The sequence below is a fragment of the Scatophagus argus genome, chromosome 10 (assembly GCF_020382885.2).
Source record: "Scatophagus argus isolate fScaArg1 chromosome 10, fScaArg1.pri, whole genome shotgun sequence".
Lineage (NCBI taxonomy): Eukaryota > Metazoa > Chordata > Actinopteri > Scatophagidae > Scatophagus > Scatophagus argus.
Genome location: NC_058502.1, coordinates 10,590,267 through 11,077,853, shown reverse-complemented (window position 1 = coordinate 11,077,853; position 487,587 = coordinate 10,590,267). Strand labels below are relative to the sequence as shown.

Below are 487,587 nucleotides of genomic sequence, written 5' to 3'. Positions count from 1 at the left end.
GACAGGTTATTTCTGTGAGATGGAGGGCTTCACAAATAGCACAGGCAGATAAACCACAGTCAGTGTGTCCAAATAGCGTTCAGTGTTTAAATGATTTTGCCGCTATGTCTGTTGTACAGCAGGTTTATGTGGTGTACAAGTGTTCACTTTGATAATCTACACCATTAAATAATTTTGTACATTACTTTTAGGAACGTCTTAAAAGTTATTCTAGATGGCCACAACATGACAATACAAGACAGTTTTATAGCATGCAAGTATAATGACAAAATTTATGAGTTTAACCTGTCAGACAAACCACCTGTTTCACACCTTCACGTCATCGCTAAGCGGCTGAATGCACAGTAATGTCACTGGTGATGCTTGTTGGAAAAGAGGTCTTTTGTCTCAGCCAGAGAGGAGACACATCATTTCATTAAATTAAATCTAATTTCCATCAAAATATTGCAAATCTATAAAAGTGCTTCCAATCTGTTTGGGTTTGAGACCCCTTAAACAGAACAAAATGTCTACTTGCAAGCCTTAGTTGCAACCTCTACTTGCTACCAATGTGACCACTTCAGACTAAGAGCAGTTAGTTTTTCATTTAAAACGACTCGTGTGAACCTCATGGTGGACCTCAACAGTGATTTATCCTCTGGGAAACATAAATCATCATCAACAACAACAACACTCAAACAACACTATCCCAATCTTCATCAGTACAGTTCTCGTGTTAAATGAGATGTTAATGTGTCACGGTTGATCTCATCTCACCAGAGCAGCAGCATTTTAAGTGGATGAAATGAAAATATTTCAACTTCAATCTGCTATTCCAGCGGCAAAACAAGCACTTCTTGTTGACCCTGATTAAACAGAGGCAGCATTATGTAAATAACAGACCGACCATCACAGTTTGTTAATCACATGTCAAGCTGTACACTCTGCAGGTGCCTGGCTCTTTTACAAATGGCCCTTTGGCTGCATTTGTCTGCGAGTGCATAGCACGGCTGTCCTATTTATGGGTGTTTTGTCGTGCTGCCGGTAATATATTATTAGAACAGATTTATTGTCTGAAAACTGGGTGTTCCCCTCTCACCTAGGGATATGAGAAAGGGTCATATGGAGGATGTGTTATGTACTGACTATGTATGGAGCGACTGCGAAGAATCAGATCAAAAGGCTGAGATTAAAAGTAAGACTGGCTTTTATAAAATCAGTATCAGGTAAAGTTTCCTCTTGTCATGCTTAACCAGGACACGTACTGTATGAGTGGGTTATGTCTGTTCTTAGAAACTCCAGTTGTATCTAAACCAGTCCATCAACCTCTCAGCAACCTTTTCTGTACCACTCTGTGCCGAGCTGTTTTACAGCCTCCGGCTGTGCTGCAGGAACGGGCAACAATGCAGACGCCTCCCCCGCTCGGCCTCCTCTCATATACCACATTCCTGTTTCATATACCTGTCTTTGTGAAATGTAAGAGGCAAACACACACGCATTATTGAGGAGACAAAGTACAAAGTTTAATTTGAACTCATTATCACTGAAATGCAAAGGAACCCACTGCCCCGTTAGTCTTTGTGTTAGCTGAGTAAAAGAATTTGATTTGCTGTGTGCACAAGCATGGCGTAACATGCAAACAGAGGTCAAAATTAATATGCGGACATTACGGTGACAGAAAAGCGGGATGATCTTTGATAGGTTATACTGAATAGATAAATTGGTGTATTTTTCCCGCACTTAGTAGGTTATAAATATTAGATTGTGTGGTGCTGACGCAGCCTCTGCATGCTTGTGGCTACTGTGCTCCTATTTATCACATTTTGTGCAACACAGGCAACTTGTGACCCTCCTATTTGTCAGGATGGCACTTAAAACAGCAACATTAACAATAACTTTTAAAACACAATGGACAAAATTACAAAATAAATACGGCTTGTTTTTTAAAATCCTTTTCATCTGGTTTCGCAGTAAGCACTTTTTAAACAACAACCTTGGCGTTTTTCATTAATATTTTGTTGAGTTATCCTTGTTGTTACCTTGACTTAAAGAAAAAAAAAAACAGCAGTGTTGAAAAATAATTCATGCAGCAAGTGTGAGAAAAAGGTCATTATACATTGAGTTTGGTCTAACAAGTTTGCATCAAACAGAAGCAAGGACGCTTGCTGCACACAAAGAGTCGCTGTGGGAAGAACAAACGTTGCTCAGTGAGACACTGCAGACAACAATTTTCATTCCAGTTGTGGGGAAGCTGCAGGTGCAGAGAGTCTCGTGCTGTAGCCCTTATCCAGACCCTCCTTCTTTTCTGGCTTCGCTGTGCACTAATGATGGTGGATTTCATTTCCCTGCTCATTAAAAGCACATCCTTGCAGCCGGTCCTGCCATCTGATGCTGGTTGGGCAACGGTATCCCCGGGTATAAAATTAAGAGAAATTCGAACTGACCTGTCCTCATCAGTCCTGCAAACAAGAGAGACAGAGAGAAAGACGGGGGAAAATATTCAGACGTACAGTAAGTGCCAGCAATGTGGCTTCACTGTGGCCTCAGTTTTGGTGTTTTGTTTTTATTTTGTTTTTTTTTAAAAGCATCAGACTTCATGTCACCTGGACTTAGTAGTAGAAGTATTTACATATTGGCAACATTTTTTGCCTGTATTTGCAGGAACATGGAATGAATACTTTATAAATAAACCCCCCGCTATTGTGTTCACTTTGTCTTGTGCTTTGAAATGAGGTCAAAGGGCTTTAATGAAAGCTCTTAATGTGTGAAGTGCGCAGCTACGTCCTCCTTCTTTCATGTCTTTGATGAGTGCCTCTGACTGCAGAGCGCTGCTTTTCAAGCGACCGCAGCAACATCAGGCTTGTTACATTCAACCAAACGTGCTGTGATGCAAGTCTGCCACAGGATCATCCATGGAGGTGTACGAATTTTATTATAAGTGCATGTAAGTATACGGTGTATACTTGACAGGTTCTTTTTTTTTGACATGTGGTAATAAAATAGGAAGGCCCTGTCTGAGCCTGAGGGTCTGGGAAAATAATTGGGAGGCTGAGAGTGTTTCGTGCTGTAGATCTCTGGGGAGATCTCCAACTCTTCTCTCCCACCTTCTGCAGTAAGGTCAGACTCGTCATAAGATGAATGTTTAATTAACGCCCTCTGACAGGAGAACAGCAGCGAGATGCAGCAAGAGGACACCTTACAAGGAAAATAAACAGTGTGATACTGAATCATGATGGCCAAACTATTCTGAAGTGATAACAAAGAAGTTTTCTTTTGTAAAGATAAAACTGTGAGCCTGAGAGTGTCAAGCATGAAACTCTGAACTTCTATCACCCTGATTTCTAGAAATGAAGCCTTTTTATTGGTCGGGCTCCTCTCATAAATGAAACATGCTGGAAGATCGTTAATTTGTTTGAAGTGATACTGTTTATCTGTAAATCTGGCTGCAGCAGATGTTCATCTCTGTGCATCTCTGAACCAAAACTTTTCCACAAATTATAAACAACCCAGTGGTCAGATGAACAAAGTGTTGTATTTAAAGCCAGTAAACTGTAAGACAGCACTCAGTGCTCTCAGTGTTATGTATGTATTTAAAACACTTGTGTGGTGAGCATGCACTGTAACTCCATGATGTATTTCTTTGAGTGCTTGTTTGGCAAAGTGCCTGTGCAGGAGATGTGTTGGTAAGATACAAAAAATGATTTACCGTGGATGCTGTTGGCGAATGCTTCGCCCCACGGTCTGTCATCCTGTGTCATCGTCTCATGCGGGGTGTCACTCAGCGGCGGATTCAGGTTCAGTTGAGACACAGTCAATGTTTTCCTTTTAATCCACTTGTGTCAAACAAGGTCCTGCAGACACAGCTGTGGCCTTCACAGCTGCAGCTCTTCATACTGCGAAGTGGCCAATCAAAAAAACTCCTCCTGGCATGTTGCTTCTTCTTAACTGATCACAATCAGATTCAATAAAAGTGTCCATTAAAGTTCCCAAAGCGTTTGAAAAGTGCATTAAAATCAGTAATACTGTCATATTTTCCACACATAGTTTATTAACACTTGGTGAAATAATCACTATTTAATATTTTTCAATTCTGCAAAGTTTATAGGTAAAGTTTATCTATAATATTATTTCCCTGTTTATGTATTATAATATTGACCCTTATTGTTTTTACATAAATGTACATTTAGTGGCAAAGCTGCCGCAACTGTGAACCAACTGAAGTTAAAACTTAAGAATGTACATTTTGTAATCACCAAGAAATTGTTCAGTGAGGCAGCCAAAGATCACTGATTTCATCAACACATATAAACACATAAATGGTAATTATTAATATTGTCCTTAATAAATGATTAAACGAGGCATGCTACGTCATTAATAAGTCATCTAGTCATTAAGTTATTAAGAAATCTTGATTTTGATAGCAATAATAAATAATGATTAGTTCACCATTTCTTACTGATGACTGGTGTAAAGTGTTACGTGCTGTCATGAGTTACTGGATATTATTTTGTGTTGGTTATTGCAATTTACTGATTCAATATTAAAAGAGAAAACAATGCACACCAAATTCCCTCGCTCTCCACGTCCATCTCCCTCTATATTTATATTGTGTGAATGTCATATTTTAAAAATGCATAGGCCATCTGTGCACTTGTCAGTGCAAACAAACTTTGGCTAGCTGCCCTGCTGTTGAAATCAAGCCAAATATGGCCGCCACACAGGAAAAGCCTTCACAAGTATTTATATTTCTGTGGGGCCCTGCTCTTCGTTGGAGTCTGTGCATCCCACTTTATGCTTTGTGGATCAGACATCTCAGCCCTGATACTCAGATCAGACTACAGACTCTCCGCTCACATCCGTCTGGGCAGTGCTGAGGTGAGGTAGATTACACTTGGTCCTTCACCAGTATTTCTCTTTCATTCTCACTTGTTATGTGTTGGGAAATTAGGGAATTGAGGTTGACTAACAGTTCAGAGGTTCAAAAAGCAGGAATGTCTCAATGGGGGAAAAAAATCATAGTAAAGAATGGAGATAAGACTCTCTCATTGCTTAAGTTCCTAACAATAATGAGTTATATGACAGGCACTTCAGCACCAGGTAAGAACACCGCAGTCCTCCCACCACAGGGGGAGCTACATCTCTCTACACAGAGCTCTCATCCGGCCTGGGCAGCAGCTGAGTGTGCTTCCTCTTCTCTAAGATCCTGTTGAGCTCCTCAGCAAAGGAGTAGCAGAGCGGTGATGTGTTTTCAGAATCGCTCTGCCTCAGCAGCACATAGCTGTTGCCATTCATCCTCCTCAGGACGCTGGGCAGTGTCGCCGACAGCCCGTTGGGGAAGTCACACTCTGGAGACGGAAGTTGTGGAGTTGGTGGGAGAGGAGGGGCTGGCGGAGGAGGCTCCTTATTGGGTGATGGGTGAGCCTCACCAGGAACAATTTGGAGAAAGCCTCCGTCCTGGATGCCGCCGTTGTGCTGCTTTGAAACTCCATTACAAACGGCGTTACCATTGCAGTGGCTCGAGATCGTTTTCAGCTCCATGTGGGAGGAGTTCCTGTGCTGTTTTCTGTTCCTGTTGTTCTTCTTACTGTTTGAGTAGGCAGAAGCCGCGGTGCGTAATGAGTACTTCCCTCTGTGGCCCACGCGCAGGCAGAAGCCCACATAGACGAGGACCACGGTGAGGACCACACACAAGCCTGCGAGGATGGTGATGAGGGATAGGTACATGGCCTCCATGTTCCTGGGGGAAAGCAGTTCTGAATGGGGGAGGAGAGGGGCTGGGGGTGGTGGTAGGGGCCTCTCGGAGGAGGGGTGCTCAGTGGGTGGTGACTGGGTGGCAAACAGACTGGAATGGTCTTCAGTTGGCTCAACAGGTGGGGGAGGGGGCAGGTCCAGGCGGATGGTGACGTTGTAGGAAATTATGACAACCTTGATGCTGTTCTCAACGGCGTAGCAGGTGTACAGCCCGCTCTGGTCCTGTCGGGCCTCGATGATCAGCAGGCCGTCGGTGCCGGTTCTGAAGCCAGAGCTGAGGCCGTAACCCTGCAGCTCGCTGCCATCCAGGGTCCAGAGAGGCGTAGCCAGGTTGGAGCTGAGCTCACACTGCAGCAGCACGTCATCACCCACCCGCACAGTGCGGCTCCGCACGACAACGTCTGAAACACACAAATCAAGGCAGTGAGTTTAAACATCACATTTAGTTTACAGGAAAACTCACATTTTTGCTTTACCAATTGTTTAACATCAAGATTTATCAAAGAATGTTCAGAGTTATTGAGTTATAAACTCCAATTACATATCTTTAATTCCTGCCATCACATTACCTCGTATGGAGAGAGAATGATGCCGGGGAGAGAAGATGCTACATTTTATCAGATTGAAATTGTGAAGTGAGAGAAGGCATTTGCCTGCCTTGAATATCAAACAGATTTCTCTCCAGAGATGGCAAAAATGTGATTAAAGAAGGGAGGAGAGGATTTTGCCAACGCAGTGTGCATAATCAACTTTCAAAGAGGCCTTCATGCCATCTGATGACAACTATACATCTTTCGAGTCCTTCCTAACATTCTCTATTTCAATCTCCCTTTCATCATTCACGGCGTGAAAAGAAAACTTTTTTCTTTCTAAGCAGCAGCTAGCAGCAGATGAGTTTCTGCATACCAACTTGTGTGTTCTCACATCCCTTGTTGCCATTCTGGATGTCCTGGATTAAAGTGGATCTGTGAAGACGGAGAAAACATAAGCATATTAGTGCAAAGAATAAACACTTAGTTGACATAACACAAAAATATCCAGTACTGTTGGTACACATTCTGAGATTTCTATTTCTTCCTATGTAAATTTCGTGCTATATTCTGCTCTATTCACATAACAGCTTTCTACTGAGTAAGCATGTCTGTCCAGAATCATCGGTACACTTAATCAGTACACAGCTGCACGTTATGTTTACTATCACAGCCAGAATCAGGTTTCTGCCAGTATTGTGATTACACAACAGTTCTGGGAGCTGACACTGTGACAGGACACTGTGATACTTGAATTTAGTCAAATCAAACACACAAAAGGGCACCTGCAGCTCTTTGATCACCTGATCCAATCACACACACACAAGCACACACAACCTTCAGCACCCACCTGTCTACGTGTGCCGTTATGTCCACACACTGGGCTCCATTCCAGGCACAATGAGGGTCTCTGGCAAAGATGCAGTCGTAGCAGGAAGAATACCTGCGGCAGTCGGAGAAGGGAAGCTGTGCCACACCTGATGGAGAGCTCACGTACAGACTCATCTGGGGTGGGGAGAGAAGATTTACGACACTGTATATATGTGTGTGTGTGTGTGGGGATATGACGGTCAAAAACCCTACCTGTTTTGCAGATATCAGTATGTTGTTAACGGGCTGTTGTTCCTCAAAGAGTTGAAGCTCCTCGATAATGTGCAGCTGACCCTCGATTTCAACAGCTTTATGTAACCAGCCTTCATCTGAGTGAGACAAAGACAAGAAGAGCCTGAGTTACAGGATCATACCCACACATATTTCTGTCAGCCGGTTTCTAAAACATCAACTGTGCTTTTAGACTGGTTTCCTACCGATAAGGAAGCCATTGAATTTTTCCTTTATCATTTATTTATTAATTAACTTCACTATGTGAATCCACTTCTTTGCCTTTCTCTTTCAAACAGCAACCTTTTTAATGTATGAAAAACTAACTTCAAGTTGTAATATTCATGTTGTTTGTTGCATATTTTTTGGATGGGCTTGACTCAAAACTTGTACTGTATTGGCTACCTAATCACATATTTGTATTTGGTAAATTATTTATATTGTTCTGAAAAATACACTATAATTTTATTTAGCGTAAGTATATACATACTACTTGTAGCACCACTACTGCCCAACACTGTTGATAACCACAGAACAATATTTTTTTTTATTTATTTTAGCCTTCATGCCAAGCCTACCGTCTGCTGGATGTATATCAAATCGTACATGTACAGACATGAGAATACTATGAATTTTCCTATTTAATCCTCTGCAAGAAAGTGAATAAGTGTATTTCCCAAAAAGGGTGAACTTTTTCTTTGACAGACTGCATAATTAAGACCTAATATGAATGTATACACACCTGTGCCCATATATAATACTTGGTATGTTTGTCCATCTAAGCCTTGAACCGTATGCACGGCCATGTGTGTGTAGTCTGTGGTCCTCCTGAACAAAAGGGGGCGCCTGTCTGAGGGCTGAATCTGTTGGGACATCAGAGGATGCCTTCTGACAAAGTCCAGCACATCATCAGGCAGGGAGGTGGACACGTTTATGTCCCTGGCTCTCAGAGCATCATTTATACACTGCAGAGAGAAGAAAGACAAATGACAATGAAAGGAGGGACGATGCCTTGTTACTTGCTAACAGGGCACGATGTGGACTGCAGGGAAAGGAAAGAACTTTCTGGCTCATTCGTGATAAAGATCTCTCTGACTAGAGATGGATAGTTGAAGGCAGAGACAATGTCACAAGGATTAGCGAGATGGTCTTCAGGAAATATTACGGAGTCAAGAAAAAAGCGTGAACCAGTGGAAATTTGTGTCTGTGGAAAAACGCAACTTTTTACTTGGACAACAATGAGGCCATGTGAGTGCAGCGGCAAGCTAGTGCTGACATGCGGGCAACTCAGCTCTTTCTGCACCTGACTGAGGGAACATTTTCCCCGCTCTCTTTGTCCTGTTCAAATGACTTCAGCCAACTCCTCTAAGAGGCTTTCATGCTCTCGAGTTAAAACCTTTGACCGTTTCTCCCTTCGGTTTAACAGCACTGTTAAAATTAAGTCCTACAAAGTGTTGAAGTGACACTGTGTAATGTCTGCTCCTGCTAACGATGCCACGGCGCTGGCTGCTGCACTAAGCCATGGTCGCCAAATCTTGCAGCTGGAGCTAATCGCCGTGGAAATGGGTTTCAGTATCATAGGCTCGTTGTGTTGTGAGCCTCATCCTTCAAGCTGCCACTCGGGCCTTCTATTATTTCCCTCCAATGTCTCCATCTTTTCCTCTGCTTCCTCTCTTAAAGCATCTTAACTTTAGATCGGTTTGCTGGAGTGGATTCGCAGAGGCTGAAGAGGAGGGACACATTTGTGTGTGTTTACCGTTCCAGGTCGTGGGTCAGGGATCTTTCCAGTGTATTCCTTCCACTCAGAGCCAGAGTCCTGGTTCTCCATGTAGGGTCCTTGAAAAGCCTCTTGGACTTCAGACAGAGAGAACCGACACACCGCAGACGCCTTCACGTTTTTCCTAAAGACAGTGACATCCATGCACACAGAGTGAGAAAAAGACCAGAGCACAGGCCGTGAACAATAACAGCAGTAAACCCAGTGTTGCCATAGGGACAGCAGGAGATGTACAGCAGATCAGTGGCTCACCTAGCTGAAAATGTGGAGGGAGAGAAATAAGAAGAAAGCACTGCGTAGTGGTGTAGGAGAATGGGGGGGTGGAGGTACTGTCAGAGATAGTACGAAGCTGATTAGAAGTCATCTATCTGAGAAGAGTAGGAGGGAGAACAGAAGTACGAAATGGTGTCTGAGAGATGCAATAGGAGTTAAGAGACAGGAGAAGTAGAGCTAAAGAGGAGCCAACAGAATAAAAATACAGAAGACAATCGCTGTTCGCTTAAGGTTTCACCACCACAAAACATTTTGCTTTGGCTTAACATCCATTTTTCAGCCAATAAATCTCTGCAGTGAATGTAATGGAATTTAACAATGGAAAATGGAAAATATTCAAGATAAGATTTTCCTGAAATCAAACCCCATTTTGATAGTATTTTTTTTCCTGCAACAGCTGATTGGTCTATTTATATTCAGCAATTATTTGTCCGTGGTAGTTTTTGTGTTGTGTTGTGTGTCCATTCCAGTTCTGGATTCTGTCTACCTCAGAAAACAACAAATGTATGTAATCTAGTCCAATTATACTTCTTTGTTTGCGCTCTTTACAGCGTGTCAGAACTTTAAATTACCACAAAACCAAACCTAACATTTCCTACTTTTGCAGCTTCATATGACTTTTATTGTGAGTCCTTTTTGGCATTAGTTACAGGAGACAGCAGGTACACCTCCAAATCCAAAACACTGTATCCAGTTTTACTACGCCCTGCTGTTGTGTAGGAAACTACATGTGGCGTGTGCAGCACGAAATCAAATCACAGTTACAATTATTTTTGACCAACTGCTTTAATGTGAGTTTCTTTGGCTACACTGTAAACTGATTCACAAGTTGCCCTTCTGTTGTTTTTTTTCCCACTGAGTGTTTGCTCTATTAATAAACCTCATGTCCTGTTACCACATTAAATAAGGTGATGCCAAATCATCCAGGACTGATATCTCAAGGATTACAACTTTCTTTAAAGCCTATCTACATCTCAGGTTTTAATTAATATTCTCTCCCCCAAACTGCTGGAAAAACTCCATCCAACTTCTTTTCCTCAAACCGCTGGGATAAAAAAAGTTCTCACTTTGTCTCGCCCTTCTCTTTCATCTTGTGTCGTCCTGTGTTCTTCGACTGTCTCCATGTATCGATCGCTACCTTTCATCTTTGCCTCACTCATTTGCATTTGCATCCTCAAAGTCCCCATCAGCCAGATCTTGACAACAGACACTCACCACTCTAGGCCAAAGATCCCATAGAAGAGTGTGTCCTGTGGCGTGTAGCCGGGCAGAACGAACACACTGCGCAGCATGTTGAAGTGGAAGTCGTATTCAGGCAGAGAACATGTCAGCCTGGCTTTGAGGAAGGACGTCCACCGTTTCTGGAGAGTTAAACGGCCTCCCCGGTCCCCCTGAGTGAAGAAAGATGGAGGAGAAAGGAGAAACAGAGGAGGAGGAGGGAGCGGAGAGGGTCATATGAGGTAAGGCCTGGAGAAATGACAAAACAGACTGAACACTCGGCTCAAGGTTGCACACAAGAGGAAGTGAGCCTCCTAAAGAGTGCAACAGATGGCAAGTGAAAGCAATAATGATATGTTCAATATTGTCAAGGCTTCCCTCAGGTCCCCACAGTAGAGGTCTCTGTATGAGTGTGTTTATGTCCCTGAGCAGACTGCAGCACATCTAAAGGTTGAAAATACCTTGACAGGTTCCCAATGGAAAAATATGACAAAAGTCCACGATTCTTTTCACAGTAACTGGCATCATCCTGTCCTTTGATTTTAACTTTTAAATGCATTCAGCCGGCAGCAAATTGCAAATGTCACACATGCCGCTGCAAGGCATTGCTATTAAGAAGAACACAAATATGCTGCCAAGCTTTCAACAAGAAAACATGAGAGCTGCCTTGGTTTTAAGGTGCCACAGAAGAGAAAAACAAGGTTATTACAGTGTACAGTTGGCTCTTACTATTCTTAACCCATTCCTGGGCAGCAGGGAAAGTAAATCATTTTAAGGCAACAGAGGATGTTAAACAGTCGGTCTCTCCTCCGCAGTCATCCATCCCTCTCACTCTAAGTCCCACTGAGTCTGCAACCCATTCATCAGCTATGCAGTTTGCTCCTTGAATCACAACGGGGCCTTGTTACAAATGCATTCCCCATCCAGCCCCCTCATCTATTACAGCATCCTCTCCCATCATCAACCAAGACCTCACTCAAGTTTGTCTGATGCAAGTCTTCACTCCCAGTTGAAAATCATATCCTGTTTTTTTTTTTTCTTTTTTTCAAGCTGCACTTACTTTACAAACCCGAGCCACTCGTGCCACCCTGCTGTGGCTGTAGGTGGTCGTCTGCTCCTGGCTTCTCTCGGTGAAGAAGAAGTAGATCTTATCATCATCACCGGTGCTGCTGTCCAAGCTCTCCCTCACCAGCGCAGAACCCACAAACTCTGCTTCTGTATGGGGCAGAAAGAGATGCACTCTCACACTTCTTCTTGACAAATAAATCAATAAAATCTTTCCCACCTCATCTGAGGTAATTAACCATTAACAGTGTTTCCATCTATGGAGTCTCAGTTAGCAGCCAACATGAGCCTCTGGTGCCCACAAACTTGGTGTAGTCATTACCCTCAACAAAGCAGCTAACTCTATCTGTCAGTCTGGTGTGTTTCACCAAGACACAAAGCAGTAAAAAGTTGAGATAGATGCAGACAGCTGTCTTCAACAGAGCAGTTGGCTATTTGTCAGTGTCCACATCCAAGCTGGACGAATGTGGAGCAGCTTGTTGAGTTAACTGTTCATGTCAGCATGCTCACAGTTACAATGCTAACATGCTGATGTTTACCAAGATAACGATATCAGTTTAGCCTGTTAGCATGCTAACCTTTCCTAATCAGCACTGAACACACAATACATATGGGACTAATGGGAATGCCAGTAGCATCACTACATGAAACTGATCACAACAAGCTCTGTGGATTATCTTGAGTAGCCAAGTCAGACATTACTGTTGAGATGTTCAAATGTATTTTTTTATGCTCTTTTTTGTGCATTTTTACTGTCCCTTTAAAGGATCACCAAATTCACAGCAAATCATCCTGAGGAGAGTGTGACTGTCTGCACCAAATATCATGATTATCTCCATCCTAAAGTTGTTAAGACATTTCACAAAAAAACAAAATACAAATGTCAACACAGTGGTGCTACAGAAAAGTCAGGGGATCATCAAAGTCAGTGAGATGTATTTTCCATTAATTCCACCATTAACGTCTGTATAAAATGTCCGTGCAGTAGTTATTTTACTCTGCTGCCGGACTGACAGTCTTGAACTGAAACATGCTCTTGTCAGTGCTTGTAAAAGTGAACTGTGATGATTTAAGAATCAGTGGAGCAATCAGTTGCTGATGTAAAGAAAGTAAAATAGTGCATTATTGATCCATTGGCACTGATAAAGACTAAGTGTCTGAGTTGCTACTTCAGCAGATTAGATGCTTGCTGATATGGAGGCTTAAACCTGGTGTTAACTGGTTGAGCTAAGACCACTTGGACCACCCTGCTACGTAAACTATGCTAGAGGCCTTTTCTCATTCCAGGTGATTAACTCACCATTTAGCCACCGTGTGGGGGCATCTTCTGTCTTCAGTGTGGGGGACGGAGAGTTGCGGCGGATATCTGGGAAGCTCCTAAACTCATACTGGGAAGCTGTATACATCTGCTGGTCTGGAGAGGAAATAAAAACAATTAATCACATTATCCAGTCTTTTAGTAAAATTCTGGATGAGACGGGCAACTGCTGAGGGACTTACCGATGATGAGGGCTGTGTAGCCCGTTGTGGGGCCAAATGGACATTTGTCTCTGCCCTCTTCAGGCTGAGATGACATCACAAACCTCTGCTCATCCTGTATAGGACAAAGAAACGGGAAAAGAAAGACAGAGCCGAACACGATACAGAATGTGAAACAGGTGACACATTGTTTCACATGTATAGATCAATACATTTAATGGGTAAATAAACACTTGGGCTACCTTAGTAAGAAATGTGTATAAGAGCACTGGAAAGTCTGTGAAGTGTTTTGCATTAACATACTATGTATGCACAGAGGGGTCTGAAGGCATGAGTCCCACACATGTAGAGATGAGTTGAGTTGAACCTCTGGAGGAAACGGATGTGATTAAAACACTCCGTCTGGAAGAGGAAGACAAAGCCGGAAAAGACATTATGTCGAAGGGACGAATTTCAATACATAGGAGAGAACCGAATACAAAAAGATAAAAAGAAAGGACTGAGGGAGAAAGAATAACTAAATGCCTACCTTATTGTCTTTTCCCTTGAGCAGACACTGACGTTTTTGCTCGGGGGAGGCCTCCCACTCAATCTAATACACAACACGTAGCACACAGTAAGACACAGAGAGATAGATGGATGTTTCATATCACGGACTTGCATGAATTTTAGCAAAATATCACAGCAGATAAACAGAGACTATTTTTTTTTTATTTTAATAATTCATATATTAGAAATTTTGTAATTATGGAGTCTGAATTTGTTCTGTTGTTGAACAGCAGCGTGCGCGCACACACACACACACACACACACACAACAGTAATGACACCCGATGACAGACACCACTGCTTCATTAACATAATCTGCATAACAGCTTAACATCCGGTTGTCAACAGGTATCAGCGTGACAGGTGAGAGAAGGTTTTCAGTACTTAAAGAGACAGTTAACTTTAGCGACAATATCCTGCAACACACGGTAGTCGGAGGACGAGACACCGCTGACAATATGAATGTCAACTTTGCTTTCTTGCTAAATTGCTGTTGGTATATTTGTACTGAAGACAATGTGTTTCCTGCATCATGTCATTACTTATCACTGCATGCATGCCTGGTTTCCTGTTGAATGACTTTAGATACATTTTACAGCAAATTGGGTTTGACAAGAAAATGGCAAGATTATAACCTTACTGGTGCTAATAATCAAACTTTATTCTAAATACAAAACATTCCACAGATTCCACACTTGCCACAGAAGTAAGGATGAAACACAGAAATGATGAACGACCATTTTGAATTTTACATTTGTCATTTTCTAAGCGCTAACTTCAAGTAGGGTAAATACTGGCAACACTATGTTATGGTAGATTGTATGCTAATTACTGCATTAATTAGAAACTATTTCTGTGTTAACACGTGCAGATATGTGGATGATGAGGATGTGTCTATTTAAAAATACAGTGAGAAGATACGCTTTTTCTAATTAATATGTAATTTTATGCAGAAAGATGCTCCTGTGGTGCAACTGTGAGTTATTGTGACTACCTACAGACACACACACGCGCAAAAACACAATGGTTGACAGGGGAATAAATACTTTTGCCTCAAAATGAAGCAGTGTTGCCTCAAAAAAGTTCCTGCGTTGTGGAATGCAAATGAAGCCGTGGCAGAGCTAAAGACGTGGCAGCTGAGCACTCAGCACACAACACGAAGCAACAACAAAACTCACCGTGAGAGCAGAGCCGGCTGAGATGTCTGAGGCATTGAGAGCAAATACAGCCCCCCGGGCCCCGACATAGAGACGCTCACTGTCAGCCTCCAGCAACATGGTGCTGTAGTTGACTGTAGTTGTCTGGAAGCGCCTGCAGCCATGGAGACCTGAAGAAGGGGAGGAGAGGAGGAAGAGGGATCGGCTCTTAATGAAGGTGAACTTTTGTAACCTGACTGCCCGTGCTACACCTATTACAGCAAACCACTTGCTCTCAAAAAAATTCCAGCGACATCCACATACAACACAGGCCGTTTAGTGGCTCAGTCAGTGATATGATATCCAGTGTAATTGCATTTCAATTGAGGAGTGGTGAAATGACACTCAAAAATCTGTGGGAGCAAAAACTATGGATCTCTTTAACCTTCTTTCACTGTTGTGCTTGCACAGATCCATTCACATGGCTACACACATTAGGTCGCCGATATTGATTATTGCTCCGTCTCTATGGGAACAACTGCAGGATAACAAATAACACCTTTCAGGAAAGAAGCATCCTCTGTTTACATCCATATTTCCTCAAATAGGAATTGACTCATTTATCCTCCACAGTGTCGCTGGACTGATTACTGTGTTGTTTACATCCACATACACACACTCTCATCTGGATTTTTATGCATTATGCTGGATATTCGTACACTAACATATCTCTCTTGGCTTTTCCAATGCCTTGAAAAAGCCAACAGATGTGCATAAAGTTATTGCCATTGGAGTTGGTCATATTAAAAGCACAAGAGTGACTGAATTTTCAATCAAACCTGACGGCAAGAGAATAAAGGGAGAAACAGCGATCTCTTCATCTTCTGTGATGGATTTCTTGCTGCATGACTGTCGAGTGTCAGTGCAGTGAGGTAAGAGGGCGTTGCTCTTTGATTCTGAAGGACTCGGCTGAAAATCTGAGATTCATTTTTTCAGACTGACAGGGAAATTTTCTTCTATTAAACTCAATAATACTGTAGCTGCACATAAATATCTCATTATGTGGCTTTGCATCTCCTTAAGTTTCATTTAAAAGAAGAAAAATGCACAACTACTAACAAAATGGAAAAAGCACAACATATTACAAATAGCTGCTCTTTGAGAGCAGTATTGTTTCAGGACAGACATTTCCTTAAAGATTATTTATCTACAGACTTTCCCTTTGTTCTTTTTTAATCATTGATTAGTTGATAAACAAATCTGATGATCAGTTGTTTAAGTGAAACTGTTAATTTAAATATCTCTTCAACAACTCCTGATGAATGTGCTGACTAAGAGTGTCCAGCCATACCAGAGTCTTTGTGCAGCTTTACTCAAGCACAGCTGTGCTTTGACCATAACATCTTCAACAACAACGATGCTAATGCACTGATGTTTAGCAGGTATAACCTTGCACCATTTGAAATAGCATGTTAACATGCTAACACTTGCTAGCATAACTGAGGCTGATTCGGTTTGCCAAGCATTTGGTCATCAAACAAAGAAATGAACAAGTTCAAATTCTGGTCAGATGATGGCGCTCTGTTGTAAGTCAGAGATCACCAGTGCTGGTAAAACTCATCGTGAGGGGAACATATATCTTCACTAAATCACATAATCTCATTGAGATGAAGATCTTTTTCACAAGAGAGACTAAAGAAAAAAAAAATCAAAAGAACACAAATGTCTCTCACTGGACGTCGCATCCAGTAGTCAGGGAGACATTTCACTCAAAAATCAGAAAAATATCAACCTCTTGGTAGCACTAGAGGAAAATTCAGGGTCATCAAAGTCAATAATTCAGTCTGGATACAACAAGATATTATTGGTGGATCAAGCGAACAACAGACCAGAACCCCACTGCTAGTGTAGCTAAAAATACCACAAAGTTCTACTTTTCTGTATTCAATATATGGTTATATATAGCACTGACAGAAATGAAATTGCATAGAAAATAAAAGCCCAGGGATTATGCTTATCCAGCACAGCTCTGCTGAGGAAGAAGAAGATAATGAAAAAAGGCCCAACACAACACAATATCAGATTTCAGAGCTCCACTTCTACTTAATGTGGTTTCTTTGTGCATCGACATTTCTTTGCTTTGTGTGTATGCCCTCTCTCCCCGTCCAGGCTATTTTGGGATGCATCTGTTTGACAGGACAAGATACTAATGAGGCTCACTCATACAAACACTCAGCAAAGACACATATATGTATACACACACACACACACACACACACACGCACACATTTAGAAGACATGTCATGAAGTCACTCACTGCAGTCATGAGATGCCAGTGAGTTACGTAAGTTCTAAAAACACAATGTATCAGGACTGCACTTAGCCTGGGTAAACATGACACTACTGTCAACACACACACACACACACACACGTCACAGACACAGAGAACGTCAAGGCGTGTTATAACCACAACAATATTTCACAATATTCACAAAACAACAGCGTTGATCTTTGTGGAAAAATTACAGCAAAGTTGTGATTTAACATCTAATTAAGACATCTGACGTGGCTGAGCAGGTTTTACCAGTCAGCTGCTAAGCCACAGCATTTAGGCCACATTGAGGAGCGGACAGGCTCAACACGGCCAAATATAAAAGTGTCAGACTTCCTGTATCCTCAGCCAATTCACTTCCCCTGAAGACTGCATGGTTATCAAGTAAGCCGTCATTAAGATTCCTATCAGCTACAGCAAAACACAATCCTGTCTGCTCCCTTCAACAGCAGCAGCAGCCAGCTCCCATCCCAGAATGCTCCTGGGTGATCAGGGGTCTACTTTTCCTCCATCTTTCTGGGCAGCAGACAGAAGAGCATTTACCTGTGTGGGATTTTCGGGAACAATAACTTTTCCTACGTGGCTCATTATGAGTGAGGACAATGCAGTATAACAGAGACAATGCCTAAGTTTCCTCAATGTAATCCGAGGTATTAGGACACACAATGCCTGGCAGCCGGAGTCGGGTAACTCAAAACAACCTGGCTGAGAGTGTGACACAGCAGAAGGAAGTTTATTGCTTGACGTGATATTTTTACGATAGCACACTTTAGCCTCCGTTTACAAGATGAAAAGGCACGTTTGATTCATCCTATAGGGGAAGAAAAGGAGAGAGAGAGAAACATAGCGAGAGAAGCCCAGATGATATTATTTACTGAGCAAACACTCTGGGACCTCAGCTGATCAGCACAGCACACAGTGTACAGGTACACACACACACGTGCATATACACACACACTCGATGAATCTCTATGCATTGGGACTGTGATGTGACAGTCTTAACATGCAAATTCACAGTTGAGCGTCAGGCCTGTTTACGGTTCAGAGCATTCTGACATGTAAACGGGCCTGACAGGCGGTACTGAATAAACAAAGTCAAATCCACCGACTGCGCCTGATGTGGAAAATTCTTAAAACACCTGACATCTTGAAATCTGTGTGTGTGGTGGAACGGTATTCAGATGTAACACCAGTTTTCATTCTCCTTAGCCGTTCAGCAACTCAAAACTAAACTGGAATCTGCCAAATAAACAACCCATAATGACCTCCATCCTAAAAAAAAATTCACCTTCTTTATGGAGAAAAAAAGTGACATTGTACTGAGGAGACAACTCAGGTGTGTGTGTGTGTGTGTGTATTTGACTGCGCTCGTGTGCATGCATGCGTGATTTAACTGCCTCTCACAGGTTTGGAGGCTTTGCCTTTAGGTTGCTAAGAAACACTGAGATTAAAGGGATTAGAGGTAAGTTTGCGAAGTCTTCTCATCAGGAAGAGAGAAGCAAAAGAAAGAAAAACTAAAAGGTAAGTGCCATGGTAAAGGAATTAAAAGAGAGCAATGTAACCACGAAAAGTACAAATTAACCAAGGACTAACTGAGCAAAAGAGACAGAGCTGAAGTGCAAAGTTACAGAGACGGATGGCAGAGGAGGGGGAGTGGATGAGAGGGACGGCGAAGCAGACACGTAGATGAGTCGTGTAGGAGGTCTTCTGGGCTGCTTGAGCACGAAACGATGATTTACAGAAACTGAGATAAATGTATCAACAGAGGTGCACAGCCAGCGGAGCAACAAGGTGCGGGGAGTAATAGACGGGTAATGAGAGGAAGCAGGGGATGTATTGTAAGAAAGACGACTGTTTAGGAAAAGAGAAAGGGGGGAGGAGGGACCCTGTCCTACAAGCAGATCTTAAAAAGTGAACTTGGCTGCAAGTCAAAGTGGAGACGTGAGAAAATTTCTCTCACACGTCTGTGTATCAACAAATAAAGTCCAGGATCAGACAGACACACACACGCACACACAGAGTTGCCCACACATGCACAAACGAAAAGCGCTGTATATGGCACTCTAGCGCCATACTACAACAGTTGTCATGGTTACGGTGCTTCTCAACTACCTACAGTGGTGTCAGTCTCCCTTGGATGCTCCGCAGGGATCCAAGTGTAAGCACTTCACTCAGCTGCCGCTGTCTCTGTAGCACCTCCAGCTACATGCCATCACTCACGCAAGATAAATGAATAAGTCCGCTAAGAATAAATAAAATAAATAAATAAAAACCATGGTTTACAGAGGAGTGCAGGTGTAAGGATCACCAGAGGCAAGTGGGAGTATGTGCAAGTTTAACCTGAGAAAAAAAGCTTTGTGAGGAGAGCAGAGAGAAGGAATATTAAAGAAAACTGACAACAAGATAACGAGAAGGAAGGCGGCACCTACTACAGTAAGAGACTGAACAAATAGTTTCTTCCCAAAAGGAGATATTCTCCATTTAAAAGAAACTTGTTACAACACAGCCTTTGGCCTGAATGTAAAATACTGCCTTAAAAACTGAGCTATGAGTCATCGTACGGTATTTAAGTTCAACCTTTCACATTTTTGAAATGTGGACAGGAATGTGATACACCTGTTCAAAAACTCGCCGATTTTAGAACACAAAAATAAACCGTGTGCTTGTGTCCGTGCTTACCGCTGCTCGACACCGTGACGCGTGGCGTCACATCCACGTCCAGGGGCGTTTTGAACGGGTAGCCGGCTGCCGCACACACACAGCAGCTCAGCAGCAGGAGCCGCGCCGCAGAGGATCGACCCGCCTGCATCTCCGCCAAGCCTCTCATGGGACACACGCTCACCGACCGCGGCACACACGCTCGCAGAGGAACTCACGCAAGCATGTTCACCTTACAGCTCACACACGCTCTTAGACAAACGCTGGCAGGCGGGGAGGCAGCCTCTTTCACCTGTCTGTTGAAGAAACCTGGAAAAGTAAAAACACACAAAGACAACAGTGTTAGCAGTCATGTCTACACTAGAGGAAACATAAAACGCTGCCCAAGTGTGCACCTTGCATATGTCATCTCAAAAAGTCAAAGAGGTTAAAAAAAGCTGGCGAAGTTGATGGGCACAGTTCAAACGCATTAAAGGAGCTGATTTCACAGGGATGACGACAGAGATGTGAAACAGACACAAAGTGCATTCGCTCGATAAAATATTGGAAGCTTTTGTAGATCAATGGTGCTCTGTGTGTGTTGCAAAGTCTTGCAGTCTGCGGCGCGTCAGCAGCAGCTGCGGAGTCTAAACACATGACCGACAAATATCATTAACCAAACAATGACTGTCAAACAGGGCTATGTGCTGATATCACGGGCAAACACTTGGGGATTAAACTGCGATGTGGAGCAACTCGGGGCCCAAACGGTGCGATACCAGTTCAAACAGCAGACGTATCTGAGAGGAGTCAAATCCACGCGAGGAAAGATAATGAAATATGATCATCTCGAAGATATGTGTGTGTGTGTTTGTGTGTGTGTGTGTGAGTGTGTTGCAATGTCAATGCCAATGTTGTTTCAGCTGAACAAGACTCGTCTTTTGGAGGAGAGATGGTGGGAGGAGAGCAGGGAGGAGATGGGGTGTGTGTGTGTGTGTGTGTGTGTTAGTCACTATCACACGGATCAGCGCACACACACCTACACTGAGAATACACAGACTGTGGAGCATCACCAACCTTACCAGGTTTTATTTGGAGGAATGGTGACATCTCTCTTTTTATTTACTCCCTCTTTATGTCAGTCTTTCAAACACAAACACATGCGCACACACACACACACACACACACTCTCTCTCTCTTTCTCTCTCCAAATACACCACCTTCTGTCTTCAATACTTTCTCAGTTCCAAATGTAAACAGTCATACTCTTAAGCTCTTTACTTTCACAAAGTGTGCCTCTAGCATCCTGAAGAACTGAACGTCCAGATCTTCTCTCTGTCACTGGTATACACACACACACACACACACACACACACACACACAGATCTATTTACACACACACAGAAGCGACAAAAACAGAGCAGGAAAGTGAATCCATTAGCAGTCTTACTCTTTGTGACTGCACTCTTACAGAGTCCCAGCTGTCCCTCAGGGCTGATGCCATTAAAAACGACCGGCTTGAGCCGTGCTTAATGTAAAGGACAAACCCAGCAGCGTGGAGGTGCTGATGAAACAGACAGGTTTTCAACAGTGGACAGAAACATTGAGACTGGGAATCAGAGTAGTGTATACACTGTGATATTAGGACCTTTCACTCCTCACTGTTCTGCCCACATGAGGCTTACTATGTAAGATTGCGAGTACTATGGAAAATCACATGATTATGTCCTAAAAATCGAATATGCGTCAATAGAGTAAATATATAAAGAATATAACTGAAACTTTGAAACGACGGTGTCTCCAATGTTTCTTCTAGATTTCAGAAGAAGCATGGAAATGTGTTGCATTAACAAATCAGATATTGCTGAACATTGTCCTAAAACACACAACACGAGTCCTGAGATGAATATTCTCTATCTTTTCTTCTTCTTCCTCTCTAATAAGGGCTTTGTGAGCAAACTGTTTGGGGCTTATATTCAGAAATCAGAACTGAAAATAATGAGTATACGTTAGCTTCCCGCATTAGACGTGACCTTCTGAGAATACACTGAAGAGGAAGAGTTAAAAACCATCACTCATGGCAAATTAATTACTTTGACAGAAAGGTAGTTTGAGATAAACGTGAAGGCGTCTAAATGTTCACAATGATCAATGTCAGGTCTCAGCAAAGGGATATTTCTTCTGGTACAGAAGTGATATTAAACCAATGGATAGAAATCTAACTCTAAACGCTTTGAAAGCGCAACACAAAGAAATAACCTCAAAACACACTGCAAGCGAGGCTGCTTTTATGACTTCCTGAAATGCAGCCACTCGGGAAATACTTCTTTTTCACTCATGTTGACTACTTTTTATAGGTTTTAACACCTCTGTCCTGCTCCTGTATGGCCAATATACCTCGATGACTACAATTATTTCAGTCATACATTCTCTCTCAGGGTGTGCACTGTAAAGTCTTATCAATTGTCCTCCCAGCCTCATCTAAACTCCTCTTAAAAGGTGTCAGGAGGTTCACCGAGGGGCTCTTTATAAGTCATTTATCTGACTATTTATGCAGAGCAGATCACTCAAATGGGTTGTCAGGGTCAAAACCCTTTCAATCAGTCAGTCTTTGTCAGTCAGCCACAGTGGTCCAGATGTGGTTTTATAATCCCAGGAGGAAGGGGAGTCCATTCAGATTGAACAGTTTCACAGGAAAATGACAGAGAGACAGAAAATGTGAAAGAGGGGAGAGGGAGCAGCAAGCGAGGAGGTAAAATACTGTCAGCACAGAGCAAAGAGCCGGTAACTGTGACATTCCCGATTCTCTGTCGTCCAAAATCCATTACTCTTGTCTTCCTCTGAGTATCACGGACCCCCTGAACGCAGAAGCTTTCAATAGTTAATTGGTCACTGAGCACACCAGTCAAAACTTAGAGAAAATGTAAAAAAGAGACGAGCTGAAAACGAGATGAGGCTGACCCAGAGGAAATCACCGCACCGCTCACAACCTAACCTTTCTATTCTGTCTCCTCCTGATCTTGCTGCCAGCCCTCAGTCCCCTGACATTCATTCACAGAATGGATTTTATCAGGCAATTATAAAGTGTCTATAAACCTGCCTGAATAGAAGAGATTGGAGCACTGCGGTGACAGCTCCATCAACAGACGACAACAACAACAACTATCCCAAACGATGCAAAACTCTCTGTTTCTGAGTTAGATGTGTGTGTGTGTGTGTGTGTGTGTGTGTGCGCATGACAAATGGTAGAAAAAGATTACAGTCAAAGCCATTGAGCTGTGCTTCAGCTGGGAGACACACTGCTTTAAAACACTGTTGTTCCACAGACAGTCAAAAGGAAGCCAACTAAACTGAACTCTGTTTGTTCTGTGGCTTTATACTCTGTACTGTCCCTTTGTGAATGAGACACTGAGATCTTTAAACGTTCACACTGGAGTTATTCTGACAATACAGCAGAATGGCGCGGGGTGGGGGGGGGGGCGACTGTGTATGGTCAGTGCATTACTGAAATGTAATGCACTGACAACCACCCAGCTTTTTGTGTTGTTTTGTGAGAATCTTTCCACTCTGCAGCAGGTTTTCTCTGGATTCAGTCCAAACGCGGTTTAGAGTCTAAGGTCCAAAATTCACAGCCTGACAGTCTACAGAGAAGACTAACAGAGGGCATTAGATGGTGTTTGCATAAAGTAGGTGGAAATAGCAGAAAACAGACCCAACTACATTAACAGAGTGCAAAAACTTTCATTCTGCATGAACATAGTGTGTGTTTGCGGTGTAGATGTAGCCAGTAAACGAAAAAAAATCCAGACAGAACCAATGCTACACTGAGCATACTGACTTTACTCCAAACATCCTGTTCTTGTAAAGATTTATCATAACTGGACTGCAGCATAAAGAGTAACTGAAAACAGAAAGGCCATTCTGAAAGTGTGATTATAAATGGACAATCCAACATCTGAAAAAGGTTAACCTGCCTTTTGAAAAGCGGACTGGGTGGAATAATAAAAACAGTAGGAAGAAAACATGAATCATCATCATCATCATCATCATCACATGCAGTGTGTTAAATGACCACATCTTTGCATCTCGTACTGCGTTTCCTTCCACAAACCATACAACTACTTCGTGAATAATTACAGACGACACAAGGTAGATAAGTGGGTTCATTGGGTTTCTCTTCGGGCTAATGATTAGATCACAGTCACAAAGACCATCAGCCTGGACAGGAGATGGCTGATTACCCGTAAACACATCAATCATGCTTCTCAAGCACCTTAAACGGCATCCATGTGTGTTTACAGCTGATTGACTCTAATCAGAGCTGATCAGCTGGCATATGTTTTCCACATGAATCACAGGGCGCAGCTTCACTTTGCATGTTTCCCAGTTCGTTCACGTCCCCTTTGAAACCTGACGGATTTTGAGGTGCTCAACCAGATGAGTTGTAACGCAGTAATGCAGTAAAATGAAGCGGGAAGGCACATAATGGGTCACTGGGTGTTGCAATACAGCAATTAAGCGATTTTACACACATTCATAATGTCAGTTCTCGGATCAAACGGTGATATATTACACCTGTCTGAAATGAGCCACTGAAGAGGCGCTAATATCCCACAGCGAGGTGTAAAATATTATTAAAAGGATGTTCTGATATATAAAAACTGTTGTTTGTACAAGGAAATCGCGTAATTGTCACAGTGGTATTAAAATGGAGATTAAAAATAATTCTACTACTTCAAAACTATCACCGTGTGGCCATTGTAGAAACACTGCAGAGGCAGCACAATTCAAAAATATCAAGATAAACTCACTAGGCTACTATTTTTCTGTAGGTTATATCTCAACAGCGGTCGCGTAACATTTCGTGTCTCTTACCTGAATCACGCACAAATTCCTCGAAGATCCGGAAACGAGAGCTCACTGTAATCCAGTTGGACTTTACACGCCTGTACACACTCAACGCTGACTGACAGTCTACTAACAATGGGACCGACTTGAGACTCCTCTCCACTCTCCACTGCCGTCACAGGTGGCGTGCCCTTCCACGACGCTCACTTCCTCGTGTTTATTTCCCCCTAACCAACCTCTGAATCAGTTAGTACGATTCAGTTTTCACCAGTTGGAGAATTAGTTAGCGTCCCTGGTTCATCTAATCATTTCTGACGCGCTCCTGCCAGCGCGTGAGACGGTTTCAGCAATGAAGCAAAGTGAGAAAGGTGCACGAATGCAACCTGCGCCGATCAGTGCCGCACGGTGGCACCACGCCGACACCTAGCGGCAAGAGTGAGAACTACATCCAAATAGATTTAATTTGGCGATTTTAACAGTATTGCTGAACATCGTCCTTTAACAGTATTTCTGAGTCCCATACACTTCCTCTGTATCTACTGCTTGTATTTATTTAGCTTCTCTTACTGCTGGCTGAAACCAGAGTTGCTTTGACTCCTCCTGACAAAAGAAAGAAAAAAAAAATAGATCAAGTAAACATCTGAGACTCCAGCATTTCATTTGTGTTCGATTGTGCTTTGTAAATCCTATCAATGACTGTGGCTTTTAAGTCCCTTAAGTGCATCAAGTATTTATTTATTGCGACTTGGGGGCAGTAGTTAGCACAAATTAGCACAAAACACTGATATTATAAACTACTCAGCTAAAATGGCAAACAAAATAAGCATTTATTTGAAGTTGTCATCCAGATCTTCTCTTTCAGCTCAGTTTTTTGGAATTTAACAACTTCTGAGGGAAATATCTGGTCCTTTAACAGCTGATGATTATGTCAGTCTTGTTCTAGTGATAAGCTCTCTATTAGAAGTGCTGCCTACAGTCTGAAAGCACTGTGTCCATAACTTAAGTAGGTCAGTATCATTTGACTGACTTACTGCAGGTTTACAGAAGACAGTCGGTCACTGATCATTGTTGTTTTTGCTTAAGCTTTTTTTTTCCGTCTCTCCTTGAAGGCTCACATTACTCATGTTCAGGCATGCAGACATAATTCCACCTGCTGCTCCTAACCTGTTTCCTTGCCTTCCTTTCCCTCTCCTCCAGATCCATAGATTAAAATGTTATATTTCTAGATTGGGTGATTCATAGTGCAGCAGATCTCATATCCCAGTAAATGTGAATGTTACGTACACAGGAGTTCAATACTTAATGAAAGTGCCTGGGAGGAAAGCTGGTTCCATCACTTTCCCCAGAGATACACAAACCCAATGAAATAACACACCCCAGAGGGATATACAGTACATGGGACAGGAGTCATTATCTTGCATGGGGCAACAGTAACAACAAAGATCAGATCTGTGTGTATACACCCTGCAGATCTTCACACTGCTCATAAAAAAAACAAAGGGTTCATGCTCGTGTGCTGCAGAGATCAATAAAAGCTCTGATTATGAAGGGGAAAACAGCAGCTATCTGTTATTTCACATGTGACTTTCTTCTCTCATTTATACAGAACTTTTAATCCATTATGAATGTATGTATCAATTATAAATGCAGTTAGTCATGTTCACTGGGCAGCATTAATGTTGAATTAAGTCTTTTATCTGAACTACTTATTCAGCAGGGGATTTGTGCAGTGCAGGGGCTGTGTCTTTAACACTCAGCTGCCTTAACCCCGTAAAACTCACAAAGGGACACAACAGAAGGAGTTCAGGCGAACTTATGGAGGGTGGAGCATCACCGGTGGAGGTTACCATGGCAACAGTGGTACCTGAAGAAGTGGTGGTGTGGTTAGCTCAAATGTGGACATGCTGTACATATGCAGATATTGATACAGAGGCCTGCTGCACAAACAAAACACAGCATACAGTAGCAATTTGCTTGAAGTCAGCTGAGATTCCAGTCATAAAATGTTTATTTATTTTTATACAACTGGTCTCTAGATCTAAATAAAGGTTCTCTGAAGATGTGAAAATGGTAAATGTTGTATGGAAATGCTATAAATGCCAGCCTATTTGTCCACTGACCCACAGTGAAATATATCAAAACTATCTTCTATACTAATTTTATACAGACACTCCTGGCCCCTAACAAGGTAAACTAAAATGGGGAGCCCAGTACACTTTGTACCTGCTATACACGCAGACGTAATGTTATTGTGAGCATGTTTGCATGCTATAGTCACCATTAAGCTCAAAGTTTTGCTGTGCCCACAGCCTCACAGGGCTGCTGCAGTCTCTTAGAGTCTTGCTGAAGCAGCATTTCATCTTCTTTTATCATTTGCTTGTATTACTGTACTACTGTATATGCTTGTGTGAAGAAATACTTTATTACTTCATCTTTTATGGACAGCAGCACCAGCTCAATCCCTAACCCAGGGAGTGTATAGCATCACAGAGGATCCTGTTCTGAACACAGATGGTCACCAGCAATCACTTCAGTCTTGTAATTTGTTCACCCTGCAGAAAAAAAATGGAGCTGCCCAAATTATCTCCATGACAGCAACAGATAAACCCATAGGCAGAACAAGGTAACAAACATCAGCTACTGTTACTGTTATTTGCTTTTGGGATTGTCATCTTTCACCTATAATTCATGTTGATGTTGTTTACATTTTAAATTATTGATTTGTTTGGCACAATCTGCTTGGCTCATGCTGTTTGTTCTCATTTTAACCTAAGTGATTAAACAGTAATGAATTATAATTCAGAATATCCTGTCATCATTACCTAATCTTGAAGCAGTGAAATAAGGTACAAATGGAAACCCTCTTCCTTAATATCTTACCTTCTTGTTCATCAAGGACAGAAAACCATCTCCAGTGGTATTAACATTAGTTTGTGCAAACTTTACAGAAGCATAACTAATGTAACATGCAACACCTGCGTGAACACCTGCGTTCACACCTGTCTCATATTTGTCCTAATGCTGAACGCAGCAAGTGACACACACTTAGGCAAATGGTTTTGACTAAAGAGTCATTTCTTTTTTTCTTCTCCTTCTTCAGAGCTGACAAGCAGGCAGCTGAACCTGTCACCCGACTCAGTGAGTGGAAGGTCATTTATGTTATACATCAATTTAACAGCACAAACAGAAGATCATTTATCAAGTTGATTTCGCCTCAGTCATAACTCAAACAGTGGTTCAAATTCTCTAAACCGTGTATGTTCTCCCTCTTTGTCCAGTGAATATGTGTGTCCCTTTCGGTCAACAGCATCCTTTTTGTCTGCTTGTTAAGAAAGTGCTCTTTCGCAAATGAAACACTAAGGACTAATACAAGCCATCAGCTAATGGCTGCAAACATTAAGATCAGCCTAACCTACTACAAAAGATGGTCAGCATCGACTGCCAGGCCTGCATGAATCAGCTTTGATGCAAGCATACTTTATCAGTCCCTCTTCTACATTTTAATTCCCTTGTAGGTGAATGTCACCTTCTGTCCAGCAGAGGGCAGCAAATGTCAGGTATGAAAACAATACACACAGAGACACGCATTTACTAGATTGAATTCAAAATCAGTCTTGTGTGTACAGGTAACATTAAACGAAGCCTTTTGTGAGGTGTGTCAGTCACATTATTAATTGTTGGTGTTGTGGAATGTTTGTCTCTGAATATAATGTTTGGGTCTTTATATTAGTCACAGATAGAGAATCTCCAAAAGGATAACGAATGAAACTAAATTTTATCACAATAATGAGAAAAATGGATAAAACTCAGTAGTTAGGGGTCAGTAAAAAGAAGACTACGCAAACTGAGTACAAAGTATTTTATTGTAAATGTTTGAAATACTACAGTACATTTGTGGTTATGTTTCTGACAAAAGGGCTAAAGACAAGAGTAACAAAAATAAATATAATCTGCACTGACAGATATGTGATGAGTTGAGTCTTGGGAATTCAGATATTTTGATTCGACTTAGAAACTGCCTGACTTTACAATATGGTGTGTCATCTCACTGATTACTACAAAAAAAAAAGCTTTCTTCTTGGCTTCATACACTACTTTACTGTCCTGGAATGGCTGTAATAAAATATTCAAATTCATACTGCATGACATCTTCTTTATCAAAGGGCCTCTTAGGAGTGTTAAAGTCCATTTTCGTAACAATTTCGTTCCTAGAGCAACATTCACTAGCGTTTGTGACAGAAATATAAGTATACACACACTGTCTATGGCATCTTAACCACATGCCAATGCAAGAAAGCAGACTGTCTTTCTGGGTATCATAAACCACAGAATGATCAGCAACAGATCAGCCTCATCACCAGTCCCCCTCCCAAACATTTCCTATTTGTTTAGCCAGAACAGTGGTGCTTACAACTGAAACTTCACACTTCCAGTGCAGTTACACAGAGGCTCAGTCACTCAACACGGTAGACAAAGAGTGCTCCCCAAAGATTGTCATGTCATAGAGCATGTCAAAGGCATCATCATCATCCACTCATTCACCTCATGCAATGCAGAGCTGCAAGTGTGTTAGAAAATAACCAGTAGCCCAGAAAATAAGTTTTAAAAGACTACTCAAAAGTGTAAAAATCACTTTCTAGCAATACAAATACTGCTTTGCTCCATTTATGTCCCAACATTTGAGTTTCTGTCACTTCAGAAATAGTTTTAGACACTAATTAGAAAAACAACAAAAACAGCAGAAAAATGAATAAATGAAAAACAATGCCAATAGTGTCTTAGAAACACAGTGTGGCCTGGAAATAGGTGATTCTGTTGTAGATACAGAAAAAGTGCCAGAACGAGTTCATAGTTGATCCTTCATATTGTTTGGTCTGTCTTTGTCTCTTCATTTCAGCAGTGTCCTTCTCCTCTCCAGTCTGTTAAAGCCTGTGTGGATGTGTGAGTTTTGGAGAGATCTGGCAGACTGGAATGTGCAGAGATCTTTGTGTTTTAAGCCAGGGTTCTCTGTCTCGGCTTTATTCTGGGGTAGAGCTATTAAAGACAACAAGAAGACATGTAAGAAATGAGCATAAATGTATCACACCTGTAACTATTTCTACATTTTTTACCTTTTCATTGCTGCTTGTCGTTAAGAGCTACCAAACAAGTATCGCTGTGTAACTATGATGACAATAAAGTCTTATCTTAAATGCTTCTGCTTAAACCAAATACCCCTTAAAAGTTTCTGTGACTCATGGCTTACCCCAAGTAGGTTTCGGGGAATGTACCCCTCAGTGTCACCCATGCGTGCCCACCACCAGTCAATCTCATCCTCATCCTCTCTGCGAATGATGGTCATGCAGTCTCCCTCGCGGAAAGACAGTTCATCAGGGTTTTCACTGTTGTAGTCCCACAGACCATAGACCACACCCCTGTTCATGATGCCCATTTTCTCTTGCACACCTGAGGGTAAACAAATTTAAGAAAAATATTTAGCACAAGATGATCCAGTGGGGAGTTTTTGTCTAGACAGAAACATTGTCACACGACACATATCACACACACATTAAGAGACCTAAGAGAATAAAACAACTTTCACTGACCATAGAGGAACTGAGAGCACTGGGTATAGCCCTCCTCCATCTCTTCACATTTATCAGCAGCCGTCTGCATGTCGCTGTATGTCATAGCAAACACTGCTGCGCCAGACTCCACCAGGAACTTGCACACTTGCACATTGTTGCAGGATGCAGCACAATGAAGAGGTGTCCTATGTTAGAGGGTGGGACAGAAAGGGAAAGGAAGAGGAAAAGAGGAAAGGGGAGAAGGAGATGAGAAGTGCAAAGAGAAACGCTGACAGCTATAAAGTATGACTTTCCAAAAAAAAAAAGACTAACTTACCAGCCATCACTATCAGCAGCATTGACATTGACACCAAACTGAACCAGAAACTTGACTATCTCTGTATGTCCAGCACAGACAGCATTGTGTAGAGCGGTGATGCCTTCATCGTTGGGCTGACTGGGATCCTCTACCTGTGATTAAGAAATTACAAGGAAAGAAATATAATGACTACTGTAATATATTTTTTATCTAAACTGCTATGTTGCAACAGTAGCTATTTCACACACACAAAAAAAAGATATTTAGCAAATTTTAGATTACATAAAAAATGTTTCTTGTGCTTACTTCATAGATGATTCTCTGGACCAGGTCAAACTCTCCCTCCAGAGATGAGTCCAACAGCAGAGCCAGTGGGTTGAACTTCACTCTCATGTTGTGATCGATGCGCTCAGAGCCAGGCTTGCGCAAGTTGGTCCTCTTCCCCTAAACACACAATCATGATGGTGTGTCACACAAATGATCTTAAAACAACAACTAAAACACAGAGGAGGTAAATAAGGAGGCAAATCTAGCTGTAAATCTGCAGAGTCTCATGGTGAAGTCTGTCCTGCTGAGATGGGAGCGTCCATTCTCTGTCGCTTTCAATCTGGACTGAAAGCACAGGAGGGACTTGTTTCAAACTCTAAGTGCAAAGCTAATCCAGTTTACCAACATAAGCTGCAAGAAACACATTCATTTCTCTAAAACCATGATTATGCAATCAAATGGGTCTTAAATCGACGTGACAAAACAAGGGAACCGGGGGGGGAAATGGGTCATAACACTTATGTATCAATGGTTTGCCCTTTTAGAGGTAAAACCTTCTGCCTCACCACAGAATCCACTTAAAGGGTTTCACTTCGAGCTTGACAACACAAGAATGTAAACTGGTGTTTATTTTCAAAGCAGAATGGGGTGGGGATCCGCTTACTGTGAGCAGAACAAGACCCATTTTCTCCAGAAACAATAGAAGTGCTTGACAGGGATTATCTAATTATATAACAGACCAGGTCACTGCTTTTAATCAGCAGGTCATTAATAAGCAGAATGTGCACCAAATGCAACTCATGACCTGCTCCTGTGGGACTAACAAATAAACATGAGAGGAGCTTTGAAAACGCACGTAGCACAAATTCAAACAAGGGAAATATACGCTGTGGATTGTAGTGACGCTTTCCCTCACCCATAAAAACAAAACAAGATAACTGAAAGCCCCACAAGAATTGGGATTTAATATGGTGACTCATACCGGTGGCAGAGTGACCTGGCCAGTGACTTCAGGTGCCTTCATGTTAAAGGTGTCCTCTCCCAAGCTGTCCTGCTCTGCTCCACTGGGGTATGGGGGTGGTGGGTAAGGGGGAAACTCTTCCAGGAAGCCTTCTGGAGGTGGAGGGGGCAGGTTGGGCATTGTGTCCTCCAAGCCGGCAGGGGGTGGTGGTGGGAAAAGAGCATCATCTGGTCTGGGAGCTGGGTGGGATGGGGGAGGAGGGGGGATAATGCACTCGCTCTCTGGGATGGCTGAAGGTGGTTTGGTTTGTTCAGCTGGGGCTGGAATGGGGACATTAACACCTGGGACATGAGATGGGAGCTGTCCTCCCTCCAGAGTCTGTCCTGTCTCTGTCGAGTGGTTGTCTGTACCACTCACAGGGCTTGGGCCATGTGGCCCCACAGATCCCTCCACCGCCTTCTCTGCTTCACCAGCATAGGTCGGAGTTGTAGGTGTAGTCACAGTGGTCTCCATAGCTGCTAGAGTGGTCTTCTGGTAAAGGAGTTTTTGAATGTTCGGACCTGCAGGACCCTCTGGTTCGGTGATGGAGCTGCGTTTCTTTAGGGGCCTTGGGGCATTGTAGAGCTTCTTTCTCAGGGCTTCCAGGTCACCATCACTCTGATGCCTGTATGGGTTGGAAATGAAGGGAAGCAGCTTGGTCGGGCTGAGGGGCCGGGGAATGCGCTCTGTTTCTGGTTGAGGGCCCTCAGACGGGGTGGGACCCATGTTGTTGGCTCCACTGTGGTCTACCTCAGATTCTGGGGCAGGGGAGCGGCGGTCCAGGTAAGGATTCTCTGGATGTAGGGATCCTCCACTGGGAATCACTGGTTTACCGTACACTACAAACAGAGACAGGAAACAAGTGTTAAGACTGCAATTCTACAGAGACAATACCATTAATAACCTAATGAATGACCCTTTATTCTCTTTCAAACTACTTTCTTGACTCAATTTCACTTTTTAAGTCAAATTATGAATCACAAAAACGCAGTGTGAAAGTGTGATAACTGCAAAATGAAACCACTTTACTGCACCTTTCAACAATATTGTTTTAATTTAACCTGACACCTGCAACAGTCTGGAAGAGTTGTGTCAGCTGAGCATCATGGAAAAAAGAAAGAATTGTGGGCTTTATCTCAGTTAAACAAGATATTTGTGCTTTTTAAGGTCTGTAAAGAGACCCGTTTGCATGAGTCTCTAAACCTGCAGCTAGAAGACATTTTTGAATTAAATATAAATTATTGCTTCAAGGGTACATTAGTCTAGAATGTTCACCTGATGGAAATATCAATTATGGATGGACCTGAAATAATTTTCTGGTAATTTATCATTGAACTAAAGCCAAAAGATGTTTTCATGCTGAAATCAAAGTATCAATGAAACAAGAGGTCAGTCTCAATAACTACATAAAGGATGGCTTAATTATACACACTAACTAAACTATATTGGGCTTCATCTATGTCTTTAGACTGCATATATATCATCGAGGAAGGCCTTCCTTATAATTATCTATTTTTGTTTCTTAAATGTATTTATAAAATAAGGTTCTGTTTATCTTACAGAACTAGTATGGATTACATGGAAATACTCAGAACAGGCTGGGAGCAAAACAGAAATTTTTTCCATTTCTTTTCCACAATTCCAGTCAGAGGCAGCAGGTGATTGTGCTTGTAAAGAGAAGATGTAACAGATGGCTTAGCTGCTAGTCTGGTTAGTGGCGTGTGAATATTCTCTTGCTGAGCACGCTGAAGGGAATACCAGCGGGGCAGACTCACCTTATAGTGAATATATCTCAAGTGACACTGCACTACTACAACTTTTCTTTACACTTGTTTACATCTTAGTTTTATGTTTCGATCTGATATAACTTATGTTTTTACTCCATCCTTAGCCTTAAGATTTCATTCAAAAGGATACTACTACTACTACTACTAATACTTACTTCAGAGCCTTATTTTTAATTCAAAGTCAAAGTGTGTCCTTCCCTGTTTCTTTAATATGCAAAGTGAAACTGTAGCTTGTTCTAAAGCATATGTAAAGTCAGATTCATCACTAATTAATCATACAACGAAAGTGACTCAGCAGACTACTATCGAGTCTCATATCCAGGAACCCAAAGGAAAATGACCACATTCATCTTTACAGGCACTGAATTAAATAGTTGTGACTAGATATTCTTACCACTGACAAATCCATTGGTGCGGTTCTGAGACCTGTTGAGAGCGCCCTGTACACTAGGCTGGAAGGGCTTCCCTGAGCCAGGCTGCTGCGTGTACATGGAGTAAATGGAGCTGGCCGCTAAGGTCTGGGGCTTACTCAGGCTGGAGTCTTTGGAGGAGGGCAGCTCGGGGGTGAAGGGCCGTACAGTAGCTGCAGGTGGAGTGTCCTGCTTAGAAGGTAGGGGGAGTGTCTGGCTCTGTGAGGGTGGGAGAGGGCTGCGGCCCTGGGCAGCCTGGGGCTGCTGGCTGTGGGGCTTGGCTTTAGGGAAGGTGCCTGTGTTGAGGCCTTGTTTGCCATAGGGCAAAATACTAGGGCCTTTTGGTTTAGTGGGGACGGGAGGAGGCACTTTAACTGGAGCCTTTGGAGCAGCCTGGAGAGAAGAGAGATAGCAAATTAGATGCTGTACTGTATTCTTGCTGGTAATAAACCAACCAACCAAAGGGATTTTTGTCCCCTGTCAGGATGCAAGGAGTGAGCTTTCATTCAGTCTCACCTGAGCGTCCCTGACCAGGTCATCGCTGCTCTGGTTTTTGCGGAGGGAAGTAGCAGGAGTCTCCGTTGGCTCAAACATAGAAAATGGACGCACCTTCCTGTCCCTCTTCAGTTCCGTCTCATCTACAGACCACATGTAGAGGGAGTGATCAGTTTCATCTCACGTCCAGACATAGCGTTTTCATAAAAAGGACAAAAGCTCCTCTGAAAGTTTATGAACAGTTGCTTTCTTCAGAGTTGCAGGAGGGGAGAGCAGGACAGTTCCTGTGAAAGTGATGCATGTGCATTGGTGTGTGTCTCTTACCTTGTTCTGTGTTAGAGTTGGAGTGAGAGGTCATTCGTGGCAGTGTTGAAGACGGGCCATGGCCATTGGTGTTGGATTCGGGACCTGAAGAACCCCAGTCTGCCAGCTTGGATGGTTGAAGGCCTAAGGGACCCGCAGGAGAGGAGAGAAGAAGTGTTAACATGTACAATAGGATTTTACATGGAAATAAAGATACAATAAAGCACAGACACACATGGTGGTATGTAGCTTCAGCTATTATTTATCCACATAAACACAAAGGCCACAGAGCTCACAGAGCAAGTGTATTAGTTTATGTGTGTAGAGAAAACAATCAGGGATTTTTGAAAAAAGACCAGTGGATTCTGTTGCCTCCCTTGTTACTCATCATTTGCTTTTTGGTTGAGTGATTAAGACCCAGCCAGTGGCCATGCATGTCTACAGACATCCACAGTCAGATGAGCCACAAAAGCATGGAGTTCTTGCAACTAACAGGATAAGCATCACATCAAAATGGTATAACCTGATGTTTTCCATTGCAGTGCCTGAAGATGTTAAATGGTCCCTCTCAAGAGGTGCTGTACAAATACACCAACAAACACACACAGATATTGCCAACAAGATCTGATTGGGTTGGTCAGAATCCACACAGAATGTCATTCAACCTAAGGTTATGTGCTTGTTCCAACTGACCCATTTAGAGCAGCAGAAAAATAACTGAAGAAAAAGCTCAACAATCACGCTTTAACAAACAACAGCAAAACAAGCAGAGGATAAAAGATCCAGCTAACAAATGATGAATGCATCTTTTCATCTTTGTCATTGAGAGTTATTCTCATAAAAAATAAACACATCGAAAGAAAGCTGTTGAGAAATGCACACGCACACAGACAAACACAAAAGTGTACCTTTTCTCTTAGCCCGCAGCTCTTTCAGAGGCTTAAGCAAGAACATGGCTTCTGAGGAAGATGCATTCGAAAGGCAAGAAAAACAAAGTAGGCTTAGAGCTCCAGATCTCCCTTTGCTCTAGACATACTGTTGGCTAGGCCTGGGCAGCCCACCCCACCCCAGGGGCCACACAGAGACCAGTGCAACCTTCAGGAGCCTGCCTGATACTATGCAGAATGTCCCTGTTGGAGAGGAACTCGGAATGGGTGTACAGTACTAAGAACAGTTTCCCCTACGTCCCCGCCCAACTCTTTCTCTCTTCTTTCCATACTGCAAATCAGCTCAGCAAGCAGAAATAATTGCATGCAACATCGTGACAGACTGAGAAAAGCCCGTTACTCTTACTTCCTGAATGTGGAGTTTCTTTTCAATAAGAAAACATGGGTTGATGAGGAGTGAGAGAAATGGGTTGGGTCCCTTCTGGTCTTGTTTTGTAATGACTAATTTTGGTGTTGGATCATTAATTTTTAATAACATGAAATGTACTGCTGGCCCTGTATCCACTAGGGAACTGATTTAGAGCTAAGATAGTGAGTCTAGAGATTGAGCGTATGAGAAAGAATTATAGTCACATTTTTACAGACGATGTCACAAAGAGCATCTTTAAACTGGATATGTTACTCTGGTTTGGTTTAGCCAGACTTTGTTACCATCCATTACACAGCACACATGCTACTGCAGTCAGAGGGAAGATGGTGCTGGTGGAACAACAGCGTACGCTGCACCATCTCTCAAACTTGAATATATATATATATAAAAAAGGAATATTTTATTTGGTCTGTATTTTGTAATGGTCTGTATTGGTCTGTATTTTGTAATGCAAAATCTTTTTCAGGTATCAAGTTCAGATTTTGCTGCTGTCTCTCTGTAAACTGGTGCTCAGATCAGTGAATTGTACCCAAGATGCCAAGTATGAATATGGGTGGATACGACTATAGAGAGCATTAATCTGAAACATCTGTTAATTTGTTTGTGTATAAATAAGTCCCAAAATATGATCAAGACTACAGCAGATCGATATGAAGGATGGGACAAAGAGAAACACACTGTGACAATGAAATCACTGGTTCACTCACTGCAAAGCAGATGTTTTTCAGAAAATACTAGGAAAGAAGAAAAAAGATAATTCACGCTCAGCAATAATAGGTCACAACACACCATCCAGGAGGTAACTGGCTACCTTCTGAGCTAAGAGTGACATCACAACCAGGTGCTCCAGACTCCTCTGCTTCTGCTGGGGGCAGGACAGTCTTGTTATATTTCAATTAAAAAAAAAAATCCCACTCCATGATGACATATACAAAGAAACACAGGGAACAGTAACTGAGAACTCTTTACTAACTCGTTTCCTTATATATTTGTGATCTGGCAAGTGAAGCTTGATTTCTGAGCTCTGCTGCTGAGTGACCGTTGCAGACTCAGCGATCATTCAACTTAGAGAAGACCTGCTGCCAAGCTGGCCCAAGCAGAGATCTGAGTCAGGGTCAGAAAGGAAAAGGCTTGAATTAAAAAGTGAAAGGCTGCAGATGGTGCGCTGTTTATGGCCTTACTCTGCGGGTCGTGGGCTGGAAGGGTGGCAGTGCCGTCTGGGTAGGATGGTTTTACGAGCAGGTCGTGCCTCACTGGGCCCCGGGGCATAGTGGACGACTGGATGTACGGGCCGACCGCTGCCACGCGTGACGGACCTGACTGCTGTCCGGCCTGGCCATCGGAGGGCAGCTGGATAACGAAACAGACAGAGACAGAGATTTGCTATTCAGACACAGAGACGGCAAAATGATTATCATGGCCAAAATAATTTACAACAAACATACTAAACTCGCTATAGCTTTAAAATGTTAAAAATAAAACAAAAAAACCCCCAAAAACAGGTCCACTCATTTTTAACCTTCATTGTTGTGTGTTTTTGTCTCTTTTCTATTCATTACATAACAAAAAATAAGAATGTATGATGGATGAAAAATGGTGAGACAACTTTAATATCCATAGATCCTTGCCAGTATAGAGGCAAACATGTAAACTGTGGCCTGAGAGTGGCACCAGAGCAGGCCATATCATAACTAAAATCAAAAGGATTTATTATTGCCAGCTCGGAGTCTTCTTCATTTTTCTGACCTGAGGGTGGTGCTAGAGCAGTGGTCATTAAAGTGACACACTCACTGGAGGTGTATTGTCACTAAAGTGAAGTCTGCAACAGGTGGAAATTTAGACCTGCTGGTTGGGGCTTGATGGCAGGTCAGGGGCTCAAAATAATGAATGTCCATAAATGAAAAACTTATTAATCTACCAAAAGAAGGTGGGACATTTTACAGTGGGTCAAAATGTTTCAATGAGAGACTAACATTGCCATCTTCTGAGCCCTGCCTTGAACCACTCACTGGTATTTAGACATCTTCACTTCAAAATTAGTTACTACTAAATAACTGCATTGCCTAAAAAAAAAAAAACAAGAAACTGTTGGATTACAGCAACTTATGAAATATTTATTAAACAGCCAATACCTCTCATTTTAACATTGCTTTTAAGATAGGATGTTGCAATAGAACATCGTGCAGTTTTAATTTACACTGATTTTAAAGCATCTAGGATAGATGTGGGCTTAATTATAGAATTCCTGAAGCATTAACTCTTGTTGTAGATATAACATCTTAAGAAGAATTTAAATGCCTCTATGTTTCAACACCTACAAACTTTTCAACAGGAAACAGACTAACTTTCACTACAAACTTTGGTCAAGTACTTAAACCATCTTTCAAAATATAGCCCAACCCATGGACAAAAACATATCTTTCAGCCGATGACATTAAGACACTCAATTCAAAACAAAAGGAACATCTCACTCACTTTGCCCATCAAAGGTCTGAAGCAAAAATAAAAGAACTTATGGAATCTCATGCCCCAAGTCAAACTCAAGAATAAAAAAAACACATATGTTTAGCTCTGATACTAGTTTAGTTACCTGAAGATGAGTGTCTTTTGAAGCCCTCTCTTTACCAGGATAGCCATTCTTGAAAAAACAAAAAAAACAAAAAGGACAAACATACAACAACAGTTCAAAATACCAAATAACCCCTTTTTCCTACACTAATATTCAGCTTTTCTAAGTGTTGCCTGAACTGTGTGACTAAGACGGTGCCGGTTGACTCTAGGCTGGCAGCCCTCAGACTACCTCTCTTCTATCAGTATGGTTATACATGCTTGCTGGGTGATGTCAGCCAGACACTTGGTGTTTGGTTGGAGAAGAGAGCAGCTTGGTTGGAGTGTGTCTTTGTGCTGGTGTGAAAAAGGCCTTCTCATTATGATTCCAGGCAGAGTGTGGGTAAATCACCTCCTCACTAGGGCCCATTCAGGCCGTCATCTCTAAAACACACACACACATACACCTTTCTCTGTTCCTACCTTCTCTATTCCTACTTTATTATCCAACAACTGGACAGCAAAAGAGAAGCTGGGTTTCTTTAAAGTTATAATGGTGTGCAAGTTGTTCATTTATCTAAATGGCTTGCAGCAGCGCTTCAAAAGGATATGTTAAAGCTACATTTTAACATTTATTATTTATGTTTTAACTTACAAGCCACTTAAAATCTTGTACATTGCATTTGCTTAGTAAACACTGCATGATGCATACTGACAAGAATATTTTTTTGTACTGACAACAAAGAAAAAACATTTTTCATGGCACAGAGGACAAAGTTAAGAATTAACACTGAATAATAAAAAACAATCTGTGAGGTTAATTGGCTGAATTTTAATTTGTTTTGAAGAAAGAAAGTTAATGATGAAGGCCAAAGAAACACCCTAATTATGTTTAAAAAAAAAAGATTATGATCAAAGAAATTACTGCATAGAGGACAGAGTAAAATGAAAACCTAAAATCATCCATAATCCAATTATAATGATTTCGTGTTGTTTTCGTGCATCCTCACTCTCCCTACACAAATCATTCAACCTCAAGCAGTGGCATGTTCATTTTCCTTCCTCACAGGCGGTTTCATACACTAGTCTGTTGAGCGTCATTTATGATCCCATGGCAATCTATGTTCAGAACAACTCCAGGAAAGGGGAAAGAGGAGCTGAGGAGCAGGGAGACACCAGGCAGACTCAGAGCTAAAACCTTAACACCCATTAGAGCTTGAGTGAAGACTGAATTATTCAGCCTGCTAATGTGTAATATGTGCTGAATCCCATCATGTATTATATTATGAAGCATGTTTACAAAATCCAATGTTTTTTTTCAGTGGGATGGTCGTTTGCTTAAGTAAAATGGTTATGTGCCGTTTCCTGTCAAGGGTGCAGCCAGAAAAGATAGAATCTCCCCTAACATTCCTGCCTCGCGGCCTGCCCTTATTACTCGTCTCTCATCTTCAGGAGTTGTTTCTGCCAAATGGGACTGAAAACACCGCTGAGTGAAGAAATGGAACTCCAATGCAACTCAGTGACATGATCTAAGCAACGATCAATCCCCACCAGTTATCTCAGACAGAGAGAGATCAAAGCATGAAAAAGATGGATAAAAGTTAGGATTGCCCACTCAGGAGATAGGGAGGTTAAAGGCCTTACGGTGGCATGGGTGAGCTCTGAATGCCAGGGTATCGGAGGCTTCCAGAGGTGGAGAGACATACAAACAGCCTTTATTATAATGCCACTAGGGGGAGCGCTGATCAAATCATTTCCATTACTTATTTGCAGATATGACTAATTTCAACCTGACAAATTGTGAGAAAGTCATAATAACAGTTAAAGGTATGCGAACACCTTTCATCAAATATAAAAGATGATATATGACAGTATTCTGTCTCAGGTTATGGTAATATTTTTAGCCTGCGGTGGTGGGAAAATACTTACAGGCAAGTTCTCCTTCTGCTGCAACGCTGCCTTTTTCTTCCACAGCCGATCTCGAAGCTCATTGATTCGTTTGTCCATCGAAGCCACCTCCAGGTTACGCTTGTTCAGGCTCTCCCTCTGCTGCTGCAACTTGGAGTTTTGATCCTGGTTGAGCTTGTTCCTCAGCTGACCACCAAGAAGGATAAGGCAAAAGGAAAAAAAGAAGAGTCGGTTCAACATTAAGGCACTTTCAAAACAAATACCGTCTTTGGAACTACAATTGGTTTTGGTGTTGAATCTAACTGAGCAAATTTTATTTCTGCACACCTGTAGATCCTTGTAAAGGCGGTCCAGTTCAGCCACAGAGCTCTGGCTGTCATGGAAGTTGTCAACTTTGCCATTTCTGAGAACCTCCAGCTGTCTGTTGAGCTCCTCCACTTTGGACGCAGCCATTACTAATTCTCTCTGCTTCTGCTGGAACAGGTTGTTCATCTGTTCTATCTCCTCCACTGGAGAGGGATAAGGAGGAGTGAGAGGTGGAGAGAGGGAACAATAGGTAGCGAGAAGGCGTGTGAAGATGATGGAGATAGGGAAGTGAGAAGAATATCAATTAGAACCAAATCTTCCACGCTTTCTGTCGTACAAGATTTTGAGCAGGCATCCATTCATAAATTCACTACGTCCATGAGCTTACCCAGTTTGCCATTGCTGAGCCGCTTCTGCTCCACCTGGCCCTTGAGGGCCCGGACCTTCTTGAGCCGAGTTTCCTGGTTCTCGATGTTCTCTCGGAGGCGCTGCAGCTTCTCCTGCTCAGAGGCCTGCTGCTGCTGACGCTGTTCCTGTTGTTTCAAGTAGCGCAGCCTCTGCTCCTGGAGAGACAAAAGGGAACATAACTAGGTCAGAAACAAACAAAAACATTCTTCACCTGTTAAATGAGGTTAGGAAAACCTTCTGAAAAGGTAAATAGTCTTAAATTCTAAAAGTCAACAGCACATCTTGAACTGACACGCGATGATGTTATTCCGAACAGGCTCTAAGATGAGCACTACATACTCTCCATGATGCACTTGCACGTGATGTGAAAGACTGAAATGACTGTTTGCTTACTCTATTTGTGTCAATGACTGCTTGAAATTGTATTCCTTGGCTTGCTCTGTTATCCTCGCATACACGCAGTATAATAGTTACTTGGTTTGGAATGTGTAAAGTGGGTCAAGGATAAAGGTTTGCAATCTGCTGGGTTGCATGTCTAAGCAGGGACACAAAGAGAATGTTTTTAAAGTTATCTTTATATTGTACATATCTTGGTTGAGAAGGACAGAGGCATTCTAAGGTGCCTCAGCAATTACCAAAAAAAAAAAAAAAAGGTCAGTCAGACTCGTTTTCCCCAAAAATGTAGGCCAAAACAAGTCCTAAGCAGGAGAAATTAGATCATCAAATACTAGATGAGTCCCGTGCAGTGAGAACTCAAGGCAGAAAGCCGTCTCAGGCTTCTCAAATTATAAACACTACACCTGCAGCCACCCACAATTCATTTCATCTGTCTATCACAACCTTCACATGTGCTCTGTCTGAAGTCTTCATTTCCAGTGCACTAGACTTGTTTCAGCATTTTTGTTTTGTGTACCATCTCCCCACTATCTCCCAATAATGCTCTCTTTAATCTTGTTCCCTTTTTCTGTCTCTCCTCCTCTGGCTTTTACTTTCATCTCCACCACTTAACCTCTTCATCCCCTGTATCCACCCATCTCTCCAAAAGTGCTCATCTTCCCTTTTATCCTGCACTTCTTTTTAATGCACCTTGGAAGCAAGGAGCTGTTGTTGAGCCTCTATCTGTTGCTGCTGCCTGGCAGCCATCTCTTGTAGTTCCGCCAGCGTCATGTCCATGCGGGGTGTCGCCACCTGCAGGGATAAGCAGATGGACAAAGGACAAAAGAAAACACATTTAGCCAAAAAAGCCAAAGCAGCAACAGATAAATGTTTTTCTCCAAAAGCCAACACATGTAGGGAGATAAGTGAAGTATCAAAATCCCTTTACCTTCCTATTCAAATGTTCAAAAGAAGACCAAACCAGACAATATACCAGAAAATGTATTTTCTAGAAGGTCAAATTCATAATTGTATAAACAGGCTGATTTTTCCAAATCACCACATCAGCTTGTTGAATAGTATAAAGAAACAACTTTAAGAGGTTAGAGAATTTTTGTTAACACTAAATTCTCTGATCCACATGATAGGAATGTGAGAAAGTTCACATGAAAATGCCTTGGAGCTAATGCATCAAAACTATATGTGCAATGAACCACAGAAGCTCACTGTAATAGTAAAGTGATTCCACTGAGGTGCAAAAAAAAAAAACAAAACAAAAAAAACAAAAACACCCATGCAAGTGAGAACAATTCCAGGTTTTTGTTATTCTTCAAAAGTCAATAAATAAAATCACAGATTCAGAAACCGTATGGCTAATGTGAAAAACCATAACAAATATATTTTATATATGATAAAATGTTATATATATCATATATTTTTTTTCTTAAAAATGGAAGCATCCTGCAGGACACATTTTAAACAGTCTAAAAAAAAAAACAAAACATAGCAACTCACCCCATTCTCCATTCTTCTGTCTGGGGGACCCTTTACTCCATTCCTCTTTGACTCCAAGCCTCTTGACCCTCCTGACAATGTGACAGAAGATTCCATGTGACATCAGAGCTCCAGCCTACGTACATCCAATGTACTGCATTGTTTTAGCCCAAACTACGAAGCAACAAAGTGAGCCAACTACTAGCCTTTACAGTCAGCTGTGAAAATGACAGGAACTTCCTGGAACTTTCTTTTCCCCTTTTATCTGTTGCTGTCTCTGACAAACAAGTGTACACAACTAGGTGTATGGCTTTCTCTGGACTTGCCACAAAGCAGGGTGTAGATCAGTGGAAAGCTACACAAAACAGACTTAATGATCTTAGCTCCTCTGGGAAACAACTGGGATCAGTGCTCTGAGACTTGCAATAATCTCAGGGTTTAACCTAATACATAACTGTCTGGCAGTAGGACCTAAAACTATGTGTGGATGTGCTTTTCTGTGTACATGAATGCACTTGCACCCAATCATGCTACTGGCATTAGACAGGTGGGGGGAGGTGGTGGCGGTGGGGGTCTGGCAATCCAGATCCCATCTTTAAAGCCCTTTAGCTTGCATAATGGTTTTAAATGACCCTTGACATACAGTATCCATGTTAAATACATGCACTGGGTTAGTGTTGGTGACACCACGCTAAGGCTCCGTAAGTGACATTATGACATGCAGAGAGAGATAACTTGGCCAGCTCAAGCCAACAGACAATACATTTTGTCCCCTGATCTGCTGAGAAAGAACATGTCTGTACATCATCTGGAAGCCCACTGAACTAAATCAATACTAAGGTGGGACCAAGTACAGTAGAGTATTTCCACAAATAAAAAATAAAATAGACAAATAACGGGGAAAAAAAATCAAGATAGAACTATGTTGCAAAGACTAAGCAGAAATAAGCTAACAATGTGGGAAAACAAGAGTAGGCTATGATAACAGGAAGGGAAAACAGCCATCTAATCCCTGGGCCAGACTCAAGCCGTGAGGGGCAAAAGGACTTAGTTATGTAACTGGGGGCTGAGAGGATAGCGTACGACCAAAATACTAGAGTTTTCTGTGTTCCCAAGAAAACTGAAAACTAACAAGATTATGACAAAGTGACACCCTGCATTGAGCCTGGCCTGCAATAGTACAACAAAATAAGGCTTGTTCAAGGATTTGACGCCAACTAACATAAAACCCTTTCCTGGATAAACGCAATCTTAAGAGTACCATTTCAAAACCTCTGTGGGGTAAGAGGAGAGGTGGTCTAGTTCATTCTAAGCTTTAAACAAGCTGTTAATGTAAACTTCTCTTTCAAGTATGCTTAATGCCAAAGGAGAGGCATGTTTAGAGGCTGCAGGCATCTCTGGAGTTTACTGTGTTGGTGTCAAATGTCTTTTCTCTGAGGTCAGCCTGCATGTCTCTTATGTGAGGGAAAATGGCCTTAAAAAGCCCTGCTTCCCATTCATTGTCTATTGTGTGCATGGTTGGGGTGTGTGCTTTAGATGGACACCTACCTGATTCCCTACTAGGAGCTCGATTGTGACGCAGAAAGAAGCGCACCTCTGCCCTGTGTTGTCCCCATCTTTGGAGAACATCCAGCATCCGCTCCCCCTCACCTACAGCTCGCTCTGGAGACGGAAAACACGAAAAGACGTCAGCACCCAGGGGTGAGGTAAAAACACATCCGCTAAGTCAATACTGTAAAAGTCATAATGTGACAGTACCAATATAGGTCAAGTGTGCATGTGACGTTTGTTTTGTGAAACCTGTCCAACCGTGTATGTTTTATCAGCACTAGCAAGTCTAGCTGATCTTTCTGAGCAATGACTTCGGGGAAAACAACAACGATGTGTTGTAAATTACTATGGCTGGTATTGAGCCAAAGAACTCATCAGCTATTCCTCAGACATTTTCTTCAGCCTGCTTAAGGCCATTTCATTACACAAATAGACTGACACATTACAGTGAAGTAGAGGTCAATGGAACTGATCTATTATAGTGGTGTGACAGCAAAATGAAAACCAAACCAACAACGGCTGTAATTTGCAAGCTATTAACAGCATTACATCTAAATTTAATGCAAAATGGCACTGCTGTGTTTTCAAGGAGAGTCAGAAGTGAGTGAGAAATGGCTGCAAAATGAGACAATCTTTTCAGCAGTTAGCAGTTTCTTTTCAGACTACTTGTGGAAGTACTCAAACACAATAATTGGCACTTTCTTCGCTCTTATGGCAGCATCACCATGGAAACAGCTACGAAGCCTGACTCCAATTCTGAATACCTCATGATTCTCAAGAGATGGTGGAAATGGGGAAGGAATGAAATCTCTGCAACACCCCCTCCCCCTCTCCACCACTACCACCACCTGAGAGATGTGGGAGATGTATGGGTGCTTATGTTTGTTACAAGGATTATGGGCTCTGCTTCATTTGCATTGCAGCCCCGAAAGAGATAAGGCTTTCAGGGGAAAAAAATAAATAAAAAAATCACCAGGCAATTGACCACACAGCTAATCTCCATATATGGTCCACTTCAGAAAAGCAATTTCCCTCTAATTAAAAGAAAAAGACAAACAAGTGTCTGCACAGTGATTCCCGTCTCTTGGGATACAGCCATATTCCATGAACAAAACAACACGTGACAACATGTTCCTCATTGTGTGTATACAGACAAGGATAACACTGGGTGGACTGACACCGTCACTCACCAGATCCACGCCACATCTCGGACAGGTGGCAGTCTGTCTCCCCCGGCTCCTTGCACAACTCCACCACGTCCCGGCACAGGGTCTCTGGGGTAACAGGAACCTCAGTAAAATGCTGGTCATTATTACTGAGGTATACTGTCAGGAACATCTGGTGACAGTGGGAGGGAGGGAGAGGGGCAGATAGTTAAATAACAACACAAGACAGAGGATCCTGGTGCACTTGGCAGCAGAGCGAAGATCATAAATCTCTGTGATTGGCGTCTTATTTCCCTATAGTTCTGTGTGTGTGTGTGTTATATTTGGCACCTGTTTTCTCTTCTCTCTGACTGCATCACAGATGGATTTTGAAACTTATTTTGCCTTTGAAGCTTTAATGACCATTGTGAGCCCAAGAGATGCTCGCAACAGTGTGATACAATTTCACATCTGTTTAACTTTTTAATGTTATTAAGAGAGAATCCCGCTGTCTGTTTTATCTGTGTGTGTACAGGCACCGAACATTAGGAGATTAGGTTGAAGGTTTAATTCCTCAATACACACATGCCATACATAAAATGTTTCTGTGAATATTCAATTTATTCAAGCATGCAGTTGGTATGAATGCATATTGGAAACACACTGAGAGACTGTTGGTCACAATGAGGGTTTTGAGCCTGTTCTGCTCTGGTCTCAGCATAAAGAGAAAACTATTTTTCTAGACTGATCTGACATAAGAAGATTGAAAATCTCAAGGCCTTAAAAGGTCTCTTTCAAAGCCTTTTAGCATGAGAGATTATGACAACGTAAAAAATGTATTAAAGTGATCTTAGAAGGCAACTGGGTAGTGTTGACAATGATTCAGAAATGTTACTACCATCTAAACCATTGTGACTATATTGTGCTCATTCAGATAAAAAACCAAGATATCTGCCACAGTAACTAGAAGGGATGTAGACAATAGTATCCGTTTCCCAGTCCTCATTCCTCTGTATCAACAGAGAAAGCACTCCAGCTCTCAGAATTCCATTTCACCGCACACCATCCAACTGCTAAATAGTGTTGTCACCACTGTGACAGATCCCTCTATCTCAACACACACGCTAACTACCCCTGCCGCGCTCTCTGAGGGAGGAGACCACTCTGGAGACACTGGATTTGTTTGTCAGTGTGTGACTGACAGATGGTAGAGACTAGTTTAGGACCATCAAAAAAGAAATGGACTGTTTCAGTGAAGCTGTCAATGATGAAAGTGATATGTGAAAGCATTCATAGAAAAGTGAGCTGTCTAACAGCAAGCATCTCAAAATGCAGCCGTTCCTTATGCAAGATGTCATTTATCTTTATAGTTATAAGAGACATTGGGAGTCAAATTCAACGAAACAAAGTAGATTTAAACTAAAGCATTGACAGTAAATGTAAAAATACACATGCGGGGGAGAATTTTCATATTCTGCTGATGTGAAATTCACTGACATGAAAGTGAAAATAGATAGATAGACAGAAAGACAGATGGATAGACTGATAGACAGATCATCACAAAGCAAGAGCTTTGTTAAGGATGTAACAATAGAAATATTAACACACGTCCTTGGAAATGGCACAACTAGAACTCAACGAACCTCATTGTGTCCCAGGTGTTAGCACAATATAATGCCTGCACAGTGACTGCAACAGTGCTGCAAAAGGAAAGCAGCAGCCCAAGAACCAGAATAAATGTTTAATTGTTAAAATATATTATTGCTGCTTGGGTCCTAAACCACCAGGTTAGACAGTCAGGTTTTTCTATTCTCATCACGCTGCTGTGAATGGCTATGCCTACAGGGGCAATGGTGGGAACATCAGGTCAGCAGGGTCACAAGCACAAAGGGCTTAAGGGGGGGTGAGCAAGAGGAGCAGCTGGAGCCATGGTGCAGAAACAAAGCATTTGGGTTGCTTTTGAACTATTTGGTATGCTGAGGAAAAAGGACAACAGTCTTTAGATAAGTGACTATTCCCCCCTTTCTTCTTCAAATGAATCTTAGTGAAGCTTACTGGCTGAGTGGGCAGGTGACACATTTCTTTTAAAATCCCTCAGCAACACACAGCCATAAAAAGTTTGAGGTGAAGGTAGAAGCAAGGGATAGTGGTCTGAGTCAGAAGACCTGAATCAACCTCTTTGTTCCATAGGGATGTAAATGAAAGATCCCCCATCAACAGAGCGAGTCAGCAGTGAGTTATCCATGTCAGTAATCTACAGTACAGAAAGCTATAAATAAACACTGCCCCTGTGTTCATTACTGGCCATAGAAGACCTAATAGCTCTGTGGTGGGCCAACCTTGAGAAGAAAAAACAACACCAAAACACTTCCTTTCCTGTCACCTAATTATAATACAGTTGAACTGTTTGTAGTATGTAGATGAGAACTAAACTTGAATCAGTTGCCAGAATAAATGACCCTTTCAGAGCCTGCATGGCAGCTGACATCATCACAACTTCCGAGCAACGTAGGACATTCAGATGACCCTGTTAATATTTGGAGAGTCAAAGAGAGCCAACAGAGTGAGGGAGGGGGGGGTGGGCTGAGAGTAAGCAGGACTGAGTGAGGAGACAGAAACATTGATGGGAGGGGAGTGGACTCTTAGGGGTGACAATGCCTACGCTGACAGCCAATTCTCTTCAGCACTAAAGTTAATGATCCAGGTCCAGAGCACTACCCAGTGCTGGCCCTGATATAGATGAGTTGGCACTCTGCTGCTGACCTTCATCCACCTAATGCATACTGTCACTGCTTATGGGTTAAAATACTGTTCATATGTAAGAAACCCATAATTAATTAAGCTAATAAGGCCGATTTTCATATGCCTCTACATATTCATACTGCTTTGGGAACACAACATTGCTGTCTGAAAATGACAGGTCCAGTTTGACTTTTCATTATTAGACCTGTGTGTGTAAACTAGACATCTTCACATGTAGTTTTTCATACAAAAGCGCCCAACACTACTGTAAATCCTCTGCTAGCTTGATTAAAGGGAAAAAAGTTAAGTGGTCTATCGAAAGAGACAGGTGAGAAGATTACCTACTCCCTGTTTTGGCTCAGCCAGATATCTTGAGAGTTCATTAAATATTCATAGCTACAACAGCATGCAAAATTAAACAGCTCAATAACAATCTGACAGGCCTGTTTCAAAACAGAAAAACATTTGCACAACAGTTTACCATATAGCTTTACCTCAGGTAGCTTTACCCAACCAGGGAGCTGAGTAGTACCGATCTGAATTGCAGATGACAAAGTTTGACAGAAATGTGCTATACTTGCCCTTCTGTCTATCAGAGTGGATGACAGAAGCAAATGCTGAATTGCACTTCCTTCCTACCTGAGACAGGGCAGAGATTGCCCTGGGGAAGGAGAGTGGGACGAGCTGCCTCTGCTGCTGTGGGTCACTATTACAGCAATAGATTTCTAATTCCATCATAGCATCAGCTAAGTCAAAGCTGTCTCCCAGGGTTTGGGACTGGTGTGACAGCTCAAAATTGCAAACTGACAATTATAGCCAGTGCAAAGAAATGTAGCTGTTAACTCTGCAGCCTGCACTGTAGATGTTCTCAAAGCAGAGCAGCTATAAGGCCAGGTCATTGGGGCTATATCTCAGGGATTATGTTAAGCCGCTATATAAAAATATAGCTTTTCAACACACTACTGGCTCAGCAGTACAATAGTAAGCTTAAACTCAACAGCCTGCAGCCAAGCTATAGCCACAATGCCTTCAGTTTAACAGAGAATATCCTTAACTGTGGCCCAGGAAAGGCAGGCGCTCCTTCTCATATGGATATTTTACTGTTCAGAACCTGGTTTAAGGTCTTTAAATCCTTAAAATTAGGTACTGTAGTAACTTTTGTAAAACAGAAAATTACATTGTCCTGAGCACAAGTTTAAGAACATTTGTTCTAGACAGAATAACACCAACAGGAGTGTGTGCACCTCTCAGAGATGAAAGGCTGTAACATCAAACCATCAGACAAAGGACACTGTAATAAGAACATCTAAGAGGAAGACGGTGGCTGCAGCTGGCAGCACGTACTTGACCTGCCCTGTTGAAAAGGGCCGAGAGAAAGAAAGACATGTTATTCTAGGTTATTGCATAGAAACAGGCTTCTTTGTCAGTGATTCTTAAATTACCTGCAGTCCCTGCAGGGAGGTGTGCAACTATTCTGCAATATCTACAATATATACAGTAAATATCAGCTATAAAGTCTACAGTCAATAAGATGCTGATTTGGTACTTTACTGTGTACTTTTAATTTGATCCCTTCTCCCATTAAAGCCAGGGGCTTTCAGCAGCAGATGCAATTGACTGTAGACCTGAGGGGAACAGGCTTTTCAAGCCTCTCCAGTTGTTTAGACAGAGGACTCTGAGATGACTTGAGTTTTAAAGACATGCTGTACCCATAGCCAATTACAGGAAGGAATGCTGCATTGGTGTGTGTGTGTGTGGCACTCCCACTGATCATCAGATAACAAATGCGTGCACTACAGCAATAGAGTGCACATAAACAGAACAGTGAGCAGGATATTGCTGTCAAAGGAAAAATTTTAAACTTGAATAAACCGTTACTTGACAGTGTTACTTCAAGCAGGCCTAATAGCAAGTCAATCCCCGTGTCCCACCTTGACAATCTAGTGTCTCCTTGTGAAGGTCAATTCTACTGCATCAAGATCACTGTCCAAATGCAATTGGTCGCATATTGAGTTAAGAGTGATCAAAACTGTCTGCCACTGCAGTTTCCTGTTTCCAGGAATAGACAAGTCACAAGAGATTGTACTGTAAATGAATTACTCTGCAATGACAGGATAAGTTGCAAATCAAAGATGATCCTGTCACTGGGAATTCACATCAATACAACTAAAAACACCCACAGCACCATAGGATATAGTTTGTAATCTTAGTTTGTTTTTGAAATACAGTGAGATATTTTAGTTGATGTTAACTGCCATATCTGCAAGTAACAGGCTTTCAACTCAAATCTGTCATTGCAATACTAGTACCTTTGTTGTTGCTGTGGTTTAAACTCCTAAAATTATCTGCGTCAGTAACTGATTTATTGTTCACAAAAAGTAAATTCATATGTCAAATCATAGGAGACGAAAACTGAATTTTCAATAGTCAAGAGTCAATATACCCAAAACCTGTCATTTTAATATAGCACAAAATAACAGAAACTGTCAGAAGTCACAAAATGTTTGACTTTTTTACTAAAGGAATAACTTGAAATTATAACTCAGTTGCAAGAGTCTGTTTAATCTCAAACAGAAGCTGCAAAACCGATGCATATCATAATGTCACCATGGGCTAATCAGGTAGACCTGATTACGACCTCTTTCTATTAATTCAGAGCAAATATAAAAACCGTAAAAAAAATAATGAACAATGTTTATTTTTCCAGTAGGTGAAACTAAGTGAAGGTCACACTCAAATACACTGAATACTGTGTAAAAAACATCATTTAACTTAATATAAGTATATAATTCAAGACTTTATACTTTAAGGAGCAAAGAAAGCTGTGACTATATGGCTGCAATGGAGAGGCATGGATGTAGTCACATCAAATAAGGCTTGATATAATACATTGGTACGGACTACTTTAACATTTGACTTAAGGCCCAAGGGAGAAACAGAACAACTGGGAAAGTGGACAGTGTGAGGCAGGGCAATGGCAGCAGAAGACAACAGCAGCCATACGTTTGACCACGCCTCAGGGGTCTCACCTTAGGGCTGCCGGGCCATCTCTCCGCACACACTTTAAATTACAGATGTTGCTGTGGTAGGCGAATGAACTAGGCCTTGTTTAGGACCTCACCTCTGAATCTGATTACAGCAAGTTTGTAAGACACTGCAGCATCATCTTCCTCTGTGTGCGTCTCGGTTCTCCCTGCCACGGTTTCAAGAGTTGACACAGTTCCAATATAGCAGTCCTTCAAAAAGGCAAGGCTGCAGAAAACTCCCTAATGGCTTTATGCATTATTCCTCTTCGCCTCTCTTTCACTCACTGTCTTTGTGCCGCATTAGGGGGATGAGGGGTTGAGGGAGAAAAGGTCAGGGGTAACAAGCAGGCAGACGCAGAGGCAATCAGAACACATAGTAGCCTCATTCAACTGCAACCTTTAAAAGAAAAAAAACAAAAAAACAAGCAGCTTTTACAACACAGTGAAGCTGCAGCAAGCTGTGACTCTTCGATCAGGACGACCTCTTCTCTCTGTCTGCACTGCAGTACTTAGCCTATCACTTTATTATCTGCACTTTCGCAATACTCTTCCGTTCCTGGTCTATATGATGAGACAGTTCCTACTTTGTGCTTATCTGGGAGATAACAGAACTGGAAGCCAAAATGAAGCAGAAGGGAATGCATGCATCTTTTTCAAATGACATAACTTATAACCACATGCTCCCATCACGCACAAACAGCTGTCACAATTAATAAGTTCAACAGCAGAAGCCTTTGCTGCCATAATACAGACATAAAGCACCAAACCACATCAACATCATCACAGGACCACAAGTTTACTAGAAAGCTGAGTCCCAGACCACCCTGGATACACTTCTGAACCATGGCGTCCCGGTTGCCCATGGTTAAATGAGTGTTTCAACCTTAGACAATACTGTCACAATCCTGAGGTCTGTAACTCTCCTCAAAGAAACTGGACTAACGTGATGGTGGTAATGTGCCATCAGCGTGCTGCACAGTATAACTGTTATAATAGTAATAATAAAACTCAAGACAATTATTCTGCTGCTTTAAAAATCATCAATTACCTCAGCAAATAAGTGGTTGTTAAATGGGCCTTGTACAAAGTACTTTACCCAGTGTTATGAAGACAAAACATAGATAACAAACTTATTATTACAAACCTAGTTTATTTCTTATACAACTCTTTTCAGCTAATACAGACATCCCCATAACTCACATAAAAGTCAAAACATTACCCTTGAATGTCCTTGGCTGTTACTGATGTGACTGTCTTGCTTACGCAACAACCACATACTCCCCATCGAACTGAAAACACAAAGGCTGTGGTAGCTGCAGAGAAAGCCTACTCAGGTTTCTGTTGACACAAACAGCAAAATCAAGACTCATTTTCCCACCAACATAACACAACCACAAAGTGTAGGAACAGTGAGATTTGTTGCGGTCTCTCTGAGACATGGTACAAATATTTGTCGTCAAGGTAAACAAAACTTAATAGCGTAGGCCGGGTACAAAAAAATCTACTTGAAATTCCACACAGCAAGCAAATTGTGTCATGGGAGAAGAATGAGGAAAAGATATGAGAATCGCACCTGTAACATTTGAAATCCAAAATGAAGAGGAAACTTGTCCCTCACTGATGTTGACATATTTTGACTCACATTTGGTTTCTGTTCTGTTCATGCGGCCTGAGTAGATTATTAAACATAATTTTTCTTGACAAAAAAGTACACTTAAATAAAATATGAACTAATACACCAGCAGAGAATGCAAACCTTAATATGTCATTAATAAGTGTCTGCAAAACAAAGACTAGTTTAAGTACAGATAACAGTACATAAGGGGTTAATGAGTTATACCGTGCTGTTGTTATTCAATAAAGAGCGAGCATCCCTTATCATGGTGCTGCAGCACCACAGGCACACACACATACACACAATGTGCTCTCCACAACACGCTGTTAAAGAGTCTACAGCTCATTGTGTTCAGGAAACAGTGACCCCCTATTTACTATTCCTGCCAACAATTACGACATTACATTCTCACCACCCCTGAGCCCCTGTCCTGTACAAGCAGGGTCATGGGCGATGGGTGTATTTTCAAGAGACAATACCTCGCATCAGACATGGCTATACAGAGGCAATTTGTGTTTATCAGCTGAACGTCAGAAGCTGTATCTCAGTCAAGCGCACACACACACACACACACATAAATATATATATATATATATATATACACACACAAGGTCTCATGTGGTCAAGAAAGAAAGAGACAGACCTTATACGTAAACATGTAAGGGTGACAATTTTGATATCAGCAAGGTCCGTTCTCGTGCTGGTCTGTTCTTCAACAAATGACTACGTGCCAGTAGCAGACTGAGGTCATGCACCAGACAAGAGTCATCCAAATACGGCTGTCTCCACGGATAAGATGATTAATTCACCAATCAAGCTGTTTTACTGGAAGCATTAGGTCTGAACAAAGGGTAACATTAGCAGAATCTGTGTATATTTCCACAGAGGATTACACTGGCTTTTACATGCGAACAAACACTAACTGTGAGCTATTCCACATGTGACTTAATATATTGTTTTAACAAAGACACAACAGTTCAGGGACACATTGAGGCAACAAAAAAACCTGAAAGTTTTAACGTTCCAGTAGTGACTGTCCTTTCCTGTTTAAACTTAACATCCAGGCAACTATTGCTGAAATGGCTCTAGTGTCAAAAGTATTAATTTATTAAGTGATTATTTCATTAACAGATTTACCATTTAAGTCAATTACCAAGACAAAATGCCAAACATTCTCCAGTTCCAACCACTAAAATGTGATGATTTGCTACTTCTTTCTGTTTATGTCATCGTGAAATTCATATCTTAATGTTGATGTGACGAAATGAACAAACGCATTGATGGCGGACGCAGGGGAATTGAGAAGGACACCAATCACTTTTTAATGACATTTTATTGAACGATTAATTGAGAAAAGAATTAACAAAGTACTCTAAAAAAAAGCCGTAGTCTTATTTTCCATGACATTCTCCAGACATAAGAATTTCAGCAGTGTTAAATGCTTACTAGTTACCAATCCATCCCTTCTTTGAACTTTGCTCCTTTACTGACAAGCAGGCAAAGTCACAAGAGAAGTAAAAGTGCATTAATAAAAGATTTGCCACTATTTCAGTTTGCTGGGACGGTTATTTCTCCACAAGCATGTGGACCACTGGTCCCACTGACCTCTCTACACACAACAAAAAGGGCTGAGCAATAGAGCCTTGTCCTGCAGCAAAAGCTATGGACCTCTGATGATGATGATGATGATGATGATGATGATGATGATGACGACGATGATGACATGGCAAAAGTCCAGAGCTGAGTTTAGCGTAATGCCAGTCAGACTTGGCAAGGGCCTCCTGTTTGTTTTGTGTTCTGGGCATGATGGATGTGTATATACTAACAAAGCCTACAGCTGCATGAACGAATAAATGCATCTACAGCTAAGTTGATGTCAGGTAAATGTCAACTGCCCCAAAACTGGATACAAATATAACGCGGCATTTTGACGCAGGGGACTTACACTTAGGGAAAACGTATGTGTGCGGAACAATACACCTGAAAACAAATAAATTATGTAACTTATAACCACATGCTCCCATCACACGCAAACAGCTGTCACAATTCATAAACTTGACAACAGAAGCCTTTGCTGCCGTAATACAGACATAAAGCACCAAACCCCATCAACTTGCCACGTCAATTTAAATATCCAAATAATTCAAGGTGGCAACATTGCATGGATTAGTACGGTAATATAAATGTCGAAAACAGAAACATTACGCTGTAGGAGAATGTTGAAACTTGTAGCTAAGGGAATAAAACATTAACTCACCGGCATCATCTTAGCTTCGTACCGCATTTAGCTAACCAACACAGCATGAATCCCCACTGGCAGTTTCGACGAAAGCTGTGGGACTGGCGATCACTTTAATCCTAGAGCCTAAACCCGCGATGGGCAAGGCTACTTTCTCCTGCTCGGGGGTCCCGTTCTGCATTAAAAACACAGCACGTCCTTATTTCAGAAAGTCAACCAACATTTCCAAATGCAAATAAAAACACGCCAGTGTTAACTGCGTCGCGGACCTGTTGCAACAAATAACAAGGCCTTCACGACAAAAGTTTCCGTTGTAGTTGTGTGAGCATCGGTTAGAACTTTCAAACGGCTCGTTACGAGCTCGAGACACTACTAAAAAAAATATAACGTTTTGCGAGTAAGCAACAGATACATCAAATTATAAATCTATGTGGGAATTATTTTACATTTTCTAAGTTTTTTTTGCTCACCCTAAGACGCGTAGATAACCAGCGAGAAATCCCGTTGACTGACAGCGTTGCTCGATAGCTCGCAGCCTATCCCAGAGTGACGTATCGGGAGGAAACTCAGTCCTCTTTGGAATTCAAGCTCCGCCTCGTTTAGGAACAGAAAACACCCCCACTCACTAGACTTGTCCGCTGGGAATATGAAACTGTACCCTTTTCACTCACTTGTACAAAATCAAAGGTAATTCCACAAGAGCCAACTTAAGGTCGACATCATTCAGTCGGACTACACGATTCTTAGCAGCGAATGAAACTTACATTAAAAGTACGTGGAAACCTAAGTTGACTCGGAGAAGAGGAAGAGGTCTCACTCTGCTCATTTTTAACAAGTTGGATAAAGTTGGAGTGGGTGGAGTTAGGGCAAGCAGTTGTATCAGATAACACCTTGACATGTCACGGGAGGGACTCATTTATCACTTGTCAAATAATTAACTTAGATACCTCTGTTGTTTGACCTTCTTTACTTTTGAAGGAGTTTTATAGCATCCAGATACAAATTTAAAGACAGTAGCAGTACATGTACAACACCCACATGTACCTGAACTGCACGATGCTTCTCAAGCTACATAGCAATGTGATTAGTTTTAACAGAATCAGGAAAGTTTAGTTAAAACTAATATCATACTATCAATATCAGTGGAGGACAGTATCATATAAAATTATATTATTATTATTAATAATATTGTTGTCATTTTATTGGTTGTTAGTTGCTGTAATTGTTCCTTTTTATCCTGAAATATTTTATGCTTCAGTGGTCTTTTTTTGTCAATTTTAAAACAGTTTGAAAATATGAAATCCTTTAATTCCCCATATCTCTATTTAAATTATGACTGATGGCATTCCATTGAATTCATCCATTGATGAATTCCATTTAGCTGCTTTTGGGTTGTGTGTGCAGGTTTACTAATAACAAAAGGTATTTTGAAATTAAAAACATCTCTAAAAGAAAATTTTGGAATAACATTTTATTCATTTATTCATATTTCATAGGTTCTCAGCTTTAACTCAGAAGTGGTTCCTCTTTCCGTACATAGACGATCGTTAAAAAATAAAATAAAATGGCGCTTCGACTACAACTCCCAGAACTCCATTTCAACGGCAAGCCAAAGGTTCAAACACCGAAACAGCACTTTTTGTGCACGTTGGTGCCACCCTTAGCGTGCGCAGCTCAGTCTTGTGCAGGTGTTTTGCATAAGGGAGCCCTTCGCTTTCGCCTTAACAGTGTGCCAGACGCTACCTGAAGTCATGGCCGACCAGGTGGCTGCCATGTGTGATCAGCTTATCAAAGCTGTGAATGTCATGATGGATGCAGAAACAAGCCAAATTTACCGACTGGAGGCCCTAAAGGTAGCATCGTTATGGATTGCTAGCTAGCTGCTAGCTAGCCGAGCTTGTCGTTTGTTAGAGCTGTTGTGAAAGTAAAATCAAGTACTCGCGTTGCCGAATAAAAAGTCAGCTATTATCAGTAATTCTAGCAGTAACAGTATTGCTTATAGGGTTGGCTTGTGTCAGTAAGTGCTGGCTGAATTTACAATGATGATGGTCAAATGCTATGCGAATTCTCGGGGATGCCATGATTATCACCTCTCCACCACATCCACTATCGTCTAACGTTCATTCATTCATAGTAATGGTAACATCTGGCTTAATTCTGATAGTGGAGGTTTATGAAAGGCAGAGCTCGAATTAATGAGTCCAGTTACCTTTATGTTGTTAATGACAGCATTGGCCTTATGTTGAATGGCTCGTTGGGAGGTTAGCTTTATGTTGTTTTAAGTATTTACTATAAAGCTTCTGAGGCAGCTGTTACTGTAGACTCCCGAATCCGGCACATTGCAAAGATACGGTAATATGAAGTTCATTTAAGTGTTGTTTTAAACCTCGGTTTCAGTTCATCTGTCGCTTGCAATGTAACAAATTGTATTTCTCACGACAGTTTTGTGAAGAGTTTAAAGAGACCAGCTCCCTCTGTGTGCCATGTGGCTTACAATTAGCCGACAAAGCCCAGCAGGCTGTAGTGAGACACTTTGGCTTGCAAATCCTGGAGCATGTCGTCAAGTGAGTGTGACATTAACGATCATAAATCAAGTACCACACATGATTACACGATAAAGATGGCATATTTAAAAGAACACTTGTGTTCCTCGCAGATTCCGCTGGAACAACATGCAACAGCAAGAGAAAGTCCGTTTGAAGGAGTGTGCCATGCAGCTGTTATCAAATGTAAGTGTGACGTCAATTGACTGTTAACATCACGATGATGGTTCAAATGAATCTTAAGGTCTGTTTTACTGTCACAGCCATAGACACTTTTCTGATGCCAGTTTTGGATCTTATCAGGGTACCCTTCCTATCCTGGAGGAGGAGAGCCACATCAAAGATGTCCTGTCACGAATCATAGTGGAAATGATAAAGAGAGAGTGGCCTCAGCATTGGCCAGATATGCTGAAAGAGATGGAGGCCCTCACTAGCCAAGGGGTAAGTTAGATATGTAATGCAGGAAACTGTCTGGTACTGTGTATCAGTCATTCCCTTTTCCAGATAGCGTGCAATCAGAATGGCATTATGTAATACCTTACATGCAAATAAATACCTTTGCAGGCTTAGTCATTTTAATTTACATTTACATGTGATGTCATCATCTCAGCTTGGCCACTGGTAGATATTGTCATCTTTCAGCATGTATGAACCAAAACAACACATTTCCTCTTGTTTTTGTCAGTGTGAATTACATTCTTCTTACATTCTTTTTTTGTTTTTTTGTTGGCTATTGTTATGTTGCGAATAAAGTCAAATTAAATTTCACTCATAGGAGGCACAGACAGAGCTGGTGATGTTGATCCTGTTGAGGCTGGCAGAAGATGTGATCACCTTCCAGACGTTGCCAACGCAGCGACGCAGAGACATCCAGCAGACGCTCACTCAAAACATGGAAAGCATCTTCAGTTTCATGATGGCCATCCTGCACATTAACGTCGAGGACTACCGTAAACTGGTCAGTGGGCTCTTACCCCCAGTTATTAAGAAATGAGTAGCATTAAGATGAACACCTCAGTGCTGTCATGGTTCTTGTCTGTTGATACATGTTTACATACATATTTATCAAAGGAAACATTTAACAGTGACTTGACTGCAATATTTGTTTTATTCATTTGTTTGTTTGTTTTTTTAAACCAGAAAGGGTCACCTGGACATGAACTGCAGGTGAGAATACAAGGCTGCATCTCTACTCTTACATGACCAACACTTATGTGTCTCTTGTCCTCCCTTATCTCATTTTGGGTTTTTTTTGTCCTCCATTTTTTCCCCGCACACAGGCCAGAGCTCACTGTCGAGTGGCTGTGGCTACACTGAACACTCTTGCAGGCTACATAGACTGGGTGTCTCTGGTGCACATTACCTCTGGAAACTGTCATCTACTGGAGATTTTGTGTTTGTTGCTGAGTGAACCAGAGCTGCAGCTGGAGGCAGCTGAGTGTCTGCTCATCGCTATCAGCCGGAAGGTGAGCTGCAGGGAGAACGTGTGTTGTAAGGCCATAGTTAAGCCATAATGCTTGCTCCATAGATGTGAAGAGATTCTTCTTTCAGTTTCATTTTTTAATCACATGGTTGCAACTGTATGATATCTGTAAAAAAAACAAAAAACAAAAAACATCTTACCATCTAACTTGTTGCAAAGTTAGGCCCATCAGTCATGGAAAGAAGTGGTGCAGATCAGGAGCAATAGCGCTACCATGTGGCTATTTTAGAGTTATTTTTCTTTCTCGGACAGATTTTATGTATTTTTTGAAGATCAAATACATCATCACTATGTGTGTTTAATGCTCACCCGGATGCACTTAAAAAAAACCTAAAACTAATTTAGAAGATTGTGTAGCCTTTATGAAAGTATGTGTTCACTGAGTGCTTTCTAATTAGAATATGAAACTTCATCTTATCACTCTGTAGATCAGATGGCTTGTGTATATTTACATTCAATAAACAATAAAAAACCATCTGTGTCATTCTGTCACAGGGCAAGCTGGAGGATAGGAAACCATTCATGCTGCTGTTTGATGATGTGGCCATCCACTACATCCTGTCTGCAGCCCAGTGAGTACAGCTGCTTCTCTCCGCCATCCCTCTTCACAGGCTTTAACCAACCAGTGTCACTATTGTTGAATGTCTGTCTGCCTGCAGGTCAGCAGATGGATTGGCAATATGTAAGAAATCCTCTGAATCGCAGTAAGTAATGTGACTGCCTGCTGTAAAACAGCCATAAAAACTGTTTATTCAGTACATCTGGCTGTGTCTTCTAATCCTGTGTGTACTATGCCCTTTTAGAACGGTGGAGGTGGTGGAGCGGCGCTACATCTTCCTGAAGAGGCTGTGTCAGGTCCTGTGTGCTCTGGGAGGCCAGCTCTGCTCATTAGTGGTGAGTTCATCCTCATGTGACTGCACATTAATTCCCGTGTTCACATGATCTTTTATCTTTGGTCCAGGCGTACACACAGGTCATGTATTATAACAGCATATTTTAGCAGTTCAGACGTTCTAATGTCATGTTCTTCCCGCAGGGTTCAGACGTAGAGGTCGAAGTACCTGCCAATCTCAGCAAATACATGGAGGCCTTTTTAGCTTTCACTACACATTCCAGTCAGGTGAGATAGCGGCAGTTTCTGGATGGACTTCACCTCAAACTTTCTAAGTCTTTGTTTAAACTGCATTTTTCCTTTCCTGCAGTTTTTAAAGTCGTCCACTCTGGCCACTTGGGGATCTTTGTTCAGACATGAGACTCTGTCGAAGGAAGCAGTCGTTGTGGAGATGTCCATCAAATACCTCAGAGCGTCTATGACCAACCTAGTCAAAGTGAGATGGTGATGTCAGTGCTGCCATTCCTAGGATGCGTGACAGACAAACAGGGTGTCCTGAAGGTTTTGTCTCTCATTCCAGACTGGATTCCCTTCTAGAGACGACAACCCCAGTTGCGAGTACTCCCGTGTCGACTTTGACAGCGATGAGGACTTCAATTCATTCTTTAATTGTAAATACCGTGGATCTGACCTTTCTTCACTTAAGATCAATATTCTTTATTTTATCCCTCAATGTTTTCACAATAAATGTTCATGCTTGACAGCTTTTCGAGCACAGCAGGGAGAAGTGCTGAGGAGTGCGTGTCGCATTGTTCCTCTGGAGGCTTTCCGGATAGCAGCAGAATGGTTGCAGTATCAAATCAGCAGCCCTATTGATACTGGGGACACCACGTGTAAGTGTTTGTCTTCACTGTTGTCCCTCCCATTATCACAGCGTCCAGAGAGAGGAGCATTGGGGAATCTTTCTAAATGTGCTTCGGTTCTGTGGATTTTTCTGTACATATGCTGGGGATTTGGTTAATTTAACATAAAATATGCAGTACTGTGTGACTAATTTGAACTCGCAAAGTCCCAGTTGGTTAGATTTAATAGAGCAAGATCACAGCCCACTCAGATGTAGAAGCATGCATGAATATGACATGTAATTTATGTTTCATTTGCATGTTGGTTATTAGTTTTGATGTGCAGCAAATTAACTTGACTTCTCTGTCCTCACCTGATCAGCCAAGACTGCCGAGGGCCTGTGTTCACTCCTGTCTCCATCAGTGGTCCAGTGGGATGCAATGACCGTCTTCATGGAGTGCATGGTCACACAGATCTTCAGAAGTCTCGAGGAGGAGGTAACGCGTGCAATTTCAAGTTACAGGACAAAAGCACCTGTGGGGAAAAATGTTCAAGTGAAGTGAAGGTTTGCTTCCCTCTTCTTCCCTGCTTCTTACTGTGTAGAAGTTGCCCATAGATCAGGGCATAGAGCTGCTGCAGGCCGTGCTGAACTATGACACCAAAGACCCCCTCATCTTGTCCTGTGTGCTCACCAACGTCTCAGCCCTCTTCCTGTTTGCCATTCGAAGACAGCACTTCCTGCCACAGGTCCTCTGCAAGGTCAGCGGAGTCATAACTAGTCAACTACGTATTAGTTTTATGTGTTCGTGTATTATTGTAAAAATCCGGAGGCAAATGGAAGTGCATAATATGAAGTGGTTTTATAATAGTTGGATGTGGTGATTTGGGTAGTTGTTCAAAAATTCAGGTTTAATTTAATGGTCAGATCAGTGAATGGTGGTCTGACATATGACCTGCAGCTACTTCACCTCAAATGTGGAGTAAAAGTAAAAAGTAATTTCAGAAAAGTTACCCCAGTCACAAGGTTTTTCATGTTTTATGTTGCGTTTATCATTAATGTTGACTTTACAGTATTGTGTTCTTTTGTCACACACAGCTGTTTAAAGCCATCACATTTGATATTAGTCAGGAAAACAAGGTGAGTGGTCTTCATTGTTCATTCATCATATATTTAGCATTTTTCCTGCTATCTGTTGTTTACTTTGCTCACTTGTCGATAAAATTAATGAATTTGATAATAATGCGGTTTCTGTATTTTGCATTAATGATCCGACTCTGCAAAATATCTAGTTACCAGATCTATCAAATAAATGTAGAGGAGGAAAACGAATACTATAATTACCTCCAAAATGTAGTGGAGTGGAAGTAAATAAAGGAGTACCAAATGGAAATAACTCGGGTACCTCAAAATTGCACCAAAGGGTAGTACTAATTCTATCACTAGTTAGTCTAAACTTTGACCGTAAGATTTTAATTTATACTGCAAATGTATATTGGTTCCAAATATACATTTTCTGTCTCCTTGATTATCAACTATCTTTTAAAAAAAGAAAAAAACATTTTGTTTGATTCTTCTTCATTTGACATCTTCTTCACCTTCAGGCACCTCGGACCCGAGCTGTGAAGAACGTGAGGAGGCACGCCTGTTCCTCCATTATCAAAATTTGCCGGGATTACCCACAGTTCATCTTGGTAAGTGTCCTTGTTACCCCTGTTGAAGTAAAATAGTATGACATAGATTATGTTTGCCTGCAGTTGATTGCATGTGCAAACTGCGTACCTGTAGTACAATGTTAAAATGAGTAGGCATGATTCATTTATTTATTTATTTTTTCCTCCCCAGCCGTGTTTTGACATGTTTTATGATAACGTGAAGAAGCTGTTCTCCGGTGACGCCATGCTGACTCACATGGAGAAATGTGCGCTGATAGAAGCTCTGGTGCTCATCAGTAACCAGTTCAAAGACTTTGCAAAACAGAAAGCTTTTCTAGATGAACTGATGGCGCCAGTGATTGCAGAACTGACCTCGGATGAGATGAAGCGGTGCGTTTCGAATTCTTTCTGTTTCCCTGTATCGTCTGTCATTACATTAAAATATGTTGTATACAATTTGACTGATCTTTTTCTTTTCTGTCTGTCAGTGTGCTTTGGGATCCTGTTGCGTTCCTTTCTTTTGTCGGTGCCGACCAGGTGGTCACTGAGCAAAGTAAAGATACAGACACAGCAGGCCTTAATAGGGGGCGGGTAAGTGAATAGGTGTAAACAGAATTAGCTTGTGAGCTCTAGTAAGTGCAGTTTTCTGTCCTTGACAGTGTAGATACTAAACATCCTCTTCAAGGCTGCAGAAAAAGTCCTCTGATCAAAATTGTTTGCCACATAAGCAGATAATAACTTGCCAGACAAAAAATGTCCTTCATGGATTTTTTTTTTTTTTGCACTAACCGGCTTTAGCCTTGTTGTTGATGTGACAGTGTAACATCTTTGTTTGCTCCTTCTTCTCTTTTGACCTTCCTCTAGTTGAGTTTCTGTTTGTATGCCATGCTGGGGGTTGTGAAGCGGGCACGCTGGCCTACAGACCTGGAGGAAGCTAAGGCTGGTGGCTTCGTGATGAGCTACACCCCCGCTGGAGCACCCATCTACAGAAACCCCTGCACCTCCCACTTCCTGGTCCTGCTGCCCAATCTGCTGGCTCTAATCAGGTGCTCTACTGTAGATTACTCATTTTCATGCCCCAAAAAACTGTTTACAGCCATGTTTCCCATGTGACTAACAAGAATCTGAACATCATAATATCCCCTCATCAAGCCTTTTACATATGATACAGACATGGTTCTGACATCGATTTTTAGGTGCAACTTGTCAGTGGATCATTAGTGAAAAAGGTTGTCAGTGTAACAGCGTCTTAGTAATCTGTGTAGTTGCAGTTGTACTGATCTCTGTCCAGTCATACTGATCTCTGACTTTCTTTACTTGTTGCTTGTCGCTGCAGGACTCTCAATAGTCTGTTCATGCCGGAGAACGTGGCCCGTCTGAGTGAGACCTTCTCCAGGGCCCATGACTTGATGGATGCAGATAAAAATGTGGTTCTTGGTAAGAGGAGTTTATTGAATGTGACTCCTGCCTTGTAGTGGGCCATCATCTAAAAAATGATGATGTGAAATCTTCTCAACGTGTGCTCTGTCCAGGTGTCTCTCAGCATCCTCTGGATATTTATGACACGCCAGTGTACAGGAGCAACCTGGAGCGCATGCAGGGGTTTTTCACTACACTGTATGACAACTGGTGAGAATGATATTGCAGCAGTTCCCTCCCCAAACCTTTTCTTTTTTGCATTGTTTATACCTCACATGCTGCTGCAGATTAAATTATACCTCCTCTTCTGCTCTCCTTAGCTTCCAAGGCCTGGGAAATGCAGGTCAGTCACTGCAGCAGGAATTCTACACCATTGAGAGATTGGCTGAAGAAATAGCTGGCTCTGCTTTTGTGTCCCTCGACCATGTGCCTGACCACAGACTTCGTCCCATGATTCATATCCTCTTTTGCCTTTGCTTCATTTGAGCTGGCAGTTTTTCTTTCTGCCCTGCTTTAGCTAATGGTTTGGTTATATATTAGATCATTTTCCTAGATTCGTTGAAATGGACTTTAACCCTACGTGAGCAAAGCTGAGCTACTGCTTTATGTTAACTGGAATTTCCTTAACATGTGGTACGGTTGTTTCTGAGGCAGCTGGTGCTATCATGTCCTCAGGAGTACTTTGACAGCCTGCTCTGCCCCCTGCTGGGACCTCTGTTCGCCTACATGCTGCAGGTCAGGATCTCCACACTCCCCATTCTGTCTCGCTGTTAGGTGTGCTTAATTAACTCAGTCACAGGCGACTTTTTTGGCAAATCTCACGGCTTTCTTTCTGTTTCATACTGCAGAGACTCAACGTCAAGTGGCAGGTCATCAACCAGAGGACCTCTGTCAAGTAAGATGCGATGGAGTGTTTGTGTGTTTTTGTGTATATATCATTGGATCTGTGCATGTGCATTGTGACGGTCAAGCAGAGGAAGTGGGACATTATGTGTGTAGTTCCCTTGTGTCTTTAGTTAGGATGGCTATGATCCAGTCACGATGGAGGCTGTTATAGAAAAATGTCAGTTGAACACTTAAGTTAAACATGAACGCCCAAAATACAAATCAGAGTTCACCCTGTAACTATAGCATTTCGGTAATCTGAAGAATGGTGGTTAATTTCATATAAACAAAAAGATCTTTTAAACACACCTTTTGAGTCTTCTTGCAGTTTTAACTGAGCACAGCTAAGAGCTCTTCTCAAATCTCTCTAAAGCCTTTGATGAGTATACTGTATGTTTAATTCTTTGATAGATCACTGTGTCTAAGCTACAAATTGGATGTCTGGACTTACTGGCAGCCTGTTTGTTGTGCTTTCAGTGGCGAGGATGAGGAAGAGGTGGTGTGTCAGGAGAGCCAGGTGACGCAGGAGATGTTGGAGGAGCAGATGGTCCGCCTGCTCACCAGGGAGGTTCTGGATCTCCTCTGTGAGTTAAGTTTCAGCTTTTCAAACAAGTGTGGAAAACATTCTCTGTGTTACAGAGAAATAAAATTGAATTAGTCACATTACCTGACAGCATGGAAATGTTAGGTAAAACATGAGATAAATGTGCACATATTTTGCTATGAAGAAAATATTTTGGAATAAGCTGGACTTATGGTTTTGATAGTGGAATAAGTGTGTTAACTAGCATTGCACTGAGTACTTTGTGCCAGCCAATTTACATTTGCTGGCCTAAGTATTGATTTAAAAATAAATTATTTATCGTTATCGTTATTTTCATTACATTGATGTTACAGTTGTTTTATGATAGCAATATAATGTCCCTGTCTAAACTCACTGTTGGCGAATCACGAAAGGAAGCTCAAAGCTTATTCATTAATACTCTTAATGCACTGCAGTCACATGGTAACGTTGTGCGCCTGCCAGCAGCACAAGCTACAAAAGGATTCAGAAGGCTTTAAGAAAGTGCAAATATCAGCCATAATTTTTCAGTAGAGCTGAGACTGTACATATTGATAAGACTGTGTTACTTCCAGTTGGATTGACTAACAACATCTTGCTGGGGTTTATCTTAAGAGGTTTGGGCAAATGTTATTTACTCCAAAATCAAGAACCCACATGACTGTTTCAATTTGTTTTTTTGTTGAGTACCACACCATGTAATTGGATTTCACTTGCACAGAGGTCTAAATGCCACAACTGCAAACAATTAGCTGCATTCAGTGCCTGACACATACAGGTGCACAGGTCGCCAACATGATGGAGGTTAGGGGTGTGTGACACGTCGATGTCGCTGTCACAAGCCACATTATCCTCCACTGTGCCATCCTGATAAACAGCAGAATGAACAGCTGAACAGAATGATCGTTGCTGTTTGTCAAGTTTAAAACTAAAAGTAACCAAGACACTGGACTGTTGAGGTGATTTCTTTTTTTTTTTAATGATACACATTAAGGAGGCACTTAAAATATGAAGTGTGGCCTTTGTCAGGACTTGTTGTGGGTCTGTAATATTTCTCTTTTTTTTCTCTTCCAGCTGTGGCCTGTATTTCCAAAAAAGTGCCTGAATCAGCAGCAAATAAGGAGGAAATGGAGGGTAAAAAAAAAATAAATCAACAAGTAGATTTTGTTTGGGGTTTTCTCTGTCAACTGCCTCATCATTTTAAATGTGCCCCCGTAGAGGAAGACATGATGATCAGTGATTCAGTGCAGATGGCGTCTCCTTCCCAGCCCACAGAGGAGCTGACTGAGCTGGGGAAATGCCTGATGAAACATGAGGTCAGCATCACGAAACATTCATAGGCCAGCAGAGTCACTCATTAAATGCTGCATAAACTCAGAGTTTCTCTTTTTTTTCTTCACCCAGAACATCTACATGACCTTGCTGACCCTCTCCTTCACCTCACTGTCGTGGAAGGACACCACTAATTGTCACCGCACTGCTTCCATGGTCTGCTGGACCCTTCTGCGGCAGGTAGCGCACTCGGTGCAACAGATGTTCGATATGAGATTGGGTCTCTTTTTTTATTGTTTCATATCTCACTCACATACACACCTTTTTTTAAGAATGAGCCACATTTTTATTGTTCAGTGAAAAGACCAAATCCAGCAGTGTGTTAGTCCATCTCTGTGACTTCCATGTGTCTGTGGCTCCAAGCGCTATTTGTTTCTACTACATCAAAGCAATAAAGCTAATGCATCTACACCTTATGTAGATGCATTAGCTGCTTATAGCTGCGTATAGCAAATGCTAAAACTAAAGTCAGTGTCAGATCCGGTGCTCCAGTTAGTGTTTCTGCAGCAGAAAGTGTATGTGGGGTTCACTCAAAATTAACTGCAGTGCTAATGAAAGAACATCTGTCATTTCCTTTTTCCATATCCTCTCTGCGTCTGTTCAGGTCGTAGGGGGTAATCTTCTTCCTGAGGCGGTCACATGGTTCTTCGCCAGTGTTCTTCGGGGCCTTCAGGTTCATGGGCAGCATGAGGTCTGCAACTCCACCCTCTCTCAGCTGGCCATGCTCATCTATGAAAACCTGGTGAGTCAAAAGGCATCATCTCTGCAATATCTGCTCTTTTTTTCTGCCTTTTTGGGTTCAAGAAGTCACCTTGGACTGCAACTCATGTCAAGATCTTGAGAATGCATCGCTTTTAGTGTGTATTCACACCCAGCTCGTTTGGCGGTTTGTTTTGAAATCAGGAGTGTTTCTTGTGAAAAATGAGTTCGTTTCGGCGTATGTGAATCTCGTGTGATTGTGGGACATGACATAACGTCGACAAGAAAGGTTGGTATTGGCTGGTTTCTAATTGAGGATTATGCAGGATGACAAATGCTAAAACTGTTCAATCAGCAGTTTATCTGTCAGCCCATATAACTGCAGGCTTACTCCTCTTGTTTTAGTGTGAACGGCAATGAAACCAGATGTAAGATGCAATAATGTTAACCTTTTTGCCCCTCTTTGTCCGTGTCTGTGTGTCTGTCTGTGTGTCTTAGCGGCCTCGCTACATGGAGCTGAGGGCAGTGATGATCCAGATCCCAAACATCAGTGTTGAGGGTCTGGACCAATATGATCACAGGCTCATGGACCCCAATGCCCAGAAGTTTGGAGAGAAGAAGAGGAAAGACCAATTCAAGAAACTCATTGCAGGAACTGTTGGGGTAATGCCACGTTTAGCCACTAGAGAGCAGTGCTTCTCTATTACACTTCCCTGAAAGTAGCTGATTAGAAGTGACCACAGATACTGGACTAATAGTGCAAGTCATTACTCAGCAGTCTGATTCTGGCTGTATTGTAAATCTTTGCTGCTCAGCAGCAAAAAATGTGCAGCAGCTCAACAGGGCTGTACAGTCTAATGAAATTCTTTCTGATAGAGCTTTGGATTGCTCCGTTTCACCTCTCCCCCCTCTCTGTCCTCTGCCAACAGAGAGCTCTGTGCCAGCAGTTCAGGAAGGAGGTTCATATCCGGAATCTTCCATCGCTCTTTAAAAAGCCGAAGCCAGACAAGGATATACTGAAAAGTGAAGCACTGGGCCTGGCAGCTCTCTTCTCCCCAGAGAACAACACCCTGTAGGAACACTCATTGGTTCTAACGGACTTCACACTGACTGAAGACGGAGTTATGTGTACAATCCAGGGTTTCCCTCACCATCATCCAGCTCGGGCAGTGCAGTGCTACCTAACATAACTGTCAACACTCTTTTTTTTCACTCTTTTATTTTAACTCTTAGCAGCACCACTCTTACTCCTGTATGATATTTTTCCACAACTCATTTGTACAGGCAGGTAGATCCATTTTTAAATCCTATTGCACACTTCATTTCCTCACGCACAACAACAAAGTGTGTAAGCTATGGAAATATGTAAGAAATACTTCAGATATGTCAGAAAGAATGGTCCGTCTCTGTGTCAGATTGTGTTAAGAGACAATCTTAAAATGGCAGACCAACCATTAATGTTTGCTCTGCAGCAGACACAGCCACAAAAATACCTTAAAATAGGCCGAGCATGAGGCACAGTAAGCATGTTGTAACTCTTTGGAACTAGAGAATCAAACTGGGAGCCCAGCTGTGTTTTGATATTCAGCATAGAAATTGGCATCTAATGATCTAATCCAAACAAGCGAAGCCAGTATAGCCAAAGGCTGCAGCAGTAGCTTGTTAGGAAGGAGTATGTATGTGTGTGGTTTGTGGAGAGATGGAGACCTTTTGTACTTAAAAAAAAAAAAAGAAAGAAAGAAAACCCCCCCCCCCCTTGTTGTTTTTTTTTTTTTTTTTTTTTATTTTTGTAATTTCATAGGTTAATGTTGGCAGATATGTTGTGGGACCACGCTGCTGTTAGATTCTGGTTCAGAAAGAAAGAAAAATCTTGGACAACTCCTGGTACACATTTCTCGATTTCTTTTGACTGGACAAGCTTGAATGCAGTTTCTGATTCTGAAAGACGTGCTATTGTTAGCTCAGGTGCAACGGTCTCTATGATGGGGTGACGATACTTTATGGAAACATAGCCTAAGAAGAGAAAAGCAGCCGCATTACGGTTTTATAAATGGTTATTGTAGATTTATGTATGAACAACAGTATTCTATTTTGCAGATACTACACAGTAGATGGTTAAGGCAACGATGGTCTGCATTTTGCCACTTCTTCATATCAGCACGATTTACACGACCCAAATACTGTTTTGAATTGTTTATTCAATGCAGAGCACATATCATACAACCAAAAAAAAGACAAAGATTTGTGCCAAAACACTCAAGGTACTAGTTCAGCAAACATGACAAGATAATTGTATCTGACAAGCAAAAACTAATAATGTAACTTTTGTAAAGATTATTTAAGGGTGGACACAACATATAATGTGTAGCTTAATCCAAGTCTTTCTGTTTTGTAAGTGTTCAGTTGGTGATGCTATTCGGTTTTTCATGTGTTTGTGTTTATACTGGTATTTCCAGCCATGAAGAAAAGATGAACCAGCACTACATTCCTTCATTGTCCAAGGGATTGCTTAAGAATAATTTGTTGGATATATTTTGCTCTTATGGAGCTGTCATGATTAGACTGATTTTTTTTTTCTTTTTCTTTAACTGTGTTGTGTAGATTCAGACCAAAATAAATGGTTTTGGCTTGGAGTGAACCCTTAAATTTTAGACAGGTCTGCATTTCAGATGGTGTTTTACTGGAACGGCTTGACATCAAACTTGCCAGGAAATGGAACATTTAAGAAATTTGGTTTTCACATGAATTCATTCTGTCTTTGTGATGATTGTTTGCTCACATGTGGCCATTTTTAAAAATGCTTGTTCAACACTAAAATGTTCTGTACAAAAGAGAAAACAAGCTTTTTAAAAGTGTAGTGTGGTTTATATTTTGTTTTTAAATAATAATAAAAAAAATCAGTTTGTCTGAAATTAATCTCTTAATTTTGTTTTTTATAATAATGAGTTAAAATAAGGTATTTTGTTTATCAGTACAAAGGAACGCATTATTTCATTTTAGATTTACAGAATGTTTTTTATAATGATAATGTGGGAACATAGCTGAAAACATTTAAATGATGTCCTAAAATGTAAAAAAAGAGAAATGTTAAAAATGGTTTATATTGAATTAGTTATGCCTTAAGAGAGGCATGAGCCATTTTTTTGTTTCTATTTCCGTAACCATTTTATATTCTGGTACTTAATGCATTTAATCATCATGTCATTGAATCTTTACAGTGATATAATGTTTACTCTCAAGATAGTAATTTTGAAGTTTTCAAATCTGCAGACCTGTTTAGCTCATAAACTACATACAGTAATGCTTACAGTAAGTATATAAAATTATTTAAACTCTAAAGGACATATTTCAGCCATAAGCCTATTACTTGGCCCTGCAGCTAATTTCAGAAATAGTCTACTTTCTGTGTCTTTTGTTCTCTTCATTTTCTCTGTATGACGCTGCACGCATCTACTAATTATTTCGGCATTTTTGTTAGTAAGAAACCAATGAAGACATTTAAAAAAAAAAAAAAAAAACTTAGATGCGATACCTCAATTTATACTTAATCACTAGAGTGCTGCATTAGTGAATGAGGGTGAGGAAAAATACTCGCAAAAGCTGTTTTGCTGAAAAATCAGTTCAGTCTCCGAGTAGGTAGAGGGCGATAATGTGCCATTCGCTGCCAACTGCCGTAATGTGCCGTAAAGAGGTGCAATGAAGAAGAAAACTGAATCGCTCATAGATGCTGGCTGGTCATGGTAATCTTACTTTATGCGTTTGTTTTGTTATTTTTAAGATATATTGGGAATGAATAAATGTAGATTTACTCATCGTGGCTAACCGGCAGTAATCTGTGCCTTGAAGTGGCACAATCTTTTAAAAAAGTTTAAATGTTGGTTAGAAAAGACTGCTAACAAGCCCACTACTAACAAGCATGAATGTATTTCTGCGAACTACTGAGTCATTAAATAAAACAAGTTCCTTTTACCTTTGAGCATACATTCACTCAAGCACTTTCGTTAGTGAAGTTAAAGCACTTGTTCTGTTGATGCCCTTTCCCACCTTTTACTTAACACTTCAGAGGTTAATATTTTAGTGTCACTTTTTACTCCACTGCATTTATTTAACAGCTACAGTTACCTCACATGTTAAGATTTTTGAATATACAAAATGGTGCATTGTTATATGTTAAACTACCCAAAGTATATAAAGTAGTTACAAAAAGCTAAAACCCCATAAGTTACATCATTAAAATGCTGTTTATATGTTACATCAGTAACAACAAGCCAACAGCAGTTTAACACAAGGTTATACTGACAAGTGTTGTACTTAAACTTTTGATACCTTAAATGTGTTTTTTCTGATAACACTTGTGCATTTTTACTGAAGTAAAATTTTACAAAACCTGTATGTATTAATTAATGTATGTGGTATTTTTACTTGATGTTCTGAGTTATTTTTCCACCGCTGGTCATGTAATGAGCTGTCATGCTGACATTCTCCTTAAATTTGGTTTCATTCAAAGTCGTATAAAAACATTTGCCCACCAATCTCGTAGCTGTTCCTGTTTCTGCTTGTTCCTACGATGAATTGAAGCTGAAATAAAACCCAAAGTATTTTTAAATGGCAGCTGCATTACTTCAATTTGTCAGCTTGATATGCTGTATGTGTGTGTGTGTGTATCCCTTTCTGTTTGCCTGTGACTCAGAATGACATGTAGTATACTTGCTATAACATTTTAAATGCTTATTAAAGTCTCAGTTACATTATGTGTTTTAATGGTTGGTTCAGATATAAGACATAATATATTTAAAGTCTATTTTCCTACAATACTTACATGCCCATAGGGATACTGAAAGAGTTATTACCTGCTGTAATCTAGAGCTGAAACAATTAGTCCATCATTCGATCGGTCATTCCACAGAAAATTATTCTGCGAACATTTGGTAACCAATTAATCTTTTAAGTCATTTATCAAATACAGTGCCGAACATTATCTGGCTGCAGCTTTTCAGATGTGAGGATGGGTTTGGTCATACATGACAACAAACTGAGTGTGTTATGTTTTTGGACTGCTGGTCAAACAAAATAAGAAGTTATACCACTTTGGGCTCTGGCCTACAAAGTTCAACCTTTGATTATTTATTTTAAATATTGCTCGACGAATTGAGGTAATAATTGCTAGATTATTTCATAGTGAATACTGTCATTAGTCGCAGCCCTGTAATTGTTAGTCCTGACCATACTGGCCTTGAAGAGATCGCAAAAAAAAAAAGAAAAAAAAAAAGTGTCTCTGGAATCAGGTGCTTCAGAGAACACAGAGGAACTTCTTTTGTGTCATGTCTTTTTTTTTTTACTGGAACAGCATCTTTAAATTCAAATCCAAAGAACAAACTCTTTCATCCTTTCAAGTAATCCCCATTTCCCCCCACATCTTCCAGGGCCCGTTGCCCATCCAGAGGCGCCACACTCCTTCTGTTTTGGCCATCACTTCTCCCTGGCTGCAAGATCCTCTTATCAGTGTTACTCTGCAAACTTAAGCTGAAGACACTACACAGCATTTGTCTGCAACAAACACTCAACTCACTGTATATTATATGACGAGGTTTACAATCACGCAGTGTCTGAAATGTAACCATGTGGCAAAAATGTACGCAAACAGACACTTTAACTTGTTCATAGACACAATAATTGGCAATTCATGAACCAGACAGGTTAATTTTAACATGCTGTAACACATGATGATACAACAAAATGCAAAGTGTGGGTCATGTATGCTACTCAAAACAAAAATGATATAAATGGATGATTAAAAAATCACTGGGATGACAACTAAATCTTGGTTGTGATTTTTTTTTTCTGATGCTTACGCAGGATGGAAGGTATTAAATTTGTGAAGCAATTAAATTTATTAATATTTCTCTACAGTGACTTTGTTACTGAAAGCCATGTAAATTCGCTGCTCTGGAGGAAATCTAACGCTTTTATTGTAAAAAAGAAAAAAAAAAAATTCACTGCCTGTGAAATATATTCCCCAGATATCAAATATCTCTGAATATCTTGATATCTGCGAGTCGCCTCTTTGGTTCATGTGAATGGATCCGTGGTTTCTCCATGTGCCTTGGAGTCAATAGCTAATAGTCCTGCCACACATTTTCATTTGCTTCTGTTAATGCACGCCAAATATCACACGCAGTGCAGTATGTTTAAAGTTGCAGGAGCATGTGTGGTGGCCTGCCACACAAAAGTGCTCTCACACAGGGACTCGCATTGTTTTGAGGGCGGCTTGTTCAAGGCAGATTTACAGAAGTGCCATCTGATACCTTTGTTTAAAGGGTTATTCAATGCCCTGGGAATTATGTTTTACCATCCCACTGAACGACACTTTTCAGTAGCCTTGTCATGTTAGAATGTTGCTTTGATTTTATGATACACATATTTATTTTTTACTAACCAGCAATTTGGCTGTCCACATACTTAAAATCTCTCGCCACAAATTGATTACATACATGTGACCTCATTGGCTACATTGGATTATGTTTGTGTATACAAAAAGTGGATGTGTACATAAGTTATATTTTGATATGAAAGTATTTTTTGGGTTCATCAATATGCAAATGTGGAAACAGCAGCATTTTGGAGCAGCACAAGTGTGTTATTTTCTTTGACTTTTTAAATAGTTTTAGGAAATATGAGCAGGCGATTGTTGCTGTAAAGTCAAGGCCTGTGTGGGACTGAAAAACCACGCAGGAGAGGTTGAAGGTATGACAGTCCTGCTGTCTAAATGAGGTCACACCTGTCACACCTGTGCCTGGTGTTATTTTCTCATGTGTGCGTAAATGTAGCCAGAGAAAGGTCACCTTAGACCCAAACGTTGCTGTATTTCTCTTAATAAACTAATCTTATCTGGTATTCCCAAACTTAATCTTGTATATTTTGTTACCGAGTGTGTTCACATAAACATTAGCCTGTTTTCACCGACTTTTTCCGGTCTTTGTGCTGTTCCTCACTGAACGCTTCAGTCATCAGATAGGAAACAGGTGTGCCTTTCCAGTTAGCACGTTTTAACCCGGCTTTGAGCCTCAGCCACTCAGAGCAGACAACCGGGACTCTCATTAGCTACTTCAGATCACCTGGTTGGGTTCAGCATGGCTGTCTGGTTGTTTTGTTTTTTCGTCTGTGCTTCGGTCGGTGGCTTTGTAACCGCCGAACAAGTGATGACCGGTGAGCCGCGCCGAGTGCCGGTGAGCAGCGCCAGGGTTTTGTCGGCAGCGCGGTTCGCCGTGGCTGAATTCAACAGAGCCAACGCCGAAGACACGTTTGCATACAAACTTGTGAACATAACATCGGCCAAAATTCAGGTGAAACTTAATTCTGGAGTCAGTCATTTTAAAGCATGAACATATGCCTCTAATGAGTGCTGCTGTTTCCTCATAGGTGGTCGCGGGGATAAACTACATCCTGGACGTGCAGCTGGGTGGGTCAGTGTGCAAGACGAGCGACATGGATGACCGCGAACCATGTGCTTACTTTGAACCCAAGGCAAGTTCACACAGAGAGACACGGAGAGGAAAAGTAAAGGCACACAAACTGCCGAAAGTATTTTTTTTTTTGCACCTGTGGGCATTGTGAAAAGGATGCACTCATTTTCTATTTATTTCAGGAACTTCAGTGCCACTTCATCGTGACTGAAATCTCTTGGGAAGATTCGCGTGTACTCACTCAATATAAGTGTCACCCACGTACTTGCTGAGTTATATTCTGTTGTTGCCAAGTAAAGTTAATCACGAAGCAGTGTTTAAGTGTGCTGATCTCAGTATTCATAAATGGTGCTTATCAACACTGTCCACACACCCCAGCACTTATGCTCACAAACCAGTGATTTCATTGGCTTCCAGATATGCCACTTGTTCTTACACTGAGTTGAATAAGTTCAGTGACCTGCACTCGCTCTGCATTGTAGGGCGAAAAATGGCATAATTATTCCAGTGAGTGACCGGGGCAGCTTTACTGTGCCTCATCTCTCAGTGTGTGTCCTGGCAGCTGTAAGGCTCTGGTTGCGTGTCAAGCTTGGTCAGACACATGGCTGCTAAACGGAGACGAGGCTACACCTCTCCACACTACAATCTGCAGAAGGGCTCTGTATGGAGGATTACAGGCATTTTCAGATTACTGCTCAGCAAGACAGAACTGTCTGCTGCTCTGACCCCCTTTTTTTTATAAACGGGGAAAGAGACAGCTCATGTGCATATAAACACACATCACACAAGGAGGAATTATGTCAAACACTGTATGACGATGTGTAAGTGCGAGCACTTAGTGTAGGGCAGCAGTGCTGTGTGTACATAGATATTAGATCTAGTACCTTTCTAGGGCTTGTTTTCTTTCAATCACATTTTTTGCACCACTGTTGCAAGAGAAGGAAATGGGGAAAATAAAAAAAAACAAGGATTAGTGCCTGATAAAATCTCTTGCAGTAGCTGTTAGAATAGGAGATACTGCTAAGTGGCATTGAGGCACAAGGGACTGCATCTGTTTGGCTTTGGTTACAGTAAACAACGCCTGGATAAGCGATTCACACACCCTCTCACCCAGCCCATAATGTCTCTAATCATGGATGTCTTAATCAAACTGAGCAAAACATAAAGAATTGGCTGGCACTGTGGATTAGGTAGCAGGGGTTAGGAATGTGGGGGAAGGGGGATACTCCTCAATGCGGGATGAGTAACATGGAAGCTCCGGTGCCAGGAGTATGCCCTGTCCATCTGCCATTGCGCTCACCCACCCACCCACCCACTGACACACTAACAGGTGCGTGCACGCAGATACACGTGTGTTTTACATGCACACGCTCAAGTTCTCCACCCCACACTCTGGCCCTGCCCCTGTCCTCACTTAGCCTGGGCAGCAGATGGTGAGGGGTAAGGCTTGTAGCCCCCTCCCCACTCCAAGCCACCAGCCCCATCACCCCCTATTTTTTTTTTTCACCACCCCACCCGTCTTTGTGTTGTTGAAGAGCCTGAGTGTTGAAAGGCGAGCCCCAGCTTGTCCCCCCCCCACAAATCCCTGGCTGGCTGCCATTGGCGGGACTCAGTCAGGTGTCCTAATGCTTCAGTTAGGGGAGGAAACGCTGGTTAATCTGCCCATCGCGTGCCACTGGCCATGGCCTGGCCTCTTTGTGTCTGGCACCCCTCTGATCAGTCCCTCCACCCCTTCATCTGTCTTTTTTCCCCCTTCTCTTCCAACCCAGTTTCTCTACCTCAAGACAGTGTCATCCTTTCTTAAAGATCATCTCCTCTTTCTCTCGGGATGTTTTTAACTACATTCTTGGACACATTCAGTAGTTTTGACAGTTGTCCTACATCACTGCTGATGCATCTGACTATTTTATCATACTATCAGGTGTTAAACCCTCTCTATTTTGTGCTGACTCACCACAGGCATCCAGTAGACCTGTAAATAATGCGCCTTCCAAGAAAAATGTTACTACTGAATAATACACCACTCCTCTTTGTAACTCCTCTGCTGCATCCCACCTAAAGTACGTAGTGTGGCTTTTCAGTGTGTACTACATGTTGAGATGTTTAACTCCAGCCATTGCTACATTTTGCTGCTCGCTACCGGTCTGGTCGGTCCCAGGTTGCAGTACATAATTTGTGAAATAAGGGCAAACTCTTCTTTCAAAGTTGCTTCTAAAGGAATACTTATGTGATCAGTGATTACAAAACTGTTACCAGTTAAATCGAGGTATTAACCCATCAATATACTGTAAGAATGAACTGAAATCCACCATTTTAAGTGCTTCAGCTCTTGTGCAGCTTTATCGTCTTTCTTGTTTCCCTTTTCCATGTCTTTCTGTCGATCTGTCGTGCATCATCACAGAGACTTTCATCTATCTCATTATAGAGGGGCAGTGTCAGGCCGTACTCCTGGAAGGTGCACTGCTCTGATTAGGATGAATGATGCTTAGATGCTCCTTGGAGGAGGTTGATATGGTGCGGTTGCGTAACCAGAAAGGGTCATTACCGTTTGGCCCCTGCTGACCTTCTTTTTGATTGACCCTGGGCTTGGTCACCGCTTCACAGCACAAGGCAGGAGTATAAGGTCAGAGTTCAAAGTATCCTCAGCTGTGCTGTCATGGAAACGGCAGCGTTTGCTCTTCTGATGGTCAGTTTTAATCTCAGGACAGTGGTTTATTTTAAACCATAGTTTCATTAGCTGTTATTTTGTCTCGCCTTTTAAAATGTTTGGCGTTTACTCCTTTTAAAGCTTCAAAACTTGACTTGTTTACATGGCTGTACGGCCAAACTCAAGATAATAATCCTCGGACTGATATCAGTTTTTGGAAATATTGAAATACAGATGTAGGTAATGGCTTCTGTTTTTGTAGGACTGATGCCTCCTGGGTTGTCCTGAGGATAATGTGGCTTCGGGTTTTCCCATGTTGACGTACTGTTTTGAACTGCTCGTTACATTTTATATGTACCTTATGTTTTCTGTTTCTTCTTTTTCTTTTTTTTTTTAAACATGCTGTCTCTGGGTTTCCGTCACGTGTGCCTCGTGCAGCACAGCAGTGATCTCCCCTCCTCAGTGTTGTGACCAAAGAATCCGCCATTGTGGTCTATGGAAAGGCACCCGTGGTTTGTTTTTCCACTTCCTGTTTGTGACCGTTGTGAAGGGTTTCTTTGCAATCAGCGCTGCAGCGGGGGGGGTTGCAATCAATACTTTCAATGTAACGTGTGGCCAATGGAATAAGGGAATGATTTATGTAGGGATGGCTACTCCCTGGATCAGATGGGGATATGTGTTTGGTGGCCGGATGAGCAAAGAGGAGGCGGGGCGGCGGCATGGCGACCAAGAAGAGCAAGAAAAACTATAAAAGGTTAAAAAAGTGTGCTTCACTGCTGTTGATCATGGCACCACTCCTCTCCCCGCTGTCTCTCTCCTCTCTTTTCATCTCTCAAACACACCATGCTCTCTGACTGTCCTGCTTAATCTCAGCGCTGTAGTATTATGAGACTAAAGATCGACGGGACACCCACACACACAGAGCACACATACACACCCCAGGAGTTTAGCAGGTTGTGGACCACCAGCCAGAAACGGCATATGTCCCTCTCCTCTCCAGATTAATGGGAGCATGTTAATATTACCGTACAGTCAGAGAGGAAGGGATGGGGGCAAGGGGTAGGGAGGGGTGTGCGAGATGAAAGGTACAGGGAGAGTGTAAGAGCCTTGCAGACAGACTGAGATTTAGAGGGAAGCACGAGGCAAGAGGAATGAGAGCAAGTCTGCGATGGAAGGAGGTCGAGAGCAAGTCTTGGAAAGATGGAAGTGTGGAGGCGGGAAAGAGCGAGAGAAACGAGGACATAACAGCCATAGAAAAACGTGTGTGTGTGTGTGTGTGTGTGTGTATATGTGTGTTTGCTTTATTGCAGTGGCCCCACCTACCCCTCCATCCTGTTAAGGAGGCACAGTCCTAAGGAGGAGGGGTAGGATCCCCTCCCTCAGCCACCGACACACATACACACACACACACACACACACACACACACTCCCTCTCTGGCTCATACACTCACACTCTGCTCCGCGAGGAAGCAGTCGCTGAGGAGCTCTGGATAGACCATGCAAGGTTCTGCAGGTGTCCCACCCTTCTCTCATCACATGGATGCTTTACAAGGTACTGTTTCGATCTGTTTCTTTTTCTTTTCTGTCGTTTTTCCCCGTTCTTCTTCAGTTTTCTTCGGTTTGCTGTTTCTGCTTCTTCGCTCGAAGATTTTCCTCTCTTCATTGTTCAGAGTAATCTGTGAGGCTGTGCTACTAACATGTACGTGTTTTTGCGAGATTGCATGTGCATTTGTGCGATACTGAACCCATGCTTGCACATTTGTTTACAAGCTCTTCTGGTAGCCGCAGGTCTGACAACTTTAGTAGAGTGGATTCTGTCGGCCACATGTTTTTCAGCTTGATTTTATTTTATTATCCTGTATACCTTTTCCAAAAGTAATTTCATAGCAGTCAAAGCTTTGGGTGCTTGTTGCATTATTTAGTCTCACATTTTTATTATTTTTATGGGTGCTAAACTCTTAAGGGTGGAGGGAGACAAAGCGCATTATGTATGCCCTGTGTACACCCTGTATATGCGTATTCATGATGTTTGGGCTTTCAGTCAAATGAAGTCTGAAATACACAGCAGCATCTTTACAATAACAGCAAGAGTATAGCAGGGGATTTTGTTTTTGGGTGTGATAGTGGTGATGGTGGGTGTGAAAGAGTTGGAGATGAGCAGTGAATTTTGGGGTGGTTCGTGGTTGTCACATTGTCCCGCATTTGTTACAGTAACACATTAAAAAGAGAGAGAAAAAGAAAAAACAAACCATATATTGACTTATGGCCCTGATGCATATTGTTTGCTTTTTCAAGCAAACAATATGCATCAGTTGTTTGCTTTTTCAACATGAAAAAGTAGATTTATATATAGGTTTAAAACAAACAAACAAACAAAACCCCAAAAACTTAGAGGGCAACCCACATTATGATTTATTAGAGCGACATAAGGGAGGTGGCACCAAAAATGGCTTGTAATCCTGTAGTGTGTGTGTGTGTGTGTGTGTGTGTGTGTGTGTGTGTGTGTTTGTGTGAGTGAGAGAGAGAGCACATGTCTTGCATGTAACGTGCTGTATTGGCGAGCACCCAATACACCCCTCTTCTGCTCGTACTAGAGATGGAGGTACGGTGTAAAGCAGCGCTGCTCTAACACATTGATGAAAGTATTTGTCATGGCCGTTTTGTTTCCGTATGCAACAGAATGTTAAGTTCTAAGTTTGTTTATTCTACGTTTAACATATCTTCCTTTGCACGATTTTGTAAGGATGACTAAGCTGAATCCTTACATTATTTTGTTGAGGTTCAGTCTATCCCGAAAATTTTTTCAATTAAAATATTTGGCTCACTTTCCTAGCTCACTGACTCACTAGTGACTGGACACTCTTGTAAATAACGGCAATATTTTGAACAATGTTAAAGTTTTCAGGACAGACCTCTGTTATCAGAATTGTGCAGAACAATACATCCTTGTTTGGAAATCAAATTGGTCACCATTTGTTCAAACAGACCTTACAAGTAACCTCCAAATCCATCGTGCAGATCTGCCCCCCCCCCATCGCTTTCTTCTCTTCATCCTTTAGGTTAAAGCAGTGTTCGCTTCCCCCCCATTTTTTTAGGCTTGTATTGACCTGTTAATAGTATTATCCACAGAGCGTGTGGCAGGGCCAGGGTCACATCCCTCTAGGGTTTGGATGGTCAGCCCTCTGGCCACAGTTTGGTCAGAGAGCAGCCAATAGGACCTAAGCTGTGGTCATCCTTCAATCTAGCTCCTTTCACAACAGAGGTCACACGTGTCAAAGGGTAATAAGTTTAACCCCTCGAGGGGTTAGACGTCAGAGGTCACGAAAAAAAGCTATAGGGAGAACGTTTCCACCATCAATCAGTGGCACTCCTGGTTATATCTTCGCATATCGATGACACACGCTCGTTTCTGCCAATCTCATTTGCATGGCTTGCTAAGAACAAAAGGCGACCATTATAATCATAATCAATCCACGTGAACAAAAATAAGATTTGTATTGTGAAGAGGCCTGAATAGTGTCAGGTTTTAGGATCTGTTCCAGTTGTACACTAAAGGCTTTTTAACCTTTCTTTGTCTAATTTTGACCAGTTTCATTATGCATTATGCATTTAAATAACATCCTGAGAGAGTCTGTAAATGCTACCCACATTCATAAATGGTAGAACTGCTCAGTCGATTTCACTGAAAATGCCTACAAAGAGGAAAATAGATTTGTCATGTGAACCCATGATCTTGTTATTACTGCTTTAAATGTTTGATGGGCCAAAAGAATATTTGATAGATTACATTTTTTTTCTATATTCAACTAGTGCAGTGTGCTAATGTACCAATTTTCCAACATGCAGACTATATGTGTTTTTAGGTCTTGCATGCTACATCCCTAATACAATGCTGCATTGAATCTAAACAGCTGAAAATGCAAATTATAATAATAGGCAGATAATATTTTAATCCTGTTTTTCTTGTTTGGCAAAAATAGTAATAGTTTTAATGATGACTATATGAATTATCATGTTTTCATTTGAAGGGGGTGTGGCCGTTTTCGTGCATTTCTGCAGCTTTCAGCCCGTTCACATCGTCTTTACCTCATGGGATATCTTTAAATGCATGAAATTATTAAGCCTTTAAAGGCCACAATGATCATTTGACATTTTCTTAAATTGTATGGCGGATGAGCAAGTGTATCCCACCTTGTAAATCTGAAATGGTGCTGTGCTGATGTTTCAGCATCTCCCAGAGGTCTCCTCTCCCTGGCTGATGTTAGCGATGTGTCAGCATTAAGCTAGGCCTGCCTGCTAGGCTGCTGGGGCTGTGGTGGCGACCAGCCCAGCCTGGCCAAAAGCCAGACCAGACATGTATTGGCACCAGACAACAGAGACGTGACAGGATCAAGCATTGGAGGAAAAATATGCTCATACAGTATGCAGCATTGCTGATCCGTATTATCAACAAATTACAGCAAAATGTAATTTATACACATTTCTGAAGGATTTTAAAGATTTCTTTTCACTGTTTTTTTCTTTGTGATTCAACAGTGCACGTGAATGTAGAGAGAAACAATGGGAACAAGGACTGAAAGAAGACATTCGACAAAGATCCCAGGTGGGACTCCGAATGGTATGTTCCTTCACCAAATGAGCCACCATGACAGGCCTAATGTGTATTACTTTAAGGGAGGCTCCACGTGCACATTACATGTACGGCTTGTGGTGCGTATACGTTAGACGGAGCACACTATAGGATGTGTGCATGCCATTAAGTGAGTGAATAAGAGAGATGTACATGTTGCTCAGTCAGCTATTGCACAGACAGAGACCATCAATCACAAATGCGTGGTGAGCCGCATTGCTCTTTTCTCAGTCCCCCAAGTCCCCTCTCTGGGCTGGAATTACACAGCACTTTACCTGCAACACTGCATTATTTTTCCGTGGACTTTGTCTCAACCCTGCACCATAACTCAAGCAACACATTTGTGCGGTGCCATGTCGCTTTGAACTATGGGATGGGGTGAAATTTTATGGTGTAACTTATACATCAGTCCCACGCAAACACACATACACTGTTTCTGTCAGGTTTTGGTTTTCCAGTTGAAGTAAAATGTGCACAAGGCGATATCTGAAAGTAAGAAAGAAAGAGAGAAATGTACAAAATAAAAAAGGACACCGCCCCTTGTGATTGCATGGCAACATCACCCTGTACATAATGAAAGCAGTATGAGGACAACATCTTATTGAAGGCCCCTCCTTACAACTACTGAACCGCTTTATTAGCCTCACAGCAATGCTTCCTTGTGCCTGCTTGACATCTTCTTTCCCTGCATGTACCTGATGTCAGTAGTTGGAAGAGCCTTTATGTGTCTCACCCCCATATGGACTGCCTGTTTCCTCCAATATCATCAATAGACACATTCTTCCCTCGCCTTGTATTTTATCACTACACCACGTAGTTGGTCATTACAAAAGTCGCTCATCTGCTGCTTTGAAATATTTTTAAAAATACGCATTTCACTAAACTGAGATGGGATACCATCTAATTCACCATAGTGCTATGGTATGGGCAAAAGCCAGCTGTGTTTGACAGATGATCGTAAAGACCTTGGGTTTTGGATAAGACGTGAGGTACAGTACGCCGTGGGCTGTGTGTATTTTGCAATAGTGGCAACGCTTTTGGAGAGCGCGTGTGATATGTAGCAGGTGGGACTGGTCATTGTTGTGATAAGAGAAGGTGATCAATCATGTGGTCAAGGTCTTGTCTTTCGGACAGAGTTTGATCAGCTGAAAGGTTCACTTCATATTTATCTCCTGAACTGCACCAGAAGCTAACTAATGTGGGAAAAAAACCACCAAAGCTTACACAGGTACTCAAATATAGTAAAAAACAAAAACAACCAAAAAAACTCTATTGCCTTCCTTAAACTGTTCAGGTAGATTCCCCTGTTAAGTGCAGAAACAGTTTTATTCTATTTTGGCCGCTTAAGGGTCTTGAGTAATAGAATAACTATGTAAGAAGTTTATTTAAAGGAATTAAATGTTTAATTGTGCAGACAGTAGAAGCATCCACGTAGACACATAAAGATGTTCTTTTCTCCCCAGATGAATGTGAAAAGAAACCAGCCCACATAAGGGGTCTTAACTGAAGTGTTCGGGTGCCCGGGTTGTCAAGAAATGCTCTTTGTAAAGGTCACATATTACTGCTGTGTTGTGATGAGGCCAATAAAACAGCCAATAACTGACCCTGTGAGACAAGGCACTAATTGGAATGTTTGTCAAGGGTTTTATCCTCAGGATTGAATATATGCCATTTAAAGAATCGTGAAATAATCAGTTACAAGTCTGTGAAACTGTTAACTAAAGTAACAATTTAACCAAGAACTCATAATTGATTAGTTATTAAAAAAATTGGGTAAGCAAACTTAAGATTAGATACAAAAGTATACACATTTTCCTCACAAAGTGAACACCTTCATAAGCATATAGAACATACAGTAGTTAATCTAATTTAGGTTATCAGACTGTATAAATGAGCTTTTTCCTTCAGCTCAGAGAATGGCAGTGAGGACTCTTGATTGGATAAACAATTGTTATTGTTTTTTTCTTAAATATGACTCAGCTGTTTGGTAAAAAATATCATTAAAAAGGCATACTTTTTAACAGCGAAATCTCAATGTGTTAAAATTTAAAGGGAAGTTCTTTGTAAAGATTAATACTACATCGTAGATGTTTTTTTGTTTGGTATGTTATTGAGTTTTGGGAACTGATTACAGTTTTTACTGTTTACTGATAAAGTTTAATTCAGGAATTGTTTTTTTTTAATTAGCGTAGTCCATATTTAAGAGCAGAGGGGCTTTAGGAAGGTGCCATTTAATTTGAAGCTTTCTAAAAACGAGTAAGTACTTTTTAGAAGATTCGGTGATACTGCAACGTAGGTAAGGAGAGAAGTTGATAAGATGGCGAGGCCTCATTCATAGACGGTGCTGTCTCTTAAATCAAGGTGATGAACGGATACCTTGAAATGACCACAGGTCTATAGCAGAATGCTCCCTGGGAAAAGGCCAGTCCTCCAATGGGCCTAAATCGACTCCCCACTCATTTACATGAGACATAAATTCACATTTAAATGGCAGAAAATTGCTCGAGTGGCTGATACACTGGGGCATATGAAATTATAATTGTAGTCAGCCGCGTGTGTGCATGTGTGTGTGGATGATATAAGATTGAAGAGATGTGTGGAGGAATTATGCGTCCAATAACCAAGATTGAATGTAAATATGGTCAGGACAGTCAGTAGTCTGAAGTGCCATTGGCCCATTTCATCTGAGACTGCGGTGCAGGGACTAAATGACAGCCAGTCCCACATCGAACGAAAGGCAAATTAAAACTGGTGTCCACAGCACTCTAGAAAAGTGTTTTCTATGAAATGAAGTGTTTAGTCAAACTGGAATGTTTGCCTGTTTTTTTTTTTTTTTGTTTGTTTGTTCTTTTTCTGTATAGCTAAGATTAGTAGGGTTGCAACTAAAGATTATTTTGGATGACATTTTCTTGATTAATTGCTTGGTCTATAAAATGTCAAATAAAATACAGAAAAATGTCCATCAGAGTTTCTTAAAGTCCAAGGAGATGTCTTTAAAATCCGACCAGCAGTCCAAAACCCAAAGATTACAGCTTACAAGAAGAGACAGCAGCAAATCCTCACTTTGGAGAGGCTTGAACCTGGGAATGTTTGGTATTTTGCTTGAAAAATTCACAGATCAGTTGTCACAAAAGCTGGTACCAAATATAATGTTTTGAAAAGATTAATCGAGCAATTGTTGCAACTCTGAAAATTAGCACCATCCTGTTGTTTAAATGCACAAGACTCCTGATTTAAAAAAACAACAACAAAACAAAAAACCAAAACAAACTGAGCAAACAAACTGAGGTGCATGTAATACAAGACTTATTTCTATTTGCGTTATATTGTCTTTATGTGTATCTTCCTTTTTCCTCTTACAAAGCCTTCACGGTGCCCCCCCTTCCTCATCTTACTATCCCCCTTTCCCTCCAAATCCTAATGCAATTTTTTTTCTTACACCCCTGTAGTAGGGCTCTTCTAACGGACAGGCTGGGACACATAAACATGTCACATCGGTTCATGGAGATCCCAACTGTTTTTAGCCAGTGTGCACCTCCGAGAGGTCCCCGAGTTCCCTGTGTTTCTCAGCATGGCCGAGCATAAACCCCAATTCAACCCCACATCCTTTCACACAGCTCTATCACATCATGCCACACATGCACTTGCATTTATGTACTCATATGTCGTACACGTAGCCTGCATCTGCATTTGTCTGTCACCCTCTGAATCTCTACCACATGTCACTCAGTCCACACCGGACCATCAACAAACAGTACAATATGGCTCACCAGGAGGCCCCTAACAGACCTGTTTCATAATTTAGGCTTCTGTGCCCATTGTATCGGCCTCCTTTGATAAATTTACCTCCAACTGATACAATGCGTCAGTCTTTTTGTTTGAGGAAGACAATTGCTTGTACATTGAAGGTCCAGTGCCTTAATGAAGTGTTAAAGGACACACATTGACTACTGGGCACAAAGGTCGTTCTCTGCTCTTAACATTAGATGACAGCTAACGGAGCAGGACACCACTGTGAAAGGATGGAGACTAAAGTTCATATGGTGATATCATTACTTTATTGTTCAGTGCTGCATGTGCAAGTCAGTAAAGCGTAAAATGAATTTGTTAAAAGCAAATCTGAGATGGCCATTGATGAGTCACAGTGAGAGACTAACTGAAGAAAACAGTGATGTGCAGCAGGATCTCGACTTTCCCAACAGAAGGCTGAAACCACATGCTGTCTTTTTTTTTTCCCCCAAAAGTTTTGTTCATTTTTCAAATGATGTGAAACGTGCAACAGTGACATAGCATACCATAACTAAAGAGTAAAAAAACATACATACACTGGAAGAAAGCGATGTAAAACAACAGCAAAAAAGCAACATGACATCCAGTTTCTTCCTCTTAAGGATCCCGTAGTTCACCTCCATCCACCGAAGTTGGGAAGTTGATAGTCCATGAGCAGCTTACAAATGTTCGGTATGTAATTTCTGAGTTGGGCGTTATGAAGTAGCTCGCAATCCTGGTTGTTGTTGTTGTCTTAAACACATGTGGAAAGCGGCAATGAATAATCGTCTTCATCATTGGTGACCGGTACAAGCAAGAGCAAACAACGGGGACCGGCTAGCTAGTTCTCTGACTTCTTCTGTCACTCTTTAAACTATCCTCTGGTGTTTTCTGTGTTTCCCTGGAAGTTAGAGAAACCAGAGGGGGATATAAAGGGATATAACTCCACTGCTCCGCTGACAGCCGACCATTCCAAAGTCTTGAACTTGAATCAAATTACAGATTTTTCTGGCTTTGAACGTTATTGGAACCATTTGAGATAATGAAAGTACACTACTCAGCAAAATATGTAACATGGGTCTAGTTGTTTATCGACATTTTAATGTGGACGTGTTACATATTTTACAAGTATACTTTTTTTATTTGTAGTTATATTAAAGCAGTTACAGTGTTCAGGGATCACCGTTATCGGTCTAGATGGACCATTTCTTCCTTCTCAGTCTCGCTCGCCTTTCAGTGCTCTGCCTGCTCTGCTCTTTATTTTTAAGTTTAACCACACAGCGGGACCAAAAGATGACCCAGACTCAGCCTAAAGATGCAGGCAGAAAGAGACGCTTTGTTATAATTGAACTTATGAAGAAAAACATTCAGAGCAACTTTTGTTGAAGTCTTAAAAGAAAGCTTTTTGAATCTCAGTGCATGTTTTCTTTTGAAAACCAAATTACGTGGATTACAAGCACAGCTATTGTTTGCAAAGCATTTAACCTGGACAGCCATAAGCCTTTACTGAAGATAAGGTATTGTTTTTAATTTAGGGGCTTTATCACATGAGTAGAATTATCTATTTTTCTTTAATAGCAGTTTTGTATTTTTTTTATGCTAAACTCTTGGGGGACAGGTTGGGAGTGTGTGTGTGTGTGTTGGGGGGGCTTGATGTTGGGACAGATGGCATTTAGCTCTAGCTGTGCCGAGCTCAGTGGGACCCGAAGCTTAAGAGGTTAGGCCTGTCAAAACCACTCTGTTCATTCACTGCCTAACAAAGTGTGGACTGTCAGCCTGTTCCGTTTAATAAACTTAAGATTTTTCTTTTGTCAACGCCTGAGCAACACTTTGCAACTCGATGACCTGAATATCCCAACATGCGTCGAGGCTCAATAGAAAAGATGGCACCTCTGGCAAAAGACTTCCAAAATGTGTGGACATATGTCTGATTTGGTCAGTTTAACTGCAATAGCTGATAGTGTTTTGCTAATTAAACATAATCATACTGGGTCAAGAGTTTTTCTTTTTTTCTGCAAGATGTATGCGTGACCATGATGAATATGTGGACTTATTACATATAAAATTGTTTTGTTTGAATCCAGTGTCAAATTAGTCTTACAAAAAATTCAGTGACAAGATGCCATTAAGTTTCATGTGTATCTCAGTGCAAGAAATTTCAATATTTTAGACATTCTAATCTTTATTGTACAGTTTACAATGTAAACATAGACGGTAAACATTAGGAAAGAAAGGGGGATGACATGCGACAATGCTATTAGACTAAAATTAAACCAAGGTTGTGATGGACAAAAGTCTTAATCACCAGGATGCCACATACTCTGCATTTTTGTGCCACAATTTGAATGAAGTCCGCATAAAATGTAACCTTTTCAAAGAGTCATACTTCACCACAAGAGGGAGACATACTGTAACATGCAGAGGGATTCTCCACCACAGTGTACCCACACAGCACTGTACTGCTGATCTGCACTTAAAAACGCCTGGGGCGCAACAAATGCACAAGTTTGTCAGAATATATATGATTGTGCAGAATTGTTCATTAAAAATGTGTTTAATCTTGTCATTTCATCCACCCCCCCCCCCCCCACCCATCTCTCAATTTGTTTCAGTGTTTGTTGAGGTCAAAGGCTGAGGGCTGGTGAATGGTGACCCCAAGTGAGAGGCCTGGGTGACATCTGACCTCTAACTGGGTGTGCTGCTGACCCTAGAGGATACGGCTCAACAATGGGAGGCACGTGCCTTGGCCTTATCACCATGGTAACACAGGACCTTTTTGGAGTGGTATGGAGGTGGGGGGGTTAGGGTCAAAGCTTAGTCTTTATCCTGATCAGTGTTAACCGTCTGCTGCCAATTGACTCTTATGGATATCACGCGCATGTGTGTTAGGCTGACTGGATAATCTCTGCAGGCAACTGTGATGGTGTTTTATATTCTCACAATCACCTGGAGAGATTCTGCAGTTTGTCTTGGAAAAAACAACAACAACTCCGTAACACAAATCCCTGCGCCATGTCTGAATTTCATCTCCGTTCTCTGTGTTATGAACTATAGAAACTGTGAAGAATCATTTTTATCATCTGAGTAAACATTTAGTTTGTCATCTTAGTGTTTCCTGCAACACTTTAGGAGAGGACCAAATTGTTTACCAAAGGTTGGCTACCGTCTGCCTGCCTTAAAGTGGGATCAAAGAGGATTTCACACTCTAGCTTAAGGTAATGATTGTTGCATAATAGAAGAAATGCTGCCACGGGACACTTCTGCTTAATCTCTTTTTTTTTTTGCTTGACAGTTACAAGTCAAAACAGTTAGTGATTGTTTAAAAGAATAAAAGGGGGGAGGCCATTGAATTACAGTCTTAAATAAGGGCCAACAGGTGCAGTCCACCTGGGGGGGAAAAAAAGAAAAAAAGTGTCACACTTTATACTCTGCCTTTGATGCTGTACAAGCTGCACACTCAACCACAAATAACCAACACCACCCTGTGATCGTACAACCATCCTGCCGTCCCTCGCCTTCCCCCACCTACAAGTCAGCAAAAGACTTTTATGTACAAAACATTAGTCTTAAGTTTCAACGTAATATAATATCTGACACATCTGCATTTTTTTTTCTTTATTACTACTACCAATTTTTCTGGCTTTTGTCTGAGCTCTTTTCCCCACTCTTATCCCTCCACCACCTCTGATTTTCCTGCCTCATCTCCTTCTCCTTGTATTCTGCTGTGTTTTGGTGAAATCTCAGCTGGCAACTGTGAGTCGTTCACTAGCTGCTCTCACAATGGCCTCTGGGATTATGCTAAACACAGCGCCTCGGCTGCTCTCCCCATCGACCGGCGTCAGCAACGCCCTTTGGAGCTCGCAGGAAAAAAGATGGAGGGCTCTCAATGAAGATGTCACTACAATTACACAAGCGCGTTTCACAGACACCCTCTCTGTCTGCTCTTCCTCCTCTCGCATCCCCCTTCCCCACTTTTAAATTTTTTTTTTCGACAGTCTTTTGAAGTGCAGCTTCATCTCTTGCAGCTCTTTCATAATGCATGCCCATTTTGAATTTGCATGAATTCACTTTCCAGATGCTTCTGCTGCCATCTTGACTTACAATGATGTGTACTGTACAGTATTAGCTATTGTATCACCACAGGATGAAAAGAATAATAATGGCTTGTTTTGATGAGTTTGGGTTATTTTTGTATCACTCCTCTCACCATTAGGAGATGCATAAGGACTGAAATGTGTTTTAAAACTATTCAGCTTTTGTTGCCCCTGCGCTCGTGTTGGGGTGAAGGAAGAGCTTTCTGATGTGGATGATACTGCATCAGGAACTGATTGGCTGACGCTCAATAGCCAACAGTACCTGATGCATTGCCTTCAGCATCGAAAGAAACATCACAGCGTACAGCTCCTTTTCTGCTCTGAAAAATGTACTGCACTGGTGTGGGAGCCCTTTGCATGTAAGTTTTCATTTTGTATTGTTGAGATAATGAACAAAATTGTTGTGTGCGTTGGCTGGGGGATTAGGTAATAATGATCACAGAAGTTGTGAAACTCAAGGCTGTACTTATGTTAAAACAAGGGCCTATCTATCACTCTTACATTTAAGTGTATGTTCGTGCCATCTGGCGTATTATGTTCCCCTCATGTTCACTTTAAGTCCAAATGGGGCACCTGGTTCTGTTTGGAGGGGTCATATGTTAGTGTGCTTTTCTTGCAAGCTACACAATACTGTTTTTGCACAATGTCTAAATGTCCTGTATCAATCAGAGCAGCAGTGCTGTTGTAACATCAGTGAGAGAAGGATCATCTGCTCAGACTCAGTAACATTTCTGTGGAGACTTTCTCACACCTAGAGGTGCTCCCAGGGGGTTTTGGGCTTGAGTGGGGCACACCCACCTCGGCCTTGCCTCTGATTTGCAGGCTCGACTGTCTCATTTGGTTCCAGTGAGGAATAGGACCAGGGGGAATGTGCTCTCATCCTCTCTTTCATCAGCCTTGGATAAAGTCTTTTATTAATCTCTATAAACAGTTTCAAAACGGCTTTGATTAATCAGGTGCTTTATCTCCGTGTCTCTGCCTTTTTTGTGTGTGTGCATCTGTTGAATACCTTGCCAAGTCAAATAAACTTTTAGTCAAGAGTCGAGCCTTTTGCAGTTATTTTTTGGGTCATCTGTCATACCGGTTATTGGCATGTTCTATAATTTTTTCCTATTCCGTATTGTGTATTTGTCCATTCAGTCGTCATGTAAGCAGACATGAATATCCCCGCTGAAGGACCAGAACTCTGCTCTTAAATTTCCAGTTTAAATGTGTTTAACCCTGGTAAACTCTTACTGATTACAAGTTAAATACTCGCATTAAAAGTTAAACCCTGGATTTGTGTCTTGGAAGAGAAGATTCTGCTTTTCTTTTGCCAAATGTTTGAGGTTGACTGCACCTACAGGATATGGCACCGTGCAGTATTTATCTGCAATCCTGTCATCCACACCCTTTGAGGAAAGGTCAGAAGGTCAGCATTACAGGAGCTGCTGCCAAGCCCATCTCCATCCACTCATATCAGCAAGCTGCTGGCGCTCACACACACATTCACTTGCTGTCTCGTCACCCATGGGAAATCCAGGAAGCCATGCCAATTCCAGCAGATGTTCCTGAAGTGCAGGCATCTTGTAAACACCATGACATGTATTAGAGGGTTATGTAGTGCTTGCTGACAGAGGTCCTCAACACATGATTTGATTTTACCACCTGCTGCATACACATATTACACATATACACAGTCTGTGAAGTCCCTCACAGCAGGACAGGGCCGGCATGTTACAACCTTCAAAGTTATGGAGGTCCGTTCTTAAAATAACATTCAGAAACTGTGGACCAATAAAAAGGCAAATTGGGTATGACTGCAAATAGAGAGCTGCTGAAACCAAACAAAAATGATGTCAGTAGCACCCTGAACTCCCTGTTGGAACGTTAAGGGAACACTGATACAATAAGGACATTTTAAGAATCTATAACGTGTGTTATTGCATCTATAAATTTCTGGGTCAGTGTAAGCTAAAGCAATGATACAGAGGGAACCTTAACTGCGTTTACTCTGGTTTGGTTCTGTCAATACAATCAGACTGCTGTTGTTGATTTCTGAGCTTATACTTTTCCCACTGACAGCCCTTACTTCTGATGATTTTTTAAATCAGCAGTCATCAGTCTATAGAGGGAGCCACTGTAGCCTGCTGATCGTTTGCTCCACTCCGGTGAGAGACAAATCCGGAGCTCAACCTGCCCGGTACACCGCCCCCAGAATGTCATACTGTACGAGCCGCATGTTCATCACAAGTGCTGATTGCACTCCGACAACCATCTAAACTTCCGCGGCACAGTTTGTAGAATAAAGTCCAGCCTGCTGCTGAGCACACGGTCGGATTTGCAACAAAACACGAGCCGGAGACTGTTTTCTTCAGCACGCCAGGGGAGTTGGACATCCGCAGGTAATTACAGGTACGTCGCCAGGGCGCCATAGGATGACAAAGCTTCAGCATACGGCGCTCTGATCGGATAGCAGTAAAAACAACACACCGAGGAGCTGCTCAATGAGTGTGAATGTTGAAACTATTGAGTAAGAAATCTACTTGTCTGAGATGTGGTTCGCTTGTTTCAGGGAATTGTCCGGTAACAAGTGTTCTGTATTCTGAAACAAGGTAGAATCAAACAGCAATATTTGATCAGGCAGCTTGTTAAGTTGGACTTGTTTTGTACAAATACAGAATTTTAATCAACACGAGCTCTGCACGGCTGATTAACTTGTTCATTTTCCTGACAATGACTGACACACTGGGGCATGTTTACGCACGATCTTTACGCGTATTACGCACTAATCCTTTAGGAGAAAAACAGCAGAAAAACACTTCACTTAGTCGAAGTCGCAGATTTAGCTGGAGCGCTGCCAATGTAAACATCACGCCAGCAGCGGGAGATGTTGGGACTCGTTAAGCAATGCCATCAGTGATGTAATAACTGGTATTAAAACATGTAAGCTTGTCAAGCGAAAAATGATCTTGCACGCTCTATCCATTTGGTTCCTCTGCATCTTGTTACAGTGCTGCTCCGACGTTTGGTCGACATGCTCGGGATCTGCATTTGTCTTTGTGCGGTTTTCACACATGTCCTCTCTCAGGAGGCTGAGGAGCCCATCTCATACACAGTAAGTGAGAGATTTCTTTTTTTTTTTACCAACTAATGTTTTGTGTGTGTAGGTTAAACACAACCCAGCATGTTTGAGGTGTATTTTCATTTGGGAGAACTCGATTTTATTCATCATATGCTGTCACATGAGAGAACATCAAAGTATGACTGGTTTCATGGCAATTATTATCTGTTCTTCACAGTGCACAGAAGGGTATGAGTATGACAGAGTCAGAGAGCAGTGCAAAGGTGAGAAATGACAGATTGTATTAAATGTTAAGGAACTAATTAGAGTAATTCCAATGCATAAAATGTGATATTTTCTTCCCCCCTCTCTCTCTCTTTCTTTATTTCTCTCTGTTTTCCCTTCATCAGACATTGACGAGTGTGCCTTGTTAGATGACGCCTGCAAAGGAGGAATGCAGTGTATCAACCACTTTGGTGGATACCTCTGTCTCCCTAAGAGCGCCGTCATCTATATCAGTAAGGAGGATGAGCAGGTGCCCGTGCTGGACCCTGTCCCTCCTGTCCCACCAAGCCAGCCTCAGCTCCCAAGGGTGCTTCCAGGTGGCCAGAGGTTGTCTCAGTCCAGCAGGACCATCCGCTGTGCAACCGGGTTCACTGCAGATGAGCAGAACCTCTGCAGAGGTAAGATCAGCTGCACAAGCACTCTGCCCCGTCACTCTAAGTTCACCTGCAAGATCATACGAAGTGCCATCTTTAAAAACTAGCCTTTAATTTTTTACTGCTTTACTCTGATGCACAGTGACCGTTCCTCTTATCTCAGCAAGTGGGTGCTGACAAGCTCTTCTGGAGAGAAATTGGACTCTGTCAGCAGGAGCAGAGTCGTAACCACAAAATAGTTTCTAAGTGCAAAAGTAACGACTGCCACACTCTCCCTGAAAAGTTTTTTTTAAGATCTTCCAGAATATTAAAGATTTGACTTTGGCCTTCATGAGATTACACCCTAAAAATGTTGTTGCGGATTGGAATCGCACTGTGTTTCACTGCTGTATACTGGCAGAATTAAATGTAACAGTTGAGAAATGTTTTCTTTAATCTCCTGAATATCAGTAATATGCTTTTGTTATACTTGGCTAGATGAAGAATATGTCAGAGTGTGTCTCTGGCAAAGCTATGTAGGTATTTGGTAATTACTTGCTAACGACTTTAGAGCGTCAGTAAGGTGAACTGTTCATCCATCTGTCTGACGGTCGTCAACAACTAAACCATGTGTAGCTGCCAGATGTGATGCAAGCTTCTCGTTTTTTTTTTTTTTTTTCTCTCTGTGATGTCATGTTTTCTAAACTCTTTTGGTTGCTCGCAGCAATGATGTTTTTGGCCAGAGATCAGCTTCTTCCTAAAATACAAAAAAAATGTTGTTTTGGGTGTTGAGATCTTTTGCTTCGGGGGCAATCAATCAAGGAGATTTTATATTAGATTGTGGCAACGTCTGTGCTCGCATATAGGCTTTACACCAACAGCAGATGTTCTCTGAGTCTCAACCAGCGTGTGATTTTGGTAGCTGCGCAAGACTCTGGGTGTCATCTCGTATCTGATTGGGGGTCTTTGATCTTTCGAAATGGGGAGTGGTTTAAGATTTACTCTGTGTCTCACTAACACACACTGTCTCTCTCTCTCTCTCTCTCTCTCTCACACACACACACACACACACACAGATCGGCGACCTTCATTGCTGCTTTGTGCCAGATGTTCATAGCTCATAGTTCATAGAGGAGAATCTCTAATATTACTCGAAACCTCTTAGAGTTTTTTGTTGGTCTTGTGTGTCGGCCTGTGAGAGATCGTTTGGGGTTGGTTATGTAGAGTTAGCTGTATAAATATAATGCAAGACAAAGTGTATTACCATAAAGTACATGTGTTCAGTGGTTAGGAGCTCCTCTTGCCAATAGGCAGAGGCATGTGGTGAGTCTCGTGGTCACAGAGCTCCAGTGAAAGTAACAAATTTGATTTTACACCTGGGGCAAAGATATGTGTGAGGTGCTTTATGTGTTTCTTGAGTTGGAACCCAATTAGGTTTTATTACAGTGTAAAACATGGCACCATATCAGCTAAAGTAACCACATAAGCAAACTGGCATGGGTATAATACTTATTCATTCACTGGCGTGCCATTTCAGTGCATGGGCTAAACAAAGATAGGCTGTTACTGTCAGTGTTGTTGCTTTGAAATGGCTGAAGTTTTAACTGGAAGGCGTCTCGTGCCGTTTTGTGGGCGTATATTCATGCTTGTGATATAATCTTTATTTACATCAGTCTCTGGTTTCTCTGTCATTACCTTTAACTCGCTACAATGAGCCAATTGTTCTTGGACGCAGAATTTTCTTCTCTTTTCATGTTGTTCCACAGCGGCTGTTTTGCACAGCTACGTATCTTGCTAGCGAAGGAATTCCCATTAACTTTCGATGAGGGGAAACCTCAATGTATCAAATAGCGCTTACATCAGGCTCCTTCCCTGCTAACTCACCACTCTGTGGAGGGAACTTAGAGTGCCGAGTCAGGTAGGGTAAAGGGAAAGATGAAAGGCTGACACTGACTAAATAACCACAGAAGTGGCAGAGCACTGACCGAGAGCCAGCTTGTAGCAACGGCATGGGATGCTGCAGTTGAGATGTTTTGGTGACTTACTGCTGAGTGTGTGGCGAATAGCAGAGAGATCAGCTGAATCTTCTGGAATAAATGAAGCCATTTTTCCAAAGCACAACTTAAATAGTTGAAAAATGAGTTTCTAAAGCAAACAGCTTCTCTTACTTTTCTTTGTGCCGATTAAAAGAGAATCTAACCACAAATTATACACTTCACCCTGATATTTTTGCTTTCAAATGTAGTTTTAATATTCGTTCCCATGGGGATAACTAGTTGTAAACTGGCAGTAAAGCCCCTCAGCCCTGAGTGTGAGCTTAAGTATGTGTTGTTACAGTGACACATGGGAGAAGCTGGCGCCCTACTTCAGCCTGGCCACACAAACTGCATGTGCGACAGCTTAATGATGCCTCGCATTTCCATGACCTCCCCCCAGCCTCCAAACATACACACATACATACTTACTATGTTTACCACCGGGAGATACCTACAAATGGCTTGTTGTACTCTTGTGTATGCATATTAACTCTTGCTTTCAGCAGAGGTGAGATCACCTCCTCTTACAAATGAAAGTTGTCCATCAAAAATAGTCGAATCAGTCATTAAATCTGCTGAAAAGTGGAAAGCAGCTCGTAGCTTCTCGTTACAGTGGAGCACTGTGAGTATGCCCTCATGGTTTTGAAAGACTAACTTAACTGTACTTCCAGTGACTTCAGGTGTATAATGTTGGGCACAATCTTGTCATATTTAACACTTTGTGTGTTCTATTGTTCCTCACAGATCTTGACTTTATATACTTTAGTTGCTTCCTATTAATTTTTCATTTAAAACAGATACACTACAGTACAGGACATGAAAGGACATGCCACTCCTGTTTACCTGTCTGGTTTGTTGAGGTCAGGTATGCCATATTACCATCTACACACCTGACTAATTTCAGCTACGTCTGGGCACTCTTCACCTGCAGTGGCTGGAAACCTTTCCTTAATATGTTCTATTAATTCTGTTAAGCCCTGTGTGACAGAGAACTTGTGTGCTTTTCCGAACAAGGCTGAGTGCGTGCAATAACATTTTTCCACGCAGATGCAATGCACTTGGGAGGAATATCTCTGGAATGTCTGCCGTGGTTGTTTTTTCCGTTTGCTCCCATCTTTTGTGATGGTAGGAATTACTCACCACCTTGACAGATAAGCGTCGGATCGATCTGCAAGGAGCAGGAATGCAGAGAGCAGAACAAGCAGAGGGAGCCCGGTGATTTCAAAGCTCAACATGATGCTGCTTCATGATTTGACCTTTAGACCCTATACTTTACAGCTCCACTTGTTGTTGTCTCATCCTGATATTTGCACTGGAAGAGGCAAGCCCCAACCACCGGTCTTTGCTGCTCCACAGACGATGTAGAAAGATGTGACGATGCACAGAGAGCCTTTGCAGTTTTTCAGGAAATTCCTTCAGATGTTATCTTGTCAGTGTTTGTTTATCCCAAGCATCTATCAAATACAAGCAACACAGATTTCTTGTTATACAGAGAAGAAAGACTTCAGCACGGAGGTAAATGCGATACAGGATGTAAAATTAAAACATTCTGAAGTGATTTTGTTGCTTGACAGGAGGAAGTGGGATCAAACGCAAAGCTTTTGCTTGATGAAAACTGACCCACTTTGTTTAGGATTACTCAAAGAAAAAGACACCTGAGGCACACCTTTGTGCCTGCTGAACCCTTCTATTATCAGCTAAGCTCTCTGCTTCCACCTGCTCTCAGACTGATGGTTTGCACAGTCCTGCATTGGTATGTCTTCACTATGGGATTGTCCGTGTGCCCTATGATTTTACTGTCCAGCTCATTGCACCTGTTACACCACAGTTTCAACTGTAACAACTAGTCTTGCAACGCTGAGCCTTTGAATTGTAGATGCTTTCAAGGGATGGCAGCGCTTGCCGGTCTGTCAACCCACAACAGATAGTTTGATCGATTACCATGAATTGTGGCATTCATGCCTTGCTCAGGATAAAACTGTGAAAACTTTGGCCATCCTAAGACTATTATTTTTCACATTTTGTAATAATTTGGTTTATGGGCCAAAAACCTGCAAAACGAGGAATACTTTTATCAGTCTCAGCTATGCTTTGTGCCTATTAGCAAAAGTTAGTATCAGACTAAGCTATGATGGTGGACATGGTAATCTTTTGACCTGCTATATATCAGCAGTCACTGGGTTTATGTTAGCATACACCCAACAACCAATGCCCCATTAGCATTTAGCTCAAGTATAGCCTCACAGAGCTGTTAGCACAGCTGTAGCTCTTGTTATTAAGTGTCTACTATTTTTTGTTATATTTATCCGTTGAATACTTTTCTCACTTCATGTTGAAATAATAACTGTTTATCCCATATGCGATATTTGCACAGTTGTAAGTAAGTAACTTGCAAGTCACAGTTCTATGTGATTTCTTTTAACGGCAAGTTGACAGGATTGAAGTCAATTAGAGTTTGATAGATAAGAGACAATAAGTAGCAGTACAGAAATGCTAAAAATATATTTGCGGAAATTTTGAAACAGATTATTACACACTCCGACCACCAGAGAGCACTGAAAAGTTTATTTTTTAACTCTAAAATGTCCCTCTCAGTATCTCGGTCATGACTCTCTAGTATAACAAAGTGTAGAGGGTCCAAAAAATTATTCTTGTTCATGTTGTGTGTCTATGTTAAAATAAATATCAGTGGATAAAGAGTCGGTATCTCCCTCAAACATCCATTATTGGTCATGTTTTAAAGTCAGTCCCAGTAAAACAACATTTCTGAGATTTCTGGCTGTCAGAACTCACTTTCCAGTTCAAAATTGTGCCAAAAAACCCTGTTGATGTTGCAACTCCTCAGCTGCTGATAAAGAAGTTTCAACCTCTTTAAAACTTGAATAATAATGGATGTTTTTTTGACATCACAGTCTTCATGGCAATTTGTTTTTAATCTCTTCATCTTAACCAAGAAATCAAGAGTAAAACAGCTATTACTCAAACAACTTCAGCACTAACATCCTTAAGCAAAACCAGAACATTACATGAGGAATCTTAAAATAAATTTCAGTGAATGACTTCCAACCTTCCTGTGTTTTAATGATCATACCACAGTGACAGTATTTTATCAGCTTCCTAACACTGCCAGAGAGGACTAGAAGATCTTTTAAGGGCTGTGAATGTAGTCTGCCCATCCTGCAGGCAGCCCCTCTTCTGGCCTGTGCAGTGTTACTGTACGACATGCTGTTATTGCTTGTGGTTTGCCGTTGGCTCCTCTCTGCCATCGTCGATGTGATGGCAGAGAGGAGCCAAGGGGGAAGCAGCTTTGCTGTGCCTCCTCGGCATAAGTGCTTAATGTTGTTGTTATTATTCTCCCTGAGGTCGGTGCCTGTCCAACTGCCAGCTGCTTCCTCCTCTGATGTGCTTACATGTGTTGCTCTTTCCGTTTACCTCATGATGGAAAGGGACGCTGTGCTGCTATAAATCAACGCTGCGCTCAGCTGGTTGACACTCACATGCAATGTCAGGGTCCGTGTTTCTCACAGTTTCACCTTTTTTTTTTTTTTTTGATTCATATTATCACACGTTTGACACCATTGGCCACATTTTCGGCCTCTTTGTTTCCAGATCTCATGCCTTCCATGCCGCAGATTTTAAAGGCTATAAATGACTCCTGCCTGACTACTGACATGTCAGGTAGTGAAGAGCGATTGATCCTCTTCACACTGAATAGAAGGAGAGTTGCTCAGCACTTCTTTTTTCTAGATGTTTTCAGAGTAACAGGAAGGATTATTATTGGCCAGGAATGTAGCTGGCACCCTGGACGGACTTTCAAGAATGTCAAGACTCTGCCCGACCTTTAGAAGAGTGTGGAACAAACTCACAAATCAGTTAGTAAGTGTCAGCATGACTAAAACTCCTGTTCCTCCTGAACAATGAGAGGGGGAATCTTGGGAGTGGTGCAAATAGCAGGAGCATAGAAATATTTCATGCCCTAATACGGATGGAAATACACAGAATATACTGAGTGTCTTGAGTCCTTTTATTTTTTTTTATCTGCTTTGTGTTTAGACTTGATTTGAAAGAGAGACACTACCACTCCCATTTGTCCAGAGGTTGTGTTCATCCCGGTGATAGCTGCATTTCACACTGCATTGGAGAGAGAATAACACACAAATGAAATAATGTGCAGTGCAGTCCTTGCTTGGAGCGCTAATATTAAGGTGTTATAAGGTTAAGCAAAACCGAACGCTCAGGGGCTGGTGTGTGACATGCTAATAAATTTGAAGTTGTGAAATTTTATGGGCTATTAACATCGCACATCTTGCCCCCTGCTTTCCCAAAGATTGAATTATCCAATAATCAGAGGGAAACAGAGATGCTGTCCAACAGCAGGATGGCTCCAACTGTTCTTTGGAACAGCTCCTGCTTTCCATTGCAGTGGTTCAGTGAAAACAAGACTAAATGCTCTCAAGTGATAATTACAACAAGCCCTATCATGTCAGTATAAATCAGGAGCAAATAACACAATGTTCTGAATTCAGGCCAAACAATTTTTGGTCCCCGTTTTGGACACATGGACACATAAGCTTTTTGTTTGCTTGTTTGTTTGTTTTTTTTATTATTATTTTGCACGCCCTAAGACACATGCAAACACACCAAACATACATCTCTTCTTAGTGTATCAGTCCATTCTGTAAAACACTGTAACCTTTGCAAAAAGGCCCTTTAATGTTTGAGCTCCTCAAACACTACCTCTCATGCGCACACACACCCACACACACACACACACACACTCACATTCTTTGAGCTGCCGCCATCCCCGTTACTCCCCCAACTCCCACAAGGCATTTAGAATTAATCTCCCTGAAAAGCAAGGAGTTTTTAACTCTGACATCACATATGCACACACGGCCATAAATCTAACTTCAAATCTTAAAAAGCCCTTTTTTGTTTAAAAAAAAAAAAGCCTCCACCCTTTCTCCTCATTCTTTCCTTCCACTCTTCTGCTGGACAGCCTTATCTTTCCCTGTGATGTTACAGCAGGCTCGCTCTGAGAGGAAACTTGTAAGCTGTGTTAAATAAGTTAAAAAAAAAAATCTGACCTCAGAGAACAGAGTCACTTCTCCCCACACGCAACACATCATCACACTTGATGGCTTGTTGCAGTAAAATATGTTTTCCTGTGTAAACTATATGGATTGGGCTGCATGTGGTAAGCTGTGGCGGCTTTATGGGACGTGTGAGCCAGCCAGCGTGAGATGCCCTCCCACACCACCCGCACACACACACACACACACGTGTACACTTGCACACACAAACTTCTGTGGCACTTTGTATTGGCAGCTTCTTAAAGGTTTAGTGGCAAAGTAGCAGTTACCACAAGATATTCCCGTGAATGAAACGCTGGATTGCATTCAGCACATATGCTTTTATTTTGAGCTCTTCAAGCTTTCTCGAAGGGAGCAAGGATGACTCTGACTTTTCCATACACAGAAGTTCTAAGGAAGCATCACTGCATTGTCAGCCATGTGCAATTACTTCTTCCCGTAACAGGTCATGGTCTCTGCAGCTTATGTAGGAGAGGGGCCTCTTGTGTGATGATTCACATAGTGTCCCAAAATAGCCAAAGCACTCTGCTAAACAGTGGCAGAAATGTCAGATTCCAGGTAATTCACCTGATTCTGGTTGGCAGCAATCGCCCAATACTGGAGCAAATGCTGCCATCAGGACTTGATTCATAGCTTGAGTCTTGAAGCCATATGTGGACCAGCACTAGCATAGATTTTGACCTCAGTTTAGCCCTGAACAAAGTCAGATGTGATAACTGAAATTGGTGAAATTCTTCTGCCTATCTGTGCTGCCACTAATCCTGTCCAAGAACGTAACTGCTTACACCAGTGGATTGTCCACAGTTCAACCAGTGACAGCTGTACAGAAATAAAAACAAAATCAAAATCAAACAAAGACAAAACAAACTTACCTATTAATAAACATTCTATGTGTTACTACCTTAACTAATGTTAATTAATGTATCCTTATTGTAAAGCATTACCAATAACCTTTTTCAGCTGATTAAATGACGTTTAGCCACACTAGCGGTGTGACTCCAGCACTGACACTGTCGGCTGATCAAAAATGTTTCAACACCAGTTTAATCAATTGCTAATTAGTGCTAATTAGCCAAAGTTATTGAATTAATGCACTAAATTAAAGTGGTAAACATTGTAAACATTGCACTTGCTAGACATCAGACTATTTTATCAGAGATCAGGAGTCTCAGGCTTGTCTGAATCTACAGCCAGAAGGCAGGACATTTCCAGTCTCAATGAATCATCAAATACCTCCAGTAAGTAGGCGTGGTCATGATTCATGGGGACTTGATCTGGCTTTTACTGTCTCCTGATTATTTGTTGACATTGGTCTTGCTGCATAGGATTTCACTTCCAGTTTTTTTCGCTGACAAACACAACACTGTTATTCTTCAAATCAGAGTGGGAGGCAGGCCTCCCTAGGGGGCCTCCAAACAGTTTCAGGGGCGGTTCAGTGGATAGAAGTGATAAAATACTACATTAGTTATTGAATTAGTTATCAAACATCACATAGAACAGCCTAAATGTGGTTTGGTTAAAGAGATGCAATATTTTTGTGGAATTTCACTGTTTCCCCTTTCTCAGAGTCAGACACTAATAAATGCTTGAGGACAAACCTTTTCTATGTATGTGGTGTAGTCTGAAGTTATATCAAACAGCAATATTAGGTTATCTTGCATGTCTTTGGGATTAAATAGCATAGTCAGGATCCAAGAGGCATCCAGGAGTTTCCCTTAGCACATAAACTAAGGAGGGGATGACAAGACGTCTTTTTTCAAGCTTTGTATGAGGCGAGGCCCACGGAAACCACAGTGCAGTATTAACTAACTTCTGTGTTGTTGTCCTCAGCCATCAACCTAAAACCTTCTGTTCAGCTACTGCACTGATATGTGTTGTGTTGTTTTGCCTCTTTATGTTTAGTATGAATTTAAAAGTGATCTACCGTGTTTTATTGACTTGAACCACAAACTGACAGAAAGGCTCTGATGCACCAGGACTTTTAAAAACATAAAGCCTTTAGTGATGTTACAAGTGGGTCAGTAACTTATGGTCTGATGTATTTCTGGAATTCAAGCATTCGGCTTCTCGCAGACACCACATGCTGGATGCGCATGCACTTTCCCAGATGATTTTCAAGCCACATCAGAGCGTAGATTTTCCAGAACAACACTGCTTTTATCTTTGTCCTCCACTAAGCGAATCAGTGTGCAACAGACCTTGTCTGTGCATTCCTTCTTGCATGTAGTTCGCACCTGTTGTCTTTCAGGTACGCCTTTTGATAAGCCCTGCTTTTGTCCCTAATGTAGTGAGTCCACCTTATCACTGTGGCCTCACAAAGTGGAGCACATTTCAGCCCCCTTCTTTTAAGAAGTGAGGACAAATTACCTTCATTCCACCTTCTGGTGCATCAGCCAGTTTCTCTCCGGCACCAGTCTACTGCATGGTGGAGGTTATGGGACTGGCATAAAGGGCATTCGAGGCCCTCAGGGAAGGGCTTGATCCTTTCCAGCTGAGACCACATTGCACGAGACATTTCCAGGTGAACATCATTTCAAATTATTTATGCGACAGCAAGTTTCCTGTACTCATTTTGAATTGATTTGTCTATTTTATATCCTTGATCTCTATTAATAGGGGCTCCACGACTGTGATTATTATTATCATTATTATTGTTATTACTTTTTGTCTTCTGAACTATTTGTCTTGGGTGTTTTGACTGCATCTGGACCCTGTAGGAGGGTAACACAGTCAGATCTGTCAAATGCAGCACAGTCAGCAAGAAAGGACTGAGTGCATCTTTAGTTCTTCTGACTATTGTTAGGCTACACGTGTGCCAAATCACAATGCAGTTATAGCACCCCCTCCTCCTTTCCAGTGCATGCGTGTGGTATTGAGTGTAACTGTCTGTCATGCTGTTAAACTGATGCCCACTGGCTGTCTGCATATGATGGGTTGTGTCAGACCACCCAAGAGGACTGCTGGTGGGCCCATGGAGATGAGAGTATACAGTATGGGTGTATTTGTAGTGCGTGTGTGGGAGAAAGGGAAAAAGATAGAGGTTCAGAAAAAAAGTGGGTGGGGTTATAATGAGAAAAATCTTTTTGAAGAAGCTCTGGCTCCAAGCAATCAAAACTTGAAAATGTGTTTGTAGGATCAACTCAGGGAGAATCTTTCCACTGCTGTGCCGCTTATTGTAACCCAGGCTGAAAAATTTAAATTTCTCCCGAAAACTTATCTAACAATCTGAGTAGAAAAGGTTTGTAAATGTAAATTTCCTACACTTCTGCACCACCAAACGTCTTTCATGAAGTCCTCAGCCTCCTGCACCAGTCTAGATTAGTGTCAAGAACAGTGTACAATAGGGTAGGTCAGGACAGGAAATGATTTTTAGAAGAATGGCTTTTCATAGCGGCACGGTGGTGCAGTGCACTGTCGCCTCATAGCAAGAGGGTTCCAGGTTCGAATCCCGGTCTGGGCCCTTCTATGTGGAGTTTGCATGTTCTCCCTGTGCCTGCGTGGGTTTTCTCCGGGTACTCCGGCTTCCTCCCACAATACCAAAAACATGCACATTAGGTTAATTGGCTACTCTAAATTGCCCCTAGGTGTGAGTGTGAGAGTGTGTGGTTGTCTGTCTTTGTGTGTTGGCCCTGCGATTGACTGGCGACCAGTCCAGGGTGTACCCCGCCTCTCGCCCGTAGTCAGCTGGGATAGGCTCCAGCCCCCCCCGCGACCCTGACGGATAAGCGGTATAGAAAATGGATGGATGGCTTTTCATATTTTAAATTAGATTTTTAAAGCAACTGAGCCTAAACCTTAAATTGGCTGTAGGATATCACTGGCCAGTAATGGGCCCTTTGGGTCTTTTATCTTAATGAACATCCCCTCTCCATAGCCAAATCCTGTCCAGTCAGCAAGCCAACATTAGGAAGGACAGGCTGGCAGAGTTAGCTAACATTGTCTCACAAATCAATTCCATGACAGTATAATCCTACTTTTAGCTAATGTAAAATTTGGGTGGAATCACTGGGCCAAGTGCTCCTGCCTGGATTGACAGACTGTGCTTGACAGCTAAAGCCCATTGTGGTACATGATCAACAAGTATTTTTTGCAATAAAAATGTTTCAGTTGATTTGGGAATCTTTCTGGCAGGAGATTTGTGTCTTTAGGTTTCTTATACTTACACCACACTACTTGTTGTCATGTTTTCTATTAATGATGGGGTGAGAGATAGAGAGTGAATGTGTTAATGTGAGAGAGCGAGGTGCTGTGGTAGAAAGCACATGATTTATCAGTTGAGCTTTTTCTCTCTTTCACACACACACACACACACACACACACTTCCTCTTTCAAAAAGCTGTCCTGTTAGCAGAAGATAAGATCTGTGTTTTCCCCCCTCACCCAGAGCTGCTGAATCAAAGCCCTCTTTATTTAATCGCCTGCTCTCTGTGAGAACATGTGTGTTTGCGTCCGTGTGTGATGTGATGGTGTCAGTGATCACAGATTTAACTGTCTGTGGAAAACAGCACATCACAGAGTGCATACAGTACATATATCCAGGCGTATTGACTGGCTTTTCTGCATTCAGTAGGCGTTTACCTGGTGTAGCTTCGTCTCACTGTGCGTTTTTATGTGTTTATCACAGACATAGATGAATGTGCAACAGGTAGACACACTTGTGGCCCTGAGCAGACATGCTACAACACGAGAGGCTCCTACACCTGCCAGTGTCCTCCAGGCTACCAGAGGAACGGAGACCACTGTGTGGGTGAGTCACACACTCTTTCCTCTTGCTTTAGTCCCATGATTAAAACTACCCTCAAGCTTTTGAAAAGGTTGTTGTTGCATCGTCTTTTTGATATATCTTACCTCCCATATCTTTTTGACTGTCCTGTACGTGTGTGTGTGTGTGTGTGTGTGTGTTTGCTTCCCTGCAGACAGAGATGAGTGTACCCTGACCCACTACTGCATGCACAGGTGTGTGAACACACAGGGCTCATACTACTGTGAGTGCAACGTGGGTCACAAGTTGGCCAGCAACAACCACAGCTGTATTGGTAAGTCACTGAAAAGCCATGTGTAGTCCTGCGTCTGTGGGTGCTCGTGGCTACAACATGGAGTTATAAAAACATTTTGCTTCAAGGATTTGTTATTCTGACATAGCTTCTCAGACATTTTGTGTCAGTGTGGATTTCCTCCTGGTCTGCTCAGCTGTCAGGCGGATTTTTAATAGATTTGCGCACTGATACTTTCATTGTCAATGCATATGGCAAAAGTGTTGTAATAATAATCTGTAAAGTGAACAAATCAGTAAGTAAACAAAAGAGCAACAAGTGGAATTCATTAAACATACATGAATACAATGGCATTATTAAATAAACTTAAAACAGATGCAAGGCAGGTGAAATCATCTCATCTCAAGTCTTGTGTTAACACCTTTAATATCTCATCCCTCATTTCTCTGAGGATGCAGATATTTTCAGATCAGGAATGGCTATAGTAAAAGAAATTGTCCATAAGCTTTTGTTTCACCATGCAAGCTGAACCCACACAGCAAATCTCCTGCTGAAGTCTAAGGAAGTTGTTGAAAATGTGCTGCGATAGATTGGAGAGCCGTTTATCTCTGAAACATATTTAGAAATCCAACCATCAAGCTGGCTCCCAGCTATGCTGAAACATGTGTGTTTGTGCTGAATGTGTGCATACTGTAAGTGAGCGCATGTGTCTTACAGCCTCCCTTTGACCTGTTTTGGGAAAGCCAAATTCCACCTTCCCTATAGAAAATACATGAAACTGTTATGATGAATATTATTTATACTCACTGTGCTTTCTTGGTGACAAATGCTACAAAAATAAGTTCCAAGTTGTGATAAACCAGAATCATCTGTATTATATCCACATAAAAAACATCCCTTTTTGTTCCAGATGTGAATGAATGTGATGTGCAGAGTCCCTGTCAGCACCACTGCTACAACCTGATTGGCTCCTTCCTCTGCCAATGTGACCAGGGCTATGAGCTGGCACAAGATACGGTCTCATGCCAAGGTGGAAACACGCACACACACACACACACACGGAAACACATTCATTCATACATACACAGGTATACAGTGGCAGATAATTACATGTTTGTAATCAAAAACCAAAAATTAGATTCACATGCTTTAGTGTGCACTGCCTTACATTCAGTATCTATTTGTGTGTGTGTGTGTGTCTGTGCAGACATTGATGAATGTAGCTTCTCCAGCTACATGTGTCAGTACCAGTGTATAAACAGCCCAGGAAGTTACTCCTGTGAGTGTCCAGAGGGATATCAGCTCCAGGGAAACAGGTTGTGTCAAGGTACCAAAGTCCTCCTTTTTCCTTTCATTGGCCTTTTTTTTATCCCCTCTTTTATTTATTTATTTATTTATTTATCTATCTATCTATCATATCCTCCTCTCTGTTTTCACACACAACAAAGTTCCCAAGTAAGTCCTCTTCTCTCTCCCTCCCTCCCTCCCTTCCTCCTCTTCCTCCACTCTTTGAAGATAACTTTTAAGAGGAACTTGATCATTCCTGCTGTCACTCACTATTCTACTTCTCAAGCAGGGCATGGAAGCCACTCTCAGCCAGTACTGTCATGGAAAGAATGCAGAGGTTAGGCAACACAAACACACAGCAACTTTGTGTTGCCCTGCTAAGCCACCTCTGTGAATTTATATGCATGACGATGGTTTCTTGAAGTGGATTTATTTGAAGCTCCGGCGCTTGCTCAAAGGGTGAGCTGTTATTTTTTCCTCTCCCCCTCGGTCAGGTGCAGGCTTTATAGGGGGAGCCATGAATCCGGCCAGTTGTGTCAGAGGGTCCTTTTGGTGATGAATCCAGGTTGCTGTGCCAGAAATAGCCCTGTGGTTTGGAGCACGTTTGATGGGGTTATTTTCATGGTACTGCAAGGAAAAAGCTGCAGTTAGGCCTGTGTGGGGTTGCATTGGGGGCTTCCCTTGACTGCAGATCCGCAGACTTCCCTCTTGTGTTTCTTTGCACCTCCACAGCTGCTGAAAATGCAGCTACAGCCCTAAAACACTATTCCCAAACTGTACATGTCCTGAACATGAACTTTGTTTTCACAGCTCTGTTTCATGAAGCATTTAGAGTTTGTGTGTTTTGGAAGTGGGGGATACTAATATTGTCATCCAGCTATTTTTGTCTATTGAGTACTTCTCTTTTTCTCTCTCTGTCGTTCTGCCAATCACCAGACATAAATGAGTGTGAGACAGGGACCCATAACTGCCAAGATGATGAAATGTGCTGGAACTATTACGGAGGCTTCCGCTGTTATCCCAGAAACCCCTGCGAGACGCCTTACACCAAAACCTCTGAAAAGTCAGTAAACATCATCCACTTCTTTTGTTTCACTATCATCAGTGGTGCCACAGGGATTGTCACAGTTGTTGTGTGTTTGCAGTCGCTGTATCTGCCGATCTCAGGCTGAGTGCCAGGGTCTCCCACCTTCAATTGTCTATAAATACATGAGCATCCAGTCGGACCGGACTGTACCAGCGGACATCTTCCAGATTCAGGCCACTAACATCTATGCCAACACACACAACACCTTCAGAATCAAAGCTGGGAATGAGGGAGGAGAGTTTTTCCTGCGAGTAAGTAGAATTTTTGGTGTTATATGAAAAGCTGGGGGAGGGTGTAACATGGCTATGATTAAATACTAAACTGTTAACAGTGTTGTGATGTTGTCAAACTCAGCGGTTTCAAGCTTAATCCATTAAATTACTCACATATTCACACTATTATTATCCCCCTGACTCCACGTCCTACAATTACCAGACCTGATATTTTATCACCATATGGCACTTGCAGCACAGTAGTTACAGTTTTTTTGTGTCACTTTTCCAAGATATTGTTTGACACTAAGCAAACATGGCTAAGCCATGCTAGTGGCTCCTTTAGGCTGCACATAGGTGCTTATTTAAGCTAAATGCTAACATCACCATCTTAACATGCTTGCAATGGAAATGCTAACATTCTCCTGTATATTGTGTACCATTGTGTGACCTTGTGAGCATGTAACATTTGTTAAGCAGTGCTTAACAAATGTTACAAACAGTGCTGAGCAGTGCGCAAAGTACAGTTGAAGCTGATGGGAAAGTCATTAGTTTTGAAGGTTTTTGTTAAAAAATAACAACAAACAACAACAACAAAAAAACCCCAATGTCCTCCATAATTTTTTTCATAAAGTTCACCCTGGTGATAGTGGTATGTGGAAAGTCAGGGGGTCACCAAAGGTAAAAAATCAACCTGAGGGGAACAAGAATGTCTGTAGCCATTGCCTGCCTTCTTTAAAAGCTATGCCTCTGTAATGTCTAAGAACTACTGCAGTATATGGTAGAAATTGTAAAATGTTTTGTAATAAATCTGCATTCATATTGACTTATGATATTTTCTTGCAGCGCTCCAGCAATGTGAGTGCCATGCTGGTGCTAACCAAGCCTCTTACAGGCCCCAGGGAGTACATCGTGGACCTGGAGATGGTCACTCACCATCTGACCATGAACTACCGGTCCAGCTCACTGCTGCGGCTCACCGTCATAGTCGGGCCCTATGCCTTCTGAGCACCATAATCCCAGCAGCCCGCATAAGTCTGGTTCAGCAAACATAGCATTGTAACACAGCAGATACCTGTATCAGCATAACAAACAGTACATTTTCATACAATACAAGCATACAACATATAACATAGGCTGTGCCAGAGTCATACAGCAGAACATCAGTTCCAATAGGCTTGCTCATGACAAATCAACCCAGGCTGTAATGTGACCACTGGGCATCTTTTCCTCTCTAGGTGCAAGGGAAGCATTGTGATGAAGGTTTTCAGTGTTAAGCAACAGCATTAACATAAAAAAAAAATCTTTAAAGTTGAGATATTCTTCAATTTAAGTGCCTTAATTGGACATAGGAAATACCCTGGATGCGGTATTTTCACCTGGAATGGTTGTTAGCTGCTTCCATACTGGGAACAAAGCAGTGGCAGTCAGGAAAAGAAGCCTAGTGGACACACATCCTAACTGTGATGAATTTCTTTTGATGCAGCAGTACCTACATTTATCACTTTGTTGACCAGAACTGCTTATCGTAACCTGTGTGCATCACTGAAGCACACTGTTGTAGTAAATGGGGGGGGGGGGGGGATCACATTTTCTATATAAATGTACATGATAAATGTCCAATATGAGCAGCTTTTGATACAAAAATAATTTACAAATCTTGTAAATCACAGCTTCTGTTGATAAATGTTGTAGTGGTTAGTTCTTCTGCGCCACACTGTTTGTGCAAGTTTCTGTATAGTTTTACTCATGAGTAATAATTTCCAGAGAAGTTCAGAAGTGTGAAGGGAGGGAATTTGCCTGAGTTGAGAGAGTACTAAAACTTTGCATGACAACAGGCTTGATGCTCATAGGCTTTACTCACAGGAGTTAAGTCATGTACATACCGAGTTAACAAATCAGTGTACGTGGATGTTTATCTGACTGTGTGTGTGTGTGTGTGTCTGGCTTTGTTTACTGTATGCATGCAAGTAGAAGTGTGAAACACAGAGGGAGAGAAAGGGAAAGAGTGAGAAAGAGCTTGTTCTCTGCCCCGGGTCTGGTGAATGTGCCTGAGCTGTTTATGCATTTCTGTGATGCCATCCCTTCAGCCCTCGGTCACAGAGGCAATTACAAGAGATTTTTGAACTCGAGAGCACCCGCAGGAAATGACGGCTTTCGTAACACACCTTGGCCAATTGACCGCTCACCGGTGCCACAGTAACTCTCCAGAGGAACAGCTGGGCTTTCTAAAGTCGCTCCCAGTCAGTAAGTCACACTGGCACCAGGCTGCCTTACGTGATAAACATAATTACAGTGCTTTGACCTGTAACTGGTTCATGTGTGACACAGAGGATTATTAAAGTGTTAATTCAATGTCACCACACTTTTTGGCAGCATGAGAAATCTTTCACTACCTGCTTTTATGACCCCTGCTCTGGCTTATTGCTGAAATACTATACACTGTTGACACACAGCACCAAAAACCACATTGAAAAGCAGCATGTTGTCACCACTCTAAGTGTATTAAACTATCTGTCTTTGTTTTTATGTGGTTTCAGCAGTGATCATGCCATAGTGCCTTAGAGGTATAATAAATTGAACACTAATCTTATCATTCATGCTGTCAAGACTGTTGGATTCCTTCACTGAAATGCCTTAAAGTCTTTCTCTTCTATTTAAAATATATTTTGTCATATGTACCTTGTATTGATTGTACTCTGAAGAGCAAAAGTTATATTGTTGAATAAAATATGATGGATAAAAGGGTCTTGGTTGTCCTCTTTTTTTGTATCTGAGAGAGTAGAGGAACAGCAACAAATACTGATTTGCTGACTGATCATAAGAAACGCCACTCGGCACTGTTGCACTGTGTACCAAAGTGAACAAGATCTGACTTCATGTATTGTATAATGGAAAATGCAGCGGTTGTGTGAAATGCTCCGCTGCTCTTCCCATGCTTTTGGGAAAACGTGAGGATGATTTCATCTGAACATAACAATGATAAATGCAGTGAACATGATTCCCCAGCCATCATATATATCTTAGTTAAAGAGGTCCAGAGGGGATATAGTAGTATAGTATGTTGAGTCAGTGTGCGTGTGCTCAGGGGTAAATGTGAAGACTGTACACACACACAACATATTCAGATCTGAAATTAGTTGGGAGTGGTTTTATGGTAAGTTGTTACTCAATCATTTTGTTGTCTAGAGCTTTAGCCAGAGCAGTGTTGGGACGTGTAAGATGATACATGATGTGTCATTGCTCCCCTAACACCATCTTCAGCGCACCACTCACTGGAGCTCTCTGTTTTTGCTGTCCATGCATGATTCAACCCCCAGGAGAAAATATTGCTCACCCACATTTTTTCTGTGACTCAATCATGAGCTTCATAAGGAGAGCAACATTTCAGGTTCTTGATTAATACTCCACTCAGGGTCTCGGTGAAGATAATTAACTTAATCTCCCTGTATATAGCCAGACATTTCATTAATCATTGTTAGATTTTTTTAAACAGATCAAAGCCCAAGTCATTGGCTGAGGATCACAGAAAAGAAAAAAGTCATGAAAGTTCAGTAAGTTGAATGTTTAAATGTTTGTTACTCTCTGTCACCTCTTTACCACAATACCCTTGTGATGCAGTAACTGTACTCTACACTTTTTCTTTCATTGTTTATATATATGTATATATATATATATATATATATATATATTTAGACACTCAAGCTTGTCAAAAAGTAAGTGGATATTTAAGATTCGGGGAATGTAGTGTAACATCATGCGTGAAGATGATAAGTTGGTGGAGGATTAGCTGAATTCTGTGCAATCTCAGGGCATCAATCTGGACGGCGGGTTTTCTCTTTTTTTATTCCTGTTAGGGAAGAAGTACAGTACACCTGCATTACAAATAGATATTGCCCACAGGGCCAGATTAAATAATTAGGAGGGCCTTATGAAGAAATGAGTTGTGGGGCCTGACTGATCCCCACTCAGAAATTTAATTTCTCTGTAATGAGTCTGGGGTAGCTTGACTGAGTGCAGTTTTATTCATGACAATTCACTGGGTCCTCAGGATTAGGTAGACTACTTATGTCAGTATTACCTTAAGATACCCAATTTATTGCGTTAATTTGGGGGGTAAATGCAAATAATTTTGCAATTAATTCAGTAATTGCAAAATAACTTGCTGTAAACTTAGCACTTAAATCAAAATTACAATGCTAACATGCAATGAAAATTTTAACATGTTGATGTTCAGCAGCTGTAAATGTTTACCACGTGCTTACCATATTAGTTTAGCATGCTAACATTTGCTAAATAGCACCAAACAAATAACTGAGGCTGATGCGACTGTCACTAGTTTCGCAGGTATTCATAAACCAAAGCAGTGGGCAAATTAAAATTCGGCCAGATGATCGTGCTAAATGTTCAGTTAAGCCATCATCAAAGTGATTACAATTCATGTTACGGGGACTACGACACACTGGCAATCCATACAATAGATGTACAGGCATTTTATTCAACATGACACAATAGAGGAAAATGTCATAGTATCAAAGCGTTCATGAAAAAATTTCATGGTAATCCATCCATCCAGAAAAAGTTGGGGCACGTCAGTTGCATTTATCCCCTGGGGAACACGACTGCATCTGTAAAAATTTCATTTTCAATTTAGTCCATGGTGAAACAGTCTTCATGGCACAACAGAACTACATTAATTTAGAGATTCACTGGCTTCAGATTTATCCAGGTTTAGGCCAGAGCCTAAATCACAAAAATGTTGTTGAAACTCAAGTGATTAATCACTTCTCACTGGGACATTACTCACAATCACTTCATGGTGCACAGTAACTTTATGTTCTCTTTGGCCTGTCTTGTAATTTGCAAAGCAACTTCACAACACAAGACGGCAAGCCAGCTAATATTACTTACTAGTCCAACAACAAGAGGGCCAGCTTGGCGTGTGTCTTTGCAGCCTTTTTTTCAGTTTTCAGCTTGTCTCAAACTTGGACAATTTGTTGCCACGTCTTACTCAGCTAAAGCTCTACAAGATATTCTAGCTAAAGCTCTAGTAAAATTTGCCCTCATCACAATGCAGAAGTAGAATGAAATGGACCCCCAAAGACCATCCCCCTACTTAATTTGTAAACCCTATCCATGGGGCCACCAACAAGTTGTCCCTTATTCTTCCACACTGAAAGTGGCAAGCCTACATTACTCACTTTTCATGGGAGATTATTGCCACTAAACCCAAGTTTCAGAGTACAAGAACAGGCCTTCAGGGCGCAGAGTGGGAATGACAGAGTCTTCATTCTAGCTATTACAAGTCAGTGTACCATCAAAATGATTTTGAAGCTGTTATTCTAAGGCAAAATAGTTACATAATGTTGCTTTAATGGCAAGAGAGAGGGCATAAAGAGGTGAGAAATGAGAAGTTTATTGGATGGCATTTGAGATCGGAAAGACATAATGGGATGAGGTCACTTGTTAACACTGGCAAAAAGTGCCACATGAGGGTGGCATAACCACACAAGGGCATTCATGAGGACGCACATTCACACATACACGCACGGCACTCGAGAAATCACTCTCAAGGTAACAAGAATATACATATGTCAAACAAATTAGCAGAATCCATGTGTGCATGTTTGTGTATGTAAATCGTGAACTCTGCATATGGTATGCAGCCTGGTGCCACACTCATGTGACTGTTGAACACTTGCCAGGTTGTAAACACTCCCTGCCTGGTGCCCAACCACAGATGTCGTTTCAATCAGCCTTCAGTCAGGCTGAAAAATAAATCCTGGAGGTCCATACCTGTGTGATTACATTCTCTAATTATAGTTTGAAGCAGTAACTCTGAGATGACTAAACTAGACGGGCCCTCAGGGTGTTGCAAATGTAATTATATCCTGACAATTAATAGGCCCGTTTCTTATATGATGACGTACCTGACCGTTTTTAGCTCGCCAGGGAAGCCTTTGAATTATGACTTAATTACAAGGGAAAACATGATATACAAGGACAATAATTATCCACAAGTACAGTAACAGTAAATGGTGATTCCTTTGATGAAGTTCATACTGGGGAAAAAGTTTAGATTTCTCCTTGGAGCATAGCTGCCATACAAGGCAGAGTTTCTCATTAGCTGCTGGGTCAAAAGAGGAAATGTTTTGTGCCTGGAGTGCATCACGAAAGGCACTTATTAAAAGGAGGCTCAATGTGTTGATATCTTACAGAGCAGGCACACACACAAGCAAAAGAAGGTAAAGGCAAACTGACCATACACACTTCTAGTGGGAGGCTTTAACATACCTCTTGACATTCAGAGAATCACACTGGAAAAGGGCAAGCTGCAAGAAAATATTTTGCTTCTGATGTTTTAGAGCAGTACATGAACAATGCAAGTTAAAGAGGTGATTTTAGATGTACTCAACTGCTACCCCACTGTGAGGAAGGAGTAGCTTCCCTGCCATGTGTTGAATGGTGCACGTGATTAAATAACAGCACAGGTGTTTTCACTAAAGTTGCTAAATTGAACCTCTTCTCAGGACTGTGCAGGCACGTTCAAACTGTGCTTGATCGGCATCCCTTTCTGGACGACTCACACCTTTATCACAGTTAAGAGATAAGTGACCTTACATTATTCCGATCATAGCCCCGCCTACCTTCAACCTGAGCAGGATGAATGAAAACACCTGTGTGGGTGTGCAGGGGCTTTTTACAGAGGGCATTTTGTTCAGACTGCAGGCAAGTCAGATTTGTTTATTTTTCTTCCTCCAAGTGATCAGATTGACTTTCCAATGCGGAAGCGTGAAAAATTTAATTCCATCATCTCACATCCCCAACAACCGTGTTGTCGCGGAGCAGACAATTTATTTCGATGTCTCTGCACAGACTGTTGTTCTTCGTGCTGTCCTCCATATCGTCTGCTTGCAGCAGTATGGAGGACGAAAAACTGTCCAGACTTTCGAAAATCAATCTGGATACGGTCTGGATATGCCAAAACGGATTTGGATAGTCTGATATGTCATATAAAATAAGCAAAGGTGTAAATAATGACATGAATGCTAAATGATTATGGTGATTAAAAAAATAGTGATGGCTGAATTCCAATTAGCTCCTTCAGAGTCATGGTATTTTGCTGCTTCACTGTCAAACTGTCCTGACTTATTGTGACTCTTCAGTTGAACAGCCATCGTGAACATCCATGGACTACTGAAGTGATCTTTGAGATAAAGTAAGTCACAAGCTGAAAAGAGAAAGCAAGTGTCACGTTCAAGGAGGATAAACAAACAACCAGAATGATTTTTTTTTTTTTACAATCTGGCAACCCAAATGTTCTTCATCATCTAGTAGATCTAAGACATGGTTTAGTAATCATTACTAAAGCCCTTAAGCTTGAAAGTGTTACTGGCCACCATCAAGTCTGACAGCTGTGGTCTGCCTGGTCTGATTGGTCCCATGTCAAGGTGTTGTAGTTCAAGGGAGTTAATCCCAAAAAGAAGGTCACTGATAGAAATGGAGGGAGGAGGTCCTCACTCACACGCTACCCTCTCGTTCATACCTATCTGCAGTCTGTCTCAAAACAGTAGTGTCCATATAAGCATTGGAACAGTCTTGCTATAGTCATATGCTGACCATTAAGAGATCAAAAATGTGCTTTCAATGTAAATAAGGGAGGACAAAATTGTAAAAATGTGTGTAAAAATGTTTTTATGAAATTAATATGAGATTCCAGGAGTCTGAGAACTTAAAGAATGTAACAGTGATAAAATACAATCCAACAAAACATGGTGAGAAGACAAAGTTTTCAGCTCAGTCTTGATTTTCTCACACTTGCTGCTCCGAGTCCACTTCCATCTCTCCCGCCCTGTCAGCTCACATCTGCCCTGGATTTTCAAGCCTTTTCATATTTTCCACTTCCCCGCCATCCCTCCAAATGCAACTTGGGAAACAGAGAAGTACATGATGTGTGCGCACTGTATCTTTTGTGAGCACATGCATGTGTGACAGCGATGAAGACAGGTAGGTGAGGGGAGGCCAAGGGTGGGCACTGGATCTTGACGTGCCAGTCAGTAATACTTTTCCTCAGGTTGAGGTGTGCTCACCAGGAGGGTGTGTTACATCTGGAAAGCTCTGTAATGAACAGAAGACTGGCTCTCTGCCTGATCAAATTCCACTGCAGTCTCATATCTATCTTGCCTTCCAAAAATATTCAGCATACCAGGGGGTTTTATTGACTTGTCAGAGCAGACAGGAGAGTGCAAGCTCTGCCTTGTAAGGTGTGCAGTTAACAGGTTTCTGAAGCAGGAATGTCTGCTGATGACTTTTTATTTGTAATACCTCCTTGTGTTTTTAGTTAAAATTGATGATTGGTGAATAGAACTACAACAACATGTGCTGTGAAAGAGGTAACTCAGAGTACAGAATTGAGCCTTTCACTGTATTTATCCAAACTGGAATTAATCATGTTGGCACATGTTTCTAAAAGGAACCACACCACAAGTCTTATGTGAGATGGACCCATTTTGTGTCTCTTAGCATCACAACTGAGTCACAGAGATGAGGATTTTCTCTGACAAAAAAATTAAAAATTCTTATCTGTTGCACATTTTTTTTAAAAAATTACTTTTTAAAATATGTTTCCCAAGCTGTAACTTTGTTTCCTAATCCAAAAATAGATGGCATATGTCCATGTACCAGGGGGACACTGAATTTGAGTATGAAAGTCTGTTCATGGATGTTGTGGAGTATTACTGCTTATATGAGTCAAAAGTTGGCTTTTTTTCGCTCCAAAGGGAGCTACGATAAGACTGGTAAATTGGCTCAAATGATGTCACATAGAGTCAGCTGAATAATTCATGTTTATAAATGGGAAAAAAGAGCTGGGGTAGGGTGGGGTGGGGTGGGGAGGCAGAAAGAGGTCAATTAACTAGACCTTTGTGGCCTGCTCCTCATCTCTGCTTGGGGCTAGCTGTTCGAGGCTACATTAGCCACAGCTAACATAACTTCCCCGAATCTCCAACAAAACTGTGGGCGGTTGACTTGCATTGTGGATAATGTAGGTGCCAGATTTAACAAGAAGAATGAATGAAAGAAGAATGTGCAGAATTAAACATCTCTGGTCCTGCAGCACTGATTTTGACAATCTTTTAAACTAAAATCGTGAGTGTGACAGTGCTACTACATAAAAGCACAATTCAGGGGTACTCTTACAAAAAATCTGTTGCATTTCTCTATTTTGATGTTACCCTCTGATATTTTTTTTCAATTCACAATTTTCTTTTTCTTTCTTTTTTCTTCTTTCAAAAAGAGGGATATAAATAGGTAATTTCTACTGTCTGGATAAGTCATATCTCAACAAATCTTTTTCATTGTGCGATGGATCGGAATATTCTTTCATTCAGATGTCTGGAAAAGTCGTTGTGAAGATTTTGAAATTACTTTCAGAAGAGTGGTAAGGCTTAAACTAAACCTTCTGGGTTTTTCAAACATCACCAGGTACTTAATTTTCAGAGAAATAGAAGCTTAGTTCTCCACTTGAATGTAATGTCAATACACGAGAGGCACAAACTCTACAAAACATCTTCCTTCCTGAAGAGGCTGGTTCTGGTATTTCCCACACTTCTGCAGGATGTGTGCAACATTGTTACTGACTGGAAAGCGTGGCTTGACTTTCACTGGTGAAACTGAGTCAGGCAAAAAGAGCTATGGTAAAGTGCCAGTGCTGACAGATGCTACTCCGCTATCTGGCTCATAATGAGTTTAGCTTCTCCTTCTCTCTCTCTTTCTGTCTTTCTACTCTTTCCTCTCACCCGCCATCCTGCAAATACAGCTAACTGCATGACCATTCGCACTGAATTGCGGTTAACAGCTGCCTTTTTTTTGATGGTTGCCTGTGAGAGCATGTAATTGCATTTGGCCCTGGGTGTACATGCACTCATTAAACCAGTGTCAGTGCCCATTACATTCCACAGCAGTGCAACTCAGGTACAGAATGCAAATCCCAGGCACGAACACTGTGCTCTGTGAATGCTTTAGTACTGAGGATGGGAGTCGGCAAGACCTCAGCTCAATACAAGGCCACAAGAAGAAAGTGAGCCGCATTTATTGTATTTTTTTTTTTTTTACATGGTAAATTTACATGTGAAAAAGTTAAAAAAGAAGAAGATTTCATTTTATTTTATAAATGTATGTAAATTTATTAACAGTGATGTAAAACTGGGTGCATGTTATCATGTCTTAATAGATACTAGCCAAATATCTCACTATTAGTGATATCAGGATGTGTCTTAGTGGGAATAATTTAGTTGTTCCCAGTTGTTAGGGCTCAGGGAGGATAAGATCTGCTATGTTGGGACCAAATCCATGCTGGGATCAGATACAGAATTCCAAAAATGCCCATCTACATGCCAAGATTCAGTGTTAGACCCCTTTTGTTTTGGTGAATCATCTTATCTCTTTGCATATTGTTCTGGTATCTCTCACTAAAAACATTACGAGGACCAAACATATTTCGGTGAAATGTATCTTAGCACTAACCTGACTCTGTTTAATGGTAAGGAGGGTGGACGTTTGTAGCTGTGGTAAAAAATAAACTACAGATTCCTCAAACCCATAAAAACAGGCCTAATGTTCTCAGTGGCCTTCAGGTCCTATATCCATCAGTTAGTGTGATACGTTATGTCATGCTGTGTCCATTGTTATGGTTGGGGCCTCTCTGCTGTGTGAGATTAACCATTAGTCATGTAACAATCAGGAAGGTGCTCTGTCTGCCTGAGTTCCATAATAATACAGCAGAGACAAAGAAGGCTTGACATCTCATACAAGAGACTCAGTAATGGACATTAACTCCTGTTGCACTGCTTGTTCCTCATCACAATATGTCACGTCAGCCCTCATTCATGACTTATGAGATAGAGAATAAAAGCTGAATGTAATTCAGAAAAATGAGCAATAGCTTTATTTGTTTGGGCCCCACATGTCAAAAACACCGCAGATGTGCAACATACTGCGGGTGCAGGCTGACACCTACTGGACAAACTGCGCATGCACACCTGTATGTATGCACCACATCACATCATCACCACACCCAAAAACCCCAGGAAATGATTTGATGGATGAAAAACAAAATCTGTCTCTTGTAGACAGTTGCTCATATTTGTTCCCTGCTCACTCTGGAATATTAATTGTTGTGTAACAATCATAGCTGGAGGAACAATGAGGGGTGTACTGCTGCAGTTGTCCAACAGATGGCAAAGTCTGTCCAGTTTACAGTGTGACACAGGCCTTACCCTTGAACTAGGCCTCTCTCTGGACAGTTTACCACATTGTCATATTCAAACACCATACACAGTAGTAGCTCGCTGAGCTATTAAACCATATTTACACCCATAACATATTGACACTTCCAACAAAATCTTAAACATATAGATGAAAGAAATAAGCCATTTTCTTTCTGCAATATTTTAGACATTAGTAAACGTTTTTATTCAATCATAAATCAAACGCAGCCTAATGTGTCCCTAATATGCATCGACGAATAGTAATAGTACACGTACACGCCCTACAGTGAGACACTGTTCTGTCTGCGTGCATAACTGTTTTCTGGTGACTTGAATGATGAGCTATAAAGAGGAGACAAAGGAGTGGTGTGTGTGTGTCTGTGTGTGTGTGCGCATGGGAGAGAGAGAGAGAGAGAGAGAGAGAGAGAGAGAGAGAGAGAGATCCCTCCATCCTTCCTGGTGGGAGGTATGAGATGCGCTGCGCAGACCCGTCCTCTACCGACGCATCTTCCTGGCCTGCCCCCTCCCTCCCTCTCGCTCTCCCTCCCTCCCTCTTTCTGTCCCTCTCTCTCTCTCTCTCTCATTCTCTCTTTCCTCCTTTTCTGTCTGCCACTAGCTTACCTGAAGGGAAGTGCACAAAGCCTATAAGAAAAATCTGGCGTGTCAGCTGGGCCCTGTGCGCGCTATGCTGCGGTAAAAGGCCCGCTGTTTGCGGTGTTTACAGGGGATGTAGAGAGGGACAGAGACACCGCTCTCCCCGACGGACCGCGCCGTGTCTGCTCTCCTCTGCCCAGCCCGCTGCATCGCTGAGCGGCCTGCGAAGCACACAAGATGTCGACTAGAACGCCATTGCCCACGGTGAACGAGCGTGACACCGAGAATGTAAGTGCTGTTACCCGGGGACACAGTGCGATACCGGACATGGGAGCGGAACAAAAACTGACAAGGGATTTGGATATTTTTGCGCACTGGTCGGTGCAGGTTTATGGCAGCGCTTTTTAGTGTTGCAGAGGGACTCAACCAATGAGCACCCAGGCTTCATTTTTTTCCTCCCTTTTCTTCCTCTGACGGGAATAAAAGCTTAGAGCCTAAAATAACCTAGAATAAAGGCGCACTTTGGTTGAGTCTGTCCCGGTTTCTGTGTACAACAAAGCTAGGCTTAACAACGCACTGCGTCAGTATGCTGGCTTTAATGATACATGCGAAGCTTGAATGTTAATGTTGAGATTTAAAACGCTGCTTATGTGGCCTATGAGAAAACCGTGCCGCTCCACTCGTGCAACTGGGGGGTATTTTCTAGTCCACAACGTCAATATTTAGGGAGAGTGGGGGAGGATGTTGCCCTACTTTTCACTGGCAACGCTTGGTAGCATCGCAATGTGACATCCATCACCTATTGGGCCCTGTTGTAACTGCACACTCAGGGCTGAGGCTGAGGAGGAGGAGGAGGAGGAGGACAACGGTGAGGAGGAGGAGGAGGGAGCGTGTTATTATTCACCATTCTGCCGCCACGATACTGATGAGCAAAAACAGCAGACAGAAAGGTGTTTATTAACAGGCTGAAGAAATGGCTTACATCGCTGGAGAATCTCACATTCACTGTGTGTGAAGGAATGTTTATGAACGACCTCCCACTCCCCCTGCTGCTCTCTGTGCGCGCACACACACTGCACGCACTGCATAATAATAAGAATGCCTCTTTTCAGATCAGACCAAATGAGGACTTCTGTGTGTATGCTGACAGGCTCTGACATATCTAGGTTTGTCTGATTTTTTTTTCTTTTTCCTGGAAACAAGACGAGGCACAGACTAAAGCCTCCTTGTATTTTATTGTGTTACAAGTACAAGCAGTGGAAATAGCTGGAGGCAGTATTTTAAGATTATACCCCGATTTAGAAATAGGGCTTTTGTTTTTGGCTGTCTCTTTCTGTGTACATGTATCTGGATTATTCATCTTAGTGTGATAAAATTTCAATTGGATAATGAATTTTACCAAGTTATGTAAGTCAGCAAACCCTAATGTTAACTTCACCTGATGGCATCAGTCTCTGCCAGTGTGCAGCAGTGCATCAGCTTAGGGGAGTCCTAATGTAACTGGCTAGTGGTGCTTTAGATCTCATAGACATTGACTGTTAAGCAGGCTATTAAAGCACTACCTCAGCCGCATTGGCAATAGCCAGCCAGCCAGCCAGCCTAGCCTGCCTCTGTTGGACTCCATCAGGCAGCCCCAGGGCCCACTAGCAGCTGAACTTCATTGCATAACAGCTTATTACTCAGAGAGACGAGTGGCTTTTAGTGCAGCAAAATAGAAGAAGCTCGCTCCCCTGGCTTTCTTATTTTTATGTATGTCATGTGCAGGTGTGTGTTATTCTTTTCTGTGTCTGACCTCCTTGAAGACATAACGTCAGTAGTTGAGAGTTAATGGATTTGCGAGTGAAACAAACTTTGTTATTAATCAAACATTTGCACTCCAGATCATCTGCCTGTCCAGATGACCCTTGTTTAATTTACTGAATTTGGAGCCAAGCCAAGTGTGTGTTTGTGTGTACACACATGTGTGGCTGATAGATGAACTGGCCACACAATAGACATCATTTAAAGTTGATATAAAGAACTAAAGTCATGTTAGGTGACATTTACCCTCTGCAAATACAAGACAGATAGTCCAAGCTATACAGATTACTCTGTCACAGATCCTCTGCATCAGAAACGAGGATGCTGACCTTAACTGAGATGGAATCAAAAATTGTCTTTTCCTTTGTGTATGTCTCTTCCACAAATACACATACACACACACACACACACACACACTGCGACCCTGGAGAGTGTTTGAAACCTGCAGTGCAGCTCTCCCTCTGTCAGGACGTAGCATAGCTGACGCGATGTGCACCCTGCAGGGTGTAGCATTTCGCCCAGTGAAATGGGAGCAGGGGAGCCTGGGTAACCAGACCGAGGCTTTATTCTCTGGCTGGGTGTGGTGCTCAGGAGCAAAGGATCATGGGATCTCTGACCTGGACTGACATCAGCAGCTGTTATAGTCTAGAGAAAACAGCAGCAGAGACTGTGTCTAGTCTGTGCCAGCATTGTACTTAAAGCAAGCTGTTCCTAATTCACCTTCACATGCCATATCACAGGGACACGTGCTGTTATCAGGGTTGACTACAGAGCCAGTAACATTGTTATAACTCTTGACTCTGTTCTACACATCCTGCAGGTATTTTCAAAGGCACAGAGTCAAAGGAGTTTATATCTCTGGTTGTCAGATCTTGTCTTTGGGCTGATAAGGTCTTCAGGTTTGGAGGTTAAGGTGTCACAGAGAGAGAGGAGGGAACCTGATTTCCTCCTATGCAGTTTCTGTTTGGGCTTGCATGTAAGGTATTTACCATGTGTGTGTTTGTGTGTAAATGTGGTAGTATATGCTCACATACACTCATGCAGAGCACGGGGTCCCTTTCTTAGGACTCAGTTAATGGGTTCAGGTTTGTTTGGAACATGCATAAACCTTCATTGCAGCCTTCCTCTGCATTGTTACAGAATGGGTCCTTTACAGAGAGCCAAAAAACAGAAAAAATGGATTGTAGTATTGGTGCCTATATAAATCAAACTTCCAGTCAGGGATTGAGGATGTTGCTGATCTTCACGCGTGTGGCTTTTAATTGCAGCACTCATCGGTGGATGGCTTTGCTGAACCCCCAGTTCCCCCAACAAAGTCTGCGAGTCGCCACAGCCTGCCGCGATGCCGCAACTCCTTTACCTCCACAGAGGACCAGCCCCATATTGGTAATTATCGCCTCCTCAAGACCATTGGGAAGGGGAATTTCGCCAAGGTGAAGCTGGCACGACATGTCCTGACTGGACGAGAGGTGAGAAGAGTGTTCGTCTGTGTTTTATGAATCATTGTGGTATTAATGTTGCATCCACATGTAGAAGATTCTTCATCTTGAAACCTTCTATATCAGCCTCTACATTTGAACAATCAGGGCTGCAGCTTTCATTATCAGTTAATCTGCTAAGCATTTTCTCGATGAACTGACTAATCGTTTCATTTCACTTAAAAGAAAAAATATTTCAGATTCCAAGTATACTGAAGGTTTTGTCTCATCTGCTTATCTCATCTCACATTTCTCACTTGAGTTACAATTTTATGTATCTACCAAGGAAAAAAGCGAAACAAAAAGACCATGTTTATTTTATATCTGTTTGTTTAAGAATTTGTTTTGACTCTCTGGAGAATAAATGATCTCCTACAATAACAATCAAGCTCTCCCTCTTTCCATTCAGTTAAATTCAGAGGACTTTGTTAGTACATGATGTGTTGTTAAAGGGCTTTATTGACATTACTAGTTTAAGGAACAAGGTTACCAAAAAATATAAAGTAAAATATACAGTTTATCCAAATATTTGGACAGTACACAATGACAGTAACATGAAAATTAACTCTACATTAAGAATATATATGTTATACCTGTATTAGCCTATATACATATATACATTATGTCCTGTGTATGTATTTTTTCTTGTGGTTGCCATGATTTTTGGCGTCCTCCTTTTCCAACTGCTAATTTGTGGTCACTGAGCCTGTTAGGTCGGGATCTGCTTTCTGTCTCTGACAGTGCAGAGATATTCTGCCAGTTCATAATCTCTTTTAGGGTCAAATAACATTCTAATCTACTTTGGCTTTTAGTTTCTTCTTTCCAGTGTTCCAAATAGGCTCCTTTACATTGTTTTATAATTTGGATTACTCTGATTGGTATTTGGAAAGCAGTGTTGTGAGACTGGTCTGTCTGAGAGGAGGGACAGTTAGTCTCTGAGCCAGCTGACACAATGAGGGACTATTTTCTGGGCTCAGCTGCTGTTTGGAGTTTTTTGGACTGAATGTTATCTAGGCAGCTGGATTTAAGGTGATTAAAACATTTTTAGTGCTCTCTTTTGAATGTTAATTGCCAGGGTCTCTGACAAATTGTGCACATGTGAAATATTACTGCACAATCCTGCTTGTAAAGATTGTGTCTGTCCCAACTATGATGAGTAAGTAAACCTCATACATTGCAGTGGGATGGATGACAATTGTACTTATTTTAACCCTCCAACAGGAGGGTTAAGCCAGATTTTAACTGGAATTTGGAAATGATAAATTTTCTCTTGATTGCCTTTAGACCACTTCCAGATTTTTCTCTTAGTGCATTTACTACCATGATAAAACTCCCTGGTGATGCTAATATGGTTATACCAAGGTAGGTATAACTCATACTTTGTTCAGTGACATGGTTGCTCGTGATAAACTGGAGCGTTTTTGACATCAGTGGGTTTTTTTAGTGATGCACGGATTGACCGATCAATGGACCAAAATTGGCGGGTTTTCAGCATTCTTGGCCTGGACCAGAGATCGACCGATCAGTCTCCCGAATCCCCAATTCCAAGCTGGTCCTTTTTACGCAGAGGCCTGCAGGTAGTAACATCATAGCCACATGCTAACATGTCGTTAGCATGGAGGTTCTTCACTGTGAGTAAAGAAGACACAGATTTGTAATACGTGTAGAGCCAAAGTAGTTTTTTCATATTTACTGCCAGGGTCCAGATCTGACAGTATTTTTCCACTATGTCCAGCTGTTGCTGTGGTCTTTGTTCAGTAGGAGACAAAAGGACAGGATCATCAGTGTAACACAGAGACCACACCTCTTTCTGCAACACAGAGAGAGCCAACTGAGCACCGAATTCATTTATATACATAATAAATTAAGCTGGACTTAAAGTGCAACCCTAACGAACACCTCTTCCCCTGGTGAAGAATTCAGTCTGTTTGTAACAGCAGACATGTTTTCCAAATACACTGATTTAGCAAGATCATACGTTTTGTCTTCTATAACACAGTGTAGATGTCTGCAATAGAACCCCATCATGCCAAAAAGAGCTGAACGCTTTCTTGAAACCAGCCAAAAAATAGAGTATATCATACTGTGGTCAGTGGTGCAGCATTTTGGGAGGAATCCAGTCCTTTGACTCAAGGTGGAGTGTTTGTCAAGGAAATCTAGTATTATTTTAGTCAGAATACTTTCCCACCTCTCTGTCTCTCTCTCCCACACTCACACACACTCTCTCAAGCACACACACACACACACACACACACACACACAGTCATACACTGCTGACCTGTCAGAGCGATAGACATCCTGCTTTGGTGTGTTGGTAATTAAAGCTCCTGTTTCCCTAAAGAGAAAACAATGACCTGCGATCTGTTCACTGTCTTTCACTCAATAGGACCCAAACCACTCACTGATCCACCTCAGGTGTCCTCTCATGTGTGTTTCTTGGCCACTGGCATCCTTTAATCCTCTGATTTCCATTATGTTCTTGGTCATATCAGAGTGTCGAGAGCATAAATATGCTCTCAGGTCAAACCGGTAACAATTTGATCCGTTCTGCGTCCTCTAATGCTAATGTTAAACAGGCATATTGGGTATGCGACCCGCTGTTTGCTGAGAAGGTCAGGCACTGCTTTGTGTGCCTTTGCTGGCTCATCAGAATGCAAAGACATGGATCAGAGTGAGAGAGAGAGAGAGAACAGGTGGAAAGAACGTAACCCACTAAAGCCAACTCTATCTGAGCTTTAGTCCAGCAAAGATTTTTCTGGCAGCTAAAAGGAAAAGGAGGTTTGACTCTGGAGGAAAAAAAGAAAAAAAAAACATCAAAAAGGAGCTCTGTGGACACAGAGCAGCAGTCACTTCTCCGTGACAGAGTGTCCTCTATCTGCTGAGGGTGACTTGACGACGTCGGTGCCGACACACCTGCTCAGCTGCATTGATGGAAACATTTGCTTCTACCATATGCTCTCATCATCTAGTGTCATCAGAGTTTTTATTTTACCTGTGAACAGTTTTCTGATGTAATTCATAACAGTGGGACAGTAGTAATCAGTTATTTTATATTTCCTTTTGTCCACATTTGTCATATTGTGATATATTAGGGAAAAAATGTGCGTTGAATAGGGATGTGCCTAAATATTCAGCCTCAGGTGCAGGCTCATCTATAATGTGCCGGTTGTTCTGTCAATTGAGTTAATCGTTTGATTTGTATAATGTCAAATAGTGACAAAATGGCCATCAATGTCCTTAAACTCAAGGCGATGTCAACGAAATGCTTTTGTTCCACCAGCACTCCGAAACCTGTTTTCTTTCAGTAGCCCTTAACACACTTACACGCAACACAGAGAACAAATGTACTGAAAGAACTAAATATAGACATACAGCTGAACGAAGACAACAAAGCTAAAGATAAGAGAAGCACAAACGACTATCCAGCTGTTAAGAGGTACACATTAGGAAAAAAGTTGAGTCTAGTCAAGTGAATTGTATTTAAAAAAAAATGTCCTTAGAGGATTTCAAAATGTATACAGAATATGTCGCTCTCTATCTTTAGAGCTTTGACAGTATGAAGAATGCTGGGATAAATGTTGTATACAGAGGGTCTTCATGTGTGTGCTTTATGTACATAATCTTATGCATAATCTGATTTCAAACAGCCGACCCTGTTCCCTGTCTAGCAGCAGTTATGCCTTTTTTTTCTCTGTATGAGATATGACTTTATACTGCTAAACTAGTTCCCTTTAGCACAGAGAGATCAGGACCCTGTGGCTGTGTGAAAAACCTGACCCTGTGGCTGTGTGAAAAAAGACCTGAGAAGGGAAATAAGTGTGGGGGAACATGTAAAAAGTTCTCCAGCACACAAGCAATGCCCTGACTAAGTTTCTCCTCCATGTCCTCTATCTGAATATTCACATGTACGTGTTTAAGTGCACTCGCGATCGCAAGACCTGCACACGGTGAAGAGCATATGGGCCGTGTGTTACCAATGCGCTGAATAATTAACAGTGATGCATGTTGCCCTTCTGTCACAGTGGGACTGAATTATTCGCCCTCAAGTCCATTAGAAAGACAACACACATTCACACTCACACACACACTGATGCCATCCACTCGTTTATCACATCAACAAAAAGGGAAATATTATTATAGATAAGCGTAGAGGAAATGTAATGAATATCTCTGACTCATGCACAGGGAATTGCGGAAGTTGGAACAACAACACACACACACACACATACACACACACACACGCTCACATGCTTCCACCTGAGTTTGAGAGAAGGGGAGTGAGGTCTGTCTGTGCACCTGCCCACCTAAGACAGACTGCAAATAGACACCACCTGCGTACTGCGTGTCAACACACAGCAGGCCTCTCAGCGCTCTTTCACTCCACTGTCTCTCCTCTCCATGCTGGACTGTGTTCTTTTCACAGCCACCATATTGCCATTGTTTTTCTCCAGGCTTGGATGAAACTAATGTCCCAGCTGCTTGTACTGTTACTCTTACAGGGAAACCCTTCTCAGGATAAAGAACTTCCATTCTCTCCACTGTGACTCAGCATTTGCTTTCTGGTTTCCCCCTTGACGGACTGCTTGGGATAGAGTCAGAGTCTGCATTCACTGATGCATGTTTATTAAGCTCTCTTGAGGCCGGAGCCACAGTAATGCTGTTCTAATCAATTGTAATTAATGCTTTGATGATATCATTTGTCTGCAAAGGCAGTTTCACTCCCTCCACCTTTCTAAAGAGAGGTCAGAGGTCAGAGTTAATTTAAGTCATCGTTGTTTGATCCTGATGGTTTCACAATGCAACACAATTTAGAGACACACAACCTCCTTAGGGTTGGAAAATAGAGGGAAGGCAGAAATTCAGTCGCGCAGTGGGTCTTGACACGGCTCAGAATTTTTACCAGGTATTTGTTTACAGGTTAGAAGCTAGAGTAACCCTGAGTTTTAGATGTTTGTTAAATGTATAAAACATAAAATGCATATTATTCACCAAAATGGTGTACGGTGGATTAGTACCAGTCGTATGTTTGATAACATTAGTGCAAAACATCATATAGATTGGAAAACCCTTGCTGCTGTGTTCAAGAAAGCTTCATCAGCAATTTTATTCCATAGTGTATAGTTGAGAGCATGATGACTGGGTGACATAGCTTACAGTGAAGGTTCACAGCCAGCCTGACTCTAACCAAGGACAGTGTGATCAATCACATGGCCAACAACGGTGATCCTAGCCCAGTCCTTTACAAGTTTACAAGGCACTTTTTGCTAGCCAACAACATAGATGTGTGAATAGATTTAGAAACCAGGTTTTCTAGGTGCTGGATTTACTTCCTGGGTATGTGGCCCACTGAATATGCACAGCGATGTTTCTCCTGCAGGCCTTGTCTGCGAGTTTTTGCTTAGTCCACCGACTCTACTGTGGTGACACACTCTGCATGTGGTATCGCTCACCAAATATCAAACCTCCATGGAACAAATATTCATAATGGAAAAAAAGTCATAATTGACATTCTAAAAGTCCTGTCAACAGATTTACAGACATCTTGTTAAGCTGAGTGGCCACAGGACAAATGGAAACAAGGCTGAGCAGCGCCGTCAAATCCACGTCTAAATGACACATTCAGGGGCAGGAAAAAACAGGGGGAGGGGAAGACTGCAATAAATAAACATGCATGTTGAAAAACATTCCCGTTAACCTCAGCTGTGCTTTGTATTTTATTGCTGATTAGCAGATGCTATCATGCTAACATGCTAGACTAGGATAAGTAAAATTCACGCATGTATGGGTAAAGAAGTCATCAGCAGATTGCACGTCATTATGAAGTTGGTTTTGGGACAGTTTGCAATAAACTGAAATTAAGTACACTGTTTAAAACAGGTATAATTGTCTAACATGTTACAGTGGAGTACACTCAAGCTCCTCAACTAACAATTCCAAACAAAGTCATCAAGACTAATCATTATCAACCATAACATGAGTAAATAATAAGATTCTGATCATTTTTATGTTATGTACCATGCAAGCCCGTATGTTCCCTGAAGTCAACTCGTCACCTTTCCTTAGGATCACTTAATCAAACATCACCAGGCAATTATTCAGTCCACAAAGTTTCAACTTTTGTTTATAGCACTTAGCTGGAAGACCGAAATGTAACTGGATAACAAGTTGACACATGTACCGCAAAAAGAAATAAGTGTAAACTTATCTTTGTTGTGTGCTTAAAGATCCTGCTGTCGTCTTTTGTTGCACGTCCAACAATGTGGCAGATAATATTGCACAGACTTGTGGGTAGAGCACATTATGTCACTGAAGGTAAAAGAATAGTAAACATTATACCTGGTTAGATTAAATAGTGGAACAACAGGATCCCATCACATCAACACTACAATCAAAAATCAACAAAGTTTAGTGTCTGGTGTTTTGGAAAATATCACTGTAACACTTTTATAATACAAGAATTGTTAATTTAGACTATTTCATTGGAAGTGCATTGTGAGAAAACAGCTTGGAGTTATTCATCTCATCTGCTCGCATTAACCCAAATAAACACATTTAGATTGTTTAATATTGTGAAATGGTCTGTAAGGACACAGCTGAAGAGTCTAAACTTCCCTTGAGGCCAATAGAGGCCCTGCAGCTCCAGGGTTTGAACCAACGATCCAGCAAACTATTTGGGCCTTCCTCAGGGCCCTGTACCATCGTTAGCAAGCCTGAAAAAATGTTGTGGTAATTACACCACAGTTACACCACAATCTCAGCCTGCAAGCACTGGTGACATTCATATTTCTTCAGCCTTAATTATAGTGCAGAGACAAAAGAAACTATGTTTTATTACAACGTTGCATTGCATTGTGTTGTAAAATTGCTCTGTCAATCACTGATCAGCACAATGTATTGGCTTACTGGTAAGTTTGCGGTATGGCACAGCTAATGGCTTTGTGAAAGCCGCTGAGCTCTCAGAAAGTGAGGGGAACTGATCTGTTTCAGTGTGCACTTTGGGGTGATTAGTGAGATGGATGCTTCAGTCTGCTCTCTATCAAGACCCGCCAAACCGACAATAGATCACCGACCTTCAGAGTCACACATACCAACATGGGGACAGTTTACTGAAAAGCCATTCTGTCGGTCTGCTTTGTCTGTCGATGGTTTTGCATATACGTTTAAATGCATCTTTGTGTGTGTAAAGGGTCTTATTCTACATTCGCCATCACGAACAAATACGTATTTCTGTTTTTAGATTAAAGCTTCATCTCTTCACAAATTACTGAATAGAAGAGCTTTAAGGTGTGTTCACATTGAGCGCACCGCCTCAGCCTTCACATGTTGCGACAAAGCAGTCTCACGGCAGAGGAGTCAGAAGTTCATTTCAACAGAAGCTTTCACTGTACAACCAAAACACAAATGCAAAACTAGAATTACTTCTGACATCTTTTATCCCCCCCCCCCCCTCTTTTTCTGTCTTTGTCTTCTTGTCTTTTCTCTTTCTAGGTGGCAGTGAAGATTATAGATAAAACCCAGCTGAATCCCACCAGTCTACAGAAGGTGAGTCGCTGTTTTATGGCCACATGGCAACATTAATGTCTTGGTTACAGCGCTCATGGCTTTTCCATTAGTCATTGCTGAGTTCTTGCAGCTCTGTTTCTTTGCTCTTTGAACTCAGGATGTGCTGTTTTACATAATGTAATCAGATGTAGTCAGGAGAGACCACAAGGCTTGTTTAATCTCCAGTCCTCCTCCCTCCCCACTCTTGACTCTCTGTTAGTTTGTGGTTAGGAGCAGCTAAAAATACCCTTGCCTGCCTGTTTGTCACTTACCCTTGTCTAGCAGTCATAACCAATTACAACAGAGGGTTTGGGACCGTTTCCTGATTACTGAGTCCAAATCCAGCTTTTTCTGTTGATTAAACACACACGCACACATCCGTACACATAAAGTCCTCATGGTAGATTAGACCATGTGGACGGAAAACAGTCACTGTTACAGTACAGTACAGTATGAGCAGGCATCACCCAGCCATGTGAGTCGAGTAATGATGCAGGTGTGCAGTAACTGACAGGAATTCATTTCATGGTCATGACATAAGCACAGCATGGCTCATCATGGCTGCTCTTTTAATTTTAGTGCTCTGTAAAGGATGAACACATCGCTAAGCAACTGTCACTGTGACTCATTATAATAATGGACCAAAGTAGCCGGTACTCCTACGTAAATGGCTGTTGGTATCTTGATAGACCTCTTGGCCTCTTATCTCTATGAAAACTGCTCGGGGTGAGAAAATATTGATGCAGCAAAGTAGTCTTAATATCAGTGTAATAACAACGTTTAGCTTCCCAAAATGTCTGTCGTCCCGAGCTGGTCTGAGAAGAGTGACCTCATTGAGTGTTACTCGAGGAAATAATGGCTGAGATAATCCAACAGGGTGGAATTGTAAAGAGACAAATGACGAATTTGGTGCCTGGCTTAAATATCCACTTGTAAATCTGTAAGAAAAAAGAAAAAGACAGTTTTCAGCCTATCAGGGCATGATTCTCTCTTGAATCTGATGCTTGCATTGTTCTCCACGAGCACAAAGCACATTTGTAGTAGACTTGGATCTTAATGGGATCCGACTGCAATTCTTCAGCCAATCAGTGTGAAGATGCGGCGAGAATTTCAAGCTCCAAGTTCCACACTCATCTAATCTGACTGAGATAAATTTCATTGTGAAGTCTCTTTTGTTGAACAGCCTATTGTGTGCTTTCTAATCTGCACACATACAGCAGGGTAATGAACATTCAGAGGTTGTGTGTGTGTGTCTGTGTGTGTGATTAAGATTCTGGATATAAAGTGACTCTGTCTTCTCCGATTAGGGTCTCGTCTCGGTCATGAGTGGTTACGTACCCGATGGGTTGGATGGTCCGCTGCCTGGTGATGGGCAGGGCAGATGTATCATGTGAGATTGTAGACCAATGAGGATCTCTCTGATCAATTATTCAATGGGTCTTTCAGATGTCAGCTGCAGTAGAGAGGGTCAATATGGACAAATCTTATGGCTTTTAGAGGGAGCCATTATTGGTGTAATAGCAATATGACTTTACAGTGGTGTTTACTTGCATGCATGTGTTATATCTGGTATGTGTTTGTATTCGCGTGAAGATATGCGTATGTTTGCATGGTGCTTATATGTAGTTGCATAAATGCCCTCTGTCCTGTACTATAGATTGCTGTAATGGTATACAGAAATGCCATCTGCAATGCAGACGCTTGTCTTATAATGCAGCAGCTGTCTCCTGGGTTGAATCGATTGTCTCACTGAGTCAGACCGTCCTATGCTATCCTTGTGAAAGCACTACTATGGATGCATTAAGAGAAACATCCATCTTAATACAGCTTTTGCTTGGTTACTGTCAGACTGGCCAAATAATAGCTGGGGAAAATGAAAACCTCAACGTCAATCAGTGGTTCTCATTCCTGGTGTTTGGGGTTTAGTGCTGCTGGTTATCCTGTTAGTTGCAGTTAATGACAATTTGATTTCCGATTGGGTGGCTGTAATTAAAAAAAACAACAACAACAACAACAAAAAAAACCCCACAAAAAACAAAGCAGTACATCCTGGGGACAAGACATGAACACCATGCTAATTTAACAAACAGACTTTGGTGATCTGAAGAAGTGCTGCACATCATTTCAAGTGCACAACAGTATCAGAAATAATAAAAAAGTAAAGTAAGTCACTGTGACCTTGCAAAAAAGATTAGCCAATAATGCATTTATGACAAAATTTCTCACAAATGTCTAATAGAGTAAAATGATAACATAATGGTATTTTATAAGCAGAAGGTCAAAGGTCAACTTCATGTGTCATCATTTTCTGGCTGTCATTCAACAACCATAGCTCACCAACTGAAGGGCAGATTGTGACCATATTTCACATTTGTTCAGACACTGAACTGGTGACACTTATCTTGAAACTGTGCTGATTGTACGGATTTTCTATGCTGCCGGGTTGAAGATGTTTGCGAAGGATCCACATTTTAGTCTCTAAATTTATAATATGAGTCTGGACAGGCATGGATGTAAGCTGCAACTTGACTGGTGTGTGGAGGTATAGAACGGCATGGTGCTGATTGTAGTCTCCTTCTGTTAAATCCATAGCCACAGTATAGTCCTGTAATCCATCTTCTTAGACAGCAAATTGATCACATCCCAGTGTACACTTTCATGGTTAAAAAATGTCATCCTGTAAAGCTAAGCAGACTATTTCTATGAGAGGATATAAACAGCAGAAGGGCATAATTATTGATTCAGTGACTCAGGCTTTTTACATGCGTGGAGAGCAGAGGTTGAAGGATTTTCTGGTACATCGGAAAATCTGGTGTCCAAGCTGACCTTGTCTCCTTCTCTTGCTCAGCCGTGCGTACAATTCACCGTGTTCTTTTTATTTGTGATCCTGTTTATTTGTCATTGTGGATGAGTGAGGTCTGAGAGGTCAGATCTGACCACATCACTCATCCGCTCACTGTTAACACCGACTCTGACATGTTTACCCGTCAAAAATGCCAAAAATTTCTCTTTTTGTGGTCTCAGAGGAGCCAGGCTGTGGGCACACCATCTGGCACCATAGGCACAGCCAGCCCTCTGGCAGATCCTATACAGCCACACACACACATGCACACAAGCCTGCATGTCACAAGCACATCACACAGGAGATCCTTTGGTTTGGCTCCTCGGTTTTGGCAACATATTTCACAAACATATTATTCCTGTATTAAATACACTCGCATACATATGCAAACATAGGCATCCAGCTAATCTTGGGATAAGGATTTAGAGTAGTGTTCATAACGCAGAAACGAAGAGATGAAGTCAAGTTTAGAATCTCTGTTTTTGTAGCTTATTTTCCTGAGCTTATCTGTCAGTCTGGTGTTTCCCACCGATTATTTGATTTTAAAAGGAGGTTAGCAGAGGCCAGAATGAGTCATGAGGTTAGAATGAAGCGCCGGTCTGTTCCTTTATGGCCCATTGGCGCTCTCTGCCCTGGTGTGACTTTGTGGTGGTTTCAGTGTAACAGGAAATGAGGTCAGCTGAGCTTCCAAAGCACCTCCTTAGATCTGCCACAGGAAATGCATCATATGTCATCTGTGGTCAGGGATGTTGACGTTGTCATGGTTTTTAGGCATTTTAGCCCTAAAATAGGCCTCTTCGTTAATCCCCTCTTTCACTGAGCAAATGCTGCTCTCATCCCACCGTCCCATTGCTCTCGGCCTCTTTCTAATCTGTAAATAAGAGCCATTTCTTTTCATTGCTTCAACAATGACAACATCCACAAATATTAAAGGTTATATGATCCATCAAGCTTGTGCTGTTAAAATGTAGCACACATTCACATTTGGAAAAGGCAGAGCTGTGTGGTTTGTGACGTAAAACAGGTTGGAGAGAATGAAGAGAGTAAATGAAGTGACAGAAACACTGGCAGTTTCTCCAAATATTAAGATTTCTGTTCTTGGCTTGGCTCAGGGCTGCTCTGCTAACTTTCAGTCTTACTATCTCATATCTGAGCGTGATGTTTTGAGGTTTTTAAGGCACGCACAAACCATTCAGAACACCATACTCTGGCTCTGTTTGTGTATTTTCCGGGCAATTGTAAAAAGCTCACCATGGGGTCAAGCTCTCGTAATGGCTGTTGTTTATGTCTGTCTTGTGCCTGCCACTCTGAATTAGCCAATGAAATGCTGTCAAGCCCATGGGCTAGTGGAGCTTTAGTCTTGTTCAGATGAGTGGAATGTGATTGGACAGACGGCACTTTTGTCCAAGATGAATCGTAAAACAAATCAGATGTTGAGACTAATCACTATGTGTGGACTTACAGGCACATGGAGATAGATATCATGTAGATGTCATTTCTGTGGTGGGTTTGACTGACAGTTAAAGAGTCAAGTCTGCTGCCAAGTTGGCGTTGTGAATAATGAATAAGAGGTCTCTGCAGGAGCAGAGAGAGATGGAGATAGGGTTATTTTCAGCACCTCTGGAGTCGAGGACAGGACAGTTTGTCTGAATGTCAGTGACAATTTCGGTCCCTTAGTCTGCCTGTCTGTCCCTCTTTCTTTCCATGTCTGTCTTTCTTTGACAAACAGAAAGCAGTGGTTATTTACTGATACACAATTTTAAAATACTATTTGTGCACATGAAAACAGGCACACACACACACACACACAGTCATTAGAGAGATGAGGGCTTCCAGGCTTCCAGGCTACTCATCCTATCAATAATCACTCTGTTGAATGAGCAGCTGTGTTGCTGTGACTGAAATAGTCCAGCCAGTTCCTGTAAGTGTTCCCAGTCTGATATGTGCTGCTCTGCTCCCTCTGCATGGGGACTCTGCTGTAATTAAGGCTAGTTTGGGAGCCTGGGCGCCCCTGGGTGGCTGGAAGTAGGTCACTGGCACAGACTTCAGAGATTCAAGCCCATTGGAAGCGGTGTGTTTTCATGTTTTGTGATACACATTTTCTTTTTGCAGCTATTTGTTTAAATCATTTCCTTTAATCACTGTCTCAGTTCGTCATCTGAACCAGTGATTTTGGTTCATTTTAGTTTACAAAAATGTAATTGTGCCTCACAGGAAGTTGATCCAAATATTCAGTCCCCTCTCATTTTGTCCAGAAACACTCTAAAAACTGCTTCATGTCTATTATTGATATTAATACTGGTTAATATCAATATGATATGGTTTAAAGATTTCAGATTTTCAAGATTTCATATTTTCAAGATTTCATTTTCAGATTTCTGGGCCTCATTATCCTCCGTCAGCATCCATGGTTGCTATATCTCTATTGAGCTTGTGTTGACAGACACTGTGTTTATTGTCGTAGTTTTCCACCTCCCTTCTCAGATTTGTTCTAATTTTTGTTTCCAAGTGGCTGCACGCGTGCTTCCCATGTGAGATGCTTTAGGGCAATGACGTAAACAAGACAGAGTGAGGGAAAGAGGCACATAGAGGAAGCGATAAGAGACCGGGATGAAACACTGACTCTGTGGACCATCTCTCATTCAGATTAATAGTGACCATCTCTCATTCAGATTAATAATGGGCCTATTTTTATGTGAAATGTAGGACATCTTCTGGTTATTGTGTCAGTGTGTTTCCACTCTGATTGACTTTGTAACCAAAGGGGGGAACCTCTCACACAGCAGCTGATGAATATGGAGCGGGGTTTGCCACACAGGAGAAGCTCGCTACTCTGAGCTAGTCAGGGTTGAAGATTTTTGTGGACCAAAAACAGGACGTCATAATTAATTCAGTCACACACATTCCTGCAAAGCATAACGTAAAGAATTAAAATCTTAAGTAGAAAGCAGAATTTAATGATCATTCTATACTCAATCTGTAAATATACATTGATAGTTTTTGATAATAGTGCATAGTTAGTGCATGTAAAGCCTATTACATATGCAGTTACAGTTAAACCATTAGATTTTACCAGAAGATTTTTCCCATGAAGATGTGAATACATCAGGTTATATTGAAAGGATAACACTAACAAAATATTTTCCTAATTGTCAACAAACCCTATTTTTTACAATGTCTCTCAATAATATTTGACTTCCACACACTGTCTGTTGCACTTTAGTTCCCGATGAAGATCTAAAGTGAATCACAAAATAGAATAAACAAGAAAAAAATGACCCAAAACATACAAAGCACTGTGAATTGTAGAAAAGGCTTCTTCTCAAACAAGAGTAAATACTGCATTTATTTTGGACTGTTTTCAGCTGCTGATTAATGTGCATTTGGTGCTCTAACTGCATTGTCCATCTTAATTGTAACAAAGTACGATGTCACCTTAGTGCAACAATGTGGCTCACTGATCTGGTTTTGATTTGTTGTAGCGGGCATTGACCACACAGACGAGACATAATAGTATGAATAGTTTATTTTTAAGACAATGTGAATCAAACAGAAGCCTTATTCTTTAAGCCCCTGCAGCAACTCACACTGTGCTGCATATGATGTGTGTGTGTGTGTGTGTGTGTGCTGGGTCTAATCAGATGGGAGGTGTCAGAAGGGAAAAAAGGCAGGCAGGCAAGCAAGTAGAGACAGAGCGGAGAGAGTACCTGCATGTTGTTCAACCAGACTGTAGCTGAGAGGTCCCAAAGAACTGGGCCTGCTCGCACTGGTATAATGGCTGTGTTTGATGACCTAGAAACACAGACAATCCCAGCACTTACATAAGACAGAAAAGGCCATTAGAAAAGTTACATGCACATACTGTTGATGACATACAGACTTGCAATCAATTTTCTCATTTTATAATAGACAGGAGGTGAAAGCACCACTCAGCACTCTGGAAGAGCACTTTTGCTTGAAATGGTCAGCAAATGGCAAAATCTGTGCTCTTTGTCTCAGGTAGCAGCAGATGCAAAATCCCAGCTGAGCGAGCGTTGAAACTTAACACTCAGACACAGCCTCAGCATGACTGGGAATCAGCAAAATGTAAATGATTCAACAGCACCTCTAAGTGGCTGCAGGAGCTCGTCTGACATAAACAGTCACGCCGACTCTGAGGAGATGGTTTTGAATGATTATAATGCTCTCCTGTCTGACTCCGCACTCAGCTGTTGGACTACTTGGAGAATATAGACTGGAGGACGTGATTTTCCTTTTAGAGATTTCTCATAAGACTGGATGGAAACTTTTCCCATCAGCAGTGAAAAGAATTTTAATCTCATGATCGAATTCTGCTGTGTTTTGTTTTCCTGAACTGCGGGATCAAGGCATCAATATAATTTTGATGCTTTTTCTCTTATTTTTTTTTTATTTGCACGTCCATGTTAAGATGATTACATTAGGCAGCAGATGCCTAACTGGCTGTAAGCCTGCATGCTGTTACTCTGCAGTGGGTGGCTGTGTGATGCTGCTGACTGGGTGTTTGGATGGCCTGCTGGCTGGACTGCAGCGTGTCAGTGGAGTTGTAATGCTGGTCCTTATCTGTGTAGGTCAGGGTTTAGTGTGACGCTGTTAACTGCATCAGTCATATTGATTTACATGGTACAGTAGTCCCATGATCCTCAGGTCCTCTCATGTTCCTGCTGAGTTTAATCCGGTTTCACATGTATACGCACTTTGGTGCTTTGGAGTCTATTGCGACTCGATTCCCTCCACTCACTTCCCTAATTCAGTTCAGTGTTTCCCAGCAGAGAAAGAGCTGCCACTTCTGGTCACTGCTTGTAATATTGACGTGTTTTTGGGAAGAATTAAATTTACCTCTGTGTCTCAACAGCTCTTCAGGGAAGTCCGAATAATGAAGCTACTGAATCATCCAAATATAGGTAAGTAAGGTAAGGTAAACAGGAGGAGCATTCAGCAGCAGCTTTGTGACAGCTTAGCAGTAATATTCCTTATCAGTTAAATTGACACCCAGCACTAAGCTAAACCAGTATAACCTGCATTAGTTAAATATTATCACTTATCACAGTTAGATTAGAATTCTCCAGACTGAGCTGTTTGTTTTTCCTGCTGCTGCTCGGAACATATGGATTTATTTGTTTGTCATTTTTGGAGTGGGATCCTGTGATTTTTACTTTCCAAATAAGGACTAAATTCCTGCTTCTAAAATGTAAATACCAGCAAATTGGACATGAACCAATAGATTGAAGATCATAAAAGCAGCTTAACAATGCTTGATTTTTGCGTATTCCTTCCCAAATTGCTAAAGACTCCATTCATCCTCAGATATCAGTTTGCAATGACGGCTCTCTAAACGGACCAGTAAACTCAGCTAACAGCTGAAGCTCCAATGGTGAAAATAGTGTTTTCTAAAAAGCTAATTTATTTTATCCCTGCCTCCTTCTTTCATTTTCTCTTGCAGTGAAATTGTTTGAGGTGATAGAGACGGAGAAGACACTTTATTTGGTGATGGAGTATGCCAGTGGTGGTGAGTGAAGCATTAATCATGTCCATTAATTGCAGGACTTAGGCTGATTGTCATGCTGAAACCATAAGTACAGTAAACTACGAGGGAGTATAATCTGCCTTCAGAGTTTCATCTTCATAAACATGTAAACATTTAAACAAGTGCCAAACATGCCATTTGGAGGCTTTAATCTAAAATACCTCATAAATACATGATAAATTATGACAAAAGATAATATAAAATGATGAGAATATACTGATAATATATGCTAATTGTATATTTCCTCTGTCCACTCCAGGTGAAGTGTTTGACTATCTAGTGGCTCATGGCAGAATGAAGGAGAAGGAGGCCAGAGCCAAGTTCAGGCAGGTGAGTCATCAGCATCATCAGCACTCGCATCTCTGTCGTCACTCCATTACTGTTTGCAGAGGGAAGACTGCATGCACCAAGATCAAGCTTCGTCACTGACTGCAGAGGAAAGATGGAGCTCAGATAGCTTGGCCTGAGAGAATCATGAGGGTTGAGAACAGCTGCTTTGTAGATGCTACTCTGACACCTAGTGGTGCCACAAGAGCAAAGAAGCATTTATAGCAGTTTATGGATTGAGTGGCATGAAAGAGGCGTGCCACAAATAAGAACATTTCTGTCTCTTCCTTCGGACTTTCTCTTAATTCAAGACAGCATACGCGAGATCCTGACGGACCAGTTCTTTCTCGTCCACGCTGTTTCGTATTTTTAGTTCGTCATTAGTGGTCTCGGATGACTCAGAGAAACCGTGTGTGACATGGCGTGGGCAGTTTGTGTGCCTGTGTGTGTGTATGGCACAGACAGGTCAACATTCAGAAAGGTTGAAGTGTGTGTGAGTGTGTGTGTGTGTGTGTGTCTGAGAGCAGGCTGGTGGGAAGCACCTGTCATAAAACAGTATGTTTTATATTTCATTGGTGTTGTAGCCATTCGTGCATTTTTTTGGTGACATTCGCCTGTCACATGTCGTGGCAGCTGCTTGCTGTGTGCCACACGAATGCAGTGACTTGAACATGAGCACATTTGGGCCTGAAATTGAAATTTTTATCAGCCATTAAAAGTTGGTAGATTTCCCTTGTTTGGAATAGTATTTCCATTAGCATGATGCAAGGTTAACTTAAGCTGCCAGTTTTTGGACATGGTTTGTTTGATAAGGATTGCCTTTTTTTGCTCTTCTTGCCAGCAAAATTCACATATTATTTTGGTGCTGAAATAGTCTTGCCAAGTCATAACTTACCACATCAATTAATACTATTTTTTCATGTTGTGCGGTTTGTGCTGTAGAGCTGCAGTCATTTGTCAATAATCCAATTATTCACTGGTCGAAAATTAAACCGCAGTTAAGATAACTGATTGATCGTTTCAGTTTCCACAAGGAAACTGGAAAATCACTGGTGGCCCTGAGAGAAAACCTTAAACAGATGATTAGTCTTTTATGCATTTTCTATGCATCTCTATATCTGTCTCTTTATTTTCTTTCTTTCTGTAAAGAGAAGTTATGTGCTGCTATCTGTTTACACGAGTTCTATATAAATAGTTTTTTTCTTAATATTTAATATGCCGGTAGTGAACTATGACCTGTGCATTGTTTGTATTTCAGATTGTGTCTGCAGTGCAGTATTGTCATCAGAGGAGGATAGTACACAGGGATCTTAAGGTGAGGATCTAAATTCTTACTCACTCTGATATCTGGTTTCTCCTGAGTACTATCCATATGTCACAGGTGCATCTTGGGAAAACCCTTTATATTGAGTCATGTCCTGTCCTTACTGATACCTTGCGACCCTCTCTTTCCACCTCAGGCGGAGAACCTGTTGTTAGACGCGGATATGAACATCAAGATAGCTGACTTTGGCTTCAGTAATGAGTTCACTGTGGGAAGTAAGCTGGACACGTTCTGCGGCTCCCCGCCGTACGCTGCCCCAGAACTCTTCCAGGGAAAGAAGTACGATGGACCAGAAGTGGACGTCTGGAGCCTTGGGGTCATCCTCTACACACTGGTCAGCGGATCACTGCCCTTTGACGGACAGAACCTGAAGGTGTGCGCTTGTTCTTGTTCTGACTATGTTTCTATGGCTGAGTAAGAAGATATTAGTTCATAAAGGTCTTGCTCAAGTTGTTTCTCTTAAGCAGAGGACGAATGTAATTGTACTGTCTCTTCATCCAATAGCCTGTTTCTGACAGACAATTTCACACCCATAAACATTTCACACAGCCATTGGCCAGGTGTGAAGTTGACTGGGTTTGTCTCCCAGGCTCTCCCTTTTCATTCTGCTCTGTACAACCACGTGCAACACCGCAATTACCTTTCAGGAGAGTCTGTCTGTGCTGCATTTCCAAGCCTTTTTCTGATGGGAGGCTTTTTGTCCCACTTTGTAGTTGTTCAGAAAACATATGAACACTTTTGCCTTTAGACATATTCAGATGACATGTTTTACCATCTAGTGTCTTTCAAACACACTCAGAGCTTTTTTATAGCCTCCAAAATAGTATGAAAGCTTTTCTCTGAAGCAAGGGAACATGACTAGTTATCCCAATGGTAAAAGTAATAATAAATGATTCTCTGAGACATTTTTATTCACCAATATACTTGATTAATTCTGTTAATTCTGCAGTTAGGATGTTTATGTGCATCAGCCAAGAACTGGGTTACATGAATAACCATATTAAGAGGGGTATGTGCTAACATTGTAAAGATTCCTCTGTACTGCTTGAATTATGTTGCAATTTTGGAATATTTTTTTCCAAGCTGCAGTGAAGGTCAAGAATTAAAAATGGTAATTTTTAAAGTTAGCATTAGCTAGTTCATTAACGTCTCTATGCGGTGATAATGTTGGAGTTAACCTCTGTCTCTCTGTGGCCTGGTATGTAGGAGCTGAGGGAGAGAGTCCTGCGGGGAAAGTACCGGATTCCTTTCTACATGTCCACAGACTGTGAAAACCTGCTGAAGAAACTACTCGTGCTCAACCCTGTCAAACGAGGCAGTTTGGAGGTACACCCAGTGTTTGCACTGTGTCACCTTCACAGTTATTTGCTTCTTGTTCAGAAATGTTTTACACAGCAGCCCATATGCAGTCCAACAGACAGCCCTCGTGATTTGCAGCTTTGTTGTTTTGCGTGACGTGAAAGCACATAATTCCTACTGCTGTTAATTGTGAACCAAGAGAACACTTTAATTTAAGGTCTTGTCAGTTGGAGATTTGGACACATTATTCATCCGAGATCAAAGAGAGGGCTTACATAACTCTTTGATGAAAGCATTTAGAAACAATGTAACTAATTTGCTGAAGCGTTGTGACAAATAAAACTTGATTAATTCATTCAACATCCCTCGGTATTGTACTTCCACTGCACCCGTGTAGTTTCTGTCTTTGCAAACATTATGTAGTTGTCAGTTTAATTCATGCTCAGTCTGTCCAGAGTCAATACCACTGCTGTGCTCAGAGCCAGGCTGAAGTTCGATACTAAAGATTTCTCCACCAATAATAGCAATTGATCACACTGTTGTTCAGCCCCAGCTGAACTTGTGATCAAAAAGATTGAGATTTTATAAAGAGGACATCCGTTTCTCATGTCTGGCTGTTGTGTCATTTGCCTTGCGAGTAACTGTCATGTTGTATGATTAACAGAGGGGAGTCATGATTCATTTTCTCCCATTGAATGAGTAGTCATAGAAATTAAAGATGAATTAATTGCACTGGACATAGATGGGGTCTAATTGCCTTGTTTCTTTGTTAGCAAATCATGAAAGACCATTGGATGAATGTGGGTCACGAGGAGGAGGAGCTAAAACCTTACATCGAGCCTGAGGCGGACTTCAGTGATTCATCCAGAATAGGTATGTCTGACTGTATGTGTGTGTGTGTGTGTGTGTGTGTGTGCATAAATGTCACTCCTAATGTCATCATGATTCTGTAATTTATGTTGACTTCTGTCCTCCATCAGAGCTCATGGTAACTATGGGCTACCCTAAAGATGAGATCACAGACTCTCTGCATCACCAGAAGTATGATGATGTCATGGCCACCTACCTGCTGTTGGGCAGAAAAGCTCCAGAGGTCAGTTGGTTTGTTATCTTGGCGTTCTAACCACTACTTAATGCATTATGTCATGTGACCATATCCCTCATCCTGTCTATAGTTTGAAGGGAGTGAGCCCCTGACTAATAGCATCCTGGGCCAGCGACAGCGACCGACCAGTGACATCAACAACAGCTCCAGCATTTCTCCCGCCCATCCCAAGGTCACACGCAGCATCTCGGCCAATCAGAAGCAGCGCCGCTACAGTGATCATGGTGGGGATGATGATGGTGGTGGTGGTGGTGTCGTAGAGAAGCCAAGTAAAGTAACCTCGTACTTCCCAGCTCTGAGAGTGCTGGTGGCTGCGTGCTGTGTAGGGGGAAGTTGCTTTCAGTCACTGAGAACTGGACAAATTACCAGTATCTACAATGCTACTCTGCCTCTGAGAAAGGCATTTGAGTACTACCAATACTACTGATTGTTCAAGCTTAGAATTTTTTTTCCCTGTTCGAAACATTTGAAAAATTAAGCACATTTCATTCCATCACAATGGAGTGTTATGGTACAAAAAAGGGTGCACATAAAATCTAGTTATAAAACTTTTTACATTTTCATAATCAGTTTATTAAAATATACGAATCAGTGACTCAACCTCAGCACTGTTGCACTGCACTGGTTATATAGCAGCTTCCTCCTTTGTCATGTGGGACCATTGTGTCTGGCGCCATCTGCTGGCTGGCTGCCTTCCCGCAGCTCTCTAAAGAAACAGCACCTGAAAGCATGAGGGGGGAACAGCTTTGCTTTGTACCTGCTCACACTGGCTTCGATAGTTGCACAATTTCTTATACAAAGTGTTGTTACAGAGTGTTATGTTTGTTCGGTTTGTTTGATGATGATGTTTTGATGTTTGATGATCTAAATTGTGGCTTTGAGTGGCTATGCTTGATGCACTTGTAACCGAGACACCGCCTGTCACTGTCTTTTTCGTCTAGAAATTCATGATGTTTGAGCTGTGTAAATAACATGTTTGGTGGAAAGTATGTGAGTATGTTCTCCTATGGGTGTCTCTCGTAGTGGGTCCATCTGTGCCACCGGCGGTGTCGTATACAAAGCGTGGCCAGGCCCTGAGTGTAGAAAGTGACCACAGGGAGGAGTGGGACGGAGCGCGTCGGCTGGAGCTCAGCACTTCGAAAGGAGACGTTCCGGCTTCACCACTGGGGGTGCAGGAGAGAAAGAAAACTGCTGTGGGGGTGAGGAATCAGAGGACACAGTTGCTCACATATGTCCACATACATCACATGCACGTTTACAAAGAGATGCAGGATGGGTTCATAATGTAAAAAAAGAATGGATGATGAAGAATGAAGAAGAGATTTTCAATACGTTCCAGTTTTTCACTAATATTCTCTCTGAAATGCCTTAACATGTCTTTTGGTTCATCTTTCCACAAGCAGACCAATGGATCAATGACTCGCAGGAACACATATGTGTGTGAACGATCCTCTACTGACCGCTATTCAGCTATTCCTAATGGCAAAGATAGCAGGTAAATGCAAACACATTCACAGTTAAGCACAGGTTTATATCCTTGTACTCTGTTTTTTAGTCCTGTCCAAGCCATTTTTCCATCTGATTCTACAGCACATAATGAAAACTGCATTGTAGAAATGAACAGGTGTACCTTCATCCTTTGTTCTACAGTTTAACCGAGGTGTCAGGAAGCACCCCATCGACTGCTATGAGCTCCACACGACCTCGTCACACCAAGTCTATGTCATCGTCAGGGCATCCTTCAAAAAGCACACTGCCCCCCATTGACGACAACACAGAGCTTAAAGCCAGGTGAGCATCCAGACATCATCACCTGCAGTAGCTGCAGCTCGTGGGCAACCCAAAGTGTGTATTTTAACATGGAAGTCTTGTGTGGAAAAACAGTGGTACTGGATCGTCTAAATTCCACCATGTGTAGTGACCCCCCTAATGTATGCAGTCTTTTGAAACATGCAGTGTTTTCTTTATTTGGGGAGTTTGTGGAGTGATTAATGCGAAAAATGCTTCCTCCCCTCCATTAGCTGGCTGATGTACCCTTGAGCAAGGCACTTACCCCACCAATATGCTCCCCGGGCGCTTGATGCTGCCCACTGCTCCTGTGTGTGTGTTTCACTGCATGTAATTTGCCGGGTGTTGCATGTGTGTGTTCAAGTAAGGATGGGTCAAATGCAGAAGACGAATTCAGTATGTCTATGTAAAAAATATATATACTGTCAATAAAGCTGATTCTTCTTGTTCTTCTTCTTCTTCTAATGTTTGTTTGTGTTGCAGCTCCTCTCCTCGGGGTCCCTCCACCTCTCCGTCTGCACACAGTATTAGCACCCCGGAGAAGAACCGTTTTCCTCGCGGTACCACCAGTCGCAGCACCTTCCATGGAGCTCAGCTGAGAGACCGCCGCAGTGCGACTTACAACGGTCCCCCGGCTTCACCCACACTGTCCCATGACACGGGGGCTCTCGCTCAGCAACGCAGGGGCACCTCCACTGGGATCATCAGCAAGATCACCTCAAAGTTTGTCCGCAGGTCAGTGGAGACAAACTGCTGCACAAGTTATTCATTACTTATACTTAAAGCTTTTTGCACATGTGTCTGCAGGCCGCCTGAACGTTTGTTAGAGGGTGAAATGAGTGATTTTTGTTTGCAACGAATGCCACTTGGATCAAGTGGCAAATCAATTAGCTCTGGTCAAACTGTGGAAAGGTCAACACAGACCTGACTGGCCTAACTAGCTCAACTTCAGTCAGCATCTTTACTGTGTGTCAGATGCCTTCATTGTAACTGACTTTAAACAAAACTTTTTATCACCTTCTCTTCACGTGAACCCTTAACATGAATCTTGATATGTTTCATATTCTTAATATATTAATTTGTGTATGTTTTTATTCTTAGCTTAGGGTGTTAGAATGCTAAGTTTTGCTAATTAGCTCGTAAACAACGTAGAGCTGGGGTGGATCAGAATAGTTCTGCAGGTACTTAGTCATAAACCAAAGCACTGGTCAAACTGAAGTTGTGACTATTGGCTGAAAATGGGTAGTATTAAATCCTCTGTGGGATAGAGAAGATGCTGATCCCACAGACATTCAGAGCTACATTGAGATATTCTGTTTGTCTTCAAATTGCATGCAGATAGATAAAAAAAATTCATCCATTGATTTGTGTGTGTCTGGTTAGAAAATTAGTCCCCAAAGCCAAGCTATTTTAAGATTTTTAAGGAATACGGTGTTCATATTATTTCATGTAATGTTTTTGCAGCAGTGAAAACAAAAAAAGCATCGCAATCTTTTCCCGCTTCTTTGTAACAGTTACACTCCCTTATCCCTCATCCGTATTTGCTGTTCCCACGCTTAGTTAGCTGACTGTACATCCACACTGTTACCCTTTGCTGTCAATATGACAAGTCAAAGGATGGAACCTCCTCATCCATACAGCAGTTAGCTCCTTGTGTCACCTTCACGCTGGCCCATCTTGGTAGAGGATCACAGCTTTCTCTCCTTTTCTCCCCGCATAGAGCTCTGTCTTTCAGGTCGACCCGGAGGTAGGAGAACACAACGTTTGCTGACTTTGGCCCATGTTTCCTTAACCCCTTCCGTATTTGCCCACTACACCACATCCTTGCCTACTGACACCCTTGTTGTGCCGTGTATTTCCTTCCCTTGTGCCCACTGCCTCGAGAGCAAACCTCACGGCTCACCAGCTTTTGCCGTACTAAGTTAAGCCACGATATCTGCTTCTCAAGCCGCTGGCTTTGCCTCTCCTTACTCTCCCCTGTCTCCATGCAGAGCTTAAGAGAAAAGAGCAGACAAATTATTGTAGGCTGAATCAAAGATTTAGAAGCACTTTGCCACTCCTTACAGATCAGTGGGGATTAAGGAAAGGTAGGGCACAGAAGATGGGATGATGCATTTGATTACTGTGAAGGAGCTTCTATAGTATGTGCCTCAAGAAGTCACAGTCACCTCATTGTGTGCTGAACCCTGATACCCAGGACTGTGGTTTCTTTCCTGGCATGATGCCTGACAACCCTTCTCTGTGTCCAGTGATGATGGGGACCATGTTGGTTGCGGGTGGGGGGAACCAGCCTGTGGGTAACTGTAACAGTGTATTCCTGATTTATTTCAGGGTGCCTAGTGAGGGGGAGGCCAGTGCCAGGACAGAAACACCAAGGTGAGAATATGATTGAGATGTAAATTACGCAGAGAACCTGTAACTAACCTCTGCCTAACTCAACCTCTGTCTCCCCATCTTTTTCTGTCTTCTGTCTTGTTTTAGAAGTGCATCAGGTGATACAAAGGATGAAGGTGGTCGGGACTCCAAGCCTCGCTCGCTGCGTTTCACCTGGAGCATGAAGACCACCTCGTCAATGGAGCCCGCCGAGATGATGAAGGAGATCCGAAAGGTTCTGGATGCCAACAGCTGCGACTATGAACAGCGTGAACGCTTCCTGCTTTTCTGTGTCCATGGCGACGCTCGGCAGGACAACCTGGTCCAATGGGAGATGGAGGTGTGCAAGCTGCCCCGCCTTTCACTCAACGGCGTGCGCTTCAAGAGGATATCGGGCACGTCCATCGCCTTTAAGAATATCGCCTGCAAAATTGCCAATGAGCTCAAACTGTGACAGCAGATGGAGTCCCAGTCAGTTTTTGGTGAGCTCTGGTTATGGTCTCATCTCATCACTGGATTAGTGTTGACTTACAGGACAAAATTCAGCACTGAAGTTCCTCACCGCGCAGAATCAGGGTGGACTCGGCTGGTAATGTGCAATACTGGCCATGAATGTACTGTACAGGGTAGTGGATCAGAGAGATATCGCAAGGTTTAACCTCTGTGATGGAGAGATAGCAAAAACAACCCCGCCCCCCCCCCTTTATTTTGTTTCTTCCGTCCAGCCCTCTCTCTCTCTCTCTCTCTCTCTCTCTCTCTCTCTCTCTCTCTCTCGTCGTTCTCTCTCTCATCAACCCGCTGCTCCTCGTCATAGAACACATTCATGTAACACATGCAGTATGCAACTGAAGATGATCATCCTGCAATAATGTTTTCAATCTCTTTTTCTAAAACGCCTACTACAAGATCTACTTTCCTCGCTGAATAACCATTAAAATTACTGAAAGCTAAAATAGCCGCTTTTCCACCTGTGTTAAGTCAGTATATAGATCAGGCTGGAGCCCATACTAAAACTATGTAAAAAGAGAATTGTACTGTATGCATAACATCTGCAGGTACTGTATTGTACATTGATTTTATGTTCTGTACAGAATTTTATTGTCAATACTGTCTTTTTTTCATGGGATTTGAGTTCTTTCCTAATATAATTGATGTCTCTTAAAGCATTATCCTTTCAGTCTGTGAGTTGTTTTTTTTAAAATTGTTTTTTAAGAGCCACCATATGAAAATAGTGTTTTTAATTTTATTTAAAGAGCACTAAATTATTTTGTTGAATATTAAGGGATGTGCTCCCTTGCCTTTTATGTTATATTTTATTTGCCTACAGAAAAAAACACTAAGTTGCACCACATAGACTTGAGTAGTAACTTCAGTTAAAACTGAAAATGTGTTCACTTTATTTTTCTCTCAGCAGTAGGGAGGTGATTAGGAGATCCTGCTGCAATTGCACAAGTTTTCCAGGGTGACGTGTATGAACATGAGAGTATGCACCTGTGTTTCTTTCGTGTTAGTTTGGTAGTCCTCAATTACAAAAAAGCAGGGTTTAAATTGGTTTACTTTAGAAAGCAGAGGACAGGATGTTTTTATCCAAAGGATTGAAGATGCATGAAAAGTCAAACAATCAACATGAAAGAAGCAGTTTGTCTGGTGGAGCCTTTCTAAAGACCCTGATTTAGTCCTGCCACCAGTGTGATTATGCAGGTACTTGTGTATCTCCTTGCTTGTGTTTTTCTTTTCTTTTTCTTTTTTTTTTTTTAATTCGACGGATTTTATTGTATTTATTCCATTACATTGTAATGTGCTGCTTTGTAGAATTGAGGCGTGCACTTTGTTGGAGAAAATAAAAAGGATTTTATTTGTTTGTATTTATTTTATTCAATTTCTGAAATACACAACTAATTTCTAGATTTCCCTTAAGCAGTGAAGTCAATGTGTTAGTGTGTGTTGATTTGCTCTGAGGATCTGAGCATTTCACAGCCGGGAGCTCAAGTGAGATGTAACATTTAATAATGTAAATTTTTATTGACTGTAAATAGCATGATGTTAGTCAATGACTTCATCCTAATCATGACACAGTTGACGTATTTTGCATACATGTTAGTCAAAGGTAAAGCATTATGAACAATTCATTGCAGTTCCTTTAAGTGTGTGAAAATAGTTCCAAGGTTGCCCAAAATGTTTTCCATACTTCTAATGAAAAACTTCAATACTTTAAACATTATAAACCATTAACAATAAAAATGTAAGTCACAAGGATTTACAGGTAGATTCTCACACAACATTTCTGACATTTTCCAAACTATAAACCTAAGTTTAAAATCATTCTCCTTAACAAATATGTATCTAACTGGTGTGGTCCCTCTTAAACTTATAAAAGCTTCATTTACAAATCCTGTAGCATACAAGTGGAAAGACAAAAATTTGTAAACATTTCATTTTGGCAGATTTGTTCAACATGTTAATAGGTTTAAAAAGTATCATTTCATTATTACTTTCTGTAGATAAATATATGAGATTACAAATGTATAAACATCGTTGAATGACATTAAAAGCTGGACACAAAAAAGAAAACTGGCCAATGCAAGATTCAATGGATTAATGAGCATGGATGCTGCATTCATCAGAATGGGATGGTCTGTGTGAGGCCTGGTCATGCATTAATGTCTTCTTAACATACTGGATCTAATCCTAACTCGAGAAGCTTGCATTCAACTGCACATGCATCTCAGTCAAATATATTTGGTCGAGATATATGCAATTAGCTTTAAATGTATCATGCTCTGATTGCAATGGAAAATTAAAAAAGAAAAGAGTGATGCATGCCTTGCTCAAGTTAGAATTAGATGATTATGCCTTTCAGTGTTGTTCAGCCATGGATCTGCTGCAACAACCATCTCTAAACACAGAGACCACTCAAACAACAGCCAACCAGTCAAGAAGACAATCGCTCAATTGCTCAGATCAATGACCAGGTGCTCATAAATCTGAGTTTTTCCTTTGAAACTTGAGGCCAACAGGAACTGTCGGTTGTCTATGGAGACTGGAGAGAAGGCCCTCGGCGCCTGGATGTTCAGCTCCTGGAAATGGACAAACTCGCCCTTCTTGGCATCCCAGCGGTACACCTGGGTGAAAGAGTAATCACTGCCTAGGATGGCATACTGCCAACTGCCCACAGTGAAGGGCTGGAACACCATGGAGCCACGAGAGGGCATGGTCTGCAACTCTCTGAACAGGGACCCTTCCCAGCGCATCACTTTGGAGTCACCAATGAACCTCGTCAGACAGATGAAGAGGTCTGATTTGACCTGAAAATGCTTCACAGCATAGACGTCCTCCATCTCTGGGATGTCGGTGCGTCTGTCAAACAGCTTGGTGGTTTTGTTCCACTGGTAGATGACCGGCCTCTGGGAGCTGCTAGACAGGATTAGGTGAGGCTTGGAGGAGATCTCCATGTACTCCACATCAGTGTCACGGTACCACGGGTGGAGAGACTGGTGAGAGTAGAAGCCATTGCCGTTCCACTTGTAGATGGTGGTGGAACCAGCTTTGGAGCTGTCTGCTATGACGAAAAAAGATTCTCCATCAATGCGGAATGTCTCAACATCGTTCGGTTTGCGGATTTTGAGGATGTCAATGCCTTGGAGCTTAATAAATTTGTTGGCCGAAGTGTCACGCTTATAGATGTGTGAGCCACCAAACAGCTGAGCCACAATGATAAAAAGCTGGTTGTCAATGACCAGAGGTTTGCAGATCACTGTGGATGTGCCTGGTGAAGAGAGAGGATAGATTAAAAACAACATTCAAAAACAACGTCTCCATCTTGTGGTTCCTCTCCAAATCTCATCCCCTCGTTTTAAACTCACACAGGTCATTCACAACCACACTGCAGTACATTTGAAACAACTTTTACTTACTGTCAATATCGTCATAGTTTCTGAAGACCATCTCCACATGATCCCATTCTAGAAAGCTGCATTTCCCAATGAAGGGCTGGGCAAACACCACATATTGGTCATTCCCAAAGGAAAACGCCTCCACTGATATCGATTCAAACTTTAGGGACTGGTAGGAGGCAAACTCTGTGAGAGAAACAAGAACACATAAAATGAGCTCAAAACCTCAGGAGAATATGGAATGAGTGTTAGAAAGGGTCAATTAAAACATTTTCTGTACTCCACCTGTGGTGATGCAGTCAAAGGACTGCGGCGCAAGATCATTAATCTTCTTGTCCAACTGTGAGACCGGGCCTTTACAGTAAATCTGATCCACTGTAGCATTGGTGCTGTATATCCACTCAACCAACCACTTCAGCTTACAGTCACAGGTGAACTGGTTCCCGCGCAAGTCTCTGAAGAGACAAAACCACCTAACTAACTTCCAAATGCTTAAAGCATACACAGGAATGCTCCTAGCTCTTTGAAAGGATTCCATTATTAAATACTGCGATCATACTGAAGTATAACTGCTGGCTTTGCTCTGTGAGCCCTCACAGCTTCACTCTGCGCACTCATTAATATCAAGAAGGGCTATAAAGGAGACGTGAACATCTTCAGTGGGTGATTGATGGCAAAGTATTTCTCTTGCTCACCATCACATGTAATTTTAATGGTGCTAAAAGCACCACTCACATATTTTTCAAGCCTTGGCAGAAGTGGAATAATGATGCAGTGATCTATATATAGAACTGATTGCCCACAATAGCATAAATTTTGCTTTTAGTTATGTAACACTTTGCAATGCATCTCTTTGTTTCCAGACAATGCAGGACTGAAATTCATACTTACACTTTTGTCAAGGCCTCAAGACCCTTGAACAAATCTTTGGGCAGAGTCTCCAGATTATTGTAGGCCAGACTCCTGTAAAGAAGGGAAAAAAGGCAGCTGCTCTGTGACAGTTGATCACATGTAAAACCCACTGATCTTGTTTCATCGTCTGTTGAGTGGACCTCCCCCCATCCTTCCCTCTTCATACTATCTACTGATACGCATTTTCAACTGCTTGTCTATTAAGCTTCTGGTGCTTTCTCATAAAATGAAGGATAAAATGTGGATGTGGTTACACAATGTTTCCTTGCAGTAAGATATAAGGATATCTGTTTAAAAGCTTTGGCACTGTATTGCCACCCTGGAGACTGGAGGCAGGAACATTGCTTATTGTGAGTTTGAGGAAACATTAAGTTATTTTTAGAGCTGCCTTCTCAGCCATTTTATGGCTTTCTCTCCCACAAAAATGGGGGGGGGAAGTACATATGGCTGTTGAGAAGATTGCTACAATTCATTTTCTTCTTTTTCTCAGAGGTTTATCTTCAATTTCAAGACATCACTTTTTTTCAAATCTTTAAGTTAATGGTGCAAACCACTTTTTTTATGTCTGTCTAAAAGAAATGAATGGGCAATTGAAGAGAATAGATTTTGCTTACTAAATCTGCAACAAAATATGATATAAGCGGCCTTACTCTTTTGAATTTTATTGATTTAAACAGGGAAGGTGACAGGATTCGCTTCATAATCATATTAACAGCACAACACATTTTCCAGTATGTGTGGCAAGAAATGTTGCGTAATAAACTCTGTCAGCATTTTACCGGAACAACTCTTTCACCTGCGGATAGATTGCACCACCTTCCACTGGGACAAATAACGTAAAACTTCTTTACAGTCTCTCTCTTACAAATAAACCATCAATCTCAAATAAAATCATCCAGAAATTACATTATCAATTGCATGTTAATACTACTTTTTGATCAAGAATGACTCTATTTCATACTTACAGATGCACTAAGGTTTTCAGTCCACGAAAAGCATTTGGCGAAATCGACTTGATCTGGTTGTTTTCGATGAACCTGAAAAGGTGCAGAATGAATATATGAAAAGTGAGACAATCTCATCCTTTAGAAACAGCTTTCAGGATATGTTAGCCTCATCTACTCACAGATACTCCAGATGAGGAAGACCAAGGAAAGCGTCCTCGTTTATAGATTCCAGGTTGTTGGCTGTGAAGAGCCTGTGTATAGAAATCCATGATATTTCACTATTCCTGCACACAGATTGCATAATGGCAAGCTGTTGTCCCACAATAGCAGCTGTATACTCTGGAAAAAAATTCCTCTTAATAGTAACCCAAATATATCAAAGACAAAGATCAATGCTCTGCTAGGATTCCTGCAGTCTTACATGTTTGTTTTGAAGGACTCAGTCAATACCACCCCATGAAACGGGAGTCAAGGGGATTCCCTTCTTCAAAAGGAGGGATTCCCCATGAATACAGGTCTGATGCACAATATGCACACATAGGTTTCAAGGCAAGACTTGGATGAATACCCATTAGAGAGAATAACTCTACCATGAAATGAAAAAGCATGCAGGGAGATCGTTTAGAAAGGTCATTTTATCCAGAACGATGTTTAAGCTCCCCATTTCCTATCAATACGCTACATTCATTGAATTAAAATGTGTAGCATCAGCGGAAGGGAGATGTCTTGAACATTAAACATGGCGTTGATCACCTCACTGGGGACTGACAGCATGTAACAAAGACTGAAAAGCTCCAGAGAGATTTCTCACAGGAGATGAAGGGCAGGCGTGTGGATGAAGCTCTCCTTCGGGATTTCAGTGAATTCAGACTTGACGAATGATCTGTAAGGAAGGAGGGACACGACAGACAGACATGTAGTGATCAGCTTTAAAGCACACACTGTCTCATACGAACAGTTATTCCAGTCAATTCCTTGCATATGCAAGACTGTGAAACAGCAGCAGAGAAATTCACGTCTTAACCAAAAGATATTGTGCTTTGTAAATCTTTGTAAATGAAAAGCACTGGTTAGGAATTTAGTGTAAGACAATGATAAAGACGACTTACAGTGATATGACATCGGGGGGGAAGCTGCGAGGGATCAGTCCTGCGCTTTCGCACAACGCGTTATCTTTGGTACATGTACATAATGGGGGACAGCGGGGCTGCCTGGCTCTCTTGCTGTCCACTAAAAGTAAAACAGACGCCACTACAAGCAAACCGAACCAGGGCGATCTTTTAGGCATCTTGCATGTATTTTCCATCCTTGCGAACCGCTGCCTGCACGACCTGCGCGTCAAACAGCCCTTCACATGAACCAGGGTCTCCGCTGAGGCTCCTTTCCCACTGCTGCCCCTGCTGCTGCTGCTGCTGCTACCTGGAGGCCAAGCGACGCGCTGTATGCTCTTGTTTACCTCCGCTCCGGAGATGATTAAAATCGGGGGCCCCGTACGTCCACAGCGCTGTAATCACACTACAACCCCAGACATAGTCATCACCATCGTCTTCTTTGACAAAAATGAAACCAAAATCAAATCCGCGCTGTAGTGGCTCAGGAAAATACCAGCTGGAGAAGTGAGAAACGCGATGTGACGGCAGGTGGGGATCCCAGCGGGAGCAGACGGAGCATCTCCAGCCAAAACCACGCCTATGATTTCAGTGAACGCCACGCTCGCCGTGTGTCGAGCACCCGGAGGATTCCGCCCAATAGGCGACGGAATTGTGCAAGTCTTGGTGAATCAGCTGAATAAAACGAAGCCCCGACATGAGCCAGCGGATTGCTGCCTGTGGCGCAGACGCACACGGGCTTTCTATGCGGGAAGCGGTTGGGAAACCGGGTTACAATTGTCACCACGGAGACAGCTGTAGTTTTGGCTCGGCGTGCTCCACTAGGCTGCCAACATCCTGCCATTACATGTCTTGTATTTTTAATGCAGCTGTGACCTTTTGTTTCGCTCTAAATGTTCTCATGCTTGTTTTAATTTATTTATTTATTTGCACATTTTGGGTTTGTTTCCTGGTTTGCACGCGGTTTCCATGGCGACTGATGGATGCAAGATGTGGCTGCCCTGTGATAGAGGGGTGTGGGGAAGCCCTCCTGTCATCCTGACATCTGCTCTGCCTCAGTCAGCTAAACCCCATCCCCCTCCTGCCGCTCACAAACAAAGGGCAGGTCTTTGCTCCCATCCTGCTTTTCTGCATGACATCATGTTTGTTTCACTTCAATAATCCAAATAAAAAAACCCCACTCCTTTCTCCTTTTTCTATTTTATTGCCATGAAACATTCCCCTCGCAGTTTTATTGCATTCTTCTCCTCTTCTGTGCCAGACATAACTTGGGAGCCCTATAAGGACTTCTTCTTCATAATCTAATTTCTCAGATCCCTCCAGAGTTGTAAGATTAATATGTTTACTCACTGTGCCTGGCAGGCCTGCATGTGTCAGACCGTTCTGGGAAGAAACATGTACAGCTGTTTTTAAAAGGGTTCTCAATGAACACATGCTGCCCTGGGCCCTGATGTCCTTACACCATTTGATATCCAGTGATAATATGATTTTGTGTGGAAAAGAGGCTTGCTCTGGGGAGCTGGAGGTTTTGTGGTATGCTGCATTGCTGCGTTAAAGGCAAAGGACGAATAATAAGTATTACCAGTGAGAGAGATACTCAGGCTTCTGAGGAAACTTACAGAAGGGAATTGTTGACAACAAGAAGCTGGAAGGAACAGAAAGTAACAAATGTCTTATTTTCACCAGCAGCTTTTGGACTCAGTGGAGAACACTGGATATTATTGTTTTACTGCAAGATGATGGGTAGTGTCTGTGCTTCATAAATGTCATCATTCATCACTCAGAATAGAACACACACTGTCCAGCAAGTATTCCATCACAGTGATTGTCCACTGCTATTGATACAGCAAAGTCTGTGTTTTTGGGACATGATTTTTACTTTTAGGATCTGTGTTATTTGATTTCTGCTGCTGATAATCACTATATGACCTATTAATCTGCATGTCCTCATAACTAAAAAAGTATATATATTTTTGAGCATATGAAATAATTATCATATTTCCTAAGCAAACCTTCTCTTTTTGATGTTACTGGCAGTAGATGATTTGAAGGAGGATGAGCAGGATACCTCCCCCTTGTTAGCAAAATGTCCAAAATTGTTTCCCCTTTGTTAACCTGCCATTCCCCCCATAGAGAGAGAGAGACAGAGAGAAGGTAGCAGCAGAGAGGTTGTTTAGTTGAGTAGTTGCGTGACTCACTGATCCTTATGTGACTGAGTTTTGTGCAAATCACAACCTACAGCCCAGATCACGACAGAACACCGGTAGCCAAACTGTGCCGCGGAGCCCATAGTGCTGTCCGTGGTGCTGAAGTAGCTGGTGGATTTGTAGTTGTGCATTTCCGCCTTTCTGGATCTGTAGTATTCTCTAAACTAAATACTATAATATTCATTTCCATTTTATAACCCACGTACTCTACAGAGTAGTGTCATCTTCATAATAAAAGTGACAAGCAGCAACGTGTAGTCAGGGAAGAGCAAGAGGATCATAGAGACACACCGCTACCTGTAGTCTTCCTATAGTACATCTATAGTCATTCAATAGTGTCTGTGCTGCTGAAAATATACCCGCAGACCAAGTATGGGAGGTGTACGTGTGTGTGTGTGTGTGTGTACACCGAATGGCTCTGGAAACAGGCTTTCTGCCAGTCTTCCCTGATGGACTGATCTCCCCACTAGAGGGAAATGTAGAGCCTAGGTAGTGCCTGTCAGAGGTGAACTGATGTGTGAGGGCTCACATCTTTAAAATGACTTCCACCTAATGGAGAAGACCATTACTTTTTAGAACGTGAAATGAAGTTAACTCGTGGTGAGACTTTACAATTTACATTCACACCAGAGGCTAAACTTCTCTGCCTTTCATATTTCTTCTTTAGGATTGTTAATTTTAAATTAATTACTTACGGTTGCCTGTATTATTATTTATGCAATTTTAAATAACAGTAAAGTAGAATCAACATTCATACAATTCTCCTAGTTTACTATCTCTATTGTGGTACCAAATAAATGTGTCTGTCCTGCTCCTGTGTTTTCCCACCAGTGAAAGCAGCACATCGAGTACACGCTTGCTTTACTGTTTGACCTCTGAACCTACATGCTGTCTTAAGGTTTCCTGTGAGTCCACAAAGCTGGCTTACCTCTTATGACGTGATTGACGGGGTTTTGTAACTGGGATACCCTCTATGAACTATGAAGTTTGTCACCTGCCTGAGCTAATCATATCAAAGGGATAATCACCTCTGGCATAAGAAAACACACCTTCATAAATGTACACGGCTCTGAAGTCTGATAATTATTTGGCACACAGTAGTTTACCATCACTGCGGAGAAATGTTTCATTATTATTCTTATTATTATTGCACTGTAAAAGCTGAAATAAATTCAAAGTATCACATTAATGTCCGTGTATAACAGCTAAATGAGTGGAGGTTCAGGTATGAGGATAAATAAAATGATTTACTTATTGTTTTGTTATTCCAAATAGATTTTTACAGTGAGAAGCAGCAGGGATGCAGTGATACCCTTTGCGTGCATGGGATCCTTCATAGGGATATTCGCATATGACGCACTACAACATCTGCTAACCATCCCTGCTGAGGTCAATCATGTCAAACAGTCAAAGGTCAAAAAACAGAGCTATGGTTGCATACTTTAAACTGTACTGTAACTGTAGATAGTGATATTGGAATTAGTGCAGGGATACACACCTTGGCTAGCTGCATTTATCTTTCTTCTGTATGTAATGTACACTTACATTTGGTGACTGAGTATGAAGTCAGAAACAGAAACCATTTGCCAGTCAGTAAGACAGATCTTTTGTAAGCTTGTTAGCAGTTGATTAAAAGGTGATGTTTGGTCAGTCCTCCTCGTTTAAACCCCTCTTTAGCTGGATCTAAGAAGTTGACACAGTGTACGCAAGGTCCTGTTGGCCAATCATGAAGTCAATGAGGGTGCAAGTCCCCATCGGGAAACTTGTTCTGCTCAATAATCAATGCGCTGCACCTAATCTGTTCTGGCATTGTATCAAAGTGCCGTTGACATGAAGCACAAAAACGCTAAATTTGTGCTGAACTGTCCTTGTCCCATATTTGCAAAAGGGCTAAAATGCACATCAAATTTGAAAATAAACTTTATTGACATTTTTCATTCATTATACATACTGCTATTGCACATATGATTATGTATTTAATGCTATACATGCATGATGGTTACATTTCTTTGCAAACATCACATTCACTGAGATTCAAAGTTCTTTAGGTTAAAAAGGAAATAAACTTTTGCATGAGAAAAGAAAATACAATAAAATCTGACATCTTTCTGTGCTAGCCAGATCTGTACTGAGAAGTGATTCGGGAAAACAAATCTAAACATTTCAGCTTTAAGAAATCACAACATATCATAATTAATGTGTTGTTTGACACCCTCCTATACATGGCTGCACAGTGTTTCAAGATGATGTCTTCCTGTGTCCTGTGCTACATATACTCTGGACATGCTTACATATGAGTGGGACAGCAGTATTTTTACTTTATGTAAGCAGGGGACTTAAAAAGGAAAGCCTCAGGGCTCGAGGTGGCTTATAAACAAATCCAATTCAGTCAAATCGTCTTACATCTCTCACCTATTTGCCTGGGACATATGTTTGAAATTTTGAAAGCACTCCTTGCAATAAAAAAGCAACTAGTAATTTTGTTTATTAAGCTTATTCTCATCAAAATAAGTGCATCTTATTCTAGTATTTATATTCCATAAATACTCGAGCTCGAACTGCATCATATATACAGTCTAATATTTCTATTCACATCATGTCCAAAGCTGAAGAAAGTGAGCTAAATATGCATATATCATATTCAGTATAAATATTTATAATAAAATACAAATATGTTCTCTTTAAATGACTTGAATATTTTTTTTAATATATACAAGAATAAAATTAAATTAATGCAGTTGTAACCTTTAAAAATAATCATTTAGTGATCTTTGCACATTACATTTCTTTCATCTGTGACCACATGCTCATGCACATACTCACACTGTATAAATACACATCCAGACAAACATCTGTAATTGCTTCGACGGTCTTGGAGGTCTAGCAGATGACACATGTCTTTGACTTCCCACCATCTTGACCCGCAGAAGGAACAAATGGGAGAGAGAGTGGGAGACATGAGACAGTGCAAATACACAATGAGATGGAGGGATGTGATTCCAGATATCGGTGCTCACCTTGTGGTTCTCCACCACCTTCCAACTTTTTCTTCTCGTCTTCGATCGCCTTCATCTTAGCCTCGTGGACATCTGCCAGGGCCTTCCACTCTCCCCTGTTGGTAGTCAGCCCCTCAAACATGGGGGTGATCTCTGTGTGGAAACGAGCAAACTCCTGCAAACATGCAGACATGGGTTTAAGTGCAGATACAAAGATAAGGATAATAAAGGAGAAGAGAAGTTGCATGAGGAAATTGTTGTTTTAAAAAAATACAGCTCTTGTTAGAGTATACACAATACTGTGTACAATGAACAATATTTTAATTTGTGTTTATGTACCTTGTACACAAAAGAACAGACAAAGTCGATAAAACCACACTGCATCTTAGGCAGCTCATCTGCATGATTTCTGTCCATCATTGGCTAAAGGAGAAGAAGGCGAAGAAGAAGAAGAAGTAGGAGATGTTGATTATTGTCATGATTTGACAAAACATTCAATGCAAGCCAAATACCAAGAAATATAACTTAAAGCTCTTACAATAGGCTGCTGCTCAAGGACTGTCCTCTCAAGGTCTCCCTGCTCCCAAAATTCTGCCGCCACCATCAGAGCAACCTAGAACCACAAGAACCAACAGAACTATAAGAACAGGTTTCTGACTGATGCTTTGTAACCAGGTGTCGGATGAAGGGAACACACCTTGCTTTGAATCTCCCAAGGCTTTGTAATGGCTGACAGATCACAAGCTGTCATCATCATTGCCCTGTGATGAAAATATGATAACACAATTATTGAATAACTTCTAGAACACCTTGAGCCTTCATATGGAGGGTACTTCACATGATAAACTGGGTACTTACATGATAATTTCCTTCCTGGTTGCATTGTTGGAGACATAGTTGATCTTCTCCTTCTCATCTGGAATTCCCTCCACACTTTCCACAATTTTTTGGAACATTGTTCTCTTCCTGAAAGAAGAGAGAGCCATCAGATGTTCTCTTAAAAGTCCTTGAAAATAACAGACATTAAATGTACTAATGTTAAATGTGAGATATGCAGTCACTACATATTATTCATGGACAGAACAACAGCACATTCCTGACATTCCTTACTTGAAGTAGAGGGCGAGATCAGTGGCAATTATGCAGACTTCAAACAGATGTTGCACCGTCTCAAACTGACGCTTCTGAAGGTTTTGGAAGATATTCAGATTCTGTGAAGAATAGCAGAAGAAAGCAACATTTCACTGGTTCCCTATAACAAACTGAAAATAGACTTGTCAAGTCAAACCCCAATGGTTTAAACACAAAAACAGTAAAATACGAGGACCCACCTCATCCTCCATCAGCGTCTTACTGTACTCAAGGTGATGTCGCTCCATAATTGAGGAACTGTGGAGTTTTGCCAGCGGGGATAAACTCCTTCAAGAGAGCAAATTTTTTTCACTGTCAGTTAGTCACTGAAGTCATCTGAAAATGACCCATAAATTTCTTACTTTGTCTGGTAGAGATTGTTGGTTCCTCTGTGGTCAATATCGTGGCAGAATCCTGCAGCAACCATAGCAAAGGCCTCGAGATCAGAGTAATACTTCTTCAGTTTTCCTGTCTGTTGAGGAGCGGAGAAGACAACCATGTGTTATGACGTACAGCAGAACAGGTAATAAAAGAAATATTAGTATGAGAAACCAGACTCACCAGCAGCAGAGTGAACATGGTTTGTCCAACATTAAAGCCGTGCCTCCAGTTGTGGTAGGTGATGTCACGGTATCCCCTGCGAACCGTGTACATCCACCGTGTCAGGATCTGCATGACAGAAGTTACACTAAGTTAGACCTCAGACCAAAATATTTCGCCTTTCCCTGTGTGTTGAGTGTTTCAGAAGTGGTGCACTGCCCCAAACAAGCAGACAGGCATGGGGTAGTGAAGTGAACATAGACAGGTTTCCTGACTGCTGTACACTGTACCTCAGCAGGGACTTTGAACTTCTCTACCACACCCAGCTCAAAGAAGCAGCGGATGCCACACTTGATGAGTTCAAACTCTGACAATGGGAAGTCACTGAAGCGGAACTCGTGCAGCTCCACAGTCTTGGCATCGGGGATGCTGGCTTTCTGCACATTGGAAACAACACAACAGTTAGTGCGTCATCTCAAAAAAACTGACTTTAGGAGGAGCATCGTACGGCACTTATAGTGGTGCTTACCAGCAGTTTGTACATCTCCTTCTGGTCACAGTCCTCTGGTGCAGAGCCAAACTTTTCTTGGGTGTTCTGTGAGGAAATTGAAAAGCTTAATCTACTGATGTGTTTTCAGTCTGGGTGAAGTGATATCAGTCAACTGGAGCAGCAGCCTACCAGGATGGTCTGCACATCAGTCAGTGTGGCCTTCGTCTGGTACATGAGCATTTCCTGGGCAACCTCTTTCCTCCACTCTGTCCTGTTCAGTTTGTCATATGTGTCGCTATTCAGGGTGGACCAGCCAAGGAACTGTGTTAGAGCCTAGGGACATGGACAAAACAGTGCATTTAATTCTCTGTATTGTGATCTAACTTAAAAAAGTGAAATAAAAAATATGATACTGCTTTAACTTTATATAAAAAGACTAGTATATTTTATAAAGTATTTATATTGTAAATTAAATGAATACACGTTACCTCAAAGTATCTTGTGCAGTGCATTATGACAGGATTAGAAAAATGTAATGCTGAAAGGCTCAAACAGTAAGATTAAACAACCAAACTAGAGATTTTTTCCCGTACTTCTGTAATCTGTTCATCGTTCTCGTCGAAGGGTTTGCCATCTTTTCTGTTGAAGAAAGTGGCAACACCAACAATTTCTTCCTTTTTGTTGACGATAGGGAGGGAGAGAACATTCTTAATCATCCACCCAGTCTCATCCACCCCTTCTTTCTGCAAACAAATCAAACAGAATATCCAGATTGTTTTAGTGAGGGGCTGTGTTGTAAAAAAACCGAAGTGAATTTAATGGAATACCACCTGTCAGTGAAGAATGTCTTACCTGAAATGTGAAGTACTCATCTCCTGCAGCATTCATCATGTTGCAGATCTAGAAGTAAAGAAAGCTAAATTGTGTTTGGACATTGGCAAACCAGTGAAAGTGATTATTTAAGTACTGTAGGGTTTACATTAAAAATGGAACCAAAGTGGGTCTTACAAATCCATTCTCAGCCACATATGAGGGGAGTCCGCTGACCAGAGCCCAGTGATCGGCAGGAGGACCGCTGTGATTTCAGAAAGGATGAATAACTGGGCATCGTCTTATTAGAAGTTAAATATATGCATATAAAGCTATACAATGATGCTAGATACAGGTACAGCAGTACATCATCATACTTACGGGATAACTTTAATCTCTTCTTTGTCTTCCAGTAAGTAGTCAATAATCTTGTAGAAGCTGATTTCCTGAATGTTTTAAACATAAAAGAGTGTTTTTGATCTATTTACAATCTTCACAAACTAGCTGATGAGAACTGGTGAATAAAAATACTGGTGTTGGACTTACTCTGCCGTCGGGCGTCTTAGGACCTTTGTATGGCTCCTGATCTCCTAGTTTGATTGCCCACTCATCAAAGAATTCCTGGTTAAGAAAAGGCCAAAGTCATATTTCCGTATTATTTATTGATATAAATGCACAACAGTCGCAGTGCATGGAGCTGCAGTCATATGAAACTGTTGTGAAAGTAGAACCTGAAATTCAGGCTTTCTTTAACACACCTTTTCTTTGGTCATGTCAAGCAGTCCCACAGAGTATCTCTCACACTTGATATATGTCCTCACTGTGTACAAGGCTTTGTGAAACTGCCTCTCGATATCCGTCAACTCCTCAAAAACTTTGCTGGCTGACCACAGCAACACCTATACCAAGGAGAAGAAGAAGCACTTTGTAACTTTCAGAGCAGCTTTTGACTCTTGTGTCATTCATCTGATTGTTTTTAATGCAGCTAGAAAATAATGATCTCAGAAAAACAATTAAGAAAGTGTTGGATTTATTACTGTGTATGTTTACCTGGCTTCTCCTGGACTCTACATCCCACATGTAAGCAGTGTGAGCTTGAAGAGTGACCACATTAGCAAAGTTCACATATTTATTGAAGAGCTGAAATGAAAGAGTACAGAATGATGTTGCTTTATCAGTCACATGTTCAGCAGATTGCAATCACTGTCCCCAGTAAATCTTTTATTAAATGGCCTCACAGTCACAGAGGTCATGAAGACTGGAGGCAAAAAAAAAAAAAATGTCTGAACTTCCCCTCACTGAAAGGATTATAAGTTGAGCTGTCATAACGCGCAAAGTCAAGCCTCTAAATATACAGGTCAGAGACAGGAAGCTGCTGGGCTAAAATTGGCAATTTCACCTCACAAGTCAAAATAAGGATGTGACCCTCATAGTGGATTAGTCTATCCAGTACAAATGGTAAAACCCTGCAGCCAAACCAAATGCACTCTGTTGGATTTTATCTCTGTGATCCATCAGGGCAAGCATATTAATAGCTAATATAAAAACGCTGTTACTGAAAATGAACATTCAGACCACTCACCTCCTGATCACTCTTTGAGAATTGATCAGCACCTTGTTTGTTGAGCGCCATGATGACACCGATTGGTTCCTTCCCATTCATGAGGGGAGCAGTAACCATGCATTTGGTGGTGTATTTGGTTTGCTTATCCACAAAGTCACTGAAGTGAGAGTCCTGGAAATAATATGGAGAACGGTTAAAGCTAAACAAACAACCCCCTCCCAAAACCAAAACCAAATCAAAAAGGCATGTCCATTGTAGATCAAAGCTCTGTTGAAGCACGTTATTATAGGAAGTTACAAATCAGCATTACAACAGACACACTGAAGCACGAGTGACAATTTAAGCTGACTGTAATTAACGTTAACTGTAAATTTTAGATAAAAAAAATTGCTGTGCTTCTGAAATCAGTGTGGTAACAGGTTAAAACTATTGAATCTTGAATGCACTTTCTGCTGCACTTCATCTCAGAAGACGTTTGGGTTTAATGAGAGAGTGGTACAAGATTAATCCACTATGTTTCCTCATCAAAAATCAGCAGCGCCGTTGCGCCGCACACGCACATTACGCACACGCACATTACGCACAGTGCGTAGAGCACCAAGTGCCAGCGGGGGCACCAAAAAATCAGGCTCGTGAAAAAAATCATCACAATAGGCTAGGTACTAGACGATAAACGATATGGCACCACAAATCATTTCTACTTAGGGCACCCAAATGGCTAGCAACAACGCTGATAATCAGCTGAGTTTATTCCACAAAACAGTTGGTTTGACCATATTCTTTGACCTATTTGTATCTATTTTGTTTGTTTCAGAGAGCTCACCTTCTTAACATCAGCAACATTCTGAGGCTTCTTGGAATGAGCCGTCCATCCAACAATTCCCATGTCGGTGGGAAACACAATCTCTACATTGGGGTTCACTATATTTTTATCGAAGGGAGAATTGTGCGTCACGTCGAAGAGGATCGTGGACAGCTCGGGGGTTCCATTACGAGCCCTGAAGCCAAAGTAGCTACAGCGATCAGCCTGAATCAGCAGAGCAATCCTCTGGAGAATTTTATGCAGGACTTTTTCCATTTGGTTGCTGCTCTGCAACTCCTTTATGATCTCAAATATGAACTCTGCCTCCTGGATGGTGGAGACCTCCTTGTAGGAAGCCGGATCTTTGACCTGGACCTGGTTGTTGAAGGCAGCAGTGATCACATCTGCCTTGACTTTCTTGTCATAGTACTCCTTGGCAAACTGTGGGTTGTTGTCAAGGAACTTCTCTACAGTGTCCTTGTCTGCCATGTTGTCCAAGCTCGGATAACCAATCCCTTCTCTAGCTGCACAAAAATGCTCCTCTCAGATGGGTGCAGCTGGGTGGAGGAGAGAACAGAGCAGTAAAGGTTGCCTACAGAAGATGTGGCAGAGTAGATCTTACTGAGACATTTCCCAAACTCCTCTGTGGACACAGGACCAAAGCAGCAGCTCCAACCTTCTCCACAGCAACAGAAGGTAGTGGCTTAGTGGGTAAGGGGATCCCAGGGGGCACTAATAACTGTGACGCAAGAGTCATAAAGCCTCTCAGCTTTCTTAACTTGTAAATCCAGCCACTTGTCATTTTAGCGTGGCAAATCCCATCACAGGTAACAGCTGAGTTATGGCTCCTGCAATATGACATGCACAGAAAGCAAGACGTCAAAACAGTAATAATTCCTGAGGGTTTCCTGAATGTATCTGATAAATACTGAGATCACTGGTTCATCTCTAGTTTAAATAAGCTGTATACTGCTTTGGTTGCATTGTGCTGGACAAACATGCTGTATGATTTTAAGAGGAGGATTATTGGATAATACCATAACAATAATACCAGGCAAAGAGGGTCAGAGGTGCCACTTGATAAAAGCTGTGTTTAAGTGTCTTATGATGTCTGAGAAGCTTTGTATGAGAGACGGTGATTAATGTGATGATACAGTGACACCTGGAAAGCTGAAATAACAGCAATACAGCCGGTCTACTGTGGTCTAATTCAACTACAGGCACTCCTCCAGGAAGAAATATGTGTTTATATCATGGCACTGGCTTTGCTTGGCAGCCTATGGTAGATAGCAGCCACACTTAAAAATTAACAAGATTAAGTGGGACTTTTAACTGCTGCCTGGACTCTAATGACTCTTCCTGGCATGCAAACTGCCGTTTATTAGTGTGATCTGGTTACAAGACACAAATATTTACTTAAAAATAGATGACTAAGAGGCAATGGTGACAGATAAACCTCTCACATTTTAAGAATAAAACACCATATGAGACAGATCAGAATTTGCAGAACAGATTATTATAAAATAATTTAATATTAATTAACCTTATAAAAACATGTACTCTAATACTGCAACACAAATTTCTTATTTGACATTTCAAGGTCAGATACATTTTTGTAGACTGAAGAGAAAGTGCCGAAAGTCACAAAATTTCAAAGATTTATTACAAAATGAAGTAACTTTATAGTGTTTGCGTTTTCGGAGAGGTTTCAGTCTTAAATGTCAGGACTGTTGCGAGAAATCAAATAATGTATCTTACATGAGAGGCATACTGTATATTGTTTTTAAAATGTCACCAGAGGTGCAGACAGTGTGCTGTATGCTTTATAAAGAGCCCTCAATCTGACTTGCTGTATCAAATTCCACAATGTTCTTTTCTCCGTGGTGCCACAGCAGAGTCTGGGATTGAGTGCATGAATGTCACCAAACAGAAGAACAAGAAATAAAGAGAGCTCCAGGACCAAAAGACCTGTAAAGAGCTTCATCTAGCCCCCAGTAAGAGCTAGTGGTCTCAAGGTCAAAGCCATCACCTACAACCCGCAAACAAAGGCGCATCACAGACAGGATAGGAAAGTCGTTCCAGTATAGATAAACTAAAACTGCTTTTCCATTGAATTTTATCTTTTAAAAAGGTCTTTCTTTAAAAGTGTGACAAGGATCCCCTGCAGCCAAAAAAACTCGACTATCTTTTAGTCTCTTTCTTCACTTTGCATCTTTGCAAATCAAAAAAAAAGACAATGAGCTCACTGGTAATATTTTGCTGTAACGGACCACAATTATGAAAATTGAAGCAAAGGAAGCACAGGGCAGTAAAGGCTAAATTTCACACACTCTCTTCACTTGAGTCTGGCCAAGTGAGAGTGCATGTATACATGCATTTCTGTGGAAAAGACTCAAAAATAAATGGGAAAGAAATACATCAATTGCAGGTGAGCAAGAGAAAGACAGTCACAATACTGCAGTTTAAAGTGGGCACAATCTGCAGCCAAAGCATAGCCTGGACCCTCTCCACACTGATGGAGGCCAGGGTAGTGACTGTGACACAGCTGCCCATACAGATGACTCAAAGCAGTGTGACAGACTTTATACCCCAGGGTCAACCACATAGTCCACCACAGTGCAACGATCATGCTGACAAACAACAGACTGGCAACAAACAAGCTGAGGGTCAGGACAGTCTTGTTGGCCAGAAGTCTGTGTTCACAGGTCACCAGGGTTGCAGCTTGCCATAGAGATCAGCAAGACAACAGTGATAGCCGGGGTGTCAACAATAGGGATGGAAACATGATTTAAGCTGTGCAGCTTGGAGAGCAAGCAAAAATAAGTTTCTAATGTAAAGTGAGTGGGTGTGAGGGTTAATATCCATATAGACTGAAAAAGATCTAGATCTGATATGCTTACTAATTTAATGCCAGAAAGGTCAATGGGCAAAAGCATCTGAAAAGGCATAAATTGATACCAGAGAAGCTGAGTCAAATATTACAAGATGTTCTTTGTGCTTTTGTCTTACACTGTGTAGTTAAGTTTTCTTGGATCACCTCTTTAAGAAAAGGTTTACATTTAATTACAACACACTACACTCTGTTGAAGTGATGCTGTGAAAATCTCAAATTATCTGCTGAGATCTAATTAGTTTGACACCACTTTTATTTACCCTGTGAATTAGATTACCAGGCTCACTTCCTGGTCATGATGTCATGATGTAGTAATTGGCTGAAAACAGGCTATGAAATGTTTAAGGATTTATTAAGTAGGAGATAAGAAATATTTATTATAAATTAGCCAAGACACATCCTCCTTTCTCTTAAAATATTTTGTCATGCCTTGTTTTGATAATCTAACAGGCCAAAAGAAAAACACCCTCTTGGCTCTAAGTCTGCGTCTCAGACAGGCTGAGCTCATATTATAACTTTCCATGAAGGCATTTCCATATGAAAAGCTCCTGGAAGGCACAGGCCCACACAATTAGGAGGGATCTAAACCATATTAGCAACTTTTTCTAAAGCTATTAGTCTAGGCTAACCCTTGGTGTCACGTTCTCTTTCAAAGCTCATAGCCACTGCACAGACCTCTGACTCTCCATATTGCTGGATAGCAATACTAATCCATGTCCTTAAATAGCACAGGAAAGGGATTACCTTACACAAGCTGTTTTGAGCTATTCATCTGGTTTGAACACTGTGGAAACCTGGGAGGGGGTCAAGGACCTGCAGCAGCATACTTGAACACAGTATCATACAAACTGGGTGATCATAAACCGAAATGTTGATCAAACTGAATTTCTGATGACCTGTATAATATATTCCTAAATGAATCTCACTGTAGTGCTCAAGAAAGTCAGGAGATGTCAAAATCCACTGGAAGCATTTTAGAGCTAATCAAACTTTTGTGGGTTCATTTTAAATACTCAGACGCACAATCTTCACTGACTCAACACCGTAGTTTATTAAGATAACCTGAGCCTTTGGCACACAGTGTAAGTAAAATTCTTATTACAGAAGATACAGAACAGAAAAAGTTTGCTTAATTCAGTCCAGACAGATTTCTAGGTGGTTCATCAGTTCTCTGTACTGACTGGCAGGATACGCAGTCTGGCAGCTGGGACATTCCAGGAAGCTTTCATTCAGCAAGCTGCCATTCAGGGAGGATGTCAGGCTGTCTCTGGAAGGCGAAGACGGTGGGTGTGCTGCTTCACATGAATGGCTATCCAGCTGGACTCTCTAATATAAATGGAGCCATCCAGCAGTTTGATTAGCAAGACTCTGATTAAAATAATCTTTTCATGTAGTTCTATCATTTTAAAGCTGCACAAATCAATATTTCAGTGTCACTGCTCTGAGGTGGGCTGTTTAATTAATAATGAATGCAGCTTTAAGGTTAATCATTGCTTAAGTTCGAACATACTAACAAATAAAAAACTAATCCTTTGCACTATTCATGCCAACCTTTGACTGTGCTGTCACAGAGTGTTTATTTTTTCGCAGCGCCTTCAGGACTCTGACCATTTGCTTCTTTAAATACGAACAATCCTGCCTCTCGTCTTCAAGGTCTTGTGAAGAAATTTTGATCTAAAAGTAATAATATTAAGATTAGAATGGAGAATAACATACAATATATGAGGGAATTTTTCATATATAAAAAATGATATCCTTTGTTTGTGTGAAGACTGGTATTTGTTGTCGATCCTGGGGTAATTAACTTGTACCATTTTTAAGATAGGTTGATTTGCAACAACTCTAAATTTCTAGTTAATACTAAGGGACCAAAACAAAGTGAGGGTGTCTGTCATATCTGTCTTTTTATATATATATATATATATATTTAAATTAACCTTTAATTTTCTTCCCCCTACTTACTAGATTAATTTTTCAATGACACTGTACCTGCAGCTCAAAGTTGGTTGACCTGCACTTTTCCTCATCCAGTCTGTGCTGGAGGTCTTTGGGCTCATCCCTCAGATGTTGCTCTTCATGGGTAGCACAGTGATCATCTGCTGCACTTTTTCTGCTCATTTCTTCAGTCTGCAGCAGCTGCTTGAGCTCCTCCACCTCACTCTGCCTTTCCTCGCACCTACATATCAACAGGGTCTGTCATGTAAAGTAGCTGACTACCATTCTACCCTTCTCCAACTTAATCAGGGTCATATTATTCATTCTTTTTCGCAGTAGTCATACAATTTTTGGGTTTTTATCAGGTTCTGGTGGGTCATGTCAACCTGCTCCCTGAGCACCTCCAGCTCGTCTTTGGATTTCTGGAGAAGACTTTCATAGTGCTCCTGCATTTGGCTTATTTGCTCATTCTCTGTAATGGGACAAGCAAAAGTTGAAAGTGAAACATTTTTTTAAAAAAAGGAAAAATTACACATTGACATATGCAAAGATGTACAGCAACACATACCACGTAGTAAGAAATATATAATTCTGACAGTGTACTGCAAGCTACAGATTCTGTCATAATAGGCTATTCCAGGGCAATCTTGATATCTTAAAAACCTTGTTGTGACAGTCTGCTGCCCCTTGTTGCCCCAGTGGTGAGTGCCCACTGCCCACTGCCCCTCTGGCTCACCATCTGAATGGTCCTCATTGTGCTGCTGTGAGAGGGCCTGATTGGCTTCGTTCAGTTGCTTCTCCAGCCATAACATTCTGGCCAGAATTGCCCTCACATAGGCCTCTCTCTGCTGGTCATATTCCAGCCACTGCTTGTTCTTCTCCAAGGCCTCGGGAGATTGAATAAAAGAATGAGAAGGACATAGAAGAAAAAGACAGAAAGAGGGTTTTGACAGAGGGGAGGCTTGAAAGCAAAAATCTGACTACTGTACATAGGCGCACATCTTCACTTAGAAACAAATGCACCCATACAGGCCTTAAAATTAGAAGTAAAGAAAAATACAGAAAGGTCAAGCAGAAGGGACCATTTCCAGCTTCGTGTCAACCACACAGCACTTACATCGCTGAGGTGATTTTGGAGCTCTGTCACGTTGTTAGTCGGGGCCAAATCATCTGAAGTGGAACCCTATATGACAACAGGAAACAGCCTTACACAAAGGTGAATGAACAATCCACTTTAACTGCTTTAATAAAGAGGACTGCACTGTGACATTCCTAGACAAGGCCCACATGTTTGATTCCACTTAATCAAACATGTGACTGCGATGACATGCTCTGTATGAGGACATACTCTATGTTTTTAGGGAGTACTCTTCGTTCCTTAAACACTGACACTTACAAACAACTGCTGCCATCTAGTGGTGTAACACTGGTAAGATGGACAGGGTTGGCAAATCATAACCCCCAACTTCCACATTTTATAAATTTGTTGTTATTTCCAACTAAAAACATATTGTTTTATATAGTAGTATCTATAAAACGGTCTCTGGCTCATCAAGATATTTAGTTTGTTTTTATTTCCTCAAATACTACACTCATTTATGACAAAATCACGCCACACTATACCTTCTTCCCTGTAACATCATCATCATTCTTCAGATACTGACTAGCTGAGACGCTCACAATCTTGTTATTGTTTTCAATCTCTCTCTGGAGTAACTGGATATGCTTTTCTTTACCCTTATACTCACTACGTCTGTCTGCTTCACTTCTTTATTTTTCAGCTGGTCTGATGGTAAATCAGTCCTCTCGTCTTTGGTCATCAGTGGCTGGCACTTCTCCAGTCTAACAGTTTCAAGAGAGAGGAATCTCTGTGAAAAGACAGTGAAAGATAAGTTGTTTCACTAATGGTCCATTTTTGCAAGACAATAAAACCCTGAAATGAAAAAAAAAACAAAACAAAACAAAAAAAACCCACACAGATCTCACTGACATCATTAGGTAGTCAATGGTACAGCGTGAGTAGTAGTTAGTTAGTTGACTCATGTTGGATAAATACCAGAGAAACAGGGTCATCTGACTCAGTCTACCTCTAATAGCTTATTATGCTCTGAATGTTGACGAGACAGCTCAACCAGGGTCTTCTTCAGATAGGCATTTTCCTTCCGCAGACCACTGACAAGCAAGACAAGCTTTGCATTCGGGTTTTTCCTGTGGAAATGCTTATATTTCAAGGACGCCATCTCAATCACCTGTTAACAAATGTTACAAGAGATTGACACAAAAATATTTTTGGGTTGCCAGAATATACAATTTCAAAAATACACATTCTGAAAGGGACCAACATTTTTTCCCTTCAGTTCTTTACATTAGCCAATGGACAACTGAACTGGACCCAAGATAAAAAGTTCAGAAAGAAACACGACCTTCCGCAATTAGATTTATAGTCTAATACAGTGCAAACCAATATCTTTATAATACTGACTTACTGTTGGAACTTTGTAAGTTGTGGAATTATGTGCTCAGAAAAAAAATACAAGCTGACTTTTCCATTACAAGTGGGCAAACTCCATCGACTGATGAAGATCGTGTAATATGACTGAAAGCCCCAGTGGACTTGGATGTGACTGTTTTGGCCATATCAAACAAATGGTATTTTTACTTTTTATGTTACTTAATTTAATACATTTTCTACCAAAATAGGTCAACTAACATGACAGGACACTCGCTTGCTCAATGAGGCTAGTTTTTAAAACTAGATATTGGGTACTATACTAGTTAAGCTAATAAGCAGCTAACTAGCTAACATCTAACAAAACACACACATACACACAAAAGAAACCACAACTATTTAGGTAGGTTGGTTTTGTTAGACAGTTAAATTGACAAAGAGAAGACAATCCCATGTAATGATGGTTTGGTTAGCGACTGATGTTATGTAGCTTAACTTATCTTGGAGGAAAAAAAAGTAATGTTAGCTAGCATAAAACGCTGATAATGTACTAGGTTAGGCTACCACTGCTACTGTACTGACACCTGACTTCAAACACACGTTAAGTAAACCCTTATGTATTTAAAATAGCCATTAATTCCACTGTAGTGGCGATAAATAACGTTAGTTATAGCTAGCATTACCTTTGGGGACAGAGAGACAGCTAACGTTAACTCGTCACTGAATTGAAGTACCGCAGTGCCTTCAAAACCCCGCCGAAACTCCTCCGTTGAAAGGTAGCACAGCAGTTCTGCGCTAAAATTCGAAAACAGAAACGATATCACTTCTCTTTGTGACTTTCAGCGATATATGTATGTGTTTACTTGTGTTTATATCATTCTTATCAGATTATATAGCTGAGACTTACTTAAGTGGAAACTTCTAGCTAGTTGTAAGCCCAACGTCTGTGTTAGTTTAAATGTAACTTGGATAGAACGGATGCACGACTTCGTTGCACCACTGGGGGGAGCCACAGTACAAGTTAAGCAGAGTGGACCGACTCTGCTTGTGTGCCAGGATGGTGAATGAATTTACTCTGCATGGTGATGTCAAGTTGAGTTATGAGTATGAAACTTTCAAAAAGTTAATGAGTGGTAAGTTAGAAGGGTCACTGTGTCTTCGCCGCCTTTTAATCCACCTCACCAAGGCTGACTGATGTGTTTCATGCCTCTGACTCATGAGAAAGCCTGCCCTCCGCGGTCCACTCCTCGCCCATCTAAACATATGTGCTTTTCACTTCCCTCTTTGAGGACTCCCTATCTCAACGGAATATGACTCGCTTCTCCGAATAAATTTGGATTTCAAAATGCTGCGGGTGATTGTTGAGTCCGCAAATGGGATCCCCAAAAAGAAACTTGGAAACCCTGATCCAATAGCTGCGATTGTTTTTAGAGGTGAGAAATAACCCTTGATTAGTCAATTACTTGCATTTTGAGTGGGCACTGTTTCATGCTCTGTTAACTTTTTTTCTCTGTCAGATTGGTATAATCCACAGTATCCTTTACAGTATGCATTTATTGTCGGGGCTTAATTGAAATATGTGATTCATATACAAAACGAAGAGTGTGTCCTTATAAGGTCAGAATATCCCTCTATCCTCAGAGACGTTTTTATTGGCTAGATGACTTGTTCTCCCTTTTCCCCCATTAAGTATTCCCTTGTTTCCATCTGATTGTAAAATCTTGATTTGTTGAAGAAGCTTGTTTGTGTCCAACAAATGTATCATAACCTTGTTTTTACCAGTGTTGCCTCTTTGGGTTTTTGCCAATAAATCTGGTGCACCTTCCTTTTGCTTGCAGGTGAAAAGAAGAAAACCAAAGCAGTTGACAATGAATTGAATCCAGTCTGGAATGAAGTAAGAGGCAAATTAAAGTTAACTGTAGTGTGAGAGTTACACTTTGTCGATTTGCTCATTGGGATGCTGCTTTTGCCTCAGCTATAACTACTTTATATTGGTGACTGACTGTAGCTTTCTCTTTCTTCTACTTTACAGGTACTTGAATTTGATTTGAAAGGCTCTTCCTTGGATGCATCTTCATTTATCAACGTGGTCGTAAAAGACTATGAAACAATCGGCAAAGACAAGTATGTGTGCGGGAAGCATCAGACGGAAACACTGTGATATTGGAAATGTTCTGTCAAAAAGCTAAGGCTGGATAAAATACATAACCCTCTTTATGACTGCTTGATAAATTTCTGGTAATTCACTCATGCTGGTGCCTTTGTGGACGAATGTGTTTACGTGTCTGAGTGAAAACCACTTCCTTTTAAGGCCAATCATTGCAGAACCCCCCTCACAATAAACCTGTGTTGCGTTAAGTAGTACAGGTAATGACTGCAGAAGTTTGCCTTTTGAGAAGGTAGAAGTGATTATGATCTGTTAAAGCGTTTGCTTCTTAGCAGTCGCATCACATCAACTATCAACAGCAATTATTTATTCTAACCATGTCTATAATAGTTGTTATGATCTTTTCCTAAGGAGCAGAGTAGCATGTTTTAACTTCGCTGAGCTGTTTAACCACAGACTCACACTCACCATGTTAAGACTTGCAGAAAAAACGACAGTGCTTTGTCTCCTTCACAATAGCACTCTAGCTCTTACAGGGAATGTTGCCTTAAAAGGAGAGTAAAATTGACTTTTAACCTTTTTAACCTACGTTGACTCGGACTGCCATACATTTTATTTATTAATTAGCTTAATTTCCTGTTGTTTATCTCTTTGCTGGGGTCATACATGCATTTTTGAACAAAGTTGTCTGCAGTGAAGGCAAGAAGGTAGACGAAATAATAACATTTCCACTGAGTCAGTCTGGTGACTGATTATGTATAGTATAAATTATTCTGAGGCAGGAACAGTGGGGGTGGGGTGAGGGTGGAGGGGCGTCTGCCTGCAGCCACGAGTGCACTTATTTTTCCATGAACGCAGCCTGCAACACATGAGGAGGGTGAATAAGAAAGCTTGCGCTGGCTTGTCATTGGCACATCTGTGATGACTAGTAATAGCTAAGCCTTTGATGCTCTGCAAAATGAAATTTGGAAATCTGATTCTGGAGGGAAATGTGAGGTGACACAACTCTCCACATCTTTACAGTAGGAAAATCTGTAATAAGAATGTGACAGAGAGCCTAACAGGGACATCTAATCTGTCATACTATCAAGATAAACCATCTTGGGCTGCTCAACTGGCAGTTCAGTTTGTTTGACAAATATGTTTATTTACCCCTAAATCCATGAAATGTGAAAGTGAACGTAGCAGAAAATGTGTGAGTATGCCAGGAAAACCATCATCTGTGGTTAAAAGTGCTGGTTTCTTGTTTTCATAACAGAGTTAGATATTCAAACATTAATCTGTGTTCTGTGCAATGATAAATAATGGCACAGCTGTGGAAACAGATAGGAAAAAGAGAATCTGAATATGTTTTTCTCATGTTGCTCACTTAAGACTGCCTTTTCACTCGCTTCCTAGCCTCTATATTTGTCCTCTCTTAAACTGGGCACAGACCAGCCAGGACATGCCTGTGGTAGATGTTAATTGTTTCCATCTTTCGTCTTTTTTCGTGCACTTTTTCATCATCATCGTAGGAGCCTGGCCTGTGTAGCCAGCTGATCCTTGTCTCACAGCAAAGTATCATCATTTGTTCACTTGAAAGATGCCGCTGCTTTTTTCCGTACGGCTCTTTTGGTATAATGATCTAGATAAAGTGGCGTTTGTCACTTAAATATTTCTTGGATACAGTATGAATATTAGTTGGAGTTCAAGAGGCGATTTGGCCCTGCCCTGCCCTAAAGTAATCAAGGACTTATTTGGTTTGTGTTGATGGTAGAAAATACTTAATGTGATGCAATCCATTGTGATTATTAATCACTGTTGCCACAGTACTTCTGTTTGGTAATAAAAACAGCAATGTACGTTATTGCTCAGGTTGTCATAGTGTGTGAAGAAGTGAAATTAGGAAGTGGAAACTGTCAATTGTCCAGAGCAACAAGAAGTTGCTCTCTCTTGAAGTAACCGCATAAATTTGTCACAGTTAGTGGAAGCTGAGCATCCTCCCTATTATTTCATATAGCTTTTTATCTTTGTTTCCCTTTTAAAAAAATAGTTGTGTCTCTCCGGGTGCTATGATTCACTTGCTGATTTATGTATGATTATCTGAAAAAGGGAAAATTGAATGTGGTTGCCTTTCAGGTTCATCGGCTCGGCGAAAATCTCTCTGAGAGACTTGGCCAACGCTCAAGTGAAGTCGCTTCCATTCAAGAATGTGCCCCTGATCAATGAGAAACAACAGGCTGTTGGGGTGAATACTTTTATTTTATAACAGATTCCATGAATGGGTGTATTACATAATTTCATGACGTGGAATATTCGCTAAGTCAGCTTCAGCTCTGGCAGAGGATGATGCCTGGATAGGTCCATAGGCAGTAGTTGAATTTGCTTTATCCTATGATAAACATACACAGCAGAGCTTATAGTGCTAATTGAGAAAACATTTACATTTACTTTCAGGCAACCATAAATTTGCTCATTGCATATGAGCCACCTGCCAACACTACTTCAAACCTAAATGATCAATCGGATGGAGACCTGTCTCATGTGGATGCTGGTAAGTTGAAAGACTGAATGAAATATAATCTTTTATTTGCTTCCAAAACAAACCAACAAAAACTCGAAACTGGACTGCAGGGGAGCTTCTTTCCCCAGGCTGTTAGACTCCTAAATTCATCCTCCAAACTCCACCATATATTACATTGCGCATACTATTCTTACTTTCTGGGTGTATTTGTAGTGTTATGCTATTCTAATATAAGTATTTAAGTATTTGTCTATATCTTTTGTGTAGCATGATGGTTATTAGTTATTCCGTATTTGATATTACTGGTAGTGCAGTAATTTTTTAGTGTGGTTATTTTGTCTCTGATTATTGCTTTTGAACACTATAAAGTTAGGAGGTGAACAGCTACATCACACACTCCCAGGGTGATGTTTTTTTTCTCCATTGTTGCGGTGTTTGCTGTCCATTTGTGATGAATACGATAAGTCAAGCTGAGAAAACCATGCAAATTGTGTTTGGTATATTCATTCAAGGAGCATTGTGATTTTTGTGGTTTTGCACCACAGGAGGCAGCGATGATGAGGGCGAGGCAGACATGGAGGGAGGTGGTCAGGGTGGAAGTCCAGCACTTTCACCAAACCAGCCTGGGAAACCCAGACAGAAGCCAATCCGTCTCAGACATAAGAGACATAGAGCCTTGGCCAATAAGCCTCAGGACTTCCAGGTATTGTATTAGGTTTTGATTTTTCTTTTCCTGGATGATTACAGATGCATGCCTTGGGAGAGAATTCCTTTTGTTGGTCACATGAATGACAGCGGACTTCACCAGTGCTATGTTAGAGAATTGCAGACATGAACATCCCTGCATTGGCCAATTTCACACATATTATTTTCTTTGGGAACATGTTATTGTTCCTGTAACAGACCTTGTTCAGTTACCTAATAAGTTGGTATTTGTCAACCCACATGAATCAAAAAGGGTCCAGATAAATTTTCAAACTGTATGTTCGACTGCCTCACTGTTGCTTGCAATGTTCAGATTCGTGTTCGGGTCATTGAGGGCCGACAGCTGCCCGGCAACAACATCAAGCCAGTGGTAAAGGTGAACGTGTGCGGACACACCCACAGGACTAGAATCAGAAGAGGAAATAACCCGTTCTTTGATGAGGTAATACAGTCCATTCACACAAAAAATACTTGAAATTACATGATAGGATTTCATTAGTGACCAGTCCAGGGTTAAACCCCGCCTTTCGCTCGTAGTCAGCTGGGATAGGCTCCAGCTTCCCCGCGACCCTGACGGATAAGCGGTATAGAAAATGGATGGATGGTTGGATTTCATTAGTGATCTCTTACTTTTGCCTTTTGTCTTGCTTGTCTATTTAACATCCTCTTGTTCTCTCTCTTTGTCGCTCAATTTGCCCATCAGCTTTAATAACTTTCGGAGGTATTTCTCTCTTTATCTGCACCAATGATATCACAGTGGAGCTTGAATGCAGTGTCTTCAGCTTTTTCTCGTATCTAAAGCCTCTCCCATGTATTTCCTTTGTCTCAGCTTTTGCCAAAGCATAAGCACCTCAGCTTTATATATTGTAAGTCCGGCAATGTTTGTCACAGTCTTTCATAACAAAATGTTTTGTGGATACAATGACAAGAGAAATGCTCATTAATTTATGATTTGTGTTTCCGTTTCTGTCTCTCAGATGTTTTTCTACAACATTAACATGCTTCCCTCAGAGCTGTTTGATGAGAGCATTGGTCTTCGGGTGCGTATATAACTCCTTTATTTTAATTGAAATTCCTTAAATTTTTTGCGTAAAAGAATTATCCTTTATGTTCTTTTAAAATTAGGGAATTTTTACACCTCCCTGTGTTTTTCTTGACAGGTTTATGACTCCTTCTCCCTCAGATCTGACAGTCTATTAGGAGAGTTCAAGGTATGCCAATTCCTTCCTTCAAGTCCTTTTCTCTGCTTTATTTATTTTAGAATTTTGACCATTAGTGATTTGTCACCCACAAGTAGACCTTTGATATAGCAGAATATTGGCTTTTAATTCCAGCAAGTTGACAAATTTCAAATTTTCTATCAATTATTGTTTTTCTTGGTTGCCCAGCTGGATGTTGGCTACGTCTATGATGAGCCAGGTCAGTATGTCCATGTGAAATACTTTCTCTGTGAAAAATTATGATTTGTATATTTGTATTTATTATTTGTTGGTATTTGAACGTACTGAATATTGTACCATGTTCAGGTCATGCCATCATGAGGAAATGGCTCCTCCTTAGTGATCCTGATGACTTGAACTCTGGGGCCAGAGGTTACCTGAAAGTCAGCATAATTGTTGTGGGCACTGGAGATGAGCCACCGGTGAGCATACTTTCTTACTTACCATCAAATTTACCTCTAACAAACAGTGTACAGAGTTCAATTCAATATTTTTTTTCAGTACTGACCATGATAAAGTGCTCCTCTCCTCTCCTCTCCTCTCCTCTCCTCACCTCACCTCACCTCACTTCTCTGTGTCCAGACTGAGAGGAGAGAGATAAGTGATGAGCAGGATGACATAGAAAGCAATCTTTTGCTGCCGGCTGGGGTCACAATGCGATCAGCTACTCTCAGACTCAAAGTCTACCGTGCCGAGGATGTGCCGCAGAGTAAGTGACCCATAAATTCCTGTAATCAGTGTAGTTAAATGTGGTCAGAAAAACTTATATTTAGAATGTCCTTTGCATTGCAGTGGATGATGCCTTCATTCAGACAATGAAACAGGTCTTTGGAGGCGAAGGAGACAAGAAGAACTTGGTGGATCCGTATGTGGAAGTCAGCTTTGCTGGCAAGAAGGTAATTAATTTTAAGTAAAAAAAACAAAAGTTTCATTTAATGTTCTTACTGTGTGAATGTTCTTTAAATGGAATGGCATTTTCTTTGTTTTAGCTCTGCACCAAAATCATAGAGAAAAATGCTAACCCGGAGTGGAACCAACTCATCAATCTCCAAGCCAAGGTATCAAAGATGCATATTGAGATGTAGATTTAAATCTAATTATCAGCACAAATTTACACATGCCTCTGTCTGTAGTTCCCTTCCATGTGTGAATGCGTCAAGTTGACCATGTATGACTGGTAAGAGCTGAAATTCATTCATACACATATGACAATAACATCGCAGCCAATATTTAACGTGTTGTTTACTCGTCAGGGATCGTCTGACCAAGGATGACGCCATTGGAACGGCATTTTTAAATCTGAGCACAATGTCTTCCTCTGGTGGAGAGACTGAAGGTAATCATGTGATCGGCGCTTTTGAGATGATTGTTACGACTCACCGTTTAACAATTTTGATATTGCGACTTGTCATTTGACAATTTGACATTCATATGATATGTATTTTCATTTTTTTCATCTGCAGTGATATAAAACCAAAATGACTGTTGCCTTATAAACCATTATGATTGTCACTTTTTACAGTCTCATGTCAGATTGGATCATCAGATTCATAACAAGAAAAACAGTAGTTAACCTTATTACATGCTAAATAGTATATTTAGATTTATTTTATCATTACTGTGGAAATAATGAGCACTTAACCCTCTGCTTCTGTTTGTGCATCTATTTTTGTATGTCTTATTGCTTTATAATCATTGAAACTGGCCTGGTGGTGTGTGTGTATGTGTCACAGTGGGCACTGCAGCATCAGAGGTTGGTTTTCTCCCAGCATTTGGGCCTTGTTATGTCAACCTATACGGTAGCCCAAGAGAATTTACTGGTCTGCCCGACCCATATGACGACCTCAACTTTGGAAAGGTAAGACTACCCTCTCAGCTCAGTGTGGAGGTTTCAGTATGTGTAGACACATGCAACATTTCACCTACATGACAATGTTTACGTGAGGTGTTTTGTTTGTTGTTTTTTGTGCATTTTTGTCCAGGGTGAAGGTGTTGCCTACAGGGGGAGGATCCTTGTTGAACTGTCCACTCAGTTGGATGAAAAGATTGATAAAAATGTGGACAATATCTCCAGTGATGACATCCTGGTGGCACAGGTACATACTGTGTACTGCAACCAGCTGTAACTAGCTGCACTTTCCGCTGTTTCATCATTTATTTGATTTATATTCAAAACTTTCAGACACAGGGCCTAAAGTTTTTTAAGCTGTCATGTATTGCTTAACTGCTTTTTTCCTCTACATTGTGTGTCCCTGCACAATCCATCAAAAGTTCAAAAGTAGCAAAATAGATTTGTAGTCTAAAATCAGGACAGGATACCTTAAACAGAGCGGAAAAGCTATGACATAACTTCTAACCACATCCATTTGCATTCAGAAATACCAGCGGAGGAGGAAGTACTCTCTGTGCGCTGTGTTCCACAGTGCGTGCATGCTTCAGGAGCCGGGTGAGCCAATCCAGTTCGAAGTCAGCATTGGGAACTATGGTAACAAGCTGGATTCCACCTGCAAGCCCCTGTCATCCACCACCCAGTACAGCTTTGCTGTGTTTGATGGTATGAAAGTCTACAAGAATTCTAAAATGACTCTAAACTTAATTCCATGTCATAATCAAGGTTGTTTTAATTTTTTTCTGTCCCATGACCTGGTTTTTAGACTCTAGTATTTTCATGACACAGGAAGAAAGTGTCATGATGCCAAAGAGAATTATAAGTTTAGTGTGCAGTCTAATCCACAAGTGATGTTTGAAATGACTGGGTATATTTTGAATCCCATAGGTAATCACTACTATTACCTGCCCTGGGCTGACACTAAGCCTGTTGTGATTCTCACGTCATACTGGGAAGACATCGGCCACCGTCTGGAATCTGTCAACATTCTGCTCTTCATTGCTGAGAGACTGGTGAGAACAAGCCAGAGTGACACATTAGAACTGTATATGACCAAATATTGTCTACACAGGTAGCAGTACTCAGTAATGTCCTTTTATCTCTCTGATCTTTATCTGATTTATTTTAGGAGTCCCATCTCACCTCTTTAAAAACTGCCATTTTAGCCAAGGTGTCTGAAACACGTTTGGCAGAGATCTGGCTCAAACTTATCAACCACATGATAGAGGACCTTAACAGGTAAGACATATAGATCCTCCACTGGATTTGTGTGATGTACGAAGTAATTTTATAATGTAACTTATCATGAGGTAATGGTGTGGTTATTGGTTTTTGGTCAAACATTTGCACTGATCTGTTTTGGTTAGAATTGTTACTAATTGGTTACTTTTTTATCTTGTGTTGTTACCATTCAACAGTAATTTCACTAACAACATTTTGATAGTTTCAAGCTGCCAGTATTGGAGGGCCAGCCCGATGTGACTGCTCTGGACCTCCAGATAAAAAAATTGCGTGATGCTGCTGTGGACAGCATCACACAGATGGCCATTCGCATGAGAGAGGAGGCCACAGATGTCAAGGCTACCGTTGGTGACATTGAAGACTGGTTGGACAGAATCAAGGAGCTGGCAGAAGAGGTTAGGGCAAATGAAACTATTCCAGGATTTGCATGTACCTCTGTGCCTTAAGGGGGCTGGGCTGCCACCTATAGCAAAAATATAATGCTATTTAGCTCATAGGGTTGTTCCAGCACCTATACCAGTGTTGAAAAATGCCTCTGACATTGCCTAAATGTTTAGTGGAACATCTCCAGTAGCTCAAAAATGTATCAGTGGCACTTTATAATGTGATTGAAATGTGTGTCTCCATCAGCCTCAGAACAGCATGCCAGATGTGATCATCTGGATGTTAAGAGGAGAGAAGAGGGTAGCTTATGCCCGAGTTCCAGCAAACGAGATTTTATACTCCAACTTCAGCGAACAGGGACGTGGAAAACACTGTGGACGGACCCAGACGATCTTCATGAAGGTAAAAAACTGGTCAGCATACAGTAACCTGTTATGTTTGATTCTTACATTTCATCAAGAGCTCTCACTCAAGTCATTTTCGTTTTTCAGTACCCCATGGACAAAAACAAAGGGGTGAAGATCCCCGTTCAGCTGCGGGTCAACATGTGGCTCAGTCTCTCGGCCCAAGAGAAGAAATTCAACAGCTTCTCGGAGGGAAACTTCAGTGTTTATGCTGAAATGGTACAGTAGCTACACTAACATTTATCTGAGTACACCTGCGTTACACCTGCTTTGTGTGTAATATTGCACCCAAACACACCTGTTTTCTTTGCACAGTATGAGAACCAGGCCCATGTACTTGGGAAATGGGGAACTACTGGCCTGGTTGGTCGCCATAAGTTCTCAGACGTGACTGGAAAGGTGAAACTCAAACAAGAGCGCTTTCTGCCACCCCGTGGATGGGAATGGGAGGGGGACTGGTTTGTTGATCCAGAGCGATGGTAAGTTTAAGAACCTACTTTATCGCACACACACAAAGTGGTTCGTGACTTTGCTAGTCTCAAGTATAAACATCCTGTTATCACAATGCAGCTGAGCATGTTCCAGAATCCTGTTCAGATTTCAGCTCCGTCTGCCGTTAATTGGCAGTAATCATAAATCAGAGCTTGTACCAGCCACAGTTCAGAACCATATTAGGAACACAATCATAGGAAATGCAAAGGAATTTTGCCATCAGCCAGTGTTTTGATTTAAGGAGGCCTGTCTCCCTCCCTAAGTAACTCCTACTGTTGAGGTACTTACATTCTCCCACTGAGACAAATAATTTTAGCTCTCTGAGGCGCATCTTGCTAAGCTGTTCTGCTCTGTTTATCATGGTCTTACATAGTTGCTGTATGAGTCACAAAAGCTTGTCATCAACTGTTTGATGGTGTTTTCTATAGCCTGTTGACAGAAGCAGATGCAGGACACACAGAGTTCACAGACGAAGTTTTCCAGAATGAAACACGTTTCCCCGGTGGGGAGTGGAAGCCTGCTGCAGAGCCCTACACAGACGTGGTACGACACATTGCTCTCTCTCTTTCTCTCTTTCTGTCTCTCCCTCTCTCTTTCTCTTTCTCTGCCTCTCCCTCTCTCTTTCTCTCTGTCTGTCTCTCCCTCTCATACACGCACACACACTTTTACCTTTTGGGACACTATGTGAAAAATGTGGAAGATAGCAGAACAAAAGCCTGTCTATTCATGCTAGTCTCCCATGTTATCGGTACCTCCTGTGCTATTATGTACATAAGACAGGTGGCTAGGTGTGGCTGCATTGACGTAAATAAACATATGGCATTTTATGTATGTGACTGTAGAGTCTTCTTGGTTTGTGATGTCTAGTTTCCATTAGTGCTTGATACTTGATCTGAACAGTAGCCAAAAAAAATATATGTGGCAGAGGTGATGAACCTTTAGAGAATTATCACCAGAGTGTTAGCATCTTTCAGCTCATTGTTTTTTTCTTTACTAGTCGTGGAGAACAAAAGAGAGCTAAAAGGGGTGGACCCAAGGAAGAAAGAATAGAAGAAATTTTAGATTTTTATTTTTGAATCACTAAATACTTCAAATATCCAACTATACATTGCGTGAATGAGTGACAGACTGTCTGTGTTGTATAGAACGGAGAAAAGGCTCAAAGCCCAGGAGAGTTTGACTGTCCACCTGGATGGACCTGGGAGGATGAGTGGACCTTTGACATTAACAGGGCTGTAGACGAGAAAGGTAACGTTAACACTAAAAGTAAAATTTTCGATCAAAATCTTATATTCATTTTATTTTTATGTTTGAAAATGTGTTTGTCTGTGTGCGTCTTTTGGCGCCAGGTTGGGAATATGGACTCACCATTCCACCCGATGATAAGCCCAAATCCTGGGTTGCAGCAGAAAAAATGTACCATGTCCATCGGAGGAAGAGACTCATACGACCACGAAAGAAGATTTCTGATCAAATGGCTTCTGCTCAGGTGAGGAAGAAGCAGAGATAGAAGAGGAAACAATAGATTTAAGACAGATGTTGTGAGTGCAATTTTGCATTGTTTTTTTGTCCTTGTCTCTACTGCAGAGGCGAGAACCAGGGGAAGGCTGGGAGTACTCTTCCCTGATTGGTTGGAAGTTCCACAGGAAGGAACGCACCTCTGACACATTCCGTCGCCGCCGCTGGAGAAGAAAGATGGTCCCATCAGACTGCATTGGGGCCTCCGCCATATTCCGACTAGAAGGGGCATTAGTGAGTCTTAAAAGCATACTGTGAAAGATTTGTTAGTGCACACCAGGAAGCGATTCCAATGAACATTTGATTGTTAAATCTCATTCACTCATTCAAATTGCAACCTGTCTTTCTCCAAAACGTCCTGAACTCAGCAAATAGTGAGAAATACAGATACAGACACTACCTCAACTTCTAGTGGGTCACGAGTGACGAATAAGAGGAATTGGTTTTGTTTGCATATGCATAGTATACCTACCAAAAAAATATTGCTAAATGTGGGTTGTGTTCTTAAATGTTTCCAAGCAAAGTTTTATGCCAGCCTGAGTCATATCCTCTCATTATTCTCCAGTTCCTGGCAGATGTTGGCAAATAGGAAGATCATTTTAGTTTTGCATTCTTTTCTTCAAATTCTCTTCAATTTTGCTAAAATGTTTGCCGTAAAGTGTCTCACGCTACGTTTTGTTAACAGGGGGTTGATGTTGACGAGAAGGCCAGTAAAACGGATACAGCCAAAGTATTTGGTGCCAACACACCCACCGTTTCCTGCCACTTTTGCCGTAAGTAGTTGGATCAGATAAAGTTAATCCCTGGTCACACATTATTCTGCAAATTTCCTGACCGGTCTTAATTCAGGATAACATTGAACATTGTAGATACACACATACCTAATCAGCATGTATCAGAGATTGTGTTTTTGATTTTTGCACAGTTTACACATGCTGATAAATGTTATTTTCCTTCAGGGTCTTGCATGTACCATCTCAGAGTGTACGTGTATCAGGCGAGGAATCTCTGTGCCATGGACAAGGACAGCTTCTCAGGTAAAAATAAAACAGAGAGCTTGTGGCTCAGAATAACCAGACAAAGTAGAAATTTTAACCGTGAGTATCGCATTAAATCTGCTCAGGATAAACGACTGAAAATTACATTTCACATGTCTCACATACCCTGGGTCTTTCCAGATCCCTATGCCCATGTGTCATTCTTACATGTGAGTAAGACCACAGAAGTCATAAGAGCTACCCTGAACCCAACATGGGATCAAACTCTCATCTTTGAGGACATTGAAATCTACGGAGATCCCCAAACTATTGTTCACAATCCTCCTGATGTGGTGTTGGAGCTGTTCGATAGTGATCAAGTGGTACGCTGTAACTTAGTTCTTTTTTAACCTGAGTTCATGGTGAATCAAATTGGTATTATTGAATAAGTCTTTGTGTGTTGCTGTACTTTATTTACAAGGGTAAAGATGAGCCCATGGGTCGCAGCACATGCCCCCCCATCGTGAAACTTAACCCCAGTGTGGATGTTACTCCAAAGCTGCTGTGGTTCCCGGTCACCAAAAAAGGACGCAGTGCTGGGGAGGTACTGCTGGCTGCAGAGCTCTTACTCAAGGACAAGGTAAAGAAGACACGAAAGGAAGTACACATACTATAACCCGACATCATGAGACTGTAGTCAAATAAAGATGCTGTACTTTGCCCCCCAGGTGAATGACGGAGATCTGCCTCTGGTGCCTCCTCGACGAGGGGAAAAGCTCTACATGGTTCCCCAGGGAATCAGGCCCGTAGTTCAGCTCACTGCGATTGAGGTACACCATCAATCTATCCTGCTCCTTTGCCAGCTGTTAAAGAAATCATTCATACACATTACATGATCAGACAAGACCAGCCCAACCCCTAAGATTTCTGTTGTTGCTGTAATTCTCTTCCTCCCTTTCACTTACCTCCTACCACCATGCTAGTCCCTTAATCTGCCCATGCTAGTTTTTGTAAGCATATTACTGTTATTTGATCCCAGGTCTTGACTTGGGGCTTGAGGAACATGAAAACCTACCAGCTGGCCACAGTTTCTTCCCCCAGTTTGATAGTGGAATGTGGTGGTGAGATTGTTCAAACCGCTGTAATCAGGAACTTCAAAAAGAACCCCAACTTCCCTGGATCTGTTCTTCTGCTCAAAGTGGTACTAAGCTTTAAACTTTTAGACTAAATATTCAGACATCTTAAAGTTTTTCATGCATTCATTTTCCATATGTTTATACATGATCTCTTGTATTACTGTCTCACCCAGCTTCTCCCCAAGGAGGAGATGTACACTCCTCCCATTGTGCTGAAGGTAATCGACCACCGACCATTTGGTAGGAAGCCTGTAGTGGGTCAGTGTACAATTGACTGTCTGGAGGAGTTCCGCTGTGATCCGTATCGCATCAACGATGAAGTCTGCATGTCTGCTAGAGGTATATACGCATACGCATGCACTCAAGCAGATACAGACTACACACTCAGCTACATACAGTAGAGATTTAATTGTATACTCTTTCTGTTACCTTTGCAGTGGCAATGATTGCTGCCACCCAGGGAGATGTTGTCATTAACATTGAGGAGAGTCCCATCGTGAAAACTGAGGTAAATAACAATGTAGTGACATCAGGCAGGAGGCAGTATTTACAAGTCTTTTTCTTTTTATTGATAAGTGTTCTTTGTTTGACTCTCACTTTGCAGCTCCAAGCAGAAAAGGTGAGATGTTCTCTTCTCATAGAGCTTCTCTGCTGATAGCATCTCTAAAAATACTAAGTTTGCCGTTATTTTCCTTTGTGTAGGAGGAGGAAGCAGTAGACTGGTGGAGTAAGTTTTATGCCTCTATTGGAGAGCAGGAAAAGTGTGGGCCTTATCTGAAAAAGGGATACGACAAATTACAGGTGAGAACATGTCCTCTCACATTGCGAAACCACTAGAGCTGATGCCATCTGTGTTTGGATTTTGGGCTGGATTTACAAGTTACAGTTCGCTAGCTTGTTTTTTTGTGGATAAGAGTAGTATGAATCCAAAATATAAGTTTTTTTTCTGAGATGCTGACAAGAGTAGAAAACCATTAAGATACAGATGAAGAGGAGTTTATTCACACAATGAAAAATAAAACAAATGTGGCAGTTGTGTAAAAACTTACTACTAAGCTGTCAAATACAGTTGAGTTAGGTATGTTCGAAATGTTCCTTCTGTGATGTGCTTGTGTTATAGTGTTATGCATTTTTTTTAGGTATACAACAGTGAACTAGAGGAGGTTGCACAGTTCCAGGGCCTCACTGATTTCTGCAGCACTTTCAAACTTCAGCGAGGGAAGACTGAAGATGAGGAAGATGATCCCTCTGTGGTGGGAGAGTTCAAGGTAAAGAAACCAGTTTTTTGAAGACATATCCCTGTTAGTCAACATCCCAATGTACCTGAATCACTGTAACATGAGCAGCCACTGCACAACTACTTTTCGTAGCCTGTGTCTCCCCCTGGTGGATAATTTTGAAATATCAATTACAGACACTGGCTTTATCTCCGGTTACAATATACTACAGGATTTATTGTAGCCCCTGATGTATTTGTTCAGGGAAGAGACATCAGCAACTATGTTGATGTTGCAGTGTATATAGGCAGATGAACTATGTTGACCTGCGGCAGTTCTATGGCATTTTCCACACTGATGAAGTCGTAGCAGTAATATTCTTCACACAATCCTGTTTCACAAAATGGTGAATCTCGCCCTATCCTTTCTTGTGAGCAACAGAGCCTTTTGGCGATGCACCTTTTAGACCTGACCATGATACTATCACCTGTTGCCAGTGAACCTGTCTTGTGTTGCTCCTGACCCAACTTGTTTGATTCATCACAAGCATATTTTTTACAAAATTCAATGAACTTGATGAAAAAGTAAAACATTTAAATGTGCAGTTTTCAATATATTATATACAGCATTTTGTCACTAAGGACTAACAAATTATCACATTATTGTGTTTTTTTATGTTTCACACAGCAACCCAACTTTTTCTTTGAATGAAATTAGAGTGAATGACATCAAATGAAAATTGTTAAAACTGAATTGAATTGTGTCATGGTAGGTAAGATACAGGCACAACATCAGTAAACTGATGTTTAGAATCACATACTGGTGAAAGGCACTGGAAATGAGTTGAATCACATTTTAACTCTGGAACAAAATGATCCAGTACTTTTTCATTAGTTAGATAGTTGATCAGCTTTATTTTAGCATTTTATTTTTCAGGTACTGTAGAAGGAAAACTTCAGTCATTTAGCTTAACCCTCTCTGATTCTGCAATCTATTGTTAACTTGGTAGGAAGATGGTCTTAAGTTCCTCTTTGAATGTCATTTGCTTGGAGATATTATATAACCATTTGTACTGCACTCTTTGGTGATACTCAGGGCTCATTCAAGATTTACCCACTGCCTGATGACCCAGGGGTGCCCACTCCACCCCGTCAGTTCAGAGAACTTCCTGAGAGTGGACCTCAGGAGTGTCTGGTCAGGATTTACGTGGTGCGCTGCATTGACCTTCAGCCTAAGGATACAAATGGCATGGTGAGTTTGTACTGAAGTCACAGTCATGATCTAGAGTTTTATTAAGTGAAAAGATGATTGAGGTTGCTGTAGCTAAGATAATCTGTGGAATAATAATAATTTGTTTTGCATTCTAATTTCAGTGTGACCCATACATTAGGATTTCGCTGGGCAGGAAAACACTGGATGACAGAGATAACTACAGACCAAACACCCTTAATCCAGAGTTTGGGAGGTGAGACAGTGATATGTCCAGCTCACAGGAGTTGTCTTTCCTTTCATTCACTTTAAGTTTCTGTAAGAACATAAAGGGGCAGCAGATACATTTTATGATGTCCACCATTGTTGTCCAGGATGTTTGAGCTGTCCTGCTTCATTCCTCAAGACAAGGACATGAAGATTGCAGTGTATGACTATGACTTGCTGAGCAGAGATGAAAAAGTTGGTGAGACAGTCATCGACTTGGAGAACAGACTCCTGTCTCGTTTCAGGTCCTGTTGTGGCCTGCCACAGACTTACTGTGTGTAAGTACACACCCTTTGAATCTCTGTGTACAAACAATGCAATACCTGAGGTATTGCATTGTCCCAGAAAGTATGCCAGGGACTTCTTATCTGATGTGTTTCAGTTTCTCAGTCCAAACTTGCAAAGCTATAATTGTCTTGCAGTTCGGGGATCAATCAGTGGAGAGATCAGCTGAAGCCTTCTCAGATCCTCCAGCATGTGGCAAAGTTAAGAGGTGTCCCTGCTCCACGGATAGAAGGAGATGGCAGCTCGCTGTCCTTCTCTGGAAAATTATACAATCTGCAAGATTTTGGTACTATCATTCTTAAATGTATTATTTGTTTGCCTTGTAGAGTATTAAACAATTTTTTAACCTTTTTGATTTGCTACGCCCTTTGCAGAGGCAAACACTGTGATCCATCCGCACTTGGGCCCAGCCAACGAGAGGCTGGCCCTACATGTCCTCAGAAGCCAGGGCTTGGTACCAGAGCATGTGGAGACCAGAACCCTTTGTAGCTCCCACCAACCCAACCTGTCCCAGGTTTAAACAACAGCGTTCACTTTTTATTAGTAGAGATAAAGTACTAACATGATGCTTAGTGAAATTAACATCTTCACAGTGTTGCGTGATAGCTATGTTCAAATAGAGGCATTTTTTTCCCACAAATGCAGGGGAAAATCCAAATGTGGGTAGACATTTTCCCCAAGAGCCTCGGATTGCCAGGGCCTCCATGTGATATCACCCCACGTAAAGCCGCAAAGTAAGAGACTCTTGACAAAATAATATTTTATCATAGTGAATTTAAGAAGCCTTAAAAACATAATGGTGTGTTTAAAACAGGTACTTCTTGCGAGCCGTGATTTGGAACACAACTGATGTCACTCTGGACGAAACAAGCATCACTGGAGAAAACATGAGTGACATCTATGTTAAAGGGTACATTACTTGTGATGTCTCTTATCTGAACTCTTGATTAGCACTTACAAATCTTTTAATTAAATACACATTTTTCTGCCCATTGGACTCATTCTTTAGTTAATATCTAATAAGAGTTATTCAACATTCCTGTCTTTCATAGATGGATGCCAGGTATGGAGGAGCAGAAGCAGAAGACTGATGTCCACTACAGATCTCTGGATGGTGATGGAAATTTCAATTGGAGGTTCATCTTTGGGTTTGACTACCTGCCTGCAGAACAGCTGTGTGTCGTCTCGAGAAAAGTGAGTGAGATGTAAATGCCTATATTATTTTTGTGATGGTTTGTTTGCAGGTAGTGGTCTTAATAAAGTTTCTGCCTTTTTACAGGACCACTTTTGGAATCTGGACAAAACTGAATTCAGGATTCCTCCTAAACTCATCATCCAGATATGGGACAATGACAAATTCTCCCTGGATGACTACTTAGGTAAAACAGCGCTTTTGTTCACTCCATTTTATGCCATGACAAAAATACAAACAGAAGGTCTTAAAAATCTGCTTCAGAGAATAACAGACAATTCTTTATTTTCCATCTGTATTTCTGTTACAGGTTCAATTGAGCTGGATCTACTCAATCTAATCCCTCCTGCTAAGAGCCCAGAAAAGTGCAGCCTAAAGATGCTGCCAGGGATGGGGAGCTCATCGTCCTCCAAAAAACCACTGCCCAACTCACTCTTCACCCAGAAGTCTGTGCGAGGCTGGTGGCCATGTGCGATCGAGCAGGATGGGAAACATGTGCTTGGTGTATGTTTACGTCCACAGCACAATCCCCAGTTAAAGTCCCTTGTTCTTTCGTGGTTACTGTTTAATACTTTGTTTCAAAATTTCCACAGGGGAAAGTAGAGATGACACTTGAAGTAGTGGAAGAGAAGGAGATGGAGGAGAGACCTGCTGGGAAAGGCAGAGAAGAGCCAAACATGAATCCCAAACTGGAACAACCCAAGTAAGAAAGAGTTCTTAAAACAATATGATTTTGTAGTTCTATGCAAGTTTACTTGATGTAATTGTTTATGTTTTTCTCTACCGAACAGCCGCCCTGACACATCATTTTTCTGGTTCACAAACCCTTGCAAGACCATGAAGTTCATAATTTGGCGCAGATTCAAATGGATATTCATTTTATCGATTGTCCTTCTGCTGGTTATCTTGTTCTTGGGGATCCTGTTCTACTCCTTGCCGGTAAGATTATGTAATTTGCTCAGAATTCATTAATTTGAATATTCCTTGAACTAACATTATTCTTTAACCATCACATCACTCATAGCCCGAGTGAACTTTAATGTCTACTGCATATCCACAGAACTACATCTCGATGAAGATTGTGAAGCCCTTCTCCTAAGAGATGTCACAGAGAAGCCGTCTGCCTTCCTGCTGCAGAATCTGCAGTCCTCTTCACTGTTACTTCCCTCAGAAATATGCAATGATGTCACAGCAGATATATATTTGTCATACTTCTCTCACATAATCAGATGTGTCTGTTTTCAGTTTTTGCATTCTCAGTATTTCTTGTGTAGCAAATAATCTCTCTTGTTATATTGTCAAATTTAGAAAAAGAAAATCAAAGTCGAGAATGATTTATTTTAATAAACATTGTTTAAAACAAAATGTTCGATCTTTTGTTATATTTGGACACATGTTTGAAAAGTGTGTAATATTAAGATATGAAAATTCTGTAATCTTATTCCCAACATATTAGTTTGCAATATCAAAACTAAGAACATTTTAAACTTACATCACAAACGTACATTTTAGGTTGTTAACATGTAAAGTGTCATGTTAACACAGTTACATCCATCAAGACTTTTAAAAAAAAAAAAAAATCACTTCAAAAATAAACATAACACGCCAAGAATTCATTATTATACAACTCAGTAACATGCAATAAAGGGAAAACCAAATTGTTTAGACAATTAAAAACTAAACTCAAAAAATAACAGACTTAACTAAGTACAACATGGAATAAAGTGCCTTTTTTAAGTGTGGGATACTGATATATAAATATTACATAAACTGATGCTTGATATATTGTCATATACCTATAGATTTATTGTTGTTATCGGGCACTTTCATCTATTAACAGTGTTTAGTAAGTCTATACACCTCTGTCTATGTACGCAATCAATGGTGATACCTCTTTAACGGTTGCACGACAGGAAACTCCTTTTTGACCCAGTTGCTAGGATACCAACTCATGTTCCCACCTCTTTTCCCAAGAAAAATGTTTGGATTCGTTAGATTTTCTGCCGTCAAGATGTAGCAGCTGTCAGCAACAACGAAGATAAAGTAACGTTAAACCAATAACCGGACGATAACGTTTGATATGTAGTCAGGAGATAAATGGTTTTAGATGATAATAAATAAATAAGTAAGTATGTAATACATCTAAATCAGAAGACTTACACAAAGAAGGACATGTGTGTAAGTTTTATCTCTTCGTTTTAACATACGTTGCACTGTTAGCTTGATCGGGTTGAGTTACGATAGTGTCATCTACAAGAATATGAGCTAGCGAATAAATGCTAAGGTATCGATCTTTAGCCAGTGAATGCTAAGTTAGCTAAAGATGACATCATTTTGTCCTGCAGGATGTGGTCGCATGAAGGTAGAAGCTACTGACCAAATCCTTCGGAAAAATATTGTGCCACTTATAGCCGTCTAAGTGGTTTTTGGGTTTTTTTTTCACCGTAAAGATAAATGGCTAAAATATAGGGGTTGGCTGGGGTTAGTTAGCTGGCTCTTTTTAGCTTTGTGGAACCAGACTGCAGCAGATCTGTTGCGATGTGTTGGCTGCCGAGCGTACGCTTGGTATATGATTCATAAAATAAAACTGGAGAAACTGTTTTTGAGGCAGAATCTAAAGCAGCTGCCCCGAACCTTCTTCTGAGAAGGTGGAGCGAACAAATTTCCCCAAACGCTCTTCTAAGTTTTACTGGCTATCCCTACCAAAGATCTGAGTGTAGCCAACACCAGACGTAAACAAAGCTTTGTATTTGGCTCAGCGTGGAGTCTGATAATTGAAAACGGGCACTTGAAATAACATTCCTGTTAGACATGTATAAAATTATGAAAATTGTGGTAGATTTTGAACATGTGACTGTTCTTCTTTCTCAAGCAGCTATTGTTGATTCACCTTATCTGACCTGTGAAAGATGAGTGAAGAGATGGATTCTCAAGGAAGGTAAAGCTGTTAGGGTTTTGAGTGCTCTTGTTTTTAAAACAGCAGCAAAAAAAAAAAAAACATGTTTATGCCTTGCATGATTTGTGCGTGTATTATTAATGAATATGCGCATAGTGGGCTCTAGATAAGAGGAAGATGGATCATTATGATCATACATATTGTACTTGCAGTCTGCTGTTAAGCTCTTTCCTCATATTGTTCTCTTTTTGTCCTGGTGCAGTGTGACAGCTGATGTCGAGCCAGAGGTTGTGAAGAATGATGTTCCCAAAGCAAACTTAACAGATAGAAAAGCTGACATGTTCCTCGGAGCTAAAAAACATGACACGACAAAAGACCGTGCGCTAATGGAAAATACACAAGATGTTGCAGCGTCTCAGGAGTCGATGGACTGTGAGTCTGTAGGTGGGCTGGATGAGTTTGTCCTTGCAGGCAGCAAAAGTAACACTGCTCAAACACACTGTTCAAATGGACAGAAATCAAAGAGGTCTAGTTCACCTGGTCCTCACCCTGTTAAAACAACCTGTGTTGCTGCACACTCTTCAAATCCAAAGCTCATCCTCTGTCTTAGCAACAGTCCAAGGAAGGGTGTAAGTACACCCAGTGATGTGGAGATGCTCAGTCCAGACAGCCCCGTTTCTAAAACCATGCTTGTCAACAACTCTGAAGACAAGGATCATGATGACAGTGCATGCGCAGAGGACTCTGGCTTTGCAAAGCCTCAGGTAGTAGAATCTACGCAGTCTGTCAAAGACAGGGTCCATTTGGTTGCCATGGGAACTGAGGATGCTCAGATGGCAGAGTACAGTGGCTCATCTGATATGAGCCAGGACTTAATTGGATGCCAGTCAGGTGCAATTTTTGAAAGGTACTTGTGAACATTTTTAATTCTTTGTACCACTTTTTTTATGTGTTATGGTTAGTGAATCACCTGTTTCTGCTCACATTGTCCTTCAGTTGCAGTGTGGTAAATTGATCTGTTCTGTTGTTGTTTTGTGCAGTGTTTCGTTCGCATTGCACAACATGGACAGAAGATGGCTGGGGACACCAATAGATGAGCTGAATAGAATGCCTCAGTGTGCTCCCCCTTTGTCTTACCTGAAAGCAGTGCCTAACCACACTGTCACTGTCAGGGTGAGTCAACATTCACATGTTCTGAATGTGTTTTTGTATGTGGCATGTTGTGAGAAACACTCCTGTCATAAAAAGAACGCTTACGGATGTGGCTGGCCATGTCATGATGGCTCTACTCTTTTAATGAAAGAAAACAAGATTGGATCACAATGGAAAGACTATGTACAGAAGGCTGTTTAGATGCAGACAGTTGGAACAAGCGACAGAGAAACAGTTCTGGTTAAATTAAAGCCATCCTCAATGATCCCCCAGGGCCTCTTGTCAGTAAAGCTCCTATTAGACTGTGGCCTACAGTTCTAGTACCTTAGGAACACTGTCAGTGCCGCCACCCAAGCTAGATTGTCTATCACTCCCTAAATCACAAGAATGCTGAACTTTTAATAACCATTTTAAGAAAATCACATATCTACATTAATTGATCAGGATAGCTTTCAGTTGTTATTAAGTCAACCATCAAAGGAACTTCTGACTTTTGGTACAATAAGTGTTTATTTTGTGTTCCCATTATCTCTATGTTCAGTTTTAAGATAAGGTAGTAGACCTACATAGCAGTCTTCTATTTCATTTTATTTAGAAGTAACGATCACAGACAAAGTGACAATGTCAATTTTCTGTAATCTGTTATACCATGTTCTAAGTTTTAAATACTTAAAAGCCAACTGTTGCAACTTTTAGATGAGCAAAGAGAAAACAGGTACCTAGATCATCACTTCTCAACACACAACAGTACCTTGTAAAGACATTTCTTTTTCTCTGCTTTTTTGTTTCCCTGTTACAGACAGATCTCCTCAGAGAGGATGTTGTCCCTGTCTCGTACCCTACAAAGTTCAAAGACGCGTGGGACGATGTGTCTGTGAAGATGCCGTGCTCTGAGAAAAATCTGTTTCCTATGGAGACTGAGGTATACTAGTGCATGCGTTTTGAAACATGTCAACTCAGTATAACAAGATTAGTCACTGTAGGAACACTGTTGCAAAAGTAGTGTGTCTTTTGGCTGTGTAATATAGGATGGAGGTGGTGTCCAAAGTCGGTGGGAGCTGATCCGCACTGCCTTGAAGGGAGGATTCAAGAGTTCTCTGGATGTGAGGGTAAGACAGCTATGCTGGGCTGAACTCAATTGATTCTTAGGTGCTTTCTCTTTGACAGCATTTACTCATATGTGGAATGACTTTTCATTCAAAGTTTTCTATTCCTCCTGAAACACCAAAACCAGACCAACCCAAGAGGGCTCATTGTCTTCTTCTCTCTCCCTTTCGGATTGCAAACAATAAAATTGCACATTACATCCATTACATTTTTAGAAGTGGCAGAGACAGCAGTTGTTGTTTTCAGAGTTATCAGTTTCAGCAGTTTCAATAGAGAACCTCTGCTCATACTTTGAACTTTGAACCAATTGAACTGTCAGATACATAAAAGTTATTCCAGAAATGACCAGACGGTGGCAGAGTTTTCAAGAAATATATAATATATAGTGGAGTATAATATACTCTACTATATATATATATTCTCTCTCTCTCTCTCTCTCTCTCTCCATGTATATATATATACATAAATATATAGTAGAGTATAACATTCTGTATTAAAAGAAGACCTGTATGTTGTAATATGAACTATAATTGTGCATGTGTTTCATATGTTTAAAAATAATCTTCTATGAATAGATAACTCCTAATTATCCTCTTTAGGATGCGATACTGAGATACAACACAGCTCATGCAAAGAAATGGGACTTCACTGCCCTGAACCTTCTTTGCACAGAGGTAAGCTGTCCAAAATATGAGTGCTACCTCATTTTTATTGGCTAGTCTTGTATAAAAGATAAAGCAGGAAGATTAAAACAAATTCCCTAAAGCCTACTGACCTACTCTATTGCTAAACTGCGTCTCATCTAAGCTTCTTTGCTGAACATGAAGCATATGACATTTGAATCCAATTCTTTGGGTGGAAAATCTCCTTTAAAGAAATGCAATTTTTTTGATCTCTTAATTTGCCATATAACAGGCCTATATATTTGCAGTTTGAGAGAACTGACATGCAGCCAGTTGTGTGTATCATATCTCTAACGGCCAGCCCATGTGAACTTTGCCATGTAGAGGCTGCACATGAAGCCACAGTCCTTTAATATGTATAAAATATACCTTAATGAAGAATGAAGCTGATACTAAATTAGAGTTGTTATCACAAAGGGAGCTTGCTTTTCTCCGTTTGACTGCATTTCCATCAGTATGCGTCGTCCCCTCCCAGTACCTTGGAGTCTCATGCGAGCAAATTGGCATCATATACTGTAGTTAGGACAGATGAGCACAGAGCATGGCGGCAGCAGCTGTTGCAGGTGAACCAGGGGGATGTCTTTCTGTTTTTCTTTCTCCCTCCTCTTTTCTTTTGTCACTTCTTATCTTCTGTGCAGATACTTAGGGGGTTTAATTATGTACATGTTGTTAGAGAAACTTATTCTTGTGTGGGATGAATATTTATTTTCGTTGTTCTGAATTACTTAACTGTTATATAAATTTACGATTTTCAAGTAATCATCTGTCCGATTTCAGAATTCCACACTAGTCAAGGCAAATCCTGTTCCAGGTACTTCTTTACTGGCTCTCGGCTATGTTTCTGCCCGTGTAGGAAGTCTTTCTAACCCGACTCTGTCAGATTCCTGATCCCTCTGATGAAGAATAACGTAGCAGTCCCTGCGAGTCCATGTAATTTATCATATTTGTTGCAACAGTTCCTTGCTAATAACTACTTAGCATGAATGTGGTAGATTATAAAAAGTTTATGAATGACGCAATTTATAATTTTGTATTTATGTGGGTTGTTAGCAGCACGTGTAGGCAAGGACTCAGCAGATCTGGGTTAATGGAGAGGGTGATTCATGCAAGTGGGGTTCTTTTTAGGAGTCAAGTGACTCAGGACCCATGTATGTCTAATACATACATTATTAGTAGTTTTGCCTGTCTACTGGCAGTGTGTTTGCTTTGAAATAAGTTTACATACAAACCATGTTACAACAAAAGAAAAGAACACAGAAGCTTTTAATAGATTGCAAACAGATCTCAACCAATAGCCTAATTTGATTACCTGCATTTAGTAAAGCATTTTTTTCCTGAGTGAGTTCATGTGTTAGTTGCAGCCATCATGAACAACATCAGTATTCTAATGGAGCTTTTACACTTAAGTGGAAACATTTAATACTTGTTGCGGTTCCGTCAGACTGATATGTGAACCACTGATTACTCAGCTAAATTCAGGCCACTCCAAAAATGTCCCCCACTGAGATAATTTCTCAGAGTAAAGCAGAGAGCTTGGTGGATCAATAGCTGCCCCAGCCTTTTTATAGCTTAATCCAATTTAATTAAAACGTCCTATTAAATCTGTAAGGATGCTGAGTAAAGTCAACAAGAAACTTGTCCGTCCAGGAGTCTATTGCATCAGCAGCTGCTCTCACTGTTCTGACTCCTGATCACAGTATTTCCCTCTATTTTATAATTTCTTTCCTGCTGAGGAATTTAGCAAGGGACGGTGGTGCTCAGAGGAGAAGGAGAAGGTTTTAATGTCAAAATTAATAGAACTCATAGGTTTTTAGCATGTGTAATTATTGGAAAAAGTGATACAGGAATGTGGATGGGTACATGTGTGAAGACACAGAATACCCGCTGGTGATGACCACTTTCTGTCAGTTACATTTGTATCAGTTGATGGATCCGGGATGAGGGACCATTCAATGCATCACGCCGAAACATTGAGCAGTAATGATTAACAGCTGCCATTCCACAGCAGACATGCACCACTTTAAGAGATTTATTTTTCATACACAGACTAATGGAATTAAGAATAAATTTTACTGCTTCTCTGCTTGAATCTTTTTTTTATATGTTACTGCTTGTATGTTGTAGTTTGAATCATAGGTGTTGTACTCTTCAGCCAGCACCATCTAATTAAATCTGGAGCAACGTTCGTGCAGCACTGGGGTAATTGTCAAGAGCTACATTGCCCCTGAGCCATTGATTGACACCCCGCTGAATGTGTAATAGCCATTGGGGGGGTCGGACAGTCATACAAATTAGGGCTTGTCTGTAAATTGTCTTAGTGTTTCTCCCTTGCCAAATGAAACTGTCACTGTGTCACTTTCTGATGAATGTCTGATGGCTGAGCAGGAAAAGCAGCCCAGGAGTAAGTACTGCTGATGTCCCAATACATAAACATTCAGCAGCAATGTGATGGCCAGTGGTGAAGTATTCACATCTTACTTTAAGCAAATACTCTACTGCACTTCAAAGTCCTGCATTCACAACTTTACTTAAATAAAAGTTCATGGTATGACAGTGTATTTTCTGGCTAATCAGTCCTTTATTTAGTTAAAGAATTAGGAGAATTTTCTCAACCCATAACTACCTAAACACAATGGACCATTTGTCTTTATGGGTGTGAGACAAATAAACAAGTGCAATGTCAATATTTTCTCCTCCTTGACTTGCAAATTTGAGATGTGCTACCCTTGCATAATCTTTTAGTAAAAAGCACAGTAAGTCTTAACTTTGGACTCTGGATGCGTTCTGTTTGCCACAACACAAATCAGCTCATTTGTAACGTTATTCAGCCATTGTTGTTTAAGCAACATCGACCAGTTACAAGAAGCACAAATCTATGGGCAACGCATTACGTGGTATTTCACGCATAACAATACCATAGGTACTTGCCTACAGGCAACAGTAAGACAGTATTGTGTATGCAACTTGCTAAACTGGACGCAAAAAAGACAAAAGCCCATTTACAATCGATGCAGCCAAGCAAGCAGCCATTTTATTTTGCAAACTCTGTGTCCTATGTAGACGACTGAGTTGACAAGTTGGAATTCTGACTTCAGGGGTGTTCTGTTTGTCACTTACCGGAAATAACTCGGAAAATGACTTAAGAGTACAAATCAAATGCAGCATTATTCCACCACTGTCACTTTGCATAGTCTTTAGCTCACTTTTCTGCTTTGTCACTTTTTTTTTTCAATCTCTCCTGCGGTGATTTGAAAAATGACTGAAATGTCCCTAAATGCATTGAAAAACATTCTTAGAAGACCATTAAATAAAAATATAAAATGGAAACTAGGTAGGTAGGTTGAGCTGCCAGGAAATGAAAATAACTGAAAGATCAGAATGGATGAAAGATCAGAGTGTAGTCCATCATTAACCTATGCAGCAGTAAATCTGGACTGTCCTGCTGGAGCTCAGTCTGTCATATGTATTGATGTGAAAGCTGCAGTTTGTATGTGCAGCCTAACCTGTGTGTAATCATTTTGGCTGGCTGCTGTAGCTGTGGAAGCGCTTGAGATCATCTTTCTACCCTCATCCTACTGCATCACCCACTGCCATCTATTAGTCCCACAGGAGCATTTTATGATGTCTGCTAGCTCATTACTTCTGACAGCATTTAGTTAGACCTGCTCTGCAGCCATATAAATGCCCCCCAGCCAAATCAACTGCCAAAGACTTCCAGTTGAAAATCAAGCTACCCTGCCAGTCTCTGCACAACTGGTCTTTTGCATTTGCTTCAGTAGGTCCATTTGATCAGCTCGAGCTTCCCTGTTCACCTTGATAGAATAAGAGAAGTGATTGATCACAGTGGTATTCGAAGCCAGTACACCCATAATTGATTGTGTTGTAAATCTGAGTCTATGATGGAATAACTGGATGTTTATTTTAGAGGAATTGCACATGGATGCTGAGGTAAGCTACAAGCTGAAGTATGGATGCCTCAGCTGTGGCAGGCTCATTCCCAGATTGATGGTAGTTTCTTCTGAAAGAGATTCTGTGTGGGGAGTGGCTCTGCAGCATTTCTGTTTCTTCTTTCACCACTGAACTATTGGAATTATTGATATGTGAGGATTGGAAGTTCACCCTAAAACAACAATAAACCTCCACCTCAACCTTTACTAACATAGATTTCTTATTAGATATGAGAGAACTGAGGATCCGTAGATATTGGGATTAGGTTATGACCTTGCACTCTTTATTAAAATTTCCTCAAGTTGTTGGCTCATACTGTCTCTTTGTCTTTACAAGACAACGCTAAGCCCTAACAGAAATTACTGAAATTGCACATAGTGCTTTCAGGTTTTATTGTTTTACCAGATGAAGCTGAACTGTTGAAACAGGTAGGGTGAGGATGAACTGTTCATTGACAGTACAACTTGAACTCCAAAAAAGTTGGGGTGTTATATAAAATGTAAATTCAAAACAGAATGCAGCCTTCTGTAGAATTGGTGATTTTGAAAATTGGTTCAGTTAAAGAGACTTTTTTTTTTTGTGGAAAGGGATTATTGGTATCAGTCTCAAAGTTTGGTTGGCTACTTTTTTATCATTTAATAGTGACTAACAAGATATGTAAACGCAGAAAAAACAATCTGTTTTCCAGAAATGTAAGCAGTCATTAACAGAATTGTCCAAATATTTTTTATTTTCTGTTTGGTTGTGGCTTCAATGTTGGATTAATCTTCTACTTAGCGTTTTGATGGGAAAGATCAGTGGTAGTGGCCTGTTACAAACCAGTATGTCACTTCAGATCTAATCAGTCACTCTGACTGCTGACTCTCAGTAGCTGCTTGCCTAACTAGGCAGTTAGCTCCACTGAGAGATCCCATTTAACAATACTTCTGCATGTATGTCTTTTTTCCACCTCTCTCTTTTCTACAGTGTCTTGAGCACTGTGAGGCACAACACCTGTTTGAGGTCGTACTACCAGCTATGGTTGAGGTAGCACTCAGTGCTCCTTCCATCTGCACAATGGTAAGTTTTAGTTCACTGTTTTTGTACGCAGTGTATGTTAAGGGGATTTCTGTGATTTGTGTGAGGAAATGGAAAGGTGAGCTGTTGCGATATAGAGCGTAGGGCATGGGTTTACAAAGTCTGTCAAAAGATCAGCAGGGCTTTGGCATATAGGAGGGAGTATGTAAGTGTGTGCACACAAGGAGGAGAGGCAACGACTGAGATGGTGGCTGTTATACAAGACCAGCTCATGAGTTACAACTGCTAGATAATGAATGCCCCTTTTTGGTCTACTCCAAGAACTGCTTCATTAGAAAAGAGGACTGAGAGAGCAGAGGTCTGTCTCATGTCCAGTCATCCACCTTATGTGTTATGCTTATGAAATTTAAAATTCAGTCTGTTCCCTTGGGCTTCCACTCCTCAGAGCAGTATATTTTGAGAAACAGTGTTTGATATCATCCTGTCAAATCTCAGAGGCCCTCACTTTGAGTCATAGTAAAAACGTCTGATCTATGTCACAGATCCTTTAAATGTCATTGCCATTTGTCTTCGTTTTTGTTCTCTGTAATCAATTACAGCAAAGCGAGAATTCTATGGTTGGTATTTTTGTAATTCACTTATCTGTGTTTAGAGCCCTGAGTTTAATTTAATAAAGTTAATTCAGCTCCCACACTGGACAGGATAGGAAAACCCTTCCAGTGGTTACTGGAGATAGAAACCAGAGGCGGAACCTTAAGGAAGCTCAGGTTCAACCAGTGGAGGGAATTTCCACTACAGATTTCACCTCACAGTCATTTGTAGCAGGTGGATAATGAAGCTTTTGGACTCTCCATTGTTGCAGTATTAAGCGTCAAGGCTAATGTTTGTGTGTGTGTGTTATTAGAGCCGGTATTGATCTGCTAACTGGGCAGCCTTGGGAGGCTCTTTAGCCCTAATCAGTGAAGATAGATGAGCCTCATGTGTCTGACTGAATGAACCTTGGGGAGAGCAAGAAAACCAGGGCCTTAATTACTACCACCAATTTACCTAATGGATCTCTCCTTGTCTGCTTGCTAGATGGCTAAACAAATGATCTACCCCCACTCACCCTCAGACCTATAGCACTGTACCCACGTAACGTTGTTCGTCTCCACCTTTACTCTGTTCTGATTCTGATTTCACTTCTTCTTGTTGCTTGTTGCTTTTTCTCTTTATCTTTCTAGCCAATTCCCCTACTGAAGTCAAAGATGAACCACTCCCTGACTCTGTCTCAGGAGCAAATTGCCTGCCTTTTGGCCAATGCCTTCTTCTGCACATTCCCTCGACGCAACTCCCGCAAGTCAGAGTACTGCAATTATCCTGAGATCAACTTTTACAGGTAAAGGCACACAATCCCTTGCACAAAACTGGAGAGACACAAATCACTGATCATTAGCGAGTGAGTGAGTGAATTTTATTCAGACAATGAGAGTTGTTCCTTGAGTCTTTCAATGAGTCCCTTTGTAAGCCATTACTTCAAGTCGGAGCGTTCTCTGTGCCATCAGACAGGAGCATGAGTGGACTCATTAGCCCTGTTTAACTTCTTTTTCTGGTGCTAAATGATTGTGGAATGTTGCCTGGGTTTTATTGGCATAATAATAATAACAGGATCAGGTTCTCTCACAGTGTTCTCAGTAGTGTCCCTTGCCATTATTGGACATCCCATGCATTAAAAGGTGCCTTTTATTTTCATGGATCATTACAGCGATTCATTACAAACTGGTAGGTATTTGATTCAGTAGCCCTGTTTTCAGTAATGTACCATTCAGAGAAAAATTAACAGATTTCCATCAGGGGGCACTACTGCATTGAAAACCCCTCAGACATATTTAGTGTCCGGTCAATTTACACACAGTAGCACTGACTTTTCTTTTTTTAGAACACAGTTTGTGTCTCTTTTTTTTGTCCAAGAGAAAGTTTGTTTTGTTTTTGATAGTTGTAAGATCAGATTTCATGTACTGCCACAATCACCTCATAGACTTGAGAAATTGTGGGCAGGGCATATCCTTGAGCTCCATATTTCTGTTATGTCTTTAAGCGTGGGAGGTTCTGAGTAGGTGTGTTAAATTGGTGCTCTTTGTTTCTACCTACTCAGAACCAGTAGTCTGTTAAGAAAGCCAGGGATGGTTAATTGAAACAAATTGTTTTGATAGACTAGAAATCCACACCTGTCTATCTGTCTGTGGCCTCTTCATAATCTTGAGGTGTCACTTTACTTGGAATGAAGGAAAGCGACGTGTGAATGCAGTCAGTCCTGTGCAAGTAAGATTGATGACTGTTGCACTCTTGTGTTTGAAATACCCAACCTCCGCCCTGTTGGTCTGACATGCAGATGGCCGCAGATCTGACTGTGTTAACATGTGTAATTTGTCCTGTTTTGATATTTTTGCTCAAGACATTTAATTTGATGACATGCATCAGTCGTCTAACTGAATCTCTTGGACACTTAACGTATTCATGTATTTTGGCCAAAGCTGGTAGTCATTGAAGAGTTGAGATGTATAGGTGAGCTGGGGTTGGAAACAGAGTTATGAGTTTTTGTTACCAGCTCTGTTATTGTGTTTATATGCTGTAGGCACCTCAGTACACACTGAATGTAGTCCAGGTATCACCTCATCTCAATTTTCCATGTATCCCTCCTCATTAGCGATGTGTTAGCTAACTTCCAGTGGTGCTGCCTGACATACTGGACATGTCAGTTTGGTAATAGCTTATTATGATAGTACTTTTGTGGAATTAGTAGAATTTTTGTTAGTACTGTTATATTTTGATATTCCCTGCAATCTGCATGGGCCCTAACCGCTAACCACAGTTCAATTAGCCATCTGCTCTCCCTTGGTGGTTGAACAGTATTGTTTTATGAATCCAAGAGATGGTCATGTGTGTCATGATGTGTGAATTGGTCTACACACAGATGTACACACACACTATACGCCTTCCCTTCTGATCAAACGTTAGTGGCAGGCAAAGTGAAGAGGCCTCTGTAATAATGTAAGCATTGATTCCAGTTGCAGGGGCTGGCTGTTTCAGACCCATGCCAGCACTTGGGCCTGTCTTCACTATCAGCATTTCTGCTGGCAGCAAAATACAGGAAAGAGCAAGAGGGAAGGAAAGCCTTGGTATCTCTGAAAAGATGAGACAAGACAAGACAAGACAACCAGTGCAGTCTAAACTGGGCCCTGGATCGTTACTGGCCCTCCCTTTTCCTCTGTAATTGAGGGAGTGTCCGTCACTTTGCTTATCATCTACAGTAGCGCTCTGTCTTGGACAAGCGGAGTAGCAAGCAAGCAATCTGCTGATTGCTGTTTTGGCAGAGCTGTCAAGGTTTGCCCTCTGCTAAGTGATGGATAGATTTTTGGGGGTGGGGGGGTTAGGCAGGCTTATCTCTTTAACTTGTGTTTTCCCCTGTTGGAGAAGAAAATGACATATGAGATCTGTTTAACAGTTTAGTCAACAGTGAAAGCTCATTACTGAAAAATAAAGCCTGTTTTTGTTTTTGAACTGGTGACCATGAGGTGGGTTACCTTGTTTGAAAGAAGGTAGCCTAATTAGTAATGGTAAAACTGTCAGAAACATTATCTCCTGGTGTGCTTAATATAGTAAATAAGGTTACAGTGGATAAGAACCAAACAATTAATGTGAAATTTGAAACTTGCTGCGATATATTTTGTGACTAAGTCCTTCATAATATGTCTGCTGGAAGGTATGATATGTGCCTGCACTGGAAATATCACCCTCATCCACTTACACTGTCTCATAAGGTTGGTTGTCCTCCAGGGTACATTATGCCAAATTGACAAGGGGTTATGGGGGAGTCACAGAGCATGAGTAAGGCATTGTTAAAGGAATGCAAATGGTGGAGAGAACACACATTATATGTAGAAATTGCTTTGGATTTTTTTTCTCTTTGAAAGCCTTTCAGTGCATTACTTTTTTTATTTTATTTGTCCCCTTTGTTTTTATGTCCTTCCCAGGGTAGGATGAATGCTGAACTCTGATTAGTCATCAGCTTAGGTCGCTTTTAATGGAGGAAGAGTACCAGTATGGGGTGATTTAATCCATCTCTCCCTCCGTCCCTCCCTGCCTCTTCCTCCCTCCATCCTAATTTTTATGGTAACTCTGAAGAGCTGAAACACAGCCTCAGGCACTGCCATTGTATGAAGGATGGAGATAGATGGGAGAGACATCATACCAGTTTAAAAGCTTGACCTCACTCATGACATGCTGTAGCATGGTTGTGCAGTGAGCTATAGATAACAACTCTGAGTGAAACATTACATGTCTCTCTTCTGATAAAACACATATTTTAACTATAAAACTATATTTCAAGTACAGTGTCAGCATTTGCTTTTGTCAGAGACTCTTCACATGTACTATTTAACAAAGTCACCACCCTATAGAAAATATTTCTTTTGAACTCACACTCCTATTTGCTTTTTGTCACAGATTATTTGAAGGTTCTTCACCAAGAAAAATTGAGAAATTGAAAACCCTGCTGTGTTACTTCAGGAGAGTTACACAGAGCAGTAAGTATTAAAAATTCCCTGCATGATGTCGCAGCAACTGTTTCTCTGATGCTCTCCTTGTTTTTCAGCTGATGAACATTTTGTGATAATGATTTTCTTCCGTTTTTTTCAAGAGCCCAAAGGTCTTGTTACATTCACAAGACAAATGCTGAACAATTCTCCAAACTGGGAAAGGTATTACTTTCAGTTTTGTTCCTTATTACTGACCTTAACAAAAAAAGTGCTATGGTCTGGGTTAGTAAATATTATTTTCATATACAGTGACACTCCAGATTTGGTTTGTATCAGAATTTCATTCAAATTTGACTGAACAAATCATTTGATTGAATAATTCTGAAATGTGTTGATGTCTCAGTAGAGATCACCAAAACAACATCAACACATTAGAGTTCCTCTGACCTAAGGTTGAGGCAGCAGTTTAAATCCCATCAGGATCATGGAGGTGTCTTTACAGCAGGGACTGGAAGTCATTCACTGTCCCAAATAAAGCTCAGGCTTGAATCACAAATGCTCCTAATTCAACCTCACAAAGCCTTAATGCCAGAAAGGACGCAAGTGAATTTCTTTCAGAACTTTTAGTACATGCACACTTTGTTAAAGTGTGTTGCGGTTTTAGCCCTTTTACAATGAAATGAATATATGATGTTAAAACAGTTAATTACTCTATGATGAAAGAGTAATGTTTGTTTTGCTGTTGTTTCGTCAAGTTCCCAGACTCTGCTGACACGCCTGCATATCACTTGTGAGGGGACAATAGAGGATGATGGGTACGGGATGCTGCAGGTAGGATTTACTTTATAGTTTTACATCTAGTACAGTGATTTATTTGTTCCTGAGATAACTAAAGTGTGTTTTCCTGCCAATGCCCTCAATCATTTTAAAGTTATTTCCTTTTGTAACTGTGGCACCACACACTGGTTCAGCATGTCATACTGATATTATCTTTAAGCTTCCAAAGAGAGACTGTACTGCTTGTTTGAACAGTTGTCCACTGCCTGTAGGAAATCTTGATGGGAGGTGTATTTTTTGTGCATATCTGAGAAAGTGATTGGTTCTATGTCTGTATCGAGTCGTACCGTCTTCTCACTCCGGTCCGTTTTCTGGATGGCCGTTGCATATTTTTATTTTTATTTTTTTTTTAACTCTGGCTTGACATCTGATAGATACACTTGAGTAGCTCAGAGAGACAAGGGTGGAGGTAAGGACCCTTGGGTGGGGGATGAGGGAGAAGGAGGCGCATGGAGGGAAAGATGACGAGGGTTTCATCTCACTGGGGCAACCCACTGGGCCAAGAGACCTGCAGGAGGATTGATGGCTACCTCAGCAGGCTGGGCACAGGCCAAGTGTTGAGCTTCGATAGGGCACAGTGGGCTGTCATTCTGTCAGGAGGTGAGATTGAAGGGTGGGGAAGGGGGGCGTAGGGAGTGAACCAGTGAAGGAGCTGAGGAGTTGAGCGACTGGTTAGACAACATACACACATGCACGTACAAACACACTCACTGTCACACACATTGACGTAGCTGTGGGCCAGTGAGCAGAACCTTCACCCCTGACAGACTTGTTTAAACAGCAGCATTGTGAGTGAATGGGCTGGCCTCTTATACATGCCACAATAACAAGGTCCACTATCATATCACAATATTTCCTACACTGAAATAGGAAATAAACACAAGCATCCATAATTCTTGAGTGATCTCATCAATAATCCATCCATAATGACGGTTTTTTTGTATAAAATTTGTGAAACTACATGTGCAAGCTATCCCAATGGATTACTGGTACCATGAATGATGACTGTATACCATTTATTCTGCAAAGGCCAAATGCCTTTGTGGTAATGAAATTGAAAATTGCTTAGTGCTTTCATGCCGTGATCCTAATGTGTCCAAAAGTTAATTCTTTCTAATTCTTTCTTAATCCCTTTTTTGCCCATCATACACTCTCACGGCAGGTGTCATGAAAATCAGCCTGGTAGGTTTTCTGTTACACAAACAGTGAAACAGAGACAAATGAAAACATAACCTCCTTGGTGGAGGTAGGGAATAGTGTTTCATACAAATACATTGGTTTCGGTCCCTTTGATTATTTAACTAACTATGCACTAATACAATATATATCCAATATATTGGCCCAGCTGATTGGTCTGCCTGTACTGCGAATAACATATTTAAAAAGTCACCTTTTCGCTGTTGACCTTCAGCAGAGCTCAGTTCCCACCACCAGTTGGTCCTCTGTATCTATCTGTTTTCTTGCCATTTTGTTTGTCTTCCCATCATCAAAATAAAAGTAATGATAAATACTGAACCTGACTTAAGCACCCACTTGTTTGTAAGCCATGTTAATAGACTCCCATATTCAAAAATTGAGGAGATTTGTTTCACTGCTCTGCTAACTATAGATTTTATTGGTATTTGAACTATCTCTTTAGATTTCATGTGTGTTGTTTTGCTACAGTTTCCTGATTTGATTATTTACAAGCAGGAAGCACTGCGGCGATCCTTAGACATTTATCTGTATTAAATGACCACAGCAGTGACAGATAATAGGGAGACACTAATAGATTCATTTGTCCAAATAATGGAAGTGACAGTAGCTAAACCTCACAGTTCTTCTCAGCTGCACTGAATGGGCAGAGCAAAGGACAACATAATAACACTGAATCAGCCCATTGTTTTGTTTTGAATGTATGGTTAATCTGATCACATTGCAGCTTGCATACTATTTATAAATTGAATTTGTCAAAAAGATCTCAGTTTTAACAATTCAGTGATGTTTATTTTTTTGTTTCATCAGGTGGATTTTGCAAACAGGTTTGTAGGTGGAGGAGTTACAGGACACGGACTTGTCCAGGAAGAGATCAGGTTCCTCATCAACCCTGAGCTCATCGTCTCTCGCCTCTTTACTGAAGCTCTGGAATCCAATGAATGCCTCATCGTCACAGGTACTTAGTTACACACACACACACACACATAATTTTTTTGCTGCCGCTTGGTGCTTTTTCTGACATTAACTGAGCCTCTTGTACACTTTTGATTAGTTTGTTTTATCCAGAGCTCAATGATTCAAATAAGTCTTCATTTCACTAAATATCTCGTCTCGTCGGCACATAGGATTGCCAGTTAGCTAACAGTAATCAAAGGGCAGACATGCAGCAGATTATGTAGTAAATTAAGCAAATATTAAAAGTGCGGGATGAGTTTGGAATATGCTCCAGTTATGTTTATATTACAATGCTCAGCCTCCTGAGGAAAGCTCAAGTCCGTGATCATCAGAATGCGGAACATGGGCACCCTGTGGACCCACCGTCAAACTGCCTGGTCCTCTGGCTGGCTATTCCCTGGAGCTGACGGCAGCACATTGGCCAGACTATAGGAGGTTACTCTGGAGCTTTTGGCGAATCACTAAGCGTGTCTGTTAGATGCAAGAGGTGTCACTTGAATTTATTTTTGTCAACTGTTGTGCTGAGTCTCAAACTAGTATTTCTGTGTGCTTCCTGAGATCCTGAAGTTGAGTTTTTTGTTTTTTTTTAAGATAAGGACTCATACATTAGTTGTTCTGTCTGATTTTATTGAGCCCTAACTGCCTTCTTGGGGAAGGTCTAAGAATATTTGTCGTTAAGTCCCAAATTTATCTTTCTGTATTTGTGCCTGTTCTTAAAGAGATAGGCTTATAAAAAATAGCATTAATTGTGTAAAAGAATGAAAATATGAAACAATAATAGACTAACTGGACCCAAATAATATGTATATATTTTTTGAAACACTGTCTGTTCCCTGGGACAAATGTAGTTGATGACACTTGGCTTATGTGATCAGATCCTTGTGCAGTCTAGTCACCAACTGTATTAGTGATTTCAGGGGCTGGATCTCAAGTTGAAAGTGTCTGGTTTTCCTCTCTGCTTTCTACAGATGATGTAAGTGAGTTTATCGGCCTGTGACCTTTAGCACACACTGGGGCTGTTTGTAACCATGTATGAAACAGATGGGTCAGCACCTCCTCTAGTGAATTGCCCACATTGGGTTTGGAACAAATAATTACGTCAAGTCAAGGATATCTTGAGTTCCCGTTCAGTAGTGAGGTTAAGATGGAGATAGAGCCTCAGCAGTGTCTCAGACATTGTATCAGACTGCTGAGATGAAAATGAGCCTGGAGGCTGGTTCAACCAACCCTCATTTTACTGGACACTAGGCAGTGAATGAGCTCAAGAATGAATGAGTATGTATCAATGTCTGAAATGATTTTCCTTCTTAGTGTCCTGTCTAGCTCTTACAGGCTGTGAGGAGATCCAAGGGAAGACCCAGAGTGCTCTGGAGGGATAACATATCCCACTTGGCATTAGGGTGCTACAGGATCCCTCAGGAGGTGCTGATAAGGGTGAAAGGCATCTGGACTACCTTATTATGCCATTACCAATTCATTTGGATCTTGCATAAGCATTAGAAAAAGAATGGATAGATGTATTTACTATTTTTGTTTGTTAAGTTTGTTAAATTCCCATAACAAGCTTATGGGGAGTGGGGGAATTTATGTCACACATATGCACACTCATGAAGGCAGTAATGTGCTCACACAGACATTAGATATTAGGACAGGTTATTTATAAGTTTCCACCCAGTGAAGCCTTGCTGTGTCCAGGGAATGGAGTGATTGTAGAGCAGTCAGAAAGTGTGCCATTGTTGCCTTGGTTTAATTCGTCGCTCTTGTTATCTGCCACTTAGCATCCTGTGGATCGATAGTAACAGATGTGTGGTGCCACCACACTAAAGACTCACTGTAATGCACTTTCATGTCATGTGGTGTATTGAACCTTTATTGCTTGATATTGCTTGTTATTTTGTTGGCGTTCCTCTTTCTCCTATAGAAACTACACGTGTGTGTCTTGCATGTCCTTCCATCAGTGCAGGTTGACCCACAGGTTGGGCAGATCTGGATCAGCTTACAAGTGAATATTACTGGTTTGGTCTGGTGGGTCAATAAGTGAAAAAGCACTCCTGAGTAAGTTATTTAATAATCATTTGTGAGTAACAGAGAGAGCAAAACATTGGGACAGAATTCATGTCTTTAAGGAAGAGAAACTTGTTTTGTTGCTGTTGAGCAATAGAGAACATTTTGTCTGCTTTTTTTTTTCCCCCACTGGCAGGGGAGAAAGAGAAGAAGACAAAAGAAAAAGAGCAGCAGTGTCATTATCTTGGAGAGTACCACGGCACAGTCTCAACCCTCTGTTTTGACAAATGTACTAATATATTGAAAAGGTTTTGCAAATTGTACGTCAGGTAAAGTTTGGGTGGTTGATTAGCTCATATTTCTGTGGATAGACTCTCACAGTTGGTCAGATGAGTGCAGGTTTTTCACAAACTGACTCACATATTTCTACTCTCCTCTTGAGTTATTTTCTTACCTTTAGGGAACACTGTGTGTTTATTGGGCTCCATTCATTTTTTTTCCTCCTTGTCCTTCCATCCAGTCTAAAGGTAAATCCATTGCATTGATTCACTTGGGACTGCCCGGTTATCCTTCATTTCTGTCTTGCAGGAGTGCTTTATTTTTCAACCCCCAACTCATTCTGCCTCGGTCAACCTGTCATAAGTGTTCTGCTCTCGCACTCGCCTCCTACTCTGGTCATCCTACATTTCTTTCCTGCCACACAGTTATACTTCGCCCACCACTGGTCAACTTAAGGGCAAGCACAGATTAAATTCATGGAAGCACTTTATGCTGTTGGCCTATTTGAAATTATTGCCAAAAATTGTGAAATAACAACATAAATGTACACCTGTATAAATATAAAATAGATTGTTGTATTGCTCGCCATGTTTTGAAATGGCTTTAATTGATTAATTAGTTTACTGTTTAATGTCCACACCATATTTATTTTATTGTCACTTTATCAAACTAGCTTTGCAAAACAAATATTTAATATAATCTTGTTCTGACTGGTGCCCGTACTTCACTTTGGCATTAAAAGAACCATCAGATGTTACAACCATTTGATGATACCAGCGGGCATCATTATCTGGTTTGATAAATCCATCTGTCTGACATGAGGGCATGTATTATAACTTAGCTGTGTGTGCAGAAACTCAAATATAGATTGTGCTCCCAAATGTCTGCACTTGATTGATTCTGTTTTTGTCTTTTTTGAGCTTGTGCCTAACAAGAGAGACACATGGGCAAACAAATTATGTGGAAAGTTTGCATGGTCTGGTGGTGCAGCCTGATCACTATTTTCTATACCTTGCTTGTTACTTATACTGTGGTTATAACAGCAGTCGACGAAAGGCCAACATGGTGTTAGAGCCCCTGACCCACACTGGTAGGAATATGAAACAAACACATAGACCCAGTACAGTTCGGTCAATGTAAAAATCAACTTCTGTCTTGTTTAGTACCTTCGTGCTCAGCAACCCAAGCGGCGTCTGTCTTGTATGGCGCCGTGCTGTCGTCTCTGAAACTCTCGTCTCTTCCAAGTCACCTTCAGTGGTTAGTCACCGCCCCTGCCTCCCATTACTCTGCCTCCCTCCATCTTTCCCTCCTCCTCCTCTCCACTTAACTTTATTACATTTGGACAGAAAGGAATTTATAGCCCAACTAAGGTCATTGCTCCACTAATGGAATGGACCAGTTACAGCAAAGATTCATTAAAACATTGCAGAATATTCCTTGCACGCATGCAGTGTTTTATCTTTAAGTCTAGTCTCTTGATTTGTCTTTGTTATTGTCTTCAGTTTGGTTAATCATATTGTTTTGTGTTTAAAGGGGTTTTAACATGGGTCTTCCAGTGCATTTGGAGCTTAGGTATCACATCGATTTAGTGTATATCCATTTTCGGATCGGAAGTTAGAGGACCACGATGCAATCTAGTGATGGAAGCCTGTATGCCAGGAGGCTGTCGTGGGCAGTTGATGGGATAAATAGGACCAAGGTGAAGGAGGACAGCTCTGTTGATGGAGGAAGTGATATGGGAGGCCTGTAGTTTGATGTTGGAAGGGGACGTTAGTGTTGTGAAAAGTAATTCATTTGACCGTCTGGAGTTACAGTGGCTCAGGATGGTTAAAATAAATGTTCTTTTTGCTCACTCAGCCAAGTCTTTACTTATCATAGAAACATAATTCTCATTTGCCAAGTGTTAATGTCATTGTTGGATTGTGTCCTGGTTTGTGTCCTGGCTTATGTCCTGGCCATTAGCTTGAGTCATACTTTGTCATAGAATGGCACAAAAAAAAAATCATTCACGCTAAACTTTGTTGTACAGTTGCAGTATTGCTAGATGGTAAATTCTTGAAATGAATTCAAGTTAGTTACGACAAAGTAAATGCAGAATTTATTTATTGCTTTTAAAGAGATACTTTCAGAGAAAATAATTAGCATTACTTTTAGAATACTTTTGATATTTTGTGGCAGTAATGGATTTTTACAAAACTGTCTCACTCTGCCGTTACAGAGAGGAGAACCTTAAAGGCTACATTAATCACATGTTTACTGAAGTAACTTCCTTATACCTAATGCATAATGCATGAAGTCTTTAATAGGCATCATTTTCTGAACTGGGTGCAGCTGTATTTGGAATGACGAATGATGAAATCTTGAGCACATACCAGTTCACATTATAAAAAGGCTAATGTCTTGGTAACAGAGGTGTGTTATTTAATGAATTGTATTTTTCATGATAGCATTTTTATTTCTTCAATGTTACTGGGGTTGGCTTATTTTGTTCTAACCATTTCTTTTTATTACGACTGAAAGCTTTTCATTTCAAACCCCAAAGCGGATTACCCATTAAATCAATGGCCTTTATTTATGACAATCCAATACAAGCTGATACTGTGTACTCACATGGGGAGCAGCACAGAAAGCACTAAATTTGATTTAAGAAATAAGGCGCTGAAACAGATTTCAGCCCACTGTGTGCTCTGACTGCTGTATACAGAGTAATGTCTATATTTTTTTTCCTTGACTTTATTTTTTGTTTTTCAGGCACTGAACAGTACAGTAAATATTCTGGCTATGCTGAGAGTTACAAATGGAAGGACAGCCACAAGGATGAGACTCCCAGGTAATTTTTCTTCCCACAGTGCTATTTGATATTTTGAGATGGTTTAGTTTTGGTAATTTAAACTAAAAATTCATAGTCCAAAAAGGAAAAGAAAGATGGAAAGACTAGTCATTGTTAGTCCCATTTCTCCCGTACTGTTTTGCTTTCGTTTTCAGGGATGACTGGCAGAGACGATGTACAGAGATCGTGGCCATTGATGCTCTTAGATTCAGGCACTTCCTAGAGCAGTTTCTCCCTGAGAAGATTGTCAGGGAACTCAACAAGGTGAGCAAAAGATGTCCTACTTGCTGTTTGCACACTGATTAAGTCTGCCCGCATCTTGGTGATAGGACACAAAAAAGCTTTGAAATACAATGTACCAGCGCTTGGTACTTTCCAAAATATGTTGTTATCAGTAAATGACAGGTAGGATAATGCTGAACATTATGATGTTCGTGACTAAAAGCTCATGCTGGTGAACTTTGACATATTGTCAGATACTGTTAATTAAAGGCTTGGTGATCTGTAACATTATTGAATTTAGCTCAGGGCTACCAAGAGCTTATCAGACCATACTACACAGCACCAATTTACAGTAGCGCAACTGTCATTTACTGCAGCTTTTTCTGTCGAGGAATTAATTAAAATGGTATTTACTTGAGTGCACTTAAAAAGCTTTTGTGTTCCACCAAACTGGAAACAACACTGCCACATGGATTTCAATATGGCACACTCTGAATTTTGAATTTCAAGATATTGTCCAACAAGATCATGAAAAACTTTTCTTTCATCTTTTTCATTCATTCCTTTCCCTCCTTCTACTTCCTGTGTATTTATCCCAGGCATACTGTGGATTTTTCCGAAGTAACATCAACAGCAAGCACCTCTCTGCAGTGGCCACAGGCAACTGGGGCTGTGGAGCTTTTGGTGGAGACACACGGCTCAAAGGTATCATTTGCTGAATTACATCCATCTGAAAAAGGCGAAGGAGTAGTGACAAGTGTGAAAAAAAAACCACAATTGTATGACTGATAAAGGTTTGCAATTTCAAAATTAAAATATTGCTTACAGATACATTTTAATTTTGAAATCTCAAGCAAGAGGTAAACATCAGACCAGTATTCAACTGAATTTGTTGTCCTAGCCAGTGATGCTCCTCTTGATCCAGTCTCTCTCAAACCCCTGTGGTGGATCAGTAGCTCCCCCAGGGTGTCACTCACCTGTTCCTTCCCTCCCTTTATTGATCAGCTGCCACACATTTATGTTTTCCATTAAAAGGGCAGTTGATTATGTGGAAGGGACACCATAAATCCAGGCTGAGGCAGGTCTCTGTGGGTATCACTCTTTACAAGCAGGGGCCCCTTACTGTCTGTTGGCGTACACCACACTTTAATTTTGTTTATACTTACATACTAGTAGTTAGTAACAGAGCTTCTCTTGCATGTTGTCACTTAGCTTGATTTAGGCTGTGCTGTTCTGAAACCCTCTTCTTCTCATAAATGTACCGCATTATGAATGCAAAGGAGACCAGTGTAACATGGGTATGATTGTGTACAGTTTCATATACAAGTGGTGCTAGTAATTTCCTTCACGGCATACTGCTGGACTTGACCAAGTCCCTGAGGATGATATCAGCTTCCGGGGACCCCTGCTCATTAGCCCTGGAATTAATATAGCTGGTATTTTTAGAAGGCAATAACTAAGTATTTTACATTGTAGTCCCAGAACTGACTTGAGATGTGGTAGTTACATAAGAATGAGCTGTAATGTTGTTGTAAAGATGGCAGACCTGTTGCAAATGATGGTTTTCTGTGTTTATTAATCTAGAATCAATATCCATTTTGTTAAATATTTAACAGTCTTAAGAGCTAATTTGCAGAGGCTAAAAGATTGAGTGCTGTTGATGAAGCTATGTTACCCGTGTGGATTATTTACCTTTCTGATACAAATTGCCCCTGTCACTTGTGTTTTTGTTTCTTTTTTTTCCTGCCCGAAGCAGTACCTTATCCAGTTATTGACCAATTTCTTCCTGAGCTGATTTGATTTTCGGTGGTCATTAACACTTTTATGATTTTCTTCTGACGTTGAAGGATACTAATGATGCTAATACCATACATGATTGTTGCCTAAATTTCCCTTTAGCGTTCTGCTGGTCCTCTTTTTCAGCCTTGATTCAGCTGATGGCTGCAGCAGAGGCTGGAAGGGATGTGGCATACTTCACGTTTGGAGATGCTCAGCTCATGAGAGATGTTCATGAAATACACACTTTCCTTACCAAAAGACAAGTCACCGTCGGTAAGATACACAAACAAATATGTTGTAGTAGTTTTGTTTCTGTCCTCGCTGCAGTCACACAGTTATTAGTTATTGTTTTGTTAGCCCTGCTTCTGTTGAGCTCCTACAGTAAATTACATAATGAGCAGGAATGGTGATGATATCAGCTACTAGTTGGATTGTGGGGCTCTTGGGGCTCATGTAGCATAGGTTGTCCTTGTTGGTGTCATTACAGCAACAGTATGCATAAATAACAGAATGCAGTCCATCTGTATGTTAAGTTATTCCACGTTATGGGCCATCTCAGTTACTCAACACATCCATTCAGCTTTAGCTGCAGAGTGGATTACTGCCTGAACTGACCCCAGCCTCAACACCCACCCCACCCCCCTTTTTCATTTTTCTTGCGCTGACATTTATTGAAGCCTTTCAGAGAAATTCCCCTCTAGCCATCCATTTCCTAAAGTGGAGCTACAGAGAAAAAGCTCATGGCTTCTGTGCGTGTATGTGCGCGTGTTTTATAAATGAACCCAAATACGCTGTCATTTTTCTTCGTTGTTCGGTTTCTGTACTTGCTTGTGTTTTGACTCTCAGCCTGTTTGTCCTTTTTTATCTACTTCTCTCAAATCCTGTTTTACCGGCCTCCATATTTCTTCCTTGTCTTGACCCTTGCACCATCTCCTCCCTCTCCTCCCTCTCTTCACTGCTTCCCTCTACCCTCCCAGGGTGGCTATACAACCTTTTGAACCAGTACTCCAGTTTGGTGTGTAAGAATTGCCGTACGACTCGACCTGACGTCAGTCTGTACAGTTTCATCTATGAGAAAGTCTCTTCCCATTCGACGACTGATGCCCCAGACTCTGCCAAGGATTCTGGCATGTCCCCTGTGACATCGGACTCTCATTAACTCGGGGAGAGCTGCAACTTAACCACCCTCCCCATCTCAACATGTAAAAGAGACTCCAGGTTCAGAAATCTCAATGTGCTCTCAACACTCAACACTTGTGCTTGCAGTCATTTTTTGGGTTTAATCTCTCCCACATACACACTCCCTTTAAGTTTGTGATCCCAACACACAAACTACCAAAACACAGTTTTGCCTTTCTCTTTGGTGGTATTATAGGAGCCTTGTAGTATGTCACCTAATGTGGTGAAATGTTTCAGAGACTTATAGCAATAGTAAATCCTGGTTGCTGTTAGCCCTTTCTTTAGTCTAAATGTGATGTGGAGTTCTTCTGTTTTTACACACTTATTACAAATATGGCCAAATATTCATCATATGCATGGTTGTGGACACATTTCATTATTGATAATCCAGGACATGTTAATCCCTATTTATATTGTCCCGTATTGTGTTTTTTTGGATGAGTTCTCTGTTTTCCATATCCAGGCTGTGGTGAGGTTCATGAATGCAGAGAGATGATGAGATGCCATACTGTAGTCTATGCATGGGTAACATTTATTTATCATATATTCTACAAATATATGCTGCTCTTTTATATCCACTAGGATGTCGACACTCAACTCACATATTGTCCTTATTTTAATATGATCCAAACTATCAACAAAATGGCCACTGCTATGAGCGAGACAGATAGGAATTTATGGTCGTTTTCATCTTAGATCAGTGATTCTATACTGAGTAATATAATCATTTTCAAATATATTCAGTATTAAGCAGAGTATTGCTACTGTACATACAATTAAAGGGTGGAGCAGATTAAGAAAGAATTGCACGCAAAATATTTTTGTTAATGTTTTTACTCAACGTTTACTTTGGAGATGTGGTTATTATTTTTTTTTATTATTTACTCTTCTGATTGACATTGTGATTTCTATTTAATGGGTTCAGATGGATTGAAGACTAAATGTATTGCGTAGTACTGTACTTAAGGTTTTTCTGTTGTACTCTTTTTATTATCATTTCTTTATTAAAATATATTCTGTTAAAATGGCATTTCTCTGCTCAGATCAATATGATTTGCTGCCTAATCACCTAATGAAGGATTAGCACAGTGCAAACAAAATCAAAACCGTTTGAGGGTCAGTTATTTACACCAACTACTGCCGTTGTTAACTCACACATTTTTATGTCAAGAGGACTCTTCTGCGGTATTCTGAGCATACCATTTCCTTACATCACTGCAATGTCATTATACACAGATGTTTATATGACAGAATTTATTTCAGATCTTCTTGTCATCATAGAGATTTCATGAATTTTTTTTCTGTGTTATTTTTGTAGTCATGCCTTGGCACCACAGGCTTATCACTTAATTTCCTGAAACCATACATTATTTGATCATTTGAAATGTGATTGATTTTTGTGATAGCACTTGTACCAAGGGCTCTCAGACAAATTTGATTCTGCCTCCAAACATGCTTTATTAGATGAATTAGGGCTCCTAAATAACCCCATGACGTGGACTTCCATAAATGGTGCGTGGGCTTGGCTAAGGTAAGTGGATTACACATTATCTTCTTCTCTCGTTCTTTCTGCTCAGCCTGGCATTGACCAGATGAGCTGTGGACTTGTGTGCAAAGTCAGTTGGGTTTGGCAGACCTAACTGTTGATGTTTTGTTTGGCGTGGGTCACCTGTACATGAACTTTATTTAGGTTACTGCCTCCTGGATGCGATCAAAGATCTATTTGGATGCTGAACATTGACAGAACACCCTGAGCAAATCCTACAAATGAATAACCAAAGTCAACAAGAATGCTGAATAACATTTGTTATTTACTTTTTGTCTGCAGAAGCATGAGGTTTGAGAATTGTCGCTTGCTGAATTTCCATTCAATGATGAGCAGCTGCTCCACTTTTGTCTTGTCTTAGTGTCGTAATGACTCTAAACAGGATGTAATTTAAGACCAAGCCTGCAATGTAACCCAGCAGCACGGGTCTTTTTGTCGATTAGCACTATTAATAAAACGCCAGAAAGCAACTGATCTTCACTCCATCTTTGTCAGGCAGCAAAGTCACTACAACAAAATGGCATTTCAGTTCATAATTGCCTGACCCTTCATTCTCCAGGTCAGCCGGGGAGCAGCAGCAAACACAAATGTAAATAATGAAAAAGGAGGAGCTCTCTATCAGAGAGCACTGAGAATTCCTGTGTGTTGTCTTACAGCTGAAGTGTCGCAAATACAGATTCTTGCATTCATTGTTTGGTCATAAACAGCAAGATAAATCCCTTCATGGTTAAATTGGACATTTTGCCGTAGTTGAAAAGGAGGTACTGGTTTGCACAAAATTTACCGGTTTAAAAACCACATAATGATGCTCCGTTTAAAATCACATTTTGATATTTAGACTTACACTAGGCTATCTGCTAGATCCTCTTTCAGCTTGTGCCTGCTCCCCCCTTTTCAGTGGTATGTTCGTCATGATTGATAATACTGTTCCTTTTCTGCCAGCAAGTATGAATGATGAAAATCTAGATGAGGAGGAGGGAGAGGTTGGGGGGGGGTTAGGAAAGAGCCTTGAGTGAATGAGTAAGTGAGGAAGGGAGGGCCAATTATCTTATTGTTTAACCCACTCAAGGTAGAAGCCCATCAATCTGCAACCGCTTGCTCAAATGATTCATGTTCAGCCTTTATAAAAGTTTAATTGGCTAATATAATTAACACTGAGGGGAAAGACACATGCCTGATGTAACTTGGGGGGGGAGGTGATCACGGATTGAGATGACAGGATCAAAGTAAATATTCTTATTATAAACAAAAGCACAACAATGAACTGATTTCTGATCAGTTTTTTTATTTGCTTCATAAAAAAAACTTGCCTGAACATATGATTAAATTAGATGATTCTTTTTTCTTTCTTTTCTTTTTGTCTCCCTGCGCTGGTGTGTTAGGCCTATACAGGCCTGCGGGTACCACCGGCACCTTTGGGTGCAGCAGGCTGCGCGCTGTGCAGGAGCAGCACCACCTGACCCACCAGAGGGGAGGAAGCCGTGCGTGCGCTCGGATCTGTGTCACCTTCACTGATACCCGTCCTGCACCGTACGGCCATGACAATAGAGTCAAGGAGCTCTGAAGTCTAAGGTAAATGTATAGAAATAAAGCGGAGGTGACATTTTAAAGTACTGTCCTATTTCCCGAGATTCCGCGCTTTCCCCGTGACACGGCTGAGGGGAGATTATGAGGATTTATGTTGACGTTGAGGGATTAGATGTCCAGAGAAAGCAGTGTGGACAAATAGGCAGTATTTGACGTTAATGTCGGCGCTGTACGAAGCAAGTGTAGCATCCTTCCGGGAAAGGTGAGAAAATTGTAGCAGCGTGTCGATACTGCCGTAGCAGACCATCATACTTACCGCTCATCGCGGTTACGCGCTTTTCGCAGCTGCAGACACACGCACAGGCCGTTTCGAGGCAGTGTTCTTGCAGAGGTTTTACGTTAAATATATGCCGCTTCGATCAGTAAATGTCCCATCGACAATACACGCCTGTAAAGGTCGTCTCATCCATAACGAGCCTGTGCGTAATTATTGTCCCCGATAAGTGCATTATGCGCTCTGTGCATAAGCCACAATCATGTATAGCAGTTGAATTGCCTTATGTGTGACATTTAGATTCGGAGCAGTAAATAGAATACAATAGCAATAAAAGCCGTCAAAACCAGTCATGCACAATTTTCCTGCGCTTTCATAGATTGTTCATAAAAAAAAGACGAGACGTCCGTAGCTGAATGGCTGGTTGTTAACTATCTACAACTTTCTGTTTGTCTGTCTGTAGCCATGAGTCAGTTCCGGGCGTTAGCGAGCGTGCTGAGGGGCGGCCGTGTCGGGGGGAGTCAGTGGCTTCGAGGGTGTGGAGGAGGCCCGGCCAGGCTCTGGGTTGAACCTAGGAGAAGCTGCTCTTCCGGGGCTGCGTCTGTTCCCTCAGCGGTGGCCAGCAGCTCCAGCTATGTGGAGGAGATGTACTTTGCCTGGCTGGAGGATCATAAAAACGTCCACGAGGTAAGAGTTCGTAGCATGTGCAATTTTCTTAGCATTCATCAGTGAATAACAGAGAAAAAAGTCCACTAATTGAAATTTATAAAACAACAACATTTATAGAACAATGGCCAGCACACTCAACAAAACACTCAGCTGTTGCCGGCGTTGGTCGTGAAATAAAGTCCAGCATACCCCTGACCAGAGTGCATTACGATGCTCTGGTAGATCACTTGCCTGAGGCATGTAGATATATGCTGTAGCTGCAGTGTCATGGATTCCCATGCAGCCTTTCACTGTCCTGTCATCCCCAACCTAGCCGTTTGTAAGCAGCAGGGATACTTTTGGTGCATGTATGCGATGGATCTGATTTTCTCTGCTGAATCTGTTTTTCTCTTTGCTATAGTCTTGGGATGCATTCTTCCGTAACATCCAGGCCTCTGGTCCGTCTGGCGAGGCGGGTGAGAGACGCCCCTCCACTCTGCTCCAGGGCCGAGTGCTGTCCCACTCACCAGACATGACACAGAAAGTGGTGGAGGACCACCTGGCTGTGCACACTCTCATTAGAGCCTACCAGGTACCCCACACTCACCCGGCCCAGATGTGAGACACACATACACAAACACACCAGCTATCAGCTTGTATGATGTGGATTTATGTTATTTACAAATTTAAAAAATGATTACATATCTCATGGGCATCCATTTAAATCAGAATTAGGATGTCATCTACCTCTAGCAGCCACTGGCTGACTATTTGTATCTCCAACATGTTTGCGTAAAAAATGCATCAAACAAAACCCACTTGACTTGCTAAAACAGATGCAACTGGCAACGAGGACTGTTTATACTGTGTGTCCTTGTATTAAAAGGAATATACAATTTGTTTGTCACAGCGAGAGGTTATGCAAATTGCAAGATTAACTCTAACCTACTTACTCTGGCTGCTTTTTGAAAATGGAAATATCAAAGAGACTTCTTAAACAAAACAGGTGGTAACATTTTCTCTTGCCCTAAAATTAATTCAAGGAACTATCTGAGGGATTTATTAAATTCTGTCTTTTGGCAAAGGCGTCACTTTTATTCCCAGCTTGTTGCAGTCCTGGTGGGAATGCGTATGTGTTTACGGGTGTGTGTACATGGACAGAAAAGCACTCCCCTGGGGCTCTTTTCTCAGAGAGGTTGACCTATAACTGAGTGTGAGCTTATTCTCCAGCTGCTCATACTCTGCATCATGATGACAGTCCCTTGCCGAATCTTATTTCTTCCCGCCTGTCTTACTTCGCTGTCCTCATCTCTTCTTTTCTACCTCTTCCTCCTTGCATCTCTGTACGGTTCTCTCTGTGTAGATTCGTGGCCATCACGTTGCCCAGTTAGACCCTCTAGGAATCCTGGAGGCTGACCTGGACTCCTTCATTCCCTCTGACCTGATCACCACCATCGATAAATTGGGTGAGCCTCATAACTCATCTGAAGCACATCAAAAACAGCTATCAAAAATCTAGACTGTTGAAAATCAGTAGATTTTTGTGATGTCGTTATGTTGTTTCATAGTATTTTATTTACAGACATGGTTTCATAATCTTTGGCTCCAAGAGACCAATGTAAAGCACGTAGCATGATTTAAAAAATATTGAAACAGAGACACGAGCTTGTCATCTAAATGCAGGTCCACATTAATTATACACTTTTTAATTTAGACTTTGTGCAGAAGAGGTATAGAACTCCTTATTTCATCCCACTTTCTTAACTAAGGCCTATGGATTCAACCCACAGGCAGCATATATGCTGATAAGATTCCTACTATAGATGTCCTTCCTTCTAATTACCTCAGGATACTTGCCATGCGTAAGGATCTCAGTCACAAGCATGTTATTATCATTACTTCAAAAGCTTAATTTGCTTTATAATGAAAATATCTAACGTGTGTTTTTCCTGCACTGTATTTCAATAACATTTCTGTATCCCTTTGAGGGTTTGTACTGTACATACATGTGCATCTATATGCACATCATACACATGTCTCTCTGGTCCAGGGTTGCGTAACTCATTAGAGTTAAGAGTCTAAGTGGAGTTTCAATATAAAAGGCCCCATCACGTTCTCCACCAAGTCCGTATATGGGTTGGTCAGTCTAATGCTGCCATTAATCTCAGGCCCCCGCTACTGTCATTCTCCATTTCATTTAGTGGACAGGGGATCGGTGGATGCGGGATGGCCACAGAAAGCGATCGAAGTCTACAGTAATAACTGGAATAGAAGAGAGAGAGACATTGTATCTGTTGGTTGCTTCTATCAGTGATCGGTGTCTGTCAGAGACATAGCGTTGCATTATGTATTGTCAACTAGGGCTTTAGCTCCCTAATGAAAGCTAATGAGAGCCTCCTTGGGCCCTTAGTTGGTCAGCTGATAGCACAAGAGTCTATTCTTGGCCCCCTTTGTCTTTGCTGTTTTCCTAATATGATTTGCACCTGTCTCCTCTTATGTTGCTTGCGATCTTGAGCTTGACCAGCTCTTTCAGGTGGGATTTGTCTTTTGTCTGCATAGAAACTTATGTGAGGCCACTGGTGCAGTATCTGACTACAAGTGCAGCATGAATAATTGTTTTTATTTCACAACCAAGTTTCATTTTCACAATTTTTACCAAGTTTTTCTGCAGGGAGCAGTACTGTCCTATTCATCAAAAAGCTAAAAAAGTCCAACCCAAAAAGTGATTAGTGCTTTCACTGAAATTGCCAATGCAGTTAGAGCTGCAGGTACCAATGTTTCATGATCAATTAATCTCTTGGTTATTAATTATCAGTAATTATGTAGTCTTAAAAATGTAAGTGGAAAAATGGCCATCAGAGTTTCTCGGAGCCTGAGGTGACGTCTTCAGATTGCTTTTTTTGTCCAACCAACAGTCCAAAACCCAAAGGTGTTTGATAGTTTACAAAAGTGTAAAACAGGTTAAATATGTAAATCTTCACTTTTTAGGAGCTGGAATGGATGATTGTTTTCAATTTTTAAAAAATTTTTGGTTAATCAATTTATCAATTATCCAACACTGGTTACAGGTTGCAAATATTTGAATTTCTGTGATCAGATAGCTAACCAAACACATTTCAGTAATCATAATAAAACCTTTTTTTGTTTTTTTTCAATCCAACTTTTATTTCTGATTTCTGATTCTTTCCCATCATATCAGAAGAAGTGGAAGAACTTGAATCTTAAGCCTAGTCAGATTTCTGTGTCGTGAATGTTAGTGTATTGGTCAGGATTTGTTATTTGGTTCGATTTTCTTTGAGCCCTGTTGCATATCATCAGAAGAGTCAACTATAATTTTTACTGAAAGCCTTAAACAATTCTGTGTTTCACATGGTCTCATCATAGGTTTCTATGGTCTTGATGAGCCTGACTTGGATAGGAGCTTTCAGCTGCCCCCCACCACCTTCATTGGAGGAAAGGAGACCACACTTCCTCTTAGAGAAATCATACGCAGACTGGAGGTATTGTGTTTGTCCACACATGTCTAGTGATGGGTTTTAAGTCATAGCACTGGACTAGATGCTATTTGTTTTTTTTTTTGTATTTTATTTTTCAGACATCTTACTGCGGTCACATAGGGGTCGAGTTTATGTTCATTAACAATGTGGACCAGTGCCAGTGGATTCGTCAGAAAATTGAGACTCCAGGAATCATGCAGTTCACTAATGCTGAGAAGAGAACTTTACTAGCCCGTCTGATCAGATCCACACGGTCAGCAATAAATAAACATCTAATGACTTACACTTTTATGACAGCACAGTACCTCACTTTTAGTTATTACTCACACAAGACACTCACATAACATAAACAAAAACAAACTTGTACATGCATATATTTGGAAAGATAAACACCCTATTCTTCATGTGAGCTCATTTTCATCTTTGATAAATGATCTAAGCTATGATCACACACTGGTGTGTGCAAGTACAAGTTCTCCAAACCATCATAGTATTGTTCCACAGCAGTTGTAAAGCTAGCTGTTAGTGGCAAAAATGTCCGAGAACCTTATATCTCAAAATCTATTAACTGAACTTTTTTATGTCCAGGTTTGAGGACTTTCTGGCCAGAAAGTGGTCATCAGAGAAACGTTTTGGTCTGGAGGGCTGCGAAGTGCTCATCCCTGCCCTTAAAACCATCATTGATAAGTCGAGCGAAGCAGGCATCGAAAGTGTGATCATGGGGATGCCTCATCGGTACTGTCTGTTGTACATTTTGTCACCTCTGAGTTCAGTCTGTGCATGCGTCTAATCCTTGTCCTTTTTAAAACTCTACTCTTAGAGGTAGGCTGAATGTCTTGGCCAATGTGATCCGTAAGGACCTGGATCAGATCTTCTGTCAGTTTGACCCCAAGTTAGAGGCTGCCGATGAGGTGAAAGAACGACTGAGCCATGACAGTGTGGAAAAGTATCAGTGAGAGAAGATTTCTGTAAATACAATGAATGCTTCATTTCAAAACCTTTTTGGCACTGTAGGGTTCAGGTGATGTCAAATACCATCTTGGGATGTACCACGAGAGGATCAACCGTGAGACAGACAAGAACATCACTTTGTCGCTCATGGCGAACCCTTCCCACCTCGAGGCAGTGGATCCAGTGGTTCAAGGCAAGACCAAAGCTGAGCAGTTCTACAGAGGAGACACTCAGGGAAAGAAGGTAACAGTTATTATACCAAGTACACTGTGGCTATTTTAGCTTTGTTGTAATTGTAGATATGAGTAAGAGATATGCAGAAGTCTTCTTTCCTGTTGAGTTTATGATCTGATTTGTCCAGGTGATGTCCATCTTGATGCATGGAGATGCTGCTTTTGCCGGACAAGGAGTTGTGTACGAGACTTTCCATCTAAGTGAGCTCCCCTCCTACACCACATATGGTACAGTCCATGTGGTGGTCAACAACCAGGTATTGGAGAATTCAGTGTTGCTGTAACATGTGACCCTGTTGCTGTACTGGGCAGCTTCCAGGTGTGAATGTGTCTAACTGTGTGAACGTGAGGATGTTCTCAATGAAACTTCCCTGAGTAAATAAAGATTAAAAAAAAATCAAACAAAACTATCAGTTTTGTTTTACACGTGTAAAGATATTTTCTTCATTAGAGCACATTTTGCATTGTAGGCTCAAAGTGATAGCAACTTTGGCGTGTGATTGTTGCCTCTCAGATCGGCTTTACTACAGACCCTCGAGTTGCCCGCTCTTCCCCCTACCCCACTGATGTGGCTCGGGTTGTCAATGCACCCATCTTCCATGTGAATGCCGATGACCCTGAGGCTGTCATGTACGTGTGTCGGGTGGCTGCAGAGTGGAGAGCTACCTTCAACAAGGATGTCGTCATTGACCTGGTTAGTCACAGGCGAGACTTAATGGACCGTCAGGAAAACACAGCTCTAAATGCCCATATAGACATGGCTTCTTTGTTCATATTTACAGGTTTGTTACAGGCGGTTTGGCCACAATGAGATGGACGAGCCGATGTTCACCCAGCCACTGATGTACAAACAGATTCGTCGGCAGGAGCATGTGCTGAAAAAGTACTCTGACAAGCTCATTGCTGAGGGTGTGGTGACACTGCAGGAATTTGAGGTCTGTGAGCTAATGCTGTTCGATCTTGTTAAATATACTGTATAGCTGCTGTATACTGGTAGCTGCTACTGTATGCTGTTTTATATGGTATCCCCACCCATTGGACCGTGTGCATTAAATCACACTTCTATATTATGCAAGCCTTCGAGTAAACGTTGTGCCAGCACTGCTGTATCTGAGTTTCGATTTACTGCCTCAGTTCAATCACCTGACCTCACAATCCCTCACATAGAGTGTATATTGCTCAATGAAGTTGAAGTATACCCTAAATTCTTATGGCATTCAATGGAATTGCTTAGGTTCTTCATCCAAAACAGAAACTCTGATTGTAACATAAATTCTAAACATTTTTTTATACCACATGTCAGAGAAATGCTCCTCTCTGATGGACTTTGTTTTCTGTTGTGTGACCTGCTCTTTGGGCTCTTGCAAAAGCCTCATTTTTAATTTTGCAAGGCAGAGAAACATTGCTTCTGGACTTTTCTCCTCCCCTATTAGCTCTCTCTCTGTCTTTCTTTCTGTCTCAGCTGCACTCAGTTTTGGCTCGTCAGCTGTAGTCCTTTTACTGAAGTAAACAAACTATGCATCAGTTAAAATGTGGCATTTTTCACCGTCCCTATTACACATTACCAAATGTGGTTGCAGGAAGAAGTTGCCAAATATGACAAGATATGTGAGGAAGCGTACACCAGCTCCAAGGATGAAAAGATTTTACACATTCGACACTGGCTTGACTCACCTTGGCCAAGTAAACTACCCTTTTGCAATCCCGTAATTAAAGTGTCATTTTTTTTTCTTTTTGTTGACTGCTTTTTCCTGTGAACACTACTGTTTCTGCTGGACTGAAGCTGTCTCTATCTCTGTAGATTTTTTCACAGCAGAGGGAGAGCCTAAGAGCATGAGCTGCGTTCCCACAGGACTGGATGAGGAGGTTCTGCAGCATATCGGCCGGACAGCCAGCTCAGTGCCTCTGGAAGATTTTAAGATCCATCCCGGTGAGTTTAGTTGCCTTGTGCTGGAGAGCATAGTCATGACAGTGTTAACAGTAGTAGTAATACTAATATGCTACACAATGTACACAAATACAGAAGAGCACACATTAGTGCAGGACAATGTGGGATACTTTCCGCTGATTGATCTAATAAACAAACATTAAAACACCTCAGTGGCACAATTACTTCATTTTTTGACTACAGGGATGACATTAAGTCAATTTAAACAGTTCACCTGTAAACACATTCTTTCATAACAGCAGGTGTTCAGCCTGCACAGCTGATGTGGCTCACTCTATAGCAATGAAGACTGCCACATGAATTTTTAATTTTGTTTGCAATTCAGTAAATTCGGTTCCCCAGTGCTCTCCTAAGATATCACTTGGTTCTATTTTTATGTGCTCTCCAGGTGTGTCTCGTATCCTGCGTGGTCGAGCTGACCTGGTGAAGAATCGCCAGATGGACTGGGCTCTGGGAGAGTACATGGCCTTTGGTTCCCTTCTCAAAGACGGCATCCATGTACGACTCAGCGGGCAGGATGTAGAGCGGGGCACCTTCAGGTGAGCCCATGTCAACACAGCCGAGAACGTAGTTTCGCCCCCACAAAGATCTTGTAGGGATTTTTACATCGCTACACATTCTTGTGTTAGTGCTCTCATTGCCACAGTCTCCTACTGGTGACCAGTGTGCAACTCTGCAGTGCTTATCCTCACGTGTAGTTACTGAACAAGAAGATGAGTTTTGTGGAGTCATACCGAACTCCCTTACTGGGGTTGTTTAGTCACAAATTAGCTATGAGCTTTATTTTTCCTTACAATTGTGCTGGCTGCCAATTTGATAAAATTGCTAGTCAAGTTTCAGCTAAATCATATCAAGATATTTGATTTCTTTTGGATTGCGCAACTCTGGACCACAGTTTATATTTGTGATTATCAGGTATTCTATTTCATCCTCAATACTGCTGACTAACAATTTCAACTGTGTCACCCGACCATATGATAAGTCAGCCTGCCTACCCAGAGATAAAGGGTGAGGAACATTCACCTAAAGATAGTGAATTAAGTAATTGGAGGAGTGGGTGAGTCTGACAGACAGAAGACGTCAGCACAGTCTCCTGGGAACTGTGAAGCCCACATGGTGTTGTCATGGTATGGAGGGAACAAGTGACACATGAACAAAACCAACTCCCCCTTTCACTACGCCTGTCTCATCTGTCCCCTATCATTTCTCCAGCAGCCCATCTTCACTGACACCCCACCCCACTATCACACACACACACACACACACACACACACACACACACACACACACCCACCCTCTCAGCTCACAGCGACATACATCACACTAACTAACCAGAGGCTATGGGACTTTTTCTTATCCCTCGCATTTACAGCTGACATCCACTTCTCCAAGTCCGCTGTCCCCTGCAGTGAGGTAATTTGCCTGGATGAAAAAAAAAACAAAAAACAAAAAACCACAGTCAAACACTACGTTCTTCCTCCGTCTCAGTGTCACCTGTTGTTTATTTAATTCATCTTGTGTGTCACTTGAGAGTCTCCAAGCTTCCTTTCTCATTGTATTTCAGCTGTACCTTACCTGCTTTCCCACCACCCTTTATGGTTTAGTTCCTCCCCCAGCTACACTTTTTTCATCCCCCACATCTCTGTTTCCCTTCATAGTTCTCAAGAGCTGAGCATATTGGCATGTTACAGTTGAGTGGGCCTGCTTGCGTTTCTGTGATGTACGTAACAGCATGGACTAATGGATTCAGTTCGTCTTGTTTGGGTGGGTTGCATGCGCTGTGCCAAGTACCCCTTTCCCTGACTAATGGGGCCCCCAGGCAAAGGAAGTGTGTGTATGTGAAAGAAAGCAAGAACGAATGAAAGAAAGAAGAGAAAGGTGGAACACAATTTATGAGGCAATCCCAGAGAAAGACCTCATTCTTGTGAAGGTCCTCTTTGAATTGTGGGTGAGTGGATTAGAAAATGAAACATGATCTTATGTGTGTTACCTCAATTAATACTGGATGCTCCTAATTTTCTTCTTTCATCAAAGGATTTCTGAAAGAGAACGTGTATATCCCACAATGTAGAGCAGGGATCAAACAAAATGATTATTGCGGTACATTATGTGCCCTTATTAGCCTATAATTATGGATGATATTTTTCAAAGGACTCAAATCATGATCGTCTAGCCATCTAGGAGGTAATATATCATATTCAACATATTAATCAATAGATTTGGGTTATTTCCTGCAGTTCTTCGGTTTAACCATTACATAATCTCCTGCGCTGTCTGTGTGTAGATGTCATTTAAGTGATGTTAAAGGAGTTTAAGTGAGTGTCTCATCGTGATGGTTTTGAAGGCTGATTCCTACACTGGGAGCGTGTAGAGAGCAGAGCTTGTTAATGTTTGACTCTGCCTTCCCATCAACTCTTGTTGGGCCTCACGCTGACTGAGGACGAAGAGGGAGGAGGTTACTCTTCATGGAGTGCCTTTATGGGCTGAAACAAGGGCTGCTGTGTGTGTGTGTGTGTGTGTGTGTATGTGTGGAGATGTATTCCTGTAGTTCTGGGGACAAAATGTAAGTCTCCACAATGTAAATCATTAAATATTATGGTTAAGACTTGCTTTCTGCAGTTATCTTGTTTTTTGTCTTCTAAATGCCTGTGGTGCAATGGTTAGTCACTGAATCAAAAATCAGTAATGGATTAACCAGTGATACAGTAAGCATATATAACATTACTTTTTATTGTAATATTTTTAGATTCTTAAGCTCTTTTTCAGCCCTGTTTTAAAGATTAAAAAATTTAAAGATTCTTGAAAAAACTTTGTAACATGGTCCTCAGAGAATGAATCCCTGTGACTTTGAACCTGATGTTTTTTTGCTAACCCTGCAACATTAAGATGGTGAACGTGCTAAACATTATTACTGCATAACATTAACATCTTAGCAATTTCACTGTGAGCATGTTAACATGGTGACCAAGCTGCTAGCCTGGCTGCAGGTTTGCTCCTATATAACTGTTTCAGTCCTTTTTGTATCTGCCTCTCTTCTGTTTAACAGCCACCGTCATCATGTTCTGCATGACCAAGAAGTGGACAAACGTTTCTGTGTTCCCATGAACTGCCTGTGGCCTAACCAGGCTCCTTACACTGTCTGTAACAGCTCTTTATCAGAGTATGGAGTGCTAGGTAAGACAGCCTGCTCCGGTCACAGTGCATGCCATATTGAGTCATGTTGTGTCTCTGTGTAATGATGGCTCTGATTCCAGGTTTTGAGCTGGGCTTTGCCATGGCCAGTCCGAATGCTCTGATCCTCTGGGAGGCCCAGTTTGGAGACTTTCACAACACAGCCCAGTGTATCATTGACCAATTCATCAGCCCAGGCCAGGCCAAGTGGGTCCGCAACAATGGTATTGTCCTACTGCTGCCACATGGGATGGAGGGAATGGTGAGACATAAAAATAAACCAGGTTAAACTAGGTCATTCCATGATATTTACAGATTAATTTGGATATTTTTGGAATATATGTTTTAGTAGAATTCATCTTCCGTTTTCATCAATGATGACACTTCATCAAGTGTTTTGCTCTTCTTCTCCTCTGTCCTCAGGGCCCAGAACATTCATCAGCTCGACCTGAGCGCTTCCTGCAAATGAGCAAAGATGATCCCGATCACTTCCCTGTACGTTCACATGTACAATTTACATTATGGCTCAAATGGTTACCCATTTGAGGAACGTGATTATTTAATGGTAGTTGTCAAAGAAGGTGCACCGCACAGTGTGCTACAGTAATATCAAATAGCTTTCTCTTTTATTGACTATCCTGATGTCGTGACCACTTAAGTGATGGCTTAAGTAATGATTGCCAATTTCTCTAGAGCTGAGAAGTCTCTTCATTATGGCCTCTAAAGTGTTGGTATTCAGCAGTAACTCAGGTCCCTGGGGTGAGCTGGTATGAGGGAACATTTAAGGAAGGAAACACAGTGGGCTGTATCAGCAGAAGCTTACCAGATTCATCTTCAAATGGGATATTGATCAGACTATTAGCACAAGCATAGTAATGGATTAACATTCTCAGTTCTGTGTGTGTGTGTGTGTGTGTGTGAGAGAGAGAGAGAGAGAGAGAGAAAGACAGACAGAGAGATGTGGTGTAGTGATGCACTCATGCGCTGCATCTCCTGCCCAGTCATGAGAAAAAAGAAACAAAACATTACTTCAACCAATACTATAACCATACAAACTGATTGTATCTACATAATATTACATTTCTAATTTCAGAGTCAATAATCTTCACAAGTCCTTTGCAATTTGTTTTTATAAAGGAGTTCAATGGAGATTTTGAAGTCCAGCAGCTGTACGACTGTAACTGGATTGTGGTCAACTGCTCTACGCCTGCTAACTACTGTCATGTGCTCAGGCGGCAGATTCTGCTGCCATTCAGAAAACCGGTAAAGTGTAACGCTGTCTTCAGCATGGTTTTTTTGTGTCTTGCTTTGGAATTGTGAATATACAGTATTACATTGATGTCAGTGTATGCAAAAACTGCTTCTTTCCTTGAAGACAAATCTAAGGCATACTATAAGAAGTCCAGATGGTCCTTTGACAACACTTTCCAACATTTGGAAGACATTTCCAAAGTCTTAAAGTCTTAAGTCTCTTATATCTGACACTGAAAATATTTCGTTTGCCTCCTATTTATCCTCGAGGAAAACAGTGAGTCATATCTGTATGTAATTAAAAATCAAGACGTAATCAAAATCTCAAATATGAAAACCTAATAAGCTGAGGTTATGTCTTAATAATCAAACAGAGCTATGTAAGAGTTGCAAAAATAACCTCAGTTTGCTGATACACGAATAATCTTTTACATTCTCAATTTGTACTTTGAACCCCCACTACTTTGTGCAGAAAGTTTTGGTTTTGTATATGCATGGCACTTTTTTCAGCCTCTCATAGTTTTCAGCCACAGTGAATGTCTTAACTGATCCCCTGTTGCACGTAAATGCAATGCTTCATGAAGCATGAGAAAATTGCTTCCCGAGCAAATTAGCGAGGAGGCCAATAGGGGATAAAAGTGTTTGTTTTTTATGAAACACTCTGAGTTTGGTCCGCTGAGCACAAAGGGTTTTATTTATTTGACTGTTAAAGAAATGTTTTGTTTTCCCATTGCTGATGTTGCATGCTATATGGTGGCAACAAATTAGCATGAAAAGACATAAAAACTTTAATCTCTGGAGTTTTTCAGTACACACAATGAAGATACAGATGATGGAATCAGTCTGTTGTGACACTGACAGAAACTTCTCCCACTTTTCCCCACAGCTGATCATTTTCACTCCAAAGTCTCTGCTCAGACACCCGGATGCAAGGTCCAGTTTTGATGACCTCGCCAAAGGTGCGGTTTTATTTCATCCCTCTAAGATGTGACATTAAGGTTTTGCTGAAAATACTGGCGTACAATGATAAGTAACGTATCATATTCAATGTCTGCAGGAACTAAATTTAAGAGGCTGATTCCAGATGAAGGCCCTGCGAGTCAAGACCCAGCCCAAGTGAAGAGGGTGATCTTCTGCACTGGCAAAGTCTACTATGAACTGGCTAAGGGGAGAAAACAGAAAAAACTGGAGGAAGACATTGCCATTATCAGACTTGAACAGGTGTTTAATCCCTCTCCTCTATCTTAGCACACCATGCACTGTGGATTTTGAAATGAGAGTAAAAAAGTAAGTTTTGTCACTTCTTCTTGTTCTTTGGTTTCAAATTTAGATATCTCCATTCCCATTTGATCTGGTCAGAGCAGAGGCAAAAAAATACGCCAACGCTGAGCTGGTTTGGTGTCAGGAGGAGCACAAGAACATGGGCTACTATGATTATGTCCGGCCTCGTTTCCTCACAGTGTTGGCCAACAAGAAACCCATTTGGTAAGGGTTTCTGGTCACCCGATTAGTTCTAGATCTGTTTAGGGAATCATGTGAATGACTTGTCACTAAGGACAAACCTTCTGTGTTTCTTTAAGGTATGTGGGCCGGGACCCTGCAGCTGCTCCTGCGACAGGAAACAAGTCCACCCACCTCAATGAGCTGAAGCGGTTCATGGACACAGCTTTCAACCTGAACGCCTTCCAGGGGAACGATCTGTAACTAATAACTGGAACAAGAACCAGACTGGAGGCGCAGTTTCATCTCCAAAGGCCCTGATCTATTTATTTTAGTTTTATGATAATACAGAGCACAGCCTATTTTATTTTTATTTTTTTTTTTTACCAAACACACTTGATAAACTTGTGTGAAAGATAAGTTGTCAACGATAATCTTCCTCATGAGTGTACTAAATGTGTGGAATTGTTTGTCTTCCACGCTGCGGATACCTCCATTGCTGACATGCTAAATACTAGTGTATATTAGTCGTATTGATTTGTATTTGTATTGATCTTTGTAGATAAATAGCAGAAGCTATGAGACACACACAAAACACCAAGTGATGGTACTTAAACAATTAATGTGAATCACCCATCACAGGTATGAAGACTGTTCTGAAATTTAACACATCAGTAGGTTTAGTGCCTGTATTTGCTTTGGTTACCTTAGCTGTTAGTGAAGGAGTCTGTATTCATTGTCACACCTCACTTCACCGGGAGACATGAGCCAGCTGGCGCAGAGATTTGCAGCCATGTTTTCTACTTGGACATAAGGCTCAGCTTCCTCTTTGGAGGCTGAGGGATGCACACACATAAACACCACACAAACACAGCAAAGCTTCGGATGCTCTGAGAGCAATATTGACGTCTGGCTGTCACATTAAAATCCCCAGGTGTTTAACAGAATTAATATTAATCACCTCTTAGAAATGCTCCATAAAATGATGCTTCCTGTATACTGTAACTTACCTTTTCCACTTGGGAGATTTAACTATAAGCCAAGCGCAAACATAATACATAAACACATATTTAATGGCTTTTAAGGAAATTTTATGTGTTAGTCTTTTTTGTAATTAAAATAAATGTTGTGAGTTTTGAAATGTACTTGATTAAGCTGCAGTTTTATTGGAAATAATAAAATATGCAATAAAATATGTTTAAATTTAATAACATGCTTTTGATCATTTGGTTGTTGATGTTAATGCTTGATAAGGCAAAAAAAAAAAAGTTTAAAAAAGTGAAGAAATAATACATTATGCTATTAATAATGAAAATAGATTTTAAAACCAGTAAAAAGCTAAAAATACAAAATACAAATTCATTGTACTCAGACTGGGTACTCAGGTTGGCTTAAATAAGAATAAAGCAAATATGCATGTGGGTATTTTTATCTTTAAATTTGTTATCTTCAGTAAGCGTCCTCCACAGCACTAACGGCGTCTTTGCAAACGGGGTCCAGTTGTCCGTCTCCACCTGCAGGGAAAAAAAACATAACAGTTTGCCTGACTGTGATTCTGCGTAACCTCACGCAGTGGCATCACGGTAACGTAACATGCACTCACCAAACTGTAGCTGCTTTATATTGCAGCTGAAGACGATCTCCCCGTTGACCACGAGCTCCACCATGTTCCACTCGCGCGTTTCCTCCATGACGCACTGGTGCCCGCGCGCTTTCAGAGCGGCTGCAGACATGTTGGGTGAACAGTGCTTGAATCCCACTTTCAGAATCAATCAGAATCAGAATTCCTTTATTAATCCCTGGAGGGAAATTCTTGAACAGACAGTCAACAAAGCAGACACGCTGCGGGTGTACGACTTGGACTTAAACATACCCTGGAGACCTTGCAGGCGGAAGGTCCTGTGTGCTACGGTTCCCTTTGACTCTTGAGGTCCGTAGCAAAGTGTCACCCTCGCGTTTTTCGGCATTGTTTGTTGTGGTCACCATGGTAACTGTCACACACAACTGCACCTCTGCTAATACGGCCTCCTCTTTCACTTGTTCAGAAACCCTCACTCAAAAATTAGGCTTATGAGTAGCCTATCTCATTAGCAGTATAATAGTCAAATATCAGGTAATGTGCAAAAAAAAAAAAGAAAAAGAAAAATAGAGATATGAAGTTTTGAAGATTCTGATTGTACTTTTTATATTACTGATTGAAACAGAATAATTGCCATTTCCACACATATTAAAACTAATTACAATTGTGACTCAGAGTGACTCATAAATTAAAGAAACTGCAGAAGTCTGACTCAACACCACAAGTCATAATAATTATATTACTCTAAAAATCTTATCTTATCATGTTTTCCCATAATTCCAAGGTTTGAAATGAATCTTGGCCAACTCTGGCCACATTGTAGTTAAATAAATCAGACATTTTCTTTAGATCAATTAGACAGATCCTGATTCAGTAATGAACTGGTCCATAAATGTGTGCTATCTAGAAATGTGTGTAAGGTTACATTTTTCATAAAATAATTAGAATAGTATAAAATTATCTCTTCGATAACAGCAGAATGAATGAGTCTTCGTTTGATTTGAATTTATTTAAATCTTTGACAGTATTTCAGCTTCACTTGGACGTAAACACAGTGATCACCTCTGGTTAGTAGTTTCACATACTTTGCTCTGAAACATTTAATTTACACCCTGTAAGGATATATCATACAAAAATAAATAACTTAATTGATATATTCTTCTAATAGATTTACAAATACACAAATTTACTTATAAACTTACACTTATAGCATTCTTTGATAAACTAAGCAACTTCCCTTGGTCAGTTGCTTTTGGTTTCTTATGTACACAAGCACAGTAAGAGTCTCAGTATATGGAATGCAGTACAATGTGAGCCACACGTCTAATAAAGGAATACAGATGTTTTCGTAATATCACATGTACTGTAGACACAACACACCAGGAAACTGCACAGAAGATTCTGGTTTTACAGTGTACCATAATCTTCAGAAAATCATTAGACAGCAACATGCAATTTGCAAGTTGACATACAGCGAGATGATCAGCCATTTATCATAACTTACAGACTATATTCTCTCTGTCAAACTGACTGACAGGCTTCACGAACAAGATGATGCAGGACATGGAAACGGGAGGATGAGGCCTCACATTTCCCACCAACCTTAACAGTAGCACTGGTTTAGAGCAAACAATAAATTGACTTTTTTCCTCCTTTGTCGCTTCCATTTTAATTTAGTGCAGAACAACAATCAGAAGCTCAAATTTTATATGAATTTTTGCCCACATACAGACGCCATTTTGGCAGATATTTTAAATACTGCATACGGATATTTTTTCTGACAACAGCAGAAAATGTCTTCCGCAATAACCAGCACCTCTAATATTCTCTAAGAATGAGTAGATTCGATTATTATCAGCACTAAATACATTTTACAGCACAATAAACAGCAAAACAGCTTTACGAAGCATTATGTATCACAGAAGATTTTGTATATTACGTGAATGACTCCAGGGGAGTCGAAGCACAAAATCACACTGAAAATCACTCTGTCGCTATTTTCTCTGAGTTATGATTTACTTCCAGTCTTCAGAGCTTGTGCCTCTCCCTGTGAAGACGTCTGGGTTTGAGCCTCCACTTTAGTCTGGTCTGCTGTCTTCAGCAGAACATGTGGCAGTGTTTGCTGATTCTTGCTCTGGTCAGCCGGTCTCTGCGTTGTTTTGTTTGGCCAGTTTGTTTCTGTTTGTGTATGTATGTCCAGCGTTTGACCCTGTCTTTGTGCAGCCACATTGGAGCCGGAGTTACAGTTATTGCACAGATCCCTCATGTCCAGGAGTCCCTGCACCAGACACTTGATAAATTCTGCGGAACATGTCTGAGGACTCTCGTGGAAACTGGACACAGAGAAGATAATGTGGTTTGACTGAGGGTTGTAGCACGCTCCATATCCGTTTGGAACCACGGGTCCGTAGCAGCAGAACATCTCAACAGCAGTAGGAACCTGAGGGAATATTCAGTATTAAGCTACTGACAGTTTTTCCAGTGTGTTCAAATACTGCTATATGTGGATAATTGAAATGGGTGTGTGCTGTAAATTTGAATGAATGCCAGTTTTATGGAGATCTAAATTGCAGTTTTGAGTGGCATATTATTGAACATCTCTCTTTATCTGTCAGGATCTACCAGTGCTCTCACCATACTTCCTGTTCTTCTGTATTTTCCCCTTCCTAGTGTTTTGGTTTGCCTCTGTTGATTCTCCCTCTCTTTGTCTTTGTGTGTGTATGTGTGTCTAGCGAGCTGGGCGTGGTGACCAGCTTTCTTCTCACTTCTTCACCTGCACACCTGCTCTCATTTTAGTCAAACCCAAGATTTTCTGCTTCTTGAGAACATTCTGTAATCTTTGCCTTTTTGTCCCACCTTCCCTTCTCCTTTCAGCACATCCAGCTCTTCCTTCTCTGGAACTCCCTGGCACCCCCTTTTCTCTTGAAGCCTGGGATCATATATCTTCTCTACTGTCCATCTTGGAAAATTCCCTGACCTCATTTTCCTCACCCACTACCTCCACACTTGGATATCTGCTTGCATATTTTGATTCTCTTTGGTCTCTTTGATATGCTGCCTTGCTTTTTGTGTATTTTGGATCTCTTTTTGTGTATATAACTGTTAAACGTTTACTCCCTGAGTGTTGTGTTCAGCATTGAGTCCATTGTCTGTCCAAATTTAAATCTTAACAATATCTTGTGCCACCTGTTCTGTTTCTACTGTATATAAATACTGTACGAAACAAAGAAGACCGATATGTGCTCACAGTGCACATTAAAAATTGTACTCCAGCAATTTATTGCCCTTCCATAAATTCCAACCCACTTTCTATCTCTCTACTGGATTCTACTCATCCCATGATGCCACTTTGTAGTGTCTTTCAGTCAAATTGTGGCGATTATTGGTTGATAGAAGGAAAAGAAAGAAAAAAACCCCTGAAAAGCTGATGGTTCCAGGTCTCAAGTTTTGCTATTCTTACATTAATAATGGTGTTCATTATTTTGGAATTGTAGGCTGTCAGACATAATAAGACACTACATAACATCACCTTGTGTTTTAGCATATTGTGATTTTCTGATATTTCAAATGATTAATCTGTTACTCAAGAAAGTAACAGATGACTGTAGAGTCATTAATGATGGCAATAGTTGTTATTTGCATCTCTACTTTCACAAGAAATCTCTTGGCTCATAAATGTAGATTTCTCTCAAACCACACTGCTGCAGATGCCAGCTCAGACTTTCTGTTAGAAAACCCTGGTTACTTCATTGATGTTGTTCTTTTGGACTTGAAAATTCCTTGCAGAACCACAGAGGGCATTATACAACTGTTTTCAGAGGCAGAGTGGTAATCTTTGTGCCAAGTGAAGTGAACTTGCATGTGCAAAATTGGTGGAATGCCCCTTTAAAACATTTATGATTACATATAGCTGTGGTTTATTGGTGACTATACCTGACTTGTAGAGAGGATGAACTGATTACTGATGAGATAGGCTTCATCTTTGAATATTTCTGGTTTCTCTATCTTCAGCTCCTGTGCAATTTCACGTAGTCCCAGCAAGTGATTGTCTATTGCCATCCCTGTAATAGCCTGAAGAGGAGGATGAATGCATGTTATTGTACAGAATTTTCTCTAAACACCAAAGCCAACCCTGTAATAGAAAAATGGATGAGGTTAGAGTATACTCACCAGAATAGTATACTTTGTCTGTGCAGCAATGGCACCTCGTAACATCTCCATCTTTTCCGTATCCTGCTGAAACAAACAACAGAGATTCGATACTAGTCAATTAAATCCTTTAATTCCAGCAAGAGCACAAATGCTTAAACAGGACACTGTGAGTGTAACATCTGTGCTAAAACATCTTACACTTGTTCTCAGTTCCCTATCAGCCATTGCTTTGACAAAGGCCAGAGCTTCTGGTGTGGCTGAGCGTATGTTGTCCACTCTGCCTTCTTGAAAACGCCTTATAGAAGCGCTCTCGTAGGTCGACACTGGTCTGCCGTGACATCTGGGGAAACACACCGAAAAAAGGCCTGTTATGTCAGAGCCCTTGGTTAATGTGACTTATGGGAAGCCTGTTTTATTGATCTTTTTCTTACCGGTAGTAGGCTAACTGAAGGGCAACCTGGATGTAGGCATCTGGGCTCATTTTCTGCTTCTTGATGAACTCTTTTCCATAGTCGTAGAATTTGTGAACGTTTATGTCCAAATTTTTCACCAACCTGTGCAGATAAGAATAAATCGTGTTAAGTGCTTAAACCATTTATTAGTGGGGTTTTTTTTTGTATTGGACAGAAACCAGAGTAAAGTCAGACCTTTGTAGTTTGTCAGCAGAAGAGGCGAGGAGTTTGTGAATCTCTGGAGTACATTTCCAGCGGAGTCTGCGTGGTGCAGGCAGCTCGCTCACACTTGCAGCCCTGACCAGCTTCGATGGGCTGCCAATCCTGATGTCACATGGGAATATGATATCATTCGGCATGTCTTTTAAGGTAGACTTACTGTTTTTTCTAAGCACATGTCACCATATAAAACAAATATCACACACACATTTTGCACTTCCAAAGTCCAAACGCATTTAATTCCTTACATGTATTTGAGTAGATACTCTGTGCACTGCACAAGGACAATTCCTTCAAACGGTGAGTGTTCACACACGACTCCGCAGCAGCCGTTAGCTCCTATGACAAACTGACACAGTCACACTATTTTCAGTAGGATTTTCTTGAGTTGAACCAAACTGAAATGCTGGATTGTCTAAGATTCAATTCACTTGCAGTTACAGCTTAAGCACCGTACTGGTGCTTTCTGCTACATACAGCAATAATGTATTCCTTCATATGCAATCTTCAACCACATGGTACATGAAAAAATAATTTACAAAGGAAGCCTCCATCTCTCTAGGTATGAATATTGATCATATGATTCATTAAAGTAATCTAAATTCTTTATCAAATTGTCTCCATCAAAGTTCCTGCTATTGCATGGTAAGTTCCTGCTAATCCCATGGCAACATATGCTCTCCATCAGAATTTATTTAATATAAATTCTTCATTTGACATGGAATTGGCTAATTGCATCCGCTGGCACTGTTAGAGGTGAACATGGACTTGTTCAGATGTTATATTCCACACTAATTAGTGAGGTAAATTGTGTCTTATTGTATAAAATAATATATATCCTTTCATGTTTAAGAAGGCAAAATTAAAGTAGGCTTACTGTGCTCACTAACCTGCATGGGCTTGTCGTACCAGCGATTCCCTCCATTCTTGGCTACTCCTCCACCATGCAACATCAACATCGCACGAGCCGAGTCACTTAGCTCAGGCCCAGTGGCATCATCAAGACAGACCAGACACAGACAGCGTTCGATCATGTCCAGAGAGTCCCTGTTAGTAGACTCTATGGGATGATACGTTCAAACAAATGGACTTGGAACTGGTGTGTGTGATCCACCTGACTTTAAAGATTTGAACCTGTATTCAAAGCTTACCTCTCATTAACACACTGCGAGACTTGGCCCACTCCGTCCGTCCATCTGAAGTCAGAAGACCAATGGGTGGGAGCTGTTCTTCTTCGCCGTCAGCCATCCTGACAATCTTATCCAGCTGAGTCAGCAGGTCTCTTTCATTCAGTCGACGAAAGTTGATCACCACATCCAATACAAAGAACTGAACAGACGTTCAGATAGGACACAAGCGTCAATGCATTTACCCCTAAGCACATAGAATACACACATACACATAGAACATAGATAGATAGAGATACATATATATATGTTAGATTTGACCATAACTTCTGTCAGTTATGTGATGAGGTAAAATCCAAAATATCATTAAATCCAAAATATCATTAATAATTCTTCATTGCATCATAAAACATCAGAATGTACACAACTGCGGTAAATTCAGTTGAACCAGGATTTTAGCCTGAAACCTGGTTGATGTTTACAACAGACAGTTTAGGAAATGATTTCACTCTCTTTGTTTTCTCTTCCAGATATATCTGTGTTTCGATTATTTTTTTTTGTTTTTTGTAGTCATTTGATTGCTCATATATCATTCCTTTTTTCTTTTCTGTATTGAGTGAGTCTAGATGAATCTGAAGCTGCTGTTTTTATCTTAATGTTCTGATTGGGAAAGATCAGACAATATTAGTCCAATACTGGTCTTACTGACGGACTGGGTGGTGGTAATAAGTGAGCATCTCTTGTTTTAGCTCCTTTTCTGTGATGTTGTGACATGGTGGCAATGCTGAAGGTTGCTGGCTGATGTGAAAATGTTGTACATGTTATAGATAATTAACTTAACGGAGAGCGCTTGTCAGGGGCTGTGGCTGTTAATCACTCATTAGGAGATACGTTAGCATAGCCGCCACAGAGTCTGCTTACAGTACCAAGAAGTATGAGTGATGATCCATATGTTCTGCTGTGACAGGGACTTGATGTATAGTCTAATTTACTGTCACTGTAAACACTGTTCTGTGTCTACTGTGAGGTGATCTAATCTGAATTCATCTATGGCATTTCTGGGACTTCTCCTCTGTGTTAGCTCATAGGTTAAGTGTGACACTTTTGACCTTTGAAATCCTTGACCCTCTGATGACGACAGCATGTCATATGGTCAAAATCTTCGGAAAAAATGCCAATAGATGGACCTTGAGATGGCATTGTTTCGTCAAACTGAGGTTCCAATTTATAAACCAGCACAGATGAGAGATTGCGAAAGTACTGAGCTGACATGTCAACTGAACCTTCTCCGCTGACGATGATGACTGTGTCACGTGGTCGAAAGCTGCAGAAAAAGTCTAGCCTAAGACAAATTTGGAAGAGTTTTTCACTGTGTCTGACCTGGTTTTTGCAAGCCACAATGATGTGCTCAGGCTCTGGCATCACGCTACTCTCTTGGGCCACGAGTGTGTCTCTCTCAGGCCCAGGGAGGCGGTAGGAAGTGAAGAGGCGATAGTACTGCTCCATACACAGAGGGGTTCCAGCCAGCTGACCCCGGGCGTAGTCTACTGGAAGTGCACGTCTGCACACAGACACGTGTGGCTATCAGGCCTTTTATTCACACAGGTGGAAATAATTCTTTTTTCGATTTAATCTCTCAGGCTCATTGGTGCTCTCATTGTAGATTAACTTACCCATCAAGAAGAGTCTTGTACTCCAGAACTCCAGAAATTAAGTGTGCAGCAAATCTGGAAAAGAAAATCTTTTTTAAATACTTCCAAACACACACACAATATTATACTTTGTCACTTCTTCTCACTCTCTGCATACTTGGGGAAATGAGTTTCTGTATTTGGCCTTGTTGTAGCGCAGCTGTATTACACTTAACAGGATGAATACTGCAAGTAAAGCACCTGGTTAAGGGGCCGGTTCCAGATCAATACCATGTTAACCAAACCGCAGCCTTAACTGTCTATTAACCTTGCCTTCCGTCTTGCCCCTCAACCCTCAATGTGTTCTGAGTAATGACCCCATCTGTCAGCGCGTAGCGAGGAAGTGTTCGGTTTAGTATAATCGATCAAAGCTGGTCTCTGAGTCATTTATAAGGTTTACTGTCATTTCTCAAATCTTCTTGTTATGAAGATTAAAAAATGCCTGTCAAGTGCAATCACAGCTTGTTCTTCTAAAGTATCTGTTGTAGAGGGTCGATCGCTGGAAGGAAATATATTTTTCTGTCCTGTCTTATTGTATCACTTTGAGTTTTCTTTCATGACTCATTTGTCCCCGTTGTGCAGGGTCTCATACCGTAAAGAGTCGATGGGAGCCCTGAAGTTCTGCTGTGGGAAGACCATCGCAGGACTGGAGTTGACAGGCAGAGCCAGTCTGTTGTTGAGGTACATGTCATTCAGCCAGTAGTCGTACACCTACAGTAAGAAATGGTGGCATTCCCTTAAAGGTACAATCTGAAATCTGAAATCATGAAAATAAATGGCTGGATTGGTTATCAGTTTGAAATTGACTGATAAATCTCCTTGGCCCGACTGTTCAAGTGTGTAAATCTTTTCCCAACCCTGCAAAATGTTTGTTTACATCAGTAGTATTTGTAAACAATGGTGTAAAACAGGCCTGCAGTTTGATATAAGATCATTTACATATTCATCTATAGCAAAGATTTTTTGGTTATATACATAAATTAGACACCGGTATTGTACTTTCTTATGACAGCATTATCTACTGAAAAGTTTTATCTGAACTTTAAAATAAATCAACATGCATTTATCATCTTAATGCCAGTTAGAAACTATTCATACTGTTTATTTTATTGTGTGTTTTGGATCAGATCATTTCAATCACCCAGTTTGCCTTCTTCTCCCTCCTCTCCGTGAGTTTGCTGTGCAGTAGCTCCCCCACTCCTCCAGGGGCTCCAAACTGCTCCACTATAGTTTGGGTCTTGTTGAACTGTTCCTCTGTGAGCAGGTGCTTCATACACCTCAGGTACATATCCAGTGTGTCTTTCAGGGCAGGCAGTGGAAGCTTAGGAAGACCCTGAGCAGTGTGGAAAACTGAGTGAAAAACTTCACAACAACATGTCCTCTGACACATGTAAAAATAATTCAATTTTTGATTGCACTTTTTTAGTGAGGATAACTACAAGAAATTTATTCAATTCACCTCATCTAGAATAAGTAAATATTATTGAATATTAATTAAAGTGTTATATATTCTTATAAATTGTCATGCGTATATTCCTACTGATTTTTTAAAAAAAATACTCGTATGTCTTGATCTTGTTAATAGTCTTAATAATTTAATTTTTGACGTCCTTTCTTGTAAAGCCTTAAAACTTCGTGCACATTCCGGCGAAATAGATCCACATGTTACACGGATTTAAGATATTTACTTCTGCGCCTCCTGAGTCTTTGGAGGGCTCTTGGTTCACGACCGGCATGTTGGCGGTGCAGAGCGGCGGTCCAGCAGGTTCTATCCCTTTGAAACAGATTCTGTATTCATATAAAATGATATCAGTGTCAAGTTCCAGCAAGTGAAAGCTCTTTTGAAATATCCGTCACTCACTGCGAAAGTCTGACTAACAGCAGTTGCCTTTAAACGTTGCACGACTGTCAAGACATTTAGAACAAATATACAATGACAATCAATGAATAAAAAGCATCTAACAAATCCACACTTGTGTACACTTCAGGGATGCATGCATTCAAAATTGTTTCGCAAAACTACGCTCTTTGTTGTCAGCATGCTGTCATAAACAACAATAAATCTACCAAACGGAAATAAACTATCACATTAATAGGAAATGTTTTACTCACCAGATAGAAAAAAAACCCAACCCCACTCGTCCTGGGTTTAGGTTCATCCATCCAGATGTGAATCCATTGCTGGTAGAATTGGTTTCACATTTCACTACTTTTGATCTTTCATCTTTCTGAGCATCTTTAAATCCCCAACATAGCAAGAACACAACTCCCTCGCTGGCTCAGGAGGGACGCTGACAGGGTACCTCGCCCTCCTGACAGCCAGGCTCCTCCCAGAACTGCTGCTATTCGCCGAGAAGTTTATTTGGAGCTGCACATCTTCACACCACCTTATTTAGACGCAGACTGCGCGCCTCAGACGCTCACGCACTTTACAGAAGAGCAATTAGGATGCGTTTTTTGCGTGGACTTTCTTCTCTGGTTTTCTGAATTATCAACACTTCCTGCAGAGCGACTTGGGTGCATACTTTGCTTCCACCTCATTGCCTCTGGCTGGTTTAATTGGCGTTGTGTGTTATATGCAAGGATTTGCATTCTTGACAAGCGCACATGCTTTGACAAACTGTTGACTTTGAACACAATATCAACCTCAGAATCCAGCACGAAATTATTATTAGACTGTATTTTTCCCAGACCTATTTTTAAATGTGGAAAAGGTTACCTTCTCTATAATGGATTTAATTATTTACTCTCGGCTGTTTTATATTACTAATCAGTAACACAAACTACCTGTGTAGGCCTTAATAACTTTAAATTGAGCGGTTGTTCATTTATGTGTGTTCAAAGGCAAAAATCCAAGGAATGTCTGCTTATTAACACAATCAGAATTTTACAAGTAACATCATATTATCATGAAAAATTTCTTAATGTGGGTTTCTTCATGTGAAAATGTCACATACCGCCATAAATAAATAATTTAATTAATTGCCTGAATAAATAAAATCCATGTAAAGCACCGTTCACATAATATTGATTTAATTATGTACATGAATATACATGTATGTACAGTCGCAGATCATACAACGAGGCTATGCATTCCAGAAGTACATCATCCAAACAAACAAAATAAACAGACAACAAGACGCAGATTTCAGTTCATGTCCATCTGTTGTATCTTTCTTTGTGTGACACACAGTATTGCATATTGAGTTTAGCGGCACAGCTCTGGCAAAATGAACACAGGATATACACTGAAAGACGCATATACATTACAATTGTTCTCTTGTTAAAATACATTTACACATAATCCCTGAATACGATATGAGTCAGTTTTCTGATACGGCGATTAATACTGTTAATGAATAGACATTTATCTCAACAAATCGTTCACAATACTCTCACTTTAAGATGAACAAACGCCAGCGAGCGCCTTTCGGCTGCAAAAGCTTGAAGCTACTTGATTTGACAATACCCGGAGGAACTGTCACCAGAAGCAGTAAATACTTTGTGTCGTTACACAATCCTAAGCTTGTTATGCAATTGATTCGATCGGACGGGACGCACACAACTCTACATGGGCACTTTGTTAGTTTTACACTCAGTTAAAGGTCTTTTACGCGTACTCTCCTCCTGAGGATTCCTCTTCTGAATACGACCGTTGCGCAAACGTTTCAATGCCGTTCTCGTCGATCGTTGTACACAAACCCTTTTTCTTCTTCTCTCGCTGCTCCATCTTAATAGTATCATACAGTCCTGTTGGGCCATCCTCCAGGAGCATGTTTCTCTCGGAGAAAGAAGGCTTCATCTGTGACACGTTCTTCAGCAGAAGCAGCGCCGGTGCGTAAAGTACATTGGCGAGGCCCATGCCCAAGTTGAGCTGGACAAAGCCCAGGTCGTGCACTATCTGTCCAGCTGCCACGGGCCCCAGGGCATATGCCACGCAGTAAGAGATGTCTGCGATGGCGTACACACTACCATACACTGAAACATGTCGCACATCCACCAGGAAACCCAGTGTTGGCAGGAGCGCCGTGTCTACGAAGGCGATGCCAAAACAGATTCCGCACAGCGGGATCATGAGCTGTCCAAAGTTTTTACACGCTGGCACTGTGCAGGAGCTCGCTCCTATGAACACCATACCTATAGCACCGTAAAACCACTGGAGATGGGGATACTTGGCTGCTAATTTCACAGTGAGATATACACCTAAGACATGAGGGAAGAAGGCGGGAAACCATGTCATGCCGATCTCCCACTGGCTGGCATGCATGGTCTCCTCCATCCAGTTGGCGATAGTGGGCTCTAGGAAGGCGAGGGGGATGTTACAGATTGTCAGAGCGCCTGCCACTACAGCTATATAAGGATCAATCATCAGTTTATATATGGGGGTGCCCACTGGCATGTTTTCTCTCTCTCTGTTAGAGAAGGGTTTCAGCACAGTCAGGCACATTATGCCATCAGCGAGGCAGACACAGGCCAGAATCAGGAAGGGCACTCGCTTCCCTGCGAACTCATAGAGGACCCCTCCAAAGGGGGGCGCCACAAGGCTTCCAAAAGAAATGAACGCCAAGGCAATACCCAGCGCTTTGCTCCTCTCTCCCTCTTCTGTGTACTTGTCTGCGATCAGTGCGATCCCTGAAGTGTCCGCGAAAGCAGACCCGAGGCCCTGCATGCTTCGCGCCAGGAACAGGGTCGCGTAGTTGTCAGCAAAGGCAAAAATAAGAGTGGAGAGAAACATGACATTAAGACCGATAAATAGTGGAATATCATACCCGACTCGGTCTATAAACGTGCCACTTAGCGGGTTAACCAGGAGCTGCAGGATGGCCTTGGAGGCAAAAAGAACACCAATCTGCAGGTCGAAGTTGCCCTTTGCTACATTGTGGATGGTGCTGTTGGTGGAGTTGGTGTGTGGTGCAGGGGCTTGAGCACGATCCGCAGCATTTTGTAGCCCTTCCAGGTAATCTGGTATAATTGGCACAATTACCATGTAAAGCATATTGTCCAACAAAAGTGCTATACAGACTATCACTAGAATAATCCGTTTCTGCCGGTCTGGGTTTTGGATCACATTGCCCAGTTGTTTAGTTCTTTCGCCCATCTGGGACAGTTTGGAGGCGGCAGATTGTGCCAAATTAGTGGCTTGTCCCTCTGAGGTCCCCTCCGGCTCCATGATTTTCTCCCTTTATGGCTCAGCTCTTGTCTTTTGAAAAAGAAAATCGACTTCCCCCAGTTGATTTGTTTATAGAATTACGCACGCGTGGTACATCTGTTGTCTTTGATTTCGCTTTCTTGACCAACACCGGGAGCCCTGCTGAAGAGCTAGATAACTTTCCTCTGCTTTACCTCTTCTCTGTCCCTTGCGCCGTCCGTCATCGTACGCGCTTTTCCACTCCCGTGACTCGGACTCGTTTTATCCCCGTCGTCCCTCGCTGCTTCATTGTCTCATATCCCGTCATTCAGGTGACGTGCTGGTCCCGGACTGCACTCACAGGTTGGGGATTCACCTACAGCTCACACTGCCGGCTCCATCAGCGCACTTGCTGCTTTAGGTCCGTCTGCTGCGCCCCTCCGGCTCCCGGTCTCTCCCAGCTGTCTCCAGTCACCTGTAACGCTGCGAGCTAAGTCATCATTTCACATCAACCCGGCTGCTTTTTGTCGGCCGTGAACGGAATACACCCTGCAGTTTGTTGACTCCCATAGGTGTCCCCCCTCCCCGCCCCCCCGCATTCGCCGATGGCTGTGACGCACGGTCCTGCTGCACTCCACAAGATCTTTTATGCTAATTAAATACAAAATCCCGAGTGCGCACGGCTGCCCAGTCAGTCGCATCAAGACTGAGCCGAGGATGCTCGCCGCAGTCATGTTTTTCACGTATCTGAAATTGGATGATTAAGTCTAAAAGTTGTATATGCCTATATATTTTTAAACTTGAGTTCATCAGCAACACACACACACACAAAAACATGGCACATGACAAGGTGTCACAAACAGGAAGTTGACGTGGTGAAACTGGGATTTCATCTTTTAATTCTTAAAATATTTTCCCTCTAACAGAACTTCTCACTGCATTTTGGTTCTAAAAGCAAGCTGTTGGTGCCGAGGTGAGTTTAGGTTCAAGCGAGAACCTGCTTCAGCAAGGCTCATAACACACACACACACACACACACACACACACACACACACACACACTATCCATCTATCTATATTTTGAAAGAAGCTGGTAAATGTCCAAATTTATGTAACCGCAGTGAAATCTGGAGATTTAGTACGGATGTTATGCTTTAGGAAAACTTCAAGAGATCGTCGGATCTTTGCTCTGTTTTCAACAGACATGAAACGGGTGATGTGGGGGTTTAAAGAAAGTTGGCCGCTGCCATCTACCGGTGCTGAAAAGCTACAGCATCGATGTGAAACCAATCTACTTATGAGCTAAAAAAATAATTTGATGTGAAATGCAAATCACCGCATTTAGAGAATTATCTTGGATATCCTCCAGTATTGGAGTCATCTCACTTTTTTTCACATTTTTAAAATAGGAACTTTGGAAACTGTTTAACTTATCTCACTGCCTGGGGAAAGATTTCTGCTCACATTCTTTACAGGCGAAATCTGAATAAACTCGACACGAAATGACTTGTCAGGTTTTGCTTGATGATTCGAGCTAAAAAGTTAGACAAAACAATACTGACATCTAGTGGAGGAAGATTGAATTGGTCAAGTGGGCTGCAACAGATTCCCTATGAATATCAGATTCTGTCTGGATATGGGATAAAATCTGCCAATTTGTTGCTCAAAAACACGAGTTAATGAAGACTGTTTTTTTTAAAAATGTGATTAAGGTGGAGAGAGTTATTTTACTTTACAGTCTAAAGAATTTCCTTGTTGGCTTTCTCTTTGGTTGTGATGTCTTCCTGTTCATCCAGTAGATGTCCTCCTGTCCTCACACATGTTGGCTGATTGGGCTGTTAAAGGGCCATTATTCTGATTTTCAAATTTTTATACACCACCATTCACCAATTTTTAGACACCAGAAAAACACTGGTTATCAAATTAGAAAAAAGGTTGCGCACAGTCAAAGTGTCTTTTCTCTGTGGAGCTTCACGTTTTAATGAAATGCTGACAGCACGAGCAGTGTTTAACAGCAAGCCACTTCCATACAAGACTTCAGTGCTTCCTAACCTTGTTTGGCTGCCTTTTGTGTACTTCTGACCATATGTAACGAACATTTCTTTTGTCCAGATTGTTTTTCTTTAAAGGATTTTTGAACTATAAAGAGAATTTTACAAGGGAAAAGTTAAAATGAACATTTTTGTGACACAAATATGCATTTTCCTTTTCATTCCTTGTAATAATCTGGGGACATTTGGTGCAAATGCTCAAATAGCCACAAGGGGCAAGTAAAGGATAGAAGCCCAGGCCTGGTTACTCTAACAAAGAAAGGTCTAACGCAGAGAACAGACATCCAGCTACAATGTTCAATTCATTCATTAATAGAAACAATGTCAGTTCTGCCATTCTAATTAACCAGCTGATTAACAAGAAGCAGAAGACAAATTACCACAAAATAAAATCATAAATAAAACCATCAAAAAACACAGTGAAACATTCCAACGAAGTTACATAATAAAAGCAGACTAAAACAAATTGAACTCATAATTTATGTCCTTCTTACAAAGGTGTGCTAACAACGTTGTGTCTCCTGTGGAGTAAAACAGAGAGAGCGGAATCAGGTGTGCGACAGGTGATCTCAGCACTGCCATTGTGTTCAATAAGACCACCATGTTTTTCATCAAGATGTCAAGATATCACAAAGCTGTCATCAAGGTCCTGTCAATCCAAAGCATTTCTCCTCGGGAGAGATATTTTCATGTCGGCTGAAGTGCAGGGAGGAAGCGGGTGTCATGTTTGACCTGTATAGCCTGGCCATGAAATAGTGCAGATTTCCTGTTCAATTTGCTTCAGCATCTTTGTCCTTGGTCCTCTCAAAATGATAATGCACGACAAAGAAAACACAAGTAAAAGTTAGCAACTGGAGAATGAGTAATGAAGCCTCCATTTAAGAGTTCTTGCAAGTGCATGATGTGTTCAACTGTCAGGCTGGATGAATGTTACTGTGATCCTGAGCTGAATGCAGTGACTTTAGCTTTAAACCACTAAAAATCCAGATCCAGTGTCTTTGAAACAAATCAGAGAAGTCCTGCCCGTCCTTTCCCCCTGGAGCTTTGTTTTTGACGTAGACGGGTTAAATCCAGGCAGTGTATGTTAGAAATCTGACCAAAAAGGGGCTCAGAATTTTTCCGTTTTATTTTTAGATGAAATGTTACGTCACATTAGCGAGAGAACAGCTTTGATAATCACATTTATTTCCCCCAGTGAACATACTGTAACTGGAAAGCTTAAGCAGAGTCATGAAGGCTGGAGCTCTGCGTTAGCTTCTGGTTCACCCAAGAGACTGCTGTGCTTGATCCCCCTCACACACATACACACACGCACACACATATGCACACACACACACATATGCACACACACACACACACGCAGGCAGACAGCGACGCAGGACCAGTCACAGATAAACACACAAACTGTCAGTGTATACACATATCAGACTGTGTTTACTTGTTTTGCCAGTCACCTCTTTTTATCGGGGAAAACAATCTGTTTTTAGTTCACTGTCCTGCTGACTGTGGTTGAGGGCAGAGTCAGCCTCGTCCTGGATTGGCTGTGTTAGGGGATCAACTTTCTTTCTTTCTTTTTTTTTTTTTTTTTTACTGTTTTCCCAGTGATTTTGCTCTGATCTGCTTTGAAAGTGGCTCAGGAGATTCAAGATCAACACGTACTCTTGTGCAGTTGCCAAAGTATTAATTTATAACAGCCACACAAAATCCAGAGTCACTGTGACCAAATGCACAAAAATAACCTTGTTGGGCCTGAAAGATTAAAAAAAAAACAAACAAAAAAAAAAAACAAGAGATTGCCTCCTACAGTAGAGAGACAAAGAGCAGCACACAGATATGTTGGTGCTTTGGCACTCTGTAAAGGCATTTAATGGCAAATTCCTCCATTATCAGACCATCAGAGTTCACGGAGGTTGCATTCCAGGTGAGGATTTTAGTGGTGGTAGATGTGCTGAATTCCTAAAGCAGTGGTTCCCAAAAGTTTTATCTACATGGCTCCAGAATGGAATTTATTTGTAATCCATTCATCACTCATTCAAAGAAATTGCCTTTTACCCTGCAGGCTGTTGCTTCATCAGTTGAAAATAGTTGAAACCAGAGAGAAGCAGAGTGAAGAACTGATTCCTCAGCTACAGTGTACAGCTTTTCACACTCAGCAACTCTGCAGACGACTTTATGCAAAGTGAGTTGAGCATTTGAAGGTACAGATGTAGCAGCTCTGTTGTTTCTGAGTAAATCAGCTGGCTTGTCTTTATGCTATGGGTGGTGTTTCAAACTGTCAGAAGCTTGTATTTTCACATAGTGTTCTCTCCTTGTTGCCCACCGTTGTATTGGGAAAGCTGGGGGTGAGCATATGCCCTGTCATGTATTCTTGTCTTTGCCTTGGTGAAGACTCCTCCTCCGCTGTACGTTTAGCTGGGTGCCTTCTCACAAACATGTCCATGTTATGTTAGCAGTGCTCATGCATGCCTCATTCATTCATGGCTTGTCGTGCCGCCCCCGCAATAGCTCCACGCTATATACAGTCATTTTTCAACCCTGGCGATCCATGTATATGATACTAACGTGTGGGGTGCAGAGGACGCTGTAAACTTGTCAGGTAATTTAGGCTGTTTTAAGATAAAAGTGTAAGTTCAACTGCTGCCTTAAATATCCGAGTTAACTTTGAGAGTTTTACCTCTTAGACAATGCATGCTGGGAATCCTGCTAATATCCTCATCATGTTTTTCTAGAAACTAAATTTTTGTTTTAAGTTCTTGAGGTGGCTAGAAATCTAAAAAAAATTAAGCTTAAATAGCTTAAAATAAGTAAAAGCTGTATTTTTACATTAAGTTAAAGAGAAAACATTTATTAGCGTGGGTAAATAAAATTCATGTATGGATTTTTTTTTTTCATAAGTGTCCTGTATGGAAAATCAACAACTCAACTTCCTCCAGATGCGAATGGAAAGCAATGCAGAATTATGTAAACATTATTTAGTCAGTGCTGCATTTACACTGCATTTGAAAAAACTGATAGTATAATCCATGTAGATGAATGGGTTAATAGCAACATCGTCGCCATGAGTGAAATCCATTCATTTAATCAAAACATAGTGCAGCGGCTTCCAGTGCTGACTGAGGACTTTCATAAATGACAAAAGAGGAAAACTGCACACGCTTGCGCCTCATCATCCATGTCCTCAGGAGATAATTGGTTAAGTGTCATATGTGTTTTAGGCTGGAAAACACCTAATGAAAGGGAAATAGTGACGACACTCCACTAATGTTCAGACAGACTGAAAAGCACCACCAGCAGACTGATTGTGATGCCATGAGAACATCCTTGATGTCACGTTTGTAACAGCCGTGGTGGTGATCATCTCAGTGACATTCACTGTTTAGCACAAGATGTTCTGTGCGTATTTGTGTGTGTGTGTGTGTGTTAGTGTAGGTCAGAGTGTGAATAGTGTGAAATGTTCACAATATTGTCCATACTAGGTCAGTCAAAGTGAGCGATTTAATGAATTAAAATGGCGATTTCTAAAGAGCAGTGACGCACAGCTTCACTTTAATCCAGATTACACTGAAACACTAATCCAGTAAAAATACAGTTTCTTCAAAATGAATATGTTTTTGTTTCTAATATGTAATGTGTTAGGTGTGCATTTGATTGTTATCTTAAGCTTATATGTGCATACAGTGTTGTTACATGTTCATTTGTTTCATGTAAATCCCACTGTGTACAAATGGTGTGATTTCTCGAGTTCAGTAGGTTGACTGGAAGAGCAGCTGTGTTCAGCATTACCATTGATTGTCTTGTGGCTGCTCAAAAGCGTGCACATGTGTTTGTGTTTGTGTGTGTGTGCATGTATATGTGCAGTTTTATGGAGTCGGAGTTATATAACCAGCTTCACATCTGACAATCAACATCACTATTTGAGTATGTTGATCTGAGGTAGCAGACTTACGGTTCACCTTGTTTTTGCAGCCTGAGGTCAGTCTCAAAGTGTCTGCTGTCAGATTTTACTTAAGACGGTGATTCAGAGCAAGTGGCATTGATCTAGCAAAATGATGCCCTCCAGGTTGGTGGTCAGACTATTTGTTCCACCCCTCTCTGAGCAGCAAAGGGATTCTGTAGATTCTGCAGGATGTCCTTGGACTAAGGCTGGCTGGGGAAACTGGGGAAGGCTTCAGCAATTTTTACACTTTTGTACATCTTTGCTTGCTTGAGTTTCATCTTTTAAAATGCAGCATATAGTTGTGTTGGGGTGGGAGGTAGAGCAGATTGTCTACTAATCAGTGGTTTAGCGGTTCGATCCGTGGATCCTCTGGTCTGCATGTCTGCGGCAAGATAGTGAACCCTGAAGTGCTGGTGTGAATGAGTGAGCATAGAAATATCGTGGAGTGCTTTGTATAGAAAGCCTCTTCACTTTTTGTCTTCAACTTGCACACATTTATGTCACCGCCATTCAAGAGGCAGTCCTAAAAAAGTATTGGTGCATAGATGAGATCAAAATGAAGGCCCGGTTCTGCGATGGGTGTGGTCCAACCTAAACTGTACTGAGTACTCATGTAATAATGTAAGATGGTCTGTAATGGGATTTTTAATCATCATGACAAGTCAGCCTCGGGTGTCCTTTTTATTTTGTGATAATTTACAAATGTTAGCATTTAGCATGCTGAGCTAACATGAACAGCTAACATTACAGCTGTGTAACATATCCATGTACAAGCACAGCCTCAAAAAGCTGCTGGCATCCCGTCGCTAAGGATGACTTTCTAGCTCCCGAATGAAATTTTGGGTTGGCATACATGTTCATCAAAGAACTGTGTGCGTTTGTGTGTGTGAGACAAACAGGGTGAAAGCATGTCATTTGTTACCATTTTCGCCTTTTCATATCTAAAATCCTGCTTGTTTGTTTAGTCAAAATTCCTTAATCTTTAACATTATAAGAAGATACAATCCGGGTTTGCCATCTGCGTTTCTTATCCACTGTTACTGCCTGTCCAGTGAGGTCTCTACAGATCTTTTTTGTGTTACGGCGTTACATCCTTTGATCTTACCTTCACTTTGTTCAACTTTAACTTGTAACAGCCATTCAACAATAAGGTAGTACAAAAGAACATCACAAGTTAACTGCATGTTATTAACTTCCAGAGTCAGCTGATTCTCCTAATTTAAGGTTGAATTTACTCACTGCAAGTTTGATAGTGCAGGGAGCATGTTCAGAGGAATGTTGACTCATATAACTGCTTCTTTCTTTTCTGCAGCGGTCCTCCTCACTCTCTTTGATTCTCTCTTTCTGCTGCCCTCGTGGTCATGTTGCCGAGTAATCCTCTCAAAAGGCCCATATGAAAACTTCTCTGGCTGACCAGACATAATCCTCAGTGTACTCTAAGTACCTGAATATGTTTGATTGTAAGAGAGGGAAAGCCGATGGGGGAAAAAAAAAGCAAACTGTGGTCTCCTGCCAGACATTTGGATTCAAACTATAACATGATCCAGCAGCTATCTGACGTAAATCTCTCGCCAGTGTGGTTTAATAATTAATCTGTGGACATCATCTATGAGGACCAGTTATTATCAGACTCTAGAAGAGACAAGTGTATTTTTATAACACCAAAGCAATGCCCTCTGCTAATGCGGCAGGTAATGAAAGTGCTCAAACATCACTCTTTGGCAAATCATTCTACAGTTTTTACAGGTTTTATAGTCATCGTTGATGGTGCAGTCTTGCCAAAAGCCATTAACATTTGTGCTCCTGTGATAAAAGTACTTAAGTGCATCTACTTTGATCTAGAGAAAAAAGTCCAAATAAATATATAGTATAATATATAATAATATAATTATATATATAATATATATATAATAAAGATGGGAGGGCTCACTTCTATTTTACTTTCATGTTTCAAGTTTATTCTTCCAATTATTAATTGCGTTCTTCGAAAGTCTAAGAATCTCCTTGATTGGCGGTTGATCATGTCGGCCTGCAGCAGTTTAGTGGCATCAAAGTAGCTCTTCCCATTAGATGACGGCTCCATATGTCCATCACTGTCTGGGCTTCTACTTGAAAATGTATATTGATTACATTGAAAACAATCTGCTTAGGGCATGTCAAAAAAATAAAATAAAATAAAAAAAATAAAACATATTTCACAGCATCTGAAAGTCTAATCCATACTGTTTTCCTGTGGATGACTGAATTAGTTGGAATAAATAAGAATTTGGCTCATGACAACAGGGACTGCATTTGCATGCTGCACATTTGTAATTACGGCATAATTATGCAACAACCCGCTTGACTGACAGGCTGTTGTCAATTAATCTGCTTATAAACACCAACTAAGGGGCTTCTACTGTGTGTCGTAACCTCTGGGTATTATCTTTGTCATGATGCCTGAAAGTTTACTTCATTTTCGTAGCACAGACACACATCCAGCGGTAGAAAAACTCCCATCTTTTACTCAAGTAAAAGTAGCAAGACAGCAAATACTCTGTTACACATAAATGTAATGCATTTGAACATTTACGCAACTGTATTTACTCGTGTACATAAGCGTAAAGATCAAAAGATACATCATGCACTCAGAACACAACAGTTTAATGTTGTTGCTAATTAAAAGTGGGGTTATTAATTCTGCTCGTCTTAAGCTTTAATAATACATCACAATTTATTTTCTGATTAGGTTTTGTATTAATAATTTGAAAGCAAGCAAGGTAAGAAGAGTAGGTTTTAATAAGTGAACTTAGTAACAGTGAGTAACATTTTGTAAATGGATCCTGCTGCTTTTTTGATAATAATTTTAAAGACAAAACGAGACAGTTTTAATACTTCATTAGCTATCCAACAATTACTGGATCTTTGCAAGGTAACATTTTAGATTATTCTCTTTGTGGACGATTGTTTTTTGTAAAATATAGACCACTGAAAACAAACAAATGACATTTGAAATTAAGTTTACAGGATTCTATAGGGAATGACTACAAAATCTATGCCTAACTACTTTGAACAGTATGGGATAACAGTCATCTGGGCTGTGAACATCTGGTGTCCAGATGTTCACCACTAACTAATCTTTGAGGATTTCAAAGAACTTCACACTTCAGCCTATTTAGTCATTTACATGGGATGGTTAGGGTGTGAACAGGCCTGTTTGTGCTGTCTAAAGTATCCCACAAGTTTTAAAAAATGTCAACCTTTAGAACAATGGCTCTTCTAACAGTATTCTAAAATTTAAAATTCAGAACAAACTCCACTGTGACCCCGAGACTAAACAGGTGTTACATGTTGATGACCTTCCTTATTTTCCTGTTTTATAAAATATCTCATATTCAGTGGAAGAGTTGGCTTGGTTTTTGAAACCTACTCTAAGACTGTTGATTATATGATAACCAGTAAGTCATTGTGTATTGTCTAATGCTGTGGTTAGACAATACATTACAAAGACATGTCTGTAATGCCCTGTTTCTAAGGTTATGTTTTTGGGGAAACAAAAATCATATGTGATGTGTGTGTAGGTAAATAATATAGACTGTAAATAACAAATGGATTTCAAGGAGCAGCTATAGCTCATCATCATTTAAATGTTGCTAAATATGTACCAATAACTAATTTTGACATCTCTCATTTGGATGCTATTTAACTTTCACACAAACTTATGTCTTTATTTAATATACAAATCTGGAGACGAGAAGCACGTCCACTTAATCTACAGCCGCAGACTAATCTCCAACTTGTGGTGGGGGCTGTGTATCGAAGAATGGTCCTCTTGTTTAGAGGATTACAGCAGTTTTACTCTGGATACGGAGATCAGTCACAACCTTACTGAGCATGTCGAGATGTCAGTGGCAGGCACACACTTCCATATTTAACAAGGGAAGGACACCTTCCTGACTGTCCAGTGAGGACTGCAGCAGTCTGGTAAATGAATCCTCTGTTAGAACCTTTTGTTTTAGTTGAAATATTTAAGGGTCTTCTTCCCTCTTTGACAAGATGACAGCGACAGGAAATTTTCAAAGCAAAAATATGCTCGGCTGACAGGGGGAACTTTTGCCCCCATGACTTACTAATGGATGACTGACAGACCTCAGATGGCTGCCTTTTGGCGACAGAGGTGTTGGTCAGTGGAAAAATTATTTATAGCATGCTTCAGCTAAAAGAAAAGTGACGTTACATGGTTTAAGGTAAACAGCTGCAATGACTAAAAAATTTAAATGCCAATATTTGTTAAAGTGTGCACATAATTTGGTTTGAAGTTTAATAAATTACTTTTTTTTTGCAGGATTATTTACTTAAGTCAACCTTGAAACAAATAGAGTGTTGAAACATTGTGGATGACATCTGCTTATAGAAAGCATTTCTTAAAATAAACTCAACCCCTACTTAAGGAGAGAAATTACATTAATGAATCACATTTACGAAGAAAGCCGGACAAGTCATGTGTTTATTACAGAAGTAGCCAAGTCCAGTGTTTTGTAGAATGTACTACATGGCAGTAGTCCCTCCCAAGAGAAATTGTTTGAAAATTTTCTGTAGCAGCAACATTTTTCCAATCCATTTACAATACAACTGCAGAAACAAAGGCGAACAAATCCAGGACAAATGTTTACACGGGACAATGGCTACCACTGTTCAAGACACGACACATGCACACATACACCCACAGACAGAGACATGTAAGTACCTGTGAGAAACCACCAGGACAGTAATTGTGTGTCATTATTGTATGCTTAATTTATTTTGACTTGTTCTCAATTTGAGGAGCATCAATCTTTTCCCCAGTGAGGAACTGCCAGATGCCTCCTCTGTAGTTCTCATTTCCCAGCGCATACAGGAAGACATTGATGGTGGGAGAGGTCTTAGCCAGGATAGGAGCCATCTGCAGAGACAAGTGCAAGCACAACAGTGTTGTTGGTGCATCACAGAGTCTCGTGAAAATGCACTAAAGCACACTTGTCACCCTTTTTCAGTTCATTAATTGAAGCCATGGTGTGTGGATTTATAATACAATCATATCAAAATTCAAATACTTGTCATGACTGAGGAAAACGAGACAATCCCTATGAAGATTTGTGCAATCTGTGTTTCACTTGTGACGAGACATGTATTTCTGTTTGCCACAGTGTCTTTTCTTTTACTGCCACAACCTGTTCAACACACAGGAACTTTGACATTTAAGATATTTTAACATACATGTAAGTACCGGTATGTCCAACATGTGACTGTGAGCAGCTTACAAGAGTGGAGGGTTTTTTTTGTGTGCAGTTTATGTACTGGCTGTCCTTACCATCCTGAGCTTAGGGGAGACCAGGTTGGCGTTCTCGATGGCAGCATAGAAAGCCAGAATGCCGTAGGGGCCCCAGCAGAGCAGCATAGCCTTAAGAGGAGTGTTGGCATTGAACTACAGAGGGGAATAGATAGAGAGATAGGATAGAGAGAGCGAGGCAGGCAGATCAGGAGGGATGGATATGGAAAGGAATGAAAAATGAAGAAAACACAGATTGATTGGTCACCAATCAACCGTAAAGAGTGAAGGCGCCTTGTGTCATGAGTTTCTTTTTTCTTTATTCAAGGGCAAGTCATATGCCTGGGATGAAGTCCAAGGGAGAAAAACAGTATCTGTCTTAAGATCATTCATGCCCGGCTTGAAAACATAGAGTGTGTAAAGGGGGAGGTGGCTGTAATCCAGGGGTCAAATCAGACATTATTCTGAGTCAGAGGATAAGCATACAGAGCCAAATTTAGCACCTTAACATGTGGATTGGCGGCACTCTCCGTGAAATGGAACTATTCTACAAGTCCAGTCCATCATTTTATTCACATTTCTGTCAAACTCAGCACAACATTTTTCATATCTTTGGAAACTCTGTGTTCTTCACTGAAATCCAAGCTAAAGCTCTGAAGGTTTGATCAAGCCTTTCTGCTGACTTGAAAAAGACAATTAATCTAAGATATAATATATCTTAGAATGCCTCTTATATATATATATAAATATAATATATTAGCAACATCAGACACAACTTCCCACCACTTCCCTCTGGAGAATCGTATCCGTTCAGGTTTTTATGGAACACATGTCTGTGTGCTTGACACACTGAGCAGTTTCTACCTATACATCACATTACGCACATTACATAATTTCATTGTTCTGGTGGGAACTTGGTGTCTCCAGTCTGCAGCCTTGTAAAGTGTTTAGAGCCAGCGCAGATGACTGAGCAATGGGCTTATGCAACATAAAATGAGGCAACCTGATTCATCCCCTGAGGAACTCCACTACCGAACTTGCTACTCACAGATTCATTGTTCTTTTCACTGTGCACCAGCTACTATCCACATTACCAGCTGAAGTGCCCAGCCCTCCCCCCCTCTAGCAATGACCTATATATGTCACAGCCTGCATGCTCCTCATTCACAGTCTGTTTTGTTACACTGAGAAAGGACCACATGTGGAAGTCGTTCCTACATTATGGTATGAAATGGATGTCAATATAAGGGGAAGCCCTATGATTTCTTCCAATGGATGACTTCATAGCAGAGTCTTTATGGGGATCACATTTTCTGCCAGTGTCTTGAATTTCAGAGTTTGGGTCTATAGCAGTTGCGTCAAAATGGAGCCAATCAGTCTCACTGTTGATATATGAACATAAAACGCCACCTTGAAGCGTGTACATTTACATAACTCTATACCTCTGGTCCAACGTTGTTGGAGTTTAGCATCTTTTTACTTACCCTGGGGTTCCCAGTCTTCTTGAATTTCTGTGCAATGGACTGGTAAGAGGACATGACAACAAACACCTGGATGGCCATGTTGAAGATGCTCATTGGGATCAAGTAGGACACATAGTTTCTGTGGAGAGAAAAATGCACCAAGGGCTCAGTATGAACTATCTTCAGTGACAGAGAATGCAAAGACATGTGACTTTATCTCGATAGCACGGTGGAGGGCACCTGCTCGTATACTGTACCTGTCTCCCTTGCTGTAATCCAGAGTGCAGCAGGTCCTGAGGGGCTCATAGTCGTACTCTCCCCAGCCAATGAGGGGCATGGCAGACCAGAAGGCAGTGAAGAGCCAGACAAACACAGCCAGAGTGATGGCACTGCTCCACTGTAGCTTTGTCCCTGACGGGGAAAAAGGTCATTCGATATTCGTTGATAGCTTTTTTTCTTAACACCTCCAATAATATGACTACATGTTTTTCTCACACTTGTCACCTTCCTGCTGAAGTGTTTTAACATATTAAATCAAAGGAGTCCCTTCCTCTTCCCTTGGTATCGTGCTATTAACGATGAATAGGAGTAGGACTGATTTTATATCTGTGTTGAAATACCATAAAAAAACAAGGGTTACTACTAGCACTGATGCCTTTGCACCATTTGTTTATCTGCTTATAACAACTCTGTTAATTTTAACAGGATAAAAGTCACAAGGGTCTGTGTAAAATTACAAGACAATGGGCCACTTGTGGATCAGCTGACCTCCTCTGAATAGCAAAAGGTCTTAAGATCAGCTGCAGACCAGGAACAATAACCTGTCATTGTCATGTGTAGGTGGGTGAGAGGGAAAGGAGAATGCATTTGGCTGCAGCCGTGCATTAGCAGGTGTGAACTTACTGGTGCAGTACTGGTGGTATCTGTCCCAGGCGATGGCCGCTACAAAGTGGATGCTGGCGAGAGCTGTCACAAAGCCCTGGAAACCGTGGGTCTGGCATCCTTCAGAGCCATAAGGCCAGTACCTGGAGACAGATGTGTAAATTAATTGAAAATTAAATTTAAATTAATGAAGTTTATGATCATGGACAACACGCTGATCTTAGACTATACAATTTAAAAAAATAAACAATCACAATATATAATCCATATATAATCCTGGGACCCATGAAGGGCGTCTCTCATCTGCTGATTACAGCATGAAAATCCTCTGCACATAATGGCACAGGCTTAGGCAGCATATTGACCGCTTTCCTTTCCTTTCACTCTACATCTCTGATTGATCCTCTCTGTATTGATTATGCAGCCCCGTGTCGATTATTCACCTCCAGGAGAGGTAGCCAATATTATTTGACCTTATTTGCTCATTACGTTTCATTTGGCCACACGTGATCAGACATCGGTTTATTACGAAAGAGGGGTGGTTACATCACTCACCTCAAGAAGCTGGAGAAAGCGGCGATGGTGGCGTTCATGGAAATGCCCATATCAGCCATCGCTAAACTGAACACCAGGAAATTGCTGGGGGTCCTCAGCTCTCTCACTTTGAGGAAAGCGATGATTGTCACCGCGTTTAAAAAGAAGCCCAGCAGACCTTTATGGAGGAGCAGAAATAAAAATCTTGAATCAGGACGGTGTATGCGGCGGTGAATGGCAGTGAGCGCGCACAGCAGTGCTTGTTGCACCACATGCCGCACATTGCAAGATAAAGAGAGCCAACTAAACACGCTCTTTTCAAACATCGCAGTCATTTCTTTGCTTGCAGACAACAAGCGAAGGTCACATTTGTTTGAGTTTAAAGAGAAAGCCGCGGATCCGTCCTCATACAACATGTTATAAGTCTGCCAGTGAACCGAGGTGGCGTCAGGTCCTGTCAGAGGTTAATGTTACACAGCCCTTGTAGCTTCAACGTATTTGGCTCATTTCCAAAACAAAACCAAAACACTCACCTTCCACCAGCAGACAGGATCCCAGGGAGAACACATCGAACTCGGAGAAGCCCTCCGGTAAAGGGTAAGACGAGACCATCCTGAAGGCGATTTGATTGAACAAAGTGCAGCTGTCACAGACTTTTCACTCCTCTCTATCCGATCCTTTACGATGTGCCTCAGTGTAAGCGCAGGGAGTCCGCTTTTAAAGGGGCATTTCACGTGAAAAGCATGCACTTTATTATGTAAATCCCCCGCGCTCTCTGTCGCCCCAATCCGTGCAGGAATGTCTTAATGAACATAACCACACAAAACGCAACCCTTAATGCGTATTTGACCACCGCAACAGTAAAGCCCTCAATTAGTTACACAACAAGCCTTTGTGTCTGTGGTCTCGGTGAGGATGCAGCCGCGGCTAATGTCAAACGACGAGACAACACGCTGGACGCAGCCCACAGCTCTGCGTCGCTTTAAGGACACCCAACAGGTGTCTGCAGAGCTTCAGTCCAGTGCCAATCAGAGCCGCGCTCATAATCAGGAAGAAAACAAAACCCTCCAACCAAAAAAGAAAAGATTCCCTTTATTAATTGACAACCATCACATTATTCTTAGCCTTCGTGTTTTTATGTGTATATTTGATTCATGTTACACCCAGAGGCCACAGCGTTTAAAAATATACATGTGAACACATGTGAAAGGCATGTGGAGTATGCTCTTATCTGCATGCAAATTCTCAGTGTACTATGCCTTGCAGCTCATGCATAGTTTATTCATTATTAAGCTAAAATGTGCTAACATCCCTTTCCATTCACATATTAATAACAAAGTGATTCTTGTCGCACTGCAGAGGATCCATATATCCATTGCTGAGCTTTATCTTTATTAATCCTTAGTCCCTTATGGCAGGACTCTGCTTTGGATGTGAGACTGGATACCTCAGCATTTATTTATTTATTTATTTTTTTTACGTATTATTTTATTTATTTATTTATTTATTTTTTGCAGGGAATAAAACTTTTGATAAACACACTGACCTCATGAGATTAAACCAACTGTAACATCTGCCTGAAATGATAGACGACAAAACAACATTGCCCCTTTGGAGGACCAGACACAACATGTGTCAACAAAAGCTTGATTCAGTCTGGAGCCTCCTGTGTGATGAGGTGGGGAAATGTGGTGTACAATAAAAGTCTGTATTCCAATTCAAGTTCAAATGTGTAAAAGTGTATGAAATCCAGCCATCACTCCCAGCCTAAGATGGATTCATCATGTTAGATTGCGACATCATTTGCAGCTTTTCATGCCACAGGGCTCGAGGGGACACAAGCCTGACATTGTGTGGCCGAAGTCTATTTCAGTCTCAGGATTATAAGATCAGGAATCTTGGGAAATATAGGTGAAAATGTGTTAAATTGTATAGCAAAAGTCAAGATCCAATACATTTAATGTTATGGCACCATAGGTCCTACTAAAAACAGATGTCTAATTCTGTGACCTTTCATCTGTTTTATGATGTTGGAGAAAGACACCCCCCCAAAATAAATAAATAAATAAAGGAAAAAAAAATATCCCAAAACTGTAAAGAAATGCTGTCTTAATAACAATAATAATGATAATAATAATAATAATAATAATGCTTGGATGTTTTGTGAGGACTTAATACTGAAAGCGGTTGTGCACTGAAGCCAACTCTAAAGTTTAATTTGACATCTCCAGCAATGAAACCATATGACACAGCAGTACTTTTTGCACACTAAGAATGACATTGCACCTCCACTGAAGTCCAGTTTTTTGGTTTATACAATGTAAAAGGACGGCTTTATTGGCTTCAGTAAATGAGATTAACTACTTGCAGTGCAATATGGAATGTTTAAGGTTTTCAACACGCGGAAACATGATTGCTCAACACGTTTAGAGCCTCAGCACAGACCTGCACAGATCTAAAGCCATACATGCTGAAAAACCTGTGACTCCAAGGGGTTTTCTTACAGAAGGTTAAAGAATGCAGTAAAACTAAAATAAAGGGCAATTACTTAGGATGGAAGACTTTCATATATCAGCATGTGGCACACACACACATATGGGACGGAGAGTATGACAGAATATTCACGATTTCTAAATGCAGTAAACTTCTTTGTCTATATTACACTGTTGTTACAGTATTATTCTATGACATTTATGATCTTTAGTTATTTTCTTTGTTGTACACTAAACTCTTTGACTTTGTTCTACAGTTAAATGTTACTAAGAATTAAAGTTGGTTCTTGCTGCCAAGTTGGTCAAACACATTAAAGGTCCGTGTTTCACCATCTCTTGAGTCAGCCAGCTAAGTGTAACACTGAACTTTCAGTGCGGTGAAACATGAGCAGGTGCCAAATAATACATGTGGTATTTACCTTCATTACAAAACAAAAGCTTTACAGTTGGAGGTATTCCACCCTCATAGTGTGGGACTCTGTCCAAATAGATTACTGAGGTGAAATCCAAAGGCCACTGTGAGTCTCTTTGATTTTGACTGATTGAACATGCATTCCATACTTTTTTGTTGACAGAGAAAACACTACTTTGTTTCCTGTTGATTGAGGTAGCCAAATGATTTGTTTCTTCGGAGGTTCAGGCCCCACCAGTATTTTCTTTTCCCAAATTATTTTTCAGTCTCTTTTTGCTTTGTAACTGTGGTTGTTTTGTGTACAGTTAACATCAGAAGCTATGATATAGGGGCCACCTTGTGGTAAAACATAGTGCTGTCCACTTACAGATTAACATTCACGGCAAAGCTCAAATGAACAAGCCACATTTGAGGGGAAAAATAAATAAATAAACAAAATAAAAAAAACAAACATCACAGTGGATTATGACCATTTCGGAAGTGTTTTTCTGCGATAATAAATAGGGACGTCTCTGCGCAGCCTATCGGATTCCGGGATGCAATACGCATCCAAATGAAAAGAACGCCAGTCCTTTCACTAATCCTTGTCTATCCTTTTTATCTCGGGACTCATAGCAGTCGGATCACTATGGGACAGCGAAGCGGTGGGACAAAGCCATGCGGATGATATTCCTGTAAATGAGAGAAAAAGGCAAGTCTGTTTGACTTTAGTGGGCGCAAACTGGGCGCATGTAGGCACGTTGCGTATGCGTAAAAGTGGGCCAAAATGTTCCTCGTCCTGCTCCTGGGGCTCTACGTGGCCACAGGTGAACTCGTCTCCACGGTGAGCTCTTGCCCGTCACAATGCAGCTGTTTTTACCACAACCTGAGTGATGGATCAAAGGCCAGGTAAGGAGGATATCCAAGTGAAAATGATTTTATATCAAAAAATACACTTCAATGTGTTCTGGTTTGTGTGCACAGACGCATCCTTTGAGACGGACAGGTCTTGTCCTGATATGAGGACAGATGTTTGCATAGAGGTGAACACGTGTGCAAAAGATAATTCAGGGAGTGCAAGCCAGTCCAATTTTATTTAATGCAGGATTATCTTTGAAAGGCACTTTCAACCCCCCCATCTATGCGTTTTATGTGAGTTTGGATGGATGAATGAATTATTTCCTGAAGTTTTAGCTACAGAATTTTTGCCTCTTGTGAACTTCATGACATTTTTGTATGCTGTCTCAAAACATCAGACTTTAATGCGAATTTCATCATATGTATAATTAATTCTTTCCTTTTTCTTTTATGTTGTTACTTGTAAAATATCCTTAATTGCGTAGTCTGTGAAGTGTGAATTGGAAGTGAACTCAGATTCATCAATCTACCTTTTAGGAGTGTGATTTGCAATGATCCCGAGATATCTCTTGTGCCTGTCGGGTTCCCTGTTGACACGTCCAAACTGCGGATTGAGAAGACAGCCATCCAGCAGATACCAAGCGAAGCCTTCAACTACCTCTCCAGTCTGGAATTCCTGTGGATGTCCTTCAACACGCTGTCCGCCTTGAACTCGGACAGTTTCCGGGGACTATTCAACCTTGAAGAGCTTCGTTTGGACGGGAATGCCCTCACCGCCTTTCCCTGGGAATCCCTCATGGATATGCCCAGCCTCAGACTTCTCGACTTGCACAACAACCAGCTCACCTCGCTGCCAGCGGAGGCAACCACTTACATTAAAAACCTCACCTACCTGGATCTGTCCAGCAACAGCCTGCTGACCCTGCCGGCAGAAGTGCTGTCCACCTGGCTGGCGGCAAAACCTGCGCAAGGCCCAGAGAGCTCCAAAATGATACTTGGTAAGGGACAGTGCGCATCCTGACGTCCAGTATTCTTTCCCCCAAAATCTTAAGACTGCGGTTTATGTCTCCCTCAATTTGGCATATCCAAAGTGCGCGTAAAGGAAGGTGCGTTAATGAATTTTGCGCAAAGCAAAGTTCTTGAATAACAGATGGATAAAATAGTTGTTGAGCAAAACAACATTTGATGCGTGTAGTTAAGAACGGTTGGAGGTAGGTGAAGAAAATTTTCACATTGGTATTTAGACAAGTTATATGCTTTTGGAGCATATTTAGCATTTTTAAAAAAATCAGGTAATACTTAAATGCAACCAACGCCTTTTACTGAGCATTTAGGCGCTTTATAAACATTTAATACATGATTTCTAATATACTGTTATGTAGTCGTAACCGGATATAAGTGTGTATTAATGTGTTTGTCAACATCCATAGCTCCTCATGTGAGCACCTGTAAGTGATTAATGACAATATAGGAAAAAACAGTTGTAGTACTACGTTACAGTGTGTTCTAAACCAGTCCTGAAATGTTTATGCAGTGCTTATAAATGCTAAACACGAGGGTTGAAACACAGTGTTAACAATTTTAACGAAAGTTCTTCATTGAGAATACATGACCTTTTCAAATGGCAAAATTTTAATTTTGGAATAGATTCTTTAAGCGTTTATGTGTGTCTAAATTCATGTGGAAGTGTGCAAGAAGCCATCTCACTGCACAGTGTAGGTTGCTGCATGTTTACAATACAATCAAAATACAAAGTTCATTTTCAACTAGTTTATCTCATCCTCATGCTCGGAGCAAAAGACAGATGGTCCAGGTTCAGCTCTAAAGGCCGATGCCTTGGTCAAGGACAGGAGGATGAAATGAGAGCAAAACTGAAAACCACCACCATCATCATCATCACCATCATCACCACCACGACCTCCATCATTGCCGTAGTCATGGTCATGATGTAGTTTATGAATTAAATGTTAATCCTCTTACAGGATTAACATCCTAACATCCACACCGGCCATCTGCAGGCTGGTCTATCACTTTGCCCATAGCTGGACGCTCGTCTTTTTCATGTAGCCTCACTTGTACCCTCATCCTCAGGTCTCCATGACAACCCCTGGGTGTGTGACTGTCGGCTGTATGACCTGGTCCAGTTCCAGAAGTTTCCAACTCTTTCTGTGGCATTCATTGACACAAGGCTTCGGTGTTCAGCTCCGGAGAGTGTATCGGGGGTGTTGTTCAGTGATGCAGAGTTGCGGCGCTGTCAGCTCCCACGAATCCACACAGCTGTGGCACGAGTCCGGAGTGCTGTTGGGAACAATGTGCTTCTCCGCTGTGGGACCATTGGAGTCCCCATCCCAGACCTGACGTGGCGCAGGGCGGATGGACGAGTCCTTAATGGAACAGGTGAGTCATCAGATCTTTGAATTGAATATTCTTTCTCTGGGTTGTGCTTGGGGTAAGATGCTTTTGACTGCACTGCTAGTGCTGCTGTTAATTAAACAGAAAGCTACTAGTGGAGATAGTAAGATTGTAAGTCTGACTGACAGCTGTGCCCACAACAGTGAGTTATGCAACACTGATGATGATCAGCGCAATATTGTATAATCACCTGCTTGGTGATTTATGAAAGGAAGCATTTCTCAAATGCCACATTGCAGTTTAATTGTCTTTCTCATATGTTGTCCTTTATTGTGTAATGACCATATTCCCCTCTCTCTGCCATAACAGTCCAGCAGGAAACCTCAAAGGAGGGTATCACCTGGTCTATCCTCAGTGTCCCGGCTGTGTCCTATCGTGATTCGGGGAAATACATCTGCAAGGCCAATAACTATGCGGGAAACGCTGAAGCTGTCATTTCTCTCGTTGTCTCTAACTCACCAAAACCGGAGGGGAACCAAACCAGCAATGACAAGAAGGCTAAAGTCAAGAAGCCCAACCAGATGGGTAAAGCTGCTTACCAGGAGAAACTGGTGGCCAGGTATGTGGCTCCAACCTCCAGTCCTTCATCCATGCCTGCCCTGGACCCAGGTCTTTCCCTTGGTCTTGGTTCTGATCCTGGACTAGCCAGTTATAGCCTGGCTGACAGAGCCACTCCAGGGCCTGCCACCTCCTCCAATCCAGATGCGTTACTGGATCTAGAGAAGACTAATCTAAGCAACCTGGCAGCCAACACCTCATCACTGCAGCAGGACCCAGACAGGGTGGTTCGCTCAGTAAAGGTGGTGGGGGACACAGACAATACAATTTCTCTGAACTGGAGAGCCCCTAAGGCCAAGAACACAACAGCATTTAGCGTGCTGTATGCTGTGTTTGGAGAGAGGGACATGAGGAAGATCAATGTCGGAGCAGGGCAGAACCGCATAACCATCGAAGGGCTGGTTCCCAGGACCAAGTACATTGCCTGTGTGTGTGTGAGGGGGCTGATCCCCAAGAAGGAGCAGTGTGTCATATTTTCCACCGACGAGGCGGCCAGTGCCACAGGCACCCAGAAGCTGATCAATGTGATTGTGATCACAGTGGCCTGTATCATCGCGGTACCGCTCACTGTCATCGTGTGCTGTGGGGCGCTGAAGAGACGCATTCAGAAGTACTGGGGAAAAAAATCCAAGGACATTCAAGATTCATATGTGACCTTTGAAACTCTATCACCGGGCACAAAGGCCAAAGGGCTCGAGGGGGAATATTTGAACAGACTGAACCCAGAGGAGTCCAACAGGCTGCTGTCAGCCCGCTCCAGCCTGGACTCTGAGGCCACAGCTAAGATAGAGGGACAGCCTAATGAGTACTTCTGCTGACATCATGCTCCAGCTCCGGCTCCTGCTCCACGTCACCTCCCTCACACTTATCCATATCCGCGTCCCAGTCTGAACCCCAATAGCTATTCACATCCCCGTCACCACACACATCCCCATGACCACCCACATCCATATCCCCATCACTACCCGTACTCTCACTCTCAACAACATCCTGACGTCAGTCCCCCTCCCACGCGCTCTCGGACGCCCACGCCATGGGATTCCCCCCCACCTGTCCCTCCTCGCTGGATCATGCCGCCAACTCCACCGCCACAGAGAGCCAACTTCTATCAGAGGACTTTTGCACGCTGCACTATAATGGAAATATCAGTTTAGAGAGTATTTACCATTTTAATTACCTTTATTTTCCATGCATATGTAGAATATATCATGTTTTTTGAAGATAGTGTGAAACTCACTGGACTGTTACGTGTATCCATACATTAATAGTAAGAAAACATTCAAATATATTCATGCTTTTATGTCTAAAAGAATGTTTTTTTATCACTAAGCCTGTAAGAGAAAAATATGTCAAAAACTGAAAGAGCCTAACAGTCATCATAATTTATCTTTCATCTCATTAGCATGGCCCAGCGAAGAAACCTCTGCAACCTGATCTGACTTAAAGGGAACTCAGTGGTTGATACTGTTTATATCCTATATGTATGTGTATGATTTGTATATACTTACTAGATGATGTACACTTACATATACAGTTAAGTCTGTGCCTCTGTATATATCTGTCATATGTTCTCAGAGAAGATATACACACAGGCATGGCCCGACACGCTGGCGAATGGAGAAAAGCTGGAGCTGGAGAGAAGTACAGAAAGGACTGAACTATGACACTTTGTAAATATGCTGGAAATTATGCAAAATGGAATGTTAAATGATTTCTATTCCCAGCAATGAGACACATACTGAAATAGCTCAATGTACCTGTTTTGTGCCACCTAGAGGCATCATTACCCCATTAAATGTAGATCTATTCATTCCAATGATATTATTTGAATATAGTTAAATAAACTTTTATATATACATATCTGGTTTGCCTTACTGTGTGTTATTATATCTCCACTCTCCATTATGCGTGTGGGTTAGTCAGCTCTTGACTTGCAGGTGGTCGAAGGTACCACTTTGTGATAAGTCACCAATTTTAATGAGTTTGTAACTTGTAATGGCTTTATTAATATCAGTAAATTATTTAGTAATGCTTTATAAATCAAGCTCCATTTATATGCACTGAGGAAAAAAACTTTTGGGTTGCCAGACTGAGAAAGTTCCTCTGACAAGTTTATATTGTCGAGCTGGATATTTCTCTTTTTATTTTCAATTCATCAATAAAACTCTCTAATGGGCCACTTTTTTCTGGATAAAAAATGAATTTTGACAAAAAAATAATTATGAATGTTTGCTGACGCATTGCCAACTTTTATAAGTGCGCTTTTTCTAACCAAATAGAAAAAGCAAATAACAGTAAGAGGGATTTTTCTCAAACTGGCAACCCAAAGATTTACTAAGAATTTCGTTCTTATTATTGGCTTACAAGTGATCGATAACGCACAGGTTACATTATTAATTACATTAAATTCATAAAGGTTGACTTCTCAGAAAGTGGTTGGGAAATAAACATTTAGCGGCTCACACCTTCTGACTTTGTTAAATGTCAAGCGTGCGTGTCTTTCCCAAGAATTTGACGCCTGCACTTGTTGAGTGCGCGGTACGTCAGGGATTAAGCTTAATAGGCTTCTCTTGTCTGCCGCACTCGGCATGTTTTGAGCACGAATGTAGCCCTCAACTTTAGGAATTTTCGCGGACTATGGACATAATTTGTTACCTTCTAGTTATAGTTTCGTTCAACATTCAGGCGTACGAAACTTATTCTCAATGTTTGCTCGGGTGCAGCTGTGTAGAAGACCGTCATGGGAGGTAAGACCTGATTTCAGTCTTAACCTTGGTAACTGTGTCAGTGGGTGATTGTGGGTAAATTAAAAACATATGGTAGGAAAAACGCATAATTTATATATAAAAGTTAAAATAAAACAAAAGAAAAGGCTTTTCTGGCTTTAAACCCTCGACTGACGTGTGACTCCAATTTACAGTCACCAAATGTTCATTTAAACTCCTCTCTTTAATCACAGATCGCTCGTATGCATGGAGGACAGCGCGTTTGGCGCCATACCAAAGAACCTACCAGATGATATGACCAAAATACGCATAGAAAAATCTCACTTCACTGAAATACCGAGAGGAGCTTTCTCACAAACGCCCGCCTTGGAGAACTTGTGGCTGAACTTTAATGATATCACAGTGATAAACTCAAGGGGCCTGGAGGGTTTAGGGAACTTAACTGAGCTCCGTCTGCAGGGGAACAAACTGCGTTCAGTACCATGGACAGCGTTCGAGGACACGCCGGCCCTCAAGATCCTGGATCTGAAGCACAACCAGCTCGACGTCCTGCCGGAGCATGCGTTAAAATTTTTGCCAGGTCTGACTTACTTAGACTTATCCTTCAATCGGCTTACAGTCATATCGAAGGAGGTCTTCCAAAACTGGCCACTTTACCAGAAACTGCAGAACATGGAGGAGCGGGAGGCGACCGCTTTCGGGCCCAACGTTGTCCTGGCGCTCCACGACAACGCCTGGCTCTGCGACTGCCGCCTGAAGGGCTTCGTGGAATTCATCAGGTCCCTAAGCCCCCCGATTATACTGATGAACTCCTACTTGACCTGCTCAGGGCCGGACTTTAAAGCGGGCAAGTTCTTCCACGAGATAGAGCTGCAGGCGTGCATGAAGCCCGTCGTCACTACCCCGTCCCCCAACATCAGCCTGCCCCTGGGCGCCAACCTCACTCTGCGCTGCCTCGCCAAGGCCAGGCCAGACCCCGCGGTGTGGTGGACATATGGTCTGAAGATAATCAGAGGATTTCATGGTAAGAGTGTGATGTCTGCAGCACATCGTCCACACACCCAGCTGGAGTAATAACTTGTGGTAAATTAGATACTTAAACACACATTTTAATCGCAGACCCACATGAACCCTCCTCAAGATGAAGAAGGTTAAATCTGGATATCGGCCCACCGTCATATAATCACCACTGATTCTTTCAATCTGCACAACGCCATCAGAGCTGATTAAGAGTGTCGGAGATTGCACTGTAGCCTACCTAATGTCAGCCGTGTTGCGCTACTGTGTAGTTAAGTAAACATCCGTGTAAGACTTAACCTTTAGAGCGAAGTGCTTACTGCAGATCACGACTGCAAGTATCCATCATAAACAAACAGCAATCATGCTGCTTCTCCCGCTGGTGCTAACAGTCATCTATCTCATTACATTGGGTAGAAACCAGAGAATTAAAAGTAATCATCAAAATAATGAATAAGAAAAAAAATCCACATTTTCTACTATAAAAAGACACCCCAAAAGGCCTACATTATGGTTTCATACTGGTTATCAGTGATCTATCAATGCTTCAGTTATAATCCATTAATAAGAGTGGCTTTTTGGTTGCCAGGTTGTGAAATATCTCAGTTGTGAGTCATTAATAATCATGTCATAAATAAAATCATTAATATATATAAAGTAACGAGTCTCTAATAAGCCGATAAGCCATCAGCTCAACAGTAAGAAGTGTTAATTAGTAAAGTTATTCTCGCTGCTTAATTAGCCAGCAGCAAAGGCTAGTCATTTGTAATTTTAAATATTGATCAGTCATTCACAAGGATGTGTAACGTAAATATTTTAGTAATCACTTATGAATGGCTTATAACTGATAAACAGCACAATAAGCCTGTTTTGTAAATGTCCCCTCTGGATTGCTGGTCTGGCAAAATTCTTAGATTACATACTGATTGATTAATTGATATTTGATATATAATCACAGTAATATTAGTATGTGTGTAGGGCTCATGTTGTCCAGCCTCTTTAATCGGACTAAGTGGTGTAATTCATTGGTTACCTGTATTTGTTGAAATAAATTGTTTTAAACTTTGTGATATGTGGAAAAACATCTTAAGATAATTAACAAAACTATGTTTTTCCACACTGAGTTTTAATGTCTAAGCTTGAATGTCTGATAAAATAACACTGGATATCCCTGGTATTCTGCCAGAGTCTCAGGAAAGAGTGGATGAAGACACCATCAGATCACTCCTGGTGATCCCCACCCTCCATGCCGCTGACCGTGGTGTCTACACCTGCACTGCCATCAACTTCATCGGAAACTCCTCTGTCAACATCCTCCTGGACGTCTACTCTCCTGGTGGCTCCCAGTCATCGCTGCTCCCTGGCATGCCGGCTCCACCTGCTGCTGGTGATGAAAACGTCTACATTGACATCCGCATCGCCAAACAGACAGTGCGTGGCATCTCCATTGAGTGGTTCGCTGCCCTGGACCACCCAGCTGAAACCTGGTTCACCATCCACTTTGGCCGCGCAGATGCTGATAAGAAAGAAATGATCTACATCGGCCCTGGGATTCACTCTTACTCCGTCTCTGATCTGATGCCTGCTACCAAATATGAAATCTGTGTAACCCTTAAGAACCAGTCACCGCGTCCCGGCCAGTGCATTGTGTTTGTAACAGGAAGTGACATTACTGAGATGGAACAGAGAGAGAAGCTGATTCATATAGTGGTGATAGTTTTAGCCATGGTGCTGGCTGTGCCTATCGGGATGTATGCTTGCACCACTGACACTAAGCTCGCCTGCCTGGAGGGTATCATGAACTCCTGGAAGAACCGGCGGAGGGAAAACAGCTCGTCGACGATGGAGCGAGAGAGGCAAGGAACCTTCGACAGCCTGCAGGCCGCCAGCGACGAGGGCCTGGTCAACAAAGATTCCAGTGAGGACAGGAAGGTGAGGAGGAGGTCAGATGACCGACTGCATAAGGGCAGGGCTGACCACAGCAGACTCACGGCTGAACTATATTAAATTGCTTTGTGTTAGAACAAGGGAAAACGTTAAACTGACCTTGCAATAGACCAGCGTCCCCCTGTATCAGTTCTTTTTGTAAAATATAATGATAATAGATCTGCTGTATGCTTGAATGAGTACAGTATTCAGAAGAATGACGATATTGTCTGCCTTGGTTTTAATCTTATCTCTTCCTCTGTTCTAGGACGAGGAGTTTGTTGCAAAGATGTGAATGGTGACCGTTATGTCAAGAATGTAATTGAAGGATTTGCACCAGTGTAGAGAATGTGCTGCAGTCTGTTTTCTTTCGTCTTATTGTCACGATATGATTAAATGTCGCTTATCACTCATTTTAAACTGCTGCTTTGTATGAAGCCTTTGTGATTGGTTTAAGAGTTTAGGAGTGCTCACAATTACTGCTGATGAGTGCATTTCTAAAAAAAAGTATTTCAGTGTAGTTTGTTACTTTATCTTCTGCTTTATTTTTTATGTAATTCTCATAGCACTTTGATATTGTTTGATGTGTTTCTGTATGTGTGTGTATATTTATCTTTTGATCAGACTAATTTCATATTGGCTTCTTGTCTCAACGTTATGAAATAAGTTGACATATTTTTACTGTAACATAATAGTGGATGTGGAACAAGAAAACCAAGTGGTAATTTTGTGAAATAATAAGCGATTGTGCACTGTGTCAGTAGACCGTGACTTCAATAACATAGTCAAATTAGTGTACAGTATGTTACTATTCTATATTGAGTTATTTTATTGCTCATATAAGACAACACCTCATGTTTCAGTGGATTTCGCTAAAACCACAATATGAAATCTTTGCAGCATTTCATTTTAAATGAGACTGTGAATTTTGTATGTGTGTGTGTGTGTGCGTGTATGTGTGTGTGACTGTTTTCTGACATTTGTCCTTGGGATAGTTCTTTAAAAGCAGCAGTAGGAGTGACCAAATATCAAACAAAGTGTCAAAAACTTAAATTATCATCTCTTTTATGACTGGCTGTGGCTATGGCTATGGCTGTCAAGTAACGAATAATATAATTTGTATTAAATTGCTTTGTTAATTAAATCTTTTACCGTTTATTGTCAACGTTTGACACTGGCAAAGTGAGGTTAATGGTTAGGTTCCCAAAGTTTGTCTTAAATCAACAATCATGTGCCCACATGACACCTCAGATTTTATTTCTTCTAATCATTCCTGCTGTTCATACTTTATCTAAAGCTTTGGTGAGACTGCAGCACTTTGAATGAGTCAGGTCAAATTGTTTTCAGCCCAGAATTCCCTCTTTTTGCTACTCTCTGTCCATGGCGGCTCAACAAAGAGACACTGTCAAGAGAGAGAGAAATTCCATATGTTTAATCCTCCCTGATGCTCACTGTGCATGTACGTCACAGTTCCTTGCCTCTCACTTCTGTGAACACAACACACAGCAGCCATGCGTCACACATGATCTGCACTGTCCAGCACAGACAGATGGCACAACGGATATGCCTTGGCCAATGGCATTGTTCATTTGACATAATACCCAAACACTGGCATCCTCTGCAATATCCCCTCACGGCCTCTCTTTATGATCAGATCACATGAGCCCCCCTCTTCCACCTCCATGTGCTGTCTCCTTTGATGCTACTGGGGCTCACTTCCACTGACTTAAGATCAGGGTTTTAAGTGACAAGTTGAGATTGGCTTCTCTCATTTTCTGGGGCACAGACACATCTGCTTTCTTGCTTGTTAAGATGTATTTATATCATTTGTGAGTGTTGGGTTGATGCTGGTTTTTGTTGTAATCCTGCGTATTACACAGGACAATATGAATTCTCGTTTTGGACTTATATATCATGTTGTACATACCATGTTGCATAAAGCAGTGTATTATTTAAACACTACACTTACAACAGATGTTGATCTCATGGGCTGCAATGTTCAAAGTTGATAAGTTAACCATGTACATATGATGCTTTTCTTTAGTTTTCTTATCCCAAAAAGCAAATATTTCATTTACATTTTAAACCACTGGTGCTCTAAACACATCCCAGGGTTTTTCAACCCTGTGCATAGCTTTCTTTCATTTTAAAGCATCAATGCTCTTTGCAACTTTTAACTCTGTAATCCTCTATCAAATAGCCCAGTAATCCTGACTGCCTCTTAACATGGCATAATGCATGATCATTTGGGCTGCTCCTCATGTTCCCTCATTTCATTTCAGAGCATTAACAGCTTGCAACACTGAAAAGTTTTTGTGTTCATGTGTGTGACGATTATGATTTGAAATTTGATTTTCATACCTCAAGAATATTTGGGACTGTGAAGACTTGAAAACAGCAACCCATCACATATTTGTGAAAAAAGCATATGCACGTATAATCTGACTGAGTTTAGGCAGTTTTTACTTTGTCAAATAACACCACAAATAATCCCCAGAGACTGCTCTGCGTCATCATAACCATGTGAAATGTGCCAGCTGAGGCTGCAGAAAGTTTGATGCCAGTCGCACACATCTTGTCCATCCAAAATAGATCAGGGCAGATGGACTTTTGGCTTTTAGCCAAGGATGCAATATTGTACAAAGATGAACAAGTTGGTCCTTGGATTAGAGAGTGTAATCTGCAAATTTCATGTTTTATGTAACTTTGAAATCGTGTGCATGTTGGTCATGATGTCTACACAAATACCCAGTGAGTGGTTCAGTGTAACTTCATAATTGGTAGTGCTCACATTGATATTGGACCTAAGGAGAGCAAAAGGGCGTGCACCAGGATAATGTATTACATATTTGAACAACATCTGGTGAGGTTTCGCCAAAATAAATAAATAAATAAAACAGCAAATGTAATACTGTTGTGTAAGACATCTAAACTCATACATATAGCCTTCCTCTTACAATATGTCCTACATTACTTTTTTGGATACACTGCCATGTTCATATATTGCTCTAAGTTTAACAATAGCGCATGCTAGACTAACTTCTTTCCTCTGCTTTGTCAGGGAGGAATATGATTCAATAAAGTCTCCCTTAAGGCTATAAAATCATTAGTGTCAGTCAGTGTCATTTTATTTAAGGAACCAAGACCCTCTTTGTCTTCAAACACTGGGCTGTGGTCAAGCAGTTTCTACTCCGTCTCCAGAGGGGGGCAGTAGAGTATATTTGCAGGCTGATGAAAAAGGTGTTAAAAGGTAACAAAGCTGCCGTGTTTCACAGAGCCTTCAAGGCGACAGTCTAATGATCTGAGTGTCCTGGATTCAGTATGTTCTAATCCTGGACATCTGTAGCCGGTTGAGACCAGATAGGCCTAAGTAAGTGAAAATCTAAAATATCTTTTTAAAGGTACAACTGGTCTGCTTCTTTTGTCAAAGATCCAATTGCATATTCATATACATTTAAATTCATTGGTAGAAAGTAACAAAGAATATTTTCTCAGTCACTATGCTTTTGAAGAACTTTGAGGAACAGAGTTCAGATTAAGATTTGGATAAATGTGATCACTTTACTAGATGATGCACTGCTATAGATTACCTAAAAATATATGAAGCAGTTAAATTGGCTCCTTGTTGCATCAATAATCAAATAATTTATAGTCTAATAATGTAACACTGACATTATAAAATCGACATTTCTGTACTTTTTACCTGTATACCTGTGTCACCTGTGTTTGCTACTTTACTTGAGCACATTTTTCACCACTGCTGAAATTACAAATGATGTTTTTATTGATAACGACAGATAAATTTTTTGACAAAAAAGACACCAATTGAAACACATAAACAACCAGATATACAATAGTAAACAAATGAAACACAGTCTTTTAAATCTGAAATTAAACATTTCGTGACTGCTCCAAACCAGGGCTCTGAACAGTGCTTTACACCTGCTCAGTAGGATTAAAGGTCGTCCTAACGTGATCACTTTGCTTCCCTTCCCTCAGACTGATCTCTTTAGTCAGTTCAAGTGTCATGAAATCTCTTGTAAGGAGCTTGGGTGGATCCCAAATAAACAGTTTTGCTTGTTGCTTGCTTCTTGCTGAATGACTTCATTTGTCACCAGGGATCTGGGTTGGGAACTCTAATCCACTAGTGTGTCAACAAAAGGTTCAAAAGGTGGAATTTATCTGTTAATAAATGACACAGAAGTGTCAACCAGAAGCAAACGATAAATGGATGTCAAAGAAAAACATGATCTGAATGATGACGGGAAATTTCTTCCATCAGATGAAAGCTGTTCCAGTGTGTATAATCTGTCTGAAAATGAACACAGACACACGTGTACACACACACACACACACATTAATGATTGAGTTTTAAAGTTTACTCTTTGCTTTGAAAATGTCAGTCAACAAAACAGTCCAAGTCAAGGCCCAATTTGTGTCTATTGCGAAGTTTTTGATCATACCATATGACCTTCATGCTTTTCAGATGAAGTCTGCACACTTCAGTATTTGGTTTTCCATTTTAAAGTTTCCATTTGTCTCTATGGCAACATGGGAAGATCTGGAAATTCAAACTTGTGCATTCCTGGTGACAACTGGACGGATCTGCTGCATGAAATCTTCAGAAGTGCTCCTAAATGGACCAAGAGCTGAGATTGTTACGTCAAGCACTAGTAATGTTTCAACCTCTTCTGTTCGAGTCTCATCTTGAGCTCTGAAACCAAAGCTTTGTTCACAGTGTCCTGTCTGGTTATCACTGGCTTCTTTTTAGGTTTGATGGGCACTGTTGCTGAAACGGTGGGAACCACCCACTGCCTCTCCCCTGGGATGTAAGGGGGTGGTGGAGGGGGCAGAGATGGGGCAGGAGGTGGGGGCCATTGTCTCACAACATTGCTGACATTGTTGTTGTAGTTGACATTCTCAACGATGACCTCCGGCTCCTGCTGTTCCTCTTCTACTCTGAATTTCTCTCCTTGAGTTTCTGGCTTCTTGAAAGGGTTTTTGAAGTTCCAGGTCTGCTGTTTCCTTGGTCTCCTCCTTACACGGCGGTTAGGCAGGATCCGGTTGGACTTTTTGTTGCGCATGAATGTTGCAGTGGAGATGATGATCGTGACTATGACCATGAGACTAATGACACCAGCAAGCATGCCTAGGATCTGCATAGGCTTGTTTCTACTCTGCATGAAAAATGATCCCAAAGGCCCCCCATTGAGTTGGGTCTGTAAAAGAGCACAGGGAGAGTTCACATCCATGGGACTGAAGTCATAGTCTGTCACACAAAGATTAGATTGTAAATATTGTTCTGTGTATGTACTGTAGTAGTGCATAAAGTCATTATTTGGCTAACAGTATCACCTGAGGTGCAAGATACAAAATTCTGTAAAATCGAGAGACCAGTTACTGCAAATGTACTGCCACAATACTATTTATTTAAAAATTATTTTTCTGTTTTCTGATGGATGTCTTGCAAATGAAACACACCAAAACATGATAATTATAGTTCTTTTAAATACATTCTTCTATTATTTTATATTTTGTCAAGACAAGATCAGAGAGGCTAACTGGGAAACTAGCTGAGACCATCCAGAATCTGAGAATGAACATATGAATTTGTGTAAAAATTATTCTGTTATTTTGTGGTGTTGTAAAGTGAGTACTAAATCAAAACATGAAAAAAGCAACAGCATATGAACATGTTGAGAGGATAGTTTATATTGTGCTCCGGTACTCTTTTACAGACACAGCCTTGTTCTTTTAAAATGATTCGCCACAAATTCTTAGTACCACAGAGTAAAAACAACTGTTGTGCTGTGATGATGATCTCAAGGCAAACTTCCTCTACGGCACAGGCCTCCTTATAATCTTTCTGATCTTGCCCTGAGATTGTATACGGGACTTTTTCACAGAGTTCCAGTATATAAGAGTTGAAATGAAGATTGTCAGTGAAATGGCGAAGGTGACAGCAGTCAAACAAATCCCAAACACAGTCCCTGGACGTTTCCTTAGGCCCAAGAAGTATGAGAAAAATCTGGATTTGATCTGAAAACATGACAATTGCATTTTTGTGAGATTTTTTTTTTTTTTTTTTTTTATGACTACAAATTTTTAATTGCTATCTAAGCAAACAATTGTTACAGGTTATTCTGCAGAAAAGCTGCACCACATACAAATTGATCAGATGTTTCAACACTAGTTTGAACTAAAGGTAAGGATTAAACAAACAATTTGTAAATTTGCTACAGTTTATTCTAACTAAAATCAGTCAAACGGGGCTTGCATGACAAAGAGTTACTTAAAATATGGAGGGAATGAGCACTCGTACTATGCACTCATACTGTAAGTGTAAAATGTTGAATTGAAATTAGGTGTTGCAAAGAAGTTATACTGTAACTACACTGTAAAACAATCTGAATTGCTATGATAATTATTTCTATAGAATAATCATAAGCTGTGGCCACAACTAGAACGACCTCTGAGCAACATAAAACATGAAGCAATGATGGTATTTTTATCACTAACAATTAAATTGAGATGAACTAGTAGTTGCAACTTCGCACACGCTATTTTTTATGTATTTGAAGTGCATCACTTAAAAAGCATCTGTAGAACTTGTCATATTGTCATCTACTCATCTACTCTGTTGTAACTTACAGCTTCAGTGATGTCAATCTTGACGACTGCAGTGGTGCTGAAGGATGGCTGACCTCGGTCGCGGGCCTGCACCACCAGGGACCAGGTGCAGTCTCTTTGCTTGGTTATGTTCTGAATGATGGCCATTGACTTAATGTAGGACTTCAACATGATCTCCCCCGTGTCAGCGTCAATGTCAAAGATGTTGTTGTCTGGTTCAGCTTTCATGATCGCATACTCGATGACATTGTTGGGTACTTCTGCATCATCGTCTACAGCCTGTGTGGATGTAGATGCATTTCATTTAATCCAACAAATTTAATAAATACTGACAATATACTTCCAACAGATTGAATCACAAAAAGAACAAATACCTCTATTTTCACTGGTGCCCCAATCACCATTGTCGTCTCAAGAAAGTTATCATTGAATGCAGGCGGGTGGTCATTCAGGTCCAGCACAGTCACAAACACCTCAGCCAGGCTGTACTTCCCCTCTGTGTCCTCCGCCTTCACATAGAAGTTGTATTTAGACCTCACCTCTGCATCCAGACTCGCCCACGGCTGGGTGTAGATAATCCCAGATGCAGGCTGAATAAGGAACCTGTAATCATTATTATCATTATTATTATTGTGTAGAAACCTTTATTTTCCTGGTAGGGTGGGCTCACTGAGGGCATTGGCGTTAGATTTACTATTTTTTAGGCTGCTGTTGGCCTTGACTTAATATTGCACTTTTTACTGCACATATTGCTTTTTTCATTCTGTGTAGCTGTATGAAAACTAAATAGCAAGTTGTAGTAGTAAATTTATCTGATTATACTTACATACCTTTACTTTAAAAACAGGACTTTTACTTGTAGTGGATCATCATCATTAACCTGCATGAGGGAAACTACGCTATCGTCAAAGTTCGACAGTTCACTTATGAGCTTGTTTAAAACTTGCCAACATGCTGTATTTCATTTGTTTAACTTGTACATGAACATTATATTCGTTTTGGAGTTAAGTGTTGAGAAGCAGAGGCCTTGTTTCTACAGTGCAAGTTTTGTAAGTCAAAAATACTAAGTTAGTACTTGTATATTAACAACAAGTAATGGTGAACTTTAGAGGCAGGCAGATTTTTGTTGTTGTTCCTTGATCATCCCATTTCAGTTCAATTTAGTCATGAAAGAGTTAACTGTCAATATACACAGCAAGAGAGAAAATGGATGGGTTTACTGACTTACTTACTGACTTGTTTAAATACTATACAGTGACTTTCACAGTGCAAGGAAGTCAGAAGCAAAGAGCGGTCTATTTTCTCCCTTAATCCCATTAGAGTATTAACTAAGACGGAGGGCAAGCAGGCAAAGATCAGGCCTGCATGATCCTGTGTATGCTGAAGTATGATACAAGATATTGAAAAAAAGAGTGTGAAGTCAGTCGTGTTTTGCTCGATAACAAATGTCAAGTGTGAAGAAACATTCTGGTGTAACCTGAGGTTGCACAGTTTCAAAATGGTTTTGACCAAAAAAGTACAGCTGATTTTAGAAATCCTTGTCCTGGACAGCATGCGACATCAAATAGCTCCTCTGATTTATTGTGACACAACCCAAAATCTACACTGAGAGATCCAAAAATAGTTTCTACCTGTATTTTCTCATACAAAGCAAGTGGTTTATTGGGAACAAATACAACATGTCCTTACTAACATACATCTGTGTGTTTACAGTGGCACTGCACTTCATTGATTCATGTTTCCTTTGGTTTTCTATTTTTGATGTTTCCACATCCTGGACTTTTGGTCCTCTAAGGCATGAAGAAATGTGACTAAAATGAAATAGAACAGTACTGAGATGAAAATTTGGACAAAATGTAGTGATGTGAAAGGAAAGGCAATCTGTGGGTGTACAGAGAATGGAGAGCTTTTTTCTCAGAGGCTAGACTTCTGCAGGAAATCTAATAAAAATCGAGCTCAGAGAAAATACCAGCAAATCCTCTGCGGGACTACGGTCCTTAGGTGAAATAAACAGAACCAAGTTCTAATAAGAAAAACAAGTCTGCTGTCACATTTCTGCACAGCTTTCAGGCAGATGTGTTTTTGCTGTGGGTGATTTTCATGCAGAAGAGTACAGTGGTCTAGAATTAAAATGCCACATTCAGGTTCAGATACAGTTTATCATTTAATTAAACAATTTTGTTGAAATTAGTTTGCGTCACAGTTTTGTTTTTTTACGTAGACTTAGACCCCCCCCACCCCCCCACCCCGACAAACTTGGTTTAAATTATATTCTTATACTCACAAGTCAGCCCCTGATCCATAAATAGAGTACTTTACTTCACCCCAAGGTCCTGAGTCTGGGTCTGTTGCCTGCACACAAACAAACAAGAAAATACGTAATGACTCTGGTAGTGGCACTTGCAAAAATCAGGTCAGTTTAACAAATCTTTCACAGGAAAATCTGCAACTCCTCTTTTGGAGATTAAGTGCAATATATGGCTCAGTGAGCTAGGGCATATCCCCCCATTTCCTGGCATTATTTTGGGTTCAAGTCCGGCTTCTCTTGTTTTTCTGCCTCATACCTCTGATAAATCTCAAAATATTGATTTAAGATTTGTTGTGTCTCTTTAAAGCCAACAAGAAAAAGAGTAAGTCTGTGCCACCATGGAGTCATTAAACTGAATGACTCTGTGCTGGACAGGACCATGATGTTACAGGGGTCAGCTATAAACAGACTGGTTTTTGATGTCATAGGAACATCATCATCATGGGCGTCAGCTAATCTGTCTGTCTGTCGCTGCAGGGATGCCTGTTCACTGTCTCCATGTGTCCAAGGTCACTTGTTGGCTGTTCTTTTATCTGATTGAAATTGCCTGGGATCAAGGAAATGAGCCTCTGTGGTGTTCACGCAAGGGCAGGATTTATCAGCGAGCCTCCCTGTTGCTCTCAGCCTCTGCAGGGCTGATATGAACTGACAAGGGTGAAAGATGAGATTATCTGTCTATCTATCTATCTATCTATCTATCTATCTATCTATCTATCTATCTATCTATCTATCTATCAAAACATGTCCTTAAAAGTGTTCGTGTTATTTCTGCACATATTTTTGTGCTTCAACTACATGTGCTTCTAAGCATTAGGGGGAAAAAAATGTGGGAATTTGTGTTACACAACAAAATGAAAGTGATAGCCATCTGGCAGCTTACCTCGCCTAGCTTTTATCTACATGTTTTCACATATTATCCCATCCCGCACCGCCCAAAAAGTCTACATTTAGGGAATTAATGGCCCTCTTGGGCATTTTGTTCAAATCAGCATTCCTCTTTAGCCCAGAGTGACGTACACCAGTGATGGCAAGTATTTTTAGACAGGATGAAGGCCCGCTCACCGTGACTGACACCACATTGGAGCCACCGGGTGAGTTTTCTGGAATTCTGGCGATGTAGTAATCTGAGGAGAATTTCGGAGCATTGTCATTGGTGTCCAGGAGATGAATGACAATGTCTGCGGTGGCGCTGAATCTCTCAGGCGTATCAATCTCAACTGCAAGCAGCTAAAGAAGAGAAAGTTTTGGAGATAAATCAATGAAAAAGAGAAATATACAACAGTTGCAGGTGCCATTTGTTTAGAAATGTCTGCTTTTTGGTTTCTGATCCCATTGCAAGCTACTGTGGTGCACAATATATTAACCTTGTAAGTGAGAAAGTGATGTTTCTCATAGTCCATGGCCGCAGAGTCTTCGACTAAGATTGTGACTTGGGCCTCATTGAGAACAGTCTGAGGGACGACTCGCAGCATCCTCCCTGGTCCGATCAGTCTCAGATTGAATTTAGCATTTGCACCCTGCAAGAAGACAACACACAACATCATGTCATTCAGAATGTCTCATTAGTGAAAATGACAGTTGGTATGTTATACATGCATGAACCTATTTATAGTAATCTGCATTTGTTACAAATAGGCATACAGTATAATCCATATAGTATCCATTCAATCAATATAAAAGCTTTGTATCTTTTTCATTATTACAATAATACTGTATATGAAAAAGCAAGAGCGGCAGTAATATTCTTGGTGAAACATAATGTCTCGGGACGGGGAGAGCTTGCCCCGATGTTATAACAGTATTATCAGAGGATACATTTGGTGAACATCATCTATTTGGATGAGGCTCATGCAAGGAGCTGGAAATACACGGAGACAAATGGCATTGTTAGGGAGGTACCTTTTAATTTATCGTGGCTTACTTTCAGGCGTACTTTTTTTTTTTTGCAATATTACTGTAAAAGGATTTTCTCTGATAATAGCAGGCTTAACGTAACAGACAGAAAGACAGACACCAGCCTGAACACAATGTTGTGGCACGATGAATGTTGATTACATCAGTTTCTTGTTAGATAACAATGTAATTTGGTCAGCTGATGAGTGTTATTACAGAAAGAGCCACATAACAACAATTATTGCTCTTCTCTCCTGGTTAACTTAGGTCTCTTTCGATGGCAGCAACACTGTCAGTTCTTTTTTATATATATATTATTTTCATGTAGTCAGAAATAGAAGACAAACTGGTCTCCCACCTGATCAGAGTCATTGACTGTGATTTTCAGCCCCCGCAGTATCTCTCCCTCCGGTGGGTGCTCATACATGGTCAACTCAAATATGTTTTGTGGGCCCTTCTCTCCATAGAAAGTAGGTGGGTTATTGTTCAGGTCCACCACACGGATCACCACCGTGGTCACCCCGTAGTCCATGAGTCTGCCTTCAGGACTTACTTCTGACGCCTGGACAAGGGGAGTAAGAGTTATGCAGGTCAGGCCACCTTTATAAATTATGCTGTAAGTCAAAGAATCTGTGGAAAATCTCATCAACCTATTTAACAGTGATGACAGTGATGTTGAGGAAAATGTAAGTAGGGGCCTTATTTACACTAAAATAGAATGAATTAATTCACCACAACCTACCTTGACTTTAATGTTAAAGATTTCTCTCTTCAAAAACATGGGGAAAGTCAGCAGGGTGATACAGCCACTTGTTTTATTGATGTGAAAAACACCATCATCACCTGAGGAGACAACAGAAGTATGAGCACTTTTGTCTCATTTCAAAAATCAATTGAATGTTCTTTTTGTGATATGCTTACCATCATCGAAGGAATAATGGACTGGATTTGGTTTACCCACGTCACCATCTTTGGCTACAACAGTGAATATTTCAGATCCCTGGAGGGAAAAGTTCATCAAATGAGGTTACACTGTTGTATCAGCAGTGAAACAAGAATGATAATTAGTTGTGGAAGTTGAAGACAGTCAGGCTGTAAAATAAACATGAAACAAAACTGAATAAATGTATTCATATTTCTCCAATAACTGATGCTTGATGTACTGAAAGACCTTACTTCTTCTGCCTATAACACATTTCACTCTTACTATGAGAGAACTAAAGTATTTGGTTTCATTGGATTGTCATAAAAAGTGATGATATACTTTTTCAGAGCAAAGCAGGGATTTTAATGGTGTCACCATGTGGCTGGTGTACAACTACCACAACAAATCTATTCAACACCTGATCTTCACTGAGTCTTCAAAGGTACATTCAAATGTCAGAGCCCTATTTATTCCCTTTTGGATGAAAGTCAGAACCTGTAATCTCTCCCCTCTGATGCGATATGGCAGTGACATTTTGTGACTGAGGAGATAATTTTGCTTTCATCTGCTGTGAGAAAAGCTATGGAGAAGTCAGCATGGGCTTTACTATAAATGCCAACAATTAAACTTGTTTGATATGAGATAATCCTGCCTTGGGTTTTTAGAGCTGTTTTTTTCCCTGGTTCTTATTTACCTGTGAGTTTAAAAATAAACTGCATTTATTGCGTGAGGTTAGCATGCTTTGCTCTGCTGTGAAAATTCAATGTGCAGTATAATTTATTATTGTTATAGACAGAAATAGGTAACAGAAATTATCAGGACTTCACAAAATGTTTCTAAAAATATGCTATATGAATGCTATACACACTGCATGTTTAGAGTTGAAACAAAATGTCACCGAAGGATGTTTTCATATTCACCGGTACTGAGATTTCATAAACGTAGCCAAAGTATGGTGTCCCAATAAAAGATGGCGGCATGTCCTGTGCATCGATAACGTTGATCGTCAAGGTAGCAGACGAGGACATGAACTGCTCCTTGCCATTTAAATTACCCCCACCATCCTGGAACAAAAAGAAATGGACGGTTAAAATTCATATTTCAAAGGACAATGTTTTATAATGTGTAATGTAACACTTTATGTTAAAATTTAAATGAAATTTTAAGTTGATTGGGAGAATTTTTCTGCTGGTCTAGACATGAAAAGGTTTTGAAGACATTTTCAATTTCAACAGTGTATTCTTGAGGCCTAGCAAATCTCTTGAATAAATTCCTTATAAATCACTAGCAAAATTTTTGAAATTTGTATTGTTTACATCCATGTATGTTAGCAAGTAGCCTACTTCTTGTAAGACTTTTGTTGACACATTGCTGCACTTCTTGACAACACCATCACCAGCCTGGGGGTTTCTGACCACTAATGCTGTTGAGTTTTAATGCACCTTGTGCCATTTTAATACACCTTATGCCGTTACCTTGGCAATGACAGTGACAAAGTGTGTCTTTGCTGTCTCGTAGTCCAATGTTTCCCCAGATTTTATACGAAGGACACCACTGTGTCTATCGATGGTAAACAAAGTGGACTGAAGAGTCTGTAATGGAAAAGAGAACAAAAGCAGGATTTTAAAAGCACAGGCAGAGACACATTCTATGTCACATCAATAAAAGCCTATCACTGAAACCCCTAAACCCATTTTACAACCACTCATGTGAGATACCATGACAAATGGTCAGATGGCTGTCAAAACATTCAGTAGCCACTTGAATTAGGCCACAGCTTTTATAAAGTCTATCTCTTTGTCCATCTGGATGTAAAGAGCCCATATGTTCAAGCATGGGGCAGGCAGGTGAAAGCTGCTATGTCCAGATGTGCAAAGCCTCACTCATCACTTTTGCTCCAGGCCAGCTGTTTGTCGGTCCTAATAGTCCAAAGTGCAAACTAACATTGCCTGCAACCCCTGGCCAAAGCAGCCCTCTAAGCATCAAGTACGTGACACAAATGTGATTGTGATTTAATCCCCATTCCCATGGCAGCATATTCAGGCACATGCACAAATACAAACATTAACAGTGGAAAATCTAACTGATGTTAACCTTATCAGTACATCTATACAATATTTACATTTACACGCAGGTTACTATTAGAACTGACCAGATTCAGCTAGCATTTCATACTAGGAGCATTTTCTAAAACATATTTTGTCTGTGCCTTTTTCTTATTCAGATGCTGTATTCATTCATTACTAAATAAGTCAGGGTGGATTGAATAAGAGTAGGCGGGATTCTCCCAATGCTGAGTGATACCTGGAGGTAGTAGGTGACTGAGCCACCTGAGCCCGTGTCCCGGTCCACTGCCTCGACTTTGTAGATGCTGCTGCCCGACTGAGTTGTCTAAGATTTGCAACAGGGAAAGTAACTTAGGTTAGTCTTCACACATTTGATAATTTCACAGTAATATACTGTCCTTCTCTTTTTATGAGGAGAGATTGCTGCTTATATTTTGACTCATAATCAAAGGGTTCACATAGCATATACTATTTGCTTAACCTACTTCCAGTACATCAATGATTGCCGGCAGATTTTGAAATTCAGGTTTTTCATCATTTGTATCCATCACAAATATTGTGACTCTTTCCACAACCTGGAAGGAAGCAGAAGAATGAAACAAAAAACATGAAACCTGCTCAGCTTTGTTTTAGTTCGTTTCATTATTAGAGATGGATTAAATAGCACAATCACACATCAAATAAGATGTCGATACCTTGCTTTGCCCATCTGTGATGCTTACAAGAACATCAATAGAATCTTGTTTCTGAGCAGAGATGGAAAATTATTTGATATGGAGAATGAAACAATTGTGAAAATATTACATGTTAAAGTTTAAAGCCAGGCTGATGTTTTTTCTACCCTGTTGTCCTCTGAGACCTATGTTAAGTGTACCTCTCTGTCCAGCTGTTCCACCAATGTGATGTTTCCTGATATGGGGTCGACCCTGAAGTACTCTTTGGACCCTGGATCAAAGGAAAGGCCATACCTCACCTCCTGGCCTTCAGGGTCTGTGCCGTTGAGACAATAGATCTGTGTACCTGATAGAAGATATGATAGTTTAGTCAAATTAGCCTCAGCTATTGACTAGTTCAGACATATATTGAAATGAGTGAAACCTGCATTGAGACAAAAAAAATGTGTGGGTAAATTTCTTTTTCCAAATTTTATTAATTTAAATGAACACTTTAAAACTGGTTCCATAGGCAAAATTCATTAGCCTCTATCCATTATAGTGGTAGTCATTGTTTGGGCAAATCTGCTGCAGAACAAATGGGGATGAGACATGGTAGACAGCATTATAATAAGTACATTGATTGCTGAATGTGTAGAGGGACAGCTGCTTCACATTCACAGCCAGCAAACTGTCCCTCGCATCAACAGGTGGCACCAGCAGATGAGCATGTTAGTGTGAGTGTGTACATGCCACACAACATCTGTTCATCTATCAAAGTCTATTTAATGTCCTGGACTCTCAGATTTTGGCAACCAAACCAAGCCACTTTGTTGATTGGTTACTCCACCAGCCTATTTGCCGTCCACACTTAATGTCCTGTATGTCAGAGGTTGATCTCACCGACAGCCGTGTCCTCTGAGAGGCTGAACAGTGCCAGGTTCCCATTGTGGCTGTAAGGTCCATTGTCATAGAAATAGGGCGCAAAGTCTGCTTGTGCTGAGGACAGAGACATAAAACCACCATTGAATGCCCAAAAGTCTTTTAGTAATTCAGCTTAAAGTTGCACTATGTGCCCTTTAAAACAAGAATTAGCATCATTCATATCATTCTGTTGCAAATTGAAAGTTGAATTCATATACTAAAAAATACATCCTTAATCAAGTACAAGGTTTTGCTTCAACAGATTTATTTGGTCTTGTCTCAACAGTATGTTATAGTTGTCAGTGTTTGCTAATGCTAATCTTAAAATGGAGATTGCTGTTTTGATTACAAAATTTGCAAAGATTGCAAACTTTTTTCATTTCATACCATTATTCCAAATAAATTTTGTACAGTCGTCATTAGTGGTCACAGTGTTCACTGTTTAACAATCCAAGTTGTCCATACAGCTTACGCCCCCTGTTCTATCTGTAACTTTGACTGGGATTACAGGTGAGTTACGTCAGCCTCCCGAGGTACTTTTCTATATATAGACCTGACATCTCTAGTGGTAGAAATAATGCTGCCTCTATTCATAATAACACAGTTATCTCAACCATATTCACTTCACATTACCTTTGAAACCAAAATCATAAATTAAAGAAATCAGTCAGTGTAATACAAAGAGTACAAACTGACTTCCACTTATAAGAACAATTAATCAACTGGACAAGAACATGAACATGAACTGAGAACAGAACAGAACTTGATCATAAACAGGTAAATCATCAGCATAGATGCTCTAAAATCATCAGAGATGATCAGAGTCTCTCAAACAATCCGATCACAGCAGCACGTCAGCTGTAAGCAGAGAATTAATAAGTGAAACTTACCAAAGCAGGCATGCACAAACACAAAAACCAGTGGCAAATGTAATATCTTTACATTCTTCATCCTAGAGAACGAGCTCAGGAAACCGCACCATGAACACGGCTCCGTCGAGAGTCCTGTACATGAGATGCAGTTCTCAAGGTGTTTGTGGACAACTGCAGAAGGCTAAAGGCAGATGCTCACATGCTAATCCAATGACACATCTTAAGAGTTACTCTGGGCCCCTGCAGTCCGAGTGGGAGTCTTCAACCACCAATCCACAGGAGAAGACTCAAAACAAGGATATACAGAAACTTTGCAATGACGGACAGGTATACATAACACTTTTTTTTCTGATATAGATCTCTTTCAGGCCTTCTACAACTAGTAAATAAACATTTATCAAGTTTAACAAGTGTTTAAAATTGTAATATTTTGGTTAAAATGTTATTGTACAAACTGCCTCACAGTTTATACTGAATTGTAACCATGACTGTGACATAGCTTCTGCAAACTGCCTTTTAATTATAACTATTTTATTTTAAATGCTATGACCAGCTCTAGAGGGATTAAAATGATGAAGAATGTATACTGTACCACTGGTCAGAGCCATCTGTTATGCACTCCACAACCATCTGCTGCATTTGGAAAAAAAAATCCATTATTTACTCAATTAATAGGATAATCATAAAAACAGAGGATGATGTAGATGCCAGCAGCGAATGATCTGATGAGATTATGGTTTCTGTTTGATATCATGAAGTAGAAATCATGACTCGTGTGTAGACTGATAACATAAGCTGAGAAATCTAAAGTGACATTTTTGCCATATCAGAAGGTACAAGCGTTATTTTACATGCAAGTACTGTTTTTTGTCAGGTTGCACATTTCTGTCTTTATTTTCATGCTGATTGCGTCAACTGTGTGTAGTCTTTAATTAAAAACGCCACTAAACTAACTTCATGTCTTTCTGGGACTTTCTGAATGATATTTTAGGGCACTGAAGCTGTCTAATCTTCTTGTTTGATAATCTTATTTGCCACCCAGAGGCACACTGTAAACAATTGTTGTGTAATATAAACCCAGTGGTGCTCCATTTGACAAGGATAATCATTCCACAAATACAAGCTCAATAAAAGATAACTATATGTCTTCAGCTTCACAAGTTAGCACAACTCTTTTTCAATACTCCAGACAGGAAGGTGGTGAAATGATGCATTGATCCTCTTTCTTTTCTTCTTAAACATATATTGTTTAATAATATATGTTTAAGTTGTTTGGATGGATTTTTATAATGATTATTAAATCCGAAGTACTTTGTTACAACTTGTGTTAAATTATCTCTTTCTGTACTGCAGTAAAGGGAAACAAAAAAAATCTAGCCCTTTTTTACACTTTTACCGTAAAAATAAAATCATTACAATCGAATTACTTTGTGATTACCGATAATATGTTATGTACACAGACAAAACATTGTATAGTGCCTATGCACACCACTAAAAGATGTTGCATGCAAGGGGATTTACACACATGAATAAACCTTTTACAGTCCATTGTCATACTGAAATTAAATCTACTTTATAATCTGAGTCGTACTGGTAGAATGTACAGTATTTAGTATGAGCTCAGTGACCGCTTGGTGCATGAATTTTGCTTTCAGATAAGTTGCACACACACACACACACACACACACACAGAGAGAGAGAGAGAATGACAACCATCAGCATTCATTTTAAGGAACATCAGTATATGATTTAAGATGTGTGACCTCTGGCAGCAGACAAATTCACTGCATGTACAGTCACACATTGTAGACTCAAAACCTACTCATTTCAGAGGGCACACAGGGCAAAATATTCACAGACACATCATGATTTTTATGCCCTTCGACACAAAATGTACATAAATCTCACACAATGGCCAAACAGTACAATCACTATAGAAAAGATCACCTGTCAGGTTACTTCTTTATGTTGGTGGTCAAGGCTGCGGCTTCAGCTTTAATTCTCATAGTCCTGGCAGATGGGAGGGCCAAAGATTAACCCACTGTACTCTAATCTCCCCTCATCTTGTAATGCACAGAGCCTGTCTGTGGTCACACAGGCCCCATCGGAATAAATGTAAAGCACAATTAGCACACATAACGTTGCTACAAGCAGACACACACAGTCAACCGGGGCACATGTTGTGTGCAGCTAACATTGCGTGAGTCCAGAAAACAGATGATCTGTGGTCATCTGTCATAGCAAGCCTGACCAGTGTTTAAACCTTCACATATATCAGCATACATTCTGTGATAAAAACCCACCATTGAAGCTTATACGTGCAAGTGTCTCCACAATGATCACTCCATAGAAAAAAATCATACGGATAAAAGCTCACTGCTCATCTGTAGTCATCTTCTTAGTTTCTAATCCTGTGCCTTCAATCACAGCGACACATGCTGACCTCTTTGTTCCTGTTGGGGACAAAGCCATTAGGCTGCCCATAGGGAAATTTCAGGGAGATGCTTATCACTTCAGCTTGCATGTGCATCATTTGATTCGGATTACTGTCATCAATAGACAAGGCCAAACCCGATATCTAAACAGGCTCAGTGTATCCTGAAATATTTGTGTCAGCCACTGACATGACTGAAGAGTGTTTCCAAATCATACTGTGCCTTGATGGACCAGATGGACCCCTTCAGTCATGGTCCTACTTTAAAAGGATATCATCTTTAAAGGGTTTATTATCCACATGAAAACAAAAACAATTCAAGGAATGGAGAGCAGCACTGAGCAACTGTGGAGAGAAATTGTTGATGAATTTCCTTCATGAGTGCCACCAACCCAAACTGCTGGTATCTGAAGACCTGGGAATGTGACTCAACCATCAGATATCTTTCTCTGGAAGTGTTGATGTCCAGAAATGTCCCAAACACAGCAAAGTAATGAAAAAATAAGTAAATATATGCAGGGGAGACACATTTGTAGTGGGTCATGAGTGAATGACTGAGCGGGATTATTTTTTGTTTGAGTTTATACATTGTTTATCAGAAAAATCCTGCATAGTATAGACTACTTTCAAATCAATGTAGAACCTATTCGCCTGCCATTTCTTCAATTACACATTGTTATTGTAAATCTACACTATAAATTTCAGTCCTTCACCTCTTAAACTCTTGATTAGTTTTTCATCAGCTTTTTCTTTTGTTTTTTCTTTCCTATTTAGTTTCATGTCCTGTCTTCTATTTTCATCTTAGTGTCTTATGTAAAGCATCTTGTATTAACCTGTTTAGGAAATGTACTGTAAGAATAATGTTATCCTTCTTTGTCTTTTGGGCATGAAATAGTGTGATTTCAATTTCAAGGAAGCAAAATAAGTGCATGTCTCCATCAAATTGAGTTCAGGCACTCAGGTGGATAGTAAAAATATAAAACGCTTCAATAAATATGTGATGATGCACTAGAAAAATACAAACGAAATACTAGTGTTAGTTAATACTAGTTAATTCTAGTTATTTACAAAGACCAGCTTGTAGTGTACTTAGTCAGTTATCATAATAATATCATAGTTGAAACATTTAAATACCTTTTATCCTCAAATGATGTGGGATTATTACATGAGAAAAATCTCTCCTCAGCAATGTTTGGACTTGCTGCATCTGATTAAATTATGTGTTTAAAGTCTGGAGCACGTTTTTGGCCATTTATCAAGAAGTGATGTTGACAGAGAGTTGCAAGTAGAAATAGTTTGGCTCCAGTCCTGTACATGTCGCTGAAACGTGAGGGTCCATAAAAATATCAAATGATCATGTACCAAATAACAGTTTATCACTAAGATGTCTAGAACATTTTGGATTACAAGAATCCCAAGAGTATGAAAATAAACCCATCATATATTCATCAAACGTATCATTATAAGTCAAATACCCATTCCCTGACAAACACTCAACATCTTCTCCTGCAGTTTGCAGCCTGTGCAGAATTGGTAAAATTATCAGTTCATTTTTTAGATTGATAAAATCAAAATACTGTCTTGGTAAATTCTTCTTTTTATTTATTTTTTTCAATATTATGAAAAAAAATTGCTGTGTTTACTTGGAAAAACGGGATTCACCAGATCAAAAATAGAAAGTGGAAACAAATCATTTGCCTACAGTACTTGTCACTACAGAACCGCCCTGTCTGTTAGAGCACCTGTTGTCAAGATACCCAATTCAGCTTTACCATTTTGGATTATTATTAATAATCTCCAGTGTGGTTTGCCAAGGGCAGCGGTTTGCTTTTAGTCCAGGTCCACTCTAAAACTAGGTCACTCCTTTAATCTCTCCGTGTAGAGTATGCTTTAGGTTAACAGCCTTTCCATTTCATAAACCTCAGAGAGAACTATCAGAGTGAATATGCAAGAATCATGCAAAATCCTAAAACAATATGACATGCTGCTGCAGGAAGCATCATGGGCTCAAATGACCACCAGCAGATATATAAAATAATTTATGAATGTGTCTTACTCTGATTGCAACAAAAACAGCAGCGATAATCACCTGAACCTTGTGTTACACCTTAAGGGAATAAAAACTTCATGATTGAAATAGTAAAATAAATGTATTCGAATCAAAATAAATAAATAAATAAATAATAAAAACCATTCACAAAATTAAAGTCAATAAAAAGATTTTCTGATTTCAAAATGTAAATCTAAGAATGCATTTCATAGTTTGTAATTTTACAATTTAACATACAAATGTGCATTAAAATTATGGAAAATAATAAAACAAATTGTAAAAGTAAGTTGCATCACATATTGCTTTCCGCTGGTGCTGAAACCAAGCCTGTGCTCTGAGGCAGACAGTCCCTCTCCAACACATGCTCCATACCTTGCATTCTTTTACACTGCTGCCTCCAAGTGGTGAAAACTTGCTGTTGGACAATAAATGTATAAAAAATTTAATTAAATTAGAAAAACACTTTTGTTAACTGCTTTTGTTATTCAAACATGCCAAAATATTAGAATTTTTTTTGATCAATCAATTATCTACATTTATGGATAGCAGTTATTATCAGTACACCAGTTACTCCAAGATATTCTTCGCAATATCACAAATACATGGACGCTTACAGGGTGGACCAGTAAGTCATGTGACTGTGAGCCAGCATGCACAGTAGCAGGACCCTGAAACTAAAGTAAGTACATGGAATCCAGTCATTCATTTATTATACAACAACTGGAGCATATCGTAGAACTTCAGAGTTACTTAAAATTATCAGAATAATGTGGGAGGTAATGGGGTGATGAGAGAAAAGGACTGATGTTTCACCTACAGTACAGATGTTGCCAACACCACCTGATACTAATTATGGCAAAAGACAGGCACAGGTTTGTGTGACTGCATCTGCAGTGCCATAAGGGCTGATTTTCCAGGGATGACATGTGCTAAAGCTCACGATCCCCAGAGCAAGGACTACAATGTCTTTGTGCCTTGGTTATTTTGCTCTGTCAGCTACTCAATTCAAGTGGGCTTATGGTAGCAACAAGGTTGCTGTCAGGACAAATTGTCAAGTTAAGAGAAGTTACAAATGATAATAAAACCAAATATAAACTGAAAACTAAGACCAATTCATGACCAGGATCAATAAAACCATTTGTTTTTAAAGGAGATTTTATGAAGAGGGATGAATGCGATAGGCCCCAACTGGAGCAGACATGTGCTACAGTTTCCCTGCATGGGATAAATAATATCTTATGGGATATCAGAATCAGAATCAGAATCAGAATTCCTTTATTAATCCCTGGAGGGAAATTCTTGTTTCTACAGACAATTGCACATGCAGTATTCCCGACCAAGAAAGGAGAAAAGTGCAGAGTATAAAAATAGGATAAAACAAAAACTAAAATCTTAAGTACAGGTATTTACAAAAAACTGTTTTCAAAATTTTTTAAGAAAAATTTAAAAATACAGGTATGTACAATGTGTAAAAGTAGCCAATATGTACATTGTATATACAAGTGAGTGTGTCCGTCACAGTGCTGAGTTTAACATCATTAATATCATATCTTATAACAGTAACTCCTAAATTAACAGTGTAGCCTATTGGCTGTACATCCACAGCATGCAGTGTTTTAAGTGAGGTGGAATATATTCTGAACGCTCTTTCTCAAACAAGCGGGGTCTTTATCCCAAATTGGAGGGTATTTGGGGATCACGTGATCTCTTTCACACAGGACGTCCCACACGGGAGAGAGTGGTGACGTGAAGCGTGGTCACAGTGAGCTCGCTCGTGCAGTGGGGTCCGGCACATGGGGAAAGTTAAGACACAAAGTTTTGAAGCGACGCTATTTTAACACAAACTCATTTTTTTTTTGCCAGATCAGTGCTGCCGTCTGGCGTTTTCTTTTATTTAATTCAAATACCTATTTGACACAGCGTTTACTTTAAATTTTAAATCAAAAGTAAACAAACAAACAAAAAAAAAAAAAACAACCAAAAGACATATTAGCCCTCTTGTCCGTTTTGCTCGATGTGTGAGCACGACGTCCGAGTCTCCGCGCTGCCTCTCATTTATCTGGCAGAGGAGAGGAGCCCGCGTCCGAGGATACAATGAAGCAGTGTGTCCTCGTCCGAGACAATGCAGCAAGATGCTACGAAGGGACGATACTGTGTTTTCACAAGCTCGGGGACGTTTTGCTCGACTGCAGAGAGAATGACCAGCTAAAGGTTTGTAACACGCGCTACCTGAACACCTCCACATCTTGTGCGTTATGGCAATGACTGAAAGCTTTTTGAAAAAAAAAAGGAAATAAAGAACCCTGTACGTCCACCGGCACACGGTAGAGCTTGTAAACATCCTGCTACCGTGCGCGTAAAACGCTACAGACTACATGATGAATAATGATAGTGTAGTGTACCACTGTACACTTCTGTCAAATGATACATGAGCGAAGTGTATGTTGCCTGTCTAATGTGATGCAGGTATAAATGATGATTGTGGAAATACGGAGGCTGTGTATGCCATGTAGTCCACTAATCAATAAGTTCAATCATAGATGTCACTTGCTCACAATCATTTTTCCCCCCAGATTTAACTTTGGGTATTTGAAAGCATCATGCACGCGTCTCGGGGCGTCAGAGATGAATAGTATGCAGAAATATTCATTCATCTGTATTTATTCTTGTTCAGTGGTGGGGATGGCGGAATGCTCCTGAATTGAAAGTCCCCTCCCCCCTAAATGACTGCTGTAGTATTAAATGGCCATAGCACACCCACACAGAGGGGGGTAGCTTTCTTTATTTCTAAATGTCACATAGAATGGCCAAACTAAAACCAATCAATTGCATGGAAATGATAAATGGAACATACAAAAATTCGAATGGTTTTAAATATTTGCCTATAAGAATTAATTGCTTACTCCCCCTGGATGAACAGCGCAGCTTTCAGTGGGAATTTAGCTTTCAGTGTCTCTGTGAGATGCTGCTTCAAGGCTTTGAAGGCAGCCATTAATGTAATTTGTAGTGAGATGATAAACAGAGTGATGTGTGTTTCTGCTTGAGTAGATAGTCAGATTTGCCAAACGCTCCAGTGACTCTTGAATATGTAAAAGTGCTCAGCTAAAGTGCTTCAGCCTGACAGTTTGACGGCTATGGTGTATTAAGCTCAGATAATTGGGTGATATTTACTTACGGAGCAAACAATCACTCCACAACGGCTTTGAAACTGTGTCTTTTTTCCCTTAATGATATGCTTTGTAGAAATTATTCACTCTCCTGACAGGTCCAAATGGGGGGGGGGGGGATTTATTTGTCAGTAACATAAAATAAAGGAGTCCACAGACAATTTATTCAGAATCAAGAAATTTGGTCATTCGAAATTAAATTCAATGTCAAAATAGTTAATTTGCTCAATGCGTGTAGATTGTCTTCCCAACTGCCTCAATAAGCTTTAAACAGCATGTTAACACAACACTCCCAATAGACTGGAAGGATATTACTTCTACTGATGATGCAAGAATTGGTGTGATATTTTCAAGCTGTTTTTCCATCAGAGATTATTTGAATGTTGACATGTTGAGGCTTGAGACCAATTTACCTGTAAAGTAACAAATCGGATTCACTATCTGAGGTTTTTAAAGAGGCTTCACATTAAAGAGAAAGGAGTGTTCAGTACCGACCGTCTCCCCTTACTCAGTGCCATGTGAAAGTGTTCCACTGCGTTTCCTCTCTTTGAAAACCAGCCCTATTTACATGAGACCCCTCTCTCACTCTGTCTTCTTCTTTACTCAAGCCCTACCGAAGAGCAACACTTTCTTTTTCAGAACTTGATTATTTTTTTCTGGTAAATTCTGAGAAATGACGCAAGTAAGTTTACAAAACCTCTTGTGTGATGTACAAACCTGAGGTTTCTTATCAATGCAGGTGTGACTGCTTGTTGTGTTGCTATAAGACAACAGTCTCTCATAGCTAAGACAGCAGGTTGTTTTTCTTTTTATCTTCTCTCCTACTCTTTCTCTGATACGTTGTCTCTTAATCATCTGAGACATGTTTATTATATCATTTCATGGTGAAGTTGGACATACATTTTTAGTGGTCTCTTATTTAGCTTTACATTGTATTTATCCATCCTCTTTACTCATGAAAGTGTCCTCAAGACTTGAGCCAAAAACAGTCTGTGTAAGGATTATGATATATGTCTGATATCATTATAAACCAGATGTAAGAACTATTTTTGTCTTCACTGTTTTCACTGAAGTACCTTTCTTGTTGCAGAATGAAGCTGTAGCAACTGCATGAAGCTATGACCGACACTAGACCCTAGACGCCCAGTTACCAAGCCAGGACTCAAGAATGAAGACCAAATATGCAATTGTCTTCATCTGCATCTTGGCCCTGGTTATCATCGAGAAAGAAAGCAACATCCTATCAAGGTAAGAGAATGAGGACCAGCCTGTAAGAGAAGAACTGTTTTCCTCTGGATGGTGCCATATCCTCAGGTAGCTCAAACCCCTGTCTCTTTCACGTATAGTCTAGCCAGACCTTTGCCTCTCGTTATCTCCCAACTTCACTGTCCATCTAAGCTTTCATCTTGGCTTTCTGATGAAACCACATTAGGGGAAATGTCTGAATATCCTTGAGAACTGACCACACAGAGATGATTAGTACAGTACAGTTCTACTCTGGAAATGCTTATGTGCAGGGCCCTAAATCCTGCATACTGTGTCTAGTTTCCATCTCAGTATTTACACTGCAAGTGCAAATATTAAGAAAGGTAGCAGTCTGTAGAGATTGTGTGGAAGTGCATCCTAGTGGCCAGAGACTGTCTTGTAACTTTAAAGCCATTACATTTTGGGAAATGCACGGATTTGCTTTGTAAGTTAGATGAGAAGATCGATAACACTCTCATATCTGTACCAGAAATATGGAGCAATATCCAGCAGCTTGTTAGCTTGCTTTAGTATAAACATTGGAGAAACAAGACAAAAGCAGCTGTTTTATAGTGGATTTTATTACTCTTGGACAGATGGACTATGTCCAGCTAACTTCTCCCCATTATTTCCATTTGTTTTGCTAAGCTAAGCTAACCAGCTGCTTGCTGGCTGCTTAGTATCTAACACACAGACAAGCAAATAAGTGCATTTCAGGGTGTATCAAACTATTCATTTAAAGAAATGTAGACCAAACTTACAAGAGCTGCATTTAAAATGTTAGCTAAATGGAAATATTTTTCTATTATTTCTTTCATTTGTTGTTAATCAATATTTATTAATGAAAACTTTGTGTCTCATCAGGGTCTCTGATAAACTGATGCAGAGGCCGGGTCAACAGCAGACCCCACAGACTCCTCTGGATTACAGCAACGCAACCCAAAATGGCTCCCTGATACTCAAAATGGTGCTCTCCAAACTCACTGGTACAACAGGGAATTACTCAAGTTTCTCTGAGGAGCAAGACGAGGAAGAACTAGATAATTTAGACACATACAGCTATAGCAGTGGTCCTAAGCACATATTGCTTTTGGCCGCTACACGAACAGGCTCCTCGTTTGTGGGGGAATTTTTCAACCAGCACGGGGAGAATATGTTCTATCTGTTTGAGCCACTGTGGCATGTTGAGCGCATGCTGACCACAGCTTCAGAGGTAAACAATGGGACAGTGTTGGCAGGAATCTACCGGGATGTACTCCAGGGACTCTTCCTGTGTGATTTCTCTCCTCTCGAGAAGTTCATCTCTCCCCCACCTCAGGAGCACATCACCCCAGCTCTTTTCCGCAGAGAGTCTAGTTTGTCGCTCTGTGAGGAACCTGTCTGCACCCCAGTAATCAAAGATGTCTTTGAGAGGTATAATACATTCTCTTGATACTTACTTGATACTGTTATTGGTCCGACTTATGATGTTGGTTTAATCTGAAAAAGGCGGCATTTGTCTTCCCTTAGTTTCTTAAAACTATGAACTAATACTACTTTAACTAATGTACATTTGGCTTGCAATATTTCAGAAAACAAGACCTTTAAAGACATCACCTTAGGATTCAGGAAGCTGCCATGGGTCTTTCTCACAGTTCCTTACCCCCTTTTATTTTAGAATCTCATACATTTCAGTCGATAGTGATAACTAATAATTACCCTCTTCTCATGGCCAATCCAGTAGTATAACAGATAATTTTGTATGTTTGTATTTTAAAAAAAGCAGTTCATAACTTGTAGTTTAAGCAAACATGAGTGTAAGAAAGGCCAAGATATAATGAGCTGATGATTTAATATTCCCTAGCTGTATGTTAAGACTCATATAATCTTTCCCTCCTCTTTGAACACTTTTGGAACATCTACTATAAATTATACTCTTGTTGCGTGCAATTGTTGCAATCACTTGAGACACATTCACTGCACCCAGGTGATCTCCAATTTCAATTAATGACATTAATTTCTAGAAATCTATTTCCACTTTGACATTAAAGGTTTTATTTGTAATTCTTTTTTTGCCACAAAAGACAAATTATATTGACCATGATTCCATTTGTAAAAGCAATAAAAGGAGAAAACATCCAAGGGGTGTATACTGTTTGTAGGCACTGCAAATGAAAGCAGACTGGCATTATACTGTATATTGGCTATAATGTCAGTAACAGCCAATGAACAATAATATGAAAGATGCTTATACAATAATATACCACTCATTTTACTCTCGTCTTGTGTTAGGTATCATTGTAAGACGCGTCACTGCGGGCCACTGAACCTGACCCTTGCGTCTGAATCCTGCCTTTCCAAGCAACACCACGCCATTAAGACTGTCCGTGTGCGCCAGCTGGAAACATTGCAACCGTTGGTAGAGGATCCTCGACTAGATGTGAGAGTGATCCAGTTAGTCCGAGACCCACGGGCCATTTTAGCATCGCGCATGGTGGCTTTCTCTTCGAAGTACCAGACATGGAAGGCCTGGGCGCAGGATGGCCAAGTGCCTGAAGATGATGAGGAAGTGAAGAGGCTCAAAGGGAACTGTGACCAAATTAGGATGTCTGCAGAGGTGGGACTGAGTCGACCTCGCTGGTTGAGGAACCGCTATATGTTGGTACGTTATGAGGATATTGCCCGCTACCCTATGCAGAAGGCAGAGGAAATGTACAGGTTCACAGGGATACCATTTAGTCCCCAAGCTAGGGAGTGGATTCTGAAAAACACTCAGACCACTCAAGTAGCTAGTGGGATTTACTCCACCCAGAAGAACTCATCAGAGCAGGCAGAGAAATGGAGATTTAGTATTCCCTTTACACTGGCTCAGGTCGTGCAGAGAGTGTGTGGACCCACCATGAATCTGTTTGGGTACAAGTTTGTGGATGATGAAAAGACACTGATTAATAAGTCCATCAGTTTGTTTGAGGAGAAACCATTTCATTAATCCAGATGTCAAAAAGGTAGCTGTGAATCTGCAAAACCCCGGAAATGACATATCAGAGCCAAGAGAAGCCATTATTGCACAGACCAAACATCGTAAGCAAAGATGCCATAGAAGACACAAAATGTGTTACTGCTGACAATAAGATTTGAGCCATACAATAAACTTCATACTCGCCAGGGATGCCTCTTTGTAACAAAGAAGAGTTACTTGATAAAGAGACATATTTATTTGCATGCTGTGTTCCCTGAGAAGCCTTAAGCTTTATGTCACATGCTGTACTTCATTTAAAATGAAACAAGCATGGATATCAAGCCTAATTTGTAAGATTTTATTGATAGTTAGATGATAGATTTTCAGGGATAAACACAAACAAAGTGATGTTTGTGTGTGTTTTTCAAAGACAGGAGGTTTCTGTTCATGGGGTTTACAATGCTTCGTCCTGGTTAGTTCAGCCTGGTGTTTAGTTTTAGTTTGCACTGGGCGAGACAACTGATATTATCACTTTAGATCTGATTGGCATTTATGGGTCTGACTGAGGTAAAGTGAGTGCGTGATTGTATTTCAATATCTTCATATGTCCTCAATATACAAGTGTTGCCAGTAGTCATAGTTGTAATAATATATTTCTTGGACTGTCTCTTTAAGTTTAAATAAACGGGCAGTTTGGGTATCATTTTACTCTTGTCGACAGGCCACTTTGAATCTCAAGGTGAGTCAGATCTGATTCACTGATTTCAGCCAAATGTTCATGGATACACAAACAAATTTTCTTATTTTAAGTAGCCGTTTTAATTGTTTACCCTTTCAAAGGAATAAAATTGCCAGAAGTAGAGAACTGCAAAATACTCACCCTTTAAAATCATTACTTGTTTACTTGATTTGAGTATGTTGATGGTTTTAGTGACAAATAGTACCTAAGATGTACTTTACTTACTGTCACTTTAAGTGAAACACAGGTGCTGTTGCATTAACTGTCACTCTTGATGGTATATAAAGGTATCCACTGTGTCTCTAGTTCAATGGCAACATTGTGTTCAGCTTGACAGAGGCACTACTGAAACTGCTGTGCTGCTTGAGGAAAGGGATAGCATTAGAGGCACATATAGTAGTGGGCTTATACTAACTTAGTATATGAACACATCACAACTGGCAGGCCTCGATTTGGCCAGACTCACTACTGAAGTATAGAAGAAATACTGTGAAATACCAAGTGAAGCTGGAAGAATAAGAGTAGTCAGTTCATGACACCCAGAGATACCTAGAGTGGCAATAATTATTTGGAAGCAATACAGTTTTGTAGTTATTCATCCATTACAAACATACACCGTTTGTTTGAATGAAACAAGATCATCACTGAGACCTGATGCTATTGTCAGCTTTAACTAATGTTGGAAAAACGTGTCAGAAGTAAAAAGCAGAGCTGTTTAATTTTTTGGTCCAAGTCAGTTCTCAGGTCCTTGAGGAAAAGTCCAAGTTAAGTTACTTAAATTTTTTCATCAGCTAATTGCAAGTCAGCTGCAAGTCTGTCATGTCTCTGAATGTAGACAATTAAAATGCCATGTTTTGTAAATATTTTCCTCCCAAAACTGTCATAACAGAAACTTGTGAAGAACTGAGATCATTTTCAATGCATTGGCCTAATGATTAAAATTTTTGAGCAGTGTGGTCATAAAACTTGATTTTATCAGTAAAACCTGAGACATTAATATTTTGTTTGCAAGCCATGTATCAAGTTTTTAAGGAGTCTTTTTGTAATTTTTGCTAAAACAAATACACAGAATCTGTGTCATTTCTTGGGTTCAAGAAATTCAGATAATTCTGCAGAGAGTACTGCTACATGTCAGTGCTTCAAACAAACTGGACGGTGGAGAATTTGATTGTGCTCAGAGTGGTTAGGGGAGTTTCTTTGGGAGTTTTGATACTTGTGTGAAAACTATTCGCTCATCTAATTCATTAATCTAACGTAAGCTGACAACAGCTGCTCTTCTCTGTTTTAGTTTAAAGGATTAACCCTCACTGAAGCAGTGAGGAACAATTTCATTGGTTACCAAAGCATTTATTCAATGAATTGCTGTACTAAAACTTTCTTTTTTTCACATTTGGTTATTCTGGCAGAGGAAACCAATGGCCAAAGCACAGATTATGTTTAAGCAAGAGATGAATCACACCAGGGTAAATATTGGAAATAATTAAAATGGCTATGTTTTTCTTAAATTAAACCATGAGTATTTTTTCAAATGTGTAATTAATGGTGTTAAACATGCAATGTTTTTTCAACAGAACCATAATTTTAAAGTGTGCTGAAATACACTGGCAATCTTAAATCCTCAAAGGTTCTCCGGCAGTATGGATGTCCCATCAACTATCCTGCACAGGAAGTTTAACAGAGATGTTCTGGGCACAAGCATAGACGCTGTCTTTATGGTATTCTCATGGTGTTATGTCCTAAATGTGTATTAATTTGAGTTAATTTGAGTTTGTTCTTGACCTACTCTAATTGGAAAGTGTCATGAGACAACTTTTGTTGGGATGTGGTGCTATATAAATAAATTGAATTCAATTGTATTGTTTGTGCATGTTTGTGTTTTATCTATGAAGCTATATCCATTGTTGGGTAGCCTGTAAGATTTTAGTTATAGCCTAAATGTGCTGGCTTTTATAAACTTAAAACTAACTGATCTGACAATACAGATCACTACAAAGAGTATAAAAGTTTCTCTGTGCTCCTTTATCTTTGCCTTTCCATCTGAGGGCGTTCCAGTAAATAAACCTGATAAACAGATAAACAACATCTCACAACAATTATTTTATATTTTTCAAAATATTTCTTCTTTTGAATGCATAGAACCAGAGGATGGCATGGATAACATGAGGATTACTGCAGAATTGTGCACTTAGTTTCATTGTCTCAGTCTAGCTCCACATCCACATGCATGCTGTTGCCTGGGATCCCTAAATGGCTGAGTGGGAATATAGAAAAAAGAAACAGGGAGCTCATTCAGGTCATGCATTCTTTCTGTTTGCTTCATGCCCCAGCTGAGAGAAAGCATTTTAGAGTTTACAGCTGTTGGCCAAGCTGACTCAACCTTAGATCTTTTTCTCTGATTTGTGATGCTGACTATTCCCACAGCAACAGATGTTACCATCCTGCAAAAGGGAAAATGTCTTCTTGGTCATAAGGCACTAAAGAGCCAGTCTTGTGTTTCCTTAAGGAAACCTCAGGGACACATTCATTATGTCTCAAGTGTTCTGTTACCAGCACATGCATAAATATGCACATGCACCCTGAACTAAAGACTGACATGATACACACTTCTGTCAACTGCACGCATGTAGTTTGTGAATGCAAAAACAGAGTACAGAATATGAAAGGCACACTAGCTCCATTCACCTGACAGTTTCATTAATACCAACACATGATGGAAGTAATACATTTGTGATTAGCAACAATTCATCAAAAATAATAGGAAGACAACATGCTTATCAAAACAGCACATTAAAAACTGTTATGAATGGCTTTGTGAATGTTTGGAGCAAGCAAATGTTTGAGCAAGAACTATTTACTGTAAATTAATTTACAATGAAACACTTGAAAGTAAAAATTATCTGAAAACTGAAACCTAGAATTTAACTTCACAAACAGACAAAAATGTAGGCTTTTTTCTTCGCTTACACCAAACTTTTTTATGGAAAAGTTGTGAAAGATCTGTAAGGCCTTTATACAAGTATGAGACTTCATTTGAAAGGCAACATCTTGTAGTTTCTGAAAGTGCTCACTTAGCATGTGGATAAAACACAACCTAAACTACATAACTACATCATTTCAAGCACAGAGACAAATTCAGATTCTGTGACCACTTCAAAGGTACTTGAAGAGGTCACACTTTTTCATCGTTTTTGTTTACCATTCTGGTGTATCGAAATAAATTATGCTATAGTATACCGTTAGTTTTTTTTTTTTTTTTTTTTTAATGAACTGAAATATGGAGAATCTAACTGATTTAACCATGTATAACATGTACATACATGTCACAAATCAAATCAAATATTTATATTGTTATGACCTTCTTTAAACTAAAAATGGAATATAATATTCACAATTATGTTTTCATTAGTGTAGCCTTGTTAAAATCAATGTGTTTTGTTGCCTTAGAGTGAACCTTTTATACAGCAGGTCCTTCTCCATGGAATCTGCCATTTTGCACCATCATGTTTCTACAGTAGCCCGGAAACAAAGAAAACACTGGCACTGGAGATGGCATTTTGCATTTTTGCCTTTGTTAAGCGAATGTAGTATGAGAGGGTCAGACAAATGGTGTTCATTTGGTTGCAGTCTGCAAACGCACCACAAGAAGCTGCTGTATTCTACACTCTAGACCTTTAACTTTAAGGTAAACTAGTCAGCTCTCACTTGGTTCTTCTGGTAAAATCTTCATGTTTAGTACCAGATGGCAATTACAGTGGTAGTAATCTACTTGATGTATTGACATACACAGATGTAATAGCTTCAAACATTCTCTGTCTGGACAGAATATTCACATTTGGGGATTCGTTTCCTGTTTGCAAAAACTGAAACCTTTTGGGCAGCATGCAGCTATGATAATGAAAGACAGCTGGAGTGAAGCTGCGCACCACAATGAATCCATTACTGTTTTTCTGTTTGGCCTTTTGTGGCAAATGACTTTATTTATGATTCCAAAATTCTCATGAACATCGGAATTAGTTTCTGTTGTTATTTAATTATTTGCTTATTTATTTTTGTGGCTTATGATCCTTATGAACACACCAAACATTTGTAGGCTATAAAAGCATGAAAACAGACTTGTGCTGCATGATGTACTGTACACACACAGGTGAATCAGTGTATAGCATCCTGCCTGTTGACCTACAGGCCTTTACATAGACGACCACCTCATATGAGTCGTAAGGTGGCCAGAAAGTTTGATGTACAAATTTGCACTGCTTGCTGCAAGGGTGACACTAGTTTAGACAGTCATACCATTAAACTACAGTACAGATGCACACAGTATCCTTGTATGCACACACAGATTGAATAACTTTGCTTGTGCTGTGTATGAGAAGGGAAAGGAGAGAGAGCTAAGGAAACAGGAAACCCAACCCCCGCCCTTATCAACCCTTTTCTGGCTCTCGTTCATGTTCTTCCTCTCTTAAACATCTGAGCGTGGTCTTCTCACACTAGGGGGTTTGACAGGTAATCGCTGTATTTGGAAGTATAAACAAAGGTTTCTTGATCTCTATCCACCTAAAATAGAAGGATTTTTGTGTCTTTCTTGGGTGTCTATCTCTGCTTTGTAAAGTTTTTCTTTCGGGATCATGACATCCATTTTCTATGTTAAGCTACCCAGTGTCACACAATCACTATGCCACTCCCGTCCTGCCCTCCTCTCCTCAAGAACATATATACATGCAAACACACACACACACACACACACACTGGACCCCTACCTTCCACTAAGTACACTCCACCTCCTCTTACTGACTGCCCCTCGCCTGAAGGTAAATAAATCCTGTGGTTGGGGTGGAACACTGAATGCCCTCATATACCTCTGGAGTTGCTATGCCTGAAAGAGGCCTTGTGTTTATGTCTGTAAGGTTTCTCCACTCAGCCATACTGTGGCCTTGCACAGATAGGCCACTCTGTGAAACACCCAAAAAAGGAACTGCCTCTATAAACATGGTTCAAAAGTAAAATCATAAACTTTGCCTTGTCTTGTCTAGTAGTTATCTCTGGTGACTCCATTTCAGGATAAATAATGTTAAGGTTATATTAATGTTAACATTAGAGGCTATAATATGGCCATACTATGAGAAACTCCATTGTTTTCTCTTTTCTTGTGTGTCCTGCAGAGGGCAGTAGACCCCACAAGACCATCAAGCATCACGTCTCGTGTCTGTATGCTTGTGTTAGTGTGTATACAGAACACATGCTTTTGTGCAGCGTGTGTGTCTGTGTGTGGGCATGCAGAAGTGCATATACGTATGTTCTATATGCATGTGGGCATATGTGCATGTGCATGTGCATGTGTGTGGGTCCTTGGCAACTGTTGTGATGTTTTATCTTCCTAGTTAAGGGAAGTCTTCCTGCAGCTGAAAAAAAAGCAGAAAATGACTCCTGCTTATGCCTGTTCCTCTTCAATTCATTGTTCGTCCCTGATCCCTCCACGGTGTCTCTAGAGCTGAATGGGACGGAAGTGTGAAAGATGTCCACATCAAAGAGAGTGCAGGCCAGCACTAATCCGCAAATAATGACAGGCAGGCAAGGCTGGACTTAACACATATGTACCCTTACTTTGTAATCTTGGATGATGCTGAACAATCTCTCATGAGGATTATCGCACAACACAACACCTGCACTCCAGATAAAGATGAGTTAGAATTATCATGGGACAAAATAAGAGTAAGAAGGTCTGGAGACATCTTAACATCATTTAACATCTTATCAGGAGGAGGATGAGGAGTGTGAAACACAAGTAGGAATTTTTAACCACAGTTTACAGGACAAGTTTTCTTCTGACCCAGACACCCTCTAGTGGGGAAAGGTTTATACACCAGTAGCTGCACATAAATATAAATGTGAAAATACACACACACACACACACACACACACACACACATGCTCCTTAACTGTCAGGTGAACACCCCTTGAGGGAAAATTCTTTCAGACTCACCTGTACCATTCTTTCCTCTGTTCTTCCTGTGTGAGGAGCCTGTGTTGTTTGAATACAATGGGCAGTCAGGGAAATCACAGCACCTGTCAGACAGACACTCCATCATTGTGACAGAGAGTGGAGTGACAACAAACGGCACAAACGCTTACTAACAACTGGCCACATTTTTGTGTTTGCTCATTGCTTTTATTGTGTATGGGTCTCGATTTTCAGAGTAAATGTCCTGGAAATGTTGTATTTGTTCTTTTATTCTTCATTTCAGCTGTAACATAAAATGCTGCATATTATTTTTTTTTGTTGTGGTGTATACATTTCACATGACTTTGTATCACCATGGTGTTGCAAAACATCCTTTCTTTGACACTGATGTGCTAAAACAAAAATGCAAAAATGTACATTCAATGCAGTAGTACGTTCATATAAAGTACAAATTAAGATAAAAGAAGATATAAATATTCATATTTTATATTCATATTCACAAATTAGAAATAAAAATAATGTAAAGTGACTTTTATTGAAATTAAAAAGACAATATAATAGTTTGATTTTAAGTGGGAACAGATTTTAGAAATTCGATATCTGTTGAATGAATGAATGCATTACATGTAATTGAGAAGTCCAATCAGTTCAAGTTCTGAGCGAGTGTATAAATAATTTGCACCAAATGTTTGGTTGGCAGGAGTTCCTGCACACATTATATTTCTGTTTAATCTCTGTTCTATCAGCAGCATGGAGACAATCAATTGTAATAGAACATGTAAGAGACTGCAAAGAACATGTAACTGATATTGCAAAACTGATAGCATCCTCGACAGAAATTGATATCATATGACGTTGGTGCCATCCGCTAAGTAAAACTGAGCCCTCCTGTTCACTCCTTAATCTCCCAGTGAAGTTCACAGCCGCAGCCAGGTTATGTTAGACTGAGATGAAACAAAAGGCAATAGTGTGCAGCTGAATGTCTTCCAGACTCCGAGCCCCATCGGAAAGGTCTATGTGGAGTGCCAGAGCAGGGGATTAAAATTCACTCTGGGAATGTCAGCTTTGTCAGACAATACAGACACCACCGTCTTCATTAACATGTTATCATGCTACCCCCAAAATGATGACTTTTATCCAGCTATTGCAGCCGTATCTTGACATGATTATTATGCTTCACGTTTAGAAATCAGATTTCAGTTGCTTGTGGTGTTGAAACTTTGATTTTTTTCTTCAGTACACCTCTGTCCTGAGTGATGGGTGTACCCCATCAGGGTCAGTCAACAGCAAGCCCCCATAGAAAAGCTTATAGACATCGGTGATATCCTCTCCTGTGTCATCTCCTCTGCACCCCGCTGTTAGTCAGCCTGCTAGTTTAACCACTTCTCAAGTTGCGTGAGCTATGATTAGCAATTTTCGCCTTTATGTATCTACCTGCCCGTGCATAATTCATGGCCACCGTTCTTTTTGACTGTCCCCTGGAGGGAATACGAGAGGGGAATCCCACCCTCCTCCAACAAAACCCAGAAGCCTCGTGGTGGGAGTGAAAAAAATAAATGTTGCATTTTTAATTACCCAAGCATTGGATGATTTATAATTGATGAGGGGATGAACATTGTTGCAGGTTTGCCCCACCACCATCAAGGAAATCAAATGGTGTGGCAAGTGTTGGGTCATTAGGCTGGTGGGGATCGGGTGCTCTCCTGATCCGGAGACCAAGTATGACAAAGCAGCTGAGAGGAGATCCCATACACTGACCAAAGAGGAGCAGGCATTTTCCCTTTCCTCTGTTGAGTCCGCTATTGTCTTCCTGTGTTATTCTGCTGTGAGACGATAAGGTTTGTCATAGGAGAAGGCTGCTCTGGTTCAACATGGGATTAGTTAACATGACAATATGTTTTGGTAAAATAAAAACGGCAGGATGGGCTTAAGGGAAAAGGGATACTACTACTACTATACTATACTACTCCAAAGAGGATGATTAGAACACTGTTGTTTCCATAGAAGTATTTGCAGGTGACTTTAATCAGTATTATTCAAGTGATAAAATACAAATAAAAACAGACAAAGGAACCTAATTTTTTTTTATCTTTCGGGGAACAGGCTTATGGGGAGGTGGTTTAGAAATGGTCATGTTTTCCTCCAAGTGATTCTTAATCGCTGTGTTTTCATCTCCAGGCAGGACAGTAATGACCAATTCTGAGTGACTGACCATGGGAATGGGCACAGTTTAAATCCTCTCCATCCCTATGTGTGTTTGATTCCCAAAGTCTACACACACTCTCTCTCTCTCTCTCTCTCTCTCTCTCTCTCTCTCACTCAGGGTTACAGAGTTGAGTCTGCTTTAGGGTGTAGCCACCCTTTGATTCACCGCTCAATGAAACTTGTGACTGTTTTAATTAAGGGGAAAATACACTGACAGTGTAGCACACGGAAATCCGCCGCCATGCACATAAAAGACGCTAATGCTTTTCTTCCTGTCGACGCAAGGCTGGCCCCCTTTTGTCAGACTGACCATTCACTTCGCATTCATTTTCTTTTCCTCTCTTTCTTCTCTTCTTAAGTATGGCATCGCATGAGGTCTGTAGCTAATGACAGGAAAAAAACATATTCAGGATCCAGCCAGGTGAGGGAGATTCACGTGACCAGTGGGGACATTTTGTGAACACACACTCTCACACACACACACACACACACACACACACACACACACACACACACACACACACACACACACACACACACATTTTTTTCTCTGTTTTCTTTTCTGATTGTGACAGAAGTGCCACAGGGAATTCTTTGCTAAGGCCTGAAACGAACAACAGGAATATTTCACCTTCTTCTGCAGTTTGCCCGCTAATTTTTTACTTTAAAGGAGAATCTCATACAGTCTTAAACTAATAAGTAAACCTTTTATGGGTTAATTTGTGTGCTATTTAAACTTTTCAATTTTTGGACAGTATAGTTAAGAAGCCAAATGAAAAAAGAATTTTACTCTGTGGCCATCAAGCAGCATCCAAACCAGCTGACAGCTGTCTGTGGGTTCCCATGTTAGTCACAGAGGTACAGTTCTCTGTCGTTGTGGTATTTTGACAGATGTTTCACTGAGGTTTGTGTATGCTGGTGTGTGACAAGTCCTCTCTTCCTCTGGGGATCAATGTCTGTCCTGTTCTCTCACCGATCTGATGTTTATCTGCTGGTGATCAATCACACTGTTGACAGCATGAGGGTTAGTGTTACCTTCCCCTCTGCTTCTGAGTAGGTGTCGGTAGACTGAATCTAAAGGACAGGTGATAACTGCTAAGAAGACATGTATTAATCAGATAAATACCAAAATGTGGTACATCATGTTTAAAAATATTGTATGTGCATGAATGTGATAAGTATTTGTACAGAACTTTGAGACCAGCTTATGTCTTTAAACAAAAATCTGCTTTATTATGACATTTAGTGGAATATGTGACTTATTTGATTAGTTAGCCTTAGGAATTAATTTACTGTGAATGCAAAGATACATAAAAGTTTAGATTTTAAGTGCTTTGCCTTAAAAAGAATATGTTTATGCTAAATGTATTCAAGGGTTTGGAGAAAGTTGAAGCAAAGACCTCAGTGGTTAGATAAAAGATAAGAATAGAGCCATTTAATACTGTACAGGCCAAGTTTCTGGTATCCCCAGCCCAAAAATAAAGCTCCCACAGCTTCTCCACACAAATGATTGATGATTGCTCCCTACTCACAGAAAATGGGCCCAAGTCAGGATTTTCATCCTTAATGCAGGTGTCAGTAATCCTCCTTTGCCTCTTCAAGTGATGTTTTTAGCCTGAGGAAATGCTTGACCAGATTCCTCCCTTACTGCGTAGAAACAGTGTAATCTCTCAATCCTTGACACAGCAAATAAACACAGCACAGAAAGAGAACCCAGCAACTTTATCTCTTACTTCCTTCGACATTGTCTCGTTGACAAGTTTTAGGGGAACCTCAGTGAGGAGAGAAAAGAGGAGACATATTTCTTAGGTAACAAGCCCAAAGGGGATGTAGCTGGGGACTGAAGGTTAAGTGCATGTACTAATACTCACAAAAAGGAACTTAACACCTTAGGATATAATAACATTGCATACACTTCCTCTTGGCCTTCCATTTGGTTACCATCTCTTCCTTAAAAGAGGAAAACTGCCATGTTATCCAGTTACACAAGATGGGAAGACAGATGGGAAGATAAGATTCTGAGACAGGAAAATATTTGGCTTTTTGGTGGTGATCAGACATTTTATTGTTATTTCTATCAATGTAGAATTTACATCTTACATATTAATGTGAGAATTCACAAGAACAACTACCTTGGAGAGGAAGATCGGTCACCCTCAGGAGAAACTTGTCTTAGGCTTCTTTTGAATCCATGATGCCACTCACGTTGCTGAAGCCACAGCACCTAATTGCAGGTTAATATCTTTTAACCTTCCTCATAAATTATTCCCTCAGATACCTGAGCTCCCACTACCTCTTGTTGCCCACCTCTCATCTTAATTGGACAGGACACCTTTTTCCCGGGAGATAACTGTGCCATGACTTCAAACTGGGAATGGGAGATTTTTTTTTTTTTTTTTTTTTTAGGATACCTTGTGTAACATAGTTGGGCTTCCTTTTCCAGAGTCAAAAAGCACAATGTAGCAAAAACAAGCTCCTCCATAATCATTAGAGAATTTGCATCTTAAAATTGAATTTCAGCAAATGTCAATTTCCCCTTTTAAAGCCTCTTGCAGTTAGGCCTTCAAGGAGTCTGAGCAGGTTTATGTGTTCATAAGGAGAACAGCTTTACATACTTCAACCCCACACGTTGATTCACGTGTAATTTTTTATCAGTCCAGACCAGAATGAAGTCAGTTTACTTGTTTTCATTGTTGCATTGTACACCTTGAGTTAAGATCTGGAAGGCACCTTATTTCCCTCTAGGTTTGTTGTTAACAAAATAAGTTACTATTGGGTCAGTCAACTCTAGCACCTAATTTGTACACTGTATAAATGGATATTGCTGCAACCATGTCGAGAATAGTACTGCATTACCTCCCATGTCAGACAACTAGAGAGAGACCAGATTTGATTAAATAATGTATTAATTATACCAACTGGTTCTCTGCTCAGATTCATGGTCATCATGCCAAAGCCACTTTTAGTCACAAGCATCTAAAATATGTCTGCTCCAGCTCTCATGCTGCTGTAGTAACTTGTAACTTAAAAACACCTTGTTTCCACTACAGCATTTCTTGTTCTTATTCTAAATGGATCCTAAATAATTCCCTGTTATAAATATTCATCTCATTTCAAATGGGGCATCACACTGAAACTCATTTTGTGAATCATTTCCAAATTGGCATTGCATATGAACTGATGAAATAATTCTAAGGTAATTTATTAAAGGTCCGGAACCAAATTTTCAAACTTTGTAATGATAACATTAACAGGAAAGAGATTAGATGTACAACATATTTCACGTTATTTATAATTCAAATATTTTAGAAGGTGATTATTTCACTATTAACTCAAAATGTATTATTTTGTTCATTGCATTCCTGATTTATTTTATTAATAAGAGGTTATTATTTTCGCAACCACAAAGCTATTGGCATTTCACGATTACAATTCAAATTACTGCAATGCTCTCTTTAAAAAAGTGACAAAAGGCGCAATATAAAATCTTGCTAGAATGTCCGTGGGGCTGTACTGGTTGTAAATAATCCAACAAAAACCGCATTACTCAATATTAAGTTTTGTAGTTGCACAAGTGTAATGCTAATATTTAATGTAATGTTTACTCAAGAGTCATACAAAAGCAGTTTCTCAGCTTGGTCAAGCCCTGAGGAGATTTTTGCTTTGGCCCTTTTACTTGCAAGGTGTGAAAACAATTGTTTACTTCCGCCAAGCAAACAGGATGGGGTTTAACAGACAAAGTGTAAAGCAAGTCTGATAGAGACACAGCAGATCCTGAGGCCCAGGATCAGCAGCACTAATGGGATTAGATCTGCCACGCACATACCAAACACCAGGCTGTGAGCTGACAGAAAACCTCAAGTCCCACAAAACAACTTTCACTTCAAGTCAAAATAATCCATCACTGAGACAAAATGAAAACTAATGATACAATTTAACATTAAGTAGTCATAAAAATAGAGGTTATTCATTGCATAAAGTTGTCCCTCCACTGGTGAGGGCACTTTTCCAAATTCTTATTTTTCCTTCCACCCCTAAGGGGCAGCAGAGGCCTGCATTTATCAAAGGCAGGTCATCTTTGAGCAATGACTGTCAAATGGGACCTTCTCGTCTCCACGACCAAGAAAACGGCAGCAAGGAACAAAGGAACAAAGTTCAACAGACACGTCAACTAAAAATCAAAGTATGTCAGCATTACTTGTTTTAGTCTTTATTTCTAAACTGTAATAGTTTGCTTTTTGTTTTTGTTGATTAGATGGTTAATTTTCAATACAGGGAGAACAAAAAAGAAGGTAAGTTTTAAAGAAAAATCAAATCCTCTTTCTCTCCGTCATGCGCACCTATACTTGCACGCACTTCAATCAGTGAGCTCGTTTTCCTTCTTTCAGCGAACAGGTTGATATGGTGAGACAGAGCTGCTGGGTGGGCTCCTCTGCGGGAATGGAGGGTCCTCAGTTCAAGGCTATCATGTGGGGTGTTCTTTGATTAAAAAAAAAGAAAAGAAAAGAAAGATAGAAAAAAGAGAAGAATGAAAAAATGAAATGAGCCACAAGTTTAGCGATAAGTGAAAAACGTGGCTGGGGCAGTTCTCTGGGTCGGGCTGTGGGATGCGACAAAGATTAATAAAGAGAGCAGGTCTGCGAAGGGAGAAGGTTATGGTGAGGTTAGCTAGAGGGCCAGACAGCGCGAGATGAAAGTGGGAACTCTCTCCCACAGCTGTCAGCAGTTTTTAATGCAAACTTTGATATTGATTGGCAGAGCCGACCAGGTTCTACCACCAAACTTTTCTAGTTTGGGAGGGCTGTGTGGTATGAAGAGTCCAGTACCAGGTTTGTCATCTTGATAATGTGCTTGAACTGCATATCATTGTTCAACTTATCAAAAATCTAATTCACCATCTTGCTTTCATTTTGTTGATTTAGTAGTGTGTTTAGATTTATTTGGGGTTGAAAGAACTGTGTTGTTTCATTTTTGTTGCTGTCAAAGGGGAGTTTACTGTACTATAAGCTTTTTAGGCTTCAGATGGGCTCCAAAGAGCAAGTCTGCGAATATTAACCTATTTCAATCAAACCAGCACCTATATTTACCTCAGATATGTACAAGTGAGGTTCCATGTTGAATACAGTAATCTTTACCCTTTACACAGCACTGTAATTGAATCAAGCCATGATCTTTCATCCCTGTAGTTATTTTAAGACATGAATGACACAACAAAAATTGAAATGCACCCCTCCCCTTTCCCATTTCAACAAAAGGTCAGAAATTCAATCACCACTGCTGCTATTGCTATAATAATATATGTATGGGAAACAGCCACAGTTACTGACCGCCAAATTCTTGGGCTGCCTGTGGTCATTTTGTCTTGCCTAAGAACAGAGGCGTCTCTCACTGGAGTTATCCATTAATCCCAGCAGGCTGAGTACGAGCGCACACCAACACCCACAGATTCTTTGATTCTTAATTCTGTTTGTAATGTTGTTCATTTGAATCTCCCTGCCAGCAGTGAATGTGGCAAACTGAAACATTAATCCTTTACATATATTTTAACTATCACGTTTAATAATTATTTCTTTTTATTTTCTGACTAATATGACATTGATGCAAATAGGACCTCTGTGAGATGTGAAGTGCTTTTGATTTTTGTGTTTTATTTCTGGGTTAAAACACAGTTCTCATTCAAGCATTACCTGTGATATTTCCATAAATATAGTGATTTGTTAAAGTTTTCTACATTAAAACATGTTTGATAGATAAGACGATGAATGTTATGTCAATATATTGACTATATAGTTTGATGAGGATTCATCAAAGGCAAATCCCATCCCATCTCAGGCCAAATGCAATGTTACTGCACCTATCTGACAGTACAAATAATACTAAGATAATAATAATACGTATTAATAATATTTTTTCCAAGAAGACACAGATGTACACAGGTCTTGTGTTTTTCAAACGAGTTTGGTTTTATCTCCTTGCTGAAGATCAAATTTTGATGCTGCTAATCCTATCAGCAACACTGTGTCACGTTAAAGAATTTGCCATTAGTAAGAGCCAGTAAATAAGAAAAGTATTTCAGAGAAGCGTAAGATAAGAGAGTTAAGGAGTGAGCGTAATGTTAACAGCATGATACACTGTATACAAGACTGGGTGAGGAAATGTGAACTGGGAGAACAAAGTGAGTGAGGTAAATGGAGGAAGTGGAGTTCAGCTGAAATAAGCAGCCTCATTAATGCACCGTCACAGCTTTCATTGGCCTCCAAGAACAAGCTGCACCAACATAAATAAGAACAAAAAGAGATGTAGAAGAAAGATTCAAACAAACTAACCAAAAGACAATAAGCAGATTAAACAAAACGAAAACCTGATTTCCTGTACCGGTGTGTTTTACTGTACGAGTGGCACTGAATTTGCCTGTGATACAATTCAAGTAGAGCTTTGGAGAACTTCAGAGCATCTTGTGACAGATAAGAGTGAAGCAACTTCTCACCAACTCCCTACGAACGCTACTCTTCACTGACAGGACGCAATGTGAAATAAAAAAAAAACAACAATTTTTAGCTCAAACCGTGCGCATTTATCTCCTCATAAAAAAATGCAAAATAATTTGGAAAGCGTGTAGAAGTCAGAGAGTAATAATACAAAAATGTGAGGAAAACACCTCGGACATGTATATCATAAAATATCCGTTCCGTTTCTTATCTTGGATTTTGTCCTCTTTTTATATAGAAACTAGCTACTGCAAACAGACGGCTTCCCTGTTGTAAAAAAGAGACAAGTGTTTCCTATTGTGATATTTTTTGCTGGTGTGCTTGCTGTTTCTTGCAGCAGGCATTTTTAAACCCTTGCATCTATTACCTTTCACCGGGTAAATACCTAATGCTGGAAACATTTGTCAATGTATGCAGCTGGCTGAACAGAATAGATTATTAGGAAGTGAGGGGAAAAACACACTGCTTCTCCACATAGCACAAAGCCTTCCATACCAAATTGTGTTTTTCTGCCTCAGACATAAAGAAGCCACAGAAATAGCAGCACCGGTCATTTGCAGAAATGTAGTGAAATTACTGTTCACTAGCAAGAATATCAAGCATACAGTTATGGTAAATGTAACCCTACAATGCATTAGTCAAGTCAAATGAATCATTTACAGGTTTTAAAGAGCATACAGTAAACACAAAGAAGACAATATCAAGAAAGAATAAAAACACCTTGAATTGTGGTTATTGGACCAGTCACCATAATTGTGTGTTTTTAAGTGTACATACAAGTGCAAATTTTTCACAAGGAATTTATAATGTTATACTCAGTTGTTCTGTGTTTGTAGTTTGTGTTTGTATTGTGGTATTTACATCAAGCCTCATTAGAGATTTATAGCTGACACGCTGCAGCTCATTCATTCATAAATGCTGGGGTCAACACAGTGGAAAGGCATAAGTGGGGAAACACTTATTGTAAATAATTGAAGGACCGAAAAATATAAATACTATATACTTAATATCAAGTGGGGTCATAATCTGAAAAGGGAAACTTTGTGGTACAATAGGCTGCATGAGCTACCTGAAAAACAAACCAGGACACATTAGAAATGAGTCACTGGTGCTCATCTAAGGAAAGAGTAGAGTCAATTCTGAATCATAGCCAGCTTTATTGGTCCAATATGTGTACATGTACAAAAACATTTTTCTCCATTTTTTCATTTTTCTCAATGCATGTACACAGGAATAGACATGAGGAAGAATTAACGCTTTTCAGAACAGTTAAAAGCCAAACAAATAAAGATAAAGAAAACAGTCAATGTGAAAGTCAAGTGTTGTCTAAGTTGTTAACAACACAAATAGTGTAATAAAAATATTCAGAGTGGATAATTTTGTGCTGTGTATATGTAAATGTCTATGTATATTATGTACAACATGCAGGATTTATATTAACAATGACAGTGCATGGTGATTTTTACATGTTAAAAACTGCATTTTATTCTGTAATACATATATAATAATTATAATGGAAGAAAGTGGATGTGATTGCTGGTATATAAATAGGCTTCTTTAACATCTCAGATAGCAGAATGATTGTAAAACAAGTTTATTCTTTTTTTTTTATCAGTCAGCACCTTAGCATTTAAATACTTTGTATTTTCTTCCTAAAGTCAAAGTAACTACAACATGCAACTTTTAAACCAGTGGAAAGCAGGGAAATTTGTTGTTTTCAGTTTCATGCTGCGAACACGAGCAACACATGATGCACTGATATTGTTTGTGGTCTGAAACATTTTCAAGCATCTAAAACATTCACAATGGCTCAGCCTTTGGCCATTGCCTTCTATAGTAGGTTTCACACAATCAGAATGTGTTTGGCAGTGGTAAAGAAAAACTAAAAACATCAATAGTATACTGGCCTCCTGTTGGGTCCTGTGGCCAGTGTTGTGCAAACAGCAGAAAGTTGCAGCGTGTGAAGGGTAATGGGACATCCAATGCCAGGGGACAGCAGGCGGCAGAGTCACACACCGCTGCCGAAAGAAAGATGAAGTAATCTCAGGAAACAAGTAGACACACTCCACTTCGAATTTCGCCCCAAACAAGATTAAAGTGACATTATTCTATGAGAGTGTGGCAAGAGTATTAATCTTACACATAGAGGCAGAGGCTAGACAAACACAGGCTGGCTGCAAGAGTACGGGAGCACATTCGTTATTTTGTCAGTATGTGGCGCGGTTCAGAAGTGGCCGAGAGAGCACCATCATCTCATTTTGCAGTGCAATGATAGGACCATTACCTTTCTTTTTAACCATTTTAATAGTCTCTTTTGTGTAAATGTGACGTAATGTAACAATTGTGTGTTGGTGTGCATTTTACTAATATTACATATCCCATTCAATATTCCAGTTCCTATTCCAGTTGAAAGGAGACAGTTTTTTAGTTAGAGATGATGCGTGACGGGTGCATTTTCGAGATCAAAAATGTTCTGACCAGCTTCAGGCTAGAGTTAAATGAACTACTAACGCATGTGTGTGAAGTGAAAGCGGCTTGCATGTTGTTCAGGCTGGAAGTGATAACTACGAGAACATTTAATTGCTTATTTATTAGTTTGTTTAACAATGACAGTGCAGATAAACAAGATGAAGCAATGCCACAGATGTAATGTATACTATGCACGTAGCCACACTTTGCTTTGTTTGGTTAGGCTTTTAAATTCAGTTGAAACCACAACACCAATAAGTACATAAAAATTTAGATAAAAATATATTTAAAAACTCAGGAAGAGTTTGTTTGTGTAAGTACACGAGTGGATTCAAAACTCACTGGATTCAAAACTCTTTGTGACACTTTTTCAGGTATGCATAGAGAACTTTAAGGTGTATAAACAAGTAAGTTTTGCCAGAGAACCAAAGAGTCCCCACCCATGCCATTTAGGAATTCATCAGTTTCAAATCTACTAAATGAGCGTTACATTGAGGTTTTGTTTAGAACCTGTTGCATAAATAAGCCAGTCCCAAAAACCCCACTGAGAAAGACAGAGCTTTAATGAGAGGGGTTTAAGCCCCTCCACCCTCAGCTTGGTCTCCTAATGAGCCATCATCATGCAAAACTGCCAGCTTGATACACATTAATTGGATTTTCACTTTTTTCACCAATTAATTGACCAGCATTGTCATGTTGGCCAGCCTCCGAGGGATTCTAAGAAAATGGGGAAGCTTCCCCTTTTTACTTTCACTGACTCTAATAGCCGCTGACTGGAGAGGGGAAGCATTTTTCTTTTCTTTTCTTCTTTACTACCGAGATCAGCTATCTCATTATAGGCTTATGACATTTGTTGGAGCCAATCCCTTTGTGGAGAGAAAACAGTTTGTGTGCTGCTCAGTTGAAGCCTTTACAGTTTGTTAACCTGCCTCTGCCAGTGCCAGGGCCCCCGGGGGGAAAGCCTGATGTGCAGTGAGTGACTCAGATTCCTCGCACCCTAGAGGACAGACCACAGGGTGAGGGAGAGCAATCCCACGCAGTCTTGTTCAGCAAGCACCAAAACAAGGAATGAATGCAGCCATGGCATTTCACAACGGTTATTTGATATGTTGACACATCAGTGGTGTTTCGAATCGTTCCAGGGGGCAGAATTGTTCACAGGAATGCTTGCAGTTCAAATCCACATGGGGATGGTGCAGTAGAACCAAAATTTTAGTCACACTGTTGAATTTAATTTTAAAAAAGCAAAGAGAAACGTGACCTTTGGTTAATCATCTACCCAAAGCTGATACTTGGAGGGCAAATTCTAGTTACCTTTTTGAGTTTGTGTCATGACTTTGGTTGCTTAAATATTAACAAAGTCTTAATGCTGTTTACACTTGGGCCCCATGGCGATGGCAAAAGTAGTGGAAAGGAAAAGTATCCCCATGGCAGCTGTTCATCATAATAGTAAGCAATAATTTACAAAGAAAAAACACTTCCTGCCTACATAGAAACTGGCTTAAGAACAGTGTAAATGCTTTTGTAAAGTGGAGGTTTATCATACGTTATTTCCTTCTAAATCTGATTATACTGTCTTGCATAAGTAGTTTTTTGTATATACATTTTGATCCACTTCATCCTAATATAACTGACTAATCAGCAGATTTGTGAACAAACCCAGACCTTTCGCAACCTTAAGGGATTAAACTCACCAAACTGAGCAGTAAAGACCAGACCAGGGCTGATTATTAATCTGGTCAAAGTGTTGCCATGAGGAGGCCATCCTGAGGCTGACCATAGTTTGACCACACTATAGCTCATTATGCCTGCATCGCTTTGCTCCACTGACTGGTGAGCAGCTTCAGGTCAGGATGATGTGAACCATTGATTGGTGCATTTTGTTGATGCATTGCTTATTTGCGTAAACATCAGTTATGTTGTAATTGCATTTGCAAACATTACATGCTTAATTTGTCACAAAAGGAGAAAGATGCTCCATCATATGAAAGGAAGTAAAATAAACACAATCTTGATTACGTGCAACAACCAATTCTGTCACATAAATCAAATAACATGCACCCACATACTTTAAAATAGGGGAAATAATTCATTTGTTATATTTAAAGTAACAATATACAGAGTATTGTTGTGTCTAAATAACAGGATAGGTGAGTTTTTGCATCAGTAGCTTTCAGAGAACAGTGAGTGTTATTGATCTCTTACTTTATTTTGACAATTATTTAATGCAATAGTTGTCTAAATGGCCACAACTGGATGTCTGAGCCAATCATTCAACCTGAAGGGTACAAAAACAATAGCTACAACAGCTCTCTGGGGTCAATAAAAGGACACTTTGTCAGCAACTCTTTTTAAAGGTAAGGTTGTTCCAGTAGCTGAAAATAAACCATTCGCCCACAATCAATATCCTTCCAGTCAGAGAAGGTTGAAGGTTAGAGGTCGAACCTGAATGAAACCTTTGATTGGGTAATCAAGGGCAATAGCCTTAATTAATCGATTGAAGGTTCAGGAGGAGGAGGAGGAGTGGTTTATAACGTCTAATGTGTTGGTTTCCGTAACCATGAAGGATTCCATTATTTATGTAAGAGTGTCCATTATGTCACATTGGGGAGAAAAAATAGGCGTTTTTAATGGCATCAACATTTAATCAAGCAGAACTTCATTAATCCACATAATTAATTGAGCAGGCTTTGCTATGCTCCTTTTGCTACCTTTACTTTCTGGTCGGACGGACATGTTTCACCATTATTGTTGTCCCATCCCTCCAAGGGTTGTGAGTTAATCTGCATGACCCAGCACCTGTCACATACTAATAAACACAGAACTAATTGACTTTGTTGCACCACTTATCAGCTGCCTCACCAGTCAAAGCAACCTCAGAGATTTTTGTTTGTTTACAGCAGGACTACCAGGTGTGTCTCATCAGCCAGGAAAAATATAATTTATTATATTAGTGTTATGGGGTCATTATAGTGGAGAACAATGTATCAGAAAAGAATGATAATGAATCATGAAATGGATAATGCTGGTCTTTTACAAAGATTATATGTAAATTAGGATGTAGATATGTCATTAATTTTTCTTGATTGTTTTTAATACTTTATAGTTAGTAAGTTATGTTGTTTATTGTGTTATTCCAAGTTTGACAAGTGCATGTTTGGCATGTTTTGTGTCAAAGCTTTTTGCACAAGATTCGCAATGTTTGCATTATTATTGATTAAAAAAAAAAAAAAGTCAACAAGTGGGTTGTACATTGATACATGATATGTACGATACATCATACTATACGATACTCCACAGTGAGACCGTCCTCCCAAGAAAAATGGCCAGTGTCCCAAAATGACATTTGCTTACATTCAAGTCAAAAACCTTATGGCTGCTGTTCCAATTGTGCCAGGACCGAAGCAGGAAGTCAGGTGACGTTATTATGGAGTCATGTAGAGAGCAGCCTGTGATGGATGGATGAAGCAAGGAAGTATTTTGACCCAAACCGTGATCTTTCCTTGTCAAAGTTGTTTGTGTAGTCAAACTAAACCACAGCAGGGTGAGACCAGAAAATCCCATTGATAGTTGGCATCAAGACAGAAAATGCTTACATGTGAATCTGCAGGGGGCATGGTCCAACAATCTACTTTGCTGTTAAATTTTGAGTACTTGTTGACATACTATAAGTAGAACAAAGTGTTGCATTTTTAAAAATAATAATAATAAATGCTAAAACAATACATGCACAGCTCCTCACTGTGTATGGGGTCAGAGGTGAATGTCATGAAGCTGTTGACATGGAGGCCTTCTCTATCAGACAGCCACAAAGACAAGTGCTGACCTTGTAAAACTGGAGTAAAAGTGTCCTACTTATCCAGAAACACAGCAGCGGGAGAATGTGCCAGCAAACCGCATGCCACAGTGTGTTTCTTCTCTACACTTCACTCTCTCTCTCCCTCTGTTGTTCTTGTTGTCTCTTCCCTTTACACACTTACGTGCACACACACACACACACACACAATGGCTGTTCAAAGTTTTTCCAGGGTATTTCTCGGTTAATTAACAGATTAGTGGTGTGGGGCAGCTCTGAAGTTCAGAGGTCAAGACTAAACCCTCTAACTGGAAGGATAATCAGTGGCAGGTGGGTCCACACTTCTCCTGTTGCCCCTCACAAACCCCTCCCCTCTTGACTCGACTTGTGGCAAAATAGGCCCCTCAGCCACCCATCCCCCTCCATCCTGTATATCCTACTAATGCTCTTGACTCCAGCAACTGGTAATGCACCTGAAAGACAGAGAGGTGGTGCAAGGAAGAGGATAATGGGGGCGAGGAAGGGATGGAACGATGTTTGAAAGAGCAGAAGAAGAGGCCACCATTGGATAAGTTCTGGAAATGTGCCATCCTTTCATACTCACTGCCAGGGTCCATATTTACAAAACTGACCAGTGGGATTCTCTGAACACAGTTTCACTGAATGGGGCCTAGACTGTAGAAGCATTAGGCCTGGGGCTATTGCTATAAAATAGAAATACAAAAAGAGAGACGGTGCAAAGAGCCTCTCTCTCTCTTTTTACCCTGTCTCCATTCACTCCTCCCATATTCCATTCCAGGTTCTGCTTGGTGGAGAACTCCATTGTGAGCCTGTGAATGGGAGACTTTGGGAGTGTCTCTCCTTCTATTAATTAGGACTGGCCAGCGTTTCCGCTCCCCTGTGAGCCCCTTCATTATTATTTCTTCACATTCTTTTGCAAAAGTTAACCCCATTCCTTCGTTCGCACTTCAAAGACCTCTGACAAAGATGCAGTCCAGGACAAGAAATGACAAAAACTGAAGCATTAATTTCAAGGCATCCAAAAGTTATTCCTGTAAAAGCAAATATATTTACGACATAAAACAATAAACATAATAAACAAACATTTTGGAGAAAAATACAATAAAATAATGACAACATAGTAACTGTATTACTCAAATGTGGTGTTAAATTCCTGACAAACCAACAATTTCTGATTATTTCTGATTATTTGATACAAGTTTAATAAATAAAATGATGACCACAGAGCATTATAAATATGTGTTTATGTTGATTCATGGAGTACATACACATTTATTGAAATACCAACCTAAAATACACCTCCCCTACGTCTGTGGTGAACATCAGCAAGCAAAGAAGTCCTGGGGTGCATTCTACCACTGCCCAGCGGGCATCCATTTGATGGAAAAAAAATCACTTTGCCTCATTAGCTACACACACTCTTAGTTTGTCACAATGCCTTTGCTTGAGTCCTGCTAACGGAGCCCCCCCACCCCTCTTCTCTTTCTCTAGGTGGAGACTTCAGGGGCCAGAGGCACAGTTTGGGTGAGTGAGGCCTTTTCTTTCTGCCCCTCTCCTAGCTGGTTTAAGGGTTGTAATTATCTTTTGCTGGGGGAGGCTGTAAATTGGATTAAAGTGGAGGGTCTCGGCTGAGTGGATCACACCCCCCACCAACCTCACCCCCCCTCAGCCCTCCACTTCCCCCGCCATCTCACCACTTGGTGGGCCACACGCTGATAAAGTGCGGAAAACCGGATTTGGATTCAGCCTCAGCATTCATGGCTTCCTGCCGGAAAAAATGAAATTTTCCAACAGAAGGGGCCAGTATGCCTGTGGTATCTGTCCGTGTGGTGTATTTCATCTGGCCTCACTCTTCCAGAAACACCATTACCTACGTTATCAGTGTGAACCAACTCAGCCTGACTGGACTAGGAAGCCTGGCCAACTACTATCCATATAGTCTCTGACCATCTTAGTGTTGTAGCTCTCTACAGCACTGGAAGGCTGAATTATGGTTCATTTTATTTAACTGGCTGTTATTTATTATTATTTATTAAAGATGTGTTGTAAACTATATTGTATTTTTACAGTATTGATTTGAGTGATCACATTTCTGACGACACTGAAAAGAGTTAAATGCTCACAGCGTATACATGGAAAAACATTATACATATACTGGAGCGCATATACAAGCGGTTACCATGAAAATTTGGGGGATAAAGTAAGAAAAGCAGATAGGGAAAAGATGACTTTTTGGGGGTGAAGTTGTTTTCCTGGTGATCGTAAAATTCTAATCCTGTCGAGGAATGTCTCGTGGTCTTTACGGATTGCTGGGATACTGGTGCGTGAAATGGCAAGTCTACCTTTCCAAATGATGCGAACCCCGTTTTCACAGAAACTGCAAAAGCTTTTACAACTCATGGCAGGTGCAGCATTTGCATTGAATGGACTTGTCTATGGAGATTGGTGCCCGTGACTATATCTGAATCCTGCTTGATTACAGAAACTTTTCCTTACCTTTTTTTTTAACCTTTACTAAATTTCTGTTCACGAGATGGATGCAACATGTTTAAACTACACTGTAATGCAAAACAGAAAGCCTTTGAGAGGTGATGTTGTTCCTTTTCTTAAAAAAAATAGACACTCTGTACCTTAAGAAATTAACATAGTTGAATCAATGAGCAACGTCTTTTCACCCTTATAAAATTCAGAGAGGTTCAGCGGAGCTACTTAGCTCCACCTCACATGCTGGTAACATGGAAATCACTAAATCATTGCATCACTATTGTAATGCAATAATATAACACACTGAAAGGGCCCATTTGTCACAATGAGTACTTTTCTTTTTATATTCTATTATCAATTCTTACATTTTCTTAAGTAAGATTTAAAAACAGGAGTTATATTATTATGATCAAATTTTACATTCTTATTGTTGATTCAGTAAAGTATCTGAGTACTTCTTACACCACCGATTGTTGCTTTGTCCACAGCCTGTACTCTGTCTATATTTATAGATATAACATTTATCCATGTTTGAGTACATGTATTTGTACACAAAATGCCTCAAGGCTACATTCAATGTTTGTCCTGAAGTAGCAGCAACTTCTCTGTGATAATTTCAAGTTTTCAAGCATTTTAACAAGGCTGTTGGCAATGTTGCATTATAATCACTGACGAATGTGTGGCAGAATGTGAGTTTAAAAAAATTACAATAATGTATGATTACATACTGATTATAAACTCAAGCTAGAATAAATAATTAATGATGCTTACACTGGACAAACACCTTCACATGTTCTCAATATCTCTTCAGGTCATCATTTAATATCCCTCACCTCTGACCAAATTTGTGAATGTAGTGAGTGAGGTAGCATAAGGGTTTTCTCAGAGGTAATACCAAACTAGGTTGAGTGGTCCCCTATTGCAGGTATAATGACCTGAAACCTGAAGAGCAATGAAAGAGAGTCTATTGAGGAGGGTTTTTCCATTCACGCAAAATGTCAATGCATTTTCCAACAGACACTTACAAGGGATCAGCGGACCCTCAAGTGTTCATGAAGAAAATAACCTTTCAGTACTACACAGGGATGCTACTCGCCTGAGCCACTCTACGACCATAACACCTCTAATGATTTAGCCAAATAGCTTTGGCATTTTAAGGAAGATAGAAAAAAAATGAACAATAGTAACATGGTTCAGAAAAATAAAAACACAACAAGAAAACATCAGCGGCCGCTCATGGTTTACTTATGCCTTCGAGCAATCTGCATGAATTGATCGAGCAAAAGGCCACACAGAGTGCAATTGAGTAAGCTATCTTGCTTCTTGGGTTTTAGTTACCAGCGTGGAGGTGTTTTTCATAAGGCTCTAGAAAAACAGAGCTACACTTATCTGGGATGCTCTTCTTTTGATGTCTCCTGAGCCTCCCAGCCTGTGCTCTTCTTTCCTGCTCTCAGACACTGAGATAAATGGGAGGGAGTGCTGTTGGTAGGAGATTCCTCAGCACAGTGGGAGCTCAGCGCCGTCACTGCGACTGTTTGTCTAAGATATGGACTGTTTGTTGTACTCCCCGCTACTAATTCATTTATTATTACATAGAAAAAAATGGCTTGGGAAAAATGTGTGTTGCTGTTTTTTCTTGTACATCATGACACCACCTTCCTTTTGTTTTAGGTCTTGGTATTAGTTAGATTATTAGAATCTGACTTTTTTTTTACCAATACAAATCATTTTATCCGTTAAGTGCTTATAAAATATATTCAGTGATGAATTGAACATAACCACTGTATCTAATGACTGGAAAAGACCATTTGCAGTGAATTATTATGAAAAGACATTGGCAATGAGTTAGAAAAACAATAAATGTTCACATCACAGTTTTTAATCTGTAACTTTTAATGGATTCAAAAACAAATAAAGTTGTATTGATAAGGACGCAAATCTTAAAGTTGGCACAGTGTGATGAGCCTGCTCTTTTGAGGACACTGTGTACAAAAAGGCTTGGCTTAATCCAGGTCTGTGTGCGGATCACCCACAGATCCTACGTATTTAGACCGGATATGTGGCAGCAAATGAGGGCATTCTGTCTCTGTGTTTATTAGACAGTAGTCAGAACCTCCTTTCATCTTTAATTTCCTGCCGTGTCATGTGAAGACAAAGATCAAACAAGGGACAAAGTGACCCTCCATGCTCCAGACTCCTCTGAGGAGAGTAGGACCCCCACTGTTCACTCACCCTGACCCTATCTCTCCCCACCTCCTCTTCACGTAACCCTCCTCCACAGGCTGGCCCTTAAAAGGCAAAACTTATCCAAGGTACTTGAGCCTGTCCATCCTCCGTTACTGATTAGCGATTGACTCGGGAACCATTTGTATACTCGCAACTTGATTCTGTCATTGATGAATACCATGTCACTCCCTGAGATTTAATGTTCCATAGAAGCAACCATGAATCTGTCACGTTGACTTAATCTGCTTTTAATTTGTATTTCGACTTCTTCTCTATCTCCTTGGTGTTCACCCTTCAAAATGGCTATTTAGTGAGCCTCTCCTTTCACATCAGAAAACTTTGATTGCCAATCTGTGTGATCCATGTCAATCAAACATCTGTTCAGCGTTTTGTCCACTGCTGCACCTGCTGACCTCCAAGTGACCTGCAAAATAAGCAGTGAGGCGGGAAACTACAGGAAGCAATTTACTCTCCCAAAGCTACCTTGGAAAGGGGGAGCCAATCAGGGCTCTGCACAGACTGTCCATTTTTTGATTAAATGCACTCTAGACCCGGCTTCTTATGTTTGATTTTCTTTCTTTTTAACTGCACCCACAGTGTTTCATAGGCAAAGGGGAGGTGAATTTTCTCCCTTCCAAATGGATTGCAATTTCCCCCCATTTAGCACCTGAAGGTAATTAGCTTGAAGAGATTGCAGAGTGAGAAACACGTTCATGGAACATTAACTCTCACACATTCTCCAGTTGCAGGGAATTAATAGGAAAGATTAAAGTTTAAAGAGAGCAAATGCCATTAGCTCACAAACCCCTTCTCTGGGGCTACAACCAAACCATGCTAAACCAATGCTGCTTTTAAAAGGACTTTTTTTTTTTTTAAACTCGTGATAGTTTTCATTATGCTACATACAAAATTTCATTCACAGGTGCATTAGGGTGTACACTTGGTGCTTGTGTATGTGCTACATGTTGCAGAAGCACCAGTCACCCGCAGCTTTAAATTGTCCTCTTCACTGACGTTTTGTGTGTCCTCTTAACTGCCCCTACATTATGCAAACGGTCAGCTTGGCATGTACTAAATTTAGCGGCAAGCCAGAGAAAACATAAACACATAAGATAATCAGCATCAGTGCAGACTTTGATACACTTTTTGAAGGCGCTTTTTTCTTTTTCTTTTTTTAAACATATCATGTTCTCTTTGCTGTGCCTTCTGGGATGTTTCAAGTCCCTATGCGTGTATCTAATCATTTATTTCCATCATACATTGAGTTTTGGTTTGGTCATACTTTTCTCCACTTATTTGCCCATTTAGCCATTCATCCATCAATCTATCTACCTTCAGGGGATGGAGGAGGAGACGGCAATTGGCAATGAATTTTTAGAGGCCATCCCACTCACAGATTCCATCACAGCCTGAAAAATTCTTTAAGCTAAAAAAAATGAAAAAATGAAATTGAGACATGGTAGAATTTATTGCCCAGAAAATTCCATTCTACTATCTGATTTGAAAAGTCCAGTCCTCCTAGCTTCAGAAAATCTATTTCCCCACATTTTAATACCCCTCGTAGCAGTTCTCATAATTCATTCGAGTGTGTTAAGCTCAGTTTTATTAGATCTGAAACAAATTTTGGTGGGGATCCTATAGGTCATTAACCATGGAGTAATTTTATCCTTGTTTCCCTAATGATGCCATAATGGTGAGTGAATTTCTTAACTAAAGACCAAAGAACATTGTGAAGGTCAGCTTCATCTGCAGGCTCCTTCAAGCGCTTCTCAGAGAGATTGGAAAAGTCGCACATTTTTGAGGAGTCATTAATAACCTTAAAGCTGAGAGCCTATTTGCGTTCTCGCTCTCTACCTTTTAATTTCCCTGCTTTGTCACTCTCTCTCTCTCTCTCTCTCTCTCTCTCTCCCTCCTGCTCTTTGTCTTTTTTTCTGTTCTTTGATTGCCCTCATGCAGAAAGAAAGGAATGCTGTGCACATTTATGTGTGTGTGTGTGTGTGTGTGTGTGTGTGTGTGGACGAGTTAGTGAGAGTCACAGAAAAAGAGAGGGAGAGTAGAAACGGTAGTGTGGTGACATACAGATCCCAGATGTGATGCTGCTATAATTTGAATTTTATGCCTTTGTTATCGCTTTAATCATTTTCTTTATTCGTTTTGTTTCAGTGGTCTGGGAGAGACACCTGATAGGGTAAACCACCTAGGGACCCATTTTTATTTGGAATGTGGTGCAAGGTCTAATTAGAATTTGAATTTTGCTGAGCCTTGAAATGGCTGGTACTTTATCCTGATCGCCTTAGATATTGTTCCAAGTCAATCATTTGTCATCGCAAAGCATGCCGGGAAGGTTCTGCTAATGAAGCCCCAGGTTTTGTTCACCATTTTTTGCTGCCCTGGCATTTTTGTCCATTTAGGCAGCCCGATGTGAGGACGACAGTGGTTATATATCCATGTTACGACACCAGCAGGAGCACACTGGTTGGACTGCTGGTGTCACATCCATCTGAGGTCTGTCACCATTCAGTATCTACACAGCGGAGGGTGTACTTGGCTTTTCCAGCATGCATTTTCTTTTGTTAAAGAAAGTAGGCAGATAGTTAGCTCTTTATTCATACACAGAGGTGAAAAGTACTGAAATTAAGTACAATTCTGAGATACTTCATTCCCTACATCTTATCTACTCTACCAAGTAGTATCTTTATCTCCACTACAGTCAGAGGGATATGTTGGTCATTTTACTCTACAATATTTATTCCATAGCTATAGCCAGTTTTTTGAAATTGAAAACATAATAAATCTGTAAAACAATTAATGAGTAAACTTAATTGTGAAAAGTGTCTAATAAGTTTAATGTAGTACTTTACTACATTTATATGACAGCTATAGTTACACGCATTAAGAATTTACATATTAAAACCCATGATCATTTTCTAAAATATGATCACTTATAGATTAAACTGTACAGTAATATATGGTGCAGCTAAAATGAACTCCACCTAGTAGCTATAGTACCTCTTATGTCAATGCAATAATAACAATTAGAAGAGAGCACCCAGTAGAGCGCAGTTCAGAGGTGTACTGTTATTTGTTTAAGCACCGGAGTGCACCTATGATGTGCATGCGTGCATGTTTGGATGGTTTTGAAGGTTATGTAACCACTGTTCCCACAGGGCCAAGTTTACATACATAAATCAAGTAGTTTAGGTAGTACCAAAGTGGATTCTGGGGTTCACCAGTTAAAAGAAGGAATTGATTATTTTTGCTATAACTCCCATCAATAAGTAATACAGTGGCAAAATGTATGACTGATTTGGTTTCATACACTTTCTGAAGAACAAAAAGTGCAGCTGACACTTATCACTTAGAGCTCCTACTGGCTGGCTAAGAGGAGTCAGCCATCAGTGTATGAAACAAAATAAAAAACAAAACAAAAGATTTTTCAAAAATTGTGAATCACCACAAGCACGAGATGTCCTTGAGCTTACAGTCATAAATGCACAGAAAAACATCAGGCTGAAGGGTCCAGTAATACGTGACAGACACACACACACACGCACACAAACACAAACACATAGATACTGACATAGATATAGATGCTTTCACTGTTAAGTACATTTTGTTGCTAGTAAGTATGTACTTTTACTCCAGGAAACTTTTGTATGGAGCATGTGTACATTCACCCAAGTACTCTACTGTACTGTTTGAACTTTTGACGTACTTGTACTTTGCTTGAGTATTTTAATTTTATGCTGCTTACCACCTCAACTCCACTAATTCAAAGGCAAATACTGCACTTTTTGTTCCACTACATTTATTTAATAACGTAAGTTTCTAATTACTTTGTAGTTTCATCACCAACATAAACCAACTAACACTTTTGTACTTTAATTTTATAAAAGTGTACTAAAATAGTAGGTCAGTTGCACCAAAGTATAAGAAGAATCCTACATGAATATTTTTGTTTATTTATTTATGTTTAGCAAATTTGTAGTCGTGCCTTTTCATTATAGAAACAGAAAAAGTTTTCTTGTTCAAAGTGCCCCACAGTGTGAGAACATACAGGGTGTGTGTGTGTGTTTGTGTGTGTGTGTGTCTCATTTAGATGGATTCCTTCCAGGGACAGGGGACTACTAGCTGTCCTGTACGTCGCTGTGTGAACAGGAGAAGGTAATGGTGTTTTGTCACAGCCTATCTGGGTTAACGTGTGTCCTCCTCTCAGGTCCCCTCTGATGCATTTTATTTCCCGAGCGCCTCCTTTGGACATATTGGAGTTGACAGGCGTTAACATTTAGAAATGTACCAATAAATGGCATTCATGGATGCTGATATGCAGTTTGCTGGTGGTATATGAAGAGCAGTGCTGCAGCTATGTGTGCAACACTGAAATGTTAAGTTCAGAGGAGTTGTTATCTGTTAATTATGATATAGTTTCATTGTGCTGGAGGATAATACATACTGCAGACACAGTTTAGTTTCTTTATTATTTATTCAGTAGGTTTGTTATTCAGCTGCATTACCAATAGTTTCCCTCAGATCTGCTTGAGCAGGCAGGTATCTCTCGACCATACACGTGTGACTAGACTTTTCTGTTAATTGTGCTTAAATCTAATTGGAACTGAAGCAAAAAATCTGGAAAGCCTGTTTTGAACTCCTTTGAAAATAAAATAAAATTCTTCTGACAAGATGATGGATCACCTGTAAGTCTACCTGACACTGAAATTAGGGTTTTTAATGACATGCTGCCTCCTCCTAGATGTGAAATTCAAATTCCCTCCCTGTCGTCACCTGTCCCTTTGACTCGCGTACGCCAAACACGGGCACTTTGTCTTTGTCACTAGGAGCAGGACAATGTTTTTCACCAGCAAGCTTTTGTATTAACCAATCTCATATGGAACTGAGGACATAGCTCATTGAGCACCGTGTTGTTGTTACGTGAGCGTATTTTTCCTTTCATAGGGACCAGCCACAGATTTCTTGTACCACTCATTTTATCCCCGCTACAGAGGCCTTGTTATTGTTCTATACATCACTAGAGTTGAATTCAAATTTCTGACAATTTATATATCAAAGTAAATAAATTATATTCAGTCATATGCACATAAATACTTATTTCACAGAAGTAATACTGAGGAATGCTTTGAAGACACACTGGAGGACATGGACACATTCAATTAAAACTGCATTGAATAAGGGGCTGATCTTGATATTTGAGCTTTCTTGGCACAGCGGATGATGGTGATATGGTGTTACCTGTAATCAGGTGTGGCACCTCTCATGAATACCCGCATCGGCTCCCTTGTCACCCCATGAATGCTCTGTTTCAGCAGGGGCCACAGTAATCCATCCTGAAGCATGAAGGAAAGGCCCAGGCTGGCTCTGGGAGTGTGGGCAGTGAGAAGCAAATGAAAAATCAATGCTACTGTGACACATTAACTTATCCTCCAATTTCATAACTGGCATTAGGTGTCAGGAGAAATCTGTCGTGTGGAGGTGGCTGGTTGGGCTTATTGGCTTTCATGGCCACTGTGCGCTCTCAGACAGTGGAGGAAGTGGGCGACTTACAGAAAAATAATAAAAGACAGTGAAAATTCAAGGACTTTATCAGTTGTAGTGGCTCAGCTCAGATCGAGCAACATGCAGTGCAGGCGGCCCTTTGGGCTTAGCTCAGGAGTGAAGCCATGTATCAGTTTCCTTTTGCATTGATGCACATTTGGTTTGCTACTGTTAACATGCAGTAGAGAGTATTTTGGTTGCCCCTTTGCTGCTCCGCTTTTTTTGCTTAATGGGACAGTTCATCTCAAAAGTATATTTTTCCAAATACCGCATATCTGCTGTATAGATGTCTCCCTTATCTTGAATAGATGCACGCTTTCTTCTGCACTTTGATATTTCAAAGACAAATATCTAAGTCCAGTTGCTTTCGATTGAATTTCCTTGAGATACTTTGATATTGAAAGTAAATAGTGGCTACAATTAAGAGGTTAAGAGGTTCACAATACTGTGAACATCCCGGTATATATGGTTGGTATATCATGCGACTGAAATTGCAGAACAAATTGTAAGACATCCTGAGTTCTCCATGTTGTTAGGTTCAGACACCAAAAGCATAAAACTGAGGGTTTATGTTAAATGTTAAAAAAGGCAACACATTTGTGACTTTTGCTTTTGACTTTTAAAATATTGAACCAGTCCTGCAGTCTTTCTTTTAACCTAACCTTAATTAAGCACTTTGTGCCTGTGTGCCTGAACATAGTCTTGAAAAATGTTAATCGCGCTTTAGTTGCTACAGTGAATATTGTGGGAAAATCAAATGAAATACACTGTCAATGAATGTTTGGCTGATATGTTCTGGATATACATTTTGTGACTTGGCAGATTAAAAGGGCTTCCTCATTATGTCTATAAAGCATTTCAAGTGACATTAAAGTTCTCACAAAACACATTTTCTGTGGTAAATTTGTAGCATTTAAACTTAATTCCTAGGAAACAGGAGTTATTGGTTACATGTATGAGTCACTTTTAAAACCCAGGCTTGCAGTAGTAGCGTTTATTTAAATGTCCATTTGTGCATTTTCACTCCAAGTATCCTTTTATTTGTAGCAGAAATAAATCAATAAGAAATTCAAAGGAGAAATCAAGGAGAAATGATTTAAGAAAATGACATGTTTTATTGCTCTCTTTGCCTTTGAAGTTCCTCTTAATTCAAAATAGGCATGGCGTTCATCTGTCACATCATAACAATAATAAGCTACAGCAAGTCAAGGGAAATAGTGGAGAGAAAAATAGCCTTCACATGGAGAACTGGCGTAATCAGTACTCTCTCTCAACTGTTAAATGTATTTAAACACTAAATTAACAACCCATAAAGGGCCTCTGGTACACTACATTCAAATTAGAGCCAGTTCTTATTTACTGCCACAGAACTGCAAAAGTGACACTTTCCCTGATCACATTAAGAAAAGCAACGGAGTGACCTTGGCATAATGGAGGTGGATGAGATACGAGCGCCACCACCCTCATCCTCAAAAACACACAGATTCCTGTTATCCTCAGCCAGCAGGCAGGGATGAAAAAAAGAGAGAATGATAGAAAGAGAATGACTGTCTTCATCCACAGTGTCATTAAATCATCAGCTAATGGTGTTAGCATCAGTTCAGCTGGTGATGCTGTGGCGAACCAGTGAGATTTATAGGAACGACATCTGACTGGAAAACAGAAGAAAGACAGAAACACTCCAGAAAAAGCCCAGCCAGCTTGCTGTTCACCTCTAAGTTCTGTGCTGGGGGTGTTGGTGTCATCTTGTTTAGTGTGAGTGGATCGTTCACATATTTAATGCTTTAATTACACCTCAACAGCTGTGCTCAGTGATTTAAGTTTATGGATGTGAAAGCTCTTAATTATGAAGCAAAATGCATAAAGTCATTTCTGATGGTGGATGCAGACAATTAAATTTATTTAAGATTTTCTGCGGAGGCAGAGTAAACGGTTTTTTGAAAATGACCCTCACTGAAATGCACAATATGCTGTAATGTGTTTTATAATGTATGATCAGTGTGAGCAGAGGGTATCAATCAGGAGCCATCATCAGAAAATAAAGAGCACATTCTTGTTTCCACATTTATTCTATGTAACATCGACGTGAAGGACAGGAGGGGGACAAATATGTGAGCATCACACAAAAGAGATCCACCTCTGTCTGCATAGATCTCTTGTTTTTTGATGAGCCCTGATAATACGGCAGCTTTTTGGCAGGAGCAGGTTCTAGTTTAGCATTTGCACAAACAAAGAAATTAAGTGTGTTTATCACAAAAAAGTAAAGTAAAAGAAGATAATTATTAGAGATGCACGGTATAGATTATACAAATATTTTTTTTCTACTTAACTGCAAAGAACATCAAGTGTCTTCTGTAGTTAATTAACATATTATTATGTCTTCTCTTGTCATGAGGACTCACTGGCAGACGCAGATATAAAATACAGAGTTTTTCCAAAACATTCACTGGGCAAAACTTCAGGGTACTTAGTCAACAGTTCAGGTTGTGTGCAGATATTTAAACTGTCATCTTATCAGTCCCGTCATATCAAAAATATTCACTTTGGGCCAGTGTTACTGTCCATCCCCAATAATTATCAAAGCACACTTTATATTTTGTCATATTCATTTATAATATGTGTATCTGAAAATAAAAATAAATAAATAATAATAACTGTTAAGCACTCACACACATCCATTTGCCTTGATAGACACACTGTTGCTTTGTAAGGTGTTAATTTCAAATTCAAACCTGTGGATAATGAATATCACCAATCTTAGATGCCTGTGTGGAGAAATACATACAAGAATGTGTCGATATCATAAAGACTGTACAGACGCAGTCAAACATGCAGTACTTCACAGATGAACAGAACACAAAGCATTTCTTATGCACAGAATTTAATATGTGTAAATTGTTTTCATTCGAGTGTACACAAGCATTATGCACATGCTATAGAAGACTGCAGTTAAGTTTTTTTTAACTTTCTGGTGAAAAAAAAATATAATTATATTATAAAAACAAAGGTGACAAGCATCAAAACATCATGTATATATACACATTTACAGGCTTTACATCCTGGCCTCAAGCAAAATGACTTCTGCTTGTGCAACAGCCCAGCCAAAAATGAAAGAGCACCACTGACTGAAAACCCTTCCAGGATAATTCTGTTATTTGTCAGATGAGATATATTTGTCATCTGCTGGTCACTGACAATCTCACACGTTAGTAGTACTGATGTGCCTCTTCAGTCAAGTTCTGCTCGCATTATTTGGCAAAGTGACTCATGAGTGCCGTTTGGTAACAGAAACGTAATGTGGCACATTTTTCTTTCCTCCTCTCTGAGCCCCCTTCATTCTCTCTTTTTCTCTTTGAGTCTCTCTTACAGTCCTTCAAAGACTCTGTCCTTTTTTTCCCAGTTGAGTGGTTGAGGCCTGGACTTGGACTGATGGTTTAAAATAAAGTAATTCCCTTAAATGTTTTTTAAAAGCTGCAGAAGCCGTGATATCATGGCCATTATTGATGACATCATTACTATGTATAGGATCTCTCGATGAATAATAACCATGATCTGTCATTTTTCCTGTTATTGGCACTGCAAGTTGTAAAGGTTAGGTAATTTATTTTAATGTTTAATGTGTCAGCTGGTATTGCCATGCACTACTGTCCCGATATATTCCACACTTTAAGGCATTATTGTTCCATTTTACTCCGGCTCACAATCCTGGAAAAGTACTTGTCATGAATAATCCGCAAAGTCTTATTTAATTGTCTTTAGATCTTTCTGTGGTTGATACTCTTTGCTGTAGGTCAGAGTGAAAACCCAAAAAACAGTAATAGATTAGAGGGACCAAATTTGAAATACTACAGATGACCTGTATATATAAAATAACGCCTTTGCGAGAAACCCATTTTTCTGTAATGATTTATACATATCTTGCAGACATTAGCCTACAAATGTGCTTTACAGCTAAATAAATATGCAATCTTGCTGGATATGTTTCTTTCATTCAAGTTTTTTTTTAAATTTTTTATTAAACTATGAAAAATAGGTGGACGGATTCTGTGATATGAAACACAGCCACAGAAAAAGACCCCGCATACAAAGACATTTCTGTACAGCATATTCCCCAAAGATGAATAGTTGTTTGGTGGTATGGTCGTGCAGAACAATGAGAAGGATTTCAGGAAAATGGGCTTTGGGGTGGCATTGTACGCATACATTGTGGAGAGGGGGGTGTGTGTGTGTGAGGGGGGGTGAATCAGCACGCTTGAGTGCATTTAAATTTACACAAACTCTCTAGGAATGACAGTGATAAATGTTACACTCTATTCTACAATATGTTTAATGCATAGGTCTGAGGAGTTAAGTTTTCCCCTCTGGTACGAGGCTGCTGTTGTAGTTACCACTATATGTAACATCAGATTCCCTTCCATTAAAATGCCAAGTGGCACAGTGAAGACAGCAGGAGAATATGACACTGAATTTGTTTACCTGTCACCTTCCTCCATCCTTCATCCCCCCCCTTTTGTGTGCACGCGTTTATGTGTATACGACTTTGTGAGTGCACGTATGAGAGGTCAGGCTTGACATATGTTCTCTTTTAAATCCATCCAGAAGAAAAAAAAATTATAAAATGCACCTTAAAAACAACAGTCTTGCCATAATTAGAAATTATTTTCTTCTATGTTTATGCAAAGAATATATAATACATTTTCTGCTTTATTTTGCTTTCCTGATCAAACCTCAGCAGATGCATTATGGGACTACATGGATGGACTGTCAGGCCTATGAGAAAAAAAAAAATCTATCCTTATCTCTGGAAAAATTCAACTGTGACTGACCACATCGTGGTGCATTTCCTGCACTCTGCCTATGACTGTCACAAAACAACCAGAGCACTGCTGTTGACACACACGGAAAAACCTGAGCTCTCTCTCTCTCTCTCTCTCTCTCTCTCTCTCTCTCTCTCTCTTCCTCTGTCACACACACAGTCGTACGTACAGCGAGGCACCTGTGTGGATTATAAGCAAGTATATGTTGGAGTCTCTGACCTGCGTTTGATCTCCTGTAAGCAGGGTCTGCATGAGTTGCTGAGTGTACTTCTACTGTACGGGTGCCACTGTAAGCACTGATAAGATAGCGTGCAAGCTTGATCTCTCTTAAGGATAAGTGTTTTGGCTCACAGTGCACCTGGAAAGACACGGTAACACCTGAGTGGGTGTTTTTAAAATGTACTGTATACTGGAGTGCCACAGTATATATCAGCGAACCAGCTGGGGATTATACACACACACAAAACTTTTCATGTTTACTGTCACCCTGTAGGTTCTGAAGAGATGTTTCAAAGACCTGACAAAATGCTGTTTATTTTTTTTAAACATGCTGTGCTGTAGACACGGTTTGATTAAATTTGCATTCATCACCAAACAATCTTTATCTAACTTAAAGAATTAAAATTCTTTTTTTTTCTATGATGAGTAATGTTTTTTTTGTTGTTGTTCTTTTAATCCCCCTTTATAAAAGTAAAAAAAAAAAAAAATCACTTGCAGCTGACATGTTTTATGATATTTTTCTCCACCTCTCTACGTAATTCTGAATAAAACCCACAGTAAATCCTTGTTGTTCTTTTCCAACAGTTTATTCTTGTAACACAAGTTTTCCCTCATCTGAACAAAACAGCATTACCAGTGAAGTGCAAGAGTGGATGGTTCAAGCTGCACACGGCCATTATATTCTTTAGTTTTATGACCCATACAATAGCCTGGGCCAAGCACAGCTCCTTGTGTACTGTCGTAGGCCCACTGTAAAGCCTGTAATATGTAAACAAACAAGCCCAAACTTTCTCTGATTTACAACATTAGCTGGTCTTGGCCGGGGATCCTTCACCACCTCCAACAGGCCTGAGCCAGCCAGCAATTCCAGTCGCAGACAGCTTGAGCACTTTCGATTTTATACCTCAGCAATTTTTATAGCGTCTTTAGCTCTGCACGCACAGACCCGCCATATCCTCTAGAAAGAGAGAGCCTGGGAGAGCCAGAGAGGAAGAGGCAAATAACAATATCGCCCGCACAAAAAAAGAAAACAAGTGTTGATGAAGGATGCTAAGTAGCTAGGTCATGTGACCTGAACTGTTTGGTGCTGTGATTGGACCCTGATGCAGAATGCGGTGCCGTCCCAGCTTCTGATTGAATTGGCTGATGGTACAGCACTGTCTCACTGCCTCCCTTACAGATTAAGTAAGGTAGAGTAGCCAAGCCTCTGAGGGTTTTAGCATCTGCGCAAGGTTGCTGTAACTGATACTGTGAAGTTATAATTAAAGGTTCCAACTGAGAGAGCCTCGCTTGATGCAGTTCACACCTATCCCCCTCTCCTGCAGGATGACTAGAGGAGTAATGTGGGAGGCAGGATAGCAGTCGAAAACTGCATTTTAAGTACACTCTAAGAGCCTGTTTGTTCCAGGGCAGATGTGAGTATGGTGCTGGAAAGAAAACATAAAACCACAATGGGTCAATATCTATGCATCTCTTCCTTCCCAGTATAAATGTTACTCTATAGCTGGTCTATCCAGATTTACTGGTTGTAAATTATTTTCTGCTATTCCTGCAAACAAAGGCTAAAAAAAACATACTATAATCATACAATGGATAAGTGCTACTTAGTCCGTATAATTGCATTTCAAAATAGATATTATTTTTCTATTCTCTTAATTCAGACTTGGAGCACTGATATGCAACTCTGAGTCCATATATTACAACACTGCGAACAAGGTTAGAGCTTTTGATTGCCATACACTGTCTCCCATTTTTCATTTACCTGGCAGAAAATCAGATGCGACAGTTAGATTTTGACAGTAGAGAAAATCTACTCTTTGCCATTAGAGCTAATGTCATGTTTCTGTGCTAATCCCTCATCATTTTTGGGCCTCATTGCCTATTTTTCTCTATGATATTAAGTATTCAAAGCTCATTTACATTCTTATTTTTCAATTTGCTGCTGCAGTAGTTTAATTTATTCCATATAATTTCTTTTTCTGAGAGGGACATTAATCATTGACTGTACGTTTTAGTGCCTCTGGGATTTTTTTAATCAATAAAATAAAGGGATAAAAGCCTCAGCACTGGGTTAGGTTACAAAGGCTGTGTGGAGGATATGTTTTTTTCAGTCTCTTCTGTTTTACCATGTCTTTATGTTTTCTCAAATTCAATTAACAATCTTAGACCACCTTATTATTGTGTTTTGCTGATAAATGTGTCCAAGTGCATTATTATTTTTGTTATGTTTATGTGTATGTTTGCCTTTTAATATGTCTAATTTTTAGTGTTGTTGCTGGTGAACTTTCTCCAAAAACTTATTTCTATCAGTCTTACTCAGTTTTGTTTGTAAAGCAGTGACAAAAACATGTCTCAGAAATAACACTCATATCAATAAGGGCCTCCCTGTAATGCCTCTGGTAGTTCTATATTTCTGGTCTGTTAAAGCTGGAGGCCTAACGACTTTCATCCTCTTTCTTCCTCCCTTTTCTTGTTGTTTCTTCATCCTTTCACATTCATTTTATGCTTGGCTATTCCGTAGGCTATCAGTGTATTAATGCCATGGCTTAAGCCAAACAGCCTCCGTGAGATAAGCCTCCGGGTCGTCATGTGGCTGTTCACAGTTCATACTCTGCGCCCCCTTAGTTGGAAACCCTAAATCATTTAATAATATTAATCTGTTTTTTTTTTTTTGGTCTCATTTTTGTGTTTCTAAATTCTCTCTCAAAATTTCTCTTTTTTTAAAAAAATTTCCTTGTGTCTAGTAGAGACATTGCACATCTTCATTAGTTATTGACTTGTTTGAGAGGCTTGACCTTCCAAAGGTGTGAGTGAAGGTGGGGAGGGGGTTGATCGCTGGTTGATGAAGGGGTCTGCAGAGATGGAGGGGGTCTGTAAACTGTGATACATAATGCTGTGGGCTATAATACTTTGTGCATGGCTGGTCGCAGGCCTGCTAATCACAAGGAAAAGACCCCACTGTCTCACTCCATAAACCTGGTCCCAGTAAGAAGACAGCCATGGGGGCACAATGTCACTTGTAAATCCCAAATTAAACTCAACTGCCCAAAGCTGCCCAGCGTAAAAAACACCCTCACCTCAATCCTGCCTCCCCATGTCTTCCTCTCAGCCGCTCAGGGTGTAAAAAAAAAAAAAAAAGAAACAGACAGAGCGCTGATAGGTGTCCAGGTGTCAACAATGTCAAGGTTGTGGAGTGGTCAATTTGTCCGCTTGTTGGCCACGTTTGGCTTTATGCATGTATTTCATGCCACAAAGCCTCTGCAGCAACTGGGCCTCCACCCAACCCCTCAACCCCACCTCCCCGAACTCTTCATCCCTGCCTTGCGACAGAGTGCTTTGTGGAAGAAAAAAAAGTTTCTGTGTAGCTTTTCTTCAAAGCCCTACTCTTCGTTGTTTTATAAAATGCAAAGGAAATTTCTTTATATGCATAGTGGCTAGTTTGAACTTGCTATAAGGGAGGGGAAATGTTCTCCTTCAAGGCAATCTGTTCATTAAGATAATGTGTTAGTTCCAATTAAATTAACATTAAAACAGTCCCCATAAAGAGTTGGAGTCAGCATTTTTCCTAACTTGCTCTTTTAATTACATCGTTCCTCTCCTGTCATTAAGGATATTAAAAATTCATTAACAAGAATAGTACTGCGTCACAGCAACAAATCAGAGAGACTTTCATCTCATGTTGTCAAAAGATTATTGCCATTAGTGATTTCATCTGAAAGGCGTTAAGTTCCCTTTAAGTCATGTTTCAGGACCCGAGTGTCAACAGGTTACTGCAGTGGTGAACTGTCAAGTTGTTAAAGCCTCACATTTATTTGCAAGGTGTTTTAGTATGGGGTTTAATGGAAAAAGAGGGAGACATTTAAATGATGAATGAGTTTTGGCAACATAGGGCTTTATGTGTTGTATTTATCCATTTATTAAATGTACATTTATTTGCAGCGGCATCCAGCGCTCCCTCTAATGTGATTCCATTGCCGGCTGTTATGTTTTCCGTCAGTTATATTTCTCGCTCCTAATTTGTTTTCATCAAATGTGTTTATGGCTAGCTGAAACTGTTTTACAGCTTCACTATCGAACCGTGTGGCTGCTGCTGCTGCAGCAGGAAATGAGTCTGTCCATGAATAACATAAGCTCTGCCAGTGTGATTCTTGCCAGAGAGAAGAAAGTAGGGAAACTAAATATGCATCTCTTTCATATCACAACTGTAGGGTTTATCCTTATGCTGCTGCACTGTTTCCAGCAGAATGTATATGAAGCTGACTTCCTGGTATGATGAACAACAGTGCAAAGGCCAGGCTCGCCCACTTAATGATGAAGATTAAACAGAGAGCAAACCTACACACACATGGGAGATGCAGCAGGTGTTAATGTGAAAATAATTTTGGTTTTGGCATGAAAGTGAAGTATAATTAAATGAATAAATGTAAAACAACAGCTTTGAAATGTTTTGTTGGCACAGAAATGTTTTTTGTGTACCAAATAGTTCCCCTGTGGTTTCTGTGAACACCTTCATGCAAATCTTTGTCAGTATTAAGAAAATGAAGCAGAGCTACATGAGGGAATGATTGGCAAAATGTTGTAAATACAAAACATTTTTAAGACGCATGTTGCACATGGATATTTAATGCCTGGAAAACGCAGAATCATTATGATATTATGAACACTGTTCTCATAGGGTGAATGGTCAAAGAGCCTTTCTGACCCCTTTACTATGCAGTCATAAATCTTGGAAAAAAAAGAGAAGCTGAGGTTGTTAACACCTCTATTTGTTAATCTGTCTAAATCTAATAAATCTGTGTGTGAAAACCCTCAAACATTCATAATAACTACTAGCTAGTTTTCTAACCCTAGACGTAATCTTAAATCATTTTACACCACTGCAACTTAAGAAAAGGAAATTAATAGTTTAGTATTGCATAAATTGGTTTCGGGGAAAAAATCTGTAAGATGTAAGCACCTGCACTAACATCCAACAAATGGTGTTAGTGCAGCACCAGGAAATGTCACGTAACTAACCAAAAATAACAGTTTTAGGGTGTGCAGCAATATATTAAACTTTCATGTTGTTTAAAAGGAGTGGGAAATATCTGATTATTACAGCAACATAACCGATGACAATGACATTGTTGTGAAACCCATTTTAATTTAGTGTGAATCTCCACCAGGTAAACATTTAAGTGATGTTATGAACAGCTGTTGCAACCAACAGCAGGGGTGTGTTCATGTGTTTTTATTTTATTTAAAAGTTTTAGTCATGGATGGATGTTTTGGACCAATATCTTGAATAAACCTTAAATACAGCAAACATTAATTTTAAGTAAAGGTTTTGAGTTTCAGCCCTGACAGAAAAAAAGAAACATTTAGGCTAATAACTCTTTACTAGGGAGCTTGACCAGAGTATGAACCATTTCAACATGTACACCTTCGCTGAAAGCTGAGAAAAAGAAGAACATAACGTCACCACATTATTAATATTCCATTAGGAGCTGTTGTGAATTCTATCTCGGTGCAGCCACCATTGTATCATAGAGCACTGAAATATTCATATCCTCCTAATTAATTGGCATCGGAGGGGTGTCTTGTTTTGTTTTTCATGAAGCAACAGTAAAATAAGACAGCGATTAGACTGAGATATTCACAGCAGCAGGTGATGGGATTAGTGTATGAAGTTGCGGAATAAAAAGAAACATTATCTATTCACATTTTAATCCCCTTCACATATAAATAGAGAAATTTATAAAAAGGAAACATCGCCATGTCAAAGTGGGTTTTCGCTGGTGAATTTCGGCCAGGTGAGCATGAAACCCAAAAACATAATCACCAGAAACGACACACCCTCCCACAAGTGCAGTTATTGATTTGCATTACATTACTGCCCTGTGGTGCTCCCATTACTCAATCTAGCTAACCTGTAATGACTGGCTATCATCAGCCAGCCGAGCCCAAATGGACTCTTTCATTGATTACACTCAAAGCAAAATAAATAAATAAATAAAAAAAATCCACCTGTCCAGCGCAAAATACTGATTATGAGAAATTATCTTCACAGCCCCCTTTCACTTCTCTCCAATATCATTCTCTCTATAATCCCAGTTATGTATTTCAGCACACCTCTTCTCCTTCAGACGAATATGCTATTGATCAGGCCTGTGTGTGTCTGTGTGTGTTTGTGTGAGTCGTGGACCGACAGCTCTGAGCCTCTGTTTTTACATACCAGCCCTGCACTTATTGGCTTCGGTCTGGGGACCCATATCCCAGCTGTGTTGGAGATCCATCAACCCTGACAGGTCTATTGTGCCACCACTCTTCACAGGCTCTGACCAATGACTCGCACTAAGATATCACTTTCAATTAGAAAAACATTCATGAGCAGGGATGGAGGTGGATTTAAAATGACTGCAGCAACTAACGGGAGGTAAACCATCAGTGTGGGATCCAAAAAGATCACAGATATTATTTTATTATTTTACATTACTTTGTCTCAAAAATACAGTTTTTTTTTTTTTTTTTGTCTTACGAGTAGAACTTCATAAACCATTAGAGCTGTGACAGTCTGGAAAAGAGCAGTTATTTCAAATTACTTGTGTGATCAGTTCAGCCATTTACTGTTCTTCCTGTTCAGGGCTGCACAATGCCAAAGCCTATAATACAGCAAGTAATGGGCAGGCCACACCATGGATAAGTCTGTCACAGTGTTTGGTATTGAAAATCTTGTAATCTACTGTAAATATATAGTTGTGATCTGAAAAGTATATTCCATCTGTTTTTCAGCAGGTACCTAAATACTTTTATAATTGTAATGATAAGTTAATATACCTCCCATTATTATTCTGGTCTGACAACAGGTTCAATTACAGTACATGTCATCATGATGAAAGATTGCTATTTTGTGGCTCAAGTGTGAATGCCTGGGTCAGCTAGCTAAGCGAAAGATAAGGCAGAAAATGTATTTTCATCATTTCTGTGTTTATTCTTTACACAGAAAGAGGCTCCTACAATTGCTGTGCACGCTGAGGGGCGCCATATGTTTTAAATTCTTGCTTAAGAGCAAATGAATATCTTCCTGAGCGATATTAACTTCAGCGTTTATGAATCAAAGAGACAAGCTCACTTCAAAACCAAACAAATAAATGGGGTCCTGGTGTCCTCGGAGGCCTAAGGATTCAGAATTCCAGAAATGAATGGGTATTTGAATGATTGCTGCTGTGACAGGCTTGCTGTGATAGAATAACACATTCTGTTGAACAAATAGGCCCTTGAGTGCCGGCTGGTCCCAGGGGTCTGTCTACAGCCCCGAGGCTAAAGCTTTCACAGAGATGGGCTGCTCACAGCATGGCTGTAGCCTGACAAACACTCTGACTGTTTCTGCGCTGCTCCCTTTGTGAATGCAAGCATATTGTTAACATACTGTATGTCACATGCAGACATGTATGTTGGTGTGTACATGCTGAATGAACATATACTGCACAACAGAAGTGGATAGATAATTCCACTGTGTCATAGATGCGGATAAACTCTTCTTCTTCATCTTCTTCTGTTCAAAACAAAAGACCATATCAAAGGTGAACTTGCTCAGTACTGTAAATACAAAGTTTTGTAGTATACATTTACTTTACAGAGGAGTTGATGCCGAACTGCAGCTGTAATTCTGTCTTTCTGGAATCAAAATCCGAGCTTTCCTGGTTTACCTTGTTGCAGCAGTATGTTAGAAAACACTCCAGCAGGGGTAAAAGCACTGGCACTCACCATTGTTCACTGGTGCCTTACGAGACATGTTGCTGGTGTTGTAATGGCAAGAATCTTACACTGCAGCCCGGCAGTCCCACACAGCACGCTCTTTGATGATGTCACAGGGTTAGATAGGCGCCATTGTAGATATGGGCTTCCAGAGAGCCACTACACACTGTTCTAGCATCTGCTGAAAAAGAAACACCCTCCCAAGTCCCTTTGACACAGCTTTTTTTAAAGGGGAGCTGGACAAAAGCCACAGTTTCTTCTGTGATATCCTGTTAAGGCTGTTCTGGAGCCAGCCAAGCATGGCCTTCCTTCAGAGAGCTGGGGCAACATCATTCAGCTTCCTCCGTGTGATCCAAGGCACACAACAAACCCTGTGGTCCACAGCTCAGTGGCCAAGGAAAAAGAACCGTCACACAATGTCTTTTACCCATACGCACATTCAGAGGCACGCACATTATGAACCACCCCCGTTTGGACATGTAGTATACAGCGCAAGCATGCACACAGAAAAATAATGTAAGTTTTTGTCTTATGGAAGTGCTCTAAAGAGTAGCTTTTGATATTCTTTACTTTCTTTAATGTTATCTTTTATGTTTCTTGTTAATTTATGGCAAAGCAGCTCCTTAATTCTTCCAGCTTTTCATAAACTTTGACAGACTGACCTGTTACCTTATGATTGTACCCTGCAACAAGTGCAAAAGATGCACAGTATGTCGTTGAATGGTCTTCACATTCAGCAAGAATGGAAAACAAAGGTCTTTGTGCAATATGCTAAGAGGGAGCATACATGCTGCCACTCCAATAGACCCTCTGTTTCCGCTGAGCTCAATTAGACTACTGTTAATGCTGTATAATTAACACCCCCAACAGAGTAATCAAACAGAATCTAAATTATGGCAGCGGCAATGTATTGAGGGGTTTGAGTGGTGGGGGTGGACAATAATACAGAAAGCATATCTTAGGGGCGAACATGATAGAATTACAAAATGAGCAGCTTGCAAACTGACTCATCTTTGATGAAGAAACGTTTAATTACGCCCCTGGTGGAAAAGGTCCCCCATTGTTTAAAGCTAATTTGTCCCTTTTGGCTACTTCCCTGCCCAGGGGCCTGTCTGTCTCAGGTTACCCCCCTCCTCCTTACCAGCCCACTGCCACCCTGGGTATCAGCATCTCCCGGCCCCAAAGACAACCACAACCCTGAGTTAGGTCCAGACAGTATTTTGTTTGTTAAGTGTAGCCCAAAGATCTGGGCCCTTGGGAAAAGATGAAAGGACGAGTGCCGCCTCCCTCTCAGGGAAAGGATCAAGCAGGTCAATTTCCTCTGACTTTGTCCTGTCTTGGAGTTTGTATTCCCTCAGTCCACAAAGGCCACCATTGGACTGGACCGGAGGCTCACTCTCTCTCAGCTGCCCTGTCTCTGCCCCCATTTGATTCACAGAATAATAGATGGCAATGCATGCCTCCTAAGCACAACTCCTTTTTGAAAAAGTGAAACAAGAGATAACACTCCCTAGAAAAGAGAGGACATCCAAATAGAAACAGATACTGTATAATTCAACAAGAAGTTCTTGTGGGACATTGTGAAAACAACATTATAGAAGGAGAAAACATTTGGCTAAAATGTGTTAGTAGTATTTTATTTCCAATATTGCTAAATCATCAGTGCTGTTCCTTTTTCCTGTTTAACCATGAACAATTTCTCTTGCTTTCCGGATAATAAAATTAAGTACATTCACATTAGGCCTGACATTGAATCCAGTTCACATTTAAATGCAATTTAAAGGGGGCATATATTTGCATAGTGAATTAAAATTAAGACCTAATTATGCAAATAAATTATCAAATGCGACAGGGGATGGTTTTCAATTCAGTTAACATCTCATTTTGTGAGACAATAGTTACTTGATAGTCCAAACGGTATTGCGCCCAGTTTGCTGCAGAGTCACACTATGGTGTTAAATATTCAGGTGGTATTTAATTATGAAAAAAATATAAGCTCATAAATAACAACCATTGCTTCTTAAATACACTTCAACAAATCTCTCCACCCTCGGGAATTAAGTTCCCTTCATACATACCTCAATTCATTTTGCATGAGGCCTCTTAAAACAGATAAGTGTAAGCCTCCATTAAAGTTCACGTTAATTAAATAATTAATGCGTGCATTAAAACAAAAATAATGCATCAATTTATGAATAACACAATTGAGATCATCTATAACTATTGAGAATTGAGATCATATGACTATTTTGCTAACAAATAACAGCAATAACAAGGAAACTGTAAGATTTACAGTCTTTCTCATTCCACTGTATTTATCAAATTAAACATGTTGTGCACTCAGGTTTTAATAGACTGATAGATAGTAATAAGCTTTGATAGATAATATGGTATAATATTCTACTACTGTTGTAAAAGTAAAACAGAGTTTTGTCCACAAAATAAGTAAGTGCATTTGATTATGAAATGAAGCTCCAGTGATTCCACTGCACTAACTGAAGAGTTAATCAACATTTGTAAGAATTCAAAGTTTGCACACATCTTTTAAATATTAATCATCTCAAAGGAGGAGAAGTGGAAGCACAATTCCCAAAAGAGTACCGCTCTGTTGAACATCATCTGAAACAAAATGAGAAACACTGCAGCCAAGATCAACTGAACAAACAAATCCTCACCATCATACCCAGTCTGACACACAGCAAGCACAGAGGGTCAGCCCAGATAAGAAACCCTGTACTTTACATGAATGTATAATGGAGGGGGTAAAGGGGTGGGGGTTCAGTCTCCGACAAATGATGCCTCCAATGGGGGTCTGCCCTTACACAGGAAGCAGTCAAGATGCCTGACCAAAAATCTTCAGTAAACAATAGTTTTGCAAATAGAAGATATTATTCTGCTCATGATTTTTAATTAATAGCCATTTTGATCTAACACTATAAAAAGCACAAATCTCATCTCTTTTGGTGGATGGTTTTTATGTCGAGGACGTGTCGGTAGTTTGGCGTAATTAAAATAGGGATATACAAATTTTAAAAAGAGAGTTAGGTGAAAAAAAAAGGTAACTTTCTCTCAAGCTCATCCTCCAGATTTTCTCAGTCAAAGTATGGCAGATAAATAGCAGAGGGTTAATGAACTGACCAAACATGACCAGACATTTGCTTGAGCGATGATTAACATAGTTGTAAAACAGAGTTCTCGTATATAAATTTGTGAACAAACTGCCTTTGTTATTTTCTGAATGCCTCTCACACGCTGTCAATTTATCTGTCTTCTTTCAGAAGCCAGTCTTCTTCATCCGACACAAAAAGGATCCTCCACTCTGGGTGATCCACATATTGGAAATAATCTAATTCAGAAGAAAATATTAAACTGGAACTCACAATGGAAGATGAAATACAACGTGATTTGCGGTATAAAATTACAGTTAGCAATGCTTTATATTGTCTGCTTTTTTGTGAATTACATCTTTCCATCACCCTTACATAACATTCTAATTGTTGTCACACCTCAAACAAACACAAACAAATGTATAAAAATTTTATTTGTGCAATCAAAGATTTTGTTTCTCGCTATACATTCCAGCACAACTTCACTCCTGAAGAAACGATTCTAAGATATTTAGTCTAAAAGTATAAAAGTTCTCCGTCAAAACTAACCATTTATTTTAAGCTTAATTATAAACTCATTCAGGTATCTGAACCGACACAATACAACCCAGTGCACCTTAAGAATGCTTTGTTTTTCTTGTATTACAAATATGCAAAACTGACAGCCAAAGAACTATGGAACCACACGTCTGCATGTTGTTCTAAACATCCCCTCATGCTGCCACCACCTTCGTACAGCCGGGCAGCACATCGAGAGGAGGTGGTGGATGAAACAGGTGGAAGGTAATGAAGAGTATCATAGGGTAATTGATGACCCTTCCTCAGCATTGGGGATATTGTTCCAAGGCTTAATCTTTGTCATCAGTGAGAGACAGAGAGAGAGAGAGAGAGGGTACGAGTGAGAGATTGTGTGCATGAGATGGAGGGCGGAGAGCTAGAGGCTTACTGTGTCAACTTTCTCTCTCTCTCTCTCTCTCTCTCTCTCTCTCTCTCCTGTGGGTCAAGTAAACAGCCTTCACGGGGACAGCTCAGGGGCTGGTGTCTGACCAGCCAGGCTGAAAATGGCCCTTGTCCATTCCTGCCATGTAGCATTTCTTTCCCCAGCTGTTTGTCCTTTGTCATGGACACAGCTTGTAATAAGAAGAGCCAACATATTTATGGAGTGGTCGACCTCGCTGGTACACGGGTCTTTTATCTGCCGGGCACAAAACAGCTTTGTTACTCTTTAACAATTCACAAACCGGTGGTGGAGGTGGTCATTTTTGAAGAGTGTGGAGTGTCTAGTAGCGTGCATGTACTGCAGACTAGTATATGTATGCATGAACATGCTTGTATGAGTGTGTGGGTTTGTTTGTAAGTGAAAAAATGGAATAAACAGATATATGTTCCTTTTGAGTAAGTGTCGCATGTTTTCTCTTAAAACTCTGACTTGCCTCAGACCTTGGGGCCAATTAGGGTGTCCATGGCAAGATTTGTTTTGTTGTGTGCGGTGGCCGTCCACTCAGCAACATTTATGAGTGATTAGTTAAGCTTCGCCTGAGCTCTATGAGGAATCTGCGAGGAGTGACAAAGCAACATTCAGATGGCTCTAGAAAGGGGAGTCCAGGGTAGGCTTAGGAGTGAACTTTGGTAGAAAAAGAAATGAATGATGAAACGAACAAAGAAGTCCTTTGACAGCTCTAGTGTGTGTGTATGTGTGTGTGTGTGTGTGTGCGTATTTCAAGAGGCAGGCAGGGGTTTTCCATTTTTGCAAGTCAGCAGTAGGTTAACGAGATACATTAGAACAGCAAACAGTAGTGGAAGAAGTACTCAGATTCTTTACTTAAGTAAAAATGTGATAAAATTTTACAGTGAAGTAATAAGTACTCCAGTGAAAGTAAAATACCTGCCTTCAACATCTGTAAAAGTACAAAAGCATTAACAGCAAAATTTACTTAAAGTAACAAAAAAAATTACTGATGTTAACTTTTAGATTGTCCAGCGGTTTCCAGCCTAGGGGTCTGGCCCTGGTCAGATCAACCTGAATGGTTGGAGTAGAGAAAGGAAGGGGAAAAAAAACAACAAAAAAGTCCTGATACAAAAATCCATTTTCAGTTTTTCCCTCATGTGAAGTATGGGTAATTTACCTCTCATAAAGTTACTGAAATGAAGTCATCTGAAATGTTGAAATTTCTCTTTAGTGGAACAACTCATAGACATCTGAAAGACGACAAGACACTCCAACCAGACATTATTTTGTGTAAGATATAAATAATATTTCCTTTTTAAATGTAGTAGAGTAGAAGTATAAAGTAGCTCAAAATTTCACGTTTTATTCCACTCACACTCACAAAACTTTGTGTAAAAATACTATTGTGTAACGTTTCTCTCCACACAAAACACTTTAAAGCTTTTAATTATTAATTTTGTTAGCTACTAATGCCAAAAAATGTAAAGTATAATTTGATATTTGATTTCAGAGTCCCTCGTGTGTTTACATTATATTTGATGTGTATGACATATCAATTTCAGTACTTTTATCAAGGTTAAACAGTGAGAATGTGACCTCCTTAATCAATTAATAGTTCATATCACATAATGGCACTTGAGTATAATGAATACTGTTAAATAGCCTAAATGCATTTTAATCCTCTCCATCAAAGCATGATTACAAAGGACGGGTATATCAAGTGGTCCTTTCATTTGGTTAACATGATCAAATTGACTCCTGTGTCATGAGAAATGACACCAGTGGTAATTAATTTCTCCATTAAGGATGGCCGATGTGACAGCCATGCAAACAGAGCAGAGTGACAGGGAGGACACGATAACTTCAACAAACTGAGACAATCCAACTGCCGAGGAGGAGCAACGGGTAATCACATTATCCGTCTGCGGGGAGAGCATTGTTCATTAAAATAAAACAACATGGGCTACATTGTCTGTCGCTGCATCATCAGCATATTTGCAGATACGGCAGATTTCATCGTGGCTATGCATTTACATATAGTAATGAACTTTTTAAAATTCATTCCAAATTAGTCAAGTGAGCTATTGGAGCCTGTGGGTATTTCCACCAGGGGCCTCAGTCACTTGTAGTAGTGCAGTTTCTATGTTCTTCTTATTTTTTTTTTACATCAACTATTGAGCAAATGGAACAAAGTGATTTATTAGATGAACACAGAGGTGGTGTGATGATAAGGTGTTGATTTAGATGTGCATCAGAGGGAAGGAAAGCTTCAGATCAGATCGGTAGGCTTATGAACTGATTGAATTTAACCAAAATCTCTCTCTTACTGGATTAATACACAGTGATAGAATTATATAGAGATGCTGGAGAGAAATGAGAATTTTCAAACAATACTCCCATGTATAATAAATGAATCACTTTAAGATCACATCTGATGCTCCCTTTCACTCTATCTTCACAACCTTTTTGCTCCCACCTTTACATGCAAATCACTTGTGGTTATCATACACTAGTTTGTTAAATAACCTGCATATTTATCAATGAATGAGTGTAAGTGTGAGGCTGCCTCTGCAGGCTGTCTGGTCCTGCCTAAGGGGGTTTTGATAAAAAGTGAAACCAATAGATACTCTTCCAGCAGCGAGACCCGGGGGCTTCTCAAAGGCAGGGGGCGATTGTCCAGCATTTTCACCACAATGCTTGCCATATGGAGAACAGAAGGATCAGCCAGTGGCTCCCTGCCAGAGCAAAGGCAAACACCAATCCACATATGCATAGAAGTGGCCATTTAGAGCCACCACTTTTTACCATAACAAGAGATGAAACACAGCAGTCATTTTGTTTCCTCTAAGAGGCATTGTTCACGAGCCTCACTGCCTCTTAAGCTGGCTCCATATGAGGCAGGATAAACTTAGGGGCCCAGGCGCTGGTGTAAATAACAAAGAAAACCTCACTTACATGCTTCCTAAATCCCATCGAAAGATGAAAAGACAAAAAAAAAAAAAAAAAAAAAAACCCACTCAATTTCCCCATCTCCTGGAAATGAGCTTAACATAACACACATGAATGTATTTAAGATTTAAGTGGCTGTCCATTGTGTGTGTGTGTGTGTGTGTGTGTGTGTGTGTGTGTGTGTGTGTGTTTTGGGACTCTGTGGTATGTCATTTGTGAAAATGATAGTACAAAATGCTCTACTTGAAATTTGTTCACAGATTGATTTTGAATTTTAAATAAACAACGCTGTCCTAATGGCTTTGTCTATAGTGGTTGGTTACTTCCTTACAAGATGTGTTTAGCTGATGATGAAGAATTTGCAGTTTTTTCAAAAACTAAACTCCATTCATGCTTTTTTTTTTAAAAAAAAAAAAAAACTGGAATACAACTGATGTTAAAAAGTTTTCTCTATGAAATACCTCAGGTTCGGGTTAACAAACAACTTTGTGTTAGCAGGTGTCAGTGTCCTCCTTGTTGTGAGTTTCTTCATTTTATCACTGAAAGCAATGAGCCAATCGGCCATTTTGTGCAGGCTTGCAAGTGGTTTAGTGTGTATTTCAAAGCCGGTCAGCCAGTCAGTGAGCTACTTAAGAGCAGCAATATTGTAATAATGACTCGCTGATGGGAAGGTAGCAATGGAGCTGAACTTCTTGCATTCCTCTGATGCTGCCTGATTATGACTTTAAAGGAATAAATTATTACTGCAAACAACCTCAGAATTTTAACTCCTTCCAGCAGTGACTGCATACTGCTAAAAGGTTGGGGCAAAAATAATGCAGTAACTGCCAACATAAAATTCATTTTTACTGATCTTTACTGAAAATAATTTCTAATGGTAGTTTTAAACATATATATAAATGCTATGCATATTGCCTGAAGTTTATGCATTGTTTACAAAGTAGTTAGGCAGACTGAAGGAAAACACTGAGATGCTGTATTATATTTTGGTGTGGACCAAATCACACTGAGATGCCCCCGTGCTTTTGCTTGAAACCATTAACAGATTAATAATAGCATCCCAAACTCTGAAGTTATATTCCAAAGATGATGTTGCATTATCCCACATGTGATGACACAGCTGTTAAGCATATCTTCAGTGTGCAAAATATCCATTAATCAGTTGAATAGATTGATTGTCTGACCTTGATAATAGAAAAAAAGAGACTGTCGCAGTCAAAAACAGCCAGGGGTCATTTTCTCCTTCTGTAAGTTCAACCTTGGTTCTTAATGTAAGGAGATCATAGTAAATCATGGCTACAGAGTCAGCCAGTCAAGTTTATTGGATAAGAAATGTAGGACTGCAAACTTGGTGGAAGTGTTTGTCAGGGGCATGCTAATGCACTGTGTTTAAGCCACGTCCAATCTCAGTGAAATATTATACAGAGTTTTAATATCCAGAGGGTGTCGGGCTGGAGCGAAAGGCAGTCAGCTGCTTCAGTATAACCAAATGTTACAGTATAAAACAGCGTGTCGCGCCGCTATTTGACATGGTGGAATGAGATTAGATGGAATTCATTTCTAAGTGAGGGGAAATTACAAGCCTATTGCTAACACCCCCCACCCCACACACACACACACACACATCACACACACGCACGACAGCAGCCTCTGCTCACCCCCACCAGTGGCCCAACAACGGAGAGGTAGTCGGGCATGAACAGTGACATGAACAGGGAATGACCCCACAAACCACATCCGTATCCACCTTCAGTGCAGCAGGAGGAAGCTGTGCTGTTTTAAAGGTCAGATCAGTCTGAGGGTCACACAAGAAGCATATGTCTGCTGCTTGGGATACACCGCTACTGTAGGCACATTAGGATCTTTTTATTTTTTTAAGCAGGAAAATGACAATATTTGACTCGTTTGACTCTAAAACATTTGTCTTTTGCTTGATGCAGTAAAAGAGTTATAATGTGAGGACAATACATAAATAAACAAAACCAAAAAAGGAGTAATTAATGAAGTGTTCTGTTTTATAAAAATGTCTTCACAAAGAAATCTTCCAACAATACAAATGCCTTCTGTTCAAACCACTGGACTTTTCAGCTCATTGTTCCTATGGTGTTGTGACCAGAGAAAGGCCCTTGACATTCTGATCCTTTAACACATGTCTCTGGGTTTCCAGCACATCAGGATGACACCTCGTGAAAGGGGAACCCCACCTTTGGCTTCTCCGGGAGAACAACACGTGTCAGAGGCCCCCCGTGGGCCCTGTCAGGGGGTGAAGAGGTTAGGCACTCTGTGCGGCCGCACAGATCTGGGCCTTCTTGAAGACCACCATAATGACTGCTAATTACGCTGCCATCTGTGGGGTGGGCTGTGTTATGTAGACACCTGTTCATTAAATCGGAGGAAGAAACTTTTCTCTCAGCAGCGTATTCCACACAAAACAGCAGATTCAATTGCTTTCCTGCCTCCACGATACAAACGTGAAACACTTTGAATGTAATCTAAACTGAATAATATCAAGTTTCTACAAAAACCTCCCAGCCCCACATTAACCCACATTCAGATATCAGTAAAACTTCCAAGCATGCAGAATTGAACTCCTCTGCACTACTAATGATTGAATGAACTTTGTGTGATACCTTTCCAGCTTCAGAAGGCATCAGCAAGGTTAACCAGGCCATCGGGCAGCATTAGTAGGAGGGTGTTTGGAGGGGAAGCCAATAAAAAGCTTTCAGATATCTGCTGAGGGGGAGCACAGCCTGTCAATTCCGTGGCCCTAAGAGGTGATCTGCCATTACTGACTCACAGAAGACTAATGAGAGCCATTCTGTTGCCAGCACCTTGAATAATATGTCAATACTCATTGAGGCTATGTTGAATGCTACCTGTTTTACTTTCCCCTGATGTGAAACAGAACCTCCCTTTTTTCTTGAGAATATTTAGCAGTTGGCAAGCTGTCCAGATTACTAATAACGTAATAATAATTCAACTTCCCTGTACTGTAAAAGCTCATTGCTGAACTTTGATATTATGAAAGGTTTTAAAGCTGTCTCCTTCTCGAACATCTCCAGACACATTCATCTAATCGCCATCTTTCAGTTTAAGATTTATATAAACCAATGATTGCTAAGCATCACATATTTCAGCATTTTATCTGTTGAGCTTATGACTCCATTTAGCTTTAGATCCTCTGAGAGTGAGCCGGCACAGCAATCATAAAGTGAGGGCCAATTAGGATGTTGACGGATTGATTTTGGAAGATAAATTTGAGATGTAAAAGGTTGACATAGCTGCTGTGTCTCTTTCACTGCGTGTGTGGCTCCCAATTAAGTGAGGAGAGGCAGTTTTTTTCCCTCTCCAGGATCAGAGTGTCTCCCTGACAGATGAGCCACTAATGAGAGCAAATCTCACTAAATCCTCAAGAAACATGATGAATTGAATCATGTTCACCCTGTTCATTTGTCGTGTTCACAGATGAGACAAAACGCAACATTTATCTAGTCAACAAATAGCAAATGAGCAGGTGGGTCGATCATTGTTCATACAGTGTCTAGCGTTTTAAAATAATATTAAAGTGGGGATACTATAGCACAGATTTTTGTTCCTGATAGTGTATTTTTAAATCCTCTTTCTCTGACTTGAAACATTGTATGCAGGTTGAAGGCAGTCATATGTTAAGTCCTGAGGCCTCAATCTGCCTCCCTCCCTAATATTTATAAGACAAATTAAAGAGGCTAGCGCTCTCATTATCACACTCCAAACCCTCACCATATGTATCCCTGTTATTAGACAACCAGCAGAAGATGGCCTATTTTCAAATTTAAATTACCAAGTCTAACCTTAATTGGTTAGAAATGTTGTTTAGTGGATGGTATCAAAGTCGGGCTTGGGAGAGAATCCGACAGATGGCTTAGTCTTACGACTTGTATTAACACCTTCGAAGTTTAATGAACTGTTAATTGCTTTTCTAATACATAATGGGACCATTGGAATACAAGCGGTAATGCAAACAGATTAGTTTGTAGACAACAGATAAACACCCTTCCTGTTCAATGTCACCTTACCTTTGATAACAAAAGCAAACTGGAGGACGAAAAGAGAAAACAACACAAATTTTAGAGGTGATGGAGGGTTTTTTTTAATCTCTTGTTTTTCACTATATAAATTTGACCCTACAAAAATATAGAAAATACATGAAAATTGGACTGTTGAACAGGATATAATGCTGTTAAACAAGCCTTTAACAGCATAATATACAAATAATATCTATTTAATATCATTTATTTGTCAGTCTAAAAACTTGTCAACATAAGAAAGTGATAGCAGGCTACAGTCCTCTGTTTTGAATTTTTGTGGCAATGGGTAACGCAACTGTACAGGCAGACACTGTGGCCACGAGTGTGATTTGTTTGCTTTGTTATTTTTATTGAAAATCTCTTTGCATCCTGACAGCCATCAATAAATAAAATGTTCCACTCTGTTGCAAGCCTGTAATAAGCCTACCTGTCTGCTGCTTGTCCTCATTGCATGTGACTTGAGTTTATACAGGCTATTGCTATGGCTATGGCAAGCTAGTCGAACAAGAATTGCAATGAAAGAGCAGCCAACATTTCCAGTTTCTCCAATATCTACAAAAACTTGCGCTTTTAAGCAAATAACAAAACAAAATCTAGATGTAGAAAAGGCTAAAACATGGTTGGATAAGGTAAGAGTTGACCTCTTACCTCTACCCGAGGCAACATCCGTTTGGCCTTCCAACGGTGACAAGAAGTGAGGGAGTCCAGGGGCCTGAAGCGACACCATGGTTGCTGTATTTATGTTGGACAGATATTTGTCTGCTTTGTTTTATTTTAGATAAAATTTTCCATATCTATATTTTTCAATTATTGTGATAATGTTAGGTGTTTTCTTAAATGTCAATGAGATATTCGGTTGTTGAAGTTGCTTTTGCTGGTTTCTCCAGTGTTACCAACCCCAGCTTTTTTAACCTTCACTAACATTATCAAATAAAACCTAAACCTACCCTTCATGCCAGACCAGGTATGGCTTAGGATAACCACATTTGGTCGATCCAGAAAAAAAAAAAAAAAATAGACAGCAGATGTCAGCATATAAGGTTAACGTATGAAGCATTTATTTCTTTTCATTCTTCTGAGACTATGTTCTGAGAGTAGAATTTTGCAGTCTCACTGATAAAATTGCATGACTCCTAAAACTCTTAATTCATTGCAGTAGTTCATCTATCTGTTTTAGCTGCGCTTGTAATATGGTGTGTGCATTGCACTTGAGCAAATGAAATGCACTCATACCTTCATAGGTAGTGCTTTATTAAATTAAGGTGTCTTTAAGGTCAATATACTTCTGTAATGAGTTGTCTCTTTTGATCATCAGAGGTTAGATTGTGCCTTGATCTTCACTACTCCTTTTTATGTTGTTGGTGTCACAGCTAACGCCAACACTGATGTTATAATACTTCAGCTTAAAGTCAGCACAAGTAATGCTTTGCATGTTTAAAATACATTTCCATAACTAAGTGTAATTTCCCCTCAGTTTGTTCCTGTTTAATGAGGTGAAGTCTTGTTTGTATGCCTCCCAATGTCACCAGAAAAGTCATTCATGCGGCTGTGTCAGAATTAAATCAAATTAGCATTACTACACTGCCATTTTACATCAAACTGTTCAAGTAAAAACATTTTGCTGTAGTCAATTTTACACAAAATTTGCTCTTGCTTTTCTGTGTGACTCTGCAGCAATTCTTGCAGGGGAATTAATGATGAAATGTGAAAATGACTCTAGGTAGGTGTGTTGAGACAGGGGGGGTGATAGTGGAGCAAAGAAAATGACCAACATTGATTTATCCTGGATGTTCTCTAGTCTGGTTGGTGCTGTCAGAACACCTCGCTGCATCTCATTCCCTCCCATTATCATCCTGCGATCACCGCAGTCCAACGAGTTTCCTACAGGGTCATAAATACTTCCCCCAGACCCCATACTGCTTCCACATCATCCTCCAGACGCCGCCTAATGACAGCGAAAGACAGACAATGCATCCTTTCTCTTGTGACTGCCATGCTTCTCTCTGTTCATACACATTTTACAGTGGCTGAAGAACGTATACCTACACCACGAGAGGCCAGCAGTGGTGTGTCCCCCAGACTTTGCATTTAAAATGGTACATTAAAGCAACATGTCTGAAAATATTGCACATGATTGATGTTGGTAATGACAGTGTTTTGTCAGTGTGAAAGTCACATGTGTGCTTTCCTCTACATTTAAGGTCCCAAAGAAAAGAAAATGCCAAAGCCCCGACATGAGACAAAAGACAAAAATAAGGAAAGACAAAATTGTCAATCATGAGCTCACATGTTGTGACAGAAATATGCAAACGCTTCAGACAGGAGACAATCTATCAGAGACAGTCAATCAAATTAATTATTTTGATGTGCTGGTCATCCGAATCAATTAATGAGCAATACACAATGAGCCACTAGCATAAACAAAGTCTTTTTCCAGACAAACATCCCCACCAACAACCCTATTAGAATGAAAGCCACATTCATAACCCACTTATGTATGAGTCTAAAAAAACTAAATTGAGACCCATCTGATTCGCTACAATATGAGGCCAGGTCAAGTGGGCAGTCAATTGTGTCATTGTTCCACTGATCGTACAGTAACTTGCAAACAAGTTGCTTTTCATTTGCCAGTTTAGGGGGAAGCAACACATTCCAGACGAAACTAATGACCTCAGACTAAAAATATGGCAAGCGACTGGACTTGAGAGCGCCTCTGCCAGGGAAATATTCTTCTTCAATTATGGTATTTTGCTTTGAAAGGAGCCTTGAAAATTGGTTCTGTGGACAAACAATCAGGATAAATAAACATGTGTGATAAAAATAATAAATCAAGCTAAATATCCTTCGTGTTTTTTGTTCACTTGTTCACTGATTGGTTCAAAGGTAAAGGTATGAATTTTTAGTTTCAGCTGAGAATATCTTTTATTCATTTATTTTACCAAAAACCAACTGTCGGGCAAACGCTCACAATAGCATTGTTTTTCTGCTGGTTAGTCAAGCAGTCAGTTGAGCGGGGCCAACGCTGTCTGCCACTAATAACATGAACAAAAAGTAGCATCTCATGCGAATCAGTGCTAACACTGTAAGCTAGGTTAACTTGCTTATAATTTCAAAGGTGAAGTGAGTTAGCCTGAAGGCAGCCTGACTTTCTAGCTTCCAGTTTCCAAGTGGAACAATTGAATGTTGCAAACAGACATACTGGGGTCCTATATAACTAGAATTACAAGTTTAATGTGTCCAAGAACAGTATTTATTCCCTTTCCAAAACTGGTAAAATATGATAGCTGCCATAGTTATCACTGAAGTTCATATTTTGATGCACAAATTGTGTGGAGAATTAGAATTTCAGTTCAGCTTTACCATAGCTTAAATATATCATACGGTAAATTAAGACATAAGAGTATAGCAGAGACTTTTACAATTAAACTATGACTGAACTAAATATAAGTTGTACTGTCAGTTTATTCACACAACTCGACACGGTGTTTGGCAGACCATATTTAGGGACAGTCAGCTGGCAGAACAAATTGGCCACCCACAGATCCCTTGCATTGTAAAGCTGCCACATGCTCTATTAGTCCCCACTGTTTGAATGTATACATTAAAAATAGCAGAACAAAATCAGACAGCAAGGCCTACTCTGCGCCATGAAATCAGGACATCATCATCCTTTGGTCTAAACATGAATATTCACACCACGCTTCAGTTTACATCATTAGAAACCATAGCATATGTGCCAGTGCGGACTTTGATGTGGTGCTTTGAGCGACTCTCCATTCATGGAGACCAAGCACGCATTGTAATCTGTAATATATGACCTCGCGTTGAGCATATTCTTTGTGGGGTCTCGCAGACAAGCCGTGCACTTGGGAGGGACACGAATGACTGAACATTGCTCTGTTGAGTAAGCCTCCTAATAGAATGGCATGTTTAGGCCTGTCATTCAAAGCAGAGGAGCATCGTGTGATGAGCAGGCCGGGTAAATGAGTATTTTAGCAGGCATAGCTAATGTCTACAAACCTGTGGTGTTTAGTTTGCTGTTAAGGATGACATTAACAGAGACACAGACCCAGGGATGCTGATCAACCCCGAGGTCCTAACACATGGGATGGTGTTTCTGGCTCATTTCCTGCACCATAATCAAGGCTTATGTACCTTTGTGTGAGGTTGAATAGACGTGTGTGTGTGTGCGCGCGCACATGTATGTGTGTGTGTGAGTGTGGGTATTTATAATAATTGGAAGCCTGCTTTTGTGTAACCAAGCTCAGCACTATATGTCAGTTTTCTGTTTTCTGATGTAGTCATTGTCTGTGTCTGTCTCTCTGTGTGTCTGTCTTTTACACTCATCCTCTCCCTCACCCTCTAATGGAAGCGGGAGGGAATCAGCTAATTAAGGATGTAAATGGAACTGAGGAGTGACAAAGAGCCTGCTTGTAATTCGCATCTAAATTGTCTCTTACCTCAGCAGAAAATTTATCACAGGAGACAATGTCAACTTTTACATGGGGAGAGCCATTTGCATTTTTCGAATTCATTACGAGGGTGGCGCTGCAATCATAAGCAGTGATAGAGACCCCTACCCTCCCTCCATTTTGCTGCACCCACCCTACCCATTGCTACTGGGTAGAGGATAATCTGATGGGTTCCTCTTCAGTGGTCACTCAGCAGTAGAGGAGATGCAAGGAGGAAGGAAGGAGAAGAGAGGAGAGGAGTAACAATGAGAGAGGTGAAGAGAGTTTGTTGGATGTGGAGCATAAAGTGGTCCACCCACTTGTTTATGTGTGTGTGTGTGTGTGTGTTTGTGAGTGTGCATGTGTGCAGCAAAGCCACAAGACTCTCCCGAGCGACAGAAACCTTGTTGTGATTTATGCAGCCTGAGATATGAGTGCTGGTTACGCAGTAGCAAGACATCGATCTGACAAAGCAAACCAAACAATAAAGAGGCGAGGAAGATGATGTGCCCAGTGGAGTGGAGAAATGGAGAGTGTACCTATAAGAGCTAATTATCTGAGCACATAATTCTTCAGGTTAAGACAGGGGAGCTGAGAAGCAGCCAAGCCACAGCTGTCTGAGAAAAGGCTTGGCTACACAATGAGTCTAAAATGCCAGACCTTATTGAAGAAGTATTCAAAATAAAATTGTATGTCCATGCACCTTGTCAGTATGTTAGGCTTAGCTAAAATAGCTGGGACCTGAATTAACCTGTTCGCAGCAAACTGTCCCATAAAAGAGGTAACCAAAACATATAACTATGCCGTCATATAAGCTGAGGTTCAGCTAATGTTTCATTGCTTATTTATTCGCTAAAATATTGCAACCAAAAGCCCCACATACAGCCGAATATGTAAAAACTGTGAATGTATGGCCATTATGCCATGCTGTATATTAAAGCATTATCAAAGTTTGTTTCCATTGTTTGACAACATGTAGTCTCATGTAAATATGAAACATTAACCGCAGTCTACAAACAACAATTTTTGAGAAAATAAAAATGTTAATTTAACATAGTATTATGTTTGATATGAATAGACAGTGTCAACAACATTTAGAGTTTATTTAGTGTAAATTAAATTCACTCAGTTCATAGTTAAGCATTGAGTACATAGTTAGAAAATTATCAGACTTCAGCTGATGAGATTAAAAAGTCGAGGTCAGAGGTTATATAATTGCAATGGCTGGCATTTATAGTTTTATCAGCAATCACTGAGTAAGTTCAGAATTCACAGTTCCAATACGGTCCAGCCTCATGTCATTTCTCTATAAACCGTGAAAATAATAATGATAATATTTGCAATTATTATTTCCTATCTTGCAAACCCATTCTCTGCTTCTGTAAGCAGCGATCCTTTAATTAGACACAAGCACACATACACAAAGACTGGGGCGGTGGGTGCTCACTGCCATTAATAACACTATATAAAAGCAAAGCCAGAGAGCCTCTGACACTTTTAGTAGTTTGGGAAACAAGATGTAATCTGCGTTTGGTGCCAGGAGCAGACCGGGGCTGTGTGTGTGCGCGAGAAGGAGGGAGTGTGGCCCGTAAGTCAACGCAAACAGAGCACTGTGAGTACATCACTGATGAAGACATTATCTGTGAGTTATACTCACACAGACAACGGGAGGGAGAAGTGTATAGGAACCATAAGACAGAGAAAGTGACAGATGAAATGGGCATCTGCTGTTGCCAAGGCTGGTCACTGAAGTGTACATTATTAGTGTTTCAAAAGCATGAGTGCTGTGAATTAAAGGGAAAATTCACTCATAACTATTTTGTTACATCGGTAGAATTGATACGTTGTGTGGTCCTTTTGTTTGGTTGCTATGTGCATACATTCTGTCCATTGCACTTTGTTTTATATGGCATTGTGTTATATTGCTGCGTTTTGTGTTGGGCATGAGAGCAGAGGATGAGGTTCTGTTTAGTGGCACCCTTGGCACCCATCTAACCTTGGCATACTGCTGGGCATGCTCCACTGGGCCTGAACATGCTGAGGTTTGAATCCAGAAATGCTTTTGTGCAGCACAGGCCACCAGAGGAGAGGTGGGAGGCTCCATTAATATATCCCCAACTGTATCGCATCAGTCAAGTCTCCATGGCTAAACCCACAGATCAGATCTCCACTATATCTGCAATATTTGAGCAGCATGTGGCAAAATAAGTGGGCATAGTATTAAAAGCCCATCGTATATAAGGTCTGTGCATATGTTAAAATTATGCCAGTTTTGAAAAATCAGTTATAGTACGATCAGTTCATGCAAGGTCAGTTTGTGTCATTGTTTTCCTGTTTGTGTATTTGTTTGTTTAATATAAACCATGAATTCTAATTCTGGCAGCACAGAATGGCCACATTAACCAGGCATGGCAGTCTGGGACGGGGTCCAGCTGGAAGCATGCATGGGATGCTGCTTTCCCGTGACAAAACTGGCTTCACTGGCAATGGCTAAATAGTTTTCTCATTTCCAAATGGTAGGGAAAAAGGAGAAAATAGCAGAAGCAAAAGGAAATATTTAATAGAAAATTGTTGGCCTGCTTTTTCACTTGTGGTTTCTATTGCCTCAACAGCCATAATTATATTATGATTTGTAGATTGGCTCTCAAAGGTTTTATCTCACCAAGATGGAGGAGGGTTTTATGCTATAGTCTCATTGGAATGTAAGAGACACGATAATTTCCAAATCTTACTTCACTATCCATCTTCTCCTCCCTCCTGTTATTATTTTTCAGCCTGGCTGGCTGGTTAGTTTGTTGGATGGGGGTCTGGGATGTGATTCCTGCAGGAGGAAATGTCTGGGTGAGGGTTGAGTTCAGGAAAAGTGCAGCAGAGGGTGTGTTTGTGTGTGTGTGTGTTTCTGACCCAGTGTGGTAAGGGGTGACACAAGGGATGCACAACACACATAAACATGATAAAACATGTCACATACACACACATGCACACAAACATACATGAGTGTGTGAGCACAAACAGTGTGTGTCTCTGTTTTTGTTGGGGGAAATGTTACGTTCAGACTGATGCTTAAATTTGTTAAAATGTGAATGATGTTTTGAATTTTCATTAGGATTCTGAACATAAAATCATAGGTGGTGATACTGTCACATGGCAGCAGTGCTACTAACAGTGCTACTACTTCCTGCCATTCCCAACGTCTTTGGTTCTCTTGCCTTCGCTGGCCTTTACTGTGTACATCCGCCTTTCTCTCACACTTTCATCAGAATCCTATTTCCCCTCACAGCCCGAGAGCCCCCTCTGAAACTCTATCCCTCGCTCCACCATTCTAGCCTGCCTATGATGGATGGCGGCACCTCAGGTCCTCTCAGCCTGTCCATCAAGCGCTGCGATTAAAACACTTGGAATGGCCAACATTTTTCTCCCCAACCCTCTGTCCCCCATGCCACCCCTCCACTCTCAGGCCACCACCGCTGCAGCCCTCTGCCCCCTCACCTTTCTCACCCTCCCTCCCGTCCTCCAACCCTCCTCTCCCACTTCAACTGCCCCCAGAACCCCACAATCCATCTTGTGGAGAAAAAACATCATTTATTCTGTACTTCCCAGATAATTTACTTTTTCTCTCCCTCTTTCGTTCGTCTTTTCTTTTTTCCCCTCCTTTCTACAGGAATTCTCCATTTCCCTATAAAATGAAAATTCATCTGGAATTACATCTTATGTCATCATTATGTTTATTAAGCGTGGATGATGTATATGAGGAGCTGCGGCGTGCCGCTGAGTGCTTAATGATGCATAAGATTAAGCCGAGCCTCTCAGCTGTGCTGAGACTCCCCTCTGCTTCCCAGGCTGCAGACACACGCTGGGGGAACAGGCTCCAAACGGCCATCAGGTGAACAGGGGAAAAGGGAAAGCCTACATCCTCTTTGTGTGTCAGCAGAGAAGAAGGCAAAGAGTGGGGATGGTGCACAGGAGTTGCTCGTAGAGGAGGATCAGGGAGTTGGCACAAACTTCAGAGAAAGAAAAAGAAGTGTTTGTATCGGTTTGTTGGGTGCAGTCAAAATGAATATCTGAGATTCTGTCATTCTGTCCACACATAGTAACTACAGTCATTGTTCTGTTACTCCTTCTATGTCCCAGAACTCCAAAAATATTGCATATCATCCCTTTCTCTTCTCTGATCTTCTGATACCTTTGATCTTATCACACACACACACACATACACACACACACACACACACACGAGGGGATTTGCTCTTGGCCTCCCTCTAGCCTAGCAGCAGAAGCACCAGCAGTCTATGACAAAAACATTATCCTTCTGGTGCTAAACAATCCAATAAACCTCTCCACAGGGAAGAACTTAACCTCTCCTCTCCTCCAATGCTGGCTTCCAGACCACGTGACGGCTGCCACAGTAAATTCAAATCATTAGTCTTCTCACTCTGCCATCTCACGGTGAAGGAAAAAAATCTGCCTCTATTAGTAATGGAGACCTCGTCAGAGACCTTCCTCTGAAAGCCCTGCCTTCCCAATTCCCACAGGAAAAATCCCCAGCAAAAAACTAATTCTACTTTTAATAATCTGTCATCAGGACCAGAGGCAGTCATAAATTATGTGGGGAGCATGTGCGGGAGCGGGCCACGAGAGGGAACTCGGGGAGAAATCAAAGCCTGAGTTTGACAAACTTTGCAGAAGATAAATAATAACTTACAAACAGGATTAGTTGTAAAGTCACGGTTGAGTGCCCTGCCAAGCAGTTTCCCTAGCAGTCTATGCAGGATGAAGAATTCACAGACACACCTGTCATTAGCACCTCCCCCCTCTTCCTCCACACACCCTCCATGCTCTCTTTTCATTCTGACTCCCTTGGTGTTTTTCCACTGTCTTCACAGTCCTGACAGACTTGGCTTTTCTGTCACAGAAAATGCTTTTCTGTGTGTTTCATCATTTGCCCCCTTGGTTTCCAGGGACAGGTGCAGAAGGGAGCATGATTCTAGACAGCAAGGTAGTAAGAGGCACTATTAGCGTAGTGTGGCAGGGGAAATGGCCTCTTCCTCCAGCCTTAAGTAAACAAACATGAATAACCAATCAGCCTCCTGCACATACACACCCGAGTACTAATAGAAAATGAAGCTGGGTTGTAGCCTGAGAGGCTGCTAAGACTCCATCGATTGGGAAGATTGGTTTCTGGGCATCTTTGTGTTCACGCAGTGTGTGTATATTTGTGAAAATGTCTGTTAACCATAGGTGCATTACGTTTGGCGTGTGTGAGTCTCTGCAATACAGAGTTGGTGAGTGGAGCAGACAGTATGGGAAGAAAGGGCTATGAGCCGTGGGGTTGTTTTCTCACTGTTTCCATGTCAATATTTGCTGGAACGATCGACATGCATCATAATCGGCTCCCTTTATCAAACCGCGGCTAAAGGCCCATCTCCATCAGGTGGCAGAGACCGGTCAGGTGATGAATCCCCCCACGCTCAAGCATGAGGGGAGGGACTAGCTGAAAAAATACAGGCATGTTCCCACAACAAGTCTGTGTCAAATCTCTATTGATTTAATCATCAACCCAAAGATGATCTCTTGGCTTACACAGCATAAGGTCACCTGATGTGCTGCAACAGCTAACTTTTTAAATCTCAGTAGATAACAAGGAGAAATATATTTATGTCTCAGTATTTTTCTAGCAACATCTTTGTTTCATGCATGGCATGTTTCAGATTTAGATGACAAAAGAATTGTCTTTCCTTTTCCAGTTTTATTGCTCATATGATTCAAAGGCTGGCTTTTCTTTTTGTCAACAAATCTCATGACCAAGACTAACAGTGAAATGATCTCACTGACAAATATTGACTGTGATATTGTTTATACCTCTATTCCAGAGACTGCTGTTGTCTAGAAAGTACACAATTGCACTGGGAGACGTAGTCGTTGAATACAATGAACATTGGCATTCTACTTTATTTTGAATCTCACATACACGTCCTGATGTAATGAAATCTCAGTATTGTGCTAAATGTGTTTTCATGCAGCTGAAAATAGTCCACATCAAATGCACATTTTACTCCTGTTTAAGTAATATCTACTAACAACTACAGTGCCCAGCTGTTTTAGAATATTACTAAGCCTTCAAAAAAACAAACAAACAAAAAACCCATAGCTTTGTAACCCACAACTAAAGATTTAAATATTCAGTAGGAACAAATGGGCTGAGAGCCTCAGACAGAGTGGCGAGATAAGAAATAAGAGATAGACATATAACAATAAGAAATAGACATATAACACTTTTTGTTTCAGTTAATACCTGGGACTTGTTGACAACAATGACTATATAGACTCGCACAAACCCTAACCTTTAAATAAAGTTGGTGTTAGTCTACCGCAATGCACACTGAAAACAACAAAGTGATTTGCAACAATTTCCAGATAGAAACCTAAATACTCTGGTGCTTCTGTCTCATTGAGCACAACATAAAGAATGTACGTCAAGCATGTCGTGTGAAAAACCCTGAGAAAATGCATACATGCAGTACTGGGATTTCAACCCTGCAAAGTAAAGTGCTCAATTTTCGCTCCATTCTTGGGCGATACCAAAGAAGCTCAATCATACTGGGACAGTAATATGAATCAAGGACAGCTCACTCACTCTCAATTGCAGCGTGGTCTAACTGGGACCCTGCGTAAAGCAGAAACTGGGTCCTCAATTCAAATGGGAGAGCGAGTAGGCCAGTCGGACTCTACAGCACGTCTCAAGGCTGATAGATTACCTACTGCAGTAAGGACAAAGGGAATGAAGATGACTACTCTGCCAAAGCTGGCTACAGATGAGACATGCACGGCTGAATGACCATGGTGCACCTCACCCATTTGTCTATGTGTTCAAGTTTTGCACTACATATGACAAGGAGTTCGTACACTGCACTGTTGACATATAGTCTCACCTTTATATCGTGGTATATCTTGTTCAAACTTCTATTTGATTTTGAGCATGTTAGAGCATTTATCGACTGGATTGGCCACTTAATGTCCTATACATGGTACCTTTTATAATGCAAAATGCTCTATGTACAAATCTTAATCAGTGTCAGTCAGCATTGTCTCAAGTAAAACCATAAATCTAATAAGAGGTTTATGCGAAACTTGCTATGATTTTATCTATGTAAAAACTTAAATACTATATATTAACTTTAATTCACAGCACTTTATTACATATTATGAAATACATTTATTTGAGGTATTTAGTTTGACACTGGAAGCCTTATTCAGTGCATAAAGGTATATAATTCTGCGAACCAGCTATTTCTTTTTTGCACAAAGTACATGATGTGCCATCCTCAGAGATTAACCTAGATGTTCTTGAGGCCAGGTTCACTTGTATCTGAGCCACAGTCGTATATTACAATGCAGCTGAGGTGGCAGTGGCAGTAACTCATTCTTTTCTATTCTATTCCGCCTCTGCATATTCCACAAAGCCCCCGCTGCTCTGCACTTAGAAGGTCACCTCTTTCATCAGCTATTCTATTTGCATTCCAAATCGTACGTACATGAAAAATGTGCCACTGAGTTTTCGCGGCAGCCCTTCGAAGGCATATTAGATAGAATTTGCCATACGAACCTTATGCACGCTAACCTTTGCAGATGGCCCCACTATTGTGGAGAAATGGATTGCCTAATAAACCATATCATCCGACATATTTGCCGCTTGGCTGACCAAATAGAGGCAGTGTTTTTTGAGCAAATTCCCTTTGTCAAATTTGTCAGTGTTCATGCTGCCGTTTTAGGTTTGGGTCAGAGAAAGGAGGAGGCGGGATCCTTAGTGTATCAGGTTAAAGTGCTGAGCAATTTGGACTGTTTCTGAAGATGAGACAATTTTTCCACAAGATCTATTTCATCAGAAGGAAATGTTTCATATGCTCTCCATTTGTTTGTTGTGTGTCTCCTATTCCATTCTCTCCTCACATGCTGTGCAACCTGCAGTATGTGCAATGTAGTTCAACAATGATGGACAATTGTTGACTACTTATTCCACATGATTAATTGAGACAAATAAACAGGGTACTGTTGGTGACATTAAGTTACCACCTTTAATGTCAGTTGCAATATCTTTCACCTTTTCTTTCTCTGTTCTACATGTTGTGAACAGTTGTACTTTATTTTACACGTGTATTCAGATTCATCAGCGAGTCTGACATAATCTTCATCATTCATCACTGAATTTCCAGCATAATAACACTTTATCTGTAGTTACCACTGGGCAAGAAGGTAGTAAAGAAACAATGCTACTTTTAAACCTCGCAAGGTTTTCACTAGAAATCTAATTTCACAGCGGAGCCCTAATTCATCGCTCCCAGAAAAACCTCTTTCATCAAACTTTGCATATGAGCAGCCAAGTGATGCACAGGCTCTTAACGGCATGCTTTGCCTCCTTTGGTGAGTTGGCCAACCAATCCATCTTCCTGAGTGTGCTCAGAGCCGAGGAGTGGGCAACCGATGCTCCCGTCACCGGGCTCCTGCGGGAGATGGATTGGGGCTCCATCGCCCACCTCCAGTCCGGTACCAGCCCAGTGGCACAATCTGGACCTCTGTGCTGAGAGCCACGTGGTGGGCCTTGTGGGGCTCTATGAGGGGGCTATGAGAGGCAGGATGGAGGATGCTGTGTCTCAGTCAGTCATGTAGAATCCAGATCCTCTGCTCCACAGGAGACAGAGCTGGACCTCCTGTTTGTGTTCCACAGAACAGAGTGAGGGTGTCCAAGTCATTGCCTGCCTGTGCAGTTGCTAATGCGGGCATTTTGTCTATGACAAAATGTCAAACAATAATGTGATCATCAGCAAAAGAAAAGAAAACTTACTGGCATACATTGACTTGTTTAGCATATTAAAAGACAGAAATTGCAATCTACTGAATAAATGTGTGACCTCCATCTTAAGTTATGTCCTTCATTGCCTATTAGTCACTGGACTGTCTGACAGGACAACAAATACAATAAATGATAGCCCTGATTCCTCTTAATCTAATACATCTTTTGAAATGTACATCCACCCTTAAAATAGCTTGTCCTTCAGCTGCAGGAAGAGTTTTGTTTCATCCCTTTGGTATCGTTCATTCATGACTGGCTTTAAAACTGAAGTGAAAGCTTCTTTTATTAATCACAAAGAGCTCAAGTCAAGGCTTTGCACTCCGTTGCTTGCATCCAATTTACAGCAGCAATAATTCATGCTATGCTAAACATTTCTTGTAAAATGTCACTTTGTGTTTGTAATTAATTTCTAAATTAATAAGCAAAATTTCTGAGTTATGGCACCAAACCTCTTTACCTTGGTCGCCATACACAATGCATCAGTGTGCCACCTGGAATGATTGAGGTGATAATAAGAATGTGACTACAGAGAAGAGATGAACACTTCACAGACTTGGCAGGTTGTTTCATAGTAGTGCAACACAGTGGGGGCAGATGATCTATCTCTCCTCTTTAAAAACTGCTCCATCTCAATTTAATAACTTTGAGAATCACAAAAATTAACCTGCCTTCAGCCTCCTCTCCTGCATATTAGCACTGTCACTCACTCTGTCTCCTTAATCTCACCACTGCCCAGGGTGGCCTAGTCCATAGGATTGCCAATGATGCTTCCAAGTAGGGAGCTGTGTGTTAGGTTACCTTCTATATGGGGTATCATGTGTCCCTCATCTAATGCAAGCTATGGCCCCTTGATCAAAAGGAAACTAAAGAGTGGGGGTTCAAAATGAGAGGAAGAGACAAAGCATTTCTGTGCCTTCAGAGCTCGAACATGAGGGCAACTACATCTGTCACATGCTAAACCGGTGCACACATCTCGCGTTATAAATCAGATTGATTCCATTAACTTCAAACTTCACTTATAAAACAATATCAAAGGTGCATTGGGTGGAGGTTTGAAGAATGTTAATTAAATAAGCTATTATAGTGTAATTAAAGCCTTTCATTGAGGGTGTTTTTCCCGTTCGGTACAAGTGGGCCATCTCCACTCCTTCAGTGCCATTGATGGCAACATCCATAACCTGTCCTCTGATATTTCATTCCCATGCTGGTGCCATGAACCTAAGATGTAATCGATACACAGACACACAGGCCTCCTGTGTTATTACAAGGGGGACAATGTCTGCTCAGCTTCCCGTGCCGTTACACAGTTCAGGCTTCCAATTAACCTGAGCGGATCCCCATGCCAATCACACCGGGCTTCTATCGACAAGCTGCATGAAAAGAATAATGTTGTTAGGATGATGTAGCTCACGGTAGGAGGGCTGCCCCCCCCCCTTCCTACGAGTGCTGACAGGGATGAGCGTTGCAGTCATTTATCACCTCCTCTGTGGCCATTGAGGGACCAAACAGAGCTTCACACCTCTCACATTCTCCCTTTGCTTCATCGGACCACAATCTGAATACATCTGATTAGAATAACAAAGCGAAGAAATGTTTCTGAATCTCATGGTGTGACATACTCCAAGGGATCTGCATTTTCAGCATCCACAGCCAACACTGAGTTGTTTCAAACATTCTTAAATTTAAAGCCTATCAGTATACTGGACAAACTTGTGTTGTTTGTAGGCCCATCATAACTGTTAAATACAGCCATTAGCCTGTTTCGGTTTTGGGTTTGTATATTGGGTAATTGCAAGGATATACAGTAGATTATGGCTTAAAATAGAGTTATGAATGGATGAATTCACATACAAAGAAAGATGAGAAAGATGATGAAGAAAACAGAATTTATAGGATATTTTAACCCTCTTTGTTATTTTTAATCCTGTGTTCTTCTTTTTGCCTTTCAACATATCTTTTACATATTTTTGTTATTGCTGTGTACAATACACACAGTTTTCTCAAATTGTTCTCAACAACATTTTCCAAACGGATACAAGGACCACTCAGTGTTGAAACTGTGTTTTCATTCTATATTAGATGAATGAAGTGTGAAAACATCATACAGGTATGATAACAATATAATCCAGAAGTTGTGGACATACCTGTTTATTTGTCAGCAGTGACACTTTTTATAAATCCTGTCTGAAAACAGATGTGCTGTAACTATTGGACTGGGACGGGAGATCAATCCATTTATTTTTTCCCATGTCTACTGAGAGACAACATACAAATTGAGACTGTATCTAAGTTGCAATAGCAGCCAAGTGTGGCCTACTAGGATTTCAGGAATGATTGAGAGTGTGTTTAGATGCTCAGGGCCAAACTCTAAAAGCATTGTTACATTGACAAGGCCGATGCAGAGAAAGAATGCCTCTCTACATTTACTCCCCCCTTTCTTGGGCATTGCTGCCACTGGCGACTCTGATATTGATTATTGTGAAACAAAAATCAGCTCAAGGAGCACGATCATTAAGACAAATGCAGTTCCACTCAATGCCAAATGCACAAAGACCTGAAATACTCCCAGTGTCAGACTTCAGACCATACAGTACACACCAGTCCCCCATGCACTATATACAGAACAACTGCTTATATCGAGAATCCAGTAATGCCTAATAGTGTCCAGTTATTTTATATATATATATATTATTTTAAATGAAACACTACAAGATGCACAAGGAACTGAATCAGAGGTGGTCGAAATATTCAGACTTCTTTCCTTAAGAAAAGTACTTTTATACTGCAATTTAAAAATATTCCATTACAAGTGAAAGTCCTCGACTGAAAATATCAAGCATGTAAATATCATAAGCAAAATGTACTTAGTATTATAAAAAGGAATCATAACGTACAAAAAGGTCCTTGTGAGTGTTATACTGTCATATACTATTATTAGCAATATATCAGTGTGGAGGTAGCATTTTACTGTTGTTGCTGGTAGAGGGAGGACCAGTTGTTGGGTAGTTTTAATCTTAACAATGTATGCTTTGCATGAAAAATTGTAGTCCGTAAAGCAACTACAGCTGTCAAATAAATGAAGTGGAGTCTCGGTATAAAGTATCATACACTGGAAATACTCACAGTACTTGAGTAAATGCAGTTTAAAATGAGGACAACCTGAAGTGGACAGAGTTAAATTACACTAAAGGTTCAGTATATCATCACATTATAAAGAACACCATCATATATTACAATTTTTGAACCAGTGAAAATATGCACTATAGGATGTATATGATGTACATTATTATGAACAGTGAAACTTTACTCATAACTGTGATCAATTTTTCTTGTTTAGCACAGACACAGCTCTGACTTGAGGATGTCATTGCAGATTTAATGTGGCCCATACCTTTAAAACTTTCCATTTGTTATGTTTGGTCATCCCATTAGTTGCCATTTATTATCATTAGTGTGATAGAAGCCTCTTCCTTGCAAAAGCAGACGGGGGAAAAAAATCTCTACATTTTCACATTAGATAGAGCTCCACTGGTGCGTCAGATTAATGTTCCCTTCACAAAAACAGAAAAGGTAGGTGGAACATCAACTTCAGGAGCAGCACCACAACTATTACATTATGCTGTCTGTTTATTTGCTTATTTCCTTGATGGTTCGCTAATTCCTATCATTTTCTCTCATGATGTTTAGAAATACAGCTCCTCTTTTTTCTAAGTGCTTTTTAGGAACCAGTAATTGATATTTTGGTTGTTTGGTAATACTGAAGCTTCAACTATCAGGCTATATTTTGCCACAGTTTAGGACAATTTCATGCCTCAGATTTCAGAAATAAAAAATACCATTTTGCATGTTATAAATGGTTGTTTATTGAGGGATTTCACTAATTTGATCAGGAATCAGGAATTTTGCAGCTTTTAATATCTGCTTAATTAAAGATTTAATTTGGCCATGAAACAAAACAGGGCATATTCCCTTTAAAGCCTCTACAAATCAAGAAGTAAAAATATGTCTTTACAAGTTTTGAAAAACATATTGCAGACTTGACTGAACTGTTTTCATTGTGTTGAAGAAAACAGATCTGGATATGTCCACCTCAGGTTCAAGTCCCTGTCCTTTGCAGTGTGAGTAAGTAACAAGGCCTCCAGAGAACAGGACAGGTGTGTCGCCGATTCACTCTGTGTTACACTGTGATTAATGGTTTTGCTAATGTCCTCATGGCAGTCACAGAAGTCTCCAACAACTAATTTTGCATAAAAATGCAAATGAATTGAGACAAACTGTAGAAAAAACACGATGGGCAGGGCTAAGCCTGGGAGCCTTGGGAAGTGGGTGTGCATATTTCTTTAGAACAATTTAAAATTGTAGATTAGCCCTTGTGTGTTGGAATAATTAAAGATCCTGAGAATAATTCAGGGTTTAAGAGGAAGGCCACAAAGAATCCAGAGAAACATGTAGGATCCAACAATTGACCAAAAGCCTTTCACAACTTTCTCTTTGTTATAGCCAAGTGGATTATCACTTCATTTTAAGCATTTCAAAGCAGTACATAAACAACAAATGAGCAGCTTTTAACACACTGAATTGTTAGTTAATGATTTGCAATGAAATTGTTAATATTAATATTATAATATTAATATATATCAATAAACATATTTAATGTGTATTTTTATTGCAGTTATTGCATTCTTATCATAATTATTTCAAGTATGCTTTTATTTATCTTTAAATATTTCATGACAATACAGCAACAACCAGCCACTGATAAAGGCCATGAGATGCAGTTGAAAGTTCCACAAGAGATTCAGAAAGTGGACTTTTAATATGTACATTCTTTAGGATACAGTGGATTTGGAATAGTTGTGTATAATTAGATATGTTTGCTGGTGTGTCACACTGTTGTCGGTCACCAATTACAGATGCCTCACAGGTGGACTTAAAAGCAGTGATAAAATGAATACTTTAAAAGAGTTACTCATAACTCCTAAACAAGCTGCTTGAATACACTCAGACTGTAGCACATTGTATTGTTTTTTTTCACATGACAAAGTACAACCACAGTCTTCAGCTGGTGGCCACAGCTACATTGGATCCTGAAATAATAAACATTTCAGAAGTTTACTTGACTGAGTGCACCATGATTGCTGAGGCAGTCAGTTCATCAGTAAGTCCCCCCCCACACACAATTTTATCATCATAAATAATGTTGATTAATTAGCAAGTCAAAATCACTGAGGATAATCCATGTAGAATATATCACTGTCAGGAGAACTGTTGAATATTGCATTTACACCGGGAGCATTTTAATTACAGAAGTCCTAACATATTAATGAGGACTCAGGAGGAACATAACAGTTAAGAAATTAAGACCTGAAAAATAACTTTTGGACCTTCAAAGATTTTGAAGTGCTGTTTTCCTCTGCCGTGTGCTGACTCCTATTCACCTCTTCATTTTGAGCCTTGTTGGCATCAGTAACTTCATTAGTTTATTAAATCATTAGCAGTAGCTTTACTTTTGGGTTGTGAGGTAAGGCTATGCATCACTCATCACTTAAAATGTAAGTCTGAGGACTTTTTTTCGCCAACAAATCTCATAAAAAGACAAGGAATACTGTATGCCTTTGTATGAAGCAAGCAACAAATTTGCCCTAACATTATTGTCTGTGCAAAGCCTGTAACCGAAGAGCTCCAAGGTTGTCCAAAAACTCTGAAAAACGGGTCCACATGGTTGCAATGGGTTACGTGTTCATTTACTACGATGACCATCTATACTTTATCTCACATACACTGTCTCATATTCAAAGCTTAAAGCTTTTTCCATATATTTATGATCTATTATTAAAGATGTATGTCATCTGTAGTAATGAACATGCTTGGTGACAAAAAAAAGTAGCTGATGGTCTTTTTTTTTTTAAGCCTTGTACAGTAACAAAAGCAGTCAATGTTGTCAGTCTTATCTTTTAATAATGGCTGGACAGGGTGCAGTTTTTATGCTTTATTATCTTATCATATCTGTTAAGTATTTTAGTAAGTCTTCTCCCAGGTTATTTTTCATGTTCTGCATTTTTAGTTTGTCACTTGTCATAGTCTAGTTGCACACTCGTCAGTGGTTAATTATTATTGTTATTTTCCCATCAACAGTTAATAAATTTGGTTGGGCCCAACAGCTTTAACTAGTAAATGTCATGAATCATTTGAATCAGGCGTTATTTACAGCTACCAGAATGAAAGATGTGGCTGCACCCTTCCCTGTCGAAAATGTTTCAGTCACGATGTTTAGAGCGTAAAACAGAGGAATCGTTTTGTAATAGGTCTGAATTTAGTAATCTCTCCAGGCTGAGAAAAGCATGTCTTACTGCTTTATGAAGCCATGACACACTCACATCATCCTTTATGAAGCTAGCAACCAGCCCTCTAACACACAAGCCCATCAGAGCCAATCCCATCAAAAGGATGTGGGGCAGAGATGAAATTGGGCTCTTTAACTCTCTGTACCGTAACATGCTAATGCAGGACAATGACTCGCTCATTGCTTGCTATTATGGAATGTATTGGAGGCCCAACATGAGGGCAGTGACAGAAATGATTGTATGATACATGAAAATGCAGACTTGGCCTCAGGCAAAAGCAAGTAACTTTTACTGTTAGGTGTAGTGTTGTTGAGGATCATCCTTTGAAGTTGTAAAATGAAGATTGATGTCTCACATTGCTGGTATTAATATATTGATGGTGCTGTCAAGAACATTACAAATAACATTTTTTTACTCTATATTGATACATTAGGCCAGGTAATTGATGAAAATCCTGTAAAACTCCTTAATTCTTTTTCCCTTACACCCTATTTGTCTACCATCTGCTCCACTTAGAGCTCCCCTGGGGATGATCGTGATCGGCTGAAGAAATCACTGCTGATTAGAGTCCAGCGCAATCACAAGTTCCGTTTAGTGCTTTAGCATCACATTCTGTGCAGAGTAACAGTGAGTTTTAAACAGTAATTAAGCTTTAGAATCAGTAAAATTGTAAAAAAAAAGATAAATACTATAAGAGGTAATTTCATTCATAATTTCAGAGTTGAGGAACATGATCATTGTTCAGACCTCCAATCAAGACATCCCATTATGATGCAAAAATGAGTTCCAAAATGAAAGTTGTGTGGGACACCAGTCCTTAAGTTAATGCCCTTTAGTGCTGATAACTCAGCATTTGCTTGGCTAACAGTACCTGGCCCTGCTGGGCTACTAACATGTGTCAACCATAGACTGTGGGGGATTCAACATTAACCCTCACTCCTCCCCCAGCTCCACCCTTCCACCATCCAAATTTGTTTTAAAAAAAATTGATGTGCATCTGAAGTGGTTTGGATAATCGATGTTATTTCTACACTACATTTCATTCACTGCATAACATTTCACTGTGGAGTAAAACAGAGTTAAAACAAAAATATCAAGCTTAATTTAAAAAGTGCATGCATTTCCATTGTTGTAGGTACAGCTTTATTGTGCTCACTGTGTTGGCCAACCTTTGTGGGATGCAGCAGACAGTGCTGTTAAATCACAGAGAGCTAAACATTTACCAAAGTAATGCAGAAGAAATGGAGGTGGACTTAATAACCAGTCGTGATATTGCAGTCTGTTTAGATGTTCATAGTTTCAGAGAGTTATAAAACACAGACCTCACAATGGCACTGTCACAGTTGATTTAACTACAAAGCACTAAAAAGTCTACATTAGATCTCAAATATGTATGCTTAGGGGATGAGAGAAGCTGGGAGGGTGGGGGGCATTTAATCTCTTCCAAATCATGACAGGCGTCGATGTGAAATGAACTTTAGCTACTCTCCTTGACCAGTTCCCAGTGGTCAGCAGTCCACATCCAGGAGACTAGATTGGATTTATTGCTACTGGGCCAAAGGTAACAAATACATGCAATATAAAGGCGGAGATGGATGCCATTATCACTGAATAGATTTTGTGCCCATCATGAGGGGCAATCACATGGAATAGATTGATACTGCAAGCCATACTTTTATATTAGGCTTATATATCTTAACTGGACAATTCACTTACAAGAAGGCAAAACAGGACATAGATGAGAAAAGCAACTCTACAGACAAAAGGAGACAACTTTAATCAGAATCATATTTCTAATTCTGATCATTCATGGATTTTCTCCATTTATGTTCTCTCATTGCTTAATTTTAAAAGTGATAATCAAAGAATCTGGCAGGTCAAACTCAGACCATTGTGATCACTCAAAAACCATTATCACCCGGAGGTTTCAGTCGGCTGAGGTGGAAATATCTTCATCTCATCAGCAGGGTCGGCCGAAGGTTCCTGGGAGCCCTCGGAGGGATGAGATGAGGTTATGAGAGGTCATGTAGAACAGCTCAGTGTGACAGCAAATCAGAGGGCACCCCCCCGATGGAGTCACGTGAAACAAAAGGAAACAAGGGGATGAAACACAAACACAAACCTCTGTGGGCAAACTCTATCAGATCTTTTCTGCGCCGGTGACAAATTGCCTTGTAACATTAATAAATAGAAACAATTTTGCAAAATTTGATGTTCATTAAACACTATAATGTGATTTTTGCTTGGCCTTTTTGTCTATGTGTCCAAGTTTGGCAACATTTTTTTAGGGGAAAAAAAAAGCCTACATATATATTTTAAAGTGTTTGGTAATAGATTTTTAATGTTCATTTGTCTATGCCCTGAAGGCTTGGATCTTTGACATTTGAAATAATTGTTGTTCGAAGGATCATCACCAGGGGAGGGTTGTGAATAGTGCAGGGCCGATTTGAGTAAATGACTGTGTCAGCCTGTTTATTTCTAACATGATTGCCTCGGGTGCTGCCGCAGGACAGCTATTAGAGGGTCTGGCCATAAAGAGATAGAAAGAAAAGCCCAGCGATCACCCAAAAGTTAGCACTTAATGTGACAACTTATCAGACAAAAGCTCCCCACAGAGAATGTGAAAATGAGAGAAAGAGAGAGAGGGAGGAAGATATCAATGCCCACAGACAGAATTACCACATAATATAATAATATAATGAAGAAGAAATTATTATAATCACAATTATCACAAGTGGCTGCAGTGTCAAAGATCACATGTTCATTCAGAATCCCAAGCATCACCCCCATATGTTTTAGCATATTGCACAAAGCTGTCCAATCCATGTCGGCCTGAGGGCAGGCAGAGAGCAGAGGACGTCCAGCCCTGTATTTAATTAGATGACTCTAATACCCACCGCCTGGGGCAGGGCCTGAAGCGTTAGCGTGAGTGTTGCTGCCGTCTGTAAGAGCTGCTAAATAAACACTGCAGGTCCCAGTAGGCTTGAGAGGACACACATTACTCCCAAGACTGAAAACTGAAAGAATTAAGGACAGAAATAGACCAACAGAGGGAGGTAAGAGTGTGTGTCTTTAAGACAAACGATGTCATGGTATTTGTCGCTATCATGCTATCATTATCATTAAAAGTTGTGATCAAGCAACACATTTTCCCCTAATCAAACGCAAATGACAACTATGGTAGTTACAAAAAACAAGAAAAGGCATTTTATCACTCTCACTGCATGCTGTTATCTACATAATTATTCTTAGAGAGATAACCTGAGGTAATAATCATGGACATCATGATTCATCTAAAATTGAGATAAAGGAACAATTTAGACTTCAGATGTTGCTACAAGTGTGTTTCTTGCTAACAGACTGTAAGAGGATGCTCATTTGCTTGCAGTCAAGTGCTAAATTCTGATATATATATTAAGATACATGTCTCTTCTCAAGAATTGAGAGTATTTTGTAAATTCTATGTCTGTGCAATAATCAAAACAAAAAGAAAAATTTCATCTAAAGTCACAGACATGTCTTTCAAGCATCCCTGGTTTCCACGACAACTCCGGCATGGCCGAGGAATGCTTGTAATCTCTCCTGGCAGGGACAGATCTTGTGGCTCAGGCTGGCTGTGGAGTGGACAGTCCTATTGTTGCTCAAAACCTCAAAGGAGACAAGGAAGGTAGGAGGGCAGGCAGGAGGCAGAAAGAAAAGACTGGAAGGAAAAAGGCCCTGGAAGCACTTAAATATAGAGCAGGGGTGGACGGATTAACGTGTTGAGTTGATGGTAAAGAGCAGGTAGCATCTTCCTTTAATCCTCCTCATAAAACTCACCTTTTCCCCTGATGTCCTGGGAAAAAACATTGGTACTGATGTCAGCAGTATTTCCTGAATGCTTTTTGTTTGTTTGTTTTAAGAAGGTGAATTTTTTTTTTCCAAAAATGTGGTTTGCATGTTTATGGCTCTGTAAAACATTAATAAGGCGCTTAGACACTAAGGGCACGTGGAAGTGGATGAAAAGATGAAGAGGAAGAATTCCAGTAGAGAGATAGAGTTTGTGTGTGTGTGTGTGTTTGTGTGTGTTTGTGTGTGTGGGGGGGGGGGGATTATGCTAAATCAGGGCCAGTTAGAATGAGGGGTGGAGCAGAAGGCCAGACAAAGACTGAAGAGGATGCTGCAACTGGCATTTAAATGGGCAAGAGGGTGAGGAATCGAGAAAAGGAGGGGAAAAGAAACAAGAAAGGGAAAAAGCATAGAATTTCTCTGGCATGGCAGACACTTTTTCTGTCTCCTCAAACAGATGCTGAAGCAGATGGTGGTGAATTAACAGAAGATGGGAGAAGAAGAAATGAGAAAGCCTAAAACGGGCCCATGGAGGGAAGACATTAAAACTTGTGGGTGTGTTTTTGTGTGTGTGTGTGTGTGTACAGGGATAAATATGTGTGTCTGTGTGTGTGTTTGTGTGTCAGTGAGTGCACAGGTCCAGGGGAGAGGCTGTTAAACAGTATCTCAGCTGGGAGGACTAAAGAGGATGGGTGGAGGATTCCCAGTCAGAGATAGAGCTCGCGATAATAATCACAGGCGTGAAATTACAATGCTGATATTTGTTGCACCCCAGGGTGTGGTGTGGTGGGGCTACCGGAGCTTGGAGGACCCACATATCACCAGAGGCCTACACTGGCTGACGGTCATCAATGATCAGAAGAGCGGCCCGTCGCCCACTCCTCTGCCCGACGTACATTCAGATCTTTCAGCAGTGTTATTAGTGGTGTCTTTGAGAAAACAGGAAAAATATCACAATTTGCATTTACAATTGTTTCGGTTGCTTCTGAATGTAATGTTATATTTAGGTATTCTCAATAAACTGGGTTTGTTTTGAATTAAATACCCAAATTCAAATTCAGACAATCTGATCCCAACAGTGTTAAAATTTTATGGTACTAAAATCTTATTAAATGCCGGTACACACACACAAAAATATAATAAAATAAAAAAATATAAAATGTAAAGGGTGCATCAACAGTGTTGAGAAGCAGAAATCAAAGTTACAATTTTTTGGACTCTGCAACTGGAAAGACGTGAGTCTGTTTTTATTATTAAACATATTTCTTTCAATTTGCACTGTGCCAAAGTTATCTTAAATGTGTCACATGAGCCTGTATGGTCGACTGTGGTCGAAATTCAGTTATATCAGGAGAATGGAAAACAGTGATTTAACAACTTGAAACTTGGTGGAGAAGGAAGAGGAAGCTTTAATTAGTTGTAATCCAAATCACAATGCTGTTGAGAAAGCTGAACAAAATATCAAAGCATAAGATACACAATGCAGCCATTTCCAACACTCTCTCTAAGTTCAGCAGTTTCCTGGTTTCCTGCCTGTTCGTCTTGTTTAAGCTGAAAGGTGGCTGGACGCACTTCAGCATGAATATCCTTTTGGCCATGAGCCAAACTCTGACAAGATATGACACCACATTTTCTTCCAACCACTCAGTGAAAGAAGGAAAAAAAGAAGCTCATTTTCATGTCCATCATCTGCGGCTCTTGCCACCGAGTCTGTGAAGGCCCCTCTCCGCCTCCCACATTTCTGGGGTGAAAGTGAAAAGTAGATGTGTTGTCAGGGCAAAACTGATAATGGCAGTGGGACACAGACTGATCCCAATTGCCCTGCTTTCAGCCCCTGCCACCCCTGAGCTCGGCGGCACTAAAGGGTCCACTGACAGATGGGACAGGGCACTGCGGGACAGAGTGCTGAGTTGGCATACAAAGCCCACCAAAAAGCCTTTTTCTTGACTTCAGGGGTTTGCACAAATAGTTTACTGTTGGGATTGTTACTGTCTGCATTTTTCTTTGCATTGTTCATGAGCATATGTTCTTTTAACTGAAAAACACGTAGAACAACAAGTAAAAACCACCTATCTTACTTTTTAAACTACAGTATTTAAATCTAAGCAAAATGCATCATGATTATCTTAAAAGATGAAACTTAAAATCACTCCAGATTTAATTTGGCAAAAGTTTCATTACTCATGAATTCACTTTGATTACTTTTAGCATGTTTTTGTTTGATGTGCCATCTGATTAGCTTCTTATCGACTTTGGGATGCATTCAAAACTGCATACCAAACTCTGACTGAGTCTGGGACGAAAGCCAGTTGAACACAGTACCTCTTCTCTGCTCTACTGTGTCTATTTTCTGCCATTCGTAAAACAGCCAAGTGCCTACAATGCATTGTGGTTATCGCCTCATAGGCACATTTCATTCAGATAATCTTCACCTCTCAGCAAAGGGAGAGATATCTCAGGGGATCTATCACCAGAAGAGGCAAAAAGTGAAGGTCATTATAATGTCATCACAAGTTATCCTGCTGACCCCGAAGTCCCAGAGATTGAATATTGCCTCTGGAGAGTGGACATGAAAGGAAGGCAGGAGGGACGGTTATATAGACAGAAAGAGACATGTTGACAGACAGACAGTGAGAAGAGGAAAATAGGGAAATACTTGGAAATAATAACATATTACAATAACATAGTTATGCAGAAATATGTTGTGTTGGAACAGGTAATGTATAAGCTGCCTGCTAGATTTATACCACAGAGAATAGGCTGGTAAAGATGCACTTAATCTTCAGACATGAAAACAGCCCTTCTGCTCTGGCACAATCCCAGCAGGGGCTGGTGGGAAATTGCTGTTTTTACATTTCTGTATCATTTTCCCATAAGGAATGTGGATAACAAATGAAATATTCAGCCCCATTGTCTGATTTATTCCTTTTATTATCCACGAATACCAGGCCGGCAGTCAAAGGATGCCTCGCCTCATTCAGGGGGCTCTTCCCACTTGGGGCCTGACAGCCTATCAAGTCTCTTTGCATAAACAGGTCAGGATCGTGTGAGTGCTCCAATATGTTATACTTTAAGGTTTTCAACATGCACAATCACTAAGCAGAAATCGAAAATTACTGAGAAAAAAAATTCTCAGAGGTATCATTGCAGGCCCCTCTGCAAAACCTGCACACAAATCACTTGAAATAAGAAGCCAAATAAATAACATTAAAACCACATAAGAGCCACAGACACATAAATAATGGGATCTTGTTCCTTATCTCTAACACGTTGTGTAGAGTGTGATCCTGCTGCCGTAAAAGCCCCTGTGATATTGAGATGTTTGCAAAGCAGGAGAGACAGATGCCCACTTACTGCGCCATCGTAACACAATGAGCCTCTTCAGATATTAGTAATTGACCATTAATGAACTCCCTATGATAGCCCACTGAGGAATTCACACAAGGGCCCTGGGGACCGCAGGGCAGAGGGGAAAGGGCCTCATGGCATTAACATACTCCCAAGGCTGCAAGAGGCTTTTAATAAATGGACAATCAATAAAGAGCGTTAGTTCATCATGCCCTCTGAGGGACCCTGAAGGTGTCTGTTGTGTGTTGAGAGGCAGCACAACAAAATGTGCGATCAAAAGCCCTTTTCTTTGTGAATGATGAATGTGAGAAACCAAACATGAGCTAAATTTGCTGTTTATGGAGGTAATTTCATATTGTCTGATTCAACCTAGAACAAATTTTACGCAGTGTTGTGTTTTATGGCTGTGAAAAAAAAAAAATATTGATTTACCAAAACCCAAGCTTTTCACCTGTGCTGCACTTCCCAAAAGTACCCTTGGTGCCTTCTGAAGGCAAGACAACATCAACATTTTAACCACTACTGTAAAACCAGGACAAGGGCATCACAAATATCATGTGACATTTACTGTACATATCCCATTAGATGGGATGCTATGAATAAAGCCAGACCTGCTCTGCACCAAGCCGTTTTATTCTTAATTTTCTCATTTGTGTTATACGGCACAGTGAAATGGATATCATTACATAGAATAGCACTATCATACAAATACTGTGCTGTGTCCTTGAAGGCGGCATAATAAATGGTTCATCACTGGCAACCAAATGGCAAGACAAATTTATGGCCACTGATCTCTCTCATCATCAGAGCAAAGTACTCAGTAAAATTTCATTGTAACTTCCAGGGAAATAAATAAATTTGCCCCCTGACCTTGAGGAAAAAAAATCCCCTCCCACCCATCCAGCTGAGATGATGGACCCCTCTGCCTCCATCATTCGCCTTGTCTCTCTCTCTTTCAATCACCTACATACATCTTACATTCTTTGGCACTGTGTCCATATAGATAGTAGGCTAAAGATAGGTGTCCCACCTTCACTCGCTCTATACCTCAACCCCCTGAGATTTGTGCTGCGTCTCTCTCTCTCTCTCTCTCTCTCTCTCTCTCTCTCTCTGTCTGTCTCCTCTGTTGAGATGCCGGCCCCCCTTAAGGAGCAACGGCAGACAGAGAGGGAATTGGGGGTACAGAAAATAGCAGATCTCAAGGGAGGGAAAGAGGGACAAAAGAGAGGGAAAATCTGAGTGTGCAAGTTAAGAGAGGATGAGATGACAGGAGAGGAATATGCAGAAAGTCTCAGTTTGAATCAAGATAAAAGTCAGATATTGAAAATAATAGAGGGAACAAACCCCTGGATGTTGGCTCTCTCTAATGGAAACACATGGCTGAGGGCTGAGGTGTTGTCAGCAGTCTGCCTGCGCACACTGACATTCCTGCCTGATAATCTGGCCTGCCATAAAATTAGAATAGCAAATACCCCACTGACAGAGATGCATGTCCTCCCTCTCTTGTGCCACCATAAAAAACTCCTGCCGGTGTCTTCGAACGCCACAAACTTCAATTTAAATTTACAGCTCCGCAAAAGGAGAAGTGATATGCATTCAAAAATTTTAATAACCTATTAAGTTATGACTTCAATTTCATTTTATGAATATTTTCCTTGGGGAGCGCTGCTATCACCAGAGAAAGACAGAAATTTAAAAAAGATAAATAGTGCCATTAATCTATAACATTTCTCTCCCATTATTCTTGAAAATGAGAGGTTATTTTTACTCAGATCGTCATATAATTAGCTCCTTATACATGACTCGCAAGCCAGAAAATGACAATGTTCAAAAAACTTGAAGTCTGTCATTTGGCTGAGAATGAAATCGTCATTTGTCTTAATATAATATCTATCTGACAAGCAGTATTTGAAGTCGATTAGGTTTCAGTAGCTTTACTTTCAGTAGCAACTGCCGAATCAGAGGGAAGTGAGTCCTCTCCGTCTGACACGCTGTGAGACAGAGCTGCTGCAGAGGTCAGTAAGTCTCTTGCTTTGAAAGACCACTGCACTATAAATTCTCACAAGTCATTTATAACCCAGCATTGTGCTTTACTGCATAAACTGGTTTTAAGCCACAAAACTATTAAACAACTCATCACAACTCCACTTTGCAGAGGGTGAATGTGGGAGTGCAGCAGGGTATAATAGCTTTAATCTGTCTGTTGTTTGTCTCATGGGCATTAAACACCATCTTGATATGAGTGAAACTACAGTGCACGCAGAAGGGGGTCCTCATAATATTTAATAGGTCATCAAAGGGAATGGAGGGTAGACTGCTGACATTTGCCTGGATAGTTAGGAGAAACCCCAGGAGTTGTCATATGACTCATTACCAGAGCACAGTCGACTTGACAGTCGGTTGCATCATCGTTCAAAGAGACTATCTGGCAGAAAAATCATAATCCAACCGATATAACCATTCAAGTCACAATAGCCTCATTAACTGGCATGAAATTTTGATTTTTGTTTCCACCCTGAAAGTAGAGACTAATCGGTTAATAAAACTGCATTACTGCCACTGTGAATGGGACCCAGGCTGCCATTAGCGTGAAAAACCTTGTGAGTATAGCGGTGCTTCCCTCAGAAAGATATAGATAGATTGCATTTGGCTTTTTCACTCTTAGTGCAACACTCCCTGAAGCCTCTGCCCAACTGCCTCAACACCTCGTCGCCCATTACCTCTGGTCAAAGATTAAAAACTGCAGCCCTACAACCCAAAGGAGATGGAGGGACATCATTTGGAGTGACCAGATTTTCCATAAAAGAAAAAATGAAATATGGTGACTGGGCCAGCTGATGACCTCCTCAGGCTTGCCGGACAGCAGGTGTGAGAAGAGAATTGTGAGAATAAAAGTTAAAGTGAACTCCAGCATCTGTGTTACACTTAAATAGCCCTTAGATATATTTGCATAGACATAAAGTTGCATAATGTTTCTGCTAACTGATTGAGATTTGGATTCCTCTGAAGGTGCAAGCCAGCTTTATTTTGTGCATGCAGCAACAGATCAACATATTCTTATTGTCATTATATTTGCTCTGTACCTGAAAAATTACATAACTTTTAAAAGGTGGTGATGCTATTTTTTGTTGTATTATCCCTTTTTTCCATTTGTCATATAACAATAAAATTCCCCACCCAAGTAAAAATTATTTTTGATTGGGTTTTTAATGGCTGTCATTTTATATTCCAAATTTAATAACAGTTTGAATGGGTGTGTGCGTGTGTGTATGTGTGTTATGCAAGGACTCAGTCTTCTGCTCTGCTGTAGTTTATAATTAATTAGGGTTGCATTCAAATGCATTCAAAAGGTACATGGCAGCTCTCATTTGAGCTCAGGTTTTATCAAAGTGACAGGCCTATTAAGTTAATGTTAGTTTTTTGGGTTTGGGTTAGACTTTAGTTAGTTATATGGTGTCCTAATTAAGAGATTTGTTTTTGTACTATATCTGTATCACACTTTTAACAATATTAAATTACAGATGAGAACAAAAGTAATCTCAGCCCAATCCTGGCTTATTCAAGGTTGATTAACTGTAAGCTTGCCATACAGCTTTTTCATTGCCAAACAGCAGGCTTCTGTGCTGTTGCTTTCCCACAAAATAATATTTATATCTTTCTAGTGTTACATGCAACCCGCAGAAACAGCCTCTATGGCATAACTACAGCAACACTGTGATATATAATCGGGTTGTCTAAACTCCATAAATCTGCCTTAAGTCATCCCCCAGATATTGGAACTGACCATAAAAGCCTCTGCATTTCAACTCATAAAGTTCCTTCTTCTTTTTAAAGAAGCAAACAAAACACGGCCGTTTCAAAAGAGAATTCAGCTGTCACATTCAAGACCCCTCAAACTTTGGACAACCCCCATGGCCCTGCACAAAACAACACTACAGCACTTACATGCCCCTCACACATTGATTCCCCTCCCGAGGGCCCAAACCAATTTCTCTTGTTTTCAGACACTCTCCCTGCCTGAACCTGCAGTGGCCATCAAAGACATTCATCCATCCGCCCAGGATGACTATGACTGATCTAGCCACCAAACGATCAATTTGTATCCCTCTGTCTTTCTCCTTCTTTCTTCTCTCTGTCTTTCTCCTCTCTTTCTGCCCCCTTCACTTCATTCTCTTTCTGTTTTGTTGATGTGGAGAATATGATGAAAAAGTGAGAGTGCAGATCGCTTTGACACGGTGGCACGTGAGAGTAACAATGCAATCACCATTTGACCTTGGAGAACGGCTAATTCACATGTTCATCTATCTGTATTTTTGACACATGTAACTTTTCATTTCAGTGAAAGCCTACAGATCCTTCATGCAAACTTACTGGAGAATCATAATTCTTAACCAGCAGGATTTGAGTTTGCAGGCTAGTTGATCTTTGACAAGTTCAGCCATCGATACTTAAGATCTATGGGCAGAAAAATACCCTCAAAACTCCACTGTAAGTAAATCCAGAGTAGCTTCAGTATGCCTGATTGATTCAGTAGTATATGTCTCTCCTTCATTCATTAAGCTGTAATTGGATTCCCATCCAGGAATGCAGCATCTTCAGATTCCTCCAAGGCATGCAAGGTGATGATGATAGTGTTAGAAAGAGCCGTTAATCCATCTTGTAATTGCACCGAGCAGACGGCAGGGTTGGTCGTGACTGTGAAAAGGCTGTAGAGAAACATTTGTCACCAGACATGAACAATAGGAGGCATTATGTATTTCGATGCATCTAAACGTGTGATGAAAGCTTTTGTGGTGGTATTGTGGTGTGTATTTGTGTTCAGGCAAAGTGAATGGTGTGACTGTGTACATGTGACGCTCAGTATATGGCTGAGCATGTATGTTGATGCTAATGTTCTTTGTGTGTGTGACGGGGTCCCTTTTCCTTGCCATTCACAGACAATTTGTTAGGCCGGCTGTTGAAGCCGGGCCGAAGCTCGTGGAACAGCTGGAGCCCCTCCATGATTGATAAACGCGGTGGCGAGAACTTCATCTCCCCCTGAATGAAGACAAAGGCCCCACAATGCTCAGCCAGTGTGTTACGCCTGCCTGACGTTAAGTGTGGACTGCGGACCTTCCCTGGTCCTCAGCTGGGGGAGACGAGGTGCCAGGAGGGAGGTCAGGACCCAAGCTAATTACCATTTTATGACAAAACGGTTCTTTTGTCGTCGTTATATAATTGATTTACCTTTCAGGGGGAGATCATTATGAAGTGGCTTTGGGAGGGTGGGATTAAAAGCAGGCAAAATGGGATTAGCTTCAGTTGTACATGTTGTCTGTCTTGTATAGACAGGCACAAGTATATATAGGTACAATATTAAATAAAATAATATTAAGTATTTGTCACCCTTTATTAGTTATTAAAAACAGATATAAAAGATACAACTGTGAATAAAATCACGGTGGCAGAAATAAAACCGAGACTAATTAATATTCAAACAGTAGAAATCGTTGACCCCATGAGTGGACATGTGCTTTGAGCAGCTATGTGCATCTACCATGAAAATGACAATGCAGCATCAACTGTTCATGATTAAAAACATATCACCATGCTGTATCGATCCTGGCAGATATCACTACATTTCCCAGAGACCGACTTTAACAGAGACATGTTCAGAGGGTCGCTGCCTCAGTGTCATAAACTTTTGCTTAGTTTGTGACCCATGCAGGAACAGGTCACTGAGTCAAATCAGGGCCAGCTTTGTCAAAGTCACCATGTGGTGATAATCGTTACATTTGGCCGTGATGAATCCCACCCAAGGATCTGTTTCCTCTGACTACACATTGTGCTGGAAACATGTGAAGTGGCATTTTTATTTTATTTCACTTCTTTGTCTTTCTTGTCATCTTTCCAGTCAAAGCTAGCTGACTTTGACAGAAGTTATCTGTTATTCCTGCACAGTGTTTATTGTCGCTTTAAAAAACCTTAACTCATACATCTATTCATTTCATTATTTGCTTATGTGTGTAAACCTCTAGTTGCAAGCATTTCCTCCTGTGTAAAACAAATGATGTATTGCAAACGTGATCCCAACTTTCTTTGTTTGACTCAGAGAGCAATGTAGCCTGGGCACATCCATCCTTGACCTATTTAATGGCTGGGTTCTGTTGAAGACCCGCCGCACAAATTGAAAAGTTTTCAGTCGCTAAGTGAAATGTATGGCTCTGCCTCCGGTCCAGAAAAATTGGGGATTGTTCTATTTTAATTCCAAACTCAATTTCAGACAAAGTGGATTTCTGGCCCATCCATTGTGCCTTGCTTGTCGACATTTCAGCTGCCAGGACACACGATGAATGAGTGAATATTGATGAATCCAAAAGATGTACCAGGGCCATTTTTTCCTGTTATTGTTGGAGTGTAGGTGGGGAAAAGAGGAGAGAGGAGGCGCCCTTTGGATCCCCTGGGATTGAGGAACCCCTTTCCATATTCAGAATATTCCCTGTGAAGTTCTGAAAGAGATATCAATCTCACTTTGAGGCTCTGGGCCTTCATTTGTTTGTGAGAGATGCGGAGCGCTGCTCAGATGACTGTGCCAATTCTTCAAATCCCACTTACAGTAGGAGTTCACACACACACACACACACACACACACACACACACACCATGCACAGCAGAGCATCTGCCACTTTCCCCAGCCTCTGTGTCTCAGGCATCTTCAGCAGTGGAGTCTGCACTGTGGCATGCCAAGGTCTTGATTGAGGAAGCAGTTGCAACTCTGTCGGCAGCGAGAGTTAAGAATAAAAAATACACCATGGCTGTTTGGGCAGAAGCAACGCAAGTCTATATTGGATAAATGGGTTAGTTTTTCTATGTCACATTTTTTGCAGGAGTGTGCTTGTGTGTGTGTGAGAGAGAGAGAGAGAGCGAAAGAGACTAAGACATGGTAGTCTGGTTTTATCGATTCATTTCAAATTGCTTAGCTGGATTTTTTCCTCTTAATGAACAGTTGGTGAGCCAACTGTTCATTAAGAGCTTGAACTTTTAAGTATTTTTATTTTGTATTTTAGATAGCAGGAAGGTGGAGAAGGCGTCATCAGGGACAGAAAACTGACAACTGAATTTAGGGTTTCATGTACTTCCAAATAAGAAGACATCTCAATCGCAGTCCATTGGATGCAATGTTTTCCACATTGACATTGAAATATATCTGAGTCCAGGTAGGTGTCTTTGTTACATGATGTTTTAAATTCTTGTCACCCCTCTACTGTTCACTATCAAAATAAAGGCATAAATGCAAAAACATAAAATATTAGAAATAAATAAATAAAATAAATACATGAGTTGTGACAGAACACATCGCAGAACACAGAATGTCAAATGAGGGTAAAAATATAATGTTTGTCACTGATAGTTTAGAGAAAATATAGAATAAGAAAATACAGCTGACATTTCCACGTGCACCATTATTTTCGGGGTGTTCATCATTAAAATTGAAATCATGTCTCACTGCTTTTTTTAATCATGTTTTGTCTTGTTGCCTATTTGCAAACGATGGAGGAGGTGTTGGCCCTTATTTGGAGCTCTGGTCTGATAATCATGATCAGAGGTAAGAGAGCAATTTGAGGGAAACACATGTTAGATTGCCACAGTGGAACATTACACTGGTGCTCTACGCGTAGATGTAAGGGTTCTTAGCCTCTAACAGTGCAGCAGGCAGGGCCAATAATGACTGTGAGAAGTGGAATAATTACACACGTCCCCACAAATGCAGCCGTTCTTCACCTCAATGAACAACCCCTCTGTGGGTCTCTCTGTCATGGTGTCCACATGTAGATCCTCACTGTTTCACTGTTTGTTTGAGGTATGTAATTGTAATGTAATTCACTATTTCCTCAAAACCACCTCTTTTCTTTCTGACTCTGTCTCTATTTTCGCCATTCTCCATGTCTCTCCTAAAGACACCACTGTGTCAGGTGTCCAAACCTAGCTGTGGTTTGGTTTTAGCAAGGCAATGGGCCATGCAGGCCTTTTTCCCCACAGTGGGCTTCTGAGTAGAGTCTTTGCCCTCACATGCGTTCAGTTGGGCCTCTTTTACCCACACTATTGATTGCAGGTGATGTTCTGGACTCAGTCCAGCTGACCTCGAAGGGGACTGAGATACATCATTGTCCAAAGAGGAACCTCTGGAGACCAGACAGAAGCAGCCTGACTTTGTCCAGCTGCTGAATCCATCAACAAAATACTATGGACATAAGCATCTGAGCTGTTAAGCATGGAGCCAAAGCAGGAGATTCACTTTCAAAAGTGAGAACACAGTAGATGCACCACAGACAAGCATCCATGCTTCATGCTTTCCTGAACGGCCTTCCATGCGCTGCATATTCCTCAACTACTTCACCTTTTCCTCCTGCTCACTAATTAGAAATCTAAATATCCAATCATGTTAACATTGGGTCTAATTTGTACACCGCGCATCTTTTCTTACACACCTCACAGCAATTGATGGATATCCAATGAGACGCAGGGTCCCTGCCAAAGGGAGTAGCTCTGCAGTTTGTGACACATCACTGAGGCTGGTGGGAAGTACGCCTTAAATTAATTAACATCGGACCTCTTGTAGCTGCTCACTTCTGTAAACAAACATTTTAATATGCAGTAATTAATTAAATCTGCCAAGCTACTCTGCCCCTCCCATAGATCTCCCTTCATTCTTACTTTCCCCATCTTGTTAAAGAGTTTATTATGTGCTGCGTGAGATGAGGAGTAAATTCATAACTTTGTCCAGCACCATCTCCCCAAGACAGACTCCTATATACTATATCCATAATTCACAAAAGGTTACAAATACAAAAAGGACATGTTACTTGGACCAGTAAATGCTGAATAACAATGAATAACATTTGGTCTGACAAATATATCACAAACGTGTGGTTTTGACATCCAATATATTGTACTTGCCTGCCATGTGTGTCTTATATTGTGGTCTTATATGTGTTTTAATGAGATGAAATGTATTTTTATTTTATATTTGCTAAACAAAAAAAAGAAAAAAGACAGTTGTTGTGCAAAGACAAAGTAACTAAAATTCTCTACATTTGAATGTTTTAAAACTACTGAATTTGCTGTGCTGCAAGTATAGAATGGCTTCTAGCAGATGAATAAAATCAGAGCAATGGTAGTTGAGCAAACAGCCATTGTGAGGAATCTGGAGGCCGACTACATTAACATAACTGTGCCAAATGTCAATGGATTAAGATTTATTTGGCAAGATTTCTTATTCAAGATAAATAAATTCAAACACTTCAATAAATCCCTCAAATTATCTACAGTGGATAGTTTTGCATTTATCAGACATGGGGAAAAAATAGAAAATGTTGCATGAGTTTATGGAAATCCACATCAGCAGGGAATGGATGCGGACTCAAGGGGCATCGCTGCACAGGTAAGCTGCTTTTGGAGGGTTCATGTAAATCCTAAAGTCCAAAAGTCAATTACTGGGGCATCTCAAGCGTGTGTTACTGAAAGACTCTGATGTTTTATTGAAGAGAGGCTTTAATTCATCAGGCTTCTCAGCTCCCTTTCATGCAGCTTGGAGAGGGAGAGCAAGGCACCTCCTTCAGATGGCCAGTGTCATATATCACACACACACACACACACAGAAAGAGAGAGAGAGAGAGAACACACAGTAATGCCCAAAAACAACTCTCAGGTGGTCTGCTTCACTCCACTGACCAGACCATTACCCCCTACACACACGCACACACACACAGAGCCCTCTCAGTACAGACCACACAGACTAAACAAGAAATTCTAACTCATCCATGCAGGGTCTTATGCTCTTTGTCTGCACAATTATCAACATTTCAAACAAGCCAATGACAGACTTTAATTACAGAAAAACTCGTCCATATTATCACCACACATGCACCTTACTTGCTGCTTTCCTGGACCTTGAGGTCTGACTAACGCTCTCTCTCTCGATGTCATGCACAGCACCTCGGTAGCTCATTTCCTCACAGCTGGTTTAATGTTTTGAGGAGGTGGGAGTTATTGTATTATGCTGCCATTCCTGATCACAGCACGTCTCTGTTCTTTATTCCCACTGGAATATTAATAAACAAATACTCGTTGCAGGCTGACACAACAGAACGAGTCCTCCGTCTCTAATGTCTCCACAGCTGGAATGAAGGCTCACGGTGGCATTGCCCAGAGTGAGGCAAGCAGACAGCTTATTTTTCCACTGTGATTAGCCAAACTGTGCCGCTCATATACAAATGGAAATGGGATGTGCATGAGTGTCCCCCCTCTCCTTACCATCTTTCTCTCTCTCCTTCCTTCTCTGTCTCTCCTTCTCTCTCCCATCTGTCAAGACAATAGATTTTAATCTTTAATCCATGAGCAGCCATTGAATACTAGGGAATTACAAATTACAGATGTTTTACTGTGTGTGTGTGTGTGTGTGTGTGTGTGTAGTGGTTTTTTTCCCTCCCACAACACCTCCTGCCTCCTGTCTGTCTCCCTGTTCGGGCCCTTCAGCTACCGACTATCACGATGTTAACACACAAAGGTGTTCACGCTCTCACATTTGCCACAAACAAATGTGTACCACAGAGACAGGGAGAGAGACAGAAACACACACACATACACACATTACACACCCTCATTCTGTGCCATCATGGTACCATATGACACTGTCATCATTTGGTAATTAAACCCTTGCTGGCTTTAAATATGAAAAGCTGGCAAGAGTTGATGATGATGATACTGGCTGTCGCTCAGCCCAGATTTCCAGCAAACCATCCAGACATCAGGCAGGAAACATATTGTCCTGTTGTTGTCTTAGTTTGGCCATCCATTTCTTTCCAGAAGAAAACAACTGTGATGCAAACTGTAGTTCTGACCACCCATACACTGTTTGGGGATTTAATAATTATGTAATATCATATAGAATGATTTGGAGATTTTAACATATTTTTGAAAAAGCTCAAACCCATCCGACTTCTATGTTCTGGTGTACGCTGTGATTAATGGGCATAGAGTTACAGTGGCCCCTGAGTGAGGAGAAGGAGGTGCTGCCAGGAAGAGATGGGGTAGGGTGAGGGAGGGAGGTTTATTTAATGTTCAGGCCATGAGCAAGTGGGACACTATTTTTAAAAAAAAAAAAAAAAAGGGAAGGCGGGGGGAGGGAGAAGAGGGTGGAGGCAGCAGTGGCAGTGGGGTTTTGGGGGATGAAAGGTGGAAGTGCAAGTGAGAACTTTGGCTGTCCGTGGAGACGAGACAGGAAGAGAGAGGGTTCGGGGGTATTTATCTGAAATACTTCAGATAAATACCCCCCCACACCCACACACACACAGACTCCCTTCCTTTCAGCCCCCTGGCAATCTTGGACAGAGTAGATACCATTGACCAGTCTAATGGACTATGCCATAAGATCCCCCCCCATAACAACGAAACCAAAATCACTTCTCTCCCTCAATTTTCAATCTGCCTCTCCTGCAGACTCCGGTCATAACCCATAAATGTGCTGTGTGGCTCTGAGAAGAGCTTAGGTTCCATTACTGACAGCCCACACAGCTTTATGGCTGTTTAAGCTCCTCGATTTGGGTTCCTCCCATTCGGATTTTCCTGCAGACCTTCAGCATGTCGCCTGAACAGATATATGGGGGGAAGAAAAAAACACTTATGAAGATCATTAATGTTGAGATTTCCAAGGCAGACTCCACTCTTATTGCTGGAAATTTATTTTTAATACTCACAGCAATAAACAATGACATTGTAAAAACAACAGAATAATGTGTTAGTCTGTAAATTAGCAGACTTTAACATGTTGACTGATTCTTGCAGGTTATGGAGATTATGGAGAACCTTACATATAACTGAACTTGATAAAAAAAAATAATTGGGCAAATTCTATGAACTGACAAGTTGCACATTTTTATGCATTTACACTAATATTTTATTCAAATATATATGCTGTCCTATATTCAGTTTATAGCTTTATACATTTAATTACTAAAATGTATGTTGTTGTTCACCTTTCATGAAGACCTGACAACGCTGACAGTTGCAAAGTACTCGGCCGGTTAAATGAGATTTTAAGTGCAGAACAGGCCTTTTTAAACTGAGCACCTTCAATATAAAGTGTTCCATAATATCCATTACTGGTCCTTGGTCCAGTGGCAGTCTTATTGCCATTTCTGAACTTAAAGCACTGTAAAGAGACTTATAATACAAAATGTTTGTTAAATAGCCGATAGAGAAGCTATAATCTTTTAATGTTGAATTTTATAGCTTTACCACGCTCTGTCGTTCTTGTGGATATTGTAATATTGCATTTTTACTGGTTATTCATCTGTTAATGTTCCAGTTGCTAAGTTTTATACTCTCTCTTATACTTTTTTTTTGTATTCCCTCACACTGTTAAACACACAGAGAAAGTTTCCTCTGTGAAGTTTATGTATCTGTGAGATAACTGACTGAGCTCTTTGACATGTCTAGACCATGTTTGTAAGAAAGAATAAATATCTGAAGGAGCCAAAATGTCAAAATAGCAAATCTCTTTGGACCTTTTAATATTAAGGTTGACTGGAATTCACTTCTGCTTTTTTTTAAAAAAATATGAAAATATGAAAAATATGAAATCTCACCATTGTATTATGTTAATGCCTTTTTCCTCTTAGCGCACACCTTCACTGTGTGCGTGTGTGTGGTGTGTGTGCGCGTGTGTATGTGAGAGAGAGAGAGAGAGAGAGAGAGAGAGAGAGAGAGCGAGTCTGCATATGAAAATGTCATGGCTGTCTTATTTAACAATGCAAGAAAAACAAACTTGATCTCGTTTAAATAAATAATCATTATCGATTTTTTTCCTCCAAATAGTGTCCATGAGAATGGGTGGGACATTTTTCCGCATCTATGCTTCACGACGTCTGTCCGCTGATAACGCGATAATTTCTTTTAGAAAAATTGTCATAAATAATTTCTCAACATTTGAATATTTTCAGTTCACTTCGCGCGTTCAACAGACTGGCAGGGCTGCTCAAAAACAACTCAATACATGTGTTGTAAACTTACTTTTAGAGTATTCAAAGAAAATATATTGATATCAAGTTTTTAAAATAAATATAAATAAATGAAATACATACCAATGGGTGCGAAATATGATGTGATTTAAAATATATATCCAATCGTGCTGAGTCAAACGCTGGAAGCTGCAGCTGTTTGAATATTAAAATGCAGTTTTAAGCACCAATATGAGCAAGTTTTACACTTCCTTTTAAATTCAGCACCTGCAAGGCTATGTGTTCTAGATTTCTTTCTTTTCTTTTTTTTTTATCAATTCCTAGTTCATTGGAGCAGGGTTGCTTCCGCTTTTTGTTGTCGCCTAAACCGTTTAGTTTTGGATGATCGGTCAAAGATTTTGACAACCAGCGGGGAGAAGCACGACGCCCAGCCGGGGAGGGAGCGCAGGAGGCCGGACAGATCTAGTGGGCTGCATCGGGGAGACGCACCATTAGACAAGGGAGAGCCATGCCTCACAGCGCTGGTCGATCAGGTAAGGATCTCTTCCTGTGCCTCATACTAACGTCAGTGTTTGTTTGCAGGTATGCTGGTCGCACTGTGTGAGACAAAACTGTGAGGAGGCTGCAGCTCCCTGCTTATGCAGTTAAACCTGTATAAGCTTGTATATTTCTAAAAGCTCAGACAAAGCAAAGTGTGCATTTCCTTTCATAGTGACTTCGAGTATTTCTACTGTTTTCTTGTTATTGTGTATTGTCAGAAATTAAGGCTATTAAACTCGTATATTTTAATGCGTTTTATTATTATTATTATTATTATTATTTGTGCTAGCAGTAGTGTTAGTAGTGCGGTTGTTCAAATAATAGCTTAATAGTCCGTTAACATCACCTATATGCTTGGGGCTATAATTGAAAACATAGATCACAATCTAATTCACCTCTCAATTTTGGGTTTAGATGAGAAGATCAATGGAAAACAGTTGTAATGATCTAATTAATTATGGCAAAATTAAAAGCAAGTACAAAATCAATCTGTGATGGTGTCGAGGATAGAGTCAAATTGATATCCATCTGCTCCCGTTATAAAGCACATGAATAAGCAATCTAAGGACGCAGCTGATATCCTGCAGTTTGGCATAGCCTACCCATATGGCTCTGGGTGTCAGGAGACACCAAATCATTGTGGGATATTACAAGTGACTCCCGGTATGATGCTGATGTTTTGGCTAATGGGGGAGAAATAGATCCAGGGGAAGAGTATACAGAATTACAGTTTGGCGAAATTAGCTCTTAAATATATGACAGGCGAGAGTTGAGGTTGAACGCATCGCGTTAAGAGCAAGTGAGCTTTCTCGGTGTTTACTTCAGTGACACCTGGATGTCCTCAGTGAGATATGTTTTTACGTCTAAGAAGCGCAGATTAAAATTGATCATTCATTGCTGATGAAAAGAAATCAATCTGTCGTTAAAAATGACTCGTCAATAGTCTGACGTTGATATACAAATGCTTGCTCAAGACTTAAATTAACAAGCTTTACACATTCATAGTCAAACTTGGAGCTTGCAGTGGCTCCCAAACTGGGGTCAGGGGATCTAACTGGTCCCCTCCAAAAAAAAAATATTCCGAGTCGCTAGTGACAAAAAATATATATTGTTCAATTTCTATGCATCGTTTGGTTGTAACTTGTAGAAATAGATATTTGTATGGAGATCAAATAAATATCAAATTATTATTTTTTAGGCAGTGAAGGCAGGTGATCAAGGGACCCTGACGTGTGAAGCCCACAGCGTCTCAAACACACAGTAAAGACACAACAGGAAGGAAAAATAACCAGCAGTATCGATTGCTGAAGTGGACGCACACAGGCCATATGTTTCACACACAAAAAAAGAGATTTGTTTTGTCCTCCGTGTGAATTCATCATCCTCCCCTCCCTCCCAGTCTCCTCTTACTTCCCACATCAATATTCTTATTCAAATAGCAGTACCAACACAAGCATTATTTTTTTTTTATCATTATTATTAATTATTTATTTGCATTTAAAACTGGGGCAGTGTGTTTTTAAAAGAAACATGAATGAGAGCACAACCCTAACATTTCATTTCTGCTGATATCAATTAAAACAAAATATGATTAGAAAGCTGGAACGCTTGTAATCATTTTAAATGTCTGAAATATATTGAAATCAACTGTTCCTATAGTGTGTGATAACTGTGCCGGGGCTCTTTATTGTGTAAAGCAGGAAAAGAAAAAAGTAATCGAAGACAATAATCGCATTAGGTCCTTGGTGGCTGGGCTTTTAAAAGGGGTGAAGTCAGGACTAACAGTTTCTTAATTATCACGCCGTTTGTTTTGCTGTAGTGCTGTGACACCGGGACGTCATCGTGGCAGAGCAGAGAGGTACGGGGGGCAAATCGGGGTGTTGTGGGGGAAATAGCAGCAGCTTTAGGGCAAAAGTGCACTGACGTGTGAAATTACAGCCCATGGTGCTACATATTGTACCAGAAGCTCCCTCCCCTAAAAAGAAAAAAAAAGGAAAAAAGAAAAAAAAAAGCAGAAACAAAAAAGAGGAATCGTCCTCAAACTTGTCCAGAGGGCAGCTGAACGCAACACGGAGTCCAGTGCCATGAAGTCTACAAACAAACCCTCTAAATACCAGATTTATTATTATTATTATTATTATTATCATTATTATTATTATTATCATTATTATTACACTGATGTGGTCTCTCAATATCAAAACCATCACCTCAATCACAAGGCAAAGAAGATGGCAGTTGTAATTGGATAACTTTTCCACAACAAAACACTTCACTCTTTACACAAACACCGCACTCAAATCCCCTGTACACGGAAATAATCTTGAGCAAGAAAACTGCAGCCATACTTTTGCTAAACAGCAGTCATTCATAGACGTGCAGAGTTCAGCGTTCACCTCATGCTACAGACCATTAAAATGGATACTTTTAAAATCTATGAATCTTCTCTGATTGTTTTTGTTTTTCTAGTTTCCTTTCCGACTGAGTTGGAGCGGAAGAGATTAAAAGTGCATAATTCAGCTACAGTAGGCTTACACCCCAACCTTTGACCCGAGCAGCCCCAGCAGCATCAGCCTGCCCGCCTGCCTGCCTGCCTGCCTGAGCACAGCGGGCTGTGTCCCCACTGTATGAGCGCCATCTACAGAGCAATGCGGCGCACAGGCGGCGAGTGGATGATGAGGATCATGATGATGATGGCCTGCTGACTGACTCTCCCTCTGCAGGCTGCGAGCTCACCTTGCACACCTCACCGTTTCACCACACATGGCTACATGCAGTCAGGACAGGAAGCACTGCAGCTTTCTAGCATCTGAACGCTGGGGTTTGCATGCAAAGAGTTAGGAAATTTCTTTGGTGAGGAGAATTTCTTCTTTCAATTCAAAAGCTGGAAAAAGAACGCGCCGACAACACTCGGGTGGCGCTGGAGATTCTCCAAAATAGAACAGATTTTTATTGCAAAGGCGTAAATTTAAACATTAAAAGAGAAAAAAAAAAATAGTGTGATCCTGAGATTTTTTTTACACTTTGAAACAAAGACTCACAAAGTGTCTCACGGGACCTTCCAGAGGTCAGCGCCACAGTGAGGATTAGTTCAGTTTTGTTCTGGATTGATTTACAAGAAACTGTTGATAATTTATTGATATGATTTATTTAAATACTTCTGTTAGACTCATCAAAATCACTTTCAAAATTATTTTGTGCCAAAAAAAAGAGAAGGAAAAAAAATCTCCCCATATGGGCACCCATGAGCCAAAGTCTCATCATGTGTTTCTGTTGGGACTCCTAATTCGCATGAAAACACGAGAGAAGAGTCGCTTTAAACAGCACACAGCAGCCCGACAGTGCTTTACCTCTCTTCTACCCCCTGCCTTTAATTTCCTTGATTCTTCACCCCAAAGTCTCATCATTTCCCATTTCGTCTCCCTCCCCTTCCTGGCTGTCGGATGCAGGGACCTCCTCATTTGAGCTGCAGGTTTTTACGTGGGCGAATCACAAAGTGTTGGAATCTATTGCCTTTGTCTGACAAGTCATCCATCTCTATGCGAGGGATCTGTGGGATGGAGGTAGGAGGGAGGAGGAGGAGGAGGAGGAGGGAGGGAGGGGGTGAGGAGGCGGGGGGAGGGGGGGTGAACTGTAGGACTGCAGCTTTTAGAAACAGACACACAAGGAGAGGGGTTTCATTCTCAGCCTAAAGCTTCGCTCAGGCACAGCCCATTCCGGAGGAGAGGGGGACGCACTGCTCTGTACCTCGCCGTGTCCATGTTGTTGTCATCTCCGCCCCTATCTGATTAAACCACAGAGCCCGCCGGTGCTCCACGCCGTCAGAGGAAGAAGGATTTTCGGCCGCAGATTCCCTTAGCGGACCCGTGGAGAACTCAACTACTCCTTTTGTTTTGCCTCATGATGTCCTTTAAACACAAACAGTGACCGGCTTTGAGTCCATGTTGCTGCGGCTGGTGCGCTCTGCACACGCGTGGGTCATGCTTTGCACCTGACAGCCCTTCCGCAGACTTCTGAGTTCAGACTTGAGCAGGAGGAAAACTTAGTCCTTCGCCGCTGCAGCCTGCGGACTTTTCCCCACCCGGACTGTTTTACACCTAAATATAGACGCTTGTGTGTGTGTGTGTGTGTGTGTTTTTTTTTTTTTTTTACTCCTTTAAAGCTGCACCACAGAGGCGAAACGGCGACCTCAGTCGATTACCTTTCTTTCCTTTGCTATCCCATGGATATTCACTGCAAAGCAGACCCCTTCTCGGCGATGCACCGTGAGTATACTGAATAAGTTTATAGACAACAGCATATCTGTGTTGTGACTTTATTTCCTGCACATATTAGATCTAAGATTTTTACATCTGACTTAGAAAGAAAAGAAGCAGTTAGACATTTTATATACAGGCCTGTATGGTTTTTTTTTCTTTATTTGAAGTCCATTAACGCTCGTTATGTGCCAACATTTTATCCTTATACTAAAGACAAACACAAAGCTCTTAAATGTTGAACAATGTTAATATCTTTAGTTATTTTTCCAAAATCCATTTTCTCCTTAAAAATATTGGCAAAGTTTTGCCAGTGGAGCCATTCAAAAGTAGATTTAGCTACGTTCATTCTGACAATAATAATAATAATGATAATAATAATATTAATAATAATAACAACAATAATAATAAGCTGTAGTGGACAACATGATAGATGGCTGTTTAATGTTTTAAAACAGGAACACTTCTGGGTTATTTTAAGAGCACTTGTGCTCTGAGGACTTTGTTTTGTTTTTTATTTTTTTATTTTTATTTTTTTTTTGTATTTTTTCTTGGAGTTTGTTGTAAAAGGCTTGACTGACTCCGAGAATAATCAAAAATAGAATAACTGGGCTGGTTTGAGCCACATTTACCTTTAGGTGACAAAAAAAAAACCTTCCCCAATTTAAATACAAAGCTTTTATTACCTGTGAAATTTTTAAAGAGAGACGATCACGCTGTGTGTAAATGGATGAAAACGCGTCATTTTATTTACCAGCTCTCACTTTAGAGTCAGGTGGTCCCGGATAACACTGAGGGGGGAAAAACGAAACATTTTCTCCAACTGTTTCATTTGTTTTTTCCTCATGTTTTCCTCCATACGATATGGGTAAAGAAGACCCGGACTGCGTGTAAATTATTTATTCCTCCTCATTCGCACCATCCGCGTTTGTAATATGAGTTATCAAAGCTCATTTTAATTATTTACAGTAATTGTGCAAGGAAAATTAAACAGGTTGAAACATAATATCTGCGACATGTGTTGGGCTGCAGTGGAGAAGTTGCTCTTGGAAAATATTGCCTAAGCAGGCCAGTGTTTCAGGTAGGGAGGAGTTTTAGCTTATGTTTGTTATGCAATATTATAAGTGAGGTGCCTTTATTTTTATTCTTGTTTTGTTTTCGTTTTCTGTATTTCAAGGCAGCATAATTCTGAATTTTACTCTCATTCAATTATTATTATTATTGTAATAATAAGTCCACTAACAGATTAAAGGTATTTCAGGATACACACAGCAACAAAATTTAAATGTATGTGTGTGCTCCTGTGTGTGTGTGTGTTATCATGCACATTATACTGCATTTTAACAGCACTGTGATTTACCCTTTTAGCGATAAAATCAAACACAGAGATCTCACCTAGTAATTTTTTTTTTAATAATGAAGAGAAAACGTATCCTCTGCAGGTATGTAATGTTATGCTCCCCTGTGCTGCTGTTGTAACCCACGCAGGGCACGGCGGTGTGAACCAGCTCGGCGGGGTGTTTGTGAACGGCAGACCCCTCCCGGACGTGGTGAGGCAGCGGATCGTGGAGCTGGCCCACCAGGGTGTCCGGCCCTGCGACATCTCCAGACAGCTACGGGTCAGTCACGGCTGTGTCAGCAAAATCCTCGGCAGGTAAAAGGAGGGGATCCACTAAGAAAGGGCCTAGTGTGTGTGTGTGTGTGTATGTGTGTGTGTGTGCGTGTGTGTGTGTGTGTCAAACATCAATCTTCTATAGCTCTTATATGCGCACCCAGCTCTATTTCAGCCTCAGTCATCGGTTATACAGGCAGGTCATTTTTCCCCCCTTTTCTTTTTTCTGTCTTTCTTTTTGTCTTTCTTTCTTTTTGTGCTTGAACACAGCATTTCTGCGTCCGAGATTTCCTGTCCATCCATCACAGAAAAGAATCATAATCGTGAAATAAACTTTATAGCTAAACATTAAGAGCAATATATACATATATTTATATCCTACAGGATTACGGGGCTGTAATAATATTACAGGAGAGTTTCGGCGTTAAGGAAAGTGTTTAAAGTACTGCCTGAAAACTCACTTTTCAGCTTCACAGACATAAATATGAAAATAACTCGCAGATTAAGAAAAACACCACATGTACTCCCACCGTAAACTCACATTTGAGTATCATGATCCATTCGAAAAATACCACAAATACATACTTTACATTCTTGTATTTTTTTTTTATATTTCTTTTTTTAAATCGGTGTCTTAAATCTACTTGAGACCTGACAGATTAGGCCTACATCATTTTCCTTCAGAGCACAAATTCTGTGAGATATAATATTTTGAAATATATTTTTTTCAGCTATCAGAAGGCATTTCAGAGGTATTTCATTTCACACACACTGAATGTTTGTCACCAACATTTACCAGTAGGTCGTGGTGGCATGTCGTGCATGCTACTGTAAGCTCATGGAGACTGGAAATGAGGTCTAAACTGTGCTTTTACAGCTAAACTGTCCTTTGTTCTGTCCGTCTCTCACTGCTTATATTGTGTGATTTTAATTACACTGCTTTTCGTTGAAAATCCGCTCTGTTCACATTCCAGCTGACACTCAATTAGGCCCATATAACAGCACACGTCCAGACCAATTAATAGATTAAATCCGCCATAATATTTGTAGCCCCCCCCCTCCAACACACACACACACACACACGTAACTGTAGAAGATCGGCGGAGATTTGTTGGCACATAAACGATATTTTTTGAAACCACCTTTCAAATCAATCAGTTTGGATTGTTGAATTAAGGAAGGATCCATTCAGGAACGCTCACTCTGTCCCCATGCAGGTACTATGAAACCGGCAGTATTAAACCCGGAGTCATTGGTGGCTCCAAACCAAAGGTTGCAACTCCGAAAGTGGTGGATAAAATTGCTGAATATAAGCGCCAGAATCCAACCATGTTCGCTTGGGAGATAAGGGACCGACTATTGGCTGAAGGAGTCTGCGACAACGACACCGTCCCCAGCGTTTCATCCATCAACAGGTAGGTGGAAACACCCGTTTATAATTTATCTTATTAGGGGAAAAAAATTCCAGTGCTAAAGAAACAGAGCTTTTATCTAAATGTGTGCATACAAGTGAAAACCATGGAGATAAAAAAAAGTAAAAAAAAATAAATCAGCTCTGAAATAAACTGAGAGCTTTTTGTCATCTTCACACACAAGGCTGAACTACAGTCAGTTCCAGCCGAGCCTAACCGGGGTGGTCTCACAAGTGCAATCCAATCCCCTGTGCGGCCCTCCACAACACAGCCAGCATACGGGGGGCTGAGGCTGGGGCCACGAAGACTCACATCTGTCTCGATAAAAACCGATCAATACCGCGTAACCAGATCCAGAGGCAGGGGGAAATACCCAACAAAGTCGTTCAATACGCGGACCACACTGCGACAGGGACGGCAGCAGCCTCTTTATTGCCAACCAATTGCTCTGTTTTCCAACACCGACGTGAACGTGGAGCGACAACAGATCACGTTTTCAGGCGAACTGTGTGCTTGGACAATTGTAAACGATTCCGGGTTTAATCACACAGTACTGATATCGCCTTTATTTGAATAATAACAGATATCATTCGGTTAAATTACAGAATAAGTGGAATCGATTTTAAAAAACTTAAAAGAAATTTCAGTCCTAAAACAGTGTTGATTTGTGGGTTTAAAAAAAAGGAATATAAAGGGGTTTCTGTTCCACTGAAGCAGCTAAAGCAGCGGACACCCTACACCTTCACCTTTCCACATGGAGCAGGACAGAAGTGGACAAAAGTGTCTTTAGACAGAGGACGCCCGCTGAAAAGCCCCACAGTGTCTGCGAGTGATGAACTTTGGTTAGGAGGCACTGTTCCAGAGAGCTGGTCATCGGCATTACATTTTAATGAGCTCAAGAGAGTCTCATAACACATCCGGCTAAATGCAGGCGATGGTTGAATCTTTTACAAAAATCAAATAAAACATATAAATTTAGGTTATAGAAGAGGAACCAGGCTGCATTGGAAATAATTCAACAGGTTTTTTTTTGTTCTCTCTTTTCATCTGTTGTTGATAGAAGCAAAGTGTGTTTAAAGGAGAGTACAGGTTTTATGTTTTACAATGAGAAAACGTTTCCGGTCATCTGTTTTGTTTGAGCTCTGTAGAACAGCACTATTAAGAGTAACTGTGTCCTTTGAAACTAAGTTGGCTTGCACATTAATAATTAATATCAGACTTTGTTACAATGCATACAATTGTGTTTTTTTTTCATATATATATTCCTGAAGCTTAACTTCGCAAATCAGAGCATAACAAAAAAGTAGTTTTTATTTATTAATGAAATCTGGAGTACAGTTTAATTATATTTGTCTTACAGCATATTAAAGATACACGAGACTATTTCTGAAATGTTTGGAAAACCTAACCTGAAATAGTCCTCTTTAAATTTCTCATCACAGGCCGTTTTCAATTTCTAATTTTGCTCACTTTTTAATATCTTCTGTGTTGGCTTTGAAGGGAGGATTGGGAAAGACGTGGAGGAGGAAGAGAGTGAGGAGCAGAAGTATGAGAGGCAGGGAGAGAAGGAGACAGTGGACCCGTGGTGGTCTCTGTGGTTACAGGGGTTGACCTCTGCTCTGTTGACTAAAGAGGATGTCCTGGCTTTAAACACATTTTTCCTGCATGAATTATTAAAGATTACACAGAGACTGGGTTGCACTTTGTTTTGTTGCCGCAGAGAGGAGCTTCCAGCCGCTGCACCGTGCCCAGTGGACAGAGCCATACCCGTGAGGTCTTAAGCGGCTTTCAATCATATTGATCCACATTTTAATGTTTCTTTGGAGAGATTTTTTTTTTATTATTTTACAACACCCAAACTCCAAAGTCGTTAATTCGCCCATCCAAATTGCTTATTCAATATCAACAGCATGGACTTGAAACAAAGTCCTTGAATTTATGAGGCTCCCTCGAGTCATGAGGTCAGATAACTGTTGTGGTGAGATGTTAGAAATTCAAATAAAATATTGATGTGTGTTTTCTGGAGGAGGCTGCTATAGCCTTTGTTGCCCTGCCTGAAGGAGAGAGTATGGAGGACACATGAGATAGTGAGGGGAATGAAAAGAGTCTGATGTACATTTTGGCCCCTGAGGACGTTAACCCCGTAGCTGCCTGATTCAGAGTTGATAGCTCGTTGCTGGTTGCTGCATGCACGTGTGAACGTCACTGGCCTCATCTGCAGTCTGTAAAAGTCTGTTTTTGCCACACCTCTCGAGCGAAAGGGCTTCCATGTGGGATTTCTGTCAGTACACAACGCTGCCTGTTATTCAATGATCTCACGTTCGTCTGTCAATCAAAAGATTACCATGGTCATGGTTTAATGTAATGCGATCATGTCCCATAAGAGCTAAAGCTGAGCTTGTGTAAATCCCATTGTACCTCTATGTTTTGGTTAAAAAAAAAAAAAAATCTTCAAATTTACAAGTTGAACATAATCTCTACGGCTTCTAATTTTTGCTAATTTTTAGGTTTTCAGATTAGTGTGACACTATTGTTTTATACTTTATTATTTCAAAGTGCAGCACAGATTAAAACACAATGATCTGACAGCAGCCTCAGGTTGGGCCAGGAAGACACTATTGCTTTCCTGTAATTTATAGATCACCATCTGCATTTGCTGTGCCTTGCCGCTATTCATCGTCAACTTTTCTATCCTGGAGTCCCAATCAATAGGTTGTGATCCTCACTGAGCCCAGAGGATTCCTGTGTGCTACACTGAGCCACAAAAAGACCACAAAACTACAATAGACGCCAGAGAGGTGATGGAAATACAGGCACAAATACAGAAATGAACTGTAGAAGAGTGACGAAAGAAAGATGAAGGGTTTGAAAGACAGATATTGTACAAGTACAGCAAAAGAGAGAGCACACTGGGAAGTAGAGTAGAAATGAGAAAAAGGGGGGTGAGGTTGGGGGAGAGAGGAGTGAAAGATCAGGTTTGAGAGATGGAGAGAGAAAGAGAGAGCGAGGAGAAAAGAGGGAGTGGGGAGCAAGAGAGGGAGATTATTAGAGTTGGCCAGGTAGAGCCAGTGAAGCTGATCATTGAGGTGAATTGATGTGATTTCATGCTTTGTTTGCAAGATCATTCAGACCAAAGTGCAATGAAGACTTTCCCGCCACATCACATCTTACTGGTATGGGGACTTTATCATATTTCTAACCTCAGAATCCAGCTAGATTGAATCCACAATCTCAGGGGGCAGCCCCTATTCAGCTTCACACAGGAGCACAGAGATTGCCCCTAAAGCCCCGAGATTGGCTATTTGTGACAGCGGCCTGAATATGGGGATACAAGTGGTCCAAACGATGGAGCACTTGTACATGCACGGGTGTAAGTGGACCTGATGTGCCGTGTTTAAGTGTCCCGGGGCGGCTGGGCTGGTGTGAAATCTCCATGCTCTGGAAGCAGTATTGATTGATCCGTGTCTGTTGTTCACTTTACCAGGATTATCCGCACCAAAGTCCAGCAGCCATTCCACCCGTCCCCTGACGGATCTGTTACGCCACTCTCCACACCCGGCCACACCATAGGTGAGAACGAGTAAAAGGCTACGCACAGATTACAGCGCAGTCAAATGAGCAAATCAGAGCTGCTCAAACAGGAGGAAGCTAGAAAGAAAACACCTGAACATGAGTGCACGCATGCATTTTCACACACACACATGCACCTGAATAAACACACAAATGAGACACACACACACACTAACTCAGCTTTCTCCATCAGTGCCCAGCACAGCCTCTCCCCCTGTGACCAGCGCCTCCAACGATCCCGTAGGATCCTACTCCATCAACGGCATCCTGGGTATCCCCCGCTCCAACGGCGAGAAGAGGAAACGAGATGATGGTAAGGGAAACACAAGATCCCTTTGTTTTCCATCTTTTAATTCTTTCCATCACTCGTCTCCTGCTTTTTTTTTCCCTGTGTGTGAAGAAGATGGCATTTATGACAGCACTGCAGCCAAGTGTGTTTCTGTGTGCTGTCTCCAGTGACTTGTTATGTTGTATATCAGGCAGGGTGAGTGTTGAGAGAGTGTTGCGATTCAATCAGCTTCTTGATGCCCTGCGTTTTACCATACACCCACAGAGCTGCATCTCAATTTTAGACCATGCTCAGATGTACTGTAGATATCCCATATAGCTGTCACACAACTCTAATCCCTCTTGGCAAGGCATCAGTGCTGCTGCTCCTTGCTCTCATTTCTGTAACGTAACAAAAGGCAGAAAAAGACTCTCAATGCTATCACTCAGTTATTTAAAATTCTTCACTATATGGAAAGATAAATAAATCTTTTGCCGAATTACATTTGCGGTGCTCAACTGCATTAAAACGTTCAATAAGAAAGCTTATATATAAACTTATATGTAAACTGTATATATATATAAGACTACATACCTGACTTTATGCTGCCAGGAGACTGGCAAGAAATCTGAGCTTGATATGCTCAAAGATTAAGTGCAAACCCATCCGGTCCAAGCCAGAATTTCTCATTCGTAGGCAAGAGAGTGGACACACACTGCCTGAGGGCTAATAGATTATCGGTTTTGCAAACAATTGGCTTTTTTAATGCCTATGAATTAACATGTCCCTGGTGGAGGCCTGAACAGGTGTAGGAACAGACCGGTGGAGGCAGGGAGGGGGCTGCGCATGTGCTTGTGTGTGTTCCCCTCTGTGTGTGTGTGTGTGTGTGTGTGTGTGAGAGAGAGAGAGAGAGCGAGAGAGAGACTCTGTGGTACTACTTTGAGGTGGCTGATGGTATGATGTGGTTGAAAATGATCTCAAAGAGCACTCATCAAAACAGGCCACTTCCTTCTTTTATGTTTCTGTCTCTTTAGTTCTCTGGAGTGGCAACCACTTGGATGGAAGGAAAATAGGACATTGTAAGTTGAAGTTAGACAACCTTCTCTTTTGCTTTGGTCAATCAGATGACAATACTTTCCTTTCAATTACTGTCTTTGCTCTTCCAGGGTTATGAGATTATGAGGATGAGGCGGGGAGATTTTTCCAATAAAAATCCTCTGAGAAATTAAAATAAATGAAGCTAAAGTGACTGTGGAAAATCCTATTTTCCATGTAATATGCAGTTCAATATACAGTGATGTGCAGTGTAGCTAATATAGAACTGATGCAATGATGCAGAACAAGATGCAGTTTTTTGTCAACAAAAATATGTATTTTTTTTTTAAATCCTAAATTTGGCATTTCACCTTAATTTATGTCAAGAAATCCTCTGCAGCTCTTATGTTTGGTCATCCATGGAAATTTTCAATGGTCCACATTTTCAAAATTGCATCGTTGTTATTTTGCAAAAAAGCAGAGCAATGCATCTGTGTGAGCAAGCTAAGATCATCTCGTGGCAGGAAGTTAGCTACTAAAATGCTAACATGTTGCCTATTCAGACAAGTCAGCAAATAAACAATGAGTAGATGTAGAGAAGAGTTTTCTTGTTGTTTAAAATATTCTTTCAAATCACTATGCTGCATGTGTGTGAAACAATCAAAGATTTTATACTTGGATTTGACATCACATATTTGTGCCCACGGTGTGATCATTTGATGAACATGAAGAACCACTGAATAGTCCTTGTACTGCTGCTGTTGTAATGGTGGTGGCATGTAGTCCCTGTAGTGGCTAAAGTCGGCGGTTGCCCTTTGAGGAAGAAAAAGGTCCCCATTACTGGAGGGCTGTAGAGATAATGTAGTGTGACACGCGTTATGTACACCCGGTCCCCGTAAGACGAGCTTCAGGGACATAGGTGCCATAAGAGCCATTAATCTGTCCTTGTCATGTGTTATTGCAAATTAAAAGTAGCATGTTACACCGGACAGCTTCGAGTGAAGATGGGAAGAGGAAGAAGAGAGACAGAGGAACAGGGAAATGAGAGAAAAAAGTGGGTCTGTGAGGGGAGGAGGGAAGAATGAGGTCTTGGCAGCCTGAATGAGAGTTGAGCAAGGGTTAGTTTTAGGATTTGTGGATGTGTGTACACACACCTTTGCACAGGAATGAGTGTGAAGTGTGTCTTTTTGTAACTCGGTGGCTTCAGATGCTCCTCACTCGGTGAACATAGTGACATTTAAGAGAATTTGCAATTCTGCAGAGAAAAGCTATTAATTCACAAATTAACATCACCCCCTCCTCCCTCGCTCTATCTTGGATGTGCAAGCTATCGAAAAGACAAAAGAAATAGCCTTAAGGGGGGAAAAGAGGGAGTCTCAGCCCTATCTGTGCAGAGATTGGTTTGCATGTCTGCAAGCAGCGATACCAATTATGCCAGTGCTGGGAGAATGCGTCTCTATGCGCCCCCTCTTTTGCTCCCCCCACAAACCCCTCCTTGCCCTCCTCCTCCTCCCACCATCACCACCACCACCACCACCCCACCCTGAATCTATCCATAGCCAGATTTATTTGTGTATCTCATTACAGGAAATGGAATGTTGCTCCTGCCAAATGCATTAATAGTGAAGTGGGGAAATTAGCCTGTTGTACTGCATGCTCTCACTCAGTCATTCAAACCTATGGTGGAAGTGGAAGCCAAGAAAAGGCAGAGAGGATTGGGTGACAACTGCTGTGTGATTGTCAAATGTGTATTATGGCGCTAGAAGTCCATTCACTGATGTGAAGTTCAGACTGTCACCAAAGATTATTTTGAACTAACTATCATGTGACGCATATTTCCCTCTCTCTCTTTTTTTTTTTTTTTTTTTAAAGGAAATGCTGTTTTCATTAGAAATGCAGTTTTAAGGTAAATTTAGTGTTTTCCTAGTCTTTGCACTCAGGTGACAGGTTGCTCCTGACCTTGCTGCTGTGTGCAGTCAGGTTGATGTGACCTAACTGTATGTTTCTCCCATTGCTGGCTTACCACGTCCTGGACGGAGCCCAGTGCAGCTCTGGGGAGGACAGGCAGTTGGAAGCTACAGTGATAAATTAGATGGAGCAAGCAAAGGTCATAACTTGTGATTGTAGCGTGGGTGTGGGATGAGTGTAGAAGGAGCTGATGAGTGTGTGAGCGGGGGAGAAAAAAATATGGCTCAGCAGGTTGTTCATTCATGACATAAAAGAACGGCGGCACGTTGCAGCCACAGTCATATCAACCTTGTTCAATGGCTTGAGGAAAAACGAATACAGTCGCCGTTTTTGCTTTGATATTTGGTCCTTTTGGAGATTGTCCAGTGTGTATCTTTTAACACATATGACCCATTTGTGGAGTTTGAATCAGTTAGTGTATGGATTTGAACCTGGGCCCACACTGGTTGGCTAGTCAAGCCCGTCCGTGACAATGAGTCAATAGAGGACCACTCTAGAAAATAAATGCATCCAGAGTGAGACAGAAATAAATGGAATCATGAGCACCATGATGGCCCTGATGGGGTGTATGTCTGTGAGAGAGAAAAGCCCGGGTTTGAGAGGGGCCACAGAGCGTAACATAGAGACAAGAAGCTGTTAGGGCCCCGACAGTAGAGGAGGACACAAAGGGGTCGACATTGCATTTCTCCCCCTCCTTCTTCTGCTCTATCTCTGTCATTCTCGCTCCTCAACATTTAATTTCTCCTCTCCTATCGTAGCCCGCGTCTTTCTGAATCTTGTGGGTTAACCATTTGCATTCAGCAACATGGCTATGTGAGACCCTGCTTATAGTTGTAAACAATACACAATGAGATCCATCACAAAAATATAAGGAGAGGGAATTCACTCAGTGGAGAGGAATCATGTCAGAGAAAAGTCAATTACGGGCAACGATGCTGAGAATTAATGGAGCGATGCATTACTCAGCTTGAGGAGGGAGAAAAGGCAAGAGAAAAGTCGGGATGCGTTAATTGCATTTCTGCAAATACTCGCCACACAGGGTGGTGGATGCTAAATGACAGACTGGCCCAGAGGAGGGCAGAGATGAAAGCAGAGCAGGAGAAAGAAAAACAAGAACAAGTCATGCTAAAGAGGGACAGGATGTACAACAAAAAGATCCTTCTTATCGAGACACTTTTGTTTGTCCTAAATTATTTATTTTCTTAAAACAAGTGAAAAAAGTTAGACGTGTTTCTGTTTTAAGTGGTACTTTAGCACAAATCATTTTATTTTTCTTGTTTACAGTTCAGAAATGAATATTTAAAATATAATACGCTTGCAACTTAGCAATATTCTCAGTGGCCTGGCATGTTTATAAAATTTTTGCCCAATGTGCAAATATACCTTTACATTAATTTGTCACACAGTTATATCCAAACTGTCGATTTTCTTGTCCACAAACACACATTAGCAGTATTTCAGTCTTGCTCAGGGACACGTGGACAGGAGTAGCCACGAGTAAAACCGGCGACCTTAAAACTGAAGGCCAGCTTGCCCACCTTATTTACTTTTCTTAACATTACATTAGACAAAATGTATTCAGATAATGGTGTACTTTTATTTCATCATGTCAATCATTCTAAACTTTTCGCACTGGCCTGAATCTAGGGATTTAAATCAAAGCAAATAAAATGACTAGCTTCAAAATACTATCGACACCGCCTCAGAGTTGGCAGTGAGTGCAGATATCAAGTAAGCATCGCTATGCCTGTTGACAGTCAGTACACTGGTTGGTGGTGCTAAATCGAATTAATAAAGCTTTTAAACACACCACAACATAACAGGATCTTAACAGCCATGGCAGTGTTGCTGCCTCTCTCCCTCTTTCTCCCCCACGCCACCCACCTCTCTCCTTTCCGCTTCAAAGGTTTCATAAATATAGCTAGCTTACAGGGGAGGAGTGTTCACCCTCTGGGTATACCAGTTTGTTTGCGCTCTCTCTTTCTTTATTTCAAGCATAACTGCATTCTTAAAAACATCAACAAATGATCCATAATTTGCGATAGCATCATTTCACCTATCAGCGGAGAAATGGCAGCCTCTGATCTAGGAAACCCTGTGCCATTGATTTACAGAGAGAGACGGGCGCTGTGCAGGAATTCATTTGCCTTTCAAACAAGCCCCCACTTCTACTCTCCTCTGACTTATCTTATCACAGGAACAGGGGAGATGAAAGGACATAAAGTGCCACCATGCCATCGCAGGACGTTAACATACCCCTTAGAGGGAAAGCAAAACAGAACAGCATTTGATACCAGTGTGGTCTGTTTCACAGTAGCTACTTGTAGCAGCTCTATGTATGTGTGTGTATACAAACGGCTGAAAGTGCATGAGTATAAAAGGCTTAACAGCAACTTAAGCAGCAAAAGCAACAAGAGCTTTCAGTTTCTTGTCCATTGGTTGAGTTTGTCCTTGGAGCCTTGAGTTTGGAGTAAAGCTGCCCAGTCCACCTAAAATGTATGACTACATCACAATGAAATGTGCAGCTTTTGGACACAATGAGGTCAAACAGTGTTTGTCTGTTCAAGCTGATCAAAGAAAGCATTTAGCAGAAAGCACATTGCTTTGTCACTTTGGTGTTAAAACGAAGAGACGCAGTCAGCTGGTGCTGTGGGAGTGATAAGAGAATACCTGCTGAGACACCCAAAGGGGTTGAAGAAACACTGAGAAAATGAAACAAACCAGTCAATGAGGCGCACACACACACACACACACACACACACAGGCGATCTGACAGTCAGGCTTCACACTCCACTTGACACGCTGACTGTCAGAGGATGAATCTGATTTATTGCAGCTATCTTATGATATATGTCAAACATGAACCTCTAATGGCAAATTCTGAAAATAAATGATTTACCAGTATTTCTGTTTAAAGGCCAGATCAGTAATTCTTTGACCACATAAACTAGACAGAAATTCACATACATAACTGAAAAGTCAGAGATGAAAAAAATCAGTTTCTTATCTGAATATAATTTAAAAATGGACCTGTTTCACTCCAAATTTTAAACAATTACTGACATAAACAAATCATAACAACATCACAAAGTGTTGTTTATATAATTGTAGTTGTTGTTTATTGATAGTCCTCATGTTAAACCGCCTGTCAGTCAATTTGCAGGTTTCAGAATTGGGTTTTTAATTTTGGTTTTCATTCCGATCACAGAAAGTGCACCAAAAAAGTATCCTGTGACGGGTATTTATATCCTTTTGCAGCCAGTTCAGAAGGTCTGATTAAGTGTAAGAGGGGGGCTGAGTATAAGCATGCTTCTCCATAGTGAATGACAAACAGTTGCTATTGATTTGATCGAGCTTGCCTCTTTTCTCAGACCAGCTGATACAAGGTAATTAATGACTCCATTCTCTTCTGTACCACAGACAACAATTGAGTTTTATACAACAACAATAATGCCAGCAGTAACCCCAACCCTCCACCCAAGGGAGCTGTTTAAATTTAGAAAATAAAATAAAAGAGAAAATCCTGTGCTAAAATATTCGGCTAACTGATGGTAGGAAAAACCACACACGGTAGGAGAAAATACTGATTCCTTCATAAATGTTACACAAAGCTAAAGTCAATATATTTTAGCAGTGAAACACACATACGCACACCCCCCCATCTGTGAACACTCATACCCAATTGCAGTCCTCTATTCCATTCTCTCCATGGATCTATTTCTTGGTGCAAGTCGGGTTCATCCTCTGGCCTCAGCCATTGAAAAAAGGTCAAGCAGCCGAGCAGAATGGCAATAACGCCCTGAAATGGTACCATCAGTGGAACATGATTGATCAATTGAATTCCATAGCACAGAAAAATGTGGGATTAAGTAGAGTATTATACGCACAATGAGTTGAGGCATGATGTTCATTCCAAGTTCATTTCGCCTCCCTCTTCTGCTGGCGGATCAGGCAATCAATAGCGGCCTTGCATATCATATATCACCGCCGGCTCGCCCAGGAGAGAACATAATCTGCTGCAAATTTAGAATGACAGATTTGTATGGGAGCTAAAGCCCTCATCCGCTGTTGGTGGCGGAGTATAGGGAGGAAGGGAGGGTGGCAGGAGGCAGGCAGTGGAGTGGAGCTTCCTGGGTTGCTGGCTGGAGGTTTTAGCTGCAGATTTTTTTTTTTCTTTTTCAGTGTTCAGGACTTGATGAGTGAGCAGAGGGAGAGCTGCAACGGCAGCGGCAGGCTCCCTGGCCGAGTTGATAGGGTCAGAGATCAGGAGAACGAGGGAAGCATAGGCTTATTTGTTTATATAGAGTGTGACCGAGTGAGGAAATGCATACGCTTGCCCTCGACGCCCCGTCCTCATTCGGCCCTGAGTACCATCCCCACTCCATTCTGTTTTCCAGAAGACAGGCAATATGTGGGGGATGGAGGGAGAGAAAGAGAGACAGAGAGAGGGAAGGGTAATATGTTCAGGAGGAAATAGTGCAGTTAAATAATGGCTCTCCATTTCCCTCTGGCAGAATGAGAGGCTCTGGATGTAATCGCCAGCCCTACTTTCTCCTCCTGAAACACACGCTCTCCCTTACAAGTATATATTTGCACTGAAGGTAATCCATCAATTACCATAGACCTATCACATGATGACCATGCTGATGGTGGCCACGAGGAGAGGTAGAGGTGGAGGGGGTGGGTGGGTGCTGCTTGAGTGAGTGTATATGTGTGTGAGAGGAAGAGGCAGTGAGAGGGAGATTAAAGGCAGACGTGCTGGTGGGTCTCCCTGAATTTACTCCTGCACCTCATGCCATCATTCTCACACCCGTTGAGCTTGGAAAAAAATAAAAAATTCCTCACGGTTATCTCACATTGCTAGCTCGCTAGAATAATATCAGGTGAAAAGACTGGAGCTATGCCCTGATGCAGAATGTTGTTGCCCTCCCTCCCCCTCTTCCCTTCTTCCTCTCCCTCTTTCTTTAGACGGCTCTGATGGCTCAGGCCCGGGCAGCGACTCTCAGGGCAGCGTGGAGAGTCTAAGGAAGCACCTGCGAGCAGACGCCTTCACCCAACAGCAGCTGGAGGCCCTGGACCGTGTGTTTGAACGTCCTTCCTACCCTGATGTCTTCCCCCCTTCAGAACACATCAAACCTGAACAGGTTAGCACGACAGATTTCATGATATTTGCAGCTCAACTGGCAGTCAAGAGCAAAATAATTTACAGTGATTTCTAATATTATATAGTGAATTAAGTGGTCCACGTGCTAACATAGGTGACAAAAAAGCCCTGTGCAACTTGCTTGCTTAAAGCAACCCTACAAGCCTACAGCTTATTACAGCGGATAACCTTTATTTACATACATTACACTGTTAAACAACAAGAGACTATTAATTTTTGCATTGGAACTCTGTGTGGGTGCCCATGCAGCCTTAGCAGTGCCCTAATTGAGTTCATTTTCATCTCTGTGCGATCACGGGGAATTACAGCGGCGATAAATCAGAGGGACAGCCCCTCTGCCTGCTATACAGCCCCTAATGCAGCTAATTACCAAAGTGATTTCTACGGCAAGATCAATACCAAAACGAATTGGAAATGACTTGCAATCACAAAGAGTGGAGGAGAAGGTATTAAAAAGGCGAGAGGAAGGTGGAGGAGGGGGGGAGAAAAACGGCATCAGAATGGTCCAGAAAAATCAGTTTTAATTTAATGTAATATTAATCAGGCCGCTTTCCACTCGTTCCGAGTGCCTCCTTTTTTCTCCCCGTTTCCAACACCCCCTCCTTTTCTTAAACTGGTGAAAAGGTGGGATATTAGGCTATTAGGGGCTTGTCTGGTGTCTGCGTCAGGGCATTAAAAAGCCATTTTGAAGAGGCCAGGCTGAATAGGCCTCATCCCTCCCACACTTCTGGCAGCCATGTGGTCAGGTCATTCAGGCCCCTCTGTGCTTGCCACTCGCCCTCCGCCCAGCCCTGCCCAGCCCTGCCCACAGCCCATCTGCATGACAAAATGGCTCTTGTGCTGCTGAGGCCCAGCGGAATAGAGAGGAACATCCAGCCTAGTGCCAGGGAACAGTTGTAAGCAGACAATTAGAGTTTATCTGGGATAGAGACAGACAAGACTGGGGTCACCAGCTCGCCCCTGTGGGACCCCCATCCCATTGAGACAAACAGATGCGCACACACTCTGATACAAACACTCACAGACACAAATGTGTGCACACACACTTATCCTTTCAAAGAAGAAGAGTCAGGTCAGGAAGTGTCATCTCATTAACAAACAGGATTCATCACAGCTGCTAGCAGAGTCTTAACCTCAGATTAAAGTGAATAAATAATAAAGAGACTAGTGGTTGAGCCTTTCATGAAGTTTTCTTACACAATGCAGTAGAGTATTGCAATTTTTTGGGACTGTAAAACATAAATATGGCTGCAGCTTCACTATTTTATAATCACAACTGGAAAGAAAATATAATAAAGGCATAACGGTGTAAAACATTACACATTATTTTATCATTTTATTAACTCAGTTTTATGGGTTCATCCTAGAGGCAAAGCACAAAGGTTGATTTTGATTTTGTACTCCCTTTTAAAAAACCACACCACATGTCTCTCCTGTAACAAAGCCCTGAATGTCTCCTCCCTTGACTGGTCACAGGGATGACTGCAGTGGAGCACAAAGAGCCAGCTGACACCCCGTCCTTTCACTCCTCTCCCAATCCCTCTCTCATCCCTCTCTCCCTTTCTGCCTTCTCTCCAGACAAGCCCTAATGCATGCATACATCATAGGTCTTGGTAAAGCATGGAGAGCAGGAACGGTACGGGTTGGTGAGGTTTCGGGGGTGGGGGGTGCTCACAGATTTCATAGGAAATATTCAGAAGAAAACGCAGTGAAAGGATCACAGACAGCTTCCATAGATCCACCAGGGGTTTCCTTCAGACATATTTTATATTGTCTTCTAAACTGAGAAATCTGGTCTGAATCTAGCACCCACAGCGGGCTCACATGCAGTGCATGAGTGATATTAACCAGATCGTGACACAGTCTGCTGGAATGTGAAGTTATTTTATATAAAAAGTGTGAATTACTCTTTTTGATTCCGCCCTCCTTGCAAGTGCATTTCTCTACTGACACATATTTGCATTTGTTGTGTATTTGTCTACAGGCGAATGAATACTCACTCCCATCCTTGAACACTGGGCTGGAAGACGTGAAGCCGAGCCTTTCCACCAGCGCCAGCTCCGACCTCGCCTCCAGTGTCTCCCAGAGCTACTCTGTTGTGACAGGTACAATCTTGACTCATGCTAGATTGATCCCTCAAAGAATACACACAGCTGCAGAAAGCCGAAGACATCTGCAGCAAGGGTGTCAAACTTAGTGCTGAGAACACAAACACAGTGTGTTTAGCTCTTTTTATTACCATATTGTTTCCATGATGCATCTCCCCAACTGTTCTCTAAAAATTTTTAAGCTAAAATAAAACAGAGCATATAATATGATGATCATCAGAAATTTTAACAAACTTCATCACACACTTTTTCCAAATTTCCATTTGTCTCTCCTCACCAGCCAAGTGAAGCTGTTGAATCACTCAAATTCAGTCCCACAATGAACATAAGCCACGTGTGCACAATGTATTGCAGTCTGACTAAAATGCACCTGTACTTGCTGAAAACACCCTGCATAGTGTCATTTTAAACCCACTTTATGTCACTTATAATACTGAAACAAATTTATAAAACTGCTAATTCGCAAGTTGTTTGTAGCTTCGTTTTACTCGTGGATTGAAGTATCATTTATACTCTACTTATTTAAATAAACTTTCACATTTATTTACCCAAATTTGGTCAATTTTGACTAAGTACTGGGGAAAAAAATCATCTCATCAGCTACTCATCAAGATTTTTATTGCCGCTTCCTTATGATGCTCACATTTTCCATCGATATATAAAATTCCAAATGAAAAGCACTTTCAAGCCACTTTTTGAGGCACTCTGTGTGTTTATTTCTGAGGGACAGAGCAAAGCAATATATCATCTGAGCCCATTAAATCCTACAGGCCTTTCATACCGTGCTCCTAACTGGCTATTGTGTTAGCCTGGATTGGCCCGCTAACAGATTGACTGGGAGCACTTCTCATAAGAGACAGCTGCTGTTCTCTCCACGACACAACGTTGTCATCAAAGGCTATGATAGCCTGTTGATTGACAGCGGCTGGAATAGCACCGTGGCTGGCCGGCTGCCTCATGCTGTGGAAGGAGTGAGAGGGACAGAGAGAGAGAGAGAGACCCCGATACAGATGAGACACATACAGTGAAACAAACACTCTCCAACCTATGAAGTGTCTGTTTTCAATAGTAACTTCAGCTGAGAGACAGCAGGTACTAGCAGGTGCAGTGTACTGAATATCTTGTAGTATTAACTATCTGTATCACGTAACCCACACAAACCGACCCTGTATTGCACTATGGCTTCTTTTGCTCTGCTGTCGAGGTTGATGGCCGCATGGTTAATTGAAATATTGTTTCAATGCGACTGCTGAGACTCTTTCCCACGAGAGGTTAGGTTTACTGATGGCCACACTGACTGGAGAATAATATACCAGCCTTTTAATAAAACACCCATAATTATGCAGAGGGCATCTAAGTCAATGAGTCCACTATGTGTGTGTGAGTGTGTGAGAGAAAGCGAAAGAAAGAGAGGGAGTAAAGAGGAGGACAGCATGATTGAAAACTGCGGTGGCCCTTCTCAAATGATCCCTATAGTCCAGCCCCGGACCCAGGCACAGAGCTACGGGAAAAGAAAGACCCCTTTTTTATTCCTGAATATGTGGGAGGTAGATTTGCCCCAGAAAGTTGGGCCTCAGGAGAATAAAGGTGTGTTTTTGTCTTTTATGCTGGGCTCCTCCTATGAAAGCAGTCTCGCTCTGGGGAGCACACTCATAGCAGGTGGCCTTAAAGCCACCTGGGGGCCTGAGGCCTCCTAAAGCGATACATGTGAGGGCCACAGATTGCATATTAAGGCAAACTAACAAAACTTTTCTTAAAGTGGATTATGACAACGTACTTCAGCACAAGCATTAAAAATGTGTCTGAGTATTTTGAGCACCAAATTGAACCCAGAAGTAATATCCAGTAAACTTTTATTATTTAATTTTAATGACTATGCAAAGCAATGCGTGAAGCATTTGATTGGGTGTAGGTTGTGAGTGCATAATATTATTTTTTTCTGCCATTAGCAAACCCTGTAAATAGGAATGTATGCCGAGGCTGAAAAATGCTAAATTACCTTCCTCATTTAGGCTGAGATCCAATTATCAATAAATTATGTTCTCATACTGGATGGAGCTACGAGATTATATTCAGTCCTGTAATGTTTTCTGCTCCCAATTAAAATTCATACAGTTATTGATCTTGTTGATTTTTATGTCCTGAAATTTGCATAATCTATTAAAGATGAATGATTAATGAAGTGCTCAGTTTTGCGTTCCAAGGACGCTAGTGAAAGCAATGTCGGCCATTTTTTGTGTCCTCTGTTTACCAAAACGTGTGAAAGAGACGGTTACCTCGGAGGGCGTCAGCCAAATCAGAGATTTAGGGTGTTGAAATGCAATGCTGGGATTTAGGAGGACACACCAAATGTTTAATGTCCTGCAATCGGAAAAAAAAAAGACTTAATTTAACAATAATCTTTTGAAAGGAATGTATTTTCTTAACCTCCATTAATAGAACTATAACAAATGCAAATCCAGCCTCTCACTAATACTGGCACTTAGATTGCATTAAGTATGCCAGAATAGTGGTGCATATTCAACAAGCAGCTTTGATTCTGGTGTATACAAGCTGTAGAGAAGCTGCTGTAAGCATGTGTGTCTGTATTGAGTAGTTGAACGCTGTGAACTGCTCAGTGCATCCATGGATAGAGCAACAAGGCATGACTAACCCCTGATCCTCAGCTCTGGTCCAGCATTTACAGTTTTCCATTGATACCTGAACGAAGTAAGCAACACACAGTATCCTGCAGATCCATCTAGATTGAAGTTATTCCAATCCTGACATAAGCTTTTTATGTGGAACAAATGGTGGTATAATATTATAGCTACTTAGAAGTAGTTAAATATTGTTACGCCAAATGATAGTACAGTAGTCTCTGTGGAGGCTGGGCTCGATAATCACTTTCACCGGAGCCCGTGGGGAGGCCCGGTGCAAATTGGAACCCCTCTAACTGACTACAGCTCCAGCTGGTCTGAAGATCCACCTCTCCTCATATTTATCTACCTTCCTCTTTTCCTGTGAATGAGAATCTGTACAGCTGAGAGAGCAGTTGTAGGAAAAAGAGAAAAAAAAAATCATTTTATTTCAGATTAATATTACCTGAAATGTACACCACACTCTGAGCCCAGTTTATAACTTGGCAGTTCCAGCTATTCTCTGCTGGGTGGCAAACAACAACTAACCTGCAGTGCCTGGTGTGTGGCCTGGTGACAAGCTGCTTATCTCAGCTCAGTTAGCGCCCGTAGTCCCCAGTTCAGAAATTAATGTTTATATCACCCACCACCACAGCACACTAACCTTTGAGCACACATTTGATAATGAATGACTTTAAACCTGTGGATGGGGAATTCAAGCAATTTGACCCAGCAAATATTCTTTACTCACTCACAACTGGATGCACACTTTGACAGTCAGTTTAAGTTACCACTTCCAACAAACAGGAGACTGAAGACGGTGGTTTGACTAGCTGTGCCTGATGCGAATGTAAACGTGCACCTACGCACAATGGAAGTTTTACTGTGATCGTCAGAATGAAAAAGTTCTTTGTGGATTGAATGTCAGCCTTTGAAAGCAAGAGTTTTGCCAGTAAATGGTTTACCCACCGAAGATCCTCTGTGTCCATTTAAAAATGAAATGCTCACTTGAGAGAAGGCTGTTGCAGCTATACCTGGACGCATCACTCCAAGGACTGTTGTAGGTTCTTAACGGTTCATTTCTATGGTTGATGGGGTCTGCAGACGTGGTATCAGTGGTAGAGAAGAGACAGATGTTGGAGAACTCTATAGCGTCTCCACTCTCTCAGAGATGTGTTTGCTGAGGAGAAGAGTCCCCAAGGACCCTGAGTTTATCTTCCATCTCCATCATCAGGGCCTGTGATTTGACAGGCTTGCTTTACCCAGGCTCTGCCTCTTCTCCAGGACAATAAGCAACACCATGTCTGATTAGTTTCAGAGTTCAGTGGTCTTGAACGATGCGTTTGTATCGGTTGTTGTTGCATCGTAACCCCTGTCTGTTTGACAACGGTTGCTCAGGCGCTGAGAAAACAGAAGCCTTCAGTAGTATGCAGGATGTTTCAGATTCAGTATGAACACCCTCAGTCTTTTCCTAAAGTTCAGATTAATATCACACTGCACCATGCAGCATCTCCCTGATAACAAAGTTAGAGCTCCTTAGAAGAATAATATACTGTACCTGCATGAACATATTTCATTGATGAAGAAATCAGTCTGCACACAATCTGTCTGTGTCTTTGGTTTTGTTATAGTTTAAGCTTGCTGTGATTGTGAACCTCAGTAAAACAGTAAGGTCACTGATAACAGTATGTGTTGAATGTAGCCCTTTTACAGTGTCTCTGACAACATTATCTGCTGCATTGTGTTGTATCAATGAGTTCCTGCTTTCTGAGAGTGGATGGGGGTTGGTATGCACTCAAATCAAACTCAGGATAACTAAACTTTTGGAAGCTTTAACGACTTTAAGAATCCACATGTTAGATTTAATTAACTGAAGAAGAGAACTTCGCGCTAGCCATTTGCACTCACTCCTGTATTCGAACTCTGTTTCCAATAAATTTATGACATACTCGTAGGGTGCATATGACAAACTTTAAGCCCATCCAATTAAATGCAAACCCCACTCATTAGAATATTTCTGTTCATGCCAGAGATTCATGTCAACCACTCTTTTTAATGATTCGATCATAAGTAAGAAACTTACATTGTTAAACATTCTGTTGCTCCCGCTATGACAGTGGCATTTGTCCCAATATGTTGAAAGTAGTCTGTGTAATTGCACTTCCTCTGTCTAAATCCACATTCACAGCTGACAAAAAGAGATTTGGAGAGCGTGCTATAGATTCCTATGGGAAAGCAGTCAGTTAGGTTGCCTGATTCCCTGGCATTAGCTTCATTGGGCTGACAGTGTTGCATCCCCCTTCCGTAGAACAGCCCTTATCTTAATGAGGAATCGCAACACACAGTCCTGTTGTAAAATAACAATGATGGGGGAAGCAGCTAATGAGGCTATCATGGTGTCGGGAAAGAGCCATCTCTCCCTACAGGCCCCAGCAAACAGAACGGGCTCTGCAGCAGACGTGGAGAGGCCAGAGACAGAGCTCACATTGATTGCATAGGTTCAAGAGGCAGAGTCGGTTGAAATGAAAGATGCCAAGGCTCATCAGCCAAATTAGATCAAACTGTAGAGTTTTGAACTGTCTGCAAGCCGACTGTTTGGTTATTTGTGGGACTGATTTTGTTGTGAGAAAGCAGCCGTGAGATTATGTTGTTTGTTTTCCCAAAACCTTGGGGAAATTTTTTACGCATTTGAGCTTGATTGATCAGGCGCGATGTGTTGTTGCAACATTTCACTGGTGTATGTTTCCACTTAGTTGAATGAATTACTGCTGAGTGCATGTGAGATTATTATTATGAGCTATGTAAATGAACAAATCAACTTCAAAAGGCTGTTTAACAATTCAGATTTCATATGAAATGTCTGGTCCTGAGTTGGCAAAAGATAAGGTGCAGTAGCAGTTGCACTTCTTGAAGTATTCCTCATCCTTAAGGCTCTCTTTAATTCATATCACTGATCTGCTAAAGATTTGGAGTCTCATCTTTGTTTGATCTATTGTACTGTGCTAGTGCTCGGTTATGTCAATGACAAATCTGAAAACTTCCGCTGCAACACACTTGAGTTGTTTTTGCCTCTGCACAGTAGTTTCTGTTTTGGCTAACTTGACATTTAGAAGGTTTTGCATCCATCCCACCATACATCTGGGTGATAGAAGTGAATGTATGTACAGTATGTGTGGAGTTGCATGACTACATTACATCAAGTTTTTTTTTTCTTTTTCTTTTTTTTTTCCACCTGACAGACTCTCACCCATCATATCTACCTTCAATGTGTGTAAAGCGGGAGCCCCATGAGGCATCCTTTGCCCCCTTCACCCCCTCCTCTGTTGGGGATTCTGCTCTAGCTGACATCTTGCCCCACCAGTCCAGCCTCTCTGTAGATGCTTCTACTCCCAGCTACCCTGCCCATGCACAAGGCCCCTGCTACAGCCAGTATGCCAGCCAGCCTTTTATAGCAGGTACAACTTTGCCCAGAAGGCCACAAAGCCAGATGAAAATCCAATCAAGCTCACTCAGTTCAGATGATTTACCTCTGTGTTCATCTTTAATAATGCAGTAGTTTTCAGATGCACACCACATTAAAGCTTTCACATCTCATGTTACAAAGCAGTCAATCCCATCATGCTTTGTGGCCCTACTGTTGTGTATACAGGAGTAAAACTGACTGTTTGCCCCTCATTAACAGCGACTTCTCTCTCCCCCTTTCCACTGCTTTTCACCAGCTCTGACCCCTTGCCCGTCTCCCGGGTAAACAATAGGCCTCTGGGTCCTTCCAAGCCTCGTGACAGACCCAAGGTCTGAGGGGCCAGAGGAGGCCAAAGGGGGTGGGAAGTGCAGAGGCAGAAACATAGGGCTGATGCTGGGGCCTGCTTTGGACCTCTCTGTCCTGTGTGGCCCTTCATCCAGCCAGGCCTGATACTGTCACAGTATGAAGGGCTGAATGTGGAGCAGAGAGAGCTCCTGATGCTCCTTTCACTTTTAAATTTGATTGGGATACTGATATATTAATGTCACAGCAGTTGTTGCTGAAATAAAAATCTCACCCATATATAAGATAAGCAGTTCAGAAAATAGTTTGAGAACTCACAATATTATGAAACATGCTGCAACATTTCCATGTTTGTGGACCATTTTGTTTCTTTAGACTATTGCAAAATGATCTTGCATGCTATGAAAAAAATCAAGTGGTGTGATGCACTGTGAGTGACAACAGCGCTGCTTGTTATTCTCTGTGACAAAATGCATGACTTCATTTGGCGATTTCATTTTATTCCTTGTTCACAACATATCATATTACACAATGCAAAAAACTCAATGCCGTTGGACTGACAATAAAGAATCTTCATCCTACTGTGATTGTATTTTTGTATTTTAACAAAGGCCTATATGTAGTCATACTGTTCACAGTGTATAGTTGTACCCCTCTAAATGATCAGCCATGTCCTCTAGTAGAAATTTCTGTGCAACCACTTTCAACCACAAACATGTTTTTCAGGAAATGATGTAATGCAGCTGACATCAAGCTTTTACCAACATAAAGAGGACAGATTGTTAATTAACATACATGGCAAGTGCTGTTCCGCGTTCAAGCTGCCTTGTAAGAATTTTGCTCCTGTGTGCCTGCAGGTCGAGACATGGCCAGCACCACCTTACCTGGCTACCCGCCTCATGTCCCCCCCACAGGACAAGGCAGCTACCCCACCTCTACTCTCGCTGGAATGGTTCCTGGTAGGTGACGCTGTTCCCTTTTTATGATGCCACTAATTTTACTTTGAAAAGTTTTATTTTCACTTAGATAGTACCCTTTAGTTTAAACAACTTAGAGCGCTAATGGTTTCCTGTCTTGTCTCTGACGGTACACATGTAACACACTCACTATTGAAGAATCCTTAAAGCATTTGCTCTTGACCCAAAGGATTGAAGCAAGCTTGTTGCGGCTTTGTTAGACTGCGGTTAGCTTGTGGTTAGCTTCTGCGGACGAGGACATTAGATGAACTCGATAGGCGATCACCACAATCAGTGGCCGTGAGATAGGACAGTTCCTCTCAGTTACACTCCAGCTCCCAGCGCTCATTACCCTCGCCGTGTCCACACAGCGCACTCTCACCAGCCCCGTCGATAAACACTGCTTTTGCGCCTCTCCTCCTCGCCTCCCCGGACACCCAGGGCTGCAGAGCGTATCTCTTTCCCCTCTACTTAACCTGCAGTTCAGGTTCACGGCAAACAGTTAAGGGTCAAAACACAGAGGCGTGGAGGGCCTGTAAATATTTAAATCACTATCTCTCTCAGGGATGAGCTTGAGTTACACGACAAGCAGTGAGGATGCTATAGTTGCCAGAGTGTGTAGATCTCTCCTCCAAACAACTGAAAACACAATTCCCTTTATTGCTCAGAGACATGTAACCTTTCTCACTGACCAGTAATCAAAGCAGATGTGCAGTATTTACAAGTGGGATCAGTGTGCATGATGCTGATGCTGATACACATGGAGGTAAAAGCTGATGTCTCAAATCAAGAAAATTATCCATGCTTCATTGGAATATATGCCACTGGAGAATTCGTATGGATATGTTCACCTAAACACACATACGAGCACACAAGCACAGCCACCTTCTTAATCCAGAGGTTGCACGTTATTCGTCTGGTGTTGAAGGACTAAGATTTAGTGACTGGTCCCAAACACTGTTAAAGGAAAGGCCATTCTTCAGCAGCTTCATATAAAACCTCTCCTTTATAGTCTCGTAAAAGAAAGAAACCTGTGGACCCACAGCATTGCTCCGTGACATCCCCTCAGCCTGCCGTCCTCTCCACCACGACCTGCACAGGGGGGACAAAGAGCGAGCGAGAAATTCGGACAACCTATTAGGGAGTTTTGAAGCGAAGCATCATTGCTCAAAAGCTGAAAAAAAAAGCTTGAAATTCTCATTTAAAGGAAGAATAGAGAAAATCTTAAAGACTAACAGAGGATTAATAAAACAATCAATTCAACTGAGGGGACTGTGGAGACCGGCTATACAGGCAGCCTGGATAAAAATGCCTCAGACACATTGTTAAGTGACAAGATTGTAACTTAAATGCAGTGTAACTTGGTGGAAAAAACATTTTTTAGAGGTAAATATTTGAGAAAAGCTGCCAGTCATTTCACTTTGTTAGCTCTTTTCTAATGTTTGTTTTGATTGATTTGTTCGCCAGGAGGGGACTTTTCTGGAAACCCTTACTCTCATCCACAATACACCACTTACAACGAAGCATGGCGGTTCAGCAATCCAGCACTACTAAGTAAGTGACTTTCTCTTGTGTAATAAAAACTGTAAAACATACTGTCACATTAATGGGCTTTGATCCCATCTAGACATGTTATAGAATTCAAATTATATTAAAAAAAAATAATCAACAATCTACCTGCATGTGTCTCACACGATGTTTGACATCATGGTTTCCAACGACTTGCTTTTCTGTTAACTTTCAGGTTCCCCTTATTATTATAGTGCCGCATCCCGTGGCTCCGCACCCCCAACTGCTGCCACTGCCTACGACCGTCACTAGTTACCATGGAGACCAGCTCAAACTGCAGGGCCGGGGCTTCGGCCTCCATATTGTCCCCGTCTGAGAAACACTGAGGTCAAAGGGAAGTGAGGTCGAATCCTGAGGGAAACCCCGTGATGTTACGTAATGTGGAGGATGATTTGGCGAGGTTGACGCCTGTGCATCTAGCCCAGCTTCAGCGTTACACACTTTTTGGGTCAAAAGGGCCCGCGGGCGTTCAGAACTCACCCATCATGCCCTCAATCTCTCACAGGCCTGAACATTTCCAGAATGACTTTAAGAGATTATATAAATATATATATTATAAAATATAAATTGAAGAAAAACAGTGTGAAGAATACCATGTGGAAAAAAAATGTTGTGGGTTTTTATTTTTGTTTCTTTGTTGCTGTTGTTGTTGTTGTTATTTTATTCATGAATCCTCACATTCCTTTTATGATGAACTGCAGTATTTTTCTGCTCTAAAGAGAGAGGTCCAGGGGAGATGACAGTGGTCCCGTAGTTTGATGGTGCAGAGACTTGAACCAATGTTGTGGGGCCTCTTAATGAGATCCTGGCTCCACATTGTAGGGCAGGCTTTACTCTGGTGCTTTGACAACGTCTTCTGCTCCCATATCTCCAGTCCCACCTACATTATCAGATAAACAGCATGTCATGCAATGTTTACTGATCCTAAATAGAACAATGGCAACATCGCATTCCCTGTGGCAAACAATCAGATGTAAAAATGTAAATCATTTTACATGGTATTAAAAAAAAAAAAAACATGGTGGCCGCAAAATGGTCTTATCAGAATTTTAAATAATTTAAATTATTTTCACATGATATTCACTATTTTTTAATGTACAAAAACGGTATCAAAGTTCACATCAGAGTAGCTCAGTCACATTTCCTTCATTTTCCAGTCATGTCCATGTCCACTTTACTTTTTCTTTGCACTAGAATCTCAACTTATTTATTTGGTGCATTCATGTAAAATTAAGTTTAACCAACTTACCAATTTCAAACATAAGTCAAAACTATTTATCTTGCGTTGTGTAGGTGTACAAACAAAGCAGAAAGACAGGAAGACAGACAGACATGATTTTGTGTGAACATCTTCTGAGTAAAAGTAATACTTTCAAGTTTCAGAGCAGTTTGTAAGCCATAGTCCTGTGGCTACATGAACAAATTCTCCTGGGTTGTACTTCATTCACCTACTTAGTCATACCACTAGATGCCTACACAGTTTAGAAAGCTGTGCGCAGTTGAGCGAACCAACTGTAAATTAGCTTCAACAATTGCCTTACAGACCTGTTTTTTCAACGTAAATTCATAATTGTTCAATGAAATTAATTGCCTTTACAAACACACCCTCCTTGATTTTCGTTCTACTCTCCATAGTGACTGAAAGGAAATACTGATTCAGTTTGCTTTTTGGAAAATGTTTTGTGAATGTACTTTTAACTACATTTGCCAAAGACTTAGTTTGATATTTAATATTTTATTTACAGTATATGGATGCATAAACGAAGCAGTATTATCTTTTAAATAAGTAGTCAACACTGAACAAGTATGTCGTGACTTTTCGACAGACAAACACCATAATGCATATGACTGTAATGAAAAAGGTGAAAATCAATGGCTCAATATTCCAACAGTTGCAACAAAATGCTGCTTTGTAGGATGATTTGTGAATAATGTGAAGACAATTCTTCTCTGTAAATAATATCACACCATTTCAGTATCATACTAATGTACTGGCTCCCTTTGTAGATATACAAACTGTAAAAAAAAACAAACAAACAAAAAAAACATGCATTACATTTGTGTCTTAATGTAATGTTGTGCCCTGAGAAAAGGCACAACGACTGTGTAACCTGTGGCCACATAAACTGTGGTGGCAGGTTTCAGATGCTAACATCACATAGGTTGTTTTTGTCTTTTTTTTGTTGTTGTTGTTTTCATGATAATGTCACAATAATGTTTATGTCACTATGCAATGAGTTAAATGACTTTCTGTATCATCTTTTGTTGTTGGACTCAGAACAAGTAATCCCCATGGAGAACTGCATAAAGGTTAAGAAGTACAAAAGACCTCCAGCGTGAAATGGTTTCTCTCTAGTTTCACTTTTGCTCCACAAATGAAGCCGTGATCAAACTGAAGTCCTTGGCAACAATCAACAATATTGTCCTGTTTGCTGTCAGTAGATGTTGTAATCATTATGTTAATCCAAATTACAGTCATCTGTGCCTCCACGTACCGAAACACATCCACACTTTCTCCCAGTCGCACATCTCTCCTCCCTTCAGTCTCTCAATCGCTAACTCTTTAGCATAAGGCATCCAAGATCGAGTTAACTGTAATTCTACACAAGCAAATACATCATCTGTAACCAGGGTTAACTGTCATTGCTGAGGGCACCAGATAACAGAAAAACAGACTGCGGTCCTGCTCTCCAGGAGAAGCTATCCTTTACAAATTGCACTTGGGACTCGATGTAGCTCGACATATCTGAAAATGAAACACTGGTGCAGAGTGCAAGCCACTGTCATTCAGGCGAGTCTTTGCTTTCGGAAGCAGAGCACCTCCGAAGGAATGGGTCTTCTGCTGTTGTAAAGATGATACAGGAGATATGTCATGGACATAAAAAGGATTTCTGATGAAAATCTATACGGAAAGCCTTGTGGCCTCAATCATTGTTCTGTTTCAGTTCTGTTCCAATTCTTTTTGTGCACATGAGAAATAAATTCTTTTATATGTCAGTCGTTGACTTGGTGTCCCCTCATTATTAACCCCATAACAAAATGATTCAGAGTTCAAGGTTCCCAGGTAGCGTTCCTGCTTGCTACCATATTGATGTTTGGTTTTATGAACAGTCGGGATCACAGAAGGCACTCGTATGGGCTACAGCCCTCCAGTATGAATTACATGATAGTTGTTTGTGCTTATCAGTGTGTAGATCTGTAGAAGGAAAATATTACGATTCAAAATTATCCTACAGTAAAAGAGAGAGAGGGAAGATTTTAAAAAAGGAAAGGATTGAGTGGAGGGTGAAACAAAGAAACAGTTGGAAAGGCAGGAGAGTGTTAGCCTCAGCTTCTGAATCCAGTATATTTAATGATGCATCGGTTTCATCCTGATATACCACACTGCTGCTGCCTCACCTCCTCTTTTACACCCTCTACTCTGAAACACACAAGTCAAGCCAGTTGTAATTCACTTTCTCTGTTTCCTCTGCCTATTGTTTATTTCATGGATCCCCTGTGAAGCATCAAAAGCTACAGTTTCTGTCAGCCCCCTAACTGTCCTATGTGTTTGTCATTCAGGCCTTGTTAAAAGATGAAAACACACATACACACACCCCCACACACACACACTAACACTCCTTCCTCCCCCAGCTGAGAATTCCCAGTGGTAAAATTATTCCATTTAGATGGGAACTTTTTTGTCACTACCCTGTCTAAATTGGCATATCTGGCTCTCTCGTAGAAACCAATAAACTGTGAACCCGGATGCATCTGTCAGTCAAGCTCATCTTTACTTTAGCAGGCCAGATGACAACAACAGGAGAAGAGAGACACACACCAGCAGAATGGGGCGCACTGATTGGCTCTCATCAGTTAGGCATTACGAAAAGCACCTGTCATCCTTCTCAAACCCGCACAGAGAGGCCCTGCCACAGGGGCCAATGGGCCTCGCTCAGAGATTTACTCAAACACTTCACCCTCATTGTCAACTTGGCTTGGTGATGCCCTACAGCTAGACCTCTTTGCTGTGATTCGTGTCTGTCACTGATAATATATACAGTGAAATAAACCAATTTTAAAGAGCTGGTGGATGGACACAGTCTGAAGCAATCCCTTGAAAAGTTTTGTGCTGGCATGACCTTTTTTCATTAGATTTTTTTCAAACTCTAACTACTTAAGTTTTGATGGTCAGTATTAGTGGTGGAAACTTAATAAGCACTAATACTACTTTATATTTACAATCCACTGCATTTCAGAGGGAAATACTGTTGTTTATACTCCCCTTAATTTCTAATTTATCTGTTAGCTGTAGTTAAAGGTTATTTTTGATCAAAATGTTCCATTAAAAATATATAATATAGATAGGCTTATACAATACAAAACCCTTTACCAAAAGGCAGTGTCTACTTAGGACCACTTGTCACAGGTCTCAGATGTCTGTGAGTTGTTAGCAGTCCCACCCTGCAAACTACAAACTAAATTACTTAAGGACCAAACAGGGCAAATATTTTGATTCCAATATAATATAAACATTAATAGGCAAAAAGGAAACTGTAAAAAGGAATAAAAATTTGTCTTTAATTTCTCATCTTTACCACCTGCTTCTCACACAGATTTATCTTGTTGTCCTTTAGATTGGGAACCACTGGAATTAAGCACCAAACAGTACACAGACACAGACTCCATTAATACGCACAGTCTAATAATATAATATTATATAATATTTATCAGCCAGAGGGCCCAGGTAAATAAGTGCCGTAAATAATTATGTACTTTTACTTAACTTTTACGTGCAACATTTTAACTTGTGCTGGCGTATTTTTATATTGTTGCATTGGTACTTTTAATTGAGGAAAGGTTTTAAGTACTTAGTTGACAGGATTTTCTTTGAACAGACTAAACCCTGACAAAGTACAGTGTGAACACCTTTAACTCAGTAAATTATAATTTCTTTTTGTGTAAACATCAATGAGACAACCAGAGAGCAAGACTGGATGAATTTTGAGGTGTGATCTGAGCGCGGCATTGCTCACAGACGAGGAGTAGTGGTGGTCTAGGACTGACGTCCTGTCATCTGCCTGCATGGGAGCCTGTCATCAGCCTCATCATGTGGCTGTCATAGTTGATGCTGGAGAGGGGAGAGGCCAACCCTGCTGTGTCAATCAACGAGCCCTCATTAGAAGCGGCTTTAATTAGTGGCTGCACGGGTGCAGTATTGTTCACAACGGCGCCTTCGTTAACTCTGTTAATCCCGAATTGATTTGGGTTGAGAAGAGGCAGCTCTGCAGCAGTCCAGAAGTATAATGTGAAGCTTCTTGCTGGTTGAAAAGAGTTTGTTCTTCTGCTTCTTATGTTTTGAAGGTGGATATATTTATCTTAAACACATATAAAATTCTTGGTGTGTCCTTGAAAAAGCAACTGCGTGCTTAATATCCTGGTACAAAGGTGAGAGGGTTTGAAGATTAAAATAAAGATTTGTGCAAATGTCCTCAGTGTGGCAGAAGAGTCAGAGAGTTCAAGCCAGGTCTCTGATGATCCTGATCCTGACAGAACGATGATTATGAGGTTATTTTCACTGTCAGGGGGTGAGACCATCCAGGCGACAAGAACACGACTTTGTGATGTTTGTAATGAGTGAGCATTGATTGACTCAACACAGCCTAAAGAGGTTCCTTCCATGCTCAACCTCAAAAGATGCTCAGGCTCTCTCTGCATCCTGTACTGTAGGACACTTCACAATTAGAATAAGTAGCAGTCGAAGAGCTGTCTGGAGAAATGCAATTGCTGTGTTTCTCAGCCCAGACTTCATCTGCCAACTATATGCTATTATACCATTCCCATCCCAGTTAGATCAGTCGGCAGTACAGAGCGATTTCCCTTAAGGAGCTAAATTATCGTTCTGAATGGCCATTGTGCAACACAATGTGTAATTAAGCACTAAATATGCTTACTACCTGATTATGTCACTCTGCAAAAGGGATGAGGAGCTGTGGGGTGAGGGCATGGTGTCCCTGTGTTTGTGTGTGCACATCTAGTGGTGGGGAGGGATTCGAGGTTGGGGTGGAAGTGTGTAGGGGTGTAACAAAAGGCCAAAACGTGTAAAATGGGGTAGCACTGACCTGTGTGCCCCCTTCAAGCTGTGAGAAGGTCTCCTGTCTGACAGAAGACCAGCCTGAGGGGAGATTTGAGTTGTCTGAGTCCTAACTGTTTGGGTAAAACAGCGCAACAAGAGCATCCAGCATTCTGCAGCTCCAGTAGGAGAGCGGAAAAAGAATAGACGAGGCAAAGAGGGGAGAAAGAAAAGGGGGAAGCCACAATCACCAACCCCCACCACCTCTGACTGGCTCCCCACACCGCTTCACCCCCCCACCACCAAGCATATATATACACACACACACACACACTCCCCAACGCCTCCACCCCCTCCCCTACCCAACACCCAGTCACTGTCAGGCCAAACACATGATGAATTGCCCTGTCAACAGAATTCATTCAGGGACCAATTAATTCAGCAGAAATGAACTAGAGCCATCAGTCGCTGAAAAACTCAGTGCAAAGAGAGCAAAGTAGCCCCACTTCAGAAAACGAGGAAGCAAGGGAGGGAACGATGGAGAGAGGGGTGAGTGTAGTGGAGACGAGAGGGCAAGCAAAAGAGAGACGGAGAAAGAAAGGGAGAGGGAGAGGGAGAGAGAGAGCGTAGTGGAAGTTAGTCTGACAGAAATTGGTCATTTAATGCTTTAGCGCACTGGAGACAGCCCCTGTCATAGACGAAGGCATGGCAGGGGCTCCCCTGGTATTTTATTTATTAATTATCCTATGCAGCAAGGGGCCTTTAACTGTCTCGGTCCAGCCCCATCAGCCCGACTCCCTGTCATTTTCTCTCCACAAACAGATCCTTTAACACTGTGCTCCAGGTTAATGGAGACAAAGCCAATATCCAACCAACCTTGCCTTCTCCCCCAAATACTGTATTCATCTGTACCTCATCCAGGTAATTATGTCTCAGACGATCTCCTGAATATGTCGTTGGGATGCTAATAAACCACTTTAGAGCTTGCGTGCAGAACACGTCTGACCTTTTCAACTCACTGCTTCATGGTGGCTACGCCTCCCAAGGAGGGCAGCAATTATTTACACCTTATCGGGAACTGCATGTCACTGAAGATAAACACAGTCCAAAATAATTTAATGATTGCTGCATTTATTATTCAGGAAATAACCAAGATCAACTCGTGCTTATTTCATCATAATTGACCGTTGATATGTAACACGATACAATGTGAAATCTCTGTTGGTGAAAGAAATGTGTTTGCCAAGTAGAGCTACCTGTCAGGAGGGGGATTTTAGCTCCATAATTTAAATATTTGTCACCCCAAATGCTCCATCTCTGTTTTCCTAACAGTGTCGACAAAATGCAACAGAGCTGCGCTTGCCAGAAGCTGTTTTGTTGGCTGTGAAAAATTAGCACTGTGAAGGGCGATATCAACACTAGCTAATTAAGGTGTCGTGTGATTTTGGGCTCCAGATCAAGAATCTGCTGATTCATCCCATGGGTGATTATGATGTCCATATGGTCAACGTACAGCAAGATACGCAGGGAAACACTATCGGCTCGCAACGGTGCCGGCTTTGCCAAAATTTTGCTCTTGTCTTTTGTGGCCGTGTTGGGTGGTGTTCGTCAAGGCTCTGAATTATTAATGGCATCTTTTCTTCGAGCCCAGGATCCTCTAGTGGAAAACACGGGATGAAGGGCAGCTGGGAGGCTGTCTGCGACTGGCTACCCCTCTTCTCTGACATCAGGAAGTGAAATTCAACGCTGTTTCCACTGTCATTCACTGATATGCTTGTGCACCTTGGATGCCCCCTTCTTACTGTCACTGCGTTTTACAGAACTATCACACCTCATTTAACATAACAGCAGTTTTAAGATATGTGTTTGGTGGTTTTAATGTCAGATATTTTTGTGTATTTTTTTTTTCCATCACTGAAACTGCAAATATTGCTTACATTTCATGCTGCTAAAATGATGAGTAATTACTCCAGTGACTTCAGGGGCTAATAAGCTCATTTCTTTTCCTTTCTGTCTTTCTCATTCCTCTCCATTCAGTCCTTTACTGTAGTGCTAAACACAGTGAAAATACACCTAATAGGCAACACTGGCATACAAGCCAAGTGAACCTGACAAATGGAACAGAAAAGCTAACAGAGAAGAAAGAGGTGCTTAGGCCAACTGTCACAGGTAAAGTGCTTTCCTGATTTCTGTTTACTCACTGCGCTTGAAACTTGACTTGTTTTCCTGCAGCTCACTGAAGAGATTCTGTCTATGAGTCAGCTGGTTGTCAGCGTGTCTCGTGAGCAAAAACATTCACTTTGCATCATATTTACAAGGCGGGAAAAGTGAAGCTTTTGAAAGTGTAATAATGTGGTCAACTAAAGGAAGTATTTTTTTTCCTATTGACATGCATCATTTAGCTGAAAAGGCTATCATGTTTAGCATTGAAAGAGTATTTGATTGAGACAGCAAACAGCTTAGTAACTGCTATCACAGCTTTAATGGAGATTCCTCAGCCTCTCAACAGACTCACATCCTATTGCAACTGAATACATGCAAAGAAATTCTCTGCATATAAAGCGCAAGGAATTAGGGGAATAGAAGGACAGGAGTGAAATCTACAGAAAGAACTGCATATGAACAGAGAGGAGATGTGCTGTAGAATATAATTAATTAAATGAGACTAATTAGGAACATGAGAGCAGGTGCCAGGCTATGAGCTGACAGGGAAGACAGCAAGACAACATGCCAGCACAAAAAAAGAAAAGTACGGCCACACACACACACACACACGCATACACATGCACACAAACACACAGCTGCAGTTATGAGGGTGTTTCGTGACAGGCACGGGGACAAAACAACTTTCTGCGTTTTGTCATGTGAAACCCCGTAGGAATACTTATGACAGGAAGCAGAGACCCAGGCACCGTGGGGGTCTCTTGCCTTTGTCTCACACACATTCTCTTTATTATTTTGTTCTGCAATGGTGGAAGGAAGTTTGCACAAGTCAAAGATTTCTCTCCCCTAATTATTTCAACACTTGCTCAAGACTGCAGGCAGTGTAAATTCACAAACTGCTTTTTCTCCTCTCAGACCTCTTAAAACGTCCCTCATTCTGGAGCTGCTTCAGCAGGGTACATTTAAAGGGTTGAATTTTAATCTGACATGGTAGAAATGGAGTGGAAAAAGTTTCTTGTATGAATAAATATTCTCAATTACAATATGTTGAATAATTTCCTATAGACTTACATAATGCTATTATAAAAAATCTTTTGCTAACCAAGCTGAACGTGAACATATAATGCAACCCTATTTTAGAACCCCATGTAACAGGGAAAATAATTCTTAAAATAAGATATATAAAATATTAAAGACCTGTGTAAAAAATAAATAGATTTGTTAGTGATATGATTATTTAAAAAAGTCGAAATTTGTGTTGGTGCTATGAATTTAGTGTGGGTTGTTTTTTTTCCCTTTTTTTCTCCCTTGTAGAATATAGAAAGAAACAATAAGTTGACAGAATATCTGTTTTGATAATCTAATAAAATAATTTTTGAACAAAAATGTCAAATATGTGCTGGTTCTGTAACTGAATCTCTCTGGGTTTTAAAGTTTTGGTTGGCTTTAAAGGAGCAACAAGAAGACATCACCTTTGACTCTAAGATATTGTGATCAAGATTTTCTTTATTCATTTACTGGTTTTGACAATGAGGTTAAGAAGGCTGCTTCTTTGCACACTTCCACATGTAAAAGGCCACATCAGTGCCATATATAATGTCTTAGTAACTTATTGTCAGGTTTGAAGGTGTGTGAACCTCTTCACTGCAAAACAAAGCTACACAATGTCACATTTGAGCCAGTGTAATGTGGACCTATTAACCATTTTCTGTAACTTTCACTGAACAAAAAAGGCTGATTTCTTCACAATTTACCAAGGTGCAGGTTTCACACAAGGCATGACAGCTACGACAGTAATGAAGCTCAGAGTGTTGATGATGGATAGAAAATCAGCTGATTTCCTCAGCTGGAATCAAAGAGCTTGAAAATATTCACAATGTACCAAGGAGATTTAATAAACTAAAATTTCTTTAAGATTTTCTACTGGAAAGCAATGATTTCTAAAGCTTTGCAAAAGGAAAATTCTTCTTTTTCGATGTTAGAATTCCTAATAGCACAAAAGCAGTGCTTTTAGCTTGAGTGAATCAAATGGGGGGTGAGCGGGGGGACGTTTTGACAGGAAGAACATGATGAAATCTCCGACTGTTCTGCCATCAGTCAGAGCCTCACGCCAAGGATCTATACCTAACTTTCTCTCTGGAAAACACAACACAACAGCATTTAGAAGGCTACGTGGTCCTGCAGGCAAGACTCTGCGAAGCGGACAGCTCAATATCTAGGCTTAGTGCGGCTTGTCAATGCAACACCAAACTCAAGACAGAGAGAGATGGGGGGTGGGTGTGGGGAAGGCTTTTTTAATTATCTGTGGTTGGGTCGGACTGTGCATCATCATTAGAGAGACTAAATAGCAGTGGTCACTGACTCAGGTAGTGGTAAACGGCACAATTAACAAGCTGAGGAGGGAGAACTGTATTCAATTTGAAAGCCTTCTCTCCTAATCCATCTCCAGTGATCAGCAGTGCTGCTGAGCTACGCCCTTTTACATTCAATTACATTAATCAGGTTATTACCCAGCAAAAAGTCAACATTTTAATCAAGAACTGGCAAAGTAGGGCAGGACATTATTTCTGGACAGGGCTAAGTGACAGTGAGAAGAGGGGAGTGATGATATTCTACTGAAGATAATCTTTTACTCGTGGAAAATGGCAACGCATGGAAGAGTTTTTAAGTTTGTAAGAAAAATGCTCCATTTTTGTCAGCATTCATCTGGATGTGTTTGTTACCATGTCTACATTTGTACAAGCATGAATTAATCTCATCTTTTAGCGTGAACTTCATGAATGTGTACAGCACACATCCAGGATTCAGGCTGCAAATCCTCTTGGATATAATCCTCACAGGGGTGTTGTTAGCACAGCAGGTGTGTGAGAAATGTAAAAACACAGCTGCAGGGTTCACATCCCAATAACTATTCTGATAGTCTCAAAATCCTTTGATGCGCTCTTTATGAAAACTCTGGAAACACATTCTCTAACACAAGCCATTATTCATATATGGATGGAAACAACTTGTGTAAATGTATGTAGATCTATCCACTGTGGTCAGGTGGAGGGGATTATTTCATTCACAGCAGAAAAAAAAAGCCAATTTATATGAATATGTGCTTACTTCACAACCAGTTCAAGTTGACTTTGCTGACTGACTGCTGACTGCACACACGAAGTGAATCTAATTTAGTAGAACCTCTGGCTAAGCAGTAGTTTCTCGCCCATTTTCTCCAACTAACAGGGAAGAAATCAATTCCTGGGCATCTATGACATTCAGGAGATGCTTGTCTTGTTTTTACTGTTTTTATTTCCACACTTCTTTTTGCATTTTGGCTCATTAGGAGTTTTGTAATGGCTGACCCGGGAATTGGGTTCTGATTAATGGAGGGAAATTCTTGTTGTCCAGCCCATAATGAGAGAAGACAGAGGTGAGAACAGCTCAATAGGAGAGATAACCACTCTTTGATCCAAACGGTCATGCAGAACCTATACTCGCTGCATCATCAGAAAGTGGACTGTCAGCTCCTCGCTTTAAAATCCTACTCTCAGAAACTTTAAAAGGGACAAATATTCCTTTAGATAGATGTGAATGTTTTACAAATTATATTGTTAAACTAAACCAATTTGCGATGAAGTTTGTCTTTTGCTAATAATTTAGTTTGCAAATGATAGCAAACTGTCTGCCCCGTGAGCGTGTTGTTTCCAGATCACAGCCTGCAGACAATTGCAATAAAATAATTGACTTCTTACACTCAGTTAGACACAAACAGCAGCCCAGCAATATGGCATATTTTCAAAATATTAAACTGTCTAAGTGCCATTTCTGAATCCCCACTAACAAGACCCATCTCAACTTAAGATGTCTTGTTAAATTGAGACCTTGTTCCCCAGTGGACTTAAATGTAAAACATATCTCTACCCTTGACAAGCAATGTTAATCCATTTAGTGTAACGAACTAACATGTCCCTAATTAAAATATGCCTTTTAATGATACATACTGACATCCTGGAAAACACTGTCACGCTTCCCTCCTTTAATACAGGAATATGCTAATTGCTTCAGTAACACTGGTGTTTAAATCCCTGGGCTACCACCACATCCTGAGGGAGTTGGTGTGTTGGGGTTCTGAAACCCCTGTTCAAAAAAAAAATGGGGGGGGGGGGCTCTAATAACAGACTGCTTCTTGGCCTGCAGAAAATGTTCAGGGAGGTTCAGGGACTGACACTGTTGATTTCCATTCATTTACAGACACTCAATTTACCATTCACCTCTCAGCCTCACTCTACACCCCTTCAGTCCACCACTTCACCTATAGGCGCTGGAGGCCATCAAGCCTCCCCATCCCATCCCATGGCAGCTCATTTAAAACAAATCAGGCTGATTGCTGAGTTGCTGCACTCAAAAGGCCCAGGTGATAAAGCAATTAAAGTCCTCTAATTCTTTGCATTCTGAAAGCCCGGTAGGTCATTAACTATATACAATGAAATCCTTTTGTTACCTCCTGGTTTTCTCCACGTTTGATTTTTGTTTCCTGACATGTGAGACTGTTCATTTGATGGACAGTAAGGGACAGGTTCACATGGGTGAGGTCTGCAGCCCTCTATGGCAAGGACCCTGGATGAGAGTGGAGCTTTAGTTAATAGGCTCTCTCTGGACAGATGAGGTCCATTAGGAGGTTAATTTAAAAATGAATAGAGGACACAGAGAGAGAATGAGAGAAAAGGAGATGGAGACAGGGAGATGGCCATCCACAAACATGCAGAGTTCAGGGAAAAAGTAAAATATATCAAATATTTCTCTATGAAGTAATCCTAATAAAGCATGTGATAATTAATAATCTCCATTCTCACAAATGGCCAAATAAAAACAAGGAAGCCTGCTCCACACCAAGCACAACTGCGCCCTATCACTTCCCATCCATGAGGCCATTTCTTAAACATTGAGGCATTGTTCAGATGCATGGAGTGCAACCCCTGCCTCCCAATTTCCATTTCTTTCCCCCCTGCAGAAAGGCTGAATCTGATCCGAACCCATTGGTGTGTGGATAATGAAGGGGTTACCAGGAGCTGGGAGAGGCCCAGTAATTCCCCACACCGGGGGAGTGGGTTTTTGGGTGGGGTTTGGATGAGTACCCCTGCTCCGTGATGCATGCACTCATGTGAGCTTGTGGCAGCCCTTACCCAAATCCAAGCCCAGACGTAGACCCTACACGTATTATATAGAGATACAATACATAACCTGGCTTCAAACATTTTATTGCTGCAAAAATGCCCTTTTCCATACAAATGGCGTTCATGCTGTATACATTATGTATTGGTATTACTTTTATCCTCTGTATATATTAGATAGGATTGTGGTGAAAAATAATTGCATGCATAGTGCAGCTTTTAGGATTCTGTCTGTGTTTGATGACTCGAACAACATAATGATAACAACATAAACATGAAATTCAAATTAAAGACATGTAAATAACACCTCAGTCCCTTATATTTGCTGCTGAGTTCATCATCCTCTATCATGCTGTACTCTTTCAGTAGGCGTGGGAGCAACCCAACTCAATCTAAGGTCACAAAAATTAGCATATCATCTGGCAAAATGGTTAGCCAATGTGTGGGCGTCTCCCAGAGGGGGGTCACCTTAAACATCAGTGTTAAGGCACCAAGAGACCCACATGTATTCCAGGGTTAAGTATCTCCACTTCATTATGATAAAGATGTTAACAGCTACCCAACCTACCAATGCTGTCAATAGACACCGAGTCCTGGCTCTATCCAGCCTACCTTGCCCTTTCTTAGGACCCAGCATGAGCTTACATCCATCATCTGAATACTCCAGGCCCGAATCATTGCCGATCATTATAGTAACAGACAGAGAGTCCTTATGATTGGCCGTGATTGTTAGATCACAGGGATCTGAGGGGTGATCCATCACGCTGGGTGGCACTCTAACACCTCCGCGTGATGGTTTTCACCTCAGGGGTCAGGGCCAGGTCAGCAAGAAGAGACCCCTCCCTACAGAGAATCCCTGCAACACTCGCAGTTATCTACCACAGGATCCCAAAGTGTAAAATCAGATCATTACTGCTTCCCATCTGACTAAGTGTTATTGCATTTAAAAGTAATATAGATTTTCAAATTTAGCTATTAATAAACAATGCAAATCCTGAGACAGTCTTTTACTATTACTTGTACATCAGAACTACTCTTGTTGCTTTGTGAGCCACTGACCCCATCCGACTTGTCTCTCAAAACTGGTGCAACACAAAACAGTAACCCGAGGCTATGTGTTGTCATCCAAATGAGATAAGTTTATTTTCCCTAGACCAGCATTTGTTCCATCAGCCTGTAGGGTCGCAGACCCCACTAGGAAGCAGTGGGGAGTCTTTCTCAGCACCTGCAGCTCTAGCGAGGTGGCCCGCTAGCAAGGAAAGGCTTTGGCCGCTGCCCAAATATCTGCCTGCACCTTCTGTGCAAACGCACCAGCCTTAGGAAACCAGGAGGCAGCAATATTGTGAAACAAATGTCCTCTAATCTCAGCCTGCTGGTCTGGGGTCTTGTGTGGGGCCTCTTTATTGTCCCATCCAGACACTTCCCCTCTTTGCTCTTAAAGTCTGATCACACAGGAGGACAGTGTTATTGGCAAGCACACAGCATACACCTTCAGAGGTGTCACAGCAGACCCACTGGCTGCACCTGTATGTGACTTTATGTAGTGGCCAGCAGTAATGGAGTGCTATGATTAAAGGCACTGAAAAACATTTATACCAACAGAGAAGCCATGTAAAACTGTTGACTTAAATTCAAGATACAAAATTATTTAGCAGCAGTAACAACTTACAAAGCATAAATATCTGACTCAGTTGAAATGTGCCTTTCCATTTACGATGAATGACAGTAAAAATCATACTCTCACAAAAAGGGTAGAAAGGTAGAATTTTGAAGAGGACGTTAACAGATTTTAACTTTAACTCAGGAAAGTGAGCCACTGTGACCCCGATGTTTATTCTCGTTGTTGTAAAGATTATGAATCCACCGACTTGTGTACAGAGATGGAGTTCACCGCTCGAGGAACGCTCAGTGTTCTTTGAAATATAGTTCAGTTAAAAACAAATCCAACTATAGATTTTGAGTGGCATGAAAAATTTTTCAGAAAATACATAGCCTTCAGGTTTCAAAATATTTAGCACAGTAGGTTTTTGTGGTCTGCAATCAGCCTTAGAGAGAGATGCATGCTGGGTAAGTAAGGTCACCCAGTGACTTCAGGGATGTAACAGTGATATCTCTTCATAAATTTAAGTAAAGTAATTTATTATTAACATGTTGAACTGATGCTAATGATTATTATACCTCATGTTGAGTTATCACTGGAAATAAGAAAATTAAAACTCTGTCTCTAAAACTCTAAAACAAAGTGTTGAGAAGACTTATAAACTTATATTTTGATTAGCTTCTACTGTCCCCTGTGTACAAATCTGGATGCTAACCTACTGCTCATCGTTCTTGATTGGTCAATATATCTACTTATTAAGCTGTTCAGCTACCTTCATTATTACAATATTAAGTTCATCTTTAGATATTTTGTTGATATTCTGTTTTTTTATGTGCTCAGTCAGAGTTGCTGTTAGATGTTTCTATTACTCTCAAACTGTTGGCTTTATCACATAAAATAGAGAGAGAGAGAGTGAAGGCATTGTGTGTTAAAATTCACAACATAAATTCAGCATAATAATATTATGATTTGAGCCACATTCTTCAGTAAATGCCTTAACATTTACTTAGAATATGGCCTTTCATGAGAAATAATAAATTATGAGCAGAATGCAGTTACCTTAAGATGTAAATGGTTAAACCTCATACACATTTTTTATTTTTAAATGTGTATTTGAAAGCTTTGTCACTGCATGAAAATCAAGTAACTTGAAGATGCTGATGTGCCTGATTGACTGTGAGAGCACTTTTTTAATTTTCTTTTTAACAATCTTGGTCAGTTATCTCAGGATTAAAAGACGGTTTCTATTCTGTCAGACATCCTCAGCCCTTTTGTCACTTACTGTATGTTTTTCACCACAATCTTTTATAAAGTAAATAAATATACTTGAAGACAAACATGAAATATGCTGGTTTTGGAAATAAATCATCCTAAAATATTCATATATTTTCAAACTTGGAATTTATTACTCAGAGAAGTTCCTGCATACAAAGCAAATTCTCGTCCATTCAATTGGTGAACCAGACCTGTGTCTTTTGTAGCTTGGCACAAAAGAAGTTGCCCTCTGGAGTGTGTTATTGGAAAATATTTGGAATTATTTTCCTGATCACTGGTTTATCTCTTGGAATTCTTCCACCTTCCACCAAAAGTTCTGCAATTTGAGCAAAACAAACAGAAATGCACTCATCTACACTGACTGGAATTTATTTTTACTGTTCCAAAAACTGACTTCCCATTTTTCATAATCAGTTATAATAGATAACAATTAAACCTTAGAACGCGTGAAAGGAAAACAGTTTTCTGCTTTCAGATTCAATATTGATGCTGTTCAATGTTCACTTTTTAGTTTAGCTGCTTTGGGAGGAGAATATAAAAAGAGGAAAAAATGTTGGGTCAGAGGGCCAGAAAAAGATCATAGATCAGTCACTATTAGCTGATACTGTACACAGCATATCTTTAAGCGTGTGTGTGGGTGTGTTTACTTCAAATGAGCAGTCAGCTGGGGGTGGAGTGTGTATCTATGGCAACGAACTGGTCCCCAGCTGTCACCGTGAAGAAGAAGATGGGTGCCATGAGCGAGGAGACCACTTAACCTCAGCTGCTCCTCAGCTTAGGGGAGTCAAGATGCTGCTGAAACCCTTACAGAACCTCAGTTAATATGTATCAACAGACAAAAGATGGCTTCAAACCAGCCAGTTAAAAAAGACAGAGAGAGAGAGAGAGAGAGAGGGAGACAGACAGAGCTTTACAGAGGCTCCTCTTCCTAAAAGTGGAGTTCACTATCAAGAGCCCCAGTAGAGCAGATGGAATATTTGGGGGGGGGGGGTTGGCAAAAGCTAATTAGATCTGGTTTAACTGGAGAATTGCTTTTAATTGTTAACTGTTAACTTCTGATAGAGGAAGGCCATTTTGCAGCATATTTTTAACTCTGCTGTAACCATCTGCTAGAGTTACACCAAACTGCACAGAATGAATACAAAACAAACTGTCGGGAATTAGCAAGTATTATTGTGTTATCTATGGACATTTCTTTTTAAAGAAAAAAAAGAAAAAGAAATCAAAATGTACTTTGTGTACGGTTGTAATTCAGAAATTCTCCCAGAAATTATTAGTTTTAGTTACTCATAGTGCTAAGGTTAAGGTTAGGGAAACATAATGGTCTCGATTTGAAAAGGTTGAAATGGTTTATTTCACTTCATGAATATTTAGCCATTTTTCTCTTTTATGTGCCTTTATTGCCTAACCTAGTCAAAGGGTTAAAAAAAAATGCTTTCCAGTATAAGAGTCCTGAGCTTCATCCACCCACCATCTTTACTACGACTTGTGCGTATTTAGCACTTCTTTCACCCCAAAAAGCTAATACAGTCCAAGCAGCAATCACAGAGACAGTGACTACAGTGGGCTCTAACAATCTTAATTATTGATTGATATGATAATAATTGTCTTGATTAATTACGGGAATTTGTCAGATATTAGTGATTAATAGATGGATCAGCCAATAGTTTCGGCTCTGATTATTAATCCCTTGTCAGCTGTTTCCCATTTTGAGTATATTTGTGTATATGTGTATTTTAGAAACTTAAAACAAATGAGATCTTCCTCTATCACACCTGCTGTTCAAAAAGTGAATAATTTGAGGTTCATCAGCTGACAAGGTCGGACTGACAGACTGGAAGGAGGGAGGGAGGGAGCTGGGTGGGGGGTGGGGGGTGTCTGACAGGGTGTCGTCGTATTGCTGGTGACAGAGGTTAGAGGGTCAGACAGGAAGGTCTGTTGTTATGAAGGGGAAGCGGACTGCATTGTTCAGCCCTCGTTGGCCTAATCAGGCATTGTCAGTGCTGCCCGACATAGACAGCACAAGCTCATTCTGTGTTTTCTCCTTTATCTACCATTGTCTCTTTGTCTGGTCCTGTCTGCAGTTTCTGTCTGTGCTATAAGGGAATCTCCTCTTTCTCTTTTCTGAACTCTCCCCATTTTTTTTCTCTCTGTCCCTTCTTTTTACATTTTTTCCTACCTTTTTTTCTGTCCACATTTTTCTAAGTCTATCCCTCTGGCGTACACATATCTCCTTCTGGCTTTCTGTATGCGCATGTATTTGAGTGTGAGTGTGTGTGTGCGGGTGTCTTTGCCTCAGGCCATCCCATGGGAGGCTTCACAGGCTTTAGAGGCCAAATGAGGTGTAAGTCTATTAAAAAGGCAGAGCCAATGTGCACATTCCCAGCATGGCATGTCATTCAGGTGCAGTTAATTTCTACTTGATCAACAGTAGATGTGTTGCAGAGGTGTGTCCCGAGAGACAGACAGGTCAGCATCACACACATCTACCATCTTTCTACGTCTCTTAGCAGCCTGAACCTTTAAGGCCTTTCTGTTCTTAAGGTACAGCTGTTGCAGAGGTTTATGGTATGCAAACATCCTACTACAATGGTCACATGTGGAGGTGTGATTTGTGTGGTGTGATTTGTGTTTTCAAACGTTGTCAAAGTTTCCACATAAATTTAGAAAGTGACGGATTGGGTTTGCATCTACCTGCAGTTCATTTGCAATGGAGATCCTGTTGATAACCATTCAATGGAAACAGCACAAAACAAGTATGTTTGTAGGCTACACATAGCCTGCTGTATGTGTGCCACAAAATCCCACGAAAGGACAGAGAGATTAAATAGGCCTGTTTATTCATATGAAGATGACAAATGTAGTAAGCTGGAGGAAAAGGAAAGGCTCAGAGGACATACCATTCATTATAGAAGTGCCTGTGGGTCATCGTGTTTTTATCTAAATCGTGTCACAGCCCACTTTCCAAACCACACCACCAGGCTAGATGCATGTGTTTCTGCTTAACCTACTTCAAATGTTCAGATAGTGTTTTGAATACATGCGCCATTTGTCTGCACCCATAAAGGACATACACTATATAGACAAAAGTACTGGGACACCAATCTTTGTTATGGAATTCAGGTGTGGTATGGGGCTGTTTTTCAGGGGATGGGCTAGGCCTTTTACCAAGACATTTTGGACTATGCTTCCAACTTTGTGGCAACAGTTTGGGAAAGGCCTTTTTTGACTCTTTCTACTTTTTCCACTCAGCATGACTGTGCTCCAGTCCACAAAGCAAAGCCCATAAAGACATGGCTGAATGAGTGTGGAAGAACTTGACTGATTCGCACAGAGCATGACCTGAACCCCATCCAACACCTTTGGGATGAACTGGAACAGAGACTGTGATTCAGGTCTTTTTCAACCAACATTAGTGCCTGACCTCACAAATGCTCTACTGTATGAATGGGCAAAGATTCCCACAGAAACACTTCACTCAGAAATCTTGAGGAAAGCTTACCCAGAAGAGTGGAAGCTGTAATAGCTGCAAAGCTATCAGTGTACTTAGAATGCATTAAAGTCATTAAAGTCCCTGTTGGTGTAATGGTCAGGTGTCTCAATACTTTTGTGTATGTAGTGTTTAAGGAGCACAGATGGCCAATGAAATATGCTGATGACCTCCCTAAAAACCACAGTGGAAAATGCAGTCTTTTAATTAGATATGAATTGTAATCAACAACTGCTGTGAGCAGACTTAAGCAGTGTGGAGCAAAGTGACATGAGAGTAGTGTAACCAGAATCTGTCAAGGCTAATTACAGGTGATTGTGAGTGTAGCTTGCACTGCTAAAAAATTTAATTTGCTATTGATTTGAAACTTAAATGGTCTACGTCCATTCCTATCATTATAACATGGAAGCAGGGCTGCCAATACACAAAGCCACTGACTCTTCTCAGGGTGACTCCAAAAGACTGTGATAGTTTTTATAGGCTCAGCACCCTATAAAGTCCCATGATCTCACTTCTGTCACATATGCTAGTCATTTTCTTCAAATAAAATATAATATGATATGAAACAAAACTTTGTTTCCTGTAAAATAATCAAAATCAGTACATTTCAATATATAAAATTGTGCCACTATATGACTGAAACACAGGCCTAAAAACTAAATCACACTCTAAATCTGTAGACTTGTATGCACTTACCAGCTTCATTTAGTACTTGGCAAAAAGGATTTCTGGCAAATATTTCTATTAGGATTCATGAACATCAAGTAATAAAGAAGAGAATTGCCTTTGGATAACAATTTATTTTATAGTTATGGAGCTTCCAGCATTATCACTTGCTAAATTTGCATTCATAAGCACATTAGCGTCCCGGTATTGACACTTATCTTAACTTTGATCTTAATCAGGATCTTATGTTTACATGAAACATGAGAGACTCGGTTTTTCAGATCTCTTCCATGGCACAGGATGAACATAGATTTGTTTGCAGCTTTGTGAACTCTTCAACATGTTGGGAGTTAGACTAAAAATACGAGCTACGAGGCAATTTATGCTCTGCATCACCAAAGTCAGACTTTCACTTTCATTTCAATGTATTGATCATTATTATGTTATGTTAACTCACCAGCTTCAACTGACAGCATACCTACAAACATCACAAAACTTGGACAAGGTGTCTGATCTGGAAAGTCACCATAAGGGATGTTGTTGATGTTTACATGCAAAATATATTACCTGAGTACTCAAATGTGTACTGTATGACAACTCGCACTGAAAGAACTGCCAAATCAAAGATTAGCAGGCAGACCATAGCACCTCAGGATGATTTTGTCCTTAATTTGATTCTTTATCTGTTTATGTATGTAAGGTTAAGTTGCACATTTGACTGTTCCTCACAGTGAAAGAGTATCTGACTTGTGCCTCCAGCTTCTAAATAGAAGAAGATGATTCATACCTCCCCAAAAAAGGAACTGAGTCATGAATTTTAAGGCCTCATTTTACATGGCACTAAACAAGATTGGGAGAGTTGTTGAACCGTGCAGTGATGATGAGTTGGATGTCAAAGTTTAGTGACATTACTACAGAAGTAAATTCATTTTTTTGAAGTCGGTATGTTTTGATAAAGGCACGAAAACAGACACCTGCCATCAAACTGAGTCTTTGTCAGCCTGCTCTATCTCAGTGGGGCTGAGGTCAGTAGCCCAGCTCTGACCTCTCTGGGCCCATTTCTCTGACAGACATTCGTCACTCTGCGGAGGGCTGTGCACCGTAATAGATTATTGACCACCTCAGCAGTCCCATCACCCCACACAGCTCAACAACACAGCCACCTTTACTGAGACACAGAAACCAGAGCAAGACAGAGAGCCACAGCATGCAGCATGAAGAACATATGATACGATGAATGAAAAGCTGATACTTTCAACTGCAGCATCTGCGTTAAATCATATGCATGTGAATTATTGTGTCTTTAGGAATCAGAGCAAGCTGGCGTCACATACAGAAGAAGCAGATGGATTTTCAGAATTAATATCAATCTCTGAATTGCTGGAGAACAGAATTGGTTTGACATTTAAAAATGAGGTGCAACACATTATAGACAGAAGTCTACTGACGAAAGTACACCGGCGTCGAAAGAACCATGAGTGTAAATTGACTAGAAAGTCAAAGTCTGTTCCTTTGAAAGACAATGGAACACTTCTCTGTCTCTGATGAATTAGGGGAAAAGTAGGTCTTTCCTCCATATTGTGTGTTTTGTGTTTTGGCACATTCTGGGTTCCTTAATTATATGATAATTCATCTCGGAGCACTAATTTACCCCCTGCCAGTTGCTTTAAATGTTGGACCGTTTTGTGAACCAGCACTCAGAATTAGATATGAGCTGATGGCTTAAAGTGTGTCTCCCAGCTAAGGAGCATATTTGTACCCATATTCTTTTTTCAAACATTAGGGCTTTTTTAGGGCTACCACATATGTGGCACATGAGTGCCACATATGTGGTATCTTCTCATAGAAAGACATTGTTTTAATGTTAGATGTTTCATGATTTGCGTCTCTTCCCAAAAAATAATGGAAAGAAATGGGTTTCACAGTAAGGCTTGCTGCATATGCTGTGAAAGAATTACTTTTGATATTTCAAAACACTTGCAAAAAAGCAAAAATAGCATGAGTAAAGAAGATGGCCTTTTTTTTCTTCACTGAAACATAACACACAGTACACATAATGATTCAAATGCAGCACAGTGTGATGGTTTTGATGTGGCATGTTGGGCCTGCAATATGTCCCTCTCCAGCAATTCATATAATAACTACCTGCTGTTCGGATTCTTGGGCCCTGTCTGTCATGCGATTGGGGGACATTTAGGCTTATTTCGCCATTGCTTATTTAGCCACGGGAGGCCTATTAATTTCAGCAGGCCCTGTCCTCTCCAGGGGCTATCGCTACCCGCTGCACGCGTGTCCCATTGTTTAGTTCCATTTACATCTGTGGTCAATGAATAATGACAGCTCCAACTCAGCAAAACACATACTTGCACTCAAACGCACAGGGACACGAACAGACACAAGCTGAACACGGATTTCCCAGACGTGGGGATAACAAAAGAGGAAAATAAAATATCTGGGATTGCAACGCTTTATCTGTAGAGAATCATGATTAAAAGCTGTGTAATGCCAAGCCGAGCTGTAACTTTCCTTTCTGATTTTCTGCCCTGTTAGAAATTGTACTGGTACGGCTGTTATTTTGGCACCCTCCCAACCGTATTTGACCCATTAAATTAGCCACATTGGTTGATATGGTGCCATGCTAATGTTGAGGGTTTCTCTCCATCGGGTGCACAGACTCCTGGCACCCGGTATTTCACTCTGGCTGTGCAAAAGAGGCTGTGCCACTGCTACCACACATCATAGAATATTAACCCTTTTCTGTTCCCTGGCAAATGCACCAGATGGCACAGCACAATAACAGCTGTCAATTTCAAGGCAGTGCCTCTTTGGTGGATTTTTCCCCCCTTGCTCTTTGGTACGCTGGGAGGATTTTTTAAGACATAATAAGCGAACTGATGTGCTGTTTCAGATAGTAATGAATCAAATGTTACACTGAAGCAAGAAGCGTGTTCCCTCTCTGGGAAACCAAAGAGGTGTTACAGAGCGAGTGCAACAGTCAGCCACAACACACAAACACATGCATAAACACACACACATACGCACGCACACACAGACATGCACAGGCAGTGATGGAGCTGTGGAAGAGATCTTCCACATTGAAATGTACGGCACCAGGTTGAGGTTTCCCCTTCATCCACCCGAGCGACTGTAGCAGTCATGAGATGAAGTCCCTGGTGCCCCCTCAGCTGCCACTCTAGTTAAATTAAAACTGAGGCCTCCAAATACATTCTTCATTGCAGGCCTAAAGCGCAGGAAAGTTGTATTTGGCCCAAGTGGCGGCTGGGGAATTGTCCCCTTAACCCAGTCCCATTCGCCTTATTTACATGATAAAAGCTGGAGTCGGGAAGAGCAAAAGAGCCTTCGCAGTGGTGTTTTGTGTGTGTGTGTGTGTGTGTGTGTGTGTGTGTGTGTGTGTGTTTTGTTTTTTTTTTTATACGTACATCGCTTCTCCTTTAGAGGCACCAAACTGATGGTAGAAATTTTGATTTAGTTTCTCGCTCTCTCTGGAAAACAGGACAGGGAATTGCCTTAGTGCCTCTGAGAAGGAGGGAGAGTGTTTTACATACCTCTTACTGCCCCATCATTTTGTGACTTGCCAGTAGCAGAGTTTTTTCAGTCATGTTTTGAGTGGCGCCGTTTCTCTAGTGCTTTTATTCTCAAGAGGACTCTTACAAGAGTATGAAAAGAGTAATATGGAATTTTTACTTTAGTCTCCCTTTCAATCAACTGACTCTTCAGCTGGACTTATGAAAGGCAGACAAAGACTGTATGACTGTCACAGAGGTCATCTATCCCTCTCATGCTGTGCTTTGTAACTCAATTTCCCACCTGGCTTGAGCTGAGGGAGACACACAGCAGTCAATTCCACTAGCGACTCCCCCAAAGTGCATGTCCAATGGAAAAGTCTGCAGTTTAACCTGAACGGACTTCATCAATCGCAGAGTTGAGGTAAATCAATTTCAAACTGACCCAAGTCCTGGCGCTCTCTCGGGTGACACCGCATTGTCTGTACGTGCTGGCTGTTCGCATCTGACTCTGCTAAACGTATCTGACTTAATGACATCACACTGGAGCATATAACTACTGTGCTTGCCAGCCATCCCAGCGTTCACCACTTCTCAGCGAGCCTTTAATGCCACAGGTTTCTGGGCCCGAGGCTAAGAAGAGAGAGGTGCAATCAGCAGGAGGTAAAATCCATACACATCTCCTGAGATCTCATCACACTCATCAGTCTAAGAACTCATATAATCCTGCTAATGTTTGTGCGCCTGTCAATAGCAGCTCTCACTGAGACAAAAGTGTCCTAATTAGAAAATGAAAGTGCAAACACACTTTATCTGTGTCTGTGAGTGTGAGACAGGGGGAGAGAAAAAGACATGATGCAAAGCTAGTTAGGTGGAGAGAACACTGGAACACACACATCATTGAATTTGCATGAGTCGATCGTCTATTTGTAATTTTCATAATTAGCACTATACCTTTTACATCTACAGACGCCCTCTTCACATCCCCCCTGCCATTTCTCCAGAATGGTATCCTCCCCCTTAAAGATTAATTGAAGCTGGGATAAAACAAAATGGTTCCCAGGGGGTGGCCCACTGTTTGTTATTCATGTGGGTCTGAAAACAGCAACAGTAAATCCTCTAAGTTGTTGTTAAGCTGGGGATATTACCATATGTGTGCCATTTCCATAGACTGACAGCTCCCTCTGGATCAACTGGGGACTATTGATCTTGCAGCACTCCATTTCAAGTTAATTGTGCTTGAAATGAGGTCCACACTCCCAGGCATACCTTTGTTTGAAAGGTGGATATTCATTTTTATTTGGCAGGATGTTGATATCAAAGACACAGGATATATTCTATATTTAGTTTATGTTTATTCTGCAGAAGCAGTTTCTCTTGTGCTGATTGGTCAAACAGTCAAACGCTGACAATAGGCTGAAGAAAGTGAGCACTCAGTGTTGAGTGTTTTTCTCAGTTGTGATTGGACAGAAATAATGCTCCTCCTACGCTGATAAATTTAGGCAATGGGAAGACGCAAACATCATTTTCATCATCCAGTGGAAAATATCAGCATCAAGTGCTTTGTTTGTGTGACTGAGTCTAAGTGAACGTTATAGTTTCGTTACAGTCATGGAGAATAGAGGAGGAGAGAGTGAATATTTTATGTTTTGAGACACAAGTATCATTTGGACATCATTTCTGTGGTTTGATAGACATGTTTTGCAGTTTTATGAGGACACATGTATGCATTTATTTCATATGAAAGCCTTATTTTATTTTTTTTTGCTTTTTAACTTCCCTTAACAGGTTTAATGAAATGTTTTTTGAGAGTAAATAGATTGATGTAGACAGTTAATTTGTATGTAAGTATTTTTCATTTTCTTTTCATCTGCTACTTTTGAAGTGAGCACCTGACCCAGAACAAATTGACTGTATCCACTGTTTCAAGCAAAGAAAAAGCAGACTTTCCCACCAACTGGCCAGTGAACAAGCAAACAAACACTTGAGCCAGTATTTCATCTACTCATTTGCTGCGATTATTCAAAAAAAAAAACAAACAAAAAAAAAAAAACAACTTAAACAGCAATCACTGAAAAGCTACTTATGCCGGAGTGCTTAGGTTTTTGTTTATTATTCCTAATCAAAGGCAAATTGTCTGACCTGCAAACCAGTGCCAGACTCAAAGGAAGGTGAACTTTGCTGCTGGAAAACACTGAAAGTTTCACAGCTTTGTGGCTACTGTACGTACACTATAATCCCTGTCATGATTAAGTGCAAAGCGGATTAGAATATGTGACATATGTGTGTTTTTACAGCTACTTTTGACAGCCCGACAGGAACAGAGTGTGAGAGGTGAGACTTCCAAGGAATGAAGCAAAGTACAACCTCATTAAGACAAAAGAGAAAACGGTGAGGTAAGCTCTGTTACGGGCCAAACACTGCCACTCACACTGTTTAAAACCCTCAGTCTCAACTGCATCATAATCCCCCCTGGAACTCATGAAGGTGGATTCTTTAGGAGGAGGGAGGGAAAAAACATCCAGAGAGGATGCCAAACAATTGTCAGTCCCAACCTGAAGACGATGTCAGAATATTCCCACTGCTTGTTCCTCCGAGGCAAAGAGCACTTTACCAGGATGAGAAAGGATGTAAATTCTATCTTCCACAGTAATCACTCCGATACCAATCTGATGTCCCTGACTGTGGCTGGAAACATGTATGTTTGTAATATCAGGCCACAACAAATAAAATGTGTGTAATGGAGGACATTAGAGGGGCCAGTGTATGGAGGCAGGATTTAATTTGCATGGCAGATTAGCCCTCTAGTCCCACTGGTGGGGCCTCAGCCTCAGGGGCAAAGTCACCCCTTTTCTCCTTTTCTCCATCTCTTTTATTCCTTTATTAATAGGATCTAGTATCTTCAAATCCATTAAGTCAATTGCGCAGGGCCATATATAATCTGATTTCAAATCCAGCATGAAAATGCTTAACCAGTGGCCCTGGCTCCATGCTGGTTTTCCTCCTCAGTTTATTAGAAGGCTCCTATGAGGAACAAAGGAAATACAGAGTGAGGACATACAAACACGCATCCTAAGAGAAGATGCAACAAAGAAGACTGTCGTACGGAAATGCCCCAAAACAACATTTGCTTGCATTCAAGTGACAGGTGACTCCAGAGGCCATAGGCATTATGACACTTGTGCATTGGGAAAAAAGGAGGACATAATGTAATGTGGTAATAGGGTACTAGAGACACAGAGGCAGGAGGTCAGCGCTGACGGATGAGTCAGCAACTTTGACGTCTTCCAATACTCAGTGTTGCTCCCTGACCTTAACCATGCACTTATTATTGTAACCATAACGACAAAGTTCTCTTTAAATGGTTTTAGAAAGCTTCTAACACCCACCGACATCTGTTGTTTTTTGGGGATTTTTTTGTCTGTGGAAATCAGCATTCAGTCCCACATTCCCATGTCAAATGACCCTGCAGTAGGTACAGATGTTTATTGGCTCCAGCTCCTATCGGCTGTGATGGATGCTAACTTTTTTCAGTGGGTTGAAGTTTAGGATGTTGGCACATTAATACTTTTCCATCTGTCTCCATTCAAGCAGTGCTCAGCACTCATTTGGCACTGTGCTTGAAAAAGAGACAGAAGTCAAAGATATTTAAAAATGTATTTACAATATGCAGTCTGATGAGGTGCATGATCTGCTGATCTGCTGCTGCACTGTTCTCTGTTTTCTGACATGTTCACGACTTCAAACGTAATACACCAGAAAAAGAAACAGAAAGGCAAACTCTATTGGCAATGGGAAACACAGTCGCCAGTTTTAGGGATTTTACCCACGTTGAAAAACTTTCCATTTTTTGTGTAAAATGTTGTGTGCCATTCTGAAGAGCAGTTACAAATGATTTGCCATTTAATTTTAGGGTCTGGAAACTGTCTTTAAAGTAGGAAGCTTGCCTGTGTATTGTGATAATAAATATTATTAAACTCTACCAAACTGATGTTTTTTTATTTCTGCCAGCCACTGCGCAGGCAGTAAAATGTACAGCATGTGCATTTACAAAGGGGCAAAAAAAAAATCCCTGAGTGTTGTGTACAAAATAAATACATGTTACATCTTCCGGGCTGCCTATTTCCAAATCCCAGTGGAAGAGAGGGAGATTGAGAGAGAGAGAGAGAGAGAGAGAGAGAGAGAGAGAGAGAGAGAGAGACAGCACGGCTGGAGGCTTTTTGGTCTCTGCCCTCTGTGCACTGGCCTGACTGGGGCCAAGTTTCGCCTCAGTGCTCCGGCGAGCCTCAGCTTTACACAGGCAGACAAATACACACACACTCACAGCTGGGGTTACCAGTTATTAGACAGCAAGAGGAGAGAGCCAAGTACACACTTTCACAAAATCATGCATTCATAAATACATTTACACACCCCGAACTCTTCTCTCTACAACACATAACTGAGTGACATGGAAGCGAGGAGCTCTGACAGCTTGAAATGTTGAATAAAAGGTGCAGTGATTACAAATATAGAGGGGCTTGTAATGAGCTGCAAGGGCTTTCTGTGTTATTGAATATATGCACCTTATGGAAATGATTTGATTTCAAGAACATCATCTTTGATAATAAAACTTGAAATATCTCATCTAAAATCATTTTTGTTGTTATTTACTCAAGCCACCACGTGTGAAATCATCATCTGCCAGTGTCTTCCGTACTGACTTTGAAAATTTGCCTAAGGTCTGCCAAATGTATGATATCCTTCACTATAGGTGCATTATGAATCCTGTGATGTCAACCTTGAATCACATCTGTGCATACCCCCCACACACACACGCCCCCCAAATCCACGTCTTATTAACATAGAAGGCAACAGCAGCAGCAACAATGTTTTGCTAACAGTTCATGCATTACTACTCAGGGGAGGGTTAGCACCATGCATCCCTGCATCTCAAACATGCACACATGTTCCCCAGTGTGATTCACTGTGAAAAAAATAACACAACACTGCTGATCAGAGCTGCTCAGTCCGCCTGCTCTGCACTCGAGGCCCCTGACAGAAGCAGTGATGTTTGAGATGCAGGGAGCCCAGAGTTTGTCCATCACCGATTAGTAAAATGTCTTCCTGCCCAGCTGCAGCTGATATGCGTGTCTCTGGCTCTTGACACAGGCTTATTTTTATTTATTTTTATTTGTTTTTTTTTTACAATAAGATGCAGGCACACAATGGCACATGTAAACAAAGACACACAAGCATGAGATGCATGCACACACAGACAAATGCTCTGCAGTGTGCAGGAGCTCTTGTTTAATTTGTAAAACACTGCTCGGCAAAGCTGGAGCAAAGCAGGCAATTAGAGGTGGTTCTTCCTGAGAACTTGACTGTATTCCTTTAACCTTTACACAATGATTTATGTCAAAGGATTTGTCACCTTTCGCAGTGGGGCCTTCACACACAGCTTTTCAAAACACACAATAGGGGAAAAGGAGGGGAAAAAACTTAAAATCCTCCTGTGAGGATTTTGGAACTTATATAACTCCCAATTATCAAAACTTCTTGCAGCCTTTGCAGGCCTCCCCTCTGTTTGTAAGACTCACAAAATATCTACAGTGCCACTGAAGAGTGTATAATGCCTGTGTGCCCACATGACTGGTGAAAACACTCTTGCTCTTTCTGCCCCGCTGAGTCCTGCTGCATAATGGGGGTCTTGAAGGCTCTGGGCTCAGAGCAGGCCTGCCTAACAAAGCCTTGGTGGCTTGCAGCAGACAGGAGAGTGTGTTTGCGAGCCAGTTGCCAAAAACTAATTTTCAAGAGGTTTTCTGTGGGATGCAGTGGCAGCAGCATGACAGTGTGAGGTTTAGATATCTTGGTGAGCGGGGAGGGCTGGGGTTGAGATATGTAGGTCTTTTGTGAAGGTCCAGGGAGCTGGTTCAAGAAGAGGAAGTTCACAAATTGGTAGTTGAGAATAAATTTCAGAAGTAAGTAGGTTTGGTATTTTTTTAACCTTATGCTTTTTTGTTTGTCTCATTGCAATTTGTACATTTTCACATTTTTTGCCATTAGGTAGTTTTTGGAATTAATTTCAGATTAACCGCAGCAAAGAATCCACTTTCATCAGTCTGCCAGCCAGTCTCATATTTATTTCACTCACTTTGTATTCGTCTTTCATGAGTATTTTTATCCTCTGTCCTCCCACCATTCACTTTTTTTTTTTGTGGTCCACAGTAATGTACCTGTTTACCTGTTGGGTGGTCTTGAGCTGAGCTAAACTAAAGCCCCAGTCCCTGCAATGTAAGTGTAGAGTAGCTGCTAATCCGATTTCAGGAAACAGCCGAGCCCTCACCTCCCTTCCCTCCAACTCCCCACCCCATTGCCTTTCACCATTCCAGCTTAGCCTCTCTGCTTAGAGAGGGACTGAAATAAAAGCGAAAATGAGTGACAGTGAAGAAGCTGGAGGGAGGAATATTTAAAGCAGTTTGGTTATATGAGTATTTCTCAGTCTGTACTTAAATACATCAGGACTACATAACCAGGGCTGTATGTATCTGGCCCTTTAATAAGGTGTGACACTGAGGACATATTACCTGCTCACTGACTGGGCTCTCCTCTGAGTCCACTCTGCCCTCTCTGGGACGTAACCGAGGCCAAACATAAAGCAGTGTTTCATGGTGCTGGGGCTTATCTGGCCTCTGAAAGTATGTGAGACATGCCAGGAAACAAAGGAGCGTCTCTGCACCCACTAGCAGGGTGAGCATATCCCTTTCACAGGCCACACATCTCCCTGGCCTTACTTATTTGACAGGCTCATGGTAGTTTTTCAGTGGAGAATACCTGCACCTGTTAAGATACTGACCAGCGTGGCATACGGACCAACGGTGCTGCTGGGGGAGATGCAGAAAACAGTCTTCAAGATGCAGCCTTGTGCATGGTGTCTGTAAATATGCCATGTTTGGGATGCAAACGACATACTTCCCAATACAACCCAACATACTTTGAGAAATTTCAACATTGAATATATTTTAGTACACCTTAATAGGCATGGTCTTAAAATTAGTGATAAATACTAAATTCCAAGAGGTTGAAATTAAAAATGAAAATCATAGCAAACAAATAAATTGTGAGCTCTACAGGTTAAAATATGGGTATATATGAGTATTTATATGAAGGTTATCTCCTCAGCAGTGAAAATTATTAAAGTCAAATTAATAAACCACTTATAGAAACACTCCAAAACCTTTAAACCAAGCAAAAGTCTAGAAATGTGAGCAAAAGTATACACATTCTGGAAAAAAATAAACGCTTCTAGTTTCTTAGATTATCAGTGCATTGACCAGCAAGAAACATGAAGATGCCCAGAATATGTTAACATATAAAACTCTGCGAAGCATAATCATAAACAAGAAGGAGGTCAATTAAGTGAAGTGTAACTGAGTAAACGAAAAGGCACATACAATGGTGGTACTCAAGTAAAGCAGTCTGTACAATAACTGAACTTGAGTTAACTGTATATGCTTGTTTACTTTCCACTACTGCCAAAAGAATACAGATTGCAAGATAATTGTAAAGGCCTCCAGTTTGTATATATATACATATATATATGCACAGCTTCACTGTGAAGACAGAAGTCGACCACAGTGACAGTATATGAGGAGGCTGGAGTCAGACTTTGCTCACCCTGAGGAAAGCAGGGCCTCAACTGGCCAAACATGAGCAGTACAACTAACTACAACTACAACTCTTCCAGCTTTTCCACTAACACTGACAGGAAACCTTACCAACTCTAAAAAAAATGTTAAAAAATTAAATTAAATTAAATAATTAAATAATGACAATAATAATATAAAATCAATTATATATATATATATATATATACACATAAAATACAAAAAACAGATATATTAGTGTAAGTATAGTGTGTGATGTTGTAATGTGAAGGCGCATAAAGACATACAGACGGACAAGGCAATGTCACACTACTGATATAAAGAAATCTGCTGTAGTATATGTGACATGATGCAATCCCACAACACACAGACACACACACACACACACAGTGGTGTTAGGACAGCATTGTGTGTGTTATGAGGGGATCGGTGTCACTGTGTCACAGCTGATCCCTGGTGTACTGTCAGACAGCAGAGACCCTCAGGGCCCTCTTTTACTGCTGAGAATACAACAGTCCATACGGCATCTGTCGTACCCACTGAAACACAGGCGAGTGTGTGTGTGTGTGTGTGTCTGCTTTACATGCATTCATTTGTGTGTGCATGCATGTATGTGTGCGTAGGGTATTCTGGCTGCTGAATCATATATTGTAATGCTGAATTTCACTAAAATAGTTTTCCCACTATTAGTTGTCCTGCTCGCCCTAACCTGCTGGCCACCTGCCATTTCAGATACCTATCTGTTTAGCCCCATTCTCCAGAGTTCCTCATGTGTTTATTTGTCCCATCTTTAACAACAAGTCACTCTGATTGCAGCCACTGATGACCTTGGTCTAGCACTCCTGCCTCACCATAAATGGTGACTAAAGACTGAGTGTCTGGGGGTTAAAAGCCTCCACTGTCACAAACAAAGGTAAGTAACAGTGACTAGGTTGTGATTGTGGTAGAGCTTCTGTTGTCTCTGGTGCAATTGCTTCCTCGGGTTCCTTTTAGGGAGAGTGAGGCTTTATTGCCTGATTCATAGAGTTTCCTGCTGCTCTAAAATCAATAGTTTGCTTTCTCTGTTGGTTAGAGAGAGATTTAAACAGAGAAAGGAAAATAGAAAGAGTTTGTTTTGTTCCCTGTTTGTCTTTGGAGTATTTGTTTAGTATAAAGTTGGTGTCTCAAATGAATTTTTAGTCATGCTAGCGGTGTGTTTTGGGAATGGCAAGGACCAGACTGAGATATCTCAGTCTGGTCTACTGGATGGACTGCAAGAGGGTCGGCCACAAATTCGGACTGATGCCATAAATCTATCCTTAATCTAGGCTACATCTCAGATGCATGATAAGAGAGCTGTTCAAAAATAATATTAGCTAGTGTTGAACATCAGTAGTAGCCTATCTGACTGCATTGCTAACCAAGCAATAAATTCAGTTTACTTGTAGCCAAGGTGGTTTGCAAGCAACATTAAGCATCACAATCAAAATACAGGTTAGTGAAAGTATATACATTAATAAACGCAAACAATACAATTGATATTCTGTGGTTCATTTATTAAATCAGCAACATTTTAAAACCTTCAAATTCAATAAACAGCGACCAAAAAAGGTTGACCACTTGTTTGTTTAACCACTGTGTCTTCATCAGGGACGACTGAGGAAAAAGTGCTGATCTAACACTTCTGCAGTCGCTGTGAAGAGAAACCTCTTGAGAAGGCACCAAGGGGCTCGGTCCACTCCTTGGGTAGACACAGACAGAACACTCCAGATTAACTGGTTTTCTTAATGTCTCCTCTCTGGTGAAGCTTCTTTCAGGGGGCTGAGAGGCAAACAGGCCCCTGGTGAAAGGCTCACTCCCCATTAATGGAGGTAAATGGCTCTTCTGTGAGCAACCGGTTAAAGCAGGGTGGGATAAAGGGCCTCTCCACACACATCTTCAGCCAGATTAGAGAGGTGACTCTCATCTTGAGGATGTAAATGTTTATGCACACACAGAGGAGCACTCTACCGTAGGAATCTCAGCAGTGTCACCATTACGTTTATCAGCAGGAATAGACTGGGCTCTAATTTCAATTAGAAATTAGATTCAATCATCTTTCAGTTAACCAACACCTCAAAGAAAAAAGGTTTGCCATGCAACTCTGTTTGACCTTAATGGTTATTCTAACATGATAGGATTTTTTTTTGTGAATGAAGTTATTACGTAATGTAGACCAAAAAAATGCCAGAAATTAGAATATTTTTTTACCTCCAGTTTTTCAGCTCAAACTTTTCCTTCCTTCTTGGAGGGAGGGAATAGAAGTGGGAGGGGGGTTTCTCACTGCAGGCTCATTGCCTCCTTTCCAGCTACCAGGCCCTGATTGCATTTCAGCCGAGAAGTAAATACTACATGCTCAGTTACCAGGTGAAATCAAGCAGGCAGATGTGTCTGCAGCCTCAGTAGACACTCGCTGGACCCTGCTTCTGTCTACCTGTGCCACAGAGTTTAGCCAAGTCAGCTGATCCATGTTGCTGAGTAGGGGTGTGTGTGTGTGTGTGTGTGTGTGTGTGTAGGCATGTTCCTGTACTTGTGGGGACAAAAATCTGTTTAGGACTCGCCTTACACTCACCTTACTAGTGGGGACACACTGTAAGTCCCCACAACATAAATCGTTAAATGTTAGTGTGAAGACTTGCTTTAAGGTTAAGTTAAGGTTAGGGTTGGGATTAGGCAAATAATGTTTATTGTTATGGTTAGGTAGTGATTAAGCTTCCAGGAAATGGATGCAAGTCTATCAAATGTCCCCAAAAGTGATGTGTGTGTGTGTGTGTGTGAGAGAGAGAGAGAGAGAGAGAGAGAGAGAGAAAAGGTAGGAATAGCTGAGCTGACTTTTTTAAGAAATAAACATGAGATGCAGATCTAAGGCAAAGAATTTTTATTGGTGGTGAACCCAAAGTCCACATGAGATCAAATCCACCTCTGTGTAATTAATAAAATAATAAAATATTGCTGATACTTTTGCCCACATTCTACAGAATCCATCAGGCCTGTTTGTTATGTGTACAAAGGAAGCAGAGCAGCAGAGGTATGTTTGCCAGAGAAGGGGTGAGAATACAATAGCCCTCCTTCCAAGGGTCTGTAACCATAGACTCTAATAAAGTCACTGCCTGCAAATAAAGAGCCACCGTGTAGCTCATGTTACAACAACAAGGATGGCTTTATACACCTCGGCTCTGTTTTGAAGCACCCCACCAAATGTTAGAGAGCAACAAACAGAGCACAATGCACATCATCTAATATTGATGACCCAGTAATATCCTATTGTAGAACAGCTGATAATGAATTTATATTATTGATGTTACTGTCTAAAGTGATAGATACTTCACGTAACATTGTGTGAGGTTTTTCCTTCCTTAGGACACAGTGTTTTGTGTGCTTCATGCACTACACGCTGCTTCGCTGACTTAGAAAGTGACTTTTACACCGACATGCTGTCAGATCTGAAGCAGAGACCTTAATCTGTCCTGGAAAAATATTCACTGTCATTTTCTTAACCTTTACTCACATACTTTAGAGTTATTTAAAGGTAAATTAACTGCACTACCACCTAACATTGCTTTGGATTACAGACATTCACAAGTAAAAGTTCAGCCTGTGGGAGACTGTCTCAACAATTTATTCACCCTTTTTGCGGTAGTATCACATTATGAGTTAAATCAAACTTGCTAAAAGATGACTATTAAATCGACCTTGTAACCTGCAGCACATTTTAAGATTATTAATAGAACAGTAATCTTGTGTTGGCTTTGATCGGTCTTTAATGCGCTACATTGTACAGATGCAACTGTAAAATTAACTGTAAAATTAAGTACTAATGCCAACATGCTCGTTTAAAGAAAAACACTAAAGTGCAACAACCTTCCCTCATTAACACTTTGTCTGTATTGTGCCAATAGTCGCATCCAGCCAAAGCTTGAAGGAGTCTCTCCTTGCAAATTTCAGGCCTCCCCGTTGCTAAAGGTTGTGACCCCACTTTTTATTTTTCCCGAGGCTGTTGGGTTAATGAAGTAACAACAAACTGAGCCTGCGGCTAATTTGGAGTGGCACTTCCTGGCCCCTCCTGTCTCCACGAAGACGTATTTCATTTTCTCTTATCTCTGCCGCAGTCATGTGGCTTTCCGCATGGACGCCCATGTCTCCCCCAGTTGCACGACTAATGGAAACTTCGTTAATGTCATTAATCTGCAGACCAGGACATGAACCAAACATGTTTAACCTTTCTGGGCAGGCCTCTGCCACTGGAACTGTAGTGACTGTCCACATACTCTGTATCTGCCGCTCAGTGTGTCATGTAGCAATTGGAGAATCATCCACATCAATATAAGCCACAATCTGGGACTAACACAAATGTCTAACAAAGAAAAATACAAAATAAGTTTTCCAAAATGTTTCTTAATTGATCCACTGAAAGTTTCACCAAGAAATGATGATCCTTTCTGAGAAGCATCTCCCAGATCACACTGAATATTTTTAATCAGCATCACTCGAGTGATCGGGTGTTTATAGGTGACAGCGCTCTCACTTCCACCATGCACATTTAAACAATGGTAATGTCAAAAGACTGCTTAATGACTAATCAGGTGGCAGTGATTCATGCCTCATTCAAAGCCCTTATTCACACATTCCACCAGCTCCATGAATGGACACTGTCAGCACCACATGTCATATACTTTCATTCATAAAGAAGAAAACAGGAGAGGGTGAGCGAGGGTGAAAAAAAAGAGAAGGAATCTCTCTGGTAGGATGGGTAACCCAGGGGACATTTTCTTTTGTGTGATGCTCAGCTTATGAGGCCAAATGCCAGCAGGCTTACCTCCACACTGTCTGTCTCTGTGTGTCCCCCTTTCCTTTGCACACAGTAATTAGGAGGATCTTAATGGAGAGGGGGTTTATTAGTGTCTGAGGAAGGCTTTAAAAGTCACTTTAATTAAGGGGGATTCGGCAGACAGCTTGTGTGGCGATGTCACCCGTTTTATAAAATCCTTGTTTGGGCACAACAGGAAAATAGAAGTGGGTCTTTAAAAGGAAGAGGAGGAAAAAAAGGCTTTGCAGAGGAAGGCAGTCTAGACCTGCGGTCAGAGACAGAATAGATACTCTGACCCTGGCTGAGCATTAAGATGACGGTCATTATCTGCTAGGAAATTCCACATGTGTTCATGCAGGGAACACCCCCCACCCCTTCGAGAAAAAAAAAAAAATCAGCCAAACAAACCGCCCACCCCTCTGAAACTGTTTCATTCAAAGATAACCTCACTGCTAAAATTTTGGGGGAGATTAATTTATGCTCAGCATATCCTATGGCCATTCATGCAGGATATAAAATCCTAGATTATTTCCTGCTTGGTTAACCCGCATCCGGCCAGTCCCTCTCACAAAGCCATTCTAATGTTGCCATTAGTTATGCTCCTCTGGTGGCCAAAAGATTGATCCCAGAGACTTGGAATCCAATAAATGTGTACATGAATGGCAGAGCGAGATAACACGTTTCCCACAGATAGTGCGAGGGACCTATCGGTGTTGAAACATGATTGGAAAAAGGTGATTAGAGATATGATATTTGAAAACAACATGAAATTCTACATTAAATTATTCAATAGCCTTTTTTTATTAGATCTTAATTGATGGGGAAAAAACAAACCAAAAATTTAGGGGGGGAAGCTTCTCGGTCAAAACAAAAAAAAAGGGAACTACCAACCCATAAAAGTTAGTGTTGTCAGAGACATCATGGGGCTATAAAAGTAGAGTCTTCCACAATAACTGCAGCTGCTGGTAACCTACAGAGGGGATCTGATAATGTGCCCGAGGGGAAACGACAACGTGCTCAGGGACCTGGGATTGTCAGGAAGACAGATAAGAAAACACAGGAACAGGTTATCAGCCAGTTTATGAGGTGTCGCTCTGCACAAACACTCACCTGTTCTGCAGGAAAATCAATGAATCACAAACAGGCATCCTATTAATTCATGCAGGGATCTTGCTGTGATGGATCACATAAATCTAGACATCTTTTACACCTTTTAAACCAGGTCTTATGTACAGTGTGTGAATTCTGTCATGTAGAATTAAATCTCCTTTTTTAAAAGAAATGAAAAAATAATTTAAAAGACTTTATTTTCACTCATTTATCTACACTCAGCCGCTGATATAAAGAGTTAATATAGTATCATGATTCACAGTGTAACCCCATGTAAACTTCTAGTTTTAGCCAGCGTGTAAACTAAGAAAATGCCTCACATTTAACACGATCGAAAATGACTGCTGGGATTCAAAACAAGTGACAACAACTCAGGACAGGCTCTCGGGACTCACAAGAATACAATATGTTCCAGATTTTCATTTACTGCCTAACAATGTCATAAGAAGATACTGTCGTGCTGTATGTGTGTGTCTGTATGTGAAATGCCCAGACAAAGCAATTCATTATTTTTGCAATAAATTCACTGTATGTTTTGAATGGACCACACTTTTGAGCAGCGAAAAGGAATCAGGCGAAAGAGCAGCTGGACTGAGATAAATGGTAGCTGACCTGGGACAACACAGAGATGATGTGCCTTGTGGCACTGCTGGACAGGCGCTCTCACAACACTTCCTGTGTGGCTGCAGAACAGGGGCGCCCACCACACCATGGGCCATTCGGAAACAAAGTCAGAGCATTTGTATTTAGTGACAATAAATTTCAAAGACCGAGACATCAGCCTTTTAAACTCATCACTTCCTGTAAATGATATTCAGCTTGTTTGCTGACAAAATGGACGACTGCTGTGGATATTTTACTTTTAATGGATTTCCCACAATGAAATCATTTTAAACAATAAGAGACGATGCCAATTTCTCTTTTCCAGTGACTTCCTCCAAACAAGATAATGATCACATCATGAATAATTAAAGAGTCATTTTTTTTGTTATCATCTTTAAGCAGCTTGTATATAACACAACATAATGTACATGGGCTGTACGCTTACTGAGATGATTAATTGAAAATATTTCTAAAAACTTAAGTTTGTCATATCACTTGCAGTACATTATAGTTTACGTAACAGTTACATGACATGCCTGAATGTGCAGACCTCGAAGCAACTAAATCAGTGAGAAATGTTCCTTTCCACGAAAAACAAAAAATAAATAAGTAAATAAAAGCAGTCCAACTGCAGACTACTCAACTGCATGGCTACATACGCCAGATATTTTATCATTTTTCTTTCACCCACATAAATGATCAAAACAAATGACAATGTCTGTGCAAAGAAGAGACGAAGCCCACAAAAGGGAGTCTGACAGCCATTTCCACAACAGATGTTTTTACAGAGGGGTGTCTTCTCTCCGCTGAGCAGTCTCACACATGAGAGACCCCCAAAAGCTTCAGAGAAACGTCCAGAAAAACAACATGTAAATTTATAACTGCCATGTCTCAGACTAGCAAGCCCACGCCGGTTTTTATTTCTCTTGGAAAAAAAACAAAACAAAAAAGGAAAACACAAGAAACTTGTCCAGATATACATATCAGGATGGGTGATTTAAAAAGGCGGAGGAATAGAATTAGAACTTCAATATCAGAAAAAAGACAACAGACAACATCGTTATGTGTTATCACGAAAAGATAAGTCCCTATTGATCTGGGTTGTGGGCAAATGCTGCACTATTGACAGGAAGACGGAATATGTCACAGGAGCAATATTTCATACATTTGGCCTGTTCACTCCATCACTGTGAGAGGGTGTTTTTCTGGGCTGTATATAATAACACGTGTGCTCTTTATTTCCCTCAGATCAATGGTAATGCGAGAGGGGCCACACAAGATGGATGCCACAGGCAGGTTAACCTATCGACTGCTCAACAGAGTCACACAGGCCAAGACAAGGGAAACCATGCAGCCTATTCACCAAGGTGAACCGAGCCTAGTTGTGCTTTCCGTGGACATACTTAGTGCACCCATATACCTAACCTTATTATGCCTCACAAAAGCTTTTCAGCAAGTCAAATATGAAACATCTCACACTTCCTTTCTTTTTTTAAATATAATGTATGGCTGGCTGGGACACATGAATGTCAGAGGACAAGCAGCAATACATTGCCTGATGACTACTTTCTGGAGACAGCACTGTAGGCAGACGGGAGGGCAGGCTAGCCCACACAGGTGGCCCGGATCTGGATCAGGTCAGCCACACCCTCGGACAACAAGCCAGCTTATCGCATGCTCATGCTCTCAGTCGCTTAACTCTTGACGGGAAAAAAAAGCGTACAGGTAACCTTTAATTAAACACATATGCCAACTTTTATGTCACTAGTATTGTACAATACTTTTGTTTAAAAAATTTAAATATACACAATAATAATTTGAATTGCATGACCTTCAAAAACCAAGCGAAGAGATGTGAAAAGATTAGTAAGGCTCAGATTTGATTAAACATGGGTTATGATTGTGAAGGAGGTCTTATACTGTAAAAGTTTCAATTAATTAAACTTCACTGTGCTTGAATTAACTCTATAAATGCACCTTTTGTGATGCTTTGGAACAGATATGTTAAGTGTTTAAATTTTTTTAACAAATTCAGTCTCCAAATAATGTGCTGATCCAATTTCTGCTGCACAGGTGATTCAACTGTTAGATAATTCTGCGTCTTTCTATTGCAGATGCAGTGCTGCACATTCACTAAGTAAATACAATAAAATCTAAATATGAAGTCACTCTGGCTGAACTGCAAATCGAAACGTTAATAGAATAATACTGTTCCAACAGACAGCCCCGAGCATTATTGTCTAAAGTTGGGTAAAGGGTAATTAATTTGACAGTAAATCATTCAGTGTTTTGGTGACTCTGATGAGAATTGTAAAATTTCTTCTTCTTTTTTTTTTTTTTTGCTCAGACGACCCCCCCACCCACCCACCCACCCATCTACCCCAACCAACCCGCAGCCAACCCCCAGTCCTCATTGTCTGTGTGAAAATGGAAATCTGTGCCACCAGTACAATATCCACATTATGTGCCCTGCCTCAACATTGTTGCACGACATGCTTGATTGTACGCTGGTATATAGGAATAGAAATGAGTAAACATACCATTAGCACATATTAAAGTTTGTCCTCCACTTACATTAACGTGCAGCCTATATGTTTTAAATTAGTTCTTCCATGTTTGAAAAAAAAAAATTCTTAGACATGCGTAAAATAGTCTTGTTCTTACTCCTAAAAGGAGAAGAAATACATTCATTTCTAAATTAATTTCCCTTCATGTATGTGCTTTGGGCAAACATACTATTTCAAACATACATTAGATTCAATAAAAAATATACAAGTATATTTAATTATCAATTTTTCAGTCAGTTTTTTCCTTTCAACCATTATTCTCGTTTGTGACCCCCTCAAAGTTGATCTGAAATATGACGCCTGAAGCTGCAGGTTCGCCATATTCCTCTTTATTACTGAAGATATATGACATTTGTACCCACGTACTGTGCGCTTATATGTGATTATACAGATGAGTATTTCTAAGGATGTTCGTTTCTTGTGATGCTGTTTCAGGAGGTTTGGCGACAAACAGCCCTCAGAACAATTTCACCTGCTAGATATTGTTCTATATTAATCTTGGATAATTAGAAACATGAATTCCTTCTTTTACGATGTGTTATTATGCACTAATTTTAACACAGTCAGAGGTCTGTCTGGATCAGCACATCTCTGGCTGTGGATTTAAGCATGTCTCCCGCTCTCGCTCACACAAGAGCATGGACTCATAAACAAACTACTTAACCACTGCATGCACAAAGGTGTGACACCCCAGTTCATAAACGCAAATCAGAAAAGAGTGAACAGATATAAACTTCAGTGTTAATCTGAGATGTTGTCCCCTGATGAGACTGACTGTCAAAATGAAACTCTTCCACCACAACATCAGCTACTCTTACTGTCTGACCACAAGAATATTGCCTCTGCACTGGGGACCTCTGCACTCACAACCCTGTGTTTTAAGGCCATTGTTTGGTACACAATGAACAGGGAGCTTCAAAGGTGACAACCCAACATGCTGTAAACTATTGTGAATCTGATATCAGCAATAAATCTTTCCCGTTGTTTTGTTTCTGCTGAAAGGTATCAAGAGCAGACTGTCTCGGAGACGTGGACAAGGTCCTGCCGTCATTAATAACTCAATGCTGCCACCTTGTGTTGGGACAGCTTTTACTTTAAAAGAAAAAAAAAACAGAAACCAGTTTCAGCTTCAATAGGTGTTTTAGTATGAGTTGATATTTACTATTGAACTCTGAATTGAGGCAGATGAAATTGATTGTATACAAGATCCAGAACGGCTTGGGGATCATTAATATTCGTTGGCAGTTAAATTTTCTTAGTATGTAAATGCAAGTGTGAACATAATATCACAGAAGGCCAGACTGGTGCACAATTCTCAGTGCACGCAAGTGTGTTAGTATGTGTTACACGGCTGGCAGGTTGTCCTCAGTGTCAGCTGTAGACACACATGGAGAAAACCAAGATGCTCTCCTCTGTAGATTTTACACGCTCTGCCCCGATACCTCAGCCCGACCTGTCTAGCCATGAGCTCATGAGTTGAAACAGAGTTCAGCCAAGTTGAGAATTGTTCTTTCTTGTTTTATCAGGAGCGTGTACCATATTTCCCGATGAAATACTACAGCCGGCAAAAGATACTGCCAAGGGAGCAGGAAAACAATTGGGTGGGCATTAATGATTTATAGGTACATATCTGTTATAATACCAACAGAGGCGGAGGTAACTGAGAGCAGGATCTGATGACATCACTGATGTTGCCTCAGATAACACTTTGATCATCAACTATGTATGGATCTGGCAAAAGATATAAGATAATGTCCAAGTGAGAGTAGACTATTTACTGGCCCAGTGTAGGCTGGAAGGGTGTTCAGACACTGGGTCAGGAAACAAAGATGGCTGACAGAAAGCTTTGCATTTATTTAAAGTGAAGTCCTAACTGAACATGTTAGCTGCTTGTGGTATCACATATCTTGTTTGTTTTAGCCTATTATGCTTTACCTTACATGTAGGGAATATTTCAGTGACATCCTCATGAGAATTTCTGTTGTTTTAAAACTTTTTACATATGTTGTTATTTCATATTTCAAAATGCATTACAAGAAACAATGAACTTATTGCACAATATCAAACTGCATGCAATCAAGTTGATAACGGGTTTATTGATTTATTTTTATTTTTCTTAAGGGACTCCTATTGTGCTTGAATATGTTATAGAATATCCATTCAGTCCTCTTGGCGTTTATTTTTATATGTTTACTTTCACTTTCAAGTGACCTGTGCTGCTTTTCTTCATGTTTTTATTCAGAATGGAAAGAAAGGAAAAGGGAAACTTGAAAACAAACCAGGATTAATGATTTTGGTGGATTACTGATTATCCAATGGCACTCTGTCCTATAACGCCACACGTTACAACCAGAGGAAATGACGTCCGTGTGTTTTGAATCGAGCGAGCAAACCAGCAGCAGCTCTCTGACCAGCCTCCCCCGAATGCATTTGGGCTAAACTTTGAGCTTCATGTCCCTATAATATCTGTCACAGTAAGTGTTAATGTTACTCCGCGTAAAGTCTATACGGTGCAAACAACCGAGCTTGGTTTGGCATCAAGCGTTAACCGTTAGCTAGCAGTTGTTGTTTGCTAGCTAACAACACTAAGCTAGCGCTGTTCCGCTAACAACCTACCGTTATTTCTGGATATGAGGACGAAGATTAACCTTATGCTGAAAAAGCACTGATAATCTTGAGGAATCTGACAGGACGTGCAGTAAATCGCTGTACGAGGTTCATAATAACACGTGGATGTCCTGCTTTTGTTTAGCTAATGATAGCGTATTCGTTCGTAAGTAACCGTTATCATCACGTTAGCCGATAATAACTAGCAATGTTAACCTGGCTAACTTCATTGGTGATATTTTTCAAATGAATCGTGAAGTCTACCAACTGATACGGCTTTCACGTAAGTCATGCATAAAATACTTCAAACACTGTCCATATTCAGCGTCCTAGCTTGACACGATAAGGTGCTGCAGCAAGCTTTCACAACCAAGCTTTCGTAAGAAAAGCTTTTGTAACATCTCCATGCACGGCTGAACTGATGGGGCACCATATTTGGTACATGGGTGACAACTGTTATGTTATGGTTATTTAAGGTTTGCAGTCACTGCTTTGACCATCTACTGTAGCCCAGAGCCAGCACTTAAACTTAGTATTTCTTCTACTGCACAATAGGAGAACGCAATGGACCTCCACAAAATTATCCACAATGCGCTGTACGAATTTATTCGGACTTACATTCCCGATGCAGATCTCAGGTAAACAATTCCCAGTTTTTTGGGTTTTTTGTTTTTTTTTTGCATTTTCACTAAAACGTTTAGTTCATTCAGATTTACAATAATTTCATTTTTGTCATTCAATGCAGCACACTAGATGATGTTCTTCTGTCTTACATCACTGGAGTACTGGAGGATCTTGGCTCCCAGCAGAGTGTTGAGGAGAACTTTGACGTGGAGGTCTTTGCAGAGATGCTTGAAGCTTACGTACCTGGCTTTGCTGAAATTGATAGGTGAACATCAGCACATTTTTCTTTATTTTTGGAGTATTGGTAATAAACAAGACCTGGCAACAAGATTCTTCTATCATTTATTTTTACAAAATGTGTTTTTTTTTTTCTTCCATTTTACAGTGTCAAAGTCTGTGAAATGATGTTCAGCCTGGCTTCAAAACTGGCCACTGCTCGGTCCTCAGGTAGTGTTTTTATTATCATTTCCAATACATACAGAATTGTGACATCCTATCTTTCCTAATGATTTCTTCATTGTCATATTGTTGCCAAAGGAGTCATCAAACAGACTTTAATGGACAGTGAGACAGGGATCATCAACCTAACATTAACAGTACAATTTACTGTTGTTAATATATTTGTTTCCTTTTTAATTGGCTGATTAAGAAAATGTGCCTAAGGCAAGGACAGAGGAGATTTCACTGAAACTCAGCACCCTGCCCACTGAACCTCCTCCAGGAAGAGGAACGCAGTGCCTTAAAACACAGACAGAGGGCGCCACTGCCAAGGTTATCATTTCACCAAACAACACCACATTATTTATTTTCCTTTCTTGATGCGTTACATTTTTTTTGAATTACTATCATTCCACTTTTGCTCATTGTGTGATAATATTTACATCAGTCTAAATTGGAGGAAATATACATGTGTCTTTGTCCAGCTACCAGTGTCTGAGTGGGAGGCCCAGGAGCAACATCTGCTGGAGATGTTTCCCAAGTGTAGTCTGTCCGAGGCTCGCAGCGCCCTGTCCATTGCCAAAGGAGACATGGAGGAAGCTGTGCGCCTTATCATAGAGGGCGACGTCCAACTCAGCCCCACTCCTCTCAATGTGAATTTCATGCAAACACTGCCATTGTGTCTCAGTTCAGTCGACTCCTAATTAGTGTATGTTAGCAGATGGATTTTATGCTTTTTTGCTGTCCTCCTCCTTCAGGTAAACCATGGGAAGAGTATTTCCTCACTGGCAGACCAGAAGCTTAAAGAGAGCATCCTTGAGAAGTGAGTAAGACAGCCACTACCCTGTGGAGAGCAGAACTGGGCTCACTTCTTTGTCTCCATGTTTATGACTGTGTTTCTCCTCCAAAGGTACATGCTGGTGGATAATGAGGATGACAACAAAACACACCGTCCTGTTGCCCCGAAAGATGCAAGTCTCTTTTTATAATCCATATACACAATGTAGCTTTATCAAATCCATTTCATGCAATAATACTTGAAATAAAAAAATAAAAACACTTGTGTGATTTTTTACAGGCTCCAAAGAAGCTAGTTCGGTACCATGGCAACCAGGTGGTAACCACAAAAGGAGAGCGATATCAGCTTGTCAAGAAAGATGAGACAGAGGACATGAAGAAGACATATGTCAACCTCAAGCCTGCACGAAAGTACAGATTCCATTGATGACGAGCACAATACCGTAAGAGCAGCTATTGATGATACTGTTTACACTATTTTTATTTATTAATTCATTTAGCTCGGATTTGTTAGATTTTTCCCAAGTAAAGGAAAGATATTCATTAGTGTGACGGTGGCTTATTTTAAAACTTTGTTACCATTATATGCCTTGGTTCAAACTTTACGTGACAGTGTTTCAGTTGCATCACTTTCTCGAGGAGCTTTTGAATTTTTGTATGATATTTTGGTGGGGATGTTGTAACTTGTGTTCTGTGTAACAGCCTAACCTATATACTTTTGCCATCTCAGCAGGTCTGATGTTGCACTGATATTGTCTTTAATGTTAATTTTCTTTTTTTATTTGGATTTTCTTTAACTTAGTACAGTATACATTAAAAACCATGACATAAAGTTGTAGAGATGAACCAACTGTCATTTCTGTAAATACGTTTTACTGGTGCTGTAGAGTTTCTTCTGGAGTCTCAACTGCTTTTTATGCAGATATTAAATCATCGATGCCATTTTCATTTAAAGATCTACTTTTACACCATGTAGGAATACACTGCTGTTCGGTCGAGCCTTCCCTTTTGAAGGATTTGTTGTGCTACAAAATGCTTTTGAAATGAAACTCTTGACTGAGAGATGTTTCACTGAACATCTGTACACTGGGTAGCCACGACAGATCTCACCTACAGTTTTAATATGTGGTTTTCCATGGTTGGATACCTGTGATGTGCTACCGACGTCCAGTTCATAGCACTTAAGATCAGGCTCGCATGGATTCTGCGGCTGTAGAATTTCAACGACATCTCGGCAGATTTTAAACAAATAGAGATGCTGCTCGTCAAACTCAGAACGTGTGTTGTTTTCAGTTAGCATTGAGATCAAAGCTAGTGCCGCACTGTGACAATGTATATTTTAGATTTTAGATTTTCTGCTTTAAAACCGGAGACATGCAGTCAGATGTGCAGTAAATCAGTGGGGTTGGTGGCTCAAGGCTTCAGTATTTGACAGCCTGGCCATGAAACCCAGCAGTGGACTATCTTTGTCCTGATTCGTTGACACCCAGAAACATCCCAGACAGCAAAATAATCCGAAAATACAGGTGGAGTGCGATGTCTCTGAGGATGGAGGCACCACCACACACTTCTAGTGAGTCATAAAGGGAGATTATTTTTGTATGAGTCTAAATATTGTCTTTCCGGGAAATCCTCCTTAGTATGCCTACAAATCCCTCCAAAAGTGAGATTTTCTAATCTGTCACTACTTAATTGATTGCTGATTAATTTTCTAGCACAACAAATTCTCGAGGGGTTTTCAAACTATTACAGCACTACAGTTTTTGGCATACTAAATTAGTGGACTGTGTTTTTTCCCCCCCTAAATGTTGGGATAAACATGCTGCTGGAGGACTTGATTTCAAAGTTCACTCCCAACAGCATTATCTTTATTTTTGATATAGATGTTTAGATTTGCCAAGTCTCTAATCATGTGTTTATTGGGAAGAGGCCTGGCGTGTGCTCCAGGGTCTGTTTACATGAAGCTACTGAAGTGGTCCTCTGCCCCGACTCATTTCATGTGTACTGTGTGGATTTTGCTTCGCTTGTGATTGTTGGTTGTGGTTTTTTGGTTTTGTTTTTTTACGATTGGTTTCTTATTTGACTCTCCTGCCCTAGGATAAATGGGTCAGTCTGGTTTTTATTTTACTAGTTGTTTCTGATACTCTTGTTTATGTTTCCTTGTGCATCCATTTGGAGCGACTATAAGCAGTTGTTTTTGATTGGTGGTAACATATAGTTTTCCTGACTGTAAGTGTAACACAATCAAGTGTTGTAAAGATATGTTGTTACTGATATTTTGTCATCAGCAGCAATGTTGTCTTTAATTACGATATGATGGTGTTACTGTAGAAAATCTGTTTAAACAGTCTTTATCCTGCGCTTTGAGAAACACTGACGCACAATTTATACAAAATAAATACTAATTTTTGTAAATCATTCACACCGTATTCTTTGGATAATTCGCTCATGTTACCTTCAGATGGGTCAGATATTTTATTTATCATCACATCTTTCAGCAGTCATTCAGAACTCAGCAATGTACAACTTTGCAAACAAACTTTATTCAGAGGAACAAGGACAGCACATACTGTATGTTCAAAACGAAAAGCAGGCATCCATCAATAACATACCTCCATCTCTGTGAATCTTTCTCAGTTCCACATGTAAAGCTGTTAATGCCAGAGTGAAAAAAAAAACGTAAAAAAACAAAAAACAAAACTGATCCTCGCAACATTTAGTGCCCGGCCATCGTTAAGCAAGGCACACACATTAAATGGGGTTAACCAAGCCATCGACAAAGATGAAACATCAGTTTTAGATCAGGTAATTTTTTTTTTTTTTTTCTCCCCCAAACACAGGAAGTAGCCTTGTTCCATCATCATGCAGCTTGTAAGAAATGTATGCACATATTATCAGCAATTCAAACACTGAACCTTAATCAGACCAGTCTTTCCTGGTGAATTAAGTGCTTGGGCATTCCCATGTTATCATTCACCACATACTGATGATTTACTCACTGTCACAGGCAAACAACTTTCTGAATACGGAAATGTCCATCCAGTGGTTTGTGTTTTGGTTTGGCACGTACAGCACACCATATGACATTATCTTCCCCTTTTTGTTTCATGTACATTTTTACAAAACTTTTGAGTTTGTGTTTAAACCCAGAAGTCTTTAGAACATGGCTGCATTTGTTGTTAACATACAGTAATCATAAGAGCAATTTCACTTGGAATTAGAACTTTGTACATATTGCAGTGCAATTTTATTTCGTATCTGCTACCTTTAATACAATATATGAAATATTTGTATTGTAGCAGCATAGTGCATGGACCAGGCAATGACACATCAAGCTCTACATGCAACTGCAAACTTGTCCACTAGATGGTACATTACGCTGCACTGCAGTTGGTCCTGCTGGTTCAGTCCATTAATAATATCAACATAAATCATTTAACACCATCTGCAATTACTCTGAAAAATTTTCTTTCATTCTTAAAATTAACTTTATTTGCAACTAAGATGGTCGTATGTCATTTATTTTCAGTGCCCACCTTACCTATTACCAGTAATGAGAATAGCACATCCAAAAAAGACTTTGAAATATAAATCAAGTAAGAGTATAAATACAACACAAAGCAATCACTCAGCTAAAATAATTTAGCAGTCACATAATCCATGAGCCTCCTTTTTCCATACCCACGCATATTTTTGATCATATTTCATCACTATTTTAAATCACTATTTTTTTTTTTTGCTTTATTACTGTGCCTATACCTTCTTTGAATTCTTGCTGATCCCTCCCCAAAACCATGTAAGCAGACGTAGAGATAATGCAGATTGCATGGATAAATATTTCAAAAACACTTGACAAGATCAGTCATCTTAAGTGGTGCGAACAAAATCAGTTTTAAAGCTGTCTTTGTGGTAAAGATGGAGAGTGTGCAGTATAGTTATTCCACATTTACTAATCAATCTATAACTGTGTTATTACATTAATGTATGAACGATGTCCTGAATTTAACAGATTTTTTTGTACTGTATATATGATCCCCTTGTCTCATCCATTAGTGGTCAAAATGTTCAGGTTGTTCTGAAGGTACCAATGTCAGACGACTTCTACTGACTGGATGAGCAAATGCACCCAAGCACCCACTAGCTTGAATTATGAGACTGTCTCTCATAAATATACTTAGACTTGAAGTAAATTATTCTTCATCAATAAAACTTCTCCAAGCGGGGTAAATTCCCATCACTTTGTCAGATGTGTCCTCTGTAACTGCTGATTACTGCTGTACCTGCGATGACCGTGGCACTCTGAAGACGAACGAAGCAGAATGGTTTAAAGATGGCCGCTTGTTGCCATGCAGTGATGCGTAGCTTCAAAGTCTGAATGCGCATTGCACACGCAGCAGTCTCACTTTCACATGCGTACAGTTTCCAAAGCAGTCCAATTAACAGTTTTAAGGGTGGGACTCTAACTGAGGTCCTGGTCATATCGGCCCTTGATCATAGTTTTCAGTAAAGGTCCAACCTACAGAAAAACACAAAGATTTTTGGTTGGGAGCAGCTAAATCATATCGTGTCAGACATAATATTTTACTCATTGTCCCAGAATGCATATATCTTCGTACTAAATCAGGTAAGCCATAAATATTCACAGTAACTGGGTTGCTGGAAGGGTCAGCATGCCCCAGGGACTTCATGTAACAGGTGACCTAAATGTGGATCTGATTTCATGTTCTAGAAACTGGCAGTGTGACATTCATGTGTGACTTATGCAACCAGTACACTGACAAGAGGAAAGGGTTTGCAATGAGGACATAAAAGAGAGTGCTTTTACCTCGTGTGGATCTCCGAGTGCTTCTCCCAGCATCTTCTCAATATTTCTCATGATGGCCACCTTCTGATGAGCTCGCAGGGGGTATTCTATCCTCTTGGGTGTGGGGGCACCCTGAACAGATGGGTGAAATAGTTGAGTGATCGTGAAGAAACGCAGCAGAGACAGTACAACTGTTTAATTAACTGTTGCGATGACTCAAATATGTGTACCTTGTACCAGAAGTTTACAGTAATTGTCACTCCACCATTCAAGAGTGATTCAATGTGATGCCACCTGGGGAGAGAAGAAAAAAATATCTGACTAAATTCATCAAACCCTCAGATTTCTGCAGTTCTTGACAACAAACAATGTCAGCTTCATGAATGCAAGTGATATTCAAGAAACACAAGGCAGTGTAGGCAAGAGGAAATAAAAGGTGACAGAGATTAGATCATCTCAGACATCTGTTGTGGGAGAAAGAGGGAATATGGCAAGCAGGTAGCATATAATAACATAAAAAGAAAACGCAAGTGCAAGGAAATTTAATCTTTGGTGCTTGTACAGGGAAAGTTTTCATTGTAATGCGACCTTTTGAAGTTGAAGCCAGTGAACTACTTTAAATCAGCACACAACAGTGACTATGACTGTGAATATTTTCTGTTTACCATTAAGATGAGTTTATAAAATAAGACCAATTCAATTTCTGGACCAATTGATAAGGCACAGTAAACAGATAACAACAACAACAAAAAAAGATAAATAATTTTCCAACAGCAATGTGAGCAGTTAAATAAAATATTATCATACTGAAATGCAGCAAGCATTAAAATGCATGGGCTCGACTGCGCAGCCAACAAACTCGATGCCCTGGAGATAATCAGATGACTTTGTGTTGGAACTGATTTTAGTGTTCAGTGTTTTGGTATACATCATTTGTGTAGAAAGGCTATTCTTCTTACCAATACATGGGGATGTAGAGCACATCTCCTGGGCCCACAACAGCCTCATAGCCAACAACATTTTTAAAATTGGGAAACTTCTCATAATCAGGATTATCAAAATCAACCTAGAAATGAAAAATATGGATTCTTAAAAACATGAACACACCACATCTGTCTTTATCAAAAATAAAACACATTTATTTTCTTTCTGACATTCACTGTAAAATTATTGTTTTAGAATAATGTGCTTTATTTAAAAAAAAAATGTGTCTCCTTATTTCAAGTAATCTAAACACAACATCTTCAAATTAACTTTCATTAATGTGTAGACATTACTGTATAATGTCTTTAAGGGGATTTCCTCCCTCCGAGAGATTTATGAGAACTGTGAATTATCTCTACCACTACAGATGAAGATAACAGAGCTAAATCATGAATTTTGCACAAAGTTATAAACTATTACTAACTATTATATTATTAAACTTGAGGTGGATTTTTACAAATCTCTGGCTTACTTGGCTCTGTCTGTCACAGGGGTGATGCACAGGATATGGATAGAGACATTCAAACTGGTCGGGGGGGAAGAGGATGCACCTCTTATGGCCTTTGATCTGTGCAAAGAAGTTCTGCTGCTCGTCATAATGTGCCGGTGTCACGTTGCCTATGGCAAGAGAATATTAATAGAAAATGTGATGTGTGAAAAAACATTGAGGGCATGACAAATGAGGAGCCATATGATCTGACACTGTAGAACAGAAGCTGCATTCCTTGTACTCAGTCAGTGGGACTGGTCAGTAATATCTGAGGAGAATGATGCTGATGATTTCTGGCAACGTATACATCTTTATAGTTTTAAAAAAAAAATGTGATAGCATTGCCCCAGTGGTAGCTTTGTGTTTGCTCTCACGCATTTTATAACACTGCCCTAATATAAAAAGTGTCTAATGTAAAGTACTATATATATATATATTCATCATAATGGTTATTGTTGATCACACAGAGAATTACATGGGTTTGTATAGAATGTATGCAGAAATTCAAATCGCTAAATACTTTTTTCCTATAAATTCCATATTAATATCACTCCCAAAAAGGTAAAAGAAAAGAACTCTTGGAAAGATTACTTGAGTTTTATCAATGTTATGATGTTTTCCATCCTGCCACACACATGCACACACACACCTTGGGAGTGAACATTAGAGGACAGTTAATCTAGGACAGCATCGTGTGTTGGCTGGCACTTCATCTAAAGCACCACCAACTGTTCAGCTTCCTCTCCTCTCCCCCATCTTGTATCCTCTGCACTTGTGGGTCATTCTACAAACACCTATTCCATATACCTGCCTGGTAGTTTGCCCACTGTCCATGTTTTGTGATGCGGTTTTTGCAGCATGGTGGCAGCTGATGACTTTTGATTACATTGATGCCTTTAAGGCATACAGATGACATGTAAATGACTAGTTTAGATGTCTATGCCTACAAGCTTTGTATGGGTTTTAATGCCTCACGTGTGAAACAAAGGGGCCTTGATCTTTTCACAGAATACCAAAGACTTAATGCGTTTTCTGAGCAGATCAGATCAGTCCACATTATTATGGCAGGGGCAGCAGGAAAAAGTAGGTGGACATCTGCTTCTTCTTGTTGACATTGAAGACACCTCCTCTTGAGATGTAAATGGACTTCATTTATAAGACTGTGAATACTCTCATTCATCCAGGTCATGGTTATCTCAAGGAAAATTCAATCGAATGCAACTGGACTTAGTTATTTGTCTTTGAAGATGTTTCACCTCTTATCCAAGTCCTTGAGACTTCATTTATATTGTGACTGCCTGCATTTATATAGTCTGACGACTATTCAAAGTGCTCCACAATACATGCCACTTATTCACATTCATACCTCTGCAGAGAATCTTACTAACTCAGACTATATTTATCTTACTGAATTTCATAACAATTATCAAATCTATGTATTTAAATTTGCACTGTTTACCTCACCTACTTGCACTACACTTCTACCATGCACTACCTCACCTTTGGACTACCTCCAGAACCATATTTATTTTACTTATCTTATTTTATTTTGTTTTACCTTATTCTATATCATTCTACTATTATATGTTACTCTTTCTTACGTTCTATGTTTGCACCAATCACCAAGACAAACTCCTAGTAATGTGAAACCTCTTCACTTACAATGGCAATAAAGACAATTTTGATTCTGATTCATTAATTCTCTGGGTTAGGTACAAAGGAAACTTTTTTGTAAAATCTTTCACGAAAACAGAATTACATCTTATGTTGTGATTGGCCACAGTGTTGCCACTGCCAGTAATGGACAACATCTGAAGAGATGCTAATTTTAAAAACTTTTCTGAAAAGCATGTAGTGTGAGCTGTAATCCCACACATTTTCAAAGAGAATGGGTCACTTATGAGAGAGAACCGTTCTGAGCTAGAATGCTTTGTTCTTTGTTTTTGTATAGTTTTTTAAATTGTGTTTTGCCATGAGGTTATAAGTTAGCTACCACCACTGCAATGACTTGATATATTTTACAACCATGGGGGTTCATACCTTGCCAAAAACCATCAGGAGAATTTGGGGGCCTGGCTCACAGACTGTTATGTCCTATCTCTTACCCTCCATGCCTATGAGCAGCAGGTTAGATGTCAGCTGTCCCCAGTTTCTCTGGGCTTGCTGCTTGTTAATCCAGTTCCAGTTGAAACCAAGGAAGTCGAGGACAATCTTCTTCCCTACAGTGTCATTCAGCGTCTGCTGCAGATACACCCTTGAAATGGATGAGAAAAGAGACAATGCAAACACATGAGGCCCTTTGTTTTACAGTCGTAGACCTAAAACAAATCGCAATTCAACAATTTTTTTTTTTTAAAAAGGTGCTATAAATATGCCTTCAGGATATAAGCTCATTTACAGGGTACGTGCACTGCAGCAGACTACATCTCAGTTAAACCATGAAGAACAATATCACACTTAAGGAAGTGTGGATCCAAACAGGTAACAAACACTGTGTGCATCAGCAGGTCAAACAGTGTGTTCACTTCAGTAAGTGATCTGTGTGTGTGCAGCCAAGCCAAGTCAGGTCACAGTTATATGCTTCTACCCTGATTCTCCTGTGTCAGTGCTTAGTCATTCGCTCCACTTTCCTGTGCTGCGTTACATTTCATGAGAAAAACACCCCTCAGTGTCAAACACCCCTGCAGCACAATCACTTCTTGTTGCTGACACTTGGGTCACTTGCCTATTTGAGCTCCAAAAAGAGGATTTTGTTCAGATTGAGCAGCCACCTGGGCAGAGCTGATACAAACATAGCTTACATCATATTTGTGTCACACTTAAAAATTCCTGTTAAATGAATCTTACCTCTCATCTCCTCCCATTTCCTCCATTCTATGCATTTTATCCACAAATTCAGAGAATTTCATTTCCATCCGCCGCGACTTTGGGACAAAGTTCTCAAAATTAGCCATTTTCTTCTCATCATAGTAGAGGAACTTGTGGTTTTCTGCAGTATAAACAGAGAAGTCTCCATTTCCAATGTTCTCCTGGAGATATGCAATGTCCCATTTCAGAGCCGGATACACAAGGTTTGTGTCTGTTAAAACAACCGGTTCCTGAAAACAGATACATGATATTTAAGTACAATATTATTACAGAGATACCGTACACTGTAAAGGATGTATTCATGCAGTACATACACTCTAAAAACAAGCAACATCTCTAAGGAATAATACCATGAGAAATAGTCAGTGCAGCACTGCTAAATGGGCTACATTACTGTCTATAATTATTGTAAAGTGACTGTGGTATTTCATTATTATTCATCTCGTGATTATACTTTAAGATTTACGTATTTTTTTCAGAATCTACGTGAAGATCGTAACAAGTTGCATATAAAACTGCACAAAAGGCCAAAGAGTAAAGAAAAAGATACGTTGCATAAAAAATTGCTGCTGCGTGCGTGTCAAGCCCCAAAAATACATACATTTATGTTTCTGTCTGTGTTAAACTTTCATATAAAAGGCGACAGGAAAGCATTACAGCATACACCCGCGCAGCACAGCGCAGTGTATGGCACTGAACAGCTCCGAGGGCTACGTGACCAACTGAACGTAGACCGGTGAGCGCGCTCCCGCCGCCCGTCTCTCACTGCACCGGCTCTCGGTTTCACTTTCGCCCGGGGAGCGCGGATAAAGATGCCGCCCGAAACCCACCCCCCACCGCCTCCACAGCCTAACTTTAGCGTGGCCTGAGTCCGAGTTTGGTCTTATGGGTCTTTTTATGAGCGCGTTTGCAGCTGCCAGCAAAGAAACAACCAGCACACATGCGATGCTCTTTGTCGCTTCAGGTGTGGGTCTTTTAGGCTGACGTGTGTGGTACAATCGGCTTTGTGTGTCGTTTTAAAGAATAAAAACGCATCTTGGCGTCTCGATTCTGCCGTGATGCTACCCGTGTGTCCCCAAGGGTTCAGCGCTGCGCACTGCTTTAATTTGGATGGGCTTTGTGTCTGCAGTGATCCATCCTAATCCGGCGACAGTGTGAACAAGCCATATTTGGACATATCAACACTCTCGTACGCGCGCCCGTGTGTTGAATGTCAATTTTAACAACCAGATTCAGTCCTAATGTGAGCCATGGTATACATAACTTCTCTTTAAGGTAAACTATACCAAACAAACTATGAGATATTCATTCATTATTCTATTCAGTCCTTCACCAGAACTGTAGAAACTATCAAACAACTCCTGCACAACATGAACATAACCTCTCCAATTTCTTAATACCAAACACATAAAATTTCACTTTTAGTCTGTTTTCCTCTAGAAATATGCAAGAGTGCAATCCGTGCCCACTGCTGTGCATAAACTGAAACACAGTGCATAAATGCATGTGTTTTATCGTTTGCGTTTATGTTCCCCAATAATGTTAACTGGATACTATAACAAATTATTGCCCTTCATAACGTCTTTTGTCTACACATTCTACTTCACACACCAATTTTTCTTATATGATGCTGACTTTAAGCACTCAAGAATTGAACTGAATCATGCATCTCACTGCAGACATTTCAGTGCAGATTATGAATCTCGGCATTAACAAATACAATCAAATCAGCAGGTGTTTGTGTATCTCAATGAATATGTCTAATGTTGCACATGGGTAAGTTTTATAAGATTATTGTTTCACTATTACTGTAAACCATTCCTTGGGAGGTGACTATTGTAGGTTAGTGTGCAAGAGAATCATCAAAATCTGGGTGGAAAAAAAAGGGGAAGCATGGCAGGCCAACGTCTACGAGTGGCTCGACGGAAGGGACAGGTTCAGCGAAACACACAAGAAATATGGGACGCACGATATGGAGTTTATTCAGCCGATACAGATAAGCAGTAACTTCTTCTCATAGTAGACCAATAAGATAACCAATAATTTCACATTTTTGTATTTTAAAAAGAAGTTCATGAGCTGTAGTTTATGCATGCCTGAAGGTTAGAAAGGCTGAGATGCAGCGAGCAAAGATGGATAATTTAATGTTCAACAGCTTTAATAAGATTTGTTGTGACCTTTTCCCTCCTGTCTCAACCCTCATGGAACATGTATTGCAAATTTCATTGTTCTCCTCTGAAACTGTAAAACAAACAAACAACCACTGACACCAACGACAACACGTTTGGCTCTTTAGCCTACATTGCGCTGCTTTACTCCGCTGCAGCATTTTGTCATCGTGAGTTCGACAACAGCGTGCTCTGCTTGTTCTTCTTGTGTGTTTATTGGTGTATCGCAAACCAACTTTAAAAGATGCATACTGCCCAACACTGTACAGGAGTGTGTAGATGCTTTGCGGCTTTATTTATCGGCTTTAATTTCGTTATCGGCAGTTAGCTGATAATATAAATTTTCCATCATCTTGCTGATAATTTATATCATGCATCCCTAAAAGAAATAACTTTATTAGGAACCACAAACATTAATAAGCATTACTCAGGTGAACAAGTTTCCTTATTGAAACACAAACTATTAGTCAACCATCACCAGCCAGATGTCGAACTAGCTGATGTGACATCACTGATAAAATTACCCTTGAATTTGAATCCCAAATGGACTTTTTACTACGTTTTACTAGGCTGCTAATCTAAAAACTCCAAAAAGCCCACTGATAGCAAGCAAAGTCACACTTTTACACACCCTTTATCGTTGGGTTTAGTTTAAAGGTGCAACGTGCAATATGTAAGAATTTGCCACCTGTTGAATTCATTCATACCAAACAAATAAAGGGCAGCATATCACCAGAGTAACTGCAAACTGCTGCTAGCTGTAGCTGCACCTTAACTAGTTAGGTCAGTTAGCTTTACGGCTAATAGTCAGCTCACTGTAGGAAGTGGGAGATTGGAGCAACAATGGACTGTTAGCTTTTACACCTCCAGCAAAAGGCTTCAGGCCCAGGGCTGAGGGAATCCAGCAGTGGGCAAGAGAACCAGAATCAACCAGTGAACACAGCCAGACCAGGACCATATACATCCTCCAAGACCAACAGTTTGACAACAAGTGATTTACAGAGGCTCAGATCAGCACCTGATACCGTGGACGGTGAAGACATGGCGGGGTCATGCGGGGACACATAATGTCAACAGTTCTCTCTTCACCTTCTGATTTTAGTTTGAGTGTTTTAAAATAAACCTCTTACATACCGTACCTTTAATGTACAAGTAATTAAAAGTGAAACATGCATTTTTCTTGTTACTCACAC

At 40.8% G+C, this 487,587-nt stretch overlaps 23 protein-coding genes, 1 long non-coding RNA gene and 1 pseudogene across 52 annotated transcripts in view; 13 read left to right on the top strand and 12 right to left on the bottom strand.

Moving 5' to 3' along the window:
* Positions 1 to 1,480: 1,480 nt before the first annotated feature.
* LOC124065797 (semaphorin-4G-like) lies at positions 1,481 to 24,998 on the bottom strand. The gene is made up of 16 exons (XM_046401574.1): positions 24,702 to 24,998; positions 19,869 to 20,156; positions 14,900 to 15,048; positions 13,703 to 13,765; positions 13,477 to 13,575; positions 13,195 to 13,288; positions 12,995 to 13,108; positions 11,690 to 11,844; positions 10,627 to 10,802; positions 9,118 to 9,262; positions 8,104 to 8,326; positions 7,344 to 7,459; positions 7,111 to 7,265; positions 6,637 to 6,695; positions 3,686 to 6,131; positions 1,481 to 2,438 (listed from the first exon to the last, which is right to left on the bottom strand). The coding sequence occupies exons 2-15, from the start codon at positions 20,014 to 20,016 to the stop codon at positions 5,122 to 5,124; spliced, it is 2,706 nt and encodes a 901-aa protein (XP_046257530.1). The 5' UTR covers positions 20,017 to 20,156; positions 24,702 to 24,998; the 3' UTR covers positions 1,481 to 2,438; positions 3,686 to 5,121.
* Positions 24,999 to 28,518: 3,520 nt separating this feature from the next.
* On the bottom strand, positions 28,519 to 56,228 carry tp53bp2a (tumor protein p53 binding protein, 2a). Of its 4 annotated transcripts, XM_046401456.1 has the most exons (21): positions 55,945 to 56,228; positions 55,493 to 55,649; positions 45,898 to 46,045; positions 44,705 to 44,818; positions 43,178 to 43,248; positions 42,374 to 42,475; positions 41,268 to 41,442; positions 40,901 to 41,082; positions 40,595 to 40,759; positions 40,310 to 40,348; positions 38,709 to 38,756; positions 37,300 to 37,468; positions 34,823 to 34,945; positions 34,520 to 34,641; positions 33,988 to 34,396; positions 31,789 to 32,645; positions 30,846 to 30,983; positions 30,558 to 30,691; positions 30,260 to 30,426; positions 29,920 to 30,119; positions 28,519 to 29,708 (listed from the first exon to the last, which is right to left on the bottom strand). In XM_046401456.1, exons 2-21 carry the CDS (start codon positions 55,517 to 55,519, stop codon positions 29,667 to 29,669), a joined length of 3,432 nt encoding a protein of 1,143 aa, XP_046257412.1. In that variant the 5' UTR covers positions 55,520 to 55,649; positions 55,945 to 56,228; the 3' UTR covers positions 28,519 to 29,666. The 4 variants fall into 4 exon arrangements, with proteins under 4 accessions (XP_046257412.1, XP_046257414.1, XP_046257413.1 ...); XM_046401458.1 differs by lacking the exon at positions 40,310 to 40,348; XM_046401457.1 differs by lacking the exon at positions 55,493 to 55,649.
* Positions 56,229 to 57,053: 825 nt separating this feature from the next.
* On the top strand, positions 57,054 to 70,637 carry LOC124066063 (exportin-5). Its single transcript, XM_046402132.1, has 33 exons — positions 57,054 to 57,327; positions 57,917 to 58,038; positions 58,131 to 58,203; positions 58,321 to 58,458; positions 58,793 to 58,975; positions 59,158 to 59,184; positions 59,298 to 59,483; positions 59,996 to 60,072; positions 60,160 to 60,204; positions 60,304 to 60,394; positions 60,537 to 60,620; positions 60,703 to 60,828; positions 60,913 to 61,003; positions 61,097 to 61,225; positions 61,557 to 61,672; positions 61,779 to 61,934; positions 62,272 to 62,313; positions 62,778 to 62,867; positions 63,019 to 63,218; positions 63,317 to 63,419; positions 63,693 to 63,874; positions 64,165 to 64,265; positions 64,361 to 64,457; positions 64,568 to 64,704; positions 64,885 to 64,982; positions 65,096 to 65,142; positions 65,610 to 65,716; positions 66,769 to 66,828; positions 66,913 to 67,010; positions 67,099 to 67,206; positions 67,631 to 67,768; positions 68,224 to 68,388; positions 68,655 to 70,637. The coding sequence occupies exons 1-33, from the start codon at positions 57,226 to 57,228 to the stop codon at positions 68,799 to 68,801; spliced, it is 3,666 nt and encodes a 1,221-aa protein (XP_046258088.1). The 5' UTR covers positions 57,054 to 57,225; the 3' UTR covers positions 68,802 to 70,637.
* Positions 70,638 to 74,621: 3,984 nt separating this feature from the next.
* Positions 74,622 to 75,504, top strand: LOC124065980 (cystatin-SA-like). Its single transcript, XM_046401989.1, has 3 exons — positions 74,622 to 75,068; positions 75,145 to 75,249; positions 75,371 to 75,504. The coding sequence occupies exons 1-3, from the start codon at positions 74,856 to 74,858 to the stop codon at positions 75,458 to 75,460; spliced, it is 408 nt and encodes a 135-aa protein (XP_046257945.1). The 5' UTR covers positions 74,622 to 74,855; the 3' UTR covers positions 75,461 to 75,504.
* Positions 75,505 to 82,072: 6,568 nt separating this feature from the next.
* Positions 82,073 to 84,146, top strand: LOC124066408. The gene is made up of 3 exons (XR_006844602.1): positions 82,073 to 82,255; positions 82,372 to 82,453; positions 83,929 to 84,146. It is a non-coding gene; the product is annotated as an uncharacterized LOC124066408 (long non-coding RNA).
* Positions 84,147 to 92,496: 8,350 nt separating this feature from the next.
* On the top strand, positions 92,497 to 111,465 carry efemp1 (EGF containing fibulin extracellular matrix protein 1). Of its 2 annotated transcripts, none has more exons than XM_046402452.1 (11): positions 92,497 to 92,711; positions 93,321 to 93,424; positions 93,609 to 93,654; positions 93,781 to 94,053; positions 105,762 to 105,884; positions 106,054 to 106,173; positions 107,042 to 107,161; positions 107,339 to 107,458; positions 108,355 to 108,481; positions 108,564 to 108,756; positions 109,564 to 111,465. In XM_046402452.1, exons 2-11 carry the CDS (start codon positions 93,344 to 93,346, stop codon positions 109,723 to 109,725), a joined length of 1,365 nt encoding a protein of 454 aa, XP_046258408.1. In that variant the 5' UTR covers positions 92,497 to 92,711; positions 93,321 to 93,343; the 3' UTR covers positions 109,726 to 111,465. The 2 variants fall into 2 exon arrangements, with proteins under 2 accessions (XP_046258408.1, XP_046258407.1); XM_046402451.1 differs by having other exon boundaries at positions 92,497 to 92,721.
* Positions 111,466 to 120,425: 8,960 nt separating this feature from the next.
* On the top strand, positions 120,426 to 149,866 carry mark1 (MAP/microtubule affinity-regulating kinase 1). Of its 6 annotated transcripts, none has more exons than XM_046401718.1 (18): positions 120,428 to 120,866; positions 123,647 to 123,847; positions 131,345 to 131,398; positions 139,114 to 139,162; positions 139,702 to 139,767; positions 140,045 to 140,115; positions 141,371 to 141,427; positions 141,573 to 141,809; positions 142,643 to 142,762; positions 143,509 to 143,608; positions 143,716 to 143,828; positions 143,911 to 144,109; positions 144,864 to 145,039; positions 145,241 to 145,335; positions 145,491 to 145,631; positions 146,112 to 146,363; positions 147,960 to 148,004; positions 148,110 to 149,866. In XM_046401718.1, the coding sequence occupies exons 1-18, from the start codon at positions 120,816 to 120,818 to the stop codon at positions 148,453 to 148,455; spliced, it is 2,373 nt and encodes a 790-aa protein (XP_046257674.1). In that variant the 5' UTR covers positions 120,428 to 120,815; the 3' UTR covers positions 148,456 to 149,866. The 6 variants fall into 6 exon arrangements, with proteins under 6 accessions (XP_046257677.1, XP_046257674.1, XP_046257680.1 ...); XM_046401719.1 differs by having other exon boundaries at positions 120,429 to 120,866; positions 145,244 to 145,335; XM_046401720.1 differs by having other exon boundaries at positions 120,430 to 120,866; positions 143,911 to 144,064.
* A 132-nt stretch (positions 149,867 to 149,998) lies between these two features.
* LOC124065868 (leucine-rich glioma-inactivated protein 1-like) lies at positions 149,999 to 155,874 on the bottom strand. Of its 2 annotated transcripts, XM_046401726.1 has the most exons (9): positions 155,359 to 155,874; positions 154,863 to 155,268; positions 154,565 to 154,636; positions 153,933 to 154,004; positions 153,772 to 153,843; positions 152,786 to 152,857; positions 152,180 to 152,349; positions 151,916 to 152,080; positions 149,999 to 151,767 (listed from the first exon to the last, which is right to left on the bottom strand). In XM_046401726.1, exons 2-9 carry the CDS (start codon positions 155,057 to 155,059, stop codon positions 150,950 to 150,952), a joined length of 1,638 nt encoding a protein of 545 aa, XP_046257682.1. In that variant the 5' UTR covers positions 155,060 to 155,268; positions 155,359 to 155,874; the 3' UTR covers positions 149,999 to 150,949. The 2 variants fall into 2 exon arrangements, with proteins under 2 accessions (XP_046257682.1, XP_046257681.1); XM_046401725.1 differs by having other exon boundaries at positions 154,863 to 155,874.
* A 3,662-nt stretch (positions 155,875 to 159,536) lies between these two features.
* Positions 159,537 to 166,595, bottom strand: LOC124065611 (cone cGMP-specific 3',5'-cyclic phosphodiesterase subunit alpha'-like). The gene is made up of 22 exons (XM_046401116.1): positions 165,424 to 166,595; positions 164,619 to 164,771; positions 164,087 to 164,176; positions 163,795 to 163,935; positions 163,583 to 163,657; positions 163,418 to 163,482; positions 163,235 to 163,301; positions 163,079 to 163,126; positions 162,820 to 162,969; positions 162,416 to 162,559; positions 162,266 to 162,331; positions 162,027 to 162,173; positions 161,758 to 161,865; positions 161,559 to 161,668; positions 161,397 to 161,484; positions 161,176 to 161,276; positions 160,924 to 161,031; positions 160,763 to 160,826; positions 160,604 to 160,678; positions 160,405 to 160,488; positions 160,087 to 160,240; positions 159,537 to 159,984 (listed from the first exon to the last, which is right to left on the bottom strand). Exons 1-22 carry the CDS (start codon positions 165,889 to 165,891, stop codon positions 159,950 to 159,952), a joined length of 2,541 nt encoding a protein of 846 aa, XP_046257072.1. The 5' UTR covers positions 165,892 to 166,595; the 3' UTR covers positions 159,537 to 159,949.
* A 969-nt stretch (positions 166,596 to 167,564) lies between these two features.
* LOC124065615 lies at positions 167,565 to 168,544 on the bottom strand (annotated as a pseudogene).
* Positions 168,545 to 169,322: 778 nt separating this feature from the next.
* Positions 169,323 to 173,736, bottom strand: cep55l (centrosomal protein 55 like). 5 transcript variants are annotated; one of them, XM_046401124.1, is made up of 10 exons: positions 173,587 to 173,736; positions 173,363 to 173,474; positions 172,318 to 172,479; positions 171,967 to 172,098; positions 171,348 to 171,413; positions 170,967 to 171,117; positions 170,576 to 170,702; positions 170,285 to 170,471; positions 169,904 to 169,969; positions 169,323 to 169,621 (listed from the first exon to the last, which is right to left on the bottom strand). In XM_046401124.1, exons 3-10 carry the CDS (start codon positions 172,468 to 172,470, stop codon positions 169,430 to 169,432), a joined length of 1,074 nt encoding a protein of 357 aa, XP_046257080.1. In that variant the 5' UTR covers positions 172,471 to 172,479; positions 173,363 to 173,474; positions 173,587 to 173,736; the 3' UTR covers positions 169,323 to 169,429. The 5 variants fall into 5 exon arrangements, with proteins under 5 accessions (XP_046257080.1, XP_046257077.1, XP_046257078.1 ...); XM_046401121.1 differs by having other exon boundaries at positions 169,847 to 169,969; positions 173,587 to 173,735; XM_046401122.1 differs by having other exon boundaries at positions 169,847 to 169,969; positions 171,973 to 172,098; positions 173,587 to 173,735.
* Positions 172,738 to 192,803, top strand: myofl (myoferlin like). Its single transcript, XM_046401115.1, has 54 exons — positions 172,738 to 172,879; positions 173,969 to 174,112; positions 174,518 to 174,573; positions 174,712 to 174,803; positions 176,905 to 177,013; positions 177,223 to 177,319; positions 177,835 to 177,992; positions 178,308 to 178,436; positions 178,972 to 179,034; positions 179,155 to 179,205; positions 179,383 to 179,413; positions 179,521 to 179,636; positions 179,797 to 179,923; positions 180,007 to 180,110; positions 180,204 to 180,272; positions 180,348 to 180,391; positions 180,468 to 180,550; positions 180,948 to 181,072; positions 181,197 to 181,310; positions 181,591 to 181,768; positions 181,991 to 182,115; positions 182,232 to 182,341; positions 182,547 to 182,739; positions 182,975 to 183,130; positions 183,220 to 183,351; positions 183,448 to 183,611; positions 184,053 to 184,167; positions 184,770 to 184,872; positions 184,974 to 185,113; positions 185,212 to 185,376; positions 185,828 to 185,915; positions 186,102 to 186,179; positions 186,321 to 186,502; positions 186,601 to 186,759; positions 186,848 to 186,949; positions 187,159 to 187,320; positions 187,429 to 187,594; positions 187,693 to 187,763; positions 187,860 to 187,874; positions 187,958 to 188,056; positions 188,395 to 188,523; positions 189,568 to 189,723; positions 189,846 to 189,937; positions 190,056 to 190,226; positions 190,371 to 190,519; positions 190,608 to 190,747; positions 190,879 to 190,967; positions 191,048 to 191,143; positions 191,286 to 191,427; positions 191,513 to 191,612; positions 191,736 to 191,929; positions 192,019 to 192,128; positions 192,217 to 192,364; positions 192,486 to 192,803. The coding sequence occupies exons 2-54, from the start codon at positions 174,025 to 174,027 to the stop codon at positions 192,522 to 192,524; spliced, it is 6,114 nt and encodes a 2,037-aa protein (XP_046257071.1). The 5' UTR covers positions 172,738 to 172,879; positions 173,969 to 174,024; the 3' UTR covers positions 192,525 to 192,803.
* A 606-nt stretch (positions 192,804 to 193,409) lies between these two features.
* parga (poly (ADP-ribose) glycohydrolase a) lies at positions 193,410 to 219,132 on the top strand. 4 transcript variants are annotated; one of them, XM_046401118.1, is made up of 18 exons: positions 193,410 to 193,603; positions 194,301 to 194,363; positions 194,584 to 195,228; positions 195,362 to 195,494; positions 196,273 to 196,395; positions 196,502 to 196,582; positions 197,180 to 197,254; positions 202,178 to 202,270; positions 203,452 to 203,606; positions 206,714 to 206,793; positions 206,907 to 206,967; positions 207,501 to 207,576; positions 209,587 to 209,734; positions 214,768 to 214,846; positions 215,002 to 215,110; positions 215,668 to 215,773; positions 216,992 to 217,120; positions 217,825 to 219,132. In XM_046401118.1, exons 2-18 carry the CDS (start codon positions 194,335 to 194,337, stop codon positions 218,004 to 218,006), a joined length of 2,304 nt encoding a protein of 767 aa, XP_046257074.1. In that variant the 5' UTR covers positions 193,410 to 193,603; positions 194,301 to 194,334; the 3' UTR covers positions 218,007 to 219,132. The 4 variants fall into 4 exon arrangements, with proteins under 4 accessions (XP_046257074.1, XP_046257073.1, XP_046257076.1 ...); XM_046401117.1 differs by having other exon boundaries at positions 194,298 to 194,363; XM_046401120.1 differs by lacking the exon at positions 193,410 to 193,603 and adding an exon at positions 193,654 to 193,787.
* Positions 219,133 to 220,939: 1,807 nt separating this feature from the next.
* ogdhl (oxoglutarate dehydrogenase L) lies at positions 220,940 to 235,795 on the top strand. Its single transcript, XM_046402443.1, has 23 exons — positions 220,940 to 221,144; positions 221,837 to 222,060; positions 222,443 to 222,613; positions 223,385 to 223,487; positions 225,406 to 225,521; positions 225,617 to 225,771; positions 226,107 to 226,253; positions 226,339 to 226,429; positions 226,533 to 226,712; positions 226,831 to 226,959; positions 227,217 to 227,396; positions 227,485 to 227,637; positions 228,283 to 228,385; positions 228,504 to 228,632; positions 229,039 to 229,189; positions 231,697 to 231,824; positions 231,905 to 232,083; positions 232,245 to 232,316; positions 232,959 to 233,084; positions 233,959 to 234,031; positions 234,130 to 234,293; positions 234,403 to 234,557; positions 234,653 to 235,795. Exons 2-23 carry the CDS (start codon positions 221,839 to 221,841, stop codon positions 234,774 to 234,776), a joined length of 3,051 nt encoding a protein of 1,016 aa, XP_046258399.1. The 5' UTR covers positions 220,940 to 221,144; positions 221,837 to 221,838; the 3' UTR covers positions 234,777 to 235,795.
* c10h10orf53 (chromosome 10 C10orf53 homolog) lies at positions 235,710 to 236,522 on the bottom strand. The gene is made up of 3 exons (XM_046402444.1): positions 236,386 to 236,522; positions 236,116 to 236,235; positions 235,710 to 236,026 (listed from the first exon to the last, which is right to left on the bottom strand). Exons 1-3 carry the CDS (start codon positions 236,477 to 236,479, stop codon positions 235,962 to 235,964), a joined length of 279 nt encoding a protein of 92 aa, XP_046258400.1. The 5' UTR covers positions 236,480 to 236,522; the 3' UTR covers positions 235,710 to 235,961.
* Positions 236,523 to 237,090: 568 nt separating this feature from the next.
* Positions 237,091 to 245,621, bottom strand: chata (choline O-acetyltransferase a). 2 transcript variants are annotated; one of them, XM_046402964.1, is made up of 14 exons: positions 245,421 to 245,621; positions 244,874 to 245,065; positions 244,325 to 244,443; positions 243,715 to 243,768; positions 243,422 to 243,602; positions 242,066 to 242,243; positions 241,805 to 241,974; positions 241,163 to 241,263; positions 240,891 to 241,019; positions 240,675 to 240,797; positions 240,442 to 240,583; positions 240,262 to 240,324; positions 240,025 to 240,162; positions 237,091 to 238,531 (listed from the first exon to the last, which is right to left on the bottom strand). In XM_046402964.1, the coding sequence occupies exons 1-14, from the start codon at positions 245,466 to 245,468 to the stop codon at positions 238,100 to 238,102; spliced, it is 2,070 nt and encodes a 689-aa protein (XP_046258920.1). In that variant the 5' UTR covers positions 245,469 to 245,621; the 3' UTR covers positions 237,091 to 238,099. The 2 variants fall into 2 exon arrangements, with proteins under 2 accessions (XP_046258920.1, XP_046258919.1); XM_046402963.1 differs by lacking the exon at positions 245,421 to 245,621 and having other exon boundaries at positions 244,874 to 245,172.
* Positions 245,622 to 246,748: 1,127 nt separating this feature from the next.
* Positions 246,749 to 249,416, bottom strand: slc18a3a (solute carrier family 18 member 3a). Its single transcript, XM_046402814.1, has one exon. It carries the CDS (start codon positions 248,900 to 248,902, stop codon positions 247,343 to 247,345), a length of 1,560 nt encoding a protein of 519 aa, XP_046258770.1. The 5' UTR covers positions 248,903 to 249,416; the 3' UTR covers positions 246,749 to 247,342.
* A 9,899-nt stretch (positions 249,417 to 259,315) lies between these two features.
* On the bottom strand, positions 259,316 to 264,026 carry rgra (retinal G protein coupled receptor a). Its single transcript, XM_046402947.1, has 7 exons — positions 263,547 to 264,026; positions 263,035 to 263,191; positions 262,501 to 262,622; positions 261,855 to 262,008; positions 261,619 to 261,736; positions 260,177 to 260,290; positions 259,316 to 259,768 (listed from the first exon to the last, which is right to left on the bottom strand). The coding sequence occupies exons 1-7, from the start codon at positions 263,623 to 263,625 to the stop codon at positions 259,625 to 259,627; spliced, it is 888 nt and encodes a 295-aa protein (XP_046258903.1). The 5' UTR covers positions 263,626 to 264,026; the 3' UTR covers positions 259,316 to 259,624.
* A 2,344-nt stretch (positions 264,027 to 266,370) lies between these two features.
* Positions 266,371 to 271,520, top strand: lrit1a (leucine-rich repeat, immunoglobulin-like and transmembrane domains 1a). The gene is made up of 4 exons (XM_046402145.1): positions 266,371 to 266,805; positions 267,292 to 267,752; positions 268,846 to 269,151; positions 269,476 to 271,520. Exons 1-4 carry the CDS (start codon positions 266,684 to 266,686, stop codon positions 270,540 to 270,542), a joined length of 1,956 nt encoding a protein of 651 aa, XP_046258101.1. The 5' UTR covers positions 266,371 to 266,683; the 3' UTR covers positions 270,543 to 271,520.
* Positions 270,547 to 275,483, top strand: lrit2 (leucine-rich repeat, immunoglobulin-like and transmembrane domains 2). The gene is made up of 6 exons (XM_046402538.1): positions 270,547 to 270,609; positions 270,725 to 270,881; positions 271,300 to 271,365; positions 272,387 to 272,471; positions 272,684 to 273,474; positions 274,654 to 275,483. Exons 1-6 carry the CDS (start codon positions 270,547 to 270,549, stop codon positions 275,472 to 275,474), a joined length of 1,983 nt encoding a protein of 660 aa, XP_046258494.1. The 3' UTR covers positions 275,475 to 275,483.
* A 3,752-nt stretch (positions 275,484 to 279,235) lies between these two features.
* cdhr1a (cadherin-related family member 1a) lies at positions 279,236 to 290,935 on the bottom strand. Its single transcript, XM_046402149.1, has 16 exons — positions 290,772 to 290,935; positions 290,090 to 290,235; positions 289,911 to 289,961; positions 289,701 to 289,790; positions 289,454 to 289,540; positions 288,625 to 288,741; positions 288,070 to 288,213; positions 287,146 to 287,224; positions 286,967 to 287,067; positions 286,583 to 286,786; positions 285,696 to 285,848; positions 285,394 to 285,558; positions 284,308 to 284,375; positions 282,398 to 282,626; positions 282,045 to 282,302; positions 279,236 to 280,612 (listed from the first exon to the last, which is right to left on the bottom strand). The coding sequence occupies exons 1-16, from the start codon at positions 290,881 to 290,883 to the stop codon at positions 280,064 to 280,066; spliced, it is 2,553 nt and encodes an 850-aa protein (XP_046258105.1). The 5' UTR covers positions 290,884 to 290,935; the 3' UTR covers positions 279,236 to 280,063.
* A 7,225-nt stretch (positions 290,936 to 298,160) lies between these two features.
* chst3a (carbohydrate (chondroitin 6) sulfotransferase 3a) lies at positions 298,161 to 304,358 on the top strand. Its single transcript, XM_046402105.1, has 4 exons — positions 298,161 to 298,359; positions 300,406 to 300,563; positions 301,425 to 301,973; positions 302,832 to 304,358. Exons 2-4 carry the CDS (start codon positions 300,484 to 300,486, stop codon positions 303,526 to 303,528), a joined length of 1,326 nt encoding a protein of 441 aa, XP_046258061.1. The 5' UTR covers positions 298,161 to 298,359; positions 300,406 to 300,483; the 3' UTR covers positions 303,529 to 304,358.
* A 98,924-nt stretch (positions 304,359 to 403,282) lies between these two features.
* On the top strand, positions 403,283 to 432,949 carry pax2a (paired box 2a). Of its 9 annotated transcripts, none has more exons than XM_046402156.1 (12): positions 403,283 to 403,899; positions 405,379 to 405,544; positions 406,720 to 406,917; positions 410,399 to 410,484; positions 410,678 to 410,797; positions 411,787 to 411,831; positions 418,724 to 418,899; positions 420,904 to 421,024; positions 426,885 to 427,100; positions 428,269 to 428,370; positions 429,835 to 429,921; positions 430,112 to 432,948. In XM_046402156.1, exons 1-12 carry the CDS (start codon positions 403,857 to 403,859, stop codon positions 430,186 to 430,188), a joined length of 1,437 nt encoding a protein of 478 aa, XP_046258112.1. In that variant the 5' UTR covers positions 403,283 to 403,856; the 3' UTR covers positions 430,189 to 432,948. The 9 variants fall into 9 exon arrangements, with proteins under 9 accessions (XP_046258112.1, XP_046258111.1, XP_046258115.1 ...); XM_046402155.1 differs by having other exon boundaries at positions 405,367 to 405,544; XM_046402159.1 differs by lacking the exon at positions 411,787 to 411,831 and having other exon boundaries at positions 430,112 to 432,949.
* A 39,847-nt stretch (positions 432,950 to 472,796) lies between these two features.
* Positions 472,797 to 487,587, top strand: part of cuedc2 (CUE domain containing 2) — a 17,101-nt gene continuing 2,310 nt past the window's right edge. The window contains exons 1-9 of one of the 3 annotated variants that reach the window (XM_046401839.1): positions 472,797 to 473,087; positions 473,776 to 473,858; positions 473,966 to 474,109; positions 474,230 to 474,291; positions 474,494 to 474,615; positions 474,768 to 474,935; positions 475,041 to 475,105; positions 475,193 to 475,253; positions 475,361 to 477,498. In XM_046401839.1, coding sequence (XP_046257795.1) covers positions 473,785 to 473,858; positions 473,966 to 474,109; positions 474,230 to 474,291; positions 474,494 to 474,615; positions 474,768 to 474,935; positions 475,041 to 475,105; positions 475,193 to 475,253; positions 475,361 to 475,507 — 843 coding nt within the window. In that variant the 5' untranslated portion in view covers positions 472,797 to 473,087; positions 473,776 to 473,784 and the 3' untranslated portion in view covers positions 475,508 to 477,498. The other 2 variants (XM_046401840.1, XM_046401841.1) reach the window with 2 other exon arrangements.
* hif1an (hypoxia inducible factor 1 subunit alpha inhibitor) overlaps positions 477,602 to 487,587 on the bottom strand; it is a 10,903-nt gene continuing 917 nt past the window's right edge. The window contains exons 2-8 of the mRNA XM_046401838.1: positions 484,206 to 484,456; positions 483,464 to 483,612; positions 481,341 to 481,486; positions 480,844 to 480,950; positions 480,115 to 480,178; positions 479,906 to 480,016; positions 477,602 to 479,596 (exon numbers count right to left, since the gene is read on the bottom strand). Coding sequence (XP_046257794.1) covers positions 479,540 to 479,596; positions 479,906 to 480,016; positions 480,115 to 480,178; positions 480,844 to 480,950; positions 481,341 to 481,486; positions 483,464 to 483,612; positions 484,206 to 484,456 — 885 coding nt within the window. The 3' untranslated portion in view covers positions 477,602 to 479,539. The remainder of the gene's footprint in view (positions 479,597 to 479,905; positions 480,017 to 480,114; positions 480,179 to 480,843; positions 480,951 to 481,340; positions 481,487 to 483,463; positions 483,613 to 484,205; positions 484,457 to 487,587) is intronic.

Excerpts from the sequence above, each read along its gene's own strand:
- LOC124065797 (XM_046401574.1), bottom strand. The coding sequence starts at position 20,016 with ATGAGAGGCTTGGCGGAGATGCAGGCGGGTCGATCCTCTGCGGCGCGG. Across the intron at positions 13,766-14,899 it reads CAGCCGGCTCTGCTCTCACG|ATTGAGTGGGAGGCCTCCCC; the intron begins GTGAGTTTTGTT and ends GTTGTGTATTAG. Across the intron at positions 6,132-6,636 it reads ATGTGAGAACACACAAGTTG|ACGTTGTCGTGCGGAGCCGC; the intron begins GTATGCAGAAAC and ends TGTGTGTTTCAG.
- tp53bp2a (XM_046401456.1), bottom strand. The coding sequence starts at position 55,519 with ATGCGGTACGAAGCTAAGATGATGCCG. Across the intron at positions 40,349-40,594 it reads AGCAGAAGGAGAACTTGCCT|CCTCCGATACCCTGGCATTC; the intron begins GTAAGTATTTTC and ends CACCTCTGGAAG. Across the intron at positions 38,757-40,309 it reads CAGAGCTCACCCATGCCACC|AATGGCTATCCTGGTAAAGA; the intron begins GTAAGGCCTTTA and ends TGTTTTTTCAAG.
- LOC124066063 (XM_046402132.1), top strand. The coding sequence starts at position 57,226 with ATGGCCGACCAGGTGGCTGCCATGTGTGATCAGCTTATCAAAGCTGTG. Across the intron at positions 64,458-64,567 it reads ACTACACTGTATGACAACTG|CTTCCAAGGCCTGGGAAATG; the intron begins GTGAGAATGATA and ends TGCTCTCCTTAG. Across the intron at positions 64,705-64,884 it reads CAGACTTCGTCCCATGATTC|GGTTGTTTCTGAGGCAGCTG; the intron begins ATATCCTCTTTT and ends AACATGTGGTAC.
- LOC124065980 (XM_046401989.1), top strand. The coding sequence starts at position 74,856 with ATGGCTGTCTGGTTGTTTTGTTTTTTCGTCTGTGCTTCGGTCGGTGGC. Across the intron at positions 75,069-75,144 it reads TAACATCGGCCAAAATTCAG|GTGGTCGCGGGGATAAACTA; the intron begins GTGAAACTTAAT and ends GTTTCCTCATAG. Across the intron at positions 75,250-75,370 it reads GTGCTTACTTTGAACCCAAG|GAACTTCAGTGCCACTTCAT; the intron begins GCAAGTTCACAC and ends TATTTATTTCAG.
- efemp1 (XM_046402452.1), top strand. The coding sequence starts at position 93,344 with ATGCTCGGGATCTGCATTTGTCTTTGTGCGGTTTTCACACATGTCCTC. Across the intron at positions 93,425-93,608 it reads AGGAGCCCATCTCATACACA|TGCACAGAAGGGTATGAGTA; the intron begins GTAAGTGAGAGA and ends TGTTCTTCACAG. Across the intron at positions 105,885-106,053 it reads GAACGGAGACCACTGTGTGG|ACAGAGATGAGTGTACCCTG; the intron begins GTGAGTCACACA and ends GCTTCCCTGCAG.
- mark1 (XM_046401718.1), top strand. The coding sequence starts at position 120,816 with ATGTCGACTAGAACGCCATTGCCCACGGTGAACGAGCGTGACACCGAG. Across the intron at positions 139,163-139,701 it reads ACTGAATCATCCAAATATAG|TGAAATTGTTTGAGGTGATA; the intron begins GTAAGTAAGGTA and ends TTTCTCTTGCAG. Across the intron at positions 145,336-145,490 it reads CCTAATGGCAAAGATAGCAG|TTTAACCGAGGTGTCAGGAA; the intron begins GTAAATGCAAAC and ends TTTGTTCTACAG.
- LOC124065868 (XM_046401725.1), bottom strand. The coding sequence starts at position 155,059 with ATGGAAAATACATGCAAGATGCCTAAAAGATCGCCCTGGTTCGGTTTG. Across the intron at positions 154,637-154,862 it reads CCCCCCGATGTCATATCACT|ATCATTCGTCAAGTCTGAAT; the intron begins GTAAGTCGTCTT and ends CCTTCCTTACAG. Across the intron at positions 151,768-151,915 it reads AAACTATGACGATATTGACA|GCACATCCACAGTGATCTGC; the intron begins GTAAGTAAAAGT and ends TCTCTTCACCAG.
- LOC124065611 (XM_046401116.1), bottom strand. The coding sequence starts at position 165,891 with ATGGCAGACAAGGACACTGTAGAGAAGTTCCTTGACAACAACCCACAG. Across the intron at positions 161,485-161,558 it reads AACAATCTCTACCAGACAAA|GAGTTTATCCCCGCTGGCAA; the intron begins GTAAGAAATTTA and ends GCTCTCTTGAAG. Across the intron at positions 161,277-161,396 it reads AGACGCTGATGGAGGATGAG|AATCTGAATATCTTCCAAAA; the intron begins GTGGGTCCTCGT and ends TATTCTTCACAG.
- cep55l (XM_046401121.1), bottom strand. The coding sequence starts at position 172,470 with ATGGCGTCCTTGAAATATAAGCATTTCCACAGGAAAAACCCGAATGCA. Across the intron at positions 172,099-172,317 it reads AGCATAATAAGCTATTAGAG|AGATTCCTCTCTCTTGAAAC; the intron begins GTAGACTGAGTC and ends GTCTTTTCACAG. Across the intron at positions 170,472-170,575 it reads CTGATAAAAACCCAAAAATT|GTGCGAGGAAAGGCAGAGTG; the intron begins GTATGACTACTG and ends GTTGATATGTAG.
- myofl (XM_046401115.1), top strand. The coding sequence starts at position 174,025 with ATGCTGCGGGTGATTGTTGAGTCCGCAAATGGGATCCCCAAAAAGAAA. Across the intron at positions 174,804-176,904 it reads GAAACAATCGGCAAAGACAA|GTTCATCGGCTCGGCGAAAA; the intron begins GTATGTGTGCGG and ends GTTGCCTTTCAG. Across the intron at positions 192,129-192,216 it reads CCCAAACTGGAACAACCCAA|CCGCCCTGACACATCATTTT; the intron begins GTAAGAAAGAGT and ends TCTACCGAACAG.
- parga (XM_046401118.1), top strand. The coding sequence starts at position 194,335 with ATGAGTGAAGAGATGGATTCTCAAGGAAG. Across the intron at positions 195,229-195,361 it reads TCAGGTGCAATTTTTGAAAG|TGTTTCGTTCGCATTGCACA; the intron begins GTACTTGTGAAC and ends TGTTTTGTGCAG. Across the intron at positions 202,271-203,451 it reads CTCCTTCCATCTGCACAATG|CCAATTCCCCTACTGAAGTC; the intron begins GTAAGTTTTAGT and ends TTATCTTTCTAG.
- ogdhl (XM_046402443.1), top strand. The coding sequence starts at position 221,839 with ATGAGTCAGTTCCGGGCGTTAGCGAGCGTGCTGAGGGGCGGCCGTGTC. Across the intron at positions 226,960-227,216 it reads ATGTGGTGGTCAACAACCAG|ATCGGCTTTACTACAGACCC; the intron begins GTATTGGAGAAT and ends GTTGCCTCTCAG. Across the intron at positions 228,386-228,503 it reads GCTTGACTCACCTTGGCCAA|ATTTTTTCACAGCAGAGGGA; the intron begins GTAAACTACCCT and ends CTATCTCTGTAG.
- c10h10orf53 (XM_046402444.1), bottom strand. The coding sequence starts at position 236,479 with ATGCCGAAAAACGCGAGGGTGACACTTTGCTACGGACCTCAAGAGTCA. Across the intron at positions 236,236-236,385 it reads CCGCCTGCAAGGTCTCCAGG|CCGCTCTGAAAGCGCGCGGG; the intron begins GTATGTTTAAGT and ends ACATGTCTGCAG. Across the intron at positions 236,027-236,115 it reads TATAAAGCAGCTACAGTTTG|GTGGAGACGGACAACTGGAC; the intron begins GTGAGTGCATGT and ends TTTTCCCTGCAG.
- chata (XM_046402963.1), bottom strand. The coding sequence starts at position 245,122 with ATGTGTCAGAGGACATGTTGTTGTGAAGTTTTTCACTCAGTTTTCCAC. Across the intron at positions 241,975-242,065 it reads TCGCAGTGTGTTAATGAGAG|AGTCTACTAACAGGGACTCT; the intron begins GTAAGCTTTGAA and ends ATCATCCCATAG. Across the intron at positions 240,584-240,674 it reads CTTCAGTTAGCCTACTACCG|ATGTCACGGCAGACCAGTGT; the intron begins GTAAGAAAAAGA and ends GTGTTTCCCCAG.
- slc18a3a (XM_046402814.1), bottom strand. The coding sequence starts at position 248,902 with ATGGAGCCGGAGGGGACCTCAGAGGGACAAGCCACTAATTTGGCACAA.
- rgra (XM_046402947.1), bottom strand. The coding sequence starts at position 263,625 with ATGGTCTCGTCTTACCCTTTACCGGAGGGCTTCTCCGAGTTCGATGTG. Across the intron at positions 262,623-263,034 it reads GCTTTCTCCAGCTTCTTGAG|GTACTGGCCTTATGGCTCTG; the intron begins GTGAGTGATGTA and ends ATCTGTCTCCAG. Across the intron at positions 259,769-260,176 it reads TCTCCCCTAAGCTCAGGATG|ATGGCTCCTATCCTGGCTAA; the intron begins GTAAGGACAGCC and ends TTGTCTCTGCAG.
- lrit1a (XM_046402145.1), top strand. The coding sequence starts at position 266,684 with ATGTTCCTCGTCCTGCTCCTGGGGCTCTACGTGGCCACAGGTGAACTC. Across the intron at positions 266,806-267,291 it reads AGTGATGGATCAAAGGCCAG|GAGTGTGATTTGCAATGATC; the intron begins GTAAGGAGGATA and ends TCTACCTTTTAG. Across the intron at positions 269,152-269,475 it reads ACGAGTCCTTAATGGAACAG|TCCAGCAGGAAACCTCAAAG; the intron begins GTGAGTCATCAG and ends CTGCCATAACAG.
- lrit2 (XM_046402538.1), top strand. The coding sequence starts at position 270,547 with ATGCTCCAGCTCCGGCTCCTGCTCCACGTCACCTCCCTCACACTTATC. Across the intron at positions 271,366-272,386 it reads AAAGCTGGAGCTGGAGAGAA|TTATAGTTTCGTTCAACATT; the intron begins GTACAGAAAGGA and ends GTTACCTTCTAG. Across the intron at positions 272,472-272,683 it reads GTAGAAGACCGTCATGGGAG|ATCGCTCGTATGCATGGAGG; the intron begins GTAAGACCTGAT and ends CTTTAATCACAG.
- cdhr1a (XM_046402149.1), bottom strand. The coding sequence starts at position 290,883 with ATGTCTCTGTCCTCAGCACAAGCAGACTTTGCGCCCTATTTCTATGAC. Across the intron at positions 289,541-289,700 it reads CAATCATTGATGTACTGGAA|ACAACTCAGTCGGGCAGCAG; the intron begins GTAGGTTAAGCA and ends TGCAAATCTTAG. Across the intron at positions 288,742-289,453 it reads CAGTCACCTACTACCTCCAG|ACTCTTCAGTCCACTTTGTT; the intron begins GTATCACTCAGC and ends TTTCCATTACAG.
- chst3a (XM_046402105.1), top strand. The coding sequence starts at position 300,484 with ATGAAGACCAAATATGCAATTGTCTTCATCTGCATCTTGGCCCTGGTT. Across the intron at positions 300,564-301,424 it reads GAAAGCAACATCCTATCAAG|GGTCTCTGATAAACTGATGC; the intron begins GTAAGAGAATGA and ends GTGTCTCATCAG. Across the intron at positions 301,974-302,831 it reads ATCAAAGATGTCTTTGAGAG|GTATCATTGTAAGACGCGTC; the intron begins GTATAATACATT and ends GTCTTGTGTTAG.
- pax2a (XM_046402155.1), top strand. The coding sequence starts at position 403,857 with ATGGATATTCACTGCAAAGCAGACCCCTTCTCGGCGATGCACC. Across the intron at positions 410,485-410,677 it reads CACACCCGGCCACACCATAG|TGCCCAGCACAGCCTCTCCC; the intron begins GTGAGAACGAGT and ends TTTCTCCATCAG. Across the intron at positions 418,900-420,903 it reads AACACATCAAACCTGAACAG|GCGAATGAATACTCACTCCC; the intron begins GTTAGCACGACA and ends ATTTGTCTACAG.